General features: G+C 39.0%; 6 protein-coding genes and 4 long non-coding RNA genes across 22 annotated transcripts; 6 read left to right on the top strand and 4 right to left on the bottom strand.

Annotated features, from left to right (window-relative positions):
* Positions 1 to 8,372: 8,372 nt before the first annotated feature.
* Positions 8,373 to 10,436, bottom strand: LOC309708840. 2 transcript variants are annotated; one of them, XR_014277334.1, is made up of 3 exons: positions 10,070 to 10,436; positions 9,773 to 9,880; positions 8,373 to 9,283 (listed from the first exon to the last, which is right to left on the bottom strand). It is a non-coding gene; the product is annotated as an uncharacterized lncRNA (long non-coding RNA). The 2 variants fall into 2 exon arrangements; XR_014277335.1 differs by lacking the exon at positions 8,373 to 9,283 and adding an exon at positions 9,470 to 9,654.
* Positions 10,437 to 93,911: 83,475 nt separating this feature from the next.
* Positions 93,912 to 101,573, top strand: LOC309702835 (uncharacterized protein). Of its 2 annotated transcripts, XR_014275761.1 has the most exons (5): positions 93,912 to 94,161; positions 94,271 to 94,552; positions 99,520 to 99,576; positions 100,877 to 101,005; positions 101,489 to 101,573. XR_014275761.1 is itself a non-coding variant. In XM_082527453.1 (3 exons), the coding sequence occupies exons 1-3, from the start codon at positions 93,945 to 93,947 to the stop codon at positions 99,573 to 99,575; spliced, it is 555 nt and encodes a 184-aa protein (XP_082383579.1). In that variant the 5' UTR covers positions 93,912 to 93,944; the 3' UTR covers positions 99,576 to 100,145. The 2 variants fall into 2 exon arrangements, 1 of the variants encoding a protein (XP_082383579.1); XM_082527453.1 differs by lacking the exons at positions 100,877 to 101,005; positions 101,489 to 101,573 and having other exon boundaries at positions 99,520 to 100,145.
* Positions 101,574 to 149,732: 48,159 nt separating this feature from the next.
* On the bottom strand, positions 149,733 to 338,044 carry LOC309702799 (uncharacterized protein). Of its 2 annotated transcripts, none has more exons than XM_082527427.1 (2): positions 337,850 to 338,044; positions 149,733 to 152,365 (listed from the first exon to the last, which is right to left on the bottom strand). In XM_082527427.1, the coding sequence occupies exon 2, from the start codon at positions 152,144 to 152,146 to the stop codon at positions 150,494 to 150,496; it is 1,653 nt and encodes a 550-aa protein (XP_082383553.1). In that variant the 5' UTR covers positions 152,147 to 152,365; positions 337,850 to 338,044; the 3' UTR covers positions 149,733 to 150,493. The 2 variants fall into 2 exon arrangements, 1 of the variants encoding a protein (XP_082383553.1); XR_014275732.1 differs by lacking the exon at positions 149,733 to 152,365 and adding an exon at positions 328,304 to 329,209.
* LOC309707072 lies at positions 263,466 to 269,419 on the top strand. 2 transcript variants are annotated; one of them, XR_014276907.1, is made up of 4 exons: positions 263,466 to 263,821; positions 265,671 to 265,865; positions 266,316 to 266,625; positions 266,863 to 269,419. It is a non-coding gene; the product is annotated as an uncharacterized lncRNA (long non-coding RNA). The 2 variants fall into 2 exon arrangements; XR_014276908.1 differs by having other exon boundaries at positions 266,316 to 269,419.
* pcdh20 (protocadherin 20) lies at positions 298,789 to 302,929 on the top strand. Its single transcript, XM_082541140.1, has 2 exons — positions 298,789 to 298,939; positions 299,337 to 302,929. Exons 1-2 carry the CDS (start codon positions 298,892 to 298,894, stop codon positions 301,956 to 301,958), a joined length of 2,670 nt encoding a protein of 889 aa, XP_082397266.1. The 5' UTR covers positions 298,789 to 298,891; the 3' UTR covers positions 301,959 to 302,929.
* LOC309688859 (uncharacterized protein) lies at positions 312,675 to 319,262 on the bottom strand. Of its 5 annotated transcripts, none has more exons than XM_082504884.1 (6): positions 318,288 to 319,262; positions 318,100 to 318,193; positions 317,946 to 318,008; positions 317,790 to 317,852; positions 317,507 to 317,673; positions 312,675 to 317,422 (listed from the first exon to the last, which is right to left on the bottom strand). In XM_082504884.1, the coding sequence occupies exon 6, from the start codon at positions 317,122 to 317,124 to the stop codon at positions 313,120 to 313,122; it is 4,005 nt and encodes a 1,334-aa protein (XP_082361010.1). In that variant the 5' UTR covers positions 317,125 to 317,422; positions 317,507 to 317,673; positions 317,790 to 317,852; positions 317,946 to 318,008; positions 318,100 to 318,193; positions 318,288 to 319,262; the 3' UTR covers positions 312,675 to 313,119. The 5 variants fall into 5 exon arrangements, with proteins under 5 accessions (XP_082361010.1, XP_082361008.1, XP_082361009.1 ...); XM_082504886.1 differs by having other exon boundaries at positions 315,245 to 317,422; positions 318,100 to 318,181; XM_082504882.1 differs by having other exon boundaries at positions 312,675 to 317,673.
* Positions 318,232 to 320,065, top strand: LOC309689121. Its single transcript, XR_014271265.1, has 2 exons — positions 318,232 to 318,370; positions 319,397 to 320,065. It is a non-coding gene; the product is annotated as an uncharacterized lncRNA (long non-coding RNA).
* Positions 338,045 to 341,082: 3,038 nt separating the features above from the next.
* On the bottom strand, positions 341,083 to 353,703 carry tdrd3 (tudor domain containing 3). The gene is made up of 14 exons (XM_082535057.1): positions 353,477 to 353,703; positions 351,469 to 351,553; positions 350,081 to 350,146; positions 349,186 to 349,346; positions 347,878 to 348,019; positions 347,615 to 347,686; positions 345,729 to 345,878; positions 345,265 to 345,417; positions 344,510 to 344,687; positions 343,787 to 343,912; positions 342,430 to 343,358; positions 342,064 to 342,189; positions 341,751 to 341,890; positions 341,083 to 341,435 (listed from the first exon to the last, which is right to left on the bottom strand). Exons 1-13 carry the CDS (start codon positions 353,512 to 353,514, stop codon positions 341,774 to 341,776), a joined length of 2,343 nt encoding a protein of 780 aa, XP_082391183.1. The 5' UTR covers positions 353,515 to 353,703; the 3' UTR covers positions 341,083 to 341,435; positions 341,751 to 341,773.
* Positions 353,704 to 359,271: 5,568 nt separating this feature from the next.
* On the top strand, positions 359,272 to 525,133 carry LOC309702738 (protein diaphanous homolog 3-like). Of its 3 annotated transcripts, none has more exons than XM_082527368.1 (30): positions 359,272 to 359,535; positions 359,658 to 359,820; positions 363,926 to 363,958; positions 364,296 to 364,478; positions 364,783 to 364,887; positions 370,574 to 370,704; positions 380,759 to 380,833; positions 380,940 to 381,009; positions 382,429 to 382,565; positions 382,938 to 383,043; positions 386,823 to 386,933; positions 387,402 to 387,520; positions 387,779 to 387,895; positions 393,423 to 393,541; positions 393,652 to 393,716; positions 394,100 to 394,204; positions 395,558 to 395,875; positions 397,347 to 397,461; positions 420,656 to 420,688; positions 421,746 to 421,841; positions 424,010 to 424,104; positions 426,917 to 427,018; positions 429,374 to 429,613; positions 433,261 to 433,390; positions 442,585 to 442,722; positions 448,016 to 448,167; positions 455,443 to 455,578; positions 472,888 to 472,983; positions 473,605 to 473,667; positions 523,088 to 525,133. In XM_082527368.1, exons 2-30 carry the CDS (start codon positions 359,707 to 359,709, stop codon positions 523,459 to 523,461), a joined length of 3,678 nt encoding a protein of 1,225 aa, XP_082383494.1. In that variant the 5' UTR covers positions 359,272 to 359,535; positions 359,658 to 359,706; the 3' UTR covers positions 523,462 to 525,133. The 3 variants fall into 3 exon arrangements, with proteins under 3 accessions (XP_082383494.1, XP_082383495.1, XP_082383496.1); XM_082527369.1 differs by having other exon boundaries at positions 359,621 to 359,820; positions 442,585 to 442,710; positions 448,004 to 448,167; XM_082527370.1 differs by lacking the exon at positions 420,656 to 420,688 and having other exon boundaries at positions 523,088 to 525,130.
* Positions 525,134 to 531,008: 5,875 nt separating this feature from the next.
* LOC309702861 lies at positions 531,009 to 564,580 on the top strand. Of its 3 annotated transcripts, none has more exons than XR_014275771.1 (6): positions 531,009 to 531,105; positions 532,030 to 532,092; positions 535,523 to 535,609; positions 560,586 to 560,899; positions 562,004 to 562,185; positions 562,614 to 564,580. It is a non-coding gene; the product is annotated as an uncharacterized lncRNA (long non-coding RNA). The 3 variants fall into 3 exon arrangements; XR_014275772.1 differs by lacking the exon at positions 531,009 to 531,105 and adding an exon at positions 531,416 to 531,454; XR_014275773.1 differs by lacking the exon at positions 531,009 to 531,105 and adding an exon at positions 531,462 to 531,570.
* Positions 564,581 to 576,716: the final 12,136 nt, after the last annotated feature.

Genomic DNA, 576,716 nt, shown 5'->3' with positions numbered 1-576,716 from the left:
ATCTTAACTCCAGTGGAGATATTGCTTTAGCTATTCATTATTACTGTGTCTAGTAAAAGTTCTCTATACACTTAACAAGTTCAGCCAGATGCAGTGGTCTCCATGGTGACTAATAAATGATACATTATAAGATATAGATAGCTGCAGACAAATATAAAGTGGGTTTCTGCTAACTGCCAGGGTTGAGGAGAGTTGAAACAATGGGGAGATCACACCTTCTTGCTCAGAATGCAATCACTCACAATGAAGGGCCTGACAAGACCACCCTCATTTAGAAAACGATCAAAGCTCCTCTTTGAGTGAGCTGGCATTTTAGTTCCTCTGTGTTGTTTTCAATTTCCCCAGTATGCAAATTGTTTCCACATTTCCTTGGGAAGTAATGAGGAAAATAAAAAAGCTCTAACCCCAGATGAAAAGAAAATGACTTTTGAAATGACATACATACACTATATTGTGGTACCCAAACAAAAACAAACAGAAACACACACCGTCAAAAAATACAGACAATTAATGAAACGAACGTAATACAATATTTTAGTTGCCTCCTTTTGCAACCGTAATAAATTGAATAATAGATTTCAGTATTATTTTTCTAATTAAATGTTCTACTTTAGTAGTCCTTAACCAATGTTTTATAAAAAGGAAAAGGGTTGAGAATTTGTGTCATTATGTCATTTACTTGTTAAAAATAGGTCATTAGAAATTCACTTAATACTCTGGATAAAGAAAATGGAGTCTAGACTGGTTTAACTTCTTAAACAGCTGAAAAAAAATATTGATATCATCAATAAGAATGAGTGGCACAGAGCATCTATAATTAATGCTACCATTAATGGCAGAGAAGGGACGCGAGTGCAAATTGAATTTCAAAATCCAATATAAAAGCATATATAGTCATATACTGGAAGTCAGCAAACAAGAACAACCAAAGGCAAGGAAATTGGCAGGCAATGGTCAAGTTCAGAAAATAAACCAAAATAAGTATCCAAAAAAAAAGAGGAAAAGAAAAAAGCAACACAGAAAACCACTTCAAAGAGTTATTTCGATGAGTACAAAGAATATGCCTAAAGAGTGGTGACCTCCAAGATTTACACACCAGTTTAAGTAACCGTGGAAAGGTGGTGAAAAAATTTGTTGGGAAACTCCAACTAAAAGTAAAATTAACCAGTGCAAATATAAACAATAGCTTTCAAAACAAAACAGATACTAGATCATCAAAATCTTGAAAAATACAGTGCTGGTCTATCACTTGTGAAAATGAAGCAAAAACATTTTTTTTTGTGTGTGTGTGTGTTTTTTTTTAATTGATGTGTCAATTTTGCTATCTTACTGTGTGACACTGCCTCTGCTGAGAATGAGCTTAGTTTGAAATCATCTAAAAAGAATTAATCTCATTCTCTTCGTCTCACACCTGTCTCCATCTGCTGCCTAGAGACTTGTTTAATTGTTTTGCTTCACCTTTATCTTGTGCAAATGTGTTTGAGCCAAAACATACATGAGCCCGGCTGTTGAATGCCATTCTGGGAAAATAACCACTGGCACAGATAAAGTGAATAATTGTCTTCACCCTTTAGAAAACCTTTGAAATACTCACAAATATAATCAGATAAATATTAGATAATTCACAGTAGGGTTTTTTGAATTTGTTTGTTTTAGTTTTCAGTTGGACCAGAGGGTGATACAGTGCAGATTTATCCTAATATCAGACACATCCATGACCTTACATTTACGCTATCTTTAGTGTTACATTGTCTTCAATTGATTTTCCCAAACCAGTCAATAGAGAACAACACATCCACTTAAATCTAACAACATTACCAATAGTGAGACATAACAATACTAGTATCATGATGCAGGAGCTGATTGGCTAACCATCATTTCTCCTTCTGTGCTCATTTTTTGTAATCAAGGGACCTTTCATAGCACTATTCCGAAAAGTCAGACACATTTGTGTAAGGAAAAGAAATATTAATTACAGTTAATAAACATTACAGATGTGTGATTTGTAATGCATTTTAACTTTTAATAAATAAATAACAGACAAAAATTGCTATCAGTTATCATAGTACGTCTCTAATTTTCATTGTCAAGTCAAATAAACGAGTGTATTCATCTTCACAGAGCTTTAAAATGCAGCCTGTCGTATGAGTGATTATGGATCCATTCATTCGAGTTCATTTATATCTCTGGTGGTAGGAATGAAGTATGTGTTTCTTTTTTTCTTTAAATATCTTCATGAGTGATGTCTTTGTAATGGCATTAAATCAAGTTGTCTTGCGTCTTTGGGTTTATTCTGTCCATCTTGAATGTTGCTTTTGCTCATCAAAAGCTAAAATTGTTTGCAATTTGCTATAATCCTCTAATGATGACATATTCTAAACTTGGGTATTTTGAATATCACTTTGCAATTATCTGTTATTTTAATAAATCACTACAGAAGTCTGGAGGCAAAACCTTTAGATGGAAAATGAAATACCAAAATATCAAAATACCAATAGCTTTTCACACTTTCATATATAAATTATGCTGTTGAAGCAGAGCGTCAAGTGTATTCATTTTATGACAGCAGAGAAACAGAACATCCAGGGTTATCTTCAAGCTCTGAAATCAAGTATTTATCAGAAGCAGCTCACAACACAGCAAGAGGGGTAAAACTCTTTCCTTGTCATGTTGCACCTTCTGTGATGAGTTCTTGGTTCTCCTGGTTGGTCATTTTCGCTCTCACTCTCTCTCCCTTTCCTCTGACTGTGTGGGTGGGTGTTTCAGAGGCGGAGTTTTGCCCTGGTATCCATCCTCTGAAACACCCACCCATGAAGGATTCCTGATTACACACCTGTTCCAGTTCAAGATAATTATAGCTGACTTATTTAATATGAAGGTTTTCCGTCATTCAGTGCTCAATCTTTATGCCACAAGCGGTAACCTGCTCTGCTTTTTGTTAGTGGGAGTAACTCAGGAAATTGTGTTTGCGGACTTGACCTTTTTTATATCTTTAGCTCTGTACACTATCAAAGTTGATTTTAAATCAAACCTGTTATTAAAAAAAAGAAACACTGTCAGGTTTAATTTAAGAGGTTTAATAAAAGTATTACATGATATTGATCTGCTAGCTGTTAGCTGGGAGAAGTTTCCTCTATTATTGTTGCTGCTGCTATGTTGTTGCAAATACCACCACAGCATTTTAGTGCTTTTGAGGCTAATAACAGTGATATTAATTGCATTTCACTGCATATAACATTACAAACATTTAAACCTGCTGTTAGTTAATGCTACTAATGTATAATGAACTAATGTATAATGAACTGTGCCGTCTTCATTCCTGTTCACCTTGTACAACTCAGACTTTCAATACAACTCGTGCTCATCAAACTGACTCTGCAATGGTTGGATCTGTTAGTGATAGGCAAGAGAAGTACAGTCTGAGTGGATGATTTTGTGGAATTGTCTGAACAGATCGAAAGAGGACAACTGCAAGGCCTCTGTCTATCCTGGGACAAGTTGTTGATATAAGCTGTGTCCCAATTCCGGGGCTGCATACTTCGAAGGCCACATTCGTATGCCAGTTACGTAACAGGAAGGCAATGAGGGTGATTTCATTTGGTTTCCAAGACTCATCCAAATGTGTCCCACAGATGTGTCCTGATTTTAAAGAATACATTAAGTGTATTCTTTTCAGCCCACACTATCTGAAGATTGCACACCGGTGGCAAATAATTACATTTTCCGTGCAATAAACTTTTAATGGTAAGTCACAGATTTCACCTCATGAAGGTATCTAGAGGTACACATGTTAAAATAACAAAAAACCTTAACACCTCAAATTTGGCTAAATTTGAGCTAAGTCACATGACATTAATGATGACAGTTGCTACTTAATGGGCTCAGGTCCCACATGCTTTTAAAGGCATTGCTTTAAAATGTCAGTGGTTCAAAAGTTGACTGTAATTTTACAGAGTCTGTGACAATTTTATGGAGTAGCAATAATATATCCTGGTTTTCACAGTTAAATATCACTTTCAAAGTCCCATCAAGATTATTATTTTGTTGCTGATGCTGGGTTTATTTGGTGGTGTCCAGTTTGGTGTGTTTTCATGTTTGTTTTAGGGAGAAACGAGCAGACAGTTCACTTGTTAAGCTAAACAAGACAGATCTGTAGGATAATGTCTTTTTTCCTTATAGATATGTTTCCTGTGTGATATTAAAAAACACAAAATATATATAAGGGAGAGGTTATGGGACAGAGAAAAAGAAAGAGGAGCCAGCCAGTGGCAGCTGATGAGAAGAGGGGAGAAATATATGAGTAGTTTTCTCTAGTTTTGACCAGTTTATGATAGCTATTCAAAATCCATCTTTTTAGTTAATGTTAAAATAATGTTGTCATCAAAGTGGGATTGTGGATGTTTTCAGTGGTGGAAAAAGTACTCGAGTAAAATATAAAAAGATCAGATCAGTATGTAAATATCACGAAAAGTAACTCCTGTCAGTATTTTATCTCAGTTGTTTGAAATACATTGCATTTTGAAAGGATATTACTGCTATATTCATCTGTCTGTTCCATATTACAGCTGTAGACCTTATGTTATGCTTTACAAATTTTGAGGGAACTTAAATTGCAGCTATTAAATAATATTTTATAAGGATTTATCTTTATCATCTCTGTCCTGTTAGACATTTATCAGCCAGATACCTTTTCCATTGTGATTTAGGACACAGCTCAAGTGTGTGGGTAAATTACAGGGGTCCACATCAACAGACCGAAGAAAAACCAGAACGGAGTCTGTGTACAAAAAAGAGAAGAGCAGGCTATATTTCCTTAGCAAGCTGAGATCCTTTAACATATGCAGCAAAGTGTAGTTTTTATCACATAGTTGGGACAAATGCACACAAACGTATGTGTGTGTGTGTGTGTGTGTGTGTGGGGGGGGGGGGGGGGGGGGGGTTTAATAGGGAGGGGTAGTTCGTGACACAAGCAGACTCAATACCGCTATCGGGAAGGGCCAGCTCTTAGACTGGCTGTAAACTGGGCACATTTGAAGCTGTCAAAAAGAAACTTTGATCCATCGTATATTCCTGACCACCTCCTACACCATTTACTGAAAAGGCAGAAAAGACTAATTCACTTCTCTTTCATTTTAATGGAGAGACCAAATATCAACCAAAAATCCAGGAAAAGCACATTACATGAACATTACACACTGACTTGCATGTCATTGAGTGAAATAATTATTTGACCCCAAGCAAAGTAGGACTTAGTACATGGTGGAGAATACCTCGGCACAGTTGTAAGACAATTGTTGTAGTTGGTCACCCGGTTTGCATAGATCTTAAGAGGGATTTTGGCCCACTCATCTGTACAGAAGCTGTCAAACTTCATTGTGTTCCTTGGCTGCTGCTCGGTCACTCAAAGTTTCAGATTTTTCTATACGACTGAGGTCTGGAAACTGGCTGGGCACTATATTACCTTAATGGGCTTCTTCTTTATCCACTCCTTTGTTTTTGTTGTCTTTTTTGACTCAATGTCATGCTGGAAAACCCAGCATCAGTGTTATATTCAAATTGTTTTAGTTTGTTTATGGTTAACATTTTGTGGACAAAAGTCCTGGGCCAACTACACACCCTCATAAACTGCTCGACCATGGAAACCGATTCCATAAAGGTCCTAGTGTAAAGTTTTTTTTGTTGATGTCAGTGCGAGAGGAGATTTGTAATTTTACAGTTATTGCAGCAAAGTACTGGCCACTTATACACACCTTAGCTGTAACTTAGTGACCATGGTCTGCCACTTTATGAAAATGCTACTGCCATATCTAGTTTTTATTACTTTATATACTTTTATATATCATTATAATACTAATGATATATAAGAGTATAACACCAATCATTATTTACTATTTATTGAACTAAATGAGAACTGGACATTGGGGTTTATGCTCATTGTTTGTCTTTTTCTTTGTTAATGTACATACATGCTGTATTGCATCTTGGGGTATACCTGGTCAGAACAGAATACAGTTAGACAGTTAGAGAAGACTATACTCACAGCGACCAAAATGACCAGTTGCTTTCTTTCCCGGGATCTAGAATATTCTGACCCCTCAAACACAATCTGTTCTTTTCATCCTGAAAGGCTGAGTGCTATCAGGATGAGGACTTCTTCCATCACAGCACCCACACACTGAGACAGAATGACGGTTATTTTGAAACTTTACACTTTTTGCACTTTCTAAGTGCTGTGGTACCAGCTGGCTTCCATCCCTCTACCCCATCTCCATGATTTGTGTATTCATTACTGTACTTTCTGTGTTTGCAGTTGTTTTGTGTTTAATGGTTACATTCTTCTCATTTCTTAGACTGTCTTTGCTTATTTAAACCTGGAAACACATGACAACTAAGACAGTTTTCTTCTAAACCTTTGTCGTTAACCCTCAACTTTAAATTACAGCTCTACTGTTTTTAAAAAATGGTACTGCGCTAATCATTAAAACAATTTGTGTTATTTATATTTATATTTTTGCCACACTTGAAGCCATTTCATATGATCATTGCAATATGTTTGTGTGACACTCCAGTGTGCCTCTGTGTATTTCAAACTTACATAACTCTTGTTACTAAAACTTGTCTTTTCTGAAATGTTCTGTTTATGTGTATAGCGATGGCATGATAGGTATGAACTTGCCACTATAATTGCCACAGTCAGAATGTTGTTCACTCCATAAACTGAGAGACTAATTGCATAAAGGCTACACTTAATAAAAAATCGTTCACGTTGAACAGCGCATGCATGGCTGTTTTTATAGTATGATTATCATGCAGCTAATTATTGTTTTTAATGACTACCATAATCACTTTTCATTACAGCACATTGTTACTCCTGTACACAATCAAGAACCAAAGCAAAATCAAAATGAAAGCAGAGATAAGGAATTATCTTTTCACATCTACTTAATGGCAGAATAGGAATTTTTTTAGACAATGAATGAGAAATTAAATTCCTAAAAAATACTTTTTTAAGTGGATTCTATGCTTTTCACAGATTTATTTGCACACTGCTTGGAGGTTTCACAAAAAAAAAAAAAAAAACCAAAGAAAATTATGTGCATGCTATCACATTTGTGCATTGCTACCACTTCAGTGGTGAGTCTTCAAATGTGTGAAGCTTCAAGTTTTGGGGCCTATCATCTCCCTCCAGGTACCTGCATGTTTCCTCAGGCACCCAAAGCTGTGGACTTCTCCAGACACGAGGTGATAAGCGGTATTTGTGCTGCAGCCAAACCTGTCTGAGCTTCACAGTAGCTGAAACTGAAATGTGAATACATTCTTCTACCCTGTCCCCTCCCTGGCTTATAACATAATTAGATCTGCTCTTTCTTCCTCTTTGCCTACACTTTTCTTCAAATTTGTCTCAGATTAAAACAGAAATATCTCGTTGTGCTGCCAAGGAGTCTGGCTGGGGATGTGACAATCTCATGTTTGAACATCCCATTTTGTCATGTGCTGTTGCTGAAAACACTCTGTGTTGATCCAAGTTGTGTCTCACTTCTGCTCACAGTGCTTCCATTTTACGTACCTTTTAAATCAATGGTTATATTCAAGGTGCTAAAAACCATACAATCTACAGATGATGGCAAAACACAATATTGCCAAGTGAATTTGTTTTCTGATTTTGTTCCCCATGTTATTTCTGCAAGTGTCTGTGTGGTATGTGAACAATTTAAGAAATAGTATTATGATAAATAGTACCACCGATCAGTTAGAAATTGCTCTGTTTTTTAGGGGCCCCTAGTGGGGAAAAAAAATACAATGGGTAATTTGGTAAAAGAAACCCCATATTTACTTGCAAATGTAACTTGCTTGTAGGGTAGAATACTTCTTATTAGGGAGAAGTATGGGCTGACAAATAGAAATCATATTGTCATTTTCAGCTTTGCTGAAATAGTTTAGTTACTTTTAGGTACCACTTTACAATAAGGCTCCCCTTATAGATGCTAATAAATAGTTTATAGCTATATTATTAATTAATCTGTAAATGCTTTATAAACCATTATTAATGGTTTATTATGCATTAGTTAAGGGTGAGAAAGAGGAAAAAAACTGACCGGTTTCTTGCCAAATAGTGAGCCAAATGTGTTCACCTATATATTTCATCTAGAGTTGCTATATTAAACATTTCAGACTAAGTTACTATCCTGTAAGCACAATCAGCATTTGTAAACATATTTTTTATCACATAAAATTGTACTTCAGAAATGCATTATAAATATCCACAACTATCAATCGGAGCTTTGTTGTAAAGTGTAAAGCATAAAACCATTTATTAATGAATAATAAATATTTATAAATGCCAAATGGGAGCCTTATTGTAAAGTGTAAAGCATAACACCATTTATTAATGACTACTAAACATAAATGACAAAAGAGAGTTTTGTTGTAAAGTTTAAAACATGTCAACATTTATTAAGGACTAATAAACATTTATAAATGCCAAATGGGAGCCTTATTGTAAAGTGTAAAGCATAACACCATTTATTAATCACTAATAAACATTTATAAATGACAAAAGATAGCTTTGTCGTAAAGTTTAAAACATGTCAACATTTATTAATCACTAATAAACATTTATAATTGCCAAAAGTGAGTCTTAAATGTATAATGTCACCATTTATAACACTTAGACCTAAATTACAATCAGTGCTTGAAATAACATTTAACTACTGTCAAAAATGGCAATGTATTGTAAGAGTAACACATGTAAAATTAAATGTGTTTTTTAAAACACCAAACAGTCACCCACTCCAAAAAAAGTTCATGCCAGACTGGTTCAAACTGGAAATATTTTTTGTATGTCCTTAAATAAGCGTCCCAGTGGTCCATCAGGGTGTCGCGAACCAAGCCAAGATGACCACTCAAGAACCATCAGGTGTTCCTCCAGCAACTTCTCAGTGCGATTTCCTCTTAGTCTACGGACATGTCCTTTGATGGTCATCCAAGCCCTTTCGATATGCTGTGTATGACTGCCAGATTGAGGATCTACAAACCACCTGCTGTGATTTACAGTGTAATGTCTGTACCCTATGTTTGTCAAAACATTCTTGTAGGCTCTCCACTCATCACTGATAATGGCACTACCCAACTTAACATGCTGTCTGATCAGAGGAACAAGGTGGCGCCTTGATCATTTTTCAACAAGTTTTAACACGAGCCTTCGCCTTTTGTCTTTAATTCCCATCATTCCAAATACCCATTTCTTCCTTTTCCATGCATTTCCAAAGCGTCCACGTGCATACTGAAAACAAAAAGAATAAAATTAAACAGAATATCTACAAAGAAACATTCAAAAAGATGGTTGCTTCTACTAATTTGTTTTACTTATGGTAAAGGTTTCCATGTTTAGAGGACACATTCAGATCTGCATTGATTCTAACAAACCTGTCTGAGAGTTTACCAACCTTTCGCTGATGACGGGGACAGCTTTCATCTATAACCACAAATTCTCTGTCACCACCAAGACGGTGTCCATTGTTTATTCTGTGTCTTTTAATTGCACGTATACAAACATGTCGAATGTGTCTTGCCATGCTACCTAGTGTTCTGGAGCTGCCAGCCACTTCATCATCGATCATATCTATTTGTCTGAGCCTGAGCCCTTGTGAAAATCTGTGATAGAAATTGAGGCAATTATTACTTACTGAGGCCCTAATTTTATTTCACAAGTCTCGTATTGGTGTTCAATTATGAAAGGTGCATTGCTATTAATGTCTACATCTACATATACCTGTAAATGAACTTCATCCAACTGAAAAGAGATGTTTTTGATTTCTCAAAGAGGGAGCCAGTTCTAATTGTTCTGGAAACTTTCCTATGACTTGCTCTTTTGCAGCACCTGAGAACATATCAATGAGTTAAGTAAAGAAATGGACCCTTAAACAAGAGCATTAATTGAAAAGATAATCACAAAATTAAGTATGAAGAAAATAATAATGAAAAGAGGTTAATGCTCCCTCTTGCATTGATAACCGAAATATTTTGTTATATTTACTACATGCACTACATTATCATGCATTATACATACCACATATATTGGTCTTTCTTCACCACGGAAATCATTTTCATCTTATGGTGACAAACAGGACATCTAAGCTTCTTTTTTAGCAGGTGTTTCTTCTGCAGCCATTTAATGAGCCTTAGTGCCTTATATTTAGTTTGTTTTCCTTCTATTCTGGTGCGCAATCTCATTCCCAAAGACATTCTGGTGGAAAAAAATGAGTAATTTATTTTATTATCACCTCGAAACACCGTAAAATACTCTATGGGAGTCTAGTGCAAATCGGTTCAGAGTTAAAGAACTTCACATGCTATATAAAACAAGCCCTATAATCAAAAATAGTCCCACGCAAAAAAGAGGATTGTCTCACCTGTTATAATGTATCTCCGACTTTGTTATGTAGATCTAACCCGCTGGATTCATGCTAAAAAAATATGTTCTGCTGCCAAAGGGAGGGAAAACAAATTTAATTTAAACGCAGAGGAGCTTATACAACCATCCAATCACAGTTAACTTTATTAAGGAAAGCCCCTCCTCTCAGAGCGCGACAGGCAGTGGAGCGCTCTGGAAGGTCAAGCCAAAGGGGCACGAACAGACACACTGAAGGCGCTCGTTCAAGTTGCTGCGCCATGGATGGAGCAGAAGATAAAAATTTGTGTGCGTCTGCGACTTACACAGTTAGCACACGTTCGAAGAGATACAAAAAGCAGAGACTGGATGATCTAGATTGCACTAAGCCAACGACGTCAGCAGTTAGACATGAAGGTGAGTATAATGCTAGCTAGCTAGCTACCGAGCCATTTGGCTGCTAGCTACAGTGGCTAACTAACATCACATAACATGTGAATAGCTCTATTACTATTGGTTATTCCAAACGATTGATATCACTTAGTTGTATATTTTTAGTTTTGTTTATGTGCATCATTAAATTTATATTAAACACCCTGGTAAGGCAGTACACATAAGAATTATTTGCCTTGTTTTAGGAATGTCTGAACCACCACATGTGTATATAACATAATTTTTACAAAGTGGCTTTTTATAAATTCAAGTTGTAACCGTTTTTAATCAATATTTTATTTGAGTTTCCCAAGTTTAGATTATAAATTATTTTAGTATTGTAATTTAATAATTGTTTGTTCTTTAGATTCTTCTTCTAATCCTGCCCCTACTGCAACTGCCCTTCTTAACAAGGAGCGAGAGAAACTGACTTTTCTTAAGGAGGAACTGGAGCGCGACACCCTGATGGACCACTGGGACGCTTATTTAAGGACATACAAAAAATATTTCCAGTTTGAACCAGTCTGGCATGAACTTTTTTTGGAGTGGGTGACTGTTTGGTGTTTTAAAAAACACATTTAATGTTACATGTGTTACTCTTACAATACATTGCCATTTTTGACAGTAGTTAAATGTTATTTCAAGCACTGATTGTAATTTAGGTCTAAGTGTTATAAATGGTGACATTATACATTTAAGACTCACTTTTGGCAATTATAAATGTTTATTAGTGATTAATAAATGTTGACATGTTTTAAACTTTACGACAAAGCTATCTTTTGTCATTTATAAATGTTTATTAGTGATTAATAAATGGTGTTATGCTTTACACTTTACAATAAGGCTCCCATTTGGCATTTATAAATGTTTATTAGTCCTTAATAAATGTTGACATGTTTTAAACTTTACAACAAAACTCTCTTTTGTCATTTATGTTTAGTAGTCATTAATAAATGGTGTTATGCTTTACACTTTACAATAAGGCTCCCATTTGGCATTTATAAATATTTATTATTCATTAATAAATGGTTTTATGCTTTACACTTTACAACAAAGCTCCGATTGATAGTTGTGGATATTTATAATGCATTTCTGAAGTACAATTTTATATGATAAAAAATATGTTTACAAATGCTGATTGTGCTTACAGGATAGTAACTTAGTCTGAAATGTTTAATATAGCAACTCTAGATGAAATATATAGGTGAACACATTTGGCTCACTATTTGGCAAGAAACCGGTCAGTTTTTTTCCTCTTTCTCACCCTTAACTAATGCATAATAAACCATTAATAATGGTTTATAAAGCATTTACAGATTAATTAATAATGTAGCTATAAACTATTTATTAGCATCTATAAGGGGAGCCTTATTGTAAAGTGGTACCCACTTTTATTTTATTTGAAACATTGTGACTCTCTTTACAGTTTAAACAAGTTTTTATATCACAAGTTCTGTGCAGGCTTTTGTAAAAAGGCTACTAATAAACCTAATAGTATGATAGAAGGACCCAGAACACACCGCGTTTGCAGGGAAAATGAGTGTTTGTTTACAGTGCACACACACTTCTAGGTCCCAGTATCCCTGAAATAAGGAGAGCATGATTACCACATAGGACTCAGTTGTCCTGCCAAACTCTGTGGCACTACCATCTTTACTCAGTGCACCACCCCTCCTCTGCAGCAAAACTGCAGACCACACCTTCACCACAAATAGATACTGACAGATACAGTAATTCACACTTAGTCAAACTCAGAAAAAGTTTCCTCCAAGTGTCAAGTGTTGCTTCAAAACATATGCAGATGCAACAGAGGTTCAAATGGCCTATTTGTTTTGATTATGACAAAATATCGCAAGTGCACCTAAGATCTGACCTGTATGCAGTTTTTTTCTATTTGAAATGCGAGATATCACATAAACACGATAATTCTCAAGCCCCGCAGAAGCTACAGCTGTGGCCAATGCCCTGGCACAGATTAATGCACATGAAAGTGTCACCTGTGCAAGAAGCCAAGATTATGCAGATTTTCTGCAAATCAAAGTGTGCTGTATCTGATGGTGCAGTGTGCCCCTGGTCAGTACTGTAATGCTAATCCAATTTAAATTACATTTATCCAAAAAACTTCCTGCTCAGTGTCCAACACCTTCTCTATCAACAGCCGGAACAGAACTTTAACTTGTAGATTTTTGCTAACAGGAGAAAAATGGCAATGTTGCACCCAAATCCAAGATTTGACTAACAGGCAGACTCTTTTGTCTAGTACCTTGGCATGGACCTTCACAGGAATTAAAGATGGAACACATTCCCCATTATGACAATCCAAAAGGCTATGCCTGTGCAATGTTGCACATAATGGATGGCATTGAGATTTGGAAGATCATTAAAGTACTCCTTCCATCACCCAACTATATCAATTGTTAAACTAAAAGCTCCTCCTCTCTTCAAAGCATATGGGCACAGAACTGAAGATACAATTACATGATCGATAATCAACCTAAAGCCAAGGGTGTCCTTGTACGAAGTGCACTTATGAACATCAATATGCTCAAACATGCTGTTCACTATATGGGCAAACTGTGGTTAGTCCAAAATACCAAAAAGTGCCCTGCTGGCCACTTCAGTGAGTTATTAAGGTACTCTTATTGTATTATCTCACCCTAACATAATCTTCCATATCTGCCCCACCAAAACCACATATGGAAGACACACAGCAACACACATATAATAACAAAGCCTAACTTTTAACATTATATTTTACACAAGGTTGTACAAATAGTTGGCTCTATTTTCTCTATTCTCTATTCTGTTCTCTATTCTCAGTTCAAACTGAATTAACATAAACTAAAAACAGAAACAAGGGGCATTTAGTTGAACTTCATCCCTGTCATTCATATTTGACAGGAACGGTGCCTTAGCAAGACCATCTGTTTAGAAATTATATTCAGGTTTTTATAATGTAGACACATTCTCATAAAATGCTATTTTATGATACCAGGGCCATTATCTTTCTATCAATTTTAGATGAAATTGTTACAATTTTTAATGACATCCATGGCAATAGATTATCATCTAACTAATGTGAGCATGAAGAAAATTTACTAATTATTCTAATGCATTTTTGATTCTAATCCTGAGTTTATTTTGCAGTACTGAGAATTAATTAATAAATAGTATTAAGAAAACAATGCTTAAAAGAACAAAATTGTCCTGCACTTATTATTGACATAAATATTTCACTATTTTTTACAATTCACAAATGAGTGCATGGAATGTGTCTACTGTCCTCATTTTTCTCATTTATACATCAGATCTGCCCACAGTGTCAGGATGTCAGACTCATAGTCTGATAATAGATTACCCTTTTGTAACATGCTCAAATAAACCCTGTCTCCTCTTCATTTTCATGCTGTGGAGATGCCTCTTTTTTGTTCTTGTCCATGGACAAAACTGTAGGTGCTTTTGCCATGAATGAATATGGTGGACCATTAAAAGGTTACAATCATCAATTGTGGTTAAGAGAAGGGTGGTACATGGGAGGATGGAGTGTGAAATTCTGTTTTAAAGGGAAAGACTATACAGCAGGAGATGTCGAGGATTTAGGTCACCCCAGATTAAGACAAATGGTTGCCTCAGAGAAACACATCAGTTTCTCAGTTCCAGCCAGAATGCCATTACAACATCTGAACACACACGCACGCACATACTGTACACACACAGACACATTCACATGGAATGTAGTCAAAAAACATGTTTTGCACTCATAATGTCACAATTAATCTCTTAATTTTGTCTAGCCATTAAAAAAAGGGCGAGAGAGAGAGGGGAAGACAGGGAGAGAGAGAGAAAAGAAAAACAACAACAGTTGTGTGTCTCTGCAGTTACTGGAGTGTCTTAGCAGCTTGACGCCTCACTTGAAGGAATTAGAGTTAGATCTTTCCATATTTAACCCATGCTCCATTTCCAGCATAATCAGTATTTTACTGTACTGATTAGCAAGTAATCACTTAATCATGTATTACTAATAAGCCTCTTAGTTTACTGTCACACATATGATGATGCATGGTTCTTTGGAGAGATGTTCTAAAGGTTTTCAAAGCTATACTGTACAGTGACTGAACTGACCCTCTGTGAACTAAAGGACTGTCAACAAGGCCCTCTGAGGCCCATTAAAAGCATGCAAACATGGATCACTCTCTGTGGTATATTTGTTGGAGGACTGCGGATGAAGGTCAGCAGATCAAAGGCTTTTGGCTGACATTCCTCGGTGCCTGATGAGCCCTCTTGGGTTTCATTGATTAGCCAATGAGGGACTGGGGCAACGACATTGAACTGATAAAAACAAAGTGACTTGTCTTAGTTCAGATGGAGAAAAGTTATTTTCTCTTTCAGGTGTCTCATGAGACATGAACAATCTTGGATTCTCTTCAGGAACAAGACACTTAATCTGACTTAGAAGACAGTCAGTGATCCTCACAGTCTAAAATGTGGTGACAGCGTCTTTGACACGCACAGGGTACTGCAATTGTATACTAATTAATTGAGTATTTTCAAAAAATTCCATTTGTGTCATCAGCTGAAAAATAATAAAAAACATAAGGTCCTTGAAAAACTGCATAAATCAGCAAATGTGATTACATTAAATATACTATTGGCTGAATGTGTTCCTTTAAGTATTATATTGCTTCCTCTGCTCTCTGAGGCACCCAAATAGAATGTATTTGATTAAATAGGGACAAAAATGACCCCTTTCATAATCCCACAAGTGTTTTTAATTAAGTCATTAATTAGAGAGATGTACTCCTGAGGAGCAGCTGGGAGTGGATTTCTGATAATTGTGGATGAAATTAGTGGGTTTTTGGTGTGTGACAAAGTAAGACCAGTCAAGTTTAGCTTTAAAAGATTACAAAAAAATTTAACTGTCCTCCATTGTATTAGCATGTGGCTTTAGCTAACTCATGTTGCCAGTTTTATTTTTGCTTTTTTTTTTTGTTATTAGAAAAATGTAGGCTGTCACCATTATCCTGCCATAATTGAAGAAAATCTGTGAGTTGTGTTGGTAACATTTTTGCCTATTGATTTTGCCACTGACGTCAATCATGTCTAATAATAAAAACTGAAAACAACACGTATTAAAATGTTATATGCTCTTATGACAGGACAGGAAGACACAGAAAGTAAAGTAGTACCAAAAAGAAGGCAGCAGAGACTAGTTGAAGCAGGGAAAGATTCAATGAAAGGAAACATTGCATTATAACTGAGCAGCATGTTAATGACTATGTGTTCCCAAGACTGCTGGCTTCTCAACTGAAACATGAAAATAAGCACTGACTTTGACATCTGGGTATCACTGTATTCAGAATATATATCAAATCCTCAAGTGACATTAGCATCAAGGAAGAGATGCAAAATTTTTGCGATTTGAATGTGTGCATACCTACAGTGTGTTTTGGGACACCGTTCACATCAACAATGGTCAAAATGAGGCTCTTGGGCATTGTCTGAGAGACATAATGAGTATGAGGCACAACACATTACCAGAATATGAAGCCTGTCTTCCAAGTTTTCCATATTTTAAGTTCTATAGAGGAAGCTGTAGAAGTTTTCATACATTTCAGTTGTCCTCCAAAGTAAAATGCAGAAAAAATTATAAAAAAAGACATCCAGGGAAAACTTGGAGAAAATTGACTTCAAGTCAAGTCTCCAAATTCCTTTCCAATATACTGCAGATGTGAAGAGTAATTACTTTTTTTTAGTGCATTCTTATATTCTGTTTTGAATCTTCAAAGCCAGGAAGGGGTAATTGTAATTATGACTGTAATTCATATGAAATGAGAAGAAATTGTGCCTCCAGATCACTCTGTATTACAAACATTGGTATAGGTGCACAACAAGCCTAAATGTGAAAGTTTTATTGCTTTGTTACTGACATCGGAATGGTATAAATATGTAGCTTCTTCCACTGCATTTGGATAACATTTGGGCCGGCAACAACTAAATTCCGTCCATAGGTGAAGCGAATAATACCTTTTTTTTTATCTCTCTACCAGGGCACCTGTTAGAGGTTGGGATATATTTGGGAGCAAGTTTACACTAAAATGTCTAAGAATCAGGTAAACTGGGCAAGCATAAGTATTTAAATGATTTTTTAAAACTGCAGCTCTTGTAGTTGTTCCCAGTCTGTAGTGGTCTATCAAAAGCGGTCCAAAGGAGGAATAGTGGAGGCTGGCCCATGTGATCTGACGAGCTACTGTATCTCAAATTGCTGAAAAAGTGAATGCATTGCATTGCATTCTATGTTCTGATACCTTGTGACACCTTACAACAGTTTGTTGTGTATGGGGCTGCATAGCCACAGACCAATCATGGTGCCCATGTCCATTGCTAAAACCACCAACAATGAGCACAATCAGAACTTGATTGTGGTGCATGATTTTTTTTTTTTCAGATAATTCAAGGTTATATATTCTCAGCAAAATAAGTCTTGGTCTTCCTAATAGTTATTTCTGAAAATGTCCAAGCACTGATTTTTAGACAAGTTATTGGTTGTTGAAGACTATCTGTTAGCCTGTAGTACAAGTGCAAGGAAGAAGCTGACACTCAAATGAAAGTGACAAATAATCAACTAATCTCACATAATCTCAGTTTGCTGCTCAACTTCAAAAATGGAATGAGGGTCAATTTAATGGGTGAAGCAGTCACAGCTTGTCAACTCTTAAAAGTAACTGCCATATTTGTGATGGCAGAGCTGCAAGAACTCCCCCAGCAGTATTGTCTAAGGAAACAAGAACCTGCCAAGCTGGTCATATTTACTGGTGCGCACTGAAACATGGAAATATATATATATATATTAATGAATGAATGAATAAAAATATTTGTATCTACCAAAATAGTGCAATAAGTAGTTTCTCGGATCCTGCAGGTCTAACAGACCATATGTGAATCTAAAAGTCTTTTTTTAACACGTTCATATTTATGTATTCAGATATGCATCACTTCCGTGCAACTTTAATAGATTTCAATTGATCTTTAATTAACACGAGGTAAGTTAGTTTAGGTTTGAAATAAGATATGCTGTAGTAAAACTGGAGATTGGAAACTCCAAAGTGCAAGGTTGCTACTGTCAAGAAGCAATGCAGAAAGTCCCGGACATATTTTTATTTCAGTTATTTAATCTTTTACCCTAATGAAAGAAATCAGTTTCCTTTACTTATTTCCATTAAATAATAATACAATAAAATTACATGGCTATATTTAATAACAGTTAAAAATAAATTCACCAATTGCTTCTGTTGTAGCTGATTGTGTTTACAGAAATCACATGTTTTCTACGCCTGAAAAAGACAGAACTGCTGAATTCTGGAGAGTTTCTTTATACACTTTACACACAATTATGTGATAATATCTCGTAAGTTTTGTTATTGTATTTGCAACAGAAACTGAAAATGAGAAAGAAAAATGCACAGAGATATATGAGCTTGCCGCAGCAAGTTTTTAATGAATGAAAATTGAATGAAAACCTAAGCCAAGGCAGTTTAATTAGATAGAACCTTTAATATAAAGTACACATGTGCCATGACACACCTGAGATACCCTGGCTGACTGGTTATTTGAGATGTTCTAATTAGGTGTTACTTTCTAGCTGACATAAGTGACTAAGCTTTATATTTGCTGCTCAGTCAAGCATTTGAAGTGAAATGTCTGCTGTTTTATTTTGTTTTTTTAACATAGAGCAATTATTCATCACTTTTGTGTTGATGTTTTTCGATTTCCACCAAAACCTTGGCCTAACTTTTCAGTATTGTACAAATAATTTCATAGGTAGAAGAATGCAATAAAATAATAACAATAATAATAACAACAACAACAACAACAAACAAATAAAAACTAATGCAGTGTCTTTCCACCGTTTTAGGAATCTGTTGTTCTTTGCAAAAAAACAACACAAAGTCAAAACTCTATTGCATTCCAGTCTTGACTTGACAGTATATTTTCTATTATAACATTTGGAGAACACACACAGTGAAATAGAATATCAAAAACAGTAATACATTGGAACCCCGACTTACGAAATTAATTCGTTCCCGAGGGTCTTTCGTAAGTCGAAAATTTTTGTAAGTCGAAGCACCCATCGCGCGTTTTGTGTGAGGCGATGTTGAACGATATGCTATAGGCTAATTGCTAACTAGAACAACAATACGTTGTTCAAGTGGAACAACGAAGCGCAAGTACGGAAGCCAAGGGGTTGTCACATGATTCGGAAGGCATTGTGGGCATTGTAGGCTCAGCCAATCAGAGCCAGCGGATTTCGTTACTCGGGCATTTTGCCGTAACACGGACAGAAATATTGCCGTTCAGTGCCTTCGTAGCTTGAATTTTTTTGTGAAACGGGGTATTCGTAAGTCGGGGTTCCACTGTAGTTTTATTGGTCAGATGTGTGATGGTAACAGGTTCTATAGTCCTGGTGCAGAGGAGCTGAAAGCCCATACACTCAAAGCACTGAGAATAGCATTCCAGTAATCAGCAGGAGAATTGACTGTAGTTTGAACAGGGACTTGAGTGCTGTGCTAAGAGAGAAAAGACGGGTAGTCTGAAAATACTGCTTAGGTGAAAATAGGCAGATGAAGGAACTGTTAATGTGGGGCTAAAAGAAAAATATTGTTGAGGCGATGCCAAGATTTATAAATAAAAGACAGAAGAGATGGGTTTGGGTTTTTTTTTTAATCAAAACTGATGAGTTGAGAATCTTTCTCTGCTGACTTTGAGAGTCGTTTGGCATCTGCATCTTGGTGATCCAAAGACACGCCGTGAGGTCAGACCAGGCAAAGCAATGTTTGGCTTTGTGGCAATAAAAAGCTGTCTGTCACGAGGGTGGAAGTGAAAATCTATTTAATAATGGCAGAATATTTGGGTGGGAAAAGAGACTGACAGTATAATAAATTTGAATTACTACCTCGTGCCTTGTGTGCCTTTACTAATCAGTAAAGCTGTGATTTATATCCATATTCCCACTTTGGTCATTAATGACACCCTCAACTTCATTCCAGTTGAGGAGGATGTCATTTGAAGTGCAGACTGTAAAGTCCCTTGGGGTCAATTTTGAATTTATAATATAGGGTTATATAACTTGCTGCAAAAATATGCATTCTTGAATATGGAAAATATGGATGCCTCATCACCAACCTAACAGCTCAGATGATCTACAGTCACCGCAATTTTAAGCTGCAGTGACTGTAGATCACAATATTGCCTTCTGTTCTTAAGTTACGATGTTGAAAACTGACCAGAGTGATGTAAGTGATTCTGGCCTATGGAAATATGCAGAACTATTATAATTATTATTATAAGTATTCAAATCACAGATAATTATGTAAAGCCACAACAAAGAGTGATATTTATACTAGAGATGGCACGATACCACTTTTTTATGTCCGATACTGATACCGATATCATAAATTTGGATATCTGCCGATACCGATATGAATCCGATATAGTGTTTTTTAATCAACAAAACTGTTTTTTTAAATATCTTGCTGCATTTTGTATAAGTTCATACTCAAGTTTAAAACAACAACTACACTAAAGCTATTCTGTTATACCTGTATGCAAAAAAAAAAATTCATAGTTCAGCAATACTGATCAATCTAATAAACTTAAACCTACACCATCCTCCCTATTCTGGTATTTTAAAGAGTACTTAGCGTAAATATTAAGCAACCTAACTAATAGGGTTCCAACTCCCAGCAACAAAAATAAATAAATAAAAAATAGGGAACCACCCCTCACGCTCCACCTCATGATGCTTAATCGACGTAATCAACCTTAATTTGATGCAGTGTGAAAAAAAATGCACAGAAATCAATTATTTTTCAAGAAATATTAAATAGATTCAACATCTTTCTTCAACAAAATTGCAGACTGCACAGATGGTACCTTCCCAAAGGAAAAAGTACTATAGCTTACTAGGGTATATTAGACTTAATAGTTACTATATGCAGTAATTGACTTCTATTCATTTTACATCAAATTAAAACTTTGGGTGTCAGATAATTATTTATTAAAAGCTAGACATTTTAAATGAGAATAAGAAAGAAAAGTATGTCTTTGTGCCCCCTTCTCCCTGTTAATGCCCTATCGGCCCCCCTGGCTAAACTTTGCTAGATCCGCCCCTGCACAGTTACCAGCTGTCAGCTACGTAGAAAAAGATCCTGGAGTAGAAAGTAATATTAAATAAATTCTAACAACAGCTTATCAAGCTTAAACGTGCTGCTGTTGTTCAGCCGCTGGTTTCGTCTTTCTGGTGCAAAGTGGGCCAAAAGCAAACAAGAGAGACGGACTCGCGACAGAAAAGCCGATCAGCTGATATTTAAGCAGTTTCATGATTGAAGTAGCAGCAAGAAGAGGCAGTCGCTTGTTAAGCTTAACGCAGGAATGCTTTACAAACATTCAGAGATGGATTTACACACTTGCTTTACTTCTCTCCGGGATAACTTTGTCGGAGATGAAATGCCGGGTTGCTAGCGAAGCTCCAAATGCTATCCAGACCACCGACAGGTCCCGCATGCCACAGCCGCTGTATCACGTGATGCATACTGCTCCGACGTGCTAACGTTCTGAGGTGAGTTACGGCGTGTTGCAAGTTTTGTGAGGTTATTTCGTGATATTTAATGGATCGGATTACATTTTTTATTTTTCTCCGATATCCGATCCAGTAATTTAGGTCAGTATCGGACCGATACCGATACGTAATATCGGATCGGTCCATCTCTAATTTATACTACTGAAACAATAAAGGGAATATGAGAAGCTGTCAGTGTGTAAAAATTAGGCTTATCAAATTGTGTATTTTAGTAGTAATTACAAAGTGATCATTCTTCATTTTCAGGTAAAAATTAAGGCAAGTGTTGAAATACCTGTGATCAAGCCTCACTGTGAGAATCAAATCATTGCAGTAATACTAGTGGACAAGGGAAATATTTTGGCTCAGTCTAAACTACGAGACCAAAGACTTCCAGCATCATCACCATATTTAAAGACTTGGATGGATTCATGCTGTGCTCATGTCTCTGTCATTGTTTATCGTACAGCAAAGGTTCTCTCAATGACAACTTATTATTGTTTGGACTCTCTTGTCACTGTCTTCCTCACCTGCTTCATGGTTTTCCTTCATCTTTTGCAGTTACCCTACAGTCCATCCTGCAAGTCCCAGCGAACTGTGGCTGGTCCTAAAAATACCCACCCCTTGACAATGTTCTGAGACACATCCTTCTGCCAGCTACCTGATACATTTGAGTCGACTTTCTAGCTCATCTTTGCCAGTCCCATTTCTTTCTCCTTGAGCTATGTCATACTAACCTGGCTGTGCCAAAACCTAATATGACACTTAGGACCCATAGCTCCTTTCTCAAAGTCATACATTAGAGTCACAGTCAGTGCGGCTTTAATCTACAAGCTCTACTGATGTGAATCAAACAAAATTCTCTTTTTTTTTTCCTTTCTCCTTCTCTCACAACCTGTGTCAAACTCGACTTAATTTCTTTTTTAAATCTTTCCAGAAAAAAGTCTTACTTGGATGTTGCAGGAATATTAACGTCTTAAAAGTCAACTTGAAAACTTAACAAATCAGGAGACCTGAAAATGGAGACAATTTCCTCTTAAACAAATGGCATTGGCAGGATATTCCTGTCTTGATACGGTCCCAGGTTTCACGACACATGTAATTTCCTGGATCGACAAATAGCATTGATTTGAGTTGAATTGAAGTCACCATTCAATTGTACTTCTTACAGAATGCAATCAAGCATCACTGGCACTATTGATTTAAAAGAGGTCTTAGTTTGGATGAAAACAATCAGACACTTGTTTCTAAATTCAGTGGGTATATATTTCCTTCCTTGCATGATATTTGGTTTAATAGAGGTTTTGGATATGACTTGTTACAAAAGTATAAAATTTACTGTTGCCACTGAAACTGTTGATGCACTTTCTTTCCAGTCATCCCAGCTTCACTACTCTGTAAGGTTTGATCAGCATAGGCTGACCTGGAGTGAGAAAAGGGAAGAAATACAGTAAGTTAAAAAAAATTAATGTGTTTCTATTTTTGCTAATTGAAAAAAAAAACACATCTATTAATGTCATCAGTTCAGACCTACATAGCTTGAAAACGTACAATGTGTGTACATGTGTAGCGGTGTTGTGGGTGTCTGCGTAAAGAGAATGGGATCTAAGGGAAACAATGGTCTTCACTGCTCTTCAGAGGGCTTCTTAATGAACCAAGGCAATCAATGCTAAAGGAGATGGCTTTGATGGATGCCTTTGAGAAAACAATGTGTCGTAGTGACCTCAATCTAAAAGTACCACAAAGAAGAGACCTTCAGGAGTTTGCGACTAGCGTGCAGTTGACCCTTTAGATGAATAAAGGGGAAAAAGTGTGTGGATTTATTCTCATCTCCCTTATAAAAAAGGTAGATTAGTTGACATTTATGTTTTGGAACATATTTATTAATTAACCCAGCTGTGGGATGACAACTGCAATACTAAGATGTGTATCTTTAACAAACATGTTAAGAAAAGTAACAAGGCTTGTTAGTTTCTGTGAAGTAATATCTAATTCACAGTTGTAACTGACACAATTGCACACACACTCACACACACACACACACACACACACACACACACACACACACACACACACACAGACACACACACACACACACTCATGGAGTGCATTGTTGGGAGATGTGTTGGCCATCTCCCTTAAAGTCTGGCATTTCACCCTTAGTACTGATATATTACATAAAGTCATTTTATATCCGGCAGTGAAGAGAAGCCTACATTAGATTTCTTGTCATGCTACCCATCTACCATTATGCAACTTTAATGTGAGGCTTACCACAAGTTAATGGACTGCACGCTGTGTCTTGGCAGTTATTTTAGAGTGAACAATACATGTATAATAGGCAGAATTTGACAAGAAACCCAGCTGAAAAATAGAAACATATATAATCACTGGAATTTAGACAAATTTCTTTTGAGGAGTTTTACACTGCAGAAGAGATATAAAAAACTATATGTGATGTATTGCTGAAAAATTGTCAGTTACAACAATTACAATTAACAAATTGTAAAGTGAGAATTTATGGGCAGACACTGCTCAAGCTTTCTTCAGTTCTCCCCTCAAAAAAGAAAAAAAAAGTTTTCATGATGCAGTAGTTATTTAATTAATGATTTCACTCTTCTTTTATTTGTTTTTTATTTATATCTCATGTAATTTTATTTTACAGTTCCAATGTACAGCACTTTGTGTCAGCTGTGGTTGTTTTAAAGTGCTTTATAAATAAAGTTGATGATGATGATGATGATGATATTTGTAATCTGGGTTTTCTTCATATGTGTAAGGTTCCACTTGGACCTTAATCGTAATGTTTCACTCAGTCAGATTATAAAATAGTCTGAGTGGACTGTTTAATGTCATATACAGATATGAGTGACTCACTCACTTCCACGAGTACTGTATATATACAGCTTCGAGGGTTCAAAACTGTTCTTTGACTGCAGTGAAGGTAGCAGACCCAAACACAGGACTATACACTATACACTACAGTTAATTATACAAATCAAACTTTTCAAAAGAGTTGTGTGAAGTATAATGTAAAAAAAATGGACTAAATAAAATCAGACAGAGAGCACAGAAGGAGGAAGACAGTTTGACGATGAACAAAGAAACACAGAACTTTATTTTAAATACTCTTACACACACTGGGAATAATTAGGTTATGTGGACACAGTTGGGAAAAATGAGCACAGGTAAACAGAACCAGACATCATGGGCTGGAAATTACACACACACACAAAAAAAAAAAATCAAAATAAAACAGGAAGTAACACACTCAGACAGAGACGAACACTGGGCGAGAAAAATAAACCAAAACACCAGGGACTAATTGAAAACAGCAGAACTCTGTTAAGACTAAGCAAATCAGGAACTCAAAAGCATATTAGAGTAATAAGGAAAAAAAACCTCAATCAAGCAATAATGACAATAAAACTAACGGAACTCAAAGACTTTATTCATAGCAGTAGGATTAGTTTGCTGAGTTTGGCTAGCTGTCTTAGCACCGGATCTTTGGTTTCTTCCATGCTATCACATGGTGCAGAATATGGTTACACAACTTCAATTTATCAGCCACATTCAAGGCCAACATACGGTCACTTATTTTTTACATCAGTTTATCCATCAAAGCATTGCACAACTGTGCCAGTTAGCACAACTGTCTGTACAATTTACCAGACTGAGAGAGAAGAGGGTGCTGCCACCTGCCAGGACTGCATCTTTTGGCAGGACTGCATTTTAACTGGTAACGTCCGCTGTACATTACTAAAACACTATATTTAATAAGGTGATATTTTTAGTGCACAACCAGCATAGGCAGTACTGCTTAACATCTACTTGAGCACTCCTACACTTTTCTAATTGTAAACAGTGTACTTTCAGGAAGTGTGTTCTTGTTGTTGTTTTTTATCAATACGAAAATAAATTAATAATTAAAAATATAAAAATATTAATTTTTAAATTTAGATTTTTGTTATATTTTTAATATAAATATTACAAATATAAAAAAAATTATCTAAATCACTGCTACAGATTTTTTTAAATTAAAAAAACATTTAAATCTGTATCTTTTTTACACTCATAGAAACCTTTGATAAAATGTAGGAGTAAATGTTAAAATAACACATGCTCAGTCATGCTTTAAGTGAACTGGCTGGTTGGTTCTCTCAGGAATCTTCTGACAATTTTGATGAACTCATCCGGGGTTTTGTTTTTCTTGGATTGCTAAAAGATCGAATAAAAGTCAAGCTTTTATGTGAGGGAAAATTGACAGTGAGGACTAACAAAAAGGCAAAACACTGAGATGATACTTGAAAAAGGCAAATTTATTTCACAGAAATTATTATTTCCTTATTCCTGGTTCATCTGTGTGATATTCATGCAATAATTCCTTTTTAATCCTAAAAAGTTTTATATGATATATAATATGATACGATTTTTACAATTATACATTTTACCACTCCCCAAACACTTGCTGTGCTGTGTCAGTACCCTGACCTCTCTGTAACATCTATATCAGTCTTATGTAGGCACGCTCCGTAGTTTAATAGCAGAGATGTCAGAATGACTAAATTGCTAAAGAGCTGGGTGGAAAACCACTGCCAAGGGTTTTTAAATATGAAATATCTTGACAATATCATTACACAGCTTTTGAACATAAAGTTGGGGTATCTCTTACAGTAAAAGCCGCAGAGAACATGGCAATACATTTAAAACTGAATTATCTTATACCACAATTACACTGTCCTAAAACTCAACAGATTCTGCAAAATATTCTCCTTAATACCCTGAAGTGAATTTCACGAAATTATAACATTTGTCTGTACTTATAAGGCTCACCTTGGGGGACAATTTCACTGTGAACCCAATGAATTTTCAAAATAAAAGAAAAAAAATGACAAGCATCTTTCCTGGCCTCAGGCTTTGTGGAAACAAGTTAACTCAAACTGGTCTGTTGTAACCAGACTCCAGATGTGGGAAGCAAAGAAGCACAAATAGTTTGTTACTGTACTTAAGTAGAATTTTCAGGTGTCTTTACTTAAGTGGGGTGGCTGTAGCTCAGGTGGCAGAGCAGGTCAGCCACTAATCAGAAGGTCGGTGGTTCGATCCCAGGCTGCCTCCTGGCTGCATGCCAAATATCCTTGGGCAAGATACTAACCCCGTGTTTGCCTACTGGTGGTGGTCAGAGGGCCCGGTGGCGCCAGTGGCTACAATGTAGCTTGCCAGTGTGTGAATGGGTGAATGATTGAATGTAGTGTGAAGCACTTTGGGGTCCTTAGGGACTAGGAAAGCGCTATACAAATGCAGGCCATTTACCATAAGTATCTGGCAACTTTTTATGTTTACTCACCACATTTTAGTACAAATACACATTTTCAAAATATACTTTTCACTTAACACTGTGCACCAACACATGAAAAGCAATCCTAAAAGTGTAAAGTAATCACCAGGAGATACCCAATACATGAAAGACACGAAGGAGGCAAAACCATGATTTATGTATTCTTTATAATGTCGTAATCAGGGGTTAAAATATTTGGGGTTTTGGGGTTTTTTTTGGCGTAACACCAGAATGTTATGCTCATGTTACTTCAGCATGTAGATAGCTACAGAAGAGGAGCGAGAACAAAGGGAGTAACATTTTCTTAAGTAACAGGTCATTTCAAATGCAACATTACTATCAGCACAAAAAATATCAGCAAACACAAAAACCACTAGTGTGCAGTTTGTGGCACTCTGTGTCTGCTTGCTAAAGCTACAGCTGCTGTATTTCCCAGGGAGAGTAAAGAATGACAGCTAACTTCACTCATGGAGAAAGATGCAAGAAAAACTGGGCATGGGAAGGAGAAGAGAGTTTATATTTAAAGATAAGGACTGCCCAGTGGCATTAAAAAATGAGGCATGTAATGTTCTCATTTTTTACATCAGATATTGAATTTGTACATGATGTGAAGTTATGGTTTTTCATATTGTGAAATATCCTACAAAATAAACTGAGGTATACACTAACTTTTTTAAGGTTGCATGAAATTAATCTGCAGTTTTGCAGTTTAGTGCAGAATAAGCAGGTTAGTTCGCCACACTGTCCTGGATATAAAGTGAATAGCAGCGTGTGACTGGTGCACAATGGCTGTGGTGTTCACAGTTAGAGTGTGGTTCTAAGTATAGCAGAGATGAATTTGAATTTAATCAAATGCTGAAAATTCATTCACTGAATTCCAACTTCATACCAGCTTTATACTGTCTAAGTATAAAGACTTTATAAACAATATATTGTCAGAGTAGGGGATACAAATCTGCCAACACAACTCATGAAACGTCTGCTTATATCTTGTGGTATTCATTTGCGTAAATCCACAAATCTTGGCGCAGTAGCAGCAGGTCAGTTGATCACAGCCTGTATACAAAGAAAATCAACTGGAGCTCAAAAAATAAATTATTGTGAGTTATGATTCTTTTCCCCACACTGAGTCACAGCATTTTAGAGTTCCCCCGGCTGCTGAATCTCACTTTAACTCCTGACTACTCATTACTCGTTTATTCATTTTCTTGTTTAGATGTGGAGGCAGAAAACGGAGATAATGTATTTAAAAAAAAATCTCCTTCTTTGTCTCTGCTCATAACATATTCCAGTTGTATACATTCATTAGAATTATATTTCTTACTTTGAGTACTTTTCAGTTCTTTTTAACTTTTAATTGAGTAAAGGAGTTGAATCCGTACTTCATCTTTTACCAGAGTATTTTAAGCACAGAATGTGTTTTGCCACTTCTGTTGAAAACCCAGCTCTCAACACTAGTGAAGGAAAAGAAAATGATATTTAGTCTTTGCACGATTTATTTAATCAAATCAACAGAAATTCCAGAGTGTACAGCACCCACATTGGAAGCTGCCTGGATTTTTATGGACCTGCTCACAGGCATTTTTGACTATACCTAATATTCATTCCCAAAAACAAAAACAAAAAAATTGATTAACTAATTTGTATTTAAAACTGTTCAAATCCTCAGATCTAGAAATGAAAACCTGCCCCACAGAAAAGGTGACATGCTTAGGGATGTAAGGTTGACTGGCACGATCACCTGTTCTGTTATGATCACTACAGGAAATTATTTGCATTATTAAAGCGCTTTCATCACTTCCATATAATTTTTTTTATCCTACACCAAAAATATATCTGTATTTGTGTCTCATTAATGTTGTTGTTATATATTTCTGTGTTTATGGAATTTAAAAAAAAAAATTCTATTAGCTAACTAAGCCCATGTACATTAAAATGAAACAATAAAAGAAGCACACAAACAAACAAATAAAAAAATACAAAAGAATCGTACCTAAGAATAATCTGGTATTTTCTTTGTTTAAGCATTAAAAAAAAGTTTATTCTTCAAAGAGAGAAGTGTTTCAGAGTAGACTTAGTCACAAATTGTGTTCACCAATAAATACCGTGACGCAAGTGTTTGCAATGTCTAGTTTAGTATGCCTTTTGATCTGAAGCAGAAATGAATTTCTTAGATACATGCATTATTTAAATCTATATTTTAAAACTATATGTAATGTAATAATTGTGCATCTTTATCATGAAAATGAGTATTTATAATATTACTCAGAAGGATTGCCATTTGAGCTCTGCTGCCAAATTCATTTCTCATCCATCTGATATTAGCAGTCTGCAGTGGTAAACTTTTTGAGCTGCTCTTGTACATCAGGTTTCAGTTATATTTATGGAGCTAAATGCCAGCACAACACAGTTTATCAAAGTAACCTGTTATGTTTTTTAACAAGCAATAAAACAAAATTTACAGATCAGAAAGGTGAGAATTTCATTGGTTTTACAGCTGTTTGGTCCAATGTGCTTGTGTTTTTTTTTCAGATCAGATCAGATTATAAACTACTTTGGGTTAACAGTATTCAATTTGAAAGGCACAAGTTGAATGTTTGTGAAAGGCAGAGGAGGGAAGACTGTTGTGTCACTTTAATGAATAAACTTTTTTTTAACATTGTAGTGTGTGGTAAAAAGAATGAGACAAAAAAATCACACTTTGTGTTTTAATTAGAATAGAATAGAATAGAATAGAATAGAATTCAACTTTATTGTCATTGCACATGCACAGGTACAGGGCAACGAAATGCAGTTTGCATCCATCCAGAAGTGCTTTAGTGATATAGATATATTAGAATATATAATCACAAAAACTGTGAATTAATGTGAAAAACTATGAATTAATCAGGTTTTACAATAAGAGATTTAGTAGACATATCTTTAAATGAATAATATTAGAAGGTCTACAAAATGTGTTTTATTGTTTTCTCCTTTTTTGTGTTTATTATTAAATACTGCAGCTGTTGTGTAGCACTGATATACAAACATTATCACTAGATTTTCTGGAGGCGTCATCAGTGTAGTACTTTGATACCACCAAAATTAACAATCAGCACAAAAAAGGGAAAGAAAACAAGTCATGAACAGTTTCTACATTGAATTTATTTTTAGGAATAAACTTACCACACTGAGAAAGACAAGTAGCATCTCGCCTGGTTTTCTGCCCTATTAGTTGAGCATTCTCAATTTCTGACGGACAGTGTCAGGGCCATGTGGAGGTGGAATTTCACCAACTGACAGTTTCCTACGTTTAACTTTGACACAGTTTTTAATGTTATCTGGAATCATCTATAAAGATAGATCCAGTCTGTAATATACTGGCCCACAGCCCTGCCATTGTGTAAGCTTGCATTAAATGTATTATTGCAAGAATGCAAGACACTGTACTGTTCCTGTATTGCACTGTTGATATTTTCCGTGCTGTTCATATGCTGTCGAAAAAGAACACTGTCGGTACTCAGCTCAGTGCTTGATGTAAATGTATCATTTGAAAGATTGTGTGCTTTGAAGTGGTCACAGTGCTCATTGCTGATTGAACTTTCCACCCCAAACAACTAGTATGCTACTTGCATATCAAAATTCTGGTTTTGATAAATAAATACCAATGGAAAAAATACATTTTTTGTGACATCATATTTTTATCCATATGCCACTAGCAGCGCATTCCACTTGTGTGAAGTGTTTGTGTAGTACAGGGGTGGTGGAAACCACTTGATCTCCATTTATTTGTAGTGTGCAGTCTTCAAGCATGGATGGGAACACATTGCAGCTGCACAGCTACTGGCAAATAATTTAAGATGGCATGCTCTGCAACTGTTACTTGTACAAGTATTTCTAAAATGTAGCAAAGGCATACAGTGTGGTGGTAGTATGTGTGACGCTACTGTTTGGTCATTAAAAGTTCTTTCAACATAAGGGTACATATTATATAGCAAGGGAAGCATCAAAATATGGCTCAAAAGGATGTAACAAAAGTGGGAGAACACAGGAGTAAATATTTCAGTTGTGCAAGCTGAAATATGCATTGCAGTAGTGCGTGCTCTGTTAGCACATCTATGTGTTTGTATGTTGCAGCGTACACATGCTGAATGAGTGTAAGATTGTAAAAACATCAGAGGACAGCATTGTGGAAAATTCTCTCCTTATATTTTTTTTAATATTTTGCACTTATTTATTGAAACCTGCAAACATTATAATACAGAATATAAGGCAACTAACAAGCCTGAAAGTCAATGATTGATAAATGATTTTTTTTTTTTTTTTTAATGTCATTATTTAGTATGACCAACTTCCCTCTAAGGTCTGTCGGCTAGTACTAATAACGTTGCTCCACTCTTGTTAGCCTTACAAAATACATCAGCTAAGTGTCTGTGATGTTGCACATCTAATACAGTTTTGTTTCTTTAATTGCAAAGCTTAAAATCACCTTTTCAGAAGCCCGGTCTCTATTCTCCACATGGTCTTTTATTTTGAAAGTTGAATGCATTTTCTGTTCCTGTGTCTGATTTCTGTCTTACGTAAGCTTTCTTGGCATTTTTTTTTTTAGGTACATTCAAAGCTCTTCTTTGGATTTTGACTGCTTTTTGTTCTGTTGTCATTCAAGATGAGCCCGCTATCCTCAGTCAAAGCTCTGGGGAGGCCAATCCATGACTGATCACTGAAGTGTCAAAAGATACCATTTAAAATTGTTACTCAGCTAACTTGTCCATTATGTGTAGACACGTCACTGGTTCACCCACTGGTTCATTCATTCATAGGTCAGTGTTAAATAGCTTAAAAAACAAACAAAATTACAATGTATTAATTTTCTCCTGCTTAACTAAGGCCAGGTTGCAGAGATGCCCATAACTCCCTCTCCTGAGCTAAATCCTCCAACTCATCTGAAGGATTCCCAGGACAACAAGGAAGAGCTGTCCAACATGTCCTGGGTCTAACCTGGGGCTTCCAAGACATGTCTGACAGGAAAAGCTCTATTCTAACCAGTCCAATGCAAGCTGGAAGCAAGCTCCTGGTGAAGCCAGTAAAACCACATCATCTGCAAAAGGCACTAAATAAAAACAAAAACAATAACAACAATAAAAAACCACAAAAGAGGCTATTTGCCATTCAGGAGAGGGGCTGCAGTAGGAGTTAAAAAAAAAACCCTTTTGATCCTCCTCAAAGATACAATAAAATGACAGCCAGAGAGCAAAGAATCAAACTTCAGCACATGCTTGTTATAAATGGCCAAGAGCCTGTCTTGACAACACCCTGAGATTTTTCTGACAGTTTTTACCAAAAATCCTAACCGATCTTTGTTTTTCGAAGTCATATTACTTGAAAGAAAAGGACAAAACATTCAATAAATTCAATAAATCTTCTCAGTTCTCAGCCCAGCCTGCTTAAGTTGCAACTCTAACCTGGGCCTAATATTGGACAATCACAATCAGTGGTTACATAAAATTGGTCATCACCTCTCTAAGTTAACCCACGGTTTCCACTGTGACCTCCTTATAGGTCTCATTTGCCTATGAGTTTTCAAGGTACTTATAGCTATCCTCAGTAATTGTGATGCTGCCTTCTGGGTGTGCAGTCCCCTCTGTTGTGACAATGTTCCATCTCTTTGTCCAACAACACTTCTTCAGTCCAAATAACATACAAACATAGTCAATATGGCATCTCTCCTTCCCCATAGCATTTATGCCTAGCATACCACAGCATCATCACTTTCTAGTTGCAATGCCAATTGCTTCTTACCAAGTTGGAACACTGAACTGTTTGTTTTGATGTTAGTAGGTCCCACATCCTCTTCATCCTGTTCATCTTCATGTTCAGTACACTATGTCACATGTCACTGTGTATGTATGTATATATATATATATATATATATATATATATATATATATTAGGGGTGCAACGATATTCGTATCGATATTGAACCGTTCGATACAGTGCTTTCGGTTCGGTACGCATATGTATCGAACAATACAACATTTGTAATTTATTTTATCAATTTTCCTTCTGACGATGCTGTCTGTGTTGAGCGCTCAGTGAATCTGTGTTCGACTACTCCGCCTAGGCTGCACTGTCCAGCGCAGATCCACTGAGCGCTCAACACAGACAGCATAGTCAGAAGGAAGAGTGCAGGGCACCTCCCCCACCCTCATTCAGATCTGGCGTTTGGAATTATTTTGGTTTTCATGTGACGTATGACCCTGAAGGTAAGCGAGTCATGGACTAAAGTAAAACAGTATGTTGGATGTGCCACGCAATGCTCAATTACATTGGTGTGAACTAGTGTGCTAGCGCAGTTAGCTCGTTAACGTGTTGGCTGTCTAGCCCCATGCACGGAGCGATCGGCGGTAGCTCGTTAACGGAGATTTGCCGTGTTGTGGCGTTAAGGTCATTTCAACGAGATTAACCTGAAAGCACTAGTGGGAACACAACGAATATGACTGCACATTTACGCCGACATCATCCTAGTGCAAAGACAAGTGGAAGCAGACAAAAAAAGCAAGCATGCTACTAACTTTAGCCGAGTCATTTAGACAGCTGTTAGCACATGATTCTCCTTATGCTGCTGAGAATATAGCCCAGAAGAAGTGGATAGTATAGCTTTTATTTTGGAAAGAGACATTTCTCTGTAATAAACTCTCTTTTCCAAAGATGAGTGATTCCTCAATCAGATACAGGGCTTGCAATATCGCTAGCCCGACGTCCCGGGGCTAGCGATTTTTTCAGTCGGGCTACCAAAATCTATCTCTGCCCTGCCCGTCGGGCTATTGTAGGAAAAATATATGTCAATGCTTTTGCATTCTTTCAGAAATGTAGCTGGGTAATTATGTCATTGGCATCGGTGAGCCACTGTCAATATGTGACATATTGAAGTCGCGTTTGAATTTGCGCTTGTTTTTTTTCTTTCACTTTGCAATCGTGCGAACTGTGTATAGAGAGCGACAGTACTGATCTGTGAGTGATGATAATTTGTGCACCAATTCCTCTGACATCGTCTTATTAATCGTTAGCTTACTATGCAAACATGACAAGTGAAATCTCCCGCAGCAAGCTTAAACATGTGAGAGGTTGATCGCGCAGAGAATCGCTGAGCTTATGTGAGTGAGTGTGTAAAAGCATTTCAGTTCTGCTGAGCCAAATAAGACAGGTCAGGGTGAAGAAGTGACAGCCAAAGAAAAGCTTACCACAAAACGGAGAAGTTATGACAAATCAGACTATAAGGCAAAAAGAAAGTGCAGCTTTATGGTTTCATGGACAAAAGAATTTCTGTGGCTGCGATATGACGAGCTAAATAACCAGGGCTGCACATAAGTGGTCCGCAGGTGCGCATTCGCTGTCAAAATAAAAAACACGCACAAGGGTTAGGGTTAAATTTAAAAACTGTACTTTTGAGTTAAAATATATATTTATAATTTTAATAAATGACAAATTAAAAAGGCATGAACATTTTTTGTATCGAAAAAATATCGAACCGTGACACCGAAGTATCGAACCGAACCGAACCGTGTATTTTGTGTATCGTTGCACCCCTAATTAATATATATATATATATATATATATATATATATATATATATATATATATATATATATATATATATATATATGTACACACATTTATTTTATGTTTCTTTTGTCTTGAGGACATCAGTAATTCCTATAATAATAATAATAATAATAATAACGAAAATTGCTTGCTCCAAATCTGCCATGCGTGGCACCTTCAGAAGACAAATAATCACTAGAGCCATGCTAACCAGCCATCACTCTTTTGATGAGAGGTGCATGGGTCTCTTTCATCTATGTCACACTGTCAGAATTAGTCCACAGAGTGGTTATTAATTTCTGTGCTGTATCCTGTGCCCTTGTTTGTTTGAGAAAGACAAAGATCGCCTGCATGCATGTCTCCAGCTTCCCTCATTTCTCTGTTGTGCTCCCCCTTTTTTATTGTGCCCTCTTCAATATCACCCAGCCATTATTCTCCAGGCCCTCATCCAATCCTCATTCCTGAGATGTTGTGGTGTCGGTGACACCATCAGCCATGTGCAAAGGGTCATTAGCACAGCTGTCATTAAATAAATGAAATCAATCCCAAAAACAGCTGGCTCCTGGGGAGGGTGAGGGATTTGGGAATATATGGGAGGATTCAGGCAGAAAATACTGATTGTGAATTCTGTGTGTTTGTATAATGTATATGCATTATCTGTTAATGTCTCCATGTGTGTGTGTATGGCTGGTTGATGGTGGCCGGCTTCATATCACGAGCTTTAGATTGCTCTCAATCTTTGCCACAGTAATTATGATGTAAGTGGAACAACAGCGTGAGGTGTGTGTGTGGTAATTAACCCCAGGCATCTGAGAAATGAGTCTAATGAGAAGAGCAGGACGTTGAATCTGTTCAATCAATCCTTCCTCTCTTTCCCTCTTCTCTGGAGCATTTAAATGTATCAGTGACCTTGTAATGGTTTACTGCGACATACATTTGAACCCATTTAGCACATCACTATCTCTTCATTTATTTTTCTTTGCCGTTTCGGTCATATTGAAGGAGACTCAAGGAGTCCTGCTTGACTTTGTGTTGTGAGAGTTTAATCCTATGGCGCTTGAAAAATTCATCAATGTGGTCAGTCAGTGGAGCACATCTCAACGTCAAATTAGTACAACAAACTAATGAAGCTTTAAAAATGCTGTTCAATGATTTACATAAAAATGGAATATTAATTTAAAAACTAAATTTCAAAAATATGAGGGTAATAGAGTGAAACGTACATTAGGGGCCATTGAATGAATGTCATTACAGAAATAGTATTACCATCTCAACTAAATGAGAATACATATTTTGTCAGTTTTATTGCCTTGAATCAGTGACAATCTTCAATGTAATTAACAAAAAATTATATTAATTACACTGTTATTTTAGGCAATCAATCTGGTATCTGAAGCAATTTGAAATAACTGAATAAAGGAATGCAGTTTATCAAAATGTGTAGTTTTTTATTTGTTTCTTATTCATTTTGCAAAAGAATTAAAGAATTCTATTCTGTCCTTGGATCACTTATACAATCTTAATAAACTAGGTTTTTTTTTAATGTGATTTTATAATATATAGACATAGGCATAGACATGTTTCATAACCACAATTTAATATTGCTAATATTATTGTCACTGATTAATGCTAATAAGATAGCTGATCAAATAGTTATTTTACCCTAACAAAGACATTATAATTATTGATCATTATTAATAATTTCATTTATATGTATTGCTTTTTGTAAGAAAAGAGTTACTTTACATTATAATATAGTAATAATATAGTTAATAATATTATAATATAATGTGTCGTATCACAGGTGATAACAGAAACAGAAATGTTTACACTGAACACAGCATCAAATACTGCTGCTTACACATAGTTACTGACGTCTCAGAGACGGTTTCCTTTAACATCAGTTCTGTGATGCACATGTGGTGGCTATAGTACTACAGGTCTCACTCCCTGAAAACTGACCTGAAAACTTTTCCTAACCAGCTTGTATTTTGAACTTGGTCATCATCCACCTGGCAGCTGAACTAAACTAAGCCCTAAACTCACTCACATGTTGGGTGTGATGCTACTAGCTTAGGTAGTATATCTACTTCTCTAACTATTCTTGGCATAAGTCCTTATTTACACTGCTAAAAGTATCTTCGGGGATACAGCATTCATAACTTCTGAATGTTGCGCATATGCACCAGCATGTCAAACCAAAATAAAACCTAGCCCAAATCTAATTCAGGTGAGATGGAGTCAGCTTTCACGCAGAATAATGTTGAATCTGATCTTACCCCTCTATTTGTCAAAGGAAATTTAGCTGAAGAACATGCCTTCACTGAAGAGAAATCTGAAATACTGTAAATAATATAATAAACATAAAATAGGTAATGAAATAAAAAACAAACAAACAAAAACAGACAAAGAATTTCAGATAATTTAATTATGAGATCCAACATTCACTCAGTTTTAATTCTGCTTACAGCATTCTTGTTTTTGGTCTTTAATAACTCCTCAGCAAAATACCTAATGCCAGCTGCCAGAAATACAATATATGGACAAAACTACTGGCCCAAGAAATCTCTTAATCTTTGAATTCAGGTGTCTTCAGTCCCATTGAGCAGGTTTGTAAAATCAAACATCTACTCATGAAGTCTGCCTGCACCCACATCTCTGAAGTGGCAGGCCACGTGACATTTCAGAGTGTATATTGTGCAAAGTCCGGTTACTCAATAGCTCCTTTACACCCCAGAATTTTCAGTTGTATTTGTTATTAATACTTAAGATGTAATATTAACATCAGCACAACTATGTATCAGGAGCTTCATGGCATGGATTAATCTGTAGGTGGCCCAGTAGTTGTCCATATCTCCCACTTTTGACTTTTCCTGAGTTAGGTAATAATTACAAGGAGGTTCGTCACTACAGCTTACAGTTTTACTCACAAGTAGTAACACGATCCAGTTTTGATAGAAAAATATTTAATATATTTAACATTCTGTTTTTTTAAATTGTCTAACAGTCCCTCTGCGAGCTGTTAAGGTAGTGAGAGCAGAAAAAGTAGAACAGAAAATGTCTTTATGAATGTATAAATGCAAATTGTTTTTCCCAAATGAAAACACGAAAAACAAGAATCTTAACATCACAAGTGTTTACAACAGGTCTTCCATATATTAATTACCCCAGGAGGTGGGCTTTGCATTGCCAAATGACACCACCGATTCCCTCCTAAGGGTGGAGCTGACAGATGAAGGAATGATTAAGATGGAAATATCTTGCTGTCGCTATTCTCTGTTGTTGAGGATCATCACTGGTGACAGGCAGGGTTGTTCCACACTCACACAACTTGAAACAGTTGCCACAGGCTATGCACACCTCATCAGTCTTAACCTGTCCAAATCAGTTTCAGCATCAAACTAGTTAAGATCAGGCAAATGCTTCACTGCAAAGATGGAAAATATGTTTTAACATTGGAACTGTTGATGTGAAAATCTCAGTTGTGAATGTTTTAGCTTGGGGGGGAAATTGTAAAGTTGCTTTTGCCTATAAGCGTCTACTCTTATTCTTTAGCTGAATATTTTAAAAGGTCTCTAGCCTTTCTTTTGTTTTATTTTAGAAGCTCCAATAGTGCTTTTAAAGAAAGGAGCTGGGACGGTTTGAGACATTACCTGTGCCATTCTCTACAGTCACTGACAACAAAACAAATCTTCTACAAGCCATTCAGATTTTTTTCTAGCCAATCAGCTCTAATGCAATCCTTCTTCAGCATAAATAGAAGTGGTAAAGAGACTGTTTTCCAAACTGACAGCCAAAATGTCCAACTCCAATAGGTGGTAACTGAAAGTGAACAACTTAAAACATCCATTGAAGGGAAACACCCAGGATGCCCAGCTTAACTAAACTTAATAACAGTAATCACACTAAATATTCACACCATGGTGATTTATTAGCTTGTTAAGTCAACCCAGGTTTTCCAAAATAGCAGTAATAGCAATAGTGTTGCCCTAGGAAGACCAATTACTGAGCTGCATATTTATCATAAGAATAACACATTCATTAAAATGAATGAGTCAAAAAATATAATCTGCATGTGCTGCAGCCAAAGCTATAAAAGAAAGGTGGCAATGAAGCATGAGTTATGTGAATGAATAAATTAATAGGCTTATCAATATCAGAATGACTTAAATTTTGTAATCATGCCTGAAACATAAGGGAGAGAAGATTTCAGGTATATAATTTAATTACTTATTTATACTTATTGATGATTTTTTTTCTTTGTTCCTTATGCTTTAATCTGTTATAAAGAATTTTTATGCATCTGATTTTTTTTGTCTTTTAAAGACCATGGTCTACGCCATAGCTTTTTTCTTGAACTGCATTAACATTTCCTGAAGTGTCATATCTGGTTGAAACTTCTCTTCTGTTAGTTATCAATGTACATATATCTTCTGCTGGCATATCAGCTTGACACATCTACTTCATAGTCTGCCATTATGTTCTCACTACAGCTGCTTCTGCTAATGCTAACCCCAAAATGTGACAGGTGTGAGGACAAGACATCAATTGCTCTGTTATTGGCTGCAAGTGTGAGTACAGGTGCCTCTTTGGACACTTTGTATCAGAGAACCTGGAGATCAATTGAATAACTTTTGTGATTTTCACACAGCAATAGTAAAATTCCTTACAGTGTGCAAATAACAGTAAAGTTAAAAGAGGTTTGTAATGTCTGTGAAAAAAACCGTGATCATGTTGAAGGTATTTTAGTCCGGGCAAATTTTGACTTGTAAAACATTTGATAGAGTAGCTTATTATCTTTAAATTATATTTTCCTTTATTTTTTAACTCTTAATGACCTATTACATTTTTTTCAGTCTCACTGTACTTAAATATAACAGATTGTAGCCAATTACCTGAATTGTTCTTCTCAAAAGTTTACTGTTTTAAAGAGTTGGTAGTGTTAACTATTCATTTTTTTGGATTTCAAAACCACATGATTTTTCTTGGTCTTACACACTGTCCTGTATGTTTATATTTGGTCAAGCATGTTAGGCACAATAAAGGATTAACACTAATGTTCAAATAAAAATCCTCCTGGAGAGCATCTTAGTGCAACAGTACAAAAATTATATTCCCCACATTTTGCATCACAAAGCATCCCTTGGCAGTTTAGTTTCAATGTTTTTAGCACAGCTAAGGGAGGATTAAATGCACTCTCATCCTGAACTACTCATATGTTTTCCAGTATTTGAGTTCCTCATTGAATATTAATTGTAGTAGTGTTGGTATCTAAAAAATGCAATTGTCTTGATAGTTACAGCATAAGTAAAAGATCAACATTTTATCATAGCGTGACAGTGTGAGTGAAAATTAACTTTCCCGTTTCTTTTTTCTTTTATCCTACATAAGATTTCTTCTTATTTCTGGAGTTCAAGGGTTTTTGCAAAGTTTCCAAACAGTATGTGCAAAGTCTCATACTTTTTGCATCTAAATTTAAAAAAAAAAAACAAAGATTTTGCAAAACTCTAAATAGTGCAGCATCAAAATACGGTTTCATCTAATGTGGACTTGTTAGGCACAGTGAGTACCATGTGCTCTAAACACACAAACATGCACACCCTCAGCCAATTTTCTGTCAGAACGTCCTGGAATTTTGAGGAATGATTTAAAGAAAAATGACTGGAAACCGTTCTAGGGATTGGCATCCTGTAATGACTTTATAGCTTTTTGAAGCCCTTTTCTCAAACAGAGACAAACACTGCAAGTGATTATATGATAATGCAACAACTGAAAATTAGATTTAGAAATTATCATGTTATCTTGATGAAAGTGGAGAAGACAGTGTTTTCTTGTGTGTCATTAATTGTCAGCTGGGATTGCTGCAGAACTTTAAACCAGGATGGAGAATTGGCCTTAATCCAGGACTGGACTGGACCAAATAGATGGGAATTGTTGAGATTTTAAGTGTACTCCTCTAGTACTCTACTGCTTATAAAACTGGTACTTTATCATCACTTTTATAAGATATTTTTATTTATTTAACTTGTAACTTGGTCATACAATAACACATGGTAACATAGAACCAGACACCATGTATTCCTTTGAACATTTTTTGTTATTTTAATTTTACTGCTATTCTGCCATGAAAAGCAGTCTTTTACACATGGCATACATAGCACAGTATCTGAAGGATTCAAACACAAATTTTTACCTTAAAAAAGCTGGACTGAAATATTTTACCTAAACCACAGATTCTTCTTTTGCTCTGGTATTATTTAAAAAGAAGTCGACAAAGTCATTGAAGTCCAGCTCCAAGATAGTTCTGACTGAGTGGTCAAACATGCATCTTTCTGGAATCCTGAGTTTCTTCCAAGAAACACTGCTCTCCTTGACAATTAAAGCTGACTTCCCTCTTTGCCCAGTCTGGTAGTGCTAGCAGTCCTGCTCCAACTATCATTACCTTAAAAAAAATGCGTCTGTGATGCTGCATTTCTAACACAGGTTTGTTCTTTGCACAGCTTTAAATCACCTTTGCAGAAGCACAGCATATAGTCTACACAGTGTCTATCATTTAGCCTGAACTGTCTGATGCAAGCTTTCTTGAAGGATATTCTAATGCTCTTCTGCAAGTAGGCTGCCTTTTGTTCTGTTGCTTGTCAAGATGATCCTACACTGTTTTGCGACTTAAAGTGTACTACTGTCTGTTTTCCTTTTCAGGTATGCTTTTATTGCACTTGCAGGATTATTATCGTGCTATTGCCAATCAGATGCTTTCCAGATGGTATTGGATAGTAGTTTTCTGTGTTCATAATTCCATCAATTTTGACAAGATATCTGGTGTGTTCGCTAGGCTTTGGAAACCTCTTTCTTTGTAAAACCCACCTGCTTTGTAACTGCTTCCTCCTCCATGCTACTGTCTCAGTTTCTTTTCTGAGTTTGTTACAGCTTTCTGTTGTCTGTACTCTGTCTGTATAATTGAAGTAAAAATGTAGTTTACATAACAACAGCCATGCAAATTTAGCAGAATGTTTTCTACTAGATTCTTATTGTACTGACACCATTAGTTGTCAGTTCAACACTGCTCACCTTCAACTATGGTTTCCTGGCAGGTCACATCAAACATGTGTAAGATTAATTGGTGTTTTCTTTGTAACAAAGCTGACATTCAAAGATGACGATGTCCATGGCTTAGACGACAAAACAATCTCTCACATCAAGTATTTCTTTCTTTTATTCACTACTGCAGTGTTTTCCTAACCATACCCGTGAGGACAGTTATGCAAAACTATAGTAAGTCATTTTTGGACAAGCGACAGGCTGAACAGTGTTGCCAAAGCTTTAACATCAACCATATTATAAATGTTTAATGCCATGGATGGATGGAAAACATATAAAAAAAAGCCAAAAAAGTTAATCTGATAGACTATATCAGTATATCTTTACACATGGCTGTATTTTTAGAAATTCTGCTTTATTTCTTACCTCTCACATTACTCTGCGTGCCCTACGAGTCAATTTGTATTTTGTTTTTGAGCTTTTACAATCACTTGTCAACCTTTCATAGCTCATGCAAGGCCACAAGGGTGGCCTATACCACTGGTAGCTTACGTCGTCAACAGCACATAGAAGGACATATCTAAATAGTTTAAATAACTCCAAGCCTATGCGCTTCATATCATTGTTTATCTTGTGTTATCCTTGTGACTTTTGCTTACCATGAGTAATGCATGAGTCACTCTCTTTGAACCTGATCATCATGACTCACTTTTAGAGTCAAAATCAGCCTTTGTTGTATGTTACAAGGCTGATAGTGTTAGCTTGAACGGTGCTTTTTGATGTAATTTCAAAAAGCACTGAGTTATCCCAACAAATAAAACTTTTACATTTGACTGTATACTGTATACCTGCTTATACTTCTTTGGGCATCACGCTTCTTGAATAATGCCACTTGTGTGGTATTTGACAGACATCTTAGCAATTTAAACTGTGCTCTTAATTTATTACATTAACCCCATTTTAACTACTTGTCTAAAACGAATGTCAGAAACTATTGTGAATCCAAAGGCTTCCTCTTCCTGCTTTTAAAGGATTGAAGTTTTGAACACAGCCAGCCACATTTTGTGGCTGTTGCATCTATTTACTGCCAGCAGACTTAATGACACATTTATAGATGCAATCTTGTGCAACAGCCAAGAAAGGAAACTCTAGCTTTGTTGTTTAGATAATATTTTCTGTTGACTTGCTAGAGACATGTTGATTCAGTTGTGGGGTAAAACATTAATCTTTAGAGGAAGTGATGGTGGAAGTGATGGTTAAAATACAACATTTGATCAAAATCAACCATCTGTAAATTCAAGAGACACTGTGGGTTTATCTAACACCGTGGCTTCACAAATAATACTTACAATTACAGAACTTATTATGATTCAAAAGGAACAAGGCATAAGCTCAATGATGAAAACGTCCAGTCTGTTCATTAAAAGCTCGTTTACTTCCAAAGGAAAATGAGCTGGATCATTCAAGGTCTGCTAAGCAATTCAGAGACAGAGCAAAGAAGACAGAACATTCAGCCCTTTGCAGAGAGGTCTTTATTAATATTTTAATTAAGAGAAAAATACACCCTTGAAATCTCCCACACTCTAAGATACCGCGTGTTTGCATTCCAGAAGTATTTCGTGAATTAATGAATCTAATTAACAATTTTGATGTAGCAACTCAAAACTAAACCTGAGAGGATAAACATATCATCGCTCAGATGAGATTTAGTAGATCTAAAAATGTAAGGTGACACCAACTTAATGAGAGTTACCAAAAAGTTATTGTTGAACTAGGGTGACTGTGTTGGAGTTGATTTGAGAATGCTTTGATCCATCACCCAGTGCTAAGAATACAACCTTGCCAACTGATGTTTCAATAGACTTTGGTCTCCGTACAGATCTTTTTTTCATACCATTAAACTTTTAATTATGCTTCTTTCACCTGTTACGATATTAGATCAGACCTTTAACTCTCTGTAAAATATGTTTCTATTTTATTTATTTCATCCTCTCTTCTTAATTTAAATTGATGCCATGTCATAACTTTACATTTTTTAACGTTCCTTAAAGGAAATTTTTCAATATTATTTTATGTACCTGAATATGAATTTTAAGTCTGTTGATATATGACTTTGTGGTTTGAATTTTCTTCACTTTTACAGCAGAAAACAAGGTTTGACTCATAGATGTCACATTTTTTCACACGTTTTAGGTTTTTAGCTGTTATTAATTAAAAAGAAATGTTCTTCTGACCTGATATGACTATTTTACAAATTGTCACTAGTCCTTTTAGGGCTAAAGTTCATTCCAAATTGAAACAAAGAATTAGATTTGTCGTATAAAACTTTTCTGTTTTTGATTGGTTGCCCAAATCAAAAGATCCCACAGGAGATTTTAAACTGACGTTAGCACTTCTGGCCAACACCAAATGTAGGGATATCACAAAGTGCACTGAGGCTGATCTCTCATGTTATTTATTAATTTTAGGTTGTTTTTTTTTTTTAATCTAAACTGATAAACTTTCCATACCACATTTATAAAGGGCTCTATATTTACATTTTAAGAAGAGTGATTTTCTGTATAAATGAGCCTTAGTCATTTTTACTGTCATTTCCTGAATCTGCTTCTTGATCTTTTTGATTATTCCATTCCAGTCCCGTGTAAAACAAAAGGGATCTACTTTGCCTTTAAGGAGAGAAGAGGATCCCACTTCTTAAACATATATTTTTTGGGAATGGGTTGAGTAGCAAAATAGATGCTTTGTCTAGTACACAAGGCATCCACACAAAAAGACCAATGGCTTTCTTGTGGTTCCTACAATTTAAAATGTATTTAAAATTAGAATGGGAGGCAGAGGTATGAGCTTTCAGTGCTTTCTTCAGTAGAACGAGCTCCCAGTTTGGGTTTGGGAGACAGACACTCTCTCTTTTCTGTCTATTATTGTAGGTTCTTTACCTTACAATATAAGGCACATTGAGGCAAGTGCTGTGTGTTGCTATATAAATAAAATTGAATGGAATCGAACTGAACTGAATTGAAACATGGAATTGTAACAATTGGTTTCGGTGCTTTCAACTTTTATTCTGAAAGTAAACTTTCTTCATTTCTGGTTTGACTCACACTTGATAGACTTGTTCTACCATTTAGGTAGTAGTTAGTGAATATTTGCAAACAAACATGAAAAAAACTACAGGTAACTGTGGCAATATGCTAACAACCAAAGTAACCACTATTACTTGTTTAGGGCAGTGCTTTCATTGCAACCAAAGTACCCCAGCAACATACAACAACCTCCAAAGACCACTACCAACCAAATGGGGAATATACATTTTACTAGCAACCAGTGGCTGTATCATGTCCAATAGCTGGTGGACAACTCTCAAGCTTTGCCTGTTTGGCACCTGAGTAGTTCCACTTTGAATAACAGCGATAAGTTATCGAGCACAACTAAATTTGTTTCGATAAGTGTAATGTTTCACATTCACATTTTTTTTCTTCCACATACTCCAACACATTTGGAAAACTTAGGAAATGGGTATTTTCAGGGTATTTTCCTGGATGTGGTGATCTGAGACACGTAAAGTTTCAAGAATTTGGGGTGCTGGTGAAAACATAACTGCCAAATATCACAATGTGAGAATCCAGTCATTGATCAGGAGTCCAGTCCACTCATTGAATAAATCTGAATTCTTAAGTGCACGTGTACCACCCTACTGTCAATGCAGAGTTATTAAAAAAATAGACAGATTTCTATGCGGGCTGAGTTTAATACAACTGAGATTGCACTTAACTCCTCCCACTTCTTTGTCAAGAGTCCACTGGTATGCCATTACATAGTAATACCTGTCAATCTTAAAATAAAACAACTCCACACAGTGGCATGCTGCCTCCTTGATTTTTTTAACACTCTGGTGTTCCTGCCTAGCACGTTCATGACCCCAACGATCAATGTGCCTTCACGGCTTTTCAAGTGTAGCTCCATATATGTAATGATATAGTCACCCTTTAATTCCAATAGTAATAGCCACACTAAATAACAAGTCCTTCACAGGTTTATTTTCTTGGACATAGATAAACCAAACAAGTTGTTTTTATGCACAATCTGATATCTGTCATCAGCTCCTTCTTATGTGTGTCATTAATTGTTCGGGACATAATGTTATTAATCAGTGGCATGCATTTTATTTATGTATTTTTATTTTAGGTTGAAATTTCATCAGTGATTGATATATTTCTGTGAAGTCTCGACAGTCGATCTTTAAATCCTTTGAATGTTTTCTTCTGTCAGAGTTACTGTTACTGTTAGGTTTTGTATTGTTGATTGGCATTTATGCTTAGAAATATTTAACCATATATGCTTAGAGGTGTATAATCAATTGTGTAGTGATAGGATGTGTGATCTCTAGCAGGCTGCAAAGGCTTGGTGTGCATTCCAGGAATGCACACCTACATCCTGGGAGCATGGTAAGAGGTCGCACCTTGTTTTATTGTTTTACGGTAGGATTAACGTACCTATGTCAGTTTTAGCCTAAGTGCTTTTTTACATATAGATGAACTGTTGGATTTTCCAGACCAGCAGGTTAAGGGAAGTCGTTTGTGGGGCCACACTCTGACCCCCCCCCCCCCCACACACACACACACACACACACACACACACACACAAAGGCAAGGTACTCTTTGTGTGTATGTATACGTCGTATTTTAATGAATCTATGCATATTCATGTAACCTCAATAAAAGAGCAGTGTTACGGGGGAGCGGACGAGAGCAACTAGGGTCAAGCGAAGGAACAGCGTTTGTCCGGTTCTCTCCCGTGCACGAGAAACATGGAGAACTTTGCCTACTTCGTGTCTTGCTTGCTGTGTAATTATATTGTCTTCAACGTTCCGGCGAATGGGTTCAAGCCACAAACCTATCAGTTACAATGTATTGTTTTGGAATATATGCAATACAAACATCGTAGTAATCTAAAGGATGTTCAAAGATGACATTATGTGAACATTGCATTTGCCATATTAGTCATACACTCCGTAAAACTCCATCGGACCAACACAGAACAGTCTGGTTTTTGAAGACTGTTCACTCCTTTCATGATCAGCTGGCAACTTATGAAGTCTCCAGTAAAGCAGTTTGGCCCACAGGCTTTCATCTTCACCTGGCTAGTGATTTATCACTGCCTTGCAGAGCAGAAAGCAGCACCCCTCCCTCAAGGTACTGAAGAAAACACACATAGAAACTTAACACTGTAGATTTGCAGGATCTATATATAGTGCACCCATTGCTGCACAGATATTGTAAAGTGTAGTTTATATTTCGAACAATGATCCAGACAAATTTGTTCAATGCAACCGCTTCTCTTTGTTCACCTGTCAGTTGCATAATACCCCCATTAGTCATGTCGACTACAAAGCTAATGCTTGCAATAAGGTTACAACATTACAACAATGTTCAACAATGTCCAAAGTTATTTTTAGTGTAATTGTTTTAACTACAATAGTGATGGGTTACCACATGATTGAACAGTCAACTCATCTAACATTGCATTAACATCACTTGCTGCTATTGCGTTAGAATGGGGCCAGGCACTATGCCTTGTAGATTCTTAATTAAAGTGTTGTTCTTCTCAGTCTGCTATGTGTTAGCTCAGCCAGGATGAAGTGAAGCAACATATAACCAGATGGAGTTCCTTTTAGGGAGGCTATTTTATTTCTATAAAAAAAAATCAAAAGAATGATTAGTGAGAAACCGTAGGATGAAGTTTAAAAACAACAGAGTCAAACAGGATTTGTAAAGGAGAAGGAGGAAAAAAGTCTGAACCACCTCCCCGCTGAAGCCTGTATGCCCCCCAGAAATCTAAGTTAGACTAACAATCTTCTCAACATTACCAAATGACAAAAAAGTAACCCTCCCCTCCAACACAGTTGGCACACACACAACCATTCATCACCTTTTTTGCATATAAATAAATGCAGATAAATATGATCCATATGATATTTTACAGACTTAACAGAACCCAACACTGTCAAAAGACAAGCAACCCTTATCTTCCCAAGAGAGACCCCTGCAATGATTTTTAACTAACTCAGTGGCTGCTTTGAGTGTCCAACATGTAATGGAAATGAAGGTCAGTATGACCCTTTTATGTACAGGATCCTATGGAGAGCTGCTTTCCCACTTCATATATATAAAAGTTACATTTAAATACCAGAAAGCAAAAGTAGGTACACCGTTTTTTATTCAGCATTTTTTTTTAAATAAAAAGAAACATGCTAACTCTTGTTAAGTAGTAATGTGTTTTTCATATTATATCAGATTGTGCACATAATATCTGAACTACTAACTTGTGAACATCATTCATTATTCTGTGTATATTAGGGTCTTAACCAATGTTCCCTCTAATTCAGGGGTGTCAAACTCAAATACACAGTGGGCCAAAATTCAAAACTGGAACAAAGTTGCGGGCTAACATTAATATTTATTGAAAAAAAAATCTTCCTCCAGATATAAGAATGAATCTTTTCTTATGGACTCAAATAAGTTTTGCTGGAAAACTGAATATGGAACAAGCAAAGCTTAATACTAAACAATATATATTATTAGCTGTATAATACCAGTAGGCCAGCTCTAATAGTAATTTGGTATGGCTTCGCGAGCCAAATGTAATTAGGCTGCGGGCCAAATTTGGCCCGCGGGCCAGAGTTTGACACCTATGATCTAATTTTTCACGTGTCTGAGCGAACACACAAACTCCCTGAGCGGTCCCTTGGACCACTGTGAGCGACATCAGACGTGTGCACTGTGGTCACGCCGGCATCTAATCCATCCAAGTTACATGGTTTATTAAAATAATCAAATTACAGCATTTACATTTATGTTAGACTACTTTTAATTAACTGCTTTAGCCCACTTACAATGAAAATTTAAAAAAATCTACTCATTGACCTGTGTAGTATGTTAACACTATTGGAAGTAAAAATAACTTGGAACTCCAATTTCGAAAACACAACTTTATTTTCTTTAATGTTTTTTATAAAGCTCTGACTTGTATTATGAGTCTGTGGTCTGGGAGAGAGTCCTGTAACTCTCCGTCTGCAAAATACAGTATATAATGACCAATGTTGGGCAACTAATTATATAGTTACTTCTTCAAAAAAGTAACTCAGTTTGGCAAACAACGTTTTTTGCAGCTATTTTTTTTTAATGCAGCCAAGGCATTTTTAAATAAACATTTCAAACTCTTTACAGAACAATCAGCTGTTCTGCATCAAATTTGATGCCACACAAATTATTTGTGCCACTCCAAAGATAATTTCTGTCCACTATGAGATAAAGGAGAACAACAGCCTGATACCTGCAGGCCTGACAACAGGAGATGTATCACTCCTGTAGCACCTGTAACATTCAGCAGTCGCCTCATTGTTCTGACACACACAACAAAACTATTGATTACAGTACACACTAACTACACAAGATTTGCGCTTAACGTGTCAAAACACCGCCGTCACTCCTAAAACTTTCCCCCGTTTCTTAACAACTAGATGCCACGTTGCCGTATCATTTTTTGATTGGTCGACATGGTACTTTTTTTGGACGAATAGGAAAGTGAGAGGTGGGTGGGGTTTGTTTTTGCTCACAGGCGGAGAGTGCTTTCGCGCCTTTTTTCTTCCCGCAGTTAATATAAACAACAACAGTATTCAGGAAGAAAACCAAACATTGCATATATTTTTATCAGAACTCTGGTTTTACGTGGCCTATCAACACAATTTAAAAACTGGTACAAAGTCCACACTTTTTCCGTCAATTGTTCCGTCTGTCCTGCTCACATCTCCAATTGTTGTACACGTTGTCATTAACGTGGCTTCACTCCACATCAGCCACGCCGCTTTGCTAGCTAAAACACCGGTGTTGGCACATAAGGACGCTGTCATAGCCTGTCAATGACGTTGATTGGCTGCGTATATACGCATTATTGGCTGAACTATGGGATAAGGTGGCATTGTTCTAATCCCATATAGGAGCAGCCAGTCACTCACTGACTAACACTGCAAAACAGGATTGTTGAAGTATTAATTTTAATTTCAATTCAGGTTAGATTTTTTTGTGCGCAGCGCAGATTTTCTGTGCGCAGAGACCGTGCCTGCAGTGCACAATTGCGCACGTGTGCAGCTTAGAGGGAACATTGGTCTTAACCACCTGGGTGCTTGGAACCTATCCCATCTGTCGTAGGGTAAGAAGTGGGTTACACCCAGGCAAACCATTCACACATTCACACCTATGGAAAACTTAGAATCACAAATTAACCTGGCAAACATGCTTTCGACTGTTGCATGAAGGTGGAGTACGCAGGAACTTCCTGTGCCGGATGCAAGCTTGCAAGATGCAATCTTCACACAGAAAGGCCAGGATACTTTTCCTGTGTGACAGCAGTGTTAATCACTTCTCCACCATGTTGGCGTCGTGGTAAAGACTTAAAAATAGATATTTTCCTCTACCTTGATCACATTATAATTTTTGAATGGTGGTAATAATTGCTGATAACTGGTAGGAGATTCAACTTTCAAAGCCATGTTAAATCTCTTTCAACACAAAATCATATTACTCAGATTTCAAATTAAATTAACCTTTCTTAATGCTGGTATTTCCCCTCTCTTGTCTCACGTTTAGGGAGGGTGTTTGTGTGTTTCCTCCTCATCAACATTTCCTAATTAATAGCCAATCCAGCTCCAGGATGACTTTGAATGGTCATTCAGTGGTTGTAACCCCTTCATTTAAATGCCACTCAGCACAGTCATTTTTCTCAAGAGTGATATACTGTCCAAAATCAAAACATTAATTAAAAAGCCATTTTCTCACTCCTCACCAGCATGACATTTTCCCTCACCAGTTTGTTGATTGCCTTGCTTGGCAGAGCGCTGGCTGCAGCTGTTCTTCAGCTATACAACTCAACTGAGTAGCTGAAGACCTGAGGGAAGTAGACAAAAAGAACAGTGGGTCTAAGACGAAAACGGAAGAGGGGTGGGAGCTTTATGTGGATGAGATGTGTGCAACATTCTGGTATCAAGGTATAGTGCACAAGGAGCCTGTGTGGAATTTGACTGCCCACTAGTGTTAGAGATAGATATAAAAGGATAAGTGTAAAGACAAACAGCAGCTAAAAATAATAAAGAATAAAATATATATTTAAACAAAGAGAAGAGATTAAACTGCATTTAAATAAAGACGCAATTCATTGATTTAGAATGAATGATTTAAGTCTTTGTGTTTAAATAAAGGTTTTCTCTAATGTCTGTCCCTTAAAACTGTAGTTTTTTTTATGTTGTTTATTCTAAAAACAACAGAAAAAGAACACGTCTCATTAAAAAAAGTAAGTCCCTGCACCGCAATGAGAGTGTTAATTAAACTTACAATGGCTTTTGGTGGTAATATTTTGTGAGGCAGGTATGGAAAAAAAATTAAGAAAAAAATTGCATAGTACAAGGTTAAATTTAGCCTTTCACAACAGAGTTCTCATCACTTCCTTTGCCTACTTTCTATCTCACAAAAAAAACCAAGCAAACGTGTCACTGGGTTTTCATGGGATCCATGATTATTTCCATTCCACTATGGAAGTGCATTCGCTCGTCATTATAAGGAGAAAATGGCAATGCAAGCCGCCAAGTTCTGATAAACACATGAATACATGAATATATGAGTGGGAGCCTTAGCGAGCAAATGTGTTGTTGAGTAGAGATGTTTGGGCCTGAGCTGTTTACACTGTAGAGAGCATTTGTGGAGATCTGCTCTTTTATGGTTTCTGTTGAAAACTGTGTGTCTAGACGAAGAGTCTCTGTCAGTGAATGCCATTAAACCTCTCTTTTTCCCCAACCTTTGTTGCTATGTACAGTTTTTATGAAATAAAGATGGAAATCTCCTCATTGAGGTGAAAAGCAATCAATATGATAATTTCTATATTTTCCATTCACCTGAAAGAACTACAGTGGTGTACTGTGTTTATGTCCCCCAAAAGAGTAATTCATTTTAATGTGTCCACTGAAAATATTTTTCATTGTTTCTCCATCCTGACTGACATAAGACAACACATATATCCTTTCATTATTTGCAGCTATGCTGAAATTCATTACCCAGTGAATTGTAGACAGTATTTCTAATAGGCTTTTTTACAGGGGTAAACATTTGCCTTGTCAATCTGACTGCATGTTGTAAAAGAGTAGTATTAAAACAACAACAAAAGAAACAAAAAAGAAAATAAAACGATCGTGATGATTTATAAACTCTCATGAAAGCACAGTAAAAACTAGAAGGTTACTCAAGGGCATTCAGCCTTCCTGCCTGGCTCACTGTTCGAGGTGAGAACACTCCTGTCCCTAAACACACACACACACAACCTTCCATCATATCACATTTTACAAATATCCCATGATGCGAGGACTCTATGACCCCGATGTGCAATGTGCTGGTGTGTGAGTGCTGGCAGGTGAGGGGGCTTGGTGATGTGTGGAGTGCATTTGCAGTACTACCGTTTGAGTAAGTTTTATGTCACCATGTGGTTGCGCATACATGCATTTACATACCTCTATCCTGAAACTTCAGAGGACATTTTTAGGATAAAGGGTGTAGCGTAAAACATTCGAACATGCTCTGCCTATTTGCACGTAAACTCTGCAGTGGAAATGCCTCCTGGTGACTATGATGTATTACATGTCACTGGAACGCATCCCTGTAGAATACTAATGCAAGCATCTGTGAAAATTGTAGCAGTATTTGTGTGTTGGTGAATTTCTATCAAGTTATGAAAAACAGAGGTTTCAGAGGCGGACATCACTCTTTGGTTTTGTACTTTCCTTTAGATGTTAATTGAGGAGTTAGAATGATAGGGTCACATTTCTTGTAATATGTCTTAAAAAGAGGAAGGCAATGGTAAAAGTTAACCTGGAGTTTCTGGATTTAAAATACTGTAGGAGACTGTAAATTACTTGACTACAAAGGCTGAAATTTGATGTTAAAAGGAGCCTATGGCTGCGTTCAGCCTGTCATTTCTTTATCTTCTTCTCCTGTGTGAGCAGCCTTAGAAGGACATTGAAAGTATTTGTGGTGGTTAAACTCCATCTAACCGCCAAACCCACCTGAGAAGGGTCATTGAATGTTTTTACATTCAATAAGCAACTTGTGGTGTATGCTGTTGACAGTGCTGGGGCATTAATCATAGTGAAGTAACAGAAAGAAGTGGGAGAGCAGTGAAGGATGAGAGAAGACTGAGATCTGCCAGTCCAGTGATTTGCAGTGCATGTCAGCTGATGTCAGAATAAGTCTGAATTTACTGGCATCATGAGTATACCTTTGTGTCTGTCGGCATCAGCTTGGTGTCTAAGACAGTAAGGGGCACAAGATTTTGCAAAATTGCAGAAAGTGCAGAATTTCAGTTTTATTTTAAGTATAGCGTTAACTGTTTAGGAATTACAACCTTTTTTTATACAATGAGCCTCATTTTCACAGGCTCAAAAGTAATTGGACAATTGGATGGCAAGCAGTTTTATGGCCCTGTGAGGGGTGCTCTCTCATTGTTTCATGAATTATCAAGCAGACAAATGATTTGGAGGGATTCAAAGTGTTCGTCTTTTCACTGGAAATCTAAATATGAGGTCAAAAGAAATGTTGATACAAATGAAGTAGGACATGATGGTGGGGCATGTATGGCTGCCAATTAAACCTGGTCAGTAGTGTTTATTGATGATGTATCTGCTCATATAAGTAGCAGAGGGAATTCTGAAGTGTACAAGGCTATATTCTCTGCTCAGATTCAGCCAAATGCTCTAGAACTGATTGGATGGTGCTCCACTGTGCAAATGGACAATGACCCAAAGCATATTGCAAAAGCAACCCTAGAGTTTTGCAAAGAAATTGGATATTCTTCAATAGCCAAGTCAACCACCTGATCTCAAACCAATGGAGCATGCTTTTCAGTTACTGAAGACATAACTGCATGTAGAGAGACCCACAAACAAGCAGCGAATTTAAGTGACTGCAGTAAAGGACTAGCAGAGCATCTCGAGGAAAGAAATATGGTATTTGGTGAATTGGTGGTCTATGAGTTCTAAGAATCAAGCATTAATGCCAAAATACTAATTTAATTACTAAAGCAATATTCATTTTTGTCCAAATTTGTCCAAATACTTTTGAGCATTTGAAAGAGAGGATCAAATGTAATTCTTAAACAGTTAATAAAGTACTTTCCCAGCTCTTTAAATCCAAACTAAAAGTCTTGATTATTTGATCTGCATTCCCAATAAAATATTGTGGTGGTGAATAGAGGCAAAATTTATATTTCTTTATATTTTGCTCCAAAGGAACAAACTGTCTTATAATAAAAGAGATCTTTAAGTTTCAAAAAAGCACAGGTTTTCTTTGGAGTTTTCTGACTGCTTTTTCACTCCGTTTTTGTCGAGACTTCATCAGGGCTATTGCTGCTCATATTAGCTCTTTTTCTTTTCTTCCCTGTGAAAAACAGAATCGTGGCAACTGAAACTTACTGACATCTGCACTCATTCCGGTGTTGCACCCAAAAAACACAAAACAGTTGTTTTTAAAAACCACCAACCCACTTAAACACCTGACTATGCCACACAGTTTGTCCACTTTCATCTCTTTTTATGCGATATACCCTGGTGATTAATAAACAAATAGATTTGCCTTTCATGTGTTACTGTTCAGCCTCATATCTGTTTGATGTTTGAAGGACCGCAGTGACACGGAAAAAAATTATAAATATATATCTTTATTTTAATAGTTATGTCAACTAGTTGCCTGGAATTAGTTGAAAAACTTAACATTTTGATGAATTGGTTTTGCAGCTATTGACTATGATGACAGCTACAACTAGATTAACAGACAGTGTCTGCATTAACATTACTAATAATTTTACTAACATTACTAATCAGTTTATTGTGCCCCTCAGTTTTTAATTTATTTCAGTTGTTACAGCTAGTGAAAAAACATAAAATTTTGTAACGTTTCATTTTCACCATAGATAGTCAAAGAAATGAGAACAGGAAAAGGGATATTTATAGTCTACACATTTCAGTTAGAACATATTATTGTGTAACGTAAACCAAATTGAATGCAGTATGTTGTATTGTTGGGATTTTCCAGGACACGTTTTTACATTCTCACTGCTGATTCATATAGACATGTAATGTTCAACTGCTTTCTGGTCACCCATATTTAATATTTATACTAAATAAATAGATAGATAGATAGATAGATAGATAGATAGATAGATAGATAGATAGATAGATAGATAGATAGATAGATAGATAGATAGATAGATAGATAGATAGATAGATAGATAGATAGATAGATAGATAGATAGATAGATAGATAGATAGATAGATAGATAGATAGCACGGCATGTAGATAATAATGATAATGATAATTAAAATGAATGGTGTGACATGCAATTTTGAGTAAAAAATAGAAAAAAGGGGGAAAAGCTGTAATTTTTTTAAATATATATATATTTTTTAAAAACCTTTAAGCTAAATTTAATGCATATGTGTGCATTGCTCAGACACAGTGTTGTTTTATTAATTTTTTTTACAATAATGGTAAATAAAATGGAAGCAACCAAAATTTGATTAAATGGTTATAATAAAAAGGGGGTTGTAACCAATGATGTGCTACAATTTCCATAAAAGGAATGATAAATCAGGAGAGCCAGCTGGAACTCTGCTGGGCGGGTGAGTTTGTGGGCTCAGAGGGTGTGAAGGAGATAACAGTCCTCTAAAATGACCAGCCTGATCCATGATCTAACAGAGGCCGGTTTTATATTGTTGCAGTTTCTTCTTTTTCGTGTCAAGTAGTAGTTGTGTAAAATTGCACATGCACATTGTGTGAAGACACTTTTAAATGCATCACAAATATTTAAATTAAAAATAGTGGCTCTGGGCACAGGTTTCATTTTATGTGATTAAAGGTGTGAAAATCATTATTAAGTTGTTCTGAGTAATCACCTTTATTCTATAAAATATTTAAATATTGTTATAACATTTCAGTAATGGTTCAGGTCAGTAATAGTTTGAGCATGACAATGACATCACAACTACATGGTGTCTTGCCTCAGCAGTAACCAGTTGTCAACCTAAATAAAGGCTTACGGTACCTATCTTACACAACACTCTTAGACTTCTCATTTGGAAATTAGATAAGGGACTATATTTTGAACAAATTGTTTTCCACCCCTCCAACACACTTGTAGAATCAACACCAACATACTTTGGTGGTCTTCCAGTGAAATGTGGTGGCCCACCACCTTAGTAAAATGTATATGTTGTTCATCCTAATTTACCAATATGAATACAGTGCAACAGTGATATTTCTATCTAATCTCTGACCTCAACCCTCCCCGCATTAAAACATATTGTTTAGTTCAGCCCAGCAGGTAGACCGACATTACTAACCTTCCCTCCAGGAATAAACCTGGACTGGGCTTTGGCATGAACATACAGGGAGTGCAGAATTATTAGGCAAGTTGTATTTTTGAGGAATAATTTTATTATTGAACAACAACCATGTTCTCAATGAACCCAAAAAACTCATTAATATCAAAGCTGAATGTTTTTGGAAGTAGTTTTTAGTTTGTTTTTAGTTTTAGCTATTTTAGGGTGATATCTGTGTGTGCAGGTGACTATTACTGTGCATAATTATTAGGCAACTTAACAAAAAACAAATATATACCCATTTCAATTATTTATTTTTACCAGTGAAACCAATATAACATCTCCACATTCACAAATATACATTTCTGACATTCAGAAACAAAACAAAAACAAATCAGTGACCAATATAGCCACCTTTCTTTGCAAGGACACTCAAAAGCCTGCCATCCATGGATTCTGTCAGTGTTTGGATCTGTTCACCATCAACATTGCGTGCAGCAGCAACCACAGCCTCCCAGACACTGTTCAGAGAGGTGTACTGTTTTCCCTCCTTGTAAATCTCACATTTGATGATGGACCACAGGTTCTCAATGGGGTTCAGATCAGGTGAACAAGGAGGCCATGTCATTAGTTTTTCTTCTTTTATACCCTTTCTTGCCAGCCACGCTGTGGAGTACTTGGACGCGTGTGATGGAGCATTGTCCTGCATGAAAATCATGTTTTTCTTGAAGGATGCAGACTTCTTCCTGTACCACTGCTTGAAGAAGGTGTCTTCCAGAAACTGGCAGTAGGACTGGGAGTTGAGCTTGACTCCATCCTCAACCCGAAAAGGCCCCACAAGCTCATCTTTGATGATACCAGCCCAAACCAGTACTCCACCTCCACCTTGCTGGCGTCTGAGTCGGACTGGAGCTCTCTGCCCTTTACCAATCCAGCCACGGGCCCATCCATCTGGCCCATCAAGACTCACTCTCATTTCATCAGTCCATAAAACCTTAGAAAAATCAGTCTTGAGATATTTCTTGGCCCAGTCTTGACGTTTCAGCTTGTGTGTCTTGTTCAGTGGTGGTCGTCTTTCAGCCTTTCTTACCTTGGCCATGTCTCTGAGTATTGCACACCTTGTGCTTTTGGGCACTCCAGTGATGTTGCAGCTCTGAAATATGGCCAAACTGGTGGCAAGTGGCATCTTGGCAGCTGCACGCTTGACTTTTCTCAGTTCATGGGCAGTTATTTTGCGCCTTGCTTTTTCCACACGCTTCTTGCGACCCTGTTGACTATTTTGAATGAAACACTTGATTGTTCGATGATCACGCTTCAGAAGCTTTGCAATTTTGAGACTGCTGCATCCCTCTGCAAGATATCTCACTATTTTTGACTTTTCTGAGCCCGTCAAGTCCTTCTTTTGACCCATTTTGCCAAAGGAAAGGACGTTGCCTAATGATTATGCACACCTGATATAGGGTGTTGATGTCATTAGATCACACCCCTTCTCATTACAGAGATGCACATCACCTAATATGCTTAATTGGTAGTAGGCTTTCGAGCCTATACAGCTTGGAGTAAGACAACATGCATGGAGAGGATGATGTGGACAAAATACTCATTTGCCTAATAATGCTGCACTCCCTGTAGTATTCTATACCTTTATACTGTGGTTTGTTGCAGATGAAGCAATCTAATGCTAGCAAAGGTTTCTCTGTTTGTATTAAACCAGATGGCAACGCTTTAATTTTTTTTTTTTTTTTTTTTAAGTTTGCATACAGCCTAGAACATATTGGTTGGTAGAGAGTCTAGACTAAACATGGCTGCAACGAGACATAGCAATGTAACATTGTAACATTTCTTGTGGTAAACAACATTAATCTTCTCTGAGCCTTCTTAGAGTGGGGATAAAAACATCACATTTGTCCAGAGGGTTGGACATGATTTATGCCACCCTAGCCATCATTAAAATTTGAAGGGCTCCCTTTCTCCACTTTGGAGAATGAATGTATTGCAGACTGTCACGGATTTCATCTACTTGTTAGAGAGTTTATAAGATGCACATCTTCTGTGCAAAACTCACATTTTGGGCTGAGCATGATGCAAAGCTAAGTCAAAAATGGAACCATTTTATTCTATAGGGAGACTTGAGATCAATTTAATCCTTTTGACAGATATTCTGATGACAATAAAAGAATGTCAGTATACCTAGACCTAAATTATACCTCAGTTTTTACTTTTTGTCATAATCTGGTCATATTAATTTGCTTTGATTGAAAACAGATGTATGAACCCTTTATGAAATTTAGCAGTGCTCCATTAAGTAGTGCCATCTTTTTAAATGTTTGTCTTTCAACAGCTACTCATCTACATAGGTTGTTCCCACATATCCACAATCATCTTATGTATGCAATATTTTTTATAGAACTACTGTGGCCATTTTTACAGGCGTAATGTCTGTGTGTGTAGCACAAAGAATTAGAAGGCTCAAATTCACATTAGTGGAAACAACTCCAACATTACAGGCAGGAAAGTACAGAAGTGACCCCCTGGCAAGGTGACATCCTGACTTTTACCCTCCCTTGATAGCCTAGGATGAGAAGGTAGTGGGACACAACAAGCCTTTCAGCCACAGCCAAGGTTTTGATGTTCTGAGCCAAACACCGCTGCTTACTAAAGATAGAAGGCTCTTATCAATTAGTGGCTGAAGACACCCCACTCTCAGCACCTTGGTCAGATAATTCGCCCTTGTGCTGGGCGATTGGATTCCCACCTCCCTATTTGTCTACCCCTCCTACTGTCCTTCAGAGTTTGGCATTAGCACTGTTCAGTGTCTCTCTTTACCGCAGATACCAGAGGTAACCTTAAAAGTGCAGTACATGGAAATAGTATAGAAACACAGCAATTAAAAGCACCTGCATGTGCCTATTAATTCAGGCAGATCTGTTAAAGTGTGGTAAAGTTGGAGATCTTGGCAGAAGACATAAATTTAGACAAGTATGAGGAGCATGTAGTTTGCAGTATGTTGCTTGTTTGAGTGAATGATTTAGGCATGTATGGCAGAAATATGTCATCTGTTTGTTTTGTTTTCATTTTTTTATGTTTGTAACCAGAACTGATGCAAATAAAACCTATGTTCTTGGTTGAAAATGGGGAAAAAAATGAAAATGTAACATTTTAAATATTTTACACGATACAGCGGATAGATACTGTCTGTGCTAAAGATCCATCCATTGAAGAGGCTTTTGCAGTTTTTCAATAACAAATCCTAAGAGAAGTTTTCATGTTCTTTCACAGTTTTAATAAACATCACAGCCTGCACTGCTGGCAACTTGATCCAACTCTAGTAGTGTTCATCTAAAACCTATCCTTTATCAGGAGTACAAATCCAATCCACTGCCTTGAAAGATTTATAGATTCATGCAAGTTTTACACCACTGGGAGCACTAATGGCTTTTAGTGCAAGGGCCCTAAGGAGTCATTGTGCATGAAAACCAGAAAACGCAAAGCAGCACTTAAGCTTCCCCACAATGTCAGGTTTCTGTCAAAAGACGCTGTTGACTTGGAATACTGGTTCTAACCAGTGGTTTTTTTGACTGAGAAAAGACACGGAATTCATAGGCTTGTGTCGTATGCTATCTCTTAATTTGTCAGTCACAATTCTCTAACTGTTTATTCCTGTAGAAAATGACCAATCTCTTGAAATAGTCTTTAAAATATATACGTATTAAGTACAAGTAAAGTTAATAATAAATGTCTAGGCTGTATGGTTGCATTGCTTCTAAGAGCAGATTCTTTTGCACATAGTGTTTTATATAAACAAGTTATACTCCTCGCTTTTTTAGAGCAGAGCCTGTGCCAAACAACACGTGAGAGGGTGATGAGAAAGTGCTAAACGTCTCTAAAAGAAGATGCAGCCAATAAATCAAGTAAGCATCTCCTGTCACAAACTTGTCACCTTATTAGGGATAGACAACTGCAATGACAGAAGGTGTGTATGGCTGAGATGTGGCAGGGAAGGAAAACGGCGCAGGGCACAGGAGAGGTTGGATGCTTGAAAAAGAAATAAAAACAAACACAAAAAGCAAAGATTTCCTTTTAGCTAGTTGCTACCTGAGTGCTGAGTGAAGTTGTATACAAGTCTAGAAAAAGCATGGACATGGAATAAAAAATGGCACTGCTTATGATTAATAATTCAGTGGATCGCAATGGCACAAAAATAACGGGAAAAAGCACTGGCACTGGACTTGACATCACAGTAAAGCTGTGTTTTATCATGTTTGAATGTTGTTGGCTTGTAGTATGTCGGCCAGAGTATTTCAACAACACAAGTTTTCCTTTTTTTTTCAAGATGTCTCCCCCTCATATCCACCTTAACCTTTTGTTACAGTGCACTCAGACTTCAGAAGGATATGTCAGCTCATTGCTTCTCCCACTGTGACAGGTACAACACATTACTGTTCTCAGATTGAAAATTCCTCAGAATTATATTTTCAATTATGGAGATAGAGTAACACCCACACACTCATTCCATGTAAAACATTTTGACCTGACAAAGATCCAAGGGGCACTTAAATATCTGGCTGAAGAAGAAAAAAACTGAACTGTGGATTTGGAGTCAGTGAGTGGGCATTACTCTCATTTCATTGTTCTTCTTTTATAATATCCCTTTAGGAAAAATAACACAAATATCTTATTTTATTGTGGTAATTAAAACATATATAAGATTTTTTTTAATCACTGTGATAAGATTACATTGTATTTGCTAACAAAGACATGACAGAATACATGAAAATGCATGTAAAGTAATGAACTTGCTCTTTAAGATTCTCAGAAAATACTGCAGCCAGAGAGATTTTCACAGAAAGTGTGTGTGTGTGTGTGTGTGTGTGTGTGTGTGTGTGTGTGTGTGCGCTCATAAATAGCTCATAAAATCTTTTGATTAAACTTTAATCAAATCTCTGTTTTGACTCTTTCATAATGCTGCCAGTCAATAGATACTTGCACCCTGAATCTCAAAGTGCTTGTGAGCAGTGGAGATTTAAAAAAAAAAGAGCTTCATCTATTTCATGAATGTCTTTCCACTCCAAATTATGTATTTCAGCACAGTGATCCAGCACACACGTGATCTCACATATACACACCAAATCACAGCACATTTAAAATCAGATAAAAACATACTTCACATGTCCAAAAGCACGTTTTTACATTCAGACCAAAATTAATTGTTTGGTTAAGTTTTCTTGCTGGAATTTTAAAAAAGGAAAAATGGAGAGTGCAAAGTCATCGTGCCTTAACTTCAAATACCTGAACAGTCTCACATGAGTTGATCTATCTGACTTGGAAACACAGCTAGAGTACACAGCTAACTTTTAAGAGTTCACTGTTGCTGATAAGCAATTAGCTTCCAATAATCCCCAGGAGCTTAGAGGCTAACAAACACAGTTCCAGTAACTCACTGACCTTGCTCCTGCACACACAAATACCTCCCAGCCTAATTACTGAAATTAGTTGGGGAACTCAATCAACAAATACCAATTACTTTCTACATGCCAATCAAGAAACTGCATTTGAGCTTTCAGTTCTTATTTCATTTACAAATAGATGCCTTTGATACGTCGTCTTTTACACTTTCTACATCTACATCTAACTAAATTTTTCTGACATTTGCTATTAGATTTCACCAATTTGATCAATATGATAATTAGTGAAATGAGCAGAAAATCAAACTGGATTAATTATTATTATTAGTTAATTAGAATAGGCCTTTTTGTGTCGACCCAAAATACACTACCTGAAATTGTGTTTGGGTGTCTTTAGAATTGAATTATTTTTGTCCAATCGGCCTATAAGGCTCAATTAAGAGTCGTGCATGCAAAGCAAATAAAATGTACAGCCAGTAGGTTTGTGCAGCACAGTAATCAACAAAGAACTTCATAAGAATTTGTTTGGAATCAATTTGCTTGATAAAAAAAAAAACAAAAAAACAACAGCAACTGGGAGATAAAGTTTGAGTTGGAAATTGAGAATAGGAACCTGTACTGAAGTTACCAAGGCAGCAAGACTTTTGCACATGCTTTTTTACATACTGGTATGCTGTGCTAAGCCCTTCAGTGACAAATAACTACACTGTCACCTTACCTTCATAGCAGACTTGAGAGGAATCAAAAACACAAAAATAAACATTGCAAGAAGCATCTGTTAAACATTCTTTGAAAAGCTGTACTTTCTGGTAAAAACTAAGCCAAACAGCTTATTTAAAAAATTGAATATATTGCACCAAACAAAACAAAACACTGTTTATTATTTTGAACATTGTTTTGACCAACAATCAGTTGTTGACAGAAGATAATGATTGTAAAGGCTTAATTACCTGCATTTAGCAAACCAAACACAAGTAATTATGTACTGGTAGCAGCTAAATTTAACATTTTTTTAAATTTTTTGTTTTTGATTTTAAGTAGAGTTAGCCTTGCAGTTTACCTCTGTAACTAGTTCAGTTTATGTCAAACCAGACAAGCATAATTTTTTATGGACAATCTTTTATGGGGCGAGTAGATTAGCAAATGTTTCCTAAATTGCTAGAGTGTTCCCTTAATAGTTAGATTTTAAAGCCATTTTCAAAAGGATAGATAGCAAACATTTCAATCACATTTTTTGTTATGTAGTTTGCAAGTCCCCACCCACTCCGCTCGGCTCCGTTTTGTGCTTAGACCTCCTTTCATTTGTGTCCATCAACAGATACAAATTCACGTGGGAATCTGGGAGTGAGGACCCTCTGATGTGTTCCACATTGCTGCCTCCCTGATAGCACTATTTACAGCGAAAGGCAACTGCAGCTGAGTGCTGTGGAAGATAATTAGACCTATGCTACGACCTGCTTGTTTTACATGAATAATCTGCTCAGCTGAAAAGGCAGCAAACCTATAGATTTATTTACCTGTGGGGTGCAAAAAGCATATGTGAACATACAAGGATTGTATGTTTGACTGGTTCAAGACATTTTTAAGATTTGTGACGTTTAATTGGTCATTTCTGACTTATTTCTGATTAAGAGATTAGTATTTATGTGATAACCGAGACTCTGCCCATGGTTTGTTTCTATTCATTAAGTGTTTGACATGTGGTTTTCAGTCATCCATTTCATGTATGTCTTCTATTTAAAACAAACCAGTTTCCCACAAAAGGTATATAATGACTCAGATTTCACTTGAACAGGCACATCTGGAAAGGCACCATCAGTTCTGAAAGATACCACATACCACATGTGGTATCACATGGCTTGGTTGTACACTAATTAAAGTGCTTAACTGGCCTGCTAGAAGTCACCTTTTGCCAAACATTTGTGTTACGGAGCAAAAAATGAGCCAGGAAGACATTTATGTTCTGATTCCACACAGTGGTAAACATGGCTCTGATACAACTTTTTTTTACAGTATGTGTTGCTCCCATCAAATTTAGTTCAGTTCAAATCTAATTTCTGTCCATTACATTAACAAAAACAATAGCAGTTATATTTGAAAATGTGTTGTCTGCAGCATTTTTGCTGACTAATGACGATGATGCAGGTGCTTCAGACCAACCAAAACTGAACTACACACTAAAAAGAACAGCAACACCAAAGACTTTGTGAGAGATAAGATCAAATGACTAAAAATCGGTGTTCTTAATCCTGTCTTAAAGCCTGTAATTTCCAGTGAAGTTATTAGCAAACACAGATACCTGTACAAACACAACATTAAACTTTCCCTCTGCAGTGAAGTCAGACTTCTTATACAGGCTGTTAGTAAGTTCAAATTTAAATTTATCATTTAATTTATTTAAGAATAAATGAAATTATATCAAAATCAACTTCAGTCAATAGAATTAGCTTAGGTGAAGCTGAGTAGACAGATAAGGGCTCCAGCAGCCGCTGTTAATACTACTATATTGCTGCAGCTCCAAGTGGATATTGCAGGAAATGCAGTGTCTGACACTGTGCTGGCTTCATTATTCAGCCCCAGAGTTTGCTTCTTGGGGGGCCAAGACTGTCTGTCCTGGTTAATCGGTTTATAAAGTACTAATTAATCAGTGGCACTTGTAACAGTTGCTCTTCTAAAAGACAACAAGGAGGAACTTGAGGAAAAATGAGGAAAATGATTAAACTGAGACATTTAATGTCCTTATATAGCTGCCTTTTCTGAGGGACATGAAGGTCCAAAGAATATACATTCATTGCCCAGTAATACCATCTTTAGGCAAGATGTTGTACCTGTACTATACTCACAGTATACATATTATTTTCACAATAAAAATGTATGGCATTTTCATGAAACTAACCTGACCAGTGAACACCAGGAACTGTACAGTATGTGCCACTTTTGGGGGAATTTTGTATCTAAACAATTAAATCACAAACTGTGCATCATTAATTTGTCATTTGCCATTATTGTTTCATGGTAAAAGCCATGCTACCCTACTCCTTCTGTTGCAAACTAAATGGACCATCTGTGTAAACACTAATTCTCACTTAACTGCTTAAACACAGACATTCCCACCGACATCAACCTTAATGGACAATGTGTAGTCTCATATAACAAAAGGATCCCGACATGCAGGGGTTAGATTACTGACTTTATGGTGTCAAAGTGCACCTCCAGTGTGCACTTACATGTGCACATCAGCAAAAGTGACACAATATTTTGACAAATAAAGGTCAACATTTGTACTAAAAACACGTCATAGACATAAAATTTTAAATCATGCTTTTTATTTGCTTTTGTTTCTAATGTCTCTGTAAAGCACTTTGAATCACCTTGTTGTTGAATTGTGCTATACAAATAAATTTGCCTTGCCTTGCCTTGCCTAAAGAGTAGCTTATTGTCGACGTAACTTGGCAGACAGTAAATAAACTATAACACAGTTTGATATTCTCTGAGAACCCTCTGCTCTGACTGCTTCAGGGTGCTAAAGGACCAGGTAAGGACAATAAAAACCTTTCTTGCCTCTGCAGAGAGAGGTCAGGAACTGAGGTCTGATTTATATGTAGATGTCACAAAGATTAGGTATCATGTTCAAGAGCTTTTTAGTCAGGCAGATGCATGCTGGCATGATCTCACTGGAGCACCGACTCACAAGTAGAGACAACAGTAACAGTGTTTTCTCAGTTTTGCTGTACATATATAATATTATCTGGGAACCTGCATCTCGATGTGTTGTAGAAACAATCTTTAAAGCAATTATTTCCAAACTTCTCTGACATAGATTGTGACTGTTTAAATTTGTGAGTAGCCAAACATAAATTAAAATGCCATGTCACACTAGTTAGTGGTATCAAACAAGGTATTACTTGCTTTTACAGTGAGACATGTATGGTAGACAGAAGCACCATCTATTAGCAGAGAGCTGCCTTCACTAGTCGCATCTTTGAATACTGATGTAATTTATTCCCCACCTTCCCCCTGAGTTCTGCCACATCAGCTGCTGAACGGTTCTTTGATGTTTCTTTTGTAAAAAGCAGTACAGTCTCAGGACCTCTTTGATTGTTTGAAATGTGCTGTGTGTTCACTATTAAACATCTGTTGGCAATTTTACTCTTTTAGATGAAGGTTTTGGCACCATTGTTGACCTGCTGACTCACTTCCTTTTTTGTTGGATGACTGTCTTAACTTTCATTCAACTAAAACATTTGAACAGATATATATAATACATAATATAAGACATTTAAACCAACATGAAACAAACAGAGACTAAAGTGACTATGGGTCATTTGAGACATGACAGATAAACTTTGTATATGTTTATATATACAATACTAGTCAATAGTTTGGATACGCCTTCTCATTTAATGTTTTTTCTTTATTTTCACTACTTTCTACATTGTAGATACAAACTGAAGGCATCAAATATATGAAGTAAGATATATGGAATTATGTAGCTAAGAAAAAAATCATAAATAACTCTAAATATGTCTTATATTTTAGATTCCTCAAAGTAGCCACCCTTTGCTTTGTTGACAGTGTTGCAAACCCTTGGCTTTCTCTCAGTGAGCTTTATGATGTAGTCACCTGAAATGGTTTTCACTTCACAGGTGTGCCTTGTCAGGGTTCATTTGTGACATTTCTTGCCTTCCTAATTGGGTTGGGACCATCAGTTGTGTTGTGCGGAAGTCAAGTTGGTACACAGCTGACAGCCCTATTTGACAACTGTTAGAATTCATATTATGGTAAGAAACAGTCAGCTAAATAAAGAGAAATGACAGTTCATCATTACTTTAAAAACTGAAGGTCTGGAAAATTGCTAAAACTTTGAATGAGTCCCCAAGTTCAGTTGCAAAAACCATCAAGAACTACGATGAAATGGGGTCACACGAGAACTGCCCCAGGAAAGGAAGCCCAAGCAAATTAACAGCACCTCAGATAAATGCAACACAGAGTTCCAGTAGCAGACGCATCTCTACATCAACTGTTCAGAGGAGACTGCGCAAATCAGACCTTTATGGTCAAATGACTACTAAACCATTACTAAGGAAAAGCAACAAGCAGAGGAGATTTGTTTGGGCCAAGAAAAACAAGTAATGGGCATTAGACCAGTGGAAATCTGTGCTTTGGTCTGATGAGTCCAAATGTGAGATCTTTGGTTCCACTTACCGCTCCATCCCAACAAGTTTCTGTTTAGTTGGACCATCATTTATTTTTCAACAGGACAATGACCCCAAGCACACCTCCATTCTGTGTAAGGGCTGTTTGACCAAGAAGGAGAGTGATGGTATGTTTTCCACAGTCACCTGAACTAAATCCAGTTAAGATGGTTTGGGATGAGATGGACCTCAGAGTGAAGGCAAAGGGCCAACAAGTGCTCAGCATCTCTGGGAACTCCATCAAGACTGTTAGAAAACCATTTCAGGTGACTACCTCATGGAGCTCATCAGGAGACTGCCAAGAGTGTGCAAAGCAGTAATCAAAGCAAAGGGTGGCTGTTTTGAAGAATCTAAGATATAAAACATGTTTTGAGTTATTTCACACTTTTTTGTTTACTACATACAGTAATTCCTCCATATGTGTTCATTCGGAGTTTTCATTACATGAGAGGGTCTGTGCAAACTTTTGACTCTAGTGTATACTTAAGTGTTGAAACTTACATCAAATAATTAAGAGACAGTGTGAAGATATAAGGTGTCTAACAAAAATACTATATTAACTATTTTTATAAATCACTCATTTTCAGAGAATCAAAAAGTAATTTTACAGTTAAATGACTGACAGTTTTGGGGCCAGATAAGGCCCGGTCCCTCAATATTCCATGGTAAATTACGACTAATATGTGGTGTTGAACTTTTTGTGGCTTTGTAGGTTTTTACTGGAACCCTAATATGAGATCTAAAAAGATGCAGGTAAATGAGGCCATCATTAGACAGAAAAGCCAAATAACTCTTATCAGTTATCAACAAACTTTAGAGGCCAAAACAAGAAGTTAATTTTTCAAAACAAGGAGCACAATAACACCAAGAGCCTTGAAGACTCTAGAAGAAAACTCAAGTAGTGAATGACAGAACTTTTTCCTCCCCATTGGAGGAAGATTTATATCATAAATCTACAATCAAGAAACACATTCATGCACGTAAATACAAAGGGCTTCCAATAAGATATAAACCACTGGTGATTTTCAACAGGAACAAGAAAGCCCAATTAGACTTTACCAGGAAACATACTTACAAACAAACTCATCACTCTTCTAGCTCCTTGTTGGAAAATTGTCAAAACTGATGCGCTTTAAAAAGAAATAGAAAAGGAAAAGAAAAGAAATGTTGGTTTGTCAAGACTGCATTATTTTTTTCAGTTTAGGTTGAGTTACGTTGCTTTAATTAGCTGCTTGTCTCACATGCTGCCTCTCAGATGTGGTAAGGTGTATATTATGAGAGTGCAGTTTGTGTTTGACAGTGAAATTATCCATCTCTCTGTTTGCTGTGTGTGTGTGTGTGTGTGTGTGTGTGTGTTACCCGATTAACAGACTTTTGCACAATAAAAGCAGTAAATGCAGCAGCAGTGACCCACTTGCCCTTGCAGCCAACAACGTAACATTTAGATGCTTTCTTTTCTTTGAGACATTTATTTTATTTTATTTGCCAGAGCTGCTCTAACTTGAACAGTTCTGGGAAGTAAAACAAAGAGCACGCTGTGAGGCCGTTGGTCATTCTTTGATTGTGGGCATCTAAAACAAGCCGCAAGGTAAGTTTCATTCCATCAATTTGGATGAGAATGGCTGGATGGATAAATGCTGTTAGATTTGAAGGATCACAACAATTAGTCTATGATGTAAAATATGAAACTACTGTCAACTGATGTGATTATCTATAAGCGAGCTTTTGCTCAGTCTGTATCTGTAGTCTCTCCCTGCTGCTTTCTGTTTCACCACGTTTCACGTCTTCGCTGTTTGTTTTTTTCTGTCTGTTTTGCAGAGAAAACACATACATGAAGTGAACTGGAGCAAGAGACTGAAAAACAGCAACAGATGCTCTCGCAGTAAGCTGTGCTGAAACAAATGTACATAACTTGGGTTAACAATAATCTTTGGTTTGTTTTAAATGTATTACTATTATTATCATTAATAGTTTTCTGGGATAGTGGGCTTTCTTGCTTGTTTAGATTTACTTTTAGACTACTCTTTATACTGAAGAATATTGTGAATATTTAGTATTTAGTATTTTAGTTTTATGTAATTGAATGCTGTATATCGTTTGTGCATTCTGGATGTCAAATACAACCAGGGACAGGGGACTGAAATTAGCAATAGCTATAAACTCTGTGTGCAGCACAACAGTTTCATTATTTGCACTGGAAAGCTGTCAAACGGCATTGTCCCTTTTAAATAAATAAATAGAAACAGAACAATATGTTAGTTCATTTTACCACAAACCCTGTACTACACCAATGTCAGTACAAACAGAGATTATGACTTCATTTTCTGTTGCATTCGCTATTGCTCTTTGTTCTTGACTTTACCTTTTTTGTCTCTGTTTGTGTAGGATTACGCAACACCTCTAGCTGGCGAGGAATTTGCAGGCAAACTATGTGGGTTGGATTTGGAAAAAAAAACAAAGTCATAATGTTGAAGACACAATAAAAGACGAATGCCTCTCAACTGCAACAAGCTTCTTTAATATTTCCTTGGTTACCATGGCTACTTGTGTTGTCACAGCAATGACATCCAGAGAACCCGTGGTTTCATTATGTCTATTGGATGCGTTGATGGACTCCTGTTGACGCTTTCAGACTGCTTTGCATAAGAAAAAATTAACTTTAACGCGCACCCTCTTTGTTATACCGCGACCAAGCATCAGTATGTGATGGCTATTCCATATGATGCCCATTAAAGAAAAAAAAAAGCTCTATTATTTTAATGGAGATAAAGGAAATCCTGTCTTATTTTGATAAGCGTCATTAATTTAGCGTCATTAATTTAAGTGAGAGGTACATTCCACTACTACGAGCCACTATTATGGCTTACAAGACTGCCTGCTCAACACTTAACCTGCTAAACTTATAATTGTTTCATCTGCATAACTTTCCTTCCAGGTGAACATAGCTGTAAACTATAACCTATAAGAGGGGGATAAATTCACGCAGTTTTTCCATAGGCTGCCCCTAGTTAAGTAAGTTACTTATTAATTTCAGAATAAGTGACACCAGATTTCCTGAGAAAGATACAGCTGCTCCTCCACCTTTCTGTCTAAGGAGAAGACTATGAAGTCAGTGAAGGAGAACATCCTCAGCTGTGTTTGTGCATAAGCAGCACATTACTGAAACTTTTAACAGACTCTGCCTGCACCAAAAGCGATGACCTCCCCCGCTGTGCCTGTATCGCCAGCACATCTGCCGCCGTTGCAGATGACGACAAAAGTCTGTTTGATCAGCAATAGCAGTCTGAAAGACTAAACAAACTCAGCAAAGATCAACCTGTTGGAACCAGCTTCAAATCAGTGATTAGCGAATCTCCTCCATCCCCACCAGATTAACTAGTTGAGCCATGACCTGATGTGTCCATCACTGAGGTGCTTCAATTGTGTGACAAGAAATAAGTATTTCTGCAAAAAATTGGAAACCAGGACTCGTACAGTTTTTCTTTTTTTTTTTATGTTAGGTTGTTTCACAATTGTATTTTATGATTGGATTTGTTTCCATTGCAAGTGACTCAATCATTAACTTTCAATCTATGCATTTGAGAAAGGAAAGATATTTTGCAACACTGAGCATGCAAAATGTAAGGGTTTTTTTTGGAGGTTTGGCTCCAGTGAGAAGCAACATCATATAGTAGAACCCCAGATGAAGGTAGGTGTTAATGACTGAATCCCCCTAAACTCTGGATTCTGGTGGAGATGGGGCAAAGTAAAATAGTAAAATAGGAAGTAAGAAAATAAAGCACGAAGAAAAACTCAATAGAGGGAGTAAAGATTTAACATGGGATAGTAGATCGTACTTTTTTTAAATATTACTCACTGATGATTTTTATCCTGGGATGAAAGGTTGAAATGTGCTTTTGGTTAGATCTAGTACAGTTGCAGAATTGGACATTATCCCTATTAAAAATACATCAGATCCACATTTATTCATGATCTGTTGCTCATTACGATTTCGCCGCATAAGGTTTTTAAAAAAATGTGTTTTTAAATCCATCTCTACCCCCCCCCCCCCATTTCGGTTCCGCTCACACACATTACACTTTTTATTGTTCTACTCTCCATGTGCAGCCCTTGCAGTGATTTTTGCACTAAGCAACTTTTGTGCAGTGTACTGTTCAAAAGAAGACAATGTGATTGTAGGACAGGCTCAGCAGCAAATCCAAGCAGAGATCAGGGAAAATGCGAGGATGATAAAAATAAATAAATAAGTAAATACATAAATCAATAAAAATGCTCTTTGGTCTGACAGTTTTCAATGATGATAACTAGGACTCAGGGTGCACCAGACAGCATTTTGTTTTGGCCCTGAGTTTGATTGACAAATAATGGCCCCACAGTTGTTGTTTTTCTTAGCTCGGCACATAGTGTGTAACGGACACCCATTTCACCAGTTTGTGGCATTGGGGAATAATTACAGGAGGCCGCCTGAGGTAAGGCCTGGCAGAGTTTGTTCGTTAGTGATGAGGGAGAAGGGTGGAGGAGAGAGGCCTGGGAGGGTAGATATCTTTGCTCTGCACAACAACAACACAAAAACGAGAGGGTTCTTGCTATAGCTGAGCTCAGTGCAAACTAGCAAACTAAACACTTTCCTTAAGCAGAACCACTTCTCTCAGCCATATTCCACACGTTGCAGGCGTTCTTCTGGCTCTTCTGAATAAATAAACAACATAATGCACATGAACAACCTGAATCCATTTGATATTTACCTTAATTGTATGGAGGTTTCTGGGGGGGGGGATGCCACAAGGGGTTATGGTTACTTCCACATGCATGCACACTAATACCATACAGTCATCACGCTGAATGAACCGAAGATGTGCAGCAGAGCAGTATTCATTCACCAAAGTATGCTGAGCACAAAACAAAGACTAATAGGACAACTGTCAGCTTAACTGACAGAAGACATTTTTGTTGCTATGTTAGTGTGCTTGTTCCACCGTCTGTTATCTGGTAACAGAGGTGGGAAGTAATGAAGTACAAATACTTTGTTACTGTACTTAAATAGAATTTTCACGTAGTAGTACTTTACTTGAGTATTTATTTTTCTGAGAACCTTTTATAATGACTCTTTATATTTTTAAACAAATATTTGTACTTTCTGCTCCTTACAATTTCAAAACAGGTTTGTTACTTTTGGTTTAACGTACTTCAACAAAGTTATTATTTCACCACTGAAATGCAATTTCAGCCTAAACAGTAATGTATGAAATGTAATCCTGGTTGCATATTAATCACCAGAGGGAGAAATTTGTGCCAGTTGGTGGTTAAAGAGGGCTGCTGTTTTTGTTTATTTATTTATTTTATTATTATTTTTTTGCCACAACACGGAAATGACAGGTGTACTTCAGCTAGCTAGCGCTACAGAAGACGAGCAGGCATAAAGGGAGTAACATGTTGTAGCAGGTAATTTCAAATTCTGCGTTTCTATCAACTCGAGAGACATCAGTAAACATACAAACAGTTTGTATGCAGTTTGTCTTACAGTGTGTGGCTAGCTAAAGGGAAAGAGAAATAACTTCACTCAGAGATGGAGAAACATGAGATAGAGGACAGGAGAGGGAGAAGAGAGGTTAGATTCACAGGTAAGAACTACTCAGTGTAAGACCAAGCCCATCAAAAAATAGCCAGAAAATTCTGATTTTTTTGGAACTGTGATGTTTATTAACCCTTATAACAAAATCAGTTTTTTTTCCTATATCATGTTGTGTATGATATATTTGTATGATATATTTATTATATAAATACATAATACAATGTATCATATTTGATACATTGGGCATTTTTGGCAACTTTTTGTTAACAACAATGTTAATTTTAGACAAAAAAAAGAGTTTTGTCCATAACATTTTGAAATGGTTCAAGCTGAGTACATTTATTAGAATTAAAATTTAGACTAAAATAAAGTTTGTATTCCCACCTACAAGTATTATTTTATTATTACATTAATATAGCGCATGGTTCAATTAGCTTTGCACAAAAATAGCTGGCGCCTCGACGCAACTGTTGTTGTGATTTGTATATAAATAATAAAATTTAGTTGAATAGAAACATCCTCCAAAGAGCTACTTTTTACTTTTTTACCTTGAGTACATTTCAGAGCCGGTACTTTTTCACGTTTACTTGAGTAAAGAAGTTAAATCAGTACTTCAACTTTTAATAGAGTAATTTTTACTATTAATATCTTTACTTCTACTTAAGTATATAATTTCTGTACTTTTGCCACCTCTGCCTGTGAATGATTTTAAATCACACCAGAGAATATTATATTAAATCCAGATCTTAAGGCATTAAGCTACAGCTGTGGCTACAACTGTAGCTTGCCTTCACCAGTGTATGAATGTGCAACGTGAGAGTGAATGAATAGTGGTATTGTAAAGCGCTTTGAGGGTTCTTGCTTTGAGGGTATAGCAAGACCCCTCTCGTTTTGTGTTGTTGCTGTCCCGAAAAGCGCTATATAAATGCAATCCAGTATCATTATTATTATTATTACAGATAACATTCTGAGAAAGTAAGATTAAAAGAACAAGAAAATAAAGAAAGAAGTTCCTTGTACTAACATAGCTCTCAAAAGTTCAAGGATTCACCAGTCCAGTGATGACTTTTTATCTTTTTATGATAGCTTTTTATCATTTTAATCAAAGACGGAAGGTGTTGTGCTTTGTGTTCACTCTAAAGTTGGCATCATGCAATAATTGCTATGTGTTATGTAGCAGCCATCGCTGCCAGTGTGTGTAGTTAATATCATTTAGTTGGAAAGTACACAAATACTATTTACATTTCTAATAAAAGAAACAAATTGAACATTGAACTTCCCTGATTTTCTGATTGTCACTTGTGGATTGTTTCCAGTTCCAGTGGGCAAGGCTGATAGATCAGACAACAGGTATAAGGGAGCCCTTAACTCATGTAGCACAAGTAAGTTGAGTGCCTGCAGTGATTATGCGTTTGCACTGCAAGAATTGTAGATAGGCATTGGACACAAAAGTCACCAGCTGGACAGCTGGGGTTAAAAGGCTTTTGTTATTCAGACATACAGTTAACAGCAGGAAACCAGTTAACAGGCAAGGCAACCTCAGAGATAAGAACACTAAAAGAAAAAATAAATGCAACCCATAGCATCTGATAAATGACTTATATACTCCAACACTAATGAGCTGAATCAACACAGGAAACTGTCTAGAGTGTGAGAGCAGGGCCTAAAAGGAAAATACACAATACTAAACAAAAAACACATAGACTGGTACACTACTGAACCACTTGTGACAGATGTTAACAATGTAAAAACTCTGAAAAATAAAATTCTCCTAAATGATAATGTGGCATTATAGCAATATAACAGGATTTAAGGACAGGTCAGCCTATACAGACTTTAATACAAAAGCCTGACAGTTATTTGTAAATGAATTTTGCAGCATGAAGTCCTTGTATGGCACTATAGCCTATCTTTTCTTTTCTTGTCATTTTCTTTTTATTTCTTTTCTTTTCTGCCCATTAGTAATTTTAATAGAATCCACGTTTTCCTGCCAGAAAATGTTGAAACTGACACATAATACATTCGTGCTGATAGTGCTACTCTTGAAAACACTAAATTTGCATTTCATGTTGCCCTCTTTTCTCTAGCTGCAGACTGGCTTCCAGCATCCTATTTCTAGTACGTGCATGGAAGTACCATGAAATTGGCCTAACACATTTGCTTTGCTATATTTTTATTAAAACAAAAACTTAGCAGCACAGGTGGATTGAGTTGATGAAGTGTTCCTTCTTGCATCTGTTTTTCAGTAATGAGTCGTATAAGAAGCCACAGATGGAGCCCTAGAATTTACACTGGAGTGTGAGATACAATTAACTTGTAAAATTGTTGTAACAGCACAACAATAAACAAAATTTTACAACAATAAATAAATATTAATTTCAATATTTTTTTTCAATAAAAAAAAGATTGTTTTTTTTCCAACTTCAAATTTAACTCTTGGGTTGTCCAAAATTCTGCAGACATGATAATCCTTAAGGTCACCCAGTGCTTTATCACCTTGGTGATAAAATCCACTGTTTAAAAACTCATCAAAGCTATATAATATGCATTATATAATCAGATGGCACTTACCAAACATGACCAAACATGATCTACAGAAACCAAGAAAAACAACAATCTTATTGGCATCATGCAATAATTGCTATGTGTTATGTAGCAGCCATCGCTGCCATGTAATTTTCTCCTTACAATATTTGAAAACTGTTTGACTTTTTGTGTTTTGGAGGACAGAGTGTGCAGGCAGGAGAGTGTGGATGAATATTTGATGTATTAGCACCACGCAGTCAGGTAACACTATGCACAGACCCCCCATCAGAGAATACTGGGAAAGGTATAGTCAGGATCAAAGGGAACGTGGAACATGGCAGAACGAGGGATCTCAGGGCTTAAGGGCTCATTAAGAATATTACGAAGGTAAGGCTGGGAATTAGGAATCTGGGTATTAGTGCCAAGACAGTCTTAATACAAAACCCTAGAGGGAGGGCTTATGCATGTTTTGCAGGTACAGGTAGGAGATTTAGCTGCAGTTAAAAAGTACTGACCATGTGTCATCTTAGAGTGTGTATGCTTTCTAACCTTGAATTATAAAGATTGCATCCAGGAGGAACACATGCAGTGCTTTAATGTAAAAAATAGAAAAAAGCGATGTTGCCTATTGCCTGTCATGTTAGCAGTTGTTACCTGGCACGTCCTCTGTTGTAATGTTCTGCCATAACAGACGTGAATAGTAATGCATTTTTAAGTGTCTGAAGCAGTGTTCGACAAAATCATGGTTGGCATAACAACCATGTATTCAGGTACTGAATTAAAGTTCCTCTAAATTTAAAGGTGGAAATATAGAGTAACCAGGGCAACCAGAGCCTGGAATGTCCACTAGCAATCAACCAATGAGCGATGACACTTGGAGGTTTACTGCAATCTGAATAGGCTTTCTGTGAGCATTACATTTGCTGTTGTACGCATATATTTTAAAATTTATTCCAGTTTGTGCAAATACGTTTTTCTACTGCATCTAGCATAGATAGCATATATTTTTAGTAGTGTTGCCACGTGTTAACAAGCTAACTGCGCGAACGCGTTGATGCCGTGTAGCCCCACACACGGGGCGATCCGCGGTAACTCGTTAATGGAGATTTGCCGCGTTAATGCAGTTATAGCGTTATTTTAACGAGATTAACGCTGACAGCACTAATTTTTAGTGCTAATTTTTATCAAACCTGTCTTGTTATAGTTTATTGTGTCTTTTTTTGTAATATTTTGAATGCTGTTTTGAAAATACAAATTAAGTGTATAACCACAAAATGTTATGTAAAAATATAACATAATTTCTGATGGTCATTACATGTTAACTAAGGCTATTATAAACATGATTGGATATAAAGACCAATCACTACAAAGTGACGGGCCTGCGGGAAACTTGCCCAGTTGCCTGCTGTTATTCCTGAACCATATGTTTAGTATGTTTTTGGCACCTGCAGAAAAAAGTAACATCATTGTGTTGTCAGCTGTCTTAGATGAAATAATTCACCATAGGGGCATAGAACTGAACTCCTGTGAAAGCAGTACTGAACAGTTTAAACACTACTTTCAACTCTTGGTCAATGGTAAAAACAGAAATCAATCTATCAATTAGACCAACCATTAGCAGAGTTTTAGATGAAGTGAGGATGGCAAGCCAGCTGTTCGCATAACATGTTTCCTCTCCTTTGTTATGAAGTTATGTGTTTTTTTCTGTTATAATGAGATCAGGCAGGTATTCATGGTGTCCATATGCACTGTCAATGCCCAGGGGCAACACTCATTGGTGTATTTAGCAAGTGGAGAAAAAAGATAGAGGGGGTTAGACTGTACCACCATCTGGGCATCGGTGTCAGAATGCAGCAGTGTATAGATGGAGAGCCTCATCCACAAACCTTGGGGGTTAGCAATAGAGGCAAAGCTCTCATTAACATCAAAGCTAATCAGATTCTGAAACATGAGTCTTTGGCAGCCGTGGCTGTGTATCAGTGTTGTGTTCATTTGTAATGAGGTGACGATGATTGAGTAGACCATGCAGACCAGGGGTGAGGCTTTGTCATGCAAGAATGTGTCTAAAATAATGCATCGTCTTGGTAAATTGTTGTGAAGAAAGGGGATTTAGTCAAGAAAAAACAATCCCAGTTGTTTACAGTCTGTACAGAAACAATTACATTTCATACGTGGCCAAATATTTAGATGTACCCCTTTCTATCACCCTAACAGCCAGGCTCAGTTCTCCTGCAAGTCAAACACTGATTTTCAGCACTTCAGCATCTCGCTAGCTCTACAGAAGACGAGGAATCATGAAGGGAGTGACTTCTTTTTAAGTGGCAGGTAATTTCAAATTCAACGTTTCTATCAGCTTAACAAATATCAGCAAACACACAAACTGTTGGTGTGCAGTTTGTCACAGTGTGTTGCTAGCTAAAGGTCTAGCTGCTGTACTTCACAGGGAGAGAAAAGAAAGAGAGCTAACTTCAGTCAGAGATGGACAAAGATATAAGACGACAGACAGAACAGGGTAGCAAGAATTATATTTAAAGGTAAGGACATCTCAGTGACCCTTGATAAACTGCAAATGTAATGAATGTAATGTCATCATTTTAATCACATACTGGATCTGTATATAATGTGTTTTGATACATTTTCTCTTTTCATTTTGTGAAACAAGGATTTCCATATGCAGAGAATTTCAGATGCTCAGTACTCACTGGATATGTTCACAGATTTTTACACTCTGCAGAGTTTCAGAATCAGAATACTTTAATAAGCCCTAAGGAAATTATGTGTTTTACAGGGCTTTGCATACTGTTCAGCTCACTTACAGTATAAGAATGCAGGTTTTGCTTTAACAGGCCCATAAATGTGTATACTGTTTTTATGCATGTAGTCCTATGAGTTACACAAGAAACCCATTACAGCCAGTCAAGCACACACAGTCATAATAACACAATGAAGACAGAAACTGAGGAGCGAGATACTGTGTCACTGTGTGTTCATACTTAATTTAACAACGAGAATGATATTACTTGGTAAAATATAGAATTCCCTTTTAAATGAGTACTTCAGCAGTTTGGGAAATACACATTTTGACTCACATGCCGAGAGTGTGACGCCCACAGACTATGACCACTCATGTTTTAAGGCTATCAGAAGGGGTTTGTTGGCTTAGATGGCAATAAAGACCACAGTTGTGAGAAATGAGCAGTCCAAAGAACATTAGCTCTCTTTAAAGATGATCAGAATCTGAATATTTTATTAATTCCATGTCATCGTCATTTCACACGAGTCAAGTCATGATTTCACAGCCAGATTATAGCCTGTTTTCCTGTGTTCCTTTCATTGCAATATCTCATTCAGAATATCTTCCATCTGTCTTTTTATTTAAAAAATAAATAAACAAAAGTATAGACGCCAGAAAAAGTACAGTATAAATCAGTTCAGTGGTTTAGATAAACTAACACAAAAGCTTACCATTCATAAAAATTCTTTTTTGTTTGTTTCTCGTATGTTAACCCTTTAATATCAATGATAAGAGATTACTGATATTATTGTTGCTGTTTTTATTTTAGTTAGTCATTTCATTAACAGTATACAAAAATACGCATTCTGCTTGTCATGTGTGCCTATTTTATGCCTTGAACATGTGATTTCACATCAATAACTGACAAGGGTTAAGGTTAAAGTTAAATGACACAGAATAAGGTTAGGTCAAGGTGAGGTCAGAAATGTGAGGCTGTCTGTGTCATGAAATGGCATTCAAAAAATCAGAAACTCTGCATGGATAGCATACATAATAATCTGATGTAAATTCAGCTGAGCTGATGAGTCATTCAGCTGAGCTGAATGACTTCCGACCGGTGGCACTGACGTCACATCTTATGAAGACTCTAGAGCGGCTCTTCCTCAACTTCCTCCGACCACAGGTACAACATGCCCAGGACCCACTACAGTTTGCATACAAGGCGGGTGTCGGAGTGGAGGATGCCATCCTGTACCTCCTACACAGAGCCCACTCACACCTGGATGGGGGAAAAGGCACGGTCAGGATACTCTTTCTTGACTTTTCCAGTGCCTTTAATACCATCCGGCCTAGTATGCTTCAGGAAAAACTGAACAGGATGGAGGTGCACCCCTGCCTGGTGGCTTGGATCTCCGACTACCTCACCGACAGACCACAGTACGTCAGGCTGAAGGACATCACGTCTGACACAGTGGTCAGCAGCACAGGAGCACCACAGGGAACTGTGCTGTCCCCTCTTCTCTTCACCCTGTACACCTCTGACTTCTGCTACAACTCTGAATTATGCCACATTCAGAAGTTTGCAGACGACACAGCCATCATGGGGTGTATCTGGGATGATCAGGAAGAGGAGTACAGAAGTCTGGTGAGGAACTTTGTCGCATGGAGTCACACAAACCACCTGCAACTCAACACCTCAAAGACTAAGGAACTGGTTGTGGACTTCGGGAGGTCCAGAGAAGGTCCACTGCCGGTTCAGATAGAGGGGGAGGAGGTGGAGGTGGTCAACAAGTACAAGTACCTCGGGCTGTGGGTGGACAATAAACTGGACTGGTCATGCAACACAGAGCACCTGTATAAAAAAGCCCAAAGCCGACTGTACTTCCTCAGGAGGCTGAGGTCTTTCAACATCTGCAGGAAGCTCCTGAGGATGTTTTACCAGTCGGTGGTTGCTGGAGTCCTTGTCTATGCTGTGGTGTGCTGGGGGAGCAGCACAGCAAAGAGGGACTCATCCAGGCTGAGTGGCAGAGAAAAGGACATTAAAGAAACTGCTGGACATTATGAACAATGCTGGGCATCCTCTGCACACGGCCATAAACAATCAGAAGAGTCTGTTCAGTGACAGGTTGCTTCTCCCCAAGACAAGAACTAACAGACTTAAAAACTCCTTTGTCCCACACGCCATCAGACTGTTTAACTCCTCTCTGGAGGGGAGAGGGAGGGGAAACAGGAGGACAAAGGAGGGGGGAACAACTAAGCTGTAGTGCCTCTTCACCTCACTGTACAATACCTTGTGCAATACTTTTTGTAAATAGTCAACAGTGCAATAGACTCAATACTTGAAATGTGCAATTCACTTGTATTTTTTTATTTTTTTATTCCTATTTATTCAATTTATCCCCTTCATATATTTTATTTATATTGTCTCTGTATTTATATATATGTGTGTGTGTGTGTGTGTGTGTGTGTGTGTGTGTGTATATATATATATATATAACAATTCTGTAACTGTAACTTCGGTCGTTGCTGTGCTTTATGGAAGTCGAATTTCCCAGAGGAACCCACCCGAGGGATTAATAAAGTTCTATCTTATCTTATCTCTTATCTTATATTACATTTCTTCCACAAACCTCTTTTTTATAAAACAGGGACAAAAACTTTTCATATTCTTTATTATGTATTAAAGACTTGAGGCACATTTTTATTCTTTTATAATACTCTGCTTCTTACTCTTGTGCTCACAGTTGTGTGGGATGTAGGGGAGCAGGTCCCATTGGCATTTGTTATTTAATTGTTAATGTTAAGCATAAGGTTATGTTACTTGTATTTCATGTTGGCCTCACTCTCCTTGTTAACATGAGTCCCAGGGTAAACTTTGTTACAGTGCTGCATGATTCATCAGTGCACCCAGGGTCAGGCAATATATGCTCTGTATTTCTCAGGCATGAAACTAAACACTTAAGGCCTCTGTCAGGAGAATACTAGAGTAGTTGACACTGTTCTTGGACTCCAAAATATTGTTGGAAACACAGTGGGACACTTTATTATATTAATGAAATACTTTCTTCTATTAGAAATTAGAATTCTTAAAAACTGGATTTAATTGCGTCATCATCGTTATTATTATTAATGTAATTATCTAATTAGGAGGCCTGCATCATGACTATCTTGGTTGGACAGTGACACTTTTAAAATAGAAATAGCTAAAGCATATTTGCACATGATGCCATAAAAATGAAAAGAATTAATACCAGCCTTGTGGGGGGGAAAGTTGACAACAAGCTTTGCTGATGTTTCCAACGCAGCATTTGAAAGGGAAGTGTTTCTCTCCAAAGTGGAGAAGGGTTCAGCTGGAACAACTATACTTAAGCAGTTCCCGTGACGAGTGTAACAGATGGTTTACTGTCACATTGATGCTGGCAGCCATAATCCTGCATGCAGTCTGTGTAGTTTTTTCCTCCACATTATCTTGAAACCACAACATTAACAAGAGCATATTCTACCTTTGTGATTCTTTAATTGTTTAATGCATTCAAGTTTTATTTTTCATTGCGACAACTTACTAATGTTATGATGAAAATCTAGGTTATTGTTACTGTACACAGAGCAGTGCAGAGTCAATCATGTAGGCTGCCATTAGTGACATTTTTCCATCTCTATTGAAAATACTGAGGGCTGCTACAGCTTTTTATGAAGCCTTAAAGTATTTCTCATGAACACTGTAGCTGGCAAAGAACTAAGGATTTACTCTATTTAGCATCTTTAATGATATTGGAACTGAGGTTGTTATGCTAGTTTGATATTGAGGCTTCCAAGAAAGAAAACAACATTACACAACACATACCTTTCAGTTTTTTATAGACCACGGGTGTTTCCAGGATTGTTTAAATTGGGTTTCAAATAGTAAATGTTTTCAATTTAAATGTAATGTAAAAATTTCTGTAGCCTTTCATTGCACATAATATGATCTAACATTAAATAGTTGTATATTTAAAGTGATGCACCGAGGAGAACAAAACTGTTTGGACAAAACTGTGATCTGTTACTTGCCATCATCCCCCCACTTACTTGACATACTGCTGGGATTGTATAATAACTAGTGCTGTCAAAATTAACGCGTTAATTGTTGAGATCAATGCGAAATGTTTATCACGTTAAAAAAATTAACGCTGTTTTTTTTTAAATTCCCTGTAATCTAAGACCTTTAAACTCATGAGCACCTCTGGAGGAGGGGGCAACAGTGTGCTGTGCTGGCATTTGGCCTGACAGAAATGATTAGAAGAAGAAGAAGTGACACCATGCTACTATCTAGCTAACACTAGCAAACACACGCAAGCATGGATGAGGGCAGACTTTTGGGTGGAAAGTTTCTCTTTAAGAAGTTGCCTGATGGCTTGTTGGACAAAATGAGAGTAAGGTGCACAATTTGCAAAGCTGAATTCAGGTACCACAGAAGCAGTTCATCACTGGTGTATCACCTGAGAGCAAAACACCCAACTGAATCCGCCTCTACGGGACCTCGCCAGTCTACGCTTCAGGAGTATGGTGCTCGTGGACAAATAACAAAAAATGTGAGAGAAAAGGTAACCAATTCCTTGGTTGTTTGGATAGCTAAAAACTGCCGACCAGTTAGCATAGTAGAAGATGATGGACTGAGAGAAGTCATTCGCGCTGCATCAGGAGATGTGTGTTACAATCTGCCCTCAAGAGGAACCATTGTGTCGAGACTGCACACTTTGTATGAGGACCAGAGAGCTCAGCAGTCCAGCAAGCTTGTGCAAGTAAGGAACGTCGCTCTCACCGGAGACCATTGGACTTTGGTGAACAACGATAATTACTTGGGGGTCACGGTGCATTTTATTGATAACGACTGGACTGTCCAATCGTTTGCACTAACAGTGAGTAAAACTGAAGAGAGACACTATGCTGAGGCGTGTGCTGATCATTTTCTGAATGTTGCAAACGAATGGAAAATCAAGGACAAGGTAACCACGCTTGGCACCGACAGTGCTCGTAACATGGTTGAAGCCGCCAGACTACTTCCATTTGAACACATGCCCTGCATGGCCCACATACTGCAAAGAATGGTCACAGTTTCTCTTTACGACAGCGCATTTGAAAGGGCTCTGGCCAAACGTTGCAAGATTGTTGGACATTTTAAGCATAGTCCAGCAAACGCTCAGGAATTAAAGGCACAGCAAGCTGCACATGGACATCAAACAGAACCGCTTGTTCAGGACGTTCCAACAAGATGTAACTCCACCCTAGAGATGATCAAGCGGATCCAGAGATGTGGGCTGACCACCATCCTGACTCAGCAAAACAGCAAGGTGACCATGTTGACTGACCAGGAGCTTGACAGAGTGCAAAAGCTGGAGGAACTACTTGAACCTTGCAGGTAAATAATTTCGTTTCTCATGATTGTGTGTCTATCTTTGTGTTCTAGCTTTGTTTTCAAGTATGTTCTCCACCTCTCTGTGTATTTTCATATGTAGTATTTATGTTTGTCTCTGTCTGGTTAATAGAAAAATACAGACTTGATCTTTCTATTCCAGATATGTGACTGAACTGCTGGGGGGAGAGCGGTATGTCTCCTGTTCCATGGTGTTGCCAGCCTTGTGTCATTTGTTCAAAATTATGGAGCCCTCAGATGATGACCCAGTCTACGTTTTGAGGTTTAAGAAGGTTTTTACCACAGACCTAGCTCAGTGGAGGGACAGCAGCAATCTCACATGGCTGAAGATCGCTAATGCCCTCAATCCCAGGTTTAAAGACCTTAAGTGCCTTTCCAAAGATGAAAGAAGAGAGGTGTGGGCTTCAGTACATGACCTTCTGATGGCAGAGACGCATGCACACCAACCATCTGCTCAGACAACAGAGGAACCATCACCAAAGAAGAGCAAGATGTCCATCTGCTTGCTGGGTTCTCCTGATTCAGATACAGAGGAAGAGGAAGATGCTATAGACTGCTGTCTGAATCTGCACAAAGCAGAGCCCAAAATTGACACAGGAGAGTGTCCACTATAGTGGTGGTTAAAGAGAGAAGTAGCACATGCCAGGCTGGCACCTATTGCACGCAAGTACCTGTCAACCCCTGCAACCACAGTGCCTTGTGAGAGATTATTCTCACTCTCAGGTCACATCATTCAAAAGAAGCGTGCTTCTTTGTCATTAGACAATGTAAACAGAATAGTCTGCCTCAGTAACTGGCTGAGTGCAAAGAAGGACTAAGCCAGATTGGTCCTTTGAAGTGAAAAATGTTCAACATTCTGGGTCATTTTGTGTTTTAAATACTGAGTTTTGTGCACCCTTTATTTTTATGGTATTCAATTTAACCTTTAGGCCTGGGTTCGGTCACTGTTGATGGCCTTAAAAGTTTTTTTGTAAGTTTTAACTGTGTTAAAGATTGATGAAAACTATTAAAATTCTCTTTGAATTTCAGCATAAATTCTTTGTGTTTATTCTGCATTTACGTCATTGTATTGCATAAATGTCTGTTACAATCTTAAAATATAAACTTGAAAAAATGTAATTGGAGCCAGGTTATTGATCAAGTAATTGCGATTAATCGCGATTAATAACAGAAAATTGTGAGATTAATTAGTTAATTTTTTTAAATCTATTGACAGCACTAAATGATAGTTTATTAACTTATTCATGTTATTCAGAGACACTGCTGTGAAGACATTTTATTATTTTCTGCTGATGTAGTCAAATAAAACACATGAAAGATGCATTTTTACAAACTGATATTTGTATCCTCAACATTTTATTGTTTATTTAATGTGATAAGTTGCACTACAAAGTAGGTGATTCTTTTAAATGACTCTGTTAGTGATACAGCGGTTACCTGTTGTTTTCCTCCAGGCATTCTGATATATTGTTTGATCTTGTGGCAGCAGTTGTAAAGATATGACACTTGTAATGTTCACTTGACTTTCTTACAGCTTGCTCCCCCAGGGAAGTGTTAGAATTCCTTTCTTTCTACATCTTAACCTGTATTAATAGCTCATTTAGCTCAAGCTCTGTCCACCCACTGTAAAAGTCAGTTGCTCAGCCATGCCTGAAAAAGCCATTATTGAAGCCTACGATTCTATATAATTTGAGAACGGCTCTGGGAACATGACAAAACGGTTTGCACCATTTTTTAAACCCCATGTGGGGATCTAGATTCTGGCCTTCTCCCAGTGTTTGCGTGGGTTCTCTCCAGGTACTCTGGCTTCCTCCCACAGTCCAAAGACATGCAGTTAGTGGGGTTAAGTTAATTGGTAATTCCAAATTGCATATAGGTGTGAATGGTTGTCTGTCCGAAAGACTGGCAACCTGTCCAGCATGTACCCCGCCTCTCACCCTATGAGAGCTGGGATAGGCCCCAATCCCCTGTGACACTGACAAGGATAAGTGGAAGACTATGGATGGATGACATTAGAAAAAAACAGAGGTTTAAGTGATAAGACACGATACAGTAGGGCTCCATCCTTGACATACATCGACACAAGAAGAGATTTAAACTAACATGACAAACAGAGACAAAAGTGACTATGGGTCACTTGAGACATGATAGATAAACTTTGTATATCTTTATATATATATATATATATATATGTATGTGTGTGTATATATATATATATATATATATGTATGTGTGTGTATATATATATATATATATGTATATGTATATGTGTGTATATATATATATATATATATATATATATATACACACTGAACAAAAATATAAACGCAACACTTTTGTTTTTGCTCCCATTCCCCATGGGATGGACGTAGAGACCTAAAATTCATTCCAGATACACAATATAACCATCCCTCCCAAACAGTGGTCACAAATCAGTCCAAATGTGTGGTAGTGGGCACATCTGCTATATTGAGATAATCCATCCCACCTCACAGGTGTGCCACATCAGGATGCTGATCTGACATCATGAGTAGTGCACAGGTGTACCTCAGACTGCCCACAACAAAAGGCCACCCTGGAATGTGCAGTTTTTTGCGCTATTGGGGGTCTGGGGACCCAGAACCGGTCAGTATCTGGTGTGACCACCATTTGCCTCATGCAGTGCAACACATCGTCGCATGGAGTCTATCAGATTGTCAATTGTGGCCTGTGGAATGTTGGTCCACTCCACTTCAATGGCTGTGCGAGGTTGTTGGATATTCGTGGGAACTGGTACACGCTGTCGTATACGCCGGTCAAGCACATCCCGAACATGCTCAATGGGTGACATGTCCGGTGAGTATGCTGGCCATGCAAGAACTGGGACATTCTCAGCTGCCATCTGCCCTGAACAATGTGAACCATGATTCATCCGTGAAGCGCACACCTCTCCAACGTGCCAGACGGCATCGAATGTGAGCATTTGCCCACACAAGTCTGTTACGGCGACGAGCTGGAGTCAGGTCAAGACCCCGATGAGGACGACGGGCATGCAGTTGAGCGTCCCTGAGACGGTTTCTGACAGTTTGTGCAGAAATTGTTTGGTTGTGCAAACCAATTGTTCCAGCAGCTGTCTGGGTGGCTGGTCTCAGACGATCTTGGAGGTGAACCTGCTGGATGTGGAGGTCCTGGGCTGGTGTGGTTACACGAGGTCTGCGGTTGTGAGGCCGGTTGGATGTGCTGCCATATTCTCTGAAACGCCTGTGGAGACGGCTTATGGTTGAGAAATGAACATTCAATGCACGGGCGACAGATCTGGTTGACATTCCTGCTGTCAGCATGCCAATTGCACGCTCCCTCATTGCTTGTGGCATCTGTGGCATTTTGCTGTGAGACAAAACTGCACATTCCAGGGTGGCCTTTTGTTGTGGGCAGTCTGAGGTACACCTGTGCACTACTCATGATGTCAGATCAGCATCCTGATATGGCACACCTGTGAGGTGGGATGGATTATCTCAATATAGCAGATGTGCCCACTACCACACATTTGGACTGATTTGTGACCACTGTTTGGGAGGGATGGTTATATTGTGTATCTGGAATGAATTTTAGGTCTCTACGTCCATCCCATGGGGAATGGGAGCAAAAACAAAAGTGTTGCGTTTATATTTTTGTTCAGTGTATATGTATATATATATGTATATATATATATATATATATATATACACATATACAACAAGACTGTTGGAAAACCATTTCAGCTGATGACCTTATGAAACTCATGGAGAGAATGCCAAGAGTGTGCAAAGCGGTAATCAAAGAAAAAAAATGGCTATTTTGAAGAATCTAAAATATAAAACATGTTTTCAGTTATTTCACACTTTTTTGTTTACTACATAAATAAAGAAAAACATTAAATGAGAAGGTGTGTCCAATACTTTTGACTGATACTGTATATATTGTTATTTTAAATTCAAAGGCTCTTTAGAGCTGTAATCAGTTGATTTCAATTCATGTGCAGGAGGGAGGTCAATGGTCACAACTTTTGAGAAGTGACAATATAAACATTACTTTTATTCTTGGTGAATGAAAGGACAACAGAGCAATGGTGCAAACTATATACTATATACCAGACAGAAAAGACTGCATTATACTGGGTTCTTTGGAAACATTTACACAGACATCAACTGGAGTGATGGTAAAGCTGAATGCATGCTGACCTCAGCCCAGCAGCAGTTAACAAAAGCAGTGATGAGCAGTAGGCCTTGCAGGATAGTAGCCTCCATTTTTACCTGCACATGTTTCTACAATAGTGGAATAATTGTTTATATTGTTAAATGGTAATCATGTGACAATGGAGGACATGTTATAAATTTGTTTCTCTAGAGAGTAATTAAGTAATTTAATACATTACTTTAAAAAAAAGTGAAATGTAATGTATAATGCAGTTTCTTTGAGTAATGAGCCACACTGGGTCTAACTAGCCATCCTATAAAGTATCTACATATACTACAGAAATTTCTGTGTGACATGGCATATTTCACTCAAGATTCCTAAAACACTGCCTTTTTGTTTATTTTTTATGTGTTTCGTGTTTCACTAAATCAAGCTCAAGAAACAATTAAGATTTTATTTGCAGTGTCTGTATAACTGTATCTCATTACACACTGCATGTGAAAACATAACCTGACCTGCTTTAAATCAGTACAGAACCCTGGTGCTCAAAGCCTTATTCCCAGCAGGAGAGAGCATATTGCACATATTTTAGCTGAGCTACACTGGCTGCATCTTCAGTTCAGGGTTGATTTTAAGATTCAACTATTCATGTTTAACACACTTGCTGGTCTGGCTCCCAGCTATATCACTGAGCTTTTAAGTACCTATGAGCCAACGGTTGTTGCTTGAGATCATCAGGAAGGTCACTCTTTGCTGTACCCAAATCTAATTTAAAAACTCAGGGTGACCTTGCTTCGCTATCAAATCTGCAAAGGCTTGGAATGACCTCCCTGAGGAGACAAGGTTTCACTAACAACTTCCAAATCTACTCTCTAAATTTTGGACTAACTTTTTTGTAATCTAAATGCATCTCATGAGAACTGCTAGTTTAATAGGAATATCTGTTCAGTTTTTTTTTGTCTGTAATCCAACTATAATTTATTCCTTTATCACTCTACATCCAAATGTCCAAAAAGGCAATGTCTTAAGAAAAATAAGGGTAAACAAGGTAAACAAGTCTTAATCTATTCACAAAAGGCAGGCATTAAGAACAATAGAGAGCACAAAATGAGTTTTCAAATGGCTGCCACTTGGGTTAAAATGTATTTTATGCTTTGTGTTCTTGATACCACAATAGCCTAAGGACAGCAGAGGGAGAGAGAAAGAAAGAGAAAAATGTCTATGTTTATGGGCACTAGCACAAATGCACAAATCTGTTGACACGTCGATCATCCATCTCTTGAAATCACAATCATTAGGTCAGTAATCTCCTTACTTTCCTTACTCTGTTTGCATTCCCTATTTTCAGTTGGGGGTGGGTGACACCCTTCAATGATTGAAAATAAATCTGTAATACATTTTGGCAAGGCAATTAATATTGCAACAGGGGAAACAGTTTCAGAGGTCCATCAAAAATGCACTGAATAATTAATCCTGAAAGCTAAGTTCAAAACCAATCCATGCTTGTACTGCTCAATGAGTGAGCAGCCAGATTCTGAACATACGAGATATACAACGTTAATGCCCTGATTAACGGGGGAACTCACATGCATAGTCTGGCAACAAAACTTCTTTTGTTTTAACATACAAAAATAAACATGAAATATTATCATTTAACATGCAAAACCTTGAAAGACAAAATAGGTGAACGGGTGATGTAAGAGGGTATTAAACGATTTAAACAGGACAAAAGATGCAAGAACTTACCACAGTTCATATTTTGCATAGCTATTGTGAATATTTTGATAACAAATAGTGCAATATTAAGTGAGTGCAAAACAAATCAGACAGATTTTTTTCATCAGCTTAAAGTTGCATCAGTTTTGTGGTTTAATAAACTCTAGAGCTTTTGCTTTTTGCCAAATGACAGCTGGACTTTCCTTAATTCCACGGAACATTATATTTGTTCAGGAAGAACGTGCTGTTATCAGCTGATCACTGTGTACACAACCCACAATCAATCCCAAAAACATCCTTGCTACACCAACTGCTGTGCTCTCTGTTGCTTGTTAAAGCTTTATGCCACCTACCCAGTTTCCACCTGTGCCAGCATATCTACTTGAGCCAATGGTAGCTCTTAAAGTGATAACACAGCACAGTGTTTCTATCCTGCTCATTATGACTCTTGGCTATACCAAGAGCACATCCACTGGATAAGCAGGAAATATCTTAATGCCAAGAATAAATCCATCACCCTTTGCCCTTAAAAATAGTTTATTATTAGTAAACAATGTTTTGTGGCAAATTTTTTTAAATCAAAGAGTGTACCCAACATTAGTTAATTTCTCCAGCATTCACTTGCCCTATAATATTGCCAGAAACAAACTCAAATTGAATACATTCAGAGAAAAACAGGAGCTCTTCTGCAAGGTCTGAGCAATCCACTTTTCTGGGACCTTGTTTGAATTCAAATGTGTGAAAAGAAATGCGTAGTGTGGCGCAGCTGGAATCAGACTCACTAGAACTGTTTTTAGGCCCACTCACTTCCACTAGCTTTGCTTAGAAGTCATACAAATTGCATTACATGGTTTCTCTGATGCGTTAATTTCAAGGACTGACAGTGCAGTTTGTCCTAACAGTTTCTCCATACAAACATGCGGCTTTGCAATACTCAGGCAAGTATGTTTGTTGTCTGCTGTCAACATACGGTATAGTATATGGGGCCAAATGCACTCTGAGCTTTCATCTGTGTCTGTATATTTCAAAAAGGCTGTTGAAGTACTCAACATTCAGCACACTTTTTGCTTGTTCACATCCCCTGGGAACACAGATTATATATAACTTTCAAACAAGTAAAATGCATTTTAATTGCAAAACAGTATATTATTGGCACCATACCAATTTTTTGTGCTATACGGCAAAATACAGCGCCTTTATCATTGGTAATAGGTTTTCTGCTGCTCATCTTAGGGGATTTTTAGGGTCATAAATGTATCTAGTGTGGAGGGGTGGGGGAAGAGAAGAAGAGTGGTTCATTAGTTAGGACTGTCACCTCTCTGCAGGACAGTTTCTGCATTAGAATTCAGAAAAGGTCCACCTGTGTCTGTGTGGGCTGACTTCCATGATAATATATGTTAAGTTAAATAGTGATTTTAGATTGGATTCTAGCATTGATGTGAGCATGAATGGTTGTCTGTCTTTTTGTGCTTGCACTGTGGTAGACTGGCAAACTCGCCATGATGTACCCTGCATCTCACCCAGATAAGCTCTCACTAACAAAGTAACAATGGCTTGGGTAAGCAGGTGAGAAAATTAATCAATTGATTAGCATTTTATCATTGTATTTCATATGTTCCTTTTTAACTTGCAAAACATCTCATAGTCAACATTTGAATCAATGTTGATGAAGAAGTAAATGCCAAACGTGTTAACGTGTTAAAACTGATATGAATAAATGAGGGTTAATCTATCCATCTACTTTAGTGCAGACTGTACATTTTTAACACATTGTCATTTAACTCATAGATTCCATTATGTTTGTTTGCATGGCAATTAGTTTCACATCTGTTCATCCAAATACTGTAACATGAATTTCATGGGTATCCATGAACTTGTATTACAAGCACAGAACTTGTGCAGCCTTTGTAGGTTCACTGCTGCTTGTCATTCAAAAATCTTTATTTCTTATTCCCATTTTACTTTTAAATACTAAGTAAGCCTGCATGCAGTGCAAGAGTGTTCTAATGGGCTGATTTGGTACTATAAAGTCATTAAGATAAGATGGGGCCTGTTTATTCAAGACCTTGTATGTAAGGAGCAAGATTTTAAATTCAACTCTGGATTAAACAGGGAGCCAATGAAGAGAAGCCAATAAAGAGAAATGTGATCTTTCTTTCCAATCCCTGTCTTGCTGTAGCATTCTGGATCAGACCCAATTACGTTTCTTCTCAGGGATTTGAATCCTTATAGGGTGTCTGTATGTATGTACTGACACCAGCCGCTCCATTCAGGTTACACAAATATGCTGCTTAGTTATGCAGTCCTGCACATGCATCCTTGCAAATGTGAAATGACAGATTTAGCCAAAGGGATGACCCACTGGCAGATCACTGTCATTGGCTTTCCCCTGTGGATTAATTTGTCAAGAACATTAGGGATATCATCCTTCAAGTCAGCCAATGAAAGTCATGGGATTGGCAGATAAAGGGCATGGGGGGTTTCAAGAAGGCAGATTCATAGGGCTTTGTATATATTATCAGCTGTGACATATAGCCCGGGGCAAGTGTGAATTGCTCTGAGTTAAGGTAATGGATACCTGTCTGTTTAATCATGCCCCAATAAAACAAGAAAAAGTGAGAAAGAAGATACAAGGATACAGGTTATATTGTAAAGTGTTTCCAAAGCAGGAGTGCAATTATAAGACTGACAAATATTAGCATGAATGTGTAAACACATATTATATTATGCTATATTACTTGGACAGCATGGTTATGCAACAATTAGCATGTTGCCTCACAGTTAAATGGTTATATGTTTGAGGTGTTCTTCTGGTGTTCTGCTTTATTTCCACAGTCCAAGCATGTTTGGTTAATTAGTGATTCTATATTAACAATGGATGTAGATGTGAGTGTGGATGGTTGTTTCTTTATTAGCCCTGTAATGGACTGGGTGTATCCAGGTGTACCCTCTGTATCTTGGGTAGTTAGATATACCAGTGGATAAGCATTTAAGAAAATGGATATATGGATAAACTGTGTGTAGTATAACTCAGCAACCTATTAAAATATTTTTCATTGTGGTCATTTCAGATAACATTTTTACATATATGTTTTCAACTGAAATCAATGCTGAGAATTTTTATTAGTCATTTACTTACATTTCAGAAAGAATGGAAATAAAAAGAATCACACATACAGCTAATCCCTTGATGGTTTGCCTTTTATTTCCTTTTGACAAGTCTCCCTCATATGTATATTGTGCAATATCATCTTTTATTTTATCCATTTTTATTATTTCATTTTTATTTTTGTATTTCTACATCTCTGGGTCTCTGTTATCATTATTAATTGGTATTATTTGTGCCCTTTTTTGACATACGTCTGTGTTAAAAAGTCACAAATAATTACCTTGCATATTTATATCAGGCTTAGTTTACAGATTATTTTAGGTGTTTAGCTTTTGTAAAATGACCACAAATCTCAGGTTAATCTGATACACTGGACCTGCAAACTGGAGAACAGACATCTTTATGTTGCGCCTCCTCAGAAGGAATACCGGCAGAATAAACAAGACCATTAAGACAACAAGACAATCTTCTTTTGCAACAGGTTCACGGTTTGCCACCACTGACCTCCCTCAGGAGGAGATCAAGTGAAAACGTATGAAATAAATAATGAAATACTGTAAGCCTATAGAAATCAATAAAGTGGAGGACTGGTTATTTTCAACAGTGTATGTTGTTCTTTGCACTCTAATTCATCTTTCATCTATGACCATAATTCTTTCTTCTAAAACTAGTAACTTCTCATTTTGCATCGCCATTTTGGAGACTATAATTTTGCAAGAAACACAATAATGCTGCCTTCATCATCCCCCCCCCCCCAAAACACGCACACACACACGCACGCACAAACAGAGCAGCTTATTGCTCCTGTTCCAACTCCAGAAGGAGTTGCTCCCTTTTCCTGCGCTTGACCACTGGTTGTAATCTCGTTTTACTGAACTCTAAGGACCCAACCGTCTTGTTAGCTCCAGCGCAAAGAACAAGTCCATTCATTATCCGGAGCCTGATGAATGACTTGGTCAGACAGTAAGGGAAAGCCAAGGTGTAAATGTTCAACCTCTCATAAATCACATTGACGGGCAAGTCTAGACCTTAACCTACATGTACTCAGGAGTGATGATACCTTTGTATATTCCTACCCAGTTGTGTAGAAAAATAGTTTGAGAATAGTGCTGTGCTTCTGTCTGTCTCTGAGTTGTGTCAGAATATGAATAGCAGAAAAAACTCATGTGCTGAGACTGCGGAAATTCCCTTTATAATACAGTGTCAAAAACTAGGATAAAGTGGAATGATGTCAGTCACAGATTCTGATTTTTCTTAGCTTTTTTTGTGGTTTTTAGAAAATCATGTTTTTATATTATGTTTCTCAGGTTTTTTGCATTTATTTTGTATAAACTTGTAGTTTATACATATCTAGCACAGAACAAAATTCTTAATTTAAAATGTATTAGCTCAAATTAACATCTATCTTAGCATCTATCTATCTCTTATAAAAAAGAAATGACAAAAAAAAATCTCATTATCTTTATAGTGGCAAAATTATTTGGAAAAAAATGTCTTCTTAATTTTTTTTGTGGTTTTCTTGGTTAACAGGCGCCAAAACTTGCTATATACACATCAGCACTGCAGCTGAACAACCTTTTCACACTATCTATTTCAAAATGTCATCATACTTGTCAAAATAACATCACACAAAGGTCAAAACCCCAATCTACCCCCTCCTGAGACCACCTACTATAGTGGTAACCAGGTGCAAATTGCAAAGCATTACTCCTGGACATCCATGTGATACTATATTTCACTATAAATATATAGTTGTGTATTCTATACTGCCGCTATATAATTCAATGAAGTCTTCCTTGAGATGCATTCCATGACCTTTTTTGTAGTCAAATATCCTCTGCATTTTTTAAGTACACAAATGAAATAATCAAACCTTTTGAAAGATGTGAGTGAAGAACATTTTCCTGTGTGGAATGATCTAAATTTCTTGGAAAGCTGAAAATATAAGTAGAAGTTATTTGATTCAGTCAGTTTGTCACCATTCTCATTCTGAAACATGTACCATGTAAAAATCTTTAATCTTGGCCAAGGTTTAAAAACAGCTGGAGAAAGTGAATGGACGTTGTTGAAATTAACCAGATATAATCCTAAATGAAACATCTGGTTGCTTAACATTTTTCTGTGAGCTTTACCTGTAAAATTAGACCAAATCCTTGTACAGCTGTTGTCTTTAACCCTTGTGTACAAAAGTTATTTTTAGGACTATAGCTAGGTTTCATTTGACGTAGACGTGACGTCGACGTAAAGCGCGAAATTTGACTGGCGGTCGGAAGTGAAAAAGATAAGCGCAAAATCACAGATAGACAGTACGCAAAATGCCTATGTCCTGTTGTGTTTACGGATGCTCCAGTAGGTCGACCAGAGAAACTGATAAACGGTATTTTAGGGTACCAAAAATAGCCCAACGAAGAGGAGAAAAATGGAAAATTCTAACCGAAAAACGTAGGAAAAAATGGATTTTAAATTTACGTTTACAGTCGGGAGGAGCAGAGTCTGCCAATGCCCGTGTCTGCAGCGACCACTTCGTCAGAGGTAATGTTATGTTTGCAAACGAACTTATTAGCATTAGGTTGTCGTTAAATTCTCGTTTACTTAGTGCTTTTAAGTTAGTAGTCTAATATTGACTTGATTGGGACTATAGGCTGCCCAAGTGCTTTGGATGACGAAGAGTCGGAGGACTGGGCTCCGACGGTCAATCTCGGCTACGAACGAAAACCCAGATCGGAATCAGTTCTCAAACGAGAGAAAAGAATGAAGCTTAAGGCAGAACAGCATCGATGTGCAGAGGCGATTTTGGATATGCAACAGACGGCTGAGAGCCCGGATTTGAGCCTAGTGACAGTGGAGAACCCCGAACTGCAGCTTCCAGCTGAGAATCCACAACCAGAAGACTTCAGTGTGAATGAGACATTCACTTATCCAGGTAAGATATTGTGCTGAGATGTAAAACAAACAAGAATCATGTCAAAGAGAAAAAGATGCCATTATCTGTAATGATTATGGTCCAAGTTACATATTACATGTTTGTGATTTTTTAATCACAGAGTAAATCCATACCATTTTATTCAGAAAAAAAGAAAAAGTGGCACTTATTACCGTCAGGCACACACCACAGGTTTTTGTACACTGCTATGGTTCTTATATTGCCAGATTCCAGACAGTCTCCTTTCACAGATAAGTAAAGATATCCGTAATGTAAGGTTTCTGTGGTGAGAAACATATAAATATATTTTTTGTATATACCCTCTATCTGAAAAATGCATCTGAGTGTCATGAGGGATCTAAGGCAATCACACAAATTCTTAGCTGATGAATTCTTAGCTAAAAGAAAACACTCTCTCCCCACTACTACTGAAGTACACCTGCAAAATGCTAGCAGTGCCCTATGCGTATATGTGTGTGTGTGTGTGTGTGTGTGTGTGTGTGTGTGTGTGTGTGTTCTCATTGCAATAACATCGTACTTAATTAGGCTACTAACCCTGCCATACAATTGCAATGAGCTGCAATCACTTCTCCATCCTCCTTTGCAATTACCCAAGTCTTCAGAGGTGTCTCGTTAGACCGCTGAGAATGGTTTACCTTGAAACAAACAACTGTCACTCTAACGAAGTCCTAAGGATGTGGCATGTTTGTTGACGTTAAAGCCGCTACCGCTAACTGTTAGCGTGTTTAAGATAAAGCAATATAAGAACAAACACTCACCCTTGCAAACACCAAACTGTATCCATCACGGAGACGTTTTGTTCCAAGGTTGTGGACCCACCCGCTGACAAAAAAATTGTACGCCTCCAGACTCTTGAAAGCTTTCATTTGCTGCCTAGTGTAGTAAGAAGTCTGGAGGACCAAGTAGTTGGTGATATCCACAGCCTCGATAGTAGGCAAATCCTTTACTTCTGTGGTGTATTCGGACATTTTCAAAGAATACGGATCACGTCCGATATATTTTTTAACTATCTGTTTATATCTCTCCCGAGAAACGGGGTCTAAAGTTGCACAATAGCTGCTCTCCTGACTCTCCACAGTGTCCTCCATGTTTACTTCCGCCCTCCACTCAAAAATCGCGCTGCCTCTGCACGTCATCAGAACCACGTGACCGCAACCCAACTATTATGATTATGTTTTCATGGTCAATTACTTTTTTTAAAATTTGAAACTAACTGTTTGTTTATATTTCAATGCGTTATGTTCATGTCAACATGCCATTACTGGTGCACACAAGAAATAGCATTTCAATTTTCTTTCCAGCCATTTGGAGATATTCTACTGCATTTAAGGAGCACAGCTGAATAATTGTAGATTATACAATCTATTATGAATAGGTAGTTTGAGTTTAATATTTTAACTCTAAATATTTTTTAATGTTAATTTAATGCCAGTGTTGTGTAATTAGATGCAGAATAGCCCATCTAATCATCAACGTGTAGCATATTCTGAGGTGTTTAAGTGTAGATGTAAGTAAGTATGTAAATGAGTTTAATTATTATAATACGTCTTTGTAAAACTTTGTAAATATAGTTATTTCAACTTGGGAACATTTCTGAGAGAACAGAAGGATCTGATGCCAGAGTCATTGGTATAATGTACAGAGGATATTAGTAACTAACAGCATAGTTTTTGTAAAAGAGGTAAAGCAAAAGAATCAGTTAATAAAGATTTAATAATTTTTGTAACTAGCTTTTTTATTGGCTTATTTGTTTGGTTAGTTGCTGGGCGCGTTGGCAGGTTGGTTGCTTTTTGTGTGTATGTTTGTGTTGTTTTGGCATTTTTCCTTTTTTAAATTCAGTTTGGATACAGTTAGTTTCTAGAGTCAGCGTGCTCTTTTCAGTTTGTCTTGTATTTTTTTTAGAAATGTTCATTTCAGTTCAGTTGTTATTAGTTTCAGTGTTAGTTTTAGTTACATTATTGTACACTGGGCATATGCCAGAGGTAAGATTTAAGAATATTAGTGCAGATATTACAACACAAAACAGCTGACTCACATCTTTTTTGACACCACTCAATAAGCATGTCTATGAAAGCCACAGGCAAGGTAAGCTAAAACATTTGACCAAATTTAACAAATACTAAAAATACAAATACGCATATTTTCTTTGATATTTTTATTTTTAGCCTTGTGTTAGCCTTGCGACAGACTGGCGACCTGTCCAGGGTGTACCCCGCCTCTTGCCCTATGACAGCTGGGATAGGCTCCAGCGCCCCCCGCGACCCTGAAAAGGATAAGCGGAAGTGAATGGATGGATTTTTATTTTTATTTTAGCTAGTTTTCCATGTTCACAATTTTTTTTTTACTTTTCTTTTTTTTATTTCAGTTAACTAGAATGCTATTTTTCATCTTCATCTAGTTTTAATTTTTAGTTCAGTTTTGTTCACTATAATAATCCTGAGAAGAACATTTCAGAATGCACAACCTGTTAAATTTCAGGGAACTCCTGTGAACTAAGAACAGAAATCTGATGATCAATTGCAGTCATGAAGGCAACAGTTGGACAGCTAAAAAAGCAAACAAACAAACAAAAAATACATGATCCTACATAATCATTTTCTATTTCAGACATGTATCCATGCATGCAAGAATTTACTGTGACCACTTGATTCAAAACCTGACTAGCTTCAACAAGTCGAGCTGCTGATGGTTAATAAAGTGTGAAATGGTTTTTTGTCCCTTAATTTAAACTAATTATGATTCTAAATGATCACTGACCATGTGCATCTCTTTATGGTCACATCTGTCACAACAGAAGTCCATATAAGGTTATTTTTACAGCAATGAGTAGAGATTGGTACCCAAACCCCATATGAATTTTCACCCTGAAAAGTGAAGTAAAAGTAGTAAAAGTGAAACAACGTTTGAATTTTTCTTTCCCAAAAACAATCTCTGTCCCAGAGTCCCTACACAAGGAAAAGAAAAATGTTTGAAAAGGTTAAGACTGACAAGTTTTGTTTAAAGATTGATGTATTGTTCTTTTTGTCTGTTGCTCTACTTTTTTAAAAAAGTGCAGTATTGCAAGTAACTCAGTCTGGTGTGGGATATAAATAGCTTGCGAAATCAGGTTCTGGATTTAGTTAAGAAGATAACATCATCTATTTTCTGCATTACACGCATGGTCATTTATTTTTCGTGTAGATGGATAACTCTACCAAGTCTAGTTGGCAACTTTTAACCCTCAATCAGTCACTTGTGGACTCAATTGATGGAATAACATTGAAACAACAAGACTTTCATCAACAGTTAAAAAAACAAACAAAAGTTAAATCCTTTGCAAATTGGGTTGCATGTGTTTTCCTTTCCAAATACCCACAGTCTGCACTGCCTATGGTACAGTTATGAGATCATAGCTGGACAAGTGCTTTGTTGTCTTTATGCACATTAGTTGATGCTTAGTGGATATTTTAATTAAATGCTATGGAGACATTAAAATAGACACATTTTTACAGGTATTACATAAACCTTGCTACTGGAGAGTGTGACTTTGGACTCAGTGTCATTTAAGGAACATTGTGTTGTTCTCTCCCAGAAATGGTGGCATGTTACTGCCTTGGGTGCATATCCACCTTATCAGTTTAATTGGACAGCTGCTCCGAATCAAGATTCAAACACACATGCCTACTTCCTTGAGTCTGATGGCTCCTTTATTGTGACAAATATGGGGGCAATTTATTGGTCTCCCTGGACAGTAAATAGAAGGTTACATGCAGCACCAGAGCTTTAATTGCATTGTCAGGAGAAGGTAATGTCTAGCCATGGCAGCTCTGATGTGCATACATAAACTCAGATGAATGTACACACCCACACGCAGCCTACTGTTTCTATGCACACTGTTGTGTAGTGTTTAAACAATATGCACTAGCAGGCATGGCACTCTTTTTTTTTTTTTAAAGCGAAGATTATCACACAAGTCTTAATCATTAAGGGCGCATAGACAGCTTTCGTTCGAGCAAAATTATGAATTGGACATAAATTGGTTTGGGTACCTTGGCAAATGGCTCAAGTGTTTACCTGTAGCTTATGGGTCACATTAAAGCTAATTTTACACTTATACAATATTTATATAAGTGAGTATAAAGTGTAGGAGAGAAGCAAACTTAGTAAACTGCTAAGAGAAAGTCTAAGGAGCTTCGAAAGAAAACTGGACTTCTTGAAGTTTCCTTGAAGACGTTTCACCTCTCATCCAAGAAGCTTCTTCAGTTCTAAGAGCAATTGGTGGAGAGCCCTTCTGGGACCGATACATCTTCAAGGAAAACTTCAAGAAGTCCAGATACTTTTCTTTTCAAGCTCCTTAGACTACAATGACCTGGATGACTGAGAACCTTCACAGACATATTGCTAAGAGAAAGCCACTTGAGTTTAACTGTACTGAAAAATAGAAAGCAATGCAAACACAGTAACACAAACCTATTAATTCTCTGCTAGTTTTAAATCTGTCCTTAAAGTTTAAACACTGCATGGTTGTCTATCATCATCATCATCATGACCTGTGGGCATATGATCAATGGTAACAATTGCATTAGCAATAGGCTAAGAGCAGGATGCCCAATCCCTATAGGAACACTGTCATCCAAAGCAAATGACTGAGTTTTCATTTCTTCAGGTAATGTGGAAAAATGATGGAATTTGAATTTGTTTATTTGCAGGAAATATTTACAGTATTTCATTCATAGCTTTTTTTTTTTAAAGACATTTGTTAGGAGATGTTATTTTTCTCTGGCTAAAATAAATATAAATAAGTAATAAAATATAAATAAAATGCACTCCATTTATCTCAGAAATGCAGAGTTACTGTACAAGGCTAATGTTTAACACATTAACACATTAGAAGTCCCACGTTGGATTAAGTCACTGTTCACAGCAGTGGATTTAGCGTCTGTGTTAACAGTATGCTTTAATTCTAGATCTAGTAGTGACCCAGGAAGCAAAGAGTTGGGGGCAGGACTATGGACAACTTTGAGGTAACTACCTATTGGTTGCTTGAGACAGGGAAATTCAAACTGGTTTATAAGGCTTTGATATTGTCTTAATGCTGGGGTGCTGGAAGAACACCAGTAGTAAACAGCTTCAGATTTTTAGAGCTCATAGCACCTAGCACGTATAGTCAAATCTGAGAATTTGGCATGCTGATTGGGGACAGTTACCTGATTCTTTTAGTCAACTTTCATGAATGCATCTCAAGTGCACCAATCTACCATTAATGCGATAAAGTAGAAAGTATGTTTAAGCGCTGAACCTTTGATGAATATACCCAAATCTGACTTGAATTATATTAAATTCACACATCACAGTCCTTTTATCGTTGAACAAATTTGGAATGGATAATTTCATCAATAATATGATTTGATTTTCGAAAGCATGTGTTTGTCATAGTTAATTCAAAACTGTTGGGAAAACTGCCAAATAGGTTTAGAGCTGTGATCTATAAAAAATAAACTTAGTGTAGTCTAATCGAGCTTCTCTTTTTTTGCATTTTACTAGTGGGACAGATGAAAAAAAAAGATTTTTTTTCCTGTCCATCCTTACAGCCATGCTTTTACCGTGATCAGTTCAAGTTGCCATGGTGACTGTGCCCTGCTAAACCGCTTGCCCCTGCTCACAGCTATATATTTAAAACTGTTCTTTTCTCTGCTGCTGTCAGCTGTCATTTCAGTGTCAGATTAATGCAACCCTCCTCCACCCTATTCACCTCCAGTTTTCATCAGGACCAGTGTCCATGAATGCTTCCACTAAGCTCATCAGTAGTCCTGCAACACAATATATCCATCCTGATTTTTAGCATCAGTCTTCAATCTTGTTCCACTATCAACAGCTCAAGGCATCACCATCCTCTGGCTGATGGTGGGATCTATGGCAATCTTGGGTTGAAAAAGAAAAAAGCAAACTAGGCCACAGTTTAGTCTTATTTGACTACATCGTGTCATACATCCGAGTCCTTTCCTTTGCACGCAGCTTTAACTGGAACAAAGCTGGCAGTTAAGTTAAACTGCTTGGTCTAGATAATGTTTCTCATTATGCACTCAAGCTGCACAGCAAAGTGTGAGGCAGGATTTTTTTTAAAATTATTGTTAATCAGCAGTTAGCATTATCTTTGGTACCTTTATTATAAGTTCTTCACTTATTAGCTAAATACCATTATCATATCTTTAACATACTCGCTGGGTACTGAAACGGAAAAAAATTAATATAACATTATATGTGCCAGAAAGAAGTGAAAAGTCCAATGCATAACTCTCTAATTGGGGTCTGGTTTGCCATGAGGGTGGAAGACCACCAGAAGGATGGAGCACAACTGGGGATAGAAGTACTAAATAGGAAGGAGCAGATGGTCTACTCTAGAGGACAGACACCCAAACACATGCAACAAACTGGACACCATAAAAGTTGAAAGTAGGTGCACATTTATGTGTGTGTGTGTGTGTGTGTGTGTGTGTGTGTGTATCTCTGCATGTGCATGTGTGTGTGCATGTGTAGGTCTGTGTGTGTATTTCATATATTTATTCCAGGATTTTCTCGGTGATTACTGTGCAATCAAGTATATATATATATATATGTATATATATATATATGTATATATATGTATATATAAAACATTGTTACATGTAAACCTTTATGGATGATGCATGTAAGTCATATAACATAATGTGTGTGTATGTCTTTGATAATGTATGTTCATTAATAATAATTGATAATTAAGGGTTTTGTTTCATTGCTTTATATATAGCAATAATAGAATGCTCTTTGTACTATTAAGAAGTGCTTTTTCCACATTTTGCTTGTTTATTATTTTCTTACATTTTCTTTAGGTTTTATCATTACTTTAGAGAAGTGCAGAATTAACAGCAACTTTTAATTTTCTCCATTTTCTCATAGGCATTCTATTCACAAGAGAACCCTGATTGCAATGTTTCTCAGTGCAGCTGTAACTACATTTAGGGCTTTTGTTGTTGCCAATGACTGTCCCATTAGAAGACTGTTAGTGTAACACATAGATTTAAAAACTACCCAGCTGAATGACTGGGTTATGTTTGACAGGTAGCCAAGCAATAAATTGTGAAATTTACACAAACCTATAATTAGAGTCATTCAGTACTACAGAAGCTGGGTGTTAATGGGGTTGGTTCAGCTCCTGATAAATAATATGATCTGGAGACAATATTATGGATTAACCCTCTCGAGGCAGGCGTTGCCGATTTGCAACAGTTAAAAACTAACAACCTGATTACCCCACATACATATTTTATGAGTTTTCTTTACTCAGAAGTACCACTGCAGGTTGTGCATTAGCAAAAAAAAAAAAAAAAAATTGAGCCTGAGAGGTTTAAAGTGGTATATTCCATCTATGGCTTCAGTAACACTTAAGAATTTTGCTGTGTAAGAAATTTACTTTTTTTATTGTTGATTTTTTTTCTGCTACATGTGAAGATGGTTTCTGTTTGCTTTAACACTGTATTCAGTCTACACACTGTGTGGGAGTGACTGAACATAATGGGCTGTTATGCAAATTAAAAAGGTCCAAATTGTAAGTGCATTGTGGATGTTTTTTTTCTTGTATGATTTCAAATTGAGATGCTCTATAATTTTGATGATAATGGCTGTGAGCTTCATCTGCAAATAAAGTGAGTGCCAAATCTATAGCAGTGCGTGTGGGCAATAAGGTGAAGGACAGACATTGGTAACATTATATTGATGTTACGCAGCCCATTTACTGTTTTGCATTCAGAATTAGTGGACATTTTTATAATACATACAAGGATAGAATAATGAGTAAAAAGTATCAAGGCCAAAGGTATAATCATGACTTAAGGTTTGGAAAGGCAGGCAGTAGCTGTAAACACCTCCCTGGGTGGCAGAGCCTCTGCTTTTGAAAGAAAACAGACAAGTTAAGACCTCAGTCACACAGGCCTGGAGACCATTTACCAACCCCTGACAAATTCTGGACACTAAGAAGTGAAGACTAGAGAAACTTTACCAGTGTAAAGGTTGAATTCATGTAATGAGTGCTGTGAATTCATATATGAATATTTTTTTCAAAAATGGTTTATCAATTTTAGGCCAGTTTTTTTTCTTGGGTTTTTCTATTTTGCACACTGAAACCTGTGGCAATGTTTGAACATAGATACCTCCAAAAGTAAAACTAAAAGTCTGAAATTTTCATTGGTCTTTCTTACCATTAAAATTAATCAGGATCTGTAGTCTGGGAGAAATACATAAAAAATGTCAAAGTATTGGCTGGTTTAACTTAAACATATATTTGTTTTCTTTGTTGTTGTACAACTTATCATACTTCCTCAATCCAGCATGAAAAACGGAAGAAAATAGCATTTTCTTCATTTTAAAGCAGTTATTGTAAGTGTTCAGATTTTCTGTCCTGAAAACTTTCTATGCAAAGTGGAGATGCCTGAACAGAAGGCCTTCTATGTGTGCACCACAGTCCAGACCAGAGTGTGCTAGGCTGATGTGACGCAATACAGAATAAATCAGGAATAGACAGATCTCTAGATTATCCTCATTATTCATGATCTTAACTACATCATTGGTCTATACTATTTAGGTTTAATCATGCTACTTGTTAAAAAATAAGGAAGAACAAAAGATTTTGAACAAAAGATTTTTAGTAAAAAGGGATTTTGCTTTTTACAAGCCAAATGTCTCTATCTTAGAGTCACTATATAATCCTTAGAAAATATATTATGTCCAAACAGTCACTGCAGTGTAGCATTCCTGATTGATTTTCTTGGGTCTGCATGCAATTGTCCTCTTATCCCTGTCTTTCTACAAGGCATTGCAACCTGTTGACACATGAGATTAAAATATATCCTTCATAATCCAATTTTCCTTGCTAACACCACAGCTTGTCTAATTCTGTATGAAACAGCTAAAACGTGTCTTGTATCAGTGGTGTGTAAAATTACCTTTGGGCTCTTTCTTGCAGCCCACTGATATTCTAAAGGAATGAAAACATGTTTCTCCAGTTGTGATAAGCATGAGGTTGCCATTTGGTCAGTGGTGGTGTCATGTCCTTTGTTTTGGTTTAACATATTTATATCTCACATTTGAGCAGAAGCAAAATATGAGATATAAATATGTTGGGTGTTATCGCTCTAACACCCAACATATTTATATCTCACATTTTGCGAGTGAGAAACATTTGTTGCTTAAGTACAATAATCTATCAAAGCAACATACATTCAGAGAAAATGTATTCTGAAAGTTTCTCTTTCTATGAACAAAAGTTCAACAAAACAAATTAATCATCATGTTCATTTATAACTGTGAAGTATTAAATGTAAAGTTTAGCGTGTGTACACACATACATATATAGTTCAGTTCATTTTTATTTCAAACACGTGCCTTCACAATCATTACAAAATATCATTCCATTATTTGTTTTAAAAGGAGTAGGCAGAAGTATTTACTTATTTGCCCCTACCCCCTCAAGTTTTACCTCTCATTCATTAATTTTTTTTGTTTAGTCTTAAATTAAACAAACATATGAAACAAAAGTAAAGCAAAACAAAACATACTTAAATCAAAAACAAGAAACTAGCAAGCCCTACCACAGTGTGTGTGTGTGTGTGTGTGTGTGTGTGTGTGTGTGTGTGTATGTATGTATGTATGTATGTATGTATGTATATATATATATATATATATATATATATATATATATATATATATATATATAAGGGGTGCAACAATACACAAAATTCACGGTTCGGTTCGATACTTTGGTGTCACGGTTCGATATTTCTTCGATACAAAAAAATGTTCATGCCTTTTTAATTTGTCATTTATTAAAATTATAAATATATATTTTAACTCAAAAGTACAGTTTTTAAATTTAACCCTAACCCTTGTGCGTGTTTTTTATTTTGACAGCGAATGCGCACCTGCGGACCACTTATGTGCAGCCCTGGTTATTTAGCTCGTCATATTGCAGCCACAGAAATAATTTTGTCCATGAAACCATAAAGCTGCACTTTCTTTTTGCCTTATAGTCTGATTTGTCATAACTTTTCCGTTTTGTGGTAAGCTTTTCTTTGGCTGTCACTTCTTCACCCTGACCTGTCTTATTTGGCTCAGCAGAACTAAAATATATATCTGTCTGTGAAGGTTCTCAGTCATCCAGGTCATCGTAGTCAAATATAAATCCTGCTGCTTTTACACACGCACTCACATAAGCTCAGCGATTCTCTGCGCGATCAACCTCTCACTAGTGATGTGCGGATCGATCCTGAAATATCGATTCCTCCGATACCAATCATTTATGTTCTAGAATCGATTCTCACATTAAAATATCGATATTTTAGTAATTTAGGGTAAATTTGTAGTTTATCATTAACAGGAACACAGTGAAAAGAAACTATAACATTCGGATTGTCTACATTCAAAGGAACTACTTCCTCTTCCGCCTTTCACAGTTATGTGCGAAATACAGCTGTAAAAATGTCTCGCAGCCCCTTGGCGCGCGCACTCACAACAATGGCTGAGCGTAATTGTGTGGATGTATTTGACCTCCATAAACACCTGAGACGTGGTTTGCGATACATGTGGCAAAAAAGTGAGGTGTTGTGGCCATACCTGCCAACCTTGAGACATCAGAATTAGGGAGACATTCAAAAGGGCTGTTGGGGAGGGGGGGGGTGATGAATACATTTTACAGTGTTTATTTATCAGATAAAATATGTTAAATGTCACCGTTATTATTGGCCGGCCCAGAAACAGCGGGGGTGTCCAAATTCAGAGGCTGCTTCCACCTGAGGACCCGGCCTTCGCGGTCTAAAGAAAGCCGGGTAGTACGTCACGAGCTCCCTCGGTGGAGTGAAACTCTGCCGTCTGCTCCTTGCTCTCTAAAATATAACCGGGCACTGACGTAAACTCTCGACCGTCTCACACTTTGTTTAATTAGTTTTCTGTTTGACGTTTATTCAGCTGTGTGAAAACCCCGGAGGAACCATCCTGAGGGATTAATAAAGTTAAATTTAATTTAATCTAATCTAATAACTTTAATCTCAGCCAAACCGATTTACTCACGAACAAATAAAACACTGAAAAAGCCAAACAACACTTTTAAGTTATCAAAGTGACTTATACATGTTTAACCTGAGTAATGAAAGACTGCGGGGGTTTGAAGACGATTTGTCGATCGGCTCAGATATTTGAAGTTTACACAGCTACATTCTCACCTGAAAATATGTTAAAAGTTTTTTGCGACCCAGAAAGAGTAATAAGAGCAATATTAAAACTAAGTAGCTGCTGTCATTGTTGGAGACTGGAATTGGCTGGGCCGCGCTATGAATTCTGCGATATGGTTTTTCAATTTTGTTGTCCGGGTGGAAAATCGGGAGAAATTCGGGAGAATGGTGGCTCCGGGAGATTTTTGGGAGGGGCACTGAAATTCGGTATTCTCCCGGAAAAATCGAGAGGGTTGGCATGTATGGTTGTGGCAACATCACTGACCTTGTCAAACACCTCAGAGTAAATCATATCACAGACTATGACGAGCGTATGTTGAGGTGAACTGAAGAGGAGGAGAGAGACAGGTGCTGCTAGGGCGAGACAGACGTCTCACGGAGTCCTTCAGTGCTGCAGGGAGGCAATGTTTTCAAATAGCACAACTTCAATTTTTTTTTATTTCTATATGATGAACTCTGCATTATTAAGTGATAAGAACAAGTAATCTGATGTCCTGTAATCATTATGACGCTATAATGTGAGATACAATAAATAAAAGTTTTTGTACAAAGTATCGGTATCGGATCAGTATCGTCGATACCACCCTGAATATTACTTGGTATCGGATCGGAAAGGAAATCAGTGGTATCGCACATCACTACCTCTCACATGTTTAAGCTGCGGGAGATTTCACTTGTCATCTTTGCATAGTAAGCTAACGATTAATAAGACGATGTCAGAGGAATTGGTGCGCAAATTATCATCACTCACAGATCAGTGCTGTCGCTCTCTATACACAGTTCGCGCGATTGCAAAGTGAAAGCAAAAAAACAAGCGCAAATTCAAACGTGATTTCAATATGTCACATATTGACAGTGGCTCACCGATGCCAATGACATAATTACCCAGCTACATTTCCGAAAGAATGCAAAAGCATTGACATATATTTTTCCTTCCTACAATAGCCCGACGGGCAGGGCAGAGATAGATTTTGGTACCCCGACTGAAAAAATCTCTAGCCCCGGGACGTCGGGCTAGCGATATTGCGAGCCCTGTATCTGATTGAGGAATCACTCATCTTTGGAAAAGAGAGTTTATTACAGAGAAATGTCTCTTTCCAAAATAAAAGCTATACTATCCGCTTCTTCTGGGCTATATTCTCAGCAGCATATTAAACAGCTGTCTAAATGACTCGGCTAAAGTTAGTAGCATGCTTGCTTGTTTTTTTTCTGCTTCCACTTGTCTTTGCACTAGGATGATGTCGGCGTAAATGTGCAGTCGTATTCGTTGTGTTCCCACTAGTGCTTTCAGGTTAATCTCGTTGAAATGACCTTAACGCCACAACACGGCAAATCTCCGTTAACGAGCTACCGCCGATCGCCCCGTGCATGGGGCTAGACGGCCAACACGTTAACGAGCTAACTGCGCTAACACACTAGTTCCCACCCATGTAATTGAGCATTGCGTGGCACATCCAACATACTGTTTTACTTTAGTCCATGACTCGCTTACCTTCAGGGTCATACGTCACATGAAAACCAAAATAATTCCAAACGCCAGATCTGAATGAGGGTGGGGGAGGTCCATGTTGTAAGGAGAGCTTAACTTCTGTCTCGCTAGCTTGCCCTGCACTCTTCCTTCTGACGATGCTGTCTGTGAGCGCTCAGTGGATCTGCGTTCGACTACTCCGCCTAGGCTGCACTGTCGACCCTAGGCGGAGTAGTCGAACGCAGATTCACTGAGCGCTCAACACAGACAGCATCGTCAGAAGGAAAGTTGATAAAAGAAATTACAAATGTAGGAGGAGGAGTTGGCCGTCCACTGCGGTCTGGAGTGTGGAGCCTTCCTGCTGCTGCGGAGTCGGGGCGGTCTGCCTCCCCCCACCGCAGGGAAAAGGGAAACACCACCTGGATCTGGGTGCAGTTCCCCCCTCCAGGGGCGAGGGCACCTAGACCCGGTTTGTAGAGTACGCTTGGGGAGTGTGATCGTGTGTACAACGTCTCTTTATGTCTGTCTCCACGTTGGTTGAGTGTGGAGTAAGTGCATATGAGAGCATGAGGGTGGGAATGGATGTTTGTATCTGTGTGTGCCTGTATGTCTGTGTCTATATGTCAGGTTGGGTGTCAGGCGCCACCTCTCTGGGGACATCTCAGGCCCTCCAAGGTTTGGAGGCCTATCTCCCCCTACCACCACTTCCCCTGCCAGTGGCGGACTCCCTCAGACATCGGTGCGTTGGTGGTTCTTTGTGTCCGGGGATGGGCGTCCAGGTACACACCGGCTCACTCCTTGGCGGCCGCTTATCGGGGCCTGGAGCCTGGGGCTCGCTCGGGCCACTTCGGAGGTGGGGTGCCCCCGGCCTCTCGGCCTGGGGCTCGGTCACTCAGGCGCAGCTGGCTGCCGGCGGAGCTCACGGGCGCGTCACTGCAACTCCCCCTGGCTTCTGCTCCGCGGCTGCTGAGTGAGCCCTCATCTGGGACTCTCCTCAGCTCTTTCCGGGACAGTGGCGCAGCTGCCCCTCTGTTGGTCTTCCTTGGTCTCTTGTGTTCTGGGGGCCTCTGGATGTCTGGAGTTTTGATCTCCTCCACACCTGCTTCACGCCCTGGAGGACGGGGCTGTGGGCCCCCCCACACCCTCTAGCAGATTATTACATGAAGGAACCTTTTAAAAAAACAAAAAACAAGCGCGTCCATGCTCACAGGTGTACACACGGGTGATCACACCCACAAACTACACCCTTTTTGGCTCCTACCTCAAAGCACACTGTGTTCTGTTGATCTTATGTGCTGCACAATAATGTTTAACATTTAGTATTTACTGTCATATTCCCATATATCATTGTGATGTTGTTTATTCTATTACTCTTGTTCTCTTCTGCTTGCTTTCTTTTTTCTTTCTCAGCAGGTGATCCAGGTGATTGATATATGCATTTTTTTTCTCTGCCCGTTCTGTTGGTTTTTGTCTTTTGCCCTTCTCCCCCATCCCTCTTCTCAGCTGTTTCTCTTTCCCTCTTTCTTTCTCCCCTTCTTTCCCCCAGTCAAGTCTGTCCCGTATTCAGTAAGTGAAAATAAAATAAACAATAAAAGGTGAATCAAATGGACCATTACGGCAAGGCTGGGATGGTCAGTTTGGTAAAGTAAATCCGTTGGGCATCTTTCTTTGCCTTTAGACAACAATTCTGATGGCAAAAGAGCCAAACGGGACAGGGGAAAAAAAAAAAAAAAAAAAAAAAAAAGCAATGCCAATTACCACTAAAGTACCTGTCTTTTATCATTTTTCTTATTCATTATGATATTTAATGAGAGAAAGTTCTTTATCTGGGTAAAATAAATCTTTGTTTTTGTGAAAAAAAAAAAAAAAAAAAAAAGAAATTACAAATGTTGTATTGTTCGATACATATGCGTACCGAACCGAAAGCACTGTATCGAACGGTTCAATATCGATACGAATATCGTTGCACCCCTAATATATATATATATATAAGTTCTAAGTGGTAAAGACATTCATTTCATAGGAAAAAAAAAATTGTAGCCATCCATCCTCTTTCGCTTATCTTTATCATGGTTGTGGAGGGTGCAGGACGCAGCCTATCCCAGCAGCCTATCCCAGCAAGTAGAACAGTAGGTGGGGTACTGAGACGGTTTCTCTCTCTCTGATGAGTTCAAAAAGTACTTTTTAGGCTGGACGTCTTGTAATTTCTTATCGTCAGTGTTACATCCCCCCCACCATGGTGGAGGCAAAGGTAGGAAGGAGACAGCAACACTGGACAACCACAATCAATGAAGGAGGAAGACAACAGAGAGTTAAGAATCAGGCAGGATTTATTGGTTGCTTGCCTTGATAGTCAAACTTAACAAAAGAAAAAAGGTGGGGGAGGAGGACTGGGCGGTTGATCCACATCAAAGAAATTAATAAAACAAAAAGAGGTCAATAGCTTCCAGGGCCTAACTGAAACAAAAAATGCAAAACAAAAGGCCTACCTAGCTACTCGACAAAAGGTCAGTGAAAACATACAAGAGTGGCATCAACCGCATAACCAAGTGTGACTAACAGTTTAAAAACCTGCAACAAGTGTATAGGGTACCCCAGCTTACCTGCCCAGCCTCCCACCACACACAATACAAAGAAGCCTGTTCGCAAATGTTTGTCATAAAGCAGAAGCCAGCAGCCACCAGCTGCCCAGGGAGCTGCTCATTTGTAGTGATCCTCGGAGAGTGATTGGCCAACTGTGCCCAGACCAGCCAATAGACACATGCCAATCAACTTTGAACTGGCCAGTAGGTGGAGGCTTGACACCTTAAAGATAAAAATAACACCAAATGCAAAGCCACATCTCTTGGCACGTAACAATCAGGCTGTTCAAAAACCCACATGAAAGGTTTTAAGTTCACCTCCAACACTGCAGTTACCAGAAAAGAGAGATCATATTTCCCCCATGTTGGCAGAATTGAATTTAAAATCTGTATCCTTACAAAGTCTTGAAAAATAAGATCTCATCACATAATGACATGCAGTAGTGACATATAGATGCATGGGGGTGAAAAATGACAAAAAATGCTCAGTGGATCTTAGAAAGTCCTTCAACAAAGCTCAGGGTCACCCAATCCAGTCATAACGTTTCAAAGTTTCAATAATCTTAAATATTGAGTGGGTGCCTGTCTTCCAAATCCAAACTGGGAGCTGTTACACAGGAGGGGTCCTGATAACCTGAGGCTGGCTCTAGTTTTACTTTTGGAAACTCTAGGAACTACAAGTGAGCCTGCAGTTTTACAGCAAAGTATTCTGTTGGGATAATGTGATACTAAGTTCTTTAGTGTGTGAATGGGTGAATGACTGAATGTAGTGTGAAGCGCTTTGGGGTCCTTAGGGACTAGAAAAGCGCTATACAAATGCAGGCCATTTACCATTTACCATTTACCATTATATTTAATATTCTCTCTCTAGTAGTTTGTGTCTTCATGCATGCTCTATCATCCAGGAAAGGAAATCCCAACAGTTGATTCTGTTCCTCTGGACATAGTGTTTTCAGTGGAAGCAGAATCAACTTTTCGGGATCTAGTAGTTTGTGTTTTTGTCATTGTCTCTCTATGCTCTCCTGTTTCCTCTTCTCTTCCCACCCTCTCATCTGGTCTCAGCAGATGGCTGCCCCTCTCTGATCCTACTTCTACCAGCGAACTCTTCCAGTTAAGAGAGAGATTGTTCTCCCCGCCATTGCCAAGTGATTTCTCATAGAGGATCATTTGATTGTTGGGATTTTCTGTCTAATGCTGTATTGTATTTACCTTACAATACAAATAACTTTCAGGCTATTGTTGTGAATCTGCTTTATAAAAGTAAAGTTTAAATGAACTGTATATTTAAGAGTGACAAGCTCAAGACAAAGAGTCAGTTAAAGGCTCGTGGTTTGCTCAACAGTGTATCTGTGTGATAGGTATGCTGGGTGTAAAGTATGAAAAGCACATTTGCGAGTGAGTTGGTGATAGAATAGTGTAAAGCACCTTGACTGCTTCATAAGACTAGAAAAGCACAAGAGAAATGTAGTCCATATACAAATCAATACAAGCGGCAAATTGTTCCTCCCACATATAAATTAGATATGCTATTCACAATCCTGACCTCCACACATAGCTCTCCCCCTCACTACATAAAGGGCAAAATGCACAATTATAAAAAGATGGCACTGAATGTAAATGACATGAGCATTAAATAATACAAATATACGTAGATTTACTAGCAGTAAGTCAGATTAAAAGACAAATATAAAAAAGATAGAGAAAATCCTATTTACAGTGCTACACCTTAACCATCTTACAGGGCATACTCTGTATTATTCAAACTGGTTTAAATAAGGGCACATGACAGTGGGGTTAACTGAAGTGTGGCTATAGACACAATTTTGTAAGCACAGTTTGAGTCCTTGATCTCATTGCACTCTGCTGACACAAATGCCTTTGACACTACAGAGAATCACTGACTAGCAAGAATTGACCAAAATAATATATGGAATGGAGACATGTTGTCATTTTCAAAGGCTCAGCTTCTTGTTCCACCTACTTAAGCATGCATGGTCAAGCAGCAGCAGAGCCTGCTCATTTGTCTCATTAGTGGAGAAGACAGAGAAAACTATGACTCTCCTGAAAACCCTGCCCTTGCCCAATTCTCAGGGCAGGACTGAATGAAAGGCGACCATATTGAAACCCTGCTTCTGATTGATTTTCTGTATCAAACATTAAAATATGTTTTAAAGAGAGAGCTCTAAGAGGGTTTTTTTGTCCCTGCATGTGAAGTGATCTTTACAAGCGGTTACATTTCACCTTCATTATATCTTGCTCCAGCTTGAGGTGGTGGTAAATAAACAACTTGTTGCAAAATGTTTTAATGAGCGGTGAGCGGATTGTGGAACGGATTTGAATTAATCATCGCACAATTACATTTCTCTAATTTATATATTTTTTTATTTGTATATTAGTATGATTATTATTATTACCAGTTTATTTGTTTTTGTAATTATGAGTGTATATTCTAACCATTTGCACCATTCTTCATGTAATCGTACCTTACAGTCGGAGAAATATATAGAAAATAAAATTGAAAAAATTGCAAACTGTATATATTGTGAATTTTAAATTAGTCATGGTAACAATTCAACAAGCCTGAACCTGCCAGGTGCCCTCAAATGTTAATCTGTAAACTTTGAAGTCAAGGTTGGAAGTAAATCTGTGTGCACAGATGTAATAAATAGGATGCAGGGTTTTCTTTGAAGGCACTCCAGATGTCTTTTTATATCAATCTTACACTGGTTTTGAGGTAGCCTTCTTTCATGTCAAAACCTCATAGCAAAAAGGCCATGGCTTCAGCATTCATTATAGATAGCTCTTGAGAAAATTCTCATGAATAAAATAGCAGCTTGTACTTGAAGAAAACTTTTAACTTGTGGTTGACGCACAAAGATATGATTCACCTGTGGCTCACTACACTAATTAAGAAGCTAATAATAATCATAATAATCATAATATTTATAATATGTGTTTGAATGTGTATATGTGGCCGAAACTAAGAAACATGTTGCTTCTTGAACATTTGTTAAGATTTGTCTATTAGTGTACAGTGATGCTTTCTATTAGTGCTGGTTCTTGACCATGTATCACTGCAACAGCACACACACACACACACACATACTGCAGCAGAGGATTTGCATATATACTCTATAAAATAAAATTCTGCTTGTGTGAAGAAACACTGTAAAAGAGTCCATTTATAGCTCTACACATGGCTGATCTAAGCATCGGCTACTACCACTCTACATCCCAGGAGCTATTTTTGTCTGATGAATAGTCACAGCAGCTACTGCCAGCTCGACCTCCTTTGTCCTCAATTGACACAGTTCCTGTCCAGGTTCTACATTACATTTAGCACTGACTGTAAACTACAATGTAGTTCATGTAATTTTACATGGGATATACAGTGATATCTGCTCTAATGCATGATAAAGAATTTCACTACAACTAGCTTGCAGTAGTATATGAACAAATATAGTTTGTAAGATTGACGCATACTGTGTTACATGGACATATAAACTGCTACTGTATCAGATATATGGCAATATATGTGATGCAACAACATTCTGGAAATATATCTGTGGAATGGTTATTTCTATGGGAGTTGAGGTCTAGATAAGTCCTCTGTGGCCTGCATTATGTAGAATGTTCTGTATACTCAGGGTACCCAAGTGAATGCATGTGGCAGGAAAAGATCAGTATATTAGTTTATGCAGGGTATATCAAAAAGAATCCAATATCAAAAGGCTATAGGGGTTTTTTTTAGTAATGGACATAAAGACTGGCACTAAATTTTAAAATACAAGTTTGAGTATAAAGTTATAAAGTATATAAACTTACAATGTTTAGAAATGCTCAGTGCATCCCTCTCTGCATGCACGGCATATGTCCATACGATAAACAAAACCGTCTATTATTTTTGAGAGTATGTCTGGAATCACTACAGCCAGTGCTGCAGCTTTACTACCTGTACTACCTGCTGCTTTTGTTATAGCACCTACCAGCGACCACAAGAAACTAAAAAAAAAAAACAACTTCTTTCTCACATTTTGATCACTTTGGACTTTTTGATGAACCTATATATCATGACTCTGTCATGCAGTAATGAGGTTTTGTGCGACATTATACCTCCTGGGTCAATCAGCTCCCTGAAACAATTTCTCTACAATATTTTCAGTGTGTATATACGTCACACAACACGTTTGCATTGGAAAAATCTGGAATTTCATGCTTTTTCGCAATGCACTCAAAGTCTAAATGCCTTTACACTTAAGTCACAATAGTTCTGCAGTCATGTTTTCTTGAGCTGAGTGCCTAAAAACACCTTTTTCTGTGCAGGAAATGATATATCTAATCTAATCACCATACCTTGAGCATTTTTTGTTGCCTTTCTGTTGTTGTTCATTTATATTTAACAAATGATATCCAAGGAGCAAACAAAATGTTTAGTAATTTTTTTCCCCCACAAAAAAGCAAAAACTGTGCCTGATTTAAATTTTACCTAGTTTTGGCATTCCATTCATTTGAAGTTGCTTTGCCACTTCCATTGTGCCCGCTATGTTTTGATTACTCTTTGGGTGTCCCATTCACAGCACTTGCATTTGCATGTTTGCAGAAACCACTTAATTGTAACAAAACTACAACTTGAATTTCATTTTGTGAAGCCAAATCTCTCAAGTAACATGGACGGTGAGCGAATACCTCCTCTTCAGTATGCTGTGAGCGAGCACAACATGGCATGATGGCATAATGGAAGTGGCTGGTTGGACCAAATGTTCTGTTATGTCCCGAGGTGACTTGAGGAATTCTGCATTGGCAGTCTGACCCTTGGGAATGAATTAATGGTGGAAAACCTCATGAATGGGCAAAAAAATGGAAGATGCCCTGATGTGCCTTCTTCTGGTTTGGATACTGTGGGGGAGTTTTCCACAAAAAACAAGCACTGTATGGTGCTTTAGTAAAGCTGAAGACATAGCTCTTATTACCAGTAGTGAACCCAGAATTTGAAGCGAATGATGCACATTGATATTTCCTTGCATGTTTTTCCTGCAGTGGAAATTTGGAAGCTAGACCAGCCCAAAAATCTCTTTGCCACATTAATGCTAACGATAATATCTTCAACAGCTGAACACAATAGCACCAGTCCAAACAGGTGAGGTAAGCTAATCTACTTGTAAATATAATTATAATCAAAGATCAATTAGCACAAATTCTAAAAACAACAACAAAAATTATTTCCTATCTTGCCTCATCAGTTATATTTCCTCTTCTCTTGTTGAAGAGTAAAAAGCGGGTTTTTTTTTTTATCATCTTTGATTTATTTTCAAGCCGACACATTAGAGTCAGTTCAATATTGCCTGCCACAACAGCTATGTACTCACATTCTTCTCTGGATGAAACTGGGAAACAACATCAAAAATAGTATAGGTCATATTCTTTGTGGAAACCAGATAAAGAAAGGAATTCTTTAGACATTACTTTTCCTCTTAAGGAAATTATGACACTGACACTCCTACACCTAACAAGTAAACTGTCTGAACATATCACTCACGTCCAAATGAAAACTTAAAAAACCCACAATTTTCTGTTACATCTAACAATGCACTGAGAGTCACAAAGCAATCCGATATAACTTTAACAATTTAACTAGTTAACTGCATATGTTTTTTTAAATAACAAAATGCATGAAAATGGACTACTGCATTAAAATGATAGCACTTTAATGTCCATTAAGGTATTGTAAAGTAAATATAAAGTTCATTTAAGTTCTTTTACAATTAAATTTTGTTACACTTGATTTTTGCAAATTTCGAAAAGCTATGAATCTTTGATGTGGTCAGAAATAGTCTATAAATGCCTATGTTTTAAACCCTAAATATGCTTTTGGTCAGCATTTTAGGGCTTTAAGAAGAAGAAAACAGAAAACACTCAGCGAAACAGTTGAGATAGCTACACGCGATAAACTGTTATCGATAAAAATGTGAGAATGCTGGGCTGCATCTGCCAGAAATGCAATAAGGAGAGATGAATAACACTCTGGGATTGGTTACTTTCAAACCTCCCACCTCTGAGTACATGGGTATTTCACCATCCCAAGCCACGTTTTCTTCTACAGTTGCTTTGTTCCCTCTACAGTACTAAAGCATGTATGTAGTTCTATATGTTATATAAAAATTTACTAAATTCTAAATTTCCAGTCTGTGCAATACTGCCGCTTAGTGAAAGTCACTGGCCATAAACATGCATAATGTGTCCTTTAGCACTGATCGTGTGAAACATGTTGCAAAAATAGTGAGGATGGTCTCACTCCTAGCTTGTCGCAATTGAATTCAAACCACACCTGACCGAGCAGTTTTATTGTCCAAATCTATACACCTATTGAAAGCAAATAACAAGTGAAACAGTTAAATTTATTCCATTTTGTAACAGCTGTGTAACAATTTTTCAGTTTCAAATTACAAATAACTATCCACATAATGTTTACATTTCACAAATTTACACTGACCTGCCTGTAAGCATTATTAATGATCTTTTTAACAGTTAAAAAAACTGTCATTGCTTTACAAAGTAATAGTTTCAGACAAACACACATTTTTCAGTGTTAGCTAATATCACACAAAGCAACCTGAACTTAACCTTTTTCAACAAAGCTTCTGTGCTTACTGTTATAAATAGCTACCGAACAGCAGGTAGCTGTTAGTGATGCATTAAAATAAAATGCACTGCAGTAGCAGCTTCTCTAGAATGAATAAAAGAGGAACCGGATTATAACCATTAATAGAAAACCACCACTAATGAACAGAAGCACACAAAAAAATCAACACTAAATCCAATGACACAGAAACAGACAAATTCCTGAGGGAAAGTTAAGTGTATGAAGAAGGAAAATGGGGATGAAAAACAAACAAAAGTGAGATTTAAAAGATTTGAATTAGGACTATTGTAGAGTTTCATAGCTCAATATCTGCACGGTAAAGTCAAGATCTTGGAGAGGAATCCCAGAGCTTACACCCAAACACTTTTGGCTTAATCTGTAGAAAATTCCTGGCACCTCTAAAGCTGCTAGATTTCCTTTTAATGACTTATGCAGCTTAAATGTAAAAAAAACAACCATTCCCACCTTTATTGGGTGAATTCAGCAAATAAGCATTGTTCTCAAAATGCTGCATCGTTTCAGGAGTTTAAAAATTACAAGGAAACACATAATTCACACATAATTCATGTGACCGAGGACCTGTCCTGGGGCAACCATATCACCTCAGTTGTACGGAAGGCCCAACAGCGCCTCTACTACCTGAGGAGACTGTGGAGCGCACACATTCCCAGATCTCTGATGTTGAACTTCTACAACTGTGCCATCAGCAGCGTTCTGACGTATGGATTTCTAGTGTGGTTCCCCAGCTGCACCAAGGCCAATCAGCAAGCACTCCAGCGGGTGGTGAAAGAAGCTGGCAGAATTATTGGAACAAGTCTGCCAGACCCATATGGAAAAGATATATATAAATCTTATAAAGTTTGTATCTGTCTTGTGTGAAACTTGTATGAAAAGCATACAAGAGTGAAAACAGATATAAGATCCCTTGAAAAATTATATAATGAAACTTGTATGTTTTGGATACTTACTAAAACAATGTATGAAAGTAATGCGAAAGTGGCCACTTTCATGAGTAAATCATATAAGCCTTATATGATTTACTCATGAAAGCGGCCACTTTCATGAGTAATCTCATATAAGTTTTTACTATTTCTTTTCTGTATGGGGAGATCAGTAATATCTTCCCCACTCGCTGTCTGAGGAGGGTGCACAGTATCCTGCGGGACCAACATCACCCTGCGTGCCACCTTTTCCATCTGCTGCCCTCAGGGAGAAGGTACAGGTCTATACAGGCCAGAACATCCAGACTGGCCAACAGCCTGTATCCACAGGCTGTGAGGCTCCTGAACTCTCTGCCCCCCTCTCACGGACAATAACCATATCCAACTTCTTAATAGCAATGAACTGGTCTGCATTGGTGCATCATATCTTTATTCTCTTCCCCCTCCTGCCCCCCCCCCCCCCTCTTTCTTAAATAGATAACTATCATATCTGATATCATATCTCACAGTACAATAATATTGAATGGGTTGCATTGTTGTATTTTGTCATGTTTCTCAGGTCTTTGTCTGAATTTCTACGAACATTATTGCTAAGGATTGTCTTATTGCATTGGAGTCACACTGGGTTAAATATGTACACTTGGGTTTTAAGGGGTATTTATTATTTTCTTCTTTTTTTGGGGTTGTATGGAAGCCCCAAACGCAATTTCATTGTTCTTGACAATGACAATAAATAAATAAATACTAAATACTAAATTACCTTGAGTTATTTAGAAACACAAAAAAAAATAAAAATAAAAGAAAGAGCAAAAGAGTACTGAGTTTCCAGTAACTGTAATTCAATGCAATTCAGTTCAGTTCATTTTTATTATTTGCAGATCACGAAGAATAAGATAATCTGTAAAAGAATTTGTGCAGTAAAATAAGAAAACGTGCTTTATTAACCCTGTTTATGTTAACGACTGCAAGTACACTGGTAAAAGATCATTTCAACCCCCTAGTACTGAATTTTTCTCAATCAACACAAAACATTAAGACATGCGCTGCAATGTCTGCAATGCATCTAAGATTTAATGAGGTTCAATAAAACTAAACATTTTTTAAATTAATTTTAGATTGGAATAGACATTTTTAAGATTTTTCTAATGGAAAATGGGGGTCAAACATGAGGACTTTGAGATGAGGTTTTCGGCAGCTTTTAACAATCTGCTATTAAAGACCTTCACAGTTTGGGATTTAGCAACAAAGATCAAACAGTTTGAGCAGAGAGCACAGCTAAGTGTGGTCAGTAGGAGATGGATATATGGATTTTGATGTTGGTATTTTAATAGAGCCCACTGGGAATATGTATAAACATAACAAAACAGGTTGCAAAATATCAAAATACAACCTAAAAATAGGGCAGAAAGAGCAATATTAAGCCATGCAGACACATTTCTGTGCTCCACCCATTGTGGCAAAGGATACATGTACAGCTATTGTAATCTTTGAAAATGGCTTCAAATAATATTTGACCTCCATCTGCTTTTATGAATCGCAGCTTTGACAAATTCAGTTAAAAAAAACAAACAAACAATAAAATAAAAGAAATCTTTTTGTAGTCAGAATGGAGCCATTTGCCTTAGATAACTGAAGATGCACAGAGCGACTATCACAATGAGACACTGTCTGGAGTACCGTGGCTCAACAGGGGATGAATCATTTAAAGCATGTAGGTGAGAGAGGGGAACAAAACAAGTTTCTCTTGTTTGAAATCTTGACATTACAACATGTTTTTTTTTCACTCAAACACCAAATAATTGTTTATATCTCATCCTTGTTTTGTGAAATATTCACAGTAAGCTCTGTGGGAGGGTTTGGAAGCATTGCTCCCTATTGGGAGCTAATATCAAAGTCAGCAGTTCTCGAATTGTAATGATAGAGTGCCCAAAAATGTAATCCCTCCTTGACTGTCTCCCACGGTGAGTCAATGACATAACTGACAAAGCTATTACTTCAGACAAATGTCTCTGGCAAATTCACACCAGGACATCCAAGTAGAAATAATAATACCATCTTTCTTTGAACTTCCGACACTTACTTCAACTACATTTTCCTTTTTCTTTTCCACTATATTTTACACCCAATTTTTGGATGGCTATTGAAAATATAATAGGAAATATTACATCTTAGAGTATCAATAACATTCAGTATATTAAAATGGCATATTATAAGGTTATTGTTGTATATCCATGAACCTATTATCCATTGGGACCAAATGATAAGGACTGCCCAGTTCACAAACCCAGACTAGCTAGCTACAACACTATAAACTGCTACATTAAACTTACCCAAAATATTTGACTTAATCTTTTTCTTTTTAACCTCAAATTGTCTCATTTAGGTTCTTGTTGGCCTGTATGTGCTGTATAATTTGAGCACAGGGGCACATGAGAGTTTTATTTTATTTTTGAAGCACTTTCACAATTCATTGTTTAGTAAATACAAGGCAGACATAAGCCTTGTACCTTTGAAAGCATATACTTTAAGCACTTTGAACAAACTGCTTTCTAGCACTGAAAAGAGTATGAAAACATTTTAATATTTGCTTTCTTTATTTAAAAAACTATATCTATTTATAACAAAACACAAATAAAATGCATATGTGGAGCATTTGGAGCACCGAGGCTTGTGGTAAACAGTCATCGTCACCATGTGGCCAGAATATAAATGTTTATGCATGTACAGTAGCTCCTGTACATGAAATTAAACAAGTTTAAATACAAATGTGTACTTTTAGAACTTGTGCTAAAAGTAAAAGAGAACTGCTGCACTGCCTAGAAACAGGGTGGTTATTGCATTTTTAAGACTCAAAACATGTAATTTGAACAAAATAAATTTATGTTTCTAAGGTGAACATATTAAAATCATATACGACCTGCATGAAATTCACCAACTTAGCACCTCTTAAATTTATTCTTGTTGATATGACATGTTACAATCTAATTTTTATTTAATTTCTATTTTTATTTTTATTCCTATTTATTCTATTTATCCCCTTCGTATATTTTATTTATATTGTCTCTGTATTTATATATATATGTGTGTGTGTGTGTATTATTTATATATATATATATATATATATATATATATATATATATATATATATATAATATTCTGTAACTCTGTAACTTCTGTCGGTGCTGTGCTTTTTTGGAAATCGAATTTCCCAGAGGAACCCACCCGAGGGATTAATAAAGTTCTATCTTATCTAATCTAAGAGTGGTTAATTGCCTTAAAGGCCGATAGACTCACGATATCACAAGATCTTGCGAGATTTTATACCACAGGAGGCAAAAAAGCACACACGTGGTTTGCTTCACGGTCATCTTGAAAAGGTAAGAGTGATGGTTCTGGGTCATTTTGACCCAGCATTTTCAGTTTCTTGTATTTTGGTGTTTTATGTTTTATTTTCTGAGTCTTTAGTTGTCCTGTTCTGAACATTATAATCCTAAGTTGTTATTCTAATTAGTTTTGTTTGTTAGGTTTACTTTAGTGTCTAGGTGTGCCTGTCATGTTTCCTGTTTTACTTTGAAGGTCCATGTCTTGTGTGTCCAGTGTTAACTCTCTCCTGTGTTGTCATTATGTTTCATTCGAGTCAGCTGTGTCCTCATGTGTCTTCATTTCTCCTGATCACCTCATGTCTTCCATCTCCCTTTGTTTATTGTTGCGTTGTCTGTGCTACCTATCCCACATCCCGTCATAGTTTTCATTGTCAAGTCATAGTGAAAGTCTTAGTTATAGTTTCCCAGTTTAAGTTTAGATTTTCCCTCATTTTTCCTTGCTTCTTGTCTGTGAGTGTCAGGCCCAAAATAAAGTTTCGCTTTCGTTAAGCTCAGTTTTGGTTCCTCATCTGTGTCTGCACCTGGGTCCACCTCACTCACTCCACTCGGTCTGTCCCGCAGACCGTGACAGTATGACGCGACCAGCGGACTCCGTGTGGTATCAGCGACCCACAGTTTCTGCCTTCCTCAAGGCAAGAGAAAGGCAGGAGGCTATCCGTGCCCAGGAGCACGAGTCACCCTTCGACTCATCTCCTTTGGCTCTGGGAGGGTCCCGCAGCTTCTGTTGTTCTTGTGCTCCCCCTTTTTTACATTTTCAGAAAAACAAAATTGGTGCTTTTTGTTTTTTTGAAAGTGCAACTGTTTGACCTTCAAAGTAGTTGTATAAATAATCAGAAAATCACCCGATTCAGCCATTCATTGTGTTTAACCAATGGTTTAAACAGGTTAAGTTACCACTATCTCCACTACTGTTTTTCTTGCACTTGCATTTTATGTATGCTTCCTTTAAGTTGGATCAACACTATTAAATTATATTGGATTCAAATGCAGTAAATAAGTTGATTCATTAATCATTAATCAAGTTGGTCCAACTTGAGTACATTAAGTTGGAATAACAGAATTCCATAATGCTAAAATAAAACAATTTAATGACATGGGAATTATTTTTATGATTTTTTTTTTGTTTGTTTGTTTAAATAGTTATACCTTTTTTGAGTGTATATAGCAATTTTGTCCCATCTGTGCACTCCACTAATTCCTGCTTTATTTAAATGGTTTATGTTCAGGTAACTTGTTAATGAGTATCTGGTAGAATTTAACTTATTCCTTGTTCAGATCTAGCTATATACTCTACTGAGAATACGAATATTTAATAATAATGTGAATGGATCTTCAAAATCTTTAAACGTCGAAACAAGGAAAAGCAACAGTAGATAAATGGAAGTATCTCTTCTCTGGAAGGTGTGGAATTTCATCAGGTGGGTGTGGTGAAACCTCATGAGCAGTTACACTTAGTGATGGGATTTCCGGCTCTTTTTAGAGATCCGGCTCTTTCGGTTCGGCTCACTAAAAAGAGCCGGCTCTTTCGGCTCCAAACCGGCTCTTCAGATTGTTTTGTTGCTTTAATTAATTTATTATTAACAATAATATAAAATTATGCACAAAAGGAATTACTAACGTAAAAAAAGTGGTTTTATTTATATATGTTTATATATATATATATATATATATATATATATATATATATATATATATATATATATATATGCATGCGGTGGCACCTAGAGACAAAACACGTACAAACTCCAAAACACATTTCTAGCATGAACTGAACTTCCAAAGCAAAGCTACTAGATCACTTAAATTACACAATTGAAAGCATGTACTGTATGTATTGTTTGTGTATTCATACACAAGCACTCATACATATTCAAATAATTTTAAAAAAAGTTCATTTACCTGTTACTACCACACATCAAATCCGGTCGTTGGTACTTGCTGGCTTGTGTAGCCACAAGATAACAAAAGCTCAACACTGCGCCCAGCATCCTGGAGCACTTCTGTTGTCTTTTGTATGTGTTTTGGAGTTTTTACGTGTTTTGGAGTTTGTACGTGTTTTTACTAGGGCTGCCACAAACGATTATTTTGATAGTCGACTAGTCACCGATTATTTTGGCGATTAGTCGACTAATCAGATCATCATCCATTGGACGTAAAACGTACAGCTTATTGCACCAGCAGCATCTGCTCTTATATAACTATCATTAGCTTACAGCTTTAAGTGTTTAAGGTCTGTGCTAACTAAAAATAAAGACAGGATGATAGTTTATTAAATTTTAATGAAATTTGCAGATTGTTTCGGTGAAGTTTAATAAACTCCTTGCTATCTAAACTATAACAGCATCTCACACTTCTGATAATCAGCTGTCTGCTTGACGTTTATTCAGCTGTGTAAAAACTACAACTTTAATCTCAGCCAAACTGATTTACTCAGGAACAAATAAAATACTAAAAAAAAAAAAAAAAAAAAAGGCAAAACAATAACATTTTTAAGTTATCTAAGTGACTTATATATCACGTTTAACCTGAGGAGCGAAAGACGGCGGTGGGTTTGAAAACTATTTGCCGGGGTCCGGTGTTCTCACGGCTCTAGTTAGCCTTGCCCCCGGCTAGCTAACGAGCTAGTGGGTAACAGACGTCTCCGAAAACGTCGGAGCGCTTTTGAAAATATGTGGTGTCTTGATAAACTGAGCAGATATTTGAGGTTTACACAGCTACATTCTCGCCTGAAAATATGTTAAACGTTTATTTTGTGACCCAGAAAGAATAATAAGAGTAATATTAAAACTAACTAGCTGCCGCCATTGTTGGAAACTGAGCTGGGCCGCGCTATGAATTCTGGGACACAGCGGTCGTGTCCAAATTCATGGGCTGCATCCTCCTGAGGACCCGGCCTTCGCGGTCTACGTGGGCCGGGTCCTCAGAAGATCGGGTAGGCCGGAAGTAAACGGCCGTGAAATTGGACGGTCTAGCCTTCTGATTAGCGTCACCGCTGTCTCGGTGGAGTTTAATAAACTCAGCCGTCTGCTCCTTGCTGTCTAAAATATAACAGGACACTGGAGTAAACTCTCGGCCATCTCACACTTCTGTTTAATCAGTTTTCTGTTTGATGTTTAGTCAGCTGTGTAAAAACCAAGGAGGAACCCACTCGGGGGATTAATAAAGTTTCATTTTATCTAATCTAATAACTTTAATCTCAGCCAAACCGATTTACTCACGAACAAACAAAACACTGAAAAAAGCCCAACAATAACATTTTTAGGTTGTCTAAGTGACTTATATATTACGTTTGTCACGGCCGGGCGGGTTACACACAGTAATTCGGCGTGCCCGTGTGGCGTGCTGGCTAGACCCAAGCGCGGCGAAGGCTAGCGGTGGGTTTGGAGCAGGCACACAGTTATTCTAGTAACGATCAGTGCACGAAGCGTGGCTTCGGAACGGTCGTTACCGACAGAGAGCGAGCGGAGCCGGGAAGAGAAAAAGGATTGAAGGGATAATCACTCACGGTTGCTGAATCAGGCGGAGACTGACGTCGGCAGAGTTTCGGAGCTCCTGACACGAAGAGAATGATGTCTGAGCGGCGAACAGGTGGGTGGCGTCTCTCTTTTAACCCCGGCCCCGTGATCAGCTGATCACAGCTGATCACCGGCTGACAACGTTTAACCCGAGCAGCGAAAGTCCGCGGTGATCTGAAAACGATGTGCCGGGAGTTGTGCCATTCTCGGCCGCATCAGTAAGCCTCGAGCTCCCGGCTAGCTATCAAGCTGGTGGGTAGCAGACGTCTCCGAAAACGTCGAAGCACTTTAGCAAAGATGCGATATCTTGATAAACCGAGCAGATATTTGATGTTTACACAGCTACTTTCTCGCCTGAAAATATGTTAAAAGTTTATTTTGTGACCCAGAAAGATTAATAAGAGTAATTTTAAAACTTAGTAGCGGCCGCCATTAGCCAGAAACTGGAGCTTGGCTGGGCCGCGCTATGAATTCTGGGATATGGTGGGCCACGAAGGACACACCCGACCCATCCTTCAAATTCGGAAAAAGGAGCACGCATTTGTCGGCTGCATTCGGAGGGGTCTACGAATTTGGACAGCCTTCGGCGCGTCGCTGTGACGTAATCGGTCTACAAATGCGGCCTCAGGAGAATGCAGCCCATGAATTTGGACACGACAAGCTTCTTCTTCTTCGGAGTTTAACGGCAGCTGGCATCCTTGTACATGCAGTGCTGCCATCTTCTGTTTCAGTCCGTTATTACACTCTTAAATCCTGCTACTTATTTCTGCGTCTTTTGGATCTTACAAAGCTTCAAACGACGCGTCGACTATTAAATCAGTCGTCGACGATTTTGATAGTCGACGTAATCGTGACTAGTCGACTAATCGTGGCAGCCCTAGTTTTTACGTGTTTTGGAGTTTGTACATGCTTCAGAGTTCGTACGTGATTTGAAGTTTATATGTGCTTCGTCTCTAGGGGCCACCATAAATATACTTTTATTTATTCACTCCACATAAAATGTAATAAATAAATCATATAATACAAAAATCAACTATTCACATTTCAACTTTTAACTATTTAAATTTTCAGCTTTTTCCTTTTACAAATTTAAAGTGAAAACAACACAAAACACTGCAAACCACAACACAATTAAATATAAATTAAAATATGAAAACATTTTTTTTTTGGGGGGGGGGGTCGTTTATTTTGGTTTGTTTGTTTGTTTTTCCCTCTCTCCCTCCTTTGAGTATACTTATTTAGGATAATAAATGTGTATGTATAGACATAGATATGATTGTTTATATAATGGTAATTATATTTTATGTAAAAAGGATGGGGAGAGGAAGGAAGGGAAGGGGGAAAAAGAGGGGAGGGGAAGGGAAAAGGGGTAAAAAAGAAAAAAAAAACTATGTCAATGTAAATGAGATATATACTTTGTTGCCTGATTTGAATAAAGAAAGGAAAAAAAATGAAAACATAAAGAAGATGTATATTCTCTGTCATATGAATAAACTTTCTGAATCCTTTATCATCTGAACCGAAAATAGTTGTGGATGATTACTATACCTTTCTAATGTGATGTTGTTGTCCCTGGCTCTCTTTCTCTCTCTCTCCCTCTGGCTCTGTTCCTGTGCTACTGAGTATAACTACCGCCCCTCCCTCCTCTGCCCAGCGTAAAGCACAAGGCTCACGTGCAGAGTGAAGCGGAAAAAAAGTGCGAGAGAGAGAGAGGGTGAGAGAAAGAAAAAAAACCCCACGTGACGGCTCGCGATAAGGAGCCGGCTCGCGTCGTTCACGTCAAAGAGCTGGCTCTAAGAGCCATTTCGTTCGCGAACGACCCATCACTAGTTACACTGTGAGGCCTTTCTGTGAATGCTGAATTTAGGTGTTTCCTGTAGTTACTAGAAACCCCAATAGGTGGACTTGGAGACAGTGGAATATATTTCGGGAGGCATCAAATCAGACCTCTTATCATCAGGATAGGGAAAGAAAACATACTTGTTTTCAGCAGGTGGAGGACTTGGAGATCGTGGAATATATTCATCATCCTCAAAAGAAACACTTGAATATCTGTGCTTTCTACAGTGACCTAACTCTGCAGTGGGTGGAGGTCTTGGAGGCAGAGGAACATCACAAGGAGACATGAAAAAGGCCACTTCATCATCCAGGGAAGAACAGTCATTTTTAAAATCGGGATATGTGACCTTATCAGTGTCCTTTGACTGAAACCAGGCATCAGCAAGTGGAGGACTTGGAGACAGTGGGATATATTCCGGGAAGCTGAGATGCATCAAATCAGACATCTCATGTTTTAGGGAAGCAAGGCACTTTGTCTCAGGAGGTGGAGGACTTGGAGACAGTGGGATGTATTCCAGGAGGCTGAGAGGCATCAAATCAGACCTCTTATCATCAGGACAAGGAAAGAAAACATACTTGTTTTCAGCAGGTGGAGGACTTGGAGATAGTGGGATATATTCCAGGAGGCTTAGAGGCATCAAATCAGACATCTCATGTTTTACGGAAGCAAGGCACTTCTTTTCAGTAAGTGGAGGACTTGAAGGCAGTGGAACATCACAAGTCATCAGTCTAATGCGTTTAGGCATCAAATGTTCCTCTTCATCATCCACAGAAGAAACACTTGAATATTTGTGCTTTCTACAGTGACCAAACTCTGCAATGGGTGGAGGTCTTGGAGGCAGAAGAACATCACAAGGAGATATGAAAAAGGCCACTTCATCATCCAGGGAAGAACAGTCATTTTTAAAATCTGGATGCATGACCATATGAGTGTCCTTTGACTGAAACCAGGCATCAGCAGGTGGAGGACTTAGGACCTCACATACAGGTTCCCTGATAGGTCTAAACATGAAAAAGGGAACTTCATCGTCCAGAGCACAACGGTCTTCATTTGATGAGTCTGGGTGCTTGTCCTTTGTCTTTGGAGGAGGCAGACTTTGAGCCAAACGGATCTCGTGTTGCAAAGAAACATTCAGGTCACCTGACGTTTTGCTCTCTGGTTCCAAAAAATCTTTGGACACAAAGGACACACAGTAGTAGTGATGGGATTTCCGGCTCCTTTTAGAGAACCGGCTCTCCAGGTTGTTTTGTTGCTTTAATTAATTTATTATTAACAATAATATAAAATTATGCACAAAAGGAATTACTAATGTAAAAAAAAAGTGGTTTTATTTATATATGTTTATATATAAATATATGCGGTGGCCCCTGGAGACAAAACACGTACAAACTCCAAAAAGCACATACAAACTCCAAAACACATTTCTAGCATGAACGAACTTCCAAAACAGAGCTACTAGATCACTTAAATTACACAATTGAAAGCATGAAAGCATATGTGTATTGTTTGTGTATTTATACACAAGCATTCATATATAGTCAAATAATAAAAAAATAATAATGTTCATTTACCTGTTATTACCACACACCAAATCCGATCGTTGGTACTTGCTGGCTTGTGTAGCCACTAGGCAACAAAAGTTCAACACTGCCCCTAGCATCCTGGAGCACTTCTGTTGTCTTTTGTAGGTGTTTTGAGTTTTTATGTGCTTCTGAGTTTTTACGTGTTTTGGAGTTTTTACATGTTTTGGAGTTTGTACGTGCTTCAGGGTTTGTACGTGTTTTGGAGTTTTTATGTGTTTTGGAGTTTGTACGTGCTTCAGGGTTTGTACGTGTTTTGGAGTTTTTATGTGTTTTTACGTGTTTTGGAGTTTGTACATGCTTCAGAGTTCGTACGTGATTTGAAGTTTGTATGTGCTTTGTCTGTAGGGGCCACCGTAAATATACTTTTATTTATTCACTCCACATAAAATGTAATAAATAAACCATATAATACAAAAATCAACTATTCACATTTCAACTTTTAACTATTTAAATTTTCAGCTTTTTCCTTTTATAAATTTAAAGTGAAACAACACAAAACACTGCAAACCACAACACAATTAAATATAAATTATAATATAAAAACAAAAAGAACATGCATATTCTCTGTCATATGGACCTGCATGAATAAACTTTCTGAATCCTTTATCATCTGCAACTGAAAATAGTTGTGGATGATTACTATACCTTTCTAATGTGATGTTGGTGTCCCTGGCTCTCTTTCTCTCTCTCTCCCTCCGGCTCTGTTCCTGTGCTACTGCTACCGCCCCTCCCCCCTCTTCCCAGCGTAAAGGACAAGGCTCGCATGCTGAGTGAAGCAGAAAAAAAGTGCGAGAGAGAGAAGGTGAGAGAAAAAAAAAAAAACACCGCTCGCGATAAGGAGCCGGCTCGCGTCGTTCACGTCAAAGATTCGGCTCTAAGAGCCATTTCGTTCGCGACCGACCCATCACTACACAGTAGTATTCCCTTGGTGGTGGCAGTAAGATCCCCACATCGTGGAAGCAGTCCTTCCTGCACTCAAAACAAGAAAAATCACCACTTTTTTTTTTTTTTTAATTGAATAGCAAACATACCTGTCAGTGCTGACATGTGAGTTTGAGTGTGAGTCAAATGTGTTAAGATGTGGATTTTCCTAAAAAAAAAAAAAAAAAAGAAAGAAAGAAAAGAAAGTTTATTATTTTTATTAGTAGTAGTAGTATTGTATTTTTCTTTAAGAATTCACATGATTTAATCTTTAGAAATGGACGCGGTAAAGGGTAACTCCAGCTCCAGACATTTTAGGCATCAGTCAAGGCAAAGATCCACGCAGGATTTGGTTTCTCTGTAACATTACAGGACAGTTGTCATACATTTTTCAAGTCAGTGTGATAAATTCATATCAAACTGTATCATTAAAGCATTGTTTAGGTGGATAAATATGAAAGAAATGAAGATAAAAACACTAACAGCTGGCAATCGAGGTAAAACAACCTTTTTGGAAAAGGTCTTAATCATTATTGTTTAAAAATAAATCTTTCAGTCCTTACTTCAGTGACTTGTTTGAAGTTTCTGTGCTTGCTGTCAGTCGCAGACTAGCCGCAGTTTTTGAGTAAAGTTTGCAAGAGCTCAAATGTTGTGTCTGTTTAGTACCAATGTAATGAGGAGACTGAGTGCAGGTTTGGAATCCTCAGTGACAGAAGAATGCAGAAAAATCCACAATGCAGCAGTGCTTGAATTTGGATTTGTTATTGTTTTAATAACAATAACGACCAGGATCATTCCATAGCAACAATCAAATGTCAGATACAAGGGATCTGACATTACACATCCAACAGCAAAGCAATGGGCATCAATGCCACAAGTCAGACCTTAAAAAAAAATACCTGAGTTATATAACAGCACACTGACAGTGTCTCATAAAAATGATATTCATTTTAATTTAATTTTAAATTCAAATTCAAATTTTATTTGTCACGTACACAGTCATACACAGTACGATATGTAGTGAAATGCTTGGACAACTGCTCGTGACCTAAAGAAAACAAAAAAAGGAAAAGGCTATGAATAAGATAGGAAATAAATATGAAAAATTAAAAAGGGTAAATTTAACTAGGAAGGAATAAAATATAAATTAAGGTTAAAAATGAAATAACTGTACAACACAAATTAGAATGAAGGGTAAATTTAACTGGGAAGAATAAGATAAAGATAAATATATGAATTAAAGTTGAAAATAAAATAACTGTACAACAAAATACACAATACACAATATAGAACTATATAAGAATGTATGAAGAAATCTAAATCTAAATAAATACATACACAATAACAGCAGCTGTACAAGTATTAACCGGAAATGAAGAATATAGTGACCAGTGTTGTGCAAAACCAAAGTCCAGAAAGTCCAGTGTGTGTGTGTAAGAACCATATGTGTGGGTCAGTACTGTGTGGTGGTGTGATTGAGAGACCGTATCGCCTGCGGGAAGAAGCTCCTCCTCAGTCTCTCTGTGTTGGTCTTCAGGGAGCGGAATCGCTTTCCTGACCTCAACAGAGAGAACAGTCTGTTGTTGGGATGGCTGAGGTCCTTCACGATCTTCCTGGCCTTGGTCCAGCACCGCCTGCTGTAGATTGAGTGCAGGTCAGGGAGCTCGGAGCGGATGGTGCGCTCAGCTGACCGCACAACCCTCTGTAGAGCTCGTCTGTCCTGCATGGTGCTGTTCCCGAACCAGGTTAAGATGTTTCCCGCCAGGATGCTCTCTATGGTGCACGAGTAAAAGTTCCTGAGCACCTTGGAGGGCAGTTGGAAGTCTCTCAAGCGTCTGAGGTGGTAGAGACGCTGTCGGGCCTTTTTCACCACGGTGTTGATGTGACAGGACCATGACAGGTCCTGCGTGATGTGAACTCCGAGGTATTTGAAGCTGTCCACTCTCTCCACTGGGCACTCGTTGATGACAGGGGTCTGGTAGTTCCTCTCCTGCTTAGTGCTGAAGTCCACTATCAGCTCCTTTGTCTTACTGACGTTTAGAAGGAGGTTGTTCCTCTGGCACCAGTTCTCCAGATTCCTAATCTCCTTCAGGTAGGCCGTCTCGTTGTTATCAGAGATCAGGCCCACCACGACGGTGTCGTCAGCAAACTTGATGATGGTGGTGGAGCTGGTAGTGGCCACACAGTCATATGTGTACAAAGAGTACAGCAGGGGGCTCAGAACACACCCCTGGGGGGCTCCAGTGCTGAGAGTGGTGGAGGCTGAGACATGTCCGCCCATCCTTACTGCCTGTGGTCTGCCAGTTAGGAAGTTGGAGATCCACTGACACATAGATGAGCTGAGTCCCAGATGCTCCAGCTTGGTGGTGAGTGTGGAGGGAATTATGGTGTTAAATGCAGAGCTGTAGTCTATGAAGAGCATTTTAACATAATTCCCCCTTCTAGTGTCCAAGTGAGTGAGTGATGTGTGGAGGAGATGAAAGATGGCATCGTCTGTGGAACGATTTGGACGGTAAGCGAACTGTAGTGGGTCCAGTGTGTCTGGTAGTGAAGAAATGATGAAGTCTCTGACCAGGCGTTCAAAGCACTTCATCACTACTGAGGTGAGGGCTACAGGGCGATAGTCATTGAGAGAAGCAGGGTGGTGTTTCTTCGGGACAGGAACAATGATGGACTCTTTGAAGCATGTGGGGATCACCGACTGAGATAAAGAGATGTTGAATATCTCAGTGAACACAGGAGCTAGCTGGTATGCGCAGTCTCTTAGGATACGACCTGGGATGCCGTCTGGTCCTGCTGCTTTCCTGGTGTTCACTCTCTTGAAGGCTCTCCTTACTTCATGCTCGGAGATGACGAGCACGTTTCCGGTGCTGGCAGTATCTTCCTGTCTGCAGCCGTTAGCGCCGCTAACACTAGCATTGTTGGAGACCTTAGCTGCAGCCTCGAAGCGAGCATAGAAAGTGTTCAGCTCGTCTGCCAGAGTCACGGCCGCGTTCGTCATACCGGTTGTTGGTGCTTTATAGTCCGTTATTGTCCTTAGTCCCCGCCACAGGCTCCTAGAGTCACTCTGTTGGAGTTGTGACTCTAGTTTCCTCCCGTAGCGCTGCTTCGCCTCTTTCACCGCCCTCCGCACGTTATATGACGCGGCTTTGTACGGGTCCATGTCCCCCGTCATGAGTCCCATGTTGTAGGCAGCGGTGCGGGATCTCAGAGCGTCGCGGATGGTTTTATCCACCCACGGCTTCTGGTTGGGAAACGTTGTGATAGTCTTTGTCTCCACGGTATCATCCGCTAGTTAATTTAATTAGATCTGTCCAGAGCAATATCCCAGCAGTTTAAGTCAGTTGATACTATACTCTGATCAAGAAGTGTTTTCTCTTCTTTTGTAAATTCAATAATCTTTCATTTAAAAACATAATTTTTGAGCAGTGTATCTAAATCGCTAATAATATGCGTGTAATTTAAAATAAAATAAAATACATTATTATTTAATTTTTGCATTTTTGATTATGTTTTCTCCTTCAGTAGTGTTTTCATATTTCACTATGCTCTCACTCATGCTTGGTTATATTAATATGTATTTCATCTGTATATGATAAAGTGTTTTGTTACATCCTACAGAGCAAGAGCTCATCTGGGGATATGTCCAGTGTTGCCAACTCCTCAGTAAGGAAAATCGCTATTGGCTGTCCTAAAAGTCGCTAGAAGTCGCTAAATGATGTCATCGCCTTCCATCCATCCATCCATCCATCCATTCGCTTCCGCTTCTCCTTTTTCAGGGTCGCGGGGGGCGCTGGAGCCTATCCCAGCTGTCATAGGGCGAGAGGCGGGGTACACCCTGGACAGGTCGCCAGTCTGTCGCAGGGCCAACACACAGGGACAGACAACCATTCGTACTCACATTCATTCACACATTCACACCTAGTGGCAATTTGGAGTTTCCAATTAACCTATCCCCACAAGCTGCATGTCTTTGGACGGTGGGAGGAAGCCGGAGTACCCGGAGGGAACCCATGCAAACACGGGGGGAACATGCAAACTCCACACAGAAAGACCCCGGCCTGATGTTGGAATTGAACTCAGGACCTTCTTGCTGTGCGGCAACAGTGCTAACCACCGTGCCACCGTGACGTCATCGCCTAATTTGCATAATTGGTCATGCTAATCTAATTGTAACTTATGTTGTTGGAGAGAGAAATAACATCGTGGAAGAGACATAAAGTGAATAAAAAACGTCCTAAATGTATTTAGAGTTTATTTAGAACTACCAATTAAATTTCTTTTAGCAATTATTGTTTTTTTTTTTAATGTCACAATTCCAACCCTGCTCCTTTACCCGGGCTTGGACCGGCAAAAGTGACCCGAAATAAGAGTAAAAGAAGAACTGACTGTGTTACAGCAGCCGCTGCTTGTTGAGAGTAAAAGCAATACGCGCTTTCACATCTTTTTTTTAGCGACTTTTTTTCTAAAAAAAAGTCGCTAAGGGGTCTGAAAACTCGCTAAATATAGCGACTAAGTCGCTAAGTTGGCAACACTGGACATGTCCTCTCCTGTTTTTTGCTTATTTGTTTTTTTTTCCTATATGCTACTGTCCAATTAGCTGCTCTTCTTGAATCAGTGGAAGCTTGAGAAGTGACAAAAAGCCTATCCTTCACCTCTGTCTCAGCCAGTGGAAGCTGGTAGAAATCATGCTGGATGTTAGAGAGAATAGGAACACTCCAATGCATTGCAAATTTCTTGCTTATCCTCATAAAATGTCTTTGGAAAAATTAAAGAAAAATCTTCTAATTCTAAACACCTTTTTCCGTGGCAGATATGTTGAATTATCAATCAACAGGTACAAATAATTTAAGGGAGATGCTGATGCTTTTTTGCAGACTAGGTCACTTCATGGAATTTGACATCGTTCACCTTTCCACAAGAAATGATTGATTGTCTGTTCCCACTGAGCGCAGATGGCCATGGTGTACATGTTGAATACGGCCTTGTCAGGTGGAAAGCGTCACCCCAGGCTTGCTATGTGAAATGAGTAAAGGGCCATGGTAGAAACAAAAGGATCTCTACATTAAATAAAAACTGGGAATAGAATTAACCTTGAGACTTCTCAGTAACAAGATAAGCCTCTCAGTCCAGTGAGTCAACTTTTTTAATCACCAAAGGAAAACTATACCCTCAAGTTTAATGTCAACTTAACTGGCCATAGTATAAAAATATCAAAATTTCTGCAATTACTGTAATTAGGTCAAGCACAAACTTCCACTGCTGTAGTGGTGGTGATGAGGTTTATTATTATTTAATAATGTGTTAATTTTATATAATTAACACATTATTACAATATCCATGAAGTAAGTCAAGTACTTCTAAATGTAATGCGATATTGTGGATGTTTTCAATGTTGGGTGTAATATAATAGTAACACAGTAGTAGACTAAAACTGCAATCCTGCATCTCCACATTACCTCTTTTTTCTCTAAGGAGAATAAAGTAATGATTAAGTGTACTAAAGATCAATCTCATTTGATTCATAATTATGTTGTTCCTTGGGTCTTCAGTTATGTGAATGATGAGCTGATAGAAAAAATTGTCAAACATAACTGTTTTTTTTCTCTCTTTTTTCCCCTGTGGACTTCAATTAGTGTGGAGGGAGGAGAAAGGGTTGTCTTTAACTTGTGAGAATTGGAAAAATAAACATACCCAAAAGCTCATCTTTGATGATACCAGCCCAAACCAGTACTCCACCTCCACCTTGCTGGCGTCTGAGTCGGACTGGAGCTCTCTGCCCTTTACCAATCCAGCCACAGGCCCATCCATCTGGCCCATCAAGACTCACTCTCATTTCATCAGTCCATAAAACCTTAGAAAAATCAGTCTTGAGATATTTCTTGGCCCAGTCTTGACGTTTCAGCTTGTGTGTCTTGTTCAGTGGTGGTCGTCTTTCAGCCTTTCTTACCTTGGCCATGTCTCTGAGTATTGCACACCTTGTGCTTTTGGGCACTCCAGTGATGTTGCAGCTCTGAAATATGGCCAAACTGGTGGCAAGTGGCATCTTGGCAGCTGCACGCTTGACTTTTCTCAGTTCATGGGCAGTTATTTTGCGCCTTGGTTTTTCCACACGCTTCTTGCGACCCTGTTGACTATTTTGAATGAAACGCTTGATTGTTCGATGATCACGCTTCAGAAGCTTTGCAATTTTGAGACTGCTGCATCCCTCTGCAAGATATCTCACTATTTTTGACTTTTCTGAGCCCGTCAAGTCCTTCTTTTGACCCATTTTGCCAAAGGAAAGGGCGTTGCCTAATAATTATGCACACCTGATATAGGGTGTTGATGTCATTAGACCACACCCCTTCTCATTACAGAGTTGCACATCACCTAATATGCTTAATTGGTAGTAGGCTTTTGAGCCTGAAAGGCTGAAAGACGACCACCACTGAACAAGACACACAAGCTGAAACGTCAAGACTGGGCCAAGAAATATCTCAAGACTGGTTTTTCTAAGGTTTTATGGACTGATGAAATGAGAGTGAGTCTTGATGGGCCAGATGGATGGGCCCGTGGCTGGATTGGTAAAGAGCAGAGAGCTCCAGTCCGACTCAGATGCCAGCAAGGTGGAGGTGGAATACTGGTTTGGGCTGGTATCATCAAAGATGAGCTTTTGGGGCCTTTTCGGGTTGAGGATGGAGTCAAGCTCAACTCCCAGTCCTACTGCCAGTTTCTGGAAGACACCTTCTTCAAGCAGTGGTACAGGAAGAAGTCTGCATCCTTCAAGAAAAACATGATTTTCATGCAGGACAATGCTCCATCACACGCGTCCAAATACTCCACAGCGTGGCTGGCAAGAAAGGGTATAAAAGAAGAAAAACTAATGACATGGCCTCCTTGTTCACCTGATCTGAACCCCATTGAGAACCTGTGGTCCATCATCAAATGTGAGATTTACAAGGAGGGAAAACAGTACACCTCTCTGAACAGTGTCTGGGAGGCTGTGGTTGCTGCTGCACGCAATGTTGATGGTGAACAGATCAAAACACTGACAGAATCCATGGATGGCAGGCTTTTGAGTGTCCTTGCAAAGAAAGGTGGCTATATTGGTCGCTGATTTGTTTTTGTTTTGTTTTTGAATGTCAGAAATGTATATTTGTGAATGTGGAGATGTTATATTGGTTTCACTGGTAAAAATAAATAATTGAAATGGGTATATATTTGTTTTTTGTTAAGTTGTCTAATAATTATGCACAGTAATAGTCACCTGCACACACAGATATCCCCCTAAAATAGCTAAAACTAAAAACAAACTAAAAACTACTTCCAAAAACATTCAGCTTTGATATTAATGAGTTTTTTGGGTTCATTGAGAACATGGTTGTTGTTCAATAATAAAATTATTCTTCAAAAATACAACTTGCCTAATAATTCTGCACTCCCTGTACAGCTTGGAGTAAGACAACATGCATGAAGAGGATGATGTGGACAAAATACTCATTTGCCTAATAATTCTGCACTCCCTGTAGAATAACATGCATTCATCAACTCTATGTTTTTTGATCATGCTTTGATAATGTGTTCTTAATATTTTGGTGTGAGGTGAGTTAAAATTGATAAACTGATAAAAACCAGTCTTGTGTTACATTTAGTTTCCTAGCTTAATTTATATGTTCATGTTGTACACAAAATAATAAACTTTTAGCACAAGACGTCCCCAGAAATCCACAGATTATGATCCAACTGTCTCTCAGGTAGCTACCTGGCAACCGAAAAATACATTGTCATTGCAGCTGTAAGACACAGATATAACCATCCACTCTCAATCAAACTATACTATTATCAAGTGAAGGATTTCATTTAATTTCATAGAGACAGCAGTAACTCATGCACACAACAAATAAAGCAACTGCTCTGCAACATAAGGCCTACTGCCCATATTTAACAGCATTAACACAACGAGAAAATCGGACAAGATCTGTCATAACCGTTTCTCAGCTCTTTTACAAGTCTTCTTGCCCCCTCTTGTCATTATGGGCTCATGCCAAACAACTGCAAGGACATATGCAAATGACTGTAGCTAACAGGAGATAAGTCTTTGGCACCACCAGTGGGTCTGACAGATGCTACAGACAGACACACACCATAGAACATTTTGTCTCGTAGAGGCAAAGCAGGCATCAGGGCTAAGATTTGGTGGCTTTTGACTGGCTAACGAGATTCTGGCATCTTGACTGCACAGTGATCAGGGTGAAACAGAGCAGTGTGAATTGTCATGGTTCAAATTTGCCATGTTGAAATAGACAGACATGCTGGCTGGCATTTCCAAAAACGATGGAGTCAGTGTTAATGGTATACTTAAGCCATGAATGGAGCTGTTACATTATCCAAAGAAAGATTTTTTTTATTCTCAGCAGATGCTGGGAGTAAAAGCGTATTAATTGAATGATTAGTTGAACATAAATACTGGCTTTGTGTTTTATATTAAACAGCCATTACACATAAAATCAGCACATTACAAGCTAATCTCAAATGGAATACTGCAATATAATAATTTTGTTACTGCTATTTTCACTACCCCTCCAATATTTATATTACGTTATGGCCATATTATGTACACATTTGCTTCCATGTACTACAATTGAACCTCTTCATAGTTTTCAGTCATTTTCTCTATTTCTGTCTGTGCGAATAAATTTATTGTGGCCTTGCTTTCCTTATCAGCATTATACCATTATGGTGTGACAAAATGCCTCAAATGCATAGTACCACACTTATTTGCATCTCATTTTTATATCCATTGAGTAATTGTGATGATTCAACATTTTCTTTTCATAATTGAATTTCATTGAGTGAAAAAAGGTGCACTGAGGCAGAGTGACTGTCTGCCCTATGTGTTCATACATGTGGAAGAATATGTCTATAACTATTTATCTTATAAATTTTTTTCTTTTTTTCTTTTTCTTTTTTTTTGCTGAGTCTCACTTAGGAATGGGAATCGAGAACCGGTTCTTGTACACAACCGGTTCCCAGCAGTCCAATTCCCTGGAATCGTTAGTCTGCCTGCCTATCGATCCCGCTTATCGATTCTTGCGCTCCCGGTACGATTAGCTGATTTCAGTTCATGTGTCAGAGGAGGAAAATAGTGCCACAGTGTGCAGTGTGGATATGGACATTACTTATTTTTATTGCACAAAAAGCTGAGAGCGTGGTGGTAAAGTAAAGACTGCTCCAGGACAGAAACAACTGCATTACACTGTTAACACAACTTGTACCTGCACAGATAGCATGCTAATGCTAAGTCAAGAGCCCAGAGTGATGTTAAAGTTAAGTGCTCAGTAAATGTTGAAGTGAGCCATCATTTGTGGTGAAATCATCCACTGCTGAACTTTTACAGTTAACAAACTGAAGGCCGCAGCTCCATTTTTACCTGTTCATGTTTCTAAAGTATCCTTGTGGCGATCACTTTAAACTGTGTTTGTGCTGGTGTCATCATTGACTTGTGCTGTTAGCTTTGTGTTCATATCTAAATACTTAGAGAACGATCACGTGTGTCCTTATTAGGATAGGGATTTGGTGTGTGGGGCTGTAGCCTGCAAGTTTGTGTTGCTAAATGGTAATTATGAGACCATGTGTTTCAGATCATTTTACAGAGTAATCGCTGCTTAGCGATGGTGGTGACTCTCAAAGTGGGGCCAATGAAAATTGAATCGATAAGTGATAGTTATTTCCAATGTACTTTATTAATATACGAGAAAACACGACTACATGTTTGCGTTTGATATAACTACATTAGAATGCACTGTCGAACAACTTTAATAACACTGAGTGAATCCTTACTTTGCTGAGATGCATGCTTTGATTTCTGACAACATATTTGATCCTTCTGGGAATGGATGATACCAATCTTTCACAAGTATGTCAATAAGATGAAATTTTTAGCCACTTTTTGCTGAAGAGGTTAAGCTGCTTTGCATTGCATTTTAACATACGTTTACAGATATTCAAATAGATTTAAGGCAGGTGACATATTACCCCAGGTCAAAATGTCATGCTTTTTTTTTCATTCCACCTTTTTGGACCATTTCCTTGTTCAGAAATCAGTTTTATTTAGCAGTTGTTCTTCTTAATTGGAAGTACAGTAACATATATAGTCACTTTCAGTATGTACAAAGTGTACTTCTGCAATTTAAATTTAATCCATTTAACCTGTTTGGTTTTACATAGGATGACAATTTTTTATTTGCACAATGTGAGCACCTACTGCTCCGATTACCACTGGAACCACTGTTACCTTCACCCTCCACATCTTCTCAAGCTCTTCTCTGAGTCTTTGGTACTTCTCCAGTTTCTTGTGTTGCTTCTTCCTGATGTTGCTGTCGTTCAGTAATGCTACTTCTATCACTACTGCCGTCTTCCTCTGCTTGTCTACTACTATGTCCGGTTGGTTATCCATCACCATTTTGTCTGTCTGTATCTGGAAGTCCCACAGGATCTTAACTCGGTCATTCTCCACCACCTTGGGGGCGTCTCCCTTTTTGACCTCGGGACTTCCAGGCCATACTCGACAGAGACAGATGAGCACACAGATGTTTTTGTATACTATGCCAGCCACTTGGTTGTGGCGTTCCATGTATGCTCTACCTTCTAGCATCTGCAGGTACTTACAGCTTTCCCAGCAGACTCTTCATGGTTTCCATTTGCGTGTGAGATGCCCATGTACAGTTTGATGTCCTCAAAGTCTGCAATGTTGCCTTCTGGTAGTTCGATCCCCGCAATTCTGAGTGTGTGTATATATATATATATATATATATATATATATATATATATATATATATATATATATATGAATTCTGAAAATATGTGGTTTACACAGTTTTTGTCACAAACTGTAAAAAGCTGGTCAGTTTTGGTTGTTTCAGATCTGTACTTAAGGTTTAAAGTATGTATCACTGTCAGATTGTATAAACCAGTTCTTTATGAATTATACTCAACACTAAAAATGCATTTCCTTGACAATGTTACACCATGGCGGCAGACAGAGCACTCTGTCTAAGAACCGTGTGCTTGTGCCTTGGGAATGCAAATGTGCTAAACACAGTGAAAACCAATCTCGTTTTTCAGATTCATTCCTGGGATTTTCTTCAGTCTCCACATGACATTAAGTAGCAGGATCGGACCATATTTAGATTTGCAGTCTATCATACCCCTCCCCATCTTAGCCATTCTGGGAGTCCACTCAGATTTTTCCAAAGGGGCCTCCTCCTCATAACCTTTCAAATTAAATAAAACAAAAAAAATAACAGACACAAAAACATTTAAATTAGCTGACATAGATCTATAGTCTGACAACATATAGTTAAACTCTGTCAGACAACTCAGTACAACTCATGTAATGTAATGAACAGTAAATTCCGAGAGGCTTTGCTGAAGCTGAAATGTAGTGTGTCTGACTTCCCAACATTCAAAAAAAAAAGTAGTAATGTTGTAAGGAACAAATAAGATTTGTCACTGGAATTTCATTCTGAAACTCGACCTAGATTAATAGCAGAAACTGATAATTGAATATTGATGAGCTGTTTAGGTATAATTGTTTTTCATCATTGTAAAATTAAAGCATTGTTATTATTGATGTAATGCGGTTGTGTATTTGATTTTTATTGAGGACTTTATGAGTTTGATGTATGACATTAACATCCCTCGTGTAAAAACACAATTTTCTTTATGTATTTTTCCCCATGAATGCTTGAACTATGGTGCAGGATGCATAACATCTCTCTCTCTGTGTGTGTGTGTGTGTGTGTGTGTGTGTGTGTGTGTGTGTGTGTGTGTGTGTGTGTGTGTGTAGGCAATGGGAGGATATTTTTATTTAAAAAATATGATAATATTTGGTCTGACATTTGTGTCTAATTAAAAATATTGTGGTATAGATACGGATGATCTTACATAGCTCTACCCTTCTTGACCTGTCTGTCCCCTGTGTAAAGGGCTATGTACATCTTTAACAATGTAAACAAACATCAGCTCGGCTACATCTAATATGCTCCAGCCTATAGAGCTGTGTGCAAACCTATTATATGTAAAATAGTGCATTAATAAACAGCAAATACTAACACAGTGGCAGAATATGTGCACTGTGACAAATGCATATAAAATTCAAAAAGACGAGGAAGAACAGACGTGAAAGTATCCAATGTAGATTGCATCTATCGTGAAAATCTGTACTTTAAAATGTTATATCATTATTCTCCCTCTTTTGTGTTCTGAGTATTTTCCACTCAAACTAAAAGTAGTCATTCATTTAAATAGATTAATGCTTAATACTGTTTGCTAATTATTGCTTACTGATTTGTACTTTGAACATATTGTAGCGGGTCAGGGCTGTTTGGGGTTGTGTTTACTGACCTCGAACCAATTTTATGTGATACACGGCGCTCGGAAATCTGTCAAATGTTTTAGTACGACTTTGCTAAGCTACGAACCCACACCGCTTGATGGATTGTCGGAGCATTACGGCTATCGTAGGCAGGAACCTCGCAGAGTGATACATACTGTCTCCAACATAATATTACCGTATTGTGTGTGTATAACCTCTTTTTAAGTTTTGTGGCTATTACACATGGTTATGCTGAGGATATGTTGGCCAGTTTCCACTGGAAATGCCTTTTGGTTAAACTGTCAGCAAGGAATTTGCATTTGCACTGTTAAATTTTTATATAACTTTAAACATAAAAAAACAGCTGCTTGTTTAAGTGAAAATACATTGATGGGGTTTTTTTGCACTAATAAAGTTGTGGAGTTGTAAAGTATTTTGTCTAGTGTCAATTATATCGTCAGTTATGTCGTTATCGCAAATTTTCAAATGTATATCGTGATAAATATTTTGGTCATATTGCCCTGCTCTACTCTGGCCCTCCAGTGTGGTCAAAAAAAGGGAACGGAGGGGACCAGAGACCGACAAGCCAGGATTCAGGCAGCTGCCACTCAACAGACTTTGGATGCCGATGGCTCTGGACCATCTCTACTCGCCTCAGCCCCAGCCTCTAGGCCCAACAAACCTCCCTCGACCGAGACAACCCAAGCTGCTGATGACCTCTGGCAGCGCAGCAGCGTAGGTCTCACCATTGACCAGCGGACAAGAATGTGGACATCATTGCCGCTAGTGACGAAGACTGCAGGCAGACGCGGCTGGTCCAGCACACCATCAACACCGGCTCTGCCTTTCGCTGAAGCAGGAGCAGGAGGCTGATGCAACGTTGGCTCAGGTGGGGGCCTGGCTGGAGGCGGCACGACGCCCAGGCTGGACAGGGGTGTCAGGACAGGGGGCCGAAGTGAAGGCCCACGATGGCCTTCTATACCGGAGATGGCGGGCCCCCGGTCAGGGCAAGGGTCTCCTGCAGCTGTTGGTGCCTCGGTCGCTGCAGTAGCAGATGCTCGAGCTTGTCCATGGCTCGGTGGGGGCCGGCCACTATGGGAATGCCAAAACTCTCCGCCATCTCAGGGGACGGTTGAACTGGCCTGGTTGTCGACAGGATGTGGAACTTCATGTGCGCTGCTGTGACACCTGCACGGGACGGAAGGGCCCCACTCAACGTTCCACTGCCCCCCTGCAGCAGCAGCACCAGGTGGGGGCGCCGATGGAGACAGTGGGAGTAGACATCCTAGGGCCTTTCCCCGTCACCAAGGCAGGGAACTGGCGCGTGTTGGTGGCCATGAACTGCTACAGGAGGTGGAGGGAGCAGTCGCGGGTGGTTCATGACTACACCCACCAGGCCCAGGCCAGCACCGGAGTTAGACTGAAAGGAGCCTGCGACACCAGGTGCTGAGGGGGAGCTTTCGTGCCTGGCGAAAAGGTTTGGGTGTACTACCCGGTTTGCAAGAGAGGAGCATCCCCCAAGCTCTGCAGTCACTGGCAAGGGCCGGCGGAGGTCGTGGAGCGGCTAACAGACGTGGTGTACCAGGTCCGCATGCCGGGCCCAGGGGCACATGGTCGTGTTGCACCAGGACAGACTCTCACCATACCGACCACTCGCTCCAGCAGCCGCCGAGGCAGGGGATGCTGGTGGCACCCCATGTTCTGATCCGAGTGACTCTTCCCCCACCGGTCGAGATCGGTCGGTGCGCTGAAAGAAGACACATGGACATTTGCAGGACTTTGTGTTGGGTAATGGGGTTGTCGGGGACGACTGACCCCTTAGGTGGGGGCTATGTAGCGGGTCAGGGCTGTTTGGGGTTTTGTTTTGACAGCTATGTCCTGGCGGCAGCATTATGTTGCCATGGTTACAGGTGACGCTCTCTCTCTGCGACTGTGTGTTTCTGGGTGGAGAGAGTGTTTGTTGTTGTTACGCTAGAGCTGCGCCGAGCGGGTGTGTTAGCGTTGTGTGTTCGTCTGATGAATAATAATAAACAGCTGTGCTCCCTGGCTAACTCTGCGGGAAGCAAGACCAGACGTTACCTCTGTCTCCTCCTTTTCTGAGCTCGCCACAATACTGTATTAGATGAAATCAGTTGCAGGAAGCCTGAAGAGTCACACAACTTTGTCTAAAATCAGTATTAATTTCACCCAGTTTCATTTAATATGTTTATACCAAATATTCCACCTTCCAAGTGTGTTCCACCTTCCAAGACTATTACATGAGAACATTTATAATAACCTTGTTTTCTAGCATTTGAGGTCAGTGTGTTTTTGTAGACTTGGCTTGGGTGCTTGAAATTCAATGGAATTTCAACTGTAAAAAAAAAAAAAAGAGCTACACATAGGCTTAATTGCAATTTCTGCCAGCCAGAGATGAAAGTAACGAGTTACTGTAATCCGATTACTTTTTTCGAGTAGCGAGTAAAGTAAGGGATTACTATTCCAAAAAAGGTAATTGGATTACTGTTACTTTCCCATAAGCACGCTGCATTACTGCGTTACTAAAACTGTGATTTTTTTTTTGCGAGAGTGTCTCATGACAATGACGTAAGCGAGTGCGACGTTCGTGGCAACAGCTGTGTGCAGATCAACAATGGATAATATATCGAGTGCGGGAGAGAGTATGAGCGTGCAGCGTTTAAAGCGTGGAAGTACTGACCTTACTTTGAGTTTGATTTTGTAAAAAGTGACAAAAACATTAGCGTCCGCTGCTCATTGTGTAGGAAGAAAACTTCTTTTTACAACAGAAAACCCCCTAAACGTCCGAGCAAGCACCAAATACGCTGTCGCTGGAATGTGAAATTCACAGAGAAACTGCCGTATTCTTCCACTGACCGCTGCGGCACACGTGCACCAGGGCAAACCCCCGCCTGCCGCACTCCTGCTATACAGGTGAAAATAGAGCAACAGGACCGCTGAGTCTTTGATTTTACTTATTTTCTGCTGTGTTTTACTTGCATCTATTTGAAAGAGTGAGTGTAAACACAAAAAACGATTTTATTTTATGTGCTGGAATGTGCAGAAAATAGGTTTAAATGTTAAACAAATTTCTTCCAGTCAGAGAATGTTGCATATAATTTAATGTTTGCTTGATGCATAACGTTAAAAGATTGAAACTAATAAAACAAGTTTTAAAAAGAGACTTTTTCATTTGATTACATTTTACATAATGGGTTATGCAGAAAAAGTAGAATTGGGCTGAAAGCTCTATTGCTTTATTACCTATTTAGGGGATAAATCGTGTTTTAAAAAGTAACTAAGCAACTAATTACCCATGAAAATAAGTAATCAGTAAAGTAAAGGGATTACTTTTTTTGGGAGATAATCAGTAATTAGTTACTGATTACTTTTTTCAAGTAACTTGACCAACACTGCTGCCAGTGTTACGGGTCCCAAGGATGAAGACCACGATGACAATATGTTACCTGTAAAAGCAGGTGAAGAGCGGAGTAAGGAAGACACGATGCGTCTCTGCTTTCCTCCAGAACGTGTCTGAGTCTGATTTATTTCACACAAATAAATGCTATAAAACACTAAACATGAGCTTTCAATATACTGTTCAGCTGGTTTCTCATTCACATCAATTACATTTACTTATTTCACAACATCAGTGAAATATACTCTTTTTAACTGGTTCAGTTTCTTAAGTTCACACTTCTTTCCATAACAACTACATTCTTTTATCATATCAATAAACACATCACATTGTCTTCTGCAGTGTCTTACTGGCTAAACAGTTATATTCAATAACAGCATTGGTAAATACATTACATTTGTTCCCTCCAGTAATTTACTGGCAAAATCACTATTTAGTGCATCATGAAACACAGCTTGTTTAATTAACCCGTGAATGCCTCTGTTAGCTACACAGAGTTGCTCAGAGTGCTTGTGTTACACTAGCTAATCTACTCAGTCACTTTCAACATAACTATTAACATTCACATCTCACAGAACTGATTCGATTGGAGCATTACAACACGTTTGCACCGAGCATAGGAGCGCACTGACTCTGCTTCACGAGCGCTCCACCTAACGAGCGGGCTCGCGGTGCGGTCGCACGGGACACTCCTCTGGTTTTCTCCCGCGTTTACATGTAATTAACTCGGGCGGACCGCCTTAACTCTCTCATTCACGTTAACGTGGGTAACCATGGTAACAATAAACAACATTTTCGGTGCGAGCACCATTTACCGACCTGTAAAAGCAGGTGAAGAGCGGAGTAAGGAAGACACGATGCGTCTCTGCTTTCCTCCAGAACGTGTCTGAGGAAGCAGCGGAAGGTGGGCTCCACTTACTGCACCCCCAAACCCCGGAGCAAGCACCAAAGTTCCGCCCTCACTGCTTTCTAACATAAAATGAATCCCTATTACATGGATTTTCTATCCTCTTAAAGAACTGAAGATAAATACATATAGCAATGAAAAATGTCCCGTTACATGAGTGTTTTACACAAAATAACATTAATGTGGTCATTCCCTCACAGGGGTGCCACACACTCCCCTACAACAAAAGTGGCTCCTGACACTTGAAACAAATTTACACTCCCAATCTCTGTATTCTCGTCAAATCTCGGACAGTGAATAATCAAACCCTTAAATTAAAACTTCAAGCACTTAGGAATGTTTGGTTCTCTAGGATTAAGCAACCACCATAGTTTAGGGCTTCTTCCTAATAACTACATATGGGGTAGAGAAGAGAGATATATGGGACCTGGACGACCGGTGGGCCTTGGAATGAAGATAGGCTTGGTTGTGGGGGCCACAGGGTGGCCGAAGGCACGAGGTAAGTATCTACCATGTTTACAGTGGGCCGTGACTGGTATGTTGGATGACCTAGAGATGAATAGGTGAGCATTTGGCCTGGACGCCTCTGTCGGGTGGATCGCCTCAGTGGGGCAGGTGAGCTAGACTGAGAGTCTCCTACCTGCTCATCACAGCACTCATGTCGAGGTAACTCAGGTTCCACTTCTGACTGAGGCAAGCTAAGGGCTGCCGAACTGTTACTCCCCTCGCGGTCACACTGGTGAGTCTCAACTTCATCTCCATTCTCAGGTGCCATGGGACCCCCTCTTCCTAATGGACCTCCTTCGTGGGCTCCAGCCACCTCTGACAGATTCTCAACAATGTCCTCGGCATCTATCACAGGTGTCCTTCGTCCTGGCTCTTCAAGATCTCTCGGGCTCAGAACAGATCCTCCTTCAAACTGAGCCTGCGTCTGCCTACCCGGTTCCAATCTGTCCTGGCTGACAGCCTGTTTCCCGGAAGGGACGGTTGTTCTGAACTCAGCCTGGATTGGTGGTACCCTCAGCCAGTAGCCACTACCCGGGTCATCATCTGAATCAGAGGTCTCAGCATTTTCTATCCGTCCTTCCCTGTCTTTACCCCTCACTCGAGCATTGGTCTGTTTGTGAGTCGATCTTAAGGTTAGTTTAGTTGGTTGTGGTGGGAACTCTACTGGCAAATCATTGACCAAGAGGAGCAAGTTCCGGTGCAGGGTCCGAGTCCTTCCCTGGTCATTACCCTCTGGATGGACGACATACACTGGGTTATCCGAAGCCTGTTCCTTGACCACATATATCCTGTTCTCCCAGTAGGAGCGTAATTTGCCAGGTCCACCCCGCTCGCCTAAGTTCCTCACCAACACTCTGTCCCCTGGTTTCAGTACCACTCCCCTCACCTTCTGATCATAGTACGACTTCCCCTTAGCACTAGCCGAAAGGCTATTTTTGGTGGCAACCTGATAGGCCTCTGTCATTCTCTTACGCCACTTTTCAGCATACCCCCCGTGCGACACTGGTTCAGTTTCCTCAACCAGGCCGAACAGCAGATCGACCGGAAGGCGGGGGTGACAGCCAAAAAGCAAGAAATGTGGGGAATAACCAGTGGACTCATGACGAGTACAGTTATATGCGTGTACAACCTGTGGGAGATGATCTTTCCATGTTTCCTTTTCTTTGTCTGTCAGGGTACGCAACATCTGCAGCAAGGTGCGGTTGAATCGTTCTGCAGGATTACCCTGGGGGTGGTATGGGGATGTCCGAGAATGACCAACCCCTGAGAGCTGCCCAAGAGTTCGGAAGAGCTCATTTTCGAACTCTCGCCCCTGATCGTGATGGAGTTTGTTGGGGAACCCGAAGCGAGGTATAAAATCATTGTAGATCCGCTCGGCTGCAGTCCGCCCGGATTTGTTCTTGGTCGGGTAGGCCTGAGCGAACCGTGTAAAGTGGTCGACCACCACCAAAATGTATTCATACCCGCCTTTGCTTTTCTCAAGATGTAGGTAGTCTATACAGACAAGTTCAAGTGGTGAGTTGGACTTCAGGTTGCCCATGGGTGCACGCACATGAACTGTGGGTTTCTTTTGTTTAATGCAACAGCATTTCTTAGTGACGTAGTCCTCTATGCACCTCTTCATGTGAGGCCAATAGAACCTCTCTCGTGCGAGATGAAGGACCCTCTCAGTACCGACATGACCCATCTGGTCATGAAGATGTTTCAAGACCATAGGCTGGTACAGGAGAGGTAGGACTAGTTGTTTCCGTTCGGGTGTTCGTCTGTACAAGATTCCACTTTCGAGGTGTAATCGGTCCCACTCGCGGAGGAGTTTACAAGCAGATCCTTCTAACGACCTCCTGATACTCTCACTGAGTCTGACATTAGACTCTTTAAGTCTGATGACCTCCTTCATCGTGGGGTCATCCCTTTGTGCCTGCATCAGGTCATCAGGTTTGACTTCCTGGAGAGCCGCGCCTGGCTGCAGCATGACATCCTGGGAGGAAGCTAAAAGGACAGCCGCCCACGCAACTTCTTTCTGCTGGGCTACTCTTGCTCCCTCCCAAGCCGCTCTCACCACCTCGTGTGACAACTCTTCGGTGCACACTGACGCAAGGTTGTTCACATCCAGAGGAACGCGGGACAGCGTGTCGGCATCTATGTTTGTTTTTCCTGGCCTGTATTTGATGCTAAATCGGAAATCAGACAATTCCCCAACCCATCGATGACCCACTGCGTTCAGCTTAGCTGTGCTCATGATATACGTAAGCGGGTTATTGTCTGTGTAAATGGTGAAGTGTGGTGCATAGAACAGATAATCTCTGAACTTTTCACACACCGCCCATTTAAGAGCCAGGAACTCCAACTTGCCACTGTGCAGGTGGTAGTTCCGTTCAGCAGGCGACAGGGTTCGTGACCCATAGCCAATGGCGCGCAACTTCCCACCCTGCTGTTGGTAGAGTACAGCGCCCAGTCCCTGCTCGGATGCATCAGTGTGCAAAACAAAGGGTTGGTCAAAGTCTGGATATGCTAGCACTGGAGGATGGACTAGCATGTCGACCAGTTGTTCCAGTACCCTCTGATGCTCAGGAGTCCAGTCTATGGGCGCCCTTGATGGCATTTGAGGCCCTTTGGTTTTACTCTGATGGCTACGAGTGGGCCGTTCTGAAGACTTGCTCTGGAGTAGCTCGTACAGTGGCTGAGCTATCCTCGAAAAGTTCTGTATGAAAGAGCGATAGTAGCTAAGGAAGCCCAGGACCCGCCTCAGATCACCCACCGTCTGCGGTGACTTGGTCTTCAGGGCCAAGACAGCCTCCAGATCCTTTGGGTCAATCCTGACGCCCTCAGCGCTAACTAAGCGCCCCACGTAACGAACTTCTGCTTTAAAAAGCTCACACTTCTCAGGCCGCAGCTTCACACCGTGGACCTGTAGGACCTGAAGAACTTTGCGGACCACCTCGACATGGGCTTCAAAAGACTGTGAGTAACAGAGGATGTCGTCAAGGTATGGTACGCAACAGTCATCCCTCAGCGAACCTAAGATCTCTTCCATACTTCTCTGGAAGGCGGCGGGTGCATTAGTGAGCCCAAACGGGATTCTCACCCATTCGTATAGGCCCCAGGGTGTGGTGAAGGCGGTGAGATGGCGGGAGCCTTCATCCACAAACCCCTGGTGGTAAGCCTTGCCTTGATCAAGGATGCTGAACCAGGAGTATCCCCCTAAGGTGTCAAGCAGGTCGCGTATCCGAGGTAGTGGGTGTCGGTCCGGAACAGTTTTCTGGTTCAATAGACGGTAGTCTATGCAAAGACGGAGTGAACCGTCTTTCTTCCGTACACACACGATGGGAGCAGCATAAGAGGACTTGGATCTTACTATCCATCCCTTCACCAGGAGGTCTTGCACGTACTCTTTAACCTCCCGTAGCAGCGGCTTAGGTATGGAAGTATATGCTCTCTGCACTGGTATGTCATCCTTTAGGTTTATCACCATTTTCAGATCAGGATTACAACCAATATCATTCCCATCCCTCGCAAAGGCCCTGCACTCGTCGAACAACATTCTCTCCACAATCTCTTTTTGTTCCTCCTCCAAATGTTCAAGGTTCACTGGCGGATGCCATGACGTTGGGAGAGGTTCAGCTGGCTCCACCGTTACCTCGCGAACTGTTACGGTAGGTTGGGACTCGTTTGGGGCCTCGGCCTCCACAATACGTTCAACCGGCTGTAGGGTGCCCAGGGCAGTCTTCCTCGTCAAGGTGATATCATGTTTGGTGTCGTTACTCAGTGCAATGGCGACGTACGGCTTAGCTGGATTCTGTATTTCAACTAACCCCGTCCAAACATCCAACTGCTCTAGGGCCTGATTAACCTCATCAGCCTCAAACAGCACCAAACAATCAGGTGGATTCATGAATGATGGAACCCGGCACTTTACCCAGGTGACCTGTCCAGCAGGGATAATCACATCCCTTTCACCTGTTCTCAAGCGCCCTTGCTTCATGTTTGGCTCTGCTGTCTGGATGAAGCTTACGACCACCTCAGCTTTCTCAGGGGGAAGACAGATGGCATTGCACAGCAAGGTAACAAGAGTAGGTATCAACCGCTCTGGTTGCCCCTCAATGATCTGTTCCAAGACATTGAAACCGATCAATGGTTTGTCCATTGGCAAAGTACTGACGAGGACCGGAGTACTGACGGAGAGGCTGGGGTCTTCACCCCCCGGTAAGTTGATCATGATGGGTACCCAGCCATCAAATGGTATGGTTTCCCCATTGACTGCGCACACTTTCAACTCATCAATTTCCTCGATGATCTCTGACAGAGGTCGCATGACTAAGTCAGGCAAGTATCTGTCTTTCCAATCTCGACTTATGATGCTAACTTGAGCACCTGTGTCAAGTAGTGCTTTCACTGCTAAGCCATTCAAATTACACTGTATGAGAGCTTTCTTACCGATTAGCTTAGCAACTGCCCCACGTTTAGTGTGGGGTGTCATAACACCAGACGTAGCGAGTGCCTCACCCTGCTGCCGGTTAACTCCTGATGTGACTGGTGAGGGGAGACTGGGTTTGCTACTGTTAAGGCTAGGTTGGGTCCTCACCTCCCTTAAGCGCTCACTGTGGGGCTCTCTTTTGGACTCGGTCACTGGGCGCCCCGCTGCAGAGACCGGTTCACGTTTCCCTGGTTCTTAGATTTTTTTAAGCAGCCAACCGCCCTGTGACCCTCTTCCCCACAGATGAAGCAATGGCAACAATCTGGACGGTTCTGTTCAACACAGTTTGGACACCCAAAGGTTTTGTCTTTTCTGTTTCTTGACCTGTTTTGTGAGTATGGGTTCGCTAGGTCTGAGGCTCGTGCTAGAGTCTGTTGTCTCATTGCCTCCACCAGCCCAGCGAGCTCATTAACTTTAGCTGTGAGTTCTTTAATCGGGTCAGTCTTAGTTATGTCAACTGGTCGGTCTTGCTTACTACATTCCTGGATGGTGTTGAGCTCAGACTGAGCACTATGTGCGTTAGTTGTGTTCTGTCGACGGGACGAGCCTATTCTCTTTTGCCTCTCACTTTCCTCACTAGTGATTCTCATTATGTGGCGCAAAATTGTTTCATCACTCACCTCTCCGCTTGACAACAGAGGTTTTAACTCTCGCCTAATGTCACTGTGCTTATACCCAAGCCCCTGGTAGACTGAGTGCAAGAAAACATCCTGAACAGTAGCTGGACTGTACTTTATGCCTGCATCAGACATTTTGGATGTGAAGAGGACCCGCTGCTTCAACCCTATCACCCGGTAGAGAAACTGCTGTGGTGTCTCACTCTCGTCTTGTCTGGCACACATTAATTCCTGAAAGAGTTCTGTACTATTTTTCTCTCTCAGGTGGGCCTGGAGGAACCCCTTCAGTTCAAGTACAGTCAAATCGTCTTTATTGATTAGCATATCTTTAAAAGTTCCAGGCTTTATTATCCTGAGCACTCCACGAACTATCTCTGCGTCAGGGAAGCCTTCTCTAATCCCCTCATCCATCTGTTTGCAAATGTTGTTGTAGCTAATGTCGGATGAATGGTCACCAACTTGACCCCCTTGTACTCTAAATTCTCTTCTCTGGAGATAAGAGAGGTCTCTCAGAGAGATCATCCCCTCACGAGTGGGCTGGGCCCGTGACTGCCCGGGTGGGTTGGGTTGAAATGGGTCGCTCTGTGTTAGGTTAGCTTGAACTAGCAAACCTGTTGGCTGTCGAGGTGACTGTTCAGTGGGGACCATTACACTTTGTCTCAGTTTTTTACCAAGCGCCTCATAGCTATTTAACATCTCCTGCAGCTCAGTGTTAGTGATATCAGAGATAGAGCTAGCTAGGCCAGTAAGACTAGTTGTACCTGCAACTGGCGGCCGGTTAACCATGTTAGCTATCGTGGTCACCGGAACAGGTTGCGTAGGACTATCACCCATGCCACTTGAGGGGTGAGCTGGTTGCAGAGTTTGTGTAAGTGTCTGTGTAACAGGTGAATCTGCGTACACACTATCATCACATACTTGTCGATTTTCAATCACATCATCAATGAAGTCCTTTAACATTAACAAGTCCACCATCCCACCATCTTCTGCCTCAAGCAGTGGCTTACTGTACATGAAAGAACTGATGTGGTCAAAGCAGCCCTCCTGGTCTGTTGCGTCGAGCTCTGGCTGACCCGGGTCCGCTGGACCCACCTTCTTAGCGATCTTGTAGAGTTCTCCCACTGACAGGGTGAGTAGGCTTCTCCTAATGTCCCACACTAGGCTCTTCCTCCCTCCCTCGGCCATGGCTGCAACTCCTTGCTGTCCCTCTCAATGGGCCACTCAGCACGACGATGGATCAGTCTCGGCTCCAACTCTCAGCTCGCTCAGCCAGCATCAGCTCGCGTCCTGGTCCCAGATGTCATTTATGGATCAGCCCCGACCACAAGGTGGCGCCGATCCCGGACGAGCCCCCAAGATTTGTTACGGGTCCCAAGGATGAAGACCACGATGACAATATGTTACCTGTAAAAGCAGGTGAAGAGCGGAGTAAGGAAGACACGATGCGTCTCTGCTTTCCTCCAGAACGTGTCTGAGTCTGATTTATTTCACACAAATAAATGCTATAAAACACTAAACATGAGCTTTCAATATACTGTTCAGCTGGTTTCTCATTCACATCAATTACATTTACTTATTTCACAACATCAGTGAAATATACTCTTTTTAACTGGTTCAGTTTCTTAAGTTCACACTTCTTTCCATAACAACTACATTCTTTTATCATATCAATAAACACATCACATTGTCTTCTGCAGTGTCTTACTGGCTAAACAGTTATATTCAATAACAGCATTGGTAAATACATTACATTTGTTCCCTCCAGTAATTTACTGGCAAAATCACTATTTAGTGCATCATGAAACACAGCTTGTTTAATTAACCCGTGAATGCCTCTGTTAGCTACACAGAGTTGCTCAGAGTGCTTGTGTTACACTAGCTAATCTACTCAGTCACTTTCAACATAACTATTAACATTCACATCTCACAGAACTGATTCGATTGGAGCATTACAACACGTTTGCACCGAGCATAGGAGCGCACTGACTCTGCTTCACGAGCGCTCCACCTAACGAGCGGGCTCGCGGTGCGGTCGCACGGGACACTCCTCTGGTTTTCTCCCGCGTTTACATGTAATTAACTCGGGCGGACCGCCTTAACTCTCTCATTCACGTTAACGTGGGTAACCATGGTAACAATAAACAACATTTTCGGTGCGAGCACCATTTACCGACCTGTAAAAGCAGGTGAAGAGCGGAGTAAGGAAGACACGATGCGTCTCTGCTTTCCTCCAGAACGTGTCTGAGGAAGCAGCGGAAGGTGGGCTCCACTTACTGCACCCCCAAACCCCGGAGCAAGCACCAAAGTTCCGCCCTCACTGCTTTCTAACATAAAATGAATCCCTATTACATGGATTTTCTATCCTCTTAAAGAACTGAAGATAAATACATATAGCAATGAAAAATGTCCCGTTACATGAGTGTTTTACACAAAATAACATTAATGTGGTCATTCCCTCACAGGGGTGCCACACCAGCAGGAGGAAAAAACACTTCTCCTTTCTTTTTTTGAGATTTAAGAGAATATCATGCAGCAGGATCTTGAGGCTGAAAACAAATGAGATGGGGGACTTTTTGATTCCCTCCAGAAGTGAATGTGTCAGTTTCATATATAATAATTAAAATGCATAAAACCAATACATTTACAGTGGGGCAAAAAAGTATTTAGTCAGCCACCGATTGTGCAAGTTCCCCCACTTAAAATGATGACAGAGGTCAGTAATTTGCACCAGAGGTACACTTCAACTGTGAGAGACAGAATGTGAAAAAAAAATCCATGAATTCACATGGTAGGATTTGTAAAGAATTTATTCGTAAATTAGGGGGGAAAATAAGTATTTGGTCACCTCAAACAAGGAAAATCTCTGGCTCTCACAGACCTGTAACGTCTCCTGTAAGAAGCTTTTCTGTCCCCCATTCGTTACCTGTATGAATGGCACCTGTTTGAACTCATCATCTGTATAAAAGACACCTGTCCACAGCCTCAAACAGTCAGACTCCAAACTCCGCCATGGCCAAGACCAAAGAGCTTTCGAAGGACACCAGGAAAAGTATTGTAGACCTGCACCAGACTGGGAAGAGTGAATCTACAATAGGCAAGCAGCTTGGTGTGAAAAAATCAACTGTGGGAGCAATCATCAGAAAATGGAAGACATACAAGACCACTGATAATCTCCCTCGATCTGGGGCTCCACGCAAGATCTCATCCCGTGGGGTCAAAATGATCATGAGAACGGTGAGCAAAGATCCCAGAACCACACGGGGGGACCTGGTGAATGACCTGCAGAGAGCTGGGACCAAAGTAACAAAGGTCACCATCAGTAACACACTACAACGGCAGGGAATCAAATCCCGCAGTGCCAGACGTGTTCCGCTGCTGAAGCCAGTGCATGTCCAGGCCCGTCTGAAGTTTGCCAGAGAGCACATGGATGATACAGCAGAGGATTGGGAGAATGTCATGTGGTCAGATGAAACCAAAGTAGAACTTTTTGGTATAAACTCAACTCATCGTGTTTGGAGGAAGAAGAATACTGAGTTGCATCCCAAGAACACCATACCTACTGTGAAGCATGGGGGTGGAAACATCATGCTATGGGGCTGTTTTTCTGCCAAGGGGACAGGACGACTGATCCGTGTTAAGGACAGAATGAATGGGGCCATGTATCGTGAGATTTTGAGCCAAAACCTCCTTCCATCAGTGAGAACTTTGAAGATGAAACGAGGCTGGGTCTTCCAACATGACAATGATCCAAAACACACCGCCCGGGCAACAAAGGAGTGGCTCCGTAAGAAGCATCTGAAAGTCCTGGAGTGGCCTAGCCAGTCTCCAGACCTCAACCCCATAGAAAATCTGTGGCGGGAGTTGAAAGTCCGTGTTGCTCGGCGACAGCCCCAAAACATCACTGCTCTCGAGAAGATCTGCATGGAGGAATGGGCCAAAATACCAGCTACTGTGTGTGCAAACCTGGGGCCCGTTCTTCGTACGTCGCTCACTACATCCAAGATCAAATGACACATCCAAGACCAAACCATCGCGCTAACCGTGAGCTCGCTAATCCGGTTCCCCGAACACACCTGTTGTTGACGATTAGTACAGCTGGACGCAGTAATGTGACATCACTGGGTGTCGTAAAAGGGGCTACGCATCGATAGTAGAAACATTGATCGGCAACCCGCTGATTGGTCGGCGAAAATGTCGAAGGGGCGTGCTCGGTATTTTCCGGCAGCAGAGCAAGAACTCTTGATTGAGGGATTTCAGGAGTTTCAGAGTTTAATTAAAACGCAAGGGAACACTGCAAAGGCTGCAAAAGCAAGGAGAGAGGGCTGGCAGGAAGTTGCTGACAAATTAAACTCGTAAGTAATTCAATAATAACAATAATAATGGAGTGGGTTTATATAGCGCTTTTCAAGGCACCCAAAGCGCATGACAATACCACTATTCAGTCACTTTATTATTTATTCATAGATTTATTATATTACACTATATTATCCAATATTATATTACATTATATTATATTGTTATATTATATCCCCTTTCACATTAGAGCCACAACAGGACCCACTAGAACATGGGAACAAGTAAAAGTGGAATATAAGAATATTCTACAGAATGGTAATATTTATCACTTATATTGCTTTTCGTCTCTTGGAAAGAGACCCTGAAATAATCTATTTGTTTGTTCATAACAGCAACCAAGAAAAGGGCAGAGCAAAAAAAAGACAGGTGGTGGTCCTGCACCCCCTCGTCAACAAGTTGGTTAAGTAAATAATATCCTCACGGGAATATCGATATCTCTCAATGAGCACACTGTCGCGCTGAGCTAAAGGATCCTGTCTGTCCTGCAATATACGCTGGATTCTGAGGACTCTCCTTATCAATCTTGCACCTTCCGCAATGGGTGGCTCGCGTATACGGACAGGACATGGCTGCGACAGACTTCCCAAATCCACCTTCGCTTTTATAGCCGTGGTCTCTCATCTTGATTACACGAAGTGATTTGCAATTACTACTCTGAAATATGAATTACATCTGTAATAATCACATACATGTAATAGAATGTTAATAGTACATTTCCCTTTTTTAGGAAATGACCTGTATGTATCTGTGTGACATCAATAAAAGGATCAAGTGCTGCATTATCTTTAGTTACATTGATGTTATTTATTTATGGTGAAACAGTGGTGGAATATCGCTGTTGCTTTCGTATAAATGAAGCGGACATACCTGCGTGGCCGCGATCTAATCCTGTTTACATAAAGTAAACCTGCTCCCGAGCAGGTTTACGCTTACGGCTCTGTTGCTATGACAGCAAGTCCCGGATGAGTTTCGGGGAACCGAACGATCCAAGATCAGGCGAAATCGTCAACAATCAAATCCAGCTAACTTACTTAGCGAGGTACGAAGAACAGGCCCCTGGTAAAGACCTATAGTAAACGTTTGACCTCTGTTATTGCCAACAAAGGTTATGTTACAAAGTATTGAGTTGTATTTTTGTTATTGACCAAATACTTATTTTCCACCCTGATTTACGAATAAATTCTTTACAAATCCTATCATGTGGATTCATGGATTTTTTTTTCACATTCTGTCTCTAACAGTTGAAGTGTACCTCTGGTGCAAATTACTGACCTCTGTCATCATTTTAGGTGGGGGAACTTGCACAATTGGTGGCTGACTAAATACTTTTTTGCCCCACTGTACTGTAAGTTTTCTTTCTTTATCGTGTGACATTTTCTGCCAGTTGTCCCATATACTCCTACACATTAAAAGCTGATTCTTGCAAGAAGTGACTTTTCTGTCTCTAGGGGACCCCGTATATATTTATATATAAATGTATATAAATAAAACCACTTTTTTTTACATTAGTAATTCCTTTTGTGCATAATTTTATATTGTTTTCGATAATAAATTAAATAAAGCAAAAAAACAACCTAAAGAGCCAGTTGGAAGCCTAAAGAGTCAGCTCTTTTTAATGAGCCAAGCCGAAAGAGCCGGTTCTCTAAAAAGTGCAGGAATTCCCATCGCTATAACAGAGTAGTTAGCAAATAAGTACAATTGTATGATTTTTCTTAAGCAATTCTTACTGACAAATCTGGATTAGTGACTGAGAACTGTAAAGAATTTGACATAAAGAACATAGTCTTAAACCATAAAATACAATTTTAACTAGCATTTTTGTAAACAAACAAACTACTAAGTACAATGAAATACATGGAATCTTTTTTCAGTAGAATATCAGTATCTTTATCACCTGGCAATTGCACACAGTGAAGTAAACTGGGTGGAATAATTAGAATAGGTAATATGACCTTTTCTAATTTGCCTTACTACCGACTGATGGCTAGTAGTGCTTCACTAATTAGAATTAAAGAGTAATCTGATGAAGCACAACTGACTCAATCAAAACAAAGTTTGAAGTCAATACTATAATTTTATCAGAATTGCACTGGATGTAATAAATGAGGCCATTAATTCCAAATACAGTATGATGAATGCTGCTTGGATCAGTGACTTTGGGAGAAATAGCTTTTTCTAGCAGAACCACTAAAGAAGAGAACTAAATCTCTTTGACATTTAAAAGGACAGATTCTATTCTGTAACTGGCTCTATCACCTCATTGCCTGTGGCATCCTGATAAAAATCACTTAAGTCATTGATTAAAATGCAAGCAGGTTAATGCTAGAGGTGACTTTTCCCGCTTAGCATAATTTGCTTATTACACAGGCAAATAAACAAAACATTGATCACAGTGGTCTTTACAAAGAAAGTAGATTAGAAGGAAGAAACCAGGATTAGGTACATGTGTGCAGTCTCAAAACAGTCACAGTCTACTCTATGGGAATTATTGCTAACCATATTACACATATACAACCTAATGACTGTTTGCATGCTTATGAGTCTAACAAAGTAATAATTAGGTAATTGGAAATAACTGGGAGAAATATGAAAAAGCAACCTTTCTAGAGGCATGGTATTCAGTAATTTAAAAGAAAAAGATCTACAGATCACAGTGGAATTTGGTTTTTCATTAAAGCACCTAAAAATAATTTCCTGTAACTCAATATCAATCTTTTGTTTAAGCATTATTGTCAAAGAATCAGCACTATCACACTCACTGCCCATCTTAAAAGCTGAGCACCTGCTGACTAAAGCAATAATAACAACAACAACAACAATCTTTATTTAAAAACCTGCCAAAAACACTGTCAGGAACGCTTGCAACACATTTAACACACTGTCACAGTTTGTTCAAAAAAACTAATTGCCAGGGTCCAGTGGAAAACAGTTCAAAGATTTTAATGAATACCATTAAGCAAACAATAGGTGACTATTTGCAGTTATTCAAAGAGGAGATTTATTTAGAAGCAAAGAATCTCAAGTCTGTGTTTCTTCACAGGATGAGTTACTCCAAGGTTGACAAGCAGGTAAAGGTTTCTTGTTTTCACAGGTTACAGGGTTCAGGTAAGTTGATGCAGTCTTCACGGGTTTATTAACAGGTTTTCACAGTCTTTTCTTGGCAAGGAAGTAGGAGATTAACTGACTTCACAGATTTGAACTTTGATGAGTATTTCTATGTTAGAAACAGTATGACAGCTATGTTTCCCCAGAAGCCAGGCAGGCAGGCAGGCACGCCAGAGTAAACTCAGACGGTGTGGCTTAGCAATTCAGCAAGGACTGGGCAGGATAACTGGGGCTATATACTGTTAGTGATTATAGATGAACATCAGGTGTGTCAGTGGAATCTAGGGCAGCCACCCCTACAGGCAGAAGAAAAACAAAGCGAATGCAGGTCAGCACCTGAGAGGACGAGGAAGACCATGGCACGTATAGCCACATCGTCAGTAAGCTAATCTAAAAGAGACACTACTCCATAGTTCAGTGTTCCTTGTTCTTTCATCACTGTTCCTGTATATGTTTTGTCACTTTGCTCAGGAAAAAAAACAGAAGCAAACACTGAACTGTGTGAAGAATGAATTCTAAGCCATCTTTAACAGTAACAGGTTTGTTGAAGCATAACAACATGATTATCCTACTGAACCCCTGCAATCACTTGTTGAAATAATTATGTCAAAGGACTGTTAAAAGGAAAAGACAATACATCAGACTTTTAAAATGTGCTTACATCGTGCCTATCAGAGGATTGCCAATAAAAGTTAAATATCTGGAACAGAGATTTAAAAACCAAAATCTCCACAGAGGGTTGGAAATCAGAGAGACAGCGGGGGAGAGACTGAATATATTGTAATATCATCTATTGTGCAGAAGAATGACTTCCCCTTTTTATTTGATTGTCCAGCCCTGAATTAGAATAGATTTCTATTTATCTTTTTTCTTTCTTTGTATGTTTTCCCATTACTGTTTCAAAATCGATTGTAAATATCAATGGGTTGTATGAAGGGTTAAAGATTTTCATATAAAAAATGGGACACAGACTCTAGTGTTCCACCACCAAATCCATTTTGGCACTAGTTTAGTATAAACCAGGATGCCGTTCTTCAAAACTCTAGACACAAAATTCAAAAACGACTGCAAAAATATACAGAATTTTCAAATGTACACAGAGACAGGGCAGTAGTAAAGCAAACCGAGAAAAATGCGATGCTCACAGAAATATCTGGGGCTACAATCGAAGTACCACGACAACATGGGGCCAGTATGTTGTTTTATCAGAAGGTCGTGTGGCTAAACACAGAGCTTGTAGTATTCCTTGATGAGTTAACTCTGGATTCATCAAGACTAGAGCAGTTGCCATGACCTGTGTTATTGTGAGGGACACAGTCAGGTGTCACCATGCTCGATGGTTGGACAATAGCGCACAGTTAACCACCCACTAGACCCTGAGTCTACTATCCTTTCCTCAAAGATATATTGAGAATTGTTTCTCCACATGGAGGTGGAAAATGTTGTAATAGGCACCTGCTTCAACAAAGGACCTTTAACTAGCTCATGGATGAGGAACTCAGCAACATCACAGCAACCCACTGTCAGGGTGGGATTTATAGAAAGAACTTTGCCTCAAAAGTGTTGCAAATGTATACAATATCATCCACAAGTGTAAGCTAAGATTTACAAATGTGTACAGAGATTTGTATGTAACTTTTGAGGATTCACAAGCACATGCTTCAATCCACACACAAATATACAGCAATCTGATCACACGTGAAACTGTTTAACAAATGTGTACCTCGAAACCTGAATATATACTGATTAGTTACACACAATTTATTAAGTTCAGCTCACAAATCTGATTGTTCTACGGTTTGAAAACCTTTCTGTGGGTACAAATGTCTCAAACTACATGTACATCTCGCTCACTCACTTACAATACTTGTAAACAAATCGCCTCATACGCGCGGATCACCCTGCATCCCCACTTGAGGTTTTGAGCCCGATTTCCGTCTGCCAGCTCTGCTCAAATCCAAAAAATTACGCTGCTTTTAATTACAGTGTAAAACTGTGTATACATGCATTTGTGTTTTGTTTTTAAAGCTGACAGCTTTAAATTTTTCTCAATATCCCACATGCGCATGCGACATGATCTGTGGATTAAATTTTTGTTTACGCTTGTAGATCATATTGAACACATTTGCAACACTTTTGAGGCAAATGTCTCTCTGTATGTCTTCATTACAACTAAAGGTTCTTTCCAAGATGTCTGGAAAATGAGAACTTTCATTTTGATATGGAGGAGAGCTGGTGACTGAATCCACATGACATAGTTGACAAGTTTTTTTTTCCTTTTCTTGCTGTATTTTTGGGAAAAGAAAATGAAAGAAAAACTGAAAAAAAAATGTAGTTCCAGATCCAGCAAGCTCTATTCTCCTATTCTGAAGCACTAACCAGTTGAAAAGTGATGCCCCATGCGTGTCACGCAGTTGGGTCCTGACCAAGCATCAGTATGATATGAGATGGGAGTGAGAATGTGTTACATTAAGGAGACAGGCACAGACATGTGTCAGGCCAAGTCTGCTGAACTGTAGATGTCTCATTTTTCTTTGGCATGGATGGTCTGAATGCCTCCTTTCAGTTTTACAAATCAGACTGCAGTCATTACTAAAGCAAAAGGACATGACACCTGCCTCGATTTTCATCAATGAACTTGTGCCCTTAATTCTATTAGTTCAAAAGACCTTTCAGTGCTGGTGTGAAAGACTCTGGCAATGACTACATTTGTAATAGTATTAGGAAAAATATGAATTAAGAATAATATGAAAAGGCCAACACATGAACTTGACAAATGACATATCTCTGGGGTAAGATGTCTTTAAAAAATACAGAGGATGCAAGGAAGTCCAAGACAACATCACAGTCCAATATTGCATTACTTAAAAATTCTGAATAGTACTGATAGCATTGATTCAGTTATTTCATAATAAAGGAGCCCCTTCCAAATACAGAGTGTATAAATTAACATACTTTCAGATGTTTTGATGATCTTTAAGCCATAATTACCCAAATTTAAACAAAACAAAGCTCAAAGTATTTCACTTTACATATAATGAATATAGAGTTAAAGTTTGCCTTTTACAATTACATTACAAAAGTTAAACTTTTCATTATTTTCTACATATACACCGAAACAAGGGGGCCGATCGTGGCTCAAGAGTTGGGCGTTCGTCTTGTAATCGGAAGGTTGCCAGTTCGAGCCCCGGCTCCGACCGTCTCGGTCGTTGTGTCCTTGGGCAAGACACTTCACCTCTTGCCTACTGGTGGTGGTCAGAGGGGCCGGTGGCGCCAGTGTCCGTCAGCCTCGCCTCTGTCAGTGCGCCCCAGGGTGGCTGTGGCTACAATGTAGCTTGCCATCACCAGTGTGTGAATGGGTGGATGATTGTGTATAGTGTAAAGCGCTTTGGGGTCCTTAGGACCAAGTAAAGCGCTATACAAATACAGACCATTTACAAGCTACTTACCTTTTTTTTTTTTTTGGAAAACTGTGATGGCAAGCCACACATGGTAAGATCCACACCTCGCCACTAGTTTGCATCACTTAATTTTACTTTACAGTCACTACTTTACGTATATTTTACTTTTTGTCCAATATATTGATTTTTTTTTTTTCCGTCACACCTTACAATGTCTATATGGAGTTCACACATATCAACACTGCAAGGTCAAAGTTCTGTTTTATGTTATATTAATGCAGTGGTGTCCAACTCCAGGCCTCAGGCCTGCAGTTTTTAGATATCACCCTGGGTCAATACACCTGAATCAAATGATTAGTTCATTACCAGGCCTCTAGAGAACTTTGAGAGATGTTGAGGAGGTAATTGAGACATTTAGATGAGCTGTGTTGGATCAAGGACACATCTAAAAACCTGCAGGACACTGGCCCTTGAGGCCTGGAGTTGGACACCCCTTTCTTTTTTTGAATTACCTGGGGGTTTGGCTTCTCCTTCCTGGTTGGCAAAAGGTGTGGCAAAGGGCTGGGGGATCTGAAGTATTGCTGACAGCCTCATTGGACTGAACCACATGCTTCATTGCCTGGTGGGTTTTGGAGTTTGTTTAATTGTTAGCTGGTTATATGGCAGCCCTTTTGTTTTCCCCTTGTGTGTTATGTGGTTTAGCTAAGCTAGTACTTAACTTCCCTTATGTGTCATTTCAGCAGGTCAGTTTGGCTTACATTTGTTTGAGGCTTTGTTAGTTGTTATTTTGAGCTTAGTTTATTGAATTCCACCTCTTTTATTGGTCTGCCTGTTTAAATTTTTGGCTTTGGTACTTATCTTTCATATTTTGGGTCAATAAAACTCCATATTTTTGAGTTAAACACTTGTGTCCTCTATCCCTTACTGCTTGGTCCCTGAGAACAACCAAGGAAGAAAAGGGAACAGAAAATGCAGGTACCGTTTTGGTTTTTGAAGGGATGTGAAGGCTATAGTCCGCATTCAAAGTAATCTTTTGGCCAATCTTTCAAATAACTGTGTTCAGATGGAAACCTGCATTGACCTCTGAGGTCTTAAAATTTGCACTCAAACAAGATAAGACAACGCAAATAAATGAACATTTAAACAATGGCTATCTGTATAAGGTGTGTAATGCTAAGTTTAAATTGGAGAATTACAAGTCTTTGGCCTTGGTACCACAGTGGTCAAAATAGTTCTACATAGTTCACAATGAATCTGTTGTTTTTCAATGGGTTCAGACATAAAAGACACCAGCAGTAAAGATATTTCCAGCTTTTTTCTTACTTTTTTTCTTTTTGGTAAACATTAATGTAAAATTGCCATTACTATGATATTACTGTGTTTTCGAAATATAGCCTAACCTTTTTTTTCTGGGAAGTGGCAGACACATTTATCAGCCTGCCTGCCTTTAAGTCTGGTGGGAGGTGGGACTGTTCTCATAATGTAGAATACATTAATAGCAGTGACTATTTTTGAAGCATTTTTCACTGAGTGATTGATGTCGAGGAGTGCTGACTGAAAACAGTTTACTACAGTTATAGCATTTTTTTCCAGGTAGTGATGGGATGGAGAAGGATAATAGCTTTTCTTTGTTAAGTTTTACAGGATAGGGGGCGTATTTACAGCATGTATCATTGCATTCTTTGTCGTGTTACACAGACTATATTAAAACATATTAAAAATATATTAAATATTAAATAATATTAAAAATATATTTTTAAAAATTGATCAGTATGGAGGCCCTGCGACAGACTGGCGACCTGTCCAGGGTGTACCCTGCCTCTCGCCCTATGACAGCTGGGATAGGCTCCAGCGCCCCCCGCGACCCTGAAAAGGATAAGCGGAAGCGGATGGATGGATGGATGGATGGATGGATGGATGGATGGATGGATGATCAGTATGGAAAAATAAGTAAAGCTGCATCAAACAAAACGTTTTCCCACATAATGTATCCAGAAAGAAGATAAACAATTCAATACTTTACCTAAAAAAAAATGTATCATTATTATAAATATGAGGAGCCAAATGTATGTTTAGTATTTTTCTTAATACTACTGATTGTATATTGTTGTTTATATCACATTGTGACATATCTACTTCAGGTAATTTGAACAAAATGTGTTACGGTGATTGTGATAGCTTCAGATAATCTTTAGATAATATTCTTTTCCATCATACTCTTACAGCATCATCATTAAAACACAGGCGCCATCATTCTGTTGTTAAAATTGCCCCACTAATGAGCCTCTTTACTTCACTGCTTAAATGAATGAAAGAACCCACCAGCCTGATCAGTGTTCCTCTCTCATATAAAAAATACCACACACCACAAAACACCCACCTTACACAGATGCAGTCATTTTCAGTTGTTGGCTAGGTCATTGTATTGACAATGCTTTCCTTAGCCCCTTGCTCCAAACTTACTGCATCAATGATAAAAGGGTGTCTTGCTTCAAACTACATTGTAAAACAGAACAAACATACAGTAACAATAAATCATCATTCAAATCAAAGTCATACTTTGTTCTTAGCACATCATAATTGTTAGCTGAAAATATATGAAAAATCTATGAACCTTTTTTTATTATTTTGTTATATTTCGTTGGTGTTAAGCTATTTTTAAATGAGTTTTGTGTCACAGCACTGTGATATAGGAGAGCTTCATGACATTTGCCTTTTCCCCAACACCATAGCATGATAAATACAGACTAAACCATCACTGCTTCTGTTGCAGGACCCTAACAATGCCTGGGTAACTTGTGGATAGTAGAACAGAGTAGAACCTCTGTTAGAATTTCCTATCAATTTGTTATCCTGTGCTGAAATTAACAAATAATATGCTTTCACTGGTGACCGAGGCCAAACCGACTAGCCTCTTGTTCCAACTTTTACTCACTAATGAGTAAAGGTTTTGCATAGTTAGTAATTTACTCCACATTTATTTGATTTAACTGCTTCTAATGTGCATCAAATTATGTTTAATAAAATACCACTATATGCAAATGGAGATTTTATATTAGGTTTTCAGGGACAATCATCCAAATGCAGGTGATGCTTGTGTAAAGTTATGGTTAACAGAATATGTCTGTGAAGGTTCTCAGTCATCCAGGTCATCGTAGTCAAAGGAGCTTGCAAAGAAAAGCGTCTGGACTTCTTTAAGTTGCTTGAAGACGTTTCACCTCTCATCCGAGAAGCTTCTTCAGTTCTAAGGTCAAATGGTGGAGAGTCCCAGATATAAACCTAGTGGGAGTGACCCCCCACAGAGGGACAAAAGGACCCCCTGATGATCCTCTAATCGCCTGAGCCAAGGTGGGAAACTGGGCGTGGGTCCAAATCAGCCAGAGTTTCGGGTGTGTTCATTGTGAAACCTGGCCCCACCTTATCATGCAAATTCCTGAGGTCAGATGGCCCAGGATGTGAGTGGGCGTTAAGGCGTCTGGGAAGGGATCTCAAAACTGGATTATAGATGGCAGAGAGTTGGTGTCGTAAACCCCCGCCTCTGTTCAAAGATGGTCGCTCACAGTGGACATAGATGGCTTCTTTCACTCCTCTTTCAAACCATCTGTCCTCTCTGTCCAAAATGTGAACATTGGCATCCTCGAAAGAGTGTCCTTTATCCTTAAGATGCAGATGGACTGCTGAGTCTTGTCCTGTGGAGGTGGCTCTTCTGTGTTGTGCCATGCGCTTGTGAAGTGGCTGTTTGGTCTCTCCGACCAACTTCACACCCGATCAGATCTGCACACTGTTAGACCTCTGCCTCACCACTACATATTTCAAGTACAACGAAGGCTTTTACAGACAAAAACATGGCTGTGCCATGGGCTCCCCCGTGTCACCTATTGTAGCCAACCTTTACATGGAGGAAGTGGAAAGGAAGGCTCTTGGCTCTTTCAAAGGAAGAGTACCCAGCCACTGGTACAGATATGTGGACGACACCTGGGTCAAAATCAAGACACAAGAAGTGGAATCCTTCACTGCGCACATCAACGCTGTGGATAAAAATATCAAGTTCACCAGGGAAGACACAAAGGACAACTGTTTGCCTTTCCTGGACTGCGCTGTGCACATTGAAGAGAACGGCAAACTCAACATCGAAGTTCACCGGAAGCCCACACACACGACCAGTACCTCCTCTTTGACTCCCATCACCCTCTGGAACACAAACTTGGAGTAATCAGGACCCTACACCACCAGGCAGAACATGTTCCCTCTAAGCCTGAAGGGAAAAAGAAGGAACACACACATGTAAAGGAAGCACTCAAAACGTGCGGCTATCCTAAATGGGCGTTCTTAGAGTCAGCAAAGAGGCACAGAAAAGAAGATCAGACACCAGCGAGGGAGGACAGACGCAACAACATTGTCATCCCCTATGTAGCCGGCGTATCAGAGAAACTCAGAGTTTTCTCCAAGCATGACATCCCAGTGTATTTCAGACCCAGCAACACGCTCAGACAGAAACTGGTTCACCCGAAAGACAAAACGCCAAAACACAGACTTAACAATGTGGTGTATGCTGTACAGTGCAGCAAGGAATGCTCAGACCTCTACATCGGAGAGACCAAACAGCCACTTCACAAGCGCATGGCACAACACAGAAGAGCCACCTCCACAGGACAAGACTCAGCAGTCCATCTGCATCTTAAGGATAAAGGACACTCTTTCAAGGATGCCAATGTTCACATTTTGGACAGAGAGGACAGATGGTTTGAAAGAGGAGTGAAAGAAGCCATCTATGTCCACTGTGAGCGACCATCTTTGAACAGAGGCGGGGGTTTACGACACCAACTCTCTGCCATCTATAATCCAGTTTTGAGATCCCTTCCCAGACGCCTTAACGCCCACTCACATCCTGGGCCATCTGACCTCAGGAATTCGCATGATAAGGTGGGGCCAGGTTTCACAATGAACACACCCGAAACTCTGGCTGATTGGGACCCACACCCAGTTTCCCACCTTGGCTCAGGCGATTAGAGGATCATCAGGGGGTCCTTTTGTCCCTCTGTGGGGGGTCACTCCCACTAGGTTTATATCTGGGACTCTCCACCATTTGACCTTAGAACTGAAGAAGCTTCTCGGATGAGAGGTGAAACGTCTTCAAGCAACTTAAAGAAGTCCAGACGCTTTTCTTTGCAAGCTCCTTTGACTACGATGACCTGGATGACTGAGAACCTTCACAGACATATTCTGTTAACCATAACTTTACACAAGCATCACCTGCATTTGGATGATTGTCCCTGAAAACCTAATATAAAATCTCCATTTGCATATAGTGGTATTTTATTAAACATAATTTGATGCACATTAGAAGCAGTTAAATCAAATAAATGTGGAGTAAATTACTAACTATGCAAAACCTTTACTCATTAGTGAGTAAAAGTTGGAACAAGAGGCTAGTCGGTTTGGCTCCTTTGACTATGGTTAACAGAAGGCTTTTCAGGGAGTTTTTAGGACAACTGACAACAACAAATTACAATAGTCCCGCTTAGAACTAATGACTCTATTAAAAGACAATAAGAGATTTTGGTCCATCAAGCACATGGTAATCTGCTCTTACAGCTATGATTGGGGAAAAAAAATATGTGTGCTACATTTTAAATTTAAAAGTAGTAAAGAACCATTTACCAAAAGATTTCCTACTTGTAACCCGGGTTAAAAAGATGCATAAATAGTAAAAGATAAGTGAAATCTGAGAATATAAATATCAAAGAGTTCATTTATTTAAATTTTCTTGTATATTTAAAAAGGTAAGAGTTCATGTAAAATGATTAAAAACATGTTTGCATTGTTTAAAATAAGTTATCTTTCTTTTCTTGTGAATTGTTTGTGAGAACTGTAATTTCCTACGGGGGTAAGGTCTGTGAAGGTAACACAGGGTGGAGAAGGAAAAGGAAAAAAGAGACGAGAGCGCGAGAAGAGAGGGCGGTGGTGCGTGAGTTACACGGAGCATCCGGAGAAGTTAGCTTGTTTTTATGTACTAAGAGTAAGTGTGTTTTGACTTTTCGGACAGATAAGTCACAGTGTCGGTAGGCTAGTGACATAACACGTAAAGTTTCAGCGTGAGTCTGCTGGACTGTGTGCTTTGTTTCTTGCGGCCGTGCACGCATTAAGTTAAAGTGAGGCTAACCCAGCCGTTCGCTAATAAGGACTACTGTAGGCTGCCGTTTCACTGTAGTTGTGGAACGTAACAAGCTGCAGAGGATCGTTACCGAACTGGATAACGACGGACACACCCCAGATAGTCACTCTGAGTGCCCGCGTCACTCAGAGTACCTCTGGCAACGTGGGAAGCTAAAACAGGTAGCTTGTGGAGTACGTGGAGATCACGGACCTTCCTCATCTTTGTGCTACTGCATTCAGAGCGGAGTGTTTCTGACGGAGCTGAAGACAACTTGTTACCTGGATTAAGCTGGTGGGAATTGCACGTTTCACAAGGTACTGAGTTTATTTATTTATTTTTTGCTCGTTGAGTGAAGAACTTCCGGTTGGGAGATCGTTTTGGATTTATACTGGAGCAATACAGGCCTGCAACGTAGGGTTTATCTCTGCCGGCTTTAGGTTTAGTTTGGGACTATAATTGTTTTATCACTGGTGGTTTACACTATATGTGTGGAGATTCTGTGTACAGTGGGTAAATTGCTGTGTGTGTTTTTGGTTTGCCTGAATACTGAAATCTGCCATTTTATTATTTTCTTGTTTTCATTGTTTGGTAAATTAAAGGAGGGTTGCAATGCTCTACTTTACATGGTGTATGACATGATTTACTGCACTATAGACACTAGTGTTAATTTTCGCGTGTAGTGCTACTGTTAAGGAATAAGCTTCATTGATCCCAGAAACAAAAGAGAAGTTAATTTAAAACATCGTACGAGAGTACACTAGAAAAAGAACCCAAAGCCCATTTATTTAATGGTATTGAGTAAATGAGGGCTACATACTCTTAGGTGGATCTAGGTGGACTTCTTATGTACAGTTTAACTTGTTCACTGTAATTAGTAGGGGTGCAACAATACACAAAATTCACGGTTCGGTTCGATACTTTGGTGTCACGGTTCGATATTTTTTCGATACAAAAAATGTTGATGCCTTTTTAATTTGTCATTTATTAAAATTATAAATATATATTTTAACTCAAAAGTACAGTTTTTAAATTTAATGTTGCTGAAACAACAAAATAATGAAAAAAATAAATCTATCATAACGCGGGAAATCTCTGTTAACGAGCTACCGCGGATTGCCCCGTGCATGGGGCTGGACAGCGTCAACACGTTAACGAGCTAACTGCGCTAACCCACTAGTTCCTACCAATGTAATTGAGCATTGCGTGACACATCCGACATACTTTTTTACTTGTGTCCATCAGGGTCATACTTCACATGAAAACCAAAATAGTTCCAAACGCCAGATCTGAATGAGGGTGGGGGAGGTTCAATTTCGGGTAGCGTTGAGGCAGTTGCCATGTTGCAATGAGCTTAGCTTCTGTCTTGCTAGCTTGCGCTGCGCTCAGTGGATCTGCGCTCGACAGTGCAGCCTAGGCGGAGTAGTCGAACGCAGATCCACTGAGCTCTCCACACAGACAACATCGTCAGAAGAAAAGTTGATAAAATAAATTTTGTATTGTTCGATACATATGCGTACCGAACCGAAAGCACTGTATCGAACGGTTCAATACCGATACATGTATTGTTGCACCCCTAGTAATTAGCTAACAACCTTAAAAGAAAAAATCGCAACCTTTGTGATTATCCACAAACACCACCTGCAGGTTGCAGGAACGTTCAGCAAATGCCATGTAAGACTGAGTGATGTCTGGTTATGACATCCACTCTAGGGCTGAACGATATATCGCATTTGCGATAATATCGCGACATGATCAAGTGCAATTTTCTAACCGCAAAGGCTGCGATTATACTCTGGACATGTCCAAATTCATGGGCTGCATCCTCCTGAGGCCGCATTTGTAGACCGATTACGTCACAGCGACGTGCCGAAGGCTGTCCAAATTACTACCATATCCCAGAATTCATAGCGCGGCCCAGCCAAACTCCAGTTTCCAGCAATGGCGGCCGCTACTAAGTTTTAAAATTACTCATACTAATCTTTCTGGGTCACAAAATAAACTTTTAACATATTTTCAGGCGAGAAAGTAGTTGTGTAAACATCAAATATCTGCTCGGTTTATCAAGATATCCCATATTTGCAAAAGTGCTTCGACGTTTTCAGAGGCGTCTGCTACCCACCAGCTCGACAGCTAGCCGGGAGCTCGAGGGTTACTGATGCGGCCGAGAACGGCACAACTCCCGGCACATCATTTTCAGATCACCGCGGAGTTTCGCTGCTCGGGTTAAACGTAATATATAAGTCACTTAGACAACCTAAAAATGTTATTGTTGGGCTTTTTTCAGTGTTTTGTTTGTTCGTGAGTAAATCGGTTTGGCTGAGATTAAAGTTATTAGATTAGATAAAATAAAACTTTATTAATCCCCCGGGTGGGTTCCTCCTTGGTTTTCACACAGCTGACTAAACGTCAAACAGAAAACTTATTAAACAGAAGTATGGGACAGTCGAGAATTTACACCAGTGTCTGGTTATATTTTAGATAGCAAGAAGCAGACGGCCGAGTTTATTAAACTCCACCGAGACAGCGGTGACGCTAATCAGAACTAGCCTTCTGATTAGCTAATCAGAAGGCTAGACCGTCCAATTTCACGCCTTTAAATTTTAAAGGCGTGTTTGTGTGTGTGTTTATACAATTGCTATTATGTTTGCACTTTATGTGTAATGTTACTGACTGCAGAGATCAGTAAGATGTGTGTATTTTTTATTTATTAGTTTTATTTATTTAATATTATTTTTTAATTGAATGACTGTCTAGTAGTTCACAGATGTCGAAAAACTGAGTGTGGTAAAGCCACTGATTTTTTTTTATGTATATTTCTGCAATCTGCACATTGTACTGACTTTCATTTTAATGTTTACACCAGGGTTCCTTGTCAGCACTTTATGCTCAGATGTTTGTAAGCTAAAAATAAACTATTGTGTATGTTCAAATATACTGTTGTGATTGAAGAAGTTAAATAAAAATGTCAGTCATCAATTCATGCATCACCTCATGTCATCATAACAGAGGTCTGTCTTCCAGGAAAGAACAGTTTAAAATTAATGTAATATAGTATTGGCCATACTATATGATGTATTGCTTGTCTTTGTTTAATAATACAGAAGACAAAGACCTTAAAAAATAATCGCATATCGCATTGCAATCGCAATATTGGGGCAAAAAATCGCAATTAGATTATTTTCCATAATCGTTCAGCCCTAATCCACTCACGTCTTATCAGCTAAACCTTGACCACGTTACAGCACAAAATGTCCCTGGGACTGCAGAGCAGTGTGTCAAATCACAGAATTATGTGCCAACTCCATATAGGTCTTATGTCTGCTGCAATTGCTGCCAGGTTTTAGAAGTTGCTGTGAAATAATGAAGCAAACAAAGTTCTGATGAATTAAAAAAAAAAAAAAAAAACCTTTGGAGTCCTCCTAAGACGACTTTTATATTTTCCCTCCAGTGCCAACACAGCGAGTAGTTGTAAATTGAGTGTGTGAATATAAACACTGGCTGCTGGCTGTCTATCTGAAGACACCCACATATGAACTGAAATTACATGCTTCAGTAGTCATTGTATTATCACTCTGTATAGAATCAAATGTGTTTTTATTCTATTTTATTTTATTTTTGTATTTCAACATGTAGCCATGACCCTAATGTTGAAAAGGGAACTATTATGCAGTGGTGAATGTCCAAGGGCTGTTATAAAGTGTTCTTTCTGAGAGACTAGCTCAGGTTTTAGAACACAGTAAAAACTCTGTTTCTAATCAGGGGTTTGTTCTACACTTTCTACCATGTCTATCAAGATATTCCTAACATGGTCATCTCATCCAGAAAGCTCTGGCTATGTGCAGTGTCCCATTTGGTGTTCAAATTCTCTCTTTACAAAAGGGAGCCAATTAAAAGAAAGTTGTTTTACAGGGATGGTGGCCTTAGAGAGAAATGAGCTAAAATGTCTTATATCAAAATAGTGGATGAACTGAAGTAAAAAAACAATTACGTTTTGAATTACGCAATGGTAGTCAAGCCGAGCCCGAGAATAAAATTATGGAGTCAGAAACGCATCATTTACTTACAAGCTAAACCTTGTGCTATATCATATGTAGTAGAGTCCATCAATAGTTCAGCCAAACACATCCAATTTGTTTTAATCAAGAAGTCATCTATTAATTATGACACTCATTGTGAATATTTTGTCCACAGGCTGAACACCTAAATGATACATTACATGCAGTGTTAAGCAATTTTTCAGTGTATGTCAGATATTACATGCAATGCAAAAATAGATGCTGTTCTAGGGAAAAAAGCTGACATATATCAGTGCCAAGTTTGTCTTAATACACAAGTATTATAACTGAAGTTGTTGCTTTTCATTTTTTGTTTGTTTGTTTGTTTTATGCAGGAGACACTCACAAACATATCTGTCAGGTGAACTGACAAAACGGATTTCTGCATCTTTGACAGGATGAAACACAACTGTCACCGCAAATGGACTCACTGTAGATGTGGAACACACAACATATTAGATGAAGGACGTGCAAGTGCTGTACTTCACCAATTTTTGCTTTGGGCAAGGACATAGCTCAGGTAGTTGTGTGACATTGTTGTTTGTCGCTCACCTCAGCACAGCCAGTGGTCAATTTGAATTTTCCCCAGGCTAGACCAAAGGGATGTCAGGCCAAGGCTTAAAGTTAATTTAACCCTACATTTAACTTTGTATGCCGTCTTTTGTATTTCAAGGAGACTTTTATGCTTATAGTCAAAAGATAACAGTATTGCGAGGTAAAATATTTAAATAAACATTGTATTTATTAGTATTTAAGGGATCCATGACATGCTAATTAAGTTTTCACCTTTGCTTTAGAGTGATATATTGACTTTTTGTACATGAAGTAGTTGATATGAAAGTAGTTGAAATCTCTCCCACTGAAAACACTATTTGTGAACTGCACTAGCAATTTTTTCTCGTATTTTATGGAGAGAAATATGTCTCAAAAACGTTGCAAATGCATACAGTGTGATCCACATGCATAAACTAAGCGTTGGATCATACTGTACACAAATGTGTACAATGATTTGTGTATAACTTTTTAACGCTTGTGGAACATATCATAAACATTTGCAACCCTCTGGAAACATATTTCTCTCCATATTATCTCTGGAGCATGTAACATATTTGTATAATCCTTCGTTAGTGGTAAGTTTGTCATTTTATTAAAAAAGGAAGAATTAAACTGCTGTCTTGACATTTCTATTTAATCACTAAAACTGCTTGTCAAAATCTACTAGTGGCTTTTGGCATGTTTTCTGTAATAGCTGTGCATTTTACATTAAATGACAAGCAAGATTAGGATAAAGGTCAGAAATAAGATGTTGTTAGCTGATATTGAAATTGAATAAAAAGCACAAGATTTGTTTCAGCAGCAATGTAACTAAAGGAAATTGGCATGTATTTATTAATATTAGCCTTGTTCGGTACAATAACAATAAGTATCGGTTTTTGGAGAACCCAGTAGATGATTTTCTTTTAGATTTAAATCGCTCCACAGCAACTTGAAAATCCTTACATCGTTAATGTGGCTAATATTATTATTGGCTCTGATCCTATGGACAGAAGCCTGGGGCAATACTAAAACTGTAATGCTAAGGAACAATCAGAAATAGGATATTAAAGACCATTGAAATAAACAATAGAATGACTGTTTTTCGTTAAGATTCCCTGATGGTAATCGTAAAAATAAAATGACTATCTGTCCTGGTTCCAGCTCTGGATGCAGTTTGTTGTCATCTCTTTGATGGCTATGCTTCCTTGGTTTAGTGACTGTAACTAACGTTATTTTTCTTACTTTTTCTGGACTGACTCAGCAAAGTACACTTTTTAAGGACAAGGGTATAAACCGATAGCTTACTGAAGGAAATATTATTTGTAATAATTACATGCCTCTATCTGACCGTGTCCATGGACCAAGACCATGCGTTGGGTCACTTTTGATGTCTGTGTACAAGTATTAAATGTTTTTTAAATCACAACATTATATGCAGACTTTTTTTTCTTAAGTAGTACAAAGCCATAAAATAGCAGTTTTTCTAAAGAAGAGTGTTAGATTTGTATTGTTGGTTGTCATTTATGATTAGAGATATTTAACCAAATATGCTTAGAGGTGTATAATCGATTGTGTAGTGATAGGATGTGTGATCCTTAGGAGTCTGCAAAGCCTTCGTGTGCGTTCCAGTGTTCTGGCATGCACACTCACAATCTTAGGGTCATGGGAAGAGGTCGTATCTTTTCTTGTTGATATATGGTATAGCAAACACATCTATATCTGTTTTACTCTAAGTGCCTTTTGTTTAGATGAACTGCTGGACTTCCAGACCAGCAGGTTTAGGGAAGTCGTTTATGGGGTCACACTCTGACCACACACACACACACACACACATGCTTACACAGCGCACAGGCAAGGTACTCTTTGTTTGTATGTATACGTCATATGTTAATGAACTTATGTATATTCATGTAACCTCAATAAAAGAGCAGTGTTACAAGGGAGTGGACAAGAGCAACTGGGGTCAAGCGAAGGAACAATGTTTGTCCAGTTGGTCTCCCTCGTATACGAGCATTGACACCAAGCAGAGCGCTTGGTGTCAATGCTTTTTGCTGTGTAACTGAATTGTCTTGAACATTCCAGCGAATAGGTTTAAGCTACAAACCTATCAAAGAGGAAAAGAGCAGGAGGTGACTAGAGGAGACCTGAATGTCATCACATCATGGATTATCAGACAGTTTTCTCGGCTGAATTAAGTGAATTCTATGTTTCTTGTCCACCCTTTAATTTTATCATAAGTACTAATGAAGGCTGTAAAAGTTTGAAGACAAATGTTTCAGACAAACTCCCCAGTCAGACTCATAGTCTTTACAAGGAAGCTAATATAACATGATCGAAAATGTTGGCATTTTCTTAACATCTTAACATTAATTTCAAATTTGACAAGTCAGTATCTAGGCTACAAACAGGCATTCTAATAAGGGTAATGTTTAATGCCTGTAAATGTTTTGACCTTTTCTCAGCATCTCTCCTTTTTTACATACATATATTATGTGGCACAATGGGTATCTAAAAAGAACATCACTTACAATAGCAAGGAAAGGGCTTGGAGAATGCAAAGCAGGAGTAACCTTGATTGTAATTGCTTGTACAATACCTCCTTTACATGCATAAGTTAGGTGTTCACAGCAGGACAACTCCAGAGGGAATAGGGAGCTATAGATGGATATTATTTTACCCATATACCCCACAAAAGAAGGCCTGGTTCAGCGAATGTTACTCTGAGAGCTTTGATAGAGCCTACAGCGCTGAAAATTTTGTTTAGCTTAGTACTTCCAATATTTCAACTAATTCATCTTAGTCACATCTTCATCAGTCAAGGTAAAAGCTTGTAAAATCTCTCTGTTTACTTAGATATACTGTGGAAATTGCCCATTTATGTCTTCAAACATAGTCCCTTGACCCTAATTCAATGAGGAAGACATTAGGGGAGAGTTTGAATGAAGAGGAGCAATGACAAAGACTATGGAAAAAACAGAATTTTCACTTTCCTCTGTTTATTGTTCATATATCTTCTATGTCGAGCTGTGCTATGGTTTAGACAAAGACATGACATGATTTTCTTTTGTTCTTTTTGCCTTTTTTTAAGTACAACGTAATTGGTATTTCAGAACCATTTATCTAGTTTGGGTCCAAGGAAGACTGAGGTTCTCCCGGCTGTCACAGAGCAAAAGCTGTGGTACACCCTGGTCAGGTCAGGCCTGTCATATGGCTAACACAGAAATATTTACACCTGTAGCCAATATAGAACCACCAATTAGCCCAACAGCCATGTCTTTCGATTGTGGTAAGAAGCACAGAGAACATGAAAACTCAACACAGGCCCCAACCTCAGGGCACTCTTGCTGTAAGGTGACAGTGTTAACAACTGCACCAGCGTGCGACACAAAATGTTGACATTAAATAATTTTGTTGCAAGAGAAGAACGTGACAGGAGTCCTTTTGATTTTCAGTCAATCATGCAATGAGACGTACAATGTGTGAACACTATACTGTTGTATAAAGTCCAGTGTGTAGCAGCTATAGTCAGTAAACGAGCAGACTAAATTACCTAATCTTCACAGATGTTTGACTTTAGTCTTCAGACTGTGGTGGAAATGCATACAGGAAATGCTCTAAAGGAACCTTTCAGTCATTTCCTTGAAAATAGCTGTTGAGAATAATATTTTGAATCCTCTGAGTGGACTATTTGGCTTGCTATTAGTCATAACAGATGTTTGACTGATATTTTGTCATTTGCCATGGCAACTGCTGAAAATGGGTGTTGACTATAGTTGGAGCATTCAAAATAATTTCAGCAGAAGTAAAAATAAATAAATAAATAAAAAATGCTTGCCTACCTGCCATGCCCAAGGACTCAAAAAAAAAATTTCTCTGGAGGCAAATTTTATTTTTGTTTTTACTTTTTCTTGATTACTGAAGTCATTTGCTTCAATATTTAACATTCAAAATTTAAAAAAAACAAAAACTAAAAAATTGCAAAGAAGGCATTGTAAAAATAAAATCCAACCAACTGATCAATAATCAAAGAAGATTTTATTATTTTGACTTGCATCAAGAAAACAACTAGTCAGTTGAAATATAATATCCTGTATTTCTTCCATCAAAAGAAATTTATATTCTTTTGGCCAAGGAACTGACTGGATTAGAGGTTCCCACTTCACTGCTTTTACTTAATAGCAACCCTCCACCCCACTGCACCTCCCCCATTGCTGAAAAACATGTATTGATCCCTGTAGGGAATGCCCTTCTATCAGTGTAACTAATAGTGTGAAGGCAAGAGAAGATCCTGAGGTCTAATATTGACAAAGTCACAGGTTGTAACATCAGCATGAGAACAGCATAACATCATAAAACAGTGGCATTTAGATCAAAATTATACTTTTATTGCATTTTTTTCTGACATGTAACCTAAAATATTTTTATTTAAACATGCACAAAGACAGCACAAATGTACAAACTTGTATACTCAAATGCTTTAGATTTAAGAGAAAAAATAATAATAAAATTTCCACTTTAAATAGATTTTGATGATACACAAACTTTTAATGTGGATATGTTTTTCTTCCCTAATACTTTTCCCTATTATCTGTCTTTGTGAACTGTAACTTGGATCACCACCAATTGTGAACTTTGAGGTAGCTATAAGAAGAGACTAGCTTGGAGAAGAAACTAAAGAGATCCTTTAGTTGTTATGTGAGAAAAAACAGCCTATTACCTAACCCTTTTATATCCTAAGTAATATTAGCTGGCTTGTTAGATCTTGTTAGACTTGTAGTTAAGACCGCCTAAACCGAGACCAAGACAATACCATGACCAGAGGGTATCGAGACCAAGACCACGTAAAAGTGGATCTTAAGTTGGATTTAGAGTTGGATGTCTCGAGACCAAGACCGGTCTCGAGACATCCAACTCTAAATCTTGTGTTGCTGCCCTTGTTTGATGCTTGTGAAGTCAATTTGCAACTGTCTTTATAAGATTGCAATTATGATGTAAGAATGACACTGCAAATTTTTGTTGATGTTCAGATATTCATTTATGATTTACCACTAGAAAAAAATAAATTGTACTTTTAAGATGGGCCTCTTGGCTCCCAATACCCCTTTTAGTTTGAAATAAGCAAATAGAATAGGGTCTTTATACTAAGCAAAAACATGGCGACTTGTTAATTATAATAATGAATAGTTATAATAGGCAACAATAAAACAAAACATGAATGTTATCTTAGCCATTCTAATTCAAAATACTAATCACATGTGCAAAACAAAATATGAAACAGAATAACACAATGGAAGCTAATAAATTTCTTGCCTTTCTTGTCAGTAATCAAATTAGAAAAATGATGACAACTGTACAATTGTTCATTCATTTAATATTGGGAGGGATTACATTTCCATGGAATACAATGTTGCCTCCATTAAAAGTCACAACCAAAAGCTTATTTGGAATGTTAAATCATAAAATACACATAAATACTTTGAGATTAACTTTATATTGTTTATTTTTATCTTGTTAACCTTTTAATATACTAAAATTAATTCTCTAGTTATATATTCTGTTTAGTAATGAAAAAATAAGTTCAGCACATTCTTATACATCCACTGTAGCAGTTAATGATATGTCTTTGAATGCCACTGCCTGCTGGGATAGGTACATCTCAGTGGCGCTTAGGGACTGATGGTAGAAGTGATGGCACTGCCACTGAGCAAAGAATCCCCAGAGGTATTTTCAGGGAAATATGCTGTGGACAGCAGAATGGCCTCTATTGCCCCAGGGATATAAAAAGAAGAGAAAACATGAGATACATTTCTGAACTAGTCAATGATGGTGTCTGCAGTCAAGGGGCTATCTGAGGAAAGAAATGAAAGTTAACACTTAAGGAAATAGCAAAGGCACTAGAAATGCAGTAGTATTGTATCTGAAAATCTGCTCCCTGAGAGCAGATCAAGCTTTTTAAATCATGATTTAATTAGAATTAGAATTCTTCTACAGACGGAGGGGAAACGTGAAGACAGAATAACAAAAAATTTTACACTTCAAAAGGCTGATATGAAAATGAAGTTGACACATGGGTAACCAGGCCTCTATGTGCATTCATAAGTGTGATCATTGTTAGATGCAAAACCTGACACTGACTATAGCTGCCTGAAGGTTCTCAAACCTTTTTTTCTGTCTGTCTTGATTGAATAGACAAGCTGCACAAAGAAAAATGCAACAGAGACCTTTTACATTGGACTTTACTTTTTAAAAGAGTAGGACGCTTTAAGAATGTAATTCTGTTATATCTGAATTCTTCAGTTTTTGATTTTCCACACAGTGCTACAGCACAGTTGTCCATTAGTTATTATCCCCTTTCAGAGCTGGACTGGTAATCTGGCATATCAGGTATTTTCAACAATTTCGACGCACCTTTTGGCTAATGGGCCACTTGCTGGTCTTGGGACTGCAAGCCACTTCAGGTGACTGCAAGCCACTTCAGGTGACTGCAAGCCACTTCAGGTGACTGCAAGCCACTTCAGGTGACTGCAAGCCACTTCAGGTGACTGCAAGCCACTTCAGGTGACTGCAAGCCACTTCAGGTGACTACATCATGAAGCTCATTGAGAGAAAACCAAGGGTTTGCAGCACTGTCAACAAAGTAAAGGGAATCTAGAATATAAGACATGTTTAGAGATATTTATCTTTTTCTTCTTAGCTACATGATTCCATGTATCTTGCTTCACATGTCTGATGTCTTCAGTGTCTATCTACAATAAAAAAGTAGTCAAAGTAGTAAAAATAAAGAAATTAAATGAGAAAGTGTGCCCAAACCTTTCACTGGTAGTGTACAGTCTTAGGGAGTAACAGAATAAATGTACCAGCGTTACATATTTAAAATACAAAATATAAGTAACTGTATTCCATTACAGTTACAGTTTAAATAGGTGATAATTAGAATACAGTTACTTTGTTGAAATAAATGAATTACATGGCGGTCTTTTCCTGTTTCTTTTCATAGGCTATTTCCTCTCTATCCCCTCTCTAATTCTGGTAATTCCACGCATTGCCGGAAATGTGTTGCAAGATAATGTGATAGACAAATGTTAAAGATCTTTATCATTATGTGATATGAAGAGTCAGTTCATAGTTGTTTTTCCTTTTTTGTATGAAAAAGCAAAATTTCAAGAATGTTTGAAAATTTAGGAACCTACAGTTACACTGTCACGGTCCGCTGTGGCAGACCGTGTGGAGAGTGTGTGGAGGACTCAGGTGCAGACACAGGCGAGGACACGAAACTGAGTTCGAACGAAAAGCGAGCCTTTATTGTGGCTGAAAACAAGGAGTGCAAACAAGGCAAAAGTGCAGTGACAAAACTAAACTATAACTAAACTGGGAAGGTGATACCAGGATAAACTATGAAGACACAGGAAACCATAACTATGAATACAAGGGCCTGGCTGTGACAACATGGAGGGTGGGAACACAGATGACGCAACACAGACTACATGAAACACAGAGACTAAATACACATGAGGGATGATCAGGGGAAGTGGCCACACATGGGAGCACAGCTGACACACATGAACCTAACGACAGGACAGGAGAGGTGAAACTAAATACACTGACATTGAATACAGACTTTCAAAGTAAAACAGGAAACATGGAGATTAGACATGACATGAACTAAACATAACCACGCAGACATGAGGCATGAAACAGGGAGACTTAGTACAGGGGGAGATGACATAAACAACTAAGGAACAAGACTAAACAGCAATCTAGAAATTAACTAGGTGAACTACGCTAGGCACAAATGAATACAAAAGATACATAAAACTCAAACACTGGGTCGCTCGACCCAGGACCATGACATACAGCTCCAAAAACATTAAAAGGAGACACCATTTTAACAGATAATCTGATTTCTTCATTACAAATCACTGTACAGTAATATAACAATGAAATAATCTGAAGCCTACAATACTTTGCCACTTTCCCCTACTGACTTATGCATTTATAAATGCTTAAAATGCTATATTTCTTTGAAAAATGCTCAAAAACATTTAAAAGAATGTCATGTTATGACCAAATTTGGAAATGATCACGAAGAGATAGTGTGTCTGGATGCTCATTCAGTGTCCTGGCTTCATTTTCATTCAACATCAGTTGCACTGATTAGACTGTCAGTATAATGTGCTCTTTGCCCTTTGCAGCTCCTATGGACTTCATAAGAACAGATACTTTGGTGCTAGGCCAATGCCACAAAGTGATCTAGTACTTTTTCAGTAGCAATTTGCCCTCTTCCCGATTTCTTAGTTTTTTTACTTTTGTCGCATTTACATCATCAAACATATTTTAATATTAGATAAAGACAAACCAAGTAAATACAAAATGAAGTTTTTAAATGATGACTTTATCTATTACGCGAAACAAGCAACCCCAACCTATCTGGCAGTATGTGAAAAAGTTTTGAATGAGAGAGATGCCACCAAAAAAAGGATTAAGCAGCTAACACTTATTTAAGCTGCCCAATAACAGGCATCTGGACTAAATCAGTGTGGATTTCAGGTTTTAACTTGAATGTTTATACTTTGCCTTACCATTATTATTGGCCAGTTGTAACAGCTGGCATATTTCAATTAAATTTTATTTATATGGCGCTAAATCACACCAACAGTCGCCCCTACAATAATACGATAATACGACAGAGAAAACCCCGACAATCATATGACCCCCCCCCCTATGAGCAAGCACTTTGGTGACTGTGGGAAGGAAAAACTCCCTTTTAACAGGAAGAAATCTCCAGCACGACCAGGATCAGGGAGGGATGGCCATCCAGTTGGGGTGAGGGGAGGAACACAGGACAAATGCTGTAAAAGACAGCCAGAGATTAATAACTAAATATTAAATGCAGAGAGGTGTATAAATGGGTGCATATGTGGTCTTAATGATCCACAAACATTAACAAATGTTATTGGGTTTGAACTATTAAAGCAATAGTGCATAATGTGAAATGTCTTCTGTCTGAAAGTTATTACGTCTGTGTGTGTTTGTGTGTGAGCACATAATGTCTAGGCAGTACTGCCCATATTCTCCTTCTTAATCTAAGAAGCACTGATATTTTTAAGTGACTTCATGATGGTACTTTTGTGTTACCTTGGCCTATGGGGCCAAACATACATATGGCTGTAAAATGAAAAAGGTAAGTAGAAATGGAGTGGCATTTATCTGACACTTTTCTCATCTTACTGGGCACTTAAAGTGCTTTAGACTACCACATTTAACCATACATTCATAGAGCATTGTATACTTTACACTTCAAGCACTTTAGCTACCTCGCAATTGTGGTCGATTAAGAATCGCAGTTTAGCCTAACATGCATATATTCTATGCATGATTTTTTTTTTTAATTGGTTTTGTCACAGATTAGTAGGCAGAGGACTCACTCGCAGGACTCTGAAGTTTAGAGAGAGGGTGAGGGTTTATTTGAAATGTGACACCAAGTGAGAATATATACATATATACAGTGGAACAGATAACACGGGGCTCCAGGGAGTAGGGCGGGGTCCGAAGGGAAGGTCCAAGACGGGGGTACACACACGCTCTTCTTCCACTCGATCCGTAACTCAAAAATGTCCACACTAAGAAGCTCACGCTCACTCACACACATCCACAGAAATCCGGACGGCAGGGAAGACGGGCAGGGAGTCTAGAAGGTCTGTACACAGAGGAAAAAACAAAGTCAGGAGGAAACTCTAGGGGATCAAAGGAACATTTTCATAGGTTACACTACACTGACACTTGGTAATGTGACGATCCAGCAAGGAAGCAGCCTCTCTTGCCATCTTAAGTAGTCTGCCAGGATCAGTGTGAATGAGCCACAGGTGTGTGTTCAGGGTGGGTTCAGAGGCGGGGAACCAAGGTCCAGTTCCGCCCTGGTGGGAGAGGTTAAGACAAACAATACACACACCACGACCTCTCCAGATCTTGAGAACCATGACAGTACCCCCCCCTCAACGGGAGCCTCCAGGCGACCCACCAGGCTTGTCCGGATGGGCGCGATGGAAATCCCGGACCATACCCGGGTGAAGGATGGCCGACCTAGGGACCCAAGAGCGTTCCTCCGGGCCATAGCCCTCCCAATCCACCAGATACTGAACTCCCCGTCCACGGCGCCACGAGTCCATGATTCGCGTAATGGCATACGCGGGCAGGCCATCAATGAGCCGGGCAGGTGGCGGGGGCCTGGAAGGAGTGCACAGAGGACTGGACAGGTGTGGTTTCAACTGAGACACATGGAACACGTTGTGGACACGCATGCTACGCGGGAGCTGCAAACGGACCGAGACTGGGTTAACAACAGCCTCGACGGTAAAGGGTCCAATGAAGGTGGGTGTGAGTTTCTTAGACTCAGTGCGGACAGGGACGAACCTCGTGGAGAGCCATACCTTTTGCCCCGGTGTGTAGGTGGGTGCGGGCAACCTCCGACGGTCAGCTAGCCGTTGATTCTGTTCCTTGGTTCGAAGGAGGGTGGCACGGGTAGCTCGCCAGAGTCGCCGACATTTGCGGAGGTGGTGCTGCACAGAGGGAACGAGATGCTCACCTTCCACAGATGGGAGAAGGGCCAGCTGATTTCCAAGCGAGGCCTCGAAAGGCGACATTCCAGTGGCAGAGGAGGTGTGGCTGTTGTGAGCGTACTCAATCCAGGCTAGATGCGAGCACCAGGTGTTTTGGTTTGTCGAGGCCACGCATCGCAGGGCTGTTTCCAGTTCCTGGTTCAGCCTCTCCGTCTGCCCATTGGTTTGGGGATGGTACCCTGAAGAGAGACTGACCTGGGCACCAATGGATGAGCAGAATTCTTTCCATACCTTGGATGTGAACTGCGGCCCACAATCAGAGACGATGTCAGAGGGAATTCCATGAAGGCGAAACACGTGGTTGGTAAGCAGCTGGGCGGTCTCTAGGGCTGTGGGAAGCTTGGGTAATGCTACAAAATGTGCTGCTTTAGAGAAGCGATCGACAATAGACAGAATTACTGTGTTACCTGCCGAAGGTGGAAGTCCAGTAACAAAGTCGAGGGCAATGTGTGACCACGGTCGACCCGGGGTAGGGAGTGGATGAAGTAAGCCTGCGGGAGGAGTGTTTTGTGACTTATTTTGGGCGCAGGTAGTACAGGCTTTAACATATTCTCGGGCATCTTGGGCTAAAGATGGCCACCAGAAGGCGCGTTCCAGAAAGGCAATGGTGCGTTGGATTCCAGGATGACATGAGAATCTTGCTGTGTGGGCCCATTGGAGCACCTGGGATCGTACGGATGAAGGGATGTAGAGCCGCCCCGGGGGTCCTGTCCCCGGATCAGGTTCGGTACGCTGGGCCTGCCGCACCATTGACTCAATCTCCCAAGTGAGGCCTCCTATGACACAGCCCGGAGGAAAGATCGACGCCACCTCCCGATCCCCCTCAGAGGATGAAAACTGACATGATAAAGCATCTGGTTTGACATTTCGGGACCCGGGCCTGTAAGTAATGGAGAAATTGAAACGGGTGAAGAAAAGCGCCCACCTGGCTTGACGTGCGTTGAGGCGTTTTGCTGCCTGAAGGTAGGCGAGGTTCTTGTGGTTGGTCCACACAATGAAAGGCTGTGCCGTCCCCTCTAGCCAATGCCGCCACTCCTCAAGTGCCAGTTTGATGGCGAGTAGCTCCCTGTCGCCAACATCGTAGTTTTGCTCTGCGGGTGAAAGCCGACGAGAGAAGTAAGCGCATGGATGGAGTTTACCTTCAGTATTCTGAGAGAGGACGGCCCCCACGCCCACATCCGAAGCATCCACCTCCACGATGAAGGGTTGGTTGAGATCCGGCTGGGAGAGGATGGGAGCGGAGGCAAACCGTTGTTTCAGATGAATGAACGCCTCCGCGGCTGCCTGTCCCCACTGGAACGGAACCTTAGGGGAAGTGAGGTGAGTAAGAGGTGAGACAATTTTGCTGAAGTCACGGATGAAACGGCGATAGAAATTTGCAAACCCCAAAAAACGTTGAAGCTGTTTGCGGTTTGGGGGTGTGGGCCACTCCAAAACCGCTTTGACCTTTCCAGGATCCGGTCTCAAGTTTCCCTGCTCAATTATGAATCCAAGGAAAGAAACAGTGGTTACATGAAACTCACACTTCTCTGCTTTGACAAAAAGGCGGTTTTGCAACAATCTTTGTAACACCAGTTTGACATGTCTTTCGTGCTCTGACACTGACCTGGAGAAGATGAGTATATCGTCCAGGTAGACGAAAACAAAGTGGTTGAGGAAGTCTCTGAGGACGTCATTTACGAGGGCTTGGAAGACTGCCGGGGCATTTGTTAATCCAAAAGGCATTACAAGATATTCAAAATGTCCCAGATGGGTGTTGAAGGCAGTCTTCCACTCATCCCCTGCCCTAATGCGAACCAAATGGTAAGCACTGCGGAGGTCGAGTTTACTGAACATTTTCATCCCGTGGAGAAGCTCAAACGCTGAGGTCAGCAGGGGCAGCGGGTATTTATTCTTGACAGTGATTGCATTCAAGCCCCGATAGTCAACGCATGGCCGGAGGGACTTGTCCTTCTTGTCCACGAAGAAAAATCCTGATGCCAAGGGAGAGGTAGATGGCCGAATGAGTCCCGCAGCCAGAGCATCAGTAATGTACTCCTCCATGGCTTCTCTTTCTGGCCGTGACAGGCTATAGAGTCGGCTAGTAGGCAACGGAGCTCCTGGTAACAAGTCAATGGCACAATCATAAGGCCGGTGTGGGGGAAGGGAACGGGCGCGATCCTTACTAAACACCTCCGCTAGTTCATGGTACACTGAAGGAACTGCTGTTAGGTCCGGAGGAGTCTGCGGGGGTGATGCGGAGGAGCCAATGGATGGAATGGCTGATTTTAAGCAAGTCATATGGCAACCCTCCCCCCATCTAGACACACAGCCCGCCTGCCAATCAATCAGTGGGTTATGCTGCAACAGCCATGGATAGCCCAGAACCAGAGACGTCAGCGGAGCTTTGAAAACAAACAGACTGATTAATTCAGTGTGATTTCCAGACAAACACAGGGTGACTGGTTCAGAAACATGGGTGACATCAGGCAAACGCTGTCCGTTCAGAGATGAGGCTCGAAGAGCATGGGGCAGAGGTTCAATAGTTAGGCCCAGTTTCTTAGCGAGTGATGCATCAATAAAACTCTGTTCGGCCCCTGAGTCTATCAAAGCCTTGAGTGAGTGAGTGGTGGCGTGAGCAGTGAGCTTAGCTGGTAACAAAAGATGAGGAGGGGAATGAGAGATGTTTATTTCGCCCACCAGTACCCCCGTTTCTACTGGCAGGCACGCCCTTTTGCTCGTGCGGGGCAGACGGCGATGAAATGTCCGTGACGGCCGCAGTATAAACACTCACCAGCCATGAAACGGCGCTGCCTCTCCATTGGTGTAAGCCGGGCACGTCCAATCTGCATCGGCTCTGCCTCACCGGGGCTCACATCCACCGAGGCCGGCTGTTGTGGTGAAGCAGCACTACCGGCAAAAATCCCAACACTGAGCGGAGCACTCTGGGAAACTGAGTGGCGCGTCCCACGGCGCATTCGCAGGCGCTCGTCAACGTGAATGCACAGGGACATTAATGAGCTGAGAGATGATGGTAATTCCCTCGTCATGAGCTCATCCTTCAAATCCTCCGCAATATTGTTGAGCAGAACCTCCTTTACTGCCTTTTCTTTCCACCCGGTTTCTACAGCGAGAATGCGGAAGTCAACCGAGAAGTCAGCCATAGTGCGTTTACCTTGTTTCAGATTTAGTAGACGCTGTGCAGCAGCAGAGGGCCCGCCATCCCTTTCAAACACGCTTTTGAATTCAGTCAGGAAGTCGAGGTAGGAGATATTCGGCAGGGTTTTCAATAGCGCCTGAGCCCACTGGAGCGTGCGATCTCGTAATAGCTGAACAAAGAAAGCAATCCGGGCACCGTCGCTGGCATACGTCCTGTTCTGCTGACGGAAAAACAGGGAGACTTGGGCAAGAAAACCCGAACATTTTTCCAGCTCTCCTGTAAACGGCTCGGGGCTAGGCATCGTCCTCCCCGGGGCCTCTAGCCAGGCAGCGGGAGGGTCGGGGGGTGCAGCAGCGGCCTGGGGATTCGGAGATGGAGAGGGACTTACACGCGGAGATGGGTTTACGCTCGGAGAGGGCGAGCTTACCAGGGGTGTGCGCTGGGCGAGAGCCTGTGTAAGAGCGGAGAGCTCTTTATTGATATGGTGGAGCATCTTCTCGTGCCGCTCCAGCAGGGCTTCCTGAGTGAGGAGAGCCCGTTGAACAGGGTCAGAATCCGCTGAGTCCATAGTGGCTGGATCGTTCTGTCACAGATTAGTAGGCAGAGGACTCACTCGCAGGACTCTGAAGTTTAGAGAGAGGGTGAGGGTTTATTTGAAATGTGACACCAAGTGAGAATATATACATATATACAGTGGAACAGATAACACAGGGCTCCAGGGAGTAGGGCGGGGTCCGAAGGGAAGGTCCAAGACGGGGGTACACACACGCTCTTCTTCCACTCGATCCGTAACTCAAAAATGTCCACACTAAGAAGCTCACGCTCACTCACACACATCCACAGAAATCCGGACGGCAGGGAAGACGGGCAGGGAGTCTAGAAGGCCTGTACACAGAGGAAAAAACAAAGTCAGGAGGAAACTCTAGGGGATCAAAGGAACATTTTCATAGGTTACACTACACTGACACTTGGTAATGTGACGATCCAGCGAGGAAGCAGCCTCTCTTGCCATCTTAAGTAGTCTGCCAGGATCAGTGTGAATGAGCCACAGGTGTGTGTTCAGGGTGGGTTCAGAGGCGGGGAACCAAGGTCCAGTTCCGCCCTGGTGGGAGAGGTTAAGACAAACAATACACACACCACGACCTCTCCAGATCTTGAGAACCATGACAGGTTTAGTCATTGCCTCAAATTTAAACGTATTGCTTCAACAGCAAATTTAATATCAGAAATAAAACCAAGCTGGTGAAGCAGTTTAGAGTTGCATACTATATTCATATTGTATCAGTGAGGGGAAACCTTTTCACCCACACAACATAACAGTAGGTCACGGTTGCATGTAAAATCTATGCAAATGCGCTGCTCACCCAGAATACATAATTAATAGAGAGCAATTAAAATGTGACTATGAAATGATATGTGTTAGGATACACAGCTTGTTTTCAGCCAGTGGCAGGAGGCAGGCCTAATTTCTGAAGCTTTTGGTTATTAAATAAAGCATGAGCAGCTGTGAGTTGTACACTTATCACCTTGTGAAATTCTATAACTGAGGAGATCTGGACTGCTGATATATGCCACTATACTGTATGTAGACCCTTTTACAGGTTTTCCCTTAGACACAAAAAAGAGATTAATGAGATGGCAGCACCACTGGACATCTAATGTTTGTCCACTATAACAAGCTTTCTGACCTTCAAGAATGGAAGTGTACTTGGGAGCTAAGATCGAATGCCTTTCCTTACATTTTCCTCCTCCCATTCAACCCACATGGAGTAATTGCACAGATTAAATTTCATGCAGTATTTTGGCTCGAATTTTACCCGAGGACATCCTGTTTCCCATTGAATACTATTGATTACTTACCTACACTTAAACAAACCACTTTGAAACATATACACGTAGACACAGATATACACTCATACACAGAAATGTGAGCGCACACTTCTTTGTATCAACAAGAGACTTTTACAGGCAGAATGTAAATTAGCAAATCCCAAAGGTAATTAAAAACCAAGCCCCTAACTTATTGCATGAAGCCTATCTGGCTAACAAACACCTGTGCTGTTCAATTAGGAAGGCTTTATTTGTATATCTTAATGGAGTGCAACTCTCTTTAGTTAATTTAAAGATCATATATTCCATTTCCATCTGTGCATGCATTGTAGTGATTATATTTAAAAAGGTGATATTCAGTTCAGGAGACACATTTGTAGGGTTTGTGACAGGAATGATTCACATTAAAAATAATTGTGTTGTATCGTCAAAGACATAAAACGGGCAAAAAGAGAGTTTCATCCTTATATAGTAATATGAAAATAGTGAGTCAAATAAAACTGCGATAATAATACAGGACAAGTTATTTATGATCAACTTTAAAATGACAAAAATCTGGTTTGTCCCTTATTCAACAAACGTTGTTGATGTATGGTAGCATACAAGTGCAATGTCCACTTTAGCAAGATAACTCTCTGTGTGCATGATTGCTATCTGTTGCGAAATTTCTTCTCCTGCAAGATCTGTGATATTTTTTTGCACGTACTGCCAATTTCCACATTTTCATGAGATTTAAATGCTAGGTGTTGACTAGCCTTTAAATTACCATGCTTTTTTTTTCTTATCGAGCAATCTGTTGGTGAATTTTCTGGTAGGCTCAGAATCCACTTGTGGTTCATCTACAACTTTTGGACACACATCCTCACATTCTTTTCAAATATTCTTCGATAGGATGCAAAATTTAAAGTTGACTGCAAACTACCAAGCCCCCTAGGCAATGCCAAACCAAAACATTTCTGGCAACATGTTTTCCAGTTGATACAAGGTTCTTCTCTTGAAAAGCTGTCTTTGGTGCGTACCTAACATGTCAACTTTTAATGTTTCTAGACAACTTTGATTTGTTTGTCCAGAGCACAGTAAATGAAAAGGCCTGGGGGCAGATGTGAAGAGAGAAATGTGCATATGGATTATTTTACAATTTATAAAGTGTCAAATAGTTTTACATTAATCTCATTCGTAGTGATATTCCACAGTCATGCACAAGCCAGATTTCCATTCCCATCAATCAATCAATGAATTTAGACACAAGTTATTACACTACGCTTAAGATAAGCACTGAAGCACTTACTGTATCTAAACCTGAGGACTGGTAAAATGGACACACGTTTTTTTTGGTGGTCTTAGCTCAGAAATTAAAAACAGAAAAGAAAACCAACTGAAATTTATTAAAAAGTACCTGCTTCTAAATGGAAATTATGATTCTAATTTTAGGGTTTGTTTCTTTTCACACCTTGACTCATGTGATCCGGTAGAGGATCATTAGGGGGTCCATTGTCCCTCTCGGGGGGAAACTCCCACAGGGCTTAAATCTGGGACTCTCCACCATTTGACCCTAGAACTGAAGAAGCTTCTCGGATGAGAGGTGAAACGTCTTCAAGGAACTTAAAGAAGTCCAGACGCTGTTCTTTCCAAGCTCCTTAGATTACGATGACCTGGATGACTGAGAACCTTCAAAGACATTAAAAAGTAATGTCGGCTATCAGCTTTGGTTGGTCTACAAGTGACAGGCAAACGTAGTTATCATGAAGCAATATAACACAGGAAAAAATAAGTTGTGGTTTTTATGCACAAAGATAACCTGCATGTGAGTATTACTGTAGGTCTTTGGCTTTTTTTTCTCTGTTAAACTGTAGTTTTGCTTTAGTGTCCTTTTTTTGTACAAGTTTTTTTCTGATTCTAGCAACATGCACTTTGAAACCAACAGTTGCAAGTTACCTGGAGCTCTTGTGATGACATTTTGTACTTCTTCTTGTATCAAACTGGTCTTGGCTTGAAGAAGTTGGGGTAGACCATCCTGGACAAACTGATAAATTGGGCATTTGGATTGAAGGTCTTTTTAAATCCCTCACTTGATGCACTTGTATCAGCAAGCTGTTTTCTGAAGACCTTAAAGAGTTGATGATGATAAGATCCACCTTATTAACAAAGACAACAGTAGAACACTGCTTCTAAATGGAAATTATGATTCTAATTTTAGGGTTTGTTTCTTTGAATGATGAATTTTTTTGTTTTTATATATTGTAAAGAGAGGACCAAGTGTTTGCTTAAACAAATACAGTATTTTAAAAAGCTAGCAGTTTTTTCTGGAGGTATTTGAATTTTTACATGCAGTTATTCCAAAGCTGCTATAGACCACTATCAAAAAGATATAAATAATTACTGTTATGGTTCAAAATATTGGGGATGGAGACAAGAGAAAAACCACAATAACAACACTGGTCCGGCCGGGTTAAGTCAAACGATGATTTTAATAGTCACACGCGTGGGAGATGGACACTGTATGCAGACAGCCTCAGATCTCAAAATGGTGGAGCATTGCTCAAACTCTTATAGCCTCTGGTGCCTCCACCTTATCATAAAAAGCCTAAACATTCACATGCTTTCTCTCACACAGCGCCTAAGCTACGACCTTGGCTCCCTGTTTATCTGCTCCTGCTGAGTTGGGGCAGAAAACTCCAGTATATTCTGTTCTCTTCTAATCAGACAAATAAGGCGATGACTTTCTGCAAACAGTATTTTCTTATAACTCAGCAGTATAATGCATCATAAAACAATATCATTCATCCACAATAAATCAGCAGTCTAATGTAATGCAAATCAGTTTAACTAATGCAATAGTTATCAGCTTCTTCTAATTCAGGAGAATAATGCAAACTAAAACTACATAATAATTCACAATCTTTAGTTAGGGGTATAACATGGCATAAAATAATATTATAATCTAACATTACTTATATTGAATAAAATAAATAAATACAATTGACCTGAAATTGACAAAGGACACATCTGCTCCATTTCCTTTTAAATCCTACTTGCAGTTCAACAGTTGGTGTGTTATCTGTATTGCCTGTTGCAGAGGTGTATTATTCTATATAGACTATGGGGACTGATTACACTCACTGTATCCTGCTGGCATTTATGTGATGTTCAGGCACAGATTTGTATCCACCAGGCCTTTTGAAACTATGTATACATGGTTACTCATGTATTAGTGCTTAAAGTGTGGGTACAGAGCTGCTCTAAATACAGTGTTGCCTTCAACATCCTGTTTTTCCTCTGCTTGTCCGGTCTCCCGTTTTTATGGACACAGTGAACACCATGCTGTGATACACTAATCTTCTCTCTAATGGCACTTTAAGAAGCTCCTTGTTTGTGCAAAAATATTGCTTTATGCCTGTCAATCTGTGTTATCATTGGGAGGTTTTTATTGATTGATTGATTGATTGATTGATTACCGGTCAGCTGAACGGTAAGAACAAGATCCGGGCCATCAACACCTACGCCCTGCCCGTGATCAGGTACCCTGCTTTACATTTACATAAATGTACAAAATATGTTTAGAAAATTAAAACAATGTTTGTATTAATTGTGTTTAAAAAGAATCAATGTTTTTTTATATTCCCTGACTAGCAAATCCACTTTTTGTTTGCCTCAATGCACACCATGATGAAAAACGCTGCCTACCCCACCTGCTCATTAATCAGTAAGGCAGTGCAGATGGTGTTCTTTGACAGAAAAGAAAACATGGACAGCTATCAACATTTTTGTTGCTAATTAATCCTTCAATTCTTAGAATGGAATGGAACATAAATTAGACTAAAAGTAGAGGAAAGTAAAGTCACACAACTTTATGTAATGCACAACGTGTCTGTTCTAAGCGCTTATCCTTTTTTAATCACTGGAATTAAGCTTCATAAGTGTTTTGCTTGAGTTTTGCTGTATCACATCTTCCTCTCTCTCAGGAATGGTAATTATTTGTTTATGTTCTGCTTTTCTTTTACAACCTAAACTGTGATTAAAGAAAAGAGGGGTAGTCAGCACAAAGAAATACCTGAATTCATTTAAAAAGAAGAAAAATGAAAGAAAAAAAACATCTTTAGTATACAACAAATATATCTTCTGACATAAATGCTGAATACACCAACAATATGTGGGTTTCTGTTAATGTACAAACAAATGTTACATTTTGGAATGTTACTTTTTTTTCTATCTGTTTCTGAACACACATTTGTATATAATACATTGCAGCAGGATGTTCGTTTTGTGTCAGAAGCTTATATTTTTCATAAAGAAAGCAGGAAGCTTCACTATATGGCAATCACAAAAAACGATGTAGCAATCAACCCAGACCAGTTTTTAACAGTTAAACCTATTCTAACTATGCAACATATTTTTACTTGTATTTTAATATGTCTAACTAATAAAAAGCGCATGCCAAAAGGTATCAAAGCAGTGTTGAAGAAACAGAGAATCCCTTTCACACCCACATTTTATCCTGCCAGGGCATAGATTGAACCAGCCTTTCAGTCACAAGGCTCTGGCCTTTTGACATCGACTGCCGGTTCAAAGAAGTTTAGACAAATCAAAACCCACATAAGTTTTTAAACTCACTGTAATGAGTCCCATTTGGTTTCCTGTAAAATGGTAAAGTACAGGTTGCAAAAGTGAAATGATACTATTTACGTGTTAAAGGTGTGAAATGAATTATAGGGCAAATAAATTTGAGAGTGCCACCTATGCAGTGTGAGCATTGGCAGTACAGTGCAGCAGTGGTTAGTGCTGTCTCCTCACAGGAAGTAGATCCTGGGTTTGACTCCAGCCTGGCACTTTTCTGCATAGAGGTTGCATGTTCTCCCTTTGTCAGTGTGGATTCTCTCCAGGGACTCCAGCCACCCTCTCAGAGACATGCAGAGACATGAGGTTGAGTTAAATTAATTTTCTAAATTGGCTGTAGGTGTAAATGTATTGACCCTAATCTTTCTGTTTTGGAGTGGAGCTATACCCTGTGACAGACTGGTGACCACCTCTTGCCCCGTGGCAGTTGGGATAGGCTTCACTGGCTCAATATTGTATGAACAGAAGAAAATGGAAGTATATCTAAGAAAAGACAGACATAGACAAGTACTCTGAGTCACAGAGAAAAGCAATACTATAACAGATGTTGCAAATGTCGCCCAACAGCACTGCAAATTCACATATACAGCGTTAAAAGTAAAGATTAAACTTTCAAATTCAAAAATGACAAAAACAGAAAGTTCATTTTTACCTTCAAGGTTGCAAAGACAGGCCGGCCTATTAGCGAACTGTGATTTAACTCTAGCAGGGAATTTTTACATGTCTTTTTTTTTTTTTTAAACACAGGAATTTTCACCACATTCAGAGTGCTAGCATTTACTCAGTAACTAATGGGCTTATAATTTTCATTTTTGTTCTTTTTTTGACCTTTTCAGCATTAAACTGCTGCTATAAAAATGTCAGCAAGGTTCAAAAGAATATAAGTATTTGTTTGGGAATACAGGAGTTACCCCGTTAGTCTGTAGTTTGAACATCTTGTTTGAATACTTGAGCTGCTGTCAGTCTGTCTTTTATGGCACCCATCACAAGATTAGCCTGTGCCAGTTGAGGTAAAGCAAAAAGGACTAAAGAAAACAACAACAGTTCAGATTCATTTCATATTTGTTTCATCAGAATCCTGAAATTATTCCATTTAAAAGAAAGAAAGACACACAAAAAATCCCTGAAAATGTTTAGATCAATAAAGGGTATTTCTTTCTTGTTCATTCTTTGTAAAGACCAGAATTCAACCCCCACCAGACTGCATGACTGTAGGCTTGGACATTCATCATCATCTTTCTGTTCTGGTTGTGAATACTGAAGTCTGGTTCCCATATGGCAGTTGTGATGACTGAATAAGAATTTAAATCTTTGATTGAAAACATTTCGCATTCAGTAGCCACGAGGAATTCCACTGCCAGCATGTGAAATTAATGACTTTGGCAAATCTGAATCTTTTATTTGATCTGGATTTTCCCAGCAGATGATGATGCTCCATGCCTGCGCTTTTAAATACACCACTGGAGGCATGGCTGATAGAAAGATCCTGGCACACAATCTGGTGCATGAGCCTGGATCTCAGTTCCAACGCACAGCTGAGCAAATACTGTTACCTTTTAGACTGGAAGAAAAGTCAATTTAATTTGTACAACAAATCATAAAGTGAATAGCAAATAAATATGAAGAGCAAATAACCTGTGTGAATGTAAATTGAGCTCTTTAGTGCAGCAGATACTCTGAATGCAAAAAGAAAATAGAAGAAGTTGGATCTATGTATTGTGTAGAATATTAGTGATACACTATTTCCAAACAGAAAAACAGGTTGATAATCAAGTCATATTTGGTATATGCTCACACTGAAATGCATATAGAGCTCTTCTGTATCTGTATCAGTCTTAACCTCCATAGTGAGGAATGTTTCTCTGGAAGCCACAAGTAAGTTACAGAAAGATATTAAAATCATCATCTTCCATTCCCTGCTTTGTTGTGTCTGGACCACTTTATTGTGCAATTGTGCTTGCAAGGGTTTGGATTAATTTTCTCATAAATAAAGTATAATGGGTATAAATAAGTATTGACTATGTTTAATTGATTTTGGGAGTGATTTGTGTGTTTTCATCTTCCACACATTATAAACTACTGAATGATTAGTGAAGCAATCTAAGAAATTACAAATGAAATTACAGGGCAGTAAATGGGAAAAATCAACAAAGTGTTTTAGGGGGTTTTGTGTGTGTTTTGGGGTTTTTTCCCACTGGAATGTTGCTGGTGGATTACTACTTTTTAAAAAAAGATGTTTCCTCATTTGGTGTTTTGTTCATCCATCCATAAATCCATTTGCCGCCAGTTAGCCAGGTTGTGAGTGCAGCAGACTAAGAAGAGATGCCCAGACCTTACTCTGTGCAGCCCCGTCCTCCAGTTTTTTTTCTGGCGGTACACCAAAGTGTTCCTGAGCCAGTTGAGAGACATAATCTCTCCAGTGTGTCCTAGGTCTAACCCAGGGTCTCCTCCCTGTTCGACAGGCCCAGAACACCTAATTTAGCATCCTATTCAAATGCTGAAACTACCTTAACTGTCAATGTGGAAGAGTAGGAGTGAGAGAAAGCAAATTCATCAGATGCAGAATTTGCTAAATACATGTAAGACTCCAGAGATCAAAAGTTCTGTCAAAAGATTGCTGTGTAGAAGTCATTTCAAAGGACTATTCTAAACTACAGCATTCCTTAAGAGGGGAAGCATGCCTAACATGCCATGGTGTACTAAAACATACACATCTTTCACAGTGGAGAAAAAAATAAATACATAAAATAAATGATTAGTGATCAAAAGAATATATAAAGAGAAGAATGTGAATGTGTGATGAAATGCAGTGAGTAAAACCCTTAGCACAGAGCTGGGGGAAACTATAGAGTTATAAGGGCACCTAAAGACTTAGGCAAACCAGGTCACTCAGGGCATGTACTATCAGGATTTGCCCCAGTATGAAAGCATTAGGACATCACACCCAATTCTAAGATATTTTGAGTTTCTTTTTAACATTTTTAAAGCTTATTCTTTGCACTCAACACCAGGGTAAAACGTCAAAATGAAAGCAGGGAGTGAGATGTTGGTCTCATCTAATTTTAATGTGGCTAGGTAACTGAGTAAGAATTGTACTAGTACAGTTATTGTAATTAAATCCATTTATCCTCAAACAATATGTGACACATAGTTCTGTGGCAGTAATATGTTAAACAGGGGTATCCAGGATGATTAATTGAAATAAATTGAAATAAAATAAATTTCAATTTACTTAGCCGGCTAAAATTAATTATATTTGTCCAGTGACTGATAGGCAAATAGACTTTGCTTTGTAAAAGGAAGCAATACACGAAAATGTTCTGCTAGGTCTTTAATGTTGCCTGAAGCCTGGAGAATATCCCATTTCTTTACCTTATAAAACTCTTAGGATTTTTTTGTACTATGCTTTGGCTCATTATCTACTTGCACTGAAAAGTGCCGTCCAATGATAAACACTAGTGGTCTGGTTCAGCAGTGCATGCCCATACCATTACGTTGCCTCTACCATGTATGATATGTGCTATTTGTCTTTTTCTCCAAAAGTTTTCCTTCGCATCATTCTCGTACAAGTTAATCTTGATTTCATCTATCCAACACTTTTTGGATAGATGTTTTTCTTTTTTTTAACAGTAGCACCCCCAGGCTTCTACCTTTCTACCTTTAAAACCCGGAGAGCAGCCAAATGGCTGGTAGGCTTTTAGCTAAGCTTTAGCTTCAGCCAAGTGGAAGCTAAATTGGCTAGTCATTCATATGTATATTAGGTTGTTACCTGGGAATTCTGGAGGGAGGGGAGTGGGGGTTTGAGTGGATTGAGGAATTTCCCTGCGAATCCTGTTGACTGTGCCGAGGATGGTGGTTTTCCGTCTAAGAAGTTTTTGCGCAAGTGAAAGCGATGTGAAAAAATTGTCCGTGGTAACATTTCTGCCCTTGTCTAGGAATGGTTCCATCAGCCTCATTACTACATTTTCAGAAAGTCTCTCCCCAGTGGGACGATTGGGGTCCTTGCCAAGATATGGGAAGACATTGCAAATGTACTTGGATTTTAGGTCGCAAGCCACCCAAAACTTGATCCCAAACTTGTCAGGTTTACTTGCAATATACTGCAGGAAACAGCACCGAGTCTTTGATGGGAAAAGCTGTGAACTTCCTTTTGTGTTTCATCTTGATTTAATAATAATAATAATAATAATAATAATAATAATAATAATAATAATAATAATAATGGATTGCATTTATATAGCACTTTTCTAGAGACTCAAATTCTCATGCAACCTGTTAGTGCCTAAAAGATTATTTATGCTACTGCCCACTGGCATGGTTTTTAAACTGTTGTTATTTGATTGTAGCCCTCCAAGCATTTTAAATGGACATACTAGTTAGTTGAGCAAATTCAAAAAGGCATACAGCTATGCTCACTATGAGTTCTTCAGAAATGCTGCTCCACCTTAATCTCCAAATAAATGCCCGTCATGGTAAACTTGTCCTTTCTCTGTTTGCCCAAGTCTATTAAAAGAGGCAACACCAAATAAGGCTGACCTTCCGAAAAGGAATACATAAAAAAACTTCAGGACAAAAGCCAATACAAAATAGTTATTGAACTTCTACAAAGAAGCCTAAGAGTAGTCAATGAAATTCTTAAAAAAAAAAAAAAAAGGAGGCTGCATATCTTTTCACATGTAAGCATATTTTCTCTTATTGAAATACTGTCTCCACAATAGTAAGAAAAAAACTTCAAGCAGTACTGTAATTGAGTTGTTCAGTCAAGAAAAATCTGTTTACATGTGCTTGCACCGATGAAAACATGCACTGACAATTGCTGCAGTTTTCTCTGCACCACGGCCTCATATTTTTCAAACAAATTGACTTCCATTACAGTGAACAAGTGTGTGGACTTTGGTGCTGTGAACATAAAGCAATACAATCACAGGGATATTGGCGGTGGTCTCAAAACTGGTGTGCACAGAACTGTGTGGAACAATTACGTGTTGTTATATAATAGGTTTCATCAAATGCATTGCTGCTTGCATACCAACTAGAGCTCATTCATTTTGCTTATCAATCTAAAAAAGAAGTAACTGAATTAAAAGTGTACAGTTAAAAGCTCAGAGGTACATATAATAAACAAAAACAGATTAGATGTCTTTAATTAAGCTTTTATTAGAAGACCTTTATTCACATGGGCTACCCTGGAAAAGGAAACCAACTGATAAATTGATGGAATTATATAGTTGCACATAGTATTCCTCTGATTAATGTGATGCTGGTTTCCTACTGTGAGCTGTGGAGGTGGTAAAGCAACAGATATACTACATAGCAGAGAAGAAGAAAGACGAGGAAAGAATAACAAACTAGTGGGGGCAGCCCAATGGTATGGTGCTTAGCACTGTTGCCTCATAGTAAGAAAGTCCTGGGTTTGGATCCAGTTTGGGGTCTCTCTGGTCAAAAACATGCATGGGGTTACTCATCGTGAGTGTGAATGGTTTTACACCTTGTGACAGATCGACCCCCCACATAGAAGAATGTAATATGAACAAAATCAGGAGTGAAAACACTGATTTACAGAGAAAATTTTCAATAAAGGAATATACTTTTGTCTTTATTCTGTGGGTGTTTTTGCCTTTATCATTCCTGCCCTTTAGTTTCAAAGCAGTGGTTTATACTACCACTCCTTGATCACCTAAAATAATTATACCTCGCTTCATGAACTTACAAGTGGAAAGGCGTGAGACAAATAAAACAGATCTATATTTAACAGCGAAATAAGATGCAAACACATCTATTTGCAGCACTTCTCTTTCACCAGAACTGTCACCTTTAAATAACATACAACTCTTGCAATTTAAGAATAAACCAAGTTTCCCTAACTTGCTCTTTGTCTTGAGCTTGAATTTATAAAATGCTTCATCCTATTTTGCCACTGATGTTTGACAGACAGGTTATTGATTCGTTAATAAGATTTAATGTTAATTTAGCTGCATGTTGTGACTTTAATGTCAAAAAGAATGTTTGGAGAGTCTTCATTTTGGCTTTACCTGCATTTTATTTAAAGAAACAATATAGAAGAGGTTATAAAAGAGCTACAGCACAGGTGGGTGTGGTAGATTCCTGGCATCTATAAATGGATATATTTGTTTGTTACACACACACACATACACACACCAAAAAAATCAAGGCCTTTATGCAATTTGTTGGTGTAATATCTTGGAAAGCGCTCAATCAATAATTAAATGGAGGCCAAACATGGCAGACTGGCAGTTTTATTGAGGGAAATTACTTACACACACTTACATTGAAAGCAGTTATGTGCTGATTGGCTAGTGGCACTCCACAGTGTGGTTATTGTACTGAGCATATCTGAGGGACAAAACAAAAACCCAGTGTTATTTCTCACGTGCATTTGAGAACTTTTACCCCCAGTAAGTAAACAAACCGTGTGGTCAGGCTGCTCTGCACTGCTTTCATCAGCTTCTACGGGCTGTTGAGGTTGTTAGTGCTTTGCTGGCTGAATGAATTTAATCTGCCATAGTTGCTTAGCAACCTAAACTATGTGTATTTGTTTTTGTGTACTTGTCTTAGATGTCGTGTGTGGTACATGCGTGTATGTTCGCTTGCTTGCAAAATAATCCCCCTCCCATTTTGGCTTCTGGACTTTTGGATGTCATGGATGCCTGACTAAATTAAAGTGGTTTGTGACAGTTATACATAACATGTCACGCAGTGTGATACAAAGTTGCTTTCTATCACTGGATATATTTAAAGTAGTCAAATGTATTTCTTTAACTCACTGGCTGCACATTAACACTGTTACACATAGTCCTCTGAAGAAACAAACAGAGCGTGATTAGGAGAATTTTTAGCTCATTGCTTATTAGTTATCTATTCATGGACGTGGCAAGTCGACAAAATTTATACTGGGAGTCGGTTTAGCTGTAGGAGGCAAGAATAATGGTAGTAGTCAGCAATTTTTCTTTTTTTTTCTCCACAGCCTTTATTTTAAAATCTCAAGTTTATAAACATCTCAAAATATAATTCAATTGCATTTTCATGATAAGGGACTCAGAATGTCATATATTACATTCCATCTTCCTGAAGGTGTTTAAATGGATCTGACAAAGACCCACTTTGGGCTTGGCAAGATCCAATTATTTCCCCAGTCCCAAAAGTAGATGATGAAATAATGCTTGCACTGACAATCAGCTGATTCCTAGCCACTGGAGCGCCTGACATTTATCAGCAAGAATCATATGTGATGTACACCAGGTCTTGGTTTTTTTAAAGCATCACAACATTCACTGTTACACAGACAAATTCCTGAATCAGTTAACATACCGATTGCCTGGTCAATCAGACATCAAAAGCTGACAAGCAGCATTCACAGCATGTTCAACTGAACAAAAAAGATGTTAGTGGTTGTATTGCATTTCATTCAGACCCTCTTCTGTTCTAGTCCTCATTTGCCAGCTTTTACACAATGTGAAAGTGTCTGCTTGTAGTTTAAGTCTTACATTACATCCTTACCAGTGTTCTGACAACCAGAGGCCTGGAGTGATGTGGTTCTATTTGTTCCTACTGTGAACTACAATATGACTCTGCACAAGGCGCCTTGAAAAATCTCTTTTATATCATTTCAGCTACCCAACTGTAGTGGTTTGATTAGTTCTTAAATTCTCTATTTTCTAAAATTCTGCAATACACATTTTCTTCCTTCCCTTCACTTGTTGCTTGTGAGCTTTTGGGAGAGGTCCCAAGTGATGTGGTCCTGTATAAAATGAAGCACCACCTGAAATCGTTTGGCATGGGTCCTTTGTATGTTCTTACATCAAACTCTATTATACATATATATAGTTCAAAAGATTTTGCTTTGGAGCTCATTTTCTACAAATATTAAGCATGCTGCCCTGAAAAAAAAAACAGTTAGCATCTGTCCTTTGTGTGGAAACAGAGATAGAATTAACAAGTCTCTGTATGAATGAGCTCTGTAAATAATCTCTGTTAATAATCCAAACAGATAGGTTACTACCCACCTTTGCTAATGTGATGTGGAGGAGTTTGCAGTCTTTAAAGAAAACTTTGCTCATGTAGAGGTGGCTCCACAAGCACTTTCAGATTAGCATGGTTGAGATATTTTTATTATGCGTTTCAAACAACAGATGTTGGCTCTTCATCAAATCTCATCCACCAAATAATCAAAACAGCATACCTTTCTAATACAAAAAAAACCCTTCAAATTAACTTTTCTGGCACATAATTTAAGTGTAATACAAGTATTTCTGAAAGTTTGAAGGCATTTAAGCTTTTCAGCTTTCTGAAAGACAGAAAAATATTATGTAAGTTGTAGCAACCTTGAAACATCTACACTGACGTATAAGTGTAGAAATCAGATCATATTACTATACATGGACTCGATTTTTCTGGGTTCCATAAAAAAAACAAACCTAAACAAATCAACAATTAATGGGATGTTCGCCTTATGTACATGGATAAATGTATATTTTTATATTTATCAATTTATCTGTACTGTAAAAAAGCAAAAATAATTGGATAAATCCTATTACACCTATCATAGAACTTCTGGCTAAAAAGAAAATATTTTTTCTTTAACTAATTTGTTCATTTATTTATTTATTGACTGGAGCTAGGATGCTTTTGTGAAACTGGTTTGGACTTTTAAAGACATTTCTGACAGACGAAACAATAAATGATAATTGTTGCTTTCATTTTGATGGGACCTAAATTTGCCTGTCATGTGACTGAATATTTCTTTTTGTCCCAGCAGCATTCTGAATACACAGAATCACAAGTAGCCAACCATAGAGTTTTGGAGAGCACTACTTTTAGAAGGGGAACACAAGAAAAATCAACCACTAGCCACTGCTGAATAAAAAAAAAACTTTTTGATGATTAAGATTTTATTTTGTTTCTTGCCGTGCTGCTCATGAAGCCCTCTTTTCTCGGCAATCCAAGAGTACATAAGAATAAACTGTGTCAAATCCTAAGAGTGATGAAAAAGTGAATAGTATTCTTTCAAATTCTTACTTAAAAGAATAGCGAGAGGCTAGTGGGGTTAGTTGGTTGGTTAGTGTAGTTTCTGGGAACGGGAATGTGCAGCAGCCTGCAGGGAACTTTCAAAAGAAAACATGTTCAAGATTAAAAACACCTTTTATTTTCTGTAAGATACAAGCAGTTTCTTATAATGTCTTGCACACAAACTATGATTGGACATTTATAATATACAAAATCTCTAATACGGCTATTAATTAATATTAAGGAAGCTACATTGCATAGGAAGATTAAAGCCCACTTGCGCGCAAGTATAAATCTCAGGAACTTAAGCATATTACATGTCTTTATCACATTGTCGGCAGCAACAGCCTCTGTCTCAGTTTTCCGCTCTGAGTTATGACCTCATCATCCCATTTGTATAAAAGCAAAAAATTAAATTAGTTAGAGTAATGAACCTAGGTGCTTTTCCTAAGAAATTTCTTTGCTCACTGTTCTCTGAGTTGTTTGAGAGAGTAATCTGCTGCGCATACCCCCATCTCACGTAAACCTTGTCCATCTAAGAAAGCTGTCAGGGGTCCGCCTTTTCAAACACGACACCCCATGGGGGTCCTAGATCAAAGATGAAAGCATGCTGAACGATCCGAGAGACTGGGGCAGAGAGCTGGTATGAAGGGAGTTAGGAGTGCGATTCATCAAATTAAAAAATTTGCTTTCCTTTTCCCGGTAGGCAACGGAGTAAATTCTCTGGTACTTTAACTTAGTGTGGCTTTGACAAGAAAGGAGAGGGGGAGGGGTCAGATGGTGGGAGGTAGAAGAAATTTCTTGGGAAGACAGTTGTGTGAGAGTGAACGAATTTGTAATTAATGACACTCTTACTCCTAATTAAAACCTCTTAGCTTTCTCCTCACAAGGTTGCAGCAGCTGGTAGAGACAAGGCCCTCACTGTGAGATGAGAGACATAAATTTCATGACAGTATCGTGAGGCAGCACCTGGTTATGCCTACACCTGTCACTGCTGGAATCGTAGCTCATTCTGTCAATGAATTAACATCCTCCTGGGCTAAGATAGAAAAGGGGTAGATTCTCTCATCCCAGAACGAAAATCCCTGGTGGCTCAAAGGTGGTAATATGTATCCATTTTCAAAATTAAATATATCGCTGTTTGGTTCAGCAAGGTAGACACCTGCCTCCTCTTGTAAAAATGGCATACTCCAGTTCTGAAAGATTTCCCCCAGGAACCACATCATAGTATTTCCTTGTAACTATAACTTAATATCATGTCAAAATCTCCTGAGGATGATACAGCTAGTCAAGCCACAGAAAGAAGGAAAACAAGAGCAAGTCAAATGCTTAGAGAAACAGATGGAGGCCAGGAGCAGGTGGAAGAAAGAGAGAGGCAACATAAGGGAGTAGGGAGGCAGAAAAAGGAAACTAAACACACAAAATGAAACAGAACACGATGCCCCTAGATAATAAAACCAACATGGGAACAATAAAAGCCTGTCAAGAAACACGAAAAACAATAGGAAACAGCATGGGATTGCCATTTAGTATTAAAATTTAATGTAAGTTCAATAAATGATTCTGTTGTCTTTTACAAAAGTGTCTTTAACCAGGGCAGATTGCACGAACAGTCCTGTGGGATGTGCATGCAGTAGATGCACTTCTTGCATGCAAACCCACTCCATTCTTTTAGCTCTGTGACTATCTTCTTACACAAGACTGGCAGGCCTGTTAGTTTCTGTGGTTTTCCATGTGTTACTAATTCTTTGTGTTTTAAACGCAGCTGCCTTTTGCAGTGTCTCTGCTCAATAGCTGACATTTCTGTTCCAATTATTTATAAATCGCCATGTCATATTGATGTGGTGATGTTGTGATTTGCGATTACATCGGTTGTTCACATTAATCGCACAAGATCGCCCACACCGATCATTTGCTGAATTGAAAACTTTGGGGGATTTTGATTGTTCGTGTGCATGTTGCAGGCGTGTTGGCAGCTCAGGGAGATATCTGACAGGTGATGAACACATGACTCAGAGGCATCACCTGCTGTACTGTTTAGACCTACTTATAATTGGTTTCTTAGCTGCAGCTGCAGCTCCAACTTAAACTGACTTGATGCTTTAAAGAAAGAAAGAACTGATAATGGGGAATGGTGCACTATTTCAACCATGAGGCATGCTGCAGTTAAAATTGTATAAAATTGATTCAAGCACTAAAACAACTTGTCATCTTTGTGCTCCCTGATAGCATGATGAATTGCCACTGTGGACACCTCGATCACCTAAGCTGTCTTGGTAAGCCACACTTGATCACTGTCAGAGAAGCTCAAGATGGTCAGAGATTGCTGTATAGGCAAGGGACTTACTACCTCCCATTCTCTCTCCTTCTTTTCCCTCAGTCACACAAACACATACTCATTTGTGTCAGTCTGGCTGTCTTGCAGGCCCCAGATGAAAATACTCTTGGAAATACAGAAAATATTGTAAACAACTACATGAGGACATGCTTTGAATCCAAATTTGGAAAAAAAAAAAATCTGCTGAACCTTAGCGAATTGAATTTCCTGTGTGTTTTTAGGTTTAGGCAACAACAGGACCTTTAATAGGATGAGGGGAGAAACACACATTTGGTTAATGTTCATAATGTCACGCAAAGTGCTTCAAGTACCTGACGTTAATAAATCCAGACCACAATCTGGCAATCACCTTAACAAAGTACCTCCACACCCTAAATGAAACAAAGAGTGTGTACTACACTTCATTGCATACATAAAAATAAAAACAGTTTTTTCATGAAAACGGCCACAAAAAGAATCTTCTAAAATCTCAAAATTATTGTTACACCATTAAGGTGGAATGTAGTGATATCAAACCTGTGATCAGTTACCCGTCATACCCACTGAGCTCACACTGGTATCATTTCGTTTTGTTTTTTTACTATGACTGAGAGAAAAGAAAGAAGAATGTTGTCAGAGAGCATAAGCAAGAAAATAATTGCAGAGCATGGTGAAGATAAAGGCTACTCTACAATTTCTAAGTAGCCTGATGCTCCTGTGATCACAGCTGCTAATATTAGGCTTAACTTTCAAAGCCAACCTCCCTGGATGTGGCTGCGAGAAGAAAATTGATGCTACATTCTAAAGTAACAGCTTTCACACTAATGTTCACAAGAAAAGAATGCTGGTTGCAGCTGTGTATTTCCAATGCACTCTTCAGACAAACAAAAACAGTCTCTTTTATTTCCCTTTAAAAAATGTGAACATAGCCGTGACAAACTCAGTGAATTCCATAGAAAAATGTGTGACTTATTACCTCCAAAAACCTTAAGCCACAAGGAAACTTAGGTTCCCTTTCTGAAAAAGCAGAACTGTCACGGGTGAATGTATAGTACTATGAATAAACCACCAAGGGAAGAGGTTAGTGTGTTGCTCTGGTCCAAGCAGCATAATCATTGCTCAAAGCACTTGCGTGATATTGTGCTTTGAGCCTAACAGAACCACTGGGGCACATGGTCCCTCTCCTGGTTGTATTGCATAACTTCCAGCAGGATATGCACAGAAAATTAGCTTTTTTGTTTGCTTATTAAAGTACGGGAAAAATCTTTTACCAAATATTTTGAATGTGGCATTACTTGAACATACAGCTTCATTTATTGCTGGTATACATCAGAATAATTAATTAAAAGGCATGCAGTTAATACTGTATTGTGCTTTTTAAAATTTTTATCAAGATTATTTGCGCACCAACTATCAACGATTAAATGCTCGGAATATGATTATATGCATCTTCTAGCTTCTCTCACGGCTTTTTACCACCTCATATACAGCCATAGCTTCATCTCATACTCAAATCGGCTGAATTTTAAAAGAAACATCAAAGAAGATGGATCTAGCAGGGCATACAGAGAGTGCCAAGAAATTCTTTTAAAGTCCTGAGTTCAACAGATGCCCCTTACATCTAGGCCTTCCAGTGAGCATCGACCACTGAGATATGCAGTCTTCCAAAACATGTTTTTTGCCCTTATAATCCTGTCTAAAGATCCACTTTCAGTTCATCTTCAGCTGGATACAAAGCCCAACTTTATCTTCAATCATTCTTTCATGTGAAGTGGAAAAAATGTAACTGTTTGTCTATTTCCTTGATTTAGTTTTTTTTTTTTATTTCATTAACAAAAGTTCCATAAATTGAGTGTCACCATTATTAAGAGGAACTTTATTAAGCGCATAAAATGGAAAATGTCTAGTTTTTAATTAATTTATGTTTCCAAACATATTGTTTCTTCATATGCACTTACTTACATACAGATAATTACACATGAGTGAAATAAAATAAGTTAAAATGATCCATCAGTACACTCATCATAACACAACTCATTTTGAATTGAAGATACAGGCATCAAGTTTTTGGAATAGTCTAGCATTCACGCTGGCAATGAATACACAGGAGCTTTCCATCAGTTAAACTACTTCCATTGTCCTTGAAATACAGTATATACCCTCTATAAAGTTATCTTGACCTACTTCATGTGTTATCAATGTTGACAGGTGCTGTACACCAGCAATGACAGGACCTGTTTACTTTGCCCGGAACATCTGTTCAAATATCCTTTTGGAAGGAGCACCAGGAGACGTTTGTCTTTCTGTTCATTTAATGTGGCTCAGAATTCTGCTCCCACTTTAACATTTCATGCACTTACAAAGTAAACCTAAGCTTGTATAACATAATGATGGAAAAATTCACAGTTACAGAATTACTTTAATTGCCATGTTTTATTACTTTTTATAATGTTTGAGCTGGTTGTTGTATAACTTTTTATTTCAAAGAGCCTTGCCAAGAGAGGATTTAAAGCATTTAATTTTTTTATTTTGCACTTAAATTTATCATAAAAAGGGAAACTTAGCAGTTTTTGTTTTACCTAGCAGCCACCTTGAGGAGGGTAGCTTAGTGGATTTGTGCTCAAATCTATTTTCATGAGTCAATCAGTGAAAATATAGACTGAAATAGAAAAGGATTTATGAAAATCATTGTGATCCATGTTTTATATTAGTTTTGTAATCCTTTAAAATGTCACAACATGGTTTTGTTTATTGTGTTAGATTTACTCTTTACCATAAGTACAAATGATTTGATGATTATGATTACGATGATGCAAAAAAAAAAGTTACATTACATGAACCAGACTGAAATTTTGCAACTTGTACTTTTCCAAGTGCTTCTTTCCTAACTTTTAGACAGACTGATGAAAATGAGGTGCAGCGGGCCACTCTCTTGCAATGTTCACTGGTGGACAGATGGATAGCACCTTGACAAACAAAGAAAAACAGACAGACTGTGTCGCTTCACACAGAAGTGGGGAAAAGTGGTGACAGGCTATCTCCATGCATATTGATGCCAGCCAGCCACACTGGCATAGGTTTGATTGAATAGTCACACAATGGGAAAAGGCAGGCTACTTTTCATGTTCGGCCATCAATCAGTGCAGCAGACTGCAGCTCTCTCAGCTTTGTTTGAGTGTCAATTAGCTGACGTGGTTTGGGTTGCAAGATGAATTTCAGAGGTTTCTGTTTTTCATAAGGCAGACAGCAGTTACCGTACAGCTGTGGGACCAATCAGCCCCTTCAAACAACAGAGGAACAGATTAATGGTCAAAAAAGGCTGAATGGCTTATTTTTTAAATATATATATCAATAACCTAACAGAAAGGTGAGAACTATCACATTTGCTCTTTCTGTATGTGGTTTAGACAATCTGTATTTATGCAAGAAACTATTTTCTGTGGATAAAAACAAAAAAATATCTATCATATCAACCGACTAAAGATGTAACAAAGCATGCGATGGATGGGGAAACAGGCTGATCCATGACTCCCCTCTTTACTTTGGGTTTATTAGCTCATTTGCAGTCAAGAAACTGTTTATGCTTGTTTAATTCTCTCCAGGACCGCTTGCAACATGGTCCATTGCTTGGTGTGCTTGATGTTCTCAAATAATTCAGCACCTTAAAATCTCATCATGCAGTCAGTAGCTTATAGCTTTGCACCCTGACGGGATTTGCTCAATACTTAGCATTCTTCTGGCTCCTTGGAGCCTAAATAGGACCACTGAGCCATGTAAAACAATAACTGCATCAGTTTTCTGCTTTGCAACCACCTTGCATTGTTCACAAGAAGTCCTGAAAGACATAATTGTTTATGGTGTCCATTTTAGATAGTTGTATTTTTTTGACTGCTGCTATGTGCTTACACCATAAATATAGTAGAGAGTTTGTTATGTAATTTGTTTCATACAAAGAAAAGAATATATCAAGAACCACCGTCAGCTAACTACAGTTTACAAATATATAAAGACTGACTTTTCGAGGTAATTTGAAATTTTCATAATGCAAGATAATTGACAAGATTTTTGCACTTGCACAACGAGGCAGTTTAGATTCTCTAATCCATGTGGCAGGAAGAATGTGTCTAACACAGAAAGGCCTGTCCTAACTCATGAAACCCCCAGTCTTTGTACTGCTGATACACTAATTCTCCTGGTTAATTAGACCATAATGGAAAAGGGAATCTTTTAACTTCAGATTAAATGAACATAAATGGTTTGGCTTGATTAGACAGCTTAGCATTTAATTAGCTTTTACATTACATAATTTATAAAGTCTAAGACCAACCAAGTTCTTGAGTTCTGGGTTTGTTTAGATGTCATGTCTTCAATTCTATAACAGAGTTCATGTAAGTAAAAGTCTGTGATATTATTACCTCCGAAAAGTCAACAGTACCACAGGAACTATCGACTTTAATTTCACTCTTGCAACTACCTCAATGGACCATCTGGTAAATGATTTTCACACCACCAAAAACATTTTACACAACATTTTCTGCATGTGATTAATTCAAGTGAAAACGGACCCTCTTATATCAGGTAATAATAATAATAAGTGTCTCACATCCAGATTGTACCACCTGTTACTGGCATGTGTTGCAGGTTACTGAATGTTTCTCTCTCAGCATGTTAGAACTGACACACACACACACACACACACACACACACACACAGATAGATAGAATGATGTGTGTATGTATATGCGTATATAAAACATATGCGCTGTTTTCAATAAATTGCAAGCTCAAAAGATGTTTTCTTACTCCTATTTCTTCTTGTTGCATGTTGAAGCTCTACTTGGAACCTTGTTAAGATGCAAAATAGAATTTTTTGTCATTTTTGTGGTCTTACACTTTTGATCGGGACTATGCAATGGATCACATTAAGAAACGGCAAACAAAATAGAGCAGTATGAAAAGTTCTTTGTAACAGTGCAAGAATGTCTTAATTGGTTAATTGTTAAATGTACATTACTGCTTTCTTTTTTTTTGCTTGAATATATTATTTAATAATATTGTTAAAAAGATTCCAATCATTGTGTAAAAATGTGTATTTTAATGCAGATATACATAAATATTCTACCAGGCAGGCTACAGGACGGTATATTTTATTACCCATAGCAGGAACCAATTAAATGAAAACAACAGTTTTACACAGGGCTATGAATCAATGGAATTTCCTGCTAATACAGTTCTGAATTTAGAAAACTTTTACAGCAATATTTTTTGGGTTTGACTTTTTATGACAGTTACAAATTGTTAAATAATGAATCTGGATTCCTGTTTTTGTGCTGTAGTAATGATGGCAATTTTATTTTAATTAAATGTTATATTATCAAAGTTTACTCTGATATGAGGTAAAGAGCTGTCTTTTTTGTTTGTATGTGTGTTTTTTGTTTCTTTGGTTTGCTATGATGTTATATTGTATATATGTATATGTTTATAGTGCACTGTCAAAATGTAAACATTTGTAATCCCAGGAAGAACAGCTGCTGCATTGCTGCAGGTAATAAGGATTGTAATGAACTAAGCTAAACCTAATGTTAACATTTATGACAGTACAGTTAGATAAAGCCTGAACAAGTATGGCTTATTTTGAAAAGTTGCCAGGAAAAAGTCTCTTCTCTCTAAAATGAAATGAGACCAACACCAACTGGGAAGCACGGTGGTGGAGGGGTGATGAAACTGGACACCTCGCAGTCATTGAATCAACCATGAACTCATCAAATTGTCATAGTCTTCACTGGTCAGTCATGTTTTCTGTGATTCCTAACACATTTTGTTCCAAGGAGGTCGAGCTCAGCCTTCCCTAGAGAAGTTGGGTTCCCAGTTTCTGCTCCAGTTGGCACATCTTATCCTCTTCACTTTATCTCATACCATAGTTAAGGTGCAGCTCCAGTGCTCACTCTTTGCCAGATTGTACCACAAGTGCTAATCCAGCACATGTTAGAAGTTCCACAGTTAACTTCCCTGCGTGGTGATTCCTGTGAAGCTGAAGAGCGGCCACAAACCTAAACTTCTCTACCTCTCTCAATTAAGCATGTGTGCTCTGAAGAAGTTTTGCCAAGTACTCACCTTCTGTTTCCCTCTGCCTGCTCACCCTCCCGTGGATTGAATTTTTCCCCCCACAGCTCATTCCTCTTCTGTTTTAAGTAAGCACCAACTATATAATTCTAATACTTTGACTTAGCTTAGACAGGACATGAATCCCATCTCTTTGCAGTCCTAAGTTGTTTTTGCCTAAGTTGCCAGATGTTTTCCAGGATTCTCCCTTATTAACATTCTTTGTCCAAATCATGTTGTGTCATGTGTCCTGCCCAGAGATGGGCAGTAACGCGTTACTGTAGTCTGATTACTTTTTTCAAGTAACGAGTAAAGTAAGGGATTACTATTGTAAAAACAGTAATTAGATTACCGTTACTGCGAGAATGTCTCACGACAGTGACGTAAGCGAGTGCGCCGTTAGTGACAACAGCTGTGTGCAGATCAACAATGGATCACATATCGATTGTGGGATAGAGTATGAGCGTGCAGCGTTTAAAGCGTGGAAGTACTGACCTTACTTTGAGTTTGATTCCATAAAAAGTGACAAAAACATTAGCATCCGTTGTGCGTGGGAAGAAAACTTCTTTTTACAGCGAAAAAAAACCCTAAACTTCCGAGCAAACACCGAGTGCGCAACCACGTAATGGGAAATTCACAGAGAAACTCGCGGATTCTTCAACTGACCGCGGCACACCTGCACCAGGGTAAACCTCTGCCTGCCCCACTCCTGCTTTACAGGTGAAAATAGAGCAACAGGACCGCTGAGTCTTTGACTTTATTTATTTTCTGCTGTGTTTTACTTGCATCTATTTAAAAGAGTGAGTGTAAACACAAAAAATATTTTATTTTATGTGCTGGAATGTGCAGAAAATAGGTTTAAATATTAAACTAATTTATTCAAGTCAGAGAATGGTGCATATAATTAAATGTTTGCTTGATGCATAAAGTTAAAAGATTAAAACTGATAAAACAAGTTAAAAAAAGAGACTTTTCCATTTGATTACATTTTGTATGATGGATTATGTAGAAAAAGTAGAATTGGGCTGAAAGCTCTATCGCTTTATCACCTATTCAGGTTGCAAATCGTGCTTTTAAAAAGTAACTAAGTAACTAAGTAATTAATTACTTTTGAAAATAAGTAATCAGTAAAGTAACAGGATTACTTTTTTGGGGAAGTAATCAGTAATTAGTTACTGATTACTTTTTTCAAGTAACTTGACCAACACTGGTCCTGCCTGAGACTATTCTGTGTTTACACCTTTTATGGTCATAACACGTATTCTACAATCAAATGTGAGGCCATCTGTCTGAAGCCTAAAGGTTAGCCAAAACTGGGCAACGCAACAGAGAATCATCCCAGTCAGAGCAGCAAATTTACAACAAATCTGGCTGAAAAAGAGAAGAATATAGGTGTCGCAATGGCCCAGTCAAAGTCTAGACCTCAAGACAATTGAAATGCTGTGGTGGGACCTTAAGAGAGCTGTGCATAAACAAATGCCTTTAAACCTCAAGGAACTGAAGCATGGAACAAAACTCCTTCACAATATTCTTAGATATTGACAGTCATGCAGAAATTAACTACTTCAATTTTTTGCTTCTAAAGGTGGTTATACAAGCTGCCTATGTTTTTCACACAGACATATAGTCTTTCTGACTAATATATTTATTTTTCACATGACTGTAGAACAATACATTTAAGAAATATTGAAAAGCAGTAGGAACAGTAAAATATTTGGTTTGTGGATTAGACAGATCACAACATTTCAGTAATAAATTGGGCCATTTCTTATTTTTATTTTTCATAGAAACTGCTGCAATTGTACAATGGATTAAAAAATGCCATTTTCCAGTCAGTTACTCAGCATATTGCTTATTGTATTGACAATATATTATTAATCTACTGATCATGAACCATGCTTGTAATTTCACCTGCCCTCTTCTGATGTCATGTCACAGAAGAGTATGACATTTCCCACTCGTCCCACCTCCTCTTTAATAATTCGGTGACCAGTTTTAGAACACCATAACCTGTCCCTTGGTTGGCAGAGATATTTTTAGTCCAGCTCCTACTACTGCCTCATCTCTGTAGACATTGGTGTGTGCGGAAGGATGGGTTCATTCTCCTTGAAACATATGTTGTAAAAACACTTGTTCAAGCCCTACATAAGCCTCTTCTTGAAGACCAAAGACTTGAGCATGACCTATAAACACGTCAACTCTAATAATACACTTATTTACATGGGACTATAATTAGGGGTAAAGTAAAAGCTTGTTTACCTCATCTTACAGTTAGTACTTTTCTCAGCATTATCATCTTTTAGTTTATGGTTCATATTGATGCTGCTACTTAAAACACCTATGAAAGAGCAATGAAAAAATGTTGCTATAACACATCTGGGGACAAAAAAGAAAAGCCAAGCAAAATAAAGAAGAATGAAAGAAGACTGTACATGTTGTATGCCATACATTAGAGTTAGAGTGCTGCAGTGCTCATAAGAAGTTTCTCCTGCAGGAACCTTTATGTGTCAATGTATGGTTTAATGAGCAAAAATATTTATCATCATTAAGGCACATCTAAACGGAGTACAACATGCTCAGTGCACACCAGTGAACCATATATAACCATACATCTGTTTATGCATTTTCTTGGATCAATCAAAATCAACACCATAAATTTTAATTATCAAAATATGCTCCAGTCCCCTTCCAATGTGCAGATTTTATTTAATTAGCATGTGATGACGCCTCAGATGCCTCACAAAGATGTGATAATATGCCTTATACAATATCTTATACATAGAATTTGTTATTTGTAATCTGTACGGTCTAGTAAATTTCTTACTTGAATGTAAAAGGTTATTTTTATCAGTAAATAAGTGAGCAAATATATACAGTACATTTACAGCTTTGAAACCTTGTAAGTGCAGAAAATCAAATGTAGTTGTCAGTACAGTCCATTAATTACTTAAATTACTTTCAGTATGGTAATTGGTTACACGTTTCTTTATTTGGCTTGTAATCAGTCATGCAGAATAGGTTACGTGTACTAACACCAACTTTCCGAAATGTTGGTCATGTGCAACCAAATTGAGTTTTAGTACAATAATGAAACGCTGGAATTTTCCATTAAAGAATTTAATTTTACATTGACAACTCAGTGAATACCCAAAAAGGTATGAATGATTACTATTCAGATACTCAAAAAGTAGTCTTTTGAAAATGTATAACATTTTCAGAACTTCAATCTTAAAATCGGAATTGGATCCAACAAGATTTACTATAGAAGAAAAAGGGATAGAGAAATAAAGTGCTAGAGAAGGTAAGTCACTAACATTTACTGTGTAACATGCAGCAGGTGGCGAATGCTGGTGATGGGAGATTGGTTTGGATGAATGAGAAATGAAAAGGCAAGAAGTACACAGCGGAGAGGCAAGCAGCGAGAGCTGTAGTAAAAAGCAGTGAGGCTGTTTGACATTTGCATGAGTCAGACAGTATGATTACAAACCTGAAGCAAAAGAGAGATTTGGTTGCTGGCAAGTAAAACAATAAAGAAAATAAAGAACTAGAACAGAATTAAGAGACTTCTCATATATGCCACACACACACACAAACTGTGCAATCTGATAATGATTGATTACAGAAACCAGGGTTTAAATAAAGCATGCCAGTCAGAAGATGAGGTGTGGGTGACTAGGCATTGCCAATTAGGAGCAAGCTAATTGGTTAATGCAATTTTAAGGAGCCAAGACACACCACACTCAGAGGCACACAGAGACAAACAGGGAAAGATATGAAAACATGAGAAATGGCAGGTAAACACAGGGAAAAGAGGAGTAACTGAACTGCTTAAAATTAAGTTCACTATACTCACAATATTTACAGTATATTGGGCTTATCATGTTTTGCTATAGCCGATTAACCATAATAATAATGCTAAGTGGCATCATGACAGTGATAATAATTTCAGAAAGTCAGATCACTTTTTTCAAGTCTATTAGCAGTTTTTGATGAATACTACATATAAAACAATGGTTTTTCTCACCAGATCAACAACTGCAAACATTGATAGGCCAAGAAAACAAAATGACGAATGAAAAAATGTAGCAGAAGCCAAAAGCATCACAGAACACCTAAAGCCACAAAGAAAATGTAGCAAGCGCATGCTGACAGTATGAATGCATGTGTCCATCAACATAATTGCCCCATCATAAAGGATGAGTAGATCTGACTCTAAACACAGTTTTACGTTCAATTAAATTACAACATAGAAATGTTTGGACAGTTTCAGGTTTACGGTTCAGTGGAGATAATAAGTCTTGGAAACAAGTAAAGGCAAAATAATAACATGCAAAAACATAACTCACTTCTGTAAGTACACCTGGAAATCATAAAAGCTCAAGAAGTAATCTAATCACCTTACAAAGATAAGCAGTTGTCTCTGCTGAGAATTTATATCTCTCATAACCTATAGATCGCCTCTGGAGAAAGGGTGTCTGAAAATTCTTGCCCTTTAGATAAATCTCACGGTTCACACGAAAAGCTCAAAGGGATTTATCTATAAGTGATGATGTCATTTTTCAAGAGAATTTATTGATTACAAAGTAGTGGTTTTAAATGTGCTTAACTGGACAGTGTGCATCATAAGTTATCTTGACAGTCCACGGCATTAAACTGGAAGTACAATTCTGACACACACAGACACACAGATCCCTGGATTAAACCCGAAGTAACCTCACAAAACCCCAAATCCTGCTTTTAGTACAGGCCTCTGGAGGCATGTCGTGAAACATGACAGAATGAAACTTCTAGTGTACGCTTACAGTTCTGATCGAAACCTTACAGATACTCATCATGGACATAGATGCAAAGTGAAATATTAGGCTTTTCCACCTCAAGTAGTTGTCAAATAAAATCATGCCAGGTTGTGATGGCCACCAAAAGCATCTGTCCAAGCTGCATTACTAACTAACATGTAACCAGTGTTCGGAAGGTTACTTTTAAAATGTGTTCGACTACAGATTACACAATACATGGCCCAAAATGTGTTTTTTAACATATTCCATTAAGTTACTCAATGAGAGTAACGTATTCTGAATACTTAATATATTGTCATGCTTTTTACAACTGCTGTGGGATTTATTACTATTACTGAAGGCTACTCGCCATACTAATACCAACTAGATTTTTAAATATTAATATAAAATGAGTAACAGTAGGTAGGGTGGACATTAGGTGAGGCTGCACTTTTTGCAGTGATCTCGTATGGAAAACTATTTCTCTATCAGTAATATGTTTTCTTTTTGTCTGCTTTCAGAACTGCATATGATTATTTGCAGCTAGCAGGTTGTTATGTCTACCAGTCTGTGGTTTATGAACTAACCTCGGCTAACGGCAGCTAACACTGTTAACTCGCTAGGGAGTAGCCTTCAGTAATAGTAATAAATCACACAGCAACACTACATCGAAGACACTGAAGTGGCACAAAGCCCAGGTAGCTACCACAACTAAAGCAAGGTAGTTGAAGTAGGCAAACTTTAGTTTTTTAAAAAGAACGTACTTCCAGATGTTTCTTTAGGGTTGGAGCTTTTTGACGCTGAGAGCAGCTTGGTTGCTAGCAAACAGAGTTTGCACTGCACGTTCAGATTTCACCCATCCCTTTCTCTTTAAATGTAAAGTAAGAATGTATGCATTAGATCCTCTTATTGCGTGTTTTGTTTTGGTTGCCATTGGCGTGGAATTACCAAAGTGAGAGAGGGGATAGCCTAACATATGAAACAGGAAAAGACTGCTGTGTAATCTTTTTATTTCAACAAAGTAACTGTATTCTAATTATCACCTTTTTAAAGAGTAACAGAATACACTTGCTCATATTTTGTATTTTAAATACATAATGCTGGTACATGTATTCCCTTACTCCCCAACACTGCATGTATCCAAATACAAAGATGGATTTTTTATTTTATTTATATAGATGTATATCTATCTTTGACCCTCTGTTAAACCCTCTGATAAACTGTGTATTCATTCAACCCCAGAAAAGAAAGATTTACAGAGATATTTCCAGTTCTAAATAAAAATCCCAAAACATTAAACTGTTTTTTTGTTTTTTATTATTGTTGTGTTTTTTGTTTATCTTTTAAGTAGCCATACACATCAGTACTATTTCATCATATCGCCGCTTCTGGCCAGTACAGTATGTGGGTGTGCGTGCATGTTTGTGTTGCTTTGGCTGCTTGTGGGCATGTGCTTGTGCCAACTGATGGACTAATGCCTAATGTAAGATGAGAAGGTAGCAGAATAACATCCAGAGGCATCCTCGTTCCCCAGTTGTTTTTCAACACTGTATTGCAAAACTAAATTGGCGTGTGCCCCTGCTCTGTGGCCTGAAGGGTGGCTGCAACCAAAAAAGGAGCCATTTATGATTTGACAGGCCTCAAGCATTGAGCCATATTGTGTCAAACACTCGGCAGACCTTTGGGAAAAACTATAGGATATAGTCAGCATATTCATTACATGTATCGATGCCTTTTTAAAGTTTGACAGCTGTTTAACCATGTTCATAGTTGTACTTCTCAACACTTAAAGCTACCGTATTCACGAGGAGTCACCTCCACGTGTTTGATTTGGCAGATGTCTACGCTGGATGCCCTTCCTGACACAAACCCAAAGGGATTTGGTGTCTCCTCCTGGGTTCAAACCAGGAATCTTTTGCTTGTTAGGCAAATATGTAAACCACTACACTATAGAGCCACTCTCAGCACTTAATGGTACTTAATAAAGTGATAATAAATCATCCCACCTATTTACCCCACATTGAGCCAGATGAGGTGAAACAATTTAGCTAATTTTGGCCTGATGAAAAGATAAGCCTCTTGGGGCACAAGTGAAGTCATCAAAACATCTGCTGTTAACCATTAAAAGCTCCCTGTGCCCTAGTGATGCCAGAGCTGTTTTAATCTGTTGTTCTCATTAGAGATGCAGGCATGCTTTCAGCAGCCAAGTTATTCACAACAGTTCCCGGGTAATATAATTGTTTGGTGTATACTCACATATTAAACATAAACAACAAAATATTATTTTAAAAGGTGCATCCCATTTATGTCATTCCCTCTCTCTATTTATTTGTTGTTTTTCTGGCATTTAATAGTCAGTTTCTGTCACAAATTGGTATTTCTTTGTGTAGTTATTTATCTAAATATGGAAAGAACAGATAGTAGGTTTGAAATGTAAGTATAGCATCTTTCTTTAATATTACTAGACCTACTAGGCATGCTGCAAATTGAGGGTTTAGGTTCAGCTGTATCGGATTTTGCCCTGATATTACATTGTCACCATGAGAATAAATAAAAAACCTATTAAGAGCATTGTTATACTCCATATATAAATGACTAAAATAGGGCGAGGGCTCAGCTCCATTAGCTTTGGAGATATTAACAACTGCTGCTTCATTATGACTCATGCACGGCCAGCCACTCTATTGTGCTAAAAGCTTATGAAAAAACCCCAAAGATGGGCAAAGCAGATAGCATGGGAAACTGAATTGACTTTTGATTCGTATTGAAAATACATATCATTGCTTACAGCTTCTTTTTAGATGTATACTGGTAAAAGGTTACAGTTTCATAATATGATTTGTTTTGTATCATGGTGGCAGAGTCCTTCACTAAGTGCTACCTCACCTTTGCCACACTGGCATGCTAGACTTGGACTACAGCTGTAGCACTTATGTTCCAAAATAATAAAAAGTTGTATCACAATCAGCATCTGCTGAATTGAATAAAACAACCACACACAGCACACGTTTGGGGAACATTTAAATATCCTATATATCTCCCCTGCTCCTTGAGGTTTGCTAACACATCAGCTATGAATATTTAAGTGTGTAGCTCCTGAGTTTAAAAGCAATAGAATTAAAATGCAATAACAGTAGAAGAACAAATATGGCGCCATTGTTTTCTTTTTTGAATAGCATCTAACTTTTTACCTAGAGTGTGTGCACATTGTCTAATACAGTAGCATACCTAAAAGCTTTTAGCTGAAGCCCAAAACATACTGGTTGGTGATTTGCCTCAATTTTCTTGTGAACTGCCAGACTAGGTCAAGCGTTTTGCTTCTGATGTGGCCTCATAGCCTTGATGGTGGTGATAATAATCACATGGAACTAATAAAACATACACTTATGGAATAATAGTCCAGGCTTTTGAGTATCCCCTGAAAAAGTGAGCTGATTAATTTTTTAAATGCTAATCTTTGAAGAAGCAGCAGGAGTGCACTCGTCAGTAAAATGAGGGGCTGCCAGGAATCTGCAGCAGGATAATTAATTGTTGAGTCTTTACGGTGGGGATGCATCTACTGAGACCCATTGCAGATATGATACAGCTGTTAACTTTTGAGCCAATTCAATGTGGATTTTTAATTTTTTCTTTATATACCTTTCACACCCTCCACCCCTCTCTCTTTATATATCTTGTGTGAATAAGTGTGTGTATGTATGAGCTGGTGCATGGCTCTATGTGTCTAATTATGCCTACATATGTGCAGACTTGAATACATGTGATTAAACACCCCCTGAAGCCTTTGAGTTTGGGAGCCAGATGTTGCAGAGAATATATTTTTGACAAAAGGCAATGTGAAGCGCAACAGACATTTGAGGAAGTCTGTTGTAAATATTTATGAACTACAATTATTTTAAGCTCTTTCCTGTTTGATTGAAAGTTTAGGATGCCATAAATTTGTGATTGTTCTTTAAACTCTCTTTGTTGTTCTGACCTTTAGTGACCTTGGGAGCTGACCCATTCCTCTGTAGTTTAAACACTTCTGTAGCAAACATTTTATGTTTCATGTTAAATGCATCTGGCATTCATTGGCTATTTATTACAGATTAGGCTCTTATCTTGACTAGGATTAAATCTTTGCCTCATAATGACAGCAAATTTGACTGATACTCACAAAATCTTTTTTTTGTTGTTTATTTGGTAAAAAATAATTCATTTTTGTTGTTTCTTTTGTAGCATCTTGATTTTTAGTATGCATATTAAATCCACATTCACATCTAATAGCAAAATGTGACCTTTTCAGTGTTTCCTGTAATACTATCACACCCAGTGTTTGTTTGCAAAGAACAAAATCTTTCCATTTTTATTTTAGTAATTAACCCCAGCTGAGGCCTAAAGCTGCCCAAGTTAATGAAGTTGAGATTTCTGTGCAGGATTAATTAGAGCTCGAATGGGGAGGGGTGGGGGCTTGGGGGGGGGGGGGGGGGGGGAGATAAATAAACAATGTAATGAATGACGCAGAGCATGGTCTTTAATGCACAATTAAATTGGGATTGTCTTGGGATCTGGCAAAGCACACAGAAGTTACTCTCTTAAGCTTGCTCCATATATCATGCCTTCACTCTTAATGGTTAGAGGCAACCCAGGCAAACCCCAAGATATTTAAATTACTAAGAATAAATAGTTAGACAGGTTATATAATGTCTCATTACCACATACATAAATACACTAGATAATCTATTCACCATGGGTTTACAAAAACAAACAATCATGAAATCTACAACATTACATTGAACCATTTTGTTCAACCAGTAACAAAACTAGTAAAACATAGTTGGAGCTACATGTATGATGGTGAACACTAAGCAATATCAAGCCAGTGTGTAAAGAGGTGCATCTAGAATGTGTGTCGGTGATGGTAAATAATAGGTTCAAGTCAACAGATGATTAAGATATATGCTAGATGCCAGAAACAAGAGAAACAGCTCATGTTGGTTTGTTCTTTGTTTGTTTGTTTTTTTATGTTTTTGTTAGTTTTAAGCTGATAGCAGCACATTTTACCATTTAAAGAAAGCTAATCACTACAACCGCCAACATTTCTGCTAGAATTCCCTGAAGAGGTCATTTTAAACCAGTCCTGCAATAACAGAAACGCCACATCTTTGTCGTTTTTCACAAAATTACAAAAGGTTGTTAATGTTTATAAAATTGTTCTAATTATGAGGAAGCTTCAACAAAATAAATACTTTAGATTCACTTTTAGGGGTTTTATTACCTTTACAAATGAATCCATCTGACCATCTACTCATCCACTCACTTATTTTCTACTCCTTATCTAATTTAAGGTTTTGGTTGAGGGGCAAAAGGCAAAGAATAGCCTGGACCCTTACAAGTCTCTCATAGGGTTACATTTTACAAATCCTTTAACTTATTTACAGATCATAAAGGTAAAAGGTAACGATACAAGAAACAACACAATAACTAACACAGCTCAATAATTTGAATAGTTATGAAAGAGGAACATTATACAAAAGCTAAAAATGCATTTTGAGTCATTATGGTTATAATCATTGTGTTATGCTAAACATGTCTTGTTATTTTGCTGTGATATATGGAGTCTCAGTCTAGAATAAAGAAAATACTTTTTAAAAAGCACTCACTGTGAAACAGATTGGACAGGTCATTCCCTACATTTGTGGCCTCACAGTTGGCTACAACATCAAAAGAAACACATTTTAATAATTAATTTTTGTGAAAGTAGAACAGTGAAAGTTTATCATCTCATCTACATCTGCCTCCTCTTCACCAGACCTGCAGCCCCACCTCTCTCTCTCATCCACCATCTAAGCTGCTTCACCTCAATCTGCAGCTCCTCAAGCCTGAAACCTGTCCAATTCAGCAGCTCTGCTCCAGATTTCTCTCTTTATTTACTTCAATTAGTACTCCGCACTCTGGACTCTCTGCTTAGTTCAGTTACAGTTTCTCCATAACCTCCGCACATCTCCACATCTACTCATACATTGCCCCAATCTAACCACTCTGACATGACCCGATATCCTGTCAATATACAGTCTTACAAGTTCATGTTCTTTTTTTTTGCTAGCTCCAAATTAGACACTATGTCAAGGAGAAATAACCAGTTATGAAACAGCTTCAGCTAATCACCCTTTGTATGAGCTCTGGGCATTCCCTCCAGACTCTGAGCACTTAATATCATAGTTTGTTGACTGTTTTTTGTACTTCATCTGCTCTTACACAAGAAGCTTGGGCCAAGGAATTTAACATGAGACTGTCAGTGGAGTTTTGGGAGGAAGAGTTGTCCCTGATACACAAGTGCTCTATCAACTCGTGTTGCAGACTGATTCTTCCCATCAATATTTTCTAAGTGTGACAAATGCGGCTTAGCAGACGGGACAATTGGACATCTTTTTTGGTCCTGCCCAACCTTATGTCAATATTAGGCAAACATTTTTCAGTGGCATTGTTCAGGTAAAAATAGGTCTTTGGAGGACATTCCTAACAGCTACTTTGTGCAAAGCTGAGGTTTTAATATAACATTCAAATAATAAAGTCTATTTCAATGTAATTTCTGATTCTAATGAATGTCATCAACCTGAACACATTTTATGTTGAACACAAGATCAGCTGTAGTGATGCTGTGTGGGAAAAGAATCACTTAGAAGTAAATCGCAATGATTTCTGTGGTGTGCTCAAGTAGATTTGTTTTTTCTGTGATCTTAAGCACTGTGATCAGCGCTACTGCTTTTACTGAATTCAACAAGATAGAAACAGAGCTCATATATTGTTACATCAGGTATCATGGCTGATTTCTCAACCTAGACAGTATAAAGCTAATATAAATGTGGAATTCAGCAAATGAAGTATCAGCTTATATTTAAATTGATGACTTTTAGGTTTTTAAAATGGCCATGAGCACCACAGCTGCTCTGCACCAATCAAGCATAGTGCATCATTGCAAACTTCCCAATCTACACTTACAAGTGTAGACTGCTCCAAGCTTCTTTGTATTTTCATGCAAACTTCAAATAACAAAAAGCTTTTTATACTTCAGTTTTGCTAGATGATTCACAAAATCATAATTCAGGAACACATCATGTACAGATCCATTATCTGTTCAAAAAGCTCTAAAATGACTGCAAACATTATTTGTAAGGTTTAAATACCCAGTTTCTCATGTGTAATTGAGCAGTCCTCACTTCTTTTTTACATCTTTGTCCTTTTCTTAGTGAACTTGTAGCACATTGTTTTTTGCTCCTTGGGAAATACAGCAGCTGTACCTTTGTGACAAACTGCACACAGTTTGTGTGCTTTTGCATATTTGTTGAGCTGACAGAAATATTGCATTTGAAATCGCATGCCACTTGAAATTTGTACTTGTATTTTACATCAATGCATGTCTGTCAAATGTACATGTACATTTGACAGACATGCATTGATGTAAAATACTAACTCCCCTTAAATGTCCTAAACCTAAAGAACTACACATGTATGAAAAGATAAGGAAAAGAAAGTAAAGTAAATCTGAAAACTTGTTAGAAAAAATTATACTTAGAGTGACCAAAGGTAATGGCCAACCCATTACCCATATTAGCCTATCTTGCGCTTAGCCTTCAAATTGTGTCAAGAATTAAGTTGCAGTGAAAAGATTTCTTTTAAGCTGAGATTTATTACCACACCATATTTCCCTGAGCCACTTAAACAGTTGAGGAAAGAGTAAGACTTCTGCATGCAGTAAAACTCAGTGAAATACTTAAAGTCTGGCAGTCTGTGCAAGCTGAGGCACAGCAGACGGCCAAGACCATGCTGGGTAACATGCTCATTTGTCCATATTTTTTCTTCAGCTCCCATGGGACCTTCTCTCCTTCTGTTGCCTTATTCCTATATGTCTTAGGGGGTCTTTTCACAAGAGATCTCTATCAGAGAAAAATCTGTGTTCAACAGTTCACTTGGCAGCACTTCACTCAGCAATGGGGAGACAGAGAACCATTGTGAAGTTAAGAAGCCCATACAGTATGGTCAGCTCATCTAGCCTGCCTGTCAACAACACACTGCAGCTGATTTCTGTTATTAATCAATGCTAAATGGTACAAATCAGTGTACTTATATTTAAGTACACTGATGTATGTGTCACAGAACACTGGCTACACATATTTAATGTATTCTGTGTGATTCCCCAGTGCTAATCATGAACATAAATCACCTGTCATAAAATGAAGCACTGGTTTTGAAATGCTTCATCTATTTTTTAATTATCATTTATAGCTTCACACTCACAGTATCTTCTTATGTAAAGTTAAACATGCATTTATTTTCAACTATTAATGATTATCTGTGTGATGTCATAGCAAAACATTTAAACAAATCATTAAAATCATGAATTAGAAGTTGTTTTTGAATATGGCATAGAATATTTATGTTAGGAAATTGCAAATGACTTTATGACTCCAGTACGGTGGCCCTGAGAGGCCAAACGGACTGCAACTTAAGAAAACACCAGCAATAAGAAAAACGCTCCAAAAGCACACAAAACACAACCAAAATATGCTAAGAATTGCGCTGGGAGACACTTAAAAGAAGTGGAGGATCTATCAGTTTTGTGAGGAATGAAAACATACGAGGTAAGTGTGTTAGCCTAACTATTAGCCTAAAAATCTGTCATCAGTATTATATGAATTATAAGATTAAAACACACTTAACTAGCATGTTTTGGTTCCTGCAACTGGTCCATCGGGTTATTGTCTCCCCAGGAACACTTCCCTTGTGCTTTTGGAAATCTGTTTTTTCCTATTTCTGTTTTCTTTTTCCCTATTTCCGTTGTGTTTTGTGTGCTTTTGCAGCGTTTTTTCTATTGCTGGTGTTTTCTTAAGTTGCAGTCTGTTTGGCCTCTCAGGGCCACCGTACTCCAGCTCAAATCAGACCATAAATTTATCAAAGTACAAAGAGCTTGGTCACCACCAACACTACACTGTTTCAACTGGCTTAAGCATAAACTAGCAAATAAATTATCGCAGTGCAGTTTTAAACTATAGATATCGTCAGTGGCTGCTTTGCTCAAAATCACCCTGCAGTGTTTCTGCTCTTTCTTTTGAGTTTTACTGCAGATTAACTCAATGCATGCTTCCTGCAGAATATTTGGGCTTAGGAAATGAACTGATCAATGTAACCTGCTGGCAAACACGAATAGAGATTCATGAACTGGTGATTTGTGCATATTTAACAGTTGGCAACAAGATCATCTCATTAAATCACCTTTTATAATTATTTACACACACAATGATGTTAAAACACATTTAAAGGCAGTTTTTATACTGCCAAGGATTCTGTTCAGTAGCCAAACTTTAACATGTATGAATACCTTTTTTAATTATAAAGCTGTCGCTTAAATACTTTAATTGATCATCAGTACATATAAATGTACATTATATCTACCTAGCAAAAACCCACCATACGGGCCAGGTGCTTGTTTTGCTCCACTCATTTTTGGCAGAGACATCTACAGTAAAGTTAATTTATCTTTTTATTATTATTATCTTTACTATACCACTGTAGCTAGTTTAAAAGAGAAAAAAACCTAAGTCACAAACCTTGGGTTTGATGTACTATAGTGTTGGTATGGCTGGTTACAACCAGCGAAAAACGCTTTTAACCTGCAATTTTAAAAGAGACATTTAAGAGATATAGTACATCTGATTTCAACCCTATAAATGTGTAATAGACATCCCGATCCACTGTGTCCATTTCATGCTTTGCCTCTCCAAAACATGAACATTACTGCATGCAGAATTTGCATTACCAGCAGGGGGAGATAATATATTTAAAGCCACGGAGTCGACATTGAGCAAAAAAACATATTAAGTACTTTCCAGAGTCGTTAATCATGTGTTTTCGTAATCGAAATGCCTAGCTTAATTGAAACAATTAAGCTAGGCGGCTATTATGTATGTACATATAAATGTGTTTATCATATCTGTTTAAATGCTTTCCTGGGATATTTTTCATGTTGTCTTGAAATGTCTCCCTTTGCTGTTACAGCAGATTACTGCAACCTATGGAAACATGCGTGTCTATTTCATGATTTGCCATGATACTAGGTTGCAGATTTTTTTTTTTTTTTTTGCAGTCCTGGTGGTCAACAAAAACGTCATCAGCTTTGCTGAAATGAATTGTCATTTGTTAAGCTATACATTTGTCATATTAAGAACTTTATTTACTAACTTCTCTTAGTTGTGTGTCAAAAAAATCATTTGCAGATGTCAATTTTGGTGACTGTTAGGTTACATACAGTTAACGTACAGTATGTGCTGTATGTGTGATGATGTTCATGCAAAGTTTAATTCAGATTGGCTCACCCCTTAAGAAGGAGATAGGGTGCATACAGACAAATACACATCCATATTGTATGTTCAATATATAATAAGATTGTTAATATCTATAGTTAGGCACATTTGATGTTTGATTTGTTATTCATCACAGAAGCTATACAAAGAAACATACAGGGTGGGCCATTTATATGGATACACCATAATAAAATGGGAATGGTTGGTGATATTAAAGTCCTGTTTGTGGCACATTAGTATATGTGAGGGGGCAAACTCCTCAAGATGGGTGGTGACCATGGTGGACATTTAGAAGTTGGCCATCTTGGATACAACTTTTGTTTTTTCAATAGGAAGAGGGCCATGTGACACATCAAACTTATTGGTAATGTCACAAGAAAAACAATTGTGTGCTTGGTTTCAACGTAACTTTATTCTTTCACAAGTTATTTACAAGTTTCTGACCACTTATAAAATGTGTTCAATGTGCTGCCCATTGTGTTGGATTGTCAGTGCAACCCTCTTCTCCCACTCTTCACACACTGATAGCAACACCGCAGGAGAAATGTCAGCACAGGCATCCAGTATCCGTAGTTTCAGGTGCTGCACATCTCGTATCTTCACACCATAGACAATTGCCTTCAGATGACCCCAAAGATAAAAATCTAAGGGGGTCAGATCGGGAGACCTTGGGGGCCATTCAACTGGCCCACGACGACCAATCCACTTTCCAGGAAACTGTTCATCTACGAATGCTCGGACCTGGCACCCATAATGTGGTGGTGCACCATCTTGCTGGAAAAACTCAGGGAACGCGCCAGCTTCAGTGCATAAAGAGGGAAACACATCATCATGTAGCAATTTCAAATATCCAGTGGCTTTGAGCTTTCCATTGATGAAGAATGGACCCTCTATCGTTGTACCCCATATACCACACCAAACCATCACTTTTGTTGTTCCAACAGTCTTGGAGGGATCCATCCAATGTGGGTTAGTGTCAGACCAATAGCGGTGGTTTTGTTTGTTAACTTCACCATTCATATAAAAGTTTGCCTCATCACTGAACAAAATCTTCTGCGTGAACTGAGGGTCCTGTTCCAATTTTTGTTTTGCCCATTCTGCAAATTCTGTGCGCTGATCTGGGTCATCCTCATTGAGATGCTGCAGTAGCTGGAGTTTGTAAGGGTGCCATTTGTGAGTAGCTAATATCCGACAAAGGAATGTTCGACTAATGCCACTGTCCAGTGACACGCGGCGCGTGCTACGCTGTGGGCTCTTGCTGAATGAAGCTAGGACAGCCACTGATGTTTCTTCATTAGTGACAGTTTTCTTGCGTCCACATTTTGGCAAATCCAACACTGAACTAGTTTCACGAAACTTAGCAAGCAGTTTGCTAACTGTAGCATGGGAGATGGGTGGTCTTGCATTGAAATCTTCTGCAATGACCCGGTTACTGCGTTCACCAGATATCAACACAATTTCAATCCGCTCCTCACGTGTTAACCTCTTCGACATGTCAATGGCTGTGAACAAAGAGAAACTTGTAAATAACTTGTGAAAGAATAAAGTTACGTTGAAATCAAGCACACCATTGTTTTTCTTGTGACATTACCAATAAGTTTGATGTGTCACATGGCCCTCTTCCTATTGAAAAAAAAAAAAGTTGTATTCAAGATGGCCGACTTCTAAATGTCCACCATGGTCACCACCCATCTTGAGGAGTTTGCCCCCTCACATATACTAATGTGCACAAACAGGACTTTAATATCACCAACCATTCCCATGTTATTACGGTGTATCCATATAAATGGCCCACCCTGTATACAATGACAAAGGCATAAAATGAACATTATAAATAATGTGCCTAAAAAAAATGTAATTATTAATTGGATTTTTTTTTTTAAATAAATGTATAACTTCTTCAGCTTGATTGACAGATACAGTGAAGAAATGACAGGAAGGCAGGGAGAGAGAGACAGGGGAAGACATGCAGGTCGGACTTGAACTCAGGCCATACAGCACGTGGTTACCTGCTCAACGCACTGAGCTAAACCAGCTCAGTGCGTTGAATTAATATTAACATAACTGGATGGCAGATTGCAGTAGTATGAGAGTGTGTCATGATTCCAAGAGAATACTTTAGCTTATCTTTTACAGAGTTGTCCATAGTATTATGGGAAAAAAGCAGATCAAAGAGAAGAGATGGCATTTATCCACTTTATCCCATCCTAATGCCAGTTTTCATGTATGTGCTTGAAGTCTCTCATTAAACCAATGCAAAGTTGCACTGTATCCACTGTATCCCTATATTTAAACACTAGTTTCGTATGTGTAAGTTTAACCTTTTGAAGCCAATATTACATTTTTATGGATCACAGTCAGAGGCAGAGGACAAACAATGACACTTTGCAATGCGATGTATTGTGATATGCTCATGATTCTAATGATACTGACAACTCAAAGCACATTCATACAATACTTTATTCCATACACTTCTAGCACTTTACCTACTTTACATACATGGCAAGTATAGAATCAATCATGCTAACTAAGATGCTTTGGCAATTTTTTTTTCTTAAAAGTTTAATGTCAGCAAATTAGTTTGGATTTATCAGTCCATGTGTATCCGTGTCAATACAGCAGGGAAAACAGCTTTTAAAATAGGAATAAAGTGACAAATATACTGTATAGACTAAAAAGCAGATTGTTTAAAAAAATAAAGCTTTTAAGAAGCTTACTGTGCAGAACTCTCACAGAGCAAAAAACAAAGAGATTAATTTCAAACATACTGCACTCCAGTGCACCTATAATAGTAATACTTTAGCTCTCAGAACTAATTCTGAGACATGCATCCCCTATAACAAAGGTGACAGGAAAGTTTATGGAGGAGAAATAAAAGCAAGGTGTTGTCGAATAAAAAACAGACTTCTATACACAGAATAATTTAGCTGCATCATAAAAATCATAGATGTGTTGTCATGTTAGTGTAAAATAATCTTTTACTGTAATTCTGATTTTTTCCCGTCTTTCTTTTTTTTCTAGTGACAACCTTGTGCTGCCTGCATTAGTTTGAGAAAATATACAACACTGTTAGCTGTTATGCATGGACATGCAACCTTATAGAGAATGCTCAATCTGCCCTTCATCCCATAAACTCAAGGAGTTTGTAAATCCCAGAAGTAACAAGATGCTCCATCTTAAATCATTTACCTCCCAAGAGGTTGTTGATGTTAGGCAGTGTCCTTGTTCAGAATTATGTAGTATGTAGGTAAAGCACAGTACTATAGACTCAGTGCATAAGACCAGTGTTTATAAGAAAATCTTTTATTTTTCTGTTTTGTCAGTTCATACGATACAATATGTAAAATGGAATTAAACTTCTAAAATAAGTACATGAACCCAGACACAAGGCGTGAAAAGAAATATGTCTGAATAAAGAGTTGCTGTGTTTAATTTACAGGATTTCGATACTGCCTTTAATTTTAGGATTTAGGTGTGTCTTACAATTTAGTAGTGGCCTTACCGTAGATACCAATTTGCTGGTGCTAGAACTGGCAAAGTGATGGTATGAGATGAAAGCCAAAACGATAACAACAATTTCCACATGAATTTAATGAAACTTCAGTTTTGGTTCTCATTAATTTTGCAAAACTTAATCAAAACCAAAATGGCTTGATGAATGAAAGAGCATGTCCCTTTACTTTTTGGATCATTTTCAAACCGTTTTTGTATGCCTACTATGCCTGAACTGCAGAATGCTGTGTTATCCCCATAGGTATATGTAAAACATAAAATCTCCTTCACACCCCCTTGTCAGATGGTATATGCGTGTTCCTCAATCTCAGGTTCTCTACCAGATGCCTGGGAGAGGTTCACAAACCCAGAGTATCTTAGCACTCTTCTGGACATACACCTCTGATGTGCCTAAAATCTGCGGGTTACAGCTCCTAACCACTGGGGCCACGTTGGACTTCACCTTCCACATTTGCTCCAGCTGTTTTCTCATGCTGCTTCTTCCTGGTGTTGCTGTCTGCTGGGATTGCCACATCTGTTACAACTACAATCTTGCGCTCCTTGTAAACCTCCACTATGTATGATTGGTTGGCAGCAGCTGCTTGTCTGTCTGGAACTCAAAGTCCCACAGGACCTTAGCCCTGTTGTTCTCAATCACCTTTGGTGGCATCTCCCATCAGCACTTGGGGACTTCTAGTCCATATGCACCACAGATGTTCCTGAGATGACACTATCTCAGCCAGTTAGTTTTACCTGTCAGAATACCTAATTCCATCTTGCATCCTGCTACTATGTGTTGGATAGTCTCTTACACCCCTTTGCACAATCTCTATGTGTGAGTCTTGTTGGTTTTGGTAGACTCCTGCCTCTATGGATCTAATAATAATAATGATAATGGATTGGATTTATATAGCACTTTTCAAGGCACCCAAAGCGCTTTACAATACCACTATTCATTCACTCTCGCATTCATACACTGGTGGAGGCAAGCTACGGTTGTAGCCACAGCTGCCCTGGGGCAGACTGACAGAAGCGAGGCTGCCATTTCGCGCCATCTAGTGCTTAGTGCCTGCTCTTGAGGTGTTGTGATGACAGCCTCAGTGCTGTACTTTAAGCCTTTCTTTTCTAGTCATTGGTAGAATTTCTTGATGTCAGCCACTTCGCCTATCTGTCGATGGTACATGCCATGCAAGGGCTTGGTCATCCATGTTAGTTCCTCTTTCTGTTCCAATTGACTGTCTGGCATTCTTTGAGCTTCTTATCTTGGAGTCTGTTTGTAGAAGCAGTCTGCTTGCCTAAGTGCTTGATTTTATACACCTGTAGCTATAAAAGTGATTGGAACACCTGAATTCAATGATTTGTATTACTTAATGAATACTTTTGGTAATATAGTGTATGCTTGCTCATTGCTGCACCTATTTCCCATTTCCCTAGCAAAATATCCATCCACCCATTCTCTTCTGCTTATCCTTATTAGGGTTGCAGGGGGGGGCTTTAGCCTATCCCAGCTACCACAGGGCTAAAGGCAGGGTTCACCCTGAACAGGTCACCAGTCTGACACAGAGGGACAGACATTCACACTCCATTCATACTCACACTTATGGGCAATTTAGAATCACCAGTTAACCTAACTCCACTTACTGCATACCATGAGGTCCCAAGCAAACTGCAAACAGAAAGGCTCAGGGCTCAAACTCAGGACCTTCTTGCTGTGAAGCAACAGCACTAACCACAGTCCCACTGTACTAGCAAAACATAAAGAAAAATACATAGACAGATACATAGATAGCAATAATATCCAGGTTTTGATAATGAGTACATTACACTAGCAACATACACAAGTTATTTATTAAACTTGACTATGAAATACTTCATTAGCTCTTCATGTTGGCTTCATATTTTGCTCTGTGTAGTCACTCTTCCAATCACAAGCCTCATTAGATCGTTCATGTAGCATGACCGGTGTCCTCACTTCACTCACTATGTAAACACAGAATAAAGGTCTTTTTGATGTCACTTTAAATTGCCAGTAAATTACATTTTTAAATGTAATAAATAAATAAATCCTTTGAGTAAGAGAAACTGATTTGATAAAAGTTGTCCTTGTATATTGTAAGATCAAGAATGCAACTCTGTATGTATATTATGGTATTGCTAAAAAGCAGCATTCAGTGAACACTCGTATCATTTCACACGGTGTAATTACTGTTACTCATAACAATAATCATAACAAAATGTAATCAAAACAAAATAAATGAAGCTAAATTGTCTATTTACAACAACCATAATACATGTTGGAGCATACACTGTCACGCTTCTGCCTGGACTCTTCTACCAGGCAGAAGATTGCTATTCACTATTTATCTACATCTTAAAAAAACAAAACATAATTGGATATACAATGGGACTCTCCTTTAAGTTGTTGAACAGGATTACAGTCTGTTTATGGCAAAGTATGCCTGTAGCACTGCATCTGTGTACACCCAGTGTAACGAGAGCCTTTACATCTGCTTTGCTTTATAGCTGATGTACTGTATAAAACCCTTAGGAATAACCAGTGTCTGATTGAGCTGCCTGGCTGCAGACACGTAGAGACAGCGCGAGAGGAAAAGCAAAGCTGGATGAAGCGCTTTGATTCTGCAACAATATACTTGGTAAACCTAAGCAGCATTCCCACCCCCACCTCCTTGAGGTTGTGCCCTCACTTTTAGGGTGGAAACTTAGTAAAACCTGAGGCCATGCTATCGAAGGGGATCCTGAAAGTACCCCAAATCAAGATTGCCTCCTCCCACTGGCCATGTCTCAGTGGGTCATACAATAATCCCAGCGACAGTATGAAGTTTTGACCCATTTGTCGGGATGGTGAGAGTATTATCTGTCTTTGGACATTTTGCCTGGGAGATACAAAAAGAGTGGGGAAACAGGATGAAAGGCTTATTCTCTAATAATGTTGGCACATTCTAGTCTCTTGCTCTCTCTCTGTCTCACACATGCAAGCACGCACACACACACACACACACACACACACACACACACACATTAATAGTGTTGATGTCTTGGTTTTCTTCATATCCAGTGTGCTAAGACATGGACTTCACAGCCACAATGCGGCAAATGTAATATTTTATAAAAAATCCAAATGCGCTTTAGAACAAAAAAAGTACTTTAAATTAATGTTAAATTTGTTTCATGTCAGTTGAGATCAGATGTTGAAGCTACATAAAGCTTGAATCTTCTTTACTGTTCAACTATTTATGTTCAGTGATTTTTTTCCCCCTGAAAATCAGATAAGTTGTTTTCCTCGGTGCTCACTGCAGTTACTTTCTGAAGCCAAAAAGAAGGAAAATCAAGACCAAGAAATGTCTTTGACTACCTTTCACCTTAGATTATATCACAATGCATCAGAGTCTGCTAGTTCTCTGTCACCATTCACAAAAAATGTTATTTAAACCAAACAATAACCAACCTGCCATAAACTATTTCTCAGCTGGCTACAGCCAAATTATATTTTTTGAACTCTTCCATGACATTCTTACACTTGTTCACATGTGTTTGTCTTTCCTTGCTGTTACACAGTCATGGAGCTTTATGTTTAAGATGAGTATTTGATTTTAAGGGTAGCCATGGGCAAGTTACACTGATTTTTTTAAAATTCATTGTAAGTCAGTGCATAGATGTGTTTACAGAACTGTAACGTCGAATGTTTGTGAGCATGCCCTGGTCATGACTAAGCTTTAAAGTTATTTATGTCAATGGACAAAAATCACCTTCAAAAAAATTCCAGCCCAAGGACAGGGACAGTTTTTTGTTTATGTTTTGTTTTGTTTTTAGAACAAATCAAGCTAGTACTCTTAAGTAGTGTAAGAAGCAGCCTCTTGGGTCCACAGCAAGCCCATAAGCATTTTTTCTTGTTTTTTACTAGGACTTCAACCAATTTGAGCCAGTTTACCTCCAGATTCTTACACATATGATTACTCATACTACTCCTCGGAATTTCCTAATGAACAAAAGTATTCTGACAATAAAAAGAGAAATTTTGTGTAGTCGAAATATGGAAAAAAATTATTTTGGACTATACACAGGGGTGCCTCCAGAATATTTTCATGCAGCTAGCCACTGCAAGAATTTTATGCCTAGTTAATTTCCTGCTATTAAAGTTGATATCACTGAAAATAGGTACATATGAAAACCAAATAAGATTTTGAAATCCATAATAATTTGTTTTAATTGATTAATTGATTGATTGATTGAATGATTGATTGACTGGAAGTCCCAACCATTGCTTTAATGATGCTCAGCAGAGCTGAGCAGAAGCAGCGTAAGATTCACTCTCCCAGAGTGGAGTTAACTTTAAGAGCAAATGAAGTATTAGATCATGAGTGTGAACTGTTGCCTGTCTCCATGCAGGCCCTGAGATGCACCAGTGATCTGTCCAGGGACTGGCCCCACCTTTTCTGCAATAATGTTTTTTTGGTGACTACACACAGCGCAGCATTGTTTGTGGTGTCTTACCCTAAAGCAGGGGTGCCCAATCCCGGTCCTCGAGAGCTACCGTCCTGCAGCTTTTAGATGCATCCCTACTCCAACACAGCTGAATCAAATGGTTTGATTACCTCTTCAGCATGCCATCGTGTTTGGCAAAGGCCTGATAACAAGCCATTCATTTGATTCAGCTGTGTTGGAGTAGGGATGCATCTAAAAGCTGCAGGACGGTAGCTCTCGAGGACCGGGATTGGGCACCCCTGCCCTAAAGGCTACAACACCAGTAATGAAAATGCAGGCCAACTGAACAAACTTCACAGCAACCTTAGCAACACAGGAATATGTGCATGTTCAACAACCTAATATCAAGAAGAAAAAAAAGTAAGCACTTTTTGTTTGGTTTGTTTGTTTGTTTTGGGGGGGGGTTCCATGTACAGGAAGCCTTTTTAACATAGGATTCTGACATGACTGATGCCAAATATGATCTTCAACTTTTACCTGAAGCTAAAACAGACCTTTTAGGTTTCCTATGGTGCCTAGAGATGTTATCACCCAATCCTGAATGAGTTCCATCTGTCATAAAGCATATATACCAAAAGCAAGTGGTTTTACCTCTTGTATTCCCATTAGTCCTAACTTTGAAAAGTCCCCCAGATTTCTATTTGTATTTAAAAGTACATCTCACACAGTAATCAAGGTTTCAGTAATCAAGTTAGGGATATTTTCTCGTACTGTTTTTATCTTTATATCCAGCACATCAATTATAGCCAATACCTTTGACCAGAATAATTAAGTGCTATTACCCCTGGAGCATGCAAAAAGTATATTGATTAACAATAGTGAGCCAATTAGTTCATGCTCAGTCAACCTTTGCATTATCAGACCATTACTGGCTCCAAGCAAAAGCCCTTCATTTTCTTATTTTGGTTTGTTTGTTTCATGATAACTAAACCCGAACAACTAAGTTGGTTATTTTTGTAATATATCTAACAATAAAGCATTTCAGACATTTAAGACATCCACTTCTAAACATCTGGATGTCAGATGAACTACTTAAAAGCAGCTTTCAGATTTCAAGAGAGCAAAAGCTGACAGGATTGGTGGACTGATTCTAATATTAACATAATTTTGTGTATTTGCGTCAACCATTGCACTTCAGTCTCACATCTTTGAAATAAACCTTTACTTATGGTCATAAAGGCTTTTTTATTATGTCAGTAATAACATTTCATTATTTTATTGTCATCATTTAAAACATGAAAAAATATGAAATTGTCACATACATACACATCCTGATTATGTAAACCTTGTAACACATGTGGAAAACAGCTTAAGATATAATTACTTGAAGAATTATTTATGAGAGAATTATGTCTGTCATCTGCAATAATATCCTTCCTAACATTCACACAAGGAGAAAAAGTGCACAGATGACAGCATTTTTCCTCTATTGTCCATTCAGCTACACGAGTAGAGCAGGTGCATGGCTGGAGTGGGATGTAAAAATGAGCCCTGGATTCCCAGCTGGCACATGAACACAATGCAATCCCCTGGCATTGTGATACCCTACCCTAATTTTACAGAACTGCACAAGTTTAGGTAGAAATAAACAACTATTACTCTGGTCAGTCTGTCACCAGTTCCGGAGCTTATGGAAAGTCACTCTGTTTCTGAACACCTGGGAATTCACGTGATTTGCTAAATGTCATCTCAAGAGTTATTGTTCATGAGTCCCGGTTACCTCAGCGTCCCCAAAATTAGTGATCGGCATTGCTTTCTTGTCAAGTAATGTGTACATGCAACCTTAAAGTTCTATTGATACAGCTAGTTGAACAAGTATGTATAACGCAAGCATGAGTAAATATAACCAGTCCAAATTACAACTGAAAAGCAAGTCTGAGATAGAGTCAAGATTGAAAGGTTCAAGAAGCAGCAGCAGTTTTAAAAAAAATAACCTTGCATTCCTGGCAATATAACTGGAGATATCAGTGTCCCTTCAACTGCAAAAATGTGCAGCACAAAAACATCTGTTTCCAGTGCGATCTGGATCAGGTCACAGGCGAGGACCTCAACTTGACTTTATGAAAAATAAGTACAAATGAAGGTGCAATACCTGTGTGTTACGACCCGGCTCAAAAGCCGCAACATAAAAAAAAAAGGAGATGAATAACAGAGTGTGGGTGAGAAGAGGTTTCATCCTAAAATGGAAAACCAGGTTGGCTAAAATGGCTGGTGCCACCAAGGCAAAGACTAGTGCACTGCCGGAAAGCTTGCCTCAGGTATGCTTTTATCCACACCTGACTAGGTGTGGCCAATTAGCACCAGCTGAAAACACTGAGACGATTAAAAGCTGCAGAGGGACGTAACACCTCCTCCCTTAAAAGGGTTCCTCTAGGACCCTTAAATTTATTAAAAGCCCCTCTGAAGCCTTCAGTTCCTTGACCCACAAACCTGGAATAAAAGTTAAAGCTAACAGAAGCAGTGTTCACGTTATAGTTGGCATCTCTAAGCATGGATGGGCATGAGGATTTGAAGTTGCCACACTGAACAGACAAAAAGTAACATGTGACCAACACAAAGGAGCACAACAGTCACAAACCCAAAATGATTACCTGATCTGCTACGACACACAACCAAAAGTAGCAATAAATAATCACAACTAAGTGATCTGTTGTCTCCACCACACAAACAGTCACATACAAGTGGCCCTATACCACAACAAGTTACTTTAATCCAAAAAGTTCAGTAAATCAAGCATACTAGTGACCAACCACAAAATGGAGAGCTATGGCCACACAATGATCACATCAAGGGTGGCTCAGCACCCCACAGTGTTATTGCCATCACCTGGCCAACAACACTCACAAGTGATCCAACAAAACAGCCATATTCCCCACAACACTAAAGGTCACAGCACAAAACACTCACCTCACAAGGATCTCATTAGCATCCATCCACACTGACATATGCACACACAGGGTGTGCACACAATGCCAACTTAAAAACAGCCTACCTGCCTCAGCTACAGACCATAATCAAGAATGGTCTCAAACCTCCTACCAAGTTTGGTGCCACTGATTTACTATGTGCAACTCCCATCCTAAAATGCTAAAAAACAATAAAACTTTACCTGTCTAGTCTTCAGTGGTGTACCGGGCTCGAGGCACCTTTAAACGCAAACTCAAGGATAGGCAGCAGACCGGGGTACAGTCTCCCACCAAACCCTGAAGCGTACCCCCACCCAGGATAGCCACCAAACACAATAAACTAAAACAATAAAGCAAAACAACAAACAAGTGCTTCGATGGAAGGGCAGCACAGCCACCCAGCTGAAACACACTAACTAAAGGGAGTTTGCTCAATTACAGTGAACACCATCACTCACCCACTTAAAAGCAAAACAAACTGACATTCAGTCTCCACTAAAATGTCCAAATATCCCAGACGAGCCCCCACTTATGTTACGACCCGGCTCAAAAGCCGCAACATAAAAAAAAGGAGATGAATAACAGAGTGTGGGTGAGAAGAGGTTTCATCCTAAAATGGAAAACCAGGTTGGCTAAAATGGCTGGTGCCACCAAGGCAAAGACTAGTGCACTGCCGGAAAGCTTGCCTCAGGTATGCTTTTATCCACACCTGACTAGGTGTGGCCAATTAGCACCAGCTGAAAACACTGAGACGATTAAAAGCTGCAGAGGGACGTAACATGTGTACTCTTTTAGTTTGTGGTAATGCAAAAGTATTTCAATAGATTTAAAACATGAAATTTATCATCATTATTATTATCGGGATTGCCACAATTAAAAAAAAAAGATGGATGTATGGATATTTTATTTATTTACAATTTATTTTAATGAAAATGTATTCCATTTTAAATCATGCTGACACCTTTTTTGCATTTGCTACAGAAGCATTTCTTTATCATGTAGAAAAACGAAGAAATACCCTTGAAACTGACAGTTTTTCAAAACAGTACTCCTCCATCTTAACACGCTATTGTTGTTAGGATCATATTGGAAAGGCTAGTATTAGCTGGGACAGCTTTTTTTGATATTCATTAGCCTCTTTGCTGAATGATGATGAAATGTGACTGTCACATCATGTTCATAATCATGAAGGATCAGAGTGCAGTGGCAGTTGTGTTTAAGAGGTTAATTTAATACTAGAAAATGAAATGTAATGTGTATTTCCATGACTTTTCAAATGGCTGGGAAAAAAAATGACAGAGTGATGTATTCTCACACATGTTGGTCAATAGGAGACAATGTCCTCTCTCAAAGAAGCCATGGGCTTATAACAGGCCTTGAACCACTGAAGTGAGGATGTCTGGCTCCGTGAATTACACTGGCCTTGTTGTTTCTGGATCGGCTGAAGCCTGTAGGGACTGACTTAGAGTAATGCCTTGCCCCATATCTCCCTCAGCACTCAGCCAAATACAGCTACGCAACAGCAGCCCCACTTAATGTGATCTTCCTTGGCTTTCTGAGGTGGAAGTGGCAGAGAGACAAAGGGCAGAGAAAGAGTCAGTTGACTCATCGATGCACACACACACTCAACAATGCGCAAAACCACACTCCAAAAATAGTTGGTGGGTTTGTGTGTGTGTGTGTGTGTGTGTGTGTGTGTGTGTGTGTGTGTGTGTGTGTGTGTGTGTGTGTGTACGTGTACATTTAAGTGTGCATTCAGCTCACATGCAAGTCTCTGCAGGCTCAAGCATCTTGCATCTCAAGATTTCTCTCCCTCTTCAGTTCCTAAATAAAGCCTGCTCAGTGAAGTGGAGGAAGAACACAAGAGAATCAATCATACAATTATCCAGATTTCCTTTGTCACTTCAAACAGAGAGGAACTCAAATCTGACCATTGTATTGGTGTGGGGGCAGGCGAGCGTGACTGTCTTTATCAGCACAACCTTTGTTTTAATAAAGAGTGCAGCGTTGCCAATCTTCTTGCTTAGCCATCACGTTCGATGGCAAAAAAGTGGGAAGGTGAAGCAAAAAGAGGAAAAAAGCATGTGGAAGAAAGATATCTGCAGGAGAGCAGAAAGATGAAAATTAAAAAGTACAAACTTGTGAAAGTTTGTAACATGTTTTACCTCGTGGTTGAGTGCACTCTTACCTCCTTTTCACCAGCCAGTGTGGAGCCAGTTCTGCCTTGATGCCTTTTGAGAACCAGCCGCATTTTGACAACGTTAAGTAGCTTAAGTTGGGCTTGAGTTTTCACCGAGAGGCTTCTCTCTGCTGTGGCTTTCACTCACGTTTGATCAAAATGATGGCAAATTTTCTTTTGCTGTAGCAAATCCAAAAGCTAGAGCAACAATACTGGGAAGCTGTGCCAGCTTTTCATTATTGCCACCGGGGGTTTTTTGGCGGAAATGTGTGAAAACAATCAGTGGAAAAAGGCCTATCTGCATGTGTTTTCATTTTAACAGGATTAAACCAGAACTGCGTTAATGCAGTTTAAAAAATAACATCTAAGATCTCTAATAAGTAATGAATAGTTCGGTGCTACATTGTTGTATTCAAACACCATAACCTTGGATTTCTGGAGCAGCAGAGCTGACCAGCTCATGTAATGCTTTCATCAGATGCACTTTATCCTATGACCTATTTACTTAAAGGGGGGCAGGGGGGAGAGAAATTCCATTTCTTCATCCAGTTAGCTTTTCCTTCCTCCTCTCATTCTTACACATATAGTTACATCCACATACTCTAAGTAAGAAAAGTTTCTTTAGTAAGAGGCTTCTTAAAACGGTGCCCTTGAGTGAGAGACATGTTGTGCTTACTGATCACGTCTTTAATGAAAGAGGAGAGTTCACAAACCCGGCTCTGCCCGTCTCTCGTCTCTCAGACGATACGCAGGTTCTACATCATTAACCAGACAGCCTTCTGGTATTGATCACATCATGATCCTGAAATATTCACTACAGTCTCACAATACAAAAATACATAGGAGAGTTGCTTTCTCCATACCTGTATTGCCGTGAAGGCTTCATGTTGTGGGCTTTCACAGCGTCAAGAAACAGGAGACCTGGACGGTTTCTTGCTAATCAGATAGTCAGTGTTGATTTGAGCACAGCACCCCTTCAGACTTTAGCCCTCTGCAGTGTTTGCATTAACTCTGTTAAAAAAAAACCCCAAAAAAACCCCGACCTTCTATCCCTCCAGTTAAACCGATACTTTTGTATTTTTAAGTATTAAATGTATTATGGTTAAATTTATTTTTAAGCATTTAAGCATGAAAAGCAAACAAAAGAGTAAATGATTTAACATACACATACATATTAGTGTCTACATAAAGATTTACATGATATTCATTGATGGTTTAAATATTAAAACATAGGGCTGCTATTCATATGTAAATATTCAACTTGCACCTCTGAATTCTATTATTTATGGATGACAGGAGGCAGTTCGGGGCTGTTTTCAGTTGCATTCGTTGTATTTAACTACCAGTGGGGTAAAGAGTGACCTCTCTAACAACTCCAAATGATCACTGATGTTTCTAAAACCACCACATGGCCAAAAACAACTATATACGTACCAGACTTGGTTTTGAAGTTTTAGCTGTTCAACAGATATGTTCTTGGGTTAAAGTTATAAACAGATTAACGCTGTTAGTATTGTTAGCATCATTAGTCCTCAGGCAGAATTAAAACAGCCTTCATCCTCGCAGTTCACAGCACTGAGTATCTAACAGTGGATTTATTTTGCCTATGTGGAAAAAAGTGCCTTAAGTTTTTGTTGGTTTGTTTGTGTTTTCTCAATGTCAGTGTGTTGCCTTGTGTAACGATCTAAACCAATTAATATCTTCAGTCTCCTTAGCAGTCAATCCAGAACATTAACTGTTTGTTTTGGTAAAGGCCTGTTTTGTGTTTGCCCAGTGATTGATCACAGGCAGAGAGGGGACAGCAGAGTAGGGACAGCCTAGTGATATAAATCACATCTGATAGAGGGCACATAGATAATTGGCTGTCTGGCCCTATAGTCACGAGAAGCAAGCCCCTATCTTCCAGAGGGAGATAAACTAGAGGGCAGCACACAATGATAACAACATACTTGACTGTCAACAGATGAGATGCAAAATTACTCCCCTCCCATCCGTTGTTCTTCTGTCCCTTTCTACTGCCCTGTTATTGTTGGAATGAGAAGTGGAGAGGTTAAGTGGATTGAAAATCAGTTGGCGGAATGTTTCTGTTTATTCTTCTCGCTGCCCTATTTGCGAAAGCTTTTTGTATTGCAGCGGTCATCTGCAAATAGATTTACTGTGGGTCACCACAGCAGAGTCTAATCAATATGACGGCATCATCAAGGACTTCTAAGAGCCACAACAGTGATGCGCTGCAAAATCCGCTCTTACTTTCCCCTTCTAGCAAGACACATCTTGTCGCCTTCTCTATCCTTCTGGGTGCCTCACCTTCCGGGAGGGGCGCCCGCCTCACTTAGCAGTTTTTCAGATAAAAGGAACGTCCACGTCGATCTGACACACAGAGAGCCAATCTTGATTAAATAGCCTGACAATGCGCCAAATGTATTGCACTGTTGCCAGGGAGACCAAACTGACCTTGAGTGTTGTGCTTTGCGTGAAGAGTTGCCAAGAAGTGTCTGAGTATACATTCCGCCGAGGTAAAGGACAGAATACGCAGCACTTCAAAGCAGAGGATGGCCATTTGTGTGAAAATGTGAAGTTAGAGCTGAAAATATTTAACTACTCCCCCGACGAGAAACGAGGATAAAAAGGACCGGGCTGAGCTCGTCACCTCGATTGCTGTTGCGGTGGAGTTTGTCTCGCACCAAAAGACAATGTAGTGACTGCTTTTGTTGCACAATTGCTGTAGTTCCATGTCTAAACACAAATAATTTAAAGGCTGAAAAATACAGCCTTTATGACATTGACTCTTTTTTTTCCCCAAGTTCTAATCTGTTCAAGATGCCTCAGCCTCGACTTTCTGCACAGGGTGAATAATAGTCTAAGGATTAGAAGAGCAGCAGTGGAGAATGCAATGTGCTCTCATCATACTTTCTGCATAAAAATACATTTTATAAACCTAAGTATCGGATTAAATATTTCTTGAACCTATGCAGTGTAAGAATAGAGGGAGAATGCAAAGGAAGAAAACATGTCCAGAACTTTTGAGGAAGCTTTTACATTTTGGGGAAGAAAAAAAAGGGTAAATAAAAAAAACACCTTACTATACTGAGCCTCATAGCAAATAAATGTATTTAAGCAAGAAGGGGCACGACATTTTGATATGCAAAAATGAGGGTTTATGCACCACAAAGAATTTACCAGTCAGGTCAGATCCATCATCTTGAAGTAATACAACAGATTAGCATAAGTGTAGTGGCTATACATATTTATTTGTATGAGATCTTTGTTGTAGCTCATCTCTATAATGCGTTTGTCACACCATGACAAAGCTAGAGAGACCTACATGGCATAAAGCTCTTTTTTCTTCTTCAATCCTTTATTTTTTTTCGCGGTGGAAAAAAATACAGTTAGAGCCTCATGTGTGTGGAATTAGAACAAACAGAGAAAACAGATGCAGCCGGCTTCTTTTTAAATGAGAGATTCTTCTCTCTCTGAGGAGTCCTTTGTGCAGCTGAGGTTTTTGTTGTTCCCTGGGCTTTTGATAAGGCCTCCTGCACTTCCTCAGCCAAATCTGGAGCCTCACCGCAGGGTCCTCACGTGGGAGTAGGCTCACCTGCTGCTCTGTGTGCCCATTTTATTATTTGGTTACACTCGCACACAGAGACGTATAGCATGCGGAAAGACAAATGCCCGCACAAACAACAATTTCCATACGTTCACCACCCTCCACCCCGACCCCACCCCCACCCCCCAGGTGCCCCATTGTGCTCAAATTTAGTGTTTTATCGATTGCTCCACTATAAGTATCAAACACAGCTGGGGTTTTTTGGGGGGGTTTTGCATTAATACAATCGTGGGCTGGAACAAACACCCTCTACTCACAAATCTCCACGCACTTACTTCCTCAAGGGAGAACAAAACCGAAATATATTGCCACACTTATTAGTGAGCATTTCTTTCTGAGGGAGCGCAGAGTTGCTCGTCCCTCATTTTCAGACCGCTTTACCAGCTGGATGTTTGATGTTGGTTACTGTGGAGGAGGAGGAGGAGGCCTTGATTATTGTCATTCACATCACACCGTGCCTCTGTGTGTGCCTGCTAATTGATGGGGTTTTTCGTCTTGATTTCTTTGGGTGAAACAATTCAGCAGCTGTACATTCATTTACAATGAGGAGATTGCTTCCATTCCCATCATTGTCCAACCATTACCATTCCACTGGATCCAGAGAAACAAGCACAGGCACGATGTCTGCCACAGGTAATAGGCTCTTGTTTGTGTTTCTATTGTGTTGTTGTTTACTTAACTTGTCAGGTTTGTTAGTGCTGGCAGTGACAAATAGAATATGTGCCGGGTTTTAGCAACTCGGAGCATTTCTGACTAAAGAAATTTGATGGTTGTTAATTGCAAGCTTACTTACAATCTTCCTGCTGCTGTTTTGACATGTTTTCATTCTACTTAGAGCAACTGTAGAATTAGCAAACAAAATGATGCATTACCAATATTGTCGCAAATGCAAAATACCTTGCATAAATCTGACACTTTCTTATTTGAATGCAAAATTCAGACAAAAAAAAAGAACTAAATGAATAAAACAAAGGAAATTCATGTTTTCTTCTGTGCCCCGTACTGTGTGTGTATGCGTTTATCGACACGTATGAGCATTTGTATAGTTCCCATCCTTGGGGCCATATCGATCCTAACCAGGTAAGTCCTCACATGAATAATCAAACACAGCTACCGTCAGCCCTTCCTAATCAATACTTATTTTGAGAGCAGGGCTCCAGAGCAACAATTCATAATAAATGGAAAGCCACAATATATACATCTGACCTCTTTGTTATGACAATGCCCATCTGAACATGATTATAACAATAACTAAAATCGATGCAGGTGAAGTTCACAAGGAGGTTATGCCAGTTATGCCAATTAATCGAGTGAAGGTAACAACGCCTTTATTGTATTTTTATTGCCAAGGGTGCACACAGCTGTGTCAATCGCAGAAATGCTGAAATATCCAAAAACACTGCAGAACCTTGACTCTCACTAAAGGGAGAGTCAGTCTGAATGGTCACATTGAGGTTAATCAAAACACGATGTACAGTGTGTGCATGGGCGTGTGTGTGCAGGTGTGTGTCTATGCATCAACAAGTTTGACTTTTTTTCATTTTCCGGGACTCATCTGTCAACCCTCCACTCAGCCTGAAGCACAGCCCTGTTAGTTTTCTGCAGTGTTCCTTTACAAAAGTTTCCCAGAGTTTCATCATCATTGTTGCTCTCTCTTAAACAATTGTCATGAATACAACAACTCTGATTGTATGCACGCATTTAGAAGAGCAAGACCTCAAGTTAACAAACTAAGAACCCCTGCCAGAAGTCACTTCCCTTGAATACATAATCCATATATTTCTGAAACTATTTGATCGGAAGAGCTCCCATCTATCGATACATGGCGCATTTGTTTTTTGTTGGCACCATTCGTAACATAATGTGTGTAACAACGAGATGGTAAACACGACAAAGGATATTAAATAAATGCAGCACGACCCTGGTCAGTTCAGGTTATATCGACTTTGCCTGGCAGTGCAACAGAAACATCAAATTAACTGACACCCCCATACAAACTAATCCTTTCTAAATAAAGCTGTAAATTGCTTTGATTTCAGAGCCTTTGAAATTCTTGCACACTGCTTATTTATTCATTTAGACTGCAGAACAGCAGCAAAGAATAGCCTCAAGTTACTTCCAACATGTAACTTGAAATAGGCATGTGTTGAAATACACATTTCATACATAGCTTGGATCAGATAAAAAGTGACATTTTTCACCTGCCTATAGGTGCTTTTTTGCAGACGCTTTGACGTGTCACAGAAAAAGCAAATGTGTAATTACTAATGGTTCAATTTCATCCAGGTATGCAACTTCTAAGGTTTTGCCTTGCATAGGCTAGCTAAAGGGCATGGCTTACTATGAGACTGAGTCATCATAATTATATTAGAAACACCTGCGTTTACTCTGCTATGACAAATATATATTGCCTGCCATGTAAAATACCAGTCTACATAGATCAATGAGGCCATGAATTATAAAATACAGATAGCAAAAGTACTCATAACATCGGATGACAAATTGTCAATATTCATGGAATGTGAAAAGAAACAAAGATTTGTGGTCTATACTTGACAGAGGTAAAGCTTAAACTTCTTTGGGGGCTCTATTGACCCAGAATTTAGTGTGTGTGTCCAGAGAAACTCTCTCTGGAGAACTTTCCACTCAAAGTTATCTCCCCTGTGGCTGCCATTACTTTTGCTATCCCAATGCACCGAAGGCCTTTAATAGTTCTTTTCAATTAAATGGCTTGCAATAGCTGATGTAACATAGCAACATTATATTGAAGCAGGCACCAAGCATTTAAAAGTACAAATGGCCAAGTGTATATTAAACTCCATTGCAGCTCCCTGGACTGATGAAGCATTAAAGATTCAGACTGACAACAGAAACATTTTAGCTGGAGCTGCGCTATCTAATTATGCCTGCTAGCTTCTTATCTCATGATAATAGTCATTAAAATAAAGAATTAAAGAAGTTTAGTGATTAGTGATGTGTGTACTGGGATATTTTGATGTTGGCTGTGGAGGGTCTTTAAGCATAATCATCTATACACTCCCTGTTTGTAAATAGGATCTAACACCCAAAAAAGGCTTGTGAATCCAAGTGCTAATACTTCATGTTCATTTCAGAAATATACTTCAGACTTGGAATCTCAAACTTACATATTTTCAGTTTGTTCTTAGCTATTTTTGTTATTCTGAAATGGTTTAAATATATAATGTCATAAATATAAAATTACAATTTGACTGCATTTCTTTGTTTCTCTGCAGTAAATGATGGCAGGATATCGCGAACCTGAAGGTGAAAACCTTATCACTGATAAATCAATATTCACTGAGTTGAAGATATTCCAAATTGCAACAAGAAACTGGTGAAAGGAGTCTAAGGGGTAACATTTGCATGATACACAAGGCAATTCCCAAGTGTTATGCTCTTTATGCAAACACAGTATAATTTTGCAAAATAACAAGACATTGTGATTCCACTCAAACAACTTCTCAGAAATCATTTCTTGTTTTTGTTGTTTGCCCTTCCAATTTCCCCCTTGGATGCTCTCCATCACACTAAAGACACATCCAAAAAGTACTGCCACACACAAATAGTTTTGTGCTCAAGTTAATTATTTTCTATATTTAACTAAGTATTATTTGCGCGCTCAATGATGCTTTACATAAACCAAGGGTTATAATGCAGTTTTAACACATTAATAATGAATTGGGTTCCCGGTTGCCATTATATTATATTTACAACCAATTTTCTTGAGACGCTTTTGGTACCAAAATGATTTGAGCTTACCTTTAATGACAGAGCTGCAATCATAATGAGACTCAAATGTGCCCTTTTTTAAGAGGAAACAATTCAATATTGCATTTAGATGATAAACTTAAAGCTACTTAGTACTTACTTTTCTACAATTGTGCAGCAGGCAGAAGAACATTTTTTGAGTGAATTGTAATAGGGCCGTCAAAAATGTGGGGGGGAAAGCATGATAACTAATTTCCCTGATCTCACTTCTTTGCTCAGTGCCCTACAAATTCTCCACAATCCAGTTGATGTGCTGAATGGCTTCTGAAGTAGGTGGCATGAAAGAGAAATATCTCCTTTCACCACTGCTCACAAGCACCTCAAGTGAGAACCATAAAGTGTTTGTGAGTGAGGGATTTGAGTCTGCTCTTTTGACAGGTTTAAACCCAGCCATCCAATCTTAATCCTATGGGCAAAATGCTCTCTTGCAGCGGATTCAGTCATCTGCTTTCAACCTCTGACACTGAAAGAAAATACATTTCCTAACATCACATTCCTATTGTGCTGTGTTTCAGCATCTTTATCCTTATCCAGGACATTTGTTTAATATTCACCTCTAGCCTGTGTGATACTACTATAGACTTTGTCATGGAAATCCAAGGCACTTAGTTCCTACTGTGTACTTTAAAAGAACAATGTCTCCACATTCAGATGAGACAGCGTGATTTTATTCACCAAAGTAATTCAATGAGAATATTCTGCATGCATTAGATTGCACCATTTAGTGTAATTTGGAACTTTTTGCAATTTTTTGACTATTTCCAGTAGATGACCTTTGCTGGTAAGTTAGAAAGCAAAGTTTGGGGGGGGGAATAAGAAAAATACAGAGGCATTAAGTCACCAAATACAGTCTTACCATCATTTTTTAAGCAACAAAGTCATATAACCACAATGTGTAGCACACCCACATATGTTTTCAGGTGCTTTTTGGTTCATTAGTCCTCCTCTCGGGTTGAATTTGGAAAGCTGTTATGTGAGGTCACCAAATTTAATGACTCGTGACTTTAGTATTATATTTTTTGTGGCATACCAAAAAATGGGAATAAAAGTGCTTTTTATATTTCTATCTTCTGATAACACCATCTGTCGTATGATAATGGCCATCTACACAATAGCATGATGTTACACAGGATTTTTCTGTGCATTTTTATTTTAAAAGTAAACAAAAATTGCATCAAATTATTCATCTAGGTTAAATTACTTGAACACTTAAAGTCATCTTTGTAATTGTTTTCTGACTTTACTAACAAAGGTACGCACTCTTATTTAGGGTAAAAGAGAGAAATGTATCAAAAATGTCTTCAAAGAAAGTCTCATCATGAAAATGAAGAAGCAAAAAAGTAATAATTTGTAACACCCGTCTGAATATGTGTTTCTTTCTTTTAAAGTAGCACAACTGCAGTACTATAAGAATAAGTTGTGGCAAAATGGCAATGGCTAATTAGTTGATTAATAAAAGCACCTTTGTTGGTGATGTTACTGTTTATCGGTAGTATTATTATGCTTTATATTAATAATAAAGGATATAGTATTATTATTATATTATTAGCTATTATGATATTATATTTGCATTTTTTTGGTTTTGTTTGATTTTTGTTTGTTAGTGTGTTTATTTGTTTGGTACATCTGAAGTTTGAATCATTGTGCATGGGCTGCATTAGGGCTATCTAATTTGCACTATTGCTGCAGACACTAGGGAAAGAAAATGATAAGTGGATCAATACCACATGAAAAAAAAAAGAAAAAGAAAAAACTTCACTTAAAACTTTTGTACTACTGTGGACTTTTTCCAGTAAGTGTTCTTAACACTGTAAGACTCTAAACTCCTGGGAATCAGATGAAATCTGGTGTTTTTCTTCCCTTGGTTCCTTAATAGGTCTCTTGGGCTTGCTATCCAATATGTGGCAAGAAGAAAATAAAAACATAGATAATTTGCAAGTTATGCATAGAAAGGGGAATAAGACATACCTCCCTAATACTGATGCTTTTTTCCCTTTATTCCCAAGACGTGTCCGTGCTCATTTCATTTTTCCAAGCGTCCCCTCTGCTGTAGCCATATGTATTTGTCCTTCAGGGCAGCAATATAACTGATCTGTTTTGTGCTTTTAAACAAACAGCCATCCCCTTTAGATACCCTGTAAGCCTCCTGGCTTTAGAGTGGCCACGAAACAACTAATTATCATTAGTTCCATCACTAAACCACAATATAAAGTTAGCAGAGATGACTAAACAAACATACTCGTCAAGCACTTCTGTGATTTTTATTAACTGTCTTTTTTTCCCAATCAGCTGACACTATATGCTTGTAGGTGGATTTTACAGATTCAAAGAATGCAGTACTTTATGTAATTCCTGGATCATTACGTGGAGCTATATCCACTTCTATATTTACACTCTAATCCAAATAGCCATAGTGTCAGAATTATTTCCCTTTTAAAGGTGGAGGGTAAATTGTCACAGCTAGAGGATGTGCAACTCACCCCATGAAATGAAATTTTAATGAGTTTTATATTGCATGTTAGCACCACCATTCTCACAGTTTTATTGTATAGAATGAGAGCAACGAGGAACCCAACTTCAACTCCCTGCTGTGCATGTCCAATCAAAAGTAAGGACAGCACCGTAATTTGCACACACAATTATCATCGAATCGAAACACGCTGTTGAATTCAATTTTTTTTTTTCATTTGTTTTTCAGTAGTACCTTTTTTGTTTGGAAAACTATGACTGCAGTAGATGTTTGTATGTGAAGCATATTTTCTTTAACTTTCGTCAAGGTACATATGAATTCCTATTGCCCTATATAATAGTTTTATACCATGTTCAATATTTCAAACTGTCTGGTTTATTGTTTATACTTTTACTGTTTATAAAACATTGTGCATTTTGAAAATTTCCTTCTGTTTCTCCTGTTGTTTTACTCACTCGGTGCTGTCTAAATTTTGTTTGGCATTTTTCATTTACTTTCTGAGTATCCTGCTCTGGCCTGACTGTAGAAGCACATTTTAATCTGGAGTTTTTAAATTCCATCTAAATAAAGTTACCACAATCACCAAACAATATTATAGCAGATGATTTCCACTGGATTTTCCCTTCCAGTACCTCATTCTTCACATGAATGCCTTTGTCCTCCATTTAAAATATGACAAAGAAGATAGCTTGGAAAAAGTTTTAAACATGATTCACTGTATCAAGGAGAACAAATCCAACACTCGTGAATCGGTTTCCTTCACGATGATTGTTTGGCATTCCTGGTTCCAGAAGAATGAAGCGTATGTCCCTCACCTCTCATTACCCATAAGGCCAAAACAGCATTGTCCTGGTCGTACTACAATGTGATCTCCCTTCAACAGACAAAGGATTCCAGCTGGGTTTATTCCTCATTTCTTTCAACCCCCTCCCAATGACAGATGGGACCAAAACTAGAAAAAAAAACCTTGAAGACAAAGGAATGAGTGCCTTTTATATGGATCCAGAGTGGCTAGACACAAGGGATATTTGGCAGTGGTTGAAGAGGAGTCACAGCCTTTCAGTATCATTGTTGCAAATTTTTAAAAAAACATACACTAGAGTAGAAGAGCCATAAAGAGCTCCAATATAATGGAACCTGTCTGACACATTGTTTTTATTGTTTTAGTCAACACAAGAGCTGTACACCTCAATATAAACAGAAAAACGCACACACTGACACGCATGCTCACATATACGCATTCTCTTTCTATTATTGCCCAACATACATATGCACATGAACACACACACACGTGCAAACACACACTCACACACACCTCTGTGAGCTGGTGATAACTGCTTAGTGGTGTATGCTCCAACAATTGTCAGACTGCCAGGGCAGAGAGAGCCAGGAAAGGAAGAAGGGGAGGGTGAAGGAGCAAGCGATGAGTGGCACCACAGAGTGGGTACAAGGAGAATTAGACAGGTGCCATGCAGAGTGGTTGGCAGAATGAGGAAAAGGGAGATGTTGGTAAGAAGGTGGCGGTACAGATAACAGCAGAATGTGGATGAAGGAAAAGGTAAAGACCTCGAGATTTGAGCAAATGACAAGACCTTAACAGAAAACCGGGGAAAGACAGAGAACTTGAGAACAAAGACGTGGAAGGGGGTTGGGGGGGGCACGCAGCCAAACAGAGGATGCAAAAAGGGGGGAGAGGAAAAAATAGCAAACCAAGTGTGAAAAGAGAAAGAGAACAAAACAAACCATTGAGGGTGACTGATAATATGTTGTGCAGGCACCTCCACCTCCACTGGATGCAACACTCCCACTCCTTTCATGGTCTGCAGTCTGTCATCAACACCCATGTCCAAGGGCAGTACTGGCAGGGCTCTGTCAGTAGCTGTGCAATAAAAGTTACGCACGGCATAGGTGAGTAGAGCTGTTCCCTTGTCTTAATTTTACTTAATTTGCCATAACACTTCACCTCATCTCACATTATGTTAAGGACAAAGAGCAGACGCGAGAGGGCTGAGGATGTGATAAGTCAAAGCAAGAGGGAGTGAGAATGAGATGATGTAGGATTGAAAGGAGGCAGTGTGTGTGACAGATAATCGCTTGATGGACTACAGTCAGAAGTCCACCAGCACCACCATGTGGCTGAATCATCAGGGAAATGCTTAATAATGAAGAAATCATCAAATAAGAGTTTAAGAAATTAAAACACTAATATGTATTTTTTTAGGCTATGAAAGTTTGACCTTCTCAGTTCTTAGCTGTTCCGAATAGTCTTCACATAAGCTGTCAAGCAAGCACAATACAAACACACTGATGTCTGTTTATGCATTTTTTTCCATATTTTTCCACCTGCTTGCCTTAATATCTTAGAGTCATTTAAAATACAATAAAATCTTATATAATATAAAAATATTTGTACCTTTGGGTCCTATTTGGGTCACTATAGTGTATATGCTATATCCCCATTTGTCCATGTCAACAGCTGACCTGCTTTTCCTCCCTCCTCCCCTTTTTCTCCTCTGCTGTGTAAAGCCATTTAGCTTTGGATGAGACAACCATTCAGTTTGTGGAAAAAAGATTGCTGCCCGGGTTTAAAATCAATAATATCGACCTTTAGAAATGTCCAAATCAAATGTACTTTGGTGTGTCTGTAAATTATAATTTTGTATAGTTGTTTGCTAAGATATTGTATTTGTCTGAAGCTGTCCACAAACTAACACTTCTATGACACATTATGTAGTAGATTTAGTATCAGACAATGTAAATATATCCTAAGATAGCATCTAAAGGTAGATGTGTGTAATAGATTGATTTGCAAACCTATACATCCCTTGTTATTGCAATACTGATAGCCACCTGACAGCAACTTATATCCATTATCTTTAGATTATTAGCATAACTGTCCCACCTGGTGCTATTTCTGAGTAACAGATATCTGATGCAGCACTAGACGCTGGTTGCTTTTCCATCTTTATACTACTGTTAAGCTTTTACTAGCATAATACATAATATAGACAAAGATATATTCAAATGTGATGGCCAAGTCCTAATAGTAAAGTCCAAAATTAAGGACTTTAGTGAGAAGCAAGTCTCAAGGGACTTAACAGTAACGAAAAATAAGCAGATGACATAACAGTGTACCAGCACCTACTCCAGAAGTCTAAAAACTGCTCCATACCTGTTCATGTACCATCTGTGGACTAGAAGAAGATGATCCTGACAGACTATCACATAATCTGGAGTAGATGATGTCTATATGATGTGTCGCTCCATCTCAGCAGGAGCTACTGAAAAATATGAGGCAACAGTTGTGCTGCGATAGTGTGATGATTGGCCAGACCAGTGTTTGTCCACACACATACACGCATACACACACACACACACACACACACACACACACACATGTCCTATTCCTTGCCTCACCCAAGGGTTTTGAGGGAAGGGAAGAATCTATGGGAACAACTCAATCACATTACCTTATGTAAATACTCAAGTCAGCCCATCCTCTCTTTAGCACTGTGTTAGCTTCCAGCCCTATGGCTCCTCTGGCACAGAAATGCACACGGGGCAAATTAACATTTGCTCTCATAGTCTGCAAATGGCAGCTCGTGCTTGCCATAGAAATGAAACACTGGCCCATCCAAGAGAGGGAATGGGAAAATATTTGAGTGGGGAACGATTAATAATTCTTCAGGCAGAGCAGTAACATTTGCTTTTAGAGGCAGTGAATCGACAGAATGGGCTTCTTCAGGAACTTTTGAATCAAAGCTTGTTTTTTTATTGGCAACCTCATCGTGCTTTATGCATTCAGAAGCATTGCTGGATACTTTTTATTGACCAGCATAAGAATTAGAAGCAGTAAGTGCAACATCTCTTACCATACACCGAGAGTTCATTTTTAAAGACGTGTTTCTAATAAATATGGAGCAACCAGGCCAAGACACTAAACAGGCAAGGAGGCTGGAATGCATCTGTAGGAATAAGCAGCCCGTTACAACAGAAAGAATATTTGTCCTAATTACAATAAGAGTAAAAAGATTTCTTAATGCAGTGCTTCATTATGCAAACACTGGAGTTAGCCCACAGTACTAAAAGGCTTTGAATGCACATAATTATTTGACATTTCAGCTGTGTACATGTACAAGTATGAAGACTCTGAGTAATTATCTCATAGTAGAAATACAATAAGTGATTTTCAGGGTGAGGGAGTACATTTATGTTGGAGTGGGGTAGGGTGAGGGTATTGTATTTACGTACAATAGGGCTCCAAAACTCAGTTAGTTAATGCTGTGATCACTCAAACAGCTAAACGGACAACATTATTGTCCATTGTCGGGAATAGGGGAAGAACCTGCTGCTGAAACTCCACAGGCATCACAAGAGGAGCATCTCCCCCATTTGCTACTCAAGATGTTTGACTCATCGCAAAACTTGGTGCAGATGGCTTTTCTCTGCTCCGCTGTAGTTTGATCCTGCTGTGGAAATATGCTGTGTTTTTGTAATGCTTAAAAGACAGACAGATATTTAAAAGAAAACAAAACATCTGCAAATTACAGTTTCAGGCCTCATTGATCTTTAAGTGCTTCAGCAAGAACTATTTTCAAATTGGGGAACTTTACTTTTCTTAAAGAGGCTCTCTAATCACTTCAGATTTTCTGCAAGTAATGTAATTTAGCCTAACTTAAATAATTTAATGCTGGATATACTATATGTTTCATTAATACCTGCAATATATGGTATTACCTAGACCTCAGGACCTGTAGATACCCTCAGGCATTTTGACTCAAGCACATGGCCAAACACCTTAGAGGAAAGATGTTCATTTCGCAGTTTTGCAATACACACATTGTTTAATATTTTAGAATTCTTTTGATATATTTTGTAATATTATTATATAATGGCATATGAAGGTTAATAAAGGCCAGGCTCAAATAAATAATAAGACCTCATTGCCTTCAACATGACAAAAAAAGTATTAGTTTTCTTTTGCACATTTTGCTCAAGTGATAATTCCACATTTGCAAGTGTTTCTATACTTCTACCAGTACCTGTGGTTTAAAGTGTATTTTTGTTTTCTATTCCTGAAAGACAGCTAAGCATAATCATATATTGTCACATTTCTATCACTAGTTTAGCAAATGTTTGCTTTTTGAGCTATTCATTTCATCATTTCAATGCATTCAAACCGAGCTAGTATGTTCGACATTTGCAAGTGTTTCTATACTTCTACCAGTACCTGTGGTTTAAAGTGTATTTTTGTTTAGCATCTTATAAGTCAAGTGCTTTTCTTTTTCTTAACTCTTGATTCGCACAACAAATAAAGACACAAGGGATACTCTCTTTAATGCTGTGCTGTCTAATTAGACCATATGGTAGTAGCATTTAATGTGTTGAAGGTTGTCAGGCAGAACAGTGGTAATCTGACATTTTGGACTCGGCAGCTGTAAACTCTGTCTCAGCAGTAGCAGTAATAGCAGTTGTCATAGTACCAATTTAATCCTTTCGTTCCTGTGGAAGTGCGTGTGTGAGCAGTTAGGTTACTGAAATAATAAGAGTGGCTAATAGAGAAATGGGTGAATGACTGAGTATGTCAGCACATATGAGCGTAAGTTATGATGAAAGTTTAATTTTTCCCACATGAATATTAATTATTAGTATGTGCCAAGTTTAAAAGGATTGCTCGCTAGTCCACTGCCTTTGGACACCATGACTTGAGTCATGGTGTCACTGCAGTAATGTGTAAACACTCAGTCAATATATATATATAGATATAGATAGATATATTGACTGAGTGTGTTTTAGTCGTTCATAGTCTAAGAAACAGATACGCATTACTGCAGTGGCACCGTGACTGAAGTCAAAAGTGCCACTTAATCCACTACACTCATTTTCATGTCAGCACAGGGTGAAATGGCTGAGGTTATTTCTGTGACTGTTTTGTGTCTTGGTGACTCCACAGAGGGAAGAGAGGCACAGCTGAGGGTGTGGCTATCTAATCCAGTGGCACAGTGCAATTTCGGTGCCAAAAATGAACATGTTTTACATGGTCCACCGCTTGTCAGCTTAGAGCAGGTCTACGACTCAGTGCGCTTGTGTTCTGTAATGTTTTGGTCACTTTATTGGTGACAGCACATCCATATTAACCATATAGTCATGGTTTCTTTATCTTTCCAGTGTCATTGTTTCTTTTATAAACAGCCAAAAATGATATTGTTGTATTAAAGGAATAAATATGTGCCGCTGGAAATTCTTTTCTATAACTATAAATAGGCAATTGCAAGAAACCTATCAGTATGTGGGTATACCTGATATGGATACTATTCAATTCAGTTGAATTTTATTTTTATAGCACCAAGTCAAGGAACTTCATATTGTATGGTAAAGACCCTACAATAACACAGACAAAACTGCAACAATTATATGAAGCCGTATGAGAAAGCACTTTGGCAACAGTGCAAGGAAAAACTCCCTTTTAACAGGAAGAAACCTCTAGCAGAATCAGGTTTAGGGAGGGAGGTCCATCTGCCATGACCACTTGGGGGAGAGGGTGAGGATGTCCGTCTCCCGATTCCAAATTGGGAGCTGGTTCCACTGAAGCTGAAGGTTCTGCCTCCTATACTTTTTAATACTGAATGATCCAAAAATAACCCTGCAGTCTAAGAGCAAAGTGCTTTATTTGGGTGATACTAAAGGGATCATTGGTATTTTTTCTGCAGAATTGTTAGGCAACATTCATTTATGATTAAGAAAAGATTGTGGTTTTAAAAAAGGAAAAAAAATGAAATTTTATGAAAACCACATCTCCCAGAAATAAAGGTCTGTTACTTAAAAAAATATCCTGCCAAGCTGACCTTTATGTCACAATAAGAAAATTGTTCTCCAGGAAATATAAAGATTAAGTATAGAAGTCATTTCTGTATTTTGCTAGCAGATTAGTTTAACCACAAACTCAGACTCATAAATGTTGCAACCAGCAGAAGTGGAACACGAGCAAAAATAGGCAGTGCAATGTTCAAGTACGGTGAAAAGTTGTTTTTATACTAATTCGACATTACTTATAATGTCAAAGCAAAACAATGTGTGCCTCTGCCCAAAACATACATGCAAGGGTTATAATACAATTACAATTTTAAGAAACTATTAAAACATGCCAGGTATAATTTTGTTTTTAATTCTTACAATTTTTTTATTCGGATATAACACTTAAATGTATGTTATCTCTAGTGAAGAAATGCTCTGGACATTCACATTATATCCTGTGCTGTGAGGTTACTTTCTCTAGGTTTTGTTCAGTTTTAGTCCGTGTCTAGTTGTTCAGCACTAAGCTGAAGCCTCCAATCTCCTTTGTTCCTTTTCTTGCTGTCTATCATCTTCTGCTTTGTTATTCGATTCAAATTTGGAAAAAAAGAAAACAGCAGACGAGTGCTTGAAATATCCTACTGAGACTAAAGCCTCATTTCCGATGGTGTCCTAGAAACATAAATCTCATTATAATTTCCAACATCAAGACAATCTACTTTGGAATAACACAAAATTATGAGTAAAGTAAAAAAAAAAAAAAAGATTTAAATAAACATATTGAGAAAGCCAAACAACTTCAATCCATGCATATGCATGGGGTTCCTTCAACAAGATGAAGCAAAAACTCTTGGATATCAAGGGGGAAAAAACAAATAAATACATGCTAAAATCTTTTGAAACTTGGCAACAATAATTAACAATGTTGGTGCTTTTTCTTCTCACAAGTTGGACCGAAAGACGAGGACAATGTTTCTGATCCAATGTCTGATTAAACCTTTGCTTGTCGTATGCCTTATTCAGACCAGTCGCAACACTAGTAATTTCTAACAAGGAAGCACAGTTACACAGTTTTAACTCTGCCTCACAGTGAAGAAGGCGGTATTTGGTCCTTTACACACCTTGTTCTATAATTCTGCTTTATAAATAATGAGAGCTCATTACAACCCAAAAATCTTCTTTATTCTCCAACCAAATCCTCATTATCAAGTTGTCAGGGCCTTAATTTCATTTCCTCCATTGATGAATGTGGAGCCATCAGGGTTGGGAGGAACGGAAGCTATTTTGATACCTCATCCAATGATAATTCCTCGGGGAACCTAAGACTACAAAGTGATAATTCTAATAGGAGTCTGTTCATCCAATCACACGAACACAGAATGAAAGCCTTTGTAATGTATTATAATGCAGTTACTGGCTGAAAGAAACAGAGTTTTTAAGGGTGAATCCATTATGTGAAATTTGTACTATCACGTTTGCTGTTTTGTAGGATTTTGATTGAGTAATATATTTTTTTGTATATAAGATGACGCATTACATGTCAAAGACAACTGTGTTTCTCTACTACATTTCACTGCATAGTTAAATAAGTGAAGTAGAACTGTGATGAGATGTGTGCAGTCTTCTTCTGATCTAAAGCACACGTTATTGGCAAACATTGCCCAATCTGCTATTCAGATATGTTTTCTTCCATTTAATCTGGAATAACGGGTTAATGTCTACAGATGAATGGGTATTTCTACGGTATTCAGTAAAACTGGAAAAGAGGAGCATATCCAAATGTTACAGGAAATGAAAAAAAAACACCTACAAGAAATAAACAGCAGTGAGTCAAAATAAATTAATAAGAAATTACCAAAGGATATTGTAAATTCATTAATATTTTTTTGTGTTGACTCATTAAACATGCATGTATGCAAGTTTTGAAGTTCTGAATCACACTGGGGTATGCGTAGTATGCATCCACAACACAGCTGACTAACAGTATTTTGGTGTTACAGAATTATTATTATATTAGTATTAGGTGTTGAATTTTAAAGTAAAAAACACCTTGTGAGTGGGTGGAACAAACAAAGCTTTTAGTTTTGATTTTGCACTCCGTATTTAGTCATTTTACCCAATAGTGCCTTCTTTGTTTCTCAAGTTAGAAGATTAGTGCCTATAGACAGTGTAATGGGTAAATATTGGCCAAAATGACAGCAACCCTGTGAGGGGTAAAAATCTCTGCATTTAGCAGTGACATTGAAAATGCAGTACCCTGGTGTAACTGAACTGATATTCTCTATACATTACTGTTACAGTTGTGCATGATACAGTCACATACATACGACCTTTACAGATGTCAAATTGAGATCAAAGTAGAGCTCAGATTTGAGGATGCTGATTCTCTGACTCCTTGCTAGGTAAATCCTGCTGGAAGAGCATGGTCTATTGGGCCAATTGTCCGTTCATAATATGTTAACCTATATTTAACTAACCTTTGTGGCATTTTTGTCTGGTGTAATAATCGTAGGTGGCATTGTTTCTTTGAGCGTCGAGGCAAATATCAGTGGAATATTGACATGTAGCCTAGTGACTACAAAACAATTAAACTTGGTTGAAAGCGGTTAAAATGCAAAAAATCTTTCAATATAAGCAAATAACAGCTGCTATACATTAAACTAAAAGTTTCACCATGGTCTCCTTATAATAATTGTGTTGCAGCTGTTTCGCCTCCAGACAAAAAGCCATGTTTATAGTGTAAAGGCATTATGATGGTTGAATGTGTACAATAAGCCTGGAAGGAAAAAGTTATCTCATCTGTTATTCTTGTCTCTATATAAATCAGGCCTGAACAATTATTACAGAAGAACAACATCCATCCTTCTTCACTGGCACAGTTGCAGTATTTTCTTGCTTTTAATTCTGAGTGGTGCACAATGAGCCAGTGATACAGAAGAAGGAATTTAAAACTATGCAGTATTATAGCAAAATCCCACTGGATAAAATCGTATCTCATAGATACTATGCAATGATACCATAAGGAGAAAGGAAAACAATTAAATCGGTGAAACCTTTTTGAGCTTGAGATAATTCTAAGTGACTTAATGGCTTATTTATTTATTCAGTCATAATAATGTATTATCTTTTGCAGTAATGGAGTTTCATTGGTCCCTGCTTATCCCCGGGGCAACAGATGTTTCACAGCACATATGGTGTCTTAATTTCTTTCACAAACCCTTTCTGTCTCTCTCTGAACTTTCAACATTGTTTTTCAGCTTTTACATAGAATTGTGTAATGAGCCCACTAAAACAATTTAGGGTTAGTTGATTTCTCCATTATGTGGCTCATCTCAATTTCAAAGGTTCGATGATTTAGGAAGTCCTTGGTATCAGGCTACTGCCTCATCTTCACAGTAAGAGCAGCCAATTTAGGTGGTTTAGGCACCTTTTACAGAAGACCCGCGGGCAAGACTGTTCAACTGTAATCAGTATAGGGACTGAGGACAGACTGGAGGCTTAGCTGAAGAATATTTACATGAGTCAAAGAACATCTATGTACAAAAGTAGGTATGTGGGATGTGATAAACAGATATGTGATAGGAAGCTGAAATTTTAATGAATACAACCAAGTATGTCCTGTAAAATTATGACTTATTATGGTTGTTGAATGTCTTTTCCAATTTTAACAATACCACTATAATACCTATATAATGCACTACAAGACTGGGACTATATTTTGATGTGCCTGCAGCAAGAACATTGTGTGCGTGCGTGTGTGTGTGTGTGTGTGTGTGTGTGTGTGTGTGTGTGTTTGCTGATAGATATGCCTGACTGCAATCTGCTGTCACATAGAGATTTTGGTCCCTGATATCTGAAGTATTGTAAAGTGACATCAGGAATTTCATGTTCAGCAAAGTACAGACAAAACTACAGATCGACAAATTTTAAGAAAAACTTAAAAACAAGTAGAACTTTTGATAACAAAAAAACATGTTACAGACACATGACAAAATGTAATATTTATGCTTGGAAATTTGTCACAGCTAAATGTACAATATATAAGAAAAAGAAACTGATAATGTAATTCTTACACACACATATCCCAACCCTTTCTACAAACAGTAACATACTGTATAATATTGTGCAATACTGTAAAAAGCTGGAATACATTTGGTGCCAACATAAAATTACGTTAGTAGCAAAAATCTTGTGATGGCAATAATTATGCTGTTAACATATATCTGTTCGTCCATCAAGTCTGAAATATTGATTCATTTTTAATGGGTTACTGTGAAATTCTACCCAATCCGTTAACTGTTATGACATGATCGGGAGAAAATAATTGTTTTTTCTAAGACTGTATGACATTCTCTTCGGGATTAGCTGTAATTTGAGTTTAGTGAAAATATATCAGCATAAAACCGACCTCTGTCTTATCTTTTCATTTCTTCACAATATTGTGGAAATAAATGAGGATTGCCCGCCGTCAGCTTTCTCTGTCAAATCTACTGTTACATACATTGCTTATAAGTCATGAACTTTAGATATGTTAGTTTCAATTTTGGGTGAAAGGGTAGCTTGCTACTGTTTATCCTAATAATGTGGCAGCCTACTGGTAAACTTTTAAGTACCCAAGTCATCAAGATGAAGAACTTTGCCTGTCTGGACTGTCCACTAATTAAACACATTATATATTTAAAAACAAATGCCAGAGTTGTGGGCTAAAACTCCTGCAATTTTTTCCAGTTATATAATTAACACTAGGATCACAAGGATGGGTAATTTTGACACTGTCATGCAACAACAGCAGTAATGGCAAATAATTTCTTGAAGAAGTTAAAATTCTTCAAATTTTAATTAAGATTAGACAAAACAAGATTAATTTTAGTGGTTGTATTAGTTTTCTTAAATGACTTGGACATTTCATCACAGATGAAACAGATTGAACAGCTGCCTACATTTTAAAACTGACCTGGGTACAAAAAATCGAATAAATACAATTTAAATAGTTGTAAAAGCAGAACAGCCAAAGTTTATTATCGTCATCATATCTGCCTCATCACCAAGCCTGCAGCTTCACCTCAACACAGTCTGCTTAACTGGCAGGAATTCTTTCCTCTCACTCAGCTAGACAGTATACAGCTTCAGCATGTTAATATGAAAAACCAGACACTTACTCTTCCTGTCCATAATGCAAATGACATAGATGGTGTCACATAGTTTTCTGGTGAAACCAAGTCACATAAAGGCCAGCGAGCAGTGGAGACCCTGGTACTGGAAGAATGGACAGTAGGGCTGCCACGATTAGTCGACTAGTCATGATTACGTCGACTATTAAAATCGTCGACGACTAATTTAATAGTCGACGCGTCGTTTGAAGCTTTGTAAGATCCCAAGACGCAGGAATAAGTAGTAGGATTTAAGAGTGTAATAACGGACTGAAACAGAAGATGGCAGCACTGCATGTACAAGGATGCCAGCTGCCGTTAAACCCCAAAGAAGAAGAAGCTGTATCCCAGAATTCATAGCGTGGCCGTGCTCAGTTTACAACAATGGCGGCCGCTAGTTAGTTTTAATATTACTCTTATTATTCTTTCTGGGTCACAAAATCAACGTTTAACATATTTTCAGGCGAGAATGTAACTGTGTAAACTTCAAATATCTGCTTGGTTTATCAAGACACCACATATTTTCAAAAGCGTTCCGACGTTTTCAGAGACGTCTGTTACCCACTAGCTCAATAGCTAGCCGGGGTTCAAGGCTCACTAGAGCCTGTGAGAACACCAGACTCCCGGCTAATCATTTTCAGACCCACCACCATCTTTCACTACTCAGGTTAAACATATATAAGCCACTTGGATAACTTAAAAATGTCATTGTTTGGCTTTTTTTCAGTATTTTATTTGTTCCTGAGTAAATCGGTTTGGCTGAAATTAAAGTTATAGTTTTTACACAGCTGAATAAACATCAAGCAGACAACTGATTATCAGAAGTGTGAGATGCTCTAGAATATTCTCCGGTGTCCTGTTATATTTTAGATAGCAAGGAGCAGACGGCTGAGTTTATTAAACTCCACCGCGACAATCTGCTAATTTCATTAAAATTTAATAAACTATCATCTTGTCTTTATTTTTAGTTAGCACATACCTTAAACACTTAAAGCTGTAAGCTAATGATTGTTCTATAAGAGCAGATGCATGCTGGTGCAATAAGCTGTACGTTTTACGTTCAATGGATGCATGATCTGATTAGTCGACTAATCGCAAAAATAATCGGTGACTAGTCGACTATCAAAATAATCGTTTGTGGCAGCCCTAATGGACAGTAGTGAATTTCCAGGCTGGCAATTTCTGCACTTACCTTTCTGCATTTTTGTCAAACTATTTCCACTTCTAAAAGAAACTCTACCATATTAGCAATAAGTGAAAGATCTCCAATATACTGCTCATGCAACAACATCAAATAATGAGGTTAAATACCAACTCCAATGACTTATGCCACTGACTCCTGGTAACACCTGGTAACACCATGGACCATGGACCATGCTAAAGACTTGATGTATGATGGACTTCAACGTTTGGTGGGTACATTGGCTCTAAGGATGGTAACTACTAGTAATGATGTGCATAACATCAAGCACTTGGCTGAATACCTTTGACATGAAATTGATCCCTTAATCTACTTGAGTAACTTTCGGTAATCAAAAACTGGCACATAATTTAAACTATTATTTCAATTCTAATTGTAGAATGTAGCCATCTAAGTGAATGCCAAGATTAACAGCTAATAAGGAAAATGTTTAGTCAAAGTAAGATGTTAGTAAGATGTTACTAGCTTCTCACTACCTAGAGCCAGTGGAATTTTAGCAGACATGCCTGATTTACTCTGACTCTGTTCACCAGAAATCTACTTAAGAGTTCTGGAGGTTCTGCTTTTTGAGACTGGGCACTTGGCACAACATAGGCAGGATGCACTACAGGACCAAAATATTCAGAAACGACAGAGTGGTCTGTCACGACAAATGTAGGTAATACCTGTTTCTCACCAATGTCAGTGCCTAAAATTAGACTGATTCAATATAAGAGCTTGTTCACAGCCCTGTAACCAAACCACACTTCAAATAAACACTGCCATAATGCATAGGACAGGAATGACATTTCACATACCCATATGAAGGTATCACCATCAAGAAAAGTTTCATCAAATAAGGGTAAAACTCTTTGAACAGGGTTAAACACTGAAGCACCAATATCATGCAAAATGGAAATTGCAGGTTCAGACTCTGACTCTACAAAGGCTTCTTTGATAAATTGTTCAAAACTGTGAATTCAGGACCCCCAGGGTGGCATAGATCTTACTCTAGTTCCACAACAAGTAGAGAACTAGTCAGACCCATGGTTTTGGTTTTCTGCTTTTTACTTAAAATGGGTAGTCAGATGTAACGTGTCTAGGTTTCTTCTAATAAAAACAATTCCTTTCTGGCTTTCCCGTGTTGGTAACAGAAGCTTTGCTATTTGAAAGAGGAGACAAACTGCCACTATATAGTGTTAAAAAGTAAGGAAGACTAGCATTACTTTTAGTATCAGGAAGAAACTTACTAATAAAAGTGACTTTACGAGCAGCAATTCGTTCTACAGTTTTTATTTTACTTTCTTTGGAACACAGTTTTTAGTTCTTCCAGATTAATCAGCTCCCAGAGCTTCTCTTTAGTCTGCACTTTCTCAGATGTGCAACAACAAAAATGCTGGCTGTAAGCTTTCTGGTAGAGGTGGGTAAGCTTACAAAATAGCAGCTTTAACACTGTCATACTCTAGTACATACTCTGGGCTGTACTTTTCTACTCTGCAAATATAGCAACAACTGTATAGATTAGTCTGTACACCCAGCACAGTTACTAGTCAATCTGCTAATCAGGATGGACAACAGGGTGCGTCCATAATGATTAACAAACTCCAAAGCTCTTGTCACTACCCAATCCGTACCAGAAACCCGATCGGTACCCCGCATACGCGAAAGGTGTCTACTTCCGGTCGAAGCACTTTACGATAGTTACGGGTCAGAGTATCTGTTAAGATGTTAAGAATAATAAGTATCTCTTAAAATGTTTCCAATAATGAAACATTTCGATATAATGTAGACAAAAATGAAAATATATACATATATATATATATATACATACATATACACACATATATATATACACACATATATATATATATACACACACATATATATATATACACATACATATATACATACATACATATATATATACATATATACATATATACATACATACATATATATATACATACATACATATATACATACATACATATATATATACATATATATACATATATATACATATACATATATATATACATATATATATACATATATATATACATATATATATACTAGGGGTGCAACGATATTCGTATCGATATTGAACCGTTCGATACAGTGCTTTCGGTTCGGTACGCATATGTATCGAACAATACAACATTTGTAATTTATTTTATCAACTTTCCTTCTGACGATGCTGTCTGTGTTGAGCGCTCAGTGAATCTGTGTTCGACTACTCCGCCTAGGCTGCACTGTCCAGCGCGGATCCACTGAGCGCTCAACACAGACAGCATAGTCAGAAGGAAGAGCACAGGGCAAGCTAGCGAGACAGAAGTTAAGCTCTGCTTGCAATAAGCAAATTGAACCTCATTCAGATCTGGCGTTTGGAATTATTTTGGTTTTCATGTGACGTATGACCCTGAAGGTAAGCGAGTCATGGACTAAAGTAAAACAGTATGTTGGATGTGCCATGCAATGCTCAATTACATTGGTGTGAACTAGTGTGTTAGCGCAGTTAGCTCGTTAACGTGTTGGCCGTCTAGCCCCATGCACGGAGCGATCGGCGGTAGCTCGTTAACGGAGATTTGCCGTGTTGTGGCGTTAAGGTCATTTCAACGAGATTAACCTGAAAGCACTAGTGGGAACACAACGAATATGACTGCACATTTACGCCGACATCATCCTAGTGCAAAGACAAGTGGAAGCAGAAAAAAAAAAGCAAGCATGCTACTAACTTTAGCCGAGTCATTTAGACAGCTGTTAGCACATGATTCTCCTTATGCTGCTGAGAATATAGCCCAGAAGAAGCGGATAGTATAGCTTTTATTTTGGAAAGAGCCATCTCTCTGTAATAAACTCTCTTTTCCAAAGATGAGTGATTCCTCAATCAGATACAGGGCTCGCAATATCGCTAGCCCGACGTCCCGGAGCTAGCGATTTTTTCAGTCGGGCTACCAAAATCTATCTCTGCCCTGCCCGTCGGGCTATTGTAGGAAGGAAAAATATATGTCAATGCTTTTGCATTCTTTCAGAAATGTAGCTGGGTAATTATGTCATTGGCATCGGTGAGCCACTGTCAATATGTGACATATTGAAATCGCATTTGAATTTGCGCTTGTTTTTTTGCTTTCACTTTGCAATCGTGCGAACTGTGTATAGAGAGCGACAGTACTGATCTGTGAGTGATGATAATTTGTGCACCAATTCCTCTGACATCGTCTTATTAATTGTTAGCTTACTATGCAAACATGACAAGTGAAATCTCCCGCAGCTTAAACATGTGAGAGGTTGATCGCGCAGAGAATCGCTGAGCTTATGTGAGTGCGCGTGTAAAAGCAGCAGGATATATATTTGACTACGATGACCTGGATGACTGAGAACCTTCACAGACAGATATATATTTTAGTTCTGCTGAGCCAAATAAGACAGGTCAGGGTGAAGAAGTGACAGCCAAAGAAAAGCTTACCACAAAACGGAGAAGTTATGACAAATCAGACTATAAGGCAAAAAGAAAGTGCAGCTTTATGGTTTCATGGACAAAAGAATTTCTGTGGCTGCAATATGACGAGCTAAATAACCAGGGCTGCACATAAGTGGTCCGCAGGTGCGCATTCGCTGTCAAAATAAAAAACACGCACAAGGGTTAGGGTTAAATTTAAAAACTGTACTTTTGAGTTAAAATATATATTTATAATTTTAATAAATGACAAATTAAAAAGGCATGAACATTTTTTTTGTATCGAAAAAATATCGAACCGTGACACCAAAGTATCGAACCGAACCGAACCGTGAATTTTGTGTATCGTTGCTCCCCTTATATATATATATATATATATATATATATATATATATATATATATATATATATATATATATATATATATGTATGTATGTATATGTGTATATATATATATATATATATATATATATATATGTATGTATATGTACATATATATATATATATATATATATATATATACACACACATATATAAAATATGGCATCGGGTGTAAAAACAAAATAAGTCTGTGCAAAATCAACATGTGGATCTGTCCAATGTATTCAAAATATGTTTAAGTCAATAGCAATTTCCCTTGGTACTGCAATACTGGTAGTAAAGAGAAATAGTGCAGTGTTACAGCTGGATGGTCAGTAGGGTTGTTTGCAAATTTCTCTTTTTTGCCACTATTATTTCAGACAGTAATAGAGTCTCATGACTAAATTTAATTATCACGAGAACTGTTGTTATAAGTTATAAGTGTTTTCTGTTACAGCAAACTGGGGCAGACCAAGGATACGCTGGAGAGATTATATCTCTCGGCTGGCCTGGTAAAGCCTTGGTGTTTCCCCTGGAAAGACTGGAGAAGGTGGCTGGGGAGAGGGAGGTCTTGGCTTCTCTGCTTGGGCTGCTGCACCCCTGACCCAGCCCCAGAACAGCAGAAGAAAACGGGTGGATGGATGGCAAACTGGTTGTGTTTTATTTATCACAAATCTTAGACTCTAGAGAAAAAGTATGCATTTACTAGTAAAAAGTCACACTAGTAGCCAAAGCCAAATGTGATGTAGAACAAAGAATGAAAAATGTAAAATTTCTGCTTGGTAAGACTAAAGTTGTCCATTAATACTGTTTTTCTCAATAATCTATTCAATATGCCTTTTAATTATATATTTCTTCCTCTCTGTAGTGCTGTCTGTTCTCAGAAGTTATTTACTGAAATTGCCTACCTTTATACATTATTTGTATATTACATTAAAGTTTACTTTAATTGAATATTAATTCCTTTTCAGAACATTCTGAAAGTTTTGAAATTATTTACAGTCCTGGCTTTAGATTTATGTGTGCATAAAGCTTGATGTCATTATTGACAAGACGCCAGCCAAAATTAAACAATATATGTTGTGTTCATTCATTCTAACAGGCTTGAACTGGAAATGAAAAGCAGCCCAGAAATTTGCTGTCAAGCAGCTTCAGCTTCAACTTGAAACTGCTACACACTACCTGGCAGAGAAGTATGAGTAGAGAAAGCAAATGTCCATCAGATTTAACATTAACGGGTCTTTACATTTGTGTAATATCCAACTGCGCTCATGTGAGAGTTGAAAATACAAATCACAATGACAAGTGAGCATCATGTCTCCTGCATCTTTCGTCCTCTATCCAGGCACCACACAAAGCATTGTCAGAAGTGAGAATCTATTTCCCGTGGACCATCTCCCATTGTTTGTGTGGTGGTTAAGACCAGAGCTTCCACACCAGACAGTCTAAAGTTCATGTGTGAAAACACCTCTAGTTTATCAATGCATTGGTTGTCACTAAATACCCTCTCCTGGTGAATGTTAAATGAACATAGTTGCAAATGTCTGTCCTTTAGAAATAAAAATGTCCTTGTTCTGTCATCCAATAATATTACTTGCTATTGTTATGCTGATGACACCTAACCTAACCTTTTCCTTTCCTTCTGGCAGTACACAGTGTGATGCATTCATTTGTGGTTGCCACATTGACATCTCAGTATGGATGCCTGCCCACTACCTCAAGTACAGTCGTGACAGACGTGAACGGCTCTTCTTTCGGTGCTGCTTCTGCCCTCTTTCTATCATTACTAACAATAGTACTGTGACCCCTGCTACCTGCCAACAATTTCACTATAATTTTTGACAGCCAGCTGTCATTCATCAAACATTTGCCAACACAAGTGCATCTCACACCTACAGTACTCCACAACAGCCAGTTCAGAGCCTCTCAAGGGGACTCGGCTCACCTCCTAGCTTTTTGTCTAGACTAACTCCCTTTGGGTTGGGTTTCATATTAGACGCCTAGTTGCCTGTGAGTGTGGCCAATAAATCAGTAGGTGTCAGGGGAATAAGTGGCAAAAAAATCAGAAATTAAACTGGTGTAAATTTGCCCTTACTCACTATGAAAAGTAAAACTCATTTCTCCGAGGTTACCTTTTTAATTGCAGACATCTTATCGCATGATTGAATCCCTTTTGAGAAGCGGTTGCCTAAGCTAAGAGAGTTTCCCGCTATAAGGAAACGACACACCTTACTGTCAGGAGTTCAGTGTGTGCATTTGTGCATGCAAGCTCATTGTCAGTTAAGTCGTTCAAAGAACCAAATGGATTGATGAAAGGCTTTGACACAGAATATTCCCTTGAAACTAAAACTTAATTCAGTTTCTCAAAGAATGGCCTATTTTTGTCTTGCAATTTTTTTTATGTTTTTTAGAATCATGTTTCATTTAGTCTCTGCTACCAGCATGGCTTTAACCATATTCCTTTTCTCTTACTGCCTGGGGGCAAAAGGTAAATGGAGGATTCTATCAGGCCAAACCCAAATGCTGCAAAAGGCTTTCAACTCCACCAATTGAACCCACACGCAGCGGAGCTGTCAAGCTAAGCTGCTGAGCCATGTGAAGGACCAGTGAGGGGGAAGGAAAATGCAGACGCCATTACTGTCTGTTTATGCCAAAAGAAGAGGGGGAAAAAATAGGGTCATTGAGCAGAGCAGAGAGGAAATTGTGCTGTGATGCAAACAAAGGAGTGCTATTATCTCAACTTAATCACATGCAGTAATTTCAGTGTCCATTGGCCGGCTCATTTTAAGGGTGTTATTAGAGACTGACCATTTGAAAATAAAAGGTATAAGTACAAATGGCTGCATGAGACTAAAAGTCTTAGTTGCTCTTAACTTACAGTCAATAAGTCCTAGTTAGAAAGCGTGGCATGGACTTTTAGTTTTGAGAGGGATTATTTTTTTCTCATCTATCTGTGCCAAGAGAACCTTGATTTAATCAGGACCACTTCTTTGTAAGTGGTAGGTTTGTAACTGCAACAGCAGATGCACCCAATAGCGGCATTATTCTATGTTGCTGCAGAGCAGAGAAATATAATGAATATACCAAATTTCTTATTAAGATTAATCCAGATCAGGTACTGTAGGTCAACGTGAACGGCAAGAGCGAGCCAAGTGGATTGCAATATGTTTGTCCTTCATGTCTCCTGCTTAAACCACACTGAGCCATACTTGAAAATGCATGGCTTTAAATGGTAAAATATAGTTCCAGTTCAGGCAAGTGCTCTGTTTTTCTAGTTATTTTTTTCAAAACTTTGCTGTGATATGCAAGGTTTGTGTTAACCGTTTTGTTTGAAGACATACATAAATTTGTATTAGCAAAAAAATGCTTTCTCCGGTCCCCCTCTACTTTTTAGTTTGGGCATTCAAATTTGTCATATTGCCTCAGGGCATCTAGAAAAACAAGGCCTGTTAAGAGACTGTGTCCAGACGGCCTTCTGACTCTGCAGGAAAACAGATGGTTTTTAATAATGCCCTACTCTCAGCTTCATGCCCCCCAGCTAGCCAGCCACACAAATGCACACACATACATACAATTTTGCTTTCTCGCTCTCTCTTTCTCACTCTTTTTCTCTTGCTCTCTCGCACACACAGACCCTGAGCTATTATTCCAAGGTTTTCAGTTTTTCTGCCAATTAGGCTTTTGTAAAAATTCTGTCATAGATCAAATATAAAGTTAAAAGTTATGAGTTAAATATCTGACAACTCAAGGACAGAGCCAACAGCACATCCTGCACATAAGGGCAAGCAGCATGCCGCTACTGCCTGCAATCAGAGCAACCCATCTTAGAGCATGAAATAGAGGGGATATTAGAGGAGAACAGAGGGTGAATAGTCATGCCTACCAACCTTCCTGCTTAACTACTACAATTTTGGGATTCTGTGGCATTAATATAAACAGAAATATAGTAAACATAATGACACTAAAGAGTTTTTAAATTCCAGTTTCTAAATGTTAATTTCAATTCAGTTCAGTTTATATAGCATCAGATCACAACAACGGTTGTATCGAGGATTTGTTTATGACCTTGAAGTGACTCTGTGTATGGGTGTGCATAGGTGGACATATTTCCTGAAACATTAGCATCAAGATTTAAGAGTTCCTGCTACAACATACTGAATGAAAGCAACTATTTCTAGCCTTTTTAGAGTCTGACTACCCTCAACTAAGTAATGCACCTGGATAGTTGATTGAGGTGTAATGTTAAGGAGTCATTGTGTTCTTGATGCAAGAATTGCTTCCCTGTGTGAAGAATTTAATTTACACTGCACTGTGAAGTATCCTTGTGTCATTTCTCCCCATAGATTTATTTTTAGTTTTATAGTTTGTCTTAAAATCTCATCCATCAACTAAATCAGCTATTTTAATGTCAATTATACAAGGTATGTTTTTGTTGTCTTAGTACTGTTTTTTTTTTTTTTTACTTTAGTTGTTTTTACAATGACCAATAAATAAAATAATAAATTCCTGATATGCATCAGTTTTACCCCCATCTCCATCAGGTTTCTGAGCTGTCCCCTTGCTGTATTTGCCTTCAGTAATTTTAAATATCCATCAGCTACATAAATGCTTACATATACCAAGGATCAACTGCCCTCGCTGTGGTTCAAGGGAAGTGAAATATTCCCAATTTTAAGCATGTTACAGAGAGAGCATTTGAAAATACCCTGTGCAGATGTGCTGTAGGCCACTGTCATTAGCTGGAGCTGCCAGATTCCCAATTCCTGGCAGAGGCCATTAGCAAAGTGTCATGGTACCATTGCAATCGCCCAACACAGTGGAATTTGTGCAAAGTTTACAAATGTGGTTCTGCTTTTATCATTTTTTTTACTTCTTTATTAAACACCAGTACTCTTGGCAGCATAACAATAAAACACCATCTTCAGATGAGCAAAGTATAGCAAGTGATTCTCAAGCACATATGCAAGAGAGAAACATGGATTGCAAGATGGGAATTCAGCTTTTAAGATACTTTGCTGTTCATAATGTAAAATATTCCATAAATATTATGCATGCATGGATTGACTGGGCCATAGGAACAAGAAACAACTTTTTTTTCCAACAACTGCAAGGGCAATACACTCTCAGTGAGTACTTTCAATGAGGAATTTAAACATATATTGAATGGGTAAGTACAGGGAAATAAAATCAGGCAAACGATACCACTATCATCCTCTGGACATTATAGAAACTATCAAGTAGTTCAGCAAATACCAAAAATTTTAATTTACATTGGAATATGACTGCAAAAATAGGAGCCCTACTTTCTAGTAGACGTGTAGACATACATTTACAAACCAAACCTTGCTTCACCCTATCTATTTAGTCTGCCAAATGCTGTCCCAGGCGATAGAGGGCTCCCATGTGTTGATCCTGAAATGCACAAATCCATCAACAGGACTGGTGGAGAAGGACATTTCAAAATGTTCTTGAAGTGACTCCTTTCCAATTTTAAAAATAGTTTGACTAATGTTTCTATTAATTACTATCTGTCACTAGGGTGGCATTTAGAGATACGAGGACATGCTGCTCATTTAGGCGAGAGTAATACTTTATTAAAGATTTAAGTCAAGGATGTATAAGAGAGTTGTAAAAACTAGATGAAGTAAAAAGAAAAAATGAGACAGAAAAAACCCCACCCCTGTATTATAGTACATTTAAAATGTTTGCTGTGAAATCATTCTGCTGTGATCAGTCGAGAATTGTAAAGTCAAATTAAAATTAATGACCAAATGGGTTTTGTCATTCATTTTATTTTGCGTTTTCACAAGTGGCAACCTCCAGGAAAAACAGTCTTCTAACTCCATAGCTAATCTACTCTTTAATGGCACCTGTACGGAGGAGTGAATTTTACATAAACTCCCCATTTGAATTCTATCAAGTTTAAAGTTATGCATAATCAGGGGCGCAGCTGCTTTGGGTGGCAGGGAGGTGCAACTGTCCACTTGCAAACCATCATCTCAGCTGATTCCGGATGGACCTCTCAATCTCTTTTGTAGAGTAGTGGTCTTTCTGAGGATTTTAATGTAATGCAAAAAAAACGTGTTTGCTATGCAACTTATTATGCAAACAAACCTACCAACTACTCTTAATTCCCACGTTTGCTTTGTTTTGTATCAACAAAACAAACTGTGACTAAGGGAATGGAATTTCAATGTACTTGATCAGAAATTACTGTATAATTATAATAAATAACAACACCTTCTGGTGCATACAAGAGAATAAGGATGTAATAATTAAACTTTTTAATTTCTACGGAAGCAGTGCTTAAAATGACTTGCAACAGAATACCATACAGTTACACTCGACTATGCATGTTACAAAAAACTATTATATATTATTTCCTGTAAAATCCTACATTGTTACCCTCTTATTCTAGTGTATCTGCTGGTAAGACATTATAATATATATATAAATATTTGTAATATAACTGAAATTCTGTTCAATTTTATTTTAGCTACATTGTGCTTCTGTTTAGCACTTTGGCTGACACTTGATGTCTTTTAAATGTACTATACAAATAAAGGTGACATCGCTTAATTCTAGGGCAATTAGTTATAAACTGTAAAGTGAAGAAAAAATAGATTTTTAGTTTGTTTTCTCCTTGTCTTTCTGCTTTTGCTTGTTTACATGTTAGCACTAATAAATAACAGCCAGAAAATTAGGCTTTAGACGACAAAAAAATGAGGGATCCCAGCCGGTTGATGTATACAATTATTGTATGAAGATGTCTTCCCCATCAGTTTTGTACACCACCTGTTACTAATTTACAATCAGCTTTGTCTATATATGCGTCCCTCATTCTCTTTGTGCTTTGCCAGATTGTCCTTGTAGTAAATCCTTCCAACCATTTCTCCATGTTTTCCTATGAATTCCTTGATAATCTTTTTTGTTTGCTTTGTTCTGTTTTTGTTTGCTTTGTTCTGTTTTTGTTTGCTTGTGTTCATGCTTTGTATTTGTGTAGTGAATTGCATCACCCTAATTTTTTGCCTTTGACATTTCACCTTAATATTTGCTGATACTACCACACATGTACGACCTCCAGCTTGTTGGTTGAAGATTTTGGATTTTAGACTTGAATCTGCTGCTGGTTGCCTCCCTTTAGCTCCTCTTTTTTGCAAAACATCACACAGAGACTGTGTCCAAAAAAGGCAAATGAGTTACTACAGCAGGGGTCACATACAGTAATCTCAAAGAACGTGGCCCAGTCGTTTTGCCTGTGACTGTAACAACTTTGGAATACCAGCTGTGGTTCTTTCAGCATTTAATTGCTATACTAAAAAGAATGCGGTGACCAGAAACTGACCTTTCCTTCTACACATCAGTAGTGCTTAAGGGAAAGGCAGTTTTATTTGGCTGTGCAACACTTCTTTGTCAGTTGAAAATAAACTACTACATTTGGGACTCTGACATCTTAGCTTTGAAACTATGTAGGAAATCCCAAGATTATTAATATGGAAGTTGCTTAATGTTTTAGTATATATTTAATACAATATATATTTTAGGAAGTGATAATATTAGTTCCACATATGTTATGTTTACTTCAGCATGTAATAACATGATGTTACATTTATAAAGAGTAAACACAAAACTCCTCATACACAGGGCGCAGTAGATATGAAACTGTACTAAAGAGAATAATACATTTGCAGACTGAGGTCTCCATATGCACAAAACAATAGACTTCAGCATCTTAAGATTTATCAACAGACACTTAAATTACCTGCTATTTAGGTTTTTGTCACTCGGCTGTCAGTCTAATTTGAACCAACAATGCGTGGACTATAATAATTGTGTGATCTTGAGGATGTTTGCTTTCATTCCTCAAGTTAAAAAATTGCTCAGGCGTTGGCAGCTCTGCATCGAGCTGACACTTGGCACAACCTGTAGATGCTTTCTTGCTCAGATCTGCAGCAACATTTGTTGTCAGCAAGCCATTCACACAAGAGAGGGCATTCAAAAGATGAAGAGAGGGGAGAAAACAGCCACTCTCAATCTCTGCCCCTGAATTCTCAAAACTCCACTTCACTACACTATGGCAGCAGGAGTGCCTGGGTGGCAACAATTGTTGACTGTCTGAACATGTCTTTCTGCATTTTTTTCCAGCTGGAGATGACTGACAACACTCACCACCCACTCTGCACTGTTTCAGCACATAATGAAGTGACTGATGTGTGTGGTTGAGCAGAGAATGTTGTGTGGTGCCATGTGTCAATCATGCTCAAATGAGCTAAGCCAAGAAAGGGGCAGCTCTTTGCCTCCTATTTCAATTCTATTATTCTGATTATAGACATTTACAAAGTAATACTGGCCTCTTAACACGTAAACATTTTAAAATACTAGTCTATAAGGTTTAATCATTTGAGGCTTTACACTATGTAGCTATATCAGACCGTATGCTGCAGAAATTCCAATAATTATCAAACAAATATGAAATATTGATTGGTTGGTAATTTATTTCAACATGTGAACAATATACAAGTACATTTAGAAAAGAAATGAGAGAAAAAAAATATACTATACAAATTACATACAAAAAAACATTCTGATTAATTTACATGTTGAAAGGGAGTGGGAAGAAGTATACACTTATTTAATCCCACCCCTGTCCCATAAATTATCAGTGAATATTTAGTCAGCTTCCTTACTGATATAATTTGTAATAAAAATAGTGAACAGATTTCTGATATACTATATACTATAATATCACATCATGAATTTTTTGTTTGTTTGTTTTTAAATAGAGACATTCACTTAATTTAAATATTTTCCTTTTCTTTATAGATCGAGAAGATCATATTTTTATAACTCTTTTTGAACAGTTTTATGTTTGGACATTGCTTTAATTCCATATTCAGTTTGTTCCATAGTTTCACTCCTTGAACAGAAACACAAAAGCCTTTTCTTGTAGTACGTACCTTCATTGTTTTGAAGTTACAAAAACCCCTTAAATTATAACTTCCTTCTTTCAAAAAAAACATACTCTGAATATTACCTGGCAGTTCTTTATTTTTTGCTTTGAATAGAATTTGTGCTGTTTGGAATTTCACTATATCGTCAATTTTCAATATTTCAGACTGCAAAAATAGTGAGTTTGTATGTTCCCTATAACCTGCATTGTGGATGATTCGAATTGCTTTCTTTTGAAGAGTAAAAAGTGAATGTAATGTGGTTTTATAGTTATTGCCCCAGACCTCTGCACAATAGCTTAAGTATGGTGAAACCAGTGAACAGTAGAGAATATGAAGTGATGTTCTGTCGAATACCTGTTTTGCCTTGTTTAGTACTGCAATGCTTCGTGATACTTTGGAATTAATATATCTTACGTGAGCTCTCCAGTTAAGTTTTTCATCTATTATTACCCCCAGAAATTTATTTTCACTGACTCTTTCAATATCAACACCATTTATTTGAATCTTTGAGCAGTTATGTTTGAGAACTGCCATTATTTCTTAGAGCATTTTAGGTCTGTGTGCTAGATAAAGAACAAAAGTCTGAAAAATATACTAAATTCCAGACTTTTAGCTATGAAAAGTGACAAGAAATATTTTTTAAAATGCAGTTAATGCATATTTTGAGCTGACACATTTGTTGCACATTTTGCTCTGAGTAAACAAACCTGTCTGAGTAAGCCGGGATGTTTAGAAATGTCTACATGTCTGCCTCCCTCTTCCCGCTCCACCACAACCACCCACACATGCAGGGCCTTGGAGTAGGGGTGTGTCACCAGGGTGCAGAGGAGGCTACCCCCCCCCCTCTGTCCCCTTCTGGCTGCCTCTGCCTCAATTTTATCCCACAACTTAGACATTCACATTACTCGCTCTCTCATTACACATACATATAGGATCTTGGGGGTGGGCACGATACACGGAATCCAAAGTACCATCAGGGTGTACACCTCACCCCTGGCGTCGTTGCCCACCTCTCAAGGTTAAATACACGTAGACATTGAGGGCTAGCAGGAGGGACCATGCGCTTACCTGCTGCTCTCTTGCAGGCAGCTCCATGCCCTCCTGGGTTTTAAATGCACCTTAGAACACACATGCATCAACACTACAATGAGCGGGTGGAGGGAGGTTTGGAGTCTTCTCTCACCCCCGTTCTCTGCGGCCTGCTGGAGCGGGGGGGCTAGGAGGAGGAGTTGGCCGTCCGACTGCGGTCTGGAGTGTGGGGCCTCCCTGCTGCTGCGGAGTCGGGGCGGTCTGCTTCTCCCCACCGCAGGGAAAAGGGTAACACCTCCTGGGTCTGGGTGCAGTTCCCCCCTCCAGGGGCAAGGGTACCTAGACCCGGTTCGTAGAGTACGCTTGGGGAGTGTGATCGTGTGTACAGCGTCTCTTTATGTCTGTCTCCACGTTGGTTGAGTGTGGAGTAAGTGCATATGAGAGCATGAGGGTGGGAATGGATGTTTGTATATGTGTGTGCCTGTATGTCTGTGTCTATATGTCAGGTTGGGTATCAGACGCCACCTCTCTGGGGACATCTCAGGCCCTCCAAGGCTTGGAGGCCTATCTCCCCCCACCACCACTTCCCCTGCCGGTGGCGGACTCCCTCAGACATCGGTGCGTTGGTGGTTCTTTGTGTCTGGGGATGGGCGTCCAGGTACACACCGGCTCACTCCTTGGCGGCCGCTTATCGGGGCCTGGAGCCTGGGGCTCGGTCACTCAGGCACAGCTGGCTGCCGGCGGAGCTCACGGGCGCATCACTGCAACCCCCCCTGGCTTCTGCTCCGCGGCTGCTGAGTGAACCCTCATCTGGGACTCTCCTCAGCTCTTTCCGGGACAGTGGCGCGGCTGCCCCTCTGTTGGTCTTCCTTGGTCTCTTGTGTTCTGGGGGCCTCTGGATGTCTGGAGTTTTGATCTCCTCCATACCTGCTTCATGCCCTGGAGGATGAGGCTGTGGCCCCCCCACACCCTCTAGCAGATCATTACATGAAGGAACCTTTTAAAAAAACAAGCGCGTCCATGCTCACAGGTGTACACACGGGTGATCACACCCACAAACTACACCCTTTTTGGCTCCTACCTCAAAGCACACTGTGTTCTGTTGATCTTATGTGCTGCACAATAACGTTTAATATTTAGTATTTACTGTCATATTCCCATATACCATTGTGATGTTGTTTATTCTATTACTCTTGTTCTCTTCTGCTTGTTTTCTTTTTTCTTTCTCAACAGGTGATCCAGGTGATCGATATATGTATTTTTTTTCTCTGCTCATTCTGTTGGTTTCCGTTTTTTGCCCTTCTCCCCCGTCCCTCTTCTCAGCTGTTTTTCTTTCCCTCTTTCTTTCTCCCCTTCTTTCCCCCAGTCAAGTCTGTCCCGTATTCAGCAAGTGAAAATAAAATAAACAATAAAAGGTGAATCAAATGGACCATTACGGCAAGGCTGGGATGGTCAATTTGGTAAAGTAAATCCGTTGGGCATCTTTCTTCGCCTTTAGACAAAAAAAAAAAGAAATGTCTACAACCGTTCCAATGTATCTACATTTTAAACAGTTTAAACAGTTAAGTTTATGCTAAACACACGTGGTCAATATAACCATGGACAAAGTGAACACCTTTTCTGTGTTTATGCATTATTATAGAATGACATAGTGGATGCCACGGGAGCAAAATATGAAGTGTCACATGATATCTCGTTTTTGCGTGATAAATGCAAAATGATAGAGCAAAACCGACTGTGCCAAAGTAAAGATTTATTTATGAAGTCAATGTCTGACAGGTGGTGTGGCTTGAATGAGCTGGCACAAAATGAGAGGAACCCATGGAAGGAAATGTATTGGAGGAATGAACAGAGCACTATGCTTGAAGGTTTGGTGACAGTGAACTTGATGAAGGCAGCAGACAGTCAGCTAGACAGATACACATAAATATTAAGAAAGACGACAGAAACTGGAGAAGAGAAGAAGGAGGAGGGAAAACACTTTAAAAACCGTCTTCTGTCTTCTGTCATTTCTAACCAGTCAACCAGTACCATAGCTGGCTTATTGAGGAATGTTACATTTTAGGAGTAGACACACACACACTGTCACGGTCTGTCTTGAGGCAGCCAATGCGTCCCAAGCGTCAATTTTTAAAAGACTTTACGTGTTTTGTGTGAGTGATTATATAATTTCACTGGATGAATTTGCAAGATTGATTTTTTAAAACTAAGCTTGATTTTTCAGATCCAAATAAACAGATCTGGCCAAACAGACCTGTGCATTTAGTAACAAGTGTGCTGACATATATAAATAGTAAAATAATACCATTTTACCTCAAACACATAGCTAGACGCTGCTCTGGGTCAGTTGGCTCTCTAAAATTATTTCTCTTCCTCCTCAGATTTTATCCCTACCTGCCAATACGATTTGAAACCACCCCACCGACATCCTGAAATTTGTACAAATGCGGTCATGATAAAGCTTCGACTCCTGGATCAAACCATGAAATTTCCACTGCTTTCATGTTTAGACACATCAGGACCAACTCATCATGCCTCGATGTCTACGTCAGTTTTTTCACAGCAAGCATTACTTTTTTCTCGCAAAAAATGCAATGCATTCATTGTATATATACGTCACACAGCAAGTTCAAACCCAGAAAATTCTGAATTTCGTGATGCTTTTTGCAAATGGTTTGTAATGGCCTTAAATCTGAACATTTGAAGCCAACTTTAAGGCACTGTCACCTTGTTTCCTTGAAATCATTGCAAAAGTTAAAAAGGTAAGCTAGCCAAAAATCAACAAACAAACCTACCAGAAAAATAAAATAAAATCAGAAGTCCAAACCAACATTTTCTAAACCAGGGGTAGGCAACTCCAGGCCTCGAGTGCCGGTGTCCTGCAGGTTTTAGATCCCACCCTGGGTTAACACACCTGAATCAAATGATTAGTTCATTACCAGACCTCTGGAGAACTTCAAGAAATGCTGAGGAGTCATTTAGCCCTTTAAATCAGCTGTGATGGATCATGGACACATCTAAAACCTCCAGGACACCGGCACTCGAGGCCTGGAATTGCATACCCCTGTTCTAAACCTGTCATGGTCCTGGGCCATGTGGGCCCAGTATTCTTAGTTTTCATGTATTTTTGTATTTTGTTCTTTATTTAGGCCATGCTTCCTGGGTTGATCTGTTACGTTGTTCCTTATGTGTTTTCCCTTCGTGACTCTTACCCCCTGTGTGCCCCTCTGTGTATTTATGAGCCCTCGTCTCTCTTTGTGTTTTATTCTATGTTTTCCCCAGCCCGTTATGTCTGCGTTCTCCCCGTGCTCTCTCTCCTCCTGTTTGAACCTCTGTGTACTTCCTGTTTTACTTTGCCCATCTCCCATCAGTGTTACGTTCACTCCTGCCGTGTCTTGTTATGATTATCAGTGTCACCTGTGTTCCCCGTGTGCATCCACTTCCCCTGATCATCCCTCATGTGTATTTAGTCTCTGTGTTTCATACAGTCTGTGTCGCGTCGTCTGTGTTCCCACCCCCTGTGTTCCGTATTTCCAGCCATAGCCTTTCCTTAGTTTGTCCAGTTTAGGTTTCTGTTGAGCTACTACTCATATGCTGCCTTCACTCTGTTTTGTTCCTTTCATCAGCCATAATAAAAGGCTCGCTTTTGTTTAAATCCACTCCTGCATCCTCGCTTGTGTTCGCACCTGGGTCCACCATACACATTCCCGCACGGTCTGCCTCCGCAGACCGTGACAAAACCATCAACATGGCAAAGGCTACATCAGCACATTTGTTTCACGTGAAGCTATCAGGGACGACAAAGATAGTGCCAAAATAAAAGTTGTCCACCAATCATGCTTTTTGTCTGCACACTTTCATTGACATATATCATTTCCACACAAGCCAACTCTTTGTTCCTGGGGTCCACAGATTAGGTAGAGTCTGCAGACTGTATACTGTAAATGTCTACCTTTCTCCTCATAACTTCAAAAACAAATGCATACAGATTTAATTTAGAAGTAAAAATCTGAAAACATTAACTTCCTAAACTTGCACCATACACATATTATACTTGATGAAAATGTATTCCTCAAATTTGTTGGAAAAGTAACCCGTAGGACACCAAAGAAGCATTTCCATCATCTTTTAAAAGTAGCATAGCATTAATATTTTGTTGGCGAGCTTATATCTAGTAACCCCTTAAGCATCTTCATTTTAGACAAATTTTAAAAGCACATTTGTTATATACAATTTTTAATACTGTACTTGTGCACAGCAGCTATGATATCTCTGTTTTACTTGCAGTGAATGAGTTTGACTGTGTGGAGAGTGGCCATGTGAACAGAGAGACAGTCTGTTAACCACATACTCATGGTTCAAGACCCTGAGCTGACCGAAAGACTCTTCACACATGTGTGGTCCAAAGGGGTCACAGTGCCCCCTCACAAGAGTCCCTTGTCTGTTCATACAAGCTGTTATTGTGCAGTCATATATCTAAAGCCCCTGAGCATCCAGAAAGTGTTGGCTAGAGGCTAGTAGAAGTTATACCCTGTTCTTTTTGTGTCCTCTTTGGTAAATATATGTAGTCAGTAGCAGCAGTGATGTCCAAGCACCTTAAGTATGGAAGGTGGTAAACCATTTGTACAGGAGGTCATTTCATTTGATTCTCCTGTTTGACTGTGAAATGGGGTACAACAACCACCGGTCACGCCTAAACTTTTATCAGAAGAGTTCCCCAGAAGAAACAAGGGAGTGATTCGAGAGTCTGGTGAAAGCTCAGAGTCACTGCGTTCAGAAAAGTCTTGAGATGTCATCAGCTCCACTACTGAGCTGTGCTGCCAGGAAAGCTAAAAGATCCAAAAGACGTGATCACACTGAAAGTGGGTACCTAAGTCTGGTGATGGTATAATGTTTTAAATCGAGACAAAGTTGGTCGCAAAGCTGTGCTCCTTACCAATCTGAAAATCTGAACCTGTCTCAGTGCTGCTTATACAGCTGGATAAGAGAAGGTATCAGGGGACCTTAACCTTTTGGCAGTTAAAGCAGATTTAGACAAGTCAAAGTAAGTCTCAAAATTAACTTGTAGGTGTTCATTGAGATGGGAATTAACTTGGACCTAAGCATAATCTTACCAGTTAATCTGGGAATTCATTAAATGAATGACATGTATTGACGCAAAGGGCAAATAGCACATAGCACATAAAACACAGTAGAAAATTTGAAAAAAAAAAAGTCCCAAAGAAAGTTAAAAGTGAATTCAGTTCATTCAAGTTTAAAAACCTTTGGCAAAGTTTAAAGACGCCACAAAGGCATGCTGATTCAGCTGTATTATTTAACATCTGTTAATAGAGCATGACATTCATTACATCAGATTCTTAGGCTCAATTAATGGAAGTTCAATAGGGAGATAAGTACTAGCCATCTGCAAAGGGTGTAGAGAGAAGGTTGTCCTCTAAAGTGCTCTAAAATTCAGCTGCAAGTGAAAGAGAAAGGGTTATAGGGTAATGTAAAACGGCTCAACCTCGGTGCCCTGACCAACTGGCTTGAATGCTGGCTTGTAGAGGCCACGGACCTTTTTCTTTTGAGCTTTAACCAGGTGGCCTCTGAAATAAATAACCATTTTAGGAGGAATCCGAAAGAGAAACTGACAAATACACAATAAATAGTAACAAGATAACAACAAAGGAAACATGGAAATCATGTTGTGTTTAAATTGGGGTTATGCAGATGAAGGTCAAAACCTACAAAGGCTGTGTCTTTACACATTAAAGGAGAACAGCTTTAACTGCATTATTTGAATTCCTTCAGAGCTTCAGAGAAGTTTTGAAAGCAAGGATGCTTTTTTAATATTTGGAAGATGTCACTAACTGTTAGTAAAAATAAAAATGTCAATCAAAAAAGCTAATTAAAATAAATCCGCTACTAATTAAATATAAAGACATGCTACGCTGTGACAGCAACAGTGAAGAAGGGTAAGTCCAGCGAAAGATGACTTGTCATCATAGTTGGTTGTCATTTTTGCGATTCCTACACAGATAGCATTTAGAAAACCAGCTATACTGACTTAAGATATGAGACATCATAAATTATCCCTAACTGCATATGCTTTACTGTGAGAGGACCAAAATGAGAAGAAAAAAACCCAACCATACAGAAATTTATTTTAATTGTATATTTACCCAGTGTGAATATGTAGATTTCCCATGATGCACTATTCAAGAGCAGCCTTCCCATCCTAAACCTCTTTCCTCCTCCTTCCTCACCCACCACCAGTTTAGAGAAAGCAGGCAGCAGGGTGGAAGCTGGCAGTGTGTCTGTAATGAATGGTAAATGAAGTCATGGCTGCTTCTTTTCATTAACACAGAAACAATTCTAACCATGATGAAGGTTAGTTTTGAATTCAGGCCCAACCACCGCAGACTTATAATTCATCTCACTATCATTGAAAACAGGTTGTCTTTGTACTGCCTCTGGTACAAAATGGCCTCAACAGCTGCAGCTGTAAGTTTTTGATGTTAATGAGGAACCAACTGAGAAAATGTAGTCTAAAAGGAAAGCAAGTAACAACTGTCGATGTGACTAAACAGTCAATTCACCTCAAAAATCTAAAGTTTATTAAACTTGAATGTTGATCAGATGACTGAGTCATTTAAGTTTCACAAATCATAAGGTGATTTTGACCAAAATGATAAACATTAATCCAGCTAATTTGGATTTTTAAGGCAGCATAAGGCCCAAGTTTGTTAAATTGAACCATGGTATGAATTTACAGTGAATTAATCAAGCAGAAACATAGTTAGCTCTGTGATTATGGAGACTGAGTGAGCAGATATATCAGGGCTGGATATATAGACATTTTCATCCCCCTTTATTCCATATCTCTAGCCAATATGTAAGCATGACTTTGAAACCTTTAATGCCTTGTGTCTCTACATGCTCCTTTCCAATTTGCATTTTAAAGTAGGAATATCAGCAGTATGCTGCAAACATGCAAAATGTAAAGCTGTTAGGCTAAATGTTTGATGGGAAAAAGTACACATGTAGCAAACATTATAAAATTATTTAACAATTTTTTTTTTTTATTGGCAAGAAATGACCTGCCTTCACAGACCAGGTTGAGCCTTTAAATAAAAGAATAACATGGAGTAGAAAGGAGATCTGAGGAGAAAGCATGGGGGCACAATGATAATAGGCTGCATTAGCCACATCTGCTGGGAACAGGCCTGCAGTAAGGCTACTTGCTCAGTGAAGTGTAATCTTCAGTGGCCTGACCCCTGTGATAGCTAGAATAGTGAGTGATTTGGGTGGGACCAGTGGGGCCTTATACAAAGCAATGGGTTTCACGTTGGCAGGTAGGGTATACAAATAACACACATACAGCATAAACACAGGAGGGCATCAGACCGTGTACAAGCTCAGCATGAAAGGTAGATCAGCAGTGATATAGAGAGAAAACTAGATGTTGGAAAGGGGACTGTGGGGAAATTGGCTGGAGGGCGTGAAGGGATGAGAGAGAGAAGATGGAAACTAGACAGTGATGGTAAATAGAACAGAGCTGTAGATGTGGAGATGCAATGGAGGGAATGGATGATACTGACGATGACTATGGTGTATAAAGAGTGAGAGCTGAAAGCATAAAACAGGATAGTAGGTCAAAGAGGAGATGTAAAATGAACAGATGACCGGTGTTGGGAAGGTTACTTTTAAAATGTGTTCCACTACAGATTACAAAATACACTCTAAAATGTATTTTGTAACATATTCCGTTAATGTCATGAATCTCTGTGTGGCAGGCAAGCAGAAGTGGTGGACCCAAAATGCAGAACTCAGACACGGAAGTGAAACTTAAAGCGCAGCTTTATTGCTGGGAAAACCTCGTACAAACTAAACTCACCAAAAGAAAACCAAAAGTCTGAACAGAGGAACCAAGGACTGAAACACTGGAAAAGAAATACTAAACTGGAGCAGGAGACTAAACACTAGGAACATAGAAGCAGAACACACAGCTAGTTGAGGGTACGACGCGAAATTGAGTACAGGAAAACACAGGGCTAATATACACAGGGTGGTAATCAGGGAATGGGCAACAGGAGGGAGACACAGCTGGGAGAAATTGGACTAACGAGACAGGGGGAGCAAAGCGGCACACACTAACATAAGACAGACTTTCACAATAAAACAGGAAATAAGACACAAGGATGCAGACTAAGAAACACAGACTTAACACGGGCAGAACTAAGAATAAACCAGAATAAGCTGGAAAATAGAACATCATCATAATCATCACAAGCACTAAGAGAATAAGGAAACAATCAAACACACCAAAGTAACTTGAAAGGCAGATTCATCATAAAACCCAACAAAGCACCAGAGAAACAAAGAACAATCTATCATTCAAAAATAAACCAAAACATAACCGTGACAGTTACATTACTCAATGTGAGTAACGCATTCTGAATACTTTGGATTACTTAATATATTGTCATGCTTTTTACAACTACATGGATGTACTATTGCTGCGTGATTTATTACTATTAGTGAAGGCTACTCGCTATCAAGCTAACATTATTAGCTTAGATCAGGTTAGTTCATAGACTGCTTTCAGAACTGCTCATGATTATTTGCAGCTGTAGGCAAACTTTAGTTTTTACAAAAGAACTTCCGGATGTTTCCTTAGGTTGGAGGTGGAGTCTTTTGGTGCTGAGAGCAGCTTATTTGCTGGCCAACAGAGTTGCATTGAACAGTCAGAGTTCACCCATCCCTTTCTTCTTTAAATGTGAAGTGGTGTCAGATTTTCAAGTAAGAAATGCATTCCTGCCCGCGCACTGCTGGCTCTGTCATGCTGGCTTTGGGTCCATTGTGTCACTGACGCCACCAACATTAACAGGACGCTTACATTAGAGCCTCTTATTTCGTGTTTTGTTTGGGTTCCCGACAATGCGTGGAATTACCAAAATTAGAGAGGGGATAGCCTAACATATGAAACAGGAAAAGACTGCTGTGTAATCCAGCGTAATCCATCCAAAGATAACAGTAAAGATGATCACATGCTTGTAAGGATAATGCATAAGGATACCTATAAAACAAAACAAGTGTCAAAACAGCACTTATGATTGGGTTAATTTTTTACATTGCAGTGTGGGATGGAAATTCCAAGGTACACAAAGGTCTTGATTCTCAATGCTCTTCTAATAAACCTTTGACTGAATAATGTGCTTTTGATTAAATGATGAGTTTTAACTTTGTTTTTTATTGTTAGTCCTGTAACGTCTAGGCTGCCGTGGAGGGCAGCTGGCTGGTACTGGATAGTCTTTAGCCAATGCAGCTCACGTGGGTTTTCCAGGCTATAAAAGATGACAGTTGTGTTCGCTCTGTCTCTCTCCTGCCTCCAATTTGTGCTTGCACCTTCAACAGTTCTGCAGCACCTATGACACACAGGCTGCACTGCCTGCACTACTGATATTGCACACCTTCCAACGCTGTTGTTATTTTGTATCCGTTTATTTTTAATGCGCTCCATTAAATTTACATACTCCTACTTGTCACTTTCTTTTTGTGAGTTTGATAGTCTGCATTAATTTGAAATGTATTAGTTCCATTTAAGTCGCGCATTCTCACAGATGTGAGTAAAGTGGGCAGTATATTAGAAACACCTTTTAACAACAAATGCCATCACACTTCAAATTACTGCAAAGAAATGAATAAACACACCGAGAACTAAAGGAGCTGTTCAAATGCATGCTGCTTATTTCACATAAGGTGGGATTGCACAGCTGTTGCGTGGCCTTCCTATCCATGTTTTCTTTTGTTCTCACCATTTATTATCCTTTCCTCAGTAGCTTCAACAGTAATAGGCCTCACTCGCTCACGCACAAACAGCGAGCGAACCTAGAAGCTTAAAATGTGCTCAGCATACAATCAAATCATATCACACTCGCGCACCAGCAGAGCTGACCCTTGCCTCATGCTCGTCATGCCGCCACGCATCTATTTTAAGCTGATGATAGCCACAGCTGAAACCAGTTGACCAATTGACTTGACCGTTGTGTCCTTTGTCCTTCAAGTTGTGCTGTGGCCGTTTGCGAATTGGAGGTAACCCAACTCTTCCCACTTTTCCACATCCCTCCATCCTAACAGCCCTGTAGGTACCTGACCTTTAAGAAAGTGTGTGGAGAAACGAAGCGGGGAGGAGGATTGAGAGAGGCTCAGGAGATGTGTGTACCCCCCAGGGAGATGGACAGACTGGTAGACATGGGATGTAGTGGCACTTGAAAGCAAATGGGAATCAGGATGGAAATAGAGGCACATCAGCAACTGTTGCCTGCAGGGTAGAGAGAAGTTGTTTGGTGTGCACCACTGAGGTGGAAATGTGTGGATGGCCCGGCATGGTGGGTGGGCAATAGCTTTTTTTAAAGGAAAAAATAAGGATTTTACAGCTATGGAGATTTTTCTTACCATATGTTTATGAAATACTCATGTGCTGTTGGTAGTATGTAGGATCTCATTCAGAACATCACTTAAATCCTTGCTGGCATCTTGACAGTTGTAAGGTCCCGAATAACTTGTGGTGCACCTGAGGAACTGGATGTGCTATCGCCCAGCTACCGCATTCAGTCAATTATGTCTTGAGAAGTCTGTGTTTTTTCTTTTTTTTCCCCCCACAATGCCTCTCCCTGTATCGCATACAGAGTACTTTTATTCGAAATTAACCAATGTGTTCTCCCAAGCTTATACAGCAGTTCTCAGCCTTAAGAGCAAACGCATTTACTATGCAGTGCTTGTAAACATCTGATTAACACTGCCTGCCCCCCCCCCCCCCCCCACACACACACACACACACACACACACACACACACACAATATTGCAAACATATTCACATGCACAAACAAATCATGCAAACAAGAAATAATTCTTTAAAACAGGGACACCGACAATTGAACTGTGTAATGCAATGTTTAAGATGACAACTGAAAAACCACTCTAAAGCATATAGGATAATATATCAAGCAGAGGCATGTGCACAGCCACAGTGCCGAACGACAGTACATTCATACAAACATTCCTCCCCCTGTTACTGCTCTGTCTCCGGCTGTCACTAAAGTGCACCCTTTTACCCTTTTACAGGTACATAATGACAAGCATGTTGACAGTGGAGTTTGAGTAGAGGAAACCTTTTTTCCTCGTTGAGCAAATCCAAAGTTGTCATTATTAAAAACTAATTTTCAGAGCCATCTGTTTCCATCTGCAACATTACCCTTTGCCTCTAAAGGGGTTATTGATTTGGGTCCTAATCTACAAGTAAATATATTGTTTGAGTTTATTTTTTTCCATGCTGTCAGCAATGTTAAAAGGACACAGCTCATCTGGCTGATGGATGGGAGCAAATGTAGCCCAGGGCCTAAGGGTGGACTGCAAGAGAAATGTACCTTATAACACACATAAAAGCACACACACACACACATATAAACAACCCCTCCAGATGGGTCCCCCCTTGTGAGCAGTTTGTAGGGTCCAATTATGTGAGTTCGCATGTGTGTGCGTGTGTGTGTGTGTGTTGTGTTAAGGGGGTGTTAAGGGGGTTAAAAACTCTGATAGCAAAGTGTTTAGAAAACTATTACTGCAGATGTCAGCTGCAAAAGGCTTCAAGTGTAAAACATCTTTTAAAATAACACAGCTAGGTCACAGGACGTACCATCTATACTGACCATATGCACACTATACCACCCACACTGAGTTCTGGTCAGGTTATTGTTACCATAAACTAGCCTAATACAACATTACAGTTATTTGTTGTTTCGTGTCTGGGGCACTGACGTGTAAGCACAAGCTTTACTGAGAAGTAGATAAAGATGAAAGAGCAAGATAGCTGGTGCTGTAAATGAATGCCATAAAGCACGAATGCTGGATATGCCACCTCCTTCATCTGCAGCTGCTGAGCTTTTAGCGTTTAGTGCCTTTCTTGCATCACAGGGCACCGCCACATTTATGTTGCCTTGCTAGAGCTAGCAGCCAGTCTGCTGGGTTTTGATGTAAACCATTTTAGCCTTTGCTATGAAAGCTAGTACTTCTAAGGATGGCAATTTAGGTTACTCAGTTGGAGCAAACTACTTTGGTCTTTTCGTGTGCATGGCGTCGCATGACTACAGAATCAGGCTTTAAGTTAGTAGGGCTTCTCGCTTGTGCTTTGTTATTCAGGCGGGCGAATTAGAACATACAATACAATCGTGTAATTACTGGAAATTATTTAGATAACATCTGGGTTAAAACCCACGCAAGCTCCTTTCACAGCTAACTCCTCCAGCAAACCTGACAGCCAGGAGGCACAAAGAGGTCAAAGCTGAGCACAAGTCCCTCTGGGGGGCTCTCGTAACCTTCAACCTTTAGGTGTTCATCCTCAATGTTCATTTCCTAGAGGTGTCGGAGGAAGACAACCCAAGAGGTGCTGTATGCAAAGGCGAGAAAAGGAAGTGCGGGGAGGGAGGGAAAGGGAACTTGAGAAGGTGAAAGAGGACAGAAAGTGCTTTGAATGAGTGTGGTTAAGGAGAGACTCAAGGAGAAGAAAGAGGAGAGGTAGGACGGAGGAGAGTGGAGAGAGTGTGGCTACAAACAGGGTATGTGGGGTTAACAGAAAGGAGAGACTGGGGGGGGAGGAGCAGCGCTCGAAGAAAGAATACAATGAAGACGAGGTTGCATTAGCAGCACGTCTCAGGCCAATTACTCTGCTGCTAACCCTCTCTTCTATCTCTCCTCTGGCTTCCTTCTCTCTCTGTGTCCTCTCCTCTCACTTTCCCTTTCTCTACCGCTCTCTCACTTTCCCTATCTGGGCTCTAACTATCCATGTGCTGTCAGCAGCAACAGATCCCTATATGATACCGGTGTGCACTGGCAGGTTTTATCTTCCTTTGCTACAATAGGAAAGGAGGATCTGAAAGAAGATAAGATAGGACCAACCAACAGTGACAACAGCAAACACATAACAGCATGGCGCATGCTTTGCACAGTGCTTCACTGCCATCTAGTGGCAGGCAGCTCAGCAGGACCTCCATATAATGGCTCTGGTAATAAGTTACAGGTTGTTGCGTTGCAGTAATGTAATCAAAAAGCTCATCTGAGAAGGTGTTTTTACAGATGAATGCAATGTACAGGTACAGGTCTTCGAATTTGTGGTACACCTGTGCACAAGTGAGCTTTAAGTGTCTGTGTTTTCTGCAGTTCCTCTGAAGTAAGCAAAAACACCTTGTGCTGGTTCACCAACGACTCAGTGATGCAAATTATAGTAGCTTAAGCAGCTTGGTGCCATGTTGATAATAACACACGTGAGAATTTAAAACAGTTTCTTAAACTTTTTGCTCTGTATATGCATTGCTCTTTTTCTGACTTGTGATGCTGATGATTTGCCCAATATAAACTGAATTTATTTCAGGTCAAGCTAATAAGTATCATGCAAATATATTCTGGAAGAAAAATGAACCATAAATCCAAGTAAATCATTTTCTTTATTTTCTTTAGAAAATAAAAGAATATCAAATGCATATAATATGCATCATATAGTACATATTTGTGAGATTAACTGAACTGTTTTGAGGTATATATTAGCTCTGCTCAGACCATAATGTTTTTGTTCTCTGATGATGACTCTGTTGACAGACTGAGTGACAAAAACATAAACCTTAAGAACAAAGGGTTACTCCTTTAAAATTAGATATTTGTAGACTCAATTAAGTGATTAATGCAATTATGAAAGATGGCATAATCTGAGGTAAGGAAAGAGCAAATGTATCACTGCTGTCCAGCGCCCATAGTAAAAAACAATTATTTTTCCTTTAGATATTCATTCATTTAATGACTTAATAAATTTTACTTGCAAATATTAATTAACCTTGACCACATCAAAAGGTTTTAGGCGCCGCACCAGCCTGTCATCCCAGATGATTAACTGTGTGCAGCATAGTAAAAAACAAAGCCATGCCATGGATACTGTGTTAGGTTGTCATCTGCCTAATAGGGTGTTAATAGTATAACTGGTAGGCTAATTTGCATTCTGCAAGAATAACACCAAAGTTTGTAAAAGAACATCTGTGAAATGTTGTTGTTAAATACTTTGTACACAGACTTTACTTGTTAACTTTTAATTAGAAAGTATTTAGATAAATGCTAAACGTGGGGCTAATCTCAAAGGGCTTTTTATTTGCATGCAAATGTATGTATGTGTCCAATAGTCCACTGTCGTAGGTGTATGTTTGAGCGTGTGTGTGTACGTGTGCACGTGTGTGTAAGCAGGGGTTAGCGTAGGTGCAAAGAGCTGGAAACAGATAAAAATAAAATCACAGGCCCACTTCAGAAATAATGGGACATCTGGTCCAGACATCTGGAGCCAGAGGACTTTTAGGAGCTTCCCAGCACCCTCTCACCTTGTGGGTAAATTAGCAAAGTGAAAAAATATAGCAGGGGTAAACGATGCTGACAATCACACAGAGGGAGGACAGTTGAGACAGGTTGCCTGTGAATTCATCATTTGGAGGTCTTTTTTTGTTTCACGTAAATAAAGGGTGATAGCTGATGTTCCATGTGGGAGTTGAAATGTGAATGCGAGTGTGTGAGAGAAGGGGGGGGGGGGGTATTTGAAAGCAGATGGAGGTGGGAACCATCTCATTACTCTTTGGCAAGAACTGATCAGTTTCCTCCTTTGAGCTAATAAATAAAAGTGTTTCTAAACAAAGATTATTATTCCAGGTAGGCTGTACAATGGATGATTGACGGTTCTCTTCTTCACGAAGACATCAGTAAAAAAAAAAAAAAATCTCTTTTCTGGACCTGACCGGCAGAATCGCCAAGAATTTACCAATGATTTTTGAAACCTATTCCTGAAATGTCAAATTTGTCATAAATTAGCTTTCGGAAATAGGTTTGGAATAAATTTGCAAAATAGACTCTTTAGTTAAAAAAAAAAAAGTTGTTCTTGACATTGCCAAGTATAGACAGACAGCTCATCAATTAAAGTTTTCCAGGTTTAAATCTTGCAGTGCAACCTGAGCTTGCAAGACACTGTCTGCCTTTGTAAGTACACATCATGGGCTGATGGGTTGGCATGAGTCTGCTTGAGAGGGAAAGAGAGAGCGAGATGGTGTCAGATGCGATATTGATGACAAGCCACTATGCTAGTCTCTTGTTTCCCCTTGGCTCATTGTAAGGTCACAGTGGAAAGGTGGGACAACAAATGCCACCAAGTCACTCTGACAGCTTGACCCCTGGGAGAGCAGATACCCTTTTCATCAGATGCCCCTCCTCCCAAGCGCCCCATTCCGTGTCCTTTCTTTGGTCTTTCTTTTCATTTTATCCAATTCATCTTTATTTAACATTTACTTTTCTCCATATGGACTCCAGTGCTACCAACTGTTTGCCCTCTTTGTCCTGTTTTCCCTTTTCATCTATATACCTATACTTACACACCCTAAGACACACAGCCTTGCCCTCCCTGGCAGTTTCCTGGGGTTTTCAATCTCATGTCACAAATAGGTAATAAAGATGCCATCAAAAGGACACCAGAGCATCCACATTCTGCCTATTTTCCCTCCCACTCATAAATCTCCAGAGGGCAGAAGGACATATGTACATCACCTAGCGAACTTCACCGCATTGAGTTATGTTTAGTGCAGGCTTGTTCCCAACGTGATCCAAATGTATAACACTCATGTGGACAGAGAAAGAACAAGAAGCATACTGTGTAAATAGGGCTAATGGTGGTCAGCGAATGCAAGCCATTAAGTAATCTGGAGTACAAAGCAAAATGTATCTTCAAGGGCCCTTCTCAGCATGCTAACCACAGAGAGGAGGAAGATGCAAGGGAAGGACAGGAAACGCATACTGTATTTATTCCCCTCCAGCTCCTCCTCAGACAGTCAGATAGGCTCTGAGCATAATGTCCTGTCAGATATGACCTTGAGCAAGTCCATTGTCTCCCAGGATCTTCACTCACACTGTCACATCAGGCCACTTCAGTGTTCTCAATAAAAACAACACAACAACAGCATCCCAATGATGTATTGCTGCGCATCAGTTGCATTAGCAAGCAGCTGGGGCAGGTTTGTCATTCACAGTAATTGGATCTGTACAGTATAATCTTTATGATTTAGCCTGTCTTGTTCTTGTGCTTGGTTTAAATGACATTATATAACGGCTGTCTCAATAAAACCATTGAACAAACAGGAAAAAAATCCCAGAGACATTCCTAAGCTTGGTAAATAACGGTGCCTTTAAATGTATTATTAAATTGCAGCTTAGAAGAACTTTTTACTTCAGTCAGTTTACTTGAAGTTGCATGAACACATAGGCTCAAATCTGCAAAACATCAGTAAATGGTAATGTGGCAGACAGGACTTGCATGTATTCCAGTTCCAGATTTAAAAGTTACACTTAGTATTTTGGATGTCCAAAATGTTAGGAATTGAAGTGTGGCGCTTTAAAATGCCAAATTTAGGGCCGTGCCTTTAGGAATTATCTCACCTTCATGCGTATGTTTATGTCACTGCACATGGCATTGCACGAGCTTTAGTTCCAGCTAAGTGGCACATAGTTCTCATCTGTGCCCTTATGGCATTTCAGTGATTCACTCCGAATGACTCATTTGACTACACCTTTGTGTGATGAGGGACTCAGATGGGGTTTAAATTATGATTGTCTGAATTATTTCTAAATGTCTGCACCATTTAAAATATGAATATGTAAGAAGGAAATACAGACAAGAATGAAAACTTAGTTATAAATGATGGGGTTCGCCAATAATGGATTGGTGACCTGTTCAGGGTGTACCCCTTTTTGCACCCTGTGACAGCTGGGATGGATGGATGGATGGATGGATGGATGGATAGCTGAAGATAGGTTTGTTTGAGAAATGGTGACATGTCTGCAGAGAGGGCATGTATCTCAACATGTCACATGGATAAATCACAGATGCGTGGGTTCGTGTAGGTGTAAAGGTACTTATATGTACTTATGTGTGCAGGTGTGTGTAAGGGAGGTAAGGTAAGGAAGGATGGGGGAGGAAGAGAGCGGATGAGGGTGTCCAGGTGAAATGTTGTGATAACAGCAGAACTGCATTCCCAATTATAAACTATCCATTCCAAGAATTTTTTTTTTTAAAGGAGCCTTGTTGTTGAACTGTGGGTATGTGCAGTCAATCAAAAGCACCCCCAGGGTTGAAGATCAGCTTTGGCCCATCCTTGCGTAAAGTTGGAAAGATATGTCTGGCACATTCTTCTAAGCACAAGGGCATCACATGAGCTTCAGTCCTAGTATCATGCTTCAGATTATGGCACCCCGGAGTGTTGCTTGTGGGTTCATTTTGTGTTGCAGTCACAAGACAAGCTTGAAATTATGTGGAGATATCACATGTTGGAATTAATAGGAGGCTAAGCATATGAGTCTTCCAGGGTAAGACACTTCCTGATAGAATTTTTGTATTTCATTTTTGTTCCCAATTTTGAACTTTTCAGACACCAAGCCGTGAGTAAGTAAGTTCTGACCTCAAGCTTTCACACTGATTCAAAAACTCATGCAGTGGTGTTTTAGTGGATGAGAGAACATAAATGCTGTTAACTCACCTTACAAAATCTGAAACAGCTTTTATGCAGATCTCTGGAGTATTCGTGCACAGTTTGCATCTGTTGGCAGACAATTTTAATTTCCACTGGGATTTTTTTTCATGTAATTTTGATTTTTTTTATACAATGTTTTTTTTTGACAAGACCCAACTGCAGTTGGTACACCATTGTTTCTGTACACACCTGTTTTATAGTTGAAGTGAGTCATTCCTGTGATTTTATTCATCTTGCTAATTTAACACCCACCTACAGTTGTGGTCAGAAGTTTACATCCACTCGTCATGGGCATGAATGTCGTGGTAAGATTTGTTTGAACTGTTCTATTTCCAGGGTGGACTGATTGTACAGCACACATCTTTCATCTCTTGTAAAACACAAAGTGGGTGCACAGTCTTTTTCTTGCATGTGTATATTCCACTCTGGTAAAACAGCAGTTCAAAGAAATCATTAAAAGCTCCAAATTACCATGACATGTATATCAACGATGAGTGGATGTAAATTTCTGACCAGAACTGTAAATTCAACACCGATCACTTTAAAGACCAACAACAGAAAACATCATGGGTTTGAAGAAATATCTAAGGATGCAGTGTGTGCCGATGTGACACTAAGAATACAACAGTTCATGACATAATTTAGCATCATTTTCACAATTCTGGCTCATGTCCTAAAGTGAACTCAAAGTCTAATAGTTTTTTGTAAACAAATGAAAATTGTCTCCTTCTTGTACTGGAGAATGTGTATATACTTTGAACCATTCCTGATAACGCACAGAAACAAGCCCCTGTGTGACCAGACAAACTAAATCTCAAATTACACTCAGAAGTACAGTTACAAAAATTAAAATCAATGATATCAGTACCTATTACTGATAGGTAGCTCATGAAAGCTACTTGGCAGCTCATGAAAGTCAAGGTCATAGATATCCCTTTGAAAATGAAATTTCACTAAATTTATAATAGCCGTCAATGTTTGCCTTGGGTACTTTTATTTCATGCTTTTTTTCTAATCTTCTCCTGTCCACTCTTTGTGATCCCGTTCTTGGCTGACAGAAATGAAATCCAGCATGGTCTTCTGTTGCTGTAGCTACTTCAAGGTTCCACATGTTGTGCTTTCAACAGTGTGCCTTTGAAATAATGTTCGAGCTACTGTATCAGCCATTTCTACAGTTTTAACATCGTGCATTAAATTTACAGGAACTTACCCTATTAGTTAAACAGCTTTGAGCTGTATTACGATCTCTCTTTGCAATTTCCCATTTTTGTTTTATTCTGTGCGCCTCCTTAAAATCCTGCTCACTGATTATTGAGGAAATTAAAATTATTACTGTTATGCGAGGCAAAATTTGATTAGATGCTCACTAAAGCCTGTTTGCTTAAATTTTGTCAAAATAAAATAAAAGGCATCTGTGGTGTACTGCTCCCAAATATACACGTCATTGTATTGTATTAATAAACAATGTCAGCTGTATAATGTGTTGGATCCGGACTAAATGTGTGTTGTTTCACAGCAGTAACAGAATGAAAAAGCCTTTTCCGGAGCAAGAATTGATTTTCTCTAAAACCAATGAGGCAACAATTGACTTAGTTTTTGAGATATGGATGTATAAAAAGTTACTAAGCGATTATTTTCCATCAACAAATCGAACCCTTCCGGAAACTCAATTTTATACCTTAATGATATACTCAAAAACCTCAAACTGAGGCTTTGAAATAGTCACACTGTTAGCAGGCAGAAACAAGAACCTGTGGTGGGCCAATCGATAGAAACTTCATTACCAGGAAGCCGGGCTAGTAATCTCCTTGGCTGCAGCTGTGAGGGACATACATTCTACCACAGCACCTGTTCTCAATGATATATCCAGTCTGCACCTGCACAGGCACAAAGGCACACTCACACTACTCTGCGGTTTAACACTCCCTCACTATCTTACCATCTCTTTTCTCTGTCTGTCTCAAATACGAGCTCACAAGGATTTTGTGTTATTTCATACTCTTGCCTTGCTTCTCTCTCCCAGCCTTAGATGAGCTTTCTTACATTTGTGCCAGGATGCATCTTTAGCAGCTGATAAGAGCAGAAAAGGGAGAAAAACTGATGGGTGAAAACAGAAGAAGAGAGAAGCAGCAGGGGAGATGTGAGGAGGGGGTGGAGAGCAGTTGAAGTTTTTTTCTTTCTTTCTTTCTTTTTCAGTTAATACAAATAGACCTTTGGGGTTCAGAAATTGTGTAGTATAATATCATGTTAGGACAGCTCCATTTTACACCAAAATTGGTTCTATAATGGCAAGCCACAGAGACATTTTAAAGTATTTTTCCTTTCTAGCTTTCCCTCTTTGAGAAAATTGGGTCTCCACAGGAAAAATGACAAATCATCGAGTTATCAGGGATAAGTACTTTTGCAAGTTTTTAGCCTTGGACCCGATTCTCACACTTGTAGCGATCTAATTCAGCTATAAAACCAAGGCAGGTAATAACAAAACTAAAGATTAGGTCCAAGATGGTATTTGGGACCCAACTAGAAACAAGCAACCAAAGTAGTCCTATATATCTGGACTGTTAACATGTAGCCGAAACACACCTTTTTTTCCTTCTTTTATGTTAATTCAACCAGTAGATGGCACTGACAGAGCAATAACAACTACTGCTTACTTTATAATAACTCTTTTCTACCTTACTTAAATAAAATAAAAAATTGTATTCCCATAATGTTAAAGAAAATAGTTCTCCTGCTCATTACTAGGAGCAGAACTAATCACTATCTGTTATCTCCTCCTTGGAGATGAGTAGAAATGCTGTGGGCAATACTGGAGACTGTCCTCTTGAGACAGAGGGATGCACTAAGAGCACACGGCTGCATAATGTTGTTTCCAAACAGAAATATAGAAACAAGATAGGTTTTTTATTGGCATTTAGGCCTACCCTTCTATCATGGTGCTAAAGGTTTATACTGAGACTTTGTCAAGATATATCTATATGCTAACAGCTCCCATTATGCATCCCGGTACTGCAAAGTAAAGTAACTGTAGGGGCTTTCTACTGTGGCTCCCACTCAACTATGACTGACATAATATATGTGAACTAAATGGATTTCTGCCCAAATGAATAAATTTACCCACATTTCATTGTGTGCTACTCCATTAAACTGAAATCTGTGCTTAATCTGCAACAATTATCGGCTTGTGATAAACACAGCAAAAGCAAGTTTGATTAATTCAGTGGTAGAAAACAAGTATTTCCGACTGCAGTGTATTGATTTTCCAAGAAGCAGTTCTACAAAAATATAAAAAGCTGTGGTACATATGTCTGGAAATGAGTAATCATATACAATAGGGTTTTCTCAAGCTATATGCAGTAACTACATGTTGTTTCTTTTGATTTCACATTAATTACAATATGTGTGTGTGTGTGTGTGTGTGTGTGTGTGTGTGTGTGTGTGTGTGTGTGTGTGTGTGTGTGTGTGTGTGTGTGTGTGTGTGTGTGTGTGTGTGTGTGTGTTGCCAGAGTTTCTCTAGCTTGTACAATGGATTTGAGGTACTGTGTCCTTGTCCTTGTTGTTAAATCAAACCAATTACACTGTAATTGGTTGTTTTGGCCAGATTGTTGTTTTCAGTATGAGCTTATATAGATGTTGCTTTGCATAAGGTGATTTTTGTGATAGGTTGCAAGTAAGTTTTGTTGTAATGATTTTTCTGTGTAGACCTCAGCTGTAAAACATAAATGCAATCCTTTGTGTAGTTGTGTGTACTTTCACTTTCCTTTTCTAACAAGCAGGTATAGTTTTATCTCAAAGCTTTCTTGAAATTCCAAATCTCTTCTTGACGTTTAATAGGTCCTCTTAGCACCAGTTCCTTAGAGCCATGTCAGTAGCTTTAGTCTTTTCATGTGTAGCCTTTATATGATTTATAGCTGCTACAGTGCACCAACACTTGTAGGTAGGTAGGTAGGTAGGTAGATAGGTAGGTAGGTAGGTAGGTAGATAGATAGATAGATAGATAGATAGATAGATAGATAGATAGATAGATAGATAGATAGATAGATAGATAGATAGATAGATAGTATTGCTTCTTCATCTTCTATCATCCTTACTTAACAGCCATGAATCTGTATTGTGGATATCAAGATAGCTTAGCAGCCCTTTGATTAAATGAATAGACCAAGTTTAGAGGACATCTGTTAGCAGATCTGGGAAAAGATTACTCAGCCTCATCTCATACAGACAGAGTAGCAAATGATGTAATTAAGGCCACAAAAATACTGCCTCTTGGCCTTGGCCTCTCGCCTCATTCAATCTTTTGTAGTGTAATATAATAATACGATTCCACTTTACAGAATGCACAAAAAATAAATAAAATATTGAAATTTCTGTTGCTTAATACACTTGAGAAATCGTAGAGCTGTCGACTGCAATTTTAAACAGAAAATTAATACGCTTAGATTAAAATCTTTGTGAGATGTAGAAGTAGAAGATAAAGAAATTAACATGACTAGCAGGCCAGACTATGGGCCAAACTAGGGCACTGCATTCATAAAGATGATTTATATACCAGAAACACAAAACTGATGTAATGTTCTTACTTTACATTCTAATTGATTTTTTCCAGACCTTGTTTTCTATGGCCCTCAGTTTGTTGTTTCTGAAGCTGAGATGAGCTTCACAAGCTTTGAGGACTAACAGATACACAAGTCATTAAAATACATCACTTTCACTGGTCTTTCTGTTCAGCTTCCCATGATGCAACTACTATAGGGTAAATCATGTAATGCCAACAGCTTTATTCTGGTGTCCAACTCTAATTCTGTCATGTCATCTCAAGCAACTAAACCTCAGACCTTCTGTACCTAAAGGCAGCTTTCAAATGAGTCTAATTTCCCTCATCTGCTTCTTTCCCACGCTCTAAAGCCTCTTGGCCTATCATGTCTTAAGTCTGTGTTTACAGAAATATTTCCGAGCTCAGTGCATGGACCAGAAAAACTCTGGTTACAGGATGTAACATTTATTTGGAGATTATTCAGTATACTAGAAGTTTTATCACTGGAATATATGCTACATTATCCAAGTGCGTCAAAAATATTACAGAAAATACGACAACTATTACTATTCCTAATAAAGAAGGAAATGCATGAAGTGTGTTACTAAGATTAAGCCCCAGTTTTGCCCAGCCACCAACCCTTGCAATGAAGAAATACCTAACACAGTATGACACATACTGCGTGTGTGTGACTGTCTCAATCTGCCCTTTTCCAAAGAACTTCAATCATTTAGTTTCTCTGAGCAGTATGCTTCCAATCCCAGCAAACAGCTGGCCTGGCATTTAGAACACATGGGGATTAGTGGGTTGATTTATTTAGAGGCTCAATCCAGAGTCTGACCATTGCACCACTTATGATGCCAAGATCACCTCTCTGCTGGCTTGCTGATTATATTTTCATTTTTCTTCTATTGATTTCATCCATATTCTGCATGTATGAAGAAGCCATATTTGAATGAATCTCACAATTTGCTTATGTTTACGATCAATCTAAATCATGTCTGCATCTTAACAATATACTTTCCTATCTATAGATGCATTTAGAAAATCAAAGTCTCCATTTAGGGGTTGTAAGAAGCATTTTACAGTTTATCATATATTTTTCTTTAATTGATTCTGTGGATTTTTATTTCTGCTGTGATTGTTAACTACTGCTGGATTAAACTAATCTGTAGGCGCCTGATATTTTACATCTGGCTTAGTCTCCTGAGTCAGTATAAGCTCAGTTGGCAATCATATGTTTTTAGTTTGCCACACAGACAGGTTGGCAGAAGCCGTGTGGGCGTGTGTAGAAGGTGCAGGTGTGTCAATGTGCTTTGATAGCGTCGTTTAAAAAAACAAAAGAATCTGTGAACCAAAGTGGATTTCCCACTTGCCATCGTCTCTCATTGGTTGTCACAAGGGCCTGATTTGCATATGGTGGGAGTGTCCTGAGCAGGCAGTGGGATGAATGACTTGTTCAAGTCAGATAGAAATAAGGCATAGCACTTAGCAGAGGTCTGCACAGCTCAACGCTCAAAATGCCTGGCTTACTTAAGCTGCTCCTCTTCCTGCTATGAGTGGAAAGTGCTACAAACGGACATAAACATGTTCAACAGCAGACATCCTAGACTCAGCAAAAGAGGAAGAATATGGGTAAGTTTCACAACAATTTGCTTCACAAACAGAATTTAATGTTACGCAGCTACACATATGTTAGATGGCTTTGTGAGCACCATTTCATATCATTAAGGCAGATATAGGATTAGGCCCTTATACATCATATTGTTTTTCATCTTTCTCTTAAACTTGTGCAGATAAACCTTGATTTCATAACAGTCTAATTTCAGGGCCTGATTTAAATACTTCATAAACTGAACATATGGATGTTATTTTGTTATTTAGGTTTCAGAACAGCTCTGTAACTGATAGGAAAACAAAATATTTATTTTTAATGAGAATAAGAATAATATATCCCAAATACCTATTTCTTTACTAACTTTAATTAAACCACAACATCTTCATCTTTTAACATTTTTTCTTGTGTTTACAGGGATTGTGCATCCTTTTGCTTTACACCAACCCCCTTTCCTGTTTGGCAAATTTCAGTCAAGCAAAAGAGCTCATCTATAAGATAAAGGAGGGATTACCAAGGGGGACTTTTATAGGAGCTATTGGAGTAGATTTAAATTTGGATTTCTCTGTTGACCCCCCCTTTATATTCAGTCTCGCTCAAAAGAAGGTCAGTGAACAGTATGTGAACCTAAATAATACCACCGGGGAGCTTTACACATCTGCTACAGAGATTGACAGGGAGACTCTCTGTGCTGATAACTTAGAGGGGCAGGGATGTGTCCTCTCACTGGATGTGTTTGTGCTGCCTCAACAATACTTTCAGCTTGTCAAAGTAAAGATTCTCATTGAGGATGTTAATGACAACAGGCCAAAGTTCCCCACAGATGAGATCGCTATGTCTGTCCCTGAAAACGCACCAATCAATGCTCGCTATGCAGTAGAGCAATCGGCAGTTGACCCAGACCTGGGTCCTCATGGAGTGCAAACCTACTGGCTGGTTAATGACTTTGGAATGTTCACATTGGATGTTGAGGAGAATGAAGGAGGTGAGCTGACGCCTTTCCTCATTGTGACAGAAGCTTTGGACCGAGAGACTCAGGCGGAATACATTACCGATATAATTGCAGAGGATGGGGGGACCCCTCCTCTACTTGGTGCTGCGACTTTGAAAATCGTCATCACGGATGTGAATGATAACTGTCCCCAATTCAAAGAGTCACAAATTAATGTCACTCTGCATGGGAATACCACCAAAGGGGTACATTTGGCACGTCTGCATGCTTTTGACCCTGACCTTGGTGCTAATGCTCAGATCAGCTATGCTTACAGTGAACGCGTGCCAAGGGACACCAGGAGCTTGTTCCATTTGGACAAAATTACAGGAGTGATCAAGCTCGCAGGGAAAATAGACACTGGCACAGCCACATTTTACAAACTCACTGTTCTGGCTACTGGACCTGGTTGTATTCCTGCTGTAGCCACTGTTATTGTCCATATCATCAAAGTTGTCACTGGACCCCCTACTCTCATACCCCGGTACATTGCGCCAGAAAAAGATGGGGTGGTAACAATAAAGGAATCTGAACCAGCTTTTTCTCCAATTGCTTTTTTTACTGTTAAAAACATTGATAAGAACCAAAGGGTGGACTGTTATTTGGAAGGACCTGGTCCCTTCAGGTTGAGCCCCTATCAGCTGTTCAAGAATGAATACCTGTTGGAGACAACAGAGCCCTTGGACTTTGAGAGGACACAGGAGTATGATCTTATTTTGGTTGCTAATAGCACCCGTGGGATCGTTATCAAGACCTTCCTTAAGGTGCAAGTTTTGGACGAGAATGACAATGCCCCTGTGTTTCAGCAGTCTTTGGTGGAGATATCAGTTGAAGAAAACAATCCGCCAAACACTTTTCTCACTCAGCTCCAAGCGTCAGACCAGGACAGTGAAAGCAGAGGGGAAGTTCTTTACCTCCTCGGAGGCGACGCCCCTGGTATTTTTGTTGTGGATCGAGTTACAGGTATCCTGACTGTGGCCACATCGCTGGACCGTGAGGAGAAAGAGACATACCGGTTCATCGTGAGAGCGGTGGACCAGGGGACACCCAGAAGGGAGTCAATTGCAACAGTGGTGGTGACCGTGCAAGATCGCAATGACAACAGTCCACGATTCATCAACAAGGATTTCACTTTCTTTGTGCCAGAGAACTTCCCAGGTTATGGTGAGATCGGTGTCCTCTCTGTGACTGATGCTGATGCTGGAGAAAATGGCTGGGTGGCCCTCTCCATCCTGAATGGCAGTGACATTTTTATGATAGACACAGGCCGAGGGGCACTGAGGGCAAAGACATCACTGGACCGGGAGCAGCAGGGGACCTACCAGCTATGGATCGAGGCTGTTGATGGTGGGGAGCCTGCTCTCTCCTCTGTCACAATGGTTACCGTGCTGCTGCTGGATGTAAATGACAACCCACCAATCGTCCTCTTTCCTCAGTCGAATCAGTCTTACATGCTAGTGCTACCCAACACTGTACCAGGAACATCAATCACAGAGGTGTACGCTGTGGATAAAGATACAGGGATGAATGCTGTGATCGCCTACAGTATCATTAAAAGGAAAGGCGGTGAGCCCGGGTCTTTTGCCATTGACCCAGAAACAGGAAATATCACATTAAAGAGGGAGCTCAGCAATCGTGGCCTATACAGCCTTCTGGTGAAGGTCAGTGATCATGGTCAACCTGAACCTCTGTACTCAACAGTTATGGTTAACTTCTTTGTCAATGAAACAGTGAGTAATGAAAGTTACATTCAAAGTCTGCTGACCAGAGAGGCTGACATAGAGGTAGAGGAGAGGCCCTGGTACATTGGCCAGATGGCAGAGGGGCCTGAGAGGTATGAGCCGTTCCCGTGTCAGCCTGTCCTCATTGCTCTTTCAGTGACGTGTCTGGGGCTGTTCTTCTTGGTTGTCACGCTGACGTCTTACATATGCTGTAGGAGGTTTAAAAAGAACAGGATGAAAAGATCAGAAGTGGAAATACCTTTAAAAATTCAAAATGACTCGATGCAGGTTGTGAACAGAAAGCTCAGACAGATCTCTAACATCTGATGTTCAGTTGTTCACTCGTTCAAACAAAAAAAACACCACCACTGTTTACATAAATGTTTACAAAACTCACTGTAAGAACTTTCTCTTACATGAAGTTCCTCTTTTGGGCTTTGTGATGATTGTTTTTTGTCATATGCCACCACTTTCTGTCAACTGTTGGCAGGCAGCAACGGTGTCATTACAAAAACATCACAGTAACTCAGTGAATATTACCAAGGTCCCATGTAAATACTGTATAAAAAGATTTACAACTTTATATACAAGTTTTGCATTTGATTGGTAAGGACAAGAGACACTGCTTTAGAGAAAAAAATGCATCTCTTTAGACCATCTGTCACTTGTATTGGTTATACAAATATAATTGAAAAATAAATGTATTTCCAAGTTAAATGTTTATCTATATTCATGAGGTAACCGTGAGGTCTGTAATACAGAAAAGGGCAATCAAAGTGAATTGGAAAAGCTAACACAGAATACGTGAATGCCATAAAACGTCGTTCTATACACGACAACCGCAATGACAACAGACCAAACTAGACTAACAAACAAACTAGACGTTTCTTCACACGTTTTCACTTGTGTCTTACTTTCTACTTTTGCTCAGATGTTGTGCAATAATATAGTACATATAAGTGATAATTGAGTGATATAATGTTAGGTTAAAAGTTCCGGGGGAAAAAGCTTGTAGGTGCACCTTGAGTTTTTTTGTTTTGTTTTGTTTGTTTGTTTGTTTGTTTGTTTTTGTCCCCTTTTCTTTTCTTTTTATCAATAAAAATTCCGTACAGCTGTTGTGCCAAATCAGCACAACAACAAAATAATCACATTTTCATCACTTTGCTACTGGAACTGTGTCCAAACTTGTCAAAAAAGCTACTTTTAAGTTAAATACATCACTTTCCTTTATAGAGTCATGCAATTCTCAATGTGTCTGTGAAAATATGCAAGTGTTTGTGATAGACTGTTTGTAACTATTAAAGATACTTTATTTTTATAATACACTGGATTTTATTCTGTATTGATTTCATTATGTCTTGCTATCACACATATATATCCATTATTATTATTATTATTATTATTATTATTATTATTATATATCCTACATGCACTCAGATGTGTGTGTCTAAACTTGACTGGTATAAATGTCATTTATATGCTTAAAAGAAAACAAGCCTGTAGTTTAGATTAAAATAAACTGAAAAACACAAAGAATGGAAATATACTTTAAAGTAAGGAAGGAAATTGATAGATACTGATTGGCACCTAATAAAAAATACATTTAGACTTCATCTTCTTCATATATCAAATTTGGTATACAAATTAAGTGCCTGTTGGATCTTACGAAGTGTGAGTGTCACTGAAGGAGTTAAAGATCAAAGTACATGATTCTGTATTATTGTTGCCATCACCTGTGAAGAACAGACCTGGTGAGGTAATACCAAGAGTCCCACTAAGAAGGAAAAACATAGTGCAGCTGCTCGTGTCTGGTGTGTTTGAGGATCAAATTCACATTTCTCACCTCTCTTGAGTGGTATTCGCAATCACTGTGCTTTTCATTCCACAACAACTTTGGGATATATCTGGAAAGTGTGAAAGTGCTTCTGACACATTCTCCCCCAACAGATCAACTCAGAAAGCCTTTTGGTTTTAAAGCTGCTTTTTCTCTGCCCTGTGCTTCTTTGTTGTATTTGTATGTTTGCTATGAAAGTTATGTGGGCAAAGAGGCTTCAGGACTCTTTGTACCTGGGCTAACTACTGTATGCACCCTCCCAAGTGATGCACTCTGTTGTGTTATATGCCTCTAAAACCAGTTCAGGTTTGGCTTTCACAAGACAGCAAGAATGCAAACAAACCTGTATTGAGAGTACATTCTCCAGCGCAGTTTCTCAAGTAAATACCAGCCTTATGTTTTTAACAGTAGCACGTCATTAACGCACAGAGCACATCAGGAACTGGAAATAGCTCCGTGTAATCCTTAGTAATCACCTTGGGCATATGTATGCTGGATGCATACTATAATGTATTTCAGACAAATAATAATATGGGTGACATAAAGGAAATCAACATCATTAGTCTCATGTACTATCAGAGCTGTAAATGATTGGCCTGACTTTAACATTCATTAAGAAAAAGAGTAATCCAGCCGCACATTCAATATACTTCCTATGGTCTTAACCTCCTAGGACCTGGCGTCCACATATGTGGACATCACATTTTGGGTTATTTAGACCAAAATACTCAATTTTGCTCAACAAGGGCCTAATATCCACTTACGAGGACATTAAACTGCTACTGTTGTATCGAAATTTTAAACGAATATCCTCATATGTGGCTCTCGTTTTTCTTAGAAACAAAAATTAGGTAAAAAAAAAAAAATCTGGTAATAATTCTTTGTTTTTACATTAATTAGGACCCAATCAGCCCAAATATCAAAGAGAAATTAAAAATGCATGCCGTGGAAGAGTTCGGGTCTTAGGAGGTTAAATATTTGTATTAACTTAAAATATGAATTTCTTTGTGTTACTGATTAATTCATTTTTTGCTTTTATCAAGATATTTTTAGATGTATGTGACTACAGGAACTGGAAGGCTGTGTTATAAAAAGCCTTCAATGCTAGAACATCATTGCAAATACAGGTGCTATGTTAGTCTCTCCTCATGTGTCAGCCAGAGGCGATACTCAGTCTTTGCCTTAATAATGTTGCTGATGTCATCCTACAGTAACTTAGTAACTTCAAGTAGCTTAGCCCAGACTCAGTTTGTCTGAAGCCAAGTGACACATAATATAACAAATTTTGCAGATTTCTTTTCTTCTCTCTTTTCTTTTCTTTTTTTCTTGCTCTGAGCAAACAACTACAGATTGTGATTAATTGCAGTAATAACAACTGAGGTCTCACTTTAGTGTGTCTCATTTCTCTTTCACCCGTTCTGACTCTTTCAATAAGTCGTTTCATTCAGCATGTTGAGACAGGAAACAGTCATACAAGACCTTTATGTCTGTGCTGGCCTAAACCCAGATGTTATGATGATAGAGTATGGTTCAGTGTGCAATAACAAACACTGGTTTCTATTAATAAATGGTAAGATCGGATCGGATTGGATTTATTTCATTTTAAGATGTTTCAATAGGTGAAAAGAATACATTTGGCTTCAATATTAACTCTTCTCTTGTATGTCTCTGTTGTGGCCTACAAGCTGAAAAAAGCACCATGCTATTTCTCACATGTTCACTTTTAGTACATATAAGTAACGTTTCTTACTATAATGGAAGTTTTGATAACTTGCTGGTCTGGAGGATTTGTGTTACCACAATGCCACAATCTACCAGAAGTGCACATCATCCAAGAGCTACATCTAAGACTCTTAAAGTTCATGACAGTACAGACTGTGGCAACATGGCTTTTGCAAAGTTGCATCTGAAGAAACAATAAGACTTCTGGACTGACAAGACCAAAGTGGAGACATCTGGTCATAGTGCACAGCGCCACATTTGGAAAAACCAAACACAGCATATCCACAAAAAGCTCTCATCGTAACCGTAAAACACAATGGTGGGAGGGGTGATGATTTAGGTTTGTTTTGCACCCACAGGACCTGGGCACCTTGAAGCCATTGAGTCAATCAAACACTCCTATGTGTACCAAAGTATTGTAGTCAAATATGAGGCCATCTTGGACAAAAATTGATCATGCAACTGGACAATGATGCCAAGCACAGCAGAAAAATCTACCTGACTGAAATTCTGTGAAGGGGCCTGCATAAAGAATTGCTCACAATCTGAATGAACTACAGCTATGCTGCAAAGAAAAGTGGCTCAATATTCCTTCACAATGATGTGACAGACTGATAAATACAAGATTTCTTTGGGGTATCCAAACCTGCTGCATGAATCTGCACCCCTAGCTATTTGTTCTGCAGTCAAAAAATCAAGATATTTCAGCTGTACTGTATCCTTCAGTCCCACCCAGTCTTCCAAAGTACCTTTAACCTTTGCTTTTTGTTTTTTCTAATCTTCAGGAGACTGAGTTTGATATATGTGTCTTGTTACATAAATCCTGTTCTGGGTTTTACATCTCTAGAAACAGATGGAAAGGGGGCCAAAAAGACAGAGGCACCCCACAGCTTTTCTACATGACTGATCACTTCAAGTGGTGATCCTGCTGATAGCCAGTTTGATATCCCCAGACCAGGACAGAATAAACGTGATTTAAATCGTGTTCTTGAACTTGTGACAGACACCCTTAGTTTTCTGTGTTTTATATTATATGCGGCTACAACTTTCGATGCATTTATTGATGTGGTTGTTCATTTGTTTCAGAGAGGTCTTTCTTCATAATCTCATGCAGATACACTGAGAAATTACAGATACGGTTCAGCTATATTCCCTTCCATCTTTCTCTCGCTCCCTCTCTCTCTGTTTCTCTTACCCTCTCTCTCTCTCCGCTACACCCCACCCCCCCTTCCAGGAAAGTCTATCTGAAATTACATTAAATTCTTAATGGTGTAGACAGCAAGTAATTACCATCAGTCACAGCCTGATCTCATTTCCAGATTGGCTTTATTGTAACGTCCCTCCCTTGAAATCAAACAAATAAAGACACAATGAGAGGCCCAGGTAGAGTTACAGAGCTCTGCTGAATAAGAGAGGCTATGTTTCCCAAGTTATGACATCAAATACGACTGCCCCTACCACCACCACCGACACCACCCCACGCACACACACATGCATACGCACACACAAATGGACTTTGTTCAATCTTCAATAATGCATCTCCATATTCCCCCCACTGAAAATCACTGCCTTTGATCTGAAACATCTTTTATTTGCTCTGATGCAACAAAATATAATCCAATCGCACTCTTTTGATCCTGCTGTGGATTACGTTACTAATTTTCTTTAGTCCTCCATCCCTATTTTTCTCTCAGTTTCATCCTGTTTCATCCCAGCAAAACACAGAGGGGCTTCTAGGGAATTAACTGCGTCAATTTATTTCAGAATAACTTCTTTTTTTTTTCTCACGACTTCTTACAATTTAATATTGTCCTGTTCTGCCACTGTATGCAATATTAGAAACTTGTATTTTCTATTCTGATGTTTGTTTTATTTCAATGGCTAAGAGCAAAAATGATACTCTAGCTTAATGTTTTGGGCGTGTATTCAGATGATTCTAGTCTATTTTGACCATGGAACTAAGCATGACTCACTCATTTACAATCCTTTAAAAGGATTTTTGCTTCTCCTTGTTTGAACCGTGCTGAAGGGTTGTCTTTGACAGACACGTAATACTACTAGTAGTAATACGATGGCACCTATCCAAGATGGCGGCCAACTGAACGATGGCACCTATCCAATATGGCGGCCAACCAAACCGGTTTGAGAACCGGTTTGACCGGTTTCGTGCGTGTGCGCATGCGCGTTCAGTAATTCGATGGCACTAGTCCAAGATGGCGGCCAGCCAAGCCGATTTGACCAGTTTCGTGTGTGTGTGTGCGCATGCGTGTTCAGGTGTTGAAATACCACAGGGTATCAGAGGGGTTATATGAGTTTATGTGTTTTTAACGGGGTTTTAATTTAATCAAACCATAGGGTTTTTAATTAAACTATTTTTTCACTTAGGTGTATCGCAACATTCAGTTATGCATGTGTTCTTAAAAGCAATTCTTTGTTTCTTGTTTCATTCTTGGCGGAGTGGAAGCTGTTTTGGTTCACAGTGCGCCTTAACAAAGAGGGTGTGCTCTAGTCAAAAGTGTTGGTAATAGTGTTTTAATCACACTAATTTTCTAAATCTGACAATGTCTCAGCTTGCAGTGAGGCATGCATTTTATTTTATAAATGGCACAAATGGGAATTTCTTCTGAATGGGTGATGTCAGCATGTTCACAAGCGTTTCATTTAATCAAACCCCTAGTTTTAATTTAACTAGTTTTTACACATCTACTGGGGTTTCTTTCCAGGGTTGATGCGATCATTTTATTTAAAAATCGGGATTTCGGAATGTTGAACTAAGAGTGAGACAAAGCCAGCCAGCTAGTTTTTAACACAGTAAATGTTACAAATAGCATTCAGTCCTTTAGAAAATAAATGCTATAAGCAGCCAGTATCGCTCTTTTCATCAGCCCTTTAGAAAATAAACGCTACAGTGATACTTCTAAAACCAGTCGCCCAGACCCGCTCCAACTTTTCAACAGCTGGCTAATTGTTTGAATTTGTTCAGGATTGTAAAAGCCCACTGCGGGTATCACTTAGTTGTTGAGAGTACCATGCGAACAAGGGCCCAACCTATTGTTTAAAGTGGCCAGTATTGGCTCTTTTTGTAATTCCTCGACAAGGTAAATGGGGGGCAGGTGATACCAGTCGGGTGGTGACCCAGCCTATTGTCTGAAGTATCGGCTCCTTTGTAATTCCTTGAGAAGACAAAAGCCCTGTAGGGTCTCATTTAAATTGATTGGAGACATCTTGTTTCATTCTTGGCGGAGTGGAAGCTGTTTTGGTTCACAGTGCGCCTTAACAAAGAGGGTGTGCTCTAGTCAAAAGTGTTGGTAATAGTGTTTTAATCACACTAATTTTCTAAATCTGACAATGTCTCAGCTTGCGGTGAGGCATGCATTTTATTTTATAAATGGCACAAATGGGAATTTCTTCTGAATGGGTGATGTCAGCATGTTCACAAGCGTTTCATTTAATCAAACCCCTAGTTTTAATTTAACTAGTTTTTACACATCTACTGGGGTTTCTTTCCAGGGTTGATGCGATTATTTTATTTAAAAACGGATCAAACGGGCCATTTCTTCTGTAAGGGGTTTCATGGTTTCAGAGTAGTTTTTAACACAACAGATAGTCGCAAATAACATTCAGCCCTTTAGAAAATAAACGCTACAGTGATACTTCTAAAACACGCTGCACACAATGTCACCTTTTCCCCCAAAGCAGCCAGTATCGCTCTTTTCAAACTAATCGTCTTTTAAATACACTCATTTTGTGATTCTGGTGTCACACCATGCACCGATGCAAGCATTTTATTTATTTAAAAACGGATCAAACGGGCCATTTCTTCTGTAAGTGGTTTCATGGTTTCAGAGTAGTTTTTAACACAACAGATAGTCGCAAATAACATTCAGCCCTTTAGAAAATAAACGCTACAGTGATACTTCTAAAACCAGTCGCCCAGACCCGCTCCAACTTTTCAACAGCTGGCTAATTGTTTGAATTTGTTCAGGATTGTAAAAGCCCACCGCTGGGTATCACTTAGTTGTTGAGAGTACCATGCGAACAAGGGTCCAGCCTATTGTTTAAAGTGGCCAGTATTGGCTCTTTTTGTAATTCCTCGACAAGGTAAATGGGGGGCAGGTGATACCAGTCGGGTGGGGACCCCGCCTATTGTCTGAAGTATCGGCTCCTTTGTAATTCCTTGAGAAGACAAAAGCCCTGTAGGGCCTCATTTAAATTGATTGGAGACATACCTTTCTTTTTGGAAACACCCACCCTATATAAAAAACACGCTCAGAGCCCGATACCCTGAGCCATTTACGCCTCAAGATTCGCTGCAGAGCACACCATTTTCTTTGCGATCATCAACACTAACATCGTTCTTTATAACATGGACATCGTAAACGGTAAGTAAAACAAAACCTATTATTGGATTTTTAAAAAGTGTTATGTTAACATATTATAGGATATTCAAACTATCTTTTTTTCCTAAAACAAAAGCTTAATTTTTAGGAGTTCGGGAGAACGGCCCAGGACCCTTTTCTTTAGAAACGGGCGCTTTTACAGCTGGAACTAGTTCTCTAACAGGCACAAGGTGTGTACAGCATTACTGGATTTTTAAACGTATGTATGTTTTAAACTAGCGATTGTTTTAAATTATGTAATAACGTTTTTGTTTGTTCCAGGGTTAACAAACTGAGCAGGAAAACATTCAGACACCGCTACCACAGAGCCCTACCTTACATCAGGTGTGTATACAACGGGATGTATAGTTGTGTATTTTTTTTTAAAGGGGTTTAAACAATTACAAATGTTCTAAACTGACCGTTTTACACCTACAGAGCCACGCCAGAGAACCGGGTGTGTGGAGAAGCAGGACCATCCCGAATAACGCACACTACAAGGTAAGCATAGGCATATATAAATTAGATAAAAAGAGATAGAGAGGGAGACACGCTTATTCAGTTTGAAATGGGTACATGTATAATATGTTTTAACACATGTCTATCTATCTTCACAGACTGCAGAACAGCACCCCTCCTCATAATGATCAGGACACCATACGATAGGAAGACATTTAAAGGACAGATCGTTGGCCATAACACGTGACGACTTTGGTAACGGCTACACTTTATTCTGTTTCAATCTGGAAGCTGACGAAGGACATTCAGGGAATGTGTCGTTAATTAAAACTGGGAACGTGAGATTGGAAACCCGTTTCAGAAATCCACTACCCCGTACAGTGAACCTCTTGTGTTATTCTGTATTTGATTCAGTCATTGAAATATCTAACATGAGACAGGTGCTCTTGGACTACTATTGAGACAAAAACGGTCATGAACACTATAGAACTATCAGCCGTGATCGGCAGCATTATCAATAAAAACACACATTTTCTAGGCGTGTTAGCCTATGATCAACTAACCACTGAACGGCTTCAAAGACTCCCTGCTATGTGTATTGTAAACACCCACCCTTCTACGATGCCAGGGGAACATTGGCTTGCTGTTTATATTTCGAGAGACAGACGCGGTTATTTTTTTGATAGTTTTGGTCACTCGTTAGACAGTTTTCCCCCAGCAATAAAGATGTTTCTTCTAAAAAACGGCTCCACTGTTTTATATTCAGGAAAACAAGTGCAGAACGACTTCTCCATCACATGCGGTCAACATTGTGTATTTTTTTTATATCATATGCAAAATGGTGTATCTTATGCCCGCCTGCTTAACATGTATGGGTCTGATTTAATTTGTAATGATGCTATGGTGTGTCGATTTGTCAACAACATACAACCTGTTGCTGTATGCAGTGATTATGTGTGTGTGCAATGTGGATACTGATATGTACTAATGAGAATAATAATAAAAACAACATGAGAGCATGATTTAATCGAGTCAATGGTATTTATTATCAAATCTCGTATATATATATATATATATATATAGATTCATAACATACTTTGTTTAAACATAAAAGAAATCAAACATTAACCAGTAATAAAAGACATAAAATATTTAACAGTAATAAAAGAAAATAAAACAAAACAATTTAGCAGCAATAAGTGAAAAAAAAACACAACAGTAGAAAAACACCAAACAGCAAATATTTTTAGCAGAAAAACAATTTCTGCAATAAGAAAAAAAAACCTGAATTCAAAAATCCAACCACTCTACAGGACCCCCCTTTATTTTGTTTTTTTTATTCTTTATTTTTTTTAGTGTACTATGTCGCAGCGGTCCACCGGGGGTGTTCTTTTTTGGTGTGTGTTTTAAAAAACCACGGTCTTCAGACAGTGTGTGATCGGTTTTATACAAGGCGACGGTCTTACGTATGCCTGTGTTAGATATGGCTGATAACGGTATGTTTAAATCTGAGAAAGCTTTTAAAAACTCTGTCCAACCGATAGGTCTCAAACCCTCAGAAGGTGTGTGTGTGGTTGTGACGGCTTTAATTAGATCATAAATGTGTGAACCAGGGATGGTTTGTTTATCAACAACAATTTCGCCTTTGTCATTGTAAGAGATCAAGTGTGGCGAACGGTTCACCGCTGATAGAATAAGTTCTGCATTCCTCCTACTCCTTTTAGGTATGTGTGTTAAAACATTCTCCGCAACAAGATCCCGCACCCCGGCATCACCATGAACAGGCAATGTGTCCGCCGCCTGGGGTTGCACATCCCTGTTAAATTGTTCAGGTAATGATAAAGACAGTACATTCTTTTCACGGGCACCTTGTCTCACAAGGGTGAGGTATCTTTGGAGAATATCGCTGTATTTTTTAGCCTTCTCATACACATCTATGTCAGAATCTTGTAACACTTGTAACATCTCCTTGTCCAACTCGTTCTGAGACTGTTGTCTGATGGTGCCTGTTTGCTGCTGCTGCTGCTGTTGCTTTATTAAGTCCAACTGGTGTTGGGGTACCAAAAACATCTTTTGCACATGTTCCATTTTCACCTGTTTGCTATCAGACTGGTTATGAAAGGGATTGCAGCCCCTAATAACGGCAGTAAAAACCCTCCAGATTGGTTGATTGTCTTTCTCTTTTTCAAAGATTTTATTTTTTTGTCTGCAATCAGTCTGATTATTGTTTTTTTCTTTTTTAGCTGTTTGTACTGCTGATTGGTCAGTGGAATGTTACCATGCAATACATTAAAGGCTATCTCACACAATGCATTGATAAAATCTAAGTTTGAATTACTAATAATAACTCTGCGTAGAGTAGGAGGAGCCCTGTATATCATCTCCAACAGAGACAGATTCCTCCGCATGCGTGATGACATCCTCTCACCTCTTTGCTGATTTTTGTTTTGGAATGTAAACAACCGGACGGTCTGACAGTAAATTTGTTCTGAGTCTTAAATAGTCCGGGGTCTTAGCTTTATAGTCTATTAAAAGATACCCGTATGTTGTCGATGTGGCATCATTAAACGCTTCTATAAAATATTTAGTATTACCCGGAAACATTTGCCTGGCTAAAAGCATAACCTGATATTTATCTCTCGGATTTTTAAACAATATTAGGTAATTAGTGTTCAAGGAAATGGTTCTACTGGATTTTCCCTGAATAAACAAATTCTGAACTAGATATATACAACTCAAATTCCTATGATGCACATACTTTGTGAACACATTTTGTACTTCTAAATTGTTAGCTGCATCGTTCATCACATCGTCTATAATTAACAAATTGTTCTTTTCTGCAGGCAGAAGGGTGTCATCAGCAAGAGATTCGGGTATACCGTTAACAAAGTTTATGTTTCTTATCTTAAGAAGCTGGTCATATAGTGTCTGCCAGCATGAGTATATATACACAATGTTATCAATGCTGCATGATATAATCCTGGAAGAGTTTTCAATTATGTTTTTAACAAAAAAAGTCTTGCCACAGTTACTGGGACCGCTGACCACCATGCTGAACGGATGCTGCAACCGGGCGTCAAACCCCTGTTCTAATTTAAAATCCATAAGGAAGGGTTGTGAAGTCTGGGAGCACACGGCGCTTATTGTAAACAACTTTAACTTTTTTCACAATGGTTTCATTCTTCAAATGAAGCTTCTTTTTATCGCGTCTGATGCTATCAGACACGGCAACTAGGTGTGCGTCTGATGTCTGATTGGCTACAAACTTGCGGACTAAACCTTTCAAGGAGTCGTGGGTGACAACTTTCGAGTTTAATGCATTCAGTGTGACGCCTTTACATTTGACCTGGGTCTTGCCCAGCGATGTGTGATACGCATAACATTTTGGCCCACCGGAAACAAATTCCGCTATGTAATCCTCCACACCATCCTCTCCACAATCTAATTCACTTGTGAGATCCCCCAGAAACGGACCTAGAGGAGGCATCCACTCGCCAGGGCGTGCCGTGAAAATGACACTGTCCGTGTCACAATACAGCACGCGCTGCTGCAAGTTGTCTAGCAAATCATACAGCATGAGTCTGGCGTGTGCAGTGGTCATGGCCCCGACAAAGACATTAACGTCCTTCACACGGGAAGCTCTACCATCAGCGTGGCGCCACTGCACCATTGCGACGTCGTCAGAGATGAAACAAAACTGACGCACGTCGTACTGGTCGCTAAACATTAGCTGGCTAAATCTGGAAGGGTCTGTAATGAGCTCAGATGATGCCATGTTTGACCTCATGCTGAAACGACCCCATAACGAGTTTAACAACAGCTTGTTACAGTTACGAACAGCTTTATTTACACAAATCTTGGATGGGTCTAGCATTATTCCCTCCTTCTCATAATACTCGTCTATGTACTTCTGCTGTTCGTCAGGTGTGTTCACATGTTCAGGATACCCCGAGGCCTCCTGTTTGAGTTTTAGGAAGGCTTTCACATAGTCTTTAAACAATGTGTCGGTCTTATTGGGGAAATGCCACACCTCATCAACAGCAAGAACCCTGTATCCCTTCTCAACAGCTTTTTCAAGCTCAAATGAGACCCATGTGCCTTTCAACACCCGCTCACTGTCACTGTGCCCGCATGCAGTATGCTGGTTCTGGTCTTCAGCACACATGCTGCAGAGTGGAAACATCAGTTTTCCATGGCATCTGTAGGGTAGGACGGGGTGAAAAAGACCCTTAGGTGGGAGCACTGTGCATTTAACAAAGCCGAAATAATTTTCTAGCTTGTCAAAGTTGGTGTAAATGACTTGAGGGTGTCCTACAGGATAGTCTTTTTTAGACTGCACTGTGGGATAGAGACTGGTGAAGTCGTAGTAAAATATTTTTTCATCACAAGCAGTCTTGTGGTACAGCTTTAGAGCATTTGTGCGACCGCCAAAAAGGGCGTCTCGGGGATTCAGGCGTTCTGGCTTTCTGTACGTATGCATGAAAGCCACAACTGCAGGGTCTGTCTGCTTCAAGGCAGCCCATTCACACTCCCACATCACTATTACGCTCACACTGTGTTGTGATCTCAGTGCATCAACTTTGTCACAAAACATGCGATGCAGCAGTCCATAGGATGCTTTGCTGACAGGATTAACTTCACTCTCGGGGTAGCATTTAACACAACCGTGGTGAAAACATCCTGCAAATTCATAAGCTGTATTACTTGTGGGGTCAAAACCGTCCACAAAATACGGTCCAACCCTCTGTTCGCCTCCTCTGAGAGCATGTTTTACCACTTTGTTGGTGGTGTGGGACACATATTGAAGCCATTCAATAGAGACGTTAGAAAACGTCTTGTTCTGCTCAACGTATGCCCCTTCATACGTGAGAGCGAGCGCGTCTCTAGGCAGAAACAGCGTTTTATACACACCCATACTAAATGCAGCCAGGGTGGTATACATGAATGGATCAACTTGAGTACAACCCAGTAGCGTGTCACGATAAATGATGCATGCTTTACGCAGGACATCAACATCGTTAACACAGTAACGCCTGAGTTCAGCCTGAAAATCAAAGGGATTCTGTGAGGCAACCTGGTACCATTCCATGAATCGCACCTTATCGCTTTCAGACATGTGCTCATAGCCGTAGAAGGAGGGGTCTGGGTACGGGCCCACATAACGCTCATTATCCCTCGTATTAAACCTGTGTGGGAAATGGCCCTTCTGCAGGTCTTGAAAACCTAAAGCAGAGGGTATTTTGGCAAGGCCCATGGGCAAAAAGCTGAACGAATCAATCCACCGCTGGTCATAGTCCCTGTCATGCATTAAAATCACACGGCTGCCGCTCATTATGACACTAGGTGTTATGCTCTGTCTGACAAAGTACTCGAGGAGTATGTAGTTATCAAAGCCAGATGCATTATGTGCTATGAAAGTGTACCCACAAAACCTTGGGCGTCTGTAATGCTGCACAAACGCCTCCACACACTTTAATGTATTAAATGTGAACTTATTGCCCTTCAGATCAGACGCACACACAAAGTTAGCCTCGTGTTTACCGTTGTGGTACCGCGTCTCAAAATCATATAAAATGTATTTATCGTTAGGCTTCTGTTTTTCAACAGGCTGTATGAAACACTGATGGTCGGAGTCTCCTGCTAATTTAGGTTCGCGGCAGTGCTCGCATCTAGGCTGCGCACATTTGTGTGGCAATTTCTTGGATTCTCTATATGTGGTGCCACAGTGCATGCAATGTTTCATATTATCACAGGGGATCATGTTGTGTTTTAATTCAGGTAATTTGTGTTGTTGGTAACAGTGTTGTGATTTGCAGATGCGGTTACAGTCGCTGCATTTCACTGTGGGTCCCCTGTGATGTTGACAGAGTGTGTAACATGTGTTACATCTATGTTTACAGCTGTGCTGTAATGGTGTATTATATATACTGTAACAGAAATTACACACATAGGATCCCCCCAAAAAAGCGGTCGGGTTTAAAATCAGGTGGTAATGTTGATTATGGAGATACATCATCAACGTGTTAGGGTTTGGCTCTTCATGTGTGTAAAAACATTCCAGGCGTTTACGCCCTTCTGTGTGGTAATAGATTACAATCTTAATGTTGAAGTGCTTCTCAAATTTACCGACATCAGAGAATGATACTTGCTGTGTGTCGCATAGACCTACTTCAGCATGCATCTGTTTAGCTGTAGCAAGTTTTTCATGCTCAGAGGATGATGAGTTTAATGAATGTGCTATGCATAGGGAGAAGCACAAATTGTTGTTTGTGTTGTTTGGTGTGTATAAATGTCTGCCTTTCTTTGAGAGAATCTCATCATAAGGTATGTGCGCCAGTCTTAAGCGAGACCCGCCACTACTGTTCTGAGCTACCGTGACAATAAACTCTAATTCATCATCACCGATAGATTCATCATTACTCTGCATAACTTGTGCAATTTGATCGAGAAACAGCTCCGGATCATACCGATCATCAGCGTTTAAAACAGCCTGAACATCTGAAGCCAGCGAGGGGCCACGCAGGACCACGTTTAGAACACTGCCCTGTTGGGATCCCGCCACAGCTCTGTCTATCACATTGGCTAAGCACTCGCGCACTCGCGCCGGCACTTGTTCTGGATGATCGAGACTTATACCCCTAAAATCAAGGCGTTCACGCAATTCGCGAGCATTAAAATTAGGTATCTCTCTAATGTGTGACTGAGAGCGGCTGCCGGACCCAGACTGCACAACGGGCTCAATAACAACTGCAGTAGCTGCAGCAGAGGTGACCCGGCTAGATTGTGCATCAGACGCAAAATCACCAGCAGCACAAGCTATATGGTTAGCATCAGTAACAGCAACGGCCCGAGCAACACCAGCTGTACTATCACTATTATTAGCAACAATAGCCCCATCAGCAATAGCAGACGTAGGAACAGTCTGACAAGGATGTGTATCGGATGAGGCTGATGCAGGCACCCTATTAAGTCTAGCTATAATATCGTCTAATTTTTTATCTGTTTCTTCAGCCCACTGCATAAAAGTCTCTAAGTCAAAACATCTAACAGGAGTGGAGGTTCCGTTATTATGTTTAAATAATTTATTTGGAGGGTCCATGGTCTGGATTTTAAAAGTCAGGGACTTGAAATTTTGCTGCAGATGTTGTCTAATGTACTACACACTTTGTTTATGAGTTTGGTAAACTGTTGCCTTTGTACCTGTGCTTCTTGGTGGTATTGATTGAGTCTAGCTTCAATCAAACATAATTTATCAGCTATTGAAGCTATATGACTTTGTTCAGCAGGCTGAGCGTCTGGAAGCTTTATGTAAGCATCATACGCCGCTGATATTTGAGAGTCTGTTATGCCGTCTTCTTCGAAATCTATGTGTGAATCAACGCTATTTCTGACACATTCTGGGGTGGTGGGTATATGAACTAGATCAAAATCTGACATGCTGTACTCAAAAACATCAGAGAAATCGCGAGGTAGCCACTCACTCGGGGGTGTTGCAGGTTCGCTGATGAAGATCGGTTCTGACTCTCCACTGTTGCACAAAGCTCCAGGTTTTTGTTGTTCTGGGAGGTCGATACTGCTTAAACATTCCAAAAACGTCTGGAATCGTATGGTGTCCTGATCATTATGAGGAGGGGTGCTGTTCTGCAGTCTGTGAAGATAGATAGACATGTGTTAAAACATATTATACATGTACCCATTTCAAACTGAATAAGCGTGTCTCCCTCTCTATCTCTTTTTATCTAATTTATATATGCCTATGCTTACCTTGTAGTGTGCGTTATTCGGGATGGTCCTGCTTCTCCACACACCCGGTTCTCTGGCGTGGCTCTGTAGGTGTAAAACGGTCAGTTTAGAACATTTGTAATTGTTTAAACCCCTTTAAAAAAAAATACACAACTATACATCCCGTTGTATACACACCTGATGTAAGGTAGGGCTCTGTGGTAGCGGTGTCTGAATGTTTTCCTGCTCAGTTTGTTAACCCTGGAACAAACAAAAACGTTATTACATAATTTAAAACAATCGCTAGTTTAAAACATACATACGTTTAAAAATCCAGTAATGCTGTACACACCTTGTGCCTGTTAGAGAACTAGTTCCAGCTGTAAAAGCGCCCGTTTCTAAAGAAAAGGGTCCTGGGCCGTTCTCCCGAACTCCTAAAAATTAAGCTTTTGTTTTAGGAAAAAAAGATAGTTTGAATATCCTATAATATGTTAACATAACACTTTTTAAAAATCCAATAATAGGTTTTGTTTTACTTACCGTTTACGATGTCCATGTTATAAAGAACGATGTTAGTGTTGATGATCGCAAAGAAAATGGTGTGCTCTGCAGCGAATCTTGAGGCGTAAATGGCTCAGGGTATCGGGCTCTGAGCGTGTTTTTTATATAGGGTGGGTGTTTCCAAAAAGAAAAGGTATGTCTCCAATCAATTTAAATGAGGCCCTACAGGGCTTTTGTCTTCTCAAGGAATTACAAAGGAGCCGATACTTCAGACAATAGGCGGGGGTCGCCACCCGACTGGTACCAACTGCCCCATTTACCTTGTCGAGGAATTACAAAAAGAGCCAATACTGGCCACTTTAAACAATAGGTTGGGCCCTTGTTCGCATGGTACTCTCAACAACTAAGTGATACCCGCGGTGGGCTTTTACAATCCTGAACAAATTCAAACAATTAGCCAGCTGTTGAAAAGTTGGAGCGGGTCTGGGCGACTGGTTTTAGAAGTATCACTGTAGCGTTTATTTTCTAAAGGGCTGAATGTTATTTGCGACTATCTGTTGTGTTAAAAACTACTCTGAAACCATGAAACCACTTACAGAAGAAATGGCCCGTTTGATCCGTTTTTAAATAAATAAAATGCTTGCATCGGTGCATGGTGTGACACCAGAATCACAAAATGAGTGTATTTAAAAGACGATTAGTTTGAAAAGAGCGATACTGGCTGCTTTGGGGGAAAAGGTGACATTGTGTGCAGCGTGTTTTAGAAGTATCACTGTAGCGTTTATTTTCTAAAGGGCTGAATGTTATTTGCGACTATCTGTTGTGTTAAAAACTACTCTGAAACCATGAAACCCCTTACAGAAGAAATGGCCCGTTTGATCCGTTTTTAAATAAAATAATCGCATCAACCCTGGAAAGAAACCCCAGTAGATGTGTAAAAACTAGTTAAATTAAAACTAGGGGTTTGATTAAATGAAACGCTTGTGAACATGCTGACATCACCCATTCAGAAGAAATTCCCATTTGTGCCGTTTATAAAATAAAATGCACGCCTCACCGCAAGCTGAGACATTGTCAGATTTAGAAAATTAGTGTGATTAAAACACTATTACCAACACTTTTGACTAGAGCACACCCTCTTTGTTAAGGCGCACTGTGAACCAAAACAGCTTCCACTCCGCCAAGAATGAAACAAGATGTCTCCAATCAATTTAAATGAGACCCTACAGGGCTTTTGTCTTCTCAAGGAATTACAAAGGAGCCGATACTTCAGACAATAGGCGGGGTCGCCACCCACTGGTACCAACTGCCCCATTTACCTTGTCGAGGAATTACAAAAAGAGCCAATACTGGCCACTTTAAACAATAGGTTGGGCCCTTGTTCGCATGGTACTCTCAACAACTAAGTGATACCCGCGGTGGGCTTTTACAATCCTGAACAAATTCAAACAATTAGCCAGCTGTTGAAAAGTTGGAGCGGGTCTGGGCGACTGGTTTTAGAAGTATCACTGTAGCGTTTATTTTCTAAAGGGCTGATGAAAAGAGCGATACTGGCTGCTTATAGCATTTATTTTCTAAAGGACTGAATGCTATTTGTAACATTTACTGTGTTAAAAACTAGCTGGCTGGCTTTGTCTCACTCTTAGTTCAACATTCCGAAATCCCGATTTTTAAATAAAATGATCGCATCAACCCTGGAAAGAAACCCCAGTAGATGTGTAAAAACTAGTTAAATTAAAACTAGGGGTTTGATTAAATGAAACGCTTGTGAACATGCTGACATCACCCATTCAGAAGAAATTCCCATTTGTGCCATTTATAAAATAAAATGCATGCCTCACTGCAAGCTGAGACATTGTCAGATTTAGAAAATTAGTGTGATTAAAACACTATTACCAACACTTTTGACTAGAGCACACCCTCTTTGTTAAGGCGCACTGTGAACCAAAACAGCTTCCACTCCGCCAAGAATGAAACAAGAAACAAAGAATTGCTTTTAAGAACACATGCATAACTGAATGTTGCGATACACCTAAGTGAAAAAATAGTTTAATTAAAAACCCTATGGTTTGATTAAATTAAAACCCCGTTAAAAACACATAAACTCATATAACCCCTCTGATACCCTGTGGTATTTCAACACCTGAACACGCATGCGCACACACACACACGAAACTGGTCAAATCGGCTTGGCTGGCCGCCATCTTGGACTAGTGCCATCGAATTACTGAACGCGCATGCGCACACGCACGAAACCGGTCAAACCGGTTCTCAAACCGGTTTGGTTGGCCGCCATATTGGATAGGTGCCATCGTTCAGTTGGCCGCCATCTTGGATAGGTGCCATCGTATTACTACTACTACTCTACGCTTGGGGTTGAATATGATCTGTAATTGAAGTTTATTGATGCAACTATATAGTCAAAGGTAAGAATGGCATTTTAGTGACATTTGAATAGTTCAGAACAATAGAAGAATTATATCAGGACAGATCTGCTTTGGCTAATTTCTTCAGCACGTTGTGTTGAGGTGAAAATGAGTATGCACCACAATATTTGTTACCAGGCGAAAGAGCCTGAACTAGAACATAAGATTTACAGCACAGTGTTACATTGCACCTGTGCTCTGGTGCTGTGGGGATCTCAGCCACAGGTGAGCTTTGACAAATGTATTTTTACATGCACACAGCTGAATCTTTAGGAGGGTGTGCATGTTTGTTTTTGCCATTACTACTCGGAATAATTATGTAATAATAATTTTGCACAGGTGGCACATATACTAGGGTCATTTTTGCAAAATGGATTACTATTTGAATTTCTTTTCTGTTTTTGCTAATATATTCATCCACAGGTTCTTTATAAATTGCAGTCATTTGTTAGTGATGACTCCCCTGACTGTTTTTTTGTTGTTGTTGTTGTTTGGGGGATAAAAATTTCAACATCAGTCTTACACTTGCATTTGGTTATTTATATGTTATTTTAATCAAATGACTCGCCAGTCCTAACAAATATTACATAAAGTTAACTGAGGAATGTGTTCCTCCTTTGCACAATGCAGTAAGTCAGGCCAGATAGCTTTCATGCATGTCCGCATCCTCACCACGCACAAATCCCCCATTAATACGTACACTATAGATACAAAACCAACAGCCTTAAGTCTTTTCCTGTCTTTAAACAATTCTCAGCCCCATTAAACGTCATCCTCTGTTGTTAGACTGTAAACAAGAAATGCAAAAGGCAGTCATTCCTTGTATTGATAGAGACTTACTTTGAGGCCTTTGTGCAAAAAGCTACAGCAATGTACTGGCGACAAGATTAAAAACTAAAGAGTGCCATCTTGCTAGACTACAAATTTAACCCAGAGGCATATAGACAACATTTTCAGGGCCTAAACAACCCTTAAAGCTGGGCCTACCTTGATTTCATAAGAGAGAATAGTATTCTTTTTGATCGGTGGCTTGTGGTGTTGCTATCAATCTTCCCCTCCGATTCCCATTTGTCCTGAGGAGCCACTCACAATCACACTGCTGTAAGCGTTTGGTGAGTGGTGAGCTTCAGTGGTGTACTTTGAGTTCTGATTGTGAGTTTAGTGGTGTTTTGATCTACAAGTGAGTAGTGTCTTGCTTTGGTTTGTTTAGCCATATCTTTTCTGTATTGTCTGATCATGTGCTTGTAGCTGTCTCTGAGTTACCTCATCTTACAAATAAAACAAAAAAACAAATGTTGTTTTTTTTAATCTGCTCTGTTTAGCTTTTTCTTTCACCCACATTTAACATTTGCTACTCCCCTCACCCATTAGCCATTTTTCTGGAATGTAACAGGAAGTCAACAAGCTCCAAGCTGTAATGGGGCTTACTGTAAAGTGAATCAAGCAGCCATTCCTTGGAGCAATCATTTCCACTCGTACCAACTGTTAAACTGGTTTTCTTCCAAACGATGCACTTGATGCTTGCTGGTTAATGCTTCTGTTTAACTGGAGCAGCAAACAGATTTCTAAGGAGAGCTAACTAACAAGTCGAACATTTTTAATGAATCAGAATTCTCTGATTAGCTGACTACAAGATCGCTGGCTCATCGGTTCCTGTTTTAAAAGAGTGCTTGATTTCACAGACCACTGACTCCCCATCCACTTTCTCTTCCTTCTCTCAGCTGACTCTAATTCTCCCGTGTCTCCTTCCAAACTGATAGGGAACACAGCTACACAAATCCTTTTAAAAGATGACACAGCTGGCAAAGGGGAACTTAATTAATATTTTCTTTTGCGCACTGGTGAAAAGCCATTTCAAAGGTCTCAAAGCCACTTAATTTAGAGCTGATATACTTTTGACAACTGTTCTTTTTGTCTGTTTGTTTTCTTTCTTCTGCAACTCAAGTGCCCAGTTAAAGTCAACCTCACCTCAACCGTTTTTAGTTGATATAAGTGTGTTCTCATTCCATGGCATAAAATGTTGTGGTTCAGTCAGAAAATGCTGGGTTCACAGATATTTGTGCAATTTTCCATGTGAACAGAAGACCAAAATGCATAGAAGAACCTAGACTGGCTAATATTCATGTCCACACCAAATATCACCTTTTTCCACTCTGTTATTTGCAGCTGAGATGTTAAGGTGTACAGAACACTGGTGTCAGCGCTATTGTATAGAGGAAATCCTGTTATGGGATTATGGGTGTGACTATCAAGGTAACTCTAAAAAGGTTCCTTTCCACCTGTCATCAGTTTTACTTTGTACTTGCATTACCTTTGTTATGAATTGTCAAGATAGTGACTGCATATGTTAATGGAATTAGTTGTGGTTGTTTTGCAGAAAAAACTGTGACTCTATCAGTGCTCCTCAGTGCTTTGATATTTTGAAAAAGTATCATGTTGAAAACTACAGCTTTGTTAACAGACGCTATGGGTGGGCTTTAGATCACTATCCATCGGCCACCATACATGTAACCCAGCTGTGAAATTGTGAGTGGCTTCAAAACTTGTGTGAGTCTTTGGGATGAAAATTCCTTCTTGATGCCAAATGTCAGAGGAGAAAGGCCAGACTCCTTCAAGCTGATAGGAAGGCAACAGTAACTCAAATAAGCACTTGTTACAATCAAGGTCTGCCGAAGAGTATCTCTGAAAGCAAAACACATACAGCCTTGAAGCAGATGGGCTGTAACAGCAGAGACTTCACTAGGTGCCACACATGCCAGCTCAGAAGAGGAAACTGAGGCCAGAATCACAAGGATCACCAAAACCGGACAATAGAAGATAAAAAAAAAACTGACTGGTCTCAGTTTCTGCTGCCGCATTTGGATGGTAGGTTTAAAATGTTGTGTAAACGATGCAAATGGTTAGATCTATCCTGCCTTGTTCAGACTGGTGGCGGCTTAATGGTGTGGAGGATATTTTGTTGGAACACTTTGGGCCACTTAGTAAAAACAGAATTGTTTCTGACCATCCATCCATCTCTTTATGACCACAGTGTGCCCATCTCCCGATGGCTGCTTCTAACAGGGTTAACGCACCGTGTGACAAAGCCCAAATCTTCTCAGTCTGGTTTCTTGAGAGTTCACTGCATTGAGATGACTTCCAGATACCAGATCTCAATCTGATAGATGACCATTGAGATTTGAGGGAATGGGAGATTCACATCATAAAAGCTGATAAATCTACAATAATATGACGCAAAATCTCCGAGGACTGTCCAGCGCCTCGTTCAATGTATGTCACAGAGGATTAGAGCAGTTTTTAATGTTAAAGGTTATTATCCAACCTGGTACTACAAAAGGTGTTGAGTGTATATATGTCATATAGGCACTGTGGTCACTAACACCCTGTTAGTGACCACAGTGCCTTTGTATTGGGCATGTCCTGTTTGTCACGGTCTGGCGGGGGCAGACCGTATGTGTTGCAGAGGAGGACTCAAACGCAGACCAAAACGTGGTGTGGATTAACAAAACAAGCCGTTTATTGAGACTAGCAACGAGGGTACAAAATAATAGGGCATCGGTGAAAACTAAACAATAACCTAAACTGGGTGACCTAATAACAAAACAAAAACCTTAACCATAGTGAACTGACATGGGTACCTGGAGATGAGACATGGATGCGCAGACGACCTGACAACAAATGACTGAAAGCACACGGACTAAATACACACAGGAGGATGATGGGGGAAGTGGGAACACATGGGGAAACAGCTGGCACACATGAACATAATGACGTCACAGTGGGAGAGTAAAACTGAACACGATGAACACAGAAACACCAGACCTCTTCACAATAAAACAGGAAACATAAAGAGACATAGACATGACAACCCGAACTTGACAACGTAAGACACAGACATGAAACGCATGAAGAGCAGGGGAGATTTAACATAGTTGGAAACACGAGGGGGAAATAATAAGAACTAGAAACACCTAGGCATGATAACAAATGAACTTAGGAAACCTGACGGGCTTACATAAACTAAAACTCAAAACGCTGGGTCAACAGACCCAGGATCATGACACTGTTTGCTTAAAACTATCTATCCTTGAATTGAAAGCACAGGTTTAAGTGGTTTATTTTTTTAACCACTTAAAAAAGAAATAAAGGAGTTATTTCTTTATCACAATTACGAACTTTTTTCCTCATTCTTTCTGTGTTCTTTGCTTTGTGGATGGCATGCTGTAAAATCAGAAACGAGAAAACAAAGTACTAAAGAGACTATAATGCACTTCATTCAAGGTTGAAGGAGATCTGTGTTGAATATATGTCGCATTGCAAGTAAAGTGTTCCCTCTCCCTCTCCTAGAAAAGTAGAAGGGTATTAAAGACTTAGAAGACAGGTGCCCTATATGGTCTGATTGTCTAGCTGTCTCACTGAGCTGTAGATTCAGCCTGAGTTAATGGAGTGCCAGATGAGTGTTCCTTGTTAATATCAGCCATTCATGCATTTCAGGAAGCCGTTTCTTCTTTCAAGGGGCACTAAGTCTACTTACCTAATTTGGTGAATAAAATGTGAAAGTTTTTCGAAGAAAAAAAAAAAGCTCTGTCTTCATTTCTTTTATTTGCCCTCTTTGAGTGATGCTGGTCACTGATCTGCGGCACTGTAAGTGAAAAAGTATACCATATTTGGAAATGGGTAGACCAGAGGCCGAATTATGCATTCACACATCACATAAACATGTGCGGTACAATCTGCCAGTTAACTAATTTAACATACTCGAAATGTCACGCTTTTCCTGTTTTGCAGTGGGTAATGCCAATAAGAGCTGAAATTTCAGCTGAGGCAACAGGGCTGCACACTACTAATTGGATGGCAATAAAAGGGCAACAGAAAGAGAAAAACAGGAGTGAACATATTAATCCTTTTGCACTTTGTTTTTACCTTCTGACCTGACAGTGATGAGCAAAGAAACAAAGGAAAAAGGCACAGAAATGAAAGAAATGAGCACAGATTCGAGGCAGCAGAGAGAAAGGACAAATATAGACAGATGAACAGGTGGCTAGAGAAATAAATGTTTATGATGCAGCTCATTTTGCTTCAAGTTTTGCAATTAATGCCATATGGAACCTAAAATTTTGTGCCCAGTGCTTTGTTCCATCGTTGTTTCTTCTTTAAATAAACTTAAACCATGTCTGCTTCTTTTTTTTTCACGAGGCTTTGGGGTTTTTTAACTCCCAGGACAGGTTGATAAAATTCAGATGCAGAGATTTAAATGAATATGTCCTCTGCTTCAGCAAAATAATTAAATTACTTTTATTTCATTTAACATGTTTTGTAGGCCAACCTTTTTGGCCCTGATTTTTGGATCACCTTTTAGGCTTAGAAGAACAAGTTGATGTTTGATTTTACCTGAGCTTCGCTACATGCTAGGAAAACATGCATTTCTGTAATTAATAGTAAAAATACAAACTACTAAAAGTGCACTTTTTCAGATGCATGCTTACTATATTCCTTACATTCCCTTCATTTTAGTCAGCAACAAGAAGTATGACTTCACTGTTCATTATGGCTTTGCACTAAAAAGAGTCTCCTGTAATATTTCAGGATTGACCAGTTGAAGTATTATGCATGATGCATTACTCTTTTACAGGGAGGATTAGAGACACTAGTCATATGTTCCGGCTGGCAACAAACAGAGTGATCAGGAACAAATCATTTGCATGCTTGTGTAACATTCTCCAATGAACTTTGGATGAGTGCTTTCACGCCCCAGCTCAAAAGAGAGCAAACAACACATAGTCCTTAAATAATACTATTTTAAGCACACAAAGCAATGCAATCCTATGCACGCACTGTCTATAAATATTATGGGGTGTGAAAGTGCACGGATTTGAAACACAAATCAAAATGAGAAATGTCAGCTGGCGAGCTGGGAGATGAGAGTGAGATGATCTTGCAGGTCTGACTAATAAACTCCCGAGTCCACCATACTCAGGTGTACTTCACTGCTGCCAAGGGACCCTCTCAAAACCCACACTTGCAGTAAGCAGTCAAGTGCCCACTTGTGTGACGCAGTTCTTGTAATTGCCCTAGTGCCTGTTAGGACTGCAAGAATGTGGAGGATTATCAGATGTCAGTGGGATGCATTTGGACCACTCTGGCAAATAATACTGCATATGACACACTCGAGCTCAGATGACTGGCTGGGGCAAGTAAGTAGAATCAAGAATTCAACATCACAGTTACAATCAGGTGCCACTGAAAACACACTCAGTAGCTGAGAGGATAAAATGTGGTTAAAAAAATGTAAATGGCACACAGGAAGCTCTTCAACCTAGTCCATATAAAATATACATATCATAATTAGATTTTAAATGGCTTCCATATGCAGTATAGTGACAGGTATTTAACACTTTTTAAATCAGATATTGAGTTTTGACTTTGGAAATGAAGAATAATATCCAGGTTGAATCCAACAATATCTTTAACTCAGCTGGCAACAACTAAACAGATTTCTATGGTGAGCTGCAGTAGCTATAAATAACACTTCCAGTGGTGATAAAACAAAATCTCCATCAGTGTAGGTTAAGTGTTCGATAGGTTTGTGTTTGGATCACTCACTTGGCTCCAACCTGACAGTAAGTGAACACACATTTAAGTTTTCATGACTATAAGTGGAGCTATCAGATACACTCAAGGTGTCAGCTCAACAAAAAGAAACGGTTCAGCCTGGCAGAGAAGACGAGATAGGGAAAGAAATCAGGCAGTAACAGTATACGAGTATAATTCTTGTAGAATGAATGTTGTTCTTTTCCTTCAACAAATAACTAACAAATGTAACTAACAAATGTATTGTAGCCTGCTTAATGAAAAACCTTCCAGCTGCGAGCTCATAGTTTATGCCCCCAGTTGGAGGTTTTTCTTGTTAACAAGCTTGACTTTATGCATTCTGATACATTTACAGGTCATATGTTATATTTACTATGCTTTTACATACCTTATCAACTGCATGGTTTCATTTTCAGCCTAATTATGAGCTGCAAATTCAAACTAAACCTCAGTTTATTTTAAAAAATAAATATAGATATTGATAGGTAACACAAGACAGAAGGCAATCACTGAAAGAACACTGCAGTTAAATTATTCTAGTCTTCAATCTGGAGCACAGGAGGGAGAAAACATTCCCAATGCAGATCATCCCCAAAAGAACACCCTTAAACGTCCTTAAGCATTCTATTTGTGCAAGCTAATGTGTCATTTTTACTGGTGACTAACTCAGCATGAGTACTGTTGCACTCGTTTTCACCTTGTGTCTCTGTGTTGGCAATTTTACACACCTCTGATCAGCAGAGTGCCAACTCACTCTTAAGCAGACAGGAGTATAAACACATGCATGAGGTCTAGATGCTCTGCCAGCTCGGATGAGACGCTTTTTGAGCAAGGCAATTTTCTCTTGTTGAGTAATAGCACTCCAAAATATAAAAAACCTAAATAATGAAAAAATAAATGGAAGTATATGTAAAGAAATTTAGATAGGAGTATTTACTGCAGTAAAAACAGTGTCATCTGTATTATGGTTAAAATGTTCTGAGGTACCTTCAGTCACCTGCATGCTCAGACCTTTGGGAGCATTTTTAACTTTAATTTTGGCAGTCTGCTACTTAGTATGAATTAACAGGTGTCAGTGGCTGTGCATTATACCTACATGTCACTTTGTAAGGTTTAAATTAACACCCCACTGTGCATTTCCAATATAATCTTTTCTGACTGCAGAAACTAAACATGGTGGTGGCTATGCTTAATAACTGCAGTGTAAATTACATATGACCAGAGATAACCTTCTATGAAATATAAGCCTCTTAGTGGAAAAAAGCCGTATGGCACTAGTCATCTCTGTTGATCGTAGTTTGGCTGCAGTGCTAATCTCTATTGTCCACAGGTTAAACCTGGGATTTGAGAGATTTTAGGTATTTCATCGACCAAATTTAGCTGCAACAAGCGCAGGTGACACATTGGACCCAAATTTTGTGATTGTACATGGTATAGGTGTTCGTGATCGGTGGTATTTATTTAGGCAAACAAGGGTTGTTAATACCTATAACCACTGTATCTTTAAGAGATTCACTCCGACAGACACCGTAGTGGGAAAAGAATTTTGTGGAAAAATTCATCCATCCATTCTCTTCTGCTTATCCATTTCAGGGTCGCAGGGGGGCTGGAGCCCATCTCAGATACCATAGGGTGAGAGGCGGGGTTCACCCTGGACAGGACGCTGGATACTAACGTTGTATGAAGAAAACTGTGAACATGGCCTGTACTGTGAAGCGCACTGACTGGTCGATAAGACTTGAAAAAATTATATAAATGCAACCCATTTACAATTTTTAACAGAAACATATGCCTGACCAAAGCATTTTAGCATACCAGCTATACAACCATTAGTCCATGCTAGCACTGTAAATTATACAGAATGACTGTAATATGCTTGCCAACTGATACTGAGTACTCCATTATGATGAGTGTCTCTTCTGCTGCTGTGCCCTTCTCTGGTCTCTGTAACAAAGAGTCAAGAAGCATTGATTAACAGACTTTCAGTCTTTGTAGAAAGGAAGCAAGTGCAAAAAAACAAGTAAAATTAGATAAAAGCATGTATAGAATTCTGTTTATTTAGAAGAGTGGCCAAACACGCCTAGCTGTACTCAAGTTCAGATTCATTATTAATGCTCTTCTAATAACTCCACTATTTCTTCATTTTATACATATAGATATATGATGGCAAATATTTTAAAATTCTCTTATGTAGTGCAAAAATGCATAAAGGACAACACTACTGTTAGGAAGTCTACAATAGTGCTGTGCTTCTGGCCTGTCTGTGGTGCTGATCAGAAAGAGTTGGTAAGGTAGGCCGCTGTTTCTTTTTACTTGCTCATTAATGTTTCTCAGCTTCAATCACAGACTTTGAGAGAATATTTGTGTTATCCTGTTAAATTAATACTGCCTACTAATGTTACAAACAGACTGGACTGATACCGAATGCTGTTTAGCTCCAAAAGACAGATAATGTTGCTCTGGTAATTGCTAATACTGAAATGGCTAATGCCATCCAGGGGGATATTTGTGATAACTGTTTAATCCTTCAGTGTTGCTGAGATGGGAGCTTTACTGACCCCACAAAATTCCCCATAAAGTCTTGTGCTACTTCTTTAGCTACTCCTTTTTTTGCCTTGGCAATATTTGGGGGGGAGGGGGGTCATTATCATGCCTGAAGACCTGTCCCAGACCCTTTTCAGTGCTCTCCATTACTGTAGTATGTTGCCAGTGGTGTTCTTGTTGACTGTGGCCCCAACTGCTTTCAGATAATTAACAAGCTCTTCCTGTGTAGGTTTGGGGTGATCCATCGCCTTTCTCGTGATCATCTTCACCGCATGAGGGGAGATCTTTGCATGGATCTCCAGCAAGAGAACATTTAATTTTATATTTCCACCAAACGTCTTGTTGACAGTCTTGTAGCCTATTGAACCTTGAGCAGGTCTACCATCTTGACAACTTTAGTACTCATGACAACTTTTTGGTCTTCCCATGGTGATGGAGAGGGCTTTATAGATATAACGAGATGAGATCAGAAGTATCTGTAATTGATTGATTGCAATCTGTATGCAACATGGGCACACAGCCAGTCTGTAGCAGACAGAATTCTGGTTGTATTGTAGGGAATCAATTTTTTATTTCACTCAGTGACATGCAAATCAACTTATAACTTATAGCTATTTTTTTATTTTTCTAGATTTTTGGTTGATATCCTGTCTTTCTCAATTAAAATGAAATAACCATAAACTATTTTGGTTCTTTGTGAGTACATAAACTTATCAGTTCAACAGGGGATCAAATACTTTTACTCCAAACATATGTTCATGGTATCTCCTGAGACATTAAAGTTTAAACTATTTCAATTCTGTTTGAACACATTAGAGTCTTAATGTCAGCCCCAAAAGTTGGTAGCTCATTTTCCAGCACAGTCCTGACCTCTGTTTTCAGCATGATTCACCAAGTCCTCTCACACCGTGGAAATTATCTCATTTCTAAAACCCTCGAAGCTGAATCTAGCCTTGCCCAAGGGGTTGTACTCACAGTTTTTGTATGGCAGGACCAAAAACAGTCTCTTTTCCCTCTGGGTCAAAACAGGATCTGCTCTTCACAATTCACTACCTCCACAACATACAGTAATTACCTAATTAGGAAAGCCATGGAACCAGAAGCTGAAGAAATAACACAAGAGGCCAGAAGTGGGATGGGATTTTTTTTATTATTTTATGTCACCTGATCTGCCCAGACAAGCAGTTTTTCTATCTAGCAAGCCTTCTGTGTTCTTTCAAGTATTGCAACAGATTTATTGGAATAAAGGACAACTGAGTAACATTGTGAAAGAAGATCCTTGATAAAATTACATTCAAATAAAGTTCAAAGAAATAAAACAAAGGCGTTTGTCTGTTCTATTCCAATGTGTACTGACATAAAACAAATTGTGCAATAGACTGTAGCTCCAGTATGTGTTTTTTTTAAAGATCTTGATTGCAATGACGTAGGGAAAGAAAACTTCTTTTACATCGCTGACAGCTGAGAAAAGAGTGAGGCTCATCAGTTTTTGTGATTCTTTATGACTGATCTGATGCCAGTGCTGGTGTTTCTGGGATTCTGGGGGAAATGATATGAGTAAGCACCGATAAAAAAGCAGAAATGCAAAATTCTAGTGATTATTTTGCATTTTATTCCATGTTTTTCCTTTTCCATGGTAATTAGACCTTTAAAGCAAAAGCAATAAAGTGAATCCTTTTTGCTGAGCTTTTACAAACTGACTACATTTTGATTTAATGTCTTTGAGTGAAGTCTTGTTATCCTGCACCTTATCAATAGCAAAGCAAAACAAAAAGAACTACCAGTAGACAAGAAGGAGAAAATGGACATTTATTGCCTACTGCATTTACAAATCAACAATTAAATACATCATTTGAGCAAAGAGAGAAATCCCATTGTTAGATTCCTCGATTCCAACGTGCTGCCCTGCTGCGCCATGATGAAAAAAATGTCTCCCTTGACCTCTAACACCATACGGAAAAATCCGTTTTAGATCACCGGATGCCTTTGATCAGAAGCTTCAGTCACTGACCAGTACGCCATGTCACATCATGTCTGATGCTGGCAGTCTTTTTATCAGTAGCAAGCAGATGCTCATACCAGCAGCTCTTTCGTTTAAAAGTTTTTTTTGCTTGCTTTGGAGGACTGGAGTCGGAGCTACAGAGGCCATAAGATTATGTGAGCAACAACCAAAGAATGAAGCATTTTGTCCTCTGTGCCTGCAGGTACAGTTTTGTCAGGAGCAACTGTCCTCACAGCTCACTTTAGCATAAGAGACAGTCCCCTATGAAATCCCGATGATTTTGAATTGTTGTGTTATGAAAATACTCGAGATTCATTGATTTACAGGTCACTTAATGAAAATATGACTGCAGGTCTTTTTTATAAGTAGCAATGAAAAAGTAAAAACAACAAAGTCAGCTGCATGAGCTCAACTCAATAGTTCTACTTCTTCATGTGACATGTAGCCATTAGGTGTAACTGGACAGGCTCCATAAAAGTGACTGAAAGGTGCTTTACTCTGTTTGCTTTGTTGTGTAGACCCATATGTGGTAAAGGCAAAGATCAATACCCTGCTGCTGATTCATCATTCACCCTTAGTCCATACTGTCTTTGGTCAAACTAACTGGCCCCATTTGACCATTATATTGTCATGTGTTATGAGAAACACGAGGGGTGCTTGGCAACAAATGTTTGGCAGGATGTTTGAAGAATGACCCACATAGGCCATGGTCTGCTGCACACAGAAAACAGCCATTAGAACTGACAAGCGGCACCCATCTTGCTCATTAAGCGTTGAGCCTCTGAACTGCAGCTCAAGTAATAACACTGAAGTCATAACACTGAAGTTTGTAAGACAGCCAAACTTTATTTTTTTCATTTAGTAAGTAATGTTCCATAAATATGTCAGTTGCAGTGATTAAATGAGCACCATGACTGGTCCAGAAATATATGGAGTTTGTTTATTCGTATTTGCTAATCTATCAGCAGATTTTTTCTTCCTATAGTGCACTAAAAAGAGATTTTAGTCAAACTTCACGGTCAGTCAGTGCTCAGTTAGTAAGCAGAGGGGTAGTGAGAAGTGTTACAGAGTTTAGAGCACTTAAGGTAGTCTTGTTTTCATCACTTTCAGGTGCACGTTTGCAGTAGGTGTAAGATTTGTGTAGTTTATTCTGGGGAAGAAGAAGACAATGATGCAGAGAGCTAGTTCAGGCGTGTAGGGCAGGTGGTGAGCAATGATCCTGCCATTTCAATGGGGTGCCTTTTCAATAACAAGCAACTGTTTAGGTTGTTTCTCCCCTCATGCACTTAAGGATGTTTCAGCAAATGCAGAGTAAAGTCTAACTCTTGGGGTACATAGCCCAAAAGAAATATAGCACTGTGTAGAAGTCTTGAGCCATCCCTTATTTCTTTATATTTTGTCAGAATTAGTTCTGCAGACATGGCACTGTACAAGTGGTGTCTGGAAAATAACCTGTCTCTCAACATCAGCAAAACTAGAGAAATGATAGTGGACTACCGGAAATGACCAGTCAGGGAACACCAGCCCATCCACATAACCAGTGTCAAGATCGAAAGAGAAATTCCTTGGTGTCAACATCACCGAGGACTTCTCCTGGACCCTTCACACAGACACTGCTATCAGGAAAGCTCGCCAGCGACTCTACTTCCTGAGGAGGCTGAGGAAGTTTGGCATGAACGCTAACATGACCTCAAATTTCTACAGGTGTGCAATTGAGAGCTTGCTGATGAGCTGCAATACAGTTTGGTATGGAAGCTGCTCTGCTAGCAGCCGCAAATCACCACAGAGGGTATTGAAGGCAGCAGAGCACATCACTGGCACGAGGCTTCCTGCCATTCAGGACATTTATCTCCAGCGATGCCTCCGTAAAGCACACAGCATCATCAAGGACCACAGCCACCCAGCACATCAGCTCTTCTCCTTGTTACCATCTGGCAGACGTTACAGGAGCCTGTCTGCTCGGACTACAAGACTCAAAAACAGTTTTTACCACCAAGCCATACGACACCTCAACCACAACACTTAAACACACACAACACACTCCACAGGATGCACTCAGAAGCTACCCTGCAGCTTCACAAGTACTCTGTACAATCTACACTGGTCACTCCACTTTATTGGTATTTATATTAAGAAAAAAAAAAGTGCAATGCTGTACAAACTACAAAACGTAACTGTGCAATATCCCATTTGCCCCCCCCCCCCCCCCCCCCTACTGTACCATTCTGCTGAGCGACTGTCTTCTGCTTGTCAAATACATTTCATTGCAGTGTTGACCCTGTGCTAACTTGCATATGACAAATAAAACTGAAGACTGAAAACTACAGACATCTTAAAAGACATCAAAAGCTCTTCTTCAGCTGTGGGCTGCCATCATAATCATTTCTATGGTTAATGAAAATGATTTGAACTCAAATTTTCATTCATAAGTCTATAAGATCTGATGCCACTGATTTTTAGTCTATTTCTTATGTTCCCTGTAGATTAATCAACTGAAGGGCCACATGCATCTCTCAGACTTGTTTTTTTTTTCCTATTTCTTAAAGATTTAGCTTTCAGGTCCTGTTCATCTGCTATATATAGTTTTTTTAAGCCTACCACTTGTTCTTAAGTCCTCTGCTTGTCCAGTTCCCTCTAATGTTTTAAGGGTTGCTGCGCATCATGCCAACATATGCCCAGTTTTCAGTTAATAGGTCTTTGGGAATCACTTTGTTGAGATAAAAATGCTACTTTATTTCAGTCAAACTGTGTTACCTTTGGCAATTTTTAGTATTTTTAACAAAAAAAACAAATTAGTAACAAAATGCCTAAAGATACAATTTCAGGTTGGTTGGTTGCTAAGCTGCCTGTCATGTGTAGTTACAACATTGATCCATCTCTTGAGTTAGGTGTCTTTGTTATGCTTGAATGAATCAGAGGTGAATGTTAAGTGACTTCATAAACAACAACAAAAAAACACTCAGGTAAATGGACTGGACTAAAAATGAGTTTAAAAAAACAGCTAATGTCCAAAGAAAAACTTGGAAAAAGACTTCTGAAAAGCTTCAAGCACTACTCACTTTCAGAGAGGAACCCAGATGTAGGAGGAGAGAAGAATGGTGAATGGTGAAGGCTCTTCACAGAGAGGTGGTTGCAGTGACTAACCACCAAACAAAAAATAGGTATGGGTTTAGCTTTTTAAACAAAGACTTGTGTGACTTTTTGATCACACCAAGATGCTCTTGTTCTACAATCAGCTTCATCACCCATTGAAGGTCGGGGAGGTCAGCTTTTAGCTACTGGCATCAATCACTGGTAGAACAATTCTTCATTAGGTACTGGCACTGCATCGGTGGAAAGGAGGCAGATTTTAAGTCACTTTGACTCTGTTTTCTGAGACTGATTATGCTAACTTAAGTCCTGAACTAAAAACATTTTTCGATTTAGATACTCATTAAATTTTTATCTTAGCACAGGCCGGGGCTTAATTCATGTCTGTTTATATTGGTTTCTCCTTGAATTTGTTGGCTTCAAATTCAATGACTCTTTGTCTGAACTATAATACTTAATTTATACCACTGCCATTGTCGTGCTTGTGAACAGCAGCAGACTCCAAAAGTGACATCATTACTGCTGGCACATGAGATGCTTTGGTGGTGTTTCAGCTGGCTGCAGCCCTCCCAATTTTTGTAACCTGGTGTGTGCAGTGCTGCTGGCACAACAAATGAGCTGGAGGCACAAGTCTGTGAGCCTCCAGAGGCATCACTACAATCCATCAATGCAGCAGCATAGGGATTCCCAGATGGCACAGAAGTTGTGCAGGGAAATAGCCACAATAAATGGAAAAGATGAGATTTTCTGCAGAAAGCTTGAGTTTATGAGGCTACTTCCTACAACTCTACTTCATCATCAGTTGGTGTTCTGGCAGTGCTTTTTTTCAGCAGTAATATTTCTCGGTTGATTGCAGAGCGCTGCACATGCCGAAAGTGTTAAGTGTGAAAGGTTATGATGCTGCGTGGACGTCACAAGTTGCACATGCAGTCACCATCCATCCATGAAAACAATTTAAAGTGTTTAGAGGTCAGCTGTCCCATTTTTTACCTGCATAGATCATGTTTCTAACATAAAATAACTGCTTTCTTTTAAACAAAAAAATGATATGAGCTGTAAATCACTAAGTCATGCCTAAAACCTAAACACAAAGTAAAACACGAACACTAAAACCTCATTCAAATCAGATACTATACCACTTGCATCTGTTCAGCAGCAAAGTGGTAGATCATATGCAAACGCTGGAAGTGACGGTAGCACTCTACATCCTGTCCAGAACTGTGGCTGTTATAATGGTAAGTGCTTTGCGAAACAAATCACATTTTCCGAGAGACTCCAGCACAGCATAAACAAGAAGGCACTTGTTTTGTATGTTAGTGGTGTAGACATCTGCCAGATGGTGGTTTGGCTTTATATACTTTGATTCACATGCAAATGATAAATCCAAGCCTTCCACAAGTAAGAAAAAGAGAATGACCCATGAACAGTGTTGGGTAAGTTACTTTAAAATAGTAACTTAGTTACATTACTAGTTACTTCTCTCAAAAGTAACTCAGTTACTTCAAGTTACTCGTTACTTTCAAAGTAACTAGTTACTAGGGAAAGTAACTTTGGTTTTACTCAGAATTTTCTTGTTAATGTGTTGCTTCCATAACTTTGCCAGTCTTCTAGCTTGCTTACTTGCCACAAGTGCACTGTGCCACCGACAAATAGAAAGGAAAAGATAATGTGCATATTTCCACGAGAGAAATCCCACGCCTGGACCGTCATTGACTGCTGCCATGATTCTAGCCTACGTCACAGCGTCATGTGCGCCTTTTACATCCAACACAAAAACTGCTGTCGTGGTGCTTTCGATTGTACTCAGAACTCGGAAATTCTGCCTTCTGAATAGGAAGATGTAGGTAACACCAGACTGCAGATGAGCTGCATACAGAGCTGGACTGGGACAAAAAAATCGTCCTGGGCATTTTGACTAGAGACTGGCCCACCATTATAGGAAAAATCATAAAGCCTTTGAATGAAAACAAACACTGTTGTGACAGTGATGTACACTGTTCTGATGGTATATATGCATCAATCTATCAATCGTTTGTTGTAAGATTCAGATAATTATTTTTTAAAAGCTAGACATTTTAAATGAGAATAAGAAAGAAAAGTATTTCTTTGTGCCCCCCTTTCCCTGTTAATGCCCTACCTGGCCCCCCTGGCAACACTTTGCTAGATCCGCCCCTGCACAGTTACCAGCTGTCAGCTACCTAAAAAAGGATCCTGGTGTTATTTGTCTCTCAGAAACAGTTCATAACTTCCGTTCAACTCATTCATGTCACCTAAAAGGTAAACCTGTTTCTCCATCCTGTTCAGCTCTGATGATCCAGTAAGGACATCTCCTGGTTTCATCTTCATGTTTCCCTCTCACCAGATAACCAAACCATATCATGACCAGCAGCTTTTTTGCAGCTGTGGCTCCAGCAAACATCAGCTGATACTAGAAATTAATATTAAATAAATTCTAACGATAGCTGATCAAGCTTAAACGTGCTGCTGTTGTTTAGCGCAACATCCGCTGGTTTCCTCTTTCGGCGCAAAGTGAGCGATAAACAAACAAGAGAGCCGATCAGCTGATCATTGATCAGTTTCATGATTGAAGTAGAAACAGGAGAGGGAGGGGGAGAGAATGAGAGGCAGCTGTGCAGCGTAAAGACAGAATAACTCCAGCTTTGTGCCTTTTTCATTGTAGCTGAAGTCCGGGACAAACTGTTCCTTTTCACCTCAATAAGAAACGCGTAATATTTTCTCTGAATACCAGACGGGACGGTTGGCAACTCTAATAACTTATGAACAAAATAAAGTTTAACATCATTAACTTCATAGCACCACCCAGCTGTATAGAAACTCCGTCATGCTAGCTAGCACGCAGTACGGAAAAAGTCAGAATAACGAAAATAAACTCCACCTAAACTTGGTTCATATCTGACCCAGAGAGACTGCAGGTCATAACTTCTTACCTGAAGTTCAGTTCACACTTGGACCGGCGGCCGCCTCGGGTCTCTTTTCCTTCTGCGTCCCTTTTCCTTCATCCACCTGCTGGCCTCCACCACTTGCTAATGTTATTGAATCTGTGGAAGCTCCGCGATGCCACCACACGAAGTAACGAGTAACGACCCTATCTAAATCCCAGTAACGAGTAACGCGTTCCTAGTTTTGGCATAATAACTAGTTACCGTGCTCGTTACCACAATAATAACGTAGTTACAGTTAGTTAGTCCCAACACTGCCCATGAACATGTGAACTCACCGCCGGCATTTCAACTTGTCCACCATCAAGTGTTAATAATGTTTGTTCACAGAGACAGAATATCAACCAAAAATCCAGAAAAACATTATAGACGTTATAAATTGATTTGCAGTATGTTTTGTGTCATGGCCATGCAGGAAGACCCAAGACCATTCTTCAGTGTTCTGGCAGAGGGATGAAGGATCTCGTTCAAGATTTTATGGTACATGGCCCTGTACTTTGGCCCCTCAATGTGTTGAAGTTGTGATGTTCACTTAGCAGAAAAACTGCCACAATACCTCACGTCTCCACCTCCGTGCTTGACTGTGGGAATGGTGCTCTTTGGCTCTTCCTCCAAAGGGTCAGGTTGATTCCAAACAGCTGGATCTCAGTTTCATCTGACCACAACACCTTTCTCATGACCATCCTCACCCAATGAGGCAAGATTTTGAATGAAGCTCCAGACTGAAGGCGATTAATTTTATAATTCTTAAATTTCCAAATAACCACACCAGCAGCTGTTACCTTGTCAGCAAGATTATTGCTGATAATAGTGTTTTCTTTCCTTGGTTAAAAAATAAGCAATTCAAGTTGCTGCCATTAGCACTGTTGCCTCATAGCAAGAAGATCCTGGGTTTCAATCCAGTCTGGGGCTTTTGCACGCTGCCTCTCAGCCTATGATAGCTGGGATAGGTTCCAGTAACCTGCCAAAACCCAAAATTGGATAAGTGGAAGAAACTGGATGGTAGTCTTTGAATAATATCGTAATGATAATTTTACTGGATTAACAACTGCATGCTACACCCAATAAAAAACAAGTTCCTTCTGTTAAACCAGTTGACCTATCAAACATGCTAGAAAGGAAATTTGCTCTCTTCTGAGTCACTTTCATGTAACCTCCTAGAAAGGAGGTTACACCCCCCACTGTTCCACAAGAAGAGAATGGATTGGTTTGTTGGGGCCAATGTAGAAATTATGTAAGAAAGGCTGCATTTAACAGGATCGCTAGGTTCAAATGTCACTGCCACAAAGGTACAATGGTGAAGGTGGAGGGGGTCAGGTAGGCAAGAAGATAATGGCCAACAGCTGTGAATGAGGGGAGGAGGAGGAGGAGGGAGGCAGGTGGGAAATGAAAGGGGCAGAGCAATGGGGATGTTAATGTGGGAAAGAGGTTTGATACCTCTCAAGGAGTGAAAAGTATTCCTCCTGCTGCTAAAGGTTATCAGGTTGCAGTTTCAGAGAGGCCTGGTAAAGACAACGCAGAAATGAGCAATCTTGTATCAGTGTGTCACAAACAATACTTAAATACATGTATGATTAAATCACTCGCCACATAGCTCTGTGGATGTCAGTCACTTTCTAGTTAGCGTGGTAAACACTGTAATACCAGCGATGCAGCATTATCATGCTAGCATTTGTATGAAATTGGTCACATGGCTAAACTGTGGAGATTCACACCCACAGGTAATACTACTGTTGCCTGGTAACACAGATATTTTGCTGTGAGGCAGCAGCGCTAACTAGCCAATAATAAGGCCACCGTCTCCTGATCCAGTGTAAAAGGAAATGCAATTAACTAAGCTGACTGTGCAAAAACAGGCTCAAGCACAAACACTACTAGTAGTACTACTACTTCTCCAACACATTTCACTCCCACTGTAAACGCTTCCATGTAAGAAGCAGTTATGATGCAAGATTGTTTTGTAGCATGCTGAATAATTGAGATCATATCCAACCAGTCTGTCACAGAAAAACATGCGCGGCATCTGAAGCTTTAGATTTACTCTAATCACAGCACCAACAAGATTACATGGCCTGTGTAGTTACATAAACATGAAAAAACAAGATATAATCCAGGCCATCTCACCAGCTTTCAGTCTTTTTTTTTTCTAACTGTATATGAAACAAAAGGGCATGTCACACTAACGTTTATGCTGGATCACCCACTCAGCATTTCTCGTGGTTTCAGAAATATTACCATTCATATGCCGAGCCTCTGCTCACACCTTGAAAACTGTGCTTATACACTCCCTACTTCACCAAAGGCAATATACAGCAAATGCTCATTAGTGATCTAATAGCTACAGGGTTTTCCTTTCCAGAAAATGATTAATAATCTACAGCATCAAGACCTGCACTCATAATAATCATGCATTTATTGAAACTAATAACTGACAACATCTTAAACCCAAGAACTGCTGCATTATACATGATTTCCCTGCAGGGTCAAGAAAAATATACTCGGTATGAAACTGCCTTAATTCTTCTACCAAAATATACGTTTATCTGATTGAAAATCAATCCCCTCTCATTTGGGTACTGTGTCATAGTCAGTCCCCTAGAACATTGTCAAGAGCTTCACTTTCAGTTCCTCTCTGGTGGATAGGTTTCCATATTACCAGCTGTTAATTATTCATCTATGCTTGCCTGGCGCCTCAGTTGGAAAATAAAGCAAACCCTTTGGACTAGTGATACAGAATAACACGGTGACCTTTCTGCTGAACCCTGGTGAATTGTCCATTTATCCCCCACTGCTGGTATGAGTGAAACTGGAGCAGAAGGTGGAGATTATTTCTTCATGTGCAAAACGTGTCTCCCACACTGCTCGAGTCCATAAACAGCCAGCAGAGTGTGCGCAGTGCTTGAAGAGCTAGGTACAGTCCCCTTTTGTAATGTGCAAAATGATATCTCTGCAGTGTGACCATCTCTATTACAGCAGGGAGAGATTGTCTTACCATTTGGATTTGCTTCACAGAACACAACAAATTAGCCTGAGCTGCTTGCTCTGGACTCGCAGAGGAGAAAATGTCAGAGGCAAGGTAAGCTGTAAGACAACAACTTGCAAATTTGCTAGGGTAGGTTTGAAAAAAATTACCAAGTCATCAAATAGCCCAAACTCGAGTTAACTTAGAAGCTCAGCTAAAATTAATTGACGGAGTCAAAATGAATCCAAGGACCCCGGAGAAGTTTCCTTTCCACCTCTGCATTAGTTTATTCATCATTAAAATTGAATAATTAAAAGCAAAACGCATTAAAACAGATCTGCTACATACTAATAATAACTGTTTATTCTGAAGCAGCCATTTAACAAATCTTCACAACATGTACAGTAGATATGTCCTTGACAAAATAAACCGGAGCTCATGTCAGTTGATTTTTTTTTGTTGTTTTGTTTTGTGTTTTTTTATTTTATTTTATTGTTGCATGATGTGCGAGCCCTTTTAAAAGTCCTGTATGCCCAAGCCCATCGGGACACTTAAAAATTCAGGAAGCACTCTGGATTGTTGCAGAACGTGGAAGGATGAGGGACACGCACACTGATGGATGAAGCAAAAGACAACAAAGTTATAATTTGTTTGGTTAACAGATTATGTGATATAACAAACGTTATTGTATTTGGGGAATCTCACAAAATATCTCATGACCACACAACTTCAAAATAAACAGATGTTTTACAGCTGTGACTGAAATAAAAGTCTTGAATTTTCCATATCTATTACAAAATTCAAGATTCCCACCACCACAAATAAAAGAAATGAATGGGAAATTCTAATTTATTTTATATAAAACACATTCATGGTTTGTGCTTAAACACCAGTGAAAAGAAAATACATGCTTGCTCATTTATTTACCTGCCCGTGTAAATGCAGAAACATCAATCTCGTGCCCTGGGCGGCTGGTAGTACTGCTGCGTGGGTCGCGTGCGTCTAGGCTGGCCGTCTCCCCCGCGGCGAAACTCTAGTGAACTGTCATAGTAACCATCATCTTCCTCCTGCCATTGTACATTTGATACAGTTGTGATGTGTTACTGTGAGTAATCCACCTAGAACTCATTCATATTTTATCACCTTTCCTCACCTCACTTGATCGCAGTTTAATTAGTAGCTTTCATTTACTATGAACCAACAAGTTCTGAGTTTGATGGATGTTTCCCTATTTTCTTACCATGACATCAGCATCAAGAGGTTTGATGTTATTCAGGAGGACCTCTTCACAATTTCCATAATCGCTAAATACAACCACAGCCGTGGAGCCAGATGGATGAACGGCATCTATTCTGGCATGGTAGAACTTCACACACACAACCAGACAGAAAAAAACAGAAATCTCATTACTCTCAAATACAAACCTTTGAAAAACAAATCAAAGGCACTGTCAATACAAAACGAATCCCGCAGATTCATTTTTAGAATTTTAAACAACTTTAACTGTCAAACCAGCGCTCAGCCAAAGAAAAAGAAAACATCTTAAACACAGCAGTTTTCAACAATCATTAACTATTGCTGTCTCATACATGTAGGGATGACGCACCTTACTGTCTTCCCAGTAAAGTGCCAGACACTCATCTCCAGGTTTCCACATGTGTTCAGAAATATGACCCCTTTCTGATCCTCGAGGACCTTGTCCTTTGCCTTGACCTCCCCTTCTTTTAGACCCTGGGTTATTAGCATTGTTTCTCTTTGGGGGCGGCGGCTCCCTGTTCGGTGGACAAGACGAGGTTTGTGGTTTGATCGGCCCAGTTCTTTTGTGTTCTATAACGCCATTTTGGAAATGAGAAGGATCTCCTGTTGGTATATAAGAACTCTGTGATGACCCCACTTCGGAGCCTCCTCCCTTTGAGTTAAAGTTTGCTGGCCCACTATCCCTTTGTCGCTCAGGGTGATCCAAATTTGCCCTCTCCATCTTCCCCTTCCTCCTGCTGTTGTTGAAGTCTTCATTTCTGTCTACACGTTTATTTCCTTTTCCGTTCGCTTCACTTCCCGCCAAATTGCTCAGTTTTGATGTGGGTGCCCCTCTTCTATGAGACGCCGCTGACATATTCCCACCACCATCTCCATTTCTGGACCGTTGGTTGTAAGATCCACTAAACTCCACCTGCTGCTGAAGGTCTTTTGAATGAGTGGAAGCAGACACGAAGGAAGAAGGAAAAATCTGATCGTCACGCATCTCTTTCTTGTCAGTTTGCGATCTATCGGACATCCCTCGTGACCACCTCTCCTGGCCCTTCCACTGCTGGGCTTGGCCTGACGTTTGGGGGGTTGTACAATTAGAGAGAGGCTCCTGGCCAGGTTTGGGAAAATCAGTGTCCCTGTGAAAGCGAGGCGGTCTGTCATTCCTTTGTTGCCTATGGTCATTATGCGAGGAGAACTTGGTCTGAGGTGCGTCTTTGGTGTGATAGTCTGAGTTGTGGAAATTTCCTTTGTTTTCGTGATGTCTCTGTGGAGCCTGGCTCTTTGGCTCTGATAAAAGCAAACAAGAAAAGATCAGCTGTATTAAGAAGTATGGCAAAACAATAATGGGAAAAATAGTGGAGGGAATACTAACAAGTGCTTGGTTGGTATTTCAGACCAGTGCTGATGTCTTGTTGTCAGAAACATGTCTTAGTTTTTCTGACCTGACAACAGCCATCTGTCTCAGTCTAATCAAGGCTCAGTTAGAAATCAGTAGATTCCTCCTAAAGAACTGGCTTCAAAAGGTGCTACAAACATCAGCCATACTTTTGCTTTAATTTGTGTGCTCTCCCAGAGGCCCTCCCATAAGTCATCACTACACAGGAACTGGGTTGGAAGTTGCACACATCTATGTCCCTTACACTTTGTCTCTCTCTTTTCCAAAATGATTAAAAAGAAAAAAAATACACTATTCCACAGCTTGGAATATAACCCACCATCAATGGAGAAAACACCCATTTTGGATTCCAGAAAGTCAAACAATGTGCTCGGTCCAGATGGTCTTCCTCCTGCTCCCTCTTGATCATCTTCATTTCTGGACCTGCCTCTTCCCTTTCCTCTGCCTGAAGAAAACACAGCGAAAAAAAACAAAACATTATTTTGACAAAGATTAAATCGATCAGTTTGAATGTGCACACTTTGTGGTCTCCTGCATCTACATAAAGTATGTGACTTTATCTGCATTAGCCTGCACGTGAGAACTCAACTGAATTTACTTTTAATGAGTTTGTGTTGTACATTTAAAATAGCTTTAGAGTAAACTGTACCAGTAGCTGGTTTGAAAAAAGAATATCTAAGTAATTCAGTGTGATTGGGCAAGTTTCAAGGTAAAACAGGTTGATTTTCACTAATGAAACAGACACAAAGCAATGACTGCATTTAAAACAGAATTTCCATCTAAAACCTTAAGGTGTGCTTTTGAAAAGAGCAATAAAGTGTGTGCCTGCAATTTCTGGTAAATGCAACAAAAAAAAACCCTGCCACAAAGGACCTTTAACTAGGCTGCCGGTGATTTTCATTGCATTTAAAGAACCTCCACATCACTCCTCCAACCTCAATCTGGCTCTGCTTGCTCTGCAGACATAAATTGTTATGCGGCCAAAGTGGGCTAAAGGTGCATCTGGGGCTGTGTGTGTGTATGTGTGTGTTTGTGTGTATACCTCTGGGTTGTGGCTTGTTAGACTCTGCAGCCGCAGGGCCAGGTCTGCTACCAGAAGATCCAGTCAGTAGGCTGTTCAGTGCCACTTCAAGGTTGTTATTATTGTCCATCAGAGCCTGTCGAGCAGCTTCTCTGTTAAAGCCCATCTCCATGATGTGCCTCAGAGCGCGTTCGTCAACCTACCCAACAAATGACAGGAAATATATTTGTTGTATGGAAATCAGAGGAAGATTACATGCATATGATAATTATAAGTACAATTACGAGGTTATAAATGCAGACGTTTAGTGTGACGCACCCAGGAGCTCCCTTTTAAATTCTGTTTTACCTGTGAGAGCCTGTTGGTGTTGGAAACGATCGCAAACACTACTCCCTTGTCAAACACTACAATTTTACGTTCTGTCCTATTAATGTCTTCAACCCAAACCCTTCAGACTAGAGAAACTGGCAGGACACAACAAAAAGCAAGACAAATGGACTGCCACTTGATTGGAAAACCTGACCAGGGCTCCAATCCATTTACATCTCCACAATATTATAACCGATGCCTCACCCAATCTGTGAACCATGAAATAAGACTTCAACCCAGACTAAAGAAACCACAGAAGAACACAGAGCAAGTTTGAGCCTTTAAATTGCTTTGTTACAGTGAATTGGGACTTCAGTAATGTGAGGTAAAGCCATTATTTCAACAACGTTTTTGTGTGTGTGTGTGTGTGTGTGTGGAGGGTGTTGGATTATAGTTTGTGTTCTCACCAGCTCTCTGTAGTTTCCATCTTGTCTGCTTTCTGTTCTTTCAGCCCGGTCCTCCCGTCTCCTCTGCTGGTAAGACTCTCGGCTCCGGGAGGAGGAGGCAGCATTGGATAAATTGCCGCCTGCATTTCCTCCACCGCCAAATGTGCGGGGGCCCTGACAAGGAAACAACATTAGGATCAATAGAGCTGCAGGGTTGGACAAAGAGAAAAATACAATAAAAGAAACAGAACTCTGCAAATGGCAACGTAATTATGACTTTTAATTTGAAGAGTTACACAACTGTCAAAGGCAATTAAGGTTGAGGTGAATGCCGAAAAAGAGCATATATTTTTAAATTGAGGCCAAATTAAGTCACTTGTGCAGGACGTGCAATCGATAAAGCAGCAAATTTTGCCCGCATGGCAAAAACACTGGTCCCGAAAATTAACAACTGAAAAGCTAACAAGTGATAAAGGTTTGGATACCTCTTTGGTCTTGGCCACCTCAGCAATAGCCGCAGTCCGCTGCTTTTCAAACTCGTCGTTCTCGTCAGTGCTTTTGACCACAGTGTGAGTCTGCAGGGTCTTCCTCTGGTCCAGTTCTCGGCTATCCACTTCATCCTTCCTTGCACACTTCTACAGGGAGAGCGAGAACAAGGCTGCAGAGATCATCACTCGTGTACGCTCTCTTAAGTACAGAAATTAGTGCGCTTGACAGTTTGCACATTTCATGGACTCAAACTAGAACCAGATGAATTCATCTGGTTTTTCTCAAACTTGACTGTGAACTGTATTTAATTTCAAAACAATTACAGATGGTGGCTCGGTGCCAATGAGATGGAACTCATCACTTCCTGCAGCTGTTCCTCGACTGCACCAAGTGATGATTTAGTCACACAGGCCAGCAAATGACCGGAGCAATGATATTTACTTTTGACTAGGTTCAGCCACTCTTTGTTTCAATAAAAATCAAACCCTGCGACTATTTGTGGGTATCTAACATAACAGGTTGTATTAAAAATGATATTCGTCATAGTAACAAGATTATGCTTATGTGAAAATGATGAAGGCCTGGATTTCTGTCTTATTTAGTTATCGCTCACATAATAACTCACCTTCCAGTGAGGACAGTTTACTATTTTTAAGTTCAGTAATTTTCTGTTAGCCAAAGAAGAGGTACAAAAACAAAAGGATTTGAGAATGACTAGCAGACAACAGGAAATCTATCTGCATTAATATCATTAGGATCATCATGTAAGTAAAACTGTTTTGAACTCAGAGCTTGAGGTAAAAAGACAAAAAGTCTACCGTCTAATGCCATGTAAACTAAATTCTTCTGACTGGAAAATGTCTGGTAGAAACACACCACAACTACACTTTTAAAAACATTCCTGCTGTGAAGCATGATGGTAGAAGCTCCGTGCTGTGAGAGCGCCTCTGAGTAGAAGCAACCAGAATAAGTAAAACTGACTCAACTGACAGAACATAGATCCAAGCAAAGCGCAAGCACACACATTTGCTTTCCAGCGCCAAATACCTTGGAACAGAGCAATCTAAAGCGACCCAAAGCAGACTTACTCAACACCAAGTCCTGGAATGACCCCGCATTAGTAAATACAGTTACGCAGAAGATCTAGAGGCTGTTAAATAAGTCCCAAATGCTCCCCTGTCATAAAACTTTACAAAGCTTGAGCAAATCTGGAAGGAAAATCCCAAAATCCAAGTGTGAAGCTGATACCAATGCATTCACTTGGAAGCTGTGATCCTAGCCGAGACTCAGACTCAGTCTTTTTTAAAGCTTTAAGTATTCTGTGTATAATAATAGTCGTTAAAAAAAGGAAAAACGTTAGCAAATAAAGCATCTAATTATTAGTGGTTACCTTGACGATCTGCTTTTCATGTTCACAACGCTTAATCTCAGCTGCCCTTTTACATCAATTACTAGAGCTTTTTATTTTAACAAAAATGCAACATTTAAGCCTCATGTTGCTGGCGGGAGATAACCTGCCACAGGACAGTTTGATTTTTAATTCTGCTTTATTACACACACAGCGATCAAACATTTTAAAGATTCATGAAGGCGTAATTGTTCCAAAAGATCAGAGAGAACATTGCCAAGATAGGGACACTCCTGGCGCCAGATCTGTGTTTAGTTCCTTGCATACATTTATGAGGTTACTGCTATTCACTACTGCCTGGCTTCCATTAAATCACTGCTGAAGTATCATTTCATATTAATGTTCCTGTCTGTATTAATTTTGTTCAATTTTTATGTTATTCTTTCTGGTTTTTGTTCTTCTTAGAAACATTTTTTTTAAATATAATTTTGGATGTTTTGCTTTTTAAGTGAACTATGAAATGTTCTTCCTCACCTGACCAAATGGCACGAAGGGAGGAGGTCCGCCTTCTGCTCCAATGTTACTCCTGCTGTGTTTGGCCAGACTCTGCAGGATGAAGGATAAAGGTACCCCTTTTTTTTTTTTTTTAAATACAAAACTCAGATAAATACAACCTCAGCAACAGCTAATGATGGCGTAGCAGAGGCCTTTATTACACATTTAAAATGATTACTAAAATATGACTTTTATCTTTTTAGCCAGAGTGGCTGATCCGTCATTAAAATATTGACCCTCACCCTTTGTAGTTCCCACTTCTCCACCATGTGATCAACCTCTCCTCCAAGGACAGAGATTTTTGAATCGTCAAGCAGTAAAAGACCATTTTTAACCTGGACTGTACCAAGAAGCTTCACCTTTGTTCCTGGTGGGGTGTTAAAACTGAAAAACAAAATAAAATAAAAAATAGTAATAGAGAAAACAAAATATTAAGACTGAAACGCAGTATGAATGATATATTTCTATACATTTCTTTTTAAAAAGCTATTAAATTTTAAATATATGTGTGGGTTTACTGCATATACCAAGTCTCACACCCTATTTCGTTACCCATGCCACTTTATAAATGACATGGAGCATTGCCAGCAGATGGGTGGCAAGGCTAGGAGAGACTATTAATAATCCCAGCTGCTCACCCATCCTCATGGTAAATTAAAAGCCCCTCTATCTCATCAGGCCTGATAAGGCCTCTGCCTCTCTCATTAGGAAAGCACAGGGACTTAGAGGGATTTCCAGCTACTGATGCCGGATGCCAAAGCAACAATTAGGGATTTCACTCCAAACCTCTGGGATAGATGCTTCTGCTGCTATCATGATAGAAGTTCACATGATAGCAGCAAATACAGGAATAAGACGGCAGTCATCCTTGATTCAATCACATACAAATGCACTATTCACCCTCAGTGTCGCTACTTAATTGTCATCTCTCTGTACTACATCACTGTCTCGCACACTGAACAGTCCTGTAATCCAGCTCATCCTTCTTTGCCTCTCACTTATGGCCTCACGCACACTAAAGCGGACACTTTCATAAGAAACACTAACCGGCGCTGTTGCTAGCCAGTGTGTGTGTGCCGCTCATAAAGGGGGGATTTGTTCTGTTCTCTCCTCTCTTCCCATCAGGAAGTCAAGGCCCACATTCTGGCCACTCCACCTGTACAGACTGGCTAGTCACCATGGCAGCAGTCACCAAGGCCACGGTAGCTTGGATGGAGATGTAATTAAGGCTAAGAATTGTTAGATCAGCTGCCACGGCGAGGAAATTGCAGATAAAGGGAAAATTCAGACATGTGGTGGGGTGAGAATGTTGACAGGGAGGTGAAGGAGCAGGGTGTGTGCAGAATGTGTTTGCAAAATATGAGAAACCAGCTGAATGCCCCCGATTTGCATCTATGCAGCAAACAGAAAAGCAGCTTTTACATTATCCATTTTTAAATATGAGACAAATAAAAAAAATGTAGGATTTTTTTTAACCATTTATTCCCCTTTCACAGATATTTACATTACACTACAGCCTGTTATTTTTAAATGCAACAAAACTGTAATACCTGATCTTAGACAGATGTTTGAACTCCAGTCCAACACAGGTGGTGTGCCCATCTGTCATTTGCAGGCGCAGCATTCGCGGCGCGCCCTGGGACTCCTCGTGGTCTTTAGGAGCTGAGATGTTTCTCACCTTCTGCACCTGGAGGACACATGGACCCTCCAACTGGCCATGTGCAAAAGACAGAAAAATAAATAAATAAATAAAAAAAGAGGTGGCTTGAAAGGCAAATCTGCATGTGCGGAGGAGGATTACAGCGAAATACTGAAAAACCCTCTAGGAGTTTTCAGTATGTATTGAGGATTACTCCAATTTTTAAGGCAAAAAAAAACAAAAAAAAAAACAATACCTCTTTCCTTGTGGCATACTTAAATCAGCACAGGTTTATTTATTCCTCAAAATAGCCTCAAGGCTTACATTTAGAGCTACAGCGACCACTGTTGTTGAATGCTTTTGTAAGGACTCTTCGCACAAAGTTTGATTTCTACACCTGGGAAAAGATATGTGTAAATCCTATCTACATTCAATACTACATACAAAAAGTGTATAGTGCAATACAGCGCAATTTATGCATTATATGTACAAGGCAGAGTGCATTACCAGGGTATAATGGGGTGTATCATATTCGGAGTCTGAAGGGAAGAGGAGGTAAATGCACATAAAATTACATGTTTTGATATTTGGGTTTTTTCCCCCCTCCATTTGCTCGATTTTACTTTCATGGGCAAAGAAGTGGTTTCTTGACCTACATTTGTTAGTGTGCTAGGGACATCTAGTGGCAATAATGAAAACTGCAGTTCTAAAGTTTCCTTTCAACAGTGGCTCCAGCTCATCATTTGTAATAGAGTTTCATAAATTAAGCACTGCCACAGAGTTGTAGCAATATGTATGCCACTCACCTTCTCAGTTCTTCCACTGTTGATATCAGATGGTAGATATTTTCGCCCAACAGTTCTAAGATCAGTCTGCAAAACAAAAGCTGCTTTATTAGAATATATATAATAATCATATATTCATGTAATGAAACAATGCACATGTGAAACAAAAACAACAAAACACATTTTTAACTATTCAATCAGATGTAATCTCACTTTTTGTAATCTCACTCCACATGGTGGAGAGAGTGCAACTGTGCACTATTGCAGTAAAACAGTAAAACCAGTATATGCGCCAATGTATGGAGTAATTTTGATATACAAGAATCAGGATTGGAGCTCATTGCTTTTTAAATCCAATCACCACTTTATTTAACCTAGCTTTTTAACAGAATTGTATTTTTTAAAGAGGATTTCATTTTTCCTCCAAACCATAAGAGATCAACATTAAAACTACAAATGTGTCTGCCTCCCAAACCAATTTTACAACCACTTTTTACCGCAGAAAACAATATGTCTGAACAAAATAAGCGCTCCAGGTAAAACCAAAAAAAGCAGCCAGAGTAGCAAAATATCTCTCTAATTAAGATACAATTAAATGCACCATTTTGCTAGCAAATCATCAGTGGCTCCAATTTATTTTTATGCCTAGTCTGACAATGTTAATAACTTTAAGCCCCTACAAGTACCACTCTAAATTTACTACAAGTTGATTAAACCAGGTATGCAGTAATATCTAAAAGTACAGTGTGAGACCTTTCCGCAGCACTCCATGCTAAACCTTAAAGGTCAGTGTTTCTGCAGTAAATGCACTGACTGTGCCTTCTCGACTCGTTCGATACTGCAGGTCAGGTCTGTAGCATCTTTGTCATTCTAGGAGAAGAACCCTATATGAATGTTTATGGTTCCTCTTTAAACATTTTCATTTTGTTTAGCTGCGTATCAAATGAAAAAAATTCTTTTTTTAAATACACAATTATAATTAACAGATAATTCAAATACCCACATTCATTTCATACTATTAAAATGAATAGATTCCTGGTTTCATGATGATTGATGATATAATTTGAGAGGGCAGTCATTGAGTGATTGAAGAGGGAAAAGGATGAGTTATTTCTGGCTCAGAAAGGTGCCTTTTAGGGATGAATAGAATAGCATGAGTGAATGGTTCTGCATAGAGTAACTACAACAGGTTTACTTAGATTCACTTGTTTGGCAGATATTTATGCATGTTTCTGTTATTATGTTTGATAAACTAGTAGTATCTAACAAAAACTAGTAGTGTCTAACCAAACTAGTTAAAAAAATGCCAACTTTTAGTACAATGATGGTGATTTTCCTTAAACTCTAAAACTCAAGGCAAGGTGTTACACGGTAAAAACATTCTGTATATGTGTTTGTGTTGCACTTACATCAAGCGCAATACGAATTATGTCACTATGTGTTATTTTCTCAGCGGATCCTTTCAGTTCTGCTATGCCTTCATCACTGAGGTACCTGCAAGATGAAAAACAGAGCAGAGAATACAAGTGAAGCTGGGAAAGGCTTCAGACAGTCTCATTTCAACATGTTTAAACAGACTGTTATTATAATCAACTAAAACTTATCTAAAGACGGCGACAAATACTTGACTGAAAAAATAAAAACTGCATTTTAGCGGACATTTTTCTCTTAAAAAAGACTGATATTAAAAATAAAATGCAAATGGTAACGTCTTTGGTTTTAATCTTTTTTTTTTAGTTTGGTCAAATTTATAACACGCATGTGGAGGTAATGCTGTATTTATTTATTTACTGTGATGTCAAGCGTCTCCATAACTCCATAAATTGTTGTGTGTTTGTATGCTAATACTTATTCTAAATGTCATACATATTATGATTAATAAATAATCTCCTTTGGGGGGGAGTCAGGATGGGAACCCCAGTTAAAACTCTGCCAAATCAAACATGTGGAGATATCTGCTGCAGGGATCACAGTTGTATTTTTGTATTTTCTCATTTGTTTTTAATTTTTATTTCATTTTTACTTTTTGTTTTTAACTAAGTTTAGTTTCAATTACTTCCCATAGTGCGTTTTCTTGTTTCAGTTTAGTTTGTGTTGTCTGCAAATGTTTGGCTTTAGATATGTTTTTATTAGTTTCAGTGTTCCATAAGGTTGTTATTATATGGACGGCATATGTCAGAGGCGAGGTTTAGGAAAATCAGTACACGTATTACTACTAAAAACAGAACTTTTTGAAAGTAACTGTGTCACAGACTTTTAGACAGAGTGTCTCTATAAAAACATTCATCAAAGCCTCTGTATTTTTATTTATTTTAATTTTGCAAGTTCTCAAATGATTTTAGTTAGTTTCATTTTTAAGTCTTTCTTTAAATCTTTATTTTACATAACTAAATTGGGGGGTTTTGCATCTAGTTTTAGTTTAGTAAACTATAATCACGTTAGTGCTGACCCCTTGTGACAAGGGAGAAACTCAAAGTAATTTTACTGTAAGATATAAACAGTACACAAACTAAACAACTCTACTCAAACAGCAAAACATGACAAGTCAAATTAACTCTCCCATCTAATCAACACAATGCAATTACAATTCTACTCTATTACAGTTAATTCATAGTTCAGTATCACAGAAGTTTATAAACTGCTTGCTTCAAGACTGTTTTACAATTCGCGCAGTTTAGCAATAAACTGATTCAGATAACGAACTCACCTCCTTCCCAAAACTAAACTGAATATATGGGAAGAAACAGCAGAAGAAATCTGTTTTCTTTTTATCATGAGTTACGTTCACAGCCTCTTTGATCTGATCAGATGGTGTGCATGACAACAAACGTAAACAACCTCGGGACCACTTTTAAATTAGTTTATCTGTACATTACAGACAGAACAGTTATTATTCATCTCTGTTAAATACATATAAGACTCTAGAAGGGATAACAATTAAGTAAGCAAAACCTGAAGCAGTAAGTGTTTAGAAGCTGCATGTGGCTAAATGCTAGCACTCATGTCTAGCTACTGCAAACTGCTGCTGGGATGTTCTGAGTTTTAAAAGCACTGCATGTTTTAACTATATTAACTTTAATATGAGCCTCAGATTTATTTGATTGGCCCTGCATATGACGTTATCACTGTTTGTTCATGCAAAATGCAGCGCCACACTACGCTGTAATAATTGCATGCTAAGTGTGTATTGCATAGCTAGCGTCATTTATCTCGCTAGTTTGTTAGCCAGCCTCCAGAACAACTAATTACGTTGCAAAAACACACAGAAATCCAAAGTGTTAAGGTAAACCTTGTACTTTAATTTTAAGTTATAAGTACGCTAAATAGTGTTTTTAGAAAACATCAAAGAGTAGTAGTAGTGGTAGTTGTATTAGTAGTACTAGCTAGCTCTTTGAAATTAGCTCACATGCTACCTACCAGCCCTCTTTGGTCAGGGAATCTGTCACATCGGTCATTGTGCTTCCAAACTGCTGATGGAGCAATAAGGACACCAAGAGTTTTAAAGTGGGTTCACTGGAATAACAGCTATCTCGTCCTGTAATTCATATTCTGCTCCAGACAAAGCTCGCTAATATCAGTACTGAACGACTCTACGGTACATACGTCACACAATGACACTGTACAAGTACGGAGTGCCGTGAGGGTCTAAATAGCCTTTATATAATTTTTTTTCATATGATAAAGCAAAATCTACTTGTCATTCAGTTTAAAGGACATCCGTTTAAAAGAAGTATGACAAACAATATAGACTCTAAGACATGCGAATTTGCATATTAACGATCAAGGAACTGACCTCCCAGCCCATTGTTGCTTCAGTGATGCTAGTTTCAGTCATTATGCAAATATACTGTTTATAAGCCTGGAGAAACCTGCTGTTAGATGAGACCGAAAAGGTCACTTGGATGAGTGATGAAACGTTTCTCCCACTGAAAACGCTATGAACAGAATCAACTTTAGGGGAATATAGACTCTGGTCACCTTATTAGGTACACCTGTTCAGTTGCCCGCTGTAGCAGATATCTTATTCAGCAGCGATGCATTTAGGTACGTAGACACGGTTAAGATAATCTCCTGACATTTAAACTGAGCATCAGAATATTAAAGTGACTTTGGCTCCAGCAAATAATAATAATAATTTTTTTTTTTAAACTAAATAAAATAGAAACTAACCAGTGAGCAGCAGTTCTTTTGGTAAATGCGTTTTGTTGATGCCAGAGGTCAGAGGACAATGACTAGACAGCTTTAAGCTGAAACATTAATTAAAATAATCACTCATTACAAGACTTATGCAGAAGAGGACCTCTCACTCCGTAACACATCACTCCTGTCAGCTAAGAACAGTAAACTGAGGCTACAGTTCACACGGGCTTACCAAAACTGAAGAAACACCAGAAACATAAACGTTGCTTGGTCTGATGAGTCTTGATTTTTGTCTGTGAGAAGGTTCTTAGTCATTCAGGTCATAGTAATCTAAGGAAAGAAAAGCATTTTGGAGTTCTTTAAGTTTCTTGTAGACGTTTCACCTCTCATCCGAGAGGTGTAACATTTTGGACATTCATATTTTGGACAGAGAAGATAGTTTGAAAGAGGCGTGAAAGAAGCCATCTACGTCCACTGTGAACGACCATCTTTGCACAGAGGGCGTGGCTTAGGACACCAACTGTCTGCCAGTTTTGAGATCCCTTCTCAGATGCCTTAACGCCCACTCACATTTTAGTCATTTGATTTCAGTAAGTCACATGATAGGGTGGGGGCAAGGTCTCACAGTGGGTTCACCCGAAACCTTGGCTGATAGTGACCCATTATAACACCCATTATAACACCACATCCTACCTTAGTGTTGTTGCCTATCATGTCCACTTACTACCACAATGTACACATCTTATTCTAGCAATGTATAATTAATGAAGTGGCCAGTGAGCGTATGCAGATATAAATGTAATTTTAAGTATGACTTTATATCCAATAATTTTGGGGTTGGTGAACACAACCATGGGAGAAGGAATAGGTGGAGTTCCTTACACCGTTCCTGGACAGTGCTGAGTTAACTGTGTGTATGTGTGTCCACATACAAACCTCTACAAACCTCAGAGTAATACTGGAGACACACAGCAAGCATGCATCAGCTGTTCCTGGATGCAACCGACTACTGCTGTTACAGGTTTGATGAAAGGGACTCAGACTCAGCCATATACTAATCAACCATGCAGTAAAACCACATGATGAAGAAAAGTGGCCTCTTCATAAGGCCTATGATGTTCAAGCTGTGGGCAGTACTTTGTGGGAATATTAATAAGGTCTCAGTGGGTCCAATATGACATTTTGTAAGAAATAAGATACGAGGTGGCAGCAAAATTAGTTTGAACAAGAAGGATCATCTCCAGCAGATTTCTTACATTAAATTAATTGGTACTGCATTACATGTTTTTGGAATTTTTATGTCTGAAAATAAAAATCATGTATTATCTAAATAAGTGCAAACCATTTAAAAATATTTTTAAAGATGACATTTGATACTAAATCATTGCACAGCCCATTGATCAGAAAATGCTTTTAATTACTAATAATTATTGCTTTTTCTTATACTTTTTAAGATAGGAATGATATGTAAGTCCTTCATTAATAATCTTCAGGCTATATAGAAGAACAAATGTCAAGAAAATAGTCTGTATTGTAAAATTACCTAACAGATAAATCACTTACATTAGTTTGTGTTAGATTCGTTGGCTGCACATCCATAATGTCAATCTCCCATTCCACCACATCCCAAAGGTGCTCTACTGGACTGAGATCTGATGACTGTGAAGGCCATTTGCCTGCCATGTGATTGGCTGATCCACAGCCACTTTATTAAGTTCACCCAATCGGTTCAATGACTTGCAGTAATGAGTCACTGAATCAGTTGGGTGTTGAGTGTGGAATGTAGAGCAGCTTTATTTTTTGAGCAGTAAGGGTATTCCATATCATTTAAGTGGTGCTCGACCATTAACTTGTTCATGCTTTATCCTTTTCTGCTTAAAGCTCAGGTGAAACCTCTACTCTTTTTCAGGAATTTGAGGCATGATCTCATTCGGCTAAATTGTCTAAAAGTCCAGTAAACAAAGCAAACGGGGGGAAAAACACATACATGTGTATTTTGGATGTTGCTTCCCTGACTACTCTGAAATAAAACATGTTATGAAAAAAATCTTAAAATCACTGATGCATAGTTATTATAAATTTCCAGGATAAACAAAATCACTTAAGGAGTTATGCAAGAAGAATTTGCCTGAATAGCTTGGTGGACACATAATGTGCAGGCTTAAACCTAATTTATTTTTCAGGCACAGAGACACTCTCTGTAGACATGGAAAATGTGAGTGTTTCTGAATGCTGATATCTATTTGTTTTCTTGTGTATTTAAACTACTGTATAACATTTGTTAATTAACAAACGGAAAAAAGACTTATGGAAACCACCACCACTTTGCATGGTTCGATTATCTCTGAAACCTAGGGCCAGTGGTGCCATCTAATTGAAACCACAAGATGGCAGTATATGCACACTGAAAAGTTAAAGAACGGCCAACTCTCCGTGCAGACGTTGTAACAACATTTGAAGCTGCTTTCAATGTGAAACATAGAAATGGTCTGCTCCACTAACAAAGCTTCATGGTGAGGATAAATTTACCCTTATTAGGTCTGAGCCCCTGTGTCATTGTGATAGTTGTGAAGTTCTCAAATTCTATGCAGTATTCAGCACTGGTTCTTTGCATCCCTATAACCTCTGACTTTGATATGAGATTTAATTTGTGTCAATTGTCATTCTTTGTTGAAAATATCTTAAACATTTACAAATATAAATATATTTCTACCTAAATCACCTTTTTACTGATAATCCTTGAAGCTGTTTATCACAATCAGACGTGTTAATATGAACTCTACCTTTAAAAAAAAGCAAATACAAGAAAAAGCAATGTCAATGTAGAATTGAAATGCTCACACTATTAAAGTATGTAATTCAATCAAAAAGCACAAAAAAACAAACCCATTCAGTCAGATTTGCTGTGTGTGGTATGATGATTTAAACAGATCAGCTGCGTTATCAGTACAAGGAAAATTCAAAATTTATATTATTTGGCATTTGGGGCTTTTGATTATATATCCCTGTGGCTATTCTTTGACCAACTTGGAAGACTCGATCTCTCATTGTCTGAGAGGATTAGCGAGGCATAATGCCACAAGGCTTGTGTTTGGCTAGATGAAGAGTGTTAACACATTGCTGGCAGTCATGCAGACAGCCCTCCAGGGATTGAAGGAATAAAGGTCTTTCAAGATAACAAGATTTCAAGAGCTTGAATTGAAAGAAGGTCCAATTTAATTTCATAGCTGAAGGTTTCATTTAATGGTGACGTCTGACTCCACTTTTAGCCTTGGAAAAACAAAAAACAAAAAAATTCTGAAAATTATAATGTGCATACCAAATATGTTTCTTCTAAATCACATGCCGGTGTATCTCTGGATTTATGCGATCTACCTATGAGTGTGAATTTGGTCCGGCACACTGCATGATTGCAGACTAACAAAATAATAATTAGAGCATAATTGTACTGAATCACTGCTCAAGTTGGCCAAGACTAATGCTTGAAATATAAAGGCTGAGCTGTACTGTATCTTTGTGTTCTTATTTTTCTGATTTTGATGTCTGTGAGACATGCTTTCTGAGAACAACATCAATCAAACTGCAACAGTCAGGAGGTTAAGCCTGTCTAATTGTCATGTGACTCCACTTCTATGGATTTGCAGAGGATGAGCATGGTCCTAGCAGTCTGGAGGCAGGAACACAGACAGAGGGAAAGGTTAATACCACTTGTGGCTTTTTATCCTATTGCCATCATTTGGTTATGTAACACAATTGTCCTCAAGGGTACGAGTTCCACACGCATAACTACTGAATAACAACATGAGGTATACAGCAGTTTACAGTTGGCATCCACCAGGAGCAATCTTTAATATCCTGCAGTTTACTGTCAATAGTCTGAACTATTACTGTTTTCTATAATTTATGAGTTTCACTAACAGGGGGCACAAAAAACTTTTAATGCTTCATGTTGAGGAACTCTCCCTGATACTGTATGTGTTCAGGGATCAAACTGTAGGTTTGAGGAGAGCACTTGAGAAGCGTGCAAAAGTTTCTGGTAGTTGCATCACGTTACCGTGTTGCTGTTTGCATCATACAAGATGTTTGGGATTGAACAGTGGGTTTAGCTTGCTTTTACAGTGGAAATCAAAGAGACAAACAAGCAACAATATAAAACACCCTCATTTTACTGTGATCATCGACTTCTGAATGAACTTTATTCCATGATAGATAAACAATTTCTTGAATCCTGGACATCCTACATCATAGGATGTGGAAAAATGTGGACGATTATTACTTTTTTTTTATTGCTAATGTTTTCCTTAGCTATGAGGGTTCGCCACAGAAACTCCATCAGCTCTGCCTGCATACTACCCTGTCTCTAACATCCTCCTCTGTCACACCAAATCTCAGCATGTTATCTTTTACTACATCCATGAATCTTCTCTTTGGTCTTTTCCTCCTGCCTCGCAGCTCCAGCTTCAGCATCATTTGTCCAGTGCATCCAGTATCCATTCTCTGCAAGTCTAAACTATCTCAGCTTTTCCTCTCTGTCTCCAAAGCACTCAACCTGAGATGTCCCTCTGATACACTAATTTCTAATCCTCTAATTAGGTCATTTAAACTAGACCATACATCACTAAAATAAAGCCTGGGTTTGGCCAACTAAATAAAAAAAGGCGGTTGTAGCCTACTAAACTGATTTAAAGACCTTTATTTTATTCTATTTATATGTGTGCATTTATACTGAGTTATTTTACCCATTTAATTAAGAAATTATATTTAAGCAACCTGTCATTATCGCCTGTCACTTTCTGTTTAATATTTCTATAAGAGAAAAACTGTCACTTGGCAAACTGAATTAAATCTAATATATCTATCTAATACAGAGAGAAAAGCTTGGATGCAAGTAAGACCTACACACAAAACCTATCGCACAGGAGATACTGGCTGAATAAAACGAACAACCCTAAAACTGAAGTAGGATTGACTAACACTTCAGGCAGCCAATCAACTCCCTCTAAACTATGACTCGAGTCACCGTTTGCGGTTCCGTGATTGCTATTGGTTGGATTAAACATGGGAAGCTGACGTAAGCATTGCGCGGGTCTGTCAAAAAAAGTATCTTAATTTTACCCACCTAACGCTTCTGCTGAAACTCGTAATGACTGTATGGCTTTCAGTTAATGTTCGGGTGAATTTTGTAAGTCTCCGGGAAAATTGTTACGTTTAAGGCGCATTTTTTTAGTTAACGGAAAGTAGAGCATTACGTGACAGTCAATAAATTGGATTAGCGCTAAGTCAAGTCACCGGTGAATGATAGTATTGTAAACCTGGCTAGCTAGCTAAACGGACAGGTGAGACTGAGCACTAAACATTAAAAACGCTTAGTGGACCTAGTGTTGTTATGTGCTAAGCATTTTCCTTTGTGTGGTCCTCTAGCTCTTCTGTCGTCTGCTAACGTTGCATGCAATAAAAGGTTTAGGTCTTCAGTAGCTGTCAGCTGGTGTAGAAGTCATTGGGTCATCATGGAGAGTTACAGTCAGCGGTTTGAATCCACCACCGGACGGGACAGTAAATCTCAAAAGAAGAAGGGCTCCACTTCGTCATACACCGATGACGGAGACCGCAAACCAAAATTTGTAAGTATGAAAAGACTAAAACGAGCTTTGGTTTTACTCTAACGGTATGATACAGAAAGCATTTGATAAACGCTGCAAATAGATGGTCACTCAGTGTGTTATGCTTTCCCTATGATACAACCAGCCACAGAGAAGGACATTGATGTGGACAGAACAGTACACGGGTAGATGGCCCTCCATATAAAGAATGTAGCAGACACCTTGGATCGGTATTTTCTATTACTTTCAGAACGACCAGTTTGGATAGACAAACAACCACGGTTAGACCTCGTGGTGAAGATGTGTCATGCCTTCGTAATGTGCTTGCATGTCTGGGGAGGCTGAGAGAAACGAACAGTTAACAAAGCACAGGAGGCTACACAAGTAATGTTTTATATGGTAGAATTTCTTCGACAGCCATAACCTTGAGTGTTTGTTGACTTTGCATGTAGGAAATCAAAAGGTTAAAATTAGCACAGGGTTTAACTGACACTAATCCATGCATTCCCTCCTACAAACAAGACAGCATTTAGTCTCTTTGGTATTTGTCGGTTGTTGTTCTTCAGCTAGTCTAGCTGTGTAAACAAAATCATGTTTTTTTTTGTTTGTTTACACAGCTAGACTAGCAATTAAAAAAACAACAACAACCCCAAACCCTTTTCATTTTCTGATAGGAGACTTGCTTGTGACACAGATCTCTTTAAAGCATGCTCAACCTGTGCTTGAGAGTGTTACTCCAAGTCAAGTTCCTGTGGCCACTGTTCAGAGACTCCAGTGGAAAATGAAGCAAAATTTAGTCTTTCTCAAATGGTTTCTGTCCACTCCCACTGATGACCTGTTCGTTTAACATCTGACAATGCAATCCATAATAGGAATTCGGATTCACCTTCTTTGATTAGTGTACAGTGCTGGATGAAAGTTACGTTTGAAGCATAAACATGTTTATCTACAGTGTATAAGAATTAAAACCTGATAAATTAACTCATTGATTTAATATTTGAGAAATATGTTGCAAACACATTACCAGAGTCTCTGGTAACTTGAGATGGTCATTGTTATCTGGTCACTTTATATAAAACTGTAGCTAATTCTGATTGGCATGCTACGGTAACATTTAATGTCTATTCATTCAGCATAAATGCAGGAAACCTATTAAAGTGAATTTTAAATGGTGTTAAAGAAATAAATCATGGAGTATCTACAATGTTTCTATCCGTCCTCCAAATCCTTTACTAGACATATTTGATGTAGTCAGGCTATGCTACTTCTTTATATTTTTATTGCTAACATAATTTAATCTAGTTTTGTTATATATTATTTCTTGATATCTTTAGACAAGTGGATAGAAATTGAGTTTCAGTGGTTCGAAATATGCCATAAAAACTTGAGTCTGAGCCTGCCTGTTTAAAGGTGACTGTAGTACTTTGAATCCATCTGCAGGACCTTGCTGAATCTGTGATCTCATGGATATGTAGGTGGGAAAGCAAGAGGACAAAGCCTCTTCTTTTTCCCCAGCCAGGTTTCTTTTAGATTGCTTGATCCAAGACAAAGGTGTTGGAAGCCTTGGTCTGCATTCAGTCTAAAATGACTGCACCAGCCAGATGGGACCAAGAACTCTCAGCAAATCTTCCTTCCATCAACCAGAGGTGTTTGGCGTAAACAAAGATGTCCAGTCAAGTGTTGGACACCTTTCTGAGATTAATTTAGAAGGCTTTTATTTTATTGGCTAGTCTGCTAAAAAATGTTAAGACAACTTTATAATTTCTGTTTAAGCCAAACTCTTTGTTCCATAAGTAACTTTGCTCATTGAAAATGTGCAGCATATAGCATAGTAAAATCTCAGTGGACTTCATCTCACATGGAATGAGGCCTTTTGATGTCTTTGCTGTGACTCCGCTCAGGTGGTAATTTTTAGAAGAGTGTTTCAGTGCCTAATTTGTAAGTTAGGAGGATCTGCAACACAGGGAGGGTGCAGTTCCGGCATGATCCGACACAAAGTAATCCCTGAGTGTTAGTGTCTGTCTGGATGAGAGACACCAAGTTGCTTTCACAGGATCTTTAAATTAGGAGTGCCTGCCTCTTCTTTTAAAGAGGAAATACCAAAGAAGCGAGGTTTTCTTCAGTTGATAGAGTTAACTACATGTTAGTGAATTTTTCGATGACATCCAGTTTCAATAGAGGCAGTATCACAAAGCCTAAGGAATGAGTTGTTGCTGTGGAAACAAAAGTCATCTTAAAGCCAACGCCTGCTTTACTAGGATCTCCAACATTTTTTGAATGCCTCATGGTAAGGGGAGCAATGTATACCACCCCCATCTATATATAACACCCCAAACATGCTGGTTTTATTCTTGATTCACCTTCTTGTCAGAATAACATCTGGATTTCTTGAGATTTCTCCATCTTTGTGTATTTAAAAAAAAAAAAAAGAGTATTGAAAAACTGCAGCTTGCATTAGTGGGCTTTCTTTTACAGCTTCTCGTGACCTTTGCTTTTGCCTCTTGAAAGCAGAGGTCACCACCATCTCCTCTGCCACAGCTGTAATGCAGGATGTTTTCTTAATGAGTTAACTGAAATGTTTGTCTGCTGGTAAATGTGCTATATCCATAGTGCGTACTCTCCCAAAGATTGTTCAAAAAGCACTTTATATCTGGTGGAAACATGTCAGATCAGTGTGTTAATGTAGTTGTGAGATGCCTTTTTGCCCTTTTTTTTTCTTTTCCCCAAATGGACTAACTGAAGGACTGGAATTGCTGTGGCCATAATGAATTTTACTTTATCAGTAATTACCGTGTTTGGCAAGTTCTTCTTTCATCACAAAAATGTCCTTTATATAGTTTTTAATTGGTAGTTATTTTGTTGTGTGGCTTTTTGGCCAGTTCCTATCATATTCCAGCAGAAGTAGAACTAAAATGATAAAGTCATTACCGTTGTTATTTAATTAAATTGGAAAATAATATTTTTGAGAAAGACCTCATAGATGACTACATGTAACATGTGTTAAGGAAATTGGTTTTGTGTGGCTGAAAGAAAAAACAACAACAGTATATTGAATTTTTAAATAGTTAAATATCTGTTTTGGAATAGGTCTTAAAATTTGTATTGGTCAGGCTCCATGTAGCAGTTAATTTGTGATAGAAATGTTGTTTTATATGGTGACCATGTAAAAACTTGATAACAACAAAAAAGTCCTGCCAAAATTAATAACCCACACACATGCAAATATTCTAACACTGGCAAATGGTAAACAGTTTTGCCTAGAGGCAACTTTGTCAAAAATGTCATGTTTGGTACTTGGTGATGCAAGTTTCTGGGACATGTGCTATAATAAATAAATTAATTTATTTAAATCAGCTGTATATCTGGCACACCATGGACATTTGGGAAGGAAAACACATAGTCAGGCCAGTTCTATTAAAGGCAGCGAGTCTTTGCTGATTTAATTGACAGAAGAAATAAGTGCATCTTTCTGATATTTTTGGATCATTCATTAAATGGTAAATGGCCTGTATTTGTATAGTGCTTTACTTAGTCCCTTAGGACCCCAAAGCGCTTTACGCTACATTCATTCACCCATTCACACACTGGTGATGGCAAGCTACATTGTAGCCACAGCTGCCCACAGCTGCCACTGACAGAGGCGAGGGTGCCGGACACTGGCGCTGCCAGGCCCTCTGACCACCACCAGTAGCCAACGGTTGAAGTGTCTTGCTCAAGGACACAACAGTTAAACAACATTAAACAGAAACTTCTATTATGTGCATGAGTATGCAGACCTCCCTGCCAGTTGTTGGACTGGTGTTGATGTTTTGCAGAGTCGTACTGTCCACTCCATTTAAAGAAGCATTTTTTAAAAAATTGAATGTGAATGTAAAACGCCATTGTAACTCTTTGAATGTCAAAATAAGTGTAACAGAGTAGGGACAAATCAATACAGACATTTCACTGTCTCTATTCTTTTTAGATTATGCTGTATGCTGCAAAGAATGGGGCACAAATGTTTAACTGAAATGAAGCAAATTCTTGAAGCCTGAATGTAAAAATGTGCTCCAGAAGTGTTTGTTAGAATATTTGGTGCTTTTGCTTTGTGTATCCTGATTTGTTTCTTTTTGCTCCCCACTTATAGCACTTACCCTTTAGAAACATCACAGATGATGTGGTAAGCTTTGACAAACTGATATGCTTCTGTGTGTGCTTTGTGTCATCGATCTCTGCAACATCTAACGTCACCTTACTTGAGGTCACTGCTTCTGCTTATTTTGAGCATCATTAACAAAACCAAAACAGTCAGGCATTGGAGCCATTAACATCATAGGACAGACTTCTTGTTTGTAGTTTGTTTCATATTACTAGCATTGCATTCTAGTTTATTAATAACTGTTTTTTTTATTCTGCTTGACTACTAACCATTTAAATGTGCTCATAATCATCTAAACTTGACTCCAAGTCTGGAGTATTTTTTTCTATTTTTAATTGTGCTTTCTTTCTTTCTACAGCTGGACAGATTCGCCAGTATTCGGATTCCCGGTAGTAAAAAGGAGCGCCCACCCTTGACACAATCTAAGCACAATGCAAACGACTGGTCCAGTTCTTCATCCTCCACCTCACATCATTTTGAGGAACTATCGTCAAAGATAAACTCAGAAAAGGAGATCTTGGCTCTTTTTGAAAAGATGATGGTGTGTTCTTACTTTTTGTACAACATTTTCACATTTCATTAAAAAAAAAGTGCTACCAGGGACTAAGTGATAAAGATATTCAAAAAGACAAATAATCAATTTAACACAAGTGATGATATTTTTCAAACTTTCATTTTAGTTCAGTAATTTTATGATCATGGCCACAAAGCAGCTGATATTTGGTTGCTGACGCTAGAAACAGTGCAGAATGCTAATGTCTTCCAGAGTCAGTTATGCATTCAAAAACAACATCAAATTTTGGCCACGGTAATGTTGTAGTTTTTTTTTCTCTTTTCTTTTTTAGGAAGACATGAACTTGAATGAGGACAAAAAGACTCCTTTGAGAGAAAAAGACCTCAACACAAAGAAAGAAATGGTCATTCAGTATATATCAACTGCCTCTAAAACTGTAAGTTTTTAAATATTTAAAATATTTCACCTATTTTGAGTTTAAATTAACTGACATTTTATATTTATGTGGTTGAATGTTTGCATTGAAACGTGTTGCTGATGCTTTTAATTAGCAGTGTCTAGCAGCCTGAAGAAGTTTGAGTTTCATACTTTCTAACTTTTTTGAGTGGAAGGTAACTGGTTGAGTTTTGGTTTGTGAGGTACCATCCACACGTGTTTTGGTAAACATCACTTTTTCTGTGCGTTTTGGCCTTTTTGGAGTTTGAAGTCACAGAAAATGAAGCTTTTGAAACTGTTTCTGTATCAAATTTGAACTTGGAAAATGACTGTGTCACGCAACATCACATGTGCGTGCATTTATCTCCTTTTTAAACAGAAGACTATGACCCATGATATTGTTTATAGACCTTTGATTGGCCAGCTTTTCTGCAGTTAGAGGTATATGACCAACACTTTTGACAGCATGTGACATATATTTTTTGCATTTTTATGTGGATGGAAATCTTTTAAGAACAAAAGTGGAAAATCCCGCTTTAAATGGTGCGGGTGAATGTAGCTTGAATTTTAGGGCTAAATATTAGAATACTTGTTCACTGGTTTTCAGTTTTTGGCACCTGTTTAATTGTGTTCTTTAAATGTAGAAGGATATACTTGCCTTGAGTACTCAGCATCTCTCTCACTCACAGCAGTTATCATGACACTTAAGTTAACATTGTTGTTGTGAACAAACAACAAAATGAATTGTATTTATTTATTTTTTTTATACCACTTAAGACCAAAAATACATTGTCAAAAATCTTTGAAGAGAAGTGCAACGTCTTGCTTTCCACATAGGCACGCACTCTGTTGAGTGAGCAGCAGAGGTGAATTAGCTCTTTGCATATCTGCATTATTCTTGTTGTGTTTTTGTTTTTTGGCCCAGACATGGAGGTGGATTCATTTTATTTTATGATTATAGCAAACATTTACTGCAGGTAATAAAGAGTGACTGGGAAATAGGAAAACAAGTTATTTCTGTGACAGTCATATTATTGTTGATGGATCACAGTATGTAGCATACAGTATGAGGTACAGGATATTAAAGAATATAAATATTTTAAGCTTCCACAAGTCATTGTAAAGCATCGATATATCATTTTTCTTACATGAAAAGGCTAAAAAAAGAACTTCCTGGTATCCAGACATTGTACTTGTCTTTTGCACTTCTTAAAAGTTAATGTATTAGCTGAAGAAATGGGTAGGGGGGGAAAAAAAAACAAATAATTGACATTGTGAACAGTAAGGCCTATTCGTATTTGATAGCTACAGGTTTCTGGTTAAGTTGCCATCATGTGTTGCAAAGAAGTATGAAATAAGTCCAAGTCCAAATTTCTTACATCCAAGTAAGAAATTTATTATATTTGTTATAACCAGACATCCCTTCAAGTTTGCCTTAGGCTGTCTATCCTTGTCTCTAGTTACCATGGTGACTGGCCTGCATTTGTTACCTTTCATACCTGCATGGTAAAAAAATGTGGGCACCAACCAAAAAACAGTGAAATTAATTTCTTTAAGAGAGCAGATTTATAATACTCTGCATTTAAGAAGTGGTTCATTATGTGTTTTTGGAGAGAAGTTCTGAGAAAAAGGTCAACATTTCTGAGGAAATGTGGTGTCACTGAGTTTAAAACACTAAGCAAGGTGAAGTATATATCAACAAAAATGTTTTTACTTTTTACACAAAGGAACTTGAAGTTTTCTTGTTTTGCTTTTGCTTGTTTAACGTGCCATCAAAATAACAACAACAATGTGACCTTCTCAGTCATGTTGCTGTTTTGCCAATTGACCTTTAATTTTTAAACCGATGTATGCCACTTCCTTTTTTAGTCTGTGAATTTGGAGATGGCCTTGGAGAGAAACAATTTCCTTGTATGTTGTCACAAAAAATAATTGCTGACCTTTGACATTGTGTTTTGATTTATGTGCAATGCCCCTGCTGTGCAGGAAATTGAGTTTTGCCTTGCCTTAAATTGCTTTCAAAGAATCTTCAAAAATATGACTCCTCGATCAACTGAAGCTGAGCATGGGGAAAATTTATGTTAAGACCTGTCAAATGGTCAGAATCTGTGTAAAAGGGTTTATCCAAAATCCATGTGTATTGTTTCTAATTTGAAAATATAGCACATGGTTTAGCACAGCGGTCCCCAACCCCCGGGCCTCGGACCGGTACCGGTCCGTGAGTCGTTTGGTACCGGGCCGCGAGAATTGAAATGTATGGTTTTCAGGGTTTTTATCGGTTTTCAGCGTTATTTTGTTATGACTTTTATCGTTAACTCGGTTTTCCTGGGTCTTTTCACGTATGTTATGAATAAATCTTTTTTTCGGTACCGGTACTGGTTTTATTTTGTTGTATTTATCCGCGTCACCTTAAAGGCCGGTCCGTGAAAATATTGTTGGGCATAAACCGGTCCGTGGCGCAAAAAAGGTTGGGGACCGCTGATTTAGCACACAAAAGTCTACTGCATGCAGGCGGGGGCTAGAATTGACCTACTAATGGGTCCATGTGCAGTAGGGCTTTGCCATATTGTATACCTAGAAGTTGTGAGTCATGGTTTGTCTGAGAGCATGTTAGCATGTCCGTCTCTGCTAACAACTTAATACCGTTAACAAAAATAAGCAGCTAGTTCAACAACCTTCAGTAAAGAGCAATGCAAACACTTTGCAAATTTTAAAACAATTGTGCTAAAGGTAGAAACAACACAAATTTGTTTCACCATTTTATATTGGCAACTGGTGCAACCCTAAAGTAAACAAATTACTCAACCAAGAACTGATGCTTCCGCTCGCTAGTTGCACTCCTTAATGACAGGAAGTGCCAAGCTTGGGTGGAAATTATTATTATTGTTGTTGTTGCACAGTGGTAAAGCAAGATATTAAGCAGCTGGTTAGAAAACTTGACCCAAAATAACACAAACACCCCAGGTCGAAACTCTTTTTCAGTTTTCTTATCTGACAGTATTGTGAAGTTCCTACAGAGTTACATGAATAATTTGCCGTTACTGTAGTGTTAAATTAAAGTTTTAAGCAGTCATGCTATACGTGTACGCTACTTGGGCTGCACTATGTTAGTGCTTACGTTTGCTTTTTTACTATGTCATTTGATATAATGCTGTGTGCCACTAATATTGCACTACGATGCTTCTGCTGCTGGAAAGTTGTTTCAGTAGATTAACACTTTGATTTAGATTGTGTCTCATCAGTGACAGTAGCTCATTGGCAAAGGTGGATAGAAAATGCTGTTCATTTACTTGAATTAATAAATGTTGCTACCCGCTATCTTTTTTCCTTTCGTCTGAAATATGAATATTGCAAATTTTCTTGAAATATTGTGATATAATTTTGAAGCTATACCACCTACCCATGCAAAGTGTGAAAATTCCAGGGAATTTGTTATATCTTAAATAGTTTAATAAATCGCACTGCTGTTCAAGGTGAAGTGGTCAGAGTATTACTACCATGGAGTGAATGTGTACAGAAAGTATATGCAGATCTTATCAGGCTGTTTTAATAATGACGTGTAAAGATAAATGAGTTTAGCTCCAAAATTTTGTGCATAGTCTCACTCCCATCTGTAGTGCATATTTAATATGACATCTTAGGCTTTTGTGTAAAAGTTTTGTAAATGAATGGTTCATTAACATTTTCAGACCTTACCTGTGCTTCTACATTAAAGGAAGGGTATGTTATTACGCTTTTTCATTTTTTTTAATAAACTGGTCTGGTCTCACTTCAAGATCAAATTGAAGTATGTGGCCTTTTAACTAAAATGTCTTTGACACCCGTGGTCTATTGTATGTTAATACAATGCTCGCATAAATGGTACATTATGAGTGCACATCATCTTTCTCCTGTACACACTAGCTTTGGGTCAAGTCTCTTTGAAATTCAGGGGGGTGTCTTCCAAAATGTATTTTCTGTGAAGGTTTCAAGAGTGGAGTACATCCCTGACCAACCTTAGAACTCTAATCAGGCAGTATTAAAAAAACACTAAACAGTGACTCACTGGTCCATTTTGGCTATAACCTCAGTTGAAATGATTATTAAAAGAAAATCATGCATTATGCTCCAAGTGCACATTTTAACATATGAAGCTTTTAATGCATCTGGAGTCTATCCATGTTATGTGGATGGACTTGCTGTCACTGGGCAAACAGGGTGCCACGAATGTTCCTTTGATAAGAAACACCAGAAGGACCCGGGCCTGTTTCTACCAAGAGCAGCAATCATACTTTCCTCTTGCTGCTGAAAGCCCAAGAGATCCTGAAAAACAAACCGCCTAGTCATCATCATTTCTCACCAGGATGGGAGAGGCAGTTGATCATTGGGCTTGAAGAGGAAAAGAGAGGGAGGCAGACACTTTCTGTATCCTTGATGGTCTGTTGTGCAGCCAGGCAGTGGTTTGTTTTTGTGAAATTGCCACCACCATTCGACTTAACTCAGCACCGAGCAAGAGACATACAAAGTGGGAGTTGGACTAAGCTGATGATGCTTGCAATCAAGAACCAATTTGTAAGCGGAGCAGAAATGACATGTTTTAGCCGTGGTAACAACACTGGAGGGTTCTGATGTTGTGCGAGTGATAGTTTCATAGGACTGCTATCTGAAATGAGTGGAGTGCTTTGATGTGTTTTGTGGTGATGAGCATGAGCCATGTTGTGAAGTCCAATTGAACATGGAACACATGCCAAATAAAATGTTTTCCCAGAGTTCAATCAGGACAACAAGCTACTCAACAATCAGTATCACATGAGCTAAAGCTATACTTTTCTGGCTGCCATTTCAAAAGCTTGTACACCTTTGACTTTTCTATATATGTAACAAGCTTCTATTTATTGGGCTATAAGACTGTTTGCTGCTATACGATACATTCTTTGAATAAAAATGACAGGTTTTATCACTGAAGTTTTGAAAAGTAAATATATTTGTATTGTTTTTCAGATTAGAGGCCTTTCTGTATATATTTCTATAGAGTAGGGCTTTATAGAAGAGGTGTGAGGTGAGAAACAGACTGGATATATTTCTTTTTTCATTTTTCATTTTTTTTTTTTTTTGCCAGCCTGTTGGGATTAGGGATTATATATTCCTTCAGATAGTGATAGATGGTGATATCTGAGGTCTTTGATCAATCAAGAACATTACAAAAAGTAAGTTTAGCTTCAAGTCTTTACCACCCACCCACACAAAAGCAGTAGTAAGTCTTACTCAGTAGTAACCCTAGTGTCTTGTCAGGGAATGAAAAGGAAATTCTTGGTATAGCTACCCCCCCCCCCCCCCCCCCCCCCCCAGGTTCATGCATTCTAAATATATAAAGTTAATAATTAAGGTCTTTTTCAGTAATTTTGCTTGTTGTGTTGTTGATAGTTTTGAAATTATATACATTTTAAAACATTTCCATTCAGAAATACCTTAGACTAGAAATGTGTATGGACATGTAAGGTGTGTATGTGTGTGTATAAAGTGGGAACTTTTTAGAGGTACATTAAAATGAGCAAGCATGGGAATAAAGCTAAGTGCTTTAGGATTGGTCAAAAGTCAGGAAAAACTGGGCAATTTAAACAAAAACAAACAAACTTTTTATTTTTACTTGGCAGAATTTGCAAGGCTGTATTTGAGAGATTTCTTCTTCCTTTCTTTTCATTTTACAGGGCAACTTGAGAAGCAGCCATCAGATTTCTCCCCAGGAATTCCTTAGTGAGCTGAAGTCAGGGGTCATGGATGAACGTCTGTTTTCCTGTCTAGACTCACTGCGAGTGTCCCTTACCAGCAACCCCGTCAGGTATGGTACAAGATTCTGACACTAAAAGTGGACTTGCCCTCTTTAGGTTTAATTCCCCTCTCTTGTCGCTGGTAGTTTATTATTTGACAGTACACTATACGGGGACACCAGACTATATACCTTTCTTTATGTAGTATTTCTGTCTCTTATTTTCTCCTCTGTAAGTTCTATTACTTCAAATTTAGTTCATATTAATCTAATCATCCTTTAATCATGTTTTTGTGTGTTGTTGTTGTTTTTTTTTTTGTTTTTTTTTTTTGGCGTGCAAGTTTAAGTGTTTTGCTGTCATAATGGCAGGTGTCAGTTATAAAATGTCCAGTCAGTATTGTTGCTAACACACTGACATGTTGTGATGGTTGATGCTTTATTGCATCTTTGAAGCGCTAAAAGCAAACAAACAACTAAGACCAGCTCAATACTGACCTGTCATGTGTCACTCCTGTCTGGTTGCACGCCAGCATCTTGTAGAAAGTTGCCTGCTTGCATTATAAGTATTACTGCCCTCAGCTACCTAAACTGTTTGTGGAAAAAGTAAACAAAAAAAAAAACAAGATTTCTTGAAGGTTTAGGTGCCACACATTAGGTTTGATCAGGTTATTTAACCAGTGTCTGTCTTCTCATATTTTTGAGTATTCTCATTCCATATTTATAGTAATCAGATAAATACTAAGATGAACTCTATTTATATATGTTTTGGGAAAATAAATGTGTATTAAATGCAAAAACATTTGTTGGAAGGTTGCTGCCAGAAGGTGCTTAATTACTTCAGTTTATTTAGTTACTGTTGCAATGAGAGGGCTCTTTCACTCTCATTTCTCTTTCACAGGCATTTTCTGTGACAATGACATTTTTAGCAGTCTTTCTTAATCTTGTCCTCTAGACCATGCACCATATTTTGAACTGAAGCAGTAGCATCAGCATCATTCAGTGTTCAGTTTGTGTTCATATTTACATCTTATATTGGTAATAATATTTTTTTTAGTTTCATGTTAACTTTGAGCATAGTTTTCTCTATTTGTAAGGTTAATCTGATGGCAGAAATGAGTCTTACAGCCTAGCAATCAATACTGCCTTTTAGCAGTTTTTGTTTTGTTAAAGAAGAGTGATTAAACTGTAAATTTTGTATCAATATTGATCTAGGTGACTATAATAAATGTGGGTATGTCTGTGAAGGTTCTCAGTCATCCAGGTCATCGTAGTCTAAGGAGCTTGGAAAGAAAAGTGTGTGGGTAATGTAGCTATGGTGTAACTTATGTGCCAGTCACAATGCTAATGTGGCTCTATGACTAAACCTCACTTCAAAACTGTGTTAGACTGCACTGATAGGTACTTTATGTACTCTGTAATGATGTTAAAACTTTGATTCCAACGATCGGACACTGCTTTGTGGTTTGAATGGTCAGCACAGATACTGAATGAAGTCACCACTCATGATGACAGACTGTCAGTCTTTTGTAAAATAACACCGTCTGGTTTCATCAGAACTCTACCTAAGCTGAAAACATTGGTTTGGATGTTGATCAGTGTTTTTTTTTTTCTTCCCCCTCTGCACTGAAGCAAACAGCTTACACATTTTCATAATATAAGGGTTATCTTACTAGTATAGGTTATAAGACTTTTATGCTTCCTGATCATTCTCGCTGTGCTAGAGCATGCAAGCTGAGTTAATTTGGTACTAATTTGGCACTTTTACAGTCTCACAGTGTGATTCTCGACTCCTTTACTGTATCCACCGCAGCCCCCCCCCCCCTCCTTTTTTTTTTTTTTTTTTTTTAAAAGGAAGGCCACAGTGCTAGACCACAGGACCAGCAAAGCTACAAAATGCAATTGTATTAAATGGATTTGATAAATGGATCTGACAAACAAGTGGAAATTGGTTTTTCATTTTTTATTAAAACTGACCTTCAGGTTTAAGTGCTCAGTTTTTGTTTTTTTTTTTGTTTTTTTCCAGTTTAGCTATATAGTAAAGTTTAGCAACAATGTGAAAAGAAACCTTGAATGCTCTTCCTGTCATATACAACTACCCATGAACAACATGTCAAAATATGCAAACTGATTATACACATAAAAATAGTTATGCAAAGTAAGAAAAGCAAGGCTGAGATGGTTTGCACACGTACAGAGAAACAATCGTGGATATATTGGATAAAGGATGTTGAAGATGGAGCTGCCAGGGCCACAGAGAGTGTTGGATGTAGTGAAGGAGGACATGCAGATGGTTGATATGACAGAGGAGGATACTAGGGATAGAATGAGATGTGGGCAGATGGTTTGCAGTGGAGACACCTAAAGGTAAGAATGCCTTACCTGTGTCATTAGTTAATTGTACTTCCATATGCAGCAGCTTAATGGTTTTTATTGAGGTTGTAGTTTGCAGTGGTTTTAAAACAGACTGTATTTTAGGGACTGGTAATTCAATGTTTAGCTCATCCTCATTTATAATCTATGTTACATTTATTTATGATCTATGTTTTAGGAGTACTGTATTCTTAGTAGTCAGTGAGAACAATGTCATTCATTGCCCACTCTGTGAAATGACCCCTTTTTGTATTGCAGATGTTCCACATTGCTGCAATTTTAGCCTCCGCCTTCTGTCCCTAGAGAGCCCTCCTGTAGTCAGTTAACGTGCTATGAACAGGACATTTTAAAGTTAATTTTTTATATCTGGTTCATAACCGCCTAAGCAGAGTGCAACACTGTGCTGCACTGCCTGGGAACCTTGTAGCCATTCTCCTGAGACTGCGTTAGAAGTCAAGCTACCTTAGCTGTGAAGTTAGCCAGATAAGGTGCCTCATTTTTCTCTTTGATTTATGACTGTTTTTGTTTCCCATAGAGAGGGATGATTAATTTGTTTTCTTTTTTCAATGCTTTTTCCCTTATTCCCTTTTTCGTGTCTTTCTGGAAATGATACCCCTCAGTTAAATATTGCTGTGCTTCTTTTGCATCTGATAATGGTGTGCTGTGATTACAGTAAGGCTGTAATCAGTGAGCGTTAATAAATCCTCAGTGCTACGTGTAAATATCAAATAGAAAATGGAAAAATCACACTTGGAGAGCTGCTACTCAAGAAAAAATAGAGCGAACTGATCAGTAGGTCCCAGCTTTTTCAGAGGTTTTAGAGTTCACCTCTGCAATTAAATCTTCCATAAAATTCAAAATGATAATTTTGTAATAATATAATTATCATTATTATTCAGATAAACACGTGGAGCTCATTTTTATTGCTCGTGATTGTATATTTAAAAAAAAAAATCAAAGCAAATGATGTAGCTCTTTTTTTTTAAAGTCAGAAACATAGCTGTATTTTGGCACCAATGTATGCGAACCTACATACACTACATGGACAAAAGTACCGGACCCTATGCCTTTTTAAATTCGGGTGTTTTCAGTCCTGTTGCCACAGGTGATAAAATCAAGCAACTAGCCGTGCAGTCTGCCTTTACAAACATTTGTGAAAGAATGGTTCATTGTAAAGAGCTGACTGAATTAGTGTGAGACTGTAATAAGATTCCATTATTGCAGTGGAAGTATTTGAGAACAACAGAAGCTCCATCACGAAATGGCAGACCACATAAAGGTACATAGTGGGTCGCTAAGTGCTGAGGGGTATAAAAAGTCACCATCACTCGGTGATTGCAGAGATCCGGACCTTTTCTGACATTAACATAAGCACAAACACTGCAGTGAGAGCTTCATGGTGTGGGTTTCCATGGCTGGACAGCTCCTGTAGGTGAAATATGTAGGGAGCCGTCTTCCGGTTGTTATATGGCATGTGTTACATTTAGCACAATACATACCGGCTGAATTGGATTTGGCACATTGGAGTGCAGGTATCTGTTGACAAGGGAGATGCAAACCAGGGGTCCGTTCTTCGTACCTCGCTTACTACATCCAAGATCAAATAATCGCGCTAACTTTGAGCTCGCTATTCCGGTTCTTCGAACACACCTGTTGTTGACGATTAGTATAGCTGGATGAAGTAATGTGAGCTAACTGGGTGGCTTAACAGGGGCTACGCATCGATAGTAGAAACATTGATCGGCAACCCTTTGGTCAGCGAAAATGTCGAAGGAGCGCGCTCGGTATTTTTCGGCAGCAGAGGAAGAACCCTTGATTGAGGGATTTCAGGAGTTTCAGAGTTTAATTAAAATGCAAGGGAACACTGCAAAGGCTGCAAAAGCAAGGAGAGAGGGCTGGCAGAAAGTTGCTGACAAATTAAACTCGTAAGTAATTTAATAATAATAATAATAATAATAATAATGGATTGGATTGATATAGCGCTTTTCAAGGCACCCAAAGCGCTTTACAATGCCACTATTCATTCACTCTCACATTCACACACTGGTGGAGGCAAGCTACGGTTGTAGCCACAGCTGCCCTGGGGCAGACTGACAGAAGCCAGGCTGCCATATCACGCCATCGGCCCCTCTGGCCAACACCAGTAGGCGGTAGGGTAAATTTATTATATTATATTACATTATATCCTCTTTCACATTAGAGCCACGACAGGACCCACTAGAACATGGGAACAAGTAAAAGTGAAATATAAGAATATTCTACAGAATGGTAATATTTATCACTTATATTGCTTTTAGTCTCTTGAAAACAGACCCTGAAATAATCTGTTTGTTTATAACAGCAACCAAGAAAAGGGCAGAGCAAAAAAAGACAGGTGGTGGTCCTGCACCCCCTCGTCAACAAGTTGGTTAAGTAAATAATACCCTCACGGGAATATCGATATCTCTCTATGAGCACACTGTCGCGCTGAGCTAAAGGATCCTGTCTGTCCCGCAATATACGCTGAATTCTGAAAACTCTCCTTATCAATCTTGCACCTTCCGCAATGGGTTGCTCACGTATACGGACAGGATATGGCTGCGACAGACTTCCCAAATCCCCCTTCGCTTTTATAGCCGTGGTCTCTCATCTTGATTACACGAAGTAATTTACTATTACTACTCTAAAATATGAATTACATCTGGAATAATCAAATACATGTAATAGAATGATTAATAGTACATTTCCCTTTTTTTAGGAAATGACCTGTATGTATCTGTGTGAAATCAATAAAAGGATCAGGTGCTGCATTATCTTTAGTTACATTGATAATATTTATTTATGGAAAAACAGTGGTAAAATATCGCTGTTGCTTTCGTATAAATGAAGCGGACATACCTGCGTGGCCGCGAGCTAATCTTGTTTACATAAAGTAAACCTGCTCCCGAGCAGGTTTACGCTTACGGATATGTTGCTATGACAGCAAGTCCCGGATGAGCTTCGGAGAACCGAACGATCCAAGATCAGGCGAAATCGTCAACAATCAAATCCAGCTAACTTACTTAGCGAGGTACGAAGAACGGACCCCAGAGCTTTGGAAATCCACCAAAAATGTTTGAAACACTTGGGCTCTACATGCCTTGTACTTAGGGAAAACGTATTCTTCCCATCCCCACAATTTTCACAGTATCGAAATATTGTGGCATTATATCTTAGATGTAGATAACTATGCCCCATGTGTGTCATTATGAATTACTAATAACATAAAATGTTACCAGGTATGTGTCTTCACTAAGAAAAAAAAAGTTTCTCCTTTCTTTTTTTAGATAATTTTTGCACAGCACTTCTCCAAACACATTCAGGCAGAGAGTGTGATTGAAGTTTTCTCATTTGGGATGTGGGAGGGTGCCAGATGTTAGGAACCAATGAAACCCAAGTGCTGCCAGAGAATGCTAGATGAGCAGACAGAACAGAATATAAAATACTTTAATCATTTTAGAGTCTAGGCAGACAGCATGTGGAGTACAAAACAAGAATCTGTCTGTGACATAACATGCGTGCACTCACACACATATACATAGAAATATATGATATATCTCTCTATCTCTCTCTATCTCTCTCTATCTCTCTCTCTCTATATCTCTATCTCTCTCTCTCTATATCTCTATCTCTCTCTCTCTATCTCTCTCTATCTCTATCTATCTATCTCTCTCTATCTATCTCTCTCTATATCTCTCTCTCTCTCTATATCATTGGACTGAATTTCTGGCAAAGTGATTGTGGTGTTGGAAAAGAGGTCATGGGAGCCAGTGTATTCACAAAATGATGTAAGAAATGCTCGTTCCTTTTTTTTCTTTTTTTTTTTTTTTTTGAGTGGTCCTGTAGCTCGTAGCTGATCTCCAGAACAGAAAAGAAACACTTTTGCCAGTTAAAGTCAGAGATGGTGGAGTAACCACGAGATGCGAACCTTTATTTTTCCGTGAGCTACCTGCTGAATAATACTGAGGATGGCAACAATGGTAACTGAACCAGCAAGAGGAAATCCAGACCTTGTTAGCGAAGTCTGAACTTGTCCATGAGTAAACTGACAACAGATTGGGTCAGTCTCTGAAAAATAAAACAACAAAACCCAAAACACTGAGCGCCTGTTAACATGCCTTTAATGTGACTTTAAAGACTACGAGTTTTGATCTGTGAATGCATGATTTAACAGACATGTTTAATAAAAAATGCAGTCTGTCCAGCTTTATTTGCTGTATCCAAACTTTCCCTGACCTTCAGTTAGGACACACAGTCATGCTCATACATAAACTTTTGCATCGGCCCGGTTGTTCTTGCTCTTAATAAGACTTCTTCAGGCGTTTTGGAAAGCTATTCCATTTTCTTTTTCAGGCCTCTGAGATCTTCAGAATGTCTAAAAGCTAAAAACATCAAACAGCCTTTGAAAGCTGACTTACCACCAGTATCCATTTTTCACTTATGTCTCCACAAGTGTCTTTCATATTTGTTTCAGGAAAGCCTCACAGTGCAGGTATCCTGGTTTCCTCTGTAATTCCTGCTTGAGATCATCTGATTGTTCTTCTTTGCTCTCTGCCTGAACTGTTGATGATGAAAAACTTGCATACAGTTGCCACTGGGCTATGAATTTCAATAAAGCTCTTATTAAGACCTCTATAACCAAAATCCTACAGTACTGACTGGGTAGGGACCAATGTAGAATATAAGTCTTTTTTTCCTCTCTGAAACTTGAGAGCATTTTTTCTGATCTACCTTGGCAGCAGTCTTTTTTTTTTAAATCTACATCTGTAAAGCCATCACTGTTTTTGTCAGCCTCTTTCCATCTAACCCTGACACGCTCTCATAGTAGTAAATGATGGTACAAGGCTATGTTTTAGTGCACTCACTCTATATATAATATATACAAGTGGAGATGTATGCAGAAAATGTCTGTATATGGCATGAAGTTGGGAATTAAAAGCCCCTATTATTTTGTTTTTGTTTACCTTTTTTAAAACACTGCAGAAGTCATGCTGGGAATCAGACAGCTGGTCTCCCCCCCCCCCCCCCCCCCCCCCCTTTTCTTTCTCCTGTCAGGCTATTCATTGTGATGTAGCCATAGTATTGTGCAAACAATTAGAAGAGGATTCTGCTTCTTTTGATGCATTTGTGCCTCCATATTTTGAGGAATTGTAAAAAAAAAAAAAACAACAACCCAAAACCGCCCAAACAGATGGGCTTCCTGTTAATAGATTTAGCTAAGGTGTTTGTTATAAGCTCAGTTATTAATGTAGAAACTGGAATGGGGTTTACCTGTCATATTTTTGTGACAGGTGTAGATTACATTGAATAAATCAAAACAAACAAATGAAAAACAATAACTAATCTCCCATCTGTTTGGATTAACATTAAAATTGGTTATTTATTACAAAATGCCATTTATCAGTGTTCTTCAGAGACACAATAGTAGATGGAAGAAAAATGTAATCATACACACAACCTGCTTCTTTTCAAGATAAAGCATTTAGATAACAGCTTCCCGTTTTATCCTGCCACCTTGAGAATTTATGTACATATGATGCTGGAAGGCACAGAGTGTGGTGATTAGAGCAACAACTGTGAATGCTAATGTTCAGAGATGGAATTCAGGTTCAGACAAGAGGGAGGGGCAGTCTACAATTTAGCTCATGCCTCTGGTTCAATGGTATTCATTCTTAAAGCTGGAGTACCTTGGTTTGCAAGTACTGGTAACCCGAGTGTGGAGAAGGAGACTACAGAAGGTGTTTGGATCTGGGGAGACCAAAAGCCTGGGCCAGTATTCAGCCTCTTTACAATTCTTCATCTTCTTTCAGCCGCACCCTTTAGGGTACTCAACAGTGGATTATCTGCCTTAATCTCACCCTCTCCTTAGCGTCCTCCTCTGTCACACCAGTCCTCTGCATGTCCTCCTTAACTACATGCATGAAGCTTTTCTGTGGTCTTCATCTTTCATCCTGCCTGGCAGCTCCTCATTTAGCATCCTTTGTACAATCTATCAACTATCCCTACTTTGCACATGCCCAAACCAGCTCAGCCTTGCCTCTCTCATGTACTCATTTCTAATCATATCAATCCTGGTCACTGGTCAGCTCTGTCACCTCCACTTTGGCCTCCTCCCTTTTTGTTATGGCCACCGTCTCCAAGCCATACGTCATAGCAGGCCACTACCATCTTGTAAACCTTCCCTTTTACTCTTGCTGCCTTCCTTCTGTCACAAAGACAGCCCTGACTCTTCACTTCTCCTTTATCTCTTTGCTTTGGATGGTTGACCTCAGGTATTTAAACTCATCTACCTTCACTTTCTCACCTCCTGGTACCCCCAGTGTTACATCCGCCTCTCTCTCATGCTGTTAACCAGGTAAACACCACATTAAGCAACATAATACTTCTTAATAACACTGTTCTGTCTTATTTATATGAAACAAAACTATTACTGATATCTGATTCCAAACAGCTCTGTTGTAGAATAAAGGTAGAATATGTTCATTCATGTGAATCTCTTTGTAGAGTCACTCTTCATCACACTTTTTTTTAAAGAATAGCTCCTTGAGTTCAGTGGTTGGAAAGAATTTGCCCTTTAGAAGGAAAATAAATCTATATTATACGTTGGTCCTAAGCTTTCAATATTACTCTGTAATCACAGGCAGCATTCTATTGGATCAAAGGTACGTTCTCCATAAGATGTGTCTAAAATCAGCTTTCACATAAAGAGCAGCAAGAAAATGTTTTTATTCCGTGAAGTTTTCTTTGCATTAATTTGATAGTCGGCTAAATTGGAGAAAATAAATCCAATACGGGTGTTAAAGGAAGAAAGCGCTTAGACAGCAATCAATATAGAACCTAAAATAATGAACAGTTTCTTCATTGTCTTTGCTGGTTTTACAGTCACGTTCTTGTGTCATGTGCATTTGTGTTAGCAGTGTTACCATCTGCCTTTTGTCTTTATAGGGGCAGATCCACATTATTGTTCCAGTAGAGTTATGTTATACTCTTCTGCCACAGTCTACATAAGACCAAGGCATTTGGGTATTGCGCATTAATGAAATTGAATGAATTTAATGATTAACTGATTAGTATTTCCGGTGCAGACCAGATTTATTTAATTGCTAATCATATATGTGCCTAATAAGATACATGCACTCTTATACAGAAGGCTGACATGGAAATGAAGAAAAGTGGGGAAGGGGGCATGGAAAAAAGTTTCTCAGTAAAGTTTTCCTCCATCGGAGATGCTAAAGTCTGCTGTGGTATTGATTCTGAAAATCTGCTGAAGAGAGAGAAGAAGATTTTCTCTCATTTGGTGTTTTTTCTCATGATTGGAGAAAGCACTGTGTGACATGTCAGTCCTAAATCTCCTGTTTGGGTAGAAAACATTTTCACACATGAACGTTGGACAATGGTGGGACAATCAATCACACTGTCTGCCTTTACTCACTTCTAGCCGAATGTATAAAAGTCACTGGATCCACTCTGTGGGTTTCAATGGGCCAGGCTTTCCCTTAATTTTGTGTTTATAGCTTTTACTGTGTTCATGTATTTCAGACACAGCAGAGGATAACAGTGTATGCATGTGCAACCTTTTTATTTAATTATTTTTTACAGTATCTTGTTTACCTCTACTGCCTTTCTCTTCAACACAAAGTACTGAGTTCTGTTTTTCTGCCTGGTGGATGAGAATGAAATTGTTGTCAGTTGTCAGTCTGGGACTATTGTGATATCGATTTCATGTTTGTTATTTCAGCTGGGTGCAAAACTTTGGGCATGAAGGTCTTGGACTGCTGCTAGACATTTTGGAGAGGTTGCTATTCAAGAAACAGTAAGTTTATGCATTCATGTTCAAACTCTTTCCGGTCTCAATAATTATTCAATTCTTTTAAGTGTTTAATAGCAAACAATAACCTATTGCTGTCTTGTTTCAATAGCCAAGAGAAAATTGACAAAAAGAACCAACATAAAGTTATCCAGTGTCTCAAAGCCTTCATGAACAACAAGGTATTGACAATAGCTTATTTTATTTCATTTTATTATTTCACTTATTTTGTTTGATGGATATTTGCTGGGTATAAAAAGTCTGTTTTTGTAGATCAGGTTTCTTTAAATTAATCTAATTCATATATTATGATTCTACACTGACACTATAGTTTTTGAAACATGGCCTTTTAAGCTGTAATGTTCATATCACAAAAATAGTTTATATGAACTTAAAAATGCTTAAAAATACAAAAGACTGACAGGGGTGTAAAATTGGAAGAGGTCATTGGCTGTCTAACTTTGCTACTTTTGGAGCTCTTTGCTCTGCACTCATGAGTCAGCCACACCCATCTTAGATCTTTACCTCAATTTTTACCTCAGCTCTACCCCTAAAGAATAAAGTTACGTTGAAACCAAGCACACCATTGTTTTTCTTGTGACATTACCAATAAGTTTGATGTGTCACATGGCCCTCTTCCTATTGAAAAAACAAAAGTTGTATCCAAGATGGCCGACTTCTAAATGGCCACCATGGTCACCACCCATCTTGAGGAGTTTGCACCCTCATAAATACTAATATGCCACAAACAGGACTGTAATATCACCAACCATTCCCATTTTATTACGGTGTATCCATATAAATGGCCCACCCTGTATGTCCCAGGCCAAAGCTATTTAAAATGTTTACTTCTCAAGTACTAATAATTCATAATGCTTCAGCTGTTTTTCTTAATAGTTTATCAGTAGCTGCAGAGAGGATAAGAACCCTCCCAGCAACTTTCCATGTAGAGCTAAAACCCTATGGAGAAAGATATGCAGTGTAAAATGTGCTGCAAGGTCTGATATAATCCTGCTTCTCAATAAGTGCCAGGCGCCAACAAAAACCCATAGGCCTCTGTGTTAGCCCAGACCTTTCTGCGGCTAAAGAGGTGTCTTGGGATGTGGGGTAACCACAATGCCAAGAAGACAGGTGTTCTCTGCCAGCTGTCGCTACAGCCTTTTCTTCTTCTGCCTTTGTCTGATTTTTCTGTCTTCTGTCACCAGTGGCATAATAATGTAATACTAAAAGTTACCACACTGTGAAATTGCCCTTTGACAAAATAAATATAATAAGAAAACCTTTCTCCCCGGTAAATTGTAGATTTATTGGAGAGATTGTGTTACAAAGTCACTTTAAGTTTATGTGTGTTTGTGGATGCAATTAGATATCAATTTTGACATGTAGGACATAGTTTTCTGGGGTTTGTTTTTTTTTATAAAGGAAAAAAAAGGACACATTATTCAGTCAAATATTTGATCATTTAGATACATTTGAAGTACACGAAAATATATGATGAGCTTAACTTTGGTTATGTTGTTTAATGTGGATTTGTATTTTTGTTGACAAAAATGGGGCAAATTGCAGCATGTCTGGGTAATAATGTTTTGATTCCATTACAGTATGGCTTGGATCGAATTCTGGGGGAGGAGAAAAGTCTTGCTTTACTGGCAAGAGCCATTGATCCCAACCAGTCTGCAATGATGACCGATGTGGTAAAGCTGTTGTCAGCCATCTGCATTGTAGGAGAAGAGAACATGTATGTCATTGATTCTCTCAACATTTCTATCTGACTGACTTTTTCTAATGTTAAAGCACAATGTTTTTCCATTAGATTAGGCTGTACTTAAATAGTAAAGTGGATAACTATCATGTCTTTATTATCAGTTTAAATCATACTGGCACACAGTAATAAATGGTGCTAAAATGTCATAAAAAGGCCGAAACTTAACAGAGCAGTAAGAGAAAGACTGCACTGTAATTTACCTTATAATTCAGTCACTCGCGCACTCCAAGGAACCTTGGATACAATATAGGAAAGAGCATATGGTTAAATCCCTAAAAATGAATACATTGCTTCATTTTTTTCTCTCTCAAACTGTTCAGTCATGCATTTTATGTTCTCATTTAGTTTGGAGAAGGTCCTTGAAGCCATCACCACAGCTGGGGAATGGCGAGGCATTGAGAGGTTCAGTCCCATTGTGCAAGGACTACGCGATCGCTCAGTTCAATTACAAGTAAGTGCAAAATACTTTTCCACCATCTGACGCCTTGTTTTCCGCAGATTTTACTGATATTACATACACAGTAACTGTGAAAACGTGACAATGTCAACAGATCACAGCCAGTCAAAGGTCCCTCAGTTACTTAAACATTCACTGTGAGGTTTGATTAAAATTCCTGTTTTGTTGTTTTGTCATATTTTTTATTTGCAACTAATTTTCAGTCAACCAATTGCAAATCACAGATCAAGTCGCAGTGACGCCTAAAAAGGCAGCTAGACATTTCTCATCTTTTAGTATATGCAAAATGCTTGTATTTTAATGTTATTTAGAATTGATTAATTGTTATGGGGAAAATATGGCTGCTATATTCATGTGGGTGAAATGTCTCAAGTGGCATGCTGCAATTAAAGACAGTGTCATTGTTCATTTGCATTAACAATGTGTTTGTTGTTGTAATTTGGTGCTCTATAGATGAAGATGAATTGAATTAAATCTTGGTGAATCAGTTACAGTAAATAAACACCAATGCTACATAAAGCCCTCTCAAATTTTTTGAAGGTTCTGTTTTTTCAGCATGAAAAAAGTGAGCAACTTTGTTTATTTTCAATTTTGATGTGAACACCATCGTTAAACAAACATCTCATGCTATATAATTAGTTTTTCGAGGCAAATAGACCTACATGTTGAGCAGCAATAATACAGAAAACACCACTTGCAAGTGCAACATGAGAATTAAAAAAAAAAAAGGTCTGTTCATTCTGTTTTTCATGAACTCGTCAGTGCCAGACAGAGATGGGCAGTAACGCGTTACTGTAATCTGATTACTTTTTTCTAGTAACGAGTAAAGTAAGGGATTACTATTGCAAAAACGGTAATTAGATTACCGTTACTTTCCCATAGGAACGCTGCGTTACTGCGTTACTAAAACCGTGATCTTTTTGCGAGAATGTCTCGCGACAGTGACGTAAGCGAGTGCGCCGTTAGTGACAACAGCTGTGTGCAGATCAACAATGGATCACATATCGATTGTGGGAGAGAGTATGAGCGTGCAGCGTTTAAAGCGTGGAAGTACTGACCTTACTTTGAGTTTGATTCCATAAAAAGTGACAAAAACATTAGCGTCCATCGTGCGTGGGAAGAAAACTTCTTTTTACAGCGAAAAACCCCCCCTAAACTTCCGAGTAGCTACGACGTAATGGGAAACTCACAGAGAAACTCGCGGATTCTTCAACTGACCGCGGCACACCTGCACCAGGGTAACCCTCCGCCTACCGCAGTCCTGCTTTACAGGTGAAAATAGAGCAACAGGACCGCTGAGTCTTTGACTTTATTTATTTTCTGCTGTGTTTTACTTGCATCTATTTGAAAGAGTGAGTGTAAACACAAAAAATATTTTATTTTATGTGCTGGAATGTGTAGAAAATAGGTTTAAATGTTAAACTAATTTATTCAAGTCAGAGAATGTTGCATATAATTAAATTTTTGCTTGATGCATAAAGTTAAAAGATTAAAACTGATAAAACAAGTTAAAAAAAGAGACTTTTCCATTTGATTACATTTTGTATGATGGATTATGTAGAAAAAGTAGAATTGGGCTGAAAGATCTATCGCTTTATCACCTCTTCAGGTTGTAAATCGTGTTTTTAAAAAGTAACTAAGTAATTACTTTTGAAAATAAGTAATCAGTAAAGTAACGGGATTACTTTTTTGGGGAAGTAATCAGTAATTAGTTACTGATTACTTTTTTTCAAGTAACTTGACCAACACTGGTGCCAGATGCTTCAGTTAAGTACAGATGTCACTTTTTAATGATCGCTTTCAGACCAGACATGTCAGAAATTAAAATTCGACCCACAAATTCATCTGCACCATTTGTTTTGAATAAATATCAGCTTAAAATCTACAGACAGCTGGGCAGACTAAGTAAGGAACAGTCCCTATACCAGTTAACAAGTTAACAAGAAACATAAAAGCAAGCAGTAGAAGAACATGCTCATTTAATCAATATACAAGTCCCTTTTCATGTTCTGCCTTAAACAAAAAGACGAACATAAAAAACGGGCTATTTTATTCTTGTGTGTATTCCCTCTACACATTCTCCATTTAGATAAAATTGTTTGGATCTTTACTCTCCAAGCACACTTAAACATTGCATATATACTGTTTCAAACAGTGCAGGTTTGCATGTTAAAATGTAATCATATAAATTATGGAAACTTCTTGTCCCTTTAAAACATTTATATAGTGTGACTGTTAAACAGAGCTCCCCATAACATGAGCAATAATTGAGGCACACATAATGAAGCTTAAATCATCTTTTCCATATTATTGGAATAAGAATTTGGTTTTTGTTTGTAGTACCTTGTGATAGGTACCAAATAGCATTCACATTCAGTTTACTGTATAATTATCTTTGACCAGTTCTCACCGAAAGAAAAAAAAAATCAATAGTTGGTGAGGGAAGGGGAGACACTGGAATTTAAAATGAGGTATTTATAGAAAGGAAGTGGGGAAAAATAACAACCAGGATTTTTTTCCAGTGCACTAGAAGGTAGAATTTACTTTACACAAGGATATTAAATACACAGAACTCATCTGTGGCCAAACAAACATTGCCCTTTGTACTTTGTTGTGTTTTATTGATGCTTTGTTATTACCTCGACTGTCTAATAGACCGCACAAATCCCCTTTAACCCCATGCATTATTAAAGCATAGACACTTTTATCCTAAGCATTGAAATGTGTGGCTACAGGCTTTCTGTTCTATTTCGGTACTTTTATTCATAGTGTCAGCCTAGGGAACGTTTTTTAAACCATAAATACTAAAATTGAGGATACCAGTATTGTCTCTTAATACTCCTATCTCAATGTCTTCATATTTGTCTTATTTGTTATCTCAAATATAAAGCTGAAGGTGTGATAAGAGTTCCATGACTTCCCATTTAGAGTAAAAACTACATGATTTAATTTTAACCACTAGGCCCTTCATCGCTTTGTGCAGTGATACACTTTTTCCGGAGCTCCTGCTGTATTTGTTATGCTCCTTGGAAATAGCATTCTGTAAGTACCATATGCAGCTTGTGCTATGTCAAAAGATGACCCTTCAGCTTGAACTTTACTAAAATCCACAAAGCCAAATCTGGCACTGAGTGTGGGTGGGGACCTGTGATGGCGTTGGTGACTTATTGGCAGGCAATACAAAGGTGCTGTGATACTTTCTAACATCAGTAGCGTTACAATATTAAAGAGGCTCTTTGGTGACAGGTATTAGTAAACTGGAGTACCAAAGATGAGAGTGTGCCATCAAATTAAACATCACCTGAATATCTAGCATTGCCATATTGTCTTTTCACACATGAATGGATTGCCTTACTGGTCAATAATTGATTTTTCTGTTTATCTTTGCCTGGGTAGTTGAAGAGTCACACAATGTAGCTGTCCCTGCGTAATAAACCAAACTCAGAGGGGAGTGAAAAACTGCTTTCAAAACAGCAAGTTTGCCCTTAAATTGACAGTTGGTTAGTTGTGTGTGTATGTGTGTATATGGGGGTGCAGTTGTTACATTAATATTAAAATCAGCCCCCACCCCCAGTTGGTGACTGGAGAAAATAGACATGCATTAGTTATGGTCCTTTGCTTCCAAGGGACATGGCTCATTTAGAATGCATGCCAGCACGCTTTTCATCATCTTCTGGAAAAAAGTCCATCATCTCTTTCTTTGGTTCTTTCTCTCATTCTGCTCTCTTCCCTTCTCTCACACTCTCTTTGTTCTGTGTACCCCCATGTTGCAGGTGGCATGCATGCAGCTCATCAATGCACTAGTAACATCCCCTGATGAGCTGGACTTCAGGCTGCACATTAGAAATGAATTTATGCGCTGTGGCCTGAAAGAGATATTGCCGGTAAGCAAAACATAACCACCACACACAAACGCACACACACAGACGAACACAATATAAACTCAGACTCACCTTGCATTAATATTAAAATGAGTTGTCCACTTCAGTGAAATATCGTCGTTTTACTCCAGCAAATAATTCATGAAACACAGAGGAGAGTTTGCACGTCCTCTGTCTGTGCGACAGCCAGAAACCAATAAAGTTTCTAGTGTCTCGGCTAATAATCTTCCTTCTGGCTTTTATACCATCTAGCTAACATGTTTAACTTTTGTAAGCAGTGTTGTTGTTGCCAGCAAAATGAGAAAATAATAAATGAAAGTAAAACGCTGGTGCCCACACCTGTAAATAATCACAGTTAGGATGAGCTCCTCGTCTTTACTTGAGTTTAATAAAGGATCTTGAGCTTTCCTCACTATTTAATTTTGCATAATTCTTTATGCACCTTCTTTTTGCACCTTGATCCTTATGTAGCAACTGCTAGTCATCAGGAATGAGGCCCTTGACATTCAGCTCAAGGTATTTGAGGAGCACAAAGAAGAGGACATGATGGAGTTCTCTCACAGACTGGAAGACATTAAGAGTGAGCTTGAATATCCTTGTCTTTATTATAAAAAGGTACATGCAATTTGGATTTATGATTCAGTGTTTGTGTCTTGTAATTGTGCCTAATTTTCTTATGAGACATTCATGGGATCCAGTTAAGGTAAATTATTTCTGACATTATGCAAACAAAAGTGTAAATTAGAGTCAAAACACATTTTTCTTACATTTACTTTTGTGTCATTACCTTCTTTTTTACGTGAAATTGCACTGTTGACATTGAAATACAAATCCTTGACTCGCTGCACTGATGCAGGTGATATATTCAGTATTGTGCAGAGCATGGTAAAGGACAGCAGTGCAGAGCCATATTTCCTCTCTATACTGCAGCACCTCGTGCTTATACGAAATGACCACTTGATCAGGTAAAAATCAACACAAACACACGCACACACACACACAGTTTAATGAATCGAGTAATGCTTTACTTGTCAGTTAAATGAATCAGCTAAATGTTTCCTTATTTAGACTACATGTTTACTTGTATACTTATAATTTTCCTTTAGTAGTTTTTATTCATATGTATTTGTTCACTAATCAGGTTTATTGGTTTGCCTTATTCGTTTTCTTAAAAATAGCAGAGTATAGTAATGTAATTTACAGTCTCTAGACTGTATTCTGACTGCATTTTCATGTCACATTTTACCTAAATGCACACACATCTCAGGGTCTAAGCAGTTTTGAACATTGTTAATGATGTACACTGTTGAAGAGCTTATGCTTTGTGGAGGTCTAGCTCTTGCCGCCTTAAACCCTCTCAATGACATTGGTTAACAAAGAGAATGCTTTCTCTTTCATCTCTAAGCCTTCTACAGAAGCCATTGCTACAGAGCATTTCTCATCTCCTATTAATGGTGCTTTTCAAAGGCTTATTTTATGTTGGTTCTCTTGCTGTTGGGTGTGACTTGGCTTGATCAAAAGATGGAGCTTTAGTCTGAAGAATACAAAATGCATCACCTGCCAAAAAACAACACCTTTTTGGTGCTCTTCTCTAGCTCTGTCTGATTATTATTATTTTTAATATATACATTTTTTTTATTTAAGCACTGGTGCTTCTGTGACTGCCCTCACTTTGCTAAACATCATTAACCATTCACAAATATTTCATACATTTAAAAACATACACTGTTGCTCCCTGTTGCAGGGATGTAACTGTCTAGAGTACACAATTTTTGAAGCCATCTTAAAAAAATGGTAAGAAGAGAGGAGAAAACCTAAAATCAATGATTTGTAAATCACTATATATAACATTTAGAGTTGTACATAGACAGTGCATCACAAACTGGAACTGAGAGAATGAGGCCCCCAATGTCTTTCAATTGATAGTTTGAGAAGTACTGTTCTGTTGTTTAACTAGCTGCCCGCACAGTCTTTCACTGAGTGTTGAACTCTTGCCCATCCCTGCTTTTGAAAAGCTGCGTTTCTGTAGGATGTTTTTATCCCCACTGAATCTAATGAGCTGGGAAATGTTTAGCCAGGTATGTTAGCATGGGTTTTTAAACTAGGCAACTTTTTTTGTGTTGTTGTTGTTGTTTTTTTTTAAAGGATTTTTTCAGACAAATAATAATAATATGGGACATACTGTATTTGCATTATAAAAAAAAAAACAAAAAAACCCCCAAACCTATGAGATTTAGATGATTTGAAAATGCTAGCTCTGATTTCTTATTTTGTTTTTATTTGTTTTTGAAGGGGTTAAACTCTAGAGTTTAATTTGAGTTTAATTTAAACTGTTCAGCCATGATAGATCCAGGACAGGCTCTGTTTACTTAAATTTTCAGTGATTACAATAAGAAAAGATATCCAATTGATGTCAGCTATACCGTGAGATCAGCTATCTTATCAAGAACAGTCATTCTCAAACTGTGGTATGCGTACCACTGGTGGTGCGTGGGGTCCTTCTAGTGGTAGTCTGAGATATGCAACTTCAGCTTCTATTCTCTAATTTAATATAAAGGCAGAACATTACACATAACAACTAGAGATAGCACGATACCACTTTTTTTATGTCCGATACCGATACTGATATCATAAATTTGGATATCTGCCGATACCGATATGAATCCGATATAGTGTGTTTTTTTTTTTAATCAATAAAACTGTTTTTTTTTATAAATATCTTGCTGCAATTTGTATAATTCATGCTCAATTTTTAAAAAACAAAACAGTAAAGCTATTCTGTTATACCTGTATGCAAAAAATACACTGCACCCAAAATATTTTATAGTTCAGCTACACTGATCAATCTAACAAACTTAAACCTACACCATCCTCCCTATTCTGGTATTTTAAAGTGTACCTAGCAGAAATATTAAACAACCTAACTAATAGGATTGCCAACTCCCACAAAAAAAAAAAAAAAAAGGGAACCACCCCCGCCTCGTGATGCTTAATCGACGCAATCAACAAGTTAGTCATTTTAAATGAAATATCAAAGAAAAGTATTTTTTGTGCCCCCCTTTTCCCTGCTAATGTCCTACCTGGCCCCCTGGCAAAACTTTGCTAGACCCGCCCCTGCACAATTACCAGCCGTCAGCTACGTAAAAAAAAAAGGATCCTGGTGTTATTTGTCTCTCAGAAACAGTTCATAACTTCTCTTCAACTCATTCATGTCACTTAAAATGTAATCCTGTTTCTCCATCATTATTCAGCTCTGATGATTCAGTAAGGACATCTCCTGGATTCATTTTCATGTTTCCCTCTTACCACATATCCAAACGGATATCATGACCAGCAGCTTTTACAGTAGTGGCTCCAGCAAACATCAGCTGAAACTAAAAATTAATATTAAATCAATTCTAACAACAGCTTATCAAGCTTAAACGTGCTGCTGTTGTTTATCTGCTGGTCTCCTCTTTCTGGCGCAAAGTGGGCGATAAACAAACAAGAAAGACGGGACTTGCGGCAGAAAAAACGATCAGCTGGTCATTGATCAGTTTCATGATTGAAGTAGCAAAGGGGGAGGGAGGGGAGAGAATGAGAGAAGAGTCAGCTTTGTAGCAAAGACAGAATAACTCCAGCTTTGTATTTTTGTTTTTGTTTGTTTTTGGTTTTTTTTTATTCTACCTGAAGTATGGAACAAGTCTCTTCCTTTTCACATCAATATGGAACTCCGACGACCAGTCCAGCTGTGGCTCCATATATCAGTTGTTAAGCTTAACGTGGAAATACTATGCAAACATTCAGACATGCACTTACACACTTGCTTTACTCCTCTGGGATAGTTTTCTCTGAGATGAAATGACACTGTTTGGAAGCATAGCGAGGCTCCAAAGGCTCCACCAGACCGCCGACAGGTCTCGCAGACAACAGCCGCTCTATCACGTGACACATACTGCTCCAATGCGCTGAGCTGGGTTACGCCAATCAGCGCGTTTTGTGAGGTGATTTTGTGATACTTCGGATCGGATTACATTTTTTATTTCTCTCCGATATCCGATCCAGTAATTTAGGTCAGTATCGGAACGATACGTATCGGTCCATCTCTAATAACAACTAGCAGTTATAATAATTGACTTATGTTTTAAATTATTCATCAGGAAAAAGTACAAAAAATTGACCATAAAAAAATAATACATTATCCTTTGATTTTGTTTTTATCTAGAACATGAATTCACTCTAATTCATCTTATAATTTAACATCAGTATTGTGAGGACTGTTTAAAAATAGTAGCTTAATGGAATGAACATATTTCTCCCTGTAGTTTAGTGATTAAGGCTCCATTAGCTTATAGTATTTCTGTTAAATATGTGTACTGGGTTTGCTTAAGAAATTTGTCTTGCATTGTTGATTGTCCTTAGTGGCAGATTAGGCATTGTCTGAATGTGGTCCCTCTGATGAACTGCACTGGTTTTAGTTATTGGAATTCTTTTTGTTAATGTTTTTGATTCAGTGATTCCATTGTGTAGCTAATGTTTCGAATCATATGCATGGTATTATGAGATGCAGTCTCTGCATTGTTTTAGGAAGAGGTGGAAACCAATATCCCTGATTAATCACTGTTTGTAAGTATCAAAGTATTAGTTAATGATTTGGTGTGGAAGGGATTAGGACTCTCAGCGGGATCATTGTAAGATAATGAACAGATCAAACATTCACTTTATCTTTAACTCACAATAGCACTGTGCCTCCCAGCGTTGCATGTCATCTGTTGTTATTATATTATTTCCTTCTGCTTATTGAGGCTTGGCCCTGGTTATTTTGTGATCAGTGTGTCCAGCAGAGCCATATGAAACAGTTTAAATGCAATTACTCAGCGTTTGCTGATATTATCATCAAAACAGTGCTTTTATTAAGGCGCTAGGTTTGAAGGAACCCAAAGGGTCTTGTAACAGGGACCTGTGTAACATTAGCATCTACCTCACTTTAGTAATTTACTGTCTCCACAATCAACACAGTTGATTCCCTGTCCTACAGAAAGCTTAAATATTGCTTCAGTGAATACCAAATTTGTGGTATATATGGACACATGTATGTAAGCAAACACATTACCACCCTCCTAAAAGCAAAGTGAGGGGCAGAACTTTAAATAAATAAAATTGTGATAAATTTTCTCTTTCCTTACAGTACTTCCATTTCCTGTTGGCATAGGTTTTCAATATTTGATATAGTGCGAGACATCTGATACACCACTATTAGTTTAATTATTAAATAAAAATCAAAAGAGGCCAAACTGGGAATTATGTAGTTATTCTCTGCATTAAGGTATCTGTGTGCATATTTTTTCCCCCTCAAAGTTGAAAAATGTATAATTTCCATTAATTAGTGTTAATTGCAGTAATTATATGCTTGTGCATGTAAAGTGTACCATGTTGTGATTTTTTTTTTTTTTTTTCTTGTGAGTTGTTTTCAAATTTTACCTATTACTTGAAAAACAACAAGAAAAAACAACTCAGTAATATGCTAATTAGTTTAGAGCTGTCTGTTAGTATATTAAACTATCTCTGATATAATACAGTAACTGTAAAAGATTTCGGGCACATTTCCCGTATCTTTTTGCTAGCCATGTTCTTCCTGCATACACTAAACAGATTAAAACTAACAAATACAATTAGGTGTTTTTGCAGTCCCAGGCCTTATTTAAAGTACAACAGTAAGCGGAAAGCATTAGGCCTTGAGCACAGAGTGTCTTTGCTCACTGTTTCTTGTGTGTAGCAATGCAGTGCATAAAATTTCAGTATTAAATAGAGATTATATTTTGTGTTAATAAATTGTAATCAATTTCCAACTAATAGCATCGCTAGCCTTAAAGCTTTGAACATCTGCGATAATCAAAAGAAGTCTTTGCCAGCAAATTGTTGTGTGAGTGGTGCAAAGTCACACAACATGAACATCTGACACCACAAGTTTGCAGAGGGAGATGGCAATTTTATTTAACTTGTCTGCTGTACTTTGAGTCATAAATGGTATAAATTGTATTGTATTATTCAGACCATTAAGCATGTCATCAATAAAAGATGAAACGGCATTTTTACAATAAGGAAAGTTGGAAAAGACTGAAGACAGAAACGATTTCCTGTAATATGATATCCTGCGTAATGTTTGTAGAACTGTATGCGAATACCTTGCAGCAACCTGATGTCATCTGCAGGTAACGTAGCGTAAACACAGTGGATAGCCATGCATAGTATTTGATGTCATTTAAATGCAGCTACCAGGAGTGACTTAAATTGTTAATTTTATTACAGCAGAGAAAAGCGAGTGTAAATTTTGTCACTAAGGTTTCTTTGCCATTATCAGGCCACCATTGTGAAGAGCATTTTGTTCTTAATGGTTTGCCTGGTTAAATAAAAGATTAAAATTGCTTGAAAGCCTGTGCCTGTGGCTCAAAGACAGTTGTATGTTTCTAACTATCTCTCTATACTTTTTGTCTCATTTATCTTCGCTCGCAGGCCACAGTACTTTAAGATAATTGAGGAATGTGTTTCTCAAATTGTGCTCCACCGTAGTGGCACTGACCCAGATTTCAGTTACCGCAAGCGCCTCGATGTCGACTTTAGCCACCTATTAGGCAAGTTGCACAATTTTGATAGCTTTTTTTTTTATTTTTTTTTTTTTAATTACTTTATTTTTTTCAGTAGAGCACTGATAATTTCTGACTAGTTGTTTTTTGTTTTTCAGAGGTGTGCGTGGATAAATCTCGAATAGATGAATATGAACAACAAGCTTCGGAACTGGCACAGAAGGCAAGTAATGACAAAAGGAAGCAAAAATATAGCATGCTGACATTTAAACTAATGTGTTGTATAAAATAAGGTACTAATGAAACACAAACTCTTCTAAAAATCTAAATATAATGAGGCCATAGGAATAACAACCATATAGGTTTTTGTAAACATCAGTTAGCAACCGTGACATCTTGCTGTGGAATAATGACCAGACTGACCTTAAAATACGCAAACTTCATTTTAAAGTGAGATATATTAAAACAATGTTTTATTGTAATGTAGCAGTGTAATTGTATCTGTTTCTACCATTAGCTGAAATCAGCTAATTTCAAGTTATATTCCAAGTCAGTATTATGTGTGCTTGGTTGAATAAACTGGATATTTGGTGCTCTTTTTTTCAGTTTGATGAGGAATTTCTAAGCAGACAGGAGGCACAAGCTCAGCTGGTCAAGTGTGAAGAAAAAATAGCTGAACTCCAAGCAGAGCTACAGGCCTTCAGGTCCCAGGTACTTTTGTACATTTGTTTTTATTCGAAACGGGATGTGAGATGTAAGAAAATGTTGGATTGGATTACTAATTAAAATCCCTTGAATATTGCATTGAAATGCAATTCAACTTTCTTTTCTTACTTTCCAATGGTGAGATGTTCTTGTTATTTAGGGTTGCGGCATAGGGGTGGGGGTTTTATTCACTGGAGCCTGCCGTTTGGTTTGACATAGAGGCTGCTCTACTGGCTAGCTGACACTAAGTCTAATAGGAATACTGACCAGTCCTCCATGTTGGCCATTTCTAATTCTCTGATCTCTATCCCATAAGAGGAAATTGTTCTAAAAGCAATTTATTCTGACAACCCCTTCAGCCCCCCCTTCCCATACCACAACACTCCAGAGAGTTACTCCTACACCCTGGCACTGCAAGATAACTACACACTCAGAGAGAGGAAAAGAACTTCCTTTTTTTTCCATGATAATTTTTCAATTTGAGTGAGCAAACACAGGATGAATACTCAAATACTGCCTTGGTTCAAATGGTGATGGTACATTTAACCGGTGCAGGTGCATGCATACATACTTTGTCTCTTTGTCTTTGACCATGCCTGTATCAGTCTCGCTCCCACCAAACAGACTTTCACTCGTGCTTGTTAATTCAGCAAAGGTGTTCTTCCCTGCAGACGCAGAATAAGAGCCCAAGGCTGACCTTTAGTCGGCGTCTTTAATCTAAAACTGGTGCATGGATCAATAAGCCATTTGCTCTATATGATACAATTTACAAAGCTATAGCATTTCTGTTTTTTTGTATTTTTGAAAAAACATCATTGTGTGTATGATCTTAACAGTATCTGGACCCTTTCTGAGCATTTGGCCTTTACTGAATGGTTGAAAGAGTACAGCTCTGGTATCCATACCGTAGAGGTATTACACAGGAAAGAATACAGAACATGGTGTATAAGCACATTTTGTTTTGCTTTTGGTCTCTCCAATAAGTCGTTTTTCTTTGTTTTCTTTGACATGTGAATTCACTGCCACGTGATATTTAAAAAATAAATAAATAAATGAAATACGAAGGCGTTCATTCTGCAGAAAATACATTTCAAGTTGGAAGCTAAGTGCAATAGCATGGAGCCCTAAACTATGAACTCTGGGACTGGCTGATTGAGATGTCGTATCATCAGCCTTGTTCAGCCTGTTTTGGAAATTTAATTGATGATGTTGTATTTCAAGTATAATTTTTTAAATTCCAGGCTACAGTTTACTGTTCAATTCAAAACTGCCTCAGTTCTGAGCTCTGTGCGTGCATGTGTGTGTGTGTGCGTTTATTTCTACTTCTATAGCTGAATTTTATTTTGCTTGAATTTTCAGTTTGGAGCTGTACCCGTGGGGCCGGCCAATGCTGGACAGGCATCATCTTCTTCAACAATCCCATCTGGGGTTCCAATTCCTGCTCCGGCATCTCTTGGGCCAGTCCCACCACCACCTCCCCCTCCGCCTCCGTTACCTGGCTGTCCTGCACCACCTCCACCACCTGGAATGCCTCCTCCATTTGGTGCTCCCCCACCACCCCCTCTTGGATTTGGGGGTGGTCTAGGCTCACCTACCCACCACACTCTGCCTTATGGCCTCAGGCCAAAGAAAGAATTCAAGCCTGAAACCTCCATGAAGCGCCTGAACTGGTCCAAGGTAAGACTCACAGATGTAACATACTACAGTTGGTACAATGCACCGTAGTGTATGTTACATTATAAAAAATGAAGTATTTCAAAAACTTTGAAAGAAGAAACTAAAATTTAGGCCACGTAGAGACCCTCTACTTCGTTCCTGATGTTTATTGGCAGCTCCTGCTAAGTACAGGTGTTTCTCTGAGAATTAAACAACAACTTTCTCACTTTGTGCCAAGACAGAAATAATTGAAAATAACAGATGATCAGATGCTATTGTCAGAGCAGCCTCTGTGGTACTAATACAGATGTTGTTATCCGCAAAGCAATATTAGTTCACACCACCAGCGATGTTAGTTTGTGGTTTGATTAATAATTTAATGTCAGATTTACAACAGTACAGATGTTCAGCAAATTAAACCAGATGTTTGAAATTTACAGAGAACATTCTTGTAGGACATGTGGAGAACCTGTCCTGCAGCTGTGGAAGACCCTTGCATATGGCTGTTTGGGACAAAGCTGTTGTAAAACTTTCTCATTAATAAGAGTTCAACTTCCAACTGTTGCCCACAAACAGCAGTCCTAATGCAGTGACACTCATTTATCACTTTCCTAATAGAGTGGCACTTAGTAAGGGTATCTTTGCTGAGGTCAGTGCCCTGTCTTGCAATTTTAAACAAGGTGATCCACATCTGCACCAGAGTTTCATGGTGTTAATTTGACCATTCTTCATTTCTTCATCATATAACAAGAACTTGAAAGGTTTGGCTTTGGTGGACATACAAAAATACAGCTGGCAATTTACACATGTAATAGATACAGGAGGAAGTCAGCTTTCCGTTAGTGTTGCGTTTCATTGGACTCTGCTTAATCTAATATTCACAAGTGTTTTAGTAAGGTCCGGCATATTGAGTCACGCAACAGTGTTTGTATCTTGGCTCTAATTGCCTTTCAAAGCCAGTTGCTGACAGTGACAACGAGATCAGTTTAATATAACTACAAACATATGCAGTGAAAGATAGTTGATTCTTCAAAACATCAGCAGTGCTACCAGTGTTTGGTGATTAAAGGAAGTATTCACTTTGAAAATATTCTTTGATAGACTATGGATTCAATTTAAAGACTCCTCAATATATTTTTTAAAATTAAGCTTGAGGTTTTACCAACTTCTATCTATTTATCTACCTGCTTGTCTGACTTTCTTTATTTTAGTCTGTATTGTAGGTTCTGCTGACTTTATGTTATTGTTCCAAGGAGGAAAACTATTTCATTGAGTAATGGGAATACTGTACTTTATATTAATCTGGAAAGTAATGCAAATACCTGGTGGTGTGCTTATTGTTATTTATTTATAACATTTGGTGTCAGTCTTCATGGGAAACTATATCTCGAGGCTTTAATATGACTAATAAATAATTAAGTAATCTTTATATTTCTCTGTCAAGCCCTAACTGGTTTATTAAAGATGTTAAATTATGGCTGTGTATTTTAAGATTCGTCCCCAAGAAATGTCAGAGGGCTGTTTTTGGGTGCGGGTTGATGAGGACCAGTATGCAAAGCCAGATCTGCTCAACAGAGTTGCTCTTACTTTTGGATCACAGAGAACAGGTAAGACCATCTACTTTTTAATGCACTTATTTAATTTCCATCTGTCAAGGTGGTGCATTGTATTCTGAGAAGGCTTGGTTATCCTTTACACTGTTATCGCTACGTGTTGGATACACTGTGTATGTTAACGCAGGTCAACAGCAAGCCAAACTCAATTTTCATGAGCCAGGAAACTGAGCGTCTTGCTCCTTTATTACGGTATTCTCGACGGCTTACAATCTTTTACAATTGTGGCTTGAATAACTCGATGAAAGTGCTGAGTGAAAAGCCATTGCTTTCGATGGTGTATATAAAGTAGGGCTGCACGATTAATCGTTAGAAAATCGCGATCTCGATTCATACTTATGTGCGATCTCATTTCCAAATGACAACGATTAAAAAAAAACAAAAAAAAAAAACAACGACGACGATTGTACTGCATTTTGATCCGGGACGTAATCTGCATGAAAACAAGCGCTCTCTCTTTCTGCTCAATAAATGACAAGGGCGGAGCCTTATACCACGTGATACAGAAGCTGGCTGCTAAAATTAGCAGGGAAAAAACAACGGAGAGCACGTCAGGGATGAGGAGAAAGTGACTGGAGAAAATCCGTCCTGGTCAACCACCCAAACATCAATAACGGGAACCTTATACAGCGCTTCCCTATACCCGTCGAACTTCCGCAGGCACAAAGAAATTACGGAGGCTATTACTTATCACCTGACCAAAGATATGGCTCCCATCAACACTGTGCAAAACCAGGGATTTAGGAAAATGATCAACACCCTAGACAAACGCTACACAGTGCCGTCCTGCAACTATTTTTCTATTGTTGCACTACCTGCTCTATACACGCAGTGTCGAGCAACGGTGGAGACGGAATTTCAAGCAGTACAACATTTTGCGGCAACAACAAAACGTGAGACATTTATTGTTTTTATGTTTATTTATTGTTTTTATGTTCAGTTTCAACTGTTACGAAGTTGACGTGCAGTTAATAAGTGCAATAAATATTTATACTGGAAAAGAAAATTGTGAGAGAATCGTGATCTGAATTCTAAGCCAAAAATTCGTGATTCTCATTTTATGCAAAATCGTGCAGCCCTAATATAAAGATTCAGGCCACAGGAGATGAAGTTTAAACACAGCCAGGTTTTCTGTACCATGTATTTTTTTCCCAACTGACTATAGCTTCTGCTTCCCACAATGCATTGCGAACACATATTACTCCTTCAAAATAAGATACAGAAAAACTAATGCTGATTGTATAGAATATATTTTTAATTAAATGACTCTTTTTTTTTTTTTTTAACATAAATTACCACAGTTGAAATATGACATTTTATCACTAAATTATTATGAACCATTTTTAATCTTTTACTTGGGACATCCTTCATAAACAGATGTTTTCACACAGTTAAGCATTTGTGTGTAATACATTATTTAACTTATTATTACATAATATTTCTTTGTTTTCTTTGACTTTTTTTTTTTTTTTTAGAAATTTTCCGCACTCGTCCATTCAGTTCACTCGTCTAGACAGTTGTGTACATTAGTTTGTGTTCAGCACTGCTTTAAACTTTCTACTTCACTTTTTCTTCAGCCTTCTTGTCTCAGCTGGATGGTAAAAGTAATAATTAATAATTGTCTTAATTAAGATACTTCAGCAGTATTACTCTGGGTTTATAAGCATCGTGCAATCAATGAACCTTAAAAGAAATGGTCTTTTTTTAGATACAGAATAATTTAGCTGAAAAGCAACAAACTATAAATGGTTAAACAACAAAAATTAATTAATAATTAGTCAGTGTTGGTCAAGTTACTTGAAAAAAATAATCGGTAACTAATTACTGATTACTTCCCCCAAAAAGTAATCCTGTTACTTTACTGATTACTTATTTTCAAAAGTAATTAATTACTTAGTTACTTAGTTACTTTTTAAAAACACGATTTACAACCTGAATAGGTGATAAAGCGATAGATCTTTCAGCCCAATTCTACTTTTTCTGCATAATCCATCATACAAAATGTAATCAAATGGAAAAGTCTCTTTTTTTAACTTGTTTTATCAGTTTTAAGCTTTTAACTTTATGCATCAAGCAAAAATTTAATTATGTGTTCGGTATAAAAAGAAGTTTTCTTCCAACGCACAAGGGACACTAATGTTTTTGTCACTCTTTATGGAACCAAACTCAAAGTAAGGTCAGTACTTCCACGCTTTAAATGCTGCACGCTCATACTCTCTCCCGCACTCGATATATGATCCATTGTTGATCTGCAGACAGCTGTTGTCATGAACGTCACACTCGCTTACGTCACTGTCATGAGACATTCTCGCAAAAAAATCTCGGTTTTAGTAACGCAGTAACGCAGCGTTCCTACGGGAAAGTAACGGTAATCTAATTACCGTTTTTGCAATAGTAATCCCTTACTTTACTCGTTACTTGAAAAAAGTAAACAGATTACAGTAGCGTTACTGCCCATCTCTGTAATTAGTAAATATAAAATAAAAAGAAAATAGAGGGCTGACTATAGTCTGACCTCGGCCTGGTCATGAACAGCTTTATGCACCAGGTGGAGCCCACTATCTGAATCTTCGGCCACATTGGAACCCATTCATGGTCACTGGCGGGCTTTCTGGACACTCATTGCCTAGGTAACCCTCTAATGTATTTACTACCATGTCTTATCGGGGATAGCTGTTGTTAGTTGCTTCAATCTCTTGCCTGGAAGTCGATTAAACTCTTGGGACATTATTTGTTGTTTTATGTCCTTTATTGCAAAATTGCTTCCATGGAGATTTAGACTAGGGCTGGGTATCGTCACTGATTTCTAGAATCGATTCAATTCCGATTCACAAGGTCCCGAATCGATTCGATCCACGATTCGATTTAATTCGATTCGATTCAAATCTGGGAAATTTTGACAGTCAGAAATATTATAATTCAGATCAGTACATTTACATATTTTTGTATCAATAAAAAGGAAGCTGACACACGCAAGACTTTATCACAGGTGTAAGCGTCACAGCAGATGCCTTTGTGTGAAAGTAGCTGAAGATAAAACACAGAAAAACATGAAGGTGATTTTCCTGTTCTGGGATTTTATAAAAATATTCTGCAGTACATCAAAAACGAAAGAAAACCATTAATCAACATATGAACATTACCTCTGAAGTTACAGCGGTTAGAGACACGGTTAAGTGTTTTGCATTTTGAATAATATTAAAAAGTTTAAATTTGTTCAGTATTGAACAGCAGAAATGAGGTTTTCTTTTCGGAAGAATGTAAAAGGGAAAAAAACAGCAGCCGACAGCACTGTAAACAACAGTAGATTTGTGCGTAACAAGCAAGCGAATAATGAAGAAAGGGAAACTGTTCTTGAAGTACAGAGAGAGCGAGAGCTGTGCATCGCGGTGGAAGCAAAACAGTAAAAGTCAGAGTGAATTCATGACGATGTTTATGTGAAGCGTTTGGATCTTCTTTTGCTGCTGGTTCGGTCAATACTGTTTGGAGAGAGATCAAACTAACAGCTTTAGAATCGGCTCATAAAGGGCGTGAACACAAAGCGCGGACCCGCCGACAGATCAGAATCAGCAAGCTGTCGGCTTTCAGCCCGGACCGTGAGAAAGGCGACATCTAACTGATTCTGATCCGCGGGTCGCGCTGTGTGTTTAAATCTATGTGCAAAATCCGTGTACCTGCTCTCATTTACTGTCTTAACTGTTTGGTTGTTCTTGAAATTTTGTGAGATGTCACCAGAGATTCTGGCATTTCGGGCAAAATAAATTTATATTAAAAAAATCGATTCAGGATTTTAATGAATCGATTTTACGTTATCCAAGCCAGAATCGATTTTAATCGATGAATCGATTATAAAAACCCACCCCTAATTTAGACCAACTGAAGCACCAGTGCTAACACATGAAAGCTGGATTCTGACTTAGGCAAATTCCCATAAATGGTAGCTTCAAGCCACTGACCCCTGAAATAGTTACATACTCCATACGTGTGAGTTGTCATACCAACTCACACGTATGGATCGTTTGTTTAGCCAGTCCTATCCCTGAGAAAGTACTTTAATGTGCTGGGGAAATATCAAAATAATATTATTATCACAGTATTACTGGTTTTATAGAAATGATTCTTTCCTCTATTTAAATAGACTGCTTGTGCAGTGACTTTTTTCTTTTTCTTTTTTTTTTTTTAAAGTAGTAGTTTCAGTACTAGCACTCCTTGTGGAATCAGACTGTTTTGTATTTTGGTGACTATTTTAGTGGTGATATTGCATAATAAAACACCATACTCTTACTGCCTAAGACATTAGTGTAGCTGGTTATATCTGGAATATTCATGTACAAGGTTGTTGGAATGATTAAAGCTTGAGTAGGAGGTAGGAAGAGATGTTATCCCTCCCCGGTGTTTCATTTATTAGTCCCTTCACTGATGATTTATTCACGTCTTGTGTTTTCTTTCTTGTCTTGTCACTGCTTCAGCTAGCTTACGCCAATTTGAATTATTCATCCAGGTGTTATCTACCTGTCACAACTCTATGGCGTTCCTCTCAAGGCACAGTGCCCCCTTCTCCCTCCCTTACACACCAATGCAACCCTAGCTCCCTATAGTCAAAGTGTTGAATAATGGAGGCAGATCTAAAGGGCAAACAGGTAGACAGACAGTCAAACAGGTGTTCTTTGGGGATGGCAAAGGAGGGATGTTCACCTGAAGACATTGTACTTTCCTGTTAGGTTAATGACCTTACGTCTGCACATTTTCACAGAATTTTATTTTCCAGCTTTCATGAAATACATGCCTCATCTTATGGGCAGGCACGCAAAAGCGGTTCAGCTCTGTGCCGTTCCAACTGCTTGGTTTGTTACTGTTAACGGGTAATGCATTTTAGATTTGGTGAGAAAGAAACATTTGTCTTTCACATCATTTGAAAGGTTGTTCTCCTCATGGTTTTTTCCAGTCCCAGTGGAGGTTGTAGGAGCAGGATGACTGGTAGGTTGTGCAATCGGACCCAGCTGCTACCACTAGCGCGGGTCATCAAGTGAACTTACATGTGTACGTGCTTGTGGGTTTGTTTTCTTATTAACACAGCCGTGTAGCATCATGTTTCATCTCACTTAAGAGCAGCAGCATCTGGATCAGCATTAAACATTAAATGGGACACAATGTGAAACAGTATTCACTCAGTTTGCCTCATTAAATATGGATTCATATTTCTTGAAACTTTTTTTTTTGGTGATGTTTATTCCTCTAAGTAGTTTTCTAAGACAATTCCTGTCACCCACACTGTTGGGTCTGTGTTTCCTCAAGCCCCGCTAGTTTAGAGACTTATTCTTGTTAACGACAAAAACAAGACGAACATCTTTTACTTGCTAGCAAGGGAAGTTTTTGGTCAAAAACCAGCTCTTGGAGCTCGCGCTCCTAAACTGTCTCCAGCCCAAAATCCTTCAAAGAGCAGCTTCCCTCGCAGCTATTTATTGACAAACTGTTACAGTTCACACAATACACAACACAGCACCTCCTCGGTAAAAACCCCCTTGGCTACAAAGACAAGGCACTATGTGTGTGAACGTGTATGCATGTGCAAGAACGTGTGTGTGTGTGTGTGTGTGTGTGTGTGTGTCCTCCTGCTGACCAAAAGGGTCATAAAAGCAGGAAGCAACGTCACAAGAAACAGATCTTTCAGATAGGATGTTTCTGCAATAAAATCTCCCCCAGCACAGAGTGGCTGGAGAGTAGGGATGGGTACCGGTATTTTTTTATTTATTGTTTATTTTGTAGTTTATACTTGATTAACCAGAGAATGTCTGCTGAAAATACAGCTGTGATGGTCTTTTTCCCAGATTTTGTGTGTGTTAAGTCTGATTGTTGAATGTTGTCATTATGTTCTTAAATTTGTACAGTCTTGGTTCAAGCAGTAGGATCAAGACATTCCTTTGATCATGAGCACCTCTCCAGTAGGGATGGGTATCGTTTAGGTTTTATTTGATACCAGTACCAAACCGGTACTTTTGAAACTGTGCCGGTGCTTAAACAGTGCTCGAACCGGTGCTTAAAGAAAATATAACTATTTGCGACTGCTTTTTGTGTGCTCTCTGTGTTTATGAACAGTTGGTATAAAAAGCAAGAAACAGACAAATGCATATATGCTCTTTATTTTCGTAGATAAATTATGCAAATATGCTGACTTAATCAATAAAAATTAATGAAAAAATTCCAGCGAGGAACACAACTGAGGCAACATGTTACTTTAATGTTTGTAAGGTTATGCCTGTAGTGTAATGCAGTAATCATAAAGCAGAATTAAGCACAGGAGACAGCCTGGTGTGCATGGTAGATGGGTTCTAAGAATGTAATACATTAATAACTCTTGTGCTTTCTTGTGGATGTTGATCTATCTTGAAAGCATTTTGAAGGCTCTATTCGTCTAGGTCTTCCCCCAAGGTAGAAGGTTTTTTTTTTTTTTCATTGTCTTAGTTCATATTTTGACTTTCATAACATTAACATTACATTCATCCTAGCTATAGTTTTCTATTTGGATTGTTAAACTTTATTTGATTATAGTGTCACTAGTGACTTAGCTTGTCAAGATCTGTTTTCTGTTTATTGACTCAGCCAAAATAACTCTTTATTAGTGGACTTGCAAAGAATAGTGCAGATACATTGATTTTTTGCCTGTAAAGTGCTCTTCAGAACATCAGAAAAATAATCCTGTTGAGCTTGAGGTATTTTTATATATATTTTTTAATCCGTAAAGTTTTATGATACTATAGCAGTGGACATTTGCACTAACTTGCAAAAGAGGGAGGGAAATTGTAATTGCCGGTTGGAAGACTTTCCTCTACATTAGTCCTTAAATTTCATGTTTTGTCAACCAAGTGGTTATTTTTGCTTTTGCTTTTTTAGAGGCTGTTTTCCAGTTAGAGCCATATATGTAATTTTGACAAATGCAAACTGAGGAGAACCAAACTATTCAGACAAGCCCAGAGCTGTCACTAGTAAAATCATTATCACCTTCTAGGATTTAATTACAGAGGGGGCTAAGTAAAACTGGACATAATTAACATGAGAAAATACCTACGTGTTGGTTTCAAACTACAATTCAAAACAGTTTTTAATTGGGCATTTTAGTATACTTTTAAATGTGTTGGTAATTTTGTGTATAATATAACAAAGTTGAATTTGTGGCAGCACCGTATCATTGAACCTATTTTTCGGATCGTAAGGCGCACTGGATTATAAGGAGCATTAAGTGAAACAAAACAGTCAGATAAGTCAAACTTTACTCAACTCATTCTTCTTGCTTCCTCCACTTCTGTACCTTTGATTCATTAATGTTGAATTCTCTGGCAGCTGCTCTATTCCCATGTTGTTGCAGTATATTAATGACTAACCTTGTATTGTGGATGGATTATCTCAGTTGTTCTCCTGTCTGAAGTTTGGTCCGTTTACAGCATCCTGCCATGCGATTGCGTTTGTTCTTAACCATTGGGAACCCTCACGTTAACTTCTATAGAGTGGAAAAAAAGTTAGCATTCATGCTCCAGCATGATTGTGTTTATGTTATACTAACTTAGCTGTGTCGCTAGCGGTCACACAGCATATCATTATATACCAGCTAGCCCAAATTCAGTAACCCTACAAAAATTTTCAGAAATCTCTCAGACAGAACATGATATATCATGTTGGGGTGGAAACTAGCAAGCTAACTTCCTGCTAACTTCTAACTCCGTTAAAGCCGTAGCTGTAATGCTCCGACAATCCATCAAAGTGGTGTGGCTTTGTAGCTTACCAAAGTTGTGCTAAAACATTTTTTGACAGATTTTTGAGCGTCGTGTATCACGTACAATTGGTTTGAGGTCAGTAAGCACAACCAGAATTCATACAAAAGGCGCACCGGATTATAAGGCGCACTGTCGATTTTTGAAAAAATTAAAGGGATTCAAGTGTGCCTTATAGTCCGAAAAATACAGTACTTTATCAGAATCAGAATCGTGTTTATTGGCCAAGTATATGTGTAGACACATGCAAGGATTTGGTTTGATTTGGTTCCGGTAGATGGTGGCTCTCAAGCACAGCAATGTAAAACATGACCCAGAGGTCTCAGGTAGACCCAGCATGGACGAGGTCTCCAATGATGATAGCTTCCAGTTTGGGATGTTCCCAGTCCAGATGATGAATGTAGATATGGGGTCATTATAGGGCTGGGCGATATGACCCAAAATTCATATCTCGATATTTTTTAGCTGGATGGCGATATAAGATATATATCTCGATTTTTTTTATTTTTTTATTTTTTTTTTAAAAGCCATAAGTTAAGAACAAAAAGAGAGTTCTTAGTCACACTGTGTCCCAGATGTCACACGGGCACTTTTATTTACATCATTTACATCAGTAAGCACAACCAGAATTCATACATATTGCGCACTGTCGATTTAGCACGGTTAGCTCGCTAACACGTTGACGCTGTCCAGCCCCACGCATGGTAACTCGCTAACGGAGATTTTCCGCTTTCATCTTGTCATTGCCTGCAGGTGAAGTTATGGGGGAGGCGGAGTTGTGTTCAGTGAAGGAGAGGCGAGGCCGAGTAACGTTGCGTAGAGACAAAAGTGGACGAAAGAGAGGCAAACCTGCGGCTCCACAAGTATAATTATAACGTAACATAGACTATATCGATATAAACGATATTGTCACATCTTATATCTCGTATGAAAATATATCGATATTTTTTTAAAAACTCGATATATCGCCCAGCCCTAGGTCTTTGTCCTTTAAAATGACAGATTAACCTTATTCCTGTTGCTACTCTGATACTTCAGTCCAGGATCCATGGCAAACAATCATTAACTACCCTACCTGCATTAAATATCCTGTCAGATATGACGACAACTTATATCTCTGGGGTCTGTGCAGACCCTATTTGGTAGGATGAGGTTTAACACTGCAGCAATTCAAACCTCAAACACAAGTATAAAAAGTTATTGTCGTGTTTTAACATAACTGTCTAAACAAAACCTAATTTGTAAACTGTAAACATTACTTTGGACAGGGAAGTCAACTTCAGCTCGGCTATACTTATAATTAATTAATTATAATTTCTACTTCTCCCCCACTTTCTTTCTCTTACAGCACCACTGCAGTTCAGCCAGTGGTAGTGCATGCAAGTAGACAGCTTTTCTTGTAAGCTCCCTTTAGACCATTCCCCCACTGCTTGCGTTTCCAATAAAAAAATAAATAAAAAAAAACAGCAAAAACTCCCCAACTTAAGATCAACTTTTCAAAGCATCAAAAATGGGTGGTGCTGAGTGTAGCTCTGTGCATTGCATTGAATGTCAAAAATCTCACCATTTCTCATGCTAACCTTTTAAGGTGAACCACTTAGGAGCAAGCAGTTTGCAAAATTGCATTTCTTTGAAGAGTGACAGTTCCCAGTAGAGAAGTAGTAGGTCTAATAAAGCCACCCATACAGTAATTGTCTGAGGACCTTTGAGACAATCTTTTAAAGCTACTTACCAAGGCAATAGATGTTGACTTTAATAAGATTTAACGCTGCTTATGGTTACTCAATTATCCCTAATATATATGTTTACGATAACATTTACTGGCTATTAAATAATTAACCTCGTCCAAGCCCGCCCCTGTCTGTGCACACATGCAGAACCATGGCTGGGGGTTTCTTTCTTCTTTTTTTTTTTGCTTCACTTAATCTTCCCAATGTTTTATCTGCTATTCCTGTTAGTCCCTGGTCAGTTCATGCCATTACAACTCCAGGCACGGACTCCCATTTCTCCCCACATTCTTCCTAAGATGTTATCATTTTCCCATTGCATATAGCTAAAAGGTTATATTAGTTTATTTCATATAGATTAAATCTCCCATTATCTGAGGGACAATTTTCCCATAAACATAGATAATAGGAATTGTAAACTTTAACATAAATAACTGTTTAGTGTAAAACTGTTGTTGTTGTTTGCTACATTTTCTTATCAGTCTTGGGCAAATTACAGCAATGTCTGGAACAAGTCTTTAATAAACACATTAAAAAATGATTCTTGTTTGTTATTGTTAATATTCCTCGTCTACTTTTACAGTGTAAGACAAGCACCTGAATCTGTGTGCTTACATACAGTGGCTTGCAAAAGTATTCGGCCCCCTTGAACTTTTCCACATTTTGTCACATTACAGCCACAAACATGAATCAATTTTATTGGAATTCCAGGTGAAAGACCAATACAAAGTGGTGTACACGTGAGAAGTGGAATGAAAATCATACATGATTCCAAACATTTTTTACAAATAAATAACTGAAGAGTGGGGTGTGCGTAATTATTCAGCCCCCTGAGTCAATACTTTGCAGAACCACCTTTTGCTGCAATTATAGCTGCTAGTCTTTTAGGGTATGTCTCTACCAGCTTTGCACATCTAGAGACTAAAATCCTTGCCCATTCTTCTTTGCAAAACAGCTCCAGCTCAGTCAGATTAGATGGACAGCGTTTGTGAATAGCAGTTTTCAGAGCTTGCAGCAAAAGGTGGTTCTACAAAGTATTGACTCAGGGGGCTGAATAATTACGCACACCCCACTCTTCAGTTATTTATTTGTAAAAAATGTTTGGAATCATGTATGATTTTCGTTCCACTTCTCACGTGTACACCACTTTGTATTGGTCTTTCATGTGGAATTCCAATAAAATTGATTCATGTTTGTGGCTGTAATCTGTCAGCATGTGGAAAAGTTCAAGGGGGCCGAATACTTTTGCAAGCCACTGTAGGTCAGCTGTCTTGTCATTTGAGAGCCCCAAAGACTTAATGAATGTTGTCATGATTTTAACGGGTAAGAATAACTCAACCATGATAAATGATACACAGTCAACTTAATCATCACAGACTGTATTTGCAAGCTGAAAATATGAGTTACCTTTACTATGGTTTAGGTCTAGCTTTTAAAATGTATTTAAAACAAAATCAAATCAGGTGTACAACAGCCATGACTCTTAACTCTGTAGTTCACTCAAATTTATCCTCTCATTTGTGAGGTTAAGATAGTAACCATGAACAGCAGCATCCACAATTTGAGTCCCAGTGATGACCTTTATTATATCTCTCTCTTCCTTTATTTCCTGTTTGATTTTTAATTGCATTTGCTATTTATTATGGTGTTAGCCAAAGTTAATTATTATATCTATAACTGATACTTATCTTATGTTGAATAATCACAAATAGTAAATTAAACAAAGTTATTGTTGTTACAATGTCAGCTTCTGAACTCAAAGGTTTAATCTGCTCCCTTGACAACTGAGGGCCATAATTGCTGCCTTTGTGGTTACTGTATCAGTTCCTGAAGTAAGAAGCCATAAGGGAAGAATGGAGGTCTTAAGCTTCACCAACAAACTCCAAAAGTCAGAGAATTACAAGTGGTGTAGGCTTTAGCTCTGTTATAAGTCATTGTCACAGATTGTGTGGTGACCTGTGCAATGAATAACATCAAAACAACTGGAAAATAGTGCATTTATTTTCATAACTGCACACATATGTAACCACAGTTTTTGTTTTTGTTTTGTGGAACTGTTTTTGCTGAAAAATCCCTGTGAACTTGGGCGGAATAATGTGACAAAATTGCACATCCATGTCAAAAGATTGGAAGTAGATGAGAATATTGTTTTACATTTTTTTGTGCAAACACAAGCACAACGGAAAATACATTGCAGAATGTTTAACTGGAACATTTCAGATTCTTATCTAGACATTAGATGTGAAATTTGCACTTTAGCTCCAGTCGCTGCTGTGAATGTGGCCAAAACAGTTATGCAGGTTTAAAATCTGGCAAACAATATGCCGATGCATGTGATGAGAGCAATCAGTCTGTGTAATGTGATCTATTCAAATGAGAGAAACAAGCCTCTGACATGTAATGTCTGATGTGATTATGACACAGTCATCATCAGCCATCGGTGTCATTGTTGCTTCAAATAAGTGTTGAATGTTAGAACATTACGTCTATTTCAATGAACAGAGAGATCTCAAAATTGTGTGATGCATCTGCTTTTTGTTTGATTTTATTGGAAAGAAATCAAAATTGAACCTAAACTGTCATAACAATTATACATATTTCTTGGCAGTGCATATAGTACATGAACTCTTTCTATAGTCTCCAGCATCACTTTTCATTCAGTGTAGTGCTTTGTTATTTCTTTACTGACATCAAAAAGTCTAAAGTAATGCTTACTTCAAATAACACTGTCTTCTTCTTTTTTTCTGTTTGCTTTGTCTCTGCTTCTTTACTTTCTCTTTTCTTTTTTTCTCTTGTTTTCTTTTGCAACTTCTGCTTGGCTGCATGATCTGCCTTGATGTTTGCTCTACAACAGAAACAAAAGGTTAGTAGATTTTTTATTTATTTTTATTTATTTATTTTAATTATTACTTGCTTTTCTTATCTTGCAGCATCAGTTTTAGTTGGTCCCAAACTAATTTCAGATATGTTACTGTGGGAGTTTGTGAAATTGTAACCTGCATGTTAGTCATGCACTGAGGGATTTCAATTGATCTGTTAAAGAAGCACAACCCCCATTACTACTTGCACCTGTATAATTGTATAAAGGTGCATGATGCTGACCTGACCTTTCTGAGCAGTATTTCTCCCCTACATTTTTTCTATTTAATTTTTTTTATTATTTACTTTTTTTTTATAAAAGCTATTGAAATTTAAAAGGTTTTATATCTAGTTAAATCTGACAAACATTTGAAGTTGGGATTGTCTTGTACATTTTACTAAAAGTAAAAGCAGTTAATCATTATTATGATGCAGATTTGAAGACTGTAGTTTGTTCGTATTTTTACTCTTCGTACTCACCAGTGTTAAAGATAAGTCTTTGCAGGTAGGTAGTAACTAATCTGAAGTATTTCGTGTTGCTCAAAATACTTGTTAGCCTGTTGGTTTAACATGAAGAGCCTCTTCTAACGCCTGTAAAACTCTGTCTGTGGACCGTGTTACATGTGTTGCCAAAGCAACCACAGACTTGGATTTATTATGCGACCTTGTAAAGTTAAGTTGTAACATCATCCTTCAAGAGTGTAGACCTCCAGCCAGTGTTATAACTCTGTGATTGATCGGTGAATTATTATCCAAGGAACTTGTGTAATTTTAGAAATTGCGTCAGTCTAAATGGAGTCTTTTAATTTTACAGTGAATTTAGTTTTAACTTGCCATCAGCAGTAAAGAGAGAAATAGTTTAGAAAAGTAGATGATTTAGTTTTATAAGCAAACACTATAACTTCAAATCTCCCTCCAATTTTTGATATATCGAATGCTTGCGCAGTGCATTCCCCTTTGGGGTGGTTGTATTGACATAAATAGTTGTAATATCAAAGGACTAAGATTTATTTATTTATGTTTTTAACATTTGATGAACTCAGAGTAAAAAAGGCTTCTTTGTACTGTGCCTTTTACTTACTTGGACAGACAAGAAGAAAAAGCGGAGAAACAAACAAGCAAATGTACTGAGTGGGCAAGCAGAGAACGAGCTGACAGCTCTCAAAAGTGTTGGCAATTTCTGTGATTTCACGGATAGCCTCTGGAGAAGCTCTTTGAGAGTATCAGTGTCAATAGATAGAGATAAAACATGTATAACATGGCTTTCCTTTGGGTGTTAGTGAGAAGACAAGGTGAAAATCACAGAACATATTCCAGTCGCTGGCAGGTGGGGAATTAAGTACTATGAGGAACATGTCCTCTTTTTACTGCACTACTCATGTCTCATCTGTTTGTTGTTGTAGCTTCTGGATCAGCCAGCAGTGATGGTAATTTTTAAACATAATGGGCACTAGTTAAAACAAACCTGTAGAGACCTGCCTTTTTGGTATTCAGTTGGATTTGGTTAAATGTTTGTTTTCATAAAATGAACGATTATTTCTTTGAGAAGTAAACTGGGAATGACTAAATTAGTGGTGCTGGTTTTTTTACATCATAAACTAAGCCAGGCTTAGGAAACACTAATATATTTTATTTCAATAAAGGAATATATTAATAATAAAAGCTAAGCCTACATGGTTGGATCAGCCATATTGTTAGGTCCATAATTTGTTGGACATTTGTTGGGCATTTTTTTGTAATTTGCCACTGTTCAGCACCAGTGTTTTTTTTATTGGTGTTTTTTTTTTCTTTTTCCCCCACACAGCCATGATGTAATTAAAGCTGAAATGCAGACTTTGTGCTTTAATTGAAGGAGTTAAGGAATTCTAAACACTTTTGAGTGTTTGAGTGTGCTCAAATGTAATTGTACAACTGATTTATAAACAGTTTCATGGTCAGGTGAGGTCTATTCCCTTGGTGATAAACGACAAATTAAACAGATAAAAGTTCTGGAGTGTTAAGTTGCACTTGTTAGTTGTTCATTAAAGAGATGCTGGTGCAAGTGAAGGAGGCCATCGCATAGCTGAAAAAACAAAATGAGCAAAATGAAAAAGGAAAATGTTTAGGAGTGGTCATGAATAGAAATGGTGAGTTTGTCAAACCATGGGCTATACTCAGGAACAAGAACGCCAGATCAGACGTCGCCAGAAACATCTTTAAAAAAAAAACAAAAACATGGTGGAAGCCGGACCACTAGTGTTTATTGATGATATGATTGCTGATAGAAATAACAAGATAAGTTCTGAAGTGCACTACGGGGCTGTACTAATGCTTGGATTGCTGCACATGCTCCAAAACTGATTGGACAGTGCTTCACATTGCAAAGGATAATGAGCTAAAGGCTAATGCAAAAACAACCCAAGAGTTTCTCAAGGCAAAGAAATGAGAAAGATCCTCATTGCCTGAGTCAGTCACCTGATCTCAACTCAGCAGAGCATGCTTTTCAGTTAGTGAAGACAAAATTGAAGACAGAGACCCACAAACAAGCAGCACCTGGAGGTCGCTGCATTTAAGGCCCGGTAGAGGCAATCACAGTCTGCACTTTGAACACTTGATTGTTTGATTTAAAAGTCACTGTAATGGTATAAAGGACTAACTTTGTAATCGTCCACATATGTGTCATTCTAATTCTAGTATATTCTATAATTACATCTTGATTCAGAATTTTAGAATTCCCTTTGAGATTTTGAAGATAAAATTTTAATTGTTACCATGTTCACATATGGGGGGGAACAATTTCTTTTTCTTTTTTCCCCATATGTGAACTTGTCAGACTGGCATGTTATATGAATATACATAATTGCAGTTCGTGTTCTAAAGAGTAACATCTTAATTGACGTCTGCAGCATGTTTTCTTTCTATTTCTTTTTATCAAGGAGAGGGCAGAGAGACAGTTTTCGTCGCTATAGTGCTTGGAACAAAAATGAGCAACAACATGAAGAGAGCTGCCCTTTCCTGAGCCTTCTTTTCAACTAATAAATAACATCCAATTAGACGAAACCCTCAAAGATCACAAAATCAGTTTGCCATTTCTTCCTGGAATACAAGCATCCACTAATAACCTACCTCTACTGAAACGCTGCAAGACGGTAGACAAAAAGAAAGAGAAATGGAAAGGGTGTTGGGGAAAGAAACTGCTAAAAATTGAGAAACATAAGGAAGTTAATAGCTTTTTTTTATTATTATTATTTTATTTACTATTGGAGCCTGACCAATACAGGATTCAGCTCACATCGGCTGGTAAAAAAAGGTTCAAAATGGCCGTGGGCTGTTCTGTGTTATGCAACAAAATGCTTAAACTTTAAAATGTAGTTATTACAGAAGAGTTGGGAGAAAACAACACCACAGATAACATGCTGCGGTATTAGCAGCATGCTGTGTACTACTATACCTTTGGAAGAGATATACTTAAGGAATAATTCAAAACCGTCACAGCACATAGACTGTATGGTAATTTACACGTTAGCTTTGAAAAGTGGTTCTATGATTGTCTTAAATATACCGAAAAAGTTATTCAATAAATCCATATAATGCTTGCGTGGAGATGTTGTGTTAATTTGATCAGTGCAAACATAGTATTTAATTTGGTTTAATCTGATTACCAGTGGTGATGCTGTATTTGTTGTTGCCTTCCTAAGTTTTTGGTTGTTTCCCTCCTTTTTTTAAGAATACTGTACAATATGAATAGTGAATGTCTGGCAAAGCAGATAATTAATAGGAATCATAGATTAAGCTTGTAAACATATGCAGCTTGGGATATGTTTTAGCGTGATGATGCACGAATACTTAGTGAATAAATAATTTGAAGTCATAGCATGGTTATGCTTGGACAAGATGCTTCACGCCTATCCTTTTTTAAAATGTTATTTACTGCAGTGTAAAGGCTTTGGTTTGAGTCAGTGTCAGGCTCACTAGATCAATGTAGCCTGTTAAAGAGAAAGTTGAGGAAAGACGGTCTCTTTTCCTACTGCTGGCATGCTATAACAGATAATTAGACAGCTAATTTCCATATGAATATAATGGTCTGGTAAGGAAGTGTATTTGCATTGGTCCTGTCATTCTGCACAAGTATATTTGGGGAGCAGAAATTGGGCTGGTATGTAGGAGGGAATTAACTCGTATGCTTGGTTTGGCGGTTAAGCAGCACATACAGTAAAGAAAAGGCTCTCATATGGTGGTAAAGACCGGTCAGCGCTAACAGCTTTTCATCACTTGTCATACTCAGGCTGATGTGACACATTAAACAGCTGTGTTCATTCATATCCATGCCTCTCCCCTGTCAGCCTTCACTGCATTAACCCTCAGAGTATCTGTAAATTGGAGCCATTTAACATATGTATATGATGGTTAATGGGTTTCTCAAATGCAAGGTGGGTGTATTTCCTAAAACAAAAGCGAGAGCTTTTGTGGTCTGCTGCGTGGAGAACTTGAAAGGCTTTTGAATTACAAGAAAAGAAAAGAAGCTGAGGAGGTTGGTGGACACCATCACAGAATTAGGAGACGATTGAGGACTAGAGAAGGTGGGGATAAAAGCATTACAGTAGGCTGTCCTGTTGAAAATCATATGCCTAAATATTTTTTTGAGAACTTAGCATTATATTCTCATTTATGCTTATGTATTCTTAAGTTGCCTAATTACCATATCAATCTCACTTAGCTGGATAAAAATAAAAATCTGTGTTACCTTCAGAGGTGCACGGAGTGCAGCTTTGTTCACTGAGGGCAGGAATTAGCTTCTAAAATCACATCAAATGTTTTAAATATAGCTTGTTTTGAACCGCACTGACTATATGAGGATATCAGCAGCATGTCCATGTCTAGCTGCCTAGCAGTCAGCATTGCTGCTGATATATACCTGTTCTCATCAAATGGACTTTCTCTCCTGTGTGTCTCTGTCTCGATTGTGCTTCTTTTCTCCTTCTCTCTCGCTCTCTTTATGGTTTTGCTTTGACATTTTGAAGAATACCATTAGCTCTATAATGACTTTCCGTGTGGCTGTAGAAAATTTGTGCCAGTATGAGAGATCTCATCAAATGCATAATCATTAAAGGCTCTTTTCATTATTGTTGAAAGGGAACGTCCGATCACACACCGTACACATGGCTGTCTCCCACCCACCCTCTCACACCCTTATTTTACATCCAGCCTGTTATTTTCATATATATTTTGAACCCGCCACGCAGCCATATTCTGGTCAGATTACGAAATGTCTAATGTGCTACAGTGTGTGCTGGAGCCACACACCAATTACCTGGACCTGTGACAGTGTCCTGAAATGTTTGAAAATGTCACGTTTTTACAAACACTTACCCCCACCCTTTGCATTTTTTTTTTTAATGTGTGTGTGTGTGTGTGTGTGCTTAATCTTTTTCTATTTTCTGTTCTTTTCCTCCTCCATTGTTGTTGTTGAGTTGTGGTTTTTTTCCTGTCTCTGTTTCTCAAGCATCAGCACTTCAATTTAGTCCCAATTTGTGTTTTTATGTTCTCATATCATCAAAGTAATGGGCCGGCTCGTTAAAAACATATTTGCTTTCGCGACTTTATTTTTCTGCTGCGATTTTTCATCCACACGTGTAGGTTTGTGTATGGAGGAGGGAGGGGAAGGATACAGCGCTGGAAGTAGGGAAGGTAGTGGGCGCAGACGTGTTTGCAACAGCATAGGGAGAAAAACGGAAAAAATTGCAAATGACTTCAGAGGTGAATGATTTAGGCCGTCATCAATCCATTGAATGACTTGGGAAATGTTAGGGTGGGCTTAACAACTGTGCAGATCATACTGAGGCTGTGACAGTGAAATGAAATGGAGATAATAATGCTTCATACCTGATATGACAGAGCAGTCAGAAAATACTCATTTGTGTGTGTGTGTGTGTGTGTGTGTGCGCTTGTGTATGCACACGAACACACAGATGTATTAAGAGGGCACTGGTAGGTCTTCATGAGGCCTTTAGAGGGCACTACTCCACTGAGAAATAGACCATCCTGTTACATTCATCCCCACAGGCCGGTACACACTGATTAACAGAGGCTTCTAATCAATTATAAACCTTTTCATGTATTGTCAGTAACTTTTGATTTCCAAATGTGTATACTTGCACGTTCTCTCTGCGGGGTGTGTTCCTTTCTTTGTGAAGAGCAATTGGCCAGTATGTTGTAGATGCTGGTGCTCATACAGGGACACTTGAAGTGATCTTGGTATAGCAGGGATAGAGGAGGAGAGAACAGCCTAATGAAGTCTGTTAATTTGCTGCTATCAGAATGAAAGTCTCAGACTAATTATGGCCCTGGGTCATCTAGTCTGGATCACAGAGAGAGGTGGCCCTGGATGGTTCGCTTTGATTAGCTCACTCAAAATAGAGCCCCTCACTTCATTACTCTGATCTCCCTCTCTGTCTCACACTCACTGGCGCTCACAAAACTCTGGTGGGGAGGTTAGTCCATGTGCAAACAGACTAGTCGAGCTGTCATCGCTTTGCTGTTCAGGATGGAGGAGTGTATGCATCGATGAGGCGGAGAGGGAAAGGTGAGGGCAGGGTATGCATAGTCCAAGTAACTACTGGACATGTGTCTTATGTCTCTCGTGCTCTCTGTCAGGCTGACTGAAGTTCAGGACATATCTGGATCCGAAGCATATAGTGAGTCAACAGTCAAACTGTGCAGCTGGTTTGACTGTTCTCCTTTCCTTCTGTTGACTGTAGAGTTGACAGATGTGTCGGAATGGTGGATTTGTTCACTTGCTGCAGACAGCCCCCCTCCTGTGCATCAGATGTCTCACAGTGGATTTTGCTTCAGGCAGTTTTGTGTGTCTGTGTGTGTGTGTGTGGTGTCTGCACATTGAATTTCAAGGCCCCTTGAATTATCCCTGCCACAGAAACCCCTTTAATAGCAGTGATTTAAACTTTACCTGCATGACTGCCTTGATTGGCTATTGGAAACAACACACTGATTTAATTAGCCTTTCAAGTCTGTGGCCCTCTCAACTTTCCCCTCGCTGTGCGCTTATCTGCTTCCTCGGAGGAGGCGATTGTGCCACTATATCATTCCATAAATAATAAAGGCACATAGGAAGCGACATAGACAAACACAAGATGAAATGACGTGCACTCGCATGTTTTCCAGTAAGGTGTTTTTTTTTTTCTTTCTCTGATTAGAAATCCAACCTGATAAAATAAAGTGGTGATCCGAGTGTAAAAGGCTGGGGCAAGGGAAGAAAGTAGGCTGTGTGTGTGTGTCTGAGAGAGAGGTGGGGTGGGGGATATAAGGTGTTACTTGCTTGTCTCTGAGGCCTGCCTGTCATGTCAGTCATGCTCTTTCACAGCAGTTTTATTTCTTCCACCACTCCCTTTAGTGCTTTGATGGCACAATTCACTGGTACTGCCTTGTGGGAAGCACTGCTGTGGTTGGGGATGTGTGTGTGTGTGCGTGCACGCAGGGGTGCACGTGGGTGTGCATGTGTGTGCAGTGTCACACATTGTCATATTTTTTTTATCAAGTGCCTTTAAACTGTGCCAGAGATTGGATAAGAAGTACTCAGTAGAATTATTACAAGCAAGGTGAGCAGAGCAAAACTCTTTCAGAATTCTGGCTTTGGATCCTCATCTGACCCTGCAACTGAACATTACTGTGCTTTTCTTCAGAGAATAACACAACTTCTTCTTTTTATTGTGTACCCATTTATGGTTTTTTTTTTTGTTTTTTGTTTTTACAAAAACACAAATTCAGGTTCAGGTTCATTGTCACTTTTGGAATAATTCAGAATCCCTTTTCCCCTAAGGATCCTACACTGGAGGCAAAGAAATTGAGACGGCCATTCATCTTTGTTCTGTTTTTCATACTTATCTGTCCTCCTCCTTTGTCCACCGTCCCGCCATCACATTGACATTTATCACAAGCCTTCATGAAGAGACTTCTCACACTATGTGACGTTTGCTGTGGCAGAACAGAGCCATTTTCTCATTGCTGGTGTCTGTTCCTAATGCACTGCTCTCTGCTGTCTTGTGATTGACTCCTGCTTTCCGTTTTCTGCGTTATCTGATCTCAGCTCCTGATCTTAACAGTGGTTTTAGTCGATGGCTGGGTTTGTAACTTGCCTCTTCCTGTCATGCTCTGATTCCATCTCTCTCCCTCTCTGAACAGGTGCAGCTTTTTATTCCTGTGATGTGTCATCTTTTTACACTTATTAATCCACTCGTCATTAGGTCTTAAAATATCTACTCTAGTCGCATCATACCTACGCTGTGCTCCTGTTCTGCTTTCGCTAGATGTGTAATGGGATGCAGACTCCCCACTGGTTTGCTCTCACAAGTGCATCCTTATCTTTCCTACTTCCTGGGTGATAGCGTAATCTGATAACTACAACTGTTGCCACTCCCTCTGATTGATTAACCACTGACCTCTGACCCTCCTGCAGGATATTTTAATTGGCTGATGTATAATGAGCAGGCTTCCCTGAAGAAGAGCTGTTTTAAGGCCAAAGAGGATAAGAGGGTGATGCTGGAAGGGGGCAATCCAATTAGCTGATTTAACCGATAACACCTGAGGTAGCTGTGTGTGTGCGTGTGCGTGCGTGCGTGTGCGTGCGTGTACTGTGTGCGTGCGTACGTTGGAGTAATGTAATTTCTATCTTTCTATCTCACTATCTCTTATACAATAGAGATGTCTCTAGCCCTTATGTGAGGACGCTTCATAGATTGTGACATAGCCAAGTGTGTTTGTGTGCTGAAACGAGGTTGTTGATACTCTGTTGTTATGTGTTTGAGAGTCTCTGTGTACTTCGTAATAAATACGATTTTGTCGAACTGCATGACGAATAGATCAATACAACATCTTAATGTAGTAAGCTAGAGGCGAGTTAGGGCTTTCCTCTTAGTACATCTCAATATTCAGGATTAAAAAAAATTATCTGGTGAATTACAAAACATGACGCTGTACATTTTGTCATTATTTATTTAAGAAGAATTAAGACAAAACCCTTACTTACCCTTAAAAAGGTAATCAGCAGCCAGGTGCTGCTAATCAAATGCACTTGATTAATTGAGTAAGTGTGAATGTCTCTATAAAAACAGAGGTTTTGACAGTTGGCTGGTCTGGAGCATTCAGGTTTGTGTTTACTCGATGCCAAAGAGCAAAGTTGTCACTAATGGTATTAGTGAAGCAACTGATGCTCCCCAACAATCTGGGAAGGGTTATAAGTTAATTTCCAAATCATTTGAAATCCAGCATGCTGTAGAGAAATATCATTTGCATGTGGAGAACATTCAGGACAGATGGCAATCTTGCCAGAGATGGACTTCCCAGCAAATCCACTACAAGGTCAGATGAGCTAGCCTTTTCTCTCTAAATAGAACATAGCAGCATGGCTTAAGTTTACAAAGTTGGATCTAAACAAACCACAAGACTTCTGGAACAATGTCATTTGAACAGATGAGACCAAAGTGGAGACGTTTGGCTATAATACATATCATATTTGGCAAAAAGCAAACGCATCAGCACCGAAACCTCACACCAGCTGTCAAGCACAGTGGTGAAGGGCTATTGATTTGGGCTTGTTTTTCAGCCGTAGAACCTGGGCACCTTGCAGTCATTGATACAACCCTGAACTCCTCTGTACATCAAAGTATTCTCGAGTAAAATGTGAGCCAGTCTGTCGGACAACTAAAGCTTGGCTGAAACTGGGTCATGCAACAGCACAATGATACCAAACGCAGCAGCAAAACTCCTACAAAAAGATTTGCTGCTGAAAAAGAGTGAAATCAAAGTGCTGTAATGGCCCAGTCAAAGTGTAGACCTCAGCCTGAATGAAATACTGTGGCGGGACCTTCAGAGAGCTGTGCATAAATGAATGAACTGAAGCATTATAAACATTATAAAGAAGAGTGAGCTAAAATTCCTCCACAAGGTTGTGACAGACTAATGAAATCATACAGAAATCAATTGCTTCAAGTTATTGCCACTAAAGGTGGTTCTAAAAGCTACTGAATCATGGGGTGCATTTTGAATTAGTTTTTCCTCAGTGAATAATGACACACTGACATATGTCATGTGATGTTGTTACCTACCATTTTTTTTGTTATGTCCTGATATGTCAAACCATTGAAATGGCATAGGGTGTGTGTTCTTTCTGACTGTATGTGTGCTTTAAAACTTTGTTGTAAGTAAACTGTTGAGTTAACATGAATTATTATTCTAATGGGAGATAAATGCACAGATCCATTTAGCTTCTGTAAAATGTTGAATGCAGAAAAAAGTGGAAATTTATTCCCATCTTCATACAAATTTGCTTGTCTTCTTTGGAAACATTTCAGCCATGTTTAGAGCTGCAATATCAATAACAAAAAGGACATGCATACTATAATACAGAGTTTCTAAATGTCACACAAAAGCTGCACAAACACACACATTCACATTGCTCGTTTGTCCATTCAACTATCCAAAAGGTGTTATACTACCATTATTGATGAGGCTAGAAACACAAATGTGATGTTAGCAGTTGTGGTTAAAGACTACCTGATTTGGGGAAAAGAAGTTGGGAAGCTGTGAAAGTAAAGCATACATCATTTTTCATTTGATCTAGTGAATATTTGTCTGTTAAACCCACTCTTCCAAGTCAGATTTTAGAGCGTATTTGTGGTTTCCTTTCTCTTTGTGTTTCACGCTGCAGTGGACAGGAAGCATTCTTATAAAAATGTATTTTCATCTCTCTCCTCTATCCATGGTACACATTTTTCACTGCCCCACCCCACCCCTCCCCTCCCTTGTGTCTCTTTTGCGTTTTGCTCTCTCTCTCTCACATCGAAGACTGTGAGGAGAATGTACTGGCAGAGGAACCACGTAAGTCCAAGGATTGCTCAGTGTGTGGCCGTGTTTGTGTATTTGTGTGTGGTGCGCCATACTGTAGGTGTTCATGTTTGTGGACATCATACCAGTCTCTTCATGCGGGGGTTCACAGCATACCTCTTCACTTTTTAATTAGATACAGAATCCCTGAAAGAAGACTGAGTCCATGTGGAACAGCAGAAATACCTTTTCCTGTGGATTAACCCGTGTGCTCCTCTGATCTGTTCCCCTCCTCTCCTCTGCTTTCCTCTCCTCTTCTCCTCTACTTTCCTCCCCTCTCCTACCCTCTCACCACATACACGATAATTACAGCACCAGACAATTACCCCGAAAACTCCTGGGATGCACATTTTGTTCTCTTAATCTGGTCTCTTAAATAATTAAAACCAACCATGAACTCCTCTTTGTGATCGTGGCTCAAGAGTGTGTGTGAATGTGAGTGTGAGAGAGATGTGGGTGTATGTGTGTGAACAGATGTGGAAGCATACATCTCTGTGTCGTCTCATTGGCTTTCCTATCTACCAACAGCTCTGTCACAATCCCACCTACCTGCCTCCACGTGACCCTAAAGCAGATTTACCTTCACCTATAACATCTCTGCCGAATGTGCAACTCTGTGCTTACGGGCCCCGTACCTTAATCTCTCAGTGGTGTGATGAGAGAACTTCCCCATAATCCCTTTCTCCATGCTTCTCTACTCACATGGCATCATATCATTGAGTCATTCTTCGCTTGCAAAAATATGTAAATATATACAACAAAGGCTTGCGGAAATATTTTGTGAGCCTGTTAGAAATAGCTGACATGTTAAAAATTTGACATATTTACACTTAATGGAATATTTCAACTCAGCAAATAAATAAATATAATGCATCTGAACTTTCTCCACCACCTAGTTAATCTTTTTGCTGTTGTTCTCTTCTTTATGTTGTACTGATATCTAAATGTTATAATTGTGCTGTTTCCAAGTGTGTGTGTTTCATTCATGCTTCATTTGTCTAAATTCTGCCTATGTGTGGTGGCTGCAGTTTAATATTTCTGTCTTTATCAGCTAAAAAAGAAGAGGAGGATACAGAGGATAAGAAATCCATAAAGAAGAGAATTAAAGAGCTGAAGGTGCTCGATCCAAAGATTGCACAGAATCTGTGTAAGTATTTGTTTCCTTTCTATCTACTCCTAAAAAAAGGCAGATTTATATACATTTATAGAGAAATTTGGTATGCTTTACACCTTAGCATGTTGCTATGGCAATTAATACACACAGACAGTTCATGCGAACCTGGCCTTTGCCACATATGACTCATCTCTTCACACGGACCTAATTAACAACGTTAAAGATCCATTAAGGAAAGAAGGAAAAAAGAACTTCTCTCTCTTTCTTTCTTCCTTCCCTCCCTCCCTCATCTCTCTCATGCATTCACACACGTATGCTTGGTCTGAAAATGACGGTTTAAAAAACACCCGGCATTAATGAGGATCCAGCTGATCTCTTAAGCACTCTCAGATCTTAGCACCTCATTGGCTTATATCACATGGAGCTGTGACCTTTGTTTCACGTATTAAAAGAAAATGAGTCTAATCAGCCCAGTAACAGTGATAAATCATGCAGCAGAAATTAGAGAGCAAGGGGGAGGGGAAGGGGGAGTTGGTGGTTTATGTGGTCCACCATAGGAGGTAAAGAGTCTAAAAGCTTTGATTGAGGTTTGAGAAGGACTGAGAAGGGGTTTTATTTCTGTTTTATTTCTGTTACTTGATTGATGCCATCACTGTTAAGATACTGAGATACAGTGCAAATTTATTCTGCCTAATGAATTGTACTAAAATTTTCTCATTACCAGTTACAGCCGGGAGCTTATATCACAGTCGTGTCACATTTTACGTATGCTTTAAGAAGAGAAGGGCTAGTTTGTCAGTAAAACCTCAACCTAATATATACAGGTTTTTAAAAAAAAAAGATTCATCATTTATTGGACGTGTGTTTAAACTTCAGTTTAATCCTTGCACATGCTGTTTCTTTTTAATTCTTCTCAGTTATGTACTGTGTAGTAGTTGGCCTCCTGAAGTCCTGTGGGACAATTGGATACGTGCTCGTGGTTGTCGTCTGTGGTGCTCGAGAGGCGCCTCTTGTGACTGTAAAGTCCCATGCGGGAGTTGAAGTCCTTCTGGTCCTGTTCACAGGAATAAGAGATGACTAGTCTTTTAAGCTGACTTTTTTAGGCCATTTTCTCAAACTGTTGTCTTTTAAAGCCCTGCAGGGCCTTCTGGATTTCAAGCTGCAGGTGTTTCTGTCTCTTTGTAGCTTTAAAGTCAAGTGAACGCACGTCTTTGTAGCATAGCAATCCTGTTGGTTGTCCACACAGGAGATCTTTGGTGAGGCTGCTATCCCTTTATGTGATACTTATGCCAGGGATAGAACATGCCTGGGCAACTTGTCTTTCCAAGAGTTGCAAAGTACTAAGCAAACACACCACTATAAAAAGATTTCCTGGTGAGTCTGTGTGTATACTTTTTGGGTTTTTTTTTGTCCATCTTCATTTCATCAGGCTTGCCAGGTGGTTTTCAACACCATGTAGGGAGGTCTCTCTCTAGGCACAGGGTGTCTGAGAAACAGCACACTGAGGGATATGAATTCATGGATGGGCTCAGGTTTTTGGGATTCTATGGTAATATGAGAGGATATCTTGGTTCATAACATTTGTCTTTGTAACTTGATTGTTACGCCAAAGTTGGTGCTCAACCTGAAATAAAAAGTTATTATTTCTGTCCCCACAACTTTAAAAATGATTTAACCCAGTAGAGCAAAAAAGTGTGCAAAACAAAAGGTACATTCTCGTTTTCAAAAGTTCATGCTCTCCTGTATATGCATAATGTAATGTTGTAACATACTTCACATACACACTTACATGCAGAACACTCCAAAGTGTTCAACCTAAAACATGCTCAATAATTTTAAATGATTTTTTTTAATGTGTTTCTGCTTGTGAGACTAATAACTAGCCCTGACGAGGCATGCACCATACCTTTGCTAGTCCTAACTCTTGCTTGAAAATATCATGGTTGCTAAGCCAATACATTTAAAATTAAAATCATTTTTTTAAAGACAGAAAGAAAAAATGAAGACATCGCTGGCTGAGTGGGTCAGACTAACCTGTTTCATAAGATTTGTGTGTACTGTTTTATTTCGCATTGTTCTTTTTTGTGTGTGTTTGGTTGTTTTTTCTGTTCTTTTATGACCAACTGTCTCATATCTCAACATTACAGCTCAGCTGTCAATCTTTTCTCCATTTGCCACATCTCTCCCCCTCCCACCTGTAGCCATCTTCCTAGGCTCCTTCCGCATCCCTTATCAGGAAATTCGACGCATGATAGTGGAGGTCGATGAAGAGCAACTCTCTGAACCTATGATCCAGGTATGCTGTTTAATGAAGCCATAGAGCCTCCGTTACTTTAGTGGATGACTTTCTCGTTCCACCCAACTCTGGACCTAGCTAGCTGTGAGATAAAAGAGAAAAAAATATTGAAACTAGTCAATGCTCAACTTTTCACCTTGAGGCTGGAAGTATATTTTTAGTTTTGCCCTTCTCCTACTCAGCTGGTCAGGTTCAACTCTTTGTCTATTGTCTTGATTAGTTGTCTATCTTAAAACAGCATGTAGCCCAAGGCTAAAGCGTTGGGCATCTGTAAAGCCTGCAGTACAGCAGGTGTGGAAACAGTTGGTGAGCACAGGCAGTATGTCAGTAAAAAATAAATAAGCACTTTGCTGATGTTTAGCTGAATTTTTTTTTGTTTTGTTTTTTTTTGTTTGTGTTTATAAGTGCTTTACCAGCTTTTTGGCTATAACTTCAATGTGTTTATGCCATCTGTATACCTCACACTTGGCACTGACTTACTCTGTTCATCCAATCCATCTGTCTGTCCTTCCATGTATGTGTCAATCTCTGTTTTTCTATCTTAACAACAATTCAATGGACCAGTGTGGTTCATTTCAGTTGTATCTACTGTATAAAGCTACATAGTCTTTGCTTGGTAATAAGATATTTTATCATAGTAACAAAGCTCACCAAAGAAAGGTTCACTAAAGAAGTGGACATTGCCAAACATCAGCACTCTGAGAAGATGCAGCAGCAGATCTCAGAGAATGACTCGGCCTCTGTGTGGAAAGGTTTTAGGAATATTACAAACTACAAGCCTAAAACCCCCCACTCCACTGACGACTTGCTCTTGGCCAACACCCTCAACGACTTCTACTGTCGTTTTGACGAGCCATCAGGCAGCCTTCACACCTCCAACGACCCCAACAATAGAGGCACTTTGGACACTCATTCCCCCACCTCTCCCCCCTCCATAGAGCCATCACCACCTTCAAACTGTTCACCTACAACACCCCCCTCCTCACCCCACACAAAAGAGGATTTCACACCACCTCCTCCCACCACAACTCTTCATATTCATGAAGCAGATGTGAGGAAGCAGTTTAAGAACCTGAATGCTCGGAAAGCTCCCGGCCCAGACGGTGTGTCTCCTGCCACCCTCAGACACTGTGCAAACGAGCTGGCCCCAGTGTTTTCTGGCATCTTCAACTCCTCACTGCAGGCATGTCATGTGCCTGCCTGCTTCAAGTCCTCCACCATAATCCCTGTCCCCAAGAAACCTAGGATCACTGGACTAAATGACTACAGACCCGTGGCTCTGACATCTGTGGTCATGAAGTCATTTGAGCGCCTAGTTCTCTCCCATCTCAAGACCCTCACGGCCCCCCTCCTGGACCCCCTGCAGTTTGCATATAGAGCCAACAGGTCTGTAGACGACGCCATCAACATGGCCCTACACTTCATCCTGCAGCATCTGGACTCCCCAGGAACCTACGCCAGGATGCTGTTTGTGGACTTCAGCTCTGCCTTCAACACCATCCTTCCAGACCATCTCCGAGACAAGCTTTCCCAGATGAATGTGCCTGATCCCATCTGCCGGTGGATCACTGACTTCCTGACGGACAGGAAGCAGCATGTGAGGCTGGGAAAGAATGTCTCGGACTCCCGGACCATCAGCACCGGCTCCCCTCAGGGCTGTGTTCTTTCTCCTCTGCTCTTCTCCCTGTACACCAACTGCTGCACCTCCACCCACCAGTCTGTCAAGCTAATCAAGTTCGCAGATGACACCACCGTCATTGGGCTCATCTCTGACGGGGATGAGTCTGCCTACAGGAGGGAGGTTGAACGTCTGGTGTCCTGGTGCAGCCACAACAACCTGGTGCTGAATGCCCAGAAGACAGTGGAGATTATTGTGGACTTCAGGAAGCACACAGCCCCACTCCCCCCCATCATCCTGACTGACACCCCCATCACCTCTGTGGACTCATTCCGCTTCCTGGGTACCACCATCACCCAGGACCTGAAGTGGGAGCCCACCATCACCTCCGTCATCAAGAAAGCCCAGCAGAGGATGTACTTCCTGAGGCAGCTGAAGAAATTCAACCTGCCAACACGGACGATGATGCAATTCTACACTGCAATCATCGAGTCCATCCTCACCTCCTCCATCACCGTGTGGTACGCTGGAGCCACTATCAGGGACAAACAGAGACTGCAGTGTGTTGTGCGCTCTGCTGAGAAGGTGATTGGCTGCAGACTCCCATCTTTGCAGGACCTGTACACCTGCAGGACATTGCGGCGTGCAGCCTGGATCTCAGCTGACCCTTCTCACCCTGGACACAGTCTGTTTGACCTGCTCCCCTCAGGCAGGAGGCTCCGGTCCATTCGCACCAGAACCTCTCGCCATAAGAACAGTTTCTTCCCCTCTGCTGTTGGACACATGAACAATAACCATATGACTGTCCCCGCCACTAACACATGACCCTACGCTGTGTCACTGCATCATTTCATGTCTGGCACTGATCACCACCTGCACTCATGTATATATCCTTCTACGTAGCACTCTTAATTCTTATTCTCATGTATATATCTCATGTATATCTCATGCACATATCTTTCTTTCTACATAGCACTTTAATTCTTATTCTTATTGTTTGCACTGAAGCACCGCAGCAAATTCCTAATGTTGTAAACCTCAACATCTGGCAATAAACCCATTCTGATTCTGATTCTGACATGGCTGAAACACACCAACAGAGACAACACCAAACAGAACAGCAGCAGGTTAGCTGTCTGTAAATTTCTGTATATCCTTCCCGCTTCTCACTCCCTTTCTTCCTTTTCTTTGTAGAACCTTGTAAAGCACCTACCGGAGCAGGAGCAGCTTAATGCGCTGGCCACATACAAAAATGAGTACTCTAATTTGTCAGAGCCTGAGCAGTTTGGGGTTGTGGTGAGTACACACAAATGTACAACACACACAAACATCTGTCAACTTCCCACCAACTGCAGATATACAGCACAAAAATGACCTTTCCTTTATATTTCCTTATTTATTGCCGGAAGACCTCAGACAGTGTGCCTATTATCGTTGACGATGCTATTAAACACAAGTGTATTAAGAATTAAATAGTTTATCAGAGCCAAAAAATGCATATTTGGTGTAATAAAACGTAATATTTGAATGTTTTAGTCAAGTAAACTTGTCTTGTATTCTTTCTCGGCGTCTTATTTCAATGAAAACACACACAGAGAACACTTTCATGTAATTATCATAATCCTGAGCTCTTTAAAATTCTATCTTTTAAAGCCTTAAGAGGAAAGATGGGACACCTGTGGACTGGTGCACTAATTTATGCACATTAAAGAGCAGCACTTCTGCCTCATTATGTCAGCATCATTTTCTTAAAGACTTTTCAAAGGAGGTTTAGTCAGAATTATGCATGAGAGGTGTCATTTATGTATTTTTATTTTTCTACCTAGCGACCACCTTATGGACAAAAACATAACTCATCTTTTGTATCTTGTTCAATGAGGAGACGAGAAAAAAGGAGAGCCTGCTTATATAATGAGGTTGTGCTACTCGTGTGGGCCCACAAAAGCTCAGGTTCAAAGGGATTTTTTTAATGTACTTTTTTAATATTTACCATTGTGTAAACATTCACTTTTTTATTTTCAGTCAACACCACTTTCAATTGATCTTTAACTCAGCCTTGTGCGCAGTAGTATTTTGTTTTCAGGTCTGTCTTGCCTGTTGTAAAAGCTTAACACAAGGTCACCACCATAGTTGCTGAGTATTCCTGCAGCTACGTGAATAAGTTCACTGTTCTTTGTGACAGTAAGTTGAGGAACTAAAGCGCTTAATCTCAAAATATAAATTTCCACATAACTCATCTATATCAGTCAATGAAAGCATATTTTAATGTCTTTAACAGAAGCCATATGCATGCCTGTAATTTTTTGTAAATCACTTGCAGTTAATGATTATTCCGCATCACTCCTGAAATCTGAGGAATGTTTATTAGTATGTGCATTCTGCTGGCTGAGCTGTAGTTAAAATCCTCGGGACTAATGCTTTTTTCATCTTTGATTTTATTTGTTGTTGACAGTTGATGGGAATATTTATTACATGCAAGTTTTCAAAATATTTACTATAGAGAGAGAGAGGGGGGGGAGAGGGAGAGGGAGAATCTTTAAATTCAATGTTAATGTTCTGACACTTCAGATAAGGATATCAACAGAGCTGTCTTTTCCTTCTCACTATCACCTCATGGAAATAGTGTTTGGCAGTAAATGAGCTAGATTTTCCATAAGTCCACTCTTTTGTGTGTGTGTGTGTGTGTGTGTGTGTGTGTGTGTGTGTGTGTGTGTGTGTGTGTGTGAGAAACCATCTCCTCAACTTGTCAGTATAACCTCCCAGTGCCCTGTGTAGGCCAGTGGGAGCAGCTGCACACATTCAATTTGCAGATGATCCGGTGTGTTTTGCTCCATTTCTTCTTTTTCTGATTATTTTTTTCTCGTTTAAATATCTTTATCACATAATTCATCCCATCTCTGGGGTTCGTTTCAGCATTATGTTTTGTTCGTGTGGACCTTGCTTTTTCTTAATTCTGTTATATAATTCTATTCCTCTTTTTTTTGTTGCCCGCCCTCTCCTTTTATGTGCGACAAATACACGGACACAAAGTGCACACAGACCAGCACACACTGACTGAAATAGTCATTTGATAACATTACAGTAGCTATAATTAAACCCTTGATGGAGGACATCAAACCGCACAGCCAGCTGTTGTGTGAAACAGACAATTGGAACCTGCACCCCTCCCTCCCGCCGCACACACATACACAATCACTGTGTCGGCCAGGTCCTGGGCCCAATGCAATATTTTCCAATTTTCTCTAATTGTGTGAGAGTGGTAATCCAAGGCAGCCTATTGTATATTCCACCCCTCCACTGCCTGCCCTATATGGACACTAACTCCACAATTAACTTACCAGACCTGGGTCCCAAATCAAATCACTGCCAGCATCTATTACTACTGCCTAGCAACACTTTCCAACATGCTGGTTGCATAAATGTCTTTTAAATTAGATCGTCTGAATGTGAGAGTGTGTCAAATGTGTTATTGTAGTTATTTTAAGTTTGACTGTTCTTTGATGTGGTTTGCTCTCCTTGACATCATTTCCCATCCTTTTCTCATCTCCTTCCTCATTCTCTTTTCTCCGAATCCCTTTTCCCCCTACTATCCCTTTTCCATCTATGCCTTCTTGTTTTCTTGTTTCCACCTTGACTTTGTTGCCTCCCCAGATGAGCAGTGTGAAGCGGCTGCGTCCTCGCCTCAGCCACATCCTCTTCCGGCTTCAGTTTGAGGAGCACGTAAATAATCTGCGACCAGATATTCTGGCCGTAAATGCCGCATGTGATGAGGTCAGGAAGAGCCGCTCCTTTGGCCGCTTATTGGAGCTGGTGCTACTACTGGGGAATTACATGAATGCGGGCTCTCGAAACGCCCAATCATATGGCTTTGACCTGAGCTCCCTTTGCAAGGTAAGGGTTGAAATGCTGACCCTAATTTCAACTGTTCACACACAGTTTGTAGTCAGTCATCCCTTCAGTGTCAAATGTTCAACAGGAGTGATGCTAGTTCAATAAACTTTCTCAAGAGATACACAGCTGTGTTTGCAGTCAGAGTTCTGTAACAGAAATATAATTTATTTTTTACTGACCTCAACTAAATGATTTTTTAGGCCTTTAGTTGAAGCTAGCCTGATAGATTCTCCTTATTTTCATTATTGCGCTCTCATTTTATGTCCTCAAAAACCTTGAGTTAAAATGGTCATTTCCTATATGGATTGCTTTTTTCTGCCAAATGTACAAGCCAAGAGCGTTAACAGTGATTAGACTAAAGAAAGAATCGGTATACATTATGGGATTTATGTATATCTGTGTCTGTACCAGACACTACGTGTAGCGGTGTCTCTCTCTTTGGTCACCTTGTCTGAGCCTTATCAGTAAACTGATCCAAAGCAGCTGCTGTAATGAGACATTTTATTTTAAACCATTTCATTTGATTGAACACTATCAGAGTTTTCGTTATCATCTGGCCTCTATCAAAGCATTTAAGCCCACCGAGTACTTTAGTCTCATTCTTCTGCCCAGAAAAGATAACTGAAACTCAAACCACTATCCCTTTTGAAAGTTCACACAACTTCGCCGTGGCAATACTAGTGCTTCTTGGACAGAGACGTATCCAACACCTGTAACTCAGGATTTTATGCGGCATGAAAACAGAACATGAAGTTTGTAATAGTGACGGGAAGAATGGGGTGCAAGTCTCCTCCAGTGGTTACATTACAGCTGTTGGCACACCCACTGCAGTTTCCACAGTAACGAGCACTGCTGTCATTTGTCACTGCCACCTCTTTACCCTCCTAGACTTGGATGCTGATGTTCATATAAATACAAGTACAAAGGCAAACACTTGTACGAACATGATGGATTAGATGCATTAGGACAACAGTAATATCAGTTAATAGGAGACTGTTAAGGATTTAAAACAGTAGTTTCTTTTGTCTGCGTATGTTGTCTGAAGGAAGGTTTACGTTGTCACGGGCAGGATATATAGAGGAAGACATCTCCTTCGCGCCATACCCAGAGTTTGACAACTTAATTCCACGGCACACTCCACAGCACAGGAAAATTGCATCCATCCCAAATGTAAAAGGCAAAATGTTTACATTGTCATCTACGATTACCATCCATCTAAATTCAAAGAGGGACCTTTTGTGAGTGAGCACTTGCAGCTTTTATTAAAAAAAAGGGGGGGACTGGGGAACAGAAATGAAAAGAGAGATGAGAATGTTTGATTAGAGGAGATAATACAAACATGATTAAACCCAGCGGGTCTGAGTACACTGCTGTCTACCAATAGATCACCTAGAGAGATGCACTGCAACACACTCTGCAGGAGGCATGTTTGGCAGGGATGCTGATAGACATCTTGGAATTAGCCTGTTTAATAAAAAAGGAAGAAGAACAAAGAAATGAGAAAAAAATCAATGATGGAAATTTATCAGGGAAATATAAAATATTTGTTACTTTTGGCAATAAATGGGCACCAAGTGCAGGGAGCAGGAACACATCTGCTACGTAATCACGAGACATAAAATCATGTGTGGCACTGTTAACACTCAGCATTTGTTAAGCTAGAGCTCAGAACTGCTTTGAGTAAGTACAGTAGATGAAGGACAATGACTTCTTTTTCCAATTACCAGACAGCATATTTAGCTACATTAGTACTTCTGATTTCAAGCATGAGTACGTCGAGCCCTGTGCTGAACCTTGTTTTTTGTTGCTGTTAGCATTAATCACAAAAAATGATCTAGGGAAAAGTGCACTTCTAACAGTAGTTTGTAGCTCTATTGCAAATTAGCTGCTCACCTACATCACATTAAACAACATGGAGACGCACCTTTGATGCTGCTTTCACCCTTCTTACTGAATAGCAAGTGAGCTCTGTACACATGTAGGTAGGTGTGCAGGTTTTCATCAACTAGTGATGCACTCACTTACCCAACTGACTAAGAAAAGAGCAATTTATTAAGCACCTGTCTTGCATTTAATAAATGGTAAATGGCCTGTATTTATATAGTGCTTTTCTAGTCCCTAAGGACCCCAAAGCGCTTTACATATCCAGTCATTCACCCATTCACACACACATTCACACACACATCTTTCACCCCTTTTAACTAGGGTATCCACAAAGTGTGGTTTTCATTTTGCAGCTCAAAATGCATGTGTATCATGATTCCTGCCATAGCGACGAATACTGTGAAACTAAGGCCAAAAAGATGTTGTTTACGTACCATACCCAATTTCTGTTATTATATGTTTCAACAAAAACGTTCTTTGACTTTGCCCATCAAAAGTAAAAATTGCATCTGGTTTAAATTTGTCTGATGTACCTTTTAAGGGTCGGGCCCTTGTGAAGGGGCGCACCGCCTTTCGGCACTCTTGCAAAGATTTGATCGCTCCCTGAAAGCCCCTTTCTAACAACCTGCATTTGTGTATTCGCAGTGCGTGTGCTTCTGTTGTGTCAAAACTGAAAATGTGTTACAAAGCAGCAGTGCGCTCAACTCTGAATCCTAAACATGGATACGTTGCCTGGTCTAAATAAAATGTGAAAGCACACAGCATAGCGGCACGCATACTTCCTAACACGTATTAACTATTAAGACGAACGTGTTTCATCTGTAAGCTGACATCAGGACAAAGTGGGGTGCGCAGTGAGTGATGATTGTGTTTTAAATGCGCTGCGGTGAGGTGCGCAACTCTTGTCACCTGTGATGATCTTCAGTCTAGACATGCACAAGATTTCCAGGAGCAATTCAGATGTAACAGGAGCACCGGCAGCGCTGCATTTCAGAATCAAATGACCTTGAAAGAGAGAGAATTTAAATTTAAATTGGCTAAGGCTTTTGTATTTATGTGCAGACTTGGAAAAACTTTTTGATCCTACCTCGTATAGATGTAGCCTTCTAAGGGCTGCTAACAAAACCCCGGCGTTGACCGCATTTTTGAACCAGAATTAGATCCAAGAGGAAGAGATGATTGCATGCAGTTGTCTTACCACTTGTTTATTTATTTTTTTAATGTATTTTTTCAATTTTATGTTGTTATAGATGGATGTACTTAGATATATTTCTAACTGTGCTTGTGCTGGATAAATCATGCTGTTTACATTACTGAGGGTGATTTAAATGTTGAATATGGGTTGTGCGCACTTCTCCATAAAGTGAGTGTTTTAGACCTGCTTTATACTCTAAAAAATGATGAATATCCTAACCTTTAAATTATGGAACCTTTAATATGGCAGGTATATATGGTGTGTTAGAGAAACATGACATAATTTCTGACTTAAAGTAAGACAGATTCATCAGATTCAAGCATGCAAACACATTTATTTAGCAAGTGAACAGTGTGTGTGCTTAACAGGGTTAGACCTAACCTGTGACATTTTCAATAACACAAACTCTGAGCAACATGCAGAGTCACTTTTCCCCTGTTAGAGCATTTTTTTTGCCCTGTGTATACGTTTTATTTTTCAATTTATTTTATTATTAAATTTGTTGTATTATTTACTTATTATTAAAAAAGCCACATAAATGCATATTTTATGTGTCCATGTTTTACAGCTAAAGGACACCAAGTCAGCAGATCAGAAGACAACCTTACTTCACTTCCTGGCACAAGTATGTGAGGACGAATTTCCAGACGTGGTCAAGTTTCTTGACGACCTAGAGCATGTGGATCGAGCAAGCAGAGGTAATATTCTTAAACACCAAGATGCAAAAACTTCTCAACTGTACATAATAAAACTGTTATTGGACACTTGTGATATATTTTCTAAGTCTCTAAAAGCACTTTTTTTTTTATACAGTACAGAAGCCATTTTTCACCTGTTTACCAGCATGTAAGAGTCAGCTGCTACTTGATAATTTTAACACTCTCTACCTTCCACTTTCTCTGAGGTGATATCACAGTGCTGCTGTTATTTTGGTCCCCTGCTGTCAACCCAAGGTTTTTAGCTCTCCCATGGTTGCATGGTTTGAGTTTCATCTACTTCCTAGCTGAGATATTTCTAGTGATGTTTAACAGCAGAGATTTGGCAACTGGTCTTAATTGGTCATCTAAGATAAGAGTTACTACGAGGAAGCAATGGGCATACAAACTATTAACTTTTTTGATATTTTCTTTTCTGCAGTTAAAGTAAAAGAAGAAAAGGGTAATGATGGCATAATCTGTCCATGCATCTAAGCATGCTTAAATGTGAAGACTGAAGAATCTATTTAGAAAATGCCTGATATGTGATTGTGGCAATTAAGCACTTGATATAATAGTGATGATCTGGATGATAGTAAATGATAGGAGCGCTCAACCTCATTAGATAATGTGATATGGGCTTATGTTTTCACCTTTTGTCTTGCTAATGTGGAATTTACCATCTCACCTTACCTGCCCGATGTCCCTCGCTCACTCGCAGCAGTTATTATCATGCATTGGTTCTTGCCATGATTAACTTAGACTTTCCCCTCTAGATCATTTTTCATACCCCTTTAGTGACTTTATTTTCCAAAAAACAAACACCAGAAACACCTATAGACAGAAATGCATGAATCCATGAAACCCCTCTCTCCTGGTCTTCTCCGTTCAGTGAGTGACAACAAGCGGCAGTACCTCTCAATAAGATGTTTGCACATGTGCAGTGTTGTTTTTGTGGCTTGTTAGCCAGAAGGAGGATGCCCACTGAGAGAAAAGAAAAATAAGAACGACATACTGACACATACTGATTCCTCACCGAGTCATCGTTATCTAAGCAAATGAATACAGGACTACTGCACAGCTATTGTCTTAGGCTTTTGCCTGTTGATTTTGTTAGGTGACATTGTGATTATAATGTGTGATACATGTCTGTTGTTTATCTTAAATGATATTTCACTAATATAAAAAGACATTAGATTAGTATTATTTAGTTTGATATTGTCCTGTTTGTTTTTTAATAATATATGATCATAAGCAATGAAAGCTTGGCATCAGAAGGGCTACCTATACAGTGTTACCTAGAAAGAAGTGGAACATTCGTATGCATTCCTTTGTTTTACTTTGAGTTTTACTCTTAGCTTTCTGCTTCTGTTGCTCTCTCAGGGGATTGGATGTTTGTTGATTCTGTAAACATACGTTGTATTTTATCATTTTCATGTTTGATCTGTGCCACAGTCATCTCATGTGCACCGCTGTTTGATACAAACATTAATCTTCTTCTGTGGCATATCTTCAGGTTTGATGGCTTATGTTTTAGGTCATGTCTGTGACTGGGATTAAAAACATTTTTAAGTCTCTGTGTTGCTTTGAACAGAAATTGGCTGTATTGCACAGGTGTGCATGCAAACATGGGTACACACAAGTACAGAAGAAGTGCTTTGAGTGGCCAGCGTCTGTATAGTGTTGTAAAGGTCACAGCCAAGCAGGGACAGACTCAGTGGTCGGAGGAAACTCAGGCATGTCCTTTGTTCATATTGCCACAGGCAATTCACAGGAAGAAGCAGTTAGCCGCTGCCAATGTACGGCTTGTGTGTGTGAGGTCGCACTGTCACAGCGTGTTTCCTCCTGCTCTAAAGAAGATTTTACCCACTGCTCCATTCTCAGCAGGAGGGAGTGTAGGAAGGTGTGAGGAGGAGAAAACATAGGAGGATGAAAAGAAATGTGTGACTCTTTTTTTTTTTTTTTTTTTTTTGGGTTTGTTTGTTTGGACTCCGCTCATCATAAAGATTTCAATTTTTTTCCCCCCTTGTTTTGGCGCTTTGATAATCTGTAGATAAAACACTCGACAGTAGTGTTGTTATTTCTCCCAACTGTGCTGTGTGTCCAGAAGGCTTTGGCCACGATGCAGAAGTACAAGTACAATCTCTACCTCTTTACTTCACTGGCCTCAAGCTGAGTTTATTTGCATCTATATAGATATGGACTGTTTTCTGTGCTTCTGTCTTTCTTTATGATTCTATAAGCTTAGGAGATGCATGCACCGTCTAATCTCTTCACATATTATATCCAGACACACAGATCCTGTCTCTAAGCCGTGCTGGTGAGTGGCTTCCTTTTCATCGGGTCTGACAACTACTTGATGGGCATGTACTCAGACTAAAAGGCTGCATTGCATTCATATACACTAGCCAAAGAGCTTACTTGAGCATGAAAACAAGGTTGAGCAGAGGTAGCAGTAATGATATGTTCTTCCTTTGTAAATGGTGCTGTCTTTAGACTGTAACACAACCCTTGTTTCCCACTCTGCCAGTCCTGTACTTCAGTTCAGGGATCCTTTCTTTCTGTCTTCTCATTTTTGCCAATTCTCTTCTTTTTAGACCTATAATCATTTCTCCCCCTGATATTGAGATGCACTCAGTCCCTGCTGCTTCACTCTATCAGTTTGCATGTATCTCTTTAACTGCCTGTCAATATTCGTCTATCGGTCCCCGATTGTTGCTCGGTCTGGTTCTTGGTCTTTGGGTTTTGCTTGCAAGCTCTTTTTGTTTTAACTTCTTTTGCCTGTCACACCCGCAAACAGACACACACTTATAATAGACAGCAGCCGATTTGAGCAGTTAGGGCGGCTTGTTGAGTGATACTCGGTGCTGAGTTTGAAGTTGAAAGCAGACAAATACGGAGACATGTTAATGTGCTCAACCACTCTACTTCAGCTTGCAGCTTCAAAAACCGCCTGTCAGCAACATAAATGCTGTTTACTACTACGTACTGCTAAAAAGCATGTCTGCATTAGTAGAACTATGGATGTATGTGTAGTGAAAATGGAAAAGCTGTTCTGGTTATGGCCCTGGGGAATCTTTAATCAGTAACGCAACGATTCAGCTACACTGAGATGGCTCTCCAAAAATACTGTTCAAGCTTTGTTTTCTAGTTTTGTTTCATGCAGTCTAAACAATGAGCCTCAGGTTGAAAGTACTTAAAATGAGGGCTCTACAGTGCATTTTAATGTTAGTCCTGCACTGTTTTAAAGTGGTTCTGTAGATTGTACATTTTCAGATTCACCAAAACATCAGGCTTTTGCGTCAATTTTTTTCTCTCTCTCTTAGAATCCATTATATCAAAGGTGCTTATACAGTGACTGTGTGTGCGCTGGGGCTGTTTGTGGCTTGCATGCTCTACTCTTTCTCATTTATGGCATAGCAGGTTAGCAGACTAATAAAAGGATGTCAGTGGATTTTGACCTCCACAAATATTTCAATTGTTCTTCTTCCAAAATATCTTAGATCTGTCTCCGACTCCTCTGCACCAAAGAGACATTCAGGCCCCACTGCTCATAAAAATCACTCACACATAAATGCACAGAATAAGAAATCAAGTGCAAAGTGGTCAGTGAGAGAAAAGAAACATTTCCTACTGTCATTTCCTAAGTCTTGAGTTGTATACGGCTGACGTAAGCCTCTTCTGTTTTGAAACACCTTTCTGTGTGTTTTCTTTAAAGTGAAGGATCCGATAAAAGCCAGTTTTCTCCTGAAGCATACTGTATCCCTGATTCACATATAGTCTGCCTCATCTTGAGTACTCTGTGGCTGGAGTGATGACACTCTATTGTTGCATTAAGGCAGATGACCTGTGGTGACATATGCAAGGCCTTATTTGCACGTACTGTGTAGAGATCCATCATAGTTCTTAGTTCTTCTCCTTGCTTTTTGCCCCGTGCAGAGCACCTTCACTGAGACATGTTGGTTCTATTTAGTATTTCTATTGTTGGATAGCAGCATTAAGTAAGTGTCTCCTGTTTGTATTATCCAAAGTACCCAGTGTCCAAAGTATATGGATCTAATTATGTGTTAGATTCTGTTTCTCTCGTAGGATAAATAATATAAAGTTCCTAGGTTTTCATGCATATACCCTTTTGTGTGAGGTTGCTTCTTCACAAAAGCCTGCAGATTGCAAAGCTAAGAAAAGATGAGATTCCTTTTTTGTTTTGCTTTTGTCTTGCCCTCCCTTGCTCCTTTCTCAGTTACCGCATCATCACAGGGCTTTAATCATTTCTATTAACAGACTGCCTGTCTGGCCTCTTTCCTCGTCTGAATGCTGCCCACACCTTCTTCAGGCGATTTTGGTTGCCTGGTAATGCACTGAGCTTTCAGGAGAAAAGGATTTAGAGTCAGATTATAATTGTTTATTCACTTTTTTTTATATGTAGCCACACTAATCATACTGGGTGTATGGATCATTTTTAGATTTCTCATTAGTTAATACACTGACAGAGCCAGCCAGAATTTCTGTAAAAGAGCTCGGACGCAGCACCATCTAGGGGCAACTGTCTATTTTTATTTTGTTTCAATTATTATGGTTCAATTATTATCAGTAAAACTTTCTACATAACTAATTCTGTATCTGCACTCACTGAAAACTTTATTAGGTACACCTTAGAAAAACTGGGTTGGAGTGATCAGAACTGTCTTAGTTCTTCATAACATAGATTAAACAAGGTCCATGTTGACATTCCACCATCACACAGTTGCTTCAGTTTGTTGGCTGCACATCCTTGATGAGAATCTCCTGTTCATCACATCCCAAAGGTGCTCTACTGGATTAAGATCTGGTGAATATGGAGGCCAAGAAAATGTGCCAAGAGCAACCTGAACCGTTTATAAAGGCAGGATAGATCTGTGCTTTCATGTTGTGGATGTCTAATTCTGACCCTACTGAGTGTTGCCTGAGACCAGGCAATGTTTTTCTAATCTTCTATTGTCCAACTGTGGTAAGCGAGGGTCAGTTGAAGCAGTTGTTGCTTTTCTGCATGTCTTGGTTGTAACAAGTGATTATTTGAGTTCTTGTTAGCTTGAAACAGTTGTGGCACTTTCCTTTGACCTCTTGCATTACTGAGGCTATTTCACTGAGAGAATTACTGGATATTTTGTTTATTCCAACCATTTTTTGTAAACCCGAGAGATGGTTGTGTCTTAAAATCCCAGCAGATCAGCAGTTTTTGACACCAACCTGACTAACCGTGCCACATTCAAAACCACTTTAATCACCTTTCTTCCCCATTCTGATGTGGTGGCCATGTCTACATCTCTAAATGCATTAAGTTGCTGCCATGTGACTTAATATTTTTGTGTTCTCTGAGGTAGTGCTTTGATTGTGTGATCCTGTGAAAATAACACGTTAAATTTAGTGCTGTCAATAGATTAAAAAAAATTAACTAACTAATCTCACAATTTTCTGTTATTAATTGCGATTAATCTCAATTACTTTATTAATAGCCTGGCTCCAATTACATTTTTTTATTCTTTATATTTTAAGTAATTATCGTTGTTCACCGAAGTCCAGTGGTCTCCGGTGAGAGCGACATTCCTTACTTGCACAAGCTTGCTGGACTGCTGAGCCCTCTGGTCCCCATACAAAGTGTGCAGTCTCGACACAATGGTTCCTCTCGAGGGCAGATTGTAACACTCATCTCCTGATGCAGCACGAATGACTTCTCTCAGTCCATCATCTTCTACTATGCTAACTGGTCGGCAGTTTTTAGCTATCCAAACAACCAAGGAATTGGTTACCTTTTCTCTCACATTTTTTGTTATTCGTCCACAAGCACCATACTCCTGAAGCGTAGACTGGCGAGGTCCCGTAGAGGTGGATTCAGTTGGGTGTTTTGCTCTCAGGTGATACGCCAGTGATGAACTGCTTCTGTGGTACTTGAATTCAGCGTTGCAAATTGTGCATCTTACTCTCGTTTTGTCCAACAAGCCATCAGGCAACTTCTTAAAGAGAAACTTTCCACCCAAAAGTCCGCCCTCGTCCATGCTTGCGTGTGTTAGCTAGTGTTAGCTAGATAGTAGCATGGTGTCACTTCTTCTTCTAATCATTTCTGTCAGGCCAAACGCCAGCATAGCACACTGTTGCCCCCTCCACCAGAGGTGCTCATGAATTTAAAGGTCTTAGATTACAGGAAATTAATAAAAAAACAAAATCAGCGTTAAATTTTTTTAATGCATTAAACATTTCGCGTTGATCTTAACAATTAACGCGATAATTTTGACAGCACTAGTTAAATTCATTTCAAAGACCAGCAGCACTGATGCTTGCTGCAGAAATTCCAACATTAACCATAATTTTATTACTAGCTTTAGCCACCACCTGCTAACTTAATAATAACCTAACAGACAGCTAATGTGGCTACTTGGTAGCTGCTAAAAGTTAAACAGTCAATGTGTGTGCTAGCCACTAGATTACCATTTATAATAACTATTGAACACTTTAATGTCGTTGAAGGGGGAGTCTTCAAGTTTTCAAAAAAAGTATTGGCAGGTGCCATGTGCCCATCTGTGTGCAGGATGCTGTGTGAGGGCCAAGACAGCACTGTTAGTATCAGTACTGTTGAAAATGAGAATCTAATCTGATAGTAAGTTTTAATGTTGATTAGTATCTGAGTACAGGATTGAAAATGAATTAACAAAGTAGCTCCTTTTCTATAGTAATCACAGCAATTGGCCTATGATTTATGCATAGGAGAGTTGTTTCAGGATTTAAAAAAATAATAATCATTAGTGTCCCATAAGGTGTCACTTCCTAATAACCATTTTAACTCTTCCAGAAGTCAGAGATAGGAATATTTTTCCTCCACATTGCTACAGTTCTCCTCAAAGATACATTAATTCATACTTAAAGAGCCTTCTGCCTTTTTTACTGTCCATAAAAACAGGATGATTTCTTTAAAAGAATTGCAGAGCAGTTGCTTTGTGAAGGCGTCTCTGATGGAGATATTATTAGTCACAATCTACTTTTGAAGCAAGAGTTTTAAATGTCTGCTCCTTTAAAGCTTTTGACTGACCGCAGGTATCATTGCAGGCATACAAGTAAGAGATAAAAGAAGGAAGAAAGAAAATTAAAATCCAAAAATCGATAAAGTGAAAATGCATTCAGGACAATCTAAAACACGCGACGAGTAAAAAGTACTCTTTAGCTGCGGTGTTACTGAAGTGCACTCAGTCTTCTTTCTCAATTATAAGTAACAGGTTGAAAAGTGCCACCTGCCTTTTCCTCTCAGCACGCTGAAAGCATAAGCTGGTAATTTGTACATTTCACGAGTGTGGACATTCACATGTTCACACATACACTCTGTTAAACTTCAAATGAAAAGCACAACTTCAGTAATGCAAACTTTGTAGAATATTAGGAGTCAAGATGTCTGAGAGAACATGTGTGTGAATCCAAGATGGTAGGTTCCCATCAGGAAATGGGTTTATGCTCTAAAGTCAGAGGAAAGCTTAACTACATTGAAGTCTTTCTCTTTTTTTTCTTTTCATAAAGCATGTATTAGGATCAAGGGAAATTTGAAACTACTTAAAATTAAGCAGCTTATGCCTTTTTGTCAAGTGGGGTCTAATCGGGGTAATTTAAGCCATATGCTATATTCAGTCACTAGCTTAAAGTGTCAGCCATGACCAACTTAGCAGAAAGTTAGGCTTCACGTTCCACTGCTTTCCAACCTGCATGATCCATGCACCTGTTGATAAGACTAAAGTCCAAGGATTAATAGAATAGAAAGATATTAACTCAATCAGCCACACCTTCATGCATTCAGGGTGTGCAGTACTGCTGTATCTGTTGCTATGTAATGCACAGAAGTCACACTTACCGAGTAAATGTAAAGCCTTGTGTTCAAAAATGCTGGTGACACAATGTTTTGAAAATTTAAATCGTGTATTTAATTGTGAACAGTGCAAAGAGATAAGACTGCGTTATCTCTATGAGCCACGGTCGCCCCGTGGCTCAGGGGGTTGGGAATCGCATCTGTAACCGGAAGGTCGCCGGTTCGATCCCTGGGCTCTCTGTCCTGGTCGTTGTGTCCTTGGGCAAGACACTTTACCCTACTTGCCTACTGGTGTTGGCCAGAGGGGCCGATGGCACAATATGGCAGCCTCGCTGCTGTCAGTCTGCCCCAGGGCAGCTGTGGCTACAACTGTAGCTTACCTCCACCAGTGTATGAATGTGAGAGTGAATGAATAGTGGCATTGTAAAGCGCTTTGGGTGCCTTGAAAAGCGCTATATAAATCCAATCTATTATTATTATTATTATTATTATTATTATTATTATTATTATTATTATTATTATCTTGAATACCAGCTGCTGTTGTTTCAACAGTTACAGTAGGTAGGTGGGGTGTTTGTGTGGTTTTTTTGTTTCAGGTTGTACCAGATATTTTCAGTGGGTGATACTTTTGGACTCTAGACAGTCCAGACTAGTTCCTGAAGTTTTTAACTACTGAGCCTCGCTGTTGTAATATGTGAAATATGAAATATGCTAGATGCTACTCTTATTTTGAAAATGCAGCAGTTTACATTTTGGTCTTTACTATGGCCTGCTTTACTAACTAACTAATTCTAATTCTGTGTAAAGTTAAAATGATTTGAAAATAACTGGATTCAGTGTTTAGTTTCCTGAAATGTTGAAGGACAAAACTTTGGGAAATACGATTCCATATTTGGACTCTTGATGCGACTTCTCCGTAATACTGACTGCACGATGATGGCTGATTGAGTATTTCAACATCAAGTATCACAACACCGAGTATTAACATAGCAGTCATTTGCTTTCACTACAGTTTGTGTGACGGCAAGGGTATTGTATTTTAATGTTAGGTTGTTTACCGCAAGCACACGACCGTGAGGAAAACAGAATAACGAGCAGTTATGTATTAAACATACTTTCACTTGATGCTTATATTTTGTCATTGTTTATTCCCACAGTGTTTTGGGCACAGTGTGAACCCATAATAAGTCTGCTTTGCGATCGAGCTGGCTTCTCTTTCATTTTCCCTGTTGTTTTGTTATTGTGCGTTGTTTTTCTGATTCTTCCAGTGCTTGAAAATAATAATGCATTTGATTGTACCTTTAATTGAGTTGTCCTCACATGTGCTTTTATGAGTGTATGTATGCGCGTCTGAAAATATGTGGGTGTGTGTCAGTGTCTGCAGAGAATCTGGAAAAGAGCCTCAGGCAGATGGAGAGGCAGCTGCTGCAGCTGGAGAGAGACCTGGAGACTTTCTCCTCCTCCGATGACCCCAACGACATGTTTCTTACCAAAATGGCTATATCCTTTACACGTGTATGCATAGGCTCATCTCTGTGGGCCATCATGCAGTGAGTTACAGTAATGAACTCTTCACAAAGACAGAAGAATATCACTGAATGTGAATTTTATATCTTTACAGTAAGTCACAGTGGTGCTGTGTAGGCTGGTTATGGAGCAGGTTTCAGGTTTAATTAACAAGTTAAACCTAACATCAGGAAAAATGGTAAAGACTTCTCAGATATTTAACATGTGGTGTGTCTTATTAAATGATATGACCTGTGTGAAACGTGGTTAAAAATTTTTTGGCTCAACTTCACCTACTTTCAGTGAGTACAAAGATGTGGACAAGTCTTTTGTAGTATAAATAACTTTATTTATTGCTTCTATGTACATCTGTAAATGAGGCATCGCGTGCTTTAAAGTGAAATGGCAGATGTGGACACTATACGGACAGAGGTATTAGGCTATTTACATATTATACGTACAGCAGTTATTATGACTGTATATGCATCTAGTTTGCAGTCTAAATTCATATAAATTTGACCCACACTTTCTGGGAAGGCTTTCTATGGAAGTCATTGCCTGGTTATTCAGAATAGCACTGGTAAGGTGAGAGGCGGATGTTGAAACTCATCTGACCACATCTGACTTTATAAACCTTACTTGTGCATCGTGGCATAGTCACCCTGGAAAATAAAAGGGCCTTTTCCAAACTGCTCCCACAAAGTTGGATGCACAGAATTGTCCCAAATGTCTTAATAAGATAAATGTTAAGATTTCCCTTCACTGGATATATAGCTATCCTATTTAAAAGGTCTGTGATATGTTTTATGGTGACCCATGATGAAGACCATAAGCCAAAAACCTTTGGTCATGGAGTAAATTTGTTCTTTATACTACAAGTATTTATATACTTTTGAGATCACACAAGATGCAAGGAATGGGGTGAAATGGAGGCAAATGATCCTCTCAGCCAAAAGGAGGAGGGAAAAAAAAAGGTAATAATATGCTTTTAAGTAGAAAGGGAGAGAAGAATATACAGTCCTCCCACCCATCCTCTCTTGGTTTCCAGTGATGTGCACAAGTGATGAGTGGCATCCCATTCTGCAGTCAAGTTTTGTACCAGTACCCCTCTTAGCTGCTTTTGAAGTGTACTTAAGACTGAGGCTATCTTCAAAATCAAGAGAGAAGCTAAAGAATGTGAATTATGTTGCGTTTGACTTTCTGTCTTTTGTTTTCAAAAGCCACAAATGTGTAATTTCTTTTTACCATTTGTCTGCCCACGTGGGAAATTGAAGTCCATTGCTGACATCGGTCTACATTTTGACAGCAGTGTAAATGATTCATTGTCTTCTGAGGTAGTTCTAGAGGATCAGGTTGACAGGTATGTCTCAGGCCAGGTGAGTAAGTATGTGTTCAATAATACACCTTGCACCCAGCCTCCTTCATGTAGTTTTGATCAATAGCCTAGGGGTTGGGGCACTGATGGCTTGTGCTGTAGTAGTTAGCAAAGAACTTGAGTGCAACACAGTAAGGTTCACTGAGAATGGATCTGACAGCTGTTTTTTCTACTTTGCTTTTCAATTCCTGATGTCTTAGCACTGATTAAAAACTATGAAAACTCTGAACTCTCTTTTGGTAAAAATGGAAAAACTGGAGGTAAAGTGTAATGTAGACGAATAACACAGGTTATTGATGAGGCGTCTGGTGTCAAAATAAGACCCTAGACGCACAGTACAGTGGTCCCTCGCTATAACACAGTTCACCTTTCGCAGCCTCGCTGTTTCGCAGATTTTTTGTGTGCAATTTTGCATGCTGTTTTTTGTTTGTTTTTTTTGACAGCTCATTGAGTTCTGCATCCTGATCGAATGTAGGCCATTGTCAGTCAATGTCTTCCATGCCGTGTCTCCTGTACAGTACAGACTGCATCAAGCTTGTCAAATTTACATAAATCTTTGATCACTAGCAGTGTGACTCTAAAGTAAGTTTTTAAGTTTTTCCCCAACAAACACAACAATGTCAACAAAACTTTTCGCACCACCAAAGGCACTTGCGGTACCAACCAAAAGGCAGAGGAAGATGCTAACCATCGCACAGAAAGTTGGACTTCTGGACATGGAAGGTAGAAGTTACTGTATTTTTCTGACCATAAGGCGCACCAGATTATAAGGCGCAATAAGCAAAACAAAACAGTCAGATAAGTCAAACTTTATTCAACTCATTCTTCTTGCTTCCTCCACTTCCGTACCATTGATTCATTAATGTTGAATTCTCTCGCAGCTGCTCTATTCCCATGTTCTGTACCTGGAAACAGGGTTTGATCTTTGGTTTCATTCTATAATACTGGACTTATTTTTCTATGAAGGTTTGAACTTTGAGAGAGTTTAAACAAGAGAGAAAAGTGTGAAAATGTTCATGCCTGTCTGAGAAAAGTGTATAAAGTGTGTAGTGAGGAGGGTTTTATGGCCTTAAAACATCTATAATAATTGTAAAAAAATTAAGCTGGCTACTTCACGGATTTCACGTGTCGCGGGTTATTTTTAGAACCTAACTCCTGTGATAAACGAGGGACCACTGTAAACCAAAAATGTTAACTAGATGAATGTTACACAATTTTTTATTTTTTATACATTATCATGTGAGAGTAACAAACATTAGCTACTGCTTGGAAATGAACTCTGAGCATTGCAAGGTGAAATATTGACTGGTCGTTAAAGTTACTGCCACATTGTGACTAACAAAATCCAAAATAGAACTCCAATTTAAATTTTTTATGCTACGCTGTATGTAAGGCCTTCCTCTCAGCCATGATGGCACCTTTCTAGATCTCCAAGCAGCAATTTCCATAGGGACTAATGCACTTCCATACCATCAGACTTTTGGAATGAGCTGATAACAAGTGGGATGATCCCTCTCCTCTCTAGTCCAGAGTATACATGTTTACTAAACTTTCAAATTCCAATTTGTCTGACCACAGAACAGTTTTCCACTTTTCCTCAGTCCATTTTATGAGTTTTGCCCCAGAGAAGACTGTGGCTGCTTCTTTGGATGTTAGAACTTTTACTGAACTTTTGGATGGCACAATGAATGATGTTCACAGACTGATTTCTGAAAGTGTTCCTGAGCTGCACTAATTTGACAGAATCGTGCTTGTTTTTAATGCAGTGCTGACAGAGGGCCCAAAGATCACAGGAATCCAGTATTGCTTTTCTACCTTGTCCCTTTTGTAGAGAAATTTCTCCAGATTCTTAGAATCTAGTGAATCTTTTGATATTATGTATTGTAGATGATGTAGGTGATGAGGCACGTCCACAATTATTTTCCTTCTTATTCAGAAACCAAGTGCTTTAGTAATTTGGCTTAAGGTTTTTAACCAACATTAGTAAGCAGTTTTATAATGAAGCTTTTTAATTACATTTACACTTCCCTCCGTCCTGCATCCCTTAACTGCTTATGTTAAGAAGACTTGTATTTCAAATTAAGCAAAACTGATTACAGTAGATTTGCAGGCATACAGGAGATAACATTTCTAAAAGTACTTTTGACAAGCAAATATTTATATTTATTTATTATTTAAAAAGTTTTATTGCTAAGCCTTTTGAAAAATGAACCAGTCATGTTAGCACTGCAGATCAGCAAATTCTCCGGTAACCAGCTAAACACGAGAATCTCAGGGTGTCACATTGGTGACATTGAAAATCCCATTTTCACTTCATGTGCCACTTGAGTTTACATTTACTGTGTGATTGGTCTAGTGTTACACTTCTAAATGTGAGCTAAGCTTGTAGAGGTGGTAGATTAGAAAATGAGAGAAGCAGAAGGAGAATGATCAAATGAAGACAGGCAGAATGAAAAGTGATGGGATGGGAGAGATGGGTGCTTTTGAGAATGAGCTGCAGTGGACCATTGCTTTCTCTGGAATAGGGAAGAAGTCAGGAGAGTGGGAACAGATATTTCACACCCCACGATACTTATCAACCACAGCTCTCAGCTATTTTTCTTTTTCTTTTTCTCTTGCTTTCCGTCAGTTGCTCAGACTTTCCTCATGCCTCTTTCCCCCAGCCCCTGGCTTGGAAAGATATTACTGACAAGTCAATCTGGGAGGAGTGCCTATTGAACAGCATTTACCCAGCTGTGAATAGGTAGTCCCATCCCCAGCCAGATTCAACTGAGGCCAAACCTCAAATAGGTCCATCAATTGAGCTATAATGAAGGGGCACAATAGGAGCCAGAGAGGCTGTCCACACACTTGTGCAATACCACACACACGGCACACTTGCTTCTGAGACAACAGTGTTATAGTCATTAGCAGGACAGATGTCTAAGGACATAAGAAGAAATTATTCATACAGTTTAAAACAGATTAAATCATTTTTTAATCTCAGATTCTATTTTGTCATACAACAAAAGATTTGAATTTCACTTGACAAGGTCATCATGTACGATAATAGACAGCGACGATTATGATTTATGGAATATGGAAAGGGAATAAAACTGTAGCATAAATATATTTTGAACAGCCAATTCACGGTTACTAAATTTTTGCATTGAGTGAATAGTGAGTTTGTGTGTGTGTGTGGTGACAGCACTGTATGCCCTGCTGGTGGGCTTGATGCGTTTTAGTACTTTGACTCTTCCCCCCTCCCCTCCCCTCCACCACCTCTCCAGCACATGTTGACACAACCATTACCCATTTGTCCTCATCCACACGAACGTAGCAAAGCTGTCCTGCGCTTCAGATAGGAGGGCCTTGTATTGCTCTTTCATCTTAAAGTCAAGTCAGACTTGTATTTGCAGTATTTGCTAGGTCAGACTGTTGAAGACATAACCATTTTGTGTAAAGCCCAACTCTTGCACTCTTCAAGCATTTTAGAGTGCAAAGACTTGTTGCCTTAAAAATCCTAAGAGTAATACTGTGCTTGCTGCAGCATTTGGAAGTGAGCCAGAGTCAAGAGCAGAGTTAAATGCAAACACATCTATTTAACTGTGTTTACACTAACTTGGAAACTTTTTCAGTAAGCAATATTCTCATTAGTTAGGCTTTGAAAAAACTGGTGGGCAGGGTTAACGTTAAAGTACAATGAACTTTAAGTGCAGCAAAAATGGAGTAGTGTAAAATGCACACACTTTGACCTGACTGAGAGCTCTTAATGCAAACGTTGGTTTATTGGCATTTTATTTCCAACTTAATTTCTTTGCAAAAACAAGAGGGAATGGCTCTCACTTTTGTTGTCAAGTTGGAGATGCTCTCATCAGCCTTTAATGGATACTTGTTGTGAAATGTAACAATGACCTTGACCACAACCCTCACAGCTTCAGCAAAGTTGCACGGGAGCAATATGACAAGCTGGTGATCATGCACGGCAACATGGAGACGCTGTATCAGAACCTGCTGGAGTACTTTGCTATTGATCCTAAGAAGACTTCTGTGGAGGAGCTGTTCACTGATCTCAGCAACTTCCGTTCAATGTTCACTGTGAGTACATGGTGCAATCCTTCATTTTATATTTATTTTTTTAATATCTTGAGTTGGAGACATTTGCATATTGAATAATGTTTTGACTTTTCATTAAACCTGTCCTGCTATTAAAGCCACACAGGGATTAGCACAATATTTGTGTTACAGGAACTTATATGTCTTAATGAGAAATGAATGACTCAGCCTGTCTCATATTAAGATGTGCTTTTTTTTTTTTTTTGAATGGATTTATTTACCATTTAGTACAATGTTACATTAAGAGAAATACTGCAGTGCTACTTCATATCAGCTGGTGTTTTAATGCTATTTAAGAGTGTTTCATTTATGGGTGCATTTTCATTTTGCCTCTTGTTAACATATTTTAAGAAATGACAGAATTGCTAATGCTAAAACTGTGATAGATAAAAAATAGCTCTAACCATAAAGCTACTTATGATGTTGCACTCATTAGTTGCCCAACATCCATGAAAAATACAAGCAAAAAGGCAAACCACAAAATAAGTGAAAGATTTGCCAGAGTTTTATTTCAGGTTTGAGAGGGGGAAAAGACCTTGAAAATAGGGGTTATTATTTATCTTTTTATTCACTGCCTGTTTTATTACAGAACTTCTACTTCGTTCTGTGTCCTGTGGTAAAATACAAAGCAGAACAGTGCCAGTCCTGTGTAGTCCAGTCCCACCCGGACATTTATGTCATCCCTGAGCTCTGTGCCCTTATCAGTCTGGTGCTACCGTGAGCTCTGGAGCTGCAGAGACCCACTGTGTTTAATCAGCAGGATTAGTGGCACAAGCCACTGGGCGCGACAGATAATAGTAGCTAATTAGCCTACTAAAGTTATTGCCCTGCCCCTAACTTAACATCTACCACACACACAAATGGATTTCATGCCTTTTTGCTTTTTCCCCCCTCCCTCCCTGCATAGTGATTACTTATGCTTTCGTTTTTTCTTGTAGCCTGCTACTTTTTTTGTTGTTGTTGTTGTTTTCCATTTATGCACTCTTCAGGCAGAGTGGCCGTGGGGTTTTATCAGTATCCTTCCTAGATCAGAATTGACAGAAACTTTAATGAAGCTTCAGCTGCAGTACAAATGCAGCTGCTTTCTTATGGATCATTCTTTGGAAGGAAGGTACGTCAAGATGTGTAGCAACAGAAACTGAAATAATAATATATCCCTGCACATATGATGCAATTACTGTAGGATATGTGAACAGCACAAAATTTATGTTGCTCTGGCTATTGAGCTTGGCTTGTACTGTCATTTTTTTCACCCACTTGTCATTTTGCATTTCTATAGCGACGGGGTGTGTGACTGCTGCCCGACTGGCACCTTTGCTATAAAAGAGAATGGGTGTCAGAGCACAAGGGTGCCAATGTTGCAGTGTATGTGAAAGACTCTTTGGCCCTTTAGAGAGCCCAAATTTTTTCCTAGGTACCCTGTTTATTTTTATTGATGCTATTGATCCCAGGACTAACGTGTGCTGTTATCCATGGCGCATTTAAATAACTAGAGTTGCCAGAACTGAGGCTAAATGATGTCGATCTATTCTGTATTCTATGCATTACTATTGCCTAGTAATAAAAACAGATTTTAACATTGTGTTCTTAAAGCTAAACTGTTGCTGAAATCCCTTTTATTTGAACCCTATGGTTCAGTTTTGAGTTTTGCAGTAGCTTTTATGTTCTTACCAAACATAACAGTTAATGATGCTGCCAGTGAAAGGTGAAGAAGCCAAGTGTTATAAAGGCTAGCATTATATGGTCAAAACTCCCAAGATAGCTATTTATTCCCCTGCGATAGGTCAGGGCGTTAGCAGCTTACACTCTCAGCAATTCGTTGAAATGGTCACATCACGGAGACACATCTTAGGAAAAGCCAAGGCTAGGTCAACGAACGTAGGCATACAGTAAATCTAAGCATTGTAACCTCTCGGTCAGATCTGTGTCAGCATTTACCCTGCCGTGCCGAGGCCCATGCTAATAGGTGCGTGCTGTCTCTAGACCACTGCCTGGGGCAAACTGAGCCTTGAACTGTGTGTATCTTGTTGGCAGAATGTGTGTGTATGTTTGTTTGTGCGCATATGTCATTCTGCTTTGGCATTTTTTTTTTTTTTAATAGGAAAAGCTGCTTAGTTATTTCACACACAAAGATGTGCACACACAATTGTGCACACACATGCAGCATGCCCAGTCACCCGTAAGAAGGAGACACAGGGCGAGGCCGCACATCTGACAGGAATCCAATTGAGCGTGTCTAATGGCGGACATCCAGGAGAGAAGGAGGGCGAAGCAGGCCTGCAGTGATGAAGGAGAGCAGTAGACAATTTTACAGAGCTGGTTCTCCCTCTCTTTATTCCTCTACATCACTAGGTCTCTCGCTATTACAGTAACATATATAATTTTTTTTTCAATCAAAAGATCTGAAAGTCTGTGTTACCTCAGTTCATATTACAATGTTACATTTCAGCACGAAGATAATTTTTAATTTTACATTTAAAAACAAATAAAAATTGTCTTACTTGTGCTTGAAGTTAACATTTTATTCCATTCAGCTGATGTCCCCACTGACATTTTAATTCTTATTTTCCTAATTGTCTCTGCGATTTAGTAAGACAGCATAGCTTCTTCATGCTGGCTGTAATCATAACAATTTTTGTTTTAATAAGGGTGTTTTTGCTGTAATAATCTTTAGCTGCTCATTTCTGTTTTGTTTGTGAAGTTTAAAAGCCATCTTTTTTTCTTTTTTTTTATATATAACAGACCCACTTATAGTATTGACCTGTTACTGACTCATCATTGTTTTCTTGAATGGTTGGTAGCTTTGAAAGATCTCGATTTAAATAAGAGGTTTTTTTACGCTTCTACATCCTTCCTCAGTGGATCTGCATAATCATATCATTGTAATCCCCTGCCACTTTTCATAATGAACAGGGGCAAAAAAAGAGTATTTGTACTTTTGTACATTCCTTAAAAAAATGAATGTCTCCCATCATCCTCAGCTGTAGTTTGTGCCTTTTTAATAATTGGCAAAGGTTAGCCAGTTAACACATAAAAGAAACCAAACTGTGCATGTTTAAAATATCCCTCTAAACATCATAATATGATAACATGGATCACCCAACATTTATTGTTTCATTCAGAGCCCCACTGTACCAAAGTACAATTTTACATCAAGGCACAACCATGGATGTAGACTATTATTTAAAGGGGGGAAAAAAGTCTGTACTGGTATTTGCACTTATCATTATTCAGTTGCCATTTATGTCTGTTGTTCTATATATACACACACACACACACACACACACACACACACACACACACACACACACACATATATATTAATTTAAAAATTTGTTGTATTTGTGAAGTTAGTTTTAATGTGTAATTTATATATCAAATGCATATATGTTCAAAGAAAAATAGTCCCATCTGTTAGACTGTAAGTGATACTAATTTCATAAATGACTAAACTGTATAGGGCTATTCAGATTCTGAGCAGCAGCAACTCTGTTTGATTGCTTTAGCACAAGTATATTTACTTTGTTTTAGTAAGTGAAATTGCCCTTTACATGGAAGAGTTTTGATGAAATTTACATTAGGCATCAGTCATAGCTTGTAACCTGGGATCATTTAATTGTTCCTTACTAAAAATATGCTGCACATTGGTAATCTTGTTCTTCTCTTTTCTTTTTCCTCATTCTTTCTGTCCTTAATTTACCAGATGCCCATTAAGAATATAGTCATTTGTGAATTGTTGGTTGCTATAAGCAACTCACAGTCATTCCATCAAATCAAAGTTCATTTTGTCAAGTAGTTGGTTTCATTTAAAAATAGTTATAAAAAGAGAGCTCTGAGTGCTTCACAGACATTTGGTATTCATCTCACCCTCTCTTATTCTTCAATACTCTCTTCTCCTGAATTTCTATAAGCCTGTCGAGTGGTACTTATCATTGTTTTTAGCTGCTATTGTCTACTTATGTGGGTGAGTTTAGTCAAATGTGTTCTAAACCCTTCCCATAATTTTTTTTCTCGCTGTATTTGCAACACTTTATCATAACTATTGTAAAAAGATAAATTGATGAAAATATACAATTTACTTATACTAACTGCAACAAACAACAAAACTTGATGTTGATTGCTACTGGACAATTAACTAAGTTGTCTGAGAACGCTTCCATCAAAGTTTACATCTCCTTAGTGTTTGGATTTCTTTTATACATTAAAACAGATTTTAGATTTAACAGAATGCTTCAGTTATTGTCTATTATTACCTGTGATTAATACACTATTTGGACAGAAGTATGGCGCAATCTACACATTAATGTTAGAGGAGTGACTTGGCCGTTGAAACCAATTGCATGAAGGTCCAGGCACTCAGTTTTTATGCTGAAGCTTGTAACTGCCTCAACTCAGTCAGCAGAAAGATGTCGATCTTTTGCACTATGCGCTTCGGCACTCATACAAAATCCCTGTTTTGCATTGTTACGTTGTCTGCCACTATTGTTATGTTGTTTCCTAAACACTTCTACTTTGCAATAATGCCACTTAGACTTGATTGTGGATTATCTAGGATGGAAGTAATTGACTCGTTGCAGTGGTGGCATCTTACCACACTTGAATTCAAGTGAACCGTTTTGAATCGCCCAATCTTTCACAAATATTTGTAAAGACAGACTGCATGGCTAGTTGCCTGATTTTATCTTCCCAACAGTCCAGAGGACCACTAAAACTCTTCAACCATTCTGTCAACGACAATGATGTGGGTGTTTTGGTTTGTGTGGGATTGTGATGAAATGTCAAGTTAATCAATGTTAAATTGCCTGTTGCTGTCGACAGTAACTTTGCTGTTTTACATTAAGATTATGACTTAATATTGGCATGAGCAAGCCACCTTCACCCTTCAAACCCAAACTCAGTACAGGGAAAAAACAACAAAACAAGCTGAGTGGGCTTAGACACTTTGTCCATTGTGTGTTTTTCCTAAGTTATAACCAACTACAATTACTTTTTATAAATTAGAAAAAACAAAATCTCAAGTTTGTCCAGTGGAAGATTAATGCAATAAGGGGCAAACGTGGAGCATTTACTATATAGGATTGCAGTAGTGTTTATATGTAGTTTTATATAGTTAAATTTAGCCATGCAAAAAAATAAAGGATTAAAGCACAGGCTAACAGTGATGAAACCATACCACTGTGTCAGTACTGTGTGCAGTTACAACCCTATTATTAGTAATATACACTTTATTTATTCAATTGAAAATTTCTCTGAGCATCAACAAGACCTTTGAAACAATCAAATATACTGAAATGTTTTGAATTCAAGTTCACCATATAATTTCCAACTATAGTCACTTGTATGCCGACATAATAAGATGTTGTCAGTGGGTTTCAATAAGTGATTGCCCCTCTTTGGTGTGCCACTGTAGTTTTCCCCATACTACACAGTTCTTGTAGTGTCTGTGTATGTGTTTTTGTGTGTATACATTTATGTTGGTTTGATATTACTATTCTATCACTGACCTGCCCATCAAGCTGAGCTGTGTAGAAAACCCAAGTGGAGGGGGGTTTGAGGGGGAGAACTTGGGTGTTTGATGAAAGCCTAGACTCCCTTGCTTTAAGTGACTGGCTATTGATCAGGATGGCAATCGTGCTAGCACTCTATTAAATCATAAGCAGTCTGTCTCTCGGCTGTGGCGTTATTGAGCTATTGACAAAATTGGAGGAGTTTAACAACAGGGACTACAGAGCCTGCAGTTACAATAGTTGATGCATACCAGATGTCCTTATAGACGGATTCTCCCTAGAGAGACTGATTCAAATGAATGACATAAGTTTGGAAGTTTGGCTACATCAGCATGTTTAAATGTCAGTAACATTTAGTGACATCTGAAAGACTCAAGACCAAATATTGATTTTAAACAACCACCAGTGTTTACTTGTATGAACTGTACTGTACATAGGTTATTCATGTTTAAAGGCCTCCAGCGAATAATATTTGATCCTGCAAATTCCAATAAAATTCTCTTAGGACAGAAAAATATAATACTTAGGAGCAGAAATATTCTGGAGTACAAGAAGTACTGTACAGCAAACAAACTAAAACTATTGCTATGTCCATGTGGTTGATCAACATAGATATTTGTGTTTGTTGTTCACTTAAACTTGCAAATGAATTAGCTTGAAATCACTAAGCGTGTATACTTAACAAAAAAAAAAAAAATAGTAAACCTCTTTGCTAAAGATTTGATGCTCCAGTTAGCAATCTGGTTACTGATAATATGTGCTCTTCTTAAGATGGATTCATTGCTGTTACCAAAGACTCAGTCACAACTTTACCAAACGTTTTAAAACAGATTATAGACAGCCCCAAAAAGCTATAAATGGAGAGCCAGGTTATTAGAAATACATCACTCTACGTTAAACTGTTATTTTAGTCACAATAAAACATTGTAAACTCTTTGACATGTTTTCTAACTTTTATGGCTGCTCAATGTAAGAAAGTAGCTGCAGTTATTCCATAACAAACTAACATGAACAGGTTATTCTTGTGTAACCATAAACACTTTTTTTAAAGAAACTTCCGTTTTTGTTTATGTTTATTTAACACTGCAACCCGCACAGAATCCCTTGTAAGCTTTGCTCAGTATCTGTTGTACAGCCAGTTAATGTTGAATTGTGTTATGTTTGGTTTACATTTCTATCACACTCGCCTGCTGTGACGTGACTAGATAAAGTATTTTCATTTTGAGCATACCACAGTGGCCAGATGTCTGCTGAAAGTTCAATCTGTATATGTTAAAACAATACTGGAAGAATTTACCTTTCAAAAATGTTTTTACACTCTGAAGTAAGGTAATGCTGTCTGTATGTGATGAAAAAGACAAATTATAGGGGAAAAAATGTAAAGCAAAATAAAATTCTACGTTGCTACAACTCAAAGTCAAAGAACAGAATTGCTTGTAATCATCAGCTTCTCTTGATTCCTTGATCATTGATGCATCAATCTCATCAATCTAGTCTCTGAATTCAGTGATATGAAGTTTGTTTGTTTTTTTTTTTTTTTTTTTTTTTTGTCTCAGAAGACTTGAATCACAGTGCAGCTAAGAAGCTTCACCTGACTTTAGTGGTGCCTGATAAAGATTTCATCAGGGTTTGACTGCTGCCTCCCTCTTTGACAGGCTTAGCACTATTGTAATTAACCCCACTTAGCAGTCCATCATGTTTTCTTTTTTTTTTCTCCTCCCCTCACATTTTCTCTGTCTCTGCCCTGCAGCAAGCACTGAAAGAGAACTTCAGGCAGAGGGAGACGGAGGAGAAACAGAGGAGAGCGCGGGCAGCAAAGGAGAAGGCAGAGCGTGAAAAGCGGGAGAGACAGCAGAAGAAGAGGAGGTTGCTGGAAGTCAATGCAGGTAAAGACTGCATAATTTGCTTTGCCTGTCAACTCTTGCAACAATAAAACCCTTTCACAGAGCCGTGTGCTGAATCAATCTAGGGTCAAGCGGTGTAAGAGATCACTCAAAGACAACGAATCTCATTTATAACATACAGCCCAAATTTTAATGGATTAGAATTGACAGCTATTTTCTCACAATTCAGTTTTCAACACTATAAAAATAAAACCCCCACATCTGTAGAGAAAATCTGTCATCTCATTTTGATTGATGGATGTAGTTAAGTAATGTTTAAAATAATATCCATTATGTGATATTAAAGCGTGTCATAAGGCTTTTATTTTAAACTGTCACTCTGTCCATATCACTCATGTTGAAATTACAGTCTTAACTTTAATTATTTCAAACCAATTAAGCCATCAAATGTAGCTGACCCGTGCATTATTAAACCACTATTACATAGTAACACAAATTTGAGACATGAGCTTTATTGTGTTGCTTTATTTTCATTTGTGCCCTTGTAGACAGTGGTTTTTTTTTTTTTTTTTGGTTTTTTTTTTTGTTTTGTTTTTTTTTTTACAATATTACAAGGATTACAGAAGTTCACTTTTTAACTAACCTATCTTGAGAGGTCAGAAACATTTGACAGGATTCAGAGTATTACTACAACACAGCACTTTCAACTCTTCTTGTTGAAACAGTGTTTGTAACCTTAGCATATCCAGTCTTTCTGAGCAAGACAAGTATTATGCCATTGCCTTTTAAAGGAGATGCTACAAACTGCCAAAATTAAATGAAATCCTTCTTTATGTTTCAACATTTCAAGATAACTAGGTCATAAACTAGGACACACAAAAAGGTGGTATCTTTTTGGTTCTCAAAAAAAGAGAAAAGCAGCCAAATGCAGCAGAATAAGAATTACTCTACAAAGGAAAAAATCGTTTCTTCTGATTTCTGCCCAGAATTTAGCAGAATGCTTTTTGCTCACATGTAAAAATAAATATAGCCTTTTTATTTTTTTAACACTTTTCAGACAAGTGCTAAATTAGAGTAAAGAATCTGATTTGGAGAAATTATTTTTTTTAAAACAAAAAAGACAGTCACTCCTATTGCAGTATCAGAGAAGCTTGCGCTCATGCTTTATTTGACATATTAATAAAAAATGAGTAGGTTCAACAATAATACCACATGCACCATATATCAGTTTATATGTGTAAAACAAGGAAACTATTTTGAATTATTTGGGTGATGGGGCAAGTTTCACAAGCCTAATCTTGTTCAGTTTGTGACTTGAGTGAGTACTGCCCTGTGCAGTATCACTTAAGTGTCATGTGATTGCATTATCTGTCAATAAATGCATTATTTCAAAGTAGTGTATTTCCTCTTTTAAAAAAAAAAGCAAATGCTTTAAAACGCATCCATCAGAGCAGAAACTCAGTGCACTAAAAGTGAATAAACTGACACATGAATGAGAAATTAAATTCAACGCTCAGTTGAATTGCATGAACATGGTCATAAAATCCATGTGAATAGTTACGTGTTTGCGCCTTGCTTTGATAACTTGAAAAAAATCATTGTGAGACTTCAGAAAGATGGAAAAGGATAAAAAGAAGATTGGTGACCCTCAAAAAATCAACTGAAATATATTTGCTGCAGTAATCAGGAGGTATAGAAGAAGCCATAGTACTACCAATCAGAGCTCTAGCGTTTGCCCTGCTAAAATGACGATATTGACAGTGTGTCACAATCTTTCTGAGACAGACAAGTGCTTCAGACTTGAAACAGGGGTCATCATTGAAAATCTGATTTTCTGTGACAGCTTAGACCATAGGTGTCAAACTCTGGCCCGCGGGCCAAATTTGGACCGCAGCCTAATTAAATTTGGCCCATGAAGCCATACAAAATTACTATTAGAGCTGGCCTGCATGTACTGCTAATACTACAATTCCCAGAATGCTCTGTTGGTGTTTTGGTGCATCAGTCATGACAGGACCCATTAGCACCCTCTCCTCTGTTGACCATAGTCATAGCAACCATGCAAATACTGCCATGCTACCTATCCCAAAATGGCAAAAAGAAAGGCAGAAAACAGGAGCTTTCTGGACAGGTGGGAGAATATGAGGAAAATTTTATAAATGATAAAATGATAACATTTAATTCAGAAGGCTGCAAATACATTTTTTATTTAAGAAATGAATTCCACTGATGTGTTATTTAATTGCAATATTAAGTTATATATACGTTTATATAAGTTATATATATTGTTTAGTATTAAGTTATGTTTGTTCCATATTCAGTTTTTCAGCAAAACTTGTTTGAGTGCATAAGAAACGATTCCTTGTTATATTTGGAGGAAGATTTTTTTTTTTCAATGAATATTAATGACTTTGATCCAGTTTTGTATTTTGGCCCACTGTGTATTTGAGTTTGACACCCCTGGCTTAGACCATGGCTGTCAAAAATAAGGCCTGGGGGCCAGAATGGGCTCAGCAAAGACTCCAGTATGACCCAGTGAAAGGCTTTGGAAAAAGTGCAATGAGGGCATGGATTGTGAACTTTCTAACTGTAGTTTTACAGATTTTAAAGACCTCCACCATTGCCACTCATACTGCATCAAATAGTTTTGCAATAGATACGCAATTAAATGAAATGACAAAATGAAGTACCAGAACCTTTTGCTTTACACATGTATTGTGCAGAAAATGGAGATGTATTGTTGAAACTGCACTTTGTTTTCTTATATTATGATATTTCATGGATGACCTGTTTAGTTAAATGTCCTTACAATGACAGAAAGAGTTTTTTCACCGGTCTGGCCCACAATTTAAACTTAGTTTGAAATCCCTGACTTAAACAGTGCAAAGAATAGATCATAATGATAACCCCCACTTAAAAGAAGAAGAAAAAAGTCGTTCACATATTAGGCATTTGGCACATATGCAAGATAAAACTAAAATAAATTTGTGTAATTCAGATGACGTCCAACATATTTGCCATTAACCTTGCAAGGGCTTCTAGAGTGCATGGTTCCTACAATGAAGCATAGAGGTGGGAATGTGATGATAGGGACATGTTGACATTTATAGATTGCACCATGAATGCGTGTTTATGTAAGACAAAATATTTTCTGACAGCATGCCTCCCACTCTCCAGTAGTCTGGTACAAGAATGATATTCCAGCATGATAATACAGCAGACTGCCAAAATCAGAGAAAAAGAAAAAAGGTAAAACTATGACCTGGCTGGTGCATTTCCTGACTTGAATCCAACAGAACACCTTTGGAGTGTTTTTAAAGAGGAAGGTAGAGCAACAACCCCTCCAGCAAAGAACAGCTGGAAAAAATTATCTAAAGAGCGACAGAACATCTCTGGAAAAAAGTGTGCAGTGCTGTACAGTATCCTACATGCAGGAAAACATGGAGTCTGCAACCACAAATAAAGGAGGTGGACAAAGCTTGTGTTCAATTTGAAAATGAAGCAGTTACGTGACACTGTTTTAAGTCATTAGACTGTTAAGCGATACTGCGTGGGGTGTACAAACTATCCTATAAATGCAGCATCAGTGTTTACTTTGAGTGGTTACATGCTGTGAAGACAGAAGTTACTGTTAAACATTCCTCATTTATATTGATATTTTGCATTGACAAATGGGACCTGAATCTTATAAATCATTGTCTCCTTTCCAACTTTCAGCAAAAACTGAGAAGACAGCACCTAGCTGTCTAAAATGTTATTCTCAAGAGATACTACTGCGTCTTACACAGATGGAGGCTGTTACTCTGGCTTGTATCATACATTATCCGATACAGGCTGTAGTTTTATAAATCACTATTAAATATTTAAATTTGTGTTGTTGCTGCATTTGATGAACATATTTTCTCTCAAGGGAAATTTATCTTACAGTTAGAAAGCAAAATCATAACAGACCTCCAAGTGGGAGTAACACTGAAACTATCCCCAGTGAAAGAAGCTCATATCTGTCAACATAAATGCATTTTCAGAAAGTCATAATTAATTAATACTTGTCCACCCGATAGTCTTTTCTTTAACCACTTATTGGCTTCAGTTTGTATTTTAATTCAATTTTATAACACTAATACACTGCATTTGGTCTTTGACAAGGGGCACAGAGCAGTTATCTATTCTTTTGCCTGAACCTAAATAAGAAGAGAACAAGATTAAAATGTATCTATACGTTTTCCCTAGGAAGTGTTAGTGTCTAAAGATCGGATGAAACCTTCTCTTTCCATGAGCACAGAGCTCCTCAGATAAGATTTGAGAACATTTACACAACAGAACAGCAATAGAATGATTAATGAGTCATAATTGCAAATTTAGCAGACGTTTCACTTAAAAAACAGTATTTGTTACCTCATTCCCTCTTGTTGAGCTGTGCGTATCAGACCAAATTTGCATTATGAGCCATAATTGCAGGTAAGACTGTTACAGTAGAGTCAACACAGCAGTGTAAACAGATATTTTGTTACTTATCTGAGAGCGACTTGCCAACAGTATGTGGCTGTTGTTCATTTTATCAAATGTCAAAATGCTAACAAATGTCAGCAGGCGGCTGTTCTCAGACAACAAAAAGCAGGCCTAGACAGACTGTATTTGAAGCTGTGTTTCTCCACAAAAGGACAAAAACTAGGTGCTGGTTTTCACTCGATGCACTTTTGCAGTTTTTCTGAAAGACTCAAAAAGTTGGTCGCTCACCCACCCCAGAGTTAATGAAGTCTGACATTACTGTAGAAAATGGGATCTTGGCAAGATAAATATGCATCAGTTGGCTAAATTATTGTTCCTTATGAGCCACCATGGCTGCATGTGTGTTTATGGCTAGGCCAATCATTGTGCTAGTGGACGTAGTTTAGCCATGCGTAGTAAAGTCTCTCCATGTCAGCCCTGCTCACTCAGTTGTTATGTTTCTGATTAAACCCATGACAGACATTTGTGGCATCATTGGGCAAAAAATTCTATAATAACCTTTGAGCATATTGTAATTCAAATTGTTGAACAAATGAAAGTCTGGTCAATATTACTGCCAATGTAAATGCACTCATGACAAGAACATTTAGCTGTGAGAGCAGAACCACAATTGTCACAGTTAATAAATACCAAATGAATTTCATAAAGACAATCTCCAATACAAAAACTCCCATTTTAGCATTCACTGTCTTCTTCAGTGGGAGAAAATGAAGGACCATTAAAGTTTAGACTGAATTTGAATGCTGGAGAACTTCAGCTTAAATGAGCAACAGCGTGTGCAGCAGAGGGAAGATGTGCCGTGTGTACACATGCTGCAATTTTTCTTGGTCTGACTAGTTGTTTTTCTGGAGGCACAGTAGCTCCTTCCACAATTTGGAGGTGCCAGCAGAAGCTGATTGTTTTCAGAGAATATCTGACTCTTGTACTCTTGCAAGGATATAGTGACAGCAAGTAAGACAAAAATCAAATCATTTTTAAAAAAGTTACCTACTGCATTTAGAATTTAATAAGCATCCAGTTTATGCCTTTGGTACATATGCAGTTTGCAGAGTTGTTTTAAATGCCGTCTGTGCTTTGTCAGATGTTATGTCTGCAGAATAATGTCCCAAAAAAAATCTGTATTTTATGGCTTCCTTTTACCAGTTATAGTTTTGTCAGAATGTTATTTTTTCCTATTTTGCATAACGTGATGACTGTAGAAGGTGTAATTACACTGGCCTGCTAAGTCATTGGTTGCTTGAAGTGAATATGAGAACTATGCACTGGAGTTAAAATTCTACAAAAATCTTCCAAGCCGCCTACAGATCCAGTATCATTTTTGTATTTTCAAAGCGACCCAACTCATTAATTTGAATGAACCAGTTCACTGTCAACTGCTCTCAAGGAAACTGCTGGGAAGTAATTTTTGTGGACCAATATACAACGGCCATCTGCAAGGTTTCCCATCCCACACAAACAAATATGGAATCCATTACTATATAATGCCTTATAGTGTACTACTGTTTGTTGTCATTGTTTATCTTGTGGTTGCCACAGCAAAATGCAGAGCAACTGTCACCCCATAACTTCACAGCAATCTAATTTCTTGTCCTATTTAAACACATTTAATAACCCTTCAAACGTATGAATGTATTATCCAAACTTCCTTGAAGCAGGATGTCCCCATGAACACACCCTCAGTGCCTTTGTAAATATGTCTACATACACAAGTTTTTCTTATCAAAGTGCTACTAGATTAATAGTTATTTAACTAGAATTCTCCAAACATAACTCTTAAGAAGGAAATATTTGCCTTATGCCAGACAGTCTGATCCCTAACCGAATTGCTTTTTGTTGCCAGTTTTCTTTTTTCTTTTTTTTTTCTCTTTTCCCCCCCTTTTTACCTACAAGCACTCCTGGTGCCAGAAACACGTTCAACAGTTGAGACCCATTTTCAGTGCTCACACTAAAGCTGAGCTCTGCAACAGCATCTACAGTCATTACTATGCCAAGCACTGTAGCTCTCCTGTAGACGTTAGGGTGCAAGATCAGAACCACTGTGCTCCATCCAGGCCAAACATACAGCTGTGGCTTTACTATCAGGCCACACCAAGGCCTGTCTTGGCTGAAGCATAATACAAACCACCTCATTTCTCTTTGATCTGGCCTGGGAACGCATTTGCCACAGATTTCCTGAAATTTTACAGTTTTGAGCTAATCCAGTAAACACGCACGATGAATAATTTCAACATTTGTCCTATAGATGGGTTCTCTTCTGTATACTAGACTGTTAATTCCAGCAAAAGAGGTAAAGGCAAAAAATAAAACTACTGCACATAAAACGGTGTTTGTGGGTTGTGGTACTGTTGCAAAGACCTGATATGTTAGTTGATTGATTATCAGTGGTCTGCAGGTACAGGCTTTGAGGTGCTGCGTGTGCAGTTATTATCAAACACTTTATGTGGATAAGGTACTCCTACCTGTTTGTATTGTTCGTGTGATGTTTTAGCACAAGAGAGATAGATGGCAAAATTGTTGGATGACATTGAAATTATGAAAATTACTCCCCTTGTTACACAACATGTTTGTTTGAAAGCTGCACACCAAGGTTGAGGAGAAGTGCACCATACCGTACCATGAGGCATATTACGGTCTAGATGCTTTTGTGCAAAGGCCTCGAAAGGCTTGTGATGGTAGAGGTTGGAAGAAACTCTTGCTTGTTTAGCTTGGATTAAGCAGAAACTTAATATTGTCTTGAGAAATCAGAAAGGGAAAACTTTGTGCATTTTTCAAGAAAACTGCAACTTGAATAACAATATAACTAAAATAAAAATGTGTCTAAAAAGAAGACTAGAATGCCCTGGAGTGTGAAAATTGAGAATCCAAGCCACAATTACATAGAATCTCTGCTTCTTCTTTGTACAGGGTTTAGCTACCCATTTAAAACCAAATTTGTGCTATTTGGCTTTAAATATTGTTTAGAAGAAGCCTCACTGCTTAATTAAACATTTTTCATATTTTTACCTAAGATTTTGATGTACCTCAGATCATTATAGTCATATGGCATATTAACAGTAGATCACCAACATAGGGCTTTCAGCATCCTTTGCTGGCACTGAGCGCTTTCAATCCTTGTGTGAATTTGAAAAACTCTTGCTTGTTTAGTTTGTAAACTACTCCAACTGACAACTTGGCATCTCTTCTACTTTCCTGCCTCTCTGTGTTGGTGAGTGTTTTTACTGCAAACTTTTCAATTTAAAAAAAAAAAAAAAGTAGTTCAAAAATAAGAAAATCTGAAGAATAAACTTCAGCCAATTTTTGTCAGAAAGGCTTATATAAATATGCCTAGAGCTTGAAATTTATTTAGATACGCTCAGTTTAAGATAAAGCTAAAGGCAAACTCGGTGACATAGCTAAGTCGTGATGTTTCTGGCATTGCACACACGTGTGCACACACACACACACACACACACACACACACACACACACACACACACACACACACACACACACGCATGCATACAAGCGGTCTGTTTGGATGAAATGAATACGTGATAGAGATTTGGCGTTTTTCTACCAACCCAGGACAGGATTTGGTCTCCCTCTCTCTGTCTTTCTCACTATCTCTGACTCTCTCACTATCTCTCTCTCTCTCTCTCTCTGTCTCTCAGCCTATTTATTAACTAAAGAGCTTTCTCTTTGTTTGTCAGGGAGGATTGTCCTCAATGGAGATTTTCTGTGTAATCATCTGATTATCCATCAATTCCCTAAAAAGCCCCAGAGAGGCTGTGTATCCACATTATGCTGAAGGGCAAAGCAATGAGACAGGGAAGGAAAGGGGAGGGATTTTTTTGAGGAAATGATCAAAACGAATTTAATCTTCTTTACCTGTTACAGGTATCTGCATTCAGTTTGTTTTTTAGCTTTGCCTAGTTCTGTATTCCTGGAACGTGAGCTTATCCCAATTTCCTTCTGATATTCCTCCAGCTCTTCTACCTGCACTATAATAGACAGCCTGGTTTCGTCATTGGTCTGTTCTGGCACTTTGAGAGAGCAGGAGCATCAGCTTGCATGCATTTGCATAGAGCCCTATGGAGATTGAAATTCACATTGAATAGGTGTTTTTTTTCTTCCTCCTCTGGCTGTGCCTAGCTTGTGTATGACAAATCTGTTGCATTAACTCCCAGGGTAGGCCGGGAGCAGGAATGTTTGTGGAGCGACAAATTACACATCAGAGCTTTATTTAACATTCCCTACATGGCTACAAGCAATGAACTATTAAGATGTCAAATAGAAGAACTGCTACAGATGCAACCCTGCATGCAAAGATACTAAAAGTATAGGAAGGGCATAAGAAAGGGAAAGAATAAAAATCTGTTTGAGAAGCAGGAAGCTAGTATGAGAGTCTGCTTTCTCGTGAGATATTTATTCTGCCAGTCGTACAGTTCCTTATAGTTCAGCTTTTAAATTTGAGATTGCCTTGTTATTAAGTATGTGGTGATAGATGATAATTGCTGGAATTTACAGTGATATACAACAGTATGACAATCTTTTTTTTTTTTTTCTCCATTGAGTATTCAGTTAGTATTAGTATTCATTATGTATTAAATTAACGGTACCATTGAAAGAATATTAATTTTCCCCACTATAGTTTGCTGCCGCATCCCTTTCATATAATTGACACACTGACACACATCCTTCCCTCCTTGCACACTGTGAAATTAATGTGTGCAAGACGGGAGCTCATTGGTCCATTGCTATATAAAAGAAAAGGTTATTGTAGTCGGGCATTTGTAGAGATGTAGGTGTTGTGCCTCTACCCTGTGTGTGTGTGTGTGTGTGTGTGTGTGTGTGTGTGTGTGTGTGTGTGTGTGTGTGTGTGTCAAAAATAGACTCTGCACCCACACCAGACACACAGTATAACAGTTAGGTGTGAGAAAAATTACCTTACGAGTTGATGACACTTGTTACCAAGTACAGTGAGAGCTTCCCAGTAAGTCATCCAAGACAAACCAGTAGTGGACATAATGCAGTCCGTTGAGACCCCACGGTACAATATAATCACAATACTTAACTCAAGAGACAACATGAATGGTTTTAAATATTTTTGCAATGTGCTGAGTATTGGAAACAATATATATAGCAATTTCTTTATTTTGACCTTTTTTTCCACCTGCGTTTTATATCCCCAAAGGCACAATTTTTCAGTGTCCGTTTCATTTCGTACAATACAGTAATCAGTCTCCTCTTCACACTTAAGCCATTTTTGTTGCAGCAAAATTGCTCCTGGATTGCTGGATTGTCAAATAGACATACTGACCAACATTGTCATTTAAACCAAGAGTGTTGCATGTGTCATGAAAAACTGCTCTGCAGTCCAGTCTAGTTTAATTAAATGCAAATGCATGGACTTCTGTACTGTTATTTTAAGCACGAGATAACCGTCAACAGTTCTTTGTGAGATAATGAGCCACACATCATAAGTGTAATTTTCAATTCAATTTTATTTATACAGCACCAAATCACAGCAACAGTTGTCGCAAGGCGTTTCATATTGTAAAGTAGACCCTACAATAATACACACAGAGGAAAACCCAACAATCATATGACCCCCTAGGAGCAAGCGTTTTGGTAAGAGTGGGAAGGAAAAACTCCCTTTTTAACAGGAAAAACCTCCAGCAGAACCAGGCTCAGGGAGAGGTGGCCATCTGGCGTTGACCAATTGGGTGAGAGAAGGAAGACAGGACAAAAGATGCTGTGGAAGAGAGCCAGAGATTAATAATAAGTGAACAAGTGAACCCTTCCTGCTGTACTTGACTTGAGAGCCTGGGTACGACTGTGTCCATGGGGAGGAAGGGGGGGTTGTCCACACATACACTCAGCAGCACCAACGGTGGACTGAATAGGCAATGAGTTTTATTCTTTCAGTATGAAAACATTTAGTTTGTTTTTGAATTGTATATAATAAAATATCAATATGTGGTGTCATACAAAAGCAGACATCATGAAATAAATTAAATCCAAACGAAATCATTCATATAATAATAAATGTGGGGACTGAAACTAGATTGTTAGCAGGAAATATTTTGGGTGTTGTCAGCTCTGGCATTCAGCCTCCATAGATTAGGATCTTCGTCAACTTTGTAGGTTCTTATGTTCCTCAGGTTCTACCCGGATATTTTTGCAGTGTGATGTGAAGAGAGATCTTCTGTTGTTGGTTTGTTGTTTGTTTTGTTTTTTGCATGTCTGCAAAAGTCTTTACGCTGGGCAAAATTACACAACATGAAAGTTCAGTCCTAAGGGCTTATTATATTGTAACAAGATGATTAATATTATTCAATCAAGGCATATTATCACAATTGTAACATTTGTCTTTATCTCTTTCCTTTTCCTTACCATAGTTTTCAGAATTGTAACTGCCTTGATTCATCTGACAGTCACGTTGGGTGCTATTCTGATCGGTTAATGTGTTTTTAGCAATGGTGCCATAGTAGCATAGGAGCTATATGAAAACGTTGCCTTGCAATAAGCCTCCTCTTCTCCACTCAGAGTATCAAAGTGAAGTCTAAGTGGGTATTCAATGTAGAGAAAGGTAGCTGACTAGCCTTGCTGCACCATTTGTCTTCTAAGTGTTCAAGGGAACACCGTGGTGGGCCTGCATTCATTGTACTCAGGCATGCCATTTTCTCTCCTTAGCTTTTCTATCCCAGCCCAATTGACCCTATTTCGTTCCTTGCTCCGGCCCACCTCAGCTACACACTGCTACGACTGGGTCATCGTCCTGATGATAAGTGCTACATCCTGTTGAGTGAAGTGGCGGGAGACATTAGTCTGGGTCTGAATAAAGGGTAGACACTGACACAAGGACAGATTACTTGTCCAGACAATGGAAAACGCCAGTTTGAACAGGCTCTGATTAAATAAGATAAGATAAGATAGAACTTTATTAATCCCTCGGGTGGGTTCCTCTGGGAAATTCGACTTCCAAAAAAAGCACAGCAACGACCGAAGTTACAGTTACAGAACTGTTATATATATACACACACACACACACACACACACACACACACACACACACACACACACACACACACAAATAGATGGTGATTGAAGTTTCACTTCAGACAGGAGGATAACTATTGCTTTTTCCCAGAGGTAGAGGTTCAGTTTAGACTTTATTCTGCTTCCAGAGTCTATTCTTTTGTTTTCTGGGAGAGTAAACCATGTTTGGCTTTTATCTTCTTGTTCATTTGACCTTTTCAATTGTATTTCTACATTTGCACTTTACTTTCACATACGTAACATAAATAAAAAAAAAGTTCACATATTTTTTTTCTATCTTCCCAACAAAGCACAGTAGTAAGCTTGACACATTTTATTAGCGCTCATTTGCAACTTACTGATATCTTTCAGCACAAAAACACAGGACTTCAAGCTTATTATTAAGTTTCACTGATGAAATTGTGAGCTTGTAGCATTTACTATTATTAAGCTTTTAAACAGATATAAAGAAAGCCTAGACTAGTTCTCAGAAGTGTCTGCATTGATAGAGGTTTCTGTGTACTTTGCACACCTGTCCTGAAAGCCCTGATCCCCAGAATAGAAAGAGGGAGGCAAATTGTGCACATCAGAGCCGGGATGCGACTCAGTCATTGTCCTATCCCTTTCAGCAATCTTAGTTCTCCTGCCACTTCCTCCTCAACACCACCTTTAAGATCTGAATGACTCTTTCAAACCCATTTCACAGCTGGGAGCTTGACTAATATTCTGCTGCCATGTGTTTCCCCTCCATTACAAATCATGTGACATGTCTGTGATTGCTCTCTCTCCAAGTTTGTGAGCACGTGGGTGTAAGTATATAAATATATGTTATGATTTTCAGTGTTGGGATGTCTGAAAGAACCTCTTGTCTACATTGTATAAAGCAGTTTTCTGTCTCGGCCTTTTTGAGTTGCATCTGATTGATGTGTAAAATTGGACTGTTTTTGCTCCCATATATTCCTGAGGCGGGAGATCTGAGTGGGTTTCGTTTTTCCTCGCCTCCCGAGGCACACAAAGCGTTTCATGTTCTTGTGGGTTGGAGTCAAACGGAGTACTACACATGAAGGCGAACACTGCAGGTTGCGATAGATTGATCTTCTCCTTTTTGCTTGTTTTCTGTCTTGTGTGTATTTTTTCTCTCTCATGCGTCTGTGTGTGTTGTAGCGAGCGCAAAGCTTGCTGTCTGTGATGAATTGCTACAGCACTGGAGACAAATTTGGACGTCGAGGGGCGTTGGTTTTGCTCAGAAACTGTAGCTGCCTCTACGCTCTGCGTAATGATGAAGAACTAGGCACATATCAGCCAGAGGAGTGCAACTGCTGTAAATGAAAAGCACAACAAACGCACACATTGGAGCAGACAGACAAGGAAGTGGACCATTATACATCTACTCTGTGCGTGTGTTTGTAGTCACAGCTTGGTGAAGGGCTTTGGTACAACCATAGCCAACTACCACTGGGATCTTCTGTCCTCAATACAAAACCCTGAGCCTATTGGCACTTTTTTTTAGTTTAGTTTTAAGTATAATAAGAAAATTTCAGTTTGTAGGCCCCAAGATGGTTACAGGTAATCTCTCGTGAAAGTGTTTCAGATGGAAAAAGAAGCACAAACCTTGTAGGCATGTTAGACGTGGTTAAACATTGAATACAGTCTCAGCAATCATTAACAGTTCTTAAATCTTTTTTCACATTCATATAAAGCAGTTTGTGTGAAAAATGACTTTCTCTAAGAGAGAAAGAAGGAAGGAGCTACAGGTTTATCAGTTCTAGTCAGTTTTAAATTTTAATTATGTATTCTGTTACAGTCTATAAAGCTGGCTAGTCTCAGAGCAGCAGAGCGGATCAATCACTGTGTGGTCGGCAGAAACACTTGCTTGCTATAGGATTTTCTTGTGCCATTTTTAAAAAAAAAAGAAGTATTATTTTGTATATCCTTTGAGACACCCTCAACTCACTAAAGGTCAGTATATTGGAGCTTGCAGATCAGTTCTTGTTCTTCACTAAAGTTAGTTGACTCTCAAATGGTATCTCAAAATTCCTTTTTCCTAGGCTACAGTTTTAAGCATAACCAAGATGTTTCTTGCAGATATTCTTTCTACTTAATACTGCAATCCAAAATAACCGTGGGGAGAGTTAATCAATGTGATCAATGCAGAAGGTGGTTGATAAGACATACTGTTGATTGACTGACTATAATAATGAATACAAAAATAGAAAAAAGATTTGTAACTCTATATGGAATTCAAAACTGGTGTCTGACATTTCAATAGCAAATGTTAGACCAGGGATCGGCAACCTGCAGCTCTTGAGTCCTTATAGTGCAGCACTGCGTGGTTTGGGAAAATAAATTAGAAGTATTTAGCTGAAATGTAATTTATTTATGTTAGTTCTTTTTTAACTTGTAGTTCTAAATTGGAAGATTATTGTGATATTGACATATAAAAATAAAATTATATTCTATTATTTTTTTCATCGCTCAAAATAAGCGTCACACTCGCGGAAGCCGGTTTACCCGCCGAAACGGCGTGCATTTATCGAGACTTTCAACCCCAGGTAGGCCAATTATGGATCTTCGGATCCACATTATGTCAGCAGCTGTTCTCCACCGTGGACTATGTTAAAAACAAAGACCGCTCACGCCTCACAGACGACAGCTTACAGTCCTGCGTAAGATGAAGTGACTTCGTACAGACGCTGTGCGCAGAGGTTCAAGAGCAGAGGTCCCATTGTAAACATACCATAGCAGACCCGACGATGTTTGCATGAACATGCTTTTCAGCACCTCTTTAAAGGCCACTTTTCACACACGGTTGCTGTACGCTTACAGCCGGCTGTAGCTTTTCAGCTCACAGCACGACACACACCAACACAACAACACAGATAGCACAGAGGTTAAGGCGGCGAGGCGTGATTGTGGGTGCCGCTCAGGTGCGTTCGCCTCCCCTGCAGCGGCGCTGCAGACCACGCCCCGCCACACACATTAACCAGGTAAAATACATATTTAGGCAGAATTTTGCAAATATCTATTTTTCTTTTTTTTTCTTTTTTTAGCAGCATAGTACTGTTTTTCCAATTATTATTATTATTTTTAAAAGTCAGATCAAGGCTTCAAAAGCCCAAAGGCGATATAAGGGTGGCAGCTCACAACAGTTTTTGTTTGCTACATGGATCATTTTAGTTCAGCTGGGTGTCTTTCCTTTTGTTATATTTCTTTAAGAGTTCAAAATGTGTTAATTACATAAATAAAATGTAATTTTCTCTGTAGCACTTCATGAATTTCACAAGCAACACACCTTAGTTGTTCACACAAAGCATAAAGGTAAAAAAACAATGGGATTACTGTACCCATATGTGCTTTAATATGAATATTAAATATTTCATATCATCGTAGAATGCCAGGACCTTTGGACCAATAAAGGTCCAAGTAGAGTTGCAGAGTCCCAGTTGCAGTCATAGAATTTGATTTGATTTTCTTTTTCCTCTGGTGTGTGTTATTTTTCCACGGGGAATCAGGCGAAATGAAGGAGTGAGAAAAATACACAGAACCTTAATCAAAGCAAAGTCCTCCTACCTTTCACTAAATCAGTGGTGGGACTCAGTAGTCACACCTTGGCTGATGGTACATCTTGGCCAAGCTATGAAGTAGCTTATGAAAAAAAGCTGTACCAACTTCTCTAGGGCATTGCACTCTGATTAAGTTGACTTGTACTTGCCTAAGTAAAGCAACAGTTAAACAGTGCTTATTTTCATTTGAAATGTAAAAATATTTTTAAAAAAATGTCATATGATTGTCAAAGTTATGCAACCCTGTGGTCAGTGAACTTCACTGAATAGGCCAGCGTTATTGTTTGCATGTCACAATAGAATTAAGAAAAGCAATTAAAAAGCTTTTTGTAACCTGACTTGCTATGTTGCATTTTATAAATATGATGCAATATGGTGTTTGTTAAGTACATCCAGTAAGTTAATATTTAAGTTAACCTTTGGTTAGTGCTTAACTTAGACAGAGAAACAGCTGATGGATAAACAGTGCCACTCAGTAATTAATTATTAAAAAATGACTTGGATATAGAAAACCACATACTTCATGTCTGATTGTACGTAGAGGAAAATAACGTGACCTGAACTAAGGGAGAAAAGCTTTTCATATTTGCAAGGAAGCTTGACAAAACAATTAAAATTTTATAGGCAACACACACCACAGCATTTAAAAGAAAACACCCCCACACACATTAGCATGGCAAACACAGTGTATTTTGTCCCTTTACATGCCCATATAGTATACCTGGCTGTTGGCTGTTTTTCTTTCTATTTTCAACGCATATTACTGGTCAGGTCTATCATTTCCTTCAGGTGTCAGGGCCAGGTTTTCAGTTCCACCAACCAAAAACACCATGATTTAAATGTCAAAGTATTTCCCTTTCAACACATTATCAGCATTCTGGTAGTTTCTCTGCTACTACAAAGCAAGGATTCGATCTTTTAAGTCAAAAAAAAAAATTAAATACTCTGAAACACGATGTTCACAACTTTGATGTATTTCAGTTTCATAACATTCTGTTCATTCCCTTATACTCTTGAACCACTTCTTATTTCTTTTATTTTGCTAGTGATTTACTGAATCTCCAGACATTAATGGAGCAGTATATAAGGCAAAACAGAACTTGTACTCTCTTAGGCAGCTTTCTTGTCATCTCTTTAAGTAGCCTTCAGGTATAGTTCTCCGGGCTTCTTGAAGAACATTCAAAACTCTTCTTTGGGTGTTGGCTGCCTTTTGTTCTGTTCTCTGATGATCCCACGCTGCTTACATTGGCAGTGTGCTTGGGATCATTGTCGTGTTAACAAATTGAGCTGTTGCCAATCAGGTGTTGGTATTGAATCGTGGATCATAGCTGATGGTACTTTTCTCCTATTTGTGATTAATTAATTTTGACAAGGTTCCTAACACTATTGGTTTAACTCCATGCCCAAACCATGACAGAGCCTCCATAACCTGGCTACAGACACTCAGTGTTTTTCCTGTCTCCTGACTTTCTGAGTACATATTGATGACGATTTGATACAAATATTTTACTTTGTGCAGACCAATTCTTGTGTAATTTGGCATTCCTCAACGTTTTCATCCAGTTTCCCTTAAAAATGGCGTATTATCAGCCAACAGTTCACTGAAACTGTTGATGAACAGTAGATGCATCAACTAAAGGGCACAAAGATGGGAACAAATGATGTGTCTTAGTGACAGGCTGCTAGTAACAAAGTGCCTAAAGATACAGTTTAATGCATGTAGACACAACACTGGTTCATCCTTTTTGGTACCTTTTTTGTGCTTGAATGATTCATAGATCAGTGTTAAGTAGTTCAATACACACACACACACACACACACACACACACACACACACACACACACACACACACACACACACACACACACACACACACACACACACAACATTCCTCTAAAGATGGTCAGCTACAAGGACTGGACTGATAGTGAGTGAGCCAATTCCAAAAAAATATTTTGAAATATCTTCTGAAAGGCTGAAGGCTTTTGTTTAAGACCACTTTAAAAATTACATGAAATTCTGTGGCTGTTTATAAGAACTTGCTGACTTACAGTATGCAGGACTTGGACCTAGATTCTTCATATATTGGACATATAACCTTATAGTAGGCATAATGTAATGTGTATGTACTCTAAATTGACACAGTCAGTATAGGCAAACTAAACAAAATTACACGTTATAGAATTTAGTTTCTTCCCCTCTTGCATTTCTTCTAAAATCCCTTTTTTTTTTTCTTCTTTTTTTTTGGGCATTTTTAGAGAATGATGAGACAGGTGTGATGGATAGTTTGCTGGAAGCCCTACAGTCAGGAGCTGCATTCAGAGACCGCAGGAAGAGAGCGCCAAGACCCAGAGGTGAGTCTAATATCCCACATTTATACAGAACGACCCACACACACAGAAACCAAGTACACACACTGTCTGGCAAAACACTGATGGAATTCCAATCAGATGTTTAAATAATGACTTCTAGCTCTAACCTGTCACCTTCATGCATTTATATTTTTTCTTATTTTGTTTTTAAAAGTTGAGCAAATTGAATGCATCCTCAGGTTCTTATGTTTTAGCTTCATTTTCTCTCATTCTCAGTAAATTGCAAAATACACTGGTTTGTTGTTTGTACACATTCTTGCCAGCAGCGCAGCGCCAGAGAGTCTTCAGCTGACACAATTCCTACAACTGTTTGATGTGTGGATCTTGTTTTTTCCCCCCTCTGGGTTTCTTAATTCCAAACGAAAGATGTGAAAAATTAAATGTAAATCCAAGATGTGATTTGAACGCGTTTGGAAATGATTGGTGACTAAACATTGACACTGGCACCTTAAACTTATTAGCTGTACCTCGAAAAACATTATTTCTTGCTAATGAACTTCACTTCACAGCTGTTCATCACTGGGCCAATGCCGTCACATCATCGTTCTAATCCCACTTAGTACTGTACATGTTGGCATTATTTGTCCGCTGCCCTCCTTACAGATAACCACCACCAGATGATCAGCCCCAGCTCCTTCCGCCAGGTCCTCAGGCCTGTTAATTATGGTAAAAACACAAGATAAAAAAAACTGTTAAAGCCTAAAGCACGTTCAGCGCTATCTTTCATCTGCTCTTGGAAATCAGCCTTAAACTGCTCTTGCATGTGTTATATTGTAAATTCGTATATGTCCTGCCTTTTTGTGTGTTAAGTCACCTTGTTATTTGTTCCTTTCGCTTTTTGTGACCTTGCGTGTTCTTTCTGCAATTATGCAAGACTATTGGTAAAGCAATTTGAGTCGGTGCTATGTGTGGATGTTAAGAAAGTTAGGATTGAAATTCTCTGAAAGTAGTGTGTGGGCTGTTCTGGTGGCTCAGTTTGATAAGGCTCCTAAATTGTGTAGTAAGTGAAGCATTTTGAATGCAGTGTTTTTGTAGTAGCCGGGTTCTTTCACATTCTTTAAATCCAGGAGAGAATAACATTTTTCTTTGGAATTTATCAAGTCTGACCTATGGACTGTGTGTTTCTGAAGAGTGCTGAGGCATACAGATAAAGTGCTATGATACACGTTGGATATAAGCCACTTGTAGCCTAGATTGCTTCAGGTATTTAATATTCATCATCGTCATTTAGTACGTTCATATTATTGTTTTAATGTTAAGACATCTATCTGTATGATGTCCTTAGAATGGCGATTGGATTGGCTACTAATTATGCTAAATTCAGTTATCCTATATTACTCATACTTGTGAACAGATATTGTGCGTTTAGCTGTAAACAACAGCTTTCTTTTGTCAAAGGTTCTGCAATCATCACCAAAGCACTTAAAAATTTATTCTGTAACCCTATTACCTCTTATTATTTGTAATTGGAATCCCAGTCGGCCAAGTGCAGGCACACATGAATAAAATTATTCACGCTCAATCCACCCACATCATTGATGGCAATGATAAAGGGCCTGGCTCTGTTGTTCTGCTACAGCTTATCTGAAATTAGATTGGAAAGGGATGAGGGGGAGGGATATATATAGGGTGGGAGGAAAGAGACAGATGTGGCTGTAACATAAGAAATGGAGAGAAATGGCGTGAGATAGAGCCACTTGGTAAGGGCGAAAGTTAGGAATAATGTGAGAGAGAAAAATGGACTGAGTGCAGTGTGTGTGTGTGTGTGTGTGTGTGTGTGTGTGTGTGTGTGTGAGAGAGAGAGAGAGAGAGCAAGTGAGTGAGCCAGTAACTCTAAGAGGGAACAAGCCAAAGCTTTGTACTATTAGCAGGGGATTAGAGTAAATAATAACAGTGTGAACTGTAAAGGAGCTGCTGCTCAGTGTCCATGTGGTGCAAAAGACCCCATGGGGTGTGGTGCAGGTAAGAAGTTGCTGGAAGGTTGCTGACCCAGCTGCCCCCTACTGGCAGCTTCAGACATGGCGTGTTGATTAATAATGCTCAAGGCTTTAGCCTGTCACTGCAGGCATCATACTCACTGCCAGCCTCCCAGAGCAAACACAGCTAATTACTTTTCTCTGCCCAGCCCCAGCACCAGCTCAGCCCTCTCAGTGCCCATTCATCTTAATTTCTCCCTCTCTGCCATCTGCCTCCTAAATAACACTCCTCCTCATTTCCCTACCATCCCATATCCCCGCTGTCTTCTTCTATACACTCATGGCCATGCAATGGCCCTCCCCATACATAATTGCCTGTTATTGGTATGGAGTGTCTCCACTGCTCCTGCCTCACCCCTTCTTTCCCATTTCCCTTCTCTCCTTTACTCCTACAGAGATCCAGGCCTTAATTGCCCAGAGTTTAGTCGTTGGAGTGAGTGAAACCCACAGGATGCTCTCTGTTTATTTGGGAGGTGATGAAGTTTAGTCTGCGGCACAAGCACTTAAACAGCTGCTTTCACTTTCACACCACGCTACCACCTCCTTTTCCCACTGTTTTAAATACCCTTTAATAATTGATCTCAGGGGTCTTGCTTCACTCCAGTGGAGCAGCAAAGAGAATTAAAACAGAAACATCTGCGCCAGAAGATACTGTAATTAGTGGTAAAGGAGAGAGATTTGAATGGTCAATCTGAACATGCATGGTGCCATTAAGTTTTTGCACCAAGGGAGTCTCGAGTACACCACTCTGTTGTCGGTGCCAAACAAATCAGATGGCAGATTTTTAGAATGCTGCCTATCACAGTGTGATGAGACTGTGGAGTAGTTTGATAATGGTTATAGTGCTTTGTAGTCATGATGAGTTTGATTGCCACGGAATAGAAAACAGGATTAGAAGATGGTTTGCAGTCTCCTACACTGTTTGTTGCACACAAATGAATGCAGTCTCTCTCTTTTTATCCCTTTCCCCTTCGCTTTCATGCACTCTTTGATTTGAGGTTGGGCCCCAGTTTGAGTCCCTTAATTTTCCTCAGCATCCTCTGTCTCTCACATCTTGTCTCCTGGTCTACCCCTAAATTGGCTCAGCACACTTTAACATGAGCCAGCAGCTAAGGTGTTTAGCTAGGTCTGCAGTCTCCCCGAGCACACGTACACACATAGACATAAAAGTACACAGAAACACCAGCAGACTTTAGGAGATGAAGGTAAGCAGGCTTTTCGATGGCTGTGGCCTGGGTTAGGATAAGGCTCTGGGGCTCTGGGGCTCCTCAACACTCTAAATTGGATTGGGCTCCACAGAATGATGGATCGATGGTGGTTAGCCACACAGGTGTAAGATACTTATTGAATCTATAAAGCAGCCATAGCTTTTTAACTGTGTCCTTCTGAAAACATCTCTCCAGGCGCTCTCTGGTCATTTCTGGCTTCTTTGCAAGATCTCATCACAGCCTTGCTGACTCCCAAGCTGGCGTGTGCATGTACATATCTAGGGAAATCACACAGCTGCATGTTTAATGGTCGTGTTTGACAGAAAGACAGAGAAAAGGAAAACACAGAGAGTGTGCAACACAGCACAAGCCAGAGGTGCATTGTGTAATGCCCTTGTCTTGGATGATCTATTATGGAAAGTGTGGGGTGGAATGGGATCTATGAAGGAGTAAATGTCTTTGTCTTTAAGAGCAATTACTTCAGATGTCTTTAGTGACACCCGACCTAACAATTATCATGTGTGATATAGCTCTGAACTAGAGCTTGAAATTGATGTAAAGGTCACTTCACAAAGTCACTTAGCCCTTTTACCAAGTTTTTTTTCCTTCTTACTTGCAGTTGAAAGCATTAATGCTTAAAAGTAAGCCTCTAGTTATTGGAGATCTTCTGTCCTATGTGTTTGACGAGTCAACTTTATGACCCTTTTTGCTGAATTTATTTCTGTGTAATGTCAGATACTTGGTTCGTGCAGGCGGCTATTCAGTGCTGATTTTAAATGGCTTGGGTATAGGTGCAAGTGGTAGTGGAAGATGACTAATCGACTTAATTTGAGACTCAACCCACGGTGTCTTTGAGAGGTTGTTCTGTAGAAAATCATTACGATGAAACTGGGGTGAGTGTGCAGTTAAAATGGAAGTTAAAAAAGTACAATAAAATAGAAAGTTTGTTTCCACCCGACTCTGTGTGTTCTCGTGTGCTCACATGTGGGTGAAAAGCTAGCATTGCTGGAGCTTCCTGGGGCTGGATACTCAAGTGGAATCTGCCGTTAGATGCTCGTCTTTTTTGATTGGGCCACTTATAGACTATGATATGTGGATTCCACTGCAGGATGACTGTATCCTGCAGATTGTATATGGGCTTTTTCAATCCTTTTCATATTCTTGTTCTTTCAAGAAAAATGTGTGAAAGCTACCAGTCCCTCAAAACTTCCTAAGTCTCATCTTTAAGTTTTCTTTTATTTCTTCTTTGCCTTGCTGCTTTTCTCCAGACGTGGCATAAGCAGAAAAAAAGGGATTATTAAACATTTCAGTGAACTCGAGACAAAAAAAAAGAGCAGCACAGCCTCTCTCTCCTTACTAGATCTATTTCAATTGATGCAACACGTCATTGTTTTAAAAGTGTAACTGTAAAAGTTGCTGATTTATCCACATTTGGTCATCATATATCATCCACACATCACATGCGGCCCGCGCGCTTTTCATTAAAGTGACAGATTATTGTCCAGAAGCTTCTCAGCCGGAACAATGTTCACTTTCACACACACACGTACTCATGCATACATGCATAAAAACTGTCAGCTTTTACCCTGTATTTTAATCATGTGCACGGAGAAGGTTAAAGGCCATTCTGGGGTTGCACTGTTAGCCGTGTCTAAGGCTTGGACAGGTGTACTGCTCTCTGTAGTCATGTCCACAGTCATCTGGCCACTTGGAGTCACAATGTGTCTCTTATCGCCACACTTGATTGGTGCTTTAGATGTTTAACTGTTCTTGTCGACAAAGGTATATCCAGATGGGAAAATGTACCTTGACCTGCCTTTGCCTGTCTGTCTGAAGTGCTGCACTTGGTGTGTGTGCATGTGCATGTCTGAGCCGGTGCACACATTCATTGAACAGATGGAGCAAGAGGGCACCTTAACAAAGTGGCTGTTGTAATTAGGTCTAGCCTTTGCGGTGCGACTTGTGGAATAGTAATTGAGGGTTGTAGAGAGCCCAAAAGGAAGCGATTTCATTTTTTTTTATCCAGACTTTGATGAGAATAATAGAATCTTTTGCAACAATGCCCCTCCACATGCTTACATTTGCACTCATTCACACATGTAAGCAGCCTGTGTCAAACAGTCTGATCTGCTGGCCACAGGATTTCTTCTTGATCTGCTGGCGATTAATTGCCACATACACGTAGTGGTCTAAAGATTTAACCAGCAATGTCCATGCACAATCCATCTTTTCTTAATTTGAAGGCCAGAAGCGGCATCTACCTAGTGTCTGTCTTAGGGCAACTGTATGGCATTTATTTGCAAATGCACCATGTTCCCCATGTGTAATACAGGCAGTAATTAAGATTATGTGACATGTCACACTCGATGTAATCATGATGCTGTTTACTTCTTGTACTGCCTTAAAGGCAAGGACATAGGTAATAAAAATGGCTTTTAATGGCTCCCACATGGGCTGCTGCTTCCTGGATATGCAGAGGTGTTTTTTATTGGAAAGGGTTTTTTGTTTTTTTTGGGCACACATCACTTTGTGTCAAAACTAATGACTGTTGTAATTGGACAACTTCTGCAAAAGTTACCAATTATTCATTAATGGCATGTATGAATTTCTTCCGTCCTTATTTAGTGGTGTATTGAAAAAAAAAAAATTCTGACAAATTTTGGTGAGTGTTAATTTACATATGGGCGGCATACAGTGAATGTGTCATGTGCAACAGACTTAAACAGAAAGCATGAAGGTGCATTTGCAGAGAAATATGAATGCAAAAATGAAAACGACTGAGATTTATGAAAAAAAAAAATTGCTGTATATGTGATTATTTCCATGCAAAGATGTGTTTGATTGGCCCGCCAGTTAAAGGAAGAGAGGTTACATGCGCTATGATCATTACAGTAAAAATGGCAGTCCCTGTTATCTTATAGTCCTTTCCAGAATGTAAGAAGATGAGGAAGTGAATTAGTCTGGCCAGTGAGGTCACTGTAGACTGGACACACATGCTTCCACACACACACAAACCGAGCTCCACTGTTCAGTCCTAAATAGAAAACAGATGATAACGAACACCTCTGCACTCTGCTCCATGTCTCTGTGCTGTACATCCCACATTTTAGCCAAGTCCTAAGCCGATCAGGCTCCTCAGATATCCACTTTTAGCTGGATTATGAGGAAGCTTGGCTGTAATAAAGGCTGTGAATCGTGAAATAGAAAGTGGTGTTCAGCATGTCGAGCCAAGGACCCTAATCACTCAGCCCATTCACACCAGCTCAGACCCCAAACAGCAGGTGAAGCTTTTAATGTTGGATTCTTATTCAGCTGGCTTTTGAGCTTCTCCTGGTCTTTCTTCACATGCTGTCTCGTCTTCTGACTGCCTAGATACACATCTTATGTGTCAATGCACAAAGGTCTGATGATTCATAAGCGGTTAGGTTTAAATACACACCTGAATTTTTTTAATGTGACTCTTAGAACTGCTTTGATCTCTTTCAAATCTGTAGTATTTCATTGCTTTCTTCTTTCTTGCCGTCTTCATCTTCTTTGTTTCTCCTCTACATTCCTTTCTCTCATGAGCGTGTTATTTACATTGATTGAGAATAGGCTCTTACATACTGCTCTAGTTAATAATGCAGTGAGAAATGAAGTCATTTTCACCATGGCTTTGTGCTAATTAAATTTTACAGCAGTCTTATCGCCCCAGCCACACACATTCCTGGTCCTCCCACATTCACCAGTGCCAGCAGCCATATCACATAGCCGTCAGGAAGAGACCGAGCTAGGGAGATGATTATATGAACTTATGTTGTTATGGGAGGGAAATGAGCGTTATCGTCTCTTTATATCTATGCTTTCTACAAAGAGAGGTGCTTCAGTTCTGTCTCTGTAGTAATACCTTTGTTAAAGTAGTCTTAGAAGTGCTATATAAATACTTTTTCCCCACACAGATTAACATTCTGCATCAGTCTTGTCTTTGCCTTTTTTTGTTTGTTTTTGGCTGCCTCTCATATTTTGTTTTTCAGTCTATCATTTGTAGCTGGTTACACTGTGAACCTTGGCAGGACAAACAACATTTGTTTGCATGTGTTTTGAATGTTGCTATCAAGCTTTCTTGACTCAAAGACAAGAATTTAGGCAGGAGTGATTAAAGATGATAAATTCTAGTACCCCTCTTGTAAAGACTCATGTCAATATCATTCTTTGGTCCACCAGACTCGCACAGAAAAAGTTACAGGTGATTCCAGTGCTTACTTTTTAAGCTTTGCTGATAAAATGAAAACATTATTCCAAACTGCGTCATCTCTCTGCTCCTCTTTGTGGAAGTCGCTTGTGCTGCCACTCCGCCTGCTCTGTGTCTCCTCACTGATCCAGAAGCTCTAAGTGCAGCGACAGGAGTTTCCATGCCGACAGAACGGGAAGGCCAGCCCTCAGGCAGCAAGATCTGTTTGATGCTGGATCCTCCCCTCCCTTAGAGAGCAGAATTTGGGCTTTGCTTATCTACTTTATATATTGCCCTTTTATGTCCATATGCTGGCTCATTCACACATTAAAGTGCATGCAGTCACATGCATTCACTTGAACTCGTACACAGTCGCACAAACACACAGACACATCCTCTTGTAGACACTCAGCCTTGAGGCACAGGGCCATGTATGTATCTCTGGCCTCTGGGCTAAAGAGCTTCATTATTCAGGCACTCGCTTTGATTAGCATCCTCGGAGGTACAAATTAGCAAACAAGCTCAAGTGTTCCTGTGAAGAAATACCCTCTGCGGACATAAGAACATTTCACAAGTATGTGATTTTCCCTGCCATTCAGATGATGACAGTTTCTCCTAGTGAGAATATTCTCTAAGCATGTATGGTTTTAAAGCTTTGTAGAAACCATACTATAATGAAACATTTGGAGCTTAATAACCTAATTCTCTCCCAGCCTGAACCAGTCTTTTCATTCCTCAAAAATTATTTATTTTAATAGCACTCCTTTTGCTTTTAAAAGAAATATTCTTCTTAGTGTCTTGGAAAACAACCCCTAAGTGAAGAAAGGTGATGGTTGTGGTATGCAGGGCTCAACAGTATGAGTGTCACACTTGGCATTTGAGTCCAAAGAAGCCATATATGCAAGATGTAAAATATATTTAGGAACATGCACATGATTTAAAAGTGTTAAAATAATTCAGACGGGGCAGTCTCTGTCTTTCAGTGAAGAAAAAGTCTGATAGCACAAGAATGACACCTCTCTTGGGTATAGTTTATGTTTCAAGCTGCAGCCTCTCTCCCCTCTGTCTGGGAAACACAGTGGACTGAACATGCGGCACAGCAGTCGACGTGAAGTGAAATATGCTGTCATCCCAGGCAGTAGGAAAATATACAGGCTACCTGCAGGAAAAATGTTGTGTTCAACACTGATAACAGTAGAACTAAGTGTTATGTATGTGCTTTGTATGTTCGTGTGTGAATCTATGACACATTACTTTTTATATGTGCACCGTGGCGTGAGTGGCTTTTTTTTCGCCACCCCTGCGCCATTAATGTGCGCAGATGTAGCTCGTGCATGCGCATTGTCAGAGACTGTTTTTCATTCAGGTGAAAATTCCTAGAGCTGGTGTCTGCTCTATAATAACCATACTTGACATTTCTCTCTCCTCCAGCCTGTGGAGACTAACAGATGCTTTCCATTCCAGTTGAACCCATTAAGGCCTTCTCTTCTCTACTGCATCCACTGGCCTGTCCTTTGGCAGGGCCTTTCTGAATGTCAAAACTCACTGTTTAGCATCACAATAAAGCAGATACGGGGCGGAAGAGTAAAGGAATGGAAATAGCTGCTGGCTGGCAAAGGGCATGGACAAAAATATTTATTTTTAAGACTGACATTGCTCATTCAGTGTTGTGTAGCCTGGATATTTTTTATGTACTATATTTTTTTACGTTTATTTTGGACACCCAGTGACTGTAATATAAATCTGGCTTAACTGTCACTGTTGACTTTTATTGAACGACTGATTATACTGGTTACAGTTCTTTTCTTCATATTTCTAGTTGTTAGAAAAAGACTTACAATAGTGCATTTGGCATTCTTGACTTGAAAATCAAGAAAATGAGACTTTTTACCTGACCTCCTTCACTGTTAGTCTTAAAATGTGTTACTTTAATGTTAAAACATCAGTATTAAAATGCCTGAAAAGTTCATGTTTTTGACATATCATTTCCATCCAGTTTAACTAATGAAGTAAAAATTGCACGGGACAGTGAAACATATTTTATAAATCGGCCATATTAATTATCCTTAATTAATCACATTAGAGCCCTGTGGGAATATGGGTTCAAATTAAACAATAACAAATTCAACAGAGAATATGATTGACAGAATATAATGAATACTTTACAGATTTATATAATAATCTTTGGAAAAGTCATTGAAAGAATAATTGATGACTTTAAATCTTAATGCAAGTTTTGATTAAATAGAAAACATAATAATCATGCCCAGTAGACTTGATGATTGTTTTGGTTTTTAGGCCGTGGCATCTGTGGCTAGTTTTGATTTGTGCACAAACCTGATTATTTTTTCTTTACAGGGAGGTAATTAGCCTGGCTAGTTTGAATGGTAATTACAATGTCAACCAAAGAGGAAAGAGACCGTCTAAATGTATTTCACAGATCTGTGTTTGTCCACAAAGGCTGGCACGCGTTCACATACACACAGATTTTATTCAGCGTGCAGGAGCGTCTCCAGCCAAGCGGAATTATTTATAACAATTGTTTTGATACTGTATAACTTTACAATTGCAAACTAAAATAACAGAAAATTGCTCATTTTCTGCTAGTGCTTAAAACAGGCAGAGATGTTGGGGTATATTTGACTGCATCAGCTCTACTGCTGTATGCATCTCCTTATTCTCAATTTGAGGTCTGCTCGCACTGAAGTACAACATTGCAACAAACAGCAGAGCTTTCAAGAGAAACATTTGTTTGATTTTCTTCAAAAGAATAAATACAAACAGCATTCATGTTTCGCACATGTATAATCACTACAATATATTCATGATTGATAGTGTATAATGTAGCTGTACATTAATAAATGCTGATTCCTGATTTATAAACATATGTGAAGCCTTATGTGTGGCGGTTCCAGCTATGTCCACTGGCAATAGACAAATGATAAATAATTGTGTAAGATATAATGCAATAAGAGAAGTTGTAACTCTTTACAATATCCTGTCCAGACACTTTCTTTCCAATCTCAGTGTTACTAACTTGTACAGTTTTTGTATAATGCTTTTCAGTACTATTAAGGGGAAAGAAATGTATTATCACCTTGGTTTTGGTCCAGAGCAGGTAGATTAGTCATAGTGCGTTAATCATCCTCAGCACATAACCAAAACCAATTTAATATTACTGAACCAATGGCCGTGATACTGTTTTTTAAAAATTAACGTCAGCTCTAGTAATATTGCTCAAAGATCATTTTTAAGTGCTTATGTTTTGTTGACACATCTCATTCTGGTGAAATAACATTTCTGCGCCATGCTGTGCACAGGCCCATTTCTTTTCTAGAAGAGATCAAAAGGGCAGTTTGTCTCTTATTTTCTATTGAATTTATACACACACTAAGAAGTGGGGTTTTTTTTTCCCCGCCCTAATATTAAGTTTGGAGGTCAACGTGAGGTTGTCATAGAAACAACCTCACGTTTAAAAATTTGGACTGTATTTGAAAATTAGCCAGTTGACTGTGGAAGTAGTCCAAATCTCTGAAGGAGCCATGCAGTAAATGTCATTGTCAGCTGTGGCATAATGTAGAGGTAAGAACACTGAGTTCTTGCTAAAAGGGATTCTTCTTGTTTGTTTGAGGAAGAGGGGAAAGCACAGAGTGAGCTGTTCTTATATGAAGTATTTGAGAATAAGACTGGCGTTTTCAGTTCTGAGTCTAAGACTAAACTATTGGAAACTTTAACAACCATTATTCAACTTACTAGCACACATAGACTTGACGTTGTCCCTGGATGACAGCTCTGCTTATTTCTGTGCTTTTTCCTGTATTACAGGGGAAAGTGTTAGACTGGCCAGCCTGCATGAGCTCAGTGTGAGTGTGAGAAGGTTAAAGAACAAGGCTTATCAATCTAACAAGGTTTTAGAAAGAGGCTGACTGCTTGCAAATCATCCATCAGCCTCGACAGCGGGTTCAGTCTGAGCTCTGACAATGGAAGGTGTTTGGGCTACAGCAAGAGGGGACATGATTTATCAGGGAAGTGAGCGATTATGCGAAGCCTCTGCACATGAGAGACGGGCAGAACTAAAAAGATGATCTCATATCATTTCATGAAACATGCAAAGAATAGTTCATGGGTGCTTGTGAAAAATAGCCACATGAAGACACTGTGGATAAATGAAGCGTGGGTCTGCCCGAGTTTGAATGGAGAACATTTCATGGGATTCAACTTCAAGTAGAACTTTCCCCCCCCCTCTAAAGTAAATGCAGAACAGCCCGTGAGTGCTAAGAAACTCTTCCTGATGACTTAATGAGAATTTTGTATTAATTACTGTAATCATTGGCCTTCTAGCTTGTCACTCTGGCGTGGCATATTTAAAAACATCTTACTTTGAAAGAAATGACAAAATGTTGCACTTTTCCCCTTTTTAATGGATAATTATCTGTCTCAGGTGTTGGAGAAGAGAAAATGATGAGCACCAAAATAGATCACGGAAAGAGAAAAGTCTCTGATCTTCTCCTGGCACTGTAGTGGAATCAAATATGAAACGCTTAACGTTAAACCACGTCGCTTTTCATGTGCAAATTCGACTTCACACATTGACAGTTCACACTGGCTCAGTGGATGACTGGTTTGGATCTTACTTATGTCATCTTTTTTATTAAATATAAGTCATTATCTTTTGTCCCAGTTCCCAAGACTGTGAAGGAATCATACTTCGATGAAAGGGGGTAAAGAAGTTGACATCCACTTTAGTCTGCTTAAGTGATTCACTTTGAAGATTCAAACAGAGATAAATAAATATCAACAAACGATGATTACAGACCAACTCACCTCTCTTTTCAGCCTTTTCAAATTTTCAGAGGTGGTTGATAGACGCCTCGGGTATTTAGATGGAGAGCAAGAGAGACTTTGAGAGCTAAAATAAGTGGTGACTCTGCCTGTAGACTGTTTGTGTATGTAGAACAGATGGATTTCTTTATGGAATCCTTTCAACAGCTCACACCCTGAGCTGTTTTTCTAGTTTCTCAAATGAGCATCGAGCAGCATTATAAATTTGAGCTTTTAACTCTACAGTTTTTTTATTTTTTATAAAGGCAGGGTAGGTGATTGTCCAAGTTTCATATTGTTGTGTTGCTCTGTGTATGCTAGTTACACTACACCCCATACTGTTCTATGCCAGGCCTAATCCCCATGCAAAGGCTCTTCAGATGGTTTTTGATGCTTAGAAATGTAGTGAAAAGCAAAAAAGGGAAACATTTTTTTTTAAGTGACACATAGAGAACACAAAGACGTTGCAGTGTGTTACAGAAGAGTGTTGGAAGTAGGTTCTCACAAATGTTTGTTGTTGCATTTTGCCTTATAAATATACCTTGATGTGTAAGTGCTTAATGGCTGAAGCTCTGAGAGCCTGTCATTGATTTCATACTACGTTACAGCTGCAGATATTTTTCCTGGAGCTAAAAATATTTGATAATATCACATCAAGAATGCGGTCAAACCTCTTTTGCTCCCACTTAAATGGACAAAGAATATGTGTCAGAAAACTAATCTCACCGATTTTTTTTCCAAGGACTGATGAATGCCCGATATATAGTGTGTTCCCAACCTTAGACGCAGGCATCAAAAAGATAAATGGGGAAGCCTATCGAGTATTCTCAGCACTGTTATTGTCATCAAGAATATACAATTGTCAATCACACAATAGCAAATGACAGAAAAACAGTAGCGGGAGATTGTCTGATTGCCGGAGCAAATTAAATTTAAATAACAACAGTAAGCACAAGAACTAATTGAGCATTACACTTACTGTGCCAACAGTGTTTTGTTTCACCTAAAATACATTTCTTTCTCTTAATTTTACATCTTAAGGGTCAAGATGTCAGTTTGATCAAATAGCACAAAATTCACTTTCACTGTATTGATGGAGCAGCACGAATCTTAGAGACGGATATCTTAAATCCAAGCAGATAGAAGTGAGACTGTCTGCATGGCTAGATACCACTAGAGGTAAAGGGGAAAATATGTCTTTGTGTAATTCGTGTGAAGTGACCCTTCAAGGTGAGTTAAAGCACAATTCCTCTGAGTAAAGCTGTCCAGACCTTATGGTTCTGTACTGCGTAGCTGACCAAAATGGAAAGTTTAAAAGAGAGTGGAATGGACAAGGATGCTGAGCTCAAAGTAAAAACAAAGGAAATAAACAATGTTAGAAGACAGGTGTCTAATTCTTTTTTTTTCTTTTTTTTTTAATCGCTCTTCCCTTCTGCCTTTCTCTCGCTCTTGAATGATGAAATTGCCAATGATTTATTACAAATGTCAGCGACAGGCGCAGCAGACTGCTGTTTTTGTCCCTGTCAGAGCCAAGTAGAGCCTGAGGTAGGCAGCTTTACTTATCAATCAACTGTTTTCTCCTCTCTTCTGCCACCACTCAGTTACAACCATGTTGGTCTTTGGGTTGCAGACTGGTAAGCTTTGTACTGAGTTCGTACAAGTGAAGAGACAAGAAGTGACACAAAACCTTTTTGTTGTTTAAAGGCAGTGCCTTTTTATATCGCTAGTCCAGATTCTCCTGTTACCAAAGCCATCTAAAAACCTTGCTGTAAATGTTATCTACAGTTTAGTTGTGCAGAGGTGCAGAGTTAGTTGTGTATGAATTATATAAACAGAAGATCAGAACTTTCCTAGTTGGCTATAAGCTTCATGATTAGTAGATGGCAGATGGGTGACCTGTGCTACCACTCACTATTACATATAGGCAGTCTTGTGAACCAACCAGTCAAGCAAAGTAGCTGTGTTGCTACTGTGTTGATTATTTGAGGATTTGCAAGAAAGAACCGCCCTGGAGCTACTCTTAATTATCTAGCATTTCCAAAGCCTTTGACAGTGCATTTACAGACGATTTACTTTTTTTTTTCTACCTTCATAATTCATACCCTATTGTTAGTTTTTGATGAGGTCTTGCTGCTTAATTACAGTTGTATTTGAAAGGTCTTTGTTTAGCAAGAGCTAATTTGTTAGACTTTTTTTTTTCTCAGATAGAAGACCGAGGGGTGAGGTTGATGTCATTTGCTGTCTGCCACCAAAGTAAAGCTTGCGGAGGAAAACAGTAGCTAATGACCTAAACCATGAAAAGCTGTGAACCATGAAAGACTGTCATCTTTGTTGGAAGAAGGAATAAACTTTTTCTACAATGCCATACAGATAAGTGACTTCAGGTGAATGTGGACTAAAAAGACTGGTGTTAATCTCACAGCCTGCTGTTGCAATTATTTGACAGATGGTGGAAAAATGACCAACTACTACTTATGAATGAAAATAATTAATTAGATAAACAGTTTTCCTATATTTACTTTCCTATTTCCTCTTATCTCTTAAATTGCTAACATCTTGGAGCCTGCTAAAGGGCAGGATCCAGTGCTTGTGAGTATAACATGACATATTGATATTTGCCATTATATTGGTGTTGGCATTTTTGATGCCCAATAAATGAGAATTTTAAAAAAGTGAAGAAGAGACAGGAGAAACACCCTTCAATCATGTTATGAATAATGACGTTTCATAACTTGTCCACCAGAGGGCGCTCTGCATTTGGCACCATGCGTTTGGGATGCCACAGACAAAACAGCTGATTCAAGAGGTGTCGAATACACAGCTTGTTGTGACAGCAAAACAGGATTCTTTTTAAACAGCATTGTCATACTCCAGTGGTTACACCATGTAGCATCATGTAAAGAAATCAATGCTGTCTTTTCTATCGTATTTCCGTCATACTATTAAAAGCAGTAATTAACATTTTGACTTTTGCTTCACAACAGTATTTTTACATACATTTGCAGTGTTTAAAATAATCAGCTGCCAGTGTAACATCGAACTGTATGGCATAAAATGTGGACGATCATAATAGGCTGCCCTTAAAATTGAAAAAGGTAATCAGAATTGCTTTTTTCTTTTCCAGCAACCTAATAAACCTACCCAGGGCTCTGTTAGGTTATTCTGAGCTTCAGTATGTACTGTAAACAATGTAATCTATTTTGAATAGCATAACCTTTTACAGCAGGCTGCTCTGTAAGTTTGCTCTGCGTCCTCCTTTCTCAGCCAGCAATAGAGATTCTCTTAAAAGCAGATTAATTAGATAATGGTTTCTTCTTTTTTCCCCAATTACTCCCCTTGCCTGTCATCAGCAGTTACTAGTTCTGTCAAGGTTGATTGTCCATTCTGCTGTACATTGTTAAGGCAAAACGGTGCCTTACTGGCCTTGATTTAGCTTTTTGAACAACTGCAGTGGCTATGCAGTTTCCTTAAGTGATATTGTTAATTGTGCTTCTGTCTTTTGTTAACTCGTTGCTGTTATTTACCTTAGAAGACACACTTTACATGCTGATATTGTTACATTGTATGAATTATTGATTTGCAATATGGATTTAAGAAAAGCAAAAGATTTAAGTAGGCTCTTAAACGTCTGATCGCTGTGACTATTCATGTATATATGCTGCTGTGCATGCAGCTGAGGCTGTTTTGAACCATTGGAAATACGATTATTTATGTATCTTTTGTCTACAAACACACATCTGTCTACATATATATTGATTGAGTGACAATGTGTGGGCAGCAATCTCTCATGGGAACTCATTAAATACACGGGAAGTGAAAGTGCCACAGTGAAAAGATCTCAAATATTGTAGCATATATCATACATAAAAGAGGAATGTATCTTTTATATACCTCATGATGACAAATTGTGGATGAAATATCCAGATTGCATGCTGAACCGGTTCTAGCTTCAATTCCAGTTAAGTGCACAAGACAAGTAGTTTATTTCAATCTTATTTATTGAGAGCAGGGTAAAAGGCAGTGCTTTTAGGCTTGAAGATAGAAACCACTGTACTCCTTTGCCTGATCACACCACTGAAATGTTCAGTCAACTTAATTCTTACCTCGAGAGAGTAATGTGATTGATTACTGCTAGGTGATCTGAGAATTCCTATATACTGTGTAACTGATAAGGCTGCAACCATGCTATGGTGCTTTTATAGGATCAGTTTCAGGTCATTTAGGGGTATTCTAAATATTTCTCCTTTTTTTAGCTATATTATCCTTTCTGCTAGTCGTGTACAGTAATGCAAAAGTTACCAGACAATTTTATGGTTGTAACAGTTGATTCATTCATTAAACCTGTGTTTAATGTGCTATCACTTCTAACACTGTTAAGCCTAATCCTAACAATATGTATCTGTAACACAGCTCAACCCTCACCATCACATAGCTTTCAAAGTAAATGTGCTGTATCACATTTCACATTTATGAAGTGATGTCGATGTTGAGAACATGCACTTTTCTTTTTTCTTTTTCCCCCCTTTTTTTGTTCTAGGACATTGAGAGGAAGTTGGTGGCGCTATAGAAATACTTAACAAAAATCAGTTGAAGATGCACGTGAAGAAAAAGAACATTGTGTTTTATTATGGAAATACTTTATATAAATATTAGCAGTTCTTATCAAAAACACAGAACTTCAAGTGCTCATATTATGCACTTTTGTTTCCTCCCTTTTCTTTATTTTGAGTTTTAAAATGTATAAATCCCAAACTGAAGAAGCTAGTTATTCTGAATCACAGATAGTTGCACTATGAAGCAAGATCAATGGTTTGTTAAGCCTAAAACTGGATTGGATATTAGTGGAAATGGGCTGATAAATTTGATTACATTTTGTGTTCTCTGTTTCGTTTTCCAGCAAATTCTCAGCAGTTTGGAGGAATCGCTACTACTCCAAGAGCTCTTGTTCTGTGTTTGGTGTTGTTATAACTTAACTGCAGACTGTGGTCAAAGTGAGGTGATGTGACTGAAGCGATTTGTTGTCTTGCTCGGTCACTCTTTGACTTTCACTCTCTGTAGAATTTATACCAACACAGGTTTGGTGAAACGTGAGTGTAACATTCATTGGGAAGCTTTTATCATATTTGTGGTAACGCACAATTTTTTTCATTAACTCACTTAAATAATATTTCACTTCAGCTGTCTCTTGTCAGCTTCACACGGGTGAAGTGTGACGATGTTTGACAGCGATGTGCAGCAGCCTAATGACTCTCACTTTGATCTGAGAAAAAAAAAAGAGATGAATTTTTTTGATCCTGAGCTTGTTTTAATTTATTATTCATTTCACTAATAAAAACCATCAGTTCAGTGAATCTTTGCATATTTCCGGATGTATGTATTCTTCCATTTTATTTTCCAAAGTTAGGAAAGCTGTTTAAATGAAGCCAGATATTGTCTTACATATAAGATAATGATTCTCAATCTCTCCCTCACGTTAAATATGTTTCAAATGTGCGGTCGAGCTGTGTTGTTGTTTTTTTTTTTTTTCTTTTAGCAGTTCTAAGAGAGGTTTGTCTTCTACACAAAGATTGATGAAGAGCTCTGACCAAGCAAAGCCTACTGGGCTATTGGGTAGGAGGTGATGAGAGCTAAAACGGAGCTTTTTATACAGCGAGTGAAAAGGGTACTGCAGCAGTGTACGGTACGAGAAGAATATTTTTTTATGGTGAAAGTGCATTCGCAGTCAAAGGTCTAAAGCTATAGAACGGCTCGAGTCAGTGACTCTTTTGAATCTTTACTTAAGACGCGCTGTTAATGGCAAGCCTCGCCTGATTTTTACTTGATTTATTTGATTTTCTTTTATTTCTTAAACTCTATATTAAAATGCTTCCTTACTGCTGCAAGGAAGTATTGTTGTAATGTATTGATTTTGATTGATTATCACTTCCATTGTTTTACTTGTTCTTGTTCTGTTGTTTATATAAAGCACCTAAGTTTAGAGGAGTTTTTTGTATACCGTATATTGTTTTAACATGAAGTCATAAACCTCATCTAGTCAATCTGCAAATAAAAGTAGACCAGTGTGGAAAAGAGCATAGTGTGGGCACTTAAAGCTAGATAACTCAGGACATTCTGTTATGATGGTTTAAGTAACCCAGGCAGACTATCTAACCACCTAATCACTTCCTATTCACACCGCATCCGTCTGTTGCAGTATCTGTTCTGCCCACCTAGCAACCCCTCGAATCTTTATTTCTCTATTTGTTAACCATGTTTCTCTGTAAGTTCTTGGGCTACCAGGGAGGCTTTGCACAATTTTAAATAAATAAGTCACAGTCAAACACGAGTATAAATCAAGAAAACCCAGCAAGCGTGTATTCAAGATATTTTGCAGCGTATTTCATCATTTACCTATCTGAATATGTAACACAAAGAGCCAAAGAGCTGTTTGGTGTACCTTTTTATTTTATTTTATTTTGTAACTAGGGTGAAATCATTCACATGGCACCCTGTACAAAAACATCTGGGGAATATTGATTTATGATGAAGAATGAATTAAAACTGTAGTTATGGGAGTTTCTGTCACACATAGGTTATCAAGTCATCTGATCCCCCCCCAATCCTTTGCAACAATGATGCAACACCAAGCACATTTCTTATATTTCAAGTTGTAATGAATGGGTTCCCTAGTGTGTTTGTTTAATTTAAAGGTTCACGTATTTTGAGCTCCATCAGTGGGATAAGAAAATGTCTCACACTACTTGATTAATGACTGATAAGTGGAAAGACCAAAACTATGACACGCTTGTGCTTATTGGTAGTTTGCGTAGTTTTAAGACATAATATTGGCATTAATAAAACATTTTCACAAATGCAGAAATGCTCAATACAATTGCATCAAAGTTACTGCTTTTAATCACACATATCAGCATCCTCTCCAGTCTTTTTTGCACTCTGTAAATTGTGAGATTGCCCTAGCACACTGTAGTGCATATTTCTTAAAATACAATCCATGCATTTAGATCTGTTATGTTTTATTATTTACTCAGGATTGTTGGTTGTTTGGTTCTTTTAGTTGGCCTGTTGCTTGGTCAGTTTAATACTTTGAAACTGAAAGAGATAACACATGACACGCCCCCAAAAAAGGCATAAGCGATCAGGATATGACAATACAATGGGGCGATCGTGGCTCAAGAGTTGGGAGTTCGCCTTGTAATCGGAAGGTTGCCGGTTCGAGCCCCGGCTTGGACAGTCTCGGTCGTTGTGTCCTTGGGCAAGACACTTCACCCGTTGCCTACTGGTGGTGGTCAGAGGGCCCGGTGGCGCCAGTGTCCGGCAGCCTCGCCTCTGTCAGTGCACCCCAGGGTGGCTGTGGCTACAATGTAGCTTGCCATCACCAGTGTGTGAATGTGTGCGTGAATGGGTGGATGACTGGATATGTAAAGCGCTTTGGGGTCCTTAGGGACTAGAAAAGCGCTATATAAATACAGGCCATTTACCATTTACCATTTACCATGCCATACAGGGGAACAAAAAATTTTGTTACAGTGTCTTATTGTTTGACCTGCAGTCAATATAAGCAAAGCCCACTCTATCCACTCTATGGTTGTTTCTACAACAGTATTCCTTCATTTTTAAAAGTATTGTGTCTGTCCAGTGAAATGCCCAAACTTTTAACTTAAAAGTGGTGTCACAAAGAGTTGTTGTGGAAGATTTTCCATGGTATACTTTAAAAGTGCCCCCCAAAAAATATATACATATCATGTAATACTGAAATGTCCTCTCTTTGTTTTGTTACACTTGAAGTTTGCTCATGTTGTGTGCATGTTAGGGGAGCTTTGATATCGTGCTGTCAGCAGCTAGGTTGATGACCACATACGTGTTAGTGAAAACAAGTGATACACTGCTTATTGATAGAATGAAAAATGGAAATTAAAAAAAAAATAGATCCTCTGGTTCTTTGGCTCAATGGCTTCACTTTGCAATAATGCCACTTACAGTTGATCGCAGAATATCTAGGATGGAAGAAATATCAGGAGCTGACTTGCAACAGTGAAATCCCGTTAGGGTACCATGCTCCAACTCTTTGAGCTTTTTAGAACAATCCATTGTTTCACAAATGTTTGTGAAGTCATTCTGCATGGTGAATTACTTGATTTTATACAGCTGTTGCAATGGGACTAAAAAAACCCTGAAATTAAAAGTTAAGAGACTGAGACATTAGTCAGCCCAACAATTTTGTCGATGTAGTGTGAAATCTGTCCAGTTTAGTAGTCTAGTTTAATTTTTATTTTAGTTTTATTTTACTGTCTTGACATTTGCAAGTACAGCTTCACAAAGCTGTTACTGTGGGCTCTTGTTCTAGTTTAAACTATAGTTATTTAATTGATATTAGGCCATAATTGCACATTGGCTCTGAAGTTGACTTGGTGCTAATATGAATTACAAATTAAATCAATGAATGACTTGTAAATGGACCATTTTGCAACCCAGCCCCATTTGTATGTGAGAGTCCTTTTTCCTGTTATTATTTCTCAGTGCAAAAGAGATTACTTTTTCTGCTGAAAAATAAAGCCTCTTTGTTTGGCTGTCACAGTTGACTTGTAGCTGTCCGCCATAAGAAAAATAATGACAATGGATTGGAAAGGCACAAATAGTCTTCAGAAATAAAAGAAAAGAAATTTGAAAATGTGATGGTCAGGAGGGAGAGAAAATTGAGATATCAAAGACAGCAATTATAAGAAAGAGGGAATAAACAGATGTTAGGAATTAAAGCAATAAGTGATGTTAATTTGAAAGTTAAAAAATTAATAATAATAAAGAAACAAAGAATTTGAAACATTTATTTTATTTCATGTATTTTATTTTCTAGTGCGTTTTGAGACTAGGTCCGTTATTAGCTCTGCATATGCAGAGCGTGTCTTTTTTTCTGTACAGCTATTGATTCAAAGCGTGTGTTTGTGTGTGGGTGTGGATGTGTTTCCTCATGGGTTGTAGCTAATCATCAAACAGTGTGGGCCAGAGTTTGCTCATGATAGTCTGCCAGCCGATGTTCATTAAACATTTGGCACATGGCTGGCTGTCTGGACACTGAGCTGCGTTTGTGTGTCCAGTATACCATACACTGGTGTGCAAATGTCTTAGGCACTTAAAGTTGAGAGAGAAAGCTTCCAAAAATAAGAGAATAAATAGTTTTTATGTAGCTATAACCTTTGTGAAGAATATGTTCAGCTTTTATCTGAGACTGAGCTTTTATCATGTCAGTACTTTGTCTTTTAAACAGGATTCTCTTGTGTACATATTTCCAAGGTACCATACATACTGTGGCCGATATGGTAAGTATTTTGGACAATAACACAATTTTGTAATTTTGCCTCTGTACATAACAACATTACATATCAGAGGATTTTAAATCAAATACGTACTTGACGTGTAGACTTTCAGCTTTAATGCAATGGCCTTTACAAAAGTATTTCATCCTTGTCTGGATATGGTGTAATCTGTAGATTAGGCTACTGAAGTTGATTTTGTATATATCGATATAATCCCAAATTAACATGTTGATGATGAGATAAGATCTGGGTTTTATGGCTAACTTCTTGAGCCGTATAGCTTGGAGAGCTTGGTTTTCATAAATATCATAGATTGTGTGACATGATAAAATTCTTGTGGGAGAAATGGAGACTAAGGGCCACATTTGAATGTGGTTAGTTTTGTGAGTGTTTAACACAAGTTGTGTTTTGTTGTTTGATTTCAGCATGACACAACCAATCTGACAAGAGCTGCACAATTTAGCATAAAGTCACAAACTAAGAAATGGTGCAGTTTGTCAATTGTTTTTTATTTTTCCGACAAATGTCAGTGCAACTAGAACTCAATTGTATGTCAAAGACATTAATAATAATTAATAATTGTGTGTGCTTGATTTAAATATTTTGTGCCTTGAGAAAGGAACTCCTGGAAATTTATATCTAAGAGGGTTAATCGCTAAAAACTCCACCTCTTTCGCTTTGTAAATATTGACAGTAATGTCTTTATGCCAAAGTTATTATCAGCCTGCCTTTGCATAAAACCTATAAAAATTAAAATTCCAAAGCAGAAAATGTTCTATAGAGTAAGGTCAAGAATGTGCCATTCTGAAAAGGACATTGGTTTTTTGCTCGTATGACCTTACAACATTACTAAAGAAATGTTGTAATTAACTTGTGATCATTAGTCTTATCAATTTTTTACTTCGATGTGAATGAAACTTCCTTTTTAGCATCTCATTCAGCATCATTATTGTCTTTGATCTTAAAATTCTTCTGTTTCTGCCCTTGACTCATTATACAAAAACAGTGAAATTCTAGTGTCAACGTGCTTCGGGATGCATTTGAATATTTTACCATATAGATATGACTGCATTCTTGTGTGTGTCTTGGTTGCTTGATACTGTATACAGTACAAGCTGGCAGGGAGGAGAAAAAAAGAAAAAAGATTTGAGCTAAGACAAACGAGTTAAAGGTCTCTTCATACAGTGACTACAATATGCTCACAAGCAGATTCTTAAAGACAAACAAATGTTTCGTTCTCGATATGTTTCCACAGAACTGCATTATCCCTCTAAATTACATCAACTTCTTCTCCTTTCATAACCAGATACAGTCACTATCAATGTGTATCCATGATGTGCAGGTTTGTTTTAGTGGTAGCTCACTAACACAAATCTCCAACTGGTTCACTACAGCTGTTATGTGCTTCAGGATCCCCCCCATTAACACATCAAAAACCCCTTTTGCATTCTCTCACGCTTACCCGCTCTTAACCTTCCTTTCATACACAGACTCTCTCACACACAGTTTTCCGTTTATCCTGCTCTTGTTCCCATGTTGACAGAGATGACAGTTGAAACCACCTCCTAACTGGTTGGCCGTCATGCACCATTTTGCCCCTGTCATTCAAATGTCTTCACCTGACTGTCAGTGTCAACCCATGTGAAATCATTACCTGAAGGTCACAGCTGTTCCATTTCAATCATGGGTGTTTTATTTTATTTTAATATATATATATATATATATATATATATATATATATATATATATATATATATATATATATGTATATGTATATATATATGTATATGTATATGTATATATATATGTATATATATATATATATATATATATATACGTACGTACGTATGTATATATATATATACGTACGTACGTATGTATATATATATATACGTACGTACGTATGTATATATATATATATACGTACGTACGTATGTATATATATATACGTACGTACGTATGTATATATATATATATACGTACGTACGTATGTATATATATATACGTACGTACGTATGTATGTATATATATATATATACGTACGTACGTATGTATATATATATACGTACGTACGTATGTATATATATATGTATGTATATATATACATATATATATACATATATATGTATATACATATATGTATATACATATATATATGTATATACATACACATACATATGTATGTGTATATATATGTATATACATACACATACATATGTATGTGTATATATATGTATGTATGTATATATACATATATACGTATATATATATGTATATGTGTATGTGTATATGTGTATATATATGTGTATATGTATATGTGTATATGTATATATATATATATGTGTATATGTGTATATGTATATGTGTATATATGTATATATGTATGTATAAGTCGTACTAAAGTCGTACTAAAACATTTGACAGATTTTCGAGCGCCGTGTACCACATAAAATCGTTTCGAGGTCAGTAAACACAACCAGAATTCATACATAGGGCACACGGGATTATATGGGGCACTGTCGATTTTCAGAAAAATCAAATGATTGATTTTAAGTGTGCCGTATTTTCCAAAAGACACGGTAATAACGACGGCCCACTAGCATGCTGTACCAAAAATAGTGCTTTGTTGTGTATCTGACGGACGAAAGCTAAACCAGTTCCACACCACTGAAGTTGCAGCATAAAAATAGAATTTTAATTTGGTTCTTCGCTAAGTTGACCGCTGTGTGTCTAGACGCAGGACTGGTTCATCCCTTGAGTTAGGTCCCGTTTTAAGGCTTGAATGATTCATAAGTCAGTGTTAAGTGGCTTAAAAAATATTCCACTAGGGCTGCTCAATTAATCGAATTTTAATCACGATTACGATCTGGGCTTTCAACGATCATTAAAAATGACTGAGCCGATTATTAGCCCCTCCCTCATTTATCCGCGACACCTTAAAGGCCGGTCCGTGAAAATATTGTCGGGCATAAACCGGTCCGTGGCGCAAAAAAGGTTGGAGACCGCTGATTAAGAGGACCCGAGGGAAGCTCGGAAAGCTAAGCAGAAGTTATTTGGAGAGTGACTGCCGTTGGTTGAAAAGAGAGTTTAAAAAAAAAAAACTTCAGTGGTGTTGCACACTATTTTATATTATTTTTTAAAGTCATTGTTAACCCTTTAAATCCGGTCAGAGCAGCACGCTCCGTTTTGCGTAACTATTGTTAAATCCCTGTAGAACCTGAACTGTGTAAGCTAGCGCAATAATTTTTTTTTGCATATGAAACCGGAGGAGTTGTACTTACATCTGATGCCATCAGCTTGTCCTCGGTCATGGTTTCCTTCCACATATAGCTTTGCAAAAATTGCATAAAAAGCGCTTGCAGGAACAAAAACATAATATTCCAGAAACACGTTTTGCCGTTCCTATCAGCTGTTCGTAACACTTCCCACAGTGAAATGATGCACATGCTGTTTTCTTTGCAAATTTGCATCATAGGATTGTTTTTTGTTTTTCCTGCAGTATATAAAAATTGCTGTATCTCCAAAATAAAACTATGAAGACACTCAAAATAAATTTCCTGTTGTTGTAAACTATTTTTTGCAACTTTATTGTATTTAAAGTTTTGAGGGATAAACCTCTTAAATTTCTCCAAGTAGAAATATATGTAAACAAAACAAAAGCGATTTTCAATTTTTTTTGTAGTTTATTGCACTTTTTTGCAATTTATGTAATTACTATGGACTTAATGCATACATATTATTAAAATATGGGCTATAACAGTTGTATTGATGTATAGCAACTTGAAATGCTCCCACAAATGGCACTACAACATGTAAAAAAATAATATAAGCTCTGGTGGACTTGGTTCTATAGTAGGTCTTAAAGGGTTAAATAAATATCGTCAAATAATCGTGATCTCAATTTCAGTGAAAATAATCGTGATTATCATTTTTGCCATAATCGAGCAGCCCTATATTCCACTGTAAGTGGTAAGGCATAAGTTCCAAAGAAAAACTTTGACAGACCTTCAGAAAGCCTGAAGAATCGTTGCACAAGAACAATTATAAGAATGTCTGGCTCAAAATACAAAGAAATGAGGGCTGACTCAAAACGTTTTCACCATACTTTAAGTGCAAGATTTGCCTTTCAGGATAATTTTTTTTCCCCCCTGTGATGTCGTCCAAAATATCTAAAATGTTAAAGAAATTTTTGAACATTAGGTTACAGAATAATTTAAAGACATTTAGTGAAAATAAAAAGAAACGTCTTCTGATAAGTAGCAGCAGAAATTGAGGCCTTGGTCGAACAGCTTTCAATCAAAGGCCAAAAAAGGAAAAGGGTAATGAAGGAGAATAGGATTGATAAATAAGAGATGGCAGGAAGGAAGAAGAGAGAGGGAGAATAATGTAACAGGGCCAATCACGCCTCGGTGGTTCTACTAATCATGCAAACAAGGTCACTATCTGCCAGAGCCAAACTGGCAGGCTATATGCATTGGAGGCATAACTCTCTCACTCCCTCCCTCTCCCTTTGCAGTATCCTTCTCCTTCTGTTTTGGTCACTCGGTTAATCAGTTGGACATACGGGTGGCTGCCCACAAACGTGTGCACGGGAACATGATGATAATGAAAATAACCTTTTTCACATCTTCAGAGCCTTGTTTTTAAAGAAATTTTTATGGCTCTTAAAAGTAGCGAGCTGGGCAGGAAGAATACTTTCCTCAATTTATCACTGCTTAACAGCATATTTCATTCCAGTCAGAGAGAGTAACTGCAAACTGAGTGAGGATTTGCATACTGTTCATTACACACGGCACAAATTCATGTTTTACTTGCAACTGTGATGACAAATGATATAAAACACCTGCGGTTTCCTTTTCATTTTCTCAAGCTCACTCGTAATTGTCAAATTCTGCCTCACTCGCACACACGTGTTCACACTCGCACAGACACGGGTGCGTCTCTCGACTGTGAATTTAAATTTCCTTGCTTCCGTTAATTGGCCAGACTGTAAAGAGAAGACTGTGTCTGTTTGAAAGCGTTGCTGGCCATTTTTTCTCTACGCTCTGGTCAAAAGTGCCTGGGGCACTGTTCACATAGACGCTAATCATTATTTACAGTATTTAATTCACCTCAGCTCAGTTTGGATACCACACCGTCACAGAAAGATTTTCATAAAGATGGATTAAGTCAGTTTGTCATATTAGTTTCCTCTATTTCCTTTGATCCAAAGTAGAAGAAAGCCTCATTTTCAGCGTTCAGTCAGTCATCTTCATCAATTATTCTCTCTCCTATGTTTTATTCCCATTAAAATGCTAAAAGAGCATGATAAGAATTGTTTATTATTAGAAATAGTCTTTGTGAGGTCTCTGTGGCGCTCGGAAAATAACATCGTATGGATAGATTGTAAATCAGTCCTTGATACTGATCCTGTGACCCCTGCTGTTTGTGGAAGGATGCCCATATTGCCCTCCAGAATCAGTTACCTTTGCACCAGTGTAAAAAGGGACAACCAGTGAACTGTTAGCCATGCGTTCATGATTTCTCAAGGAGGATTAGACTCAGACCAGGTTCTGACATGGTCAACACCCTGATGACAAACAACATAAACGTGAAGAATCATCCATCACACACACAAACACACAGCATGACCAATATTGTCCCAGTGCCCCGAAGCAGAAGCTTTGTATGTGTTTATGGCTTTAAGTGCTGTTGACAGGTGAAAATAAATCCCACTCTCCTTTTCACCTTCCTTGTGCCTTTTCAGACTGTGCACTTTTCACTTCCCATTCTCTCCCACTCATCTGCCTCCATCGTTCTCTCAAACCCTTTTCCCATCCACATGTTTCTCTCTTAAATACTGATAATAATTGTACTTTAAATTTACACATCTGTAGTTATGCAGACAAAAGAAAAAGACCTCATATTTTTTCTTCTCGGTTAATACAAAATCAAATGCCCTCACACCAAAAGTATATATATGTATTATTTTTCCCCATATTTGCCACTCAAACACCTCCCGCATGACAGATAGTGGCTGAGGGAGGAGGAGCAGCAACTAGGGAGATACTGTCAAGATTTGTCACAGTCTTCCTGCATGAAATGCCACCAGCATTTTGGGAAAAAAAGAGGGGAAAAAAGGGCCACAGAGGAGGAGACATTAGCACGATGTCTATCTGTGTATGCTTGTCTGTGTCTTGGAGACATTTTACCACTGCAATACTGCATCCGTACAGCTGTATCAAACAGGTCATCTAATCAGCTTATAATGATATCCAGGTAGTTGAACGTAAAAGATTCATAAGCTAGAGCTGTGTCTAGTTCTCTTGTTCATGTTCATGTGATGAACAGAAAAGATGTATATTTATACTGTAGGAAGTTCGCTTATGCATGCATGGAGAAAAAAGTGGTATTAAATGGCATAAGCTGCACTCATCTTCCCATGAGAAGAAGTGAAAAATGTGACTTTTTCAGGCTGTCATTTTTCCTTTGGCTTTCTTTTTCTAATTTCTAGATTTCCACTTTTTTCCCCCTATTCACAGCAGTGACTGTGTGCATGCTGAGCAGAAAACATGAGCTCTACAAAGATCATCTCTCTCTTTCTTCTCCTCCACCCACCTGTGGCAATGAACCATTAGTAGCCACCAACCAGCACCACACAGCAGCATGTGCCAGAGGGTGTCTGTGTTGATTGCACTGGTTCTGTTTCATGTATACCTGTTTATAAGGGTGTGTGCGCACGCGCGCCTGTATATGTAACTCAGCTGAGTATTCTGTGTAGCCCTTGATTATTACAACCCAATTTCTTTCAGGACAACAAACAAAACGGATATTTGTAGTTAATCCTATCATTTGAGAGATGGTCTGTTTTCAGAAACATCATTTCTTAAATATGTAATTTCTTTCTGTCGTTTTGGTGTCATTCAAACATGAATTTGACTGCTTAAATTAAACCCTACTTTTTAAAGAGTCACAGTTCTAGTACCGTACTCCTTTTTAGCGATTCAATTCAATATAATTTCATTAGTGGTATTTCTATAGGAAAAGGCATTTAAATTACATTTAAAGCTTTTGAGCTGCAAATGCTTGTCAGTGCACAGGAACACAAGTATATAAAATTTAAATAATGAATAGTTCAGTGTTTGATCGACAGCCATGTTTCGTCTCGCTTTCAAACTTTGTAGCTACACATAATTTAACTACCTGTGCTTTGCTTAATTAAAGCATTCCATCTCAGTGCAAACTAGTCTAACATAAGTGTTAATGAGAGTAATTGTCTTAAATACTAATGAATTAAATTCATCATTGCACATCTCTGCAGACCCATCCTCGCTCACATTGTGGTTTTAAAGACATTAAAAAATATTCAAGGCTTAAAAACGGATCTGGTTGTCTGGTTTGTCCTCATAAAGTAAGTAGGATCATCCAAAAACACTAAGGGTAGGAGATTTGAGCTTTTAACAAATTTGTGCCACATTAAAAATCTGCAGCTGCCATGAAATTAAAATACAAGTGTGCATACTTGCATTACGTTGTTAGATGTCCAGTCATTAAATATCTACATAAACTGTTTGTTGATCTTTATTGAAGATGTATATTAAATAAACAACAAAGATTTAAAGGGTGTACGCATGAATTGAGCCACACAGTATGCAGTTAAAAGTGTATTTTCCAAGGCCGTATTTTTAGTTATTAGCGTAAGTGGGATTTTTAATTAGATTTTGGTAACAGATCCCATTAATTCAGGTTTCTCTTAAAGACTTTCTTATTAAACATGTTTAATTTGGCCTGATTATTTGCATGATAATTAGCTCAAGCAAAACCCATCTCTAATGCATGCCATCATCATCCATCTGTATCTGAACAAGATTATTTTTGCAAACCAGTGCTGAATTTGTGCATGCTGTACAACAGGATAATACCCTCGGATCTTACCGGATATGTAAGCTGGTTCTTCTCCTGTTATCGTCCTTCTGGATTTAGAGATGTCTGATTATGTCCAGACTCAAGCAATTCCAATAACAATGTAAGCTTGCCCTCCTCGCCAAGTGGTTTGGCAGATATGAAATCAGTGCAAACAAAATCTGATTTGTGCACGGACAGAGTTAGAGGGCAGCATTACTGAAGTGACTGCTGTAATTGTAACCATGGATGTATTATAAGCCAGATTTCAGTGCAATCTTTGCTTACTTTGTTCTCTTTTCCATTACCTAGTATACTGTCTCTCGGTCTCTGTCACTCTATCTCTCTTTCCGTGGTATTTCTCTATTACTTTAACCCTTGTAAGCCTTATCTTCTGTTTCCTGCTTTCGAATGTGTGGGAGGCGCCATTGATTGCAAGAATGTTTCCATCAGAAGATCAGTTTTCTGGATCACTGTAATGAGTGGTGTCTGCTGGTGTCAGAGAATGGATTGGTTCATGTCAGTTAACCTACAGACAAAAAGACTTGCTGAAATAAAGACTGTTTTCACAGGTGCACAATCAATGTTATTGCTTTGCTGGCTCGTGTTAGTTGGGGAAATAGAAGATAGAGACTTTCCTTCAGACTTTGATTAAGTCATCTCAACTGTGTTTTCTCTGCTGAAATTGATAATTTCTGTCACACAAAACCAACACAATGCGGTTAAAGGTCGCTAATAATTATTTTTAATTTCTCTTTTGATAGCCTATCTTTGGATGCTAGTAAATATGTATTAGGACCGGTGTAATTTAATATGAAAAATGTTCAGGACTGGTCACATTTACACCCACTGCATTTTCCTTTTCTGGCACCTGTTGCTTGTTATTGTAGGACATGGAATACATTCTCTGTGCTCATCTGAAAGCAGACATGTAGCCGTTGAATCCTCTGGATTTTTGCATAATTGCTTTTGCTGGGGTCTGATGTTCCATTTGCTAATGTGGCATGTTCTAAAAATAAAAAAAATAAAAAACCAAGGCTACACTGTCAGACAGGGCTGGAGTTTCAGTAATAAATACCTTCCTTTACGCCTCTGTCCTGTACCCTCATATTCCAGTTGCACTACTCATTATTTGTTTGTCCCTCTGTTTATACAAAACACATTTCTCATCACACTGAAATACATGCATTTCGTGTGTTTTTGATCTCGTTCAGCGGGTGTATAGAGGTCCATGTTTGGCTTGACTATTTCTCTCTCTTAAATAATAATGAGCCTGTTATACCCGGAAGTAGCCAACTTTCTAAAGCAGTCAGGCACAAATATGGCTAGATATCCCTGCTCTCTCCCCCTGTTTTATATCTCCTGTCTGATCAGTGCTAGCAACAGACAACAGCACCAAAGCTTCCCTGATTGTACCCAGGCAGAGGGTGTTACATGCTGTCATGGTGCTTTCAGAAGTTATTTACTGTTTATTTCCCCCCTCGATTTCTTCTTTATTCCTGTGTTTGTCTTGTGTGTGTTTGCTGATGGATGTTGTGATAATTACAACAAGGATTGTGCTGCAGGCACATGCTCTGAAGTGTCACACTGAGCCATTGTTCTATTCATTGGCTGATTAAAGAAAACAAACAGACATCTAGTAGTTGTTTTGTACATCTGACTGTGTTGAATAAATAACACAACTGTGCAGGTTTAAAATCCAGGTGTGCATGTCATGTTCTGACATTAATGTAATGCAAAACCAAAAAAAAAAGAAGGCAAAACTCATGACTAAACCTGATTTAACTTGTATGTAAGAGTACGTTGTGAAGGAAAATGCAAAATCTAAGGTGTTAATTGTAATTATGCCATTATTTTGAAATCAATGACATTCTTTTATCCATCATCATCCTCATTCACAGCCTATCTAACTGTAAGTGAATAATTCCTAAAATGCTGTGCATTAAGTCATTGCTAATTACATTTTACAACCTTATCATAAATAATCATTCTGCATTGTTGTTAGCATTGTGCTTCACCATACCACCTGACAAAATAATATAGGTCAGTGTAGCCCTTTTTTTTTTAAGCAAAGCCTGGTAATGAACTGAACTTCACTGAACTGACAAGACCGGCAAGAGAGTGACACACAAAGAATAACAGACATGATTAGCTGCTTTAAAAAAGATATGCTTGTCATATCAGGCCTTTCTGATACAGAAATACTTGCATCGATTCAGCTGTGATTCCCTCCCAGCTTTGCCGTGATTCAACCAGTTTGAATCGATGCAGCTGCATCTTAGACATTAAGCCCAGCACATCGATCTCACTTGGTGAATTGTGACACCCTCTGAGTGTGTGTGTGTGTGTGTGTGTGTGTGTGTGTGTGTGAACACACACATGCGTTTCCTTTTTACTTCTTTCAAGGTTTATAAATACTTATATATATATATATATATATATATATATATATATGTAAGTATACACACACAGACACAACACACGCAGATATACATGTATGTATGTGTATGTGTGTGTGTGTGTATGTATGTGTATATGTATGTATATGTGTATATATACGTGTGTGTGTGTGTGTGTGTGTGTGTGTGTGTGTGTGTGTGTGAGAGAGAGAGAGAAATATGGGAAAGATGCAAAAGTGGATTTTAACCATTACCATGTATAACCTGGCAACAAACGGCTCGTGTTTCTCATCTGCTCCATGTGTTTTTGTAGGTCAAGGATAACTTGAGCATTGAACGAGAAAAAAAATGTATACGTGTCCAGGTCGGATAATTTGTTAGGACAGCCTTTTGTGATGCTTTTTTGTGTGCACAATTTCATTTCAAGCCTCTCTTGCATATTGGCTATGCTTTAACCATGTCATAACCTGCTTGGCAATGTTCCTTTGCCGACTATTTACAAGATTAACCCATTCTATTGTCCACACTGCTGCAGCCTCTACAGACTGTCGAGACACAGAACATGTCTGAGGGGAGCATAGATTGCTATGGCCCCCATGGGAGCTTTCAGAAGGAATAAGATGGATGACACACTTAAAGTGCTGCACTTGTCCCTGAGGCCAGATCTGCTAAGGATGCTTTCTTGCCAAACCATCAGTACATGCACAGATATTAAACAGATGTGCTGTAAGAGTGATAGGATTTTTGTGCACGCTTGGAAGTTGAGTTAATGATTTATTTCTTACATATATGTGCATGTGCATATATTGAGGTCACTGCTACAGGAAACCTGGGTGTTTGCTGACAGCTAGCAATGAAATGAGACTTTTGGTTTAAATATGTTTCTTCATTTGAAAAGCACAGAAGTCCTCTATGGATTAAAATCAATATGGGCCAATCTCATCAACACCACTGTCCTTGGCTTAATGATGTCTGTCTTGCCGAGGACTGGGAGTGTGATGAACTACAGTTTTCTTTAGACAGATCCATACCTTTCGAGGTGATTGGGTTTGACGTGTGCCCCTGAGCCATGAGTGCACAACCTTCTATTTGAGTGAATCATTTGTGTGCTGCATTGATTAGAGGTTCATTGAATTCAACAGAGCTGGTTGGCCATCAGTTCTAAATGCATAGGGAATATGAAGTGGAATGCATTTCGCTGCACACATTGCGGAGACTGGCTTTCCCTATTTGCATGTGCATGGCTTGTGTAAATGTATGATTATGTTCTTCAGAGGGTTTCGTGGACTACTGATGCATGTATTTTTAATTGCCAGGCCAGTGTGAGAGTTAGAGGAAGAGGCCCCTGGACAGAGGCTGAGCTAAACCCAGCCATGCTGCCCTGTCACTTAATTTGTTTCCTCTCCTCAGACTGCCTTCCTCACTCTCATGCTGTCTCTGCGTTTCTCTCAGTGTGTGGTAGTCTAAGTAGTGCTAGCTGACCTTCACTGGGACACGGCCGTGACTCTAATTGCATTGATATGTCAGCGAGCTCCAGTGGTTGCAGGAGAGCGTAGCAACATTACCCCATGGCGATGGGGCCGCCATGCGAATTTTGTTTTCCTTTTTTACTGATGAGTCAGAGAATAAAGCTTCTGAAAAGTGAGAGACAGGCCAATGCTTATACACAGACATAACACTTTAGAATTTCCACTCACCATGATGCTAAGACACTGCATGACTTTGTCTGTCTGTTTGTCCAGGGTACAGTAACAATAAAGCTCCCCCCCCCCCCCCCCCCCCCTTTTTTTTTCTTCTCCCTCCACTTGATGTAACACATCTTATATAGAGCTGGCTAGTCATTAATTGATTGATTTATTTGAATCAACGTCAACACCCAGTGTAGAAATTTAACAGGTTTATATTAAGCTGAAGACATTTTTATTTAGAAAAGCATTTGATTAATTTCTTCTTATGCTGTTTTTATAGTTTTATTGTCTTACATTGTTTTATTTACTGTTATATTGTTTTATATTCCCATTTTCTGTGTTGTAAAGCACTTTGTGATTTTTATCTGTGAAAAGCGCTATATAAATAAATTTTACTTACTTACTTACTTACTTAATAGCATTTCATGTCACCAACATCCCATTTTTATTTTATTTTTTTGCAGCGTCTCTGCTTTGAGCGTTGCCTTTTTGTTTTTCTTTTAATTTTGGTTCTGGTATGGGTTGATATGATCTAATTTGTTCCCTGCCAACTGGTGGGTGGATGCATGCACATGCTTCTGCCCACAGGCTTTTGCATGTGTGTGTCATGTTTATTCATCAAAGATTATATCTGAAATCAAGTGGAAGCATAAAATTAGCATATTGTAAAAAATTCAGTAAGTAGATACAAAAATCTCTGTAGTGTGCACTGTATTTGTAGAGCTCTTGGAACTGTTGTCATCGGTTCCTTTGAAATTAATTTTCAATCATCATGCAACACTTACATTGGATGCTTTACTCTGCTCATCATAGCTTTTTTTCCCCACAATAATTTTTTTAAATAACATTAATAACAACAACAGCACTGCCTCTTACTCTCTTTTGAGCTTGGAAATGTGTAACAAATTTAAGGGTACTTTTTGCTTTTCTCTGTAAATGTTGTACATTTTTTTTTGTCTGTGTGTTTTGTTTTGTTTTTTCGGGGGGGAATCAGATGGCGGTGCAGCACAGCGGTGCAGTGGTTAGCACCGTCTCCTCACAGCAAGATGGTTCCAGGTTTGAACCGTCTGGCCAGCTGGGGCCTTTCTATGTGGCATGTGCTTCTATCCGACTAGTCTAGCTTCCCACAGTGCAAAGACATGCACAATTAGGTTAACTGGTGAAGCTAAATTGGATGTGCATGAGACTGTGCGGTTGTCTGTCTGTAGAGGCATTTCCAGCGTGTGCTTTGCCTTTTGCCCTATCACAGCTGGGCGGTTTTGTTTTTGGACACCAAAGTGAAATTACTGTTTGAAGGGTGGAAATCTAACAAGACTAATGACTGAAGAACATAATAGACTTGACGTCAGTCAGTGTAAGTCATGCAGCTCCTTGTATTTGGTTTAGTTTGACCATGTTTAATCAATCACTGGTGACATTTGCGCTAAGCACTCTGATATTAACATGTTATGTTCTGTTTGCTGACCACAGCCGTGAGGCAGATGAATGTTATGGTGCATTATGCTCATGACATTATATCTCAAGATAAATTAACGCTTAAATATGTTATCTTTGTTTTACAGCCAGACAAAGCAAATATAGGGCTGCTATGGGCGTTGTGGGAGTGAAACACACTACACTTTTCTCATAATTTGAGTTGTTGATTTTTCCCCATTAGTTACAGTCTGGACCACCTTGATCTGTGTGAAGCTGTGCTGTCAGACAAGCTCTATCGCAGTGTCTCTCAGCTAATTTTGCTGCGTTTTGACAAATGTCATGTTTTTGTTCACTTTTTGAAGTAACAAACCAGTTCCATTGCAGTAGGAAGGACACGGAGAACATTTTTTGTCCTGCTTGGTGGTCTATGTGATTCTCTAAGAAGAGATGAGGTTGAAGGACAGTTGAGGGGTGAGAGTTGCAGCGCCAACAAAGAAACAAAAATGTGATTTCTAGACAGCAAGGAAGAAAAGGGAAGCGAATGAGATAAAGGAGGAGGGAAGAAGTGTACAGTTGTTTGAAAGACCGAAACCTGTGTTGATGGAGACAGGCTGGTTACCAGATGGGTTTTGTCAGAGAGAGAGGGAGGAACACAGAGACGGAAATGGTTAAGAGATGGAGGCTGATGTGGCTGTCTGTAATGCGATATGGCAGATGCGATTTTATTTTTAGGACACAAGGCCCCAGAACGATAGGTTTTATAGGGTTTTGAGTGGGTTGATCTTTTTAAATATTCAACTTCAATGAAATATGGAGCATGACTCCAGGCTGTTTGGAATTCATAAGTCTGTTTGGCAGGACTGGCCCTGCATATTGAGAGCTGTCAGAGTCAGCCTGAGTGTTAAACACAACTCTTCAGCTGGCAGTAAGAAACAATGGCAAAAAAGAAACACCTTAGTTGAATACAAAAGAGACGAAGAATGGAAGTCCTCTGTTGGAGGTTGAAATATTTAATCAGCTCTTGTGCTGGAATAATGGATGTGAATGAATAATGTTACCCAGATGAAGTGTTGTTAAATGACCACCTGTATATAGGGCCTTTTTTTTTTTTTTTAACTATTTACTGTGAATTATAAAAAGCTTTGTATGATTCATAGTGTTAAATAATTCCCATTTGCTTTGTACATGGCCTTGATGCAGCACCTCAGTTCATTTTCTGTGCAAAACCAACCATTTTAGCTTGTTTCCCCTTTGGACCGCCCTTCCTTTAAAACAGCCTCTTTCTTATTTGCTGCCCCTTGCAAACAGCAGGTGGGTGGGGCTGCAGTGCTGACAGCCCGAGCTGTGTGCCTGTGATGAGAATATAAAGGATATCCCTTTCCTATGATGTGTGAGGAGACTAGAATAGAAAATGTTGCTTGGGCAACGTAACTATCCACCACCATAACAATTTATGTATGATAGAAAATAAAGAACAGCATAATAGATGTACTTTAACAAAAGAAAAACAACACGTCTGTGTTGTCCACACACCGGCAGTAGTGAAGAATCTGAATATGGCTGTTAATATCTCATTCTGTGACACTGAAAAAAATACAGCAGAATATGTGTTCTCTGCAAATCTGTCTTATGGATACAGAAGCCTTTCGCAAATGATCAGCTGTGTTCTCTATAATCCTCTGGAATGTGTACAACAAGAAGGAGTCCGTCACTTTTGCTCTTCCTATGATGGAAAATTCTTCTCCGTCAATGATTTAATGTAATTTTACTTTCTGTATAACCAATTGATTCAAAGCAAACAGAAAAGTGCAGTTCTATCTGTCTTTGAGTCTAAGGATGCATTTGCAAGTGTGTTTCAGCTTTGTGTCTGGGGATGTGTGAAGGATCAATATTTTCCTTCCCCAGTGTGACAGGTGTACACTGCCGCAGAATGCGGCTGATAGAAACCCTTAGTTAGTGTGAAGTCACTGAGGGGAAATACATATGCATAAGACTACGACCGCTGGGGATATTTACCAGCAGTAACCACGCAAACAACAACAACAGGTAGCTGAGCCTGAAACCAAGGCATGTTTAATTCATGCCAGATGCAGCAGTGTACACTGTCCGTACACCTGTGAAATAGCCCGTGTTTATTGGAAAAGGACTGTGCATGTGTGCGCTTGTGTTTGCTTCTATGCAGTGATGTGTGCCTGTCAGACTGTCTTTCGGTGTTTGTGTCTGATGTCTGCTTTTCTCTTGCTGTGTGGGAAACGCAGTGAGAGAAGAGCAAGGCCCCAGGAAGTGATGCTGTCCCTGTATGAGGAAACATTCGCAGTCTATTACCCTGCGTGTAGATATAATTAGTGTAAAGCAGGAGTAAAAGCTCGGGTTGCTACAACCATCTGCCAGGTGTATTTCTATTTATAATACAGGTGGACAGATTTGTTTATATTATGAATAATTGTATGCTTTTTTTTTTACCCATTTATTGCAAATTGCTGATCATGGCCTTTAGTAAACGGCTTGTTTTGCATCCTACAAAGATGTAAATTACCCATGCAAATCTTATAAGTTCATATTTCTGGAAGATGATATTTCTAAAACTGATAAACATTAATTTAAAATGTCTATCTCTGACTTCTATTTAAATAAATGTCAAGATCATGACAACAAATGCTGTATATATATGTTTTTGTTACCGAGCGTAGCACTTAGCATTATCATACATTCATCTGCATCTACAAAACAATACAGTGGACATTTTCTGCATTTTTGTAGGCAGCATATCAGTTTGAAGTATTGCAGAGCGTCACGGGACTATAAGAACAGTCACTGCGACCTCTTAGACGAAGAGCTGCAGGCGATATACTTCACACCTCCAACTTCTCAGCAAGGTAACCAATTTTTACCGAGTCCTGCTGTTTGTAGGCTTGTGTCATGTGCAGTACAAAATTACATGACAGTTGTTCACAAAATCTTGGAAAAATCCAAATATTGCCTGTAGGGCTGGGCCATATTATACCATTCACAGTAATACCGGTATAATGTTAGGCAACGATAGGAAAATGAAATATCGCGATAGAATGGGAGCAAAACGCGCATGCGCAGTGCCTTTGTTTTCATACGCACATGGCCGATTGTTGAGTGAAACAGATGAACCAGAATTGGTTTGTAAAAATGGTGCAACTTCAGTGATGTGGAACTGGTTTGGTGTTTGTCCGTCAGATACACAACAAAGCACATTTTTTTGCAGAACATGCAAGCGGCCGTTGTCATTGTCATATTTGTCGGACTAAGATGCTCTTAAATCTGGGAGTAATCTGGGTCCTAAACCCCCCTCTTCAGGTCAAACAACACTGCAGCATCACTTAGAGTTAAAAACTGTCTAAATTCTTTCATCTTTAATAAAACGATCAGCATTGCTGCTTTACCAGGTGTAACTATAAAGTTTAACTTCCAGGCATCCATGAAAACAAAAGTTATTACATTTAACGGAGTTATGAGTTAGCAGGAAGCTAGCGGAAGTTAGCTCGCTAGTTTCGCTAGTTACCTAAGCATGATATAGCACGTTCTGACGGAGAGATTTCTGAAAAAAATCAAACATACAGCTCTGCTATCACTTCCAACATAAATGAAGACAGGAAACTAAACAGCAGTGACGTTTGTAGGGTTACTGAAGTTGGGCTACCTGGTATATAATGATGTGCTACGGACCAAACTTCAGTCAGGAGAACAACTGAGATAATCCATCCACAATACGAGGTTAGTCATTAATATACTGCAACAACATGGGAATAGAGCAGCTGCCAGAGAATTCAACATTAATGAATCAATGGTACAGAAGTGGAGGAAGCAAGAAGAATGAGTTTAATAAAGTTTGATTTATCTGACTGCTTTGTTTCGCTTAATGTGCCTTATAATCCCGTGCACCTTATGGTCCGAAAAATGCGTACTGCACACTGCAGTTTAATGTTGCAAAGCACCTCTTTTTAACTTCAGTGGATATTATACATGGTTATGCTCAGGATATGTCAGCCCATTTCTACTGGAAATGCCTTTTGGTTAAACTTTCAGCAAGGAATTTGCATTTGCACTGTTACATTTTTATAAAGCTTTAATGTACATAAAAACCAGCTTCTTGTTTAAGTGAAAATGAATGGAAGGTTGTCTTTTTGCGCTAGTAATGTTGTGGAGTTGTATTTTGTCAATTATATCGTCGGTTATATCGTTATCGCAAATTTTCAAATATATATCGTGATAAATATTTTTGGCCATATCGCCCTGCTCTAATTGCCTGACATCTTTTTAAAAGAAGTCCGCTTGTTTTGCAGCCCCCAAAAATGTGATCTATAGGGTTAAACCACATTTTCTGACAATGCTGTTCACTGCACAGCGTTCGAAATTGGATGTGGCTTTTAATTGGCCATATTTTTGCGTTTACACTGATTTGCATTGGCTATCAAGCTGTTTTTTGGTTTTTGTTGTTGTTGTTTGTTTTTTTGAAAAGGCAGATATGAGTACATTAGTGACAACAGTGTTATTGACTGCTTTGAAAATGTCATATTGCTTGCGTTTGATAGTGAAGCTATCGATCAAAGAGAGGCCCTGTATTATTTGTTATATTTTTTTCTCAAGTAAAGTGTGTGTAGGTTAGCCGTACTAGTGGCAGGAAACCGGGCTCACTTTTGGGGCACTGTTAGATGCACCAAGGCGTGCTAACGTAATGCCATGCTTGGCTGCAGCTCACAGTGGCTGAAGGTTCACACTGAGGGGCAGGGGACTTCAGGGACATTCAGCTACAGCCCTTTCACATCTCCGCATCACCCTGTCTGATTTTACACGGCTACAAACTCCTCCTTCACTTGTCTCGTAGTCTTGATTTCAATATGTCATATTTGTTTATGCACTGCAGGGGAAATGTGCTGACATCTCCATAGGAGTCTGTCTCTTATGTGCACATCTATGGTTGTGCAAATCCCACTGCCTGTCCAGTTTAAAAATAAATAAATAAATAAATGCTTACAAGAATGCGGTCATAGAGGGTGACCTATAAATGTCAAGGGACTGTCCCCTCTCTTTCTTTGGAGCCAGATATTCAGGCTCCGCTTACTGTGACCATAGACGCCCATACTGATCAGTAATATTTTCGCTACAATGACAGTTTTTTATCTCCCAGATACTATACACAATGTAAACTCTCACCACTTGTGCCAGCTCTATTGAAAGGGCATAATGTTTTCTAAAATTAGCTTTGAGCCTTTACAAATTAAATGTATCAAAGTGGTAATTATATAAAGAGCCAATGCTGTTTTCTTTTTGGACTGATCATCACTGTCACTAAATCAAAATATGTGCTTCTGACAGCCCTAGTAAGATGTAATACATGTCTCTGGGGCTGCAGCTAATAATTCTTTTACTCATCAATTAGTCTGTTGATCATTTCATCTTTATTAAATCATTAATTGTTTCATTTATACTAAATTCAAATAATAAATCCTACTACCAGATCTCGAACCACATTTTTTTTAAAAACAAATTATAACAAGCACTATTTGGCTGCAGCTCCTCAGTGAAGTGTAGGCTCAGCCAAAAAAAATGTATTGATAAATTATTAAATAAAATTGTATCACGAGTACATACTGGCACATATTTATCCTCCAAATTATGTCTCATTTCCACTAAAACTGTGGAACTGAATCGTGTTTTTCTGTAATTAAACAAATATATTTGAGGTTGTGAATGTGGGAGAGAAGGAGGAGAAAAAGAGGGGAGCAGAATCAATGCTTAACAAAGGAAAACATTTATATATGCGTTAGAGCTGGAAAGGCCTCAGTTAACTATGTCAGTGCTGGTTTTTGGATTAGCCATAGGGACTGTTATAGTGCTCTTTCAACAGTCCCGTCTCTGCATGTCCTCTATTTTCTCTTCTTTCACGTAGCTCCCTCAGTTTTTGTGCTCTATTTGAGTCTAGTCCAAATTACAGTCATTGCCCCCAAATCACACCACTGTCTTGAGGCTGTTTAGTCTGTCCACCTTGTCATCCTCTCCCTCATCTCATTTCTCCCACTTTTGTTCTCCTTTCACTCTCCTCTCATTGCTTGTTGCCTGTCCTCATTTTTAATCCTGTCTGCTGTGTCAGAAAAAGCTAGACAGTACAGTCTGCACATGTGCAGCTAACTACAACAAACAAACAAGGGACTAACCTTCAGTGACTGGTGCTTTGCCAAGTAATGATCTTTAATTAGAGTCAGCCTAATACACCCAAGCTAACAAGCTGTCTTCTTGCTTTTACCCTTTAAAAGACTGGCTGGGGGACTTTGGCACATGACTCACATTTGTTTCACCATACGACTCTTAAATGTAGCTCTCCTTGGCACATCTCATTGTGTATGTGCAAAGTCATAGCCTTCTAGAGTACAGTGCGCACAGTCCCATCCTCACAGATAAAATGGTAAGGGGTTTTTTCTTTCTTTTTATACCATTTGTGTTCCTAAGTGGTAATGTACAACTGTCCATTAGAGTACGAACGAAGTAAGAAGGGTTATTTTGTGAGCAAGGTTTTTCACCCCTTTTCCTCCATTCAATCAGTTTTGCTTTTCTGAATTTGTTTTATTTGTACTATGAGTCATAGCAACTCTGCTTTTATACCTCAAGTGTGCTGATTGCTGGCAGAGATGCAGAAAAACACACACCTAGTCTCATCTTTCTGTTATATACACTGAATATGTCTGAAAAGTTCTGCACAAGTTTTGTTCAGTGTTACCAGTTCCACCATGAATGACTGGTTAATCCACACAGAACAATTTAAAAATGACTTACAAGTGGAGGGAATTTTCCCACAATGAATCATATTTGCAAAGAGGAAGCATACTGACAGTTGCACAAACAAATCAGCTAACGGCTAACTAGTCTTTACAGGGCTCGCAAAATGTCAAAATCCCTGGTAGCCCTTCGGGCAGGCACTCTTCTTTCTTTTGGTAGCCCAAAATAAATTTAAGTAGCGCAAATTTAAAAAAGAGGACAATTTTTTGATTGATGTTTTGTTTCCTTTACAATGTATAATATTGTAAAGGAAACAAAACACCAATCAAAAAATAGTTAAAGCACAAATTACAACAACTGTATAAAAATTACAATCATCAACTCAAACATTTGGTTCTAATTGAACAGAAATTTCTATGAACTTGTAAGAACTGTGTAGAACATGAATCAGTCTGTGTCAGATCCTGAATTTGAAATTTCCACTGAAATCATGGGTAAGAGGTAAGTGGAACCAAGATCTAGGACATTTGCTTTTTGAAGTTTGGCAAAATTTAGCAGTCTTTGCAATGGTAGTTCACTTTTTGCAACATAGTATGCTGTTCTAAACAGCTTTTTCAGGACTTGTTTGTTCTTGGTTTATTTTTAGTAGGTTTTTTGCAATTGGTGTTTGTTCTGGGAAAGATACTGCAGACTGAGCAATGGATTCTGATGGGGGTCTTTCTTAAAATTACTGGTCCCAGTAACAAAGGCGCTTGTCGAGGGAAACTTACGACACACCCGGCAGAACATTATGTTATTTAGCTTATCATTTTCAATATGTCACATATTGACAGTGGCTCATTGATGCCAATGACATAATTACCCAGCTACATTTGCGAAAGAATGCAAATGTTGTAATTGTATCGAGTTTCATGCCGGGACAGAATTTGATAGCAGAAATGTTAAAAGATTTTCCACGCTTTGTTTCATTTACAGTGTTTTGCTTTCTGTGTAAACACAGGCGGGAATATTATGCCAGTATTACTGCAGTCAAAATGATGATAAGGTTCAAAGGACTGACTCCCATGGTACATAGACTTAAGTGTATAATTATTTTTTGGTCTTCAAATTACAAATAAGAAGTGTATTGAAATAGAGCTTTCATAAGTAACAGGTAATTATGTAAAATCATTGTTTGATTATCTATGCTGTCATGACAATTCTGGTACAAATACATTGTGATTTAGATAGCATTTATACATTAAGGCTTGATAATGCTTCAGATGACATAGTTGTTTCAGAGGCAGACAGGCAATTGAAAACTGTTTTTAATTGACTGGTAGGTCTAAAACTCACAGGACCAAAGAAAGCAAGGCTTTTTTCCCTTTTAGGCCTAGTAAAAAACAAAACAAAACAAAAGTCACACTCATTTCCTGATGGGGTCGGAAGGACCTATTTTTAAGCTCTTGCATGCACAAGTAAATATGTCAGTTACAGTTAACAGTATAGTTAAACTCTTGAACACCTGGCAAAAGATATAAAATAAGCAGGAGGGTGGGTTAAGTTATGTTAGTGAATTGGTAATTATGTGTTCTTAAAATTGTGTTTCCAAGTGACTTCTGCTACCTAAAGATCCTACTTTTAGGAAACTGAGAGGCAGCACTGGCGACTACCGGTATTTTTTATTATTATTTTTAATTCAGATGGCATAAATGATAAGGATTTAGTTAGAGCAGGGCGATATGGCCAAAAATATTTATCACGATATATATTTGAAAATTTGCGATAACGATATAACTGACGATATAATTGATGCGAGACAAAATACAACTCCACAACATTACTAGCGCAAAAAGACAACCTTCCATTTATTTTCACTTAAACAAGAAATGGGCTGACATATCCTGAGCATAACCATGTCCACTGAAGTTAAAAAGAGGTGCTTTGCAACATTAAACTGCAGTGTGCAGTACGTATTTTTCGGACCATAAGGTGCACGGGATTATAAGGCACATTAAGCGAAACAAAGCAGTCAGATAAATCAAACTTTATTAAACTCATTCTTCTTGCTTCCTCCACTTCTGTACCATTGATTCATTAATGTTGAATTCTCTGGCAGCTGCTCTATTCCCATGTTGTTGCAGTATATTAATGACTAACCTTGTATTGTGGATGGATTATCTCAGTTGTTCTCCTGACTGAAGTTTGGTCCGTTTACAACATCCTGCCATGTGATTGCATTTGTCTCTAACTATCAGGAACCTTAACGTTAACTTTTATAAGTGGAAAAGTGTTAGTGTTCGTCCTCCAGCCTCACTGTTTATGTTATGCTAACATAGCTGTGTCGCTAGCGATCACGTAGCACATCATTGTATACCAGGTAGCCCAACTTCAGTAACCCTACAAACGTCACTGCTGTTTAGTTTCCTGTCTTCATTTGTGTTGGAAGTGATAGCAGAGCTGTACGTTTGAATTTTTTCAGAAATCTCTCAGTCAGAACATTCAATATCATGCTTAGGTAACTAGCGAAACTAGCGAGCTAACTTCTGCTAGCTTCTTGCTAACTTCTAACTCCGTTAAATGTAATAAATTTTGTTTTCATGGATGCCTGGAAGTTAAACTTCATAGTTACACCTGGTAAAGCAGCAATGCTGATCGTTTTATTAAAGATGAAAGAATTTAGACAGTTTTTAACTCTCAGTGCAGTGTTCGTTTGACCTGAAGAGGGGGGTTTAGGACCCAGATTACTCCCAGATTTAAGAGCATCTTAGTCCGACAAATACGACAATAACGACGGCCGCTTGCATGTTCTGCAAAAAAATGTGCTTTGTCGTGTATCTGACGGACAAACACCAAACCAGTTCCACATCACTGAAGTTGCACCATTTTTACAAACCAATTCTGGTTCATCTGTTTCACTCAACAATCGGCCATGTGTGTATGAAAACAAAGGCACTGCGCATGCACGTTTTGCTCATATTCTACCGCGATATTTCATTTTCCTATCGTTGCCTAACATTATACCGGTATTACTGTGAATGGTATAATATGGCCCAGCCCTAGATTTAGTTTCTAATAGTTTTTATCATGTTCTGACACAGTAATCTCACATCCTAGTATAACTAGACTCTATACAGAAACTGAAAAATTGAGTATCTGTCTCTGTTCTGAATGAAGAAATATTGTTCTAAGAAACATTTTGACACACTGAGATGATTTCTGTTCTTATGTTGTTATAAATACATGAAAACAAAACTTGGCTACAATAACAGTGACAAACTGATCTCACTGCTGTTGAGGAGATAATTTATAACTGCTCAAAAAATCTGATGTTTTAACCCCTCAGCCATAAAATGCTGGGCGGATGGGCTGGCTACATGGACACCAACTATATACTACACTACCCTGTCCTAGACTATACTCTGCTGTACTGTACAAAGAATCTGCAACACAAAAGTCAGTCATGTTTCATTGTAGGACTTAAAGTAAAGCCACCAGTGCATTTTAACCATTTGATTTCCAAGTGATATGCCTAATTCTGCTTTTGTCTCTCATCTCTTCGATGGAAATTTTCTATAGATAAAACAGAACTGGTCACTTTCAGTTCATTGTGGCTGCTCTTACGACACTGAGGCTATATATCCACATATTCAAATGTTTTTATTTTAAAGCTAAATTTGTTTGGATATAGATGAGCATTTTAGCAAACATTCAGAAATAATCTTCAAGTAAACTTGCATTACATGACCAGTGTAAACAGGACACAGACGGTCTGTTGCTTCAGCAATGCAAAAAAGATCAGAGATTTCTTGTTGACACGGAGGTGGAAAGTAACCAGAGTACAATAGCAGTGGAAAACACAGTAAATACACCAACATATTAGGCAACTACAGGTCAGCAAGAGGAACCAATGGCAATGTAAAAGGAGTACACACAAAAGATGTGAGCCTAGCCAATAATGTTAGACAATCACAAGCATGTATAAAAATTAAAATCAACAAATTATTAGTAGTGTTTATACAAAATGTGCTTTTGTTTGATTATGTAGCCAAAGTCATAAGCCATAAAGTGGCCCCAAATGCAAAGATTTAGATTTAAATGGAAAGGGTGAAAAAAAAAAAAAAAAACAAGCCATCAAGCCATGTTTTGATTTATGACGGGTAAAGAAGTGTGTATTTGATCTTGCTAACTTTAACTTGTTGTGTCAGTCACTCCGTGGAGAGAAAAAGTCACTTCACTATCTGTATTTTTCTAAGTCTGCATGACTGCTCTCTTCTTAAAGTGATCAAATACAGCAAACTTCATAAGAGTGGAGAGACAGGGAGGGGGTGAGAGATGAAAGGAAAGGCTCATCTGCATCTGTATTTGAAGTGGCAAATGCAAATGGACCAAATGATCTGACAAGAGAAAAATGTGAATTCCTCTCTGCAGCTATTTGCAGATGGAGAAAAAAAATCTATGTTTTCTCTATTGGACGGGGCCTTTTACATTTCTACAAAATGCCATCCTATCAGACATGTAATAAACCACCATGGTTCCATCTTGAAATTCCCAGTGATATTTTCAAACGATTCAGAGCAGCGATTAGTCTGTTTCGTTTGAGATTTTGCTTGTCTTATGCTGAAACAGAACCAGTGTCAGTAGCTGGGAAAAAAGGCTTTGGGCTCTGAGACTCGCAGTTTAAAGACACATTTTACAGCAAAGCTGAGAGCGAAAAGGCACAACACACTCAGTCTGCCAGCTCTTTTATTGTCATTTTTGAACAGTTTTTCTTCTCCGTTCTGCCTTCAAGCAGACTAAAGGACGGCGTCGGACTGAGGACTGTGATAGACTGCTGGTTTAGTGCTGTGTTTATGGTTGACTCCCTGGAAAATACCACTCTTTAGGCTTTCTCAAATGTTCAGTTTTGCTCCAATCTCTTAACACCTCTTGATGTTGATGAGTTTATTACTACAATGGTGTCAGTTTAGCTTTAACAGTGCGAAAAAGTGAAAGACAGGTGAGCACTTTCTGTCTCAGAAGCCTCAGTGTTGCTCCTACCTTCTTTTTCAAATGTCGACAATCCAGAAGCAGGAAAGAAGTGAATAAATGTTTACCTGCATCAGCACCGAACATAAACGCCGCAAATGAGCTTTCATGAAGAAATGTGCTTTCTTTTGTGTTGCCGTTTGCCAGTGGAAGAAAAGAATACCTCTCCTGCTCTTTTATTATATTTCACTGTGAAAGCTTTCTAACGAAGTAGTTTGACATTAAGGTGTGAAGATGAACTTCTAAGTATGGGCTGCTGTATTGGTGCTCTATCAATACACAGGCCAAAACCCAAGTTCAAACATTGGTTCAATATGTTCTGCCTCCATCAGTGACGTCAAAGGTGTTGGAAACCGCCACCGTGGCTTCACAATTCAGTCATTACAGAAGAAAGTGCTAGGCAGAAATAGAAAAGCTCTGTGTAAGTACCAGACAACACTCCGTTTCACTTTTTAGCTTAAAAGTGGCATTCACCAGCTTATTATTTCACAAAAACCACACAGTAAAAATGCTGCTGGCTTGCAATGGCTCCTGGTTGAAGACAATAACTGAAGAAAGAAGCTTTTTACTTACAAGGACATGTAACCATTTAGTGTTCGAAGAGCTGCATTTTAAAACTGAGGTGAATAATGTCCAGTAGCAGGTGAGCGGGCGCTGAAAGGTTGAGCGGGCCTGTGTTCGAGTCTGCACTGGACCATTTTCTCAGTGCCATTCCTCACTGCTCTCTCCCTACTTCTCTACTGTTCTACCCTAAAAAAATGCCCAGTGGCCAAGATTTAGGAAAAAGTGCATAGCTCAGAAATACTAACGCCAGAATTATAATATTAACATAGAGCCTACGACACAGCATGCATAGGTCGCAAAAGCTGATGAGGTATTTATTCCTGTGCAGGCTGCAGTGATGGTGATGTGTATTTACATTTCTGGGGAGGTTTGCATGGTTTGCTGTAACAATGTACCGACGTGGATGTAACTGTGTTGAAGTAACAGAAGCATTTTTATCAAAGTGTGTCCTCGTATGTGATCGGGGTGGAAAAAGCTTTATGAAGCCTGTAGTGAATCCTGAGTCAGCAGATCAGAGTCTAATCATGTATCGCAGTAATATCACTTAGATCAGTGTCACTTGGCACCAAAGTTCAGTCCGAGACCTGTCATAATGATGTGGGATTTATCCTGAGTATGTTGCGTACTAAAGTACACTAACCATCTTTTATATCTAATTGCACATCACGCAGCTAATCCATATTTGATGGTGTGAGAAGGATAAATTCACACCCCTACCATCACAGGCATGTGTTCAATAAAAGACGACAGTTTTGTCTTTGAATTCCTTGACGATCCAGAGCAGCGATTTCGATTAAAATTCTGCTTGACTAGTTCTCCTGTACAGCCTTTGTCAGTTGTTGGTTAAAGGAGTGCTACCTGGAAGATGAGACATATTTTACATCTCTCAGACATGTTTTACAGCTTAGATGAAGGCATATGTTGAGAAGCTAGCGAGGCTTCAAAGGAAGGGGCAGCAAGGTGTCACAGGCAGACAGACTGAGAAGAAACTGAACTTGCCAGGACTTTGATCATGTTCACCACTAAAGGCCAAGGCCCTGTTAGGGAGAAGAGAAATGCACTTTTGGATAAGAGGTCTTATTCAAGTGTGGGGTTTCTTCATTTCTTTTTGAAGTGTAAATGTATATGTATCGAAACAGCATTTTGTACTCCAGTCAGTATGTGGTTTTCATAAGTAATTTAGGCTACATGCAGAGCTGAAAATAATTAAATGCTAATACGTGTTAAAATGAATGTAAATTCAAAGATTGACATTTTGTCACACTCGACGTGTGATAATAATCCCATCCGTGTTGCTTTTCGTGACAGAAACGGCCTCAATTTGAGATTAAGCTAAAGTGTAAACAAGATATCAAAATGCAAATAGTTTATTACAGAACTGATCACTTTCCCAGCATCAGCTCTGAATCTGTGAGCGGCGCTTTTAAGGGAAACAAGCGTTTCCTTTAAAGAGGGGGGCATCGCTAAGTAGAGAGAAACAGACAGGGTGGGTGTAGCTGATGCACTTTTTAGGGGGAGGACAGAGAAACAGGACATGATTGGGAAATTGTGGAGCAAAAAGGATCAGCAGTGGGAAATAATTGTCATCTGTTGCAAGTTAGACTGCTACAACAGGAAGATGGCGCAAAAAGGGTCAGATAATGAGAGGAGACTTGCATTTTCAGCTGTGTTAAATGTTCAATCACAGCAAGCAACGCGAAACACTCTACTCAGTTCCTCCTTTTAAAGTCACCCACTGCCTCTTGTTTGCCTAACAGGTTTGTTGTGAACGTAACAACGTGTGTTTGTGTGTGCGCGAGTGCCAACGTTGACTTTCTTTCCTTAATATTGCAGTCGCTTCCTTCTTGTCTGCTCTCTTTCCTCCCTTTATCCTTATTTATTTGTCAGAGGTTGTGTTCAGGGACGTTCCTTGTCATTCGTCAGCTCGGCCCATAAAACACACTGTCATGACTGACTGGCCACGCTCCAAACTCATTACCGATTGGCTGACAGAGCGGGTCGCTCTGTTCTGCTCTGCTGTGTTTGACTCCTGTTTGCCAGACATTTCAGGCTCAGGAAACTTTAAATGCGGCGGTGTCTTTCCTCGCGCCACTCCTCTCAGCCTCACACTCAAGGTCACATGAATATGGATTTGCCCTCTCCTTCCAGCGCGCACATACTGATGATGAAGTCTAAGATCTACTCAGAGGGATTATAATTCAGAACGTAGGTCTGATCTTGGCATGTGGGCGTTGCTCTGTTCCACTGTCTGCCTGGGAATGTGTTTTAAAGAATAAGAAAGATGAAGAGGACAAGTGCCGGAGCAGAGAGCCGAGATGAAGAGCAGAGGAAGGAGAATGGATGATGATGGTAGAATCAGGGGAGGTGAAGCTGGGTGGGAGGGTGTCGTGCAAGGGGGGGAGACTAGGAGATTGGAAAAAAGGGCAACATACAATGTTATTGAGTTTCTGTTGTGGTTGATCAGCCATATCCATTTCATCATGCTGAGCTGGCTTTGTGCCAGAGTGTACTGCAGAAACTTCAGTCTCATCAGTGAGAGTATGTCGATTCTAACAGACTAGCAGTGCGACCTCTTGTGTATGTATGTAATTTGTTTTGCATGCGTAATTGTTTACTAAACTGTTTTTATTACTTCCTAACTTCTTTTATTTCATCATTTCGTGTTTCGCTGCATCGCCTGACTTTCTATTTTCTCATCGCTCGCCTGCTTTTGCCGCTTCTCTGTGGCTTGCTTGTAATTTAATCTGTAATCTGATTAACCTCCTTGCTCCCATTCATTTAACGTGTCAGTCACGCATCACCCTCTTCTCCCTCATTCTCATAGTTGTGCTCACTGCTTTGTCTCTGTTTTTCACTCGCAGAAAACAACAAGGCACCTTTACAAAGGTCTCGCTCTCGGCAGAATATAAATGCGAGTTCAGCGGCGGTGAAAGCTCCCTCTGCCCGGGAGGCCCATAATGAGTCTGAGAGCCATCCATCTGCAGCCAGAGCCAAAGCTGCTGTGGGTTCAGAGTCGGGCCGCGGTTACAGGAACGTGGCGGGTCACGGCTATGGGCCGGACAGAGAGAGGGTGTTGGAGAGAGTTAAAGCGACCGAAAAAGAGATGGAGGTTGGCACAGGAAGCGCGGGAACTCCAACCTTCCAGTCATCCTCCTTTAGTCCCACAGTGAGCAGCTGTGGCACCAATGGAGAGTCAGATGTAGAGGCACTCCTCGCGAAACTAAGAGCCTTGTGAGGGTCATTTCTTATATTTGAAAGAAAAAAATATATATACACATTTTTTTATATGCAGCATATAGTACATTTCTGCCCACACATTTAAATATACTCTGATTATAACCTTAAAGTTCATAATCAAAAGCTTTGTTAACAAGAGGAAATATAAATAAATAGCTGGGCAACTAAATAATGACAATGCATTTGTGTAGAAACGGTAATGAATTCATGGACCATGTTTTTAAGGCGCAGTGGTACAAAAAAAATCATTTTCTGGCAGATGGAGCACAGAAAGCTGATCGCACTTTGGCCTGCCCAATGTCCTCAGAGGTTATTTCTTGAAAAACTCTGATTGTGATTCATTAGGAATATTGAAGCGTATTAGTTGATTACATTATAGTTCAAAAATGAAAATGCACCCAAATAGATTCTGCCGTCTTTATCTGATCCTCCTCTGTGTGCCGCCATTAACATTTATGAATTCCAAAGAATCAGAATATAACAGCTTTTCCTCTGAAAGCTGCAGATGCAATGTTGCTAAGCACTTTTTTTTGTAAACCATAAAAAATGTTTAAAAACAAACTTTAATCGCATTTGCATTTTTACATCTTTATCATATGTCTTGTCCTGTCTGTATTTATGTATCACATTAGTCAAGTACAATTGAAAGTTTCAAACTTACATTTATTTGTATAACTTTTGGTTTTTATTTTTATTTTTATGTTTTCCTTTCTTTCTTTGTTCTTTATAAGTTCTTTTTGTTTCCACTCCCTATGTGTTAATGGTCTGTCTCTGTGTTTATAAATGTATTAATACTTACGAGTTAAGCCATGATTGCGCTTCCACGGGTTCTAATATTAGATTTTGTTAGAGTTTGGTGGTACTGGACTGTTTTTTGCTCTGTGTATTTTCTAGTGAATGTAAGTCTTCAGAAAAGGGAACAAACTTTGATCCAAAATATGGCACAAAGCACCAGAATGTGTTTTTTTTTTTCTTTCTTCTGCATTGCAACTGAACTTACTTAACCATACTTGTTATATCTCTATCTGTATTCCTAGTTTTTGTAGACATATTTGCAATAAAAAAAGGAAATAAATGTGTTTTTTTTTATTATTTTGTTTTATAATTTATATTATTATTTTGGCATGCTGTCATTGCCTATGTGGCTGTTATTGTTGTATTTTATTTTTTATTTTATTTAAATAGTTTTGTTTTTTGGGTTTTTTTTTTTTACATTTTTGGTTGTAATCAACATAAATGCAGAAAGTTGTTTGTCCATCCTAAATTAATATAGCAGGACAAAATGCTCTATAAACTTCCCAGCTTCAACTGTCTTTATTAGAAGGCGCACATAGCCTAACCAAAGCCTTAGTGAGACCATTATAGCTTCAAAGGCTGAGATCATACGTAGCCAAAGTAATCATTCATCCAAGCATTTTCTGTTTGTTCTTGTGTTTTTCTTGTACCTACCTGTACAATTTCTCTGTAAGTCTACTTTGCTATCCTGCCAATGTCCTTGTAGTCTGGACACATATTCTACATGCAGCTAAAAAAAACATACGACTGCAATTGTTGAGTTTATCAAATGTGAATGTAGTTTGCACAAAGCGTACGGCCACCACAGTCCTACCTTATACAGGCCAGTGGCCACCTGGGAGGGAATATTCAAAGCGTCACGTGGCTCTTTTAGATGTACGGTGGTGTTACTGGCCTACAAATGTATTCTTCTTTATCAGATTTCCATTAATGATAGATTTTTTTTCTAAAATGTATTGCCTTGGTCAGACAGAGTACAAAGTGATGAGGCTACAGTAAGCAGTGTCCTTGTAGAAGTGAATGGACGAATGGATAGTTATATGAAAAAAAAATTATTTTATTCTTAAGGTACCATGACATTAAAAAAAAAAAAAGAAGGTCTTTAACAAGTCTTAAATTAGATAAATACGTTTTTAGATGAAAAACAACATGTGATGGATTTATTTAGCAAAAACAACATTCAGAAGCAGTTTGTAAAAAGAACTAGGCACATCCTTTCTGCTTCCATATCAACAGGATAAGTAGCACCCAGGTGCTAAAAATCAAATGCACCAGGATACAGTAACTGATCGTCAAGTGTGAGCACCTCCATAAAAGCAGAAATTTAGCAGTTTTCTCGTCTGGAGCATTCAGGTGTGTTAACACAATGTGAAACAGCAAAGCCATCAGAGGTTTTCTTAGAGAAACAATTGTTGCTGCTCTTCAGTTTAGCAAGGGTTTTAAGGACACTGCCAACAACAGTCATTCTATAACGAGAACAATTTATTTACAAGTGGAAAACGTTGAAGACAGTTGCCAGTCTTTCCAAGAGTGGATGTCCCAGCACATTCAAACCAAGGTCAGACTACAATGTTCAGTGGGAGGGGAAAAAAATGAGCGCTACATCTCAGACTCTGCAGTCCCCTGTTTGCTTGCTAAAGTACATAACAGTACGATTAGAAAAAGGCTGAACATGTGTGGTTTGTTTGGAAGGGTTGCCAGGAGAAAGCCTCTTTTTCTTTAGAAAAAAAATGCAGCACAGCTCAGGTTCACAAATGTCGTGATGCATGCTCGATCATTCAGGTAAGGAAATCCCAAAAAGTTGATTCTGTTCATCTGGACATAGCGTTGGGGAAGCCTGCAGTCAGCTGAGACTGAAGTCAATTAGATGAGCGATGAAATGCTTCTCCCACTGAAAACGCTACAGCCAGATGAACAAAATCATCTTTTTGGGGTTAGGTTTCTCAAAGTTTCATTTGAACAAACCACAAGATTTCTGGAACAGTCACCTGTAGATCCACCATTTCCACCCTGATCTGGAGTCAATGCAAGGCCATTTACTTGTCTGACATTGGGACATGCAAGAGGACAACGATCTCAGGCACAGCAGAATGGCTGAAAAATGAAGTGTGTTGAAATGGCTCAGTCAAAGTCCAGACATCAACCTGACTGAAATTCTGCAGCGACAGCGAGTCCTGAGTGATTCGTTCGCGCTATGATTCAGCACAGGAGGGAGGGGGTGAGCGAGTCCTGAGTGATTCGTTCACACTATGATTCAGCACAGGATGGGAGGGGGTGAGCGAGTCCTGAGTGATTCAGAAGTGCAACGGGTGAGATGAGAGAGCATTTAAGGACGACACATACGCACACACACACACTCAGAGAGAATCATTTATAGGTGAGAGGTTAATCATGTTGACTTGTAACTGCGGGTTTGGAGAAGCGGTAGTCAAAAGGTTGACAGGAAACATCTGCCATGAAGATAGAGACAATGTTCCTTTTCAAACTGTGTTAAAAGTCATTGTGGTTTTGAATTGACGTATGCATATATTGTATCTGATGACGCATGAGGGGGAGTCATTAAATTCAAGCCCTGATGGTATAAAATATATGCTTATGCTTTGATTCGTCTGAGATCAGCGCTGTCTGCGAAGGGAGCTGGTCCCCCCACGCGTGTATTTCATTCAAATCAATTGTTTGACCAAGCTCTTGGACCATGGTTGTTTGTACTCTCCTTCCTCAATATTTGAACCTTAACAGTTCACACTATGATTCAGCACGGGAAGGGAGGGGGTGAGCGAGTCCTGAGTGATTCGTTCATGCTATGATTCAGCACGGGAAGGGAAGGGGTGAGTGAATAGCAGAGTGAAGCTGACCCCCCACCCACTTGAAACGTAAAGGCAAATAGGCGGAGCGGTTAGTGCTACGTTTGTGCAGATTTGTGCAGGTAAAATTAGCGTTTGTGCTGCTACGGTTTCCGAGATATTAAACTTTATTTTATAGGTCATTCAAAGGTCACCATCCCCCCAGACTGCTCCAAAACGGGCCAAAATGGTCTACTTTTTTAGTGCTACGTTTGTGCTGGTTTGTGCAGGTAAAATTAGCGTTTGTGCTGCTTCTGTTTTAAAGATATTAATGAAAATGTAAAGGTCAACCAGCCCCCCCACATTACCCAAATCCAACAAAAGTGGTATCAAACGTTTGTGCTACGTTTGTGCTGCTATCATTTTAAAGATATTAATAACAATTTCTAGAGGTCATCAGAGGTCAACCAGCCCCCCCACATTAATTAAATCAAACAAAATGGGTGTCAATCAACTGTGCTACGTTTGTGCTGGTTTGTGCTGCTAAAATTTTCGTTTGTGCTGCTTCTGTTTTAAAGATATTAATGAAAATGTAAAGGTCAAAAGGTCAACCAGCCCCCCCACATTACCCAAATCCAACAAAAGTGGTATCAAACGTTTGTGCTACGTTTGTGCTGGTTTGTGCTGCAGAAATTTTTGTTTGTGCCGTTATTATTTTAAAGATATTAACAAAAATTTCTAGAGGTCAACCAGCCCCCCCATATTAATGGAATCAAACAAAATGGATGTCAAACGTTTGTGCTGGTTTGTGCTGCAAAAATGTTTGTTTGTGCTGCTAACATTTTAAAATGTTTAATAAAATAACGTCTTGATGCGTGCTTAATCATCCAGGTAAGTAAATCCCAAAAGGTTGATTCTGTTCATCTGGACATTTTCAGTTGGAGAAACGTTTCGTCACTCATCCAAGTGACTTCTTCAGTCTCAGCTAACTGCAGGTTTCCCCAACCTTATAAACACCCGTGAGTGAAGTTGCCCCCCCCTACCTTCTTCAAATCGAACAAAATTGATGTCAAACATTTGTCCTGCAAATTATTTTGTTTGTGCAGGTTATGTTTCCCTAATTTTATAAACAGTACATGTACAGTGAGAGAGAGATGTTACATCTGTCTTCACTTGCATCCCAGTCATAGAAGCGTTGGAGGTCGTTCATAAGAGATTACAGGATCATCCCAACCTCAGCAACAGGACCACTCTCAGCACTGATCAGTTGTGTTTGCTTTTGGAACTGTCTTAATTCCACCTATTTTGCATAAGGGTCAGTACAGGCAGAAATCTAGGTGTGCCATGGGTTCCCACAGGCCCCTGGTCAAAGTCACCAAACCAGTTCGTAAGCAGGTGCAGGTGTGGCCAGAAGGGTCCTCAGAGGCACTGCTTTTCCACCACAGGCCGCCACACACGACAACACCACAGACTTTCAGGAATATACAGAAACTGTCACTGCCTACATCCCAAAATGCATCGATGATGTCACAGAGACCAGGACTATCACTGTCTGGGCCAATCAGAAACCATGGCTCACAGGTCAGGTTTAAATGCTCCTAAAGTTGAAAAATGCAAGCCTTCAGAGCCGGGAATTAGGTGAGTCTAAGAACAGCAAGGGCAAACCTGTCACGTGGCATCAGCTACAGCAAAGCTTCAGCGACAGCAGAGATACTTGGAGGCAGTGGCAAGGAATACAAACCATCACAGACTACAAGCCCACTCTACAGACCGTGGTGACACAATCCCCAGACAGTGTGTGGAGATCCCTCCACCATCATTACTGAACCCAAGAAGTCATCTATCTCCTGCTTTAAGGACTACCGTCCTGTCAAACTCACCTCCATCATTATTAAGTTAAGTGCTTTGAACGGTTAGTCATGCATCAAATCAAATTATTGCTTTCCCCCAACCTGGATCCATTTCAGTTCGCATACCGGTCAAAACGCTCAACCGATGATGGAATTTCAACTGCCCCTCACTCAGCCCTCACACATCTGAACACTAGAGACTCATATGTCAGAGTGCTGTTCATAGACTTCAGTTCAGCATTCAACACCACCATTCCCCAGCAACTCATTCACAAACTGGATCTGCTGGGGATCAGCACCTTGCTGTATAACGGGCTGCTAGATTTCTTGACAGGAAGACAGCAGACAGTACGGGTCAACAGCAACACCTCCAGCCCAAGAACACGGAATACGGGGGCTACCCAAGGATGTGTGTTGAGCTCCCTTCTCTTCACTCTGCTGACCCACGACGAGATCTACTACAGGGGTGAAGTTAACCATCTGCCAGAGTGGTACAGCAACAACAACCTGTCCCTGAATGTGGAGAAGACCAACAGTGACTCTACTTCCTCTGCAAACTGAGAAGCACAAGAGATTCAACCCCCATTATGAGCACCTTTTACAGAGGCACAGTTGAGAGTATCCTCACCAGCTGCATCACTGGTGTGGTATGACTCCTGCATTGGGTTCTGCAGGAAAAAATGACAACGGGTAGTGAGAGCAGCCGAGAGCATTGTGGGGACCTCTCTTGCCTCCCTCCCCAGGAGATCTACTGCACCTGCCTCATCTGGAAGGTCGTCTCCATTACAGGTGACTCCACTCATCCCTTCAACAGCGTCTTCAGTTTGCTGCCATCAGGAAGGATACTGAAGAGCCTCCGGGGCAGAACCAGCAGACTGAGAGACAGCTTCGTCCATCGGGCTGTCAGGATGCTGACCATCTCTGGATCGAGAAGGGGGGCCCAAGGGTACATCTTTCGCCATCCTACAATGCTGTGATTGTAGCCATTCCCCACTTTCTGTGAATGGTACTCATGGCCATTGATCAATAGGCTTTGATTAGTTGTCATTGATCAATGGTCATAAGAATTTGCATACTAACAATCATGGAATTAACCCCCCGGCACATTGTTCATTCAGTGGCGCTAGTTTCCTTCACTATGCAAATGTACTGTTTATATGGTTGGGGAAACCTGCAGTTAGCTGAGACTGAAGAAGTCACTTGGATGAGTGACGAAACGTTTCTCCAACTGAAAATGTCCAGATGAACAGAATCAACCTTTTGGGATTTACTTACCTGGATGATTAAGCACGCATCAAGACGTTATTTTATTAAACATTTTAAAATGTTAGCAGCACAAACAAACATTTTTGCAGCACAAACCAGCACAAACGTTTGACATCCATTTTGTTTGATTCCATTAATATGGGGGGGCTGGTTGACCTCTAGAAATTTTTGTTAATATCTTTAAAATAATAACGGCACAAACAAAAATTTCTGCAGCACAAACCAGCACAAACGTAGCACAAACGTTTGATACCACTTTTGTTGGATTTGGGTAATGTGGGGGGGCTGGTTGACCTTTTGACCTTTACATTTTCATTAATATCTTTAAAACAGAAGCAGCACAAACGAAAATTTTAGCAGCACAAACCAGCACAAACGTAGCACAGTTGATTGACACCCATTTTGTTTGATTTAATTAATGTGGGGGGGCTGGTTGACCTCTGATGACCTCTAGAAATTGTTATTAATATCTTTAAAATGATAGCAGCACAAACGTAGCACAAACGTTTGATACCACTTTTGTTGGATTTGGGTAATGTGGGGGGGCTGGTTGACCTTTACATTTTCATTAATATCTTTAAAACAGAAGCAGCACAAACGCTAATTTTACCTGCACAAACCAGCACAAACGTAGCACTAAAAAAGTAGACCATTTTGGCCCGTTTTGGAGCAGTCTGGGGGGATGGTGACCTTTGAATGACCTATAAAATAAAGTTTAATATCTCGGAAACCGTAGCAGCACAAACGCTAATTTTACCTGCACAAATCTGCACAAACGTAGCACTAACCGCTCCGCCTATTTGCCTTTACGTTTCAAGTGGGTGGGGGGTCAGCTTCACTCTGCTTGAGTGAATCCTGAGTGATTCGTTTGCTATGATTCAGGAAGGGAAGGGTTAGTGAGTCCTGAGTGATTCGCTTACACTACGATTCAGCACAGGAAAGGAGGGGGTGAGTAGCTCAAATGTGCTGTTAGCATGTTAGCAGAGCGATGCTACTGTGAACCGAGGAGCTATTGTCTTGATGTGAGCTTCTACTCAGGGTTTTTTCTTCCAGTTTAGAGCAGAAATGCTTTTGTTAAGATACTGGATGTTGTGTTTTTCTCCATAATTTTAATTACAAGCCAGATATATTTCTACTAATGAAATTAGTTTGCTAACAGCAACACGGGTGAGTCAGTTGGGTTTGTGATTCATGATTCATGAGTCAGTAAAGTGATTCTCGAGTCTTGAACGATTCGTTCATGATTCGTGCATCACCAGCCAGAGCGATAGTGGCTGAGACGCAGCGGAGCGGAGGTGTAAGTGCCTGGCTTAAAACAGGACATGTTAGCTGCATTTAACCTTCAGTTACTCTTTATATAGTTAGGTAGGAGTCAGGCCATGTTTCTTTTTAGCTGAAAAACATTACACCCAGGTAACCTGCAGTGTTGAAAACGTGTTTTCCGACGATGTTTGCTACCCTGCAATTCGTCCTCGTGTAGTAAAATCAGCGACATTTGACCGTCCTGTTGCTCCCATTGACATTTATATAGCCTATTTAAAATCTGAAACTTAAAATTGTCTGTAGCCTGCTGTTGTTACCACTGTCCTGTTTGAAATGGAATGAGAGAAGCTGGTTATTTTGTCATATGTGCATGTGCTGATATTAAACCCAGGAGCAACATTCAGGTAAAAGTGTAAGAACAAATGATCCATCAATAAAGGATATTATTGGATATATCTTTTATTAGATGTTCATGTGGTTTGGTTATTTGCCCTTTGTTTGAAAGTACACTGAGAGAGGACTTTTTATTAGTGATCTTAATAGTATTTTTTTCATATTAATGTAATTTTTCATCTAATTGAATACAATCTATTTGTGTATGATTGTCAGTCCAAAGAAGGAGAGAGGGAAGAGGGGAACGTGTGGAGAAAGTACAAGGTCAGGAAGAACCAGGTAAGGAAACAGACAGGGAATAGTGACAGGCACAACAGAAACTGTTAAACTGCTTGAGACAGTTGATCACCAAAAAGTGATTTGCCAACCTCAATGTGAGGCGACATAGGTTAAAATAAAAGAAAAAAATCTGCAGAGCCATAGTAGTATCTGCAGTAAAGATCTTTTCATACATTGTACCATAGGCAAAGTTGCCTCCATTTTTTTTATCAATATTTTCTACATTTCAAGGACTCTATTTTTGGAGTGTATTTTTATGTATCTATTGTATTATACATACATATTAAAAGTGAATCTCTGTCCAGAAAATGCACTCAGTTTACTTCTTACTCACTATGATCATCATTCATCATTTTCCCACAGTAATTAAGGTTACCATATGTATTTGTTTTTATTCCAATCCATTCTTCTTTTGCAGGATTTAAATAATCTTTATCAGATTTGATTGTTTTGTTACAGATTTTAAAAAAAGGGCTTTTTTCTTTCACAAATGTGGGGATTAAATTGTGTTAAAATGTACAAAACAATGATGTCATGTTTTGTGACGAGGACCCAGGCAGAGAGAGACTTGATGAATTTAAGAATCCAATGATTTAATAAAGAAATTTGCAGACTTGCACAGTAATGGTAAAATTATGATGACTGATAACAGAGATGAAGACAACAGGGACAGGGAGGAACAGGGGTTTAAATGCACCAAGGAGACAGTCAGAGGAAACTCGGGACAACTGGAGACGTTTAAGGATGCAGGGACTGACAGAGACAGGGAAGAAGTATCATCGTGACGAGTAAAGTTTATCTTGCCTGGCTGGGCAGCTCTCTGGGTGCTAAGCACCCCCAAAGCTCTGATCCTAGAATTGCCCCTGGTTCTACATAAATACACCACAAATTAAATCAAAAGTCCCACAATAAACTGAGCAGAGACAGAACTGAGAAGTGAAGGGAAAGAGAGATCTGCTGACCAGTTAACCGACCATCTGACAAGGTCTGTTTGCTGTAGCCTGCCAGCTGGTGAATACCTTCAGCACCGTAAGCAGCACAACTGTCCCCATCTGGAGAAGAGCCAGAGACAAACATCTCCCCAGTGATGCAATCAGCCATTTGGGAAAGCAAAGCAGGTGCTTGCCAAGCTCCACCAGTGGCCTTGATTTAGCTTTAGCTGGCTGTAGAATGCTTTTCACTGAGTGGTTTAAAATCAAACCAAGGTCTTTTTTGTAGTTCTCTGCAAGAATGTAAGAGCAATAGCCTGCTACCTCAGTGTCAGGTTACTGTAAAATGCATGCTTCAGTAGAGAATTCATTTGTATTTTTACCCCTTTTTCTTTCCAATTCCACTGAGAACTGCATCTATCTTGGTGTTATATACTTTTTGTTAAGGGTCTCGCTTTTTATTTTGATCTTGGGAATGTGTGTGGGTGTTCTCCTCTATATTTCCAGATGATGTGCCATGATCTTAGTATAGATAATTAATTTGCTACAAACATGAATCTGATTTACAAGTGATTCTGCTTCTTAAAATAGATGTAACCGATGTGTAATTTTTGTTTTATTCTTAATAAATTCAGCTTCAATTGATATATTAATGCACAAACACAGAAGTTAATTAACTTATCAGGCCTTAATTAAATTGTAAGGTAGGTCAGCCTAAATAAGAAGTGATTAGACTCCTCAAGCCTTTGGCAACACTCAGTAGTCCCTGGCTCTTAACAACTGGATCCAACATCAAGTCTTGAAGTTAACGATTGCCTACAAATCAGGGCTGGTGTGTATAATGCACCACCAGTCAATATTTTTAGTTGACCTGCAGACTTCTGCTCTGCAGGTGAATACATCAACAACATTCCCTATCATCACTTTTCATGATCTACCTACAGATCATAATAAGATCATCAGGATTAAGAGAATTCAAAAAGAGAGGCAATCTGTGCATGAAAGAAGAAGGAAATTAACACTGAATCTCAAAATACTTGTTGAAAACCACAAAATAAAGATCCATAAACACTGCTTCCTTCTCTAAACCTGAGCTCATTTAAGATGGACTGACTGGACAAGGTAACTTGTCCAGAGGTTAGGCCAGTCTAAATCTGATCTTCTTCCAGGCTAAGAAGAGAGGAGCCCACCAAGTGTTTCTTTGGGAGTTGCCTGGTTGCTGGAAAAGATGTTTTGCATCAAAGCTGATGCAAAATGGAAGGTTTTACGTATTCTTGCAAGACAATACCAACAGCAGGCTATGTACTGAAAGAAGTCATTTTGCTTTCAAATCTTCAGAAGTTAAGGCTCCCCTCAAAGAGTGTGGTTTCCAAAGAAGACGAGTGTTGCATTTTCAACAATTAATATATTTTCTTTCAGTCAACTCTAGGTACACGTGAGGTGTAGGGTTATATGAGGTTATGGAGATTTGCATTCTGTTTTTGTGACCATTTTAAAGAGTGTTCTGTTTTTGGGGATGAAGCTATAATGTATGAGGATATCAAAGTGTTTCCAGCTTTGAATCTCCTCTGTTCAAAATGCAATTATGAAATTGTGGAAAGGAAAACTGTGGAAGTCGAAAGAAGATCTGAAAGAAAACTTTGAGATAAAACAGCATGTCTGGTGGGCTGAGAGGCAAAGTAAACCTCCCATATGACTGCATATGGGAGCTGCAGGAAGGTTGAACTGGCATGGGAGGGGCTTCCAGCAACATTCAGCTGTGCAGAATTGATGTATGGTGTACATTGGGACAGTCATCAGAAGGAAACCTTGCCTGTGGCATCAAGACAAAAGTCAAAAACTAAAGTGTGCAGGGCAACATCTGGGAAAGCAGAGTTGTTTTGGAAAGCTGGGCCGTGGACAGATGAAGCTGAAATTGAGCCATTTTTCCACAATCAGCAAAGGTATGTTTGGAAAGAAAAAAACGCAGCATTTGCTGAAAGGACACCTTGACTTTTAATCATGGGGGTGGAAACGTTCTGCTTTCGAGCTGTGCAGCAGCTAGTGGAAGAGGAAACTGGACTAAATAACAAATTGAGGATGCAAATGTCACGGACTAAGTCGAGTAGCTGAACCTGAAAACAGACTGGCTTTCACAGCAGAACAAGAAAACAAAGCAGACCTCAATGACTTGCAGTCCCCTGAAATTAGCACGATTAGAAATCTGTGGATATTAAACATGCTGTGCATGCAAGTGAGCTTAAAAATGTACCAGAACTTGATCTGAAAAGAAGTATGCGCAGGAACAATAATACTAGATGCCAACAAAAGACAGTTCCTGCATTTTGTGCTCAGTTACTATGTCCATTTAACATGTCTGTTTGCTGCACTGCTATATTACTCAATGTACCCAGTGATACGCACACTCTGTGTGTTTATCAGTTAGGAAATGTGTTTCTAATTACTTACTCTTGCTTTCAAGTGCTAAAACCTGATTATGTGCTGTTACAACATCTGTGCAGGTCTGTTCCTTTGAAAGAAAAGCAGGAAAATGACCAGCTAAACTCATGGCCGCTGCAGACAGAGAGAAGACGAAGAGCATACGGAGGGTAGGATCTTGTTATGTGGAGGGGGCCTTCATTACTCATAGGCCTGTGTTCCATCCATGAGGTTTATCTATGTGGGTAATAAAATGGAGCAAAACATATTGTGTAGCAGATTGCAATCTGGGCCTCTTTGATAGGAGATGAAGTTAAAAATGTGTCTGAGGATTTCTTTTCATTTGGGGGGGGAGTGGGGGCTGTACAAAGTGGATCAACGGATTTGTCACGTTTCTTTTCTTTAAGAGTTAAATGCAGAGAACTCTGCTGTATTTATGACTGCCTTTGCACATCTAAGGTGGAATATCCAAACGTAAGAATTGCTTTCTATTTTCAGGTTAGTGGGCAGAATCGTGTTGCAATCTGCTGGTGACGCCGTGCTGCCTAACCTCCTTTGCAAAAATAGGTTACAAAGGAGGTAGCCATCCATCACAGCCTACGAGAAAATATGTTAAAGTGCTATTAGTTTGCTTTGCCAAATGTGTTTTGGTTGAAATGTCATCTTTGCTCGGATTGTGCACGCTGTGAACTGTCGCTACCCTCGAGAAACTGTGATGTTCTTTCACCTTTTTGACATATAATTAGCAGATGCAGCTAGCCAACATGTTTTGGCCCTTTTTTCGAGGTCTGCACAGCAAGTGTTCAGCCACAGTGTGCTTATAATAATAATAATAATCATGATAATAATAACTTTATTTGTATAGCACTTTTCAAAACACAGAGCTACACAGTGCTTCATGGTTTGAGTAAAACTGTGGTTCCCAAACTTTTTTCGCTGGGCCCCCCCTTTGTTTTACAAGAAAAATACCCCCCCCCCCTCGCGCGCACACTCGCACGCACGCACAAACACATCCTCCAACCACACACACACACCCATATTTTGCTCCATTGCGGTTTATTTCACACCTCAAACATTTAGTAAACAATTAAGCAAATACAAGTAATCTGCAGGTGGTAAGAAAATAAACTACTAACTCGTTTACGCTGCGTCCGCACATACACGGGTGATTTTGAAAACGCAGCTGTTTCGTCCACACGTAAACGCCGTTTGGATTCACCGAAAACTGAGATTTTTAAAAACTTTTTTTGGGTTTATGTGTGGACGAGGAATACAGAGTGTTACTCCCCTCGAGTCTTAATAAAGCTCAACTTGTTCTTTGCGTTTTAGCTGACATTTATTTCGGACAGGAGGATTCTTCGACATGCCTTAACATGTAATGATGTTCAACCACAGCCGATACAATGCCGTCACAACTAAAAAGAAATACAAACTTAAATTAATATTCTTAATAAAGCCCTTAAGCATTATATATGATGAAACATTCCAAAACAAAACGATCAATAAAATACACATTACACCTCACACTGCGGTAATTGCACTAGAATATCATGCAACACTAGCGTATTTACATACAACGATAATAAACAAAATAAAACATTTACCTCATTGGCCTCACTCATAAAACTTTAATCTTTACGTCGTGGGAAGGTCCAAAAAAGGCACTCTTTTATTTATCTTTCTGTAGACATGCAAACCTCGTGGCTCGTCTCTTAGATCGTGTCCAAATTCATGGGCTGCATCCTCCTGAGGACGCATTTGTAGACCGATTATGTCACAGCGACGCGCCGAAGGCTGTCCAAATTCGTAGACTCCTCCGAATGCAGCCGACAAATGCGTCCTCCTTTTCCCCGAATTTGAAGGATGGGTCGGGTGTGTCCTTCGTGGCCTACCATATCCCAGAATTCATAGCGCGGCCCAGCCAAACTCCAGTTTCCAACAATGGCGGCCGCTACTAAGTTTTAAAATTACTCATACTAATCTTTCTGGGTCACAAAATAAACTTTTAACATATTTTCAGGCGAGAAAGTAGCTGTGTAAACATCAAATATCTGCTCGGTTTATCAAGATATCGCATATTTGCAAAAGTGCTTCGACGGTTTTCGGAGACGTCTGCTACCCACCAGCTCGATATCTAGCCGGGAGCTCGAGGGTTACTGATGGGGCCGAGAACGGCACAACTCCCGGCACATCATTTTCAGATCACTGCGGACTTTCGCTGCTCAGGTTAAACGTAATATATAAGTCACTTAGACAACCTAAAATGTTATTGTTGGGCTTTTTTCAGTGTTTTGTTTGTTCGTGAGTAAATCGGTTTGGCTGCGATTAAAGTTATTAGATTAGATTAGATTAGATAAAATAAAACTTTATTAATCCTCCTGGATTTTCACACAGCTGACTAAACGTCAAACAGAAAACTGATTAAACAGAAGTATGAGACAGTCGAGAATTTACGCCAGTGTCCTGTTATATTTTAGATAGCAAGGAGCAGACGGCTGAGTTTATTAAACTCCACCGAGACAGCGGTGACGCTAATCAGAAGGCTAGACCGTCCAGTTTCACAGCCGTTTACTTCCGGCCTACCCGACCTTCTGAGGACCCGGCCCACGTACACCGCGAAGGCCAGGTCCTCAGGAGGATGCAGCCCATGAATTTGGACACGACCCAAATTAGCTTGCCGAGTGTGAGAGCCAAAAAATACCCTCTTAGCAACAATAGATGGAACTATAGAAAAGGTTCCTATCTAATTGCACAATTAGCACAAATAACACATTTAAACATATAAATCTAACATGCATCAAACATGAATTACTATTTATTTATTTCTTATTTCTTAATATTTCAACTACTAATTGTTTCAACCTTACATATCTAATAAAATGAACTTAAATGCGAGAGTTGCCTATGACGGCAGCTACACAGAGTTCGTCACGCAATGTTAAAGGTATGTGCCTTTTTCCACGTCACGCTGTGCGCCATGTTATTGTTTACAGGAGATGAATTGCAGAATGGGAGATAGTCAGAGACAAAATACTGTTAATCTATCTTCAGGTTTTACACGCTTACATTTACACACGCAGTTACTGTCCCTCTATTTAGAAAGGCAGAGGCGTCACAGTGTAATTATTTTACATCAAGGTTATTATCGTTAACGAAAACTAACAAAATAACGAAAACTAGAAGTGAAAAAACATTTTCGTTAACGGAAATAAAAATAAAAACAAAAAAAGGAAAACTAACTAAAACTGTAATGAGTGTTCACAAAACTAAAATTAACTGAATTTATAGCAAAAATGTGTTTAGTTTTCATTGATGTGTGCGTGTCATACAATAGTCAAGGGTGAAAATGAAGTTTAGTTTCGAGATTTATTTCTTGCTGTCTAATTATGCCAGCAGGTGGCCAGTACGTTAGTCGAGTCGTCTGTGTTGCTGCTCCGTCCACGCGCAGAATCATGTCAGGAAAAGTCGGGAGAAAGCGCCAGAGTCCAATTTGGGATTACTTTGAATATGACTGTGTTTTGGATGAAGCAAGTGTCTTGTAGTGGAAAGAGACAAATTATGAGGGACATTTCTCAAGGGAAAAAAATCCCACAAACCTTAAAGTGCACTTGAAAAGCTCACACAAGAAGGCTAACCTAGCTTACCTTGAGAAGGTAAGGGAGCACACTCAACCCTCATCCCCAGAAAACAGAAGCTAACCCCAGGCAAGGCAGCGTGATGCATCCCGAGACAACAAGACGGGGATACCTACATAACTGTGTGAGTCAATTGCCTTCAAAAAGTTCATCAATTCACTTGAACCAAAATTAGGAACACCCGGTGCTGCAAGAGTTAATAGTCTTATTGGGGCCAAGATATACATTTTATAGTTGCCTGGTATCAATGGTTGTTCATCTTCCTTTATTTATTTATTTAAAGAACCCATAGGTGGGAATGTGAGTTGTCTGTCTCTGCGTGTTAGCCCTGCGACAGATAGGCGACCTGTCCGGGGTGCAGGGTATGGTAGCTGGAATAGCAACATACCCAAGGATAAGCAGAAGAGAATGACTGATATGATGAAACTGGGATTTTGTTACACTTAATTATTGCAAACAAAACTAAAACTATAACTGAAACTAAACAAAACTAAACTGAAACTAAGGATTTTCAAAAAAATAAAAACTAAACTAAACTAGCAAACAATTGGTAAAAACTAATTAAAACTGATATAAAATTGAAAATCTGAAGTCAAAACTAAATAAAAATAAAAACTAATGAAAATTGCACAACTATTAAACCCTGTTTTACATGTAGTTGTTTTTGTTTCCTGTGTAATAATATTCAACATTGCTATCAAGGTTCAAGGTTCTTTATTATTTGTCACATGCATAGTTATACAAGTATAACACACAGTGAAATGTAGCCTGACACGCTCCTCGACATGTGCAAAAATTGGGGGGGGGGGGGTGTAGAGGAAGAACATTATATATATACATATATATACACATATAGTATATACACTGGGTGAATGTGCAGTAGTAGCAGCAAGCAGGTGAATTCTGTACATTAATATGAATAGATATCTGACTATCAATACATTTTTCAAAAAATGCCTCTCTGTGCAAAATAGGTTTAAAAACATGAACAACTGTGGGATACTGTTTGTCTGTGATTTGAACCGAGGGAACAAATCCTGGCAGGATCAGCCTGATATTATTTGTATCCCACTGTAACTTTACTGTATAAAGAGCTAACGTCTCCAAAATGTCAGGAGTACTTATTTATTACAACAAGTGTTTGTGAACTAAAAATCTAGAATGTGGGATAATGTTTGTCCGTGATTTGGAGAGCCCAGCGCTCTCGACGCAGGGAAAACCAATTCTGCAGGGGAGACCTACCTTGGCACTTGTGCAGGTGAAGCCAAAGGGAAGATTCAATTCAATTCAATTCAATTTTATTTATATAGCGCCAAATCACAACAAAAGTCGCCTCAAGGCGCTTCATAGATACAGAGAAAAACCCAACAATCATATGACCCCCTATGAGCAAGCACTTTGGCGACAGTGGGAAGGAAAAACTCCCTTTTAACAGGAAGAAACCTCCGGCAGAACCAGGCTCAGGGAGGGGCGGCCATCTGCTGCGACCGGTTGGGGTGAGAGAAGGAAGACAGGATAAAAGACATGCTGTGGAAGAGAGACAGAGGTTAATAACAGATATGATTCAATGCAGAGAGGTCTGTTAATACATAGTGAGTGAGAAAGGTGACTGGAAAGGAAAAACTCAATGCATCATGGGAATCCCCCGGCAGCCTACGTCTATTGCAGCATAACTAAGGGAGGATTCAGGATCACCTGGTCCAGCCCTAACTATATGCTTTAGTAAAAAGGAAAGTTTTAAGCCTAATCTTGAAAGTAGAGATAGTGTCTGTCTCCCGAATCCAAACTGGAAGCTGGTTCCACAGAAGAGGGGCCTGAAAACTGAAGGCTCTGCCTCCCATTCTACTTTTAAATACTCTAGGAACAACAAGTAGGCCTGCAGAGCGAGAGCGAAGTGCTCTAATAGGGTGATATGGTACTACAAGGTCATTAAGATAAGATGGGGCCTGATTATTTAAGACCTTGTATGTGAGGAGCAGGATTTTGAATTCAATTCTGGATTTAACAGGAAGCCAATGAAGGGAAGCCAAAACAGGAGAAATATGCTCTCTCTTTCTAGTCCCTGTCAGTACTCTTGCTGCAGCATTTTGGATTAGCTGAAGGCTTTTCAGTGAGTTTTTTGGACATCCTGATAATAATGCATTACAGTAGTCCAGCCTGGAAGTAATAAATGCATGAACTAGTTTTTCAGCGTCACTCTGAGACAGGATATTTCTAATTTTAGAGATGTTGCGCAAATGGAAGAACGCAGTCTTACATATTTGTTTAATTTGTGCATTGAAGGACATATCCTGGTCAAAAATGACTCCAAGGTTCCTCACAGCGTTACTGGAGGCCAAGGTAATGCCATCCAGAGTAAGAATCTGGTTAGATACCATATTTCTAGGCTTTTCAGGGCCGAGTACAATAACCTCAGTTTTATCTGAATTAAGAAGCAGAAAGTTAGCGGCCATCCAGGTCTTTATGTCTTTAAGACATTCCTGCAGTTTAACTAATTGGTGTGTGTTATCTGGCTTCATGGACAGATAGAGCTGGGTGTCATCGGCATAGCAGTGAAAATCTATGCTATGTCTTCTAATGATGCTGCCTAAGGGAAGCATGTATAATGTAAACAGAATTGGTCCTAGCACTGAACCCTGTGGAACTCCATAATTAACCTCAGTGTGTGAAGAGGACTCTCCATTTACATGCACAAATTGGAGTCTATTAGATAGATATGATACAAACCACTGCAGTGCAGTACCTGTAATACCTACAGCATGTTCTAATCGCTCTAATAGGATATTATGGTCAACAGTATCGAATGCTGCACTAAGGTCTAGCAGGACAAGCACAGAGATGAGTCCACTGTCAGAGGCCATAAGAAGATCATTTGTAACCTTCACTAAAGCTGTTTCTGTGCTGTGATGAGCTCTGAAACCTGACTGAAACTCTTCAAATAAACCATTCCTCTGCAGATGATCTGTTAGCTGTTTGACAACTACTCTTTCAAGGATTTTTGATATGAAAGGAAGGTTGGAGATTGGCCTATAATTAGCTAAGACTGCTGGGTCTTGGGATATGCTTCACCATATTTTCTAGTCTTTGGCTTAGAATGAAGTTGGTTTGGAAACATATTCAGCGATGCTTCATCTCCTGCTTTGCGTTTGTGTGGGCACCCCGTGCTAGCAGTGTCCAAGCGTTGTTTTGTCTTTTCCCTTTTCATGCCGCGCACCCCCTGCAATGGCTCTGCGCCCCCCCCCCCCCCCCCCCCCCCTAGGGGGCAGGCCCCACACTTTGGGAAGGTCTGGAGTAAAAGATTCACCTTAAAGTGCATATTATTCAACGTACAGATACATAAACAGACACATAAGATACATAAGCCTCTTCTCCGCTACTCAGTGTTGCCAACTCCTCAGTAAGGAAAATCGCTATTGGCTGTCCTAAAAGTCGCTAGAAGTCGTTAAATGACCATCGCCTAATTTGCATAGGCGATCTAATTGTCATGCTAATCTAATTGTAACCTATGTTGTTGGAGAGAGAAATAACATCGTGGAAGAGACATAAAGTGAGTAAAAAACGTCCTAAATGCATTTAGAGTTTATTTAGAACTACAAATTAAATTTCTTTTAGCAATTATTGTTTTTTTAATGTTTTTTAATGTTGTGGTGGACCACTGGAGGGCTCCACTCACACCCAGTTCTCAGGAAGTGTTGTTGCTGTGTTTTGGAGGGAAAGTGTTCAGTTCTGTGGTGATGAGTAATAAACGAGCAGTGTTTATCGAGAGCTCTCGTGTCGTCTGTGTTTACCTCCACATTGGTGACCCCTGACTCAAACATGCTGCAGTCCGATGGTGGCGCCGACTCCGCTCTGGATGCATCAGCAGCCACCAGCTCTCTGCCTCCGGCTGCAGCTACGTTTGCTGTGGCGCTCGAGCTGCCGGACTTTTGGCTTCACGATCCCCCGTCGTGGTTCGTGCACGTGGAGGCTCAGTACGCCGCCCTTAAGGAGCTGCTTCTTCGGCGTTATGCCCTCACCGACGCAGAGCGAGCCGAGAAGCTCCTCTCCCTCTCAGGCCTGGGTGGCAGTACGGCTCTCGAACTGATGGAGCACATGCTATCCTTTCTCGGACCGGACGACGGGGGATTCCTCTTCACCCACATCTTCCTCCGACAGCTGCCGGCGGCCGTGAGAGCCGGCCTCGCCAACTCTCCGCTTCTGGGCACGAAGGATTATCGCTCCCTGGCTGAGGACGCGGATCGTATTCTCCTGGCTACCCGCACTTTCCACGATCACGACCTAGTTCCAGCCTCGCCGGCGGCGCCTTCCACTTCCCCGCTGACCTGCCACGACGTACCCGATCCTTCGCTGACGGCAAAGATCGCGGCACAGCGACACCACGGACGGGACCTCTGTTTCTACCATCAGCGTTTTGGTGCCGGACCCCGCCAGCGTGCTGTAGCGGCCGCGACCGCTGGCGACAAAGAAAAACTGCTCTTCATAGAAGACTCGCGCTCTGGGAGACGTGTCTTGGTCGACTCCAGCTCCCAGAAGAGCCTCCTTCCCCCGTCCGGAGCCGACAGTTTAGCAGCAGGCTGCGGACCTCAGCTTATTGCGGCTAATGGCTCTCCCATCGCAACGTTCGGGGAAAGGTTTGTGACTGTTTGTTTTCATGGTCGGGATTTCCAATGGACCTTTGTTGTTGCCGCTAGCTCTGTACCTATTTTGGGCGCTGATTTTCTTTGTGCCCACGGACTGCTGGTCGATGTCGCTAACAGACGCTTAATCGATACACTGTCTTTTTCTTCAATGCCCTGTTTCACTCGCGCCATCGAGACCCTGAATCGGGCTAATTTAGTGACTTCAGGGAATGTTTTTCAGCGTTTCCTCTTGGAGTTCCCTTCACTGACTGTTCCTAATTTCTCGAACACGGCAACGAAGCACGGGGTTGAACGTTATATTCCGACGGTCGGTCCCCCGGTGTTCGCACGCGCGCGCCGCCTCAACCCTGCGAAACTCTCTGTCGCTCGGGAAGAGTTTGCCGCAATGGAGCGCCTCGGCATGAATAGTGCCTGGTCTTCTCCGCTACACATGGTGCCCAAGTCAGACGGTCGATGGCGGCCGTGTGGGGATTTTTGCCGTTTGAATAATGTCACGGAGAATGACCGTTACCCCATTCCCCACATCCAGGATTTTTCCGCCCACCTCGCCGGCACCTCGATTTTTTCTAAAATTGACTTGGTGCGGGGGTATCACCAGGTTCCCGTGCGCGCCGAAGACGTCCCCAAAACTGCCGTTATTACCCCTTTCGGCCTGTTTGAATTTTTGTGCATGCCGTTCGGTTGATGGACTCTGTTTTGCGCGGGCTGCCTTTCGTCTTTGTGTACCTTGACGATATATTGGTGGCCAGCTGCTCTGACAGTCAGCACGCGTCCCATCTGCATCAGGTTTTCCAGCGCTTAGCGGCACACGGCCTGATCGTCAACCCCTCCAAGTGCCAGTTCGGCTTGCCGGTTCTGGATTTCTTGGGCCACCGCATTTCCGCTGACGGTGTGGTTCCGTTGCCAGACAAGGTCCGGGCCGTTTCGGCTTTTCCGCGTCCTGCGTCCGTTAAAGCGCTGCAGGAGTTCTTGGGGATGGTCAATTTCTACAACTGCTTTCTCCCCAGAGCTGCGCACCTGCTGCAGCCTCTCTATGCTGCCTTGAAGGGTAAAACAGCTAAGGACTCGATTGATTGGCTCCCTGAACGCATCCAGGCATTTTCTGGGGCCAAGACCGCGCTGGCAAACGCCGCCCTGCTGGCCCACCCGTTTCCGTCGGCGGAGATTGCGTTGACCTCTGATGCGTCGGACGTGGCAGTGGGCGCAGTGTTAGAACAGCGGGTCTCCGGTGTCTGGCAACCGCTCGCTTTTTTTAGTCGCACGCTTAGAGACAGTGAGCGCAAATATAGCGTTTTTGACAGGGAGTTGCTGGCCCTACTCCTCACCACACGGCATTTTCGTTTTTTTCTCGAGGGTCGGAGCTTCACCACGTACATCGATCATAAACCTTTGACATTCGCGATGTCCAAGGTCTCTGATCCGTGGAGCGGGCGCTAGCAGCGCCAGTTGGCAGCCATTTCCGAGTTCACAGCTGACATTCAGCACGTGGCTGGTAAGTCCAACTGCGTGGCTGACTGTCTATCCCGCGTGCTGGTTTCTCCTGTTTATGTGGGCATAGACTTTGAGGCTATGGCCGCTGACCAACAGGCCGACCCGGACATCCTTGCCCTTCGGTCTGCGCAAATGGGCCTTGTACTGGAGGACAGACCCGTGTGGAACGGCGGGCCTAGCCTGCTTTGTGATGTTTCCACCAGCCGTCCACGCCCTGTAGTTCCCCTTTCGTGGCGTCGTTGTGTTTTCGTCTCTGTCCATCGCACCACTGCGTACCACCCGCAGGCCAACGGGATGTGCGAACGTTTCCACCGGTCGCTTAAGGCCGCGTTCCGTGCTTCTCTCACAGATGGCAACTGGGTTGACCGCCTTCCATGGGTTTTACTGGGGTTGCGCTGCGCGGTTAAAGAAGACCTTGGGGTTTCCCCGGCTGAACTTGTCCTTGGTCAGCCCCTCCGGGTCCCCGGGGAATTCTTGCCTGAGAGCCCACCCCCGTGCTTCGCTCCCTCTGTGCTGTCTCTCCGTCCCCCAAGAGACTCGTTTTCTCTTCCTGGCCCAGTGCACCATTGTGTGCCTGACACCTTTGTTCCGAGGTCGTTGGACTCTTCGCAGTTTGTTTTTGTCAGGCATGACGCTCATAGGCCTCCGCTGCGTCCACTGTATGACGGCCCCTTTCGGGTTATTCAACCGGGCCGGAAGCATTTCCTTTTGGATTTTGGGGGTCGGCAGGAGGCTGTTTCTATTGACAGACTTAAACCAGCACATGTGCTTCTGGATGACCAGGTGGTGCCGGCTCAGGCCGCCCGCCTTCCACTGGACTGGACAACCCTGCTTCTTCCTCTGGGAGCGCCCCCCACCTGGCGGGGCCCGAGCTATCTTCAGTTTTTCCTGACCGCCCGTGCCAGCCTGGCCCTCAGGCTCGTTTCCCCTCAGCCAGCTCTCCACCTCCCCGGTTCAGCCTTTCTGGACGTTTAATTAAAGCAAGGGTTCTGGACTAGAGGATGACCCTACTGGGTGTTCGGGGGGGGCATGTGTGGTGGACCACTGGAGGGCTCCACTCACACCCAGTTCTCAGGAAGTGTTGTTGCTGTGTTTTGGAGGGAAAGTTTTCAGTTCTGTGGTGATGAGTAATAAACGAGCAGTGTTTATCGAGAGCTCTCGTGTCGTCTGTGTTTACCTCCACAATGTCACAATTCCAACCCTGCTCCTTTACCCGGGCTTGGACCGGCAAAAGTGACCCAAAATAGGCACTCTGGTGGAGTTGCTTTGTGTGTGTGTGTTTATAAGTAGTTTTAAACCTTGTGATCCACAAAACAGCATAAGAGTAAAAGAGTAAAAGAAGAACTGACTGCGTTGCAGCACCCGCTGCTTGTTGAGAGTAAAAGCGATACGCACTTTCACGTCTTTTTTTAGCTCTTTCGGGTCTAAGGGGTCTGAAAACTCGCTAAATATAGCGACAAAGTCGCTAAGTTGGCAACACTGCCGCTACTGCCTTCTAGTGATGGGTCGTTCGTGAACGAAATGGCTCTTAGAGCCGGCTCTTTGACGTGAACGACGCGAGCCGGCTCCTTATCACGAGCCCTCACGTGGGTTTTTTTTTTCTTTTTCTCAGCCTCTCTCTCTCTCGCACTTTTTTTTCTGCTTCACTCAGCAGCGAGCCTTGTGCTTTACGCTGGGCAGAGGGGGGAGGGGCGGTAGTTACACTCAGTAGCACAGGAACAGAGCCAGAGGGGGGGAGAGAGAAAGAGAGCCAGGGACAACAACATCACATTAGAAAGGTATAGTAATCATCCACAACTATTTTCAGTTGCAGATGATAAAGGATTCAGAAAGTTTATTCATGCAGGCCCATATGACAGAGAATGTGCATGTTTCTTTTTGTTTTCATATTTTAATTTATATTTAATTGTGTTGTGGTTTGCAGTGTTTTGTGTTGTTTCACTTTAAATTTGTAAAAGGAAAAAGCTGAAAATTTAAATAGTTAAAAGTTGAAATGTGAATAGTTAATTTTTGTATTATATTATTTATTTATTACATTTTATGTGGAGTGAATAAATAAAAGTACATTTACGGTGGCCCCTAGAGACAAAGCACATACAAACTTCAAATCACGTACGAACTCTGAAGCACGCACAAACTCCAAAACACATAAAAACTCCAAAACACGTAAAAACACGTACAAACTCTGAAGCACGTAAAAACTCCGAAGCACATAAAAACTCAAAACATGTACAAAAGACAACAGAAGTACTCCAGGATGCTAGGGCGCAGTGTTGAGCTTTTGTTACCTAGTGGCTACACAAGCCAGCAAGTACCAACGACCGGATTTGGTGTGTGGTAATAATAGGTAAATGAACTTTTTTTTTTAAATTATTTGAATATATATGAGTGCCTGTGTATAAATACACAAACAATACACACATGCTTTCAATTGTGTAGTTTAAGTGATCTAGTAGCTCTGCTTTGTTAGTTCAGTTCATGCTAGAAATGTGTTTTGGAGTTTGTACGTGTTTTGTCTATAGGGGCCACCGCATATATTTATATATAAACATATATAAATAAAACCACTTTTTTACATTAGTAATTCCTTTTGTGCATAATTTTATATTATTGTTAATAATAAATTAATTAAAGCAACAAAACAACCTGAAGAGCCGGTTTGGAGCCGAAAGAGCCGGCTCTTTTTAGTGAGCCGAACCGAAAGAGCCGGATCTCTAAAAAGAGCCGGAAATCCCATCACTACTGCCTTCTCGTCTTGGCACACAAGCGGTGAAATCGTGACGTAAATGCTGCACGCTCTTTGGCTTTTTGTCAGACTCGGGATCCACGGTGTTGGGTTTTGTGGAGCCATTTTCCTCATTTCCAGGTTTCAAAATTAGTGGTTTGGATTGTTGTGAAGGAGTCGCTCTGATGACCAGCCAATCGGTGGCAGTCTATTGACTTTACATTTTCAGATGGACTGAGCTAAACTTCGGCCAAGCAGATAAAAGAAAAAGTACCTGGTACCACCTAATGGAAAACCTTGAAAACAGAGTTGAGTGGAGTTGAGTACAAGTGGAAAAGTACCCAAACCATATGGTTTATTCCAAGACATTGCTTCCACACAAGCAATTAGTCGTAAAACGATGGCCCGAAAGGGGAAAAGTTTAAGGCTAACCTATAAAAATGTGTTTTCAAAAGAATTAGCCAACCTGATAGGCTGAGGAAGGCTGTTTCATGATCACCTCTGGGTTTTAAAGTCAGAGCGAGGGACAGAAAGGAGACCCAGGTTATAACGTATAACCATACAGCAGATACATCTGAACATGTTTTCAGGTGCAGTTACACAGCTGAAATGAGAGTTGTTGCCAGGCCTGTGTGCTGTGCTATTGATCAAGATTAAATTGTATTGTCTCTGTTCAGACATGTGACAGAGGGCTGAAATTGAATTGGATGTTTTAAAGCAGTTACGTGTTGGACTGTAATCCCAGCCCATTGTTTGAATCTTTCTTCTTGATAGTGTCCTCAGTCTCTTTTAAAGGAAAGATCCTTGAGCTGTACCCAAAACTTTGAATAAATTGATCTGCTGAGAGCTGGATTTTTGTGTCTTTAGCATTTGCTTCCTCTTTTCTTTTTCCTCTTGTGATCTGCACTGCCGCATCAGAGCGCATGACTTTGTGGCAGAACCTGATTAATCATGGGACAGCTCAAGCCAAGTCACCTTGTCGCTTGGCGCAGATCCAGGAGGAGACAGTTATGGTGGTAAACCGGGGACAAGTCGAGGATCTCGCTGTTCTTTCCAGTTTATTGATCAAACCAGGCCTGCCTTTGACGACAGGTTTGTGTCCGTGCAACGCAGCGCTCGTTGTTAAAAAGCTTAAATCGGCAACAAATTGTTTTCCCGCCTTGCTTATTATTCCTCCTTCATTTCTGTCTACCGGCGCTTCTTGCGGCGCTGCGTTGCCCTCTCTTTTCTTTTCTGGGGCTACCTCCATCTGTCTCTGCAGGTGTGTTTTGTGTTTTGTTTCTTGTCTGCCATTCTTTGATCACTGTTGTAAATTCTTTTCTGCCCTCTTTCAGTTCTTTGTCTTTGTGGTTCCGTCTCGCAGAGATGTTTGTTGATGGGGTGTTTTGTTTTTTTTTGTTGTTGTTAAAAATGATGAAAGATGGCAAATTCATTCCTTGCCACTTTTCAAACAAATAGCACATATTTGGCAGTCGTGCAAAAATATCCCACCGGTTATTCAATACCTCACTATCTGTCCCAATGCACTGGTTTATTTCCTCTTCTAAACAGCTGAATGGCATCCTGCGGTCTGAATGTTCTGCATGCTCATTTATCTGTAGTCAAAACAAATTAGTAAGGTTTGGTTCGGCGTTGTTTTTGTCAACAGCGACGGATCTTTATGGGTCATTTCTTGATAGTTTAATAAGTTTGGCTCGCAGGGATGGATAAAGACTGTAATGTTAGTGAGAACAAGCAGAATTAATGACAGTCACATGTTGAGACAACAAAGGGATTAAAGATGAGGGAAGAAAAACAAGTTGTGTTTCAAAAGTCCTTTGCAACTGGAAGCAGCAGCTCTTTGGTTTTGGTGTCAAATGCTCTAAAAAATAAAGCAGTGTCAACTGACAGGGAACGGTAAATTACTTCCATTTGTCAAACGTGGCTGATTTTGTTTCTGGCTTGTTTTTTTCAACTATAAAGTGTGTGTGGAAGTCCAGGAGAAAAACTGTGGTTGGCTTACAGGTTTATCTAACGTTGCTGCAGCACAGCAGAATCCCCAAGGGCTACGGCACTGAGCAGAGTGACAACTGTAAAAACACAGAGTACAGTTGTGCTTTGTTGGCGGCAACAGCAGTGTGCACATCTGGCTTTGATCACCATGGTGATGGTGGTGCGGGGAGTGACAGGGCATGCAGAGCGATGGAGACTCTCGGGGGAATCATTATCCTGTTTAGTAAGCCTAATGAGAGAAAAGGTGTTGCACCTCAGTTAACTGCTGTCCTTGTCTGAAACACACACACACATGCGCGCGCGTGCAAGCAAAACTAAACAGTGTGCATGACAGATGTAAGTAAACTCCCTATTCTATAAGACTTACAGTACAAACAAAGACATGTAATTACAGCGCTACCGCAGCCTTCCACAAATTAACACACTGTTAACACTCATCATAACACTGGAAAAGTTGCAAGATGGCGTGAAAATGTGCACCCAAATGTAGTCTGCTGTTGTTTACCAAAGTTTTATTCATTTAAGTGTGTCATACCAGCAGCAAAGGCGAATAATTGCTTAAAACAAGAAAAGAACAGATGAATCAGTGGGGGGAACTTGTGAAGAAAAACCAAAAGCATGCCGTTTGATTGGGAGCCCGAAAACACCCCACTGTATCTACCTTTTATTCAAGGCATTCCTCTTGCAGATTAATTAGAGATATTTAAAACTGGTAAAATTTCAGTTGTGCTTCTACTTACCATTTTGAAAAATGTCAACTTGCCTTTTATTTTTTCAACCATGTATCCGCACATTGTGCCTAAAGAACAATACAGAACAGCTGTTTCTGTTGACCTGATGCTATGAGCGGACATTTCAATTAAGAGGCAGAAAGATATTAGTACTAGAGCTCTAAAGCGTCCTTAAACCCTGAAGTTGGGATTAATTTAAGTAACATATATTCCAACAACTCAATGACAAAGAGAGGCTGTATGTTAAATAGCTTAGTAACAGAAACCAAGCAACCCTAGGTAGACAAACTAGGAGCTCTGAGACATTCATCTTCAAGACAAGAACATTAAAAACCTACAGGGAGTACACACATGACCATGACCAATCTCTGCAATATCTTGCATACAACAGCTTCCTCCTCACTGCAGAAATCCAACTCTTTTCTCTGTTTTTGTAGATTATATACTCACCAGCCACTTTTTGGGTACACTTTTTTCATGTAACTCATTACATTTGTGCACATAGACATGGACAAGATGACCTGCTGAAGTTCAAAGATGGGGAAGAATTGCAACTTTTGAATTCGGTGTGGTTGTTGGTGTCAAACTGGCTGGTCTGAGTAATTCAGAAACTTCTGATCTACTTGGATTTTCCCACACAACCATCTCCAGGGTTTACAGAGAATGGCCTGAAAATGAGAAAATATCCAGTTAGTCTGGGTGAAAATGGCCAGGCTGATGGGGATAGAGCGATAGATAGAGCTGATACAAAGGCAGCTATAATTCAAATAACCACATGTTACAACCAACGTTTGCAGAAAAGCATCTCTGAATCCAAAACACATCAAATCTTAAAGCAAATGAACATACAGTCTATAAGTATTTTTCCTGATCATGTCCATGCATTTATGACCACAGTGTACCCATCTTCTGATGCCTGCTTCTAGCAGGATAATGTGCCATGGCACAAAGCTCAAATCAAACTGGTTTCTTTAACATAACAATACCCAAATGCCTCCACAGTCACCAGATCTCAATCAAACAGAGCACCTTTGGGCTGTGGTGAAACAGGAGATTTGCATCGTGGATGTGCTGCCCACAGATCTGCAGCAACCGTGTGATGCTGTCACATTAATATGGATTAAAATCTCAGAGGAATGTTTCCAGCACCTTGTTGAATCTGCGCCATGAAGAATTAAAGCAGTTTTGAAGGTAATAAGAGGTAAAACATGGTCCTAGCAAGATGTACCAAGGAAAATGTCTGATGAGTGTATGTAACTATTTATATACCGCATTTTAGAAAGGGTCAGGTAAGCTTAAGGAGGAGCTGACCTGTTCCTGTGTTTTGCCTCTAGCTTCTGTGTCATCTTGGCAGTGGTATTGGCATGCCACAAGACTGAAGCTTCATCCACAAACAGGGTAGCCTCTCATTAGTGTGCCATGGAAAAGTAATGGCTTCAGGGAGGGAAGCCAGCTTTGCTGTCACAAACACATTCGTCAGGAGCGTACAGGTATCTGGAAACATGAGACTGTCACGTCAAGACAGACCAACCATCACAAATCTGATTCCTCATTATCATTCATCTGGTATGCAGTTGAAGGTCATCAATCCAATTTTCATCAGTATTCCATGCGGGCGTGAAACTCGGTACCCAAGTGGGAGTAAGTGTGGAATAAATTACTCAAACTTAAAATTGAGAGGCAATGTGTGATCATAACAATCAATAAGGGAATAATTTGATTCTGATTAAGTAAAAAATAGTTACAATCAGTGGTGTATTTAATTTTTTAACAATGTATCCGTGGTACTGCTGTGAGGAAAAGATTTTTCAAAGCCGTTAAAGGTTTTTTTTTACTGAAAGCTGTCATTGTACCTGACGTCTTTGTCTTCCTCCTGCAGCCTTTTTCCCCCCACCACAGCCTTGAAACTGCATTTCAACATCTCAGTCAGAACTTAATGTCAGAGTCCATCGCTCATGTGCAATATTTACCTTTTCTGAAAAATGTACCCAGTGCTTATTATAATTTATTTATTTATTTGGGGGGGTTGTTTTGATCCCATATACAAACACGCACAACACAGACTATATTGCCAAAAGTATTCACTCATCTGCCTTCACACGCATATACACTTGAGTGACATCGCATTCTTAAACCGAAGGGTTTAATGATGTCGGCCCATCCTTTGCAGCTATAACAGCTTCAATGCTTCAGGAAAGGATTTCGACAAGGTTTAAGAGTGTTTATGGGATTTTTTAACAATTCTTCCAGAAGTGGATTTCTGAGGTCACATACTGACGTTGGACAAGGAGTCCTGGCTCACAGTCTCCACTCTAATTCATCCCAGAGGTGTTTCTGTTGAGTTGAGGTCAGGAATCTGTGCAGGTGCGAAGTCAGGTTGGAACAGGAAGGAGCCGCTGGCCAGACAGAGAAACGTGATTCGTCTCTCCAGAGAGCACTTCTCCACTGCTCTAGGGTCCAGTGGCCTTTCCACTGTGTTCCACCACAATGCTTTGCATTGCACTTGGTGATGTAAGGCTTGGATGCATCTCCTCAGTCATGGAAACCCATTTCATGAAGCTCTCTATGCACTCAGCTACTCTTAAGCTAATCTGAAGGCCATGTGAAGTTTGGAAATTTTAGTGATTGACTCTGTAGATAGCTGGTGACCTCTGAGCACTATGCGCCTCAGGATCTGCTGACCCTGCTCTATGTTTTTATGTGGCTTCCACTTTCTTGTAATACCACTAGCACTATGGAATATTTTGTAGTGAGAAACTGGACTGGATCTACGCAGGTGGCATCCTATCATCATACCGCACTGGAATTCACTGAGCTCCAGAGAGCGACCCATGCTTTCCCAAATGTTTATAGAAACAGTCTGCATGCTGGGTTCTTGATTTTATACACCTGTGGCTGGGTAAGTGATTGGAACAATGGGTGAGTGAATACTTTTGGTATTGTAGAGTATAAAAACTGTGAATCCCTGATATTAGCTTTCTGTGTTCACTTATATACCTGTCATGCGATGAGACTCTTTCTAAGAGGCTTTGTTTAAGACAACAGATGCCGTAGAAAGCATGAAGAGCTCCAGAAAGGCTGTCTGGTAAAACTCTGATAGACAGGTACTGCAAATGGTGTTTCAACAGTTTGGCTTACTAAACTTATTGCAGAGTTGATGAGTCTGCAGCTAGGCAGGCCACAGGCTGCACAATTCACCCAGAAGGATGCGCACACACATTGTTGCACATGTATTGTTGGTAACAAAATGAAAAGATTGTGCTTTTCTTGTGGAGTAGCTTCTTAGGTTAAACAGTCACTTTAGCTACTTCTATGACTTACCACCTACACCTTGAGCTCTTTTGCAGGTCACCGCATATGCAGACATCTACTAAAACAGGAAAAATAAAAACTGATATAAAAGTTGTTTTTTAAAAGTCCTAAACTCCCCATAGGCATGTTCAAACTCCAAACTCACAGATTAGTTAGTAAAAAACCTTCCAGTGCACTTTGGGACAAGGCGAGTTTGTGTTCACGTTTACTTCCACGCAGTTCACCAAGGTCGCGTCGAAACCCAACAATTGGACATAAATCTTGTGGTGACTCCTTCAAACCCAACAGTGAGAGTTGCTGCTGTGATGGATTATTTAAAAGTACAACTGTCATCACTAGGTTGACCTGAGCAGCAGAACCATGCAATAATCTCATCGCACGCCAGTGAACCGGAGGCCCATCATACAATTTTCACGTGCTTTGTCCAACCGAGCGTGCGTCATTTGTTCCAGTGATGTGGCTCCCTAAAATCCAGCGATACTGATGTCATAATCTTCCTCTGGTGGATGTGATACAAGCCAGATTTGCGCAGGCTGATGTTTGTCCACCGACTCAATAACAGAACATATTAGATTTTTTTTTTAGAAGACAAACAAATGCTCCTGCTGAGCTTATCTTTTTAATTTACTCTCTGACACTGATGAATTCTTCAGTTACCTCACCTGTTGCGATCTTGATTTAAAAAAGAAAAGCTCTGTTTTATTCAGAGGGAGAACCCCCACCCCTCACAACCAGCCTTTCCTCCACCCGCTGTATGAGCTTGTGATCAATAAAGCTCATAAGTCTTTTCCTCCAACTGAGCGAGCTTCTGCTCCCTACCCGCAGAGAATCACTGAGCGTCAGACAGACCAGACACACTCCTCCTAAAGGTGCCTCCTGTCGCATACAAATCCCGACTTCGTCTTTCCTGCTCTGCTCTGCTCCGCCAGGCTCTGCTACATGCACATTCTTCCCTCGAGGCCAGAGACAACCAGACAAGTAGATAAGATTTTAGTGAGTCCTGGCCAAGAAGAGAAGATTAATATGAGGGGATTCATATTGTTTGTACATGCTCACACGCTTATGAATATGTTGATTTGTTTGAGGCTGTACTTAATGCATGTGCTCACGTGCCGACATACAAGCTTCAATCTTTTTTTTTGTGTTCAGCAAATTGAATTAGTGCAGAAGCAGCCACTCTCGCTATTTGCCTAATGAAGGAATCAGGATTTAAATGAAGTTTAGGGCCAAAAGCCACATTATGCTCGAGAAATAAACGGCTTGACTCATCTGATTTTCAAATTTTGTGAAATGTTTTGAAATCCCTTTGATTCAGGACCTCTCCCCCTGTGCAATGTAAATCAGCTGGCGAATAAATGACTTAATGGTCTCATTAATATGGATGCACATGTCAAGCTTGGCTGTCGTCAGATGTCAACAAGATCTGAGACAGACTGGACTGCCAGTTTGGATAGCGCGGGCGGAGGGAGGCTAAGAATGTTCCTGAACAACATTATTACAAGCGATTACAGACAACATGAGAGGATCTTCAAGCTGAGCAAATATCAGAAACGCTTTTAAACACACAGATACACGTGCACGCACGCCTATTCAGGAGTAAAATGCACATTGGTTCTGGACTCCAGCCCAGGCATTGGACTGTATCCCAACTGATGTCACACATGACTGCACCACTAATAGAAGCAGGAAGGTTGGGGTGTAAATGAGAAGTTGAAATAGTTGACAAAAATGAGTGGGGGCTGGGGGGGGTGGAGGAGGTACTGACATTCAGGTGGGCAGGAAGCCCACAGACCATCCCTCAGGTGGGATCAGGCAAACAAGCACGTGGATGGGCTGCAGTTGAAAGCGCCATTGCCGCATACAAGTCGGAGCAGTGTTTGGTTCAAAGCCAGTGATAGAGACCTAATTGCACTTCCATTATGAGTCATGCTACCGAGTATTCATGTGCAATTAGCGAGCGGTTCAATAAACGTGTTTCTGTTTACATGCCGGCACATATTGTAGGCACGCGTGTGAACAAATCAGCTCCAGAGACTGAACTTTGATGTGTTTCCTTGATTGTATCCTCTGGCAGATAGCAGCGCTGTGTGATTTGGGGCGCAGGGGTTAGAGTGCCTGAGTCAGCTCCGGCTTTGCTCTGGGAACAGCCACTCTCCCACTCGTTTGAAATCACAGCAACGTACAGTCCATCTCAAGAATCAAACCACCACAGGCATTTTGTAGCAAAGCGATAGCCAAAAGTTTATCTACAAGCACTGAGATGCAGAAGCTGGCTTGCACATTTTGTTTAATCTGGGGACCCCATCTGTGTTTTTTCCTGCTTGGTTGGAATAATTTTTGTAAGTCAAATGTTGTATTTAAATTTTCATTTGATACCCAGCTGTCCAAAACAATCACGAAGAACATTTCTTTAATAAATCTTCTCTGGTTGTCGTGTGTCATTAAGGAAGCCTCACTGTGCTGATGTTGTGCACATACATTATCCTAGTGCACATACTTAGTTTAGAATATTAAACACAAATGTATTGATAACATGTTCACTGTTGATTTTAGGACGTGAGGCTTTTGGGTTGTTTTTTTTTTTCATGGTTGCATAACTGCAGGCTTTTTGTTATGCAGAAGAGTGGGGTCAGAGGTTAAGTGGACTAAATGTGTGCCAGTGATGTTTAACCATAAGCATAAAATTCTCCGGTTGTTTTTATAGCAATGGTGAACACTCAATGCATCAAAGCACGGACAGAACCATTTACCTTACTGCTCCTATGTACTACTTGCCCAGTAATACTCTTTGGAAAATTTTAAAATCTCAATACCTCTCTTATAACACCCAGATCCTCTGTTTAACCTATTTATTTATTTATGAAGACATTGTTCAGGTGGTGTTTTTTCACATAAGTTATGCCATATGCATTACTAAACCTTTGCATCTTAGCGTAATTATAACACAATTTCCAAAATAGTTGGAATGTGTTTGTAAGATTTTTATATTTATACATATTTTTAATGATATAAATCAAGGACATTTGTGATTGATCGATTATTTCTTTGGTGCATCAAGGCGACTTCAAGCTGCTCTGGAAAACTAAGTTGCAGTATTATTTAAAGTGAGCCCCAGTAGCTTATCATCTCCAAACTGAAGGCCAAGTTCCACAGATCGGGGATGTCAATAGACTGCACACAGCCAATCTCCACTCTCCTGGGGCTAACAGGAGGCTTGCCATGACCCTTCACTGGCAGGCTCGAATCCAGATTCTGCCTGTGGGCAGTTGGATCGTAGTGTCAAAGTGTGGAGAAGACATGGAGAACAGTGTGTCGTATCGGGCAGCCCTCATTGGGGAAGAACAAGGCATGTCATCATTGGAGGCAATCTCAAAGCAGAGAGATTCTGCAACCAGCGGCGATCCCATATCTCCACAGTCTGGGAGTGAAATCTATCCTCTAAGATAACAGCACTCGCCCCCACAGAGCGGGGTTTATCAATGACTACCTCGAGAATTTGGTGGAGTGGAGTGGATGAAATGGCTTGCCTGCAGTCCTTACCTCAACCCCACTGAACACTTGTGGGATACGCTTGGTGCTGCTGTTTATTCCAGAGTGACCAACACAACCATATTGGCTGACTTGCTACAAATGCTGGTTAAAGAATGGAATACCATCCTACATCAGTGTGTGCTGCACGAGGAAGAGTTGCCAGGCTGTTGTGGCTCTGTATGGTCCTTCTAAATGTTACTGAAGCCCCTGTTTGATAAATGAATGAATTCTGGAATTGCCAATATGACTTGTTTATTAAGACTTTAATCATCTAATCCAGTACACAACACCAAACAAGAGTCAACAGCAGAATAAGCTGTTTGGCGTTGGCAGAGAAGATCTGGCAAGTTTTTCAGGGGTGCAGCACCCATACTGAACTCTGCTGCTCATACCACAAACTTATTTTCCTTACAAATGTGGCTCCAAATAAAGAGCAAATAAGCAGACTTTCCAACTGTATAAGATTTATTGCCAAGAAACATTGTTACAACCAAAATATAATCGACCAATCACAAAGGTCCTGACTTTTTGTGCTAAGTTTATATATGTAGTAGAGTATAGTTTTAAATTTTTATGCTTAATTAATTCCAGATTGATGCAGGAATTTAGCAACTTTGTAGTTTTTGTTATTTTCTGTTTCAAATGATTTCAGAGATTGAAAATTCTGGACCGCAGGAAGACCAATTTAACACAGTGAGCCTAGTTATTGTACCGAGTGCTGAATACAGTTTGTGTTTCTGACACAGCCAAGAGTTTCTTTAAAGACTTCGTATACATCACTCAAGTGTGCATCAAGGAACTTCCATACCATTGTGCATGATGGGCTTTGAACAATGTGCTGATAACAAGCAGACATAACAGCCCTAAAGCTTATCGGCTTTTAGCCTTGCCTCTTGCATACTGAGATTTCTTTGTATTATTTGCATCTTAAGCTTAGTTCATTTTATTCCTAAATTGTTGAACTTTTTGTCCAAGCAATCTTTCAGAGTGCTGAACTCCCTCCACATAATTATCAGCCTCACTGTGTCATAATTTCTTCTTGAAAAGGTGGACCTAAGTGCAGAAGCAGACCACAGTACAAGTTCAAAGGGTTTATTTCCAAAGTCCAGAGCATGCAATGAAAATTTAGGAGCTCTGCCACAGGGAGGAAGAGAGGAAGCGGCAGTAGTTAGGAGCGAGTGGAAAGGCCTGTAGATATTCTTGAGCACGGGAGTCCAAAAGATTTTAGTTTGCCACTGAGGAATTTCCAAAAGGCCACAGGCAACTGGACAACACACCGAGGGACTTCTGGATCAGGAGATGTGAGCATGGGCTAAGTACTTGAAAGCAAAACAAAACATGAAGCTAAGTGAGCCTGACTTCACCACAACAATAGCTGTACAAACTGAAGGAGATGGAGCGAGAGACCCTGGTCCTTAAGTACGCAGGTATGTGATGAGATGATAGGCTGGTTTGTAACGTTCAGTGAATCCTGGCAGAGGAGAGCCAAGGAGAGAGGAAAGAGAGAAAGAAAAGGGAATGGAGGGGCTGAAGTTGAAATCAAATTATAAATGTCTGATTGTAAAATGAAATGAATGAAATTAGCAGCTAGTAATACAGAAAACTGTGTGAGGCTAATCGTCACTAACCCTTTTTATAAATATCGCTAATATGTTGGGCTACAGAGGTCTGAAAGCAGTCGTGTTAAAATAAGAATAATAATAGTGATGAATAACTTGTAGTTCCACCGTGTATCAGAAGACATACAGTTTGAACATTTAAGCATAGTTAAGATACTACAGGTAAGGAGGATATGAGCGCATGCTAATCAAACTTCTATGGACACTTGCTACCAGCCAATCCGTCTTGGGGAGGAGGGGTCACCTCTATGCAGGCTTGATGGCCATTAACTGTGGTCACCCCACTGGCTGTTCTGGATGTTGCCCGAATGATCAGATTATCCAGTCCAGCTCTGGACAAAGAATTACTTTAACATCCTTAAAGTAAGAAAAAGTGAGCTTTTTGTGAGAGCGAGTACAAAGATAAATGTAAGCTGGTCACAGATGAACACACACAATACCTAAAGGCTTGCTGAAGAAGCCAGCTTTTTCCTTTGTCTCCCTTTTCGTCTGCTTTTCAGGCAGCTGTTAGATTATTGCTTATTTGCACACTTTGGGAAAATTCTAGTAGCACTAATGTCTGTTAAGATTAAAAGACAAATAAATCGGAATTTAGATTTTGTCAGAATTTGACGACGAATGGGTGTAATTGTTCTTCAGCTTTTGCCAAACTCGATCAAATCTGAACCTGCATTTGAATTCTGATTTCAACCAGTCATTCTGTCATCTGGCTGCGCCGCAGTGTTGTCAACTCTCCATTCAAAGCCTCAGAGCTGACAGTCAGAGGAGGGAACAATTAAGCTCTCTGTGAAATAAAATCCACACGTATTGCCTGCAACGAATAAAGGCATAGTGACTGTCAGCTACTTTATTCGTTATAAATAGAGGTCCAATTAAAGCCGAAAGCTTTGTCTCACTAGAGGCTCATTTACGGTACCACTTCCAGTATCTTCCAGTATCTTGAAAAGTCATGACAGATAAGGAACATAGCATTACTGTAAAACCCCCAGCCAGTCATTGGAAAGAGAGACTTGGGGGGGGGGGGGGGGGGGGGGTGGTAACAAAAACAATTCCTGACACTGAATTGATGAATATTTTTGAAGCACAAAAAAATTTACAGAGGACTGAAGTAGCAAAGTGTTCCTATCTTACTGTGTTTCTCTGTCCCTAAAGGCTCTATTTTCTTAGTCGTATGGAGATTTAAATATACTGTGATCAAACTGATAAAGCAAAGACTTTGTGAATTTTTATTTTTTTACCCGTCAAGTCGGTCATGTCCAAATACTACTGTGTATCTAATATTGTATTCACTTCCTGTCACCCTGTCTTAATAGACAGTCACGCAAACAGAAAATGTAGAGCAGAAACTTTAACCGAATCCCACGTGAAGAAACACATTCCAGCAGATGAAGTGGGAGTTGTTCTACCACCATGTATTCTCGTTAGAGTACGGCACATATATGATGTGTGTACTGCACTTACCATCTCCAGGTGCTGCCTAGACTTCAGGAGCCAAGCCAGACCAAGTGAGCAGAGTTGAATGGCCTTTCTCCTGCCGTTAACACGGCTTGTCTGCCAACATTACTGTGCATATGGTCAGTGTGTTCCCAGGCGGCCCGGCTGCGCACAGACACGCAGCACTTCAAGCTGGCATCTTTGCCTACGCAGACACGCTGGAGAAGCACACACATGCAAACTGTCTCCTTTCCTTCCGTCTGGCCCGCAATCCAATGATTCCAGCTGACAGCAGCAGACGTGTCACAGCTGGCTCCGAGACCAAACTGAACAAAGGCAGGTTAAGCCAAGTAGGTCACATGTCTCCTTGAAGGCATCGATCCTTTCTCACAATTCTGTCCATATGACGTTTCTGGTTTCATTTACCTTTATGCTCCACATACTTGGTGGTATGGTATTCTATACTTACTGTAGTGCTAGCAAGTAAAGGATGTATTCTAGACTACACACACACACACACACACACACACACACACACACACACGTGTTTACATATAATAATAAAAAATTCTAAAAAAAAGAAATCAACATTTTAGGACTTTTTCCTGAAGTTGAAATGTTTGTGATTTGACTGTTCGTTTGTGTATGTATGCCATTTTTTTTTGTCCACTTACATGTACGTGTCCTAACAACAATATCTTCTGGAACAAAGACAAACCTTCTTTTACAAAATATTACTTTGCAAAAGTTCCCTCAATGGAAAAAAAGGATTGGAGCACATTGATCAAATATTTAATTTAGCAGTATAAAAAAGCCAAAGTCTTAAGAATGATAATTCACCAAAGCAAATGTACTTGACCTTTTAAAAACCTGCCTAATTCTGATAATCTGAATCTAGTTTTTAATAGAGGAAATTATAAATAGGACAATTCTGGGCATTTTATAAAATGTAGCTTTTTATCGTGCTACAAAAAACAAAGCCCCTTTTATTCTTTAGTGTTACCAAAATCACACAACCAAAAAACAAAGTGAGTTTTTTTCATTGTTGTTGTTCTCTTGTTTTGCCTTTTCCCTGCAGGGAAGCTAATTAACCTGCCCATTTCTTTAGCTGATGGTAATGCACCTGAACACAGCTGCATACGTCTTCCTTGCACAAGGCTTTCGTCTGTACATTGACTGTTTCTCCTCTAATGAGCTTCTTTTAAGGCTTAATAATGAGTCACTTCCAAACACAGATCTTCTTACATTCATTATTAGGATTATAATTTCTTTCAAATGTCTAAATATGAAAAAAATATAGTGAGTGTAACAGTTTCCTCTCTTCAAATGGAGTAACAGTTAAGAGTAAAGAGGCATCTTTTTTCCGTTTTTTTTGTAAAATGTGTAACATATTCCTTGCATGAATAGTTATTCTGTCATTAGACCCGAAATGAATTCTGTCTCCACTGTCACAGAAGACGCGAGCGCAGGGAGTCGGAGTTATTGAACTGCACGTCAGTGTCAGATAACAAGTGTCAAGAGGAGCTAACAAGAGGGTCTTCAGATATGAATAGGAGGGCCTTATCCTAATCTGTGCAGAAGCAACCATCCCAAAACTCATCGCTGACATGGATGCAGACGTTTGGAGGGGTAAAGAGTTCATGTGATTGTAGAAAACAGATGCATTGCAATGCAAAAGAAATGTAGTCATTAGTGAACATGCTTTGAACGCTGCATTCACGTAACTCGTGCGTTTTGCTACTGATAAGGTCTGATCTTTAGGTGCACTTTTTCAAACAATTACAAGATCCATTCCTTCAAAGTTCACCATCAAAGCAATGTGTTTCTATTCTTTATTTATTGGGATCTCGTTATCTATTTCTTATAGCACATGGAGCCCACGTTAAAAACATACGTAAAAAAAAAAACTACTATGAAAACAGTTGATGGCACGGCACTAAAAATGGATAAAAGCAAGCAAAAAAAGATGTAGGTGTAATTGATATTATCTCCTGCTGAAAAGCAGCAGTTTGACATTGTTCGATATAGAACAAGGTATAAGTAGATGGCCAGTCCACACATGAGTTGTTGTACAATCACGACAAAGAATATTTTATCATGAAATGTACTTTAATCTTCGATATAGCAGTCTGCTTGAATTGCTGATGAGCTTACTATTAATGTAAGTCTCTCTATGAAGGGAGGGAGAATGTAATCGGCTCCACTGGTCTGTCTGTTTGTTAGAGTCTAGTGTCTACATTTTTCACGGTATCATGTTCAAATTTGTTGTGATGGTAGACGCCAATAAGAACTTGAGCTGATTTAATATTGGTGTAAACCAAGGTCAAGGTCACATCAAATGTGAAAATTAGTAAAAAAAAAAAAAAATTATATTACCCACAATTTTTTAATGGATTGACGGCAAACTTCACGACAATATACTAGGCCTTGGGGGACATAATTGACCCTGACTTTCATTGTTAGCATCCAAGGTCAAAGTTGAACTGTTTCACATTGCATTGTGCTGTATCAGTCTTCTAACTTCACATTGTTTATGCTATCTGAATCAATCATTCCCATGCCAGTTGTTATGGCCGATCAGTGCCATCAGGTTTGCAGTGGTCGCGCATCTTTTACCTTTTTAAATTTCGTTACGAGACGACCGGAGGCTCCACCCGAAAAACACAGACACAAGTAACAGATGCACATGGAGAGAAAGAGCCAAAACAGGACACTTTCATCATCTCTGTCCACAGCTTTCTGCCTTTCTCTGGCCCACCCAGTTGTACACAAATACGCATCTACACGGAAGCTTTTGAATCTTTAATAGCAGGAACATCTGTGTCCTCTACCACAATGGATTGACCTCTCCCACTGGTGCCAGGGTCTGTTCAGAACCTTCTTTGTTTAGCTTAGATGAAAGGTCAGAGACTCTGTGTACATGTTCAGAGGGACTAAGCATCATCCAGAGGGGTTTGAAGAAATGGTCCAGTGGACTCTCTGTCACGCTCTCTGAAGCTCAAAAATAACTTTCTATAGGAAAAAAAAATGAGGAAAGATCTGTCATCTATGATAATTTAATATGGATTTTAATTCACTGCTCTGTTAGTAATGGGTGTCCTAGAGCAAGTCAATTAATTGATTAGTGAATTTACAGAAAAATCCAGTATTTTACATTGACGTGGCATTTAAGTTACTCAATTCACTGTTCAGCATTGCGCACTTCCAGCTGCCTCAATTGTGATTATTTTCTTGGGACAGAAAACGTTATTTTTTTAGGAAATTGCTGTGCATTTAACATTTTCTGCCATTTCACAAAGCAATCAAATACTTAAGGAAATTAATTTGGAATGAAAATGACTATTAGTCACGGCCTATTTTATAGATGCATAAATTCAGCTTGTATATCCCAGTTTCCGTTGTGCATTTCCTTATTCGAGTTTATCTGTCACTGCGGTTCCGCCACAACTTTTTTTCCTCCCATACTGCTGAGTAAAACAAGCACCCCATAGCCCTCACCATCCTGGAGGGAAGAAATAACTGCTGCCCTGTTGCCCTCAAACTCCTAAAAACATTGCATCAAAGTGTGCACTGGACTTGAGCCAAACCCCCCTCAGGACCTGCTCTATGCAGGGGGGTTGTTCAGCTGTACAGGGCAAAGATAGAGATGCAGGTTACATGACATAGTCTGGCCCTTAAAGACTTTACTATTGTATTTAGGAACTTATAAAATTTAGATCACTTCCTGACCATACACATTAATAATTTACTCGCAATACCAAGTAAATACAGGGCCAGTATTGCCAATACTTTTAACCAATAAAAGCAGTCTATGGTAGGGGAGAGCAGCGTGTCATGATTTATGAGCTGAATCATCATCAATTTACAAATCCTGACTAACTCACTTTCCGTAATTAGTTAAAACAACTAAATACATCTTTCAGCTTTCCATGTATTTTGCAATTGTTTTTTTTAAAGGCCTGAAATGTTAACATGCTTGTCTCTAAAACACTGCTGTTGTTTAAATGTGTTATGGGCTCTAAATAAAATATACATCAACACAAAAAGGTTCAGACATTTTTCCTAGTGCATGTTTATTATGTTTTTTTTTTTTCATTTCTCCCCCCAATTTTTTATTTAGCACAATTCAGGCGGGCCACATACTGAAATACTGTTGATATCAGGATCGAGCTGCCTACTTCTAATCGTGATGTGTTATTGCTGTGCATGGTCAGGTCAAGCCTTGAGCAGATCATGAATGTTGAAGCCTCTAATTTCAAGTTTTCCTAAAACATTGTTTTAATGAACAAATAATTCTCGTCTCTTTCAGTATGAATAATTTATGATGCACACACGTTCTGAGTATTCAAACCTCCAAAATTACATTTATGTAGGTTTGCATGTGGCACTACACTTTTTATTAATCCAACCTGCAGAAAAGCAGCGCTCCTTTTTAGCCTCTTACCATCTTACATTGTGGAGCTTTTTCTGTTAAACTTATTTTTTTAGCGACAGTTGAGGTTTAGGCTAGGAATGTGGTAAGAAACATTCAGCAAATGAGTCAGCCTGCTAGGACTCGAAACAGGAAATTTGCACCTACGTGATGTACTCCATGACTCCGGCATATTCAACCAAATAGCGGGCCCACGGACAAAGGGCCCTCTCTCCCTCTTTGTGACGCTCAAGCACGGCTATCCTATGGTGAGCTGAATTCTGAGAATTCTGGCAATAAGGGGAAAAAATACACAGAACAAAAGAAAAACAGCACAAACAAACATTAAATTTGTACATACTTTGTATCCATGCTGGTTTGACACAGTTGAGCTTCTTTATGTAACTTCGAAGCCCTTGAAGCCCTTTACTCCTGTATGTTTGTGGAAAAGAACTGTGGAACAGACTGAGAGCAGACTGTACATATTCTGCTTTGACACATAAAGAACACAGAGGTCATCCTCACTCTGTACTTACATCTTCAGTTTGTAGCATAGGAATTGTGTTGGGTGCGGGTGAGGTTGTGGGAGGTTGGTCATTTTTGACATGCCACTTTTAAGTGTCTGGAAATTATTCATATTCTTAGGAAAGGTCATTTATTCGATTCTGTCCGTGTACATTGATAATTTTAGTCAGTTAAAACGATAGGAAAATAATTCACTGGTAGACGGTAATAAAACAGCGACAGACCACTGAAGATGATTCACACAGTATAGGAAATCTCTTGATGTTGCATGGGCATTAATGCAGTAAAAACATTCATCAGCTCTTTGTCATTAAACTCCTCACTTGGCTTCATTTTGTAGTAAAGAGTGATGTTGCAGCTTGTTATATGGCCCTTGTAACAGTGATGCCAAGTGAGCTTGTGAGTTACAGCGATGGATACTAGACATCAATCGGACACTCAGAAACATAAAACCTGAGCAAAGCTAAGTTTGCATGCTGAAAACTAAAAGCATGCACATGCAAATGTATCTGACACGTTTATGAAACTCCGGCTTTACGGTCCCCACACATTAATCAGGCTTCTACACCACCTGCCTGCAAAGGCCAAAAAGGGACACTGAACTCTTATTCCTATAACTACACACCAGTGTACAGCACGTTAGAGTACACTGAGCTTCTTGAACAATTGCATTGTTAGGTCTTATTTACAGTATAACTCATGCCCATGATTCTTAAGCTACTACATTCTACATGAAACCAATTTGTACATAACCTGAAAAGTTGTTTACTGCCACACTGGGCAGCAGAGATCACCAAGGACTTTGCATTCAGTTGCATTTGTATATTTTTTTCTCTGTGTTACCATCAATATAACCATGCCATCAGCTCCATCTACCTGACAGGAGAGGGGGCTTTTGGAAAAAACTGACAATATAAAAGGGAAATGTGTGAAGCATCAAAGAGTAGCAAGTTCATATGTGACTTGTGAGTTATTGTTTAAATTATTGACACAGGAAATTACAAATATAAAGCGCTAAGGAAAAGTATTTGCCCCCTTCCTGTTTCTCACACACTCATACATACATATATGTATCTAGCTCATGGTTGAAAATAACTGTACAATCCTGTGGGACTCAAGATTCAGACAGAAATGTGATGGCTAACCAACTAGGCAGTCGTGGTGGACAAGCAGAGGAAGATGGCTGTAGTCATGGGTGGAGTGACAATATCAGAAAGAAGGATCATGAGGAGCTGGAGCTCAAACAAGGGCTGAGAGATGAGCTCGAGAAGATGTGGACGGTGATTGCAACCCCATGGCAATCAGAGCAGTGACCACCAAACTGGTGGAGTGGCTCCAGTAGATCCCAGGAACAACATCTGAGATCTCAGTCCAGAAGAGCGCAGCACAGGACCCTCATGCTCCCAGGCCTCTGGTAGATATCAAAGACTGCACGCAATATGAAGCTTGAAGGAAGAAGACTGCGTGCAGGGTGAGCGGGGAATTTCTATATATCATAGATCATATCTATATATACATTCAGGCCTGGGTGTGGCTAGTGAAATTACATTTTTTCCCACAAAAAGCAGTTAAGCACAGTTTTAGATCGCTTTTCTTCCTTAGTAAACGAAATCATTTAAAAATTGCATTTTGTACGTACTCTTTGTCTAATATTAAAATTGGTTTAATGATCTGATACATGTAAATGTGACAAATATGCAAAAAAGTAAGAAATCAGGTAGGGGGCAAATACATTTTCACAGCGCTGTATATCTAATTTTGAAGATGGATGTGAAGTAGAGCACTCCTCAGCTCTATGTAACTCATGGGGCCACCAAAAATGTTTAATGTTGTGACATTTTCCAGTCGGTGGCATACCGCCGAAGTTGACAACCATCTCCTGACAACAAATATTATCTTTAGACACTTTTATTCTCACAAAGGAAATACAGTCTGATAGATATGATTTGGTGTGCCTTTTTAACTCCTCTGGGGGGTTGCTGTGACTTTATTAGACGCTGTTATTTGCTCCCATCAACGTGTTTTCCAGGCCAAATGGATCGATTCCCCATTGGGAGCACTCCAAGCCAAGGAGGAATCTAAGCCCCCCATAATCTGCCATGTTATTGAATTAACGGCTTACGCCTGCTCTTCAGGAGTATGTCAATTATTCTCATTTCAATAACAAACTCAGTCACTTCTTTTTCAATTAAGAGTACACCTAGTGCTGAAATATGAAGGCACGGGCATGTTGATTGATGTGTAACAGAAAAAAGAGAGAATACAACTATAGAGCCCCCCCCCCCTACCCAAATCTCCAAATCTGTGCTGTATAATATAGATTGAATAATTCAGTATGTTTATGCTGCATTGCTAGCAACTGCTTCAAGTGCGGCTTTAACACAAAATAACACATTTTGTGATATTAATGCGATATTCACGTCTTTCATGAGCGGTGATTTCACATTTACTTCTACAAGTTCAGGTTTTCAACCGCGGATAAACAAAGCGGACGTGACCCCCGCTCTGTCACTGACAACAGAAGCTCTTTCTACATTTTAAACCGTGAAATTGGCAGTATTGACATGGAAGTGCTTGCCAATGCACGAGATAGATCGAGAGACTCCTGAAACAACACGCCGTGTGTTATTAAAGCTGAAGGTAAAAGAGACTCGGAATATGTTGCATAAAATAACAAATGGTGGCCCATTTTGTTCAATTCGAGGGGAACAGTGGAATTGAGGGGAACAAAATGATGCATTTTTAATAGCGTGTTGCATGTATTTATTACCCATCAGGCTTAACGCTCTCTGTAAAACATGCATTTTTAAAACACTCATAGCCCGACACATACATTTAAATTTTTCAGTGTGTGCCTTTTTTGTACTTGCATTTGACGCGAATGTCATACAGCAGAACTTTGCTGGTTAGACATTGATCTTCGGCTCTGGGTTACATTTCTCAGTAGTAAATGACTTGTGATCCTTCGTATGTGTGTGCAGTTTGATGCTGGGCTCTCATTAGAGCAGGCTACCTCACACAGAAAATCAAGAGGCAGCCTGATGGTAGTTTCAGAAAAGGAGGGAAACAAGTGAATAAAGGTGCCATGTGTGGTAAAACTACCTTTTCAAACAAAGTTGGAAAAGATGTAACAAGAAGGCGATGAGTTTACTAGGGAAAGAGAACTTTTTTCTGCTGTAAATAAGAAAGTTGGGACAAAGTGCGCCCTGACACCTTGAGTTTGAAACTTTTTTTAAAGAAAAGCACAGAAATACTAACACAGTGAGTTCAGAATGAACTCTGCATCGTAATCTGCAGAAAATCGGGTTTCGATGACATATTTTGTTAAATAACACGCGATTTGAAAAATCCACTGAGGGGCTTTTTAAAACGTGGAAGCTTTTTAACGTATTCTTAACACATTCTTCTACACCAGCTACTGAAAGCAGCATGTGGCACAAAATATAAGGGAACTTGATGTCTCACATGCTTTAGGCAAATTTCTACCGCGATGATAACCTGATCTTGCCTCGCTGTGATGAATCAAAATGACAGTAAAAACTGATATTTAAATGTTAATGGAACATTTGCAGAGTACCTGAAAGCTAAAAGAAAACCTTACTCCATGATTTTTTATTTATTTCTCTTTTTGCTGCAGATTATCAGCGAGCGGATTCTCGAACGAAATGCATTTATCGTGGCTGAACGCTGGTCAAAAACAAAGCAAATCCAACAGCGTGTGCTTGAAGAGTGCATTAGATTAAATATGCAGCACTGAGTCACATTTTGGTTATATTATAATTGGCGTTTTAATGCGGGGTTATGGAGCTCAAGTGATTTTTTTTCCTCCTATGTGAAGATGGATTTATGTAAATCTGTATAACCTGTGAAAGGTGCTCGTTATGCAGAACCCATTCAGATAAGATGGATCAGTCATTCTGCAGCTTTGAAACTCTTTACTTCCTTTGTTGCTCTCCCTATACGGCGTCTCAGAACTCTTTAAGACTGAGTTTTAAAACTCTTGCCAACCCCTGCAGCCAAAGGCAGCCATTTTCAGAAAATAGCTCAAGACAAATCAAGTGTACTCAAACTGCCCAGGTTGTCAGAAAATTGAAATAAATCCTCAGACAAGGACCCAGATATTTTCTCTCATAACTTCATGGCCCAAGCCAGAGTGTAGAAAATTGATATAATATTAGAAAAAAAGAAATCCTAAAATGAAGACATATCAGGGCTGTGGATGTGCTGCTTAGAGTTTCTTTGGATTTTTTTATTTTTTTAAAAAAATATTATTTGTTTTTTTGCACTCTGGTGACAGGTTCAGTGCAACTTGCATATTTATTTGGTTTGTGCAATGTTAACACCCCATGTGGGCAAATTCAGATGGAAGGCACGAGTCAATTCAAAAGCTGTATTTTATTTACACAAAATGAAAATGAAAACAACACCGACTCCGTCCCACCTCAAGAAATAATTCGGCTTCAAGATTCAATAAGAGAAATAAACACAGCCCACGGTCTCGCAGCAAACTGCCACATCCTCCCTGACTTCACACCAGTGTCTGCTGTCTTACGTGTCAACCTTTGCTGCCCTGGAATCCCACCATCTGCTTAAATAAGCACAGAGTGGAAGTAAACAGGTCCAAGTAAGAGACTAGCAATCAGATTATTGCCAAACATCTTCATTTAGCTGTGAACACGCTTGCAAACAGAAATGAGCACAGCAAACGCAACAGCGTGTCAGCTACTCTAACGTCTAATAGTTTTGCCCGCCGGCGACTTGGGAGCTTGTTTGTGAGCTTCCAAACTAGACTGTTGTTAATTTATCTGGACTGTAGCTGATTATTTAAAGCAGAAAAAAAGTGATGTGAAAATATGTTTCCTGACAGTATTTTCTAAAATTAAAGGGGAAGGAGCAGCCTTTTCAAAGTCTCCATGCGGATAAGGTCTGTTTGTCACAACACTGCAAAGATGAATGTAGCTTTCAGTGCGCGAGCCTCATTGGTAGTCCATTCGCTAAGTGATTTCCTGTCTTGTATTGATAACAAAGCAGGTACTTTATCTCCCGCACGTCCTCCTGTTTTAAAATGGCTTAGATTATTAAACAACTATATCAGACAAACCCAGAGGTCTTGTGGGAGCCTCCGAAGCCAGTTGGCATTCCTGGGAACACGCAAACTGTCTGCATTCGCAGCCTCATATCGATAGGGACTCCTGAGTGCTACTGGCACTGAGCGCAGACGGCTGAAAATGAGTTTCCAGCTGTTTCACCTTTTTTTCCTACACCACATCCTCTGTTTAAAATCTTTCTTGAACCTTCAAAAAACCCCAAAACAGCAGGGGGTGTAAAATTGCTTATTGGTAGGAAAAAAATTACAGGTAATTATTTTGTCTCTTTAAAAAAATCACTGTGTCATTAATAGCTATTACACATGAAAAGGCTTACACCCAGCCCAATCAAACACCACAATGGAGTCTACCACACACACACACACACACACACACACACACACACACAAATACACGTAGCCCACGCAGGGCTACATTTCTTTACATCTTAGCGCTATTGATCTGTCATGAAGGGCCCATTAACCACTTTGTTACACACACATATATTTCTAATTGTTCAAAAGTTTCTGAATGGTTCCCTGGCAACACAGCTGTGGTTTTTTTTTTTTTGATTTCTCCTTCAAAATCATGTTAGAATTATAGCTACACGGACATTATCATCCCCAAGGTCTGGGGCGTAAAACTGTTAGTGGGCATAAATAAAATACGAGTGCAATAATGGCATGTGTATCGCATGAGAGGGCATAGGATCTCTGAGTGCTTGTGTTTCCATCAGCAGAGCTGCAGCCTTGATTGATGAGGTGATTGCGGTTGGGGAGTTCGCTACAAATCAGCAGTGCTGTTATGTGGCTGGCTGCTAGCCTGCTATACTCGGATCCCGACAATGTCTCTACTGCCCTGCCTCAAGACAGAGTTTTCACAGCGGCGCCTGACCTCTGCGGTCAAAGGACAGCCGAGAGATGTTTTTATTCTGATCACTCAGCTAGCTTGGTTAGTAACAAAGGCACCATACCATTTGCACACACATGCGGATGCGCACACACCCAGATTTATGACCCTTACCAGCAGTGCATCACCTTTTTCAGCCAAACCTCTTCCAAGTCATGCATTTCAAGCACACAGATGCACACCTCTACTCACCCACAACCCGAGTCTTCCTGCTGCCAATAAAAATATGAAGAATGAAGACAGTGAGATTGAGCTTCCTGCCATGGCACAGGGGGAGTTTGGGTAATATTCAGACAGCTTTGCCTTGAGCAATGAAATCAAACAGAAACTCCCTGCAGAGTTAGATGTCTGTTATTAAAGGCTGTTCTTTTGCTGTCAGGGTCAGCACAGACCCTGTTATACCCATTCCCACAAAAAAAGAAAAGGAAGAACAACTGGTAGATGCAGAAAAAAACAACAACAAAAAAAACCCCAGCAGCTCAGGTGTGTGTGCTTCAAACACACAGCCCACTTTCAGCGGTGCCCTGTGCACCCTGCCCTTGAACAAGGTGAAATGTATACATTTTAATATTTTATCACATTTTTGACTCCCTGAGTTATATACTGTGGGTTTAAAAGAAAAACTTGGCACACCTGTCAAGATATGTTACATAAAGCAGTACTTATACGTTACAGAAAAAGAAGACAGAGTAACTGAATTCTAACAAATTTAATATTGTAAATGTTATATTTTCCTTGGTCACACTGAGGAGATGATATCTTTTGCATTGTTATGTGAGGGGCACTCTCAGTAACAATGTAAACGTTAAATGCAATATATAACACATATTGTAAAAAAAATGTGTTTCCTTTAAAGGTGCAGTCAGGTAAAAAAATCACATTTTTAAATTGGCCTTGATGATTTTAAGGTTTTGTGATTTTTAGAGGCCTTTACTTACATGGATCAAATGATGTTTTTCCTTATGTGCTGTCCTTCTTTGTTCTGATGTGCTAATGGGGGTGGGGATGAATTGAGGCCTAGATTGAGAAAGTTTTTGAGTCTTTACTAATCTTACTGTAATACATGAAATCGCTGCCTGTCTCTCTGCATACTCCTATACGATACTCACAATACGATCAGGAGATGAGCAACCAAATGCAGCACACAGGTACATCTTAGGCTCCTGAAGGCTCTTATCTGCATCACATATTATAACATCATTATGTTGCCTAGCAACCACGTTCCAACAGGCGAAAGGTGACGCATGTGTAGAGTTTATGCACCTATGACACCTTGCAAATGTGTCATGTTAACTTCACAACAATACCATTTAATTAATATTGCCAAAACTTGAAATATGCATGATATTGTATAACGACACCATGTTGTTTAACAACCACCTGACAATGGACTAAACCAACGTGACAATAATGTGGCATGGACATATGGGCATGTACTGGTGATTGAGAATGATATCTAGTGGCATTGTACTATGATTTTAACAACACATGATCAATTGGTAGAAAAATTAAAGGCAATGCCAACATAAAGTGAACATCTGCATTGCATCTACAAGCCTCTTGAGCTCTGCTTGAGGTACTGACATCCTACTGACATTTCCATGTTTGATATATTGATCACAATGACGATCACACAAAAGTCTTTCTATGGCATAGGAACCAGATAACTCATTTACTTCTCAAACAATTTCACTCCCATCAGAATAAAGATACTTCTTTATACGATAAAGGTGTTTGCTCAAAAGAAATCTTTGTAATGAGCTGCAGTGACCCATCCCTTTAGGGGGACAGGTAGACACCAACTATGCAAACCGCCCCACTCAACAAATTTACTTTTAATTATTTAATTGATATTTTTCTTAAAAAACAAACAAACACTGCTGCTCAATAATGGTATTACGGATTTTGTCACCATTTAAGTACAACAGAGCATGCTTATTGATATAATTGTTTTAAGTGATAAAGGACATAAAATGTATGTGCTTGCAGCAATATCTTAACTAAATATTATATACAGTATCATAACATATTCACCTGCATTAAAATATATTCACTTCAACATGACTCATTGAAGATTTGTCTCTACCGCGTCTCACTTCAACCACTAAATGATCAATCCATGAACACTTTTGAAGGAGATGTAAATTCGTCTTTTTCTGGTCTTTCAAACTTCCTCCAAAGAGCTTCATCGGGCTTATAATGTATTTTAAGACTACTGTTCAGTCTAGTGCATATTTTAAAGCCATCCCCAAGAGCATTACAGACAAATGTGGCAATACTACTGAAATACCTGTGTGTCACCGTCTATAGTTGACAATATAGACAAATATTTCCAAGCTTTGGTAGCGATGTTTAGCATTTATGTAATTTGTCAAAGACGGGGTTAGTTGTACTGGGCACATAGTTGTACCAGTGCTAATTAAAAATAAGACTATTCAAGTCACAGTCACTTTCATCTTTTGTACCTCCTTTGTGGGCATAGCTCATTCTGCATTCACGTTAGAATAACTGGAACAGCCTCGTATCTGCTTTAACGGCAGCTCAAATTCAAGTATTTGTTTTCTTTCAGTTCCATATAAAATGATCTTTTTTTTGTGTGTGACTAAACAAAACCAGTTTTATTTACCATTACCATAAAATGATAGTAAAATACAATGTGATGCACTCCTTGTGCACCTCTGGGTCATGCCACCTACAGAAATACTCTGATACTTCTGCCGAGGTTGGCTGTATCAGTGATGGGCAGGAGGAGCACAGAGCACTAGTGGAATGTGAATAAGACCAGGGAGATGGTGATCGACTTCAGAAGGAATAGCACAGCTACACTGCCCTTGTCTATCCTGGGACAGGATGTTGATGTGGTGGAGGGGCAGACATACCTGGGTGTTCAAAAAAGCTGAACTGGAAGACCAATGCAGAGGCTGTGTACAAAAAGGGAACCAACTGACTCTATTTCCCAAGGAAGCTGAGATCCTTCAGTGTGTGCAGGAAAGCAGTGGGGATTTTCTATCACTCAGTTGCAGTAAGTGCAGTGTACTTTGCTGTGGTCTACTGAGGCAGCAGGTCACACCAACTGAATAGACTCATCAGGAAAGCTGGCTCTGTGATTGGCTGCAAAATGGACACACATGCAGCTGTGGTGGAGAGGAGGTTACTGAACAAACTGTTATCCATCATGAATAATCCTCTCACTCTGAATTAATTATACACACCAGAAGACACATCCCTCTATCTGTACATGTAGATGCCACATACTCAGGTCACGCTCTTGGTGGGAGTTATAAACTACAAGCCTGATCCTTTCTCCCATAACGTTTGTGGCTCTGCACTGGGTTCCCATGGGAGCTTTGTTTAAATGTCACCCCCTATTCAAGCGTACCTAGAACTGTTCCAAAGGATGCACCAAATTTAGACCCAGTTTGTACAAATCACATAGAAAAAAAGTTCTTTATCTAGTAGTCTTTTGTTGTTGAACTTGCAACTGTGTTGCATGAAATGTTTGACAGAAATGGGGGCTGCTCAGTCAGCATCAAACCTGACAATAAATACAGAAAGAAAGTGGAATCTCGTAAAGGTTAGGTGATGATGTGAGCTTCATGAAGAGGTCAAAACTGTTGTGTGTGTAGTTTAGAAAAAAATGAAAGAGGTTTAAGGCATATAAGGATAGCATTTAATACATCTTTTTATGTCCCCTTGGTAAAGCTAGTTTTAAAATCTGAAAGTGTTTATCTGATAATGGCTATTAAACACTCAGCACGTTCAGGATGCCAGTGGAGCAGTTTGAGCTCTTGTTGGCAGAGTTTGGACCACATCTGAGGAGGCAGAGAAGTAATTTCCAAGACCTGGCTGACCCGGAGCGGCATCTAGCTGTGTGTCTGAGGTAAACAGTATTATTTAACTATATGTGTATCATTGTATATTCAGTGGAGATGCTCATTTTGAGCTTTGAGTGCATTGATGCCAAATCCAGTGATTTGATTGGTCAGATCTGTTTATTCAGATCTGAAAAATTAAACTTGGTCTAAAAAAAATAAATGCTGCAAATTTATCCAGTGAAATTACATGGTCTGTATGAAGGGCTGCATTAAGAATAGGTGAGTCCAAAAAATATTTTTAATGCATTAAATATTCGCAGGGATTTTACATGTCTGGTATGTAAAGGCCTTATCACCTGCTTTGCCTTATTAATTAGGCATAACATTATGACCAGTGACAGGTGAAGTGAATAACACTAATTATCTCTTAATCATGGCACCTGCGAGTTGATGGGATATATTGGGGAGCAAGTGAAAAGTTTTTGCCTTAAAGTTATTGTGATGTGCAAAATGATCAAGCATAAGAGTTTGAGCGAGTTTAACAAGAGCCACATTATGGTGGCTAGATTCCTGGGTGAGAGCATCTGCAAAATTGCAGTATTTTGGGGGTTTTCTTGGTCTGCAGTGGTCAGTATCTATAAAAAGTGATCCAAGCAAGAAAGAGCGGTAAAGCAGTGACAGGGTGACATGGGCAGCCACGGCTCGCTAATACACATGGGGAGTGCAGACTGGCCAGATCCAACACACGACAACTGTAGTTTAAATTGCTGAGGAAGTTAATGCTGGTTCTGATAGAAAGGTGTCAGAATACACAGTGGACTTTACTGTATAAAGAGCTAACATCTCCAAAATGTCAGGAGTAGTTAGTCATTGCAAGAAGTGTTTGTGAACTAAAAATCAAGAATGTGGGATACTGTTTGTCCGTGATTTGAAGAGCCCAGCGCTGCTTCCGACGAAGGGGAAACCAATTCTGCAGGGGAGACCTACCTCGGCACTTGTGCAGGTGAAGCCAAAGGGAAGATATGCTTCACCATATTTTCTAGTCTTTGGCTTGGAAGGAAGTTGGTTTGGAAACATATTCAGCGATGCTTCATCTCCTGCTTTGCGTTTGTGTGGGCGCCCCGTGCTAGCAGTGTCAAAGCGTTTTTTTTCCCCTTTTCATACTGCCCCCCCCCAGGGGGTAGGCCCCACACTTTGGGAAGCTCTGCACTATGGGAAGAAAGCAACCTGGCAGAAGCAGTGTGACGCTTTGGGCAAAGCTCTGCTGGGAAATCTCATTCCCCGCCATTTATGTTACGTTGACATGTACCACCTACCTCTGTCATCAGGCGACCTACCAGAAAGCAAAAATGGTTCAGGAATAATTTGAGGAGAAAAGCAGTGAATTTGAGGTGTTGAGTTGGCCTCCATATTCCCCAGA

Source organism: Aulonocara stuartgranti (genome assembly GCF_965226115.1).
Source record: "Aulonocara stuartgranti genome assembly, chromosome: 1".
In the NCBI taxonomy this organism is placed as follows: Eukaryota; Metazoa; Chordata; class Actinopteri; order Cichliformes; family Cichlidae; genus Aulonocara; species Aulonocara stuartgranti.
This window is presented reverse-complemented; position numbering and strand designations above follow the sequence as displayed.

What these genes read in the sequence shown, in the direction of transcription:
- LOC309702835 (XM_082527453.1), top strand. Translation starts at nt 93,945, where the DNA reads ATGCCTATGTCCTGTTGTGTTTACGGATGCTCCAGTAGGTCGACCAGA. An exon ending in CAGCGACCACTTCGTCAGAG is followed by an intron (nt 94,162 to 94,270) that starts GTAATGTTATGT and finishes TTGGGACTATAG; the next exon opens with GCTGCCCAAGTGCTTTGGAT. An exon ending in TGAGACATTCACTTATCCAG is followed by an intron (nt 94,553 to 99,519) that starts GTAAGATATTGT and finishes CTTTAATTCTAG; the next exon opens with ATCTAGTAGTGACCCAGGAA.
- LOC309702799 (XM_082527427.1), bottom strand. Translation starts at nt 152,146, where the DNA reads ATGGCCGAGGGAGGGAGGAAGAGCCTAGTGTGGGACATTAGGAGAAGC.
- pcdh20 (XM_082541140.1), top strand. Translation starts at nt 298,892, where the DNA reads ATGTTCAACAGCAGACATCCTAGACTCAGCAAAAGAGGAAGAATATGG. An exon ending in GCAAAAGAGGAAGAATATGG is followed by an intron (nt 298,940 to 299,336) that starts GTAAGTTTCACA and finishes TTGTGTTTACAG; the next exon opens with GGATTGTGCATCCTTTTGCT.
- LOC309688859 (XM_082504882.1), bottom strand. Translation starts at nt 317,124, where the DNA reads ATGGACCCTCCAAATAAATTATTTAAACATAATAACGGAACCTCCACT.
- tdrd3 (XM_082535057.1), bottom strand. Translation starts at nt 353,514, where the DNA reads ATGACCGATGTGACAGATTCCCTGACCAAAGAGGGCTG. An exon ending in AGAAGTGGGAACTACAAAGG is followed by an intron (nt 347,687 to 347,877) that starts GTGAGGGTCAAT and finishes TTCATCCTGCAG; the next exon opens with AGTCTGGCCAAACACAGCAG. An exon ending in GGGTGTTTTCTCCATTGATG is followed by an intron (nt 343,359 to 343,786) that starts GTGGGTTATATT and finishes TGCTTTTATCAG; the next exon opens with AGCCAAAGAGCCAGGCTCCA.
- LOC309702738 (XM_082527368.1), top strand. Translation starts at nt 359,707, where the DNA reads ATGGAGAGTTACAGTCAGCGGTTTGAATCCACCACCGGACGGGACAGT. An exon ending in GAGACCGCAAACCAAAATTT is followed by an intron (nt 359,821 to 363,925) that starts GTAAGTATGAAA and finishes CCCCACTTATAG; the next exon opens with CACTTACCCTTTAGAAACAT. An exon ending in TCTCTGAACCTATGATCCAG is followed by an intron (nt 424,105 to 426,916) that starts GTATGCTGTTTA and finishes TTTTCTTTGTAG; the next exon opens with AACCTTGTAAAGCACCTACC.